Source organism: Scyliorhinus canicula, chromosome 5 (genome assembly GCF_902713615.1).
Source record: "Scyliorhinus canicula chromosome 5, sScyCan1.1, whole genome shotgun sequence".
Taxonomy (NCBI): Eukaryota; Metazoa; Chordata; class Chondrichthyes; order Carcharhiniformes; family Scyliorhinidae; genus Scyliorhinus; species Scyliorhinus canicula.
The window spans coordinates 132,183,429-132,630,805 of NC_052150.1; the positions used below are offsets into that span (position 1 = coordinate 132,183,429).

Sequence of the window (447,377 nt, forward strand, 5' to 3'; positions counted from 1 at the left end):
GACCTAGCCAGTTCTGTATCCATCTTGCCAGCTCACCTCTGATCCCGTGTGACTTCACCTTTTGTACCAGTCTGCCATGAGGGACCTTGTCAAAGGCCTTACTGAAGCCCATGTAGACAACATCCACTGCCCTACCTGCATCAATCATCTTTGTGACCTCTTCAAAATACTCTATCAAATTAGTGAGACACGACCTCCCCTTCATAAAACCGTGCTGCCTCTCGTTAATACGACCACTTGCTTCCAAATGGGAGTAGATCCTGTCTCGAAGAATTCTCTCCAGTAATTTCCCTACCACTGACCCAAGGCTCACCGGCCTATAGTTCCCTGGATTATCCTTGCTACCCTTCTTAAAAAAAGGAACAATATTGGCTATTCTCCTGTCCTCTGGGACATCACCTGAAGACAGTGAGGATCCAAAGATCTCTTGCCTCCTTAAGTATTCTGGGGTAGATCACACCAGGCCCTGGGGAACCTCAAACGATCCATTGTTTGCAGCAAACTACCCAGCCTTCAGAACAGCGACCATGACACCACATAATCCTGCCATGCCAATCTCTGCAAGACGTGCCAGCTCATCGATATGGCTTCCACCATTACATGAGAGAACACCACCCACCAGGTATGTGGTACATACTCGTGCGACTTGGCCAATGTTGTCTACCTCATATGCTGCAGGAAAGGATATCCCGAAGCGTGGTACATTGGCGAGGCCATGCAGACGTTGCAACAACGGATGAATGGACATCACGCGACAATCACCAGGCAGGAATGTTCCCTTCCAGTCGGGGAACACTTCAGCAGTCAAGGGTAAGGGCTCTCCAAGGCGGCCTTCAGAATGCACGACAACGCAGAATTGCCGAGCAGAAACTTATAGCCAAGTTCCACACACGAGCACAGCTTCAACCAGCACCTTGGATTCATGTTGCATTACATTCACCCCCCACCATCTGGGCTGGGCTTGCGAAATCCTACCAACTGTCTGGCTTGAGACAATTCACACCTCTTTAACCTGTGATTATCCCTCTCTCCAGTTGCTCCGGCTGAACCTGAAAAGATTTAATTATCTGCAAAGACACGCATGCAAAGTATCATCTTGCATCTTTGACTGTCTATATATGTTTCTGAAACCTACCTCTTCATTCACCTTAGGAAGGAGCAGTGCTCCAAAAGCTAGTGATTCGAAACAAACCTGTTGGACTTTAACCTGGTGTTGTAAGACTTCTTACTAGAAAATTATGGTCAGAGCCTCTGCTGTTTGTTCCCTTGCTTCTCTTAACACCCTGGATGACATTTTATCTAGGGTTTATTCCGAACATGCAAAATCCTCTAACTCACTATGGGCGGAATTCTCCCATTTTGCAACTAAGTGCAGTGGTGGGTGGCTCCTGCGGTGCATGTGCAACCGACTAGAACAGCCAGATTCTGTACATGGAAATACATTAATTATGCATAAGTGTGTCCGCCTTTGAATTTCCTGGCAGACCGGCAGCTGATTCGTCCAGCCACCCTTAGCTGATCGGTTTAAATGTTCCGGCGCCACATTTAAATACCAGTCCAGCACATTTTACTCTCTCCAGCCCAGTTGTCTTCACAAGACAGTGCAAGATGTCAGCAACCCGTAGGGAAAAAGCTAGCAGCAGCCTCAAGAGGAAATCTGTTCCTTTTTTAAAAAAATATTTATTGAGGTTTTACATTTTAACAAACAATGCAACAAAATCACAGGAATGGGACAGCACAGCAAGAAAAAGTAACAGTGCAACATACAAGAATGCAATATGGGCTGGTTTATTCCCAATCCTGTCTTTCACTTCCCCTGCCTTCCAAATGTAATCCAATTATTGTGTTTACATTTTAGACAACAAGCTTCTGCTTTCGTTTTTGGCTCTCCTCATGGTGTGAACGGAGAAACATATTCCCCCAATCGTTGATTGGCTGAAAACAGGCACTCCCACTTCAATGACATCTTGGCAGGAGCAGTCTTGCCTGCTGTTATATCACATGGGCAGAGGCAAGGTCTGCTTCTCCATTTCCCACCATCATTCCTGGCTCCACACTGATCGGAGACTGCAACACAATTATCAAATTCAAACTAACTTGCCCTGATTCCAGCAGCTTTCAGTCCAGGCTGGTTCATTAACGTGCACTGACCCCTTTCATTCTGAGTAGCAGGGTATGGATCTGTTCGAGATCTAGAGGCTGCCTTGCCCCCCTACATTCCTTTATCAAATAACTGCCCTGCTCCCCCCCTGGCTCCTGAGCCCTGACTGACCGGCTCCCCCCTGGCTCCTCAGCCCTGACTGACCGACTCCTCCATGGTTCCTGGGCTGGGCTGACCTGTCTTGATGGGGCTTCCCAGACATCGCCGTTTATCAGCCCTTCCCAATCCAGGCGACCCCATGCTGCGCGCGCACCACCTCCGCCCCCTCGCGCTGTACCTTGACCACACGCTCGGGCAAAGCGAAGCAACAGCAGCCGCCAGTTCAAGTGGAGCGATGGCAGCTCGGTACCTCCACATCCAGCCACAATCAGTGCCGCTCCTTCTCTCCCCTCTGTGGGCCACCGCTCCAAACTCTCACCGCAAAGCTCGCGAGCAGGTGTGGAACGTCACCACCCCACATTCTCCACTCCCGTCAACAGGCGGCCGCGCGCGCGGCCCCGCCCAACCCCCGCGGCCGCGCGCGCGGCCCCGCCCAGATACCATCCCGCGGTCGCGCGCAAAGCGCCCAACGCCGCCCAAGCCCCGCGGCTGCGCCAAGCGTCCTCCGCCCAACCGCCACCCCTGCGCGGCTCCGCCCAAACACCACCCGCTCGCGCTCGGTCCAAGCGCCGCGGCCGCGCGCGCAGTGAGCGCGGGCACGCGAGGGATCGGGAAGCTGTTGTTTTGCAGGTGCAGGAATATGAGGAAAGCTAACTGCTTCTCCCCGCCCAGTTTAATTTGAGAGAATCATTTAATGCAACTTCACTGAATAATAGTTTTCAAAACGTGAGCGGAACTTTTCTGAAATAAAAATTTCCGCATCCGCAGGATTTTGCCTTTATTTAGCTATTTTCTACTTGCGATCGATTGTCATGACATGTGATTTGCAGAAGTTCAAAAGAATCACATATTTAGACACAAATGCCAGAGCTGACATCCCATCTCTTTCTGAGATGCCAGCAGTGCTACTGAGCGAGTCCATCCCTCCCGTAGGCACACTGGCTGCCTAACACTGTAGTAACGGACTCTTTTGGGATAAACAAATGCAGCAACTTTATGATTGGCCCCCATGACCTTGCCCCCCCCCCCTTCTTTAATTTCCACCTCCCCCACTTCCCTTCAAGATGAAGGCGCCTCTGGGGAAGAGTGACCATAATATGCTGGAATTTTTACAATCAAAAAGAAACTGTAAAGGTATGAGGGGCAAAATGACTGATAGATTGGAAACTACTTTTAAAAGTATGACGGTAGCCAGGCAATTCCTATCGCATTCAATGAATTAATTCATGGTTTACAACAAACTTACATTCCTTGAGGCACAAAATTCCAGCAGGAAAGATGATACAATCTTCGCTAACAAGAGAAGTTTAATACTGTACTAGATCAACGGAAGATAATTATGAAGTTGCATAAATTGGAAGCATTTTCGAATTTAGCAATGGAGGACTGTGGAAGTTGCTGAATTGTCTTGAATGATGAACTGACAAGTAGAAGGTTCATTCAGCAATCTTAGCAGCTCTTACATGTGTGTCTGCTTGTGCTGGGAGAGAACTGCCACATTACTGATGCACCCTGTGTCTACGTCATCCTGATGTTCACGTGACCACCCAGTCTACATCTTCGACATTTAAGATGGGACGAGGCATGTGACAACATAGACAGCAGTGACAAGTTCTAAACTATTTACAATGCACAGAGCACAAACTTGGGTAATAGAACATAAACTAGTTACAATATCCAAAGCACTAACTTGGGCTGTTACATCTGTTGCATTGTCCATCATGTTTCTTCCCCTCCCCCTTTTTAAAAAACAAAGTCCAATGTAGACTAGGTCAGTACACAGTCCTTGAACTTTAAATTTGACCTGCTCACCCACCTTGAGCATGTGATTGTGCCATTTGGCTGTGCTTGGGATGCCCTTGGGTTGTTGTCCTCAGGGTGGATGGCAATAGGATTCCTTCTGGTGTGCCCAGTGGCTGCAGGGCTTGTTACATTGGCCTCGGGAGGGCCCTCCATTTCCACTGGTGCAGCCGATTCAGATTCAGTCCGTTGGACTCTGTGATGCTTGGTGGTGCTGGTTCAGCTACTGTAACAAGTGACTCTGGTTCCTGGCATAGAGATCCAAGGCAAACACATAGCTGTTAGCTGTGGGGCATGGCTGTGTACCACTACCAGTTTGTCATGGTTGCATGTGGTTTTGATCCTGACCACTTGGCCTGATTCCAGAGTGAAAGTCTGCAGGCATTACGGTCATGGTACATTTTACCCTTTTGTCACCATTTCATGAGGGTGGCACCCACAAGAATCTCCACATTTTGTTGAAGAAGGTCTTGGCGACAGGGATCATGGTTCTGGTGCAGCTGGAGACCATTCTCTCTGCTGATAAAGGAAGGCCATGTCTCGGCACATTTCACATTTGAATAGTGCAGCATAACAGTCTATGTTATCTCAGGCACATTGCTCAAGCAGATGCTTTGCTGAGCATACCACTCATTCTGCCAGACCATTCGATGGTGGGTAGAGGGGGCTACGATATGCTCAAAGTCCCATGTTTGCACAAAGTTGTTGAACTCCTTGGAGATGTACTGGCAAGCACTTTCCATCAATATCCTTTGGTGATGCCATGTGCAGTGAAGTATCTCTTCAGTTTGCCAATGATTGTGTTGCTTTTGAGATTGGGCAGCCAATTAATTTTATACCAACCAGAGTACATGGGGCAAGTGCTGTTTGCCATTCCATTCAAATAAGTCTGCTGCCGTGACCACCTACGGGAGGTCTGGAACCCTATGTAGGTGCAGTGGTTCTTTAGATTGATGAGGCTTGAGCACGTTGCACGGTGCACATCTGGACACTTACCTCTCTATGTCTGCATACATGGTGCCTGGAGGGTTGGTGCAAGGATTCATTTTGCCCTATGCCTTGTTGCTTCCAGCCCTGGGTGTTTTTGGTGGAGGTGCTGGATATAGTACCTCTACAGCGAGGTGTGGTGATGAATTGGTAAGACCGCACCTGGAGTATTGTGCACAGTTTTGGTCCCCTTATTTGAGGAAAGAATGCCTTGTATAGTTGCAACAACACTTCCTTACCTTTATACTCAATTCCTTTTGCTATAAATGCCAATATTCAATTTGCTCTCCTTATTATCTGCTGCATCTGAATTCAGCATTAATGGGACAGAGGGCAAAAAATTATTAATGGATTCAGGACAAGTTTTTTAAACCACGAAATAGTAAGAACATAATACAGCAGGGAAATAGGGTTGGGGCACCCACTAGCTACCTATCCTTTGGCCTATTGAGGCACTTAAGTGACCACTTAATGACCTCAATTCACCTCCACTGGGCAGTGGAAGTGGGCGAGAGTGGGAAGGCCTTTTTTTCCACCAACGTTGTTGAAAGGACAGGAAGGAAGGGAGGTGAACCATGGCACCCTACCCAAGATGTTACTCCCCCTTTGTGCATCCTTACCTGGCCTCCAATACCTGCCATCCTACCTCCTCACTCCTGTCCCTAGCATTCCCAATCCCTCCCTGCCTGTCTCCAGCATCCATGCTGTTTTCTTCGTGAAGGTGCCTGCAGCCCCAGCAGTGCCTACAACTGAGTTCTGGCATTGCTTAGACTACAAGAACTGTTGGCCAATCAGATTGATCAGCAGCTCTTGAGGGCAGGACATTCTTCCCATGAAGGGCAAATGATTATTCCTTTTTTCAAGTACTTTTTTGAAGGTTTTCATTTCAACAAACAAAACCACAGGAAGGGTACAGCTCAGTAAGTAAAAAGAAAGTCTCATCATACAGGGATGGATTAGCTCAGTTGGCTGGGCAGCTGGTTTGTGATGCAGAGCAAGTCAATAGCACAAATTCAACTCCCACACCGACTGAGATTATTCATGAAGGCCCACCTTCTCAACCTTGCCCCTAGCCTGAGGTGTGATGATCCGCAGGTTAAATCACTACCAATCAGCTCCCCCCCCCCCTCAAACGGAAACTCAGCCTATTGTCATCTGGGACTATTGTGATTTTATTTTTACAGAGGGGGACAGGAGAACAGCAATATAGCTGGCTCAGTACAATCATTAGACTCAACTTGGTGCCTCTAAAACACCACCAGAGAACAAGGGAGAGAGGGATAAGGCTATGAAACGACCACGAGAATTCGGATAGGTTTTACACGCCATTTTTGGGTGTGCACCAGCACATACGTCCTTCAACACCAGCAAAACCAGAGCACCAATGACACACTGTAGCCTTCGCCTCTTGCATACCAGACATGTCTATGCCCCAGCAGGAGCCAATCACAGATTTTTTTAAATCCCACATAAGATAAATGGAAAAATACAAAGAAAATACACGAGAACCACAGTTCTAAAAGGATATTGCACATATGTCACCCAACGCGACATAACCCTAATCTCAGGCACAGAACAGACTGATCATCATTTCACATATTTATACAGTGAGGACCAGTTGATGCAGATTTGTATTATGGTCAATACCATCAGCCCCTCCCAACAAACTAAACGGAACAAGGTCTGGATTCTCCGATTGGGAGACTATGATCTCCCATCGGGAGCTGAATCGCTTGCGGTTCACGCTGACGCTGGGAGCGGTGCCCAGAAGTGATTCACTTTCACCAGTCATGCAAATTCTTGTATGGCGGTGATTGCAAGGGATTCCATCATGAATCAAGTTATCGGGCCACCAGCTCAAAATGGCGGCCTGAGAGCGAGGTCTGGTGGTTGTCCCCCTCCCCCTACAATGCAAATTCTGCCGCTCCCACCACTGACAAGTAGAGGCATCCTCCCACTCCCCAGTGTAGAAATTGCTGGGTCACCCCCCCTCCCCAAAAGATGCACGCATGAGGGTGATCCATTCCCCCCCGACCAATCCCTCACCAGAGACCCCCATCAGAGACCCCCATCTGACACTCCTATCAGAGGCCCCCACCAGAGACCCCAATCAGAGACCCCCACCAGATCTCCCACCAGATTCCCCATCAAAGACCCCACCAGTGACCCCTACCAGAGACCGCCACCAGAGACCCATATCTTATCACCAAACAGCGACCACCAGAGAGACCTATCAGAGCCCCCCTCAAGAGACCCACACCAAATCAGAGAACCCTCATCAGAGACTCTCTCATAGCAGAGAACCCTCCCCATGCCAGAAACCACCCCCCCCCCCCCCCATTAATCACCCCTGCCTGGTAGCTAAAGAGTAGTCCAGGCAGAAACAATGAACAAAATCACTGCTTTATCACTCACCTGTGCCTTACACCTGTTGCCTCAGACAGATGTCCAGAAAGCACCAGCTGTAACTTAATAGAAAGCCAAAACAATCCCTTGGATCCTTGGATCTGAAAGGCTTCTATTCACTTCAAAGAGAAATAGATTTTAATAGCCTTTAATTGACAGCTTCCAGACAGCCAGATATCTGGATTGTTTATTTTCATCTCCCTTCAGACTTGAATGCATCTCAAGTAGCATCCTTTAAATGAAATCGCAATATTTATAAACATCTAGCTATGATTGACAGGTTGTCACCACATCAAAAGCAGTTAAGTGCTTTCTGCTGCGAAAAGGAGGAAGTGAAAGCACTTAACTTCTAGATGTGTATAAACCTCCTGGTGGGCAGGATTTGCATTGTGGGGGGAGGGGGGTCCTCCGAAGGATTTTGGTGGCTCCTACCTTAAAAATGTACCCCTTGGCTCATTGCAAGATCTACTGTGTCAGGGTTATGCTGAAAAATACCTGCACCAATACATACCCCCCGAGAATCGCAGCCCAGGTGTGAAGACACCAGCGCCCAGCCCATTAATAGGATGCAAAGAGGAATTTTGACCTAGTTGCATAATCCCGCTGGCGTGGGATGTGAACCTTGATGGCGCCACCAGTAGAAGACCGGAGCCTCACAAATGAATTGGTGGCAGGTGCCAATCCCGTCTCCAACCCCCCCCCCCCCCCCCCCCCCCCCCCACACACACACACAATTCTCCACTGCATTGGGAACTCCGTTACCGGTGACAGCTGGAGGAAAATTCAGTCCAGAATTTTTTTAAAGGGACAGCTACCAGGAGCAGATGGTCATAGGATAAAAGAAGACCAGGGGCACGATCTACCGGCTGGAGCGCGCCCAGATGGGAGTGCAACAGAGCCGGTAGATACCGGGAGAAGCATCCCATGGGCCTCCCGACAGCCAGTGCATCTCACGAGATCTGCTTAGATCTCGTGAGGCGTTGCGATCAAGTTCCTGCCCATAAAGGACTTTCGAAAAGGGTTCTAAAGGAACTTGCCTTACAGCAGAGAATTGTGTCATGAATATAAGTATCCTCTTTTCCTGTCTATGTAAGTGGATTGAGACCTCTATGGTTATTGGGGGCATTGTTTAATGGGAACTAATGTGTTAAGGTTAAGAAACTGCATGTAATCTGTTAGTGTTAGAACTGAAGAAAAAAGTTTAAATATTGTTTTCTTTTCTTTCAAAAAGTTTGTTCACAAAATAACCACGCTTTATTTCTGATATTATCACTCCTGGAACACACTGTTCTTTTCGCACTGCATTCAAACGTTAAAAGTTGTGGCATCTGGTCCAGCCTCTTAGCCACATTTGAGAGCAGACCAGGAGCTGGAACACCAAAACTCTCTTATTCACTAGTCCATTGAGACAATATTATTACTCTTTCAAGGCTGAGGCAAATTACACCCTCACCCCTTTCATTTGCCTCAAACCAAAGATTCTCCCTTTCTTCTAAATACATTTTCTACACTAATCCTTCTGTCTGTATTCCTCCTCTTGCTTCCATTCTCACTTTCCTTCTTTCTCACTCCCTACACTTTGACCCACTTCTCTCATGCATTCCCCTCCTCTCACCTTCTTCCTCCCAGTATGTCTTGCTGTTTTCCCTTTATCGCTTTCCCTTCCATCCTCCTCTCCACTAGCCCTCTCTTCCCATTCCCTTCCCCTATCCTCTTCTTTCCCATTTCTAACTTCTCATTTCCCCTTCACCCCATTTCCTTTTTCGTTCATGTAGTATTTGGATAATCAGGGTTGAAAGGCTTCTTTTGGGGAACTGCGGAAACAGTACCGCCCATATGATGATGTAAGAAACACATGACCAAGGGTTGAGTGGGAGAATGCTTGTGGCTTAAATAGGCTAACACCTAATTGTGGATATTTGTTTATAGTTATGTTTATCCAATAAACCAGTTATTGCTCAGACATATCAATGTCTCAGCAATTATTCCTTAGCTAGTCACGACCAATGTAGAACATGGTGGCCATGCTGATGGCAGCTGTGAAGGACCCTGAATCCCGAAATATCTATTTTAAACATGTTTACAAGTCTGACCTGAAAATTGGCGCCAAAATTGCAGAACTCATTAAGGCACTTTAATCAAAAGCTGTTCCATAGAAGCAGGAAGAGTCAAGAAATCAACTGTTTAACTTATTAGAGGCTGCACCACATTATGTGATGATCTATGAAGAAATCCTGATCCAGCAATTAAATCAGAAAACCCAGTGCTGATTGAGGAAATGGTGAGCAACCCTTAAAAAGAAAAAAACCTTCAATTTAATGGCGCATTAAGAAAGCAGCACCGGACAAATTCCATTCCCAGCAAGCACGGGTTTCAAAACATCCCACAGTCCAGTCCGAGGTTGGCACCATTACATATGGTGACTGCAAGGCAGCAAACAATAAAAAGAAACTTGGCAACTTATACATGATTCCCCTGGGGGGCATTATTACTATCCCAGACCAGACCTCAACAATGCCTAGGATACTGCACAGAAACCCCAATATTTTATTTTAATTTTGTCAGACTGTGAGGAATGGATATTTAGCCTCAGTGGTGATTGCACAAAGAAATAGAGATATGGTATATTAAAACAAACTTTATTACTAGCACAGTATTAAAATATTTAACATCACAGCAGAAAATAGCTTACAGTTACCCCTAAAACAATACTACTCAATACAGTGAATACAGTAATTGTTATCTTTATTCCCACTTAAACGAGAAGAAAATGAACCATCTTAGCTCTCAATCCACCTCAAATACCAATGGTGCAGAGGAATACTGGCTTTACAGAAATATTCTTTGACAAAGAAATCTTCTGACACTGCTTTACAGAAAAGATCTGACTCCTGAATAGCTTGTTTCAGCTCCCCCGTGTTCTCAGACAAGTCTTCACCGTTTTAAAGACGGTTAATCCCTTTTAAACTAAACTGCAGAGAGCAAACCTGAGATGTAGCCTCAGCTTCATCCAGTACAGAACTGAACTGAAAATGCTTTCTCAAAAAGTTCCACCCATCAATGACATCACCTCACCAAGCTGAAAATTAATTAACTCTCCTGAAATCAAAACAAAACGGCATTAGCCCAAGCTTTTCATGATGGTTAATAAACCTCTGGTTCCTAAAAGCTTTGTTGTCTTTCAACCTAAGAATCTTTTAAAACAAATTTACGTTGCCCGAGATATTTGGACATATGGAAGGACCAAATAAAACTCAGAATTGGTCACTTTGGGGGAAAAGATTCTGAAGGTTCTGAATTGCTTCACAGTCGGACAATGAAGCTGAATAAATAAAAACTTTACCATACTCTATTGAAAAAATGGCAGATGCCTGCAAGACAAGGCATTAATGAGACATTAGACAAATTTGAAGGAGATTTAAAAGCCTTTGATAATTATTTCAACTTAAGAAGCAACAAGATTCTAGAAAGGGCCAAATTCATCAAGAGTCGAGAAACCAGGTGAACCAGTAGATGCCTTTGTTATTGACCTTTACAGACTGGTTGAAGATTGTGAATATGGAGACCTCAAAATAGAATTATTGTGAGATTGCATTGTAGTAGGTATTACTGCTGACACCCTATAAGACCTATTGCTAAACAAGGAGGGCTTAATCTTGAGAAGTGAATACAGTTAAAGAGAGAAACCGAGGTCCATAAACATAATAAAGAAATTCTGAGAGGTGAAGAGAAACCTTGGCTCAGAAACCACTCTGTGACAGTACAGTTTATTAAGCAAGGGAATGTCAAAGAAAGTTCAGGGAAGACAACATCATGTGCTGGGAAAGTAAGAGACACCACCAAACCATGCTTTGGCAGCACGGTAGCATGGTGGTTAGCATAAATGCTTCACAGCTCCAGGGTCCCAGGTTCGATTCCGGCTTGGGTCACTGTCTGTGCGGAGTCTTCACGTCCTCCCCGTGTGTGCGTGGGTTTCCTCCGGGTGCTCCGGTTTCCTCCCACAGTCCAAAGATGTGCGGGTTAGGTGGATTGGCTATGCTGAATTGCCCTTAGTGTCCTAGGAAATAGGGTTAATGGGGGGGGGGGTTGTTGGGTTGCTGGTATAGGGTGGATGCGTTGACTTGGGTGGGGTGATCATTGCTCGGCACAACATCGAGGGCCGAAGGGCCTGTTCTGTGCTGTACTGTTCTATGTTCCATGCTAGCACTGTGGCACCAAAGAGCTCCACAGGCGCTGTCAGCACTACTCAATGTTTTCACTGCAAAATGTTTCGACACTTTGGAAAGATGTATTAAACTACAACTACAACAGTTACAGAGGATAACGCAATCATCTTCTCACAGGCCCATTAATGAAATTTAGCAATTTCAACAAGAGGAGGAACAAAAATGTTTGCTGGGTAAGATCAACGATCCCAAGTACACCTTTTGGAATGCAGATTTTGTGTCAATGGACACATCACCACCTTTAAACTGGATGCAGAACCAAGTGTAACAGTCCTATCAGATAAAGAACATGGCTACTAAGACAATGGCTGAGGGCAACTGAGACCCAGTTATATGGTCCATGAAGGATGAAACTACAAGTCAATAGAATGTTGCAGTTAGCACTCCAGTACAAGAAAGTGTCCGCATCTCTGGGCTCACGTGATTCTCGGTCGTCTGGCCCAGGAATCAGCTGGGTGGGGATCAATTCTCGTATTTACCAGCACGGCCCCGATGTGGTGGACCTCACCGTGGCCAAGTGGGTAACCCCTTAAGGGATAAAAGCAAATTACTGCGGATGCTGGAATCTGCAAACAAAGAGAAAATGCTGTAAATTCTCAGCAGGTCTGGGAGCATCTGTAGAGAGAGAAAAGAGCTAACGTTTCGAGTCGAGATGACCCTTTGTCAAAGCCCTTAAGGGAGAAGCCCCCAAAGGCTACCCAAGGACCACCATCCCCCCCATAATGCATGACCTGCCCACCCCTCCCTTACCAGACAGCCCCCATTGCCCACCCAGAGTCCCCTAAAATTTGGAGACACTCCCAGAGACCCACTAGATAGGTAGACCTCCTGAGACCCCCTAGATAGGGAGACCCCCCCCCCCCCGAGACAACCTACATAGGAGGAGCCCCAGAGAGACTCTCTAAGTGAAGGAGCCCACCCAGAAACCTTCTAACTAAGCCACTTTTAGACCCCCTAACTAAAGGACCCCCCCCCCCCCACAGATGCCCCTGGTCTGGAAGCCTGAGAGCAGTCCAGGCGGGGGCAGTGAAAAAAAACTACTGTTGTAACACTCACCTGGGCAACTACCTGCTGGCTCAGACAGAGGAAGCACCATGTGTCCATTCCTGGAAAGAGACCAGCAGTGACCTGTGTTTAAACCCATCAGATCCTTTAGCTGTAAAACATTCATTCATTTCTCTTAGTGCGCTGTGATTGACAGCTTCCACAAACACAGGCGTAAGCCTTGCTTCATTCATACTCCTTCATGGATGAGTAACTCTGAATCACTGTAATCACAATGTTTACAAACATCAACTACTTCAAAGAGAGTTTAGTGCATTTCAACCACCCCCTTCATGCTTGAATGCTTTTGAAGTGCTAAACTGGAAATTGACAGCACCCTTGCACTTGGGGGAAGGGAGAGCCCCAGAAATCCTGTGAGGTGGGAGGCTCTAATGTGCTTAGAGAGGCTTTTAAGCTTTAGTTTAGCTGAATTTGATTGCAGTTGGAGATAGTGAGAGAAGGCAGCTTTCATAGCTCTTCTGGGAACAACTGGTTTAGAAACCTGAAGAGAAAAAATCTCTCACGGCCTTGATAGAAGAAAGTCAAAAGTGGAGTAATGTTTATGAAAACAGATGCCAGAAAGTTCAAGTCCAGCTATTTAAGGAAACTAGAAAAACAAAGGGCGCAATTCTCCGCCCCCCACGCCAGGTGGGAGAATAGCGGGAGGGCCTCCCGACATTTTTCATGCCCTCCCGCTATTCTCCCCCCCCCCCCACTCCCGACCCACGCCACGAATCGCCGCTCGCCGTTTTTTACGACGAGCGGCGATTCTCCGAGGCCGATGGGCCGAGCAGCCGAGCCTTCACGCCCGTTTGGACACAGCAGCAACCACACCTGGTCGCTGCATTCGTGAAACGGGCGGCGGATGCCCGTTTGGGGCTTCCAGGGGCCCGATTGAGACGGAAGCACCGCGACTGTGCTCCGGAGGGGACAGGCCCGCGATTGGTGCCCACCGATCGTCAGGCCTGCGTCCAAATCGATGCACTCTTTCCCCTCCGCCGCCTGGCAAGATCAAGCCGCCACGTCTTTGGATTGGATTTGTTTATTGTCACGTGTACCGAGGTACAGTGAAAAGTATTTTTCTGCAAGCAGCTCAACAGATCATTCAGTAAGGAAGAAAAGGGAATTGAACAGAATTCAAGAAAATACATGAGAATACATAATAGGGCAACACAAGATATACAATGTAACTACATAAGCATTGGCATCGGATGAAGCAGACAGGGTGTAGTGTTAATGAGGACAGTCCATAAAAGGGTCATTTAGGAGTCTGGTGACAGTGGGGAAGAAGCTGTTTTTGAGTCTGTTCGTCCGTGTTCTCAGACTTCTGAATCTCCTGCCCGATGGAAGAAGTTGGAAAAGTGAGTAAGCCGGGTGGGAGGGATCCTTGATTATGCTGCCTGCTTTCCCCCGGCAGCGGGAGGTGTAGATGGAATCAATGGATGGGAGGCAGGTTCGTGTGATGGACTGGGCGGTATTCACGACTCTCTGAAGTTCCTTGCGGTCCTGGGCCGAGCAGTTGCCATACCAGGCTGTGATGCAGCCCGAGAGGATGCTCTCTATAGTGCATCTGTAAAAGTTGGTAAGGGTTAATGTGGACATGCCAAATTTCCTTAGTTTCCTGAGGAAGTAAAGGCGCTGTTGTGCTTTCTTGGTGATAGCGTCGACATGAGTGGACCAGGATAGATTTTTGGTGATGTGCACCCCTAGGAATTTGAAACTGCTCACCATCTCTACCTCGGCTCCGTTGATGCTGACAGGGGTGTGTACAGTACTATGCTTCCTGAAGTCGATGACCAGCTCTTTAGTTTTGCTGGCATTAAGGGAGAGATTGTTGTCGTTGCACCACTCCACTAAGTTCACTATCTCCCTCCTGTATTCAGACTCGTCGTTGTTCGAGATCCGGCCCACTATGGTCGTATCGTCAGCAAACTTGTAGATGGAGTTGGAACAAAGTTTTGCCATGCAGTCGTGTGTGTACAGGGAGTAGAGTAGGGGGCTAAGTACGCAGCCTTGCGGGGCACCGGTGTTGAGGACTATTGTGGAGGAGGTGTGGGTGTTCATTCTTACTGACTGTGGTCTGTTGGTCAGAAAGTCAAGAATCCAGTTGCAGAGTGGAGAGCCAAGTCCTAGGTTTTGGAGCTTTGATATGAGCTTGGCTGGGATTATGGTGTTGAAGGCGGAGCTGTAGTCAATAAATAAGAGTCTGATGTAGGAGTCCTTGTTTTCGAGATGCTCTAGGGATGAGTGTAGGGCCAGGGAAATGGCGTCTGATGTGGACCGGTTGCGACGGTATGCGAATTGAAGTGGGTCAAGGCGTTCCGGGAGTATGGAGGTGATGCGCTTCATGATCAGCCTCTCAAAGCACTTCATTACAACTGACGTCAGGGCCACTGGGCGGTAGTCATTGAGGCACGTTGCCTGGTTCTTCTTTGGTACCGGTATGATGGTGGTCTTCTTGAAGCAGGTGGGGACCTCGGAGTGGAGTAGGGATAGGTTAAAGACGTCTGTGAAAACCTCTGCCAGCTGGTCCGCGCAGGTTCTGAGTGCACGACCAGGGATCCCGTCCGGGCCCATCGCCTTCCGTGGGTTCACTTTCAGGAAGGCCGATCTGACTTCGGAAACTGTGATGGTGGGTATGGGTGAATTATGGGTTGCTGGGGCACTCGATAGCGGGTTGTTGGTTACCTGCTCAAACCGAGCATAGAATGCGTTAAGTTCATCGGGGAGGGGTGCACTGCTGCCAGAGATACTGCTCGGCTTCGCTTTGTAGCCCGTTATGTTGCTTAGTCCTTGCCACAACCGCCGAGAGTCTGTCTGTGACTCTAGCTTAGTTTGATATTCTCTCTTGGCATCTCGGATGGCTTTGCGGAGGTTGTACCTGGATTTCTTGTATAGGACAGGGTCATCTGCCTTGAACGCCTCAGATCTGTCCTTCAGTAGGGAGTCAATCTCGCGGTTGAGCCATGGTTTCCGGTTGGGGAACGTACGTACTGCTTTCTTTGGCACGCAGTCGTCCACACATTTGCTGATGAAGTCTGTGACGGTGGTGACATACTCATTTAAGTTAGTCGCTGAGTTCTTAAATATGGACCAGTCCACTGTCTCCAAGCAGTCACGTAAGAGCTCTTCTGTCTCCTCAGACCAGCACTGCACAACCTTCTTAGCTGGATTCTCCCGCTTGAGTTTCTGCTTGTAAGCCGGGAGATGGAGCACAGTCTTATGGTCTGATTTCCCAAAGTGCGGTCGGGGGATGGAACGGTAGGCGCCCTTGATTTCTGAGTAGCAGTGGTCAAGAGTGTTGTCGCCCCGGGTGGTACAGGAGATGTGCTGGTGGAATTTTGGCAGTACACTCTTGAGGTTGGCTTTGTTGAAGTCTCCGGCCACAATGAACAGGGCCTCCGGGTGTTCTGTTTCATGGTTGTTTATGACTGTGTACAGTTCATCCAGCGCCTTCCTCACTTCTGCCTGGGGTGGGATGTAGACCGCTGTGATAATGGCTGAAGTGAACTCTCGTGGAAGATAGTATGGGCGGCACTTTACGGTCAGGTATTCCAGGTCTGGGGAGCAGTAGGTCGCCAGGGTCACCACATCCAAGCACCAGGAGGAGTTGATGAGGAGGCAAACCCCTCCACCCTTCGCTTTGCCTGAAGATGCGGTGCGGTCCGTCCGGTGAATAGAGAAGCCTTCAGGTTGTATGGCACAGTCCGGTGAGGCGGGGGTGAGCCATGACTCTGTGAAACAGAGCACACAGCAGTCTCTTACTTCCCTCTGAGAGGTAAGTCTGGCGTTAAGTTCATCCAGCTTGTTTTCAATCGCTTGGACGTTTGCTAGGAGTATGCTGGGGAGAGGGGTCTTGAAACCGCGTTCCTTCAGTCTAACCTGCAGACCGCTGCGTTTCCCTCGCTTTCTCGGTCGGCGGCTGCTGCTGGATGATCCTGGGATCCGATGAGAGACGTCAGCCCTTGTGGAAGGTAGGTGGTTCTGTCTGGCAGGGTCCAGGGCGCTAGCGGGGTCCAGGGCGCTAGCGAGGTCCAGGGCGCTGTTTACATTTCCGGGGTCGCGTCTGGCAGGGCCCCGGGCGCTGGTTGAGGTAGAGGGGTTGCTGGGGGGGTGAGTCTGCGATCCGGATGGGTCCCGGCGTTCTGCGGGCGCGGGAATACCTTGCAGCGTGTTCGGGTCCTCGCGCGCAGTCTCCGTTGTTTTTGGGGTCCTGGGTCGTGGGCAGGGGCTTCCTGGGGCAGATTGGGCTAGGTCCCATGGTCTGTTCCCTTCCTGGGCGCTCCTGGGGCCGGATCTTGAAGTCAGCACGGTGGGGCCTCCATGTGGACTTTTCTTTCTTCCATCACCAGGTAGGTCGGGTTGCTGGGCGGTCCTCTCCGGGTCGGGTCGCTGGGCGGGTCTCTCGGGGTCGCGTTGAGCCGTGTCTTGCCGTTGGGGGTCGGGTCGGGAGCTCCGGGGACAAGGCCGGGCGATCCGGGGGCTTGCGTCGGTTGTTAGGCCGGGTTTGGAGCTCCGAAGCCCGGGTCGGCTCCAAATCGAGGTCGAGGCTTCACTTCCGGTTTGGGCCCGATCTTCTTCCAGGTCACGGAGGTCAGGTCGGGTCGGGTCACAAGGTCTCCAAGGGACTCGGAGGATCTTCAGGCCTGCAAGACAGGATAAAAGACAGAGGTTAGTAATAATGTTAGCTTTAGAATTAATTTTTAAAAGGTTAGAACGAGTATAAATAAAGTTTAAAGTGGATCTGTTGGGGAGAGCCTGCAGAGAGTCGCCTCGCTCCGGCGCCATCATCTGGTTCCCCACAGTCTTGCGGGGCGGCTGAGGAAAAAGACGCCAACCGCGCATGCGCGGGTGCCGTCATCGGCCGCGTCAGCCGGCGTGATGCTTGGCGTCCGGCCTTGACGACCGTCGTCAAGGCCACGCTGCCGTGACGCATGGGGCCGCGCTCCTAGCCCCGCCTGGTGGGGAGAATCGGCCCCGGAAGTGGGCGTGAAGGCTGCCGTGGGTCACGGCCTGTCCCACGGCAGCCTTTACGATTCTCCGCATTTGCGGAGAATCTCGCCCAAAGAGAAGGTTCCAAACAGTCTGGAGTTACTAGAACAGAGGAAACTGGGAACCATAACAGATTACTGTTCAGTAAAATCACAGAAAGTTGGAAAGGGGAAGGCATTATTATAAGAGGAGATTTTAAAGTTTGCTTTGAGAGTGGAGGTTGGAAACTCTTATGTGAAAATAATCTGGGGCATTCTGAAGAGAAATCCGCAGACACTAACTTGGGTTCAGAGAGGAGTGTGCATTTGACCACAGCCAATCTGTGTGCTTAGAGGGACTTTGTTTTAATGGATCATGTACTATTTAATCAATGTTAATCTTAAAATCTGTGTGCATATTTTAAACTAAGGGGGAGGAGAGTGCAAAGGAGTATTGTGTAATAATCTAACTTTTCATGTTTAATAAATATATTTTCTTGTTGAAACTAATTAGTGGTCTGGTTACTCGGTTCCCTCTCATTTTATAAAAAAAATAAAAGTTACAGTCTTTTGAGCCAGTGTTACATTCTGGGATCTTCCTGTCCAGTTCTAAAATTATCTGTGATCATAATACAGGCCTGTTGGAATTTGAGGGAAAGCAAGATTTGAGAAATTAGCTTTTACCTAACAATTATTTACAGGGCTAGCAGTCAAGGATTATCAAAGAATTCATGAACGAGACACTACAATGAATCATCACTCCAGAAGTAAAGATAGACAGACAAGATTGCCCAAGGGGACCAGAGTAAATGCAACAAACAAGGACAGTGAACATGCGAAACGCAAAGAGCAGGATAAACATATGAAATCCAATCAAGGGAGGGAAACAAGTGATTGAGAAAGTATAACAGCAAAGAGGGAAAGAAGAGGATCAAGTCTAAATCCAGATAAGAGATCAAGGCAGAGAAGGAGTAATTGTCCAAAGGGATGACAATCAGCAGAAATCATTTTCAATACATACTTCAGACGGTACCATATGAATAAATTGGATAAATCTCATCTTCATGCCTCAAAGGCAACCACCAGTCATACATTTGAAAGAACCAGGTGTTGAGTCAGAAATTGACAAAGCAACAGATATTGCTCCTCTCACTGAAACCCAACCAAGAAAAAAAAGTTCAAAGAGAGATGATCTTCCAAGTCTGACGAGAACACGATTAAGGGGAGTTATGAAGCCTCCTGACAGATTGAATCTCCATGGTATTTTCCTGCCTCAGCAGCAGTCACCTCTCCTGGTGGCGCTGTTGAGTCTTTGGATCTTACAGCACTCTATTTGGGGTAGCAGAATCTCAAGCTAGGAGGCTGAGTCTCTTTTCAAGTGTGTGTTATGGCATGGTTGATGGTAAATGCCAAATCCCAGAAGGGAAACTCAAAACAGCTGCTATAGTGTTTTTTTTTGTATAGTATGAGGAGATGTTCTAAGAAACAAAAATGATATCAATGATTATTTGTGATGATTTTATAGTAAAGTAAATTTTACTTTATAGTACAAGTGAATGTAATGCGACATGAATCCAAGATCCCGGTTGAGGCCGCACTCATGCGTGCGGAACTTAGCTATAAGTTTTTGCTCGGCAATTCTGTGTTGTCGTGTGTCCTGAAGACCGCCTTGGAGAACGCTTACCCGGAGATCAGAAGCTAAATGCCCTTGACAGTTCTCCAACTGGAAGGGAACATTCCTGCCTGGTGATTGTCGCACGATGCCCGTTCATTCGTTGTCGCAGTGCCTGCACGGTCTCGCCAATGTACCACGCTTCGGGACATCCTTTCCTGCAGCGTATGAGGTAGACTACATTGGTTGAGTCGCACAAGTATGTGCCACGTACCTGGTGGGTGGTTTTTCCACGTGTAATGGTGGTATCCATGTCGATAATCTGGCATATCTTCCAGACATTGCCCTGGCAGGGTTGTGTGGTGTCGTGGCCGCTGTTCAGAAGGCTGGGTAATTTGCCGCAAACAATGGTTTGTTTGAGGTTGCGCGGTTGTTTGAAGGCAAGTAGTAGGGGTGTGGGGATGACCTTGGCAAGATGTTCATCTTCATTGATGATGTGTTGAAGGCTGCGAAGAAGATGTCGTAGTTTCTCTGCCCCAGGAAAGTACTGGACAACGAAGGGTACTCTGTCAGTTGTGTACCCTGTTTGTCTTCTGAGGAGGTCGGTGCAGTTTGTTGCTGTGGCGCATTCGAACTGTCGACCGATGTGGCGAATGAGGCTCAGGGAATTCTTCCACAGACCCCAAGAGGCCGACAGCGAACCTAAGGAGACGACCAATGAACCAGAACAGCAGACCGCAAGATCTGCGGTGCAGCAACCGAAAAGGAAAGAGTCGAATTGGACCCCTCCGGAAGGCCGCTGCCCTAGATTCGACATGTATGCTTAAGCCGTCAGGAGTCGTGTCAATGCCAGATTCATCAGTCGCATTCACAAGGCAGCCCCGAGCGTCACCCAAGCACAGCGCAACGCCATCCACGCTCTCAAGACCAACCGCAACACTGTCATCAAACCAGTAAAGGAGGGGCTACCGTCATACTGAACAGAATGGACTACTGCAGAGAAGTATACTGACAACTCCACAACCAGGAACACTACAGACAGTTACCCGCAGATCCAACCAAGGAACACATCCGCCAACTCAACAGACTGATCAATACCTTGGATCCAGACCTTCAGAGCACCCTACGTGCACTCATCCCAAGTAATCCCCGCATTGGAGATCTCTACTGCCTCCCGAAAATACACAAGGCCAACACACCAGGCCGTCCTATCGTTTCAGGAAATGGGACCCTGTGTGAGAACCTCTCTGGCCACATCGAGGGCATCTTGAAACCCATCGTACAAGGTACACCCAGCTTCTGTCGCGACACGACGGACTTCCTACAGAAACTCAGCACCCATGGACCAGTTGAACCAGGAACATTCCTCGTCACAATGGATGTCTCGGCACTCTACACCAGCATCCCCAATGACGACGGCATTGCTGCAACAGCCTCAGTCCTCAACACTGACAACTGCCAATCTCCAGACGCAATTCTGCAACTCATCCGCTTCATTCTAGATCACAACGTCTTCACCTTCGACAACAAATTCTTCATCCAGACGCACGGAACAGCCATGGGGACCAAATTCGCACCTCAATATGCCAACATCTTCATGTACAAGTTTGACCAAGGCTTCCTCACCGCACAGGACCTTCAACCGACATTATACACCAGATACATTGATGAAATTTTTTTCCTTTGGACCCACAGCGAAGAATCACTGAAACAACTACACGATGAGATCAATAAGTTCCATCCCACCATCAGACTCACCATGGACTATTCTCCAAACTCAGTAGCATTCTTGGACACACTCATCTCCATCAAGGACGGTCACCTCAGCACTTCGTTTTTCCGCAAGCCCACAGATAGCCTCACGATGCTCCACTTCTCCAGCTTTCACCCAAAACACATTAAAGACACCATCCCCTATGGACAAGCCCTCCGTATACACAGGATCTGCTCAGACGAGGAGGAGCGTAACAGACATCTACAGACGCTGAAAGATGCCCTCGTGCAACGGGATATGGCGCTCGACTCATCGATCAACACGTGGAAACATCACCCACCATGTACGTGGCACATACTCATGCGACTCGACCAATGTAGTCTACCTCATACGCTGCAGGAAAGGTTGTCCCGAAGCGTGGTACATTGGCGAGACCATGCAGACACTGCGACAACGAATGAACGGGCATCTTGCGACAATCACCAGGCAGGAATGTTCCCTTCCAGTCGGGGAACACTTCAGCAGTCAAGGGCATTCAGCTTCTGATCTCCGAGTAAGAGTTCTCCAAGGCGGTCTTCAGGACACACGACAACGCAGGATTGCCGAGCAAAAACTTATAGCTAAGTTCCGCACGCATGAGTGCGGCCTCAACCGGGTTCTTGGATTCATGTCGCATTACATTCACCCCCAGTGGCGGACTGGCCAGGGTGTCAGCTTGCCCGATGGCAAGTGGGCCCCTGATGAAGTGGGCCCCCTATATCAAATAAAAATGCAATAAAGAAACAAACACAGACAACTGTTTTAGTAATAAAAAGGAATAAGAAAAAAAAGAGAACAGGACACAAATAAGCAGTGCATGAAAAGGAACGAAGCAGGGGGGTAGTGGAAGGATGGGGAATAGTGGGGCCCGGGTCGGGCATAATTAAGGAAATTCCATGTTTTCAGCAAGAGTGTGTGAATTTAAAGATAAAGTTACAATTCGTGATTTGAGATGGTCGGCAACTTCAAAGGATATCAAGCAGTATCTTGGTTCAGCCGGTACATCGGTCCAGGGCCCGGAGAGCCAAGAAGGGGCCCGTGAATCTCTGAAGGGCCCTTAAAAATTATAATTAATTAGATAAATAAATCTCCAACTTCTTTCCTTAGATTTGTATTCTAACTTAATAAAATATCATTGTTTTTAAAAAGAGCAATACCAAATAAAAATGCAATAAAGAAACAAACAAATAATCACTCAGTGTATGAAGGAACGAAGCAGTGTTAAACGGATGTGAAAAGGAGTGGAGAGGGGGAGGGGGGGGGGGGGGGGGGGGGTGGGGGGCTGGTTCACCCGGGTCGGACATAGTTGGAAATCCACGTTTTCAGCAAGAGTGTGTGAATTTAAAGATAAAGTTACAGTTCGTGATTTGAGATGGTCGGCAACTTGAAAGGATATCAAGCAGTACATAGGGTCATGAGGTCATCGAAAAGGAGAAGCGGTACCTTTGACCGTGAATCATGAGGTCAAAGATATTGAAGTGATAAGCCATGATCAGTAAACTCAAAGGGTTGCGACTTGTAACAGTACACTGGTATCAAACTGGACATGTTAACTTTGGCCGTGGGACCATCCTTGATGTCTTACTATAGTCGGATCAAACTTCTAAGTTTCAACAGTTGTCTCAGTTGCTTGCTGGTGTGAACATTGGACAGTGGATTGTCTCCTCTTCTGAAGCTGCATAGGCCACAGTAGTATTGACTAATGAACATAGCCTATTGAAGTGTAAGTAAGTTATTTTATATTTTTTATCAAGTAGGGGTTTATCTGGCGTTCCTTCAAGTTATTCTTGCAATTATCAATATTCATTTTTCCCAATGTGGGCTATTTTTAATTAAGTTTTTATTTCAGCAATATTACCCCTACCAGCATGGAAAAGAAAAAGCATAAATCTGGGTCACTAAAACGCAAAGAACAAAAAGAAGCAGAAAGGAAGGAATCAGCCAAGCGATGCAGGTCTATTACAGAGTTTATAATACCACAAGCAAAATCCACATCAATATCCAGTTCTGCAACAAATAATCAAGAAGCAAGAAACAATGCTCATGGTGATGATGCAATGACATGCGAGTTACAAGAACGGAGAAGAGCTACTTTGAATGTAGAGACAAATACAAGTGCATCCATTACTAATAAACCCAGGCCCAATATTTCTTCTGGCTTCCTTGTTCCGGTATCTGTACTGCCTGTAGTTGCAACATCTGAACACATAGCTTCAACTAGTGACAGGGAATCAGATATTCCTTCAAGCATAAATGACTTGGTTTCTGAAGCACATCCTGTAAATGAACCTACGCAAGAAAATGAAAGATCAATTACTGGAATCTTCCAATATCCATCACGAGCAAAGCTAAAACAGTTTTTTGCTGAACATCCACTTCAGCCACTTGATGATCTGCCATTTGATGCTCGTTTGTATGAGAGGAAAATTATGAATGACTCAGTCCCAAGAAATTGGCTAAAATATAACAAAGAAAATAGATGCTTATATTGTTCATACTGCTTAGCCTTTGAGTTTCCCAACACTTGTAATCCATCACCCTTTGTACGTGGCTTTAGTGACTACAGGCGTATTAGCCAGAGCTTGACTTTACATGAATCGACAACAACACATGTCAGAAATGCTCAGCAATATATCAGTGTGGTTAATGATGGCACCTTAGATAAATTTTTTTTTTTGCAGCATCACTAATTAAAAGGAAAAAAGAAGTATTGAAGCAGAGAAGTATTGTCATGAGGACTATAGACATCATAAAGATGTTAGGCAAGCAAGCACTTCCTTTTCGAGGTCACAGAAATGAATCGGCCTACACTTTAGATAATGAGGTTCTGAATCATGGCAATTTTTTAGCTTCAGTGCAGTTTATGGCAAAATATGACCCCATTATAGCAGCTCACATTTCTGCAGTGCAAAACAAGTCTAAACAAAGAATCAAACGATTAGAGCAACAAGGAAAGGCTCAAAGTAAAGGCTGTGGTGGACTTGTTACATACCTGAGTAAAACAACTATAAACATGTTAATCAAAATTATGAAGAATATGACTTCCGGTGGCAGTTATGCAGCAATAAGCCACACATGTGGGAGCTCCCGTTTTAAAGAGATCTTTCGGCTCTTTTGAGAGCCCAAAACGGAAATTTTTCAACGTCTCCCGGTGGGGGAAGGTGTGCTGAACGACTTTCCCTGCAGTCCATGACTCGAACTCGGAGTGGAAAGGTGGAAAAAGACAGCAGCAGCTCCTCAGAAAAAACGGGGGAAGGGATCCAAGATGGCCACCGACAAAGCTCCAGGGGAGTGGAGACTCTGGGCCCAGAAACAACAAACTGATCTCCTGCGCTGCTTTAAAGAATTCAAGGATGAAGTACTGAGCTCTCTGCAGGAAACAAACAGAAGGCTGTCAGAGATTCAGTCCACCCAGGGTGCTGCCATCAAGAAGTTGCAGACGCAGGCCATTGAACGAGAGGAGGAGGCCGTGGTCCTCGTGAGTAAGGTGGAGGGGCACGAAGCACTCCACAAGAAGTGGCAGGAACGCTTCGAGGAGCTGGATCACCGCATGAGGCGGAAAAACCTGCGGATCTTGGGCCTTGCGGAGGGGCTGGAGGGATCGGACCTGACAGCCTATGTGGCTGTAATGCTGGGTTCGCTAGTGGGGACCGGGTCTCTCCATCTGCCCCTGGAGCTGGAGGGAGCACACAGAGTACTGGCCAGGAGGCCTAAGGAGAATGAACCCCCGCGTGCGGTGCTGGTGAGGTTCCACCGGTTCAGTGATCGGGACTGCGTGCTGCGCTGGGCCAAAAAGGTGAAGAGCAGCAATTGGGAGAATGGGGTAGTGCGGATCTACCAGGACTGGAGTGCGGAGGTGGCTAAGCGGCGGTCCGGATTTAATCGGACGAAAGAGGTGCTTTATAGAAAAAAGATAAAGTTCGGAATGTTGCCGCCCGCGCGCCTGTGGGTAACTTATTCGGACCGGGACCATTATTTCGATTCCCCGGAGGAGGCGTGGGCCTTCGTGCGGACGGAGAAACTGGACTTGAACTAGGGGTTGGGGGTTGCGAGGTCGGCTGTAAGATATTAGTGCTGGATTCGGCTGTTGCTGTGTTCTCTTTTTCTTCTGTTTTTTTCTTCTTGTTTTAGTACTTTTGCAATTTTGATATGGTTATTTACGGGGGGGTTGTTCTGCTATGTTTTTGTTTTTGTGCTTGGGGCATTGTTTGGGCTGTGTATCTTGCGGGGAGGGTCGGGGGGGTATGTTGTATTCTATGTCGGAGTGGGGGTATGGAGGGGGGCTGATATTTGGGAGCTGCGTCAGAAGGGTGTGGTGGGGCAGGGCGAAAGCGCGGGCTTTCCTCTGGTTTCCCGCGCTGCGGGGCTGGGGGGGCGGAGATGGTGACGGGGGAGGTGGGGCCTTAACTGGTTCTTCCCCGCGCTGGAGCGGTGCCAGGAGGAGGGATGGATTGGGGGATGATCCCACTTCGGGAGGGGTCGGGCTATTGGCGGGAGTTTCCGGGGTCAGCAGAAGTTAGCTGACCCACGGAAGTACAATGGAGGACGGTTCGCGGCTGGGAGGGTTCCTAGCCTGGGGGGGAAGGGAGGGGGGGAAAGGGGAATACCGGGTTGCTGCTGGTAGGGTCAAGGAGGAGCTGGTGGGGGCTGGGGGGACAGAGGTGAGGGGTTGTCGCTATGGGGACGGGGTCGAGCAGCGGACGCTGGCCTGGGGCGGGCAGTCGACGGGCTATGGCTAGCCGACGGGGGAGGGGGGCGGGACGCCCTCTGATCCGGTTGGTCACCTGGAATGTGAGAGGGTTGAATGGGCCGGTGAAGCGGTCAAGGGTACTGGCTCACCTGAAGGGGCTAAAGGCGGATGTGGCAATGCTTCAGGAGACCCACCTGAGGGTGGCGGACCAGGTCCGCCTGAGGAAGGGATGGGTGGGGCAGGTTTTCCACTCGGGGTTGGATGTGAGGAACCGGGGAGTGGCGATTCTGGTGGGGAAAAATGTGTTGTTTGAGGCATCGGAGGTGGTGGCGGATAAGGGGGGTAGGTATGTGATGGTTAGGGGCAGGCTACAAGGAGAGAAGGTGGTACTGGCTAGTGTGTATGCCCCAAATTGGGACGATGCGGGCTTTATGAGGCGTATGTTGGGACGGATCCCAGATCTGGAGGCGGGAGGTCTGATCATAGGGGGGGACTTTAATACGGTGTTGGATCCTTCACTGGATCGGTCCAGCTCTAGGACGGGTAGGAGGCCGGCGGCGGCCAAGGTACTGAGAGGGTTTATGGATCAGATGGGTGGAGTGGATCCATGGAGGTTTGTGAGGCCGAGGGCACGTGAGTACTCTTTCTTCTCCCACGTACATAGGGTCTACTCTCGGATAGATTTCTTCGTGGTGAGTAGGGGACTGATTCCGAGAGTGGAGGAGGCCGAGTATTCGGCCATTGCAATCTCTGACCACGCTCCGCATTGGATAGAGTTGGAAATGGGGGAGGTGCGAGACCAACGTCCGTTGTGGCGGTTGGATGTGGGGTTGTTGGCGGAGGAGGAGGTGTGTAGGAGGGTCCGGGCAAGTATTGAGGGGTACCTTGAGGTGAATGATACGGGGGAGGTTCAGGTGGGGATGGTCTGGGAAGCCCTGAAGGCAGTAATTTGTGGGGAGCTGATATCCATCCGGGCACACAGGGAGAGGAGCGAGAGAAGTGAGAGGGATAGACTGGTGGGAAAGATGCTGGAGGTGGACAGGAGGTATGCAGAGGCACCAGAGGAGGGACTGTTGGGGGAGAGGCGCAGCCTGCAGGCTAAATTTGATTTGCTGACCACTAGAAAGGCTGAGGCACAGTGGAGGAAGGCACAAGGGGCAGTGTACGAACATGGTGAAAAGGCGAGTAGGATGCTGGCTCATCAGCTCCGTAAGCGGAATGCGGCTAAGGAGATTGCTGGAGTGAGAGACAAGAGTGGGAATGTGGTGCGGAAGGGGGTAGAGGTGAATGAGGTCTTCAAGGACTTTTACGGGGAACTGTACCAGTCGGAGCCAACGGGGGAGAGGAGGGGAATGGAGAGGTTCCTTGACAGGCTTTCTTTCCCGAAGGTGCAGGAGGAGAAGGTGGAGGGGCTCGGTGCGCCGATTGAGCTGGAGGAGGGGATCGGGTTAAGGGGATCGGGCAGATGCAGTCAGGGAAGGCACCGGGGCCGGATGGGTTCCCGGTGGAATTTTATAAAAAGTTTGTGGACCTAGTGGGCCCCTTGCTGGTGCGGACACTCAACGAAGCGTGGGAAGGGGGGACTTTGCCCCCGACGATGTCACGGGCGCTGATCTCGTTAATTTTAAAGAAGGACAAGGACCCCCAGCAGTGTGGTTCATACAGGCCCATATCTCTCCTCAACGTGGATGCTAAGGTGCTGGCAAAAATCCTGGCCACCAGGATAGAGGACTGTGTGCCAGGGGTTGTGCATGAGGATCAGGCAGGTTTTGTGAAGGGAAGGCAGCTGAACACGAATGTGCGGAGATTGCTGAATGTCATTATGATGCCGGCGATTGAGGGGGAGGCAGAGATAGTGGTGGCGCTGGATGCGGAGAAGGCCTTCGATAGAGTGGAGTGGGGGTACCTATGGGAGGTGTTGGGGAGGTTTGGATTTGGTGAAGGGTTCATTAGATGGGTAAGGCTGCTATATGACGCCCCGATGGCGTGCGTGGCCACGAATAGGAGGAGGTCGGAGTACTTCTGGCTTTACCGAGGGACCAGGCAGGGTTGCCCCTTGTCCCCCTTGTTGTTTGCACTGGCAATCGAGCCGCTGGCAATGGCATTGAGAGATTCAGAGAGGTGGAGAGGCTTGGTGCGAGGTGGAGAGGAACATAGGGTGTCGTTGTATGCCGACGACCTGTTACTGTATGTGGCGGACCCGGTGGGAGGGATGCCGGGAGTGATGGAGTTACTAGCCGAGTTTGGGACCTTCTCAGGTTATAAATTAAACTTAGGCAAGAGCGAGGTGTTTGTGGTGCACCCTGGAGACCAGGAGGAAGGAATTGGTAGGCTCCCGCTTAGGCGGGCAGGGGAGAGCTTTAGGTACCTGGGGGTGCAAGTGGCCAGGGACTGGGGGACTCTCCACAAGCATAACTTTACCAGACTGGTAGATCAGATGGAGGAGGAGTTCAGGAGGTGGGACATGCTGCCATTGTCGTTGGCGGGGAGGGTGCAGTCCGTCAAAATGACAGTGCTTCCGAGGTTCTTGTTCCTTTTTCAGTGCCTGCCCATATTTATCCCCAGGGCCTTCTTTAGGAGAGTGACCGGCAGTATTCTGAGCTATGTGTGGGCACATGGGACTCCGAGAGTGAGGAGGGTATTCCTGGAGCGAGGAAGGGATAGAGGCGGGCTGGCGCTGCCCAACCTTCTGGGGTACTATTGGGCAGCCAATGTGTCAATGGTGCGTAAATGGGTGATGGAGGGGGGAGGGGCGGCGTGGAAAAGAATGGAGATGGCGTCATGTAGAGGTACAAGCCTGGGTGCCATGGTAACGGCACCGTTGCCGCTCTCCCCCAAGAGGGTTACCACGAGCCCGGTGGTGGCGGCGACCCTAAGAATCTGGGGACAGTGGAGACGGCATCGGGGGGAAACAGGGGGCTCGATGGAGGCTCCACTGGGTGGCAACCATCGGTTCATCCCGGGGAACACGGATGGGGGATTCAGGGGATGGCAAAGGGCGGGCATCAGCAAATTGAGGGACCTGTTTATTGGCGGGAGGTTTGCGGGCCTGGGGGAACTGGAAGATAAATTTGGCCTTCCCCAGGGGAACATGTTCAGATACCTGCAGGTAAAGGCGTTTGCTAGGCGACAGGTAGAGGGATTCCCTTTGCTGCCCTCGCAGGGGACGATGGACAGAGTGCTTTCGGGGGTGTGGGTAGGAGAGGGGAAGGTGTCTGACATCTATAAGGTAATGCAGGAGGTGGAGGAGTCGTCAGTGGAGGAGCTGAAGGCTAAATGGGAGGAGGAACTCGGGGAGCAGATAGAGGATGGGACTTGGGCGGAGGCCTTGGAGAGAGTCAACTCCTCCTCCTCATGTGAGAGGCTTAGTCTCATCCAATTTAAGGTGCTGCACCGGGCCCATATGTCCGGGACTAGGATGAGTAGGTTCTTCGGGGGTGAGGACAGGTGCACCAGATGTTCGGGGAGTCCTGCAAACCACGCCCATATGTTCTGGGCATGCCCAGCACTGGAAGAATTCTGGAAGGGGGTGGCGGGGACGGTGTCGAGGGTGGTTGGATCCAGGGTCAAACCAGGGTGGGGACTCGCGATTTTTGGGGTTGGGGTGGAGCCGGGAGTGCAGGAGGCGAAAGAGGCCGGTGTCCTGGCCTTTGCGTCCCTAGTAGCCCGTCGAAGGATTCTGTTACAATGGAAGGATGCAAGGCCCCCAAGCGTAGAGACCTGGATCAGTGACATGGCGGGATTTATAAAATTGGAAAAGGTCAAATTTGCCCTGAGAGGATCAATACAAGGGTTCTATAAACGATGGCAGCCTTTTCTGGACTTCCTGGCTCAGAGATAGGTAACTGGGTCAATAGCAGCAGCAACCCGGGGGGGGGGGGGGGGGGGGGGGGGGGGGGTGCATTATTGTAGTGTTTATTCTGTAACTTTATAGTGTGTTAATTTGCGTTGTTGTTAAAATGCTGGGTTGTTCATGGGGATGGGGCGAATGTATATGATTGTTAATATTATTGTTATTTTCGGTATTTTACTAAGGTGCGTTATTGTTGTATAAAATCAAAATTTCTCAATAAAAATTATTTAAAAAAAAAAAAAAAAATTATGAAGAATATGATACAAGAAAGAATTAGTCATGAAGTTTCTCAAGCAAAATATTATTCTATTCAGGTTGATTCAACACAAGATAATTCATCCATCGATCAGTTTAGCATTATTATTTGGTATGTGCTTAAAGGTATTATCTGTGAGCGACTACTTTCAGTTGTGCCAAGTAATGATGGTACAGGACAGGGACTTTTTGATCTATTGATTGAAACATTACAGCATCTTAAAATTGACCCCCAAAAATGTTTATCTGATAGCACAGATGGTGCTGCAAGCTACCATGGCCAGTATAATGGTTTACAAAGTAAAATTGCTGATGTGGCTGATCAACATGTTCATATATGGTGCTATGCCCATGTCTTGAATTTGGTGATAACTGAAACAACAAAATGTTGTGTGCCTGCAGTTTCATTTTTCAATTTGCTCCTGAATATAGCAACTTTTGTGAAAGCATCATACAAGAGAATGGCTGTATGGATAGAAGTTGTTGGAAAACATCTAGGACAAGAAAAAATGAAATGATTAAAGCTAATTGGTGAGACCAGATGGTCAGGAAAATCCAATGCAGCAACAACTATATTTGGACGTTTTGATGATGCCGCTGCCAGTGCTTTCGTAAATCTATTGACATGCTTATCAATGATACAAGATTCAGAAAAGTTTGATGCAAAAACGAAACATGAAGCAAATGTTTTACTTCAAAGTCTTCTAAAGTTTGAAACCATATTGACAGCATTTACTTACTTGTATATATTTGAAACTACAACCCCGTTATCAATTTATCTACAGACAAGTGGTTTAGATATGTTTACTGCATGGAGTTTGGTAGATTCAGCTACAACAAAGTTGAAGGAACAGACAAGAACATTTGATAACGTTCACAGCAAGGCTTTGGAATTAGTAAATAAATGTAATGACAGGATTTCACAGATGAATATGGATGAAAATCAAACATTGGAAATTGATGCATTGGAAACAGCATTGCCAGTTAAGAGGCAGAGGAAGAAGAAAAGAATGGCAGATGAGCTTATTGATGATGAAAGAAATTCCTCAGATTCTCTAGCTGATTTTCGAGTAAATGTGTTTAACCTAATAATGGATCGCATTGTCCAGTCACTGGAATCACGCTTTGTACAACACAAACAGTTGTATAAAGATTTGTCCTGCTTGGACCCAGCAAAGTTTAAAACTATTGCAGAGAAGGCCTTGAAGATGAAGCATTGGAAGGTATTATTAAGCTGTTTCCACAAATCAGCAAAGATCAAGTAATATTGGAATTGTTTTCTTTTGCTTCAAACTTTGATGTATTAAAGCTATTGCTTAATGATGGTGAGAATATGGATTCCAGTTGCAACAATTGTAAAATTTGCTGCACTTGCCCATTATGTGTACAAAAATTTCTGGCATCCAACAGACTTCATGACAAGGCATATGATAACCTTTATGAACTTTATAAAGTCATCTGCACACTATCAGTTACTCAAGTCCAATGTGAGAGGACATTTTCAAAGCTAAAGATCATAAAGACAAGGTTAAGAAATTCGCTGTCTGAGGAGAATTTGGAATCATACATGTTGCTATCCATTGAAAAGGAATTGTTAGATGAATTGGATGCAGAAGCAATTATTGGCAGATTCGCACAATCATCTAGCGAACACAATCAATTGCTCTTAATATAGTGGACTGCATGCAATGCTCTATTGTGCTTTTGAACTATCTGTTAATGTGTAAATTGTGCAGTAAACTATTTAAAAATATCAACCAATTACTTAAAATAAAAAATAAATAAATAATTCAATTATAACACTCTGTATTTATATTTGGTATCTACTGCCAGTAATATGTGCAGTACATGTACACTGTAATTACTAAGAAATACACATTTTTTCCACAAAAATTTTAATTGTACCGTTTTTTCCATATGTATTTTAAAAAAAATTTATTTATTAGTTATGAAAACTAAATGATAGCATTGTAGTTGTGGGTGGGACCCCTTTGTCTCCTGGCAACCAATATTTTTAGACCCAGTCCGCCACTGTTCACCCCCCACCATCTGGCCTGGACTTGCAAAATCCTACCAACTGTCCTGGCTTGAGACAATTCACACCTCATAACCTGGGATCACCCCCGATCTCTGGATCTGTAATGATTTGATTACCCACAAATGCACGCATTCCAAGCATTGTCTGGCATCTCTGACTTTGTCTATATAAATGTTTCTGGAACATACCTCTCCATTCACCTGAGGAAGGAGCAGTGCTCCGAAAGCTCGTGTTTGAAACAAACCTGTTGGACTTTAACCTGGTATTGTAAGACTTCTTACTGCCTTATGTAAACATCTGCACAGTCACACTGCCTCTTACTCCAATTACCATATTCACGAACCCCCAAAAGCTTGCCTTCCTGTAAATAAGAAATATTACAATGCTGTTACCAGCAGTAAAATATTACAATTTCTTTGTTTTCTTGACAAGTGACAAATCACTTCTACTCACAAAGGGTGGTAGAAAGTTAGAACTGTTTCTGCAAATGGCAATTGCTGCTAGGTCAATTATTAACTTTAATTCCTGAGGTTTATTGATTTTTGTTAAGAAAAAGTGTGAAATAGGGGCGGCACAGTGGCGCAGTGGTTATAATAATCTTTATTGCCACAAGTAGGCTTACATTAACACTGCAATGGAGTTACTGTGAAAATCCCCTAGTTGCCACATTCCAGTGTCTGTTCAGGTACACAGAGGGAGAATTCAGAATGTCCAAATTACCTAATAGCACATTTTTCAGGACTTGTAGGAAGAAACGGGGGCACCCGTCAGAAACCTACACAGCCACAGGGAGAACGTGCAGACTCCACACAAACAGTGACTGAAGCCGGTAATCGAACCTGGGACCCTGGTGCCATGAAGCAACAGTGCTAACCACTGTGCTACCTTGCCACCCACTGTTAGCACTGGTGCCGCACGGCACCGAGGACCTGGGTTCAATCTCATTCCTGGGTCACTGTCCATGAGGAGGTTTCACATTCTCCCCATGTCTGCGAGGGTCTCACCCTTTCAACACACAAAGATGTGCACGGTATGTGGATTGGGCATGTTAAATGGCCCCTTACTTGGGAAAAAATAACTGGGTACTCTTAAAAAAAAAAGGTGTTAAATGATAAGAGGCAAGGGTAGTAAATGGGGTTAGGTCGCAGATCAGTCACAACTTTGTTGAATGGCAGAACAAGCTGAAGGCACAAAATGAACTACTCATTCACTATGCTGATGATAGTAAACTGGGAGGTGTGACAAACATTGAGGAAGAATGCAACATATTACAATAATTATTTGGAAAGCATGTCTATTATGCAACTTATTAGCAAATTAAAATTAACATTGATAAATGTGAGGTGATACTCTTTAGAAGGAAACATAGAAAGATCAGTTGCACATCGGAAAATAAAAGTTGAATTTGATGGAAAAGAAAATTGATCAAGCGATAGGGATGAAGAAATCATTTAAACAGCATCATAGGTCAGCAACACAATTTAAAATGTAAAATTTATAATAGGATTTATTTCTAGCCATGTAGAATTCCAAAAAATAGCAAAGGTACGTTTAAATTGTCTAGGACTCTGCTCAGTCTGCACTTGTTTGGTCTCGATGCTACAAAAAGAAACTAGAAGAACTGGAGAAAGTGAACAAATGGTCGATTAGCACAGCAGCAGAACTGAGAGATTGCAGCTATTGGAAAAGATTGAAAAATTGCGGTTTGTTTTCTTTGGAAAATATATTTACAGATGATATAATAGAGGTTTTTTAAAATTCTGAATGTGTTGGCAGGGTAGATGTGGAGTTGTGAAAGAACAGTCCAACAGGCCAAATGACCTCCTTCTGCAAAGTAGTGATTCTATGATTCTAACCCAAGACTAAGGGCCAAAGACAAAATATAATTCCCATATGTATAAAATGCTTGTTCAGTCTCAATTGATTTGTAAGTTCCAGTTCTGGGCACCACACTTTATGAATGATATGAAGGTATTAAAGAGGGTGCAGAAACGATGCAGGAGGATTGCTCTTGGGATGAGGAAGTTCAGTAAGGTAGATAGATTGGAGAAACTGAGGCTGTTCGTCTTGGAGAAGAGAATTAAGAGGAGATTTGCTAGAGGGGTTCCAAGTGATGAGTGGCCTGCACAGAGTTGACCGGGAGAAACTATTCCCATTGTTGCAAGTATCAAGAACCAGAAGATACAATTTTAAGGTAATTACCAAAAGAAGCAATGGCAACATGAGGGAAAACTTATTTTATGCAGCGAGTGGCAAGGGTTTGGAATGTACTGCCTGGGAGTGTCATAGCAGTAGATTCAATTGAGGCCTCTAAAAGGAAATTAGACAAATATCTAAAGAGAAAATGTTTGAAGGGCAACAGGGAAATGGCAGGTGCAGATATGACAGGTTGAAATGCTGCCTCTTGTTCTATGACCATTCTGCAATTTTACTATTAATAAAATCCTAAAACAGGAAGAAATTTCTTTACTAAAATGGAGATCTCCTAACCACAGAAAGTGATAAATCTGATAGACATTTGGCCTCTCAGGGAATCTGGGATATGAGGAGCATGCAGGAAGGTGGAGTTGAGGTCAAAGATCAGTCATAATCATATTGAATGGCAGAGCAGGTCCATTCGGTCCACTTCTCTTTCTTATGTTTCTTATTCAACAGCTTAGATGCTTCCAAAATGAAGGTAGTCAAGTACATGAGAGAAACTGGAATAGAAAGAAACATTGATAAATCGCTAACCATTCCCTTCCAATCAGCTCTGATTGTTTTTCAATCCACAAGGCAGTTCTCCTTCACACAAGTTTAGTTATACTGTGATCGAGGGTTCAGGAGCAGGGCGGTGAGAGGAAATGTGGTGGCAGGAGAGTTGAGGAAAAGACGGGCTGAAGGGTTGGGGAGGGAGGCGGTGAGCAAGAGGGTTGGGGAGGCATGTGGCGAGGTGAAGGGAAGGAGCAGAAGGGTCAGGGGAGGGAGATGACAAATGGGTGAGTGGGGGAGGGAGGCTGTGAGTGGGAGAATGGGGTAGGGAAGCAGTGAGGTGGAATATGGAGAGAGAAGTGGCGAGTGTGAGAGGCGGTGAGTGGTTTAGCCACCTAAGATGGACACTGGGCTAACAAAATGGAGAACTGCTAAGACTGTAGGGAGAAAACAGTTTAGCCAGGACAAGCAGTCTGCAAAGGCTAATTAGCATTCTGCACGTAACAAAACTAGTTTATGGCCAGGTGGAAGATCTCAACCAAAGGTGTAAATAGCAAAATAGCAAAACGCTTTGCATAGTAATGAGGCAATCCAGATCTGGGCACACACAATAGCAACATTTGGGTTTGAATGGATACTTTGAGTGGACGCCCAGACGAAACGGCACCAGAAGTATCCATCACAAAAGACCCTAGAGACCGCCCCACCCATCGAGAAGAGACCCTCAGATTGGGGGATTTGTAAGACATCGATTGGGAAATAACCCAATCGATACATGGCAGGTAAAGGCCCGCCCCGAAAAGGCACGGACATTGGGGGCCCTATAAAGATAGACCCCGCACATGGTTCTGTCTGTTTTTGTGCTCCGGCTTGGACTGCTGTTTTGACTCCGGCCCAGATCTGCTGTTGTATCCTGACTCCGACTCCAGCCGTTGATCCTGTCTCCCATCACCAGCCGTTGAGCACCAGCCATCGTTCAGTAAGTGCCAAAACGACGCTCGCTACGTGAACCCGGCATTACTTATACAGTATTCGACTATTAGTGAACAGAAGGTGCAGCCCAGAAAGGAACAAAGGCCTTGTCCCCTGACCTTGCTGGTTCCTACTTAGATAAGTATTTAGTCGTTTAATAGTAGTAATAAGTATTAGTCTTTAGCGTATGCATGCGTATTTATTATATTTGTATAATAAATATCAATCGTTTGAACTTACTAATCGGTGTATAGTTTTATTACTTTGAACCTGACCTTGAAATACTTGTGAGGTGTCTAGATACGGCACCTGGCGACTCCGAGCTGAAAATACACACACAGAGCTGTAGCAGTGTTAAGCACACGGCCTTTAAACGGAGGCGTGTTAATACACTCCAATAAACGCGTAATACACACAAGTAAAACGTGCAACAGTTGGAGGGTCGGATAGGGAGGTGGCGAGTGGGAGAGATGGGGTGGAGGAGTGTGGGAGGGTCGCGGAGAGTGGTGGTGAACAGGAGGAATGGGGAGGGAGAAGGCAGATGGGGGAGGCAGGGAGGGAGGTGGCGAGAGGCAGGGTCAGGACAGGGAGCAGTAAGCATGAGAGGCAGAGAACAGGGGTTATGGGGAGAAGGCAGGAGAATAGAAATGAGAAAAATATCAGCCATGATTGAATGGCTGAGCAGACCCAATGGGCTGAGTGGCCTAATTCTGCTCCTATGTCTTATGGTCTTATGTCAGTGAGGGAGGCAGTGAGCGAGAGAGATATCAAGAGGAAAAGTTGGAGAAGGAAGTGGCAAGTGTGAGTGGTAGTGAGAAGGATGTTCGGGAGAGAAGCAACTGGTTTAGCACAGGGCTAAATCGCTGGCTTTGAAAGCAGCCTAGGCAAGCCAGCAGCACGGTTCAATTCCCGTACAAGCCTCCCTGAACAGGCGCCGGAATGTGGCGACTAGGGGCTTTTTACGGTAACTTCATTTGAAGCTTATTTGTGACAATAAGCGATTTGCATTTTCATTTTCAACAAGTGGGAGAGGTGTCGATAGGGAGGGGTCGGGAGGAAGGCAGCAAGCAGGAAAGGTAGCGAGTCAAAAATAACTTATTCATTCAATCCAAGAAACAGATGTTGGCATTGTGATGTAATATGTTGGTACCACAGTGTGCCAACATTATGGAACAGTAGAAAGCTTTGCAACACCAGGTTAAAGTCCAACAGGTTTATTTGGTATCACAAACTTTCAAGCGTAACTCCTTCATCAGGTGAATGAAGAGGTAGGTTACACAAACATAGCACACATTGACAAAGCCAATTATGCAAGATGATACTTTGAATATGAGTCTTTGCAAGTAATTAAGTCTTTACAGGTCCAGATGGTGTGACTGGAGAGAGGGATAATCACAGGTTAAAGATTCTCATTGGAATTGATTGTGTTCCACGTGGTGCTGGTGCTAGCCCCTCAACAGTCGCTGAATCAGTCCAGGTGGGGCGCCAAGTTTGCTGTCGTGGAATGCCACGAATCCTGCGCCGGAGTCAACACTTAGTCTCACGAATGGAGAATCCCGCCCAAGTTTTCAGTGTTTTTTTTCTCTCTATTAAAGGGTTGTATTCAATTGTCTTATGACCTTGAGTTCTATTACTCCTGGTCCACGTTAGTGTTTCTGTGAACACTGAAGAGTAACTTTCTCCCACCAGGATTCAGCATCTGATAGAACCAAAACTGCTTCACCTGAGCCCAACCTCCAGGGCCGGCTCAAGGCACCGGCAACTCGGGCAGTCGCCCGGGGCGCCATGTGCTAGGGGGCGCCAGACTCGGGTCCCGCGCATGCGCAGTTGGGCCGGTGCCAACCAGCGCATGCGCGGTGGCCGCCCTCCCCCGCTGTGGCCGCCCTCCCCCAGGGGAATGGGACAGTTCAGCGCCGACGTTTCAGCGCTGCCGTTTCAGCGCCTGGACGTTTCAGCGTCAAAAATTTCAGCGCCAAAAATTTCAGCTGGCCAGCGCTCATTCATTCACAGGTCACTTTACAAGCGCAACGAGATTAACAGGGGAGCCAAAAAGCTGCAGTGCAAAGGTGGTGACACAGGTATACTTAGTTATAACACTTAGTTATTTGGCCTTTTTTTGGAGTTTTATTACTGTGTGCTAAGTGGTGTGCAGAACCCAGATACAGAAGCCTCACCCCCAAGGTCTGCTTAAATGTCATGTCTGATGCTTTTAAAATTTGCTTCTCTTTAAACATGGGGATAAAAATCCCATGCTCTTTAAACATAGGGGAGAAAAAGCTGAAACTGTCAGTGAGAGTTTTGAAAAACCCTCCATTGAACTACATGTCATCTGGTGTAGGTTAGAAAACAATTTACCATCTGCTCATGTGGTTTCAATAATCAATAATCAATTATCACTCCCCCCAAGGACTATTATTATGACTGCATCCCGCTCCTTTCATTCTTTTCGTCTCTTTTGAGGGTGTTATTTCTAATCATGGTGCACTCTGTTGGTCGGGTTAGTTTCCCGGGGTCCCCCTGGCTGGGGCTGGAGTGATTATCCTTTTCCTCTTAATATGAATAGGGACAGTACATTTTCCGTGCTGGGACGGGAGCGGTTTGGATTTGGATGGGGTGCAGGTCCAATGATATGGCCAGTATCCTGTTGTCCCTGGGTACTTGGGATGTTCCTTCTGGAGGATGCTTATGAGGGGCAGTTCCCCAAGGTCTTGTTTTTCCTGCTGTATGATTTTTTTTTCTGGTGCCCCCCCCCCCCGGGGTCCGCCCCCCCCCCCCCCGCCCCCCCCCTCCCAGGCCCCCCCCCCTCCCAGGCCCCCCCTCCCAGGCCCCGCCCCCCCCTCCCAGGCCCCCCCTCCCAGGCCCCGCCCCCCTCCCAGGCCCCGCCCCCCCTCCCCAAGGGCGCCGAAGTTCAGCTTGCCCGGAGCGCCAGCAACCCTAGGGCCGGCGCTGCCAACCTCAAGCATATCTTGTTTCCTTCTCCTAGGAAACCAGCACTCCAGTAGGTTTTGCTTGGTTCCTGGACCTCTTCAAGGAAAGTTATTTCAATATTATTGACATTTTGTACGTCATGGGCCTTGCCACTTTTCAAAGACTTTTCTTTTTACTTATTCTATACGGGCTTCTTGCTGTGCACACAGCTTGGAAGTAGCCTTTCTGTCCACAAAATTGGTATTCAGCCTCTTTATTGGGATAATTTTCACACCTGTGTTTTTTCCAGCCACACCAATGACAAATAGCTGGGGCAGTTGATGGATGCTGCTTTCCTGTTTTGTATGGCAACCTCTTTGCTTCTAAATTTAACCTACTCCAACCAGTCAGTTGTTTTGGGGATATGGTTCTTCCTGTCATCCTGAATCACCAATCAATTTTGCTTCCTGGCCTCAGCTTGTCTGCTCAGTAAAATTGTCTTTGTTAAGGTTAAATCATCTCTCGACTGGAAGTGGTCAGACAATGTTTTATCCAAGACTCCAACACTAATTCTGATTCGTTCATTTTTTAAGGTGCCATATTCACAATTTTCAGCTAGTCTATGCATATTGTTGATATATTTATCAACAGTTTCCCTTGTCATTGGGTACATTTGTTAAATTTAGTCCATCCAACAATGATTGAGGTTATTTAATCATTTATGGTTTTTTTGTTGATGTCTTGAATGACCAGGGTGTTGTCTGCACAGCGATCTAAGGAAAGATATACTGGCATTGGAGGCAGTCCAGAGAAGGTTTACTAGGTTGATGTAGGGGATGGAGGGATATTCTTATGAAAAGAGGTTGGGGATATGGCAGGTAAGTGGAGTTGAGGATTATCATATCAGTTCAGTCATGATCGCATTGAAAGGTGGCACATGCACGATGGATCGAATGGCTGACTTCTGCTCCTACATCTAATGGTCTATTGTATATAATAGCATACTGACTTGCTCGCCACTCGACTTTGTCCTGAGGCCTAATGAGGTGCAATATCTGTAGAATCTTCGCCGCTATTTCAGCCATGCTTCTGCCTGGTTGAGATCTGCAACTTGTTCAGCTTTCAGTAATAGCAGAGACTGTTCCATGCTTGTTCATTAATTCGCGGGCAGCACATTGGCACAGTGGTTAACATTGCTGCCTCATGGTGCCGAGGACCTGGGTTCGATCAAGGTCTTGGGTCACTGTCCATGTAAAGTTTGCATATTCTCCCAGTGTCTGCATAGGTCTCACCCCCACATCTCAAAAAGATGTGCAGGGTGGAGCTAAATTGCCCCTTAATTGGGAAAAAAAGAATTGGGTACTCTAAATGTTTTTTTTAAATTTCATTAATTCGTTGTGATCACATGGTATTGTTTGCTCATTGTGGTAACATCGGATATTCACAGAGTCTGCTGAAGTAAGGAAAACATTAACAGAATATCTCCCAGTGTGGCTTTACCTTGCCATGAGGTCTAAGAGAGAGCAAGATCATGAGACATTGCATCATTTCCTGTGATGATGTATAATCGTCTCAGCATATCACACTGTTTGAATTAACCCCCTGCACTGCAGTAACTATAATGCAATAGCTGAAAGAGCATAGAACATTGTAGAGCTTCCAAATTCAATTTGTGCTTTTTATATGAGGGCATTATTATGTATTCATTTTTAATATTCAATGTTATGCCATGATGAGGTTAAGGGGCATATTTTTGATCATACATCACAATCAGTTTCATCAGTAATATATTATTAATTACATAGATTACATAGAACATACAGTGGAGAAGGAGGCCATTCGGCCCATCGAGTCTTCACTGACCCACTTAAGCCCTCACTTCCACCCGATCCCCATAACCCCTCCTAAACGTTTTAGATACTAAGGGAAATTTATCATGGCCAATCCACCTAACCTGCATGTCTTTGGACTGTGGGAGGAAACCGGAGCATCCGGAGGAAACCCACGCAGACACGGGGAGAACGTGCAGACTCCGCACAGACAGTGACCCAGCAGGGAATCGAGCCTGGGATCCTGGCGCTCTGAAGCCACAATGCTATCCACTGTGCTACCGTGCTGCCCATATCTAATCTAAAGGATCACCTAGTACCAGGAACTTTAAGATACTAAATAGGTAAATCAGAGGCCTAAGACCTGTTGAAGGACTCCATAAAGCTGTTTTTCTGTGACAAGCCTACTTGGGATTTTTCAGTGACTCTGTCAGTTGTTAACAGTTTCTGTTTATTCATTCAAGGGGTGTGGGCTTCGCTGGCTAGACCAGCCATTTTTTGCCCATCCCTAATTGCCTTGGTAGGGGTGAGCTATCTTTTTGAACCGCAGCAGTCCATGTGACAGGTACACCCACAGTGCTGTGAAGGAGGGCATTGCAGGAGTTTCCACCCAGTGACAGTGAAGGAACGGTTATATATTTCCATGTTAGGATGGTGAGTGGCTTGGAAGGGAATTCCAGGTGGTGGTCATCAAAGAGTGCTACAGTATAGAAGAAGGCCATTCGGCCCATCAAGTCTGCACCCTCCCTTGCAAAGAGCAGTCTCCATGTTCATCTGATCCCCGTAATCCCATAACCTAATCTGCACATCACTGGACACTAAAAGGCAATTTATCATTGCTAATCCACCTAACCCACACATGGACTATGGGAGGAAACCAGAGCACCCAGAGGAAACCCAAATTGACAACATATAAACTCGGCACAGACAGTGACCCAAGGCTGGAATTGATCCAGTGGCTCTGGCGCTGTGAGGCAGCAGTGCTAACCACTGTGTCACCGTGCCACCCAGCTATTCCTAGGTATTTGCTGCCCTTGTCCTTCTAGATGGTAGTGGTCATGGTGTTAGAAGTTGTGTCGAAGGATTCTTGGTAAGTTCCTGCAGTGCATCTTGTAGATGGTACACACTGCTGCAACTGGTATTGGGAGTAAATCTTTGTGGATGGGTGCTATTCAAACAGGCTGCTTTGTCTTGGATTATGTCAAGCTTCTTGGGTTTTGTTGGAACTGCACTTGTCCAGGTAAGTGGAGAAGGTCCCATCACATTCACAACTTTGTGCCTTGTGGATGGTGGACAGGTTTTGGGGAGTCAGGAGGTACACTAATTGCTGCAGGATACTTAGCCATTGACCTGCACTTGTAGCCACAGTATTTATATAGCCAGTCCATTTCCGTTTTTGGTTAATGTTGATATTGGGGGATGCAGTGATGCCATTGCCATGGTGATGCTATTGAATGTCAAGGGGCAACGGTTAGATTCATTGCCTGGCACTTGCGGCATGAATGTTACTAGCCACCTATCAGCCCAAACCTTGTTATTGTATAGGCCTTGCTGCATTTGGACACAACTACCTATGTATCTGAGGAGTCACTAATAGTGTTGAACATTCTACAACTATCAGCAAACACCCCACTTATGACCTTCTAAGACCACAAGACATAGGAGGAGAATTAGGTCATTCGGCTCTGCCATTCAATCATGATTGATCTGTTTCTCAGCCCCATTGTCCTGTCTTCTAACCCCTGATCCATAACCCCTGATCCCTTATTAATCAAGAACCTATCTATCTCTGTCTTAAAGACACTCAGTGAATTGGCCTCCACAGGGGTCTGCGGCAAAGAGTTCCACAGATTCACCACCCTCTGGCTGAAGAAATTTCTCCTCATCTCTAAAAATTGTCCCTTTAGTCTGAGGCTGTGCCCTTGGGTTCTAGTCTCTCCTACTAGTGGAAACATCCTCTCCACGTTCACTCTATCCCGGCCTCTCAATATTCTGTAAGTTTCAATGAGATTTGCCCTCATCTTTCTAAGTTCCATCGAGTGAGGGAAGAAAGGTCATTGATGAAGCAGTTGAAGATAATTAGGTCTAGGACACTCCCCTAAGAAACTCCTCAGTGATGTACTGGTGCTGGGATGACTGATCTCCAACAATTGCATTATGCTAGGTATGACTATGACTTGGAGAGTTTGGCCCAAATCCTCCAAGCAACGGCAATGATCATTGGCGAACACTGATGCGCAATTCTACTATTGTTTATGAGCCCAGCTATCACAGAAATGAACAGCAGCGTCCCATAGGGAACTCCATTGGAGAAGAGTACAGTAAAGCGAGTACAGTAATGGGAGGACAGGACATGCTTCCTTTTCGTGACACTAGTTGGTAAGTTTAAAGGGCCAGTTTGTGAATGGATGAGTGAACAGGTGAGTGAATGAATGGATGAGTGAATGAATGGGTGAATGGATCAGGGGTCGATGGGTATGTAGGTAGGGCAGTAGGGGAGTGAGGTGGGTAGGTAGGGGGTAGGTTGGTAAGGTAGGTAAGTGGATGGGGAATGAGGTGGGTATCTGTATAAGGTGGTGAGTTGAGTGGGTGGGTGGGTAAGTGAGTAGAAGAGTAAGTGATTGAGTGGGTAGTTGGGTCAAAGAGGCAACCAGGCCAGGTCGGAGGGTTGGGAGGGGGGGGGGGGGGGGGGGGGGTTGTGGTGTGGTCAGAGGGGTTCGGTTCATCAAGGGAATAATATGGTTGGGTCAGTAGGTTAATCAGAGTGGGGGAGAAGGGAGTATAGAGTAGGTGGGTGGTTGTCGGGTCTGGTTGGTGGGGGGTAGTAGCCATGTCAGGTTGGGTCGGGGCTGGTTGGGTAACAGGTGGTCAGTTGGGTGGTTGGGGGTGATTGGGTGGATGCAGCGTATTGGGTATGGTGGGATTAGGTCTGGATGGTAGCCCGGGTTGGGGGGGGGGGGGGGTGGGGTTCATAGAATCATAGAATTTACAGTGCAGGAGGCCATTCGGCCCATCGAGTCTGCACAGGCTCTTGGAAAGAGTACCCAAGCCCACACCTCCACCCTATCCCTGTCACCCAGTAACCCCACCTAACCTTTTTTGGATACTAAGGGACATTTATCATGGCCAATCCACCTACCTTGCATATCTTTGGACTGTGTGAGGAAACTGAAGCACCCGGAGGAAACCCACACAGCCACAGATAGAGCGTGCAGACTCCGCACAAACAGTGTCCCAGCGCGGAACTGAACCTCGATAGTTGGGTAGGGAGGTTGACATTGGGGAACTCGGAGGTGGGGGTAGTTGGTGGGTTTGAGGAGGCTAGTCAGAAGGTCAGCAGGGGATATTTGGGAGGTCACTTGAGACCCAGATTTTCATATCCAGTGAAGCCAGGTCCTAATAATATCTTTAAACCCGGACTGTGTTCCTGTGGATGCTTCTAAAACTGTCCTTATAAAAATGGACACTCACAAGATAGCTACGGTGGTTACAAAAGGGTTAAGAAACCATATCTCAAGCTCAGGAAAGTTCCTAATGGAGTCATCCTGGGCGTGATTCTCCACACCCGGGAGAAATCGTGAGGCTGGCGTCAAAAACGGGCGGGTTTGACTCCAGCCTCCCCCCCCCCCCCCCCCCCCCCCCGTCCGGGAACCGATTCTGCTCCCCGGTCGGGGCTAGCATCGCGTGGCCGTGAACTCCGGCATCGCGGGCTTAACGAATTTCGTTAAGCCCGGTAGCCAGAGTTAGCGACGGCTGACGCGTCAGATGACGTCAGCCGCGCATGCGCGGATTGGACGACTCCAACCCGCGTATGCGCGGATGACGTCATCACGCATTTGCGTGAAACCCGCGCATGCGCGGGCCAGTATGCCCCTCAGCCGCCCCGTGAATGGATACAGCGGGGCGGCGGAAGGATAAAGAGTGTGCGGGGTAAGTACCCGCTGCCCGCGATCGGTGGGCACCGTTCACGGGCACCTTGGCACGGCCGTGGTACTGCCGTGCCAATCGGTGCCATGGTTCCCCAGATCGGGACTTTACGGCCGTTTTTACGAACGGTCAGACCAGGTGTGATTTAAGGTCTTGGAAATCGGCCCATCGGCCAGCTGAGAATCGCTGCTCGCCGTAAAAAAACGGCGGGCAGCGATTCATGTCGGGAGGCGGGCGTGGGGGGGGAGAATAGCGGGAGGGCGTCGGACCAGCGGGCCGTAAAAATTTACGCCCCCCGCTATTCTCCGCACTGTCGTGAGTGCGGAGAATTCCGCCCCCTGGGTGGGGTGGGGAGGGGGAGGTGGAATCATCTTGAATGAACATGCCCAGACAGAACCCCTTGTGGAGTTCATACTTGTCATTGTTCAAAGTTTACTCCAAACACTGTATCAATAGACCTCTGGACCTTTCATTGCCAAGATCAATTCTGCACAAGAGAGATAAAGAGAGACCTAAGGCTGGATTCTCCGCCGGCGGGATGCTCAGTTTTGCCGGAAACCCGGGGGTTTCCAGATGGCGTGGGGCTGCCCTACAATGGGAAACCCCATTGACCAGCCCGCGTAACGGAACGTCCCGCCGGCGGGGTGAAACAGAAATGTGGTAGCGGCCCCAATCCAGCCCCAATTATCTACAGAGTAAGCATGAAAGACTACGGCTGGATTCTCCAGTTTCCCAGCTACATGTTTTTAAGCTGCGCCCAGTTCGCTGGCAGTGGGATTCTACCTTCATGTTGCTTGTCAATGGGATTTCCCATTGAAACCACCCCACACCACCGGGAAACCCACGCGCAGGGGTGCACTGCTAGCGGGAAAAGTGAATCGCAATGGCCAGCGAATTCTGGCCTATCTTTATTCTCCTACCATATCGTGGTGTCTTTTGCCTTTTAAAGTTTTCTGATTAAACAATGCCGCATTTGGACTATTGGTCATATGACTAAAACCGGTTGGTGCTAACAGGTTTTGACCTGTAGGCCCAGAAAGGACCCGAACAATGTGCAGAAGAACACTGCAATTAGCAGCTTTAAAAGGCTGCATTATCTTTGCCCTTTAAGAACTGAGAGATGACAGCATCTTTAATAGCCTCTGAGCCTGATTCTAAAACCTCAAGGCCATCTGTAAAGAAGTTTGACTTCCTGATATCAAAACCAGAAGTGCCTAGCTTTCAGACCTCCTTCTGAAGTTCATCTCTTCAAGGGACAATGCAACAATCTGGATATCTCACTTCAGCTATTAACCCCATACAAACTACAATCTGAGAGTGGAAAAGGATTTCTTGTTTAACCGGGCCTGTAATGACTGATTTCCTGCAAGCAAACATGTGAACTGGTTTTGGTTTGCCACTTGTAAGAGTGCACTATCTTCTTTAACTCTATCTTTCTTGAGTGTATGGTGTGCATCTGATGTAGTGTTTAGACTCAGGGTGCTTGTGTGAATAAATAATCTACTTCAGCTTTGTTGCTGCTTTCTTAAATTGGCCACTTGATAATGGGGGCTGAGGGACACATGTGTCTACCATCCAAAAACAACCACATTGGTTGCTTTCAGTAAGGGAAGAGAATTGGGGACAAGGGAAGGGGAGGTGAGAGGTCAGTTTATTTCTCTTCCCCTGTCCATAACAAGATGTTGGACTCAGTTTTAATTGCACTAACATTTCCTGGGTAACTAGCCAGGCAAGTATCATGAAACTGCCTGAAGTCTCCGACTCGACTCAGAGAAGGTTAACCTTCGCCACAGGGATCAGCATGTCAGGACTCTCACAGGGTTGCGCGCGCACCTTCAGTCCTACATCTGGTCTCTGATGACACAGAGACCGGAGGATTTCGCCCAATAAGTTTTTTAATGTTTACAAACTCTATTTCCTCCTCCCAAAACCTGTCCTCTGTCAGTGTGCAGGAGGTTGTATATTAATCTCTTGTTCAGGCCGGCTGCCTACAGAGGCGTGACCAGTGTAAACATCTCGTGCTGAATATGCTAATGAGAACTGAGAATTCATTTGCATTGATCCTTGGGCCTCTGTTCGTGCATGTGCCAAATCACACAGCACGGAATCTGCCCCCCAAATTGGTCTAGATTCTTAACATAGAAGTAAAGAAAGGGATGAGCAGGAAAATCAGCTTCAGGAAGCCTCAGGCATTTGGCAGAAATCTTTAACAATGATGTCAGTGAGAACTTGTGAAAACTTGACTTAAACTTTCTCTAGTGGCTTTCATACGTCTACTTCACGATCCAATGAACATATTTCCAACAGCAATGTAATTAAAATCAGGTATTTATTAAAAAATGAACTCCAGACGAACACAGCATAATTTGCCAAATGCCAGAAATGAATTTCAATGTGGCTGCTGGAGAAGCAGATAATTTACCTTAACCGCACAAAAGAGTTGTCCGGGCACTAATTAAATTGTTGATCACTTTCTAAAAATGTACTGCAAAAAATACAAAGCCCAAAATAATGTGCCATTTCAGACTGTTTTACAAAATGTGTTTGTATGTGTCTGTATATGTAGGACTTATATTTCGATTTTAATATGTGTAACTTTGTTTGAAGCTGTGACGCCTCTGAATAAGTCAGCAAAAGCTCTGAAACATGGGCATGCCTAAACACATTCATTCCGTTTCAGACATTTAGATTGCGAGGTTTAGGAAACTCTCAGACTTTGCGAAACCTGGTTCAGGTTTGGTGTCAGAAACTGTGCTTGTAATTGAGCATCTATTCCTTATGGATTGAGGACCCTTTGCTTATCCAAGATTTTATTAAATGTAAGGGTCAGACTGATGAATCTTGATTTTATATTTTGGGCTGACTGGATACATCACATTCTGCATCACATTCATGGGTTCCTCAACTTGGGAAGTTAGAAGAGTAAAAACTCAACCAGATGTTAGGCTATAAATTATTAGTCATATTTATTTATAAAAACAAACAGATTAGTGAGCACTATTTCACATACACAAATCTTTGGAGGTGGCAGGTCAAATCAATGAAGCTGTTGCAAAAACATACCAAATTCTTTATAAATAAAGACATGAAGTACAAAATCAAGGAAGCTAAGGTAACATGAGGCTTGTAACACCTTGTTATATCTCAGTTGGAGGAAGCGAAGAGATTTTAACCCCCAGAAATGGTCAGGCTTGGTTGGGTGCGAGGTTAAGATGCTAAAAATCTGAATCCCAACCCCAGCCCACACACAAGGTGGTTGACCTAACTGCCCTCTGAAATAGCCTAGACAGCCATTCAATTTTAATGAACCAGTTCAAAAAAGTTGATAATAAGACTACCCTTTTGACATTGCAAAAACATCCCCTTGAAGAAGAGGACGCCACATTTGGGAGAGATGTCTCAGGCTATTCAAGTAACAGCCTGATACGGTCATACTCATAGAATCATACCTCTCAGCCACTGTTCAAGGTTTTTCAATTACCCTCCCTGTGCATCTCCTGTCCCACTGGCAGGAGAAACTCACCAGAGATGGTATACAATGAGAGACAGCTCTGCTAATTTTGGCACGATTCTTTAGCGAGGTAGAATTTGCAAGGACATCATGTTTGACAAATTTATTTGAGTTCTTTACAGAAATAACAAACATGGTGGAGAGTTGATGTAACATACTTGGATTGCCAAAGGGTTTATAAGTGCCATATAAAAAGTTACTACACAAAATAAGAGGTTATGGACTTCCGGTTGCGGCTATGCGGAGCTAAGACGCACGTTCGGCAGCTCCTGCTACTAAAGGACTTTCGGGCCTATTTGAGGGCCCCAAACAGCGCTGTTTCGACAAATCCTGGTGGGGGAAGGTGTCTGTAGGAGCATTCCCCGAAATTTATGGTGCTCACCCGGAGTGGGGCAAAGAAAAAGGCTGCAGCAGCTCCCCAAGAAAAGCGGGGGAAGAAGGACAAAATGGCGGCCGGCGGAACACCCGAGGACTGGTGGAAGTGGGCGCAGGATTAGCAAGCTGCTCTTCTGCGCTGTTTTGCAGAGCTGAAGGCTGAGTTGCTGGACTCCCTGAATGCAACTACCAACAGGCTGCTTGAGACCCAGGCGGCCCAGGAGGTGTCTATTCGGGAGTTGCAGCAGCAGGCCGCTGAGCGGGAGGATGAGGCCGTGGTCCTCGTGGGGAAAGTGGAGTTACACGAGGCACTTCACAAAAAGTGGCAAGACCGCTTGGAGGAGCTGGACGTTCGCACGAGGCGAAAGAATTTGAGGATCCTGGGCCTGGCGGAGGGGCTGGAGGGGTCGGATCTTCTGTCTTATGTGACCACGATGTTGAGCTCGTTGATGGGAGCGGGGTCCTTCCATTTGCCCCTGGAGTTTGAGGGAGCCCACAGAGTGCTGGCCAGGAGGCCCAAGACGGTGCTGGTGCGGTTCCATCGATTTAGCGACCGGGAGTGTGTGCTGCGCTGGGCCAAGAAAGAGAGGAGCAGCAAGTGGGAGAATTCGGTAGTGAGAATCTACCAGGACTGGAGTGCGGAGGTAGCTAAGCGGCGGGCCGGGTTCAACCGGACGAAGACGGTGCTGCATGCCAAGCAGGTCAGATTTGGAATGCTGCAGCCTGCGCGTCTTTGGGTGACATATAAGGACCGGCACCACTACTTTGAGTCCCCGGAGGAGGAGTGGGCCTTTGTACAGGTGGAGAAGCTGGACTCGAACTAGGGTCTGGGGGCACACTATGGCCGTTGCTGTTTTTGCTGTTGCTGTTTTGTAATTTTGACATGTTTTTTTTTAATGCTGGTTTTTTGCTCTGTTTCCGGGTGGGTCTGTTGGGTACGGTTTTTGGGTTATGTGGGGAATGTTGGGGGTTTTTGTTTTTTATTTTCTCTTCTGTACGGGTCTGGGGGATGGGGTGGAGCTGGAATTTGGGAGCTACGTCAGAAAGGTGGGGTGGGGCAGTGCAAAAGTGCGGGCTTTCCTCTGGTTTCCTGCGCTGCGGGGCAGGAGGGGTGGAGCTGGCGGTGGGGGCGTGGTCTCTACTGGTTTTTCCCGCGCTGAAGCGGTGCCAAGGAGGTGTGGCAAGAGGGGGATGACCCCATGTCGGGAGGGGACGGGTTTTGGTGGGAGTTGCCGGGGTCAGCAGAAGTCAGCTGACTCACGGATGTACCATGGAGGGTGCATCGCGGCTAGGAGGGGTCCTAGCCTGGGGTGGGGGGGGGGGGGGGGGGGGGGGGGGGGGGGGGGGGGGGGATACCGGGTTGCTGCTGGAATGGCCGGGAAGGAGCTGGTGTGGGCCGGGGGGGTAGAGGAGAGGCATTATCGTCATGGGGAACGGGTCGGGCGGGGCGCGCTGGCCTGGGGCGAGCAGTCGATGAGCTATGGCTAGCCGGCTGAGGGGGGGGGGGGGGTGGTTGCCCTCTGATCCGGCTGATCACCTGGAACGTGAGGGGGCTGAATGGGCCGGTTAAGAGAACTAGGGTATTTTCTCATCTGAAGGGGCTGAAGGCGGACGTGGCTATGCTCCAGGAGACCCACCTGAAGGTGGCGGACCAGGTTCATCTGAGGAAGGGATGGGTGGGGCAGGTTTTCCACTCAGGATTAGACGCGAAGAACCGGGGGGTGGCGATTTTGGTGGGGAAGAGGGTGGCGTTTGAGGCGTCTGAGGTGGTGTCGGACAAGAAGGGCAGATATATTATGGTGAAGGGTAGGCTGCAGGGAGAGAAGGTGGTGCTGGTTAATGTATATGCCCTGAACTGGGATGATGCTGGCTTCATGAGGCGCATGTTGGGCCGCATTCCGGACCTGGAGGCAGGGGGCCTGATCATGGGGAGAGACTTTAACACAGTGCTGGATCCCCCACTGGACCGGTCCAGTTCAAGGACGGGTAGGAGACCGGCGGCGGCCAAAGTGCTGAGGGGGTTTATGGACCAGATGGGAGGGGTGGGTCCCTGGAGGTTTGGGAGGCCGAGGGCGCGGGAGTATTCCTTTATCTCTCATGTCCATAGGGTTTATTCCCGAATAGATTTTTTCGTCCTGAGCAGGGGATTGATCCCGAAGGTGCAGGATGCCGAGTATTCGGCCATAGCAATTTCAAACCATGCTCCGCACTGGGTTGATCTGGAGATGGGGGAGGCGCGGGACCAGCGCCCGCTATGGCGCCTGGATGTGGGGATGCTGGCTGATGAGGAGGTGTGTAGGAGGATCCGGGGAAGTATTGAGGGGTATCTTGATACCAACGACACGGGGGACGTCCGGGTGGGGATGGTCTGGGAGGTTCTGAAAGCAGTGATCCGGGGGGAGCTGATTTCCATCCGGGCCCATAGGGAAAGGAGGGAGAGGAGGGAGAGGGAGAGACTGGTGGGGGAGCTCCTGGATGTGGATAGGAGGTACGCGGAGGCACCGGAGGAGGGGTTGCTGGGGGAACGGCATAGCTTGCAGGCCAAGTTCGACTTGCTGACCACCAGAAAGGCGGAGACACAGTGGAAGAGGGCGCAGGGCGCGGTATATGAGTATGGGGAGAAGGCGAGCAGGATGTTGGCGCATCAGCTCCGTAGGCGAGATGGGGCTAGGGAAATTGGTGGAGTGATGGATAAGGGTGGGAATGTGGTGCAGAAGGGGGCAGAGGTAAACGGAGTCTTTAGAGACTTCTACGAGGAACTGTACCGGTCGGAGCCACTGATGGAACGGGGAGGGGGGGGGGGGGGGGGGGTGGGGGGGGGGGGGGGGGGATGGAGAGCTTCATGAACAGGCTATGTTTCCCAAAGGTTCAAGAGGAGCTGGTGTAGGGGCTGGGGGGCGCCGATAGAGTTGGAGGAGCTAGTCAGGGGGATTGGCCAAATGCAGTCAGGTAAGGCGCCGGGGCCGGATGGGTTCCAGGTGGAATTTTATAAAAAGTATGCGGATCTGGTGGGCCCCCTGTTGGTGCGAGCCTTCAATGAGGCACGGGAGGGGGGGGTTTTGCCCCCGACGATGTCGCGGGCGCTGATCTCTCTGATCCTGAAGCGGGATAAGGACCCCTTGCAGTATGGATCATACAGGCCTATCTCGCTCCTCAATGTTGACGCTAAGTTGCTGGCGAAGATCCTGGCCACAAGGATAGAGGACTGTGTGCCAGGGGTTATACACGAGGATCAGACAGGATTTGTCAAGGGACGGCAGCTCAACACAAATGTGCGGCGATTGCTAAATGTTATTATGATGCCGGCGGTGGAGGGGGAGGCGGAGATAGTGGTGGCGCTGGATGCAGAGAAAGCGTTTGATAGAGTTGAGTGGGGGTACCTGTGGGAAGTGCTGGAGCGGTTCGGATTCGGGGAGGGGTTCATCAAATGGGTGAGGTTGCTCTACGCGGCTCCGATGGCGAGTGTAGTTACCAATGGAAGGAGATCGGAGTACTTCAGGCTCTACCGTGGGACCAGGCAGGGGTGCCCCCTGTCCCCCTTGCTCTTTGCACTGGCGATTGAACCTCTGGCTATGGCGTTGAGGGAGTCAGGGAGGTGGAGGGGTCTGGTGCGGGGTGGGGAGGAACATCGGGTATCGCTGTATGCGGACGACCTGCTGTTGTATGTGGCGGACCCAGAAGGGGGAATGGCGGGGGTGATGGAGCTGTTGGCTGAGTTTGGGAGCTTCTCGGGCTATAAATTAAATTTAGGCAAGAGTGAGGTATTTGTAGTACACCCGGGTGATCAGGAGGAGGGAATTGGGAGGCTCCTGTTTAAGAGGGCAGTGAAGAGTTTCAGATACCTGGGGGTGCAGGTGGCCAGGAGTTGGGGGACTCTCCATAAGCTTAATTTTACCAGGCTGGTGGAGCAGATGGAGGAGGAATTTAAAAGGTGGGACATGGTGCCGCTATCGCTGGCGGGTAGAGTGCAGTCCGTCAAAATGACGGTTCTCCCGAGGTTCTTGTTCCTCTTTCAGTGTTTGCCCATCTTTCCCCTTAGGGCCTTTTTAGGAGGGTGACTAGCAGCATCATGAGCTTTGTTTGGGCGCATGGGACCCCGAGGGTGAAGAGGGTCTTCTTGGAGCGGGGTAGAGATGGTGGGGGGCTGGCGTTACCCAATCTCTCGGGGTATTATTGGGCGGCCAATGTGTCTATGGTGCGCAAGTGGGTGATGGAGGGGGAGGGGGCAGCATGGAAACGGATGGAGAGGGCGTCCTGTGGAGATACAAGCCTGGGGGCCCTGGTAACGGTGCCGTGGCCGCTCCCTCCTACGAGGTATACCATGAGTCCGGTGGTGGCGGCTACCCTCAAGATTTGAGGGCAGTGGAGGCGACATAGGGGAGAAGTGGGGGGCTCGATGGAGGCTCCGTTAAGGGGGAACCATCGGTTCGTCCCGGGGAACATTGATGGGGGGTTCCAGGGTTGGCACAGAGCGCGCATCAGACAGCTGAGGGACCTGTTCATTGATGGAAGGTTTGCGAGCCTGGGGGAGTTGGAGGAGAAATTTGGGCTCCCCCAGGGAAACATGTTCAGGTATCTGCAGGTAAAGGCGTTTGCTAGGCGGCAGGTGGAGGGATTCCCTTCGCTTCCTGCGAGGGGGGTGAGCGACAGGGTGCTTTCGGGGGTTTGGGTTGGGGAGGGGAAGGTATCTGATATCTACAAGGTAACGCAGGAAGCGGAGGAGGGGTCAGTAGAGGAGCTGAAAGCTAAGTGGGAGGGGGAACTGGGGGAACGGATCGAAGATGGGACACGGGCTGATGCCCTGGAGAGGATTAACTCTTCCTCCTCATATGCGCGGCTTAGCCTCATCCAATTCAAGGTGTTGCACCGGGCCCACATGTCAGGGTCTAGGATGAGTAAGTTCTTTGGGGGTGAAGATAGGTGTGTCAGGTGTTCGGGGAGTCCAGCGAACCATGCCCATATGTTTTGGGCATGCCCGGCACTGGAGGAGTTCTGGAAGGGGGTGGCAAAGACGATGTCGAGGGTAGTAGGATCCAGGGTCAAGCCAGGCTGGGGACTCACGATTTTTGGGGTTGGGGTGGAGCCGGGAGTGCAGGAGGTGAAAGAGGCCGGTGTGCTGGCCTTTGCGTCCCTAGTAGCCCGGCGGAGGATCTTGCTACAGTGGAAGGATGCGAGACCCCCAAGCGTGGAGACCTGGATCAACGACATGGCGGGTTTTATTAAGCTAGAGAAGGTCAAATTCGCCCTGAGAGGATCGGTCAAGGGTTCTTTAGGCGGTGGCAACCTTTCCTCGACTTCCTGGCTCAACGATAGGGTACTGGGACAGCAGCAGCAGCAACCCGGGGGGGAGGGGGGAAGAAGGGGGGAAAGGGGGGGTAAAGGGGGGGGGGAGACGATGGCTATGTTTGTTTATTTAATTTTAATTTATTTTTAAGTTTTCTTGTTGTTTACTGGGTTTGGGGTGGGGGGTGGGGGGGGGGTGTGATACAAGCGTTGATACGGTCTTGGGGGTGTTACAGTTATTATGGGGTTATATTGTTGCTTTTCATTGTTTGTTGTTATATTTTCTGTAAAAAATTCCAATAAAAGTTATTTAAAAAAAAAGAGGTTATGCTGTTGGGTGGGATAAGGATAGAGGATTAGCTAACTGACAGGAAACAGAGAATCAGAATAAATAAATCATTTTCAGGAAGGCAAACTACCTTTGGTGGGGCAATGGTGGGGCCTCAATTATTAACGATCCATATTCATAACTTGGATGGAGGACCCACTGTATTGTAGCCACATTTGCTGACAGTACAAAGTTAGGTAGGAGAACTAGTTGGAAAGAGAATAATAAGAATCTGCAATGGGTTATAGATTCTTTTATTCTTTCATGGGATGTGGGCAGTGCTGGCTAGGCCAGCATTTATTACCCATCCCTAGGTGCCCTTGAGAAGGTAGTGCTGAGCCCCTTCTTGAACCACTGCAGTTCATGTGGTGTAGGTGCACCCACAGTGCTGTTAGCGGGTGATTTCTAGTGACAGTAAAGGAACTGCAATATATTTCCAAGTCAGAGTGGTGAGTGACTTGGAGGGGAACTTGCAGGCAGTGATGTTCCCATGCATCAGCTGCCCTTATCCTTCTTGATGGTAGAGGTCACAGGTTTGGAAGGTATTGTCGAAGGACCCTTGGTGAGTTTCTGCAGTGCATCTTGTAGATGGTAAAGACTGCTGCCATTTTGTGTTGGCATTGAGAGTGTTGTTGAAAATACGGAAAAATGTGTCATTTGAAACATGGAAGTCTGGCAATATCTGGTCTAAGAGAAACATGAGAGGATACAGGGAAAAATCCCACGAAAGGTTAATAGCAGCTGCAAAGTGCAGGATTATCAAATGCAAATTCTTTCTCTCAAGCAGGTTTAGCAAACACACAGGATTCTTGTATTAAGCTAAAAACAATGGCTCACACCTTAATTGAAAGTAACTATCTTAGGAAGCATCTGGAAAAGCATGGATGAGAGTTTCAATTGAATTAAGTGACAAATGTTTAGAACAGGCAGGTCTTTCAAGTCATAACCAAGTGAAATTTTAGCATACAGCTAAAAGCAAAGGTTTCACACCTTCATTGAAATTAACTCTCTTAGTAAACACCTGGAAAGGAAAGGATGAGGTTCAATTGAATTTGCTAACAATTCTAAGTGTGAAATTCTACTAACATCAAATAAATTCAAGAAAATTGGAGACAATCAGTCTAGGAGAAACATAATTTAAAGTCAAAATCAAAGGCAAAGTTATGAGCTGGGACACAATTGGAAAAATAATACCATACAAATGACAGGAATTAAAAGTAACACCTCTATTGAAACCAAAGCATTTTGAATATCACAAAGGAACTTTGAACATCACAAAGGACAATGTAATCAGATCTGAGAGGTGAGGTTATGCCCAAAATAAATAATTAGTTGTATTAGAATGTTTAGATCAAAGATACTTTTAACAATAATCAAAGTGAAATAAGTTAATTTACAATAAGGTAATAAAAACTTAATAATTGTTAGAAAGAGAATATAAACCCAGGGAGCAGAGACAGAAGGAGACTCAGAGAACTCAGAGAGAGGAGAGGAGAGAAGCATATTCAGCTCTCACAGCTCGGTCATGGGAAAGACAAGACAAGCAGCCAAGCTTAAACAGCTATACATCTAAGGAAGACTTGAATTTAAACAGGAGTCAGAGTCAGCTGAGAGATAGCTAGCAGAGCCAGCTCTTATAGCTCAGTACGTGGGATTGACAAGACACAGCAACGGAGCTAACCAGCGAATACATCTCAAGAAGACCAGACTTTAAAGAAGATTGATTGTCAAGGTGGGCCTGAAGGTCCCTTCAACCAACTAGAAGAATCCAGAAGCAAGATCTTTTTACCTTTCTGTAGAGAAAGTGTTTGCAGCTTTTAAAATAAAAAATATAATAATAAAATAACTTAATTTAACCTGAAATAGTGGTTATTCCTAAAGTCTACTTTACTTACTTAGCAAAGCAGGACCCAGGACATTGATGCTACTAAGTGGTAAGTAGATAAAATCTTCGGTGAAGGTATGGGTTATATCGGGGGATAACCTGAAAATATAGTTTGACCTGAATAGCACCCACTGAAGCCTGCATCGGAGTCAGGGAGTGAGAATCCCTGTTCACCATTTAGAATGTTGGCCCTTTTTGGTATAGGGGGAATTCTAAGAATAATGGTGAGTTTTCAAAAACAAGAGAGTGAATATTGGAAGTGGTGCCAATCAAGTGGAATGGTTTGTTCTGGTTGGTGTCAAGCGCCTTGAGTGCTGGAACTGCAGTCAACCAGGCAAGGGGTGAGTATTCCATCACATTCCTGACATGTTCTTGTAGTTAGTGGTCAGGCTTTGGGGAGTCAGCAGGTGAGTCACTTAGAATCATCGAACACCTGCAGTGCAGAAGGAGGCCATTTGTCCCAAGGAGTTTGCACCGGCCCTCTGAAAGAGCACCCCACCCAGGCCCACTCTGCACCCTATCCCCTTAACCCTGTAATCTAGCGTTTTGACACTAAGGGGCAAATTAGCATGGCAAATCCACTTAACTTGCTGCAGAATTTCCAGCCTCTGACCTGGACTTGTAGCCATGTATTCTCTATGGCTAGTCCAGATCAGTTTCTGGTCAGTGATAACCCCAGGATGTTGGTATTGCCGATTCAGCAATGGTAATGCCATTGAATGTCAAGCGGAGATGATTGGATTATCTCTTGTTGGTTATGATCATTGCCGCTTGGAACTTGTCTGGCACGAATTTTACTTACCATTTATCAGCCCAAGCCTGAAGATTCTCCAGGTCTTGCTGCATATGGATACAGACTGAGTTAGTACCTGAGGAGTCACGAGTGGCGTTGAACATTGTGCAATCTTCAGTGAACATCTCCACTTCTGACCTTATGGAACAGGGAAGATCATTGATGAAACAGCTGAAGAGGGTTGGGCCATGGACACTATCCAAGCAACTCCTGCAGTGAATTGCTGGGACTGAGATGATTGCCCTCCAATAGCCATAACACTCTTCCTTTGCGCTAGGTATGACTCCAACCAGTGGAGAGTTTTCCCATTGATTTCCATTGTCTCCAGTTTTGTTCGGGCTCCTTGATCATACATTTGGTGAAATGCTGCCTTGATGTCAAGGGCAGTCACTCTCATCTTACCTCTTGAGTTCAGCTTTTGTCTCCATGCTGGGACCAAGATTGTCATGAGGTCAGGAGCTTAAACGACCCTTGTGAGACCCAAATTGAGCATCAGTGAGCAGGTTAATAATGAGTAAGTGCCATCTGATTGCACTGTCAATGGCACCTTCCATCACCTTGTTGCAGATTGAGAGTAGACTGTGTGGCAGTAAATGATGAGTTGAATTTGTCTTGCTTTTTGTGGGGGTAGATTACAGGGTTGATGCCACCACTGTAGCTGTACTGGAGTAGCTTGACTAATGTTGCACGTTTTACTGTGGTTGTAAAACGCGTTTATTGGAGTGTATTAACACGCCTCCGAGTTCGACGTGTGCTTAACACTACTAGGCTCTGTTCTATGTAATTATTTAGCTCTGGAGTCGCCAGTTGCCGTATAGGCAACGTCACAAGTATTCCAAGGTCAAGTTCAAAGTAATAAAGACGATACACCGATTAGTAAAGTTCAAACGATCAATATTTATTATACAGTTATAATAAATACTCATGCACACACTAAGAGACTAAGCTATAACTAAACTTAAGTGAACAGAATACTTATCTAACAGGAACAGGCAAGGTCAGAGAACGAGGCCTTCGTCCTGGTCTTGTACTGCAGCCTTCAGCAAGCGTTCTGGTACTTGGGAGTCTAGTGGGCTTGGATCGCGTAGCGAGCGTTGAACTTACGGTTTCGGCGGCTGGTGCTCAACGGCTGGAGTCAGGATGCAAGATGTCAGTCAGAGCCGGAGCACGAGTTTAACAGACCGGGCTCTGTGGGGAATTTGCTTTTATACCCCTCTCTAATGTCCTTGCCCCCTTCTAGGCGGGCTCTACCTTTCGGTACCGATTGGAACGTTTCCAAACGGCTACCTTCGAAATCCTCCAATGCGGGGGCTTCCCTCGATGTTGGGGGGTGGTTTCGATATTCTTTACTCTGGTGCCATCCTGTCTGCTCCACCAATTAAGTGCTACATTGAGATGGAAATGTTGCCATTGTGTGTGCCTGGATCTGGGCTGCCTCATCAGAATGTTAAGCGCTTTGCCATTAACACCTTTGGCTTGGAGATCTGCACCTGGCCAGAAAACTGGTTTGCTGCTTGCAAAATGCTAATTAGTTGAGAGCAGGCTGTCTGTTCTCACTAAACAGGCTTTCCCTGCTGTCTTCCATTTTAGTTTGGCTCAGTGTCCATTTTGCGTGGCCAGCATGGCTACACTATGGGTGTGGCAAGTACTGGAGGACAAGTGTTCAGTACTATTGTAGAGTATTGTCGGGCCTTATGGTCTTATAGGAGAATGGGAATACAAAAAATATCAGCCATGATTGAATGGCGGAGCAGACTCGATGGGCCGAGTGGCCTAATTCTGCTCCTGCTCCTATGTCTTATGGTCTTATGAAATGAAATGAAATGAAAATCGCTTATTGTCACGAGTAGGCTTCAATGAAGTTACTATGAAAAGCCCCTAGTCCCCATATTCCGGCGCCTGTTCGGGGAGGCTGGTACGGGAATTGAACCATGCTGCTGGCCTGCCTTGGTCTGCATTAAAAGCCAGCGATTTAGCCCATTGTGCTAAACCAGCCCTTATAGCCAATATCCAGTGCCTTTAGCTGTTTTTGAATCAAATTGGTGGAAGACTGACATCTATGATGCAGGGGATCCCAGGTGGCGACTGAGATGTATCATTCACTTGGTATTTTTGGCTGAAGATGAGTGCATAAGCTTCAGTTTATCTTTTGCACTGATGTGCTGGTCTCCTTGGGCGGGGGGGCTGGGGTGGCAACTGAGAGAGGCAACTCACATGCCTCTCTCAGGCAGCACCACCATGCCAACTCCTGGATCGTGCATACCAATTCCAGGGTCAACCCTTGTCCCTGCCTATCTGCCCCACCGACCACCCATAACCCCCACCGACTGCTGAGGCCTCTGGCCATGCAGATGAAGGCTATAGCCCCTAGGGAATTGGCAATCATGGGTGGGCAGGCCATGTAGCGTGTGAGAGTCATTGCTTAGCATCGCAATCAGACTACGCTGCCTAAACAATGCACCTGAACACTGTGGGAGGCAACACCCCACACGCAGCAGCCAACATCCGAACACCCAGGGGATGGGACACAGCTCCCGGGGACATGTCCATGGCCGGATGGTGGGTGAGTGCCACAGGGAGGGAGCCAGCACCTGGTCCGGTTGATGTTGTGAGCGGGTGTCTGGGGTACAGGGTCTGGAGCAGGTGAGTGGAGCCTGCTGTGGCCGGACGTACGTGGACAGGGCATTCCAGTAGGGTGTTGGGGGGGGGGGGGGGGATCAGTAGGGGAATGGAGGGTCCTGGGGTAAGAGAAACCACTGTTTGTTAGTCTAACATCCTCTCCCGATGCCTTTCATATATTGAACGCTATGGCAGGGATGTTGGACACAGAGGTTGCCCAAGTGGTGCTAGTGCTACGCAATGTGGCCACATGCCGGAAAACGTGGCAGCTGCAGCGTCTGCAGATGTTGGAGGCAACGGCCCATGTGCCAGACCCCGCCCCATACCCTGACGACCAGGCTGCCCATCAGGCCATTGGGATGGACCCAGAAGGGGAGTTCCGCTGCTGCCCAGGGTGTACAGGAGTTGCTGGTCATTCGAACAAATGATGGGCAGCATGTGTCGCAGGAGGCTCCACCTTAACAAGGGGACAGTGTGACACCTGTCCCAAATCCTTACAGACTTAGCACCACATGGAGGAGGAGCACACCCGCTCCCGGTGGCCATCAAGATCACTGCAGACCTGAACTTTTACGCCAGGGCTCAATTGGGGACCTGTGTGGCATCTCACAGGCTACAGCTCACAGGTGCATCCGGCAGGTCATGGATGCCCTGTATGACCAGGCAGAATACTACATCATCTTTGACATGGAGCAAGCACAGCAAGGTGGCCGGGCAGGTTTCTCTGCCATCGCCGTGATGCCACAGTTCCAGAGGGTCATGGATGCCACGTATGTGGCCCTACACTCACCAGGCCATCTGGGGGTGCCCTATGTTAACAGAAAGGGGTTCCACTCCCTCAACATACAACTCTTCTGTGACCGCCAGATGAAGATCATGCACGTGTGTGCACGCTGTGGTGATATGCATACATGCATATCTGTGTATAACTGTACAAATGTATAACGCTGTTCATCGGTGCATGTAATCACAGATATGACCTCCTGCCAGTGGGTGGTGCCAGACATGCATCATGTGACTGACGGATAGCAGGACAATTGCATTTACTGTAGCTTTCTAGGAACTTGAATAACTTTCTTTGTACATAGATTTGTTAGTTACCTGCCCACGTGTTTAGTAAAAATTAATCGTTCTGGTTGAACACATATGCATTCTGTGTGTGTCTTTATGATCAGGGGAACCACGAAACACAACACACGCTTCCCGGGGAGTGTGCATGATGGCTACATCCTGGGGCAGTCGGTCATCCCTGCCCTCTTCGAGGAGCACCCCAGGATGGGCAGTTGGCTCTTGGGGGATAAGGGATATCTGCTGAGGACATGGCTCAAGATGCTAGTACGGAGGCTGGAGACCGAAGCAGAGACCCGGTACAATGAGGCCCATGCAGCTACCCAGACTGTCATTGAGCAGTGCAGCGGACTCCTCAAGATACGGTTCTGATGCCTTGACTGCTCCAGTGGCGCACTCCAGTACAACGTCGAGAGGGTCGTCTGCTTCGTGGTGGTCTGCGGTGTCCTTCACCACTTCGCACAGCAGTGGGACGGTGAGCTGGAGGTTGGTGACGAGGAACATGCGGCCACCGAGGAGGAGGAGAAGGAGGAGGAGTGGGACAAGTCGAGGAGAACGAGGATGATGAGGAGGCACTGGACCAGCAGGGACTGAAGGACGAGGCAAGGGCTGCAGGACAGGCAGCAGCGATGAGGGTCCGGCATGCCTGAAGGCCAGGGAGGCCCTCATACTTGCTCGCTTCACTTAGGACATGGCCTGGTCTGTCATCGCAACCTTACCCCCACCACCCCTATTTCCCACCCTCCCAGGGTATGTGTCACAACACTCCAGGGTTCTGGGACTGTGTTGGCACTGTCCACGGGTAATAGTCGAGGGCATGGGTGAAAATACCCCGCAGAGAGCTGGGCCCGCTCCTCGAAGGAGGTAAAGATTCTCAAGTCCGGTGCCCACCACTAGTCTGGGCCCTCTCCCGCCGGGTATGCGGGAGCTTCCCCTGAGGAGATGCAGAGAGGGTATTGTTAGCCACACGCTGGTTCACAGTTGGGGGGGTGGGTGTATGAAGGGAAGGTTGGGGTAGAGGGAGGGATCAAGTGGTGAGCAGAGGGAGGGTTGGGGGGATGACGTTGGTGTCTACTCACTCGTGTTGCCCGGTGTAAGTCGTTGACCTCCTCCCGGCACTGGAGGCCAGTCCTCCTGGTCACACTGCCCGAGCTGACTGCTGTCGCCACCTCGTCCCAGGCAGTACTGGCTGCTGTGTGGCTCACCCTCCAGGGCCCCTAGGGGAACAGGACATTCATCCTGGTCTCCAACTTGTCCAGGAGCCTACCCAGGTCAGTGTCCCTGAATCTTGGGGCTGGTCTCCTTGATGCCATTGTTGCGAGCTGGCAGCGGTTGGCTCAGCAAGTGCAGCCCGGCCTTGTTAGTGGGGGGCTGGCGAGCGCGATCCCGGAAAATCAGCTGGTGGCCGTCATTTGGGGCGAGAAGCCTGTGAGGCCTCATCAGGTGGACCAATTAACATTGAATAGCGTTGCCAGCCACGCTGCGCCGAGCTCCGGAAAACCCATGGCAATTCCCGCTTGCTACCACATTTAGAAATTTTTCCGGAGAATCGCGCCCTCGATCTTTGAAAAAAGAGATAAAACGGTTGCCATGTCTCAGCACAACCCCCGATGGTAAATTTAATATTCTGCAAATGCAAAAAGACATTAAGTTCCCAAACCAGCCAGAGGAACTAGGCAGAGCAGGAGACCTCCAGCCGAGGCAGTATCTGCATCCGGCCGATCAATGAGGCAAAGGCGATAATGTCCACCTCTATCCCAGAATGAACTGCCAGAGTCCGAAACCCCAAATACGGCCACCAGGGGGCATGGCTGTAATTCTAATCGGTAATATTAGAATAATGTTAAAAAATGTAGCCCAGAGGCTGGCGAGTCTGGGGCTGGACCAAAACATATGAAAAAAAAATGAAAATCACTTATTGTCACGAGTAGGCTTCAATGAAGTTACTGTGAAAAGTCCCCAGTCGCCACATTCCAGCGCCTGTCCGGGGAGGCTGGTACGGGAATCGAACCGTGCTGCTGGCCTGCTTGGTCTGCTTTAAAAGCCAGCGATTTAGTTCAGTGAGCTAAACCAGCCCCTATGTGGGGCAAGGGAACAGCGATCACATCTGTTCTCATAATTTGGGAAAAACCCATTAATTCTTGCCTTGGTCAAGCGTGTTCTATTTAGCACTTCGAGCTGAAGTAGGCTCAACTGGGCACAGGAGGACGTGGAGTTGTATAGGGCCATGTATAGGGCCTCTTCCAAAACCTCGCTTGTGAGTGTAGGGCCCAGTTCACTCTCCCATTTCATCCTCACCACGTTCAGATGAGAGAATGTGACCATGTAGGTCTGAGATAGACGCCCTGCAGACTGAGCCGAGGATAGAATCCACTCCAGTAAAGTGGAAGGTGATGCCAGGGGAAAGGAAGGGAAAGGTGTATGGGTGAAATAGCGAAAAAGGTTCGGGGAATGATCTATTTTTGCACTATTAATGTTTAACGCTTATTGTTCTTTTTCTGTTTTTTGTTATAAAATTTTACAAATACTCCAATAAAAATATTTGAAATAAATTAATAAATAGTGAAAAAGACCAGAGTTGGGCAGCTAAAATTTGTCTGCTAATTCTCTAAAGCTGGCAACCCCCCCCCCCCCCCCCCCCCCCCCCCCCCCCCTCTCCAGGAACAGGTTACCAAAGTGCTCGAGTCCCTCAGTTTCCACAAGTTAAAAGTTGAGCTCAGCCCTGAAGGAGATAGGGGCCGGTGAAGACAAAGGACAGGAGTTTAAAATGTTGTCTGTACTGTACTGCTTCCAGGTTCTGAGAGGGGACACCACCACCAGGCTCAAGAAGAATCCAGTGGGAGAAAAGGGCAACGGTGCAGCAACTATGGCAAGGAGAATGGGTGTAGTTGAAGAGCGAGCCTCCATTTGGCCCCAGATTGAATCGGAATCACTGATCTACAGTAATATGTTTGGATATTGGCAGCCCAGTAATAAAGTAATAAGTTTGGGAGGGTCAAGCCCCCTGTCTGCCTTTCCATCTGGAGTAGAACGGGATTGTTTCCTGCCCAAATAAAAGCGGATATCAATTTATTAACCTTGATAAAAAAGGATTTGGGCAGGAAAATGGAGAAGCATAGCAAGAAAAGAAAAATCTGGGGACTATGTTCATTTTTATTGTTTGAATCCTGCCAGCCGCTGATTTCTCAAACTTCGTTAATGAAATCAATAAACGGCTTCCATCTCCGGGTAAACCTCTCTGCCGACCCCCCCCCAAGGCGAACTTAACCTTCTCCATTCCTCAGGAATCCCTCCAAGTCGCTCACCCACACCCCTGCTTTCGGCAGCTCCGAGTCCCGCCACCCTGGCGTAATCCGTGCCTGGACTGTCAGGGAGGCAAAGGCCAAAACATCGGCCTCTCTCACCTGGTCTTCCAACATCCCAAATATCGCCACCTCTGGTCTCGAAACCACCTCCACTCCCAACACCTTGGCATAACATCCAAAAACCCCTCAATCTTAGACATGCCCAGAACATGTGGACGTGATTTGCGGGCCCCCCTGCACACCACCCATACCTATCCTCTACCCCCGCAAAGAACCTACTCCTCCTCGCCACCGTCATATGAGCTCTATGTACCACTTTGAACTGGATGAGACTTAGCCTCGCACATAACGAGGATGTGTTCACCCTCGGCAAGGCCTCTGCCCATGTCCAGGTCTCCACCCCCCCTCCCACCTCCTCCTCCCATTTCCTCTTAATATCCTCCACCAGGGCTCCTTCCCACTCTATCAACTCCTTATAAACATCCCACGCCTTCCGCTCCCCTGTTTTGTCCTTCGACAGCACCTTGTACTGCAACCGCAGGGGCTGGAGCCCGGGAAAGAACGGCACCTATCTCCTTACAAAGTCCCGAACCTGCAGGTACCTAAAGCTATTTCCCCTGGCAACTCATACACTTGCTCCAGGTCCACCAACTCTGCAAATTAGCCCCCTATAAACAGATCGCCAGAGCATTCAGTCCCTGTCTGCCGCCACCCCCGAGACCTCGCACCCAGCCCCACCAGCGCAAACCTATGGTTATTATAAATTGGCGCCCACACCAAGGTATCATTCAGCCCCAGATTCTGCCGCCACTGCCCCACACTGTTAGGACCGACACCACCACTGGTCGGCGAGAACGATAAAGACGCCAACAGCAAAGCCCTTAAACACGTATCCCTCCATGATGCCACCTCCATCCGCCCCCATACTGACCGCTCCCCAACATTGCATTTTCTAACCATAGCAATATTTGTCGTAGATCATAGAATTTACAGTGCAGAAGGAGGACATTTGGCCCATCTAGTCTGCACCCTTGAAAAGAGCACCCTAATTTTAAAAAATATATATTTTTATTCTCCTAACTTTTAACATTTTCTCCCAAATTTACACCCACCAACAATAAACAATAATCAGTAATGAATATGTCAATCCCCATGTCAATAACGACGATCCCATCCTCCCACCAAACCCCAAACATTAGCCCGCATGTTCACATAAACAAATGACAGAAAGCAATCAGGAATCACACATAGCACCCATTAACACACTCAGCCCCCCTTCCCCAATCCTCCAAACCCCCCCCCCCCAACTAATGTTCGATGTAATCCAGTTCTTGAAAGTGCATGATGAATAATGCCCATGAATTGTAGAACCCCTCCATCCTTCCCCTCAGTTCAAACTTAACCTTCTCCAGAGTCAGGAATTCCAACAGATCCCCCCCCCACGCCAGGGCACAGGGTGGAGAGGTTGCTCTCCATCCCATCAGGATTCGCCTTCGGGTGATCAACGAGAAGAAGGCTACAATATCTGCCTCCGTACCCGTTTCCAAACCTGGCTGGTCCGATACCCCGAATATGGCCTCCTGAGGGCCCGGGTCCAGTTTCATGTCCACCACTTTAGAGATTACCCTAAAAACCTCCTTCCAGTAATCCTCCAGCTTCGGACAGGACCAAAACATATGAACATGATTTGCCCCCCCCCCCCCCAACGTTCACACACATCTTCTACCCCTTCAAAGAATAGGTTCACTCTCCGGAGCATCTCACAGCAGAACCCCTCTCCATACCCTCTCCCAACTCTTCCGCCCACTTTGCTTTGATCCCTTCCAGTGGTACCTTCTCCTCTTCCAAAATAGCTCCGTAAACCGCCGACACTGCCCCTTTTCCAACCCCCAGTCGTCAGCACATCCTCCACCAATGTGGAGTCCGGCTCCACCGGGAAGCTCTGTATCTCCTTTCTGGCAAAATCTCGAACCTGCATGTATCTGAACATTTCCCCCTGCTCCAGCCCCTAGACAGCACCCTACAAAAGCCCACACCTCAACCCTATCCCCGCAACCCAGTAACACCACCTAATCTTTTGGAGACCAAGGGGCAATTTAGCATGGCCAATCCACCTAACCTGCACATGTTTGGACAGTAGGAGGAAACCGGAGCACCCAGAGGAAATCCAGACATGGGGAGAAAGTGCAAACTCAACACCGACAGTTACTCGAGGCCGGAATTGAACCTGGGACACTGGAGCTGTGAGACAGCAATGCTAACCACTGTGCCACCTGCAAAGTTGAATAGTAGAGAATTTCACCCCGTAGTAATTCATCATATTCGGCAACACCTGTAGAGTTCTATTAAAGGTTTAGGGTGGACTTGGGGCCACTGCTGGTGAGGGTGTATATTGAAGGAATGGAGAGGGGGGAACTCCCCCCAACACTGTCTCAGGCTTCCATCTCCCTGATATTAAAGAAGGATAAGGATCCGGATCAATGCGGGTTGTACTGCTGGTATCAATATTTAACGTGGGTGCTAAGTTTTTGGCGAAGGTGTTGGCATCGCAAATTGAGGACAGTGTGCTGGGGTGACAGGCAAAGATCAAATGGGTTTTGTGAAGGGGAGGCAGTTGTCGGCGAATGTGAGAAGGCTACTCAATGTACTCATGATGCTTTCAGAGGGGCAGGAAGTGCTATCACTTGCTGCTTATGTTGTTTGACACACAAGTAGTCAGTCCTATGTTGGAGCTTCACCAGGTTGACACCTCATTTTTCGGTTTTCCTGGTGCTGTTTCCTGCACTTTTCATTGAACCAGGATTGATCCCCTGGCTTGACAGTAATGGTAGATTGGGGGATATTGTCGGGCCATAAGGTTATAAATTGTAGTTGAAGGCAATTCTGCTGCTCTTAATGGGCCACAGTGCCTCATGGATGCCCATTTGAGTTGCTGGGTCTGTTTTAAATTTAGCATGTTGGTAGTATCACACAACACGGTGAAGAGTATCCTCAATATGAAGACAGGATTTGTCTCCATTAGGATGTGTGTTAGTAACTCCTACCAATATTGTTGTGGACAAATGGATATGCCACAGGTAGATTGGTGAGGATGAGGTTAAATTCTTTATCAAGATGAATTGACAGGTGTGCTAATGGAGGTGACCACCCACTCTAGTAGGATTGGATGGGCCCGGACTCTGCACAAAACCCTTTGCTAAGTTGGTGTTAGACATTGAGCACAGGCTTTCTGACAGGCTTTCCAGCACAAATTATTTCATTATCGAAATGTAATGGCACAGGAGGAGGTCATTTGGCCCATTATGATTATGCTCCTCAGGAGCATTATAAAACAAACTATGATACCAAGCCACATAAGGAGAAATTAGGTCAGATGGACTGTATCAATAATCATCTATTTTGCTATTGGGAGATTACTTCAGATTGTTTCAGGGGATTTAAGTTTAGATTTGTACACCCATCAGCCTTCTTCTGTAACCTGGACCATTGAAGTCCTGAGCCGTAATTTGCCTGCTGTGGGATCTTCAGGTACTGCCTAGGGCGACCCTTTGTCGCGAGGGTGCAAACAATGGGAAACCCCATCGCCGGCCAATGGCTGGCCACCTCCACCGCTGGAAAACATACTGTGGGGCCTGTCCCTTATCTGCATCATGCCATTGAACTAAAGTGTGACCTCACCCCTTGGCAAGCTGGCAGCTACTTTATCCTACTCCTCATCCTGGCTCTTCTGCACTTGTGCCTAATATCTCACCCTATGCTGCCCTTCTTATATCCTAGCCTTCTAAAGTTCATGCAGTGTTAATATCTAAGCGGGGTGCAAGTGTAAGATCATGTGACATTGTTCACCTTAATTGTCTTCTTCCTCTTCATCCATTGCCAGGGAGGTGGCTGTTCTTGAATATCTGAAAGGAAAAAGAGATGAGGTTGGCTTGTGGTGAGGTGAATGGAATAAGGAGGAAGTGTATGATGGTACTATCACAAGCCTCTGAGTCAAAAGAGATTGAGGGGTGAGGAAGATCATTGTTGATATCGTCAGCTCTGCCCGTGGCCACGTCGATATCCTGAAGAGCTGCACTTTTCTCCTCCAGTTCTTTCTTGCTGCCTACAGTTCTTGCCCATCTTCACCTGCAGATGGGAAGTGTGGTAGTGAGCGTCCTGCAGTATGTTTGGGTGGTAACACTTGAAGGAAACCACATTGACACTGGAAGAGTACCGGGGGTGGGGATTGGCTCCAGGGTACCGGAGCCTAATCAGGTGAGACCGTGGGGGAAGACTCAGGGGTGACCATGGAATTAACTCAGGGGGTGCTGGGGGAAGACTGTGGAGTACTGGGATGAAGACTGTCAAGTGTGATAAGTGCCATTCCTGAGGATGCCTTCTGCTGCTGGCCAATTGGCTTATTGGGAGGACAACACAGAGGGAAGGGAAACCTGAGGCAGCGTGGTGGGTGGGTGGGGAGACATGACAATCTAACGGTTCCACTCAAATCTGCAGGGAGGGGTTTTTGGAGATGGGATATTGACAAGGGCAAGTCCAATGGAAAGGCATGTCAGTGATCTGTACACCCTGTTGAAGCTCAGATCGTTCAGCTGTAACTCAATTGACATGTCCAGAGCCAAATTAGTCACACAATTATGCCCATTCAAGCACCACTTTTATGCATGAGTGTCACAGATTGCTGCTCAGTTTTTAACCCTTGGTATACTGACTTCCAAAATCGATGACTGCCATGGTGTGCCTGTACCATTGGCCAACTGGGCAAGCAACTGCATACACTTAGAGAGTTGGCAATTGCACGCTGTTCGAGGAGAGAACTCTTGGCTGTATGCTGAGGTGCATATTGACATGTGCCCTCATAGGCCAGCTTGAGCACAAGATCTTGGAGTGAAGCTTTTGACAATGTCTGTGCCTGAGATGAGAGCTCAGGATGCAATCGAGTGGCCAAAGCTGTGGCTGCTGTAGTGTAGGGCAAGGATGGTGTGGAGTTTTGCCAAAACAGACTGTGAAATAAGGGCTGGGCATCAATGCAGTGGCCAGGGCATGAACCTAGAACATAGAACATAGAACAGTACAGCACGGAACAGGCCCTTCGGCCCTCGATGTTGTGCCGAGCAATGATCACCCTACTTAAACCCACGTAACCCGTATACCCGTAACCCAACAATTCCCCCCATTAACCTTACACTACGGGCAATTTAGCATGGCCAATCCACCTAACCCGCACATCTTTGGACTGTGGGAGGAAACCGGAGCACCCGGAGGAAACCCACGCACACACAGGGAGGACGTGCAGACTCCACACAGACAGTGACCCAGCCGGGAATCGAACCTGGGACCCTGGAGCTGTGAAGCATTGATGCTAACCACCATGCTACCGTGAGGCCCATTATGCTACCGTGAGGCCCAGCAATGGGCTTTGAGAGACAGCTTCAGATGATGAATGGGCAAAGAGTGATCCTTAGGAGACAAATGCTAACCATCAAGTCTCTCTCTTTGTGGATATTGCACTGAGGAGAACAGATGAAACACAGAGCTTGGTGATTTTGCTGTCATTCTTCTCGCTCAAAGAACCACAGAATTCCTACAGTGCAGAAGTAGGCCATTCGGCCCATCGAGTCTGCATCAATTCTCTGAAAGAGCACCCTATCTGGGCCTACTCCCCCCCCCCCCCCCCCGGGTAACCCCACCTAACGTGCACATCCCTGGACATTAAGGGGCAATGGCCAATTTACCTAACCTACACATCTTTGGACTGTGGGAGGAAACCAGAGCACCCAGAGGAAACCCACGCAAAGACGGGGAGACAATGCAAACTCCACACAGACAGTCACCCAAGGTCATAATCGAACCTGGGTCCGTGGTGATGTGAGGCAGCAGTGCTAAGCAATGTGCCACCATGCTGCTTGAGTCATAAGCAGGATAGAAGAATAAGACATCAGTGGAGGTGCCTGGCTTGCCAAAGGGAGGAGCAGAACCATGGGCCTGCTCCACATGCAGAGGATAGACCCCAGAGTGCCATCGTTTGGAGGTGCTTCGCTAGAGCCAGGGTCCACAGATTACTCATATCCAGGGAACTGGTTAGTCATAACTGCCACCTTCTGCAAGATTTGGACCACGTGGACTTGGAGGACATCCACTGCCAATGTCATGTGAGAGTGCCTTTAAGAAATGGATGTTTAAGCAATGTTCCTTTAAGAAATGCAGTGATGTCAGAGTGTGGGTGGAGCTGGGCTTTAGCTCAGCCATTTTGAAGTTTTTAGTTTCAGTTTTGGCAGAGAGCAGCTAAAAGGTACCTGGCTGGTTTGCTGTGAGATGCTTGAAAGGAGAAAGCCAGTTTGAGGAGAAAGCAGGGAGTGTCTGTGCGTTTTGCTGAGAGCTGCTTGAAAGGAGAAAGCCAGGCCTGAGAAAGCATTTTGAGAAGTGCCTGTGTTGGCTGTATGCTGCATGAAAACATGCTGGGACTGCAGGCTGATATATCTTTCCCATCCAACAGAAAATATATATTAACTGTAACCTGGTGTTACTGTTTTTGTGAAGGTGAAGGTGTTTGGATGTGTATAGGAACAGTGGGCGCGATTCTCCGCCCCCCATGCCAGGTGGGAGAATCGCGGGAGTGCCGGGCGAATCACGCCACGCCGCTCTGGCACCCCCGCGATTCTCCCACCCCCCCAAAATGGCGTGTCGCGTTCTGCGACAGGCCGTTCGGAGAATCGGCGCTCGCCATTTCTAACGGCGACCGGCGATTCTCCGGCCCGGACGGGCCGAGCGGCCTGCCGAACCCGACCGGTTCACACCGGCGCCAGCCACACCAGGTTGCTGCCGGCGTGAACAGCACGTGACCGCTGTGTGTGGGGTCTGTGGGGGGGCGGAGGGAGGATCAAGCACCACGGGCGTGCTCAGGAGGTGACTGGCCCGCGATCGGTGCCCACCGATCATCGGGCCGGCGTGTCTAAAAGACACACTCTTTTCCCTCCACCGCCCCGCAAGATCAGGCCGCCATGTCTTGCGGGGCAATGGAGGGGAAGACGGCAACCGCGCATGCGAGGGTTGGAGCCGGCCAACCTGTGCATGCGCGGCTGACGTCACTTAGGCGCCGCCGGCTGCGTCATTCCCGGCGCGCCGCTTTGACACAAGCGTCAAGGCCCCGCGTCGCCACCTCTAGCCCCTTGGAGAGGGAGAATGGGGGCAAGGAGCGGCCTCCGACGCCGGAGTGAAACACTCCAGTTTTCACTCCGGCATTAGCTGTTTGTCTCCCTTTAGGAGAATTGCGCCCAGTGTGCAGGATTGGGTAGTGTTGTATTATTTTTGGGGTTATCTTTGAAGTAAGGGGTGTTAAGAGACCCAATGTTTATTTAAAAGGTTAATTTGAGTTCATGGAATAAACAGTGTTTTGTTTTAAAACCCACGTGTCCATAATTGTAATACCACTCCTGGGGAACAAGCCGTGTGCTTCAAAAGCAACAATACATTAAGGGGGAGGTTGGTTGAACTCCATGATACATTTTGGGGTTCTGAAAACACCTCTCCCATAACACCAGTGTTGCTGAAAGTTACAACGGTGCTCAACTTTTACTCCAGTGGCTCCTTCCAGCGCTTCACAGATTACCTCTGCGGGGTTTGTCAAACCTCCACACACAAGCGCATCCAGAAAGTGATAGACACAATTGTTGCAAGGGCACACGACTTAATCCATTTCAACCTGAAGCAGCAAGCCAGGACGCAAGAGCGATGGGATTTGCACGAATATCTGGCTTTCCACAGGTGCAGGGTGCCATCAACAACACTCAGGTGGCACTTAGATCTCTGGTGCATCAAGTAATGTGAATCACAAGGACTTCCACTCGCTGAATGTTCAGCTGGTCTGCTGCTAAACCAATCACATCCTGTAGTTGTGTGCTCAATTCCCAAGGAGTATGCACGTTTCTTACATTCTGAATCGCTCTCAGATTCCTGACATGTTTCAGGGTCCACAGGGGTTTCAGAGTTGGTTCCTCGGGGACAAGTGCTACCCACTGAGGAAGTAGTTGATGGCGCCGGTGAGGAGGCCACAGAGTGCGGAGTACATGAACAACCTGCACTTGGGTTGAGGAGAACATAGGGATGCTGAAGATGAGGGACGGGATTTTCCGGCTTCCCCGCCATGGGTTTTCACGCGGCATAGGCAGCCTGTCATTGGCTGGTGGCATAATCTTCCAGTCCCGCCAAAGACAATAGCATTTTCCATGGTTTCCTGGCAGTGTCGACAGGGAACCCACTGGCTGATGGCGGGCTACCTCCACCGCCGGAAAATCACGTCGACCTGTCTGGTGGAGCCGTGAGGTGAGGATGAGAAGAGGCTGGGTGGGGCAGGTTTTTCACTCGGGGCTCGATGCGAAGAATCGAGGGGTGGCGATCTTAGTTGGCAAGAGCTTGTCGTTTGTTGCGTCGAGTGTGGTGGCGGACAGTGCAGGTAGATACGTAATGGTGAGTGGTAGACTTCAAGGGGAGCGGGTGGTTCTGGTCAATGTGTACGCCCCCAACTCGGACGATGTGGGCTTCATGGGGCGAATGTTGAGCCGGATCCCGGACCTGGAGGCGGGGGATTTGATCCTGGGTGGGGACTTTAATACTGTGTTGGATCCGGCTCTGGACCGTTCGAAGTTTAGGACGGGCAAGAGGCCGGCGGCGGCCTTGGTGCTGAGGGGGTTCATGGATCAGATGGGAGGGGTAGACCCTTGGAGGTTTTTGAAGCCGGGGGGTAGGAGTTCTCCTTTTTCTCCCATGTCCACAAGGCTTATTCCCGGATTGACTTTTTTGTTCTCAGCAGGACGCTAATCCTGAGAGTGGTGGGGGCCGAGTATTCGGCGATAGTCATATCTGACCATGCTCCGCACTCGGTGGACCTGGAGCTGGGGGAGGGGAAGGATCAGGGCCCGCTGTGGAGGTTGGATGTGGGGCTTCTGGCAGAGGAGGAAGTATGTGGGCGGGTCTGTAGGGGTACAGAGGGGTATTTGGAAGCCAACGATAACGGGGAGGTGCAAGTTGGGGTGGTTTGGGAAGCGCTGAAGGCAGTGGTTAGAGGGGAGCTGATATCCATTCGGGCGCACAGGGAGAGGGGGGAGAGGGTTGAGAGGGAGAGGCTGGTGGAAGAAATGGTAAGGGTGGACAGGAGGTATGCGGATGTCCCGGAGAAGGGGCTTTTGAGGAAGCGTCGCAGTCTCCAAGTGGAGTTCGATATACTGACCACCCGGAAGGCGGAGGCGCAGTGGAGGAGGGCGCAGGGGGCAGTATATTAGTATGGGGAGAAGGCAAGTCAGATGCTGGCCCACCAGCTCCGGAAGCGGGAGGCAGCGAGAGAGATAGGGGGAGTCACAGATGCAAGAGGGAACTTGGTGTGGGGTGGCAAGGACATTAATGTGGTATTCAGATCCTTTTACGAGGGGCTCTACCAGGCGGTGCCCCCAAGGGAGGTGGGCGGGATGGACCGTTTTCTGGATAAGCTGGAGTTCCCAAGAGTAGAGGATGAGAGGGTGGAGGGTCTGGGGGCCCCAATCGAGTTGGAGGAGCTGATGGAGGCGCTGGGGAGCATGCAGACAGGGAAAGCACTGGGGCCTGACAGGTTCCCGGTGGAGTTTTATAAAAAGTTCTCAGACCTGCTCGGCCCGCTGTTAGTGCGGACCCTGAATGAGGCGAGGGAGGGGTGGGCTCTGCCCCTGACGATGTCAAGAGCAATAATCTCACTGATCCTGAAGCGGGATAAGGACCCCCTCCAGTGTGGGTCTTACAGGCCGATTTCGCTCCTCAACGTGGACGCAAAGTTGTTGGCCAAGGTACTGTCCAGAAGGGTGGAAGATGTGGTTCCGATGGTTATCCATGAGGACCAAACGGGGTTTGTGAAGGGGAGGCAGCTGAATGTCAATGTACGGCGGCTTCTTAATGTCATGATGATGGCGTCGGCGGCTGTGGAGGCGGAAATAGTAGCATCGATGGATGCGGAGAAAGCTTTTGACAGGGTGGAGTGAAGCTACCTTCGGGAAGTGCTGAGGAGGTTTGGGTTTGGTGAGGGATTCATCAGCTGGGTGAAGTTGCTTTATAGCTCCCCGGTAGCGAGTGTGGTGACGAATGGGAGGAGGTCAGAGGACTTTCCGCTTTCCCGGGGGACGAGGTAGGGGTGCCCCTTGTCTCCCCTGCTCTTCGCATTAGCGATTGAGCCCTTGGCCATGGCGCTGAGGGATTTGAAGAACTGGAGGGAGATTGTGCGGGGGGGGGGGGGGGGGGGGGGGGGGAGCACCAGTTGTCGCTGTACGCAGATGATTTACTGTTGTACATCGCGGATCCGGCGGGGGGGATGCCAGAGGTGTTGAAGATACTTGGGGAGTTTGGGGATTTTTCGGGCTATAAGCTCAACATGGGGAAGAGTGAGCACCTGGGGACCAGGAGAGGGAGATAGGAGAGCTCCCGTTGAACAGGTCGGAGAGGAGCTTCAGATATCTTGTGGTCCAGATAGCTAGGAGCTGGGGGGCCCTGCACAGGCTAAACTTTTCGAGGCTGGTGGAACAGCTGGAGGAGGAATTCAGGAGGTGGGATGCGCTACCACTCTCTTTGGCAGGTAGGGTCCAGTCAGTTAAGATGACGGTGCTCCCGAGGTTTTTGTTTCTTTTCCAGTGCCTCCCCATATTGATTCCGAAGGATTTTTTTAAGAGGGTTCGTGTGGGCGCGGACGTCCCCGGGGGAAGTGAAGGCCTCAGTGTGGGCCCCGATACGGGGCAATCACCGGTTTGCACCAGGGAGAATAGATGGTGGGTTTTTGAGTTGGCATAGGGCAGGCATTAGGCGGATGGGGGACCTTTTCTTCGATGGGAAGTTTGCGATTTTAGAGGAGTTGGAGGGGAAGTGGGGCCTCCCCCCATGGAATGCTTTTAGGTATATGCAGATTAGGGCGTTTGTTAAGCGGCAGGTGGTGGAGTTCCCGCTACTGCCGCCTAGGGGGGTGCAGGATAGGGTGCTCTCGGGGACGTGGGTTGGTGAGGGTAGGATCTCGGCAATTTATCAGTTGATGCAGGAAGAGGAGGAGGCCTCAGTGGTGTCGTATTCAATATTTTCCCCGCTTCGGGACTGTGATAGAGAAATTCAAACAGCATTCATTAGGTAAGCAAAACTGAACTTTATTTACGAATTAGAACTGCCAGCAGTAATGGCTGAGACTTGAAGTCGGAAAGCAGTCAAGTACAAACTGCTGAGTCCGTCCCAAGTCTGCGATATTACAGAAGAATAAGGCGATTTTTAGACATTATAGGATCAAGATAACATGAATACAGCTTGGTCAGGAATTTGATCGAAAGTAAAACATAAGTAATAATTGTTACAATGGCGTCACCTTGCTGACCTTTAGGGGACTGGAGTCTCATATCATTATCTTGTCTTTGTTTTAAGAAATGGACAAATTTGTTTACGTACAGGAAGAGACAGTTGATCAGCTTGGTATGTATTGAGACTGCTTCTTGTCTCATGACGAAAACGCCTTATCCTAGAATTTCAGAGTCACCCAGTTCTCAGGTCAAGTTGACCTCGGCTGTTTGTATCTGTGTATTTTGTATCTGTGCCTTAGGTTATGTGAAATCAGTTTAAATTCAATTGTACCAAGAAGACTTGACTAGTTTTCCCATCATGCCATTATTTGCTTCACACAATACCACAGTGGAAGAGCTGAAAGTGAAGGTGGAGGAGGAGCTAGGGGAAGCGATCGATGATGGGACGTGGGCGGACGCCCTGGGGAGGTTGAATTCATCCTCTTCTTGCGCACGGCTCAGCTTAATTCAGCTGAAGGTGCTGCACAGGGCGCACATGACTGGGGCCAGGATGAGCCGGTTCTTTCGGGGAGAGGACAGGTGTGGGAGGTGTTCGGGAGGCCCGGCGAACCACACCCACATGTTCTGGGCATGTCCGGCGTTGGAGGGGTTTTGGAAGGGGGTGGCGGGGACTTTGTCCAAGGTGGTCGGTTCCAGGGTGGAGCCGGGCTGGGGGCTCGCGATCTTTGGGGTAGCATCGGAGCCGGGAGTGCAGGAGGCGAGAGAGGCCGGTACCCTGGCCTTTGCGTCTCTAGTAGCCCGGTGTAGGATTCTCTTTCAGTGGAGGGATGCGAAGCCCCCGAGCCCGGAGGCCTGGATCAATGACATGGCCGGGTTCATCAGGCTGGAGAAGGTTAAGTTTGCCCTGAGGGGGTTGGTACAAGGGTTCTTCCGGCGGTGGCAGCCCTTTCTCAATTTCCTGGCAGAGGGTTAGAGGGTGGTCAATCTCAGCAGCAACCGGGGAGGGTGGGTTCGGGGTCCGTTAAGGGGGTTTGTTTTTGCTACGGTGTGTAGCTATCTTCGTCCTTTTTGTATTGTTATTAAGTTACTAATTTATTGCTTTGTATTGGGGGCGATTTCTCTTTCTGTTTATTTCTACACCTTATTTACTTTATTGTTGGGAGAAAATTTGTTGTTGAAAAATTTGAATAAAAATTATTTTAAAAAAAGGAGATGGAGGAGCGGCAATAATCCTCTGATAAGGAGGAATTAAAAGGGCTTTGAGCCTGAGGAGGTCCTGTTGGTCGTTCTGGGTGAGTGTGCTTAACACTCAATTTGGCTCTTTTTCTGTTCTAAGCTCTGGAGTCGCTAGGTGTCGTTAAGACACCGCCACAAGCTTCAAGGTGAAGTTCAAAGCAATAAAACCGTACACCAATTAGTAAGTCCAAACAACTGAGTTTATTATAATACTACCCATGCACACGCTAAAAGGATTAAACTTATTCCTACCGCTAAATAACTAATACTTATCTCGAAGGAACTGCTGGGTCAGGGAACAAGGCCTCTTGCTCTGCTCTGGTCTGCAGACTTCAGGTTGGTATCAATTAAAAAGGGGTCAGGAGTGCCTATCTCTGGTAGCGGTCGTTGGGAGGCACTTACTTGTTGGTGGCTGCTGTCTGAAGGCTGGAGCAGGAGACTGAACCATGTGTGGGACCTGTCTTTTATAGGTCCCAGGGGATCCGCGCCCCTTTGGGCGGACTCCCTTACCTGCTTGGAATCGATTGGGTCTCTTCCCAATCGATTATGTTTGAACCCCCCAATCATGGGGCAGTTCCTCGGTCACTGGGGCGGTTCTTGGGACTTATTGTTTTGGGCTTCTCTGGCGCCAAAGGGTGTGGCCTTCCATTGAATGTATCGATCTGTGTTTAACTTGTTTCCATTGTATCTGGGGATCGCCCGGTATCGCCTCATTAGTATGTTAACTAGTTTCTTTTCACAGTGCTGTCTGGTTTCTGCAACAGTCAAAACTGGTTTCTGCAGTCGTCCCAATATACAATCGCTTTGCAAGCTGCTTGCTTTACAACATGTCCATTTTCCCTGCATTCCTTGCAATCTTCCATTTTGTGTTGGGCAGTGGCCACCCCAGGTGGCTACACTCCCTCCTTGTGATCCTCATGAGAAATCATGAAGGATCACCCAAGTTCGGTGTCTTTGTGTTCCCTGACCTCAGCGAGTTCCATGGCTTCTATTCTTTCCTCAACTATGGCAACTAACATTTTCTGATTGGCGCTATCTCAAAGGGGACATGCATTACCAATTCGAATCGGGAACCTCTAACTATCGCAATAAACTATTCTCATCTCACATTTAAACCATCCTATAATATTCTAAACCCTTACTCATTCATACAACAGTATCTTTACATTTCGTTTTCTGACTCGGCAGTCGAGCGCAGAACATTATAATACATCCGCAATAATCTTTATTTACAGATCGTATTAAATTAAATATTTTTACACATCAAGGGGTTGGGGGGATTGGTGGAATCCAAAAATAGGGGATTGTACTCTGTAAATGGTTGAGGCGCAAGAGCGGGAGGCTCTCCTCCATTTTCTTTTTTTTTTTTTTTTTTAAATAATTTTTATTGAAATTTTTCGATACAAACATTTACCCCTACTACATTTTAAATTATAACACAACAAATCCCCCCTGGAAAATCCTCCCCACGCCCTCCCCCGCGCGCACCCCCCCACCCGCGCTACCAGTCTAGCAACCAAACCGTTTTTCCCTTTCTACTGATGGCCTCGGGCAGTCATTGCCCGCGACCCCCCGCTGACGTGCTCCCTTCGTTGCTATCCCCCCCCCTCCCTTCCCCCCCCCCCCTTTCTCCCCGGGTTGCTGCTATTTCGGCCTCCAGTTCCTATCTCTGATCCAGAAAGTCAAGGAAGGGCTGCCACCGCCGGAAGAACCCCTGTACCGACCCTCTCAGGGCGAATTTGATTCTTTCCAATTGGATGAAGCTTGCCATGTCGTTTAACCAGGTGTTAACACTTGGTGGCCTTGTGTCCCTCCACTGAATCAAGATCCTTCTCCGAGCTACCAAGGACGCAAAGGCCAATATTCCGGCCTCCCCTGCCTCCTGTACTCCTGGCTCCACCCCAACCCCAAAAATCGCTAGCCCCCACCCTGGTTTGACCCTGGTTCCCACCACTCTCGATACCGTCCCCGCCACCCCCTCCCAGAACTCTTCCAGTGCTGGGCACATCCAGAACATATGTACATGGTTCGCAGGGCTTCCCGAACACCTAACACACCTATCCTCACCCCCGAAGAACCGACTCATCCTAGTCCCCGTCATATGGGCTCTGTGCAGCACCTTAAATTGGATGAGGCCCAACCTTGCGCACGACGACGACGAATTGACCCTCTCTAAGGCATCCGCCCATGTCCCATCTTCTATCTGCTCTCCCAGCTCCGCTTCCCACTTGTCTTTCAGCTCCTCTATCGATACCTCCTCCACCTCCTGCATTATTTTGTAGATGTCCGAGACCTTCCCTTCTCCGACCCAGACCCCTGACAGCACCCTATCACTCACCCCTCTATCGGGAAGCAAGGGAAATCCTTCCACCTGTCGTCTGGCAAATGCCTTCACCTGCAGGTATCTAAACGTGTTCCCCGGGGGGAGCTCAAATTTCTCCTCCAGCTCTCCCAGGCTCGCAAACCTCCCCTCTATGAACATGTCCCTCAGTTGCCTGATGCCCGCCCTGTGCCAGCTCTGGAATCCCCCGCCAGTGTTCCCCGGGACAAATCTGTTCCCTCTCAGTGGCGCCGCCATCAGACCCCCCACTTCCCCCCTGTGTCGCCTCCACTGCCCCCAGATTTTAAGGGTGGCCGCCACTACCGGACTCGTGGTATACCTTGTGGGGGGGAGCGGCCATGGTGCCGTTACTAGCGCCCCCAGGCTTGTATTGCCGCAGGACGCCCTTTCCATACGTTTCCAAGCTGCCCCCTCCCCCTCCATCACCCACTTGCGCACCATCGATGCGTTCGCCGCCCAGTAGTATCCGGAAAGATTGGGTAGCGCTAATCCTCCACTGTCCCTACTCCGTTCCAAGAAAATCCTTCTCACTCTAGGGGTGCCATGTGCCCACACATAGCCCATAATGCTGCTAGTTACCTTCTTGAAGAAGGCCCTGGGGAGAAAGATGGGCAAGCACTGGAACAGAAACAAGAACCTCGGGAGGACCGTCATTTTGACTGACTGCACCCTCCCTGCTAGCGACAGCGGTACCATGTCCCACCTCTTGAACTCCTCCTCCATCTGCTCCACCAGCCTTGAAAAGTTCAGCTTGTGGAGGGTCCCCCAGTTCCTTGCCACCTGCACCCCCAAGTACCTGAAGCTCTTTACTGCTCTCTTAAAGGGGAGCCGCCCAATTCCCTCCCCTGATCTCCCGGGTGTATCACAAAGACCTCACTTTTACCCACATTTAATTTATATCCCGAAAAGTCCCCAAACTTCGCTAGTATTTCCATTACCTCCGGCATTCCCCCTTCCGGGTCTGCCACATACAACAACAAATCATCCGCATAGAGTGATACCCGATGTTCCTCCCCTCCCCTTGTCAGTCCTCTCCACCCCCCTGAACCCCTCAGTGCCATCGCCAACGGTTCGATCGCTAATGCAAATAGTAAGGGGGATAGGGGGCATCCCTGCCTGGTACCTCGATGGAGCCCAAAATACTCTGACCTCCTGCCGTTTGTAACCACACTCGCCATCGGGGCCGAATACAGCAGCTTCACCCACTTGATAAATCCCTCCCCAAACCCAAACCGTTCCAGCGTCTCCCACAGGTATTCCCACTCCACCCTATCGAATGCCTTCTCCGCATCCAGTGCTACCACTATCTCAGCCTCCCCCTCCACTGCTGGCATCATAATCATATTCAACAGTCTCCGGACATTTGTGTTAAGTTGTCGTCCCTTTACGAACCCCGTCTGGTCCTCATGGATTACCCCTGGCACACAATCCTCTATTCTGGTTGCCAGGACCTTTGCCAACAGTTTGGCATCTACATTCAAGAGGGAGATAGGCCTGTAGGACCCGCACTGTACAGGGTCTTTGTCCCGCTTCAGGATCAAGGAGATCAGGGCCTGTGACATTGTCGGGGGCAGAACCCCCCCCTCTCGCGCCTCATTGAAGGCTCGCACCAGCACTGGACCCACCAAGTCCACATACTTCTTATAAAATTCCACCGGGAACCCATCCGGCCCCGGCGCCTTCCCCGCCTGCATCTGGCCTATCCCTTTAACTAGCTCCTGCAGCTCTATCGGCGCCCCCAGCCCCTCCACCCGTTCCTCCTGGACCTTTGGGAACCTCAATCTATCGAGGAAGTTCTCCATTCCCCCCCTCCTCCTGGGCGGTTCAGACCGGTACAATTCCCTGTAGAAATCCCTGAAGACCCCGTTCACCTCTTGCCCCTTCTGCACTACGTTCCCTCCCTTCTCTCTCACTCCCCCAATCTCTCTGGCTGCATCTCGCTTGCGCAGCTGGTGTGCCAGCATCCTGCTCGCCTTTTCCCCGTACTCATAGACCGCGCCCTGTGCCCTTCTCCATTGCGTCTCCGCCTTCCTAGTGGTCAGTAGGTCAAACTGGGCCTGTAAACTGCGCCGCTCCCTCAACAGCCCCTCCTCTGGTGTCTCCGCATATCTCCTGTCCACTTCTATAAGTTCCCCCACCAGTCTCTCCCTCTCCTGCCTCTCCTTCCTTTCTCTGTGTGCCCTTATGGAGATCAGCTCTCCTCTGATCACTGCTTTCAGGGCCTCCCAGACTACCCCCACCTTCACCTCGCCCGTGTCGTTCGTGCCCAGATATCTCTCAATGCCCTTCCGGACCCTTCCGCACACCTCATCGTCCGCCAGCAGCCCCACATCCAGGCGCCACAACGGGCGCTGGTCCCGTGCTTCCCCCAGTTCTACCTCTACCCAGTGTGGTGCATGGTCCGAAATCGCAATGGCCGAGTACTCCGTGTCCTGCACTCTCGAAATCAGCCCCCTGCTCAGTACAAAAAAGTCTATTCTGGAGTACACCCTGTGGACGTGGGAGAAAAAAGAATACTCCCTCGCCCTTGGCCTGCCAAATCTCCAGGGGTCTACCCCCCCCATCTGCTCCATGAACCCCCTTAGCACCTCTGCCGCTGCCGGCCTCCTATTCGTCCTGGAACTCGATCTGTCCAGCCCAGGGTCGAGCACTGTATTGAAGTCCCCCCCCATGATCAGGCCCCCTGCCTCCAGACCCGGAATGAGGCCCAACAGGCGCCTCATAAAACCCGCGTCATCCCAATTCGGGGCATACACATTCACCAGCACCACATTCTCTCCCTGCAGCCTACCCTTCACCATCACGTACCTACCCTCCTTATCTGCTACCACCTGCGCCGCCACGAACGACACCCTCTTTCCCACCAAAATCGCCACCCCCCGGTTCTTTGCGTCCAAGCCTGAGTGGAACACCTGTCCCACCCACCCCCTTCTCAGGCGTACCTGGTCTACTACTCTCAAGTGAGTCTCCTGCAACATTGCCACATCCGCCTGCAGTCCCTTTAGGTGTGAAAAAAACCCTTGATCTCTTGACCGGCCCATTCAGCCCCCTCATGTTCCAAGTAATCAACCGGGTCGCGGAGCGACCCGTCCCTTTCCCCTGTCTATTAGCCATGTCCTGTCCCCTGTTCGCCCCGGGTCGACCCTCCCCTTCTGACCCGTTCCCCATGGCGATGGCCCCTCCCCCTCTCTCCTCCCGTTCTTCCCTTCCCGTCCTCGGCCTTTCCAGCAGCAACCCGGTATCCCCCCCTAACCCCCCCCCCACCCCCCCCCCCCCCCCCCCCCCCCCCCCCCCCTGGCTAGGACCCCTCCTAGCCGCGGTGTATCCACCATCGTACTCCCGAGAGTCAGCTGGTTTTCGCTGACCCGGCTGCCCCTGCCACACTCCGACTCCTCCCGATGTGGGGGGGGAGGGGCCCCCCCCCCCCCCTTGCCATCCCTCTCTGACCCCGCTTCAGCGCGGGAAAAGCCGCCATTGCTGGCCACACCCCACTCTTCTCTCCTCCCCCTTCCTCCGTCCCGCGCGCGGGAAACAGGGGAAAGCCCGCGCTTTCGCCCGGCCACACCCTACCCCGCCATCTTCAATTCCACCCCCGTCCCCATCCAAGCCCATAAAAAAAGCCCCCTTAAAACGAGAGGAAGAAAAAAGAGAAAAAGAAAACACGCATAACCAACTTGCACCCCCCCCGTCCCGCCTCCCCAACTTAACAATATAACAATATAAATAACAAATCTCAAATAAATACATAAATACATAACTATGCCTGCATAACTAAATAACTACCCAATAACAACGTATTTAACCATCACCCTCCATCGAACAGAACAGTAACCATAACCCTTAAAGAACAGATCAAAAAGCAGTAAAAAAAAACCCCCCCCTACAACAACAATAATTAAGGGAAGTTGGCAACGGGAAGAGACACACAAAAAGGAACAAAGAAACCCCCCATAACACAAGTTTCAAAGAAACCAAACGATCCATCAACTTTAACCAAGTTCCGACCTGGCCTAAGAAAGACATGGGCCACTTGATCAGTCAAGGGTACTCGGGCGGCCTCGACCGCCGGCGTTCCCAAGTTCTAGTTCAGGTCCAGCTTTTCCTCCCGAACAAAAGTCCATGCCTCCTCTGGGGTCTCAAAGTAATGGTGCTGGTCCTTGTAGGTGACCCACAAACGCGCTGGCTGCAGCATTCCGAACTTGATCCTCTTTGCGTGCAGCACCGCCTTCGTCCGGTTAAACCGGGCCCGCCGCTTTGCCACCTCCGCACTCCAGTCCTGATATATCCGCACCGTCGAATTCTCCCATTTGCTGCTTTTCTCCCTCTTGGCCCACCTCAGCACTTTCTCCCGATCACAGAAACGCTGGAATTGCACCAGCACCGCCCTCGGGGGCTCGTTCGCCCTAGGCCGCCTAGCCATGACCCGATATGCTTCTTCCAGCTCCAGGGGCGATGGACCGGCCCCCTCTCCCATCAGGGAGCTCAGCATCTCCGCTACATATTTCGGGAGATCAGGCCCCTCCAGGCCTTCTGCTAGGCCCAGGATCCTCAAGTTCTTCCGCCTCATTCGAGTGTCCAGCTCCTCAAAGCGGCTCTGCCATTTCAGGTGGAGTGCCTCGTGCACCTCCACCTTTCCCATGAGGACCGTGGCTTCCTCCTCCCTCACCGCCATCTCCTGCTGCAGCTCTCTTATCGACGCCTCTTGGGTCGCCTGGGCCCCCATCAGCCTTGTGGTCGTCGCGTTCATGGACTCTAAGAGTTCCACTTTCAGCTCCGTAAAACACCGGAGGAGAGCGGCCTGCTGCTCCTCCGCCCATTTTCTCCAATCTTCTAGCGCGCCACCGGCCGCCATTTTGGTCCTCTTCCCCCGCTTTTTTCGGGGAGCTGCTGCTGCTTTTTTTGTCGCCCCACTCCGAGTACCGACCATAAAGTTGGTCTCACTCTCCTCAGGGAGCCTTCCCCCACCGGGATTCGTCTTTACAGTACCGTCGGGGCCCTCCAATCGGCCCTTAAACACCTTTGTCGCAGGAGCTGCCAAATGTGCGACTTAGCTGGTCATAGCTGCAACCGGAAGTCCTCTCCTCCATTTTCTTAACCGGAGGGTCTGCACTATGATGCAGAGAACTGCAATCACCAAAAGTGATTCAATGACGTACGAAAGTGAGTACCAGGTCATGAATTTTGTGCACCAGGTCTGGTCCTTGCTGTTCATTACTGGGCTTTTAGAAGTCGGTGTGTGGGAAACATTAACGGCAGGGATCATAGGGGAAAGATGGTTTGCGTCCGCGCGCAAAAATACAAAAACAGTAACTAAAAGCATGTAGTTCTTCATCGTGGTCTTCTTCCTTCTCTTCCTTCTGTCCTTTTGTATTGCTGATCTTGCTCTGATCCTTCCTTCGAACATTCGAAAGCTATGGGATCAAGCACAGTATCTGTCAATAATTTGTTTAATACCTGTAATGTTAGTGTATCTGTCCTCTCATTCCAATTGTCCCTTAAATGAATGGCCAAGTCACACCCTGTGACTCCCCTCATTTTTTTTTTCAAAAGCAAATTTAGGACCAGACATACACCTAACAACTTTGCCACTGCGAGCCGTCTCGCAGGTTTTGCGGTTTACCATCCCAATGTTTCTGGATGTAACTAGCATATGGGATGGCTGCCGAAGGGCTACCTTAAACAAAAATGAATCCAAAGTTTAGAAATGAAAAGGTCGAATGAGTTGCGCATGGGCCGCGACGGGTAAGAGTTGTATGGGATCCCCGGGTAGGGCGTGCTGTGCTGTACCAGAGCTTAGCTGACCAAAGGGGGGTCCTCAGACAGGGGGGTCCTCAATGCCGTTTCTCCACTGCCTGAGCAACCTGAAATAAACGGGCAAGAATGTAGTCATATGGAATTGCAGCCTCTATTCCCAGAATAGAGGGGCACCTAAAAAAGGGGAGGAGCCAAGATGCTCCAACATCTGTAAACAGAAGACAAGTCGTGAACATTGTCGGTTCTGCAGAGGACATTACAATTGAGTGAAGTTCTCCGAAATATCGGCGGACAAACTAACGTGCATGTGAGGTGGTCACAAGCTTTTCAGTTGAAAAGTAAGTGGCCAATCTCCAATCAAACATTTAACATACAAACAAACAAACATCCGTGCAGGTTCCATCAGAAAGGACAGCGCTTCTCTCAAGCAGTTTCTCTTTTTACATCATCTGGACACCTCACTTCTCCTCATGCTCTGCAAACAGGGTCGCAAAGGGGTTGCCGTGTCGGGAGTCAGACATCAAGTCCTCCTCTTCTCCCAGATCCCATACCCTTGTATGGATCAGGCATGCAATCTTTGCATTGTGTGACCGGGGGTCACTCTCGTCATTGCGGACAAGTCGCCAAGAATTGTCCCTGTGCCAAATCGTGGGGTCTAAAATTGAAGGAGCATTGTCGGGGTCGTCAGTGTTGGGTAGTGGGTGTAGGTGTGGGTCCGGATTTTTAATGTAGGTGATCTCCATGGGGTCACTGGAGTCGGGGTCGTAGTCGCTGAAGTGGGGGCTGTAGGGTGGAGTGATGTGGCTGTCCTCAGTTTCACAGTCACTGTCATTGTATCTGCTGTGGCAGCTTGTGGGCGTTCCGGGGCGTGGTCTGGAGTCAGTGGGCGGAGTCGAGGTCGAGTCCGACGAGGAACTGGTCTGTGAGGGGAGGGTGGAAATGTGTCTCTTGTGGGCGGAGCGAGGTGTTCTGCTGCATCGAGCAGGACATGGTGCGAGTGGTTTGACTGTGTTCCATAAGCCTTTAGTTGGATAATATGAAACCACGCAGTCTTACCGTTGGGGTACTTTATCCTATAAACTGAGGGGCAGATTTTGTCCGAAATTGAGTACGGGCCGGAAAATTTAGGAGCCAAAAATGTGCTGGGGTTATAAACAGATAGCAGAACCTGTTGCCCAACCTGAAATTCTGTGGGGTGTATGTTCTTGTTGAAACAGGCCCTGCTCTGTTTTTGTCGTTTTCCCAACGTTACTGCGGCTGCTAACTGTGCAGACCTCACAGTTTCAACTAATTCTTTGACTGCTTTCTCGTGGGTGAGGGCCGCCACTTCTGGGCTGGTCATGTCCAGTCCTAAAAGGAATTCTGATCCTTTCATAGGGCGTCCGGTCATGAGTGTGTGTGGGGTGAAACCTGTAGATGATGAAACTGTATTTCGGATGAACATTAGTGTGAATGGGAGCACTGAATCCCAAGTCGAATTATTCTCCTGTACCATCTTCCTAAGGGTTGATTTTAGGGTCCGATTCATGCGTACCACTATCCCGCTTGACTGGGGGTGATACGCAATGTGGAAATTCTGTTTTATGCCGAATATGGTCAGGACGTTCTTCATGACCCGTCCTGTAAAGTGAGATCCCTGATCTGACTCTATACTTCTGGGGAGACCCCATCTCATAAAGATGTGGTGGGACAGGATCTTTGCAGCTGTCTTAGCTGTGTTGGTGCGTGAAGGGAAGGCCTCTACCCATTTGGTAAAGGTATCTATGACCACCAGAACATATTTATAGCCATTCCTGCAAGGGGGCAATAGTCCTATAAAATCGAATGCTGTGGGATGCTCTGTCCTTTTCTGCCTACACTTATTTAGGCCTTCGACTGGGTCTCCTCTATTGTACCCTATCACATCTAAAATAGATGTATGCATCTCCTCTAGTGTGCCTCCTCCAACGTTCTGTGGGTCGGGGAGGGCTGCAACTACTGATGAGTCTAAACTCAAAACTGTGAGCTTCACTTGCTCTCGCTCACCCAGGCCGTACATGGTAGCCTCTGTTTTACTTTCGCGAAAAATTGGTGGGGGTCTGCAGTGGGGAGGAACGGGGTGATTTTCTCACACACGTCCCTGAGTTGTGTTATAGTTAAGGGGGTGGTGTAGGTGATGTCGGGTGCGCCTTCTGTGGTTGCCTTTCTTTGGGTGGTGACTGGGTTCATAGGTGCGGGTGCTATCTGATCTGTGGGGGGTTGGGGCGCTTTCCTTTTCTGTTGCGCTGCTGGCGCACATGTTCCCTGAACATAGCGCTGCGCTGTCTCGCTCAATTCTTGCCAGTCTGGGGCATTCTCCTCATCTAGCTGTGTTCCAAAGGTGCTTTGGAACCCATTCTGTACGGAAAGCAGAGATTGCAGCTCCACATCTGCTTCCTACACTTCGCGTGATCCACTGTGCTTTACCTTTGCTCAGTGGTGGCAGCATGGAGTGCTCTTAAAGCTACCTTTAGGTCAGAGCATTGCCTTTGCAGTGCCTCTACCTGCTTTTCTGACTCTTCTCTTATCAGGACTGCACGCTGCACATCTTGATAGGCTTTTTCATATTGGGTTTGGGAACTGCTCAGATGGGTTAGACAGGACTGATGTGCCCTCTTGGCATCATCCACCTCTCTATCCTTCTCTGCCAGCTTCCTTCTTAAATCGAGGTTTTCCTTTTCGATGTCCCTGACATCCACTTTGCTCATCTTATTCCTTTCCTCTAATTCTGCTCGGAGCGTCCGAACGACCTCCTCAGTGCCTCGCAATTGTGCCAAGCAGGACACAATTGCCATCGGCTTGCGTGCTTTACTTAAATTCTTCCTGTGAATTTGAGAAAGGTTCTCCCTCCAAGTATGTCCTATACTCCCGGGACCTGTCTCCTCATTCATGCAAAACTCACTCCAAAGGGGCCATCCTTTCCCTTTGAGATATTTCCTGAGTTCCAGCTCCCATACGGGACACTGGCCTACTCTGCTACTGTTGGTCGCTGCGACCAGGAACTGCTCTGGGTTCATGAGGCGTTCTCTTTAATTTGGAACAAGGGATGATAAGGTAATGCTTTTAAAATACAGGTATGGCTTTCGCTATGTTCCGATTATAAAACTCCCGACAGTTTGACGCAACAAAAATCTCTTGGTTTAACCTTACAACCCTGTTAGTTACGCATGCAAAAACACACTTCCGAATTATGACTATTGATTTGAACTCCTTGAACACTTGTGGTTTTTCCTTTTCCCAATTGGATTTCCAATTCAAATTTCTGGGTTCTCTCGGAGTGAGGCGGGGGGGGGGGGGGGGGGGGGGGGGGGGGGCACTTCTAATCGAGTCCCGGCGGAGTCGCCACTAAATGTTGGTCATTCTGGGTGTATGTGCTTAACACTCAATTTGGCTCTGTTTCTGTTCTAAGCTCTGGAGTCGCCAGGTGTCGTTAAGACACCGCCACAAGCTTCAAGGTGAAGTTTAAAGCAATAAAACCGTACACCAATTAGTAAGTCCAAACAACTGAGTTTATTATAATACAATTATAATAACTACCCATGCACACGCTAAAAGGATTAAACTTATTCCTACCGCTAAATAACTAATACTTATCTCGAAGGAACTGCTGGGTCAGGGAACAAGGCCTCTTGCTCTGCTCTGGTCTGCAGACTTCAGGTTGGTATCAATTAAAAAGGGGGTCAGGAGTGCCTATCTCTGGTAGCGGTCGTTGGGAGGCACTTACTTGTTGGTGGCTGCTGTCCGAAGGCTGAATCAGAAGACTGAACCATGTGTGGGACCTGTCTTTTATAGGTCCCAGGGGATCCGCGCCCCTTTGGGCGGACTCCCTTACCTGCTTGGAATCGATTGGGTCTCTTCCCAATCGATTATGTTTGAACCCCCCAATCATGGGGCAGTTCCTCGGTTACTGGGGCGGTTCTTGGGACTTATTGTTTTGGGCTTCTCTGGCGCCAAAGGGTGTGGCCTTCCATTGAATGTATCGATCTGTGTTTAACTTGTTTCCATTATATCTGGGGATCGCCCGGTATCGCCTCATTAGTATGTTAACTGGTTTCTTTTCACAGTGCTGTCTGGTTTCTGCAACAGTCAAAACTGGTTTCTGCAGTCGTCCCAATATACAATCGCTTTGCAAGCTGCTTGCTTTACAGCATGTCCATTTTCCCTGCATTCCTTGCAATCTTCCATTTTGTGTTGGGCAGTGGCCACCCCAGGTAGCTACAGTCCTCAGGGAAGAGGATGTCGGCCATGAGGTAATGGCGATGTCCAGATGAGGCATACAAACTTGGGACATGTTCATTCTCACTAGATTGAGTAGGATGAGCACATCTAGTGAGGACAGTCCCATATTGTCCTGCGGCTTCTGTGTGCATTGCTCTCCTATCTGACTGATGGAAGTGCACATTCTCTGTGATAAGGCTCCTGTCATGGTGACACAGTAGTTCCCCATGGTTCCTACGTTGCAGGAGGATGATGATAATTTGCAGTAGGAATAGTGCATATATACTCACAAAACTTCTGTAAATGTCTGACTCCTGTCAGGCTGATGACAGCTTGTTTGCTCTCAATGACTAGGTTCCTATGATGGCTACACAGTGAGGACGTTTCACCTTTCCTGATCTTATGTAATCACACGTGAGCTACATCCTTGAGGTTTAATGTCAATGCAGTCTGAAGCAGATGGGATGGAGGAAGCCATGGACTTAGCACCCAAACTTTTTCTGGTCCAGGAACCCAGTTTTCATATCGGGCCTACAGGAACACAGCTCATCAGAACAAGGAGCCATAGAAAGGGTGCAATTAGTAAGAGTTTATTTACAGAAGTGAATGTTTTGTAGAAGTGCTTAACACCCGCGCCCATGCTGCGCAACTAGAGCTTCTCAACCTTTCTAACCCTGCTGCTATGTCTTTGTGCATCCCCAATATCCACAATGGAGGTGGAGGCAGCCTGCTGTCTGCTATGGCCTGATGTCTGTGATGACCTTGGTGGGCTTCCTCTGGAGGGCCGAGTCCTGGAGGGTCCCGGTCTGCTTTTAGGGTGCTGCTGTGTAGTAATGCCACCCACCTCGGCCTGTGTAGCTGGAGCTGAAGCAGTCACAGGAAGAGGGGATTAAGAGGGACAGGATTCTCCCAGAGTCTCCTCCTTTCTATGGGTGCCCAAGGGTCCCTGGCTTCCTCCTTGGGATAGAGGGACAGTTGGCATGAGCTCGAGAAGCCCCACATCCTGCAGGACAAAAATCTTGCACCAAGATCTCCCCATGGCTTCCACCCTTGTTGTGTTAACCTTGTTGTGTTGCAGTGTTGGCACAATCACCTCAGACATAAGGCTGATGAACTCTTCGATGTAGCCTTTCAATCTGGGGAGTGGACCGGACATGTCTTCTTGATTTCCCCACTTTTACCTTTGGAGCTCCAGAAACTAAAACATGACCATGTCCAGAGGCACATCATCTGACTGGGACTCAGCAGATTCCGGGCCTCAAACAATCATGTGAATGCTCTAGGACTAGGTCCCACTGAGGTGTGTGTCTATGCGCTGATATTGGATGTGGGTGAGTGCTGTGGTGGTTCTTCTATATCGGTTTCCATGAATCCCTCCTCTGTTCTGGTGTCGATTCTGGAGTAAAGGACCTGACTGAAGACTCCCTCGGCTGCTATCCAGATGTGCCTACGAAAGAAGGGAGAGGTTTTTAGTGCACAGCAGCGGCCTGAGAAACAGGAACCTCACAGCATTGTTATCTGATGGAGGATGCAATGCTGGATCCTCAGTTGGTTTATTAGCGCCAACCTCGCCATCAGCTCAGGAATGATCAATGTCGTCCCTGGCCAGCTGGATCGCCCTCTCCTTGAAATCCACGAAGTCCTTGAGTTTTGGCATCCCTTCGCCTGTCTGCAATCTCTCCCTCTTGTTGTGTGCCAGCTTCTCCTGCATAAAGACAGATGGACAGAGTGTAAGCAGGACCTGTGCCAGGGCAGGTGATAAGGGTGCCTGGCATGTGTGGATGGTGAGTGGGAGCAGTGAGGTGATGAGGACATGGCCCTCAGGGGAGATGAAGATGCGTCAGGGAAAGCAAATGGTGGTGTCCCTTGAGCTGGCAGTAAGTGAGATCCCTGTGAATGCGTAATAAGTATGTGAGTTGAGAGTGATGAGAATGACTTACCCTTACAGAACAGAGTAGATCATTCATATTCTTGCAGCAGTAGATTACTGTCTCTTCTGCAGGGTATGTAACCTTGCTGCAAGTTTTCCATCCTGGGCACAGGTAGATTATGTCATGGCGGCCTCAACAGCATCAAGGATTCCCTCCAGGGAGGCATCAGAAAATTTTGGGGCAGATTTCCAGGCAGCCATAATTTCCCAGCGACCTGTGAAGTTTGCTGGGGCAGCCTGTAAACGTGACGCCCCGATGATCGCAGCGCTGAAGTGATGGTGAGTTGGTGAATCAAAGGCCACCTCGCCAGCAATGCGGTGTGGATCATGTGACTGAAAACCTTTGGCACCTGGTGCTGCACTAAATGGCAGGAAAAGCCGCCATGGCCGACAGCTGCCTCAACGCCCCTTTTCCGGCCTGCCATCGGCCTTTGCTGATTTCTGGGAAAATCTCGCACTTTGACTTCTAGTTACCCACCCACCTGCCAGTGGAAACAGTTTCTCCATCTGGGTTGTCAGTAGTGTCCACCTTGAATTTGTTGGCGGAAGTTTGGAGTGGTGCTTTATCCATGATTGCAAGCCTCAATCACTAGAACAATAAATTGGATGAGGTGTTTGAGAAGCTGCTGATTCACTATTACCCAGTGATACAGGTAATTTCAGTCCTATTGGGTAGAGGCAGGAAATGAGGGAGAAGTGATTCAGAGGAGATACGATTCAGATTATTCATCTAAATTCTTTCTTTTTTAATCATTTAAATATGCTGATAATTTTACATATCAACATTGTAAAAACAAATCTAACACCAATGTGACAAAATCTTTGGCAATTTAAGTAGCAATTACACAATCTGTTAGCAGATATATCAAGAGAGCTTAGCCATCAGCACCTCAGTTATAATTTATCAAAATTATCTTTAATTTTACTTAATTTGAATTTAGTTTGCTCAAATGTAAATCATTGGAAAGTAAGTTCCTATGTTTTTGTTCAGCTTATTGGGGCAGATAGATTAGTTTCATGTCAGCTTTGCCGAGACTGCTATTCCTGAGGTGAAACCGCCCCGGTGTCCACATGGTTGCACGGTCAGTGCATGTCGTCAGATCATTCAACTTGAAAGTGGCTTAATTCAGTGTTGCATTTATGCATTTTCACATGTATTTTCCAGTTGAGGTCACTAGTGAGCAGCAAAAAGAAGAGTAGCTGAGTTTTGCTCTCTTACCCTGCAGCACTAAGGTCAAATGCATCATCCTCAGTGTTGCCGAGGTAAGATTAACAAAATAAATTCAGTTTGAACAAAATTAAGGCAATTTAAACAATGCTGGTCCGAAATGTCCTGATTCCACAAAAGTAGCAAGAAACATAACCAAAAGCCATTGCACATTAATAAACAGTGGTGAGGTTCAGGCAATAATCTCAATTTCTCAGTTTTACAACCATAGAAGATTTATAATAAGTTTGCAAATGCTAATTGGTCAGTTAATCACAATGGTGTCTCTTGAATGTCAGACAAATACAACCATTTAGCCAGAGTCTTGATTTTATCAGCCAGGGAGAGGAATAAAATCAAAATCTATCTGTGTTCAACCTGAATAAGGTACACTAAACAAGTCAATTGAGAAATTCAGTTCCTTCACACATTGAACTACTAATTCCTCAATGTATCAAAAATTATTATATAGTGCAGTCAATTCCAACAGCCAAGATAATTTAAAATTCAGATTCATATGGACAATTCCAACTTTGTGGTAATCTCATTCACAGCTGAAAATTATTGTATTCTCTTTTTCTAAATTAGGAAATAGTGCATTCCTAACAGGATTTCAGTTCAGTCAGCAGGAATCAACACAGGCTTTACTTTGGCGATCCATAAATGGAATATTCATTCATAACTTCATTTTGAAGTTATACTGAAGCATTCCTGTGGAGCATTCACTCCTGCAGAAACTGCAGAGGATGTCATTGTCCAGCAGAAGGAATAGTTGTTCTTTTCTCTCTTTTTCTCACATAGGCCTGAGATCCTACAGCCAGGATTGCACAATGCCCTGATGTTGCTGGTGGCTGATGAAGCAGGTATGCCCCAAAGGTCATCTGGAAAGATAATGACTTAAGTTAAAATGCCACAGTTTGTTTATACATACATACATATATATGAACATATTAATTAGGAGCAGAAGTAGGCCCCTCAGACCTGCTCCACCATTTTGTCAGATCATGGCTGATCTGATTTCTCCACATTCCCGCCTACCTATAACTATTCATCCACTTATCAAGAATCTATCTACCTCTGCCTTAAAAATGTTCCAAGGCTTTGCTTCTACTGCCTTTGGAGAAAGACCATGTTTTAAATTGATGTTACTGACCCCAAAACCATTGGGCTGGATTTTACATTTTTTTGTGGAGTGTGGGATGGAAGTAGAATGGTCGGCTCATTCCCAACCTCACCATCTCAGCTCACCCAGTCAATTGCTGGATGAACAATTAGTGACCAACCAGCAGGAAGGAGGCTAATGAGAGAAGCAAGCCGGGGGGTGGGGGCGGTCTGTGTCCAATCTGACTATAGACAGGTTCATCAATGTCGTGTTTTGTGGACTAGCCAAAATGAATGATGCCCTCCAGAACATCTAGTTTAAATAATTTATTATGAAACAACTGCGTGGTAAAAACAACTGGAATAAATAAATAAATAAAAACATAACTACTAACACTAACTATCATTGAGCTACTGCAAAATACGTCTATCCACCAACATGACTTATTCCCAACTACCTCGAGGCACAGAGCCACATGGTGGACTTACACTGCCACACTTCCACCTGCTGGTTGGAGGTCATGTATAATATTATATGCAGCATTGCTTTATGCTTTATCACCTGGACACCCTAGCAGTTCCAACCTGGCACCCTGGCAGTGCCACCTGGGTGCAGACGGACATTGCCAAGGTGCCCAGGTGGCACTGCAAGCTGGCAGGGGCACTCCCATGTGGCCAGGATGGCACCAACAAGTTAGCATTTTTGGGGCAGCAGTGATTGGGCTGACATATACCCTGGGGTGGGGTGGGCAGGCCCAGGGATATACTTATAATGAGTTGCGGCTTTGTGGGGGGTGAGGGGTGGGGGGGGTTGGGGGGTCATGTCGGGGGCTCCAGAGGTCAGGGCACCATTTAGAAATGACTTCCCAATCTCTCGCTGCACTGAGGAGTTCCGGCGAGCGTTGCTCCTTAGTGCAGAAAACATGGCTAAGTGCATCCTCATTAGGGAGTTCCACTGAGGCCCCTGATCTACCCAGATGGGCGTTAGATAGCGGGGTCTTTCTCAGTGCTCCGAGCGCCGGGCAACACCAGGTAATCCTGTGCGCTACGGGACCCTGTCCCCATTTGGGTAGATCACACTCTTTGTGTTGGTACCTGAATGTCGAGGTCAACTCCACATTGTGTTTGGAGTATTCACTTGATATCAATTTTGCCTAGATTGGCCAATTAGTGACCATAGGGCGCACTCGCCAATAAATTAAGGATAGGGTGGTGAGAATTTGAAGCTGGAGCCTCCAGCCTAACATTGAGAGTAAGAGAGTACTTTCATCTTGTGAGGCCCTGTCAGCCCCTTTGAAACTTCTGAAGTAAAAAACTTGCCAGAGCTGCCAGACCACAATTGTGGAGGGGAATTCCTTCCACAAGGACATAAGAACATAAGAACTAGGAGCAGGGGTAGACTATCTGGCCCCTCGAGCCTGCTCCACCATTCAATGAGATCATGGCTGATCTTTTGAGGACTCAGCTCCACTTTCCGGCCCAAACACCATAACCCTTAATCCCTTTAGTTTTCAAAAAACGATCTATCTTTATCTTAAAAACATTTAATGAAGGCGCCTCAGCTGCTTCACTGGGTAAGTAATTCCATAGATTCACAACCCTTTGGGTGAAGACGTTCCTGCTAAGCTCAGTCCTAAATCTACTTCCCCTTATTTTGAGGCTATGCCCCCTAGTTCTGCTTTCACCCACCAGTGGAAACATCTATCTTATCTATTCCCTTCATAATTTTATATGTTTCTATAATATCCCCGGCATCCTTCTAAATTCCAACAACTACATTCCCAGTCTACTCAACCTCCCCATGTAATCCAACCCCTTCTTCAGCCCAGGGATTAACCTAGTGAATCTCCTCTGCACACCCTCCAGTGCCAGTACGTCCTTTCTCAGGTAAGGAGACCAAAACTGAACACAATATTCCAGATGTGGCCTCACTAGCACCTTATACAATTGCAGCATAACCTCCCTAGTCTTAAACTTCAACCCTCTAGCAATGAAGGCCAAAACTCCATTTGCTTTCTTAATTACCTGTTGCACCTGTAAACCAACTTTTTGCGACTCATGCACTACCACACCCGGGTATCTCTGCACAGCAGCATGTTTTAATATTTTATCATTTAAATAATAATCCCTTTTGCTGTTATTCCTACCAAAATGGATAACATCACATTTGTTAACATTGCATTCCATCAGCCAGATCCTAGCCCATTCACTTAACCTATCCAAAATTCCTTTGCAGACCTCCAGTAACCTCTGCACTTTTTGCTTTACCACTCATCTTAGTGTCGTCTGCAAACTTGGACACATTGCACTTGGTCCCCAACTCCAAATCTTCTATGTAAATTGTGAACAATTGTGGGCACAACACTGATCCCTGAGGGACATCACTAGCTACTGATTGCCAACCAGAGAAACACTCATTAATCCCCACTCTTTGCTTTCTATTAATTAACCAATCCTCTATCCATGCTACTACTTTACCCTTAATGCCATGCATCTTTATCTTATGCAGCAACCTTTTGTGTGGCACCTTGTCAAAAGCTTTCTGGAAGTCTAGATGTACCACATCCATTGGCTCCCCATTATCTACCGCACTGGTAATGCCCTCAAAAAATTCCACTAAATTAGTTAGGCACGACCTGCCCTTTATGAACCCATGCTGCGTCTGCCCAATGGGACAATTTCTATCCAGATGCCTCGCTATTTCTTCCTTGATGATAGATTCCAGCATCTTCCCTGCTACCGAAGTTAAGCTAACTGGCCGTTAATTACCCACTTTCTGCCCACCTCCTTTTTTAAACAGTGGTGTCACGTTTGCTAATTTCCAATCTGCCGGGACCACCCCGATGTCTAGTGAATTTTCATAAATTATCACTAGTGCTTTTGCAATTTCCCTAGCCATCTCTTTTAGCACTCTAGTATGCATTCCATCAGGGCCAGGAGACTTGTCTACCTTTAGCCCCATTAGCTTGCCCATCACTCCCTCCTTAGTGATAACAATCATCTCAAGGTCCTCACCTGTCATAGCCTCATTTCCATCAGTCACTAGCATGTTATTTGTGTCTTCCACTGTGAAGACCGACCCAAAAAACCTGTTCAGTTCCTCAGCCATTTCTTCATCTCCCATTATTAATCTCCCTTCTCATCCTCTGAAGGACCATTCTTTTTGTTTTATATATTTGTAGAAACTTTTACTATCTGTTTTTATATTCTGAGCAAGTTTACTCTCATAATCTATCTTACTCTTCTTTATAGCTTTTTAGTAGCTTTCTGTTGCCCCCTAAAGATTTCCCAGTCCACTAGTCTCCCACTAATCTTTGCCACTTTGTATGCTTTTTCCTTCAATTTGATACTTTGCCTCATTTCCTTAGATATCCAGGGTTGATTTTCTCTCTTTCTACTGTCCTTCCTTTTTGTTGGTATAAACCTTTGCTGAGTACTGTGAAAAACCTCTTGGAAGGTTCTCCACTGTTCCTCAACTGTTTCATCATAAAGTCTTTGCTCCCAGTCTACCTTAGCTAGTTCTTCTCTCATCCCATTGTAATCTCCTTTGCTTAAGCACAAAAGGGGCTGGTTTAGCATAGGGCTAAATCGCTGGCTTTGAAAGCAGATGCAGGCAGGCCAGCAGCATGGTTCAATTCCCGTACCAGCCTCCTAGAACAGGCGCCGGAATGTGGCGACTTGGGGCTTTTCACAGTAACTTGATTTGAAGTCTACTTGTGACAATAAGCGATTTTCATTTCATTTTCATTTCAAAACACTAGTGTTTGATTTTTATCTTCTCACCCTCCACCTGTATTTTAAATTCCACCATATTGTGATCGCTCCTTCCAAGAGGATCCCTAATTATGAGATCATTAATCAACCCTGTCTCATTACACACGACCAGATCTAGGACCGCTTGTTCCCTCGTAGGTTGCATGACATACTGTTCTAAGAAACTATCGCGGATACATTCTATATCTCCTCAAGGCTGCCTTGACCGACCTGGTTAAACCAATCGACATGTAGATTAAAATCCCCTATGATAACTGCTGTACCATTTCTACATGCACCAGTTATTTGGATCAGGACAGCATCAGGACAGCTGTAGCCAGGTGGGCATGGGCCAAGAAGAAGAGTAACTAAAGTAACTGTTGGTGCCTGAGAAGTAGAGACAGGAGTAATTATCATGGGAAATCAGAAAATGACAGATGGGTTGAACAAAGAGTTTGTGTCTGTCTTCACAGCAGAAGATACAAATTACATAACAGAAATAAAGGGTAGCCAAGAGGCTAATGTTTCTACAAGAGAAAGTGTTTCTACTTGTAGGGGAGTGTAAAATTAGAGATAATCTCTTCTTCGGAAATCTATTGTTTACCAGAAATATTTTGAACAGATCCAAGCAACATTTTACTACAGTACTTTGGGATTGTGAAAATGGAAAATACAGTATTTGGATAAGGAAAATGTAAAGAGTAAGTTACATTTTTATTACTGCTTTATGAAGTTTTGTCATTGTTTTATGTTTGAGCAAAACAAATATACCTACAATGCATTTCCAGTTCACATACTTGTGGTCAGGCATTCTAGATGGAAGATGTTATATTCTATATCCTATAGGGAACAAACTAATGGCCTCATCGCACAAAACTCAGGACGTGCCAAAACTGTAAATCTCGTGAGACCGCTCGCGAGGTTTATGACGCTCATTGCGCCTCATGAGATCTAACGAGATCTTTCGAGACATTGTGATCTGGATTTCGCCCTCAATCTGCGGGATCCAAATTTTCATATTAAGTGTGCAGTTAAGCGCACTTAAAAATGTTTTTGCCAGAGTTGCCCAAGACGCGGGATCGAATGCCCACACCTTGGGGACCTTGACTGAGTGCCGTTTAGCACTGGTCTGCACAAACGTGGACCAGGTGTAACGACACCCTGGGGTTCTCCCAGGAGATCAGAGGCCCCCGGGTGGTCGGGTTCTAGGCAGGATGGTACTTGGCATCCTCTGATGCCACCCAGGCATCTTGGCATTGGTGGCACTTACAGGCTGGCAGTGTTAAGGTGCCCGGGCTCAAAGTGGACACTGCCATGGATCTGGCCCACGCGTACCCTGCCCTTATGAGATGGGGGGGGGGGGGGTGCTTGAGGACCCCTTAATAGGTATATTGCGGCATCTGGGGGTTTGGACATCGCAGTGAAGGTTCCAGGGATCGGGACGGCATTTTTAAATGCTGCCCCGGTCTGTTCCTGCACTGATGAGCAACACCCCGTTAAACGTGCCCAAAACGTGCTGTTTGTTTCCCATTAAATCGGACCCATAATCCAATAGAAAATACAAGAGAAACTAACCAGACACACACATACTGTAAGGTGCTGGAAAATTGCCAAATCTCTGAACTGGCAAGCACCTTTAGGAGTTTATTTTTTTAAGAAAAATAGGGAGTGAATTTGGGAGAAAACTGAATCTGCTTCCCATTGCTTCAGTGTGAAATTTAGTAGCGTTCCAACACAGGGCAGCAAGGTAGCATGGTGGTTAGCATAAATGCTTCACAGCTCCAGGGTCCCAGGTTCGATTCCCGGCTGGGTCACTGTCTGTGTGGAGTCTGCACGTCCTCCCCCTGTGTGCGTGGGTTTCCTCCGGGTGCTCCGGTTTCCTCCCACAGTCCAAAGATGTGCGGGTTAGGTGGATTGGCCATGCTAAATTGCCCGTAGTGTACTAGAAAAAGTAAGGTTAAGGGGGGTTGTTGGGTTACGGGTATAGGGTGGATACGTGGGTTTGAGTAGGGTGATCATGGCTCGGCACAACATTGAGGGCTGAAGGGCCTGTTCTGTGCTGTACTGTTCTATGTTCTATGTTCTACATGGCATATGATTAGACGTAATAAATTATGAACAGTGAAATTATGACATTCTGAATGGATTTTTGCACAGTCTTGCAAAACACTTTCCAATCTTTCCTCTTTTATACCACACATCACGACACAAATTTGAGTTTTAATACATTTTACTTTTTAAAGAGACAATAATTACCTTTCTGTCTCTGGACGAATAAAGAGTCTGCAGGGGTTCGGTACTTCTTTTTCCATTCTCTTGGTTAATGCAAATCATTTGGCATCTGCTGCACAGCCCTACAATCTGCAAAAAGTTAGATATGAAATGAAAAATTAAATGAAAATCGCTTATTGTCACGAGTAGACTTCAATGAAGTTACTGTGAAAAGCCCCTAGTCGCCACATTCCGGCGCCTGTTCGGGGAGGCTGTTACGGGAATCGAACCGTGCTGCTGGCCTGCTTGGTCTGCTTTCAAAGCCAGCAATTTAGCCCAGTGTGCTAAACAGCCTCTGACAGATATGGCATGACAGTGAACATTTTATACCATAACGACTGCTTCTTCTGTAATTTTATGATCAACCACATGCTGGTAACGAGTTCAAAATAATATGTATCGGTATTAGAAAACAGAAAATGTTTGATTTAAAAAAAAACTAATGTAGGCCTGGGTTAAACCAATTATTTTCCTTACTCTGTTTTCTAACTTGCAATAATGAGTTGCAAAGAAATCGAATAATTTGTATATGTAGATCAATCATATAATTTGAAATACGATGCAAGTAACACTTCTGTTCAAAGTATGTCCACCAGTTTTTCTGCTGTTGTCCGCTACCCTCTCATATTAGGAATATAAAATTATACCTGAGTTCTTCAGCCTGTGTTCGTAATTTTCTCTTTTAACATGCTTGAAATAATTTTCATTTTCTTGGGCTTTGATTATTTTTAAAGTAGAATAGGCATTTGAATATAAAGCACACAGTCATATGTAGTTGTCAGTATTTCTGTGGTATTTTGCCGAATGACTCCACAATTAGACAAGTATTGGCGGGGACGAGAGCATAGTGGTATTGGCCAAATCGTCCGATCATAATCACTTTGACTGGCTTGAGCAGACCGAGAACCACCCACTTACCTGGATACAATTTTTCTGGCCAAACTTCTGACTCATGACATAGAATAACTCCGTCAGCACAGGAGAGAGTAGTGAAGAGAATTAGTACAGAAGCCATCTCCCATTTTGACAGCACTAACTGCCATATTCTATGATGTGGAGATGCCGGCGTTGGACTGGGGTGAGCACAGTAAGAAGTCTTACAACACCAGGTTAAAGTCCAACAGGTTTGTTTCAAACACGAGCTTTCGGAGCACGGCTCCTTCTTCAGGTGAAGAAGGAGTGCCATATTCTAGTAAGTGTTTAAAGGTTCCAAAGCTATTCAGTGTTAGTAAATGTGCGTATGAGGGGATGGGCATGTAAGTGGTAGGGTGAGTGAGAAAATATGTGGGATGGATGGGCAAAGTGGGAGAGATAGTGTAGTAGCAAATGAGAAGGGTGGCAGGTGGATGAGATGGTCGGGTGGCAGGTTGGTGAGTGGGTATGTGTATTGGGGTTAGTCAGGTCGGACCTGTCTGAAGTCTTTGACTCTAACTCAAGGTTGCGGACTTTTTCAGAGGAACTTGGAGAGCAGGGAAATTGCCCATTGGAAGTTCAAACCTCCCAGGCAATTCCTATAGAATTGGACTTCCACAGGGTCCTGACATACACGTTGGGGGGGTACATCCAGACTTTGATGATCGGGAGAATAGAAGATATGGGCCGTAGTTTCCCAGAGACCTGGACTAATGCTCTAGAGAAATGCCGCAAGATTTTAAGCTTTGTCCCATAGCGAGCTTGGAGGTTGGGAGGGCATTTAATCAGGTCAGACGCCAATTTTGCATTACCGGCCAGCATATTGGTATGCCAACATGTTCCTGCCTCCGGCCCATTTTCAGGGAAGCAGCTCCTGCAGGGTGAAGGCTACCCACCTGTCAGCCATGGGTAGCCAATTAGACCAACTGAAGACATTCTACACATGCCGTCTGGAATTTCCAGCCCCAGACATTGAGTACCTTTGAACGAGCATCCCTCCCCTCCCCCTCTGTGTACCTTGGCTATGGTTTGCATTATACACAAGGTACACAGCAGAAACTCACTGAGGTTTCTTCCACACTTACAAATTCTACCAGCGAGAAGGACAAGGTGACAGAAAGTGGATGTGAACACTACCTTATAAGTTTCCCTCTTGTAAAGAGGTAAGTATCCTGTGAGGGAACAGCTGGAAATAGAGAGCTCGGGACCTGGAGTGCAAGCATTGCCTTTCTCTTCCTGTTGGCTTGGAATAGTTAGGAATTGACTTAAATGTTTGGCATAATTTTCTTATTTCAGCCCGCCTCCTCTACATCTCAATTTTCCTGGTTTTCACTCCTTCATTACTGATTGCTCCTTATTTAGCCACGACAACACTGCTCTCTCTATTCATAGAATCAGAGAATGTACAATGCAGAAGGAAGCATTCGGCCCATCGAGTCTCCACCAGCCCTTGGAAAGAGCACACTACTTAAGCCCAAGCCTCCGCCCTATCCCCATAACCCAGTAACACCACCTAACCTTTTGGACACAAAGGGGTAATTTAGCATGGCCAATCCACCTAACCTGCTTATCTTTGGATTGTGGGAGGAAACCGGAGCACCCAAAGGAAACCCACGCAGATACGGGGAGAAAGTGCAAATTCCACACAGTCACCCAAGGCCGGAATTGAACCTGGGACACTGGAGCTGTGAATCAGCAGTGCTAACCACTGTGTCGCCTTTATTTTCACCCTCTATGTTTCAAAACAAAACACCCTTTGACAAAACTCACTATGGCTTTCATTTCCCACCCTATATTTTATTTTTAAACTCCATCCAACTTCTTACATCCAACTGTCCTGCATTCTTCAATGTAAAGCACTTTGAGGTGTCACTGCTTAAGGAAGACTGTACAATTGCAATTTGCTGTCTAGTGGTACTAAAAGAGTAGTGGATCGATACTATTTACTAAGAATCTCCATACACCCACTTATTATTGTTAAATTTTTTCAAGATAATGAAAATAAAAATAATAAATAAATAAGCAATCTTTATTGCCACAAGTAGGCTTACATTTTTAAAAAATCAATGTTTTTTATTGGATTTTTGAACAAAGTATATTTACCGTTATGTACACAGGATAAGAAACATATATATACTGATATAGAAGAGTAGGGCACACCCAAACATACCAAAGAAAATAAAATAATAAATAATTTTAAAAATACAATAAAAAATAAAATAGAATAACTGGTAGGGTATTGTGCATCAGCTCAACAGCAGCAACTCTGTACACCTGGCAAAATTATTTCCAAGTTTGTTATTGTATCCCGTGCCTTCCTTCCGGCTCTCATTTGCCTGCCCCCCCCCCCCCCTTCCATGGTTCTCCTCTTGTCCCCTATCTCTTCCCTCTCCCCCCCCTCCTGTGGTTCACCTTTCTTTCCTATTAGGTTAAGCTGTCTCGCCCCCCCCCCCCCCCTCCCCCTCCCCATCTCCCGGTCTATCTCTCACTCTCATGCTTTGGCTACTTTCCCCTGGCTATTCTTCCGCTTGTTCGTTGGCCACAAACAGGTCCCGGAACAATTGCATGAATGGCTCCCACGTTCTGTGGAAGCCATCCTCAGACCCTCGGATGGCAAATTTAATTTTCTCCATTTGGAGAGATTCCGAGAGGTCGGACAGCCAGTCTGCAGCTCTGGGTGATGCTGCTGACCGCCAGCCGAACAGGATTCTGAAGCAGGCGATCAGGGAGGCAAATGCAAGGGTGTCCGCCCTCCTCCCCAGGAATAGATCTGGCTGGTCTGAAACCCCGAAGACCGTCACTTTCGGGCATGGCTCCACCTTCATCCCCACCACTTTGGACATTGCCTCGAAGAAGGCTGGGGAAAGACCAGAACATGTGGGCGTGGTTGGCCGGGCCTCCTTTGCACTGTTCACATCTATTCTCCACCTCCGGGAAGAACCTACTCATACGGGTTCTTGCTAAGTGGGCTCTATGTACCACTTTTAGTTGCAACAGGCTGAGCCTTGCGCATGTGGAGGTGGAGTTGACCCTATACAGTGCTTCGCTCCAGAGTCCCCACCCTATCTCAATCCCCAGGTCCTCCTCCCATTTCTTTCTTGTTGCGTCCAGTACGGTGTCAGCCCTTTCTATCAGTCAGTCATACATGTCACTACAGTTTCCTTTATCTAGTAGTTCTTCCAGTAATTTCTATCGTGGCGGTTGTGGGTACGTCCTTGTCTCCTTTCATAGGAAGTTTTTAAGCTGCAGATACCTTAGCTCGTTCCCCCTGGCTAGCTGAAATTTCTCTGTCAGTTCGTTCAGTGTTGCGATCCTGCCGTCCGTGTATAGGTCCCTGACTGTTAGTGTCCCTCCGTCCAGCTCCCACCTTTTGAAGGTGGCGTCAGTCAGTGCTGGTGTGAACCTATGGTTGTTGCAGATGGGAGCTTTGTCCGACATTTTAGTCAGGCCAAATTGCTGCTGTAGTTGGTTCCAGGATTGGAGGGTGGCTGTCACCACTGGGCTGCTGGAGTGTTTTTTGGGTGGGGATGGGAGTGCTGCCATGGCGAGGGCCCGGAGGGAGTTCCCCATGCAGGAGGCCTCTTCCGCGCACACCCACTCGGCTTCTGGCTCCTGGATCCATCCCCTTACTCGCTCGGCTGTTGCCGCCCAGTGGTAGAATTGTAGGTTTGGGAGGGCTACCCCACCCCACCCCTGAATTTTGTTTTTTGTAGGACCTTCTTTGGAATCCTAGCATTCTTCCCCCCCATATGAACGGCATGATTAGTTTGTCAAGCGCTTTGAAAAAGGCCTTGGGGATGTGAAACAACAGTGCTACCCACTGTGCTGCCCACAAAAATAAGTCAAATAAGACTGATCATTGAAACTAATAATTGAAATCTTTACCTTTTAAGAATTGGGGGTGTATTGCATGTGATTGGGGCATGTTGGCTGATCCAGAGGGTCTTTACCCGTCAGTTACTATTCATATATGGGCGGCACAGTAGCACAGTGGTTAGCTATGCTGCTTCACAGCACCAGGGTCCTGGGTTCAATTCCTGCTTGGGTCACAGTCTGTGCGGAGTCTGCACATTCTACCCGTATCTGCATGGGTTTCCTCCTGGTGCTCTGGTTTCCTCCCACAAGTCCAGAAAGACGTGCTTGTTAGGTGAATTCGACATTCTGAATTCTCCCTCTGTGTACACGAACAGGCGCCGGAATGTGGCGACTAGGGGTTCTTCACAATAACTTAATTGCAGTGTTAATGTAAGCCTACTTGTGACAATAATAAAGATCATTAGAATATTTTTCTATTAATTTAACTGCCTATATTATGTTTTGAATAACTCAAATTTGGAGGTGATCGTTGTTACTCCTGTGTAGATAAATGCATTTTAATGTATTAACCCATAGGTTAGTTTTCATCCTCTAAGAAGGTTACTGTTTCAGGTAAGAGTGACTGCGGAACACGGATGGATTATTCTTTAACACGTGAGGAGATAAAAGGTAGGACCACACAAAATAGGAGCAGGATTAGACCACACAGTCCATTGAGCCATTCAATATAACAATGGCTGATATCGGATTTTAACTCCACTCTCCTGCCTGCTCTCCATATCCCTTGATTCAAAGAGAGCCCAAAATTTTATCCATTCCAACCTTCAATTCTTTCAACAATAGAACATCTACAATCTTCTGGGGTAGAGAATTCTAAAGATTCACAACTCTTTGAGTGAAATAATGTCCACTTCTTCTCGCTCCTTATCCTGAGTCTGGGTTTCCGTGTTTTAGATTCCCGATCATTGGAAACAATCTCTTAGCATCTACCTCAGCAAACCCTTTCAGAATCTTGTATGTTTCAATGAGTTTGGCTCCCTTTCTTTTAAATTCCTGAGATTATTAGGCCTAATTTGCTCAGCCGTTCATCATCGGACAACCCCTTTATCCCAGGTCCAATTTAGTAGACTTTTGCTGTACGACCTCCACAGGATTCTTCAAAAGGTTTTTATAAAGCATTTTCAGATGCAATAATATAATTTTTATGAGGAACTCTGCCTTTTACCGTTTAGATCAGCTACTAATGAACTTTATAAACCAACTGCCAATCGATGTATGTTTATGTTTCAAAAATCATTCATGATCTTATATCATGATTTTTAGATATTATGAAACAGTAGGCTTGGTATTACTTCACGCTTCATGAAGAAACTGAGTTAGGGAATCAAGAGTTTAAGTGTTTTAGCTGAATCCCTAGCCTTTAGAGCCTACAGGCAACTCGCGCAGGATCATGGAGTCACACCCTCCCTCCCCCCTTCCTATTTGCCAATGAACTGCACCAAGCAAACCTTCAAAATTGTCTTTTTATGTAAACAAGCACATTGCTGAAATCTTTCTCAGAGCTGCTCCTGCATTACTTCCATAACTTCAATGGAGTATAACAGAAACCCTGTTACAATGAAAGTTGCCATATCCCCGAGGACCATAGGCTGCTCTCCTATTTAGAGAGAGCTGACTCATGGTGATTTAACCTGAGGGTCACCACACCTCAGGCGAGGGGCAAGGTTGAGAAGGCGGGACCTTCATTAGTCAACTGAGCTAACCAACCCCACCCCCACATTACAGTAGCGGAGTGGGAGCAACACTGTGTCGAGTTAGTGAAAAGACTGAATAATGATGTCTAATTTTTAAAAAAACACTGTTTAGTTATTAGATGTATTCACACACTGTAAGCAAACAGTTCCATATATGACACAAACAAATTTATGTAGGAATGTCTCAGTTGTTATTAGTTGGTTTTCTTTGGTATTAATCACAGGTAATCTGGAGTCTGGAGAATGGGTATGATGCTTAATTTCTAACTTGATCAGTCCCTTTACTGTGCAGTTACTCTGTGTGTGCATGTGGATTGAATAGATGAGTAGAGATTTGCAGCTTTCTTCAGTGTTTGTAAACCTCTGGTTACAGGTCAGGAAAAATAGTTTGTTTTCTCTTTTTTATTTTTGATACTTTGGAGTGAGATATCTGATTGTGACAGGCACTTTTAAACGTTTGTAATAATCTATTTAAAATGCTATGAGAAAATGTATATTTACCTGAAAAGAAACACCACCAATATCTATCACAGCCCAGTCATCTTCTTCATATGGCCTCATAGTGCTTATCACAAGGTTGGCCCGAAAACGATGGATTAGTTCCTCAGTTGTTAATGCTTCAGCAGAATTAGAATCACATGTTCCACCTCTATCACAAAAGCACAATCATATTTAACAATTATTTGGAATTATGAGGTGGTCTGGAGAAATATTTCAAATAATCAGCAGCTTCTAAAACCATAAATATTTTTTAAAATAATGATACGTGTCCCAGAACCTCATAGACAATAACCTTGATCAATCTGGCTGCAATGAATTTGTGTAAAAACATTGTAATATTTCCCAAACTCCAACGGCATATAAAAGTGACTGACATCAAGATATTTACAGTAGAGGGCAGCACGGTAGCGCAGGGGTTAGCATTGCTGCCTCACGGCGCCGAGATTCCTGGTTCAATCCCAGCTCTGGGTCACTGTCTGCGTGGAGTTTGCACATTCTCCCCGTGTTTGTGTGGGTTTCGTCCTCACAACCCAAAGATGTGCAAGGTAGGTGGATTGGCCACGTTAAATTGGCCCTTAATTGAAAAAAATGAGTTGGGTAGTCTAATATTTAAAAAAAGATACCTCCAGTAGTACCAAATTTATAAAACATATTCATGCCAGGTCAGACAAAGCATATTTCAGATTTATGCCTTCTAACTTGCACGCTGAGCAAAGGGGAAGCTTTACAGGTAGTTTTAATGTGCCACAAGCTGGCCACAATGAATGTGTGAAAACATTTTCTAAGGGTTAACAAAATGTGTTATCTTTAGGATAGTAAATTCAGTAACCCCTTACTCTAACGCGCACTTTATAAACCATGGCAGAATAAAATGGCCAAGCAAAACACTTTGTTACAAAGTTGAAAACTGTTCCTTCTTTATGAATCAAGAAACAGCAATTTAGTAAATGTCACAACCATAATATATCTGAGGATCCAGTTAAGCTTCTGGTCAATGCAGATCCCCAGGGCATTGATAGTTGGAGACATGCTGAAAATGGTGATGGTAACGTTAGAGATAATTTGATTGTTTCTTGTTGAAGGTGATTGTTAGCTGGCACTTAAACTGGCTAATGTTACTTGTCCCTTGTCGACCCAAGCCTGGCTGTTTCTCAGGTCCTGCTATGGACTAACGTGGGCTGTTTTATATTGGATGAGTTGGGAATGTAACGAAATGCAGCATTACTGGTGAGAAGTCCAAATTTTGATTTTTTTGATGGAAGGAAAGTCATTGCTAAAGCAGCTTAGAAACTCCTTGGGGAGAAGGTGTCATGGTGGCAATGTCACTGGAAGAGTAATCCAGAGGTAATAGATTCAAAATTTAAATTAAATTGATAAATCTGAAATTGAATGCTAGCCTCAGTAATGGTGAAAATGACAACTATAATTGATTGATTGTCATAAAAACAATCCAGTTCATAATGTCCGAAAGGAATCTACCATCTTTACCTAGTTTGGCCCACATGCGACTCCAGACTCACAACATGGTTGACTCTTAACTGCTCTCTGCAATAGGCTAGCAAGCCACTCCCCTCTGTAGCAATTTGGGATGGGCAGCAAATGCTGGACTTCCCAGTGACACCCGTATCTCATGAAAGAGTAAAGAAAGAAACCTCCTGCAGCAGTGTCCTAGAACAGAGATTGCCTTCAACAACCACAACTATGTTCCTTTGTGTTACTCATGTTAGGAAAACAAAGGAAGTTTTAAGGGATCTATATCTGTATTGGTAAACATTAGAAATAAGCTATAGTTTTAAGTGGGTTTAATGTAATGTTTCTGTTTCTGGAAGGGTAAAGCCTAGTTAGATCATGCTGTTTGTAAGTTGGGGCTGGTTAAGTTCCAACTGTGTCTCGATTGTGCTTTGAGAGGGCTACGGCACGAAGAATAAAAGGCATAAGCATGTGGGTCTTGCTTAGTAACTGGAGCCTTGTAAGCTATAGAGGATTTAAAGTTTTTGTTAGTTAATTTGATTGCAGTTGAAGTTAGGTAGTGTGAGAGAAGGCAGCTCTCATAGCTCTGCTGGAAGCAGTTGGTTTAGAAGGCTAGAGAGGGAGCATCTCTCAGCTTTGCTGGAAAAAAAAGTCAAACCATGGAGTATTGGTTAAGAAAACATGTGCAATGATCTGAAGAGCAGCTAGTTAAGGAAGCTAGAGACATTAAAAGAAGTTTCCAAGAAGTCTGAGGTTAAAGGTACTAGAGCAGAGCACTGTCCAGTAAAAACAGACTGAGCCGGGAAGAAGGCTGAGATGCCAGAAAGTTATCTGAAGTGATTTTCAGGTTTGTGAGGTTTTACTATGACCTATGGAACGTAAGTTGAAATAACAATGGAAATTGTTGGCTGGATCTCGGAGTTTGTGGAAAAGAAGTTAAGACAAAAGAATTCCTGAAAAGATTCGTGTAAAATCCTGGACTAGATTTGTTGTCAAAAGTAGAGCAGAAGCTTTGTTTGAAGGTGCCATTTGGAAAAGCTGGTCTGGATTTCAGAATGCAAACCACTAAGGGAAAGCATACTTATGAGAGAAGATTTTAAAGTGTGTTTTGGGGATGGAGTTTTGAAACTCTCATGTGACAACTGTGGTGGTATAACTAGGAGGTTTATGGTACCTATCTGCCATTGATGCAGAGCACTCGCTGCCCATTGGCTCAGGTCGGTCATGTGCCTCTCTGCTGATTGGTTGAGGCTAGTCATGTAACTGCTCACCCATTGGCCGAGAGGCAAGTAGTCCCGCTTACGAGGCGGGGTATAAGAACCCGTAGGACACGGCAGTCGGCCTTTCTCTGTAAGTCGGCTGCCGGGCACACAATTAGTTGATTAATGCCTGATATATGGAACTTCTTCACGACCCGAGTCCAATTGATGGTACATCAACAACCATCTGTGGGGATTCTGAGGAGAAATCCACAGACATTCACTTGGGGTTCAGAGTGGAGTCCGTGTATTTAACCACTGTCATCTTGTGTGCTTAAAAGAGACTTTCTATGTTAAAGATACCATTGTAGTTTACAATGTACTTTGTAATCCGTGTTGATCTTTAAATCTGTGTGTATAATAATCCAACTTTTAATGCTTTCTTTCTTGTTGTTAGAATTAATTGACAGTCCTGTAACTCTGCTCCTCCATGTTTTATGAAGAAAATAAAACTTCTTTTGAGCCCAGGCTCCATTCTGGGATCTTCCTATCCAGTTATAACAGCAACTGGGATCGTAACACTTATGATTGAAGCTATAAGTAGTTTCCCTTTGACATTAGTTTTACTTGGTGCCCTGTGGGGTCAAATTCTGCCGTGATGCCAAAGGTGGATACTGTCACCTATTCTCTGGCATTCAGCTCAAACGCATGTTGGAATAAAGGCTGGCGTCCAGTGCTGAGCTCAGCGTCAGTGAGCAGTGAGTACTTCTTGCTTCACTGCACTTAAGACTTCTCCTATCATTTTGCTGATGATTGGGAAAAGGCTGATAGTATGATAATTTTCTGGGTTAGGTTTGTCCTTGTATTTCTCGATAGGACATTTCTGGGCAATTTACCACATTGTTTCGTGAATGGACTAAAGTAGCTAGGTGAGGGTTGGGTTATCTATATCTAGTGTGTCAGTCTTATTCAATACAGCCAGAATGAGGTCAGAGCCGAGAACCTTTATTGTATTCAATGTCTCATCCGCTTTGTCATGTCATGTGGCCTGAAATGTCTATGCTATAAACTAATGCTATTGTCGCAATCCATTTTTCTTCTTACTTGACTGAAAGTATGCCAAATACTTAACATTATTAGCTTTTCATTGAATAACACGGCCACAATCTGCTTGGCATCATTTTATATTTTTTTCTTCATTACTCTTTCTGGATAGATCCTACCGTTGTAATATCTGTTCCTTGAGGTGTAGAATGCTCGCCTTGTTTATGAGAAGATACTGGGCTTCATTCACCAAAGAGAGGGAAGGTGATTGGATCAAAGCTTGATTTTGAACTGAAAATTTAAAGGTATAATTGAAGACATGTGGAAGATATTGTGGGCAACATTTTTAACCTCTGTAAAGTTACGATAGGGCAAAATAATTGAACGTTAGATTTCAGCTATAAAAATATATGACTATAAGAAAGCAACAGCAGCTATTTCAAAATTTACTTGTTATTAATTGCTTTAATACTTGACATTTTTAATTAGCACTTTTGTCTTCTTTGCTCTCATATTCTCCCTCTTTGGTGAAATCTGTCAACTGTTGCAGCTGCAACTGCAAACTGAGAGTAGGACAAGGACTGCATTTCCATTGCAATGCTGCATAATGGGAAACACCAAATTTCAAGAGAGATAACATCATTTTAATTCCTCTTGCCAGAAAGAAGCAGGTAGGTGTACTAAAGTTTTAAGAATTGCAGGTTCCCCCATTGTTCAGGATACCTTGATTTGTGTACATCATGTCAACTTTGCCACATCTGAACTGAAAGAATGTTCCCTGAAAGCATTTTTAGAGCAGTATGTAAATAGTCCAACTCGGGAAGGGGCCATACTGGACCTGGTATTGGGGAATGATCCCGGCCAAATGGTTGACGTTTCAGTCGGCGATTACTTTGGGAATAGCGATCACAATTCCATAAGTTTTAGAATACTCATGGACAAAGATGAGAATGGTCCTAAAGGAAGAGTGGTAAATTGGGGAAAGGCCAACTGTAACAAAATTCGGCAGGAGCTTGGGAATGTGGATTGGGAGCAGCTGTTTAAGGGTAAATCCACATTTGAAATGTGGGAGTCCTTTAAGGAAAGGTTGATTAGAGTGCAGGACAGACATGTTCCTGTGAAAATGAGAGATAGAAATGGCAAGATTAGGGAACCATGGATGACGGGTGGAATTGTGAGACTAGCTAAGATGAAAAAGGAAGCATACATAAGATTGAGGCGACTCAAAACTGATGAAGCTTTGGAGGAATATCGGGAAAGTAGGACAAATTTCAAACGCGCAATAAAGAGGGCTAAAAGGGGTCATGAAATATCTTTGGCTAACAGGGTTAAGGAAAATCCCAAAGCCTTTTATTCGTATATAAGGAGCAAGAGGGTAACTAGAGAAAGGATTGGCCCACTCAAAGACAAAGGAGGGAATTTATGCGTGGAGTCAGAGGAAATGAGTGAGCTTCTTAATGAGTACTTTGCATCGGTATTCACCAAGGAGAGGGACATGATAGATGTTGAGGCTAGGGATGGATGTTTAAATACTCTAGGTCATGTCGGCATAAGGAAGGGGGAGGTTTTGGGTATTCTAAAAGGCATTAAGGTGGACAAGTCCCCAGGACCGGATGGGATCTATCACAGGTTACTCAGGGAAGCGAGGGACGAAATAGCTGGGGCCTTAACAGATATCTTTGCAGCATCCTTGAGCACGGGTGAGGTCCCGGAGGACTGGAGAATTGCTAATGTTGTCCCCTTGTTTAAGAAGGATAGCAGGGATAATCCAGGGAATTATAGACCTGTGAGCTTGACGTTAGTGGTAGGCAAACTGTTGGAGAAGATACTGAGGGATTGGATCTATTCACATTTGGAAGTAAAAAGACTTATCAGTGATTGGCAGCATGGTTTTGTGCAGGGAAGGTCATGTCTTACAAACCTAATAGAATTCTTTGAGGAAGTGACAAAGTTAATTGATGAGGGAAGGGCTGTAGATGTCATATACATGGACTTCAGTAATGCATTTGATAAAGTTTCCCATGGCAGGTTGAATGAAAAAGTGAAGTCGTATGGGGTTCAGGGTGTACTAGCTATTGAGTACAAGAGTCGGTAGGTCATGTTACAGTTGTATCGGACTTTGGTTAGGCCACATTTGGAATACTGCGTGCAGTTCTGGTCGCCACATTACCAGAAGCATGTGGATGCTTTAGAGAGGGTGCAGAGGAGGTTCACCAGGATGATGCCTGGTATGGAGGGTGCTAGCTATGAAAAAAGGTTGAGTAGATTAGGATTGTTTTCACTGGAAAGACGGAGGTTGAGGGGAGACCTGATTGAGGTCTACAAAATTCTGAGAGGTATGGACAGGGTGCATAGCAACAAGCTTTTCCCAAGAGTGGGTGTCAATTACAAGGGGTCACGATTTCAAGGTGAGAGGGGAAAAGTTTAAGGGAGATGTGCGTGGAAAGTTTTTTACGCCGAGGGTGGTGGGTCCCTGGAATGCTTTGCCAGCGGAGGTGGTAGAGGCGGGTACGATAGCATCATTTGAGATGCATCTGGACAGATATATGAACGGGTGGGGAACAGAGAGAAGTAGACCTTGGAAAATAGGCAACAGGTTTAGATAAAGGATCTGGATCGGCGCAGGCTGGGAGGGCCAAAGGGCCCGTTCCTGTGCTGTAATTTTCTTTGTTTGTTTTCTTTGTTCTTTGAAAGTGCAACTGATGTGTGATCAGAGACTCTGCATCATATAGGTCCATGCCCTGTATCCCAGCAGCTGTCTGTTCATTCTGTGGCAGGTTGCTGTGCCAGCTTTATTTCAGCCACCATGACAAACCAAATGGTGGCTATTCGGCTATTCACTGAAAACGTGACACATAACTCTTGTACGTTGCATTTTTTTTTGTTTGGGGATTTGGGCATTGCTACATGACCAGTCTATTCCTAACTGTCCTCGGGAAAGTGGTGGTGAGCCACCTTCGTGAATTGCTGCAATCTACATGCTGTGGAAATCTAATAGAGTAGATCATTTGCATACTAAAACAGCAATTTCACTGCTTGTATCACTCTCGAGGAGCCCTGCAGTACTTGGTAGAGCGAGTCTCTATTTGTGCTGGTATGTTGTATAACTGCCATCATAAGGAAATGACTTTTGCCACTAGCTATCAAGCAAGAAGCTGAGGAACAAGGCACAGCATTCATTCCCTATCAGCTTATTTGAGTGGGATCCAATTCAAACCCCAGTTCTGAATTGCTAAATAAATTTATTCAGTCTGATATGAAAGAATGACAGATTTTTAAAATTAATTTATGGGATGTCAGTGTCACTGGCTAGGCCAGCATTTATTTCCCTCCATAATTGCCTGTGAGAAGGTGGTGGTGAGCAGTACTCTTAGACCGCTGCAGTCCCTGAGTTGTAGATGTATTCACAGTGCTGTTCAGGGTGGAGTTCTAGAATTTTGACCCAGCAACAGTGAAGGAATGTCTTTATATTTCCAAGTCAGGACAGTGGGTGGTTTGGAGGGGAACTTCCAGGTGGTGGTGCTCCCATGTGCCTGCTGCCCTTGTTCTTCTGGATGTTAGAGGTTGTGGGTTAGTAAGGTGCTGTCCAAAGAGCCTTGGAGAGTTCCTGCAGTACATCTTGTAGATGGTACACACTGCTGCCACTGTGTGTCAGTGATGGGGAGAGTGAATATTTTTGAACGGGTGCCAATCAAGCAGATTGCTTCATACTGAATGGTGCCAAGCTTCTCGAGTTTTGTTGGAACTGAACTCATCCAGACAAGAAAAGATTATTCCATCACACTCCAGACGTGTGCTCTGCAGATGGTGGACAGGCTTTGGAGAAACAGGAGGTGAGTTACGATCTGTAAGATTCCGTCACCTTAAAGAAATTATGTAGGAATTGAATTCTGGGGCTGAATTCTCCATTGCCCAATGCCGGGAGTGGGTTTCCTGATCTAGTGGAGAATGAAGTGTCGGCCAAAAAGAACAGGATCAGCACCCGTTCTGATGTTCCAGTACCCTGCTGGCGGCACAGAGAGATACACATCCTGCGCCGGCGGGAGGATGCTCCCGCACTGTTATCCCTGGTGTCCCACAAGGATCAATGCTTAGCCTCCTCCTATTTCTTATTTGCTGCTTGCAAAATCGCACAAAGGCATGGCATTAGCTTTCACAACAAAACCCAACGATACCTCACCACCTCTTGACTCCTCCACTGTTGCTAAATTATCAAGCTGCTTATCTGACATCAAGTACTGGAAGGGCAGAAATTCCCTCCAATTAAATATTGGGAAGACCAAAGCGATTGTTTTTGCTCTCTGTTCCAAAATTTGTTTCCTAACCACTGACTCTATCCCTCTTCTTGCAACAGTGTGAGATTAGCCCAGTCTGTTTGCAACCTTAGTGTCATATCTGATTCTGAGATGAGCTTCTGACCTCATATTTGTATCATCAGTAAGACCGCCTTTTCCATCTCCATAACATCACGTGATTTCAGCCCTATCTCAGCTGATCTGCTGAAACCCTCATCCATGCCTTTGTTACTTCTAGACTTGGCTATTCCAGCACACTCCTGGGTGGTGTCTCACCTTCTACGCTTCATATAGATTGTCCAAAACCCTGCTGCTTGTGCCTTAACCCGTAGCAAGTCCTGATCCCCTACGAGCCCTGTGCTTGTTGATTTCCTTCTTGCAATGTCTTGATTTTAAAATTCTCACTGTTGTTTTCAAAACCCTCCATTGGCTTTGCCCCTCTCTAAATCTATAATCGCCTCCAATCACACCCCCTCTGAGATATCTGTGCTTCTTGCTCCTATAATTCTGGCTTCTTCCGTGTTCCCAATCAGAATTACTCCACCATTGGTGGTTGTGCTTTCAGCTGCCTTGGCCCAGGCTCTGGAATTTCCTTACTACGCCTCGCCACCTAAATTTCCTCCAACGTCTTAAAACTTATCTCTTTGGCCAAGCTTTTAGTCAACTACCTAATATCTCCTTTGTGGCTCGGTGACCTATTTATTTTGTAATGCTCCTATGAAGTGCCTTGGAATGTTTCATATCTATATACCTTTAATACCACAAGATGTTGTTGTAAAACTTTGATTCCTTTCAACCTGGCACCGTGATATTAGATAATGTGAATTATTTACTGCATCAATGTTTGAAATGGTTGGCCTTGTTAATGTCAGTTTTCAATTTATTTTTAGTTTTTTTTACCTTGCATGTGCTGCTTTTTCAAGGTTCGATGAAAATTAGAACATTGTCGGATCAGAAAACTCCGCCGTCCAAGAAATGCTGAGATCCACCTTGCAACATTTTCCCCACAGTCCAATCCTTTTACTCTGCATTAAGAAAATATACATTAATTTTCTGAAGATATAGATAGACAAAAAATGCCTGGCCCATCCAGTCTGTCCCATAAAGTTGTGATCATAATTCAGACCCACCCCATCTGGAAGCTATGTAATCACCTGGGGTAGCCATGAAAGCAGGTAGATCCATAGCCTGGCCCTGATTGGGTCTTTTGGGGCATGTCTTTTATTCATACGTGGGATGTGAGCATCACTGACTAGACTAGCATTTATTGCTCATTCCCAATTGGCCTCGAGAAAGTGGTGGAGAGCTGCCTTCTTGAGCCAGGTGGTGTAGGAATACCCACTGTGCTGTTAACAAAGGAGCTTCAGGAAGAAACGGCAATGCAGTTGCAAGTCAGGATGGCGAGTGGCTTCGAGGGGAACTTGATGATAGTGGTGTTCCGGTGTATCTGTTGCTTTTGTCCTTCTAGATGGCAGAGGTGATGCTAAAGGAGTCTTTACAAACTATTTCCTACTGTTCAAAAGAAGACTACTCTCATATCACAGAAATTTCACAACTGTTTTGTACCAGAAGATGCATGAATTTGGTCTATTGTAAAGTCTTTGATACTTTATTTGCTCTTCCATTCCTAACCCGCCTCTGTGGGATTAGATTAAGGGTTTGGTAAAATTGAATATTGAATCTGCGTTGTGCCAGTCTATGGCACTGAGTAGGGAATTCAAGAATTGGGAATGACTTAGTGGCCTCGTCGTGTTCAACTTAGTATCAGGACGAGGCCGTGAAATCTCACGTGAGGCCTTTCAGGGGATTTTCGGCGCTCGAAACGCTTCGCGAGATTTAACAATGGGCGTGATCCGGATCTGCATATGTAAATGAGTCTTAGGCATATTTATATATGCATGACCTAACGGCCATGCCTGGGTGACCTCACCAGGGCATCATTTAATACTAGTTTCCACAAAGGTGCACCAGTCATAATGCCACCTGGGGGGCGGGGGGGGGGGGGAGGGGGTTTCCCAGGCTATAAGAGATCCCCAGGTGCTCGGGGATAGGGCAGGTTGGCACTTTGGCACTCCTTCTGACACCTGCCAGGGTGTCAGGCTGGTAGTGTCAAGGTGCCCGGGTGCCAAGTTGGGGAGTTGAGGAATCCAGGAGGTGTTACCAGGTTTGGGGGGGGGTGCAGGATTTTCTGGTTGTTCCCGCCGGTGAAATCTTCCAGTCCCACCGATGGTGAGCCTCCGCTGCGGTTCTCGTCAACAGAGGATACAAACAATGAGAAACACCATTGACTTTGACGGGACTGGAAGATCCTGTTGTTGGCCAATGGAGGGCTGCCTCCACCAATGCCGTATATGTGCGGGGAGGAATTCCGGCCACTGAGTGAGCAGTGGACAGGGGGGTTTAGGGTCTGGAAGAGGGTGACCTAACCAAAGTTTCCCTCCTCCCAGAACTGGTTAGGCAAAGGTGAGCACCTGCTAGCCCCTTGACTCCACAAAATGGTGGTACTGCAGCCGATGTGGTTATGGTTTTAGACTAGCAATCCAGAGCATGAGAGTTCAAATCCCACCACTTCAAATCAGGGCAATGAATTCAGTAAATCTGATGATGGATGGATTGTCACCAGGTAACATAACAGTGGAAGATTGTAAAAACCCAACAGATTCACCAATATCTTTCAGGAACAAAGTCTGCCGCACAATACATACTTAATGCAGCTTGGGCTGGACAATTAATGCAGCGTTTCCAGCATCAGACACATCCTTAGATTTACAAACAAGAAACTAACCAGTCTTATTTCTTATTCTTAGGGTTACATGGAGTTGCACTGAAATTAAAACAGAAAAAGGGGCTGAGATTTTCCGGTCGCCAGAGACAGGTTAATAAAAAGCTGGCTGCCAAGTGCCGAAGTCCAATCTGTGTTTCTGGTCATTTACAGCAGCTCTGGAAGGTCAGGAACCCCACATGTACAGCTTTGGAAGGTCAGGAACCCCACATGTACAGCTTTGGAAGGTCAGGAACCCCACATGTACAGCTTTGGAAGGTCAGGAACCCCACATGTACAGCTTTGGAAGTTAACTGCTTAATTTTAAACTGCTCAGTTTAGAGCTTATGTGACATTTGTTGATGAGACCACCTTTTAATGTCCCACTGAATCATGTCGCACAGTTGGGTCGTATGGAAGGCCAATCAGAAATCAGCGGTACACAGTGCATCTTAGTTATGGATGTCCTCTTCGTGAATGTAGGCAACTGAATCAAGGTCTGCACTGATACAGTAGGGGCTGTTTAGCACACTGGGCTAAATCGCTGGCTTTGAAAGCAGACAAGGCAGGCCAGCAGCACGGTTCAATTCCCGTACAAGCCTCCCCAAACAGGTGACGGAATGTGGTGACGAGGGGCTTTTCACAGTAACTTAATTTGAAGCCTACTTGTGACAATAAGCAATTTTCATTTCAGTTCATTTTTCAGTGTCCTGAGCTCAGAGGGCCACAGGATTCGTTATCATTGCTGGATTCCAAGTGTAGGGCATTGTTGACTGTATACATGTAGCTACCAGGCAACCAACTGATAGACTTGACAGATTCATAAACAGACAGGTATATCATTCACTCAATGTGCAGCCGGTGAGTAATCACAGGGAAAACCTTCTCCATGTCTATATTCATGCTTTCCTGGCAGCTGCCATGAATCACTCATACGAAGCCAGTTAAATCTTCCACAAATCTTTCATACAATTCCCCAGGTATGTGGTTAGATTGCTGTCACAATGAAAACCGTCAGCAAACCAGGGGCGTCACTGTGCAGGCCAACGGCTTCTAAAGATCTGCTTTTGCTGCCTAAACGGCTCTTATTGCACATGTAGCCACCTAAAATGGACGCTGAGCTGCAAAGTAAGCCAAGCGCTAAGACTGCAGGGAAAAAGGCAGTTTAGCCAAAACAGCAGTCTGCAAAGAGAGCATTTTGCATTCTGCAAGTAGCAGAAACCAGTTTGGGCTCAGGTGAGAAGACCTTAGTTAGGTGCAAATGGCAAAACGCTTTGCATACTAATAAGGCAATCAGACCTGAACACCCACACAATAGAAACATTTGACTCTGAATGGACACATTTGAACCAAGGCCCAGACATCGAGGCACCAGAAACCTCCAAACAAAAGGGCATAAGAAACGCCCCCCCCATCACGGAGACCCCCTCGCATTGGGGAATTCAAACAGTATCGATGAGGAATTGACCCAATAGATAACCAAAGGTAAAGCCCGCCCAAGAAGAGGGAAGGACATTGGGGACACCTATAAATATAGACCCCCACACATGGTCCTGTCTGTTGTTTCGTGCTCCGGCTTTGACCAAGACCTCCAACTCGTATCCTGACTCCAGCCGTTGAGCACCAGCCGCCGAACCGTAAGTGCCAGTACGACGCTCGCTACGCGACCTAAGCCCGCTAGACCCCCAGTGACCAGCACGCTTTCTGAAGGTTGCAGCCCAAGACCGGGACGAAGGCCTCGCTCCCTGACCTTGCCTGTTCCTGTGTAGTTAAGTATTCTGTTTGCTTAGTCTAGTCATAGCTTAGTCCCTTAGTGTGTGCATGCGTATTTATTATAATTGTATAATAAATATTGATCGTTTGGAACTTACTAATCGGTGTATCGTTTTATTACTTTGAACTTGACCTTGAGATATATGTGAGTTGTCTATATGGCAACTGGCGACTCCTGAGCTGAAAAATACATAAGACAGAGCCTAGTGGTGTTAAGCACACGGCCTTTAACACAGGCAAGTTAATACACCCCAATAAACGCGTTTTGCGCCCATAGCAAAACGTGCAACACACATTACAATACTCACTTGCCAGGGTGCCTTGTATGGTGGCCGTGTGCTTCCTGCTGCACAACATGGCACAGCAAAGAGGAGTAACACTCAAAAAGGCAGAGTGTCAGGAGGGCTCCATATCTGGAGCACGGAGGGGGCAGGATGAGCTAGATGATGGGCCAGGAGACTCAGAGAGGGATTCTTCAGATGAGGAGGGTGGATTGGCAAGGGAAAGTGGTAACCAAGCCCAGGGACTCAGAGCAGGCAGTCTCCAAAAAGCTATTCTATTACTGATTCAACGCATGTTTATCTGTTGGAGCCTGATAACTGAATAACAGAACATAGGCCCAGCAATGCATCAGGCTTGAGCCTTCACTAGGACAACCATGCATTGAGTCTTCAAAATGTTTTGGTTCCAAACAGATGGACTTTTCACTGGAGAGGTTGAGGAGCTTTGGGTCTGTGAGGCCTTCAAGCAGTCTTTAAATTTTGTGGAGATCCATGAAGGGGCAACCACAGTTGCAGCCTGTCTGACCGACCAAACTCTTCCAGGACAGAGTCCTGGCTTCTGTGGCTTCTATACTGAAAGTGAACTTCACCCCATTTGGCTGGGAGCAGCCTCTAGCTTCACAGCTTTCAGCTCAAGTGAGGAATTAGTCTTGTTAGTTCTGAGAGCACTTATGTCTTCTGAACTCTCAAGTACATCCTTGAGGTCACATGTGCCATACCTCAGAGGATGATTAGTGCACTACATGTCCTACAAATTTTGATGCCTGAACAGTGTACCTTGTACTCTAGGAGCGAGAGCACCATAGAGGCAGCTTCCAACAATCAAACAGTAAAGAGCATGCTTCACTACCGAAGCTCCTCTCACGGCCAAAGAGTAGGGGCGGGATTCTCCGACCCTCAGCGCCCGAATTGCGCCCGGCACGGGGCGGAGAATAACTGTTCACGCCGGAAATCCGGTGAGAAGGCGTTTCCATGATTCTCCGCTGACCCGCCAATCACGCACGCGCAGTGCCCCCCCCACGGCGATTCTCCTTGCTCGACATGCCGAGTGCCCGCCGAGTGCTGCCGGCGTGGTTCACATGTGGTCCCACCCGGCGGTACCTCGAAGTTCTGGCTGCAGGGGCCGTCCTGGTGGGGTGGCGGAGGGATCCGAATCCATGTTGGCCAGGCTAGCGATTGGGAGCTACCGATCGGCGGGTGCGCTCATTCCGGGGAATGGGGGGGTGCTATGTTCCTCTGCGCCGAGTCTCTGTAGGGCTCCGCCATGTTGCACGGGGGCCTGCGCGGAGACGGCCGTTGCGCGCATGCCGGACACACGCCGACCGTGTAGGGCCGCCTTTCGGCGCCAGAGCAGCATGCAGCTCTCCGCCGCCATGCTAGCCCCCTGAACAGTGGTGAATTGCTGGGCCAGGAGACCCGTTAACACAGGCGTACACCACTCTGGTGTTTATTCCGGCATCAACACTTGGCCGGGATTTCAGAGAATTCCAGCTGTGGTGTCTGGATGAGCTTAGAGCAGCTGAGCACAGCCTCTCTAATGTTGCCGGCAGAGGTCTGGGGTCTAGGGTCTCCTTATGTGGCTGGGAGTGAGTGTGCAAAGCGAGGTTTACCAGCACAACTGGCTTGCTGGATGGCGCTCTGAGAGAAGGCGGAACAGTCAGGGTAAGGATGGGGGAGCCTTGGGGGATTTGAGGGTCCTGGGATGAAGCCCTAACCGATTGTCAGTCTCTCTCCTTCTACAAGTCCTTCTTGATGAAACAATGTTTGCTGGTGTCGACCCCGCAGAGGCTGCCCTTGCTGTGCCTGTGGCAGCTGAGATGGGCAGACGCCATAGAAGGCACAACACCAATGAAGGGCTGGAGGTAGCACACCATGTGCACGGGGCCACCCTGAAGACCCGGCTGCCATCAGGCTGAGAAGGGACACTGAAGGGGAGGCCGGAAATGGCCCAAGGTGTATAGGAATCATTCAGCATTCCTTGAGTGGATGGACAACATATGTCCCAGAAGACATATTCTGACATATTGCAAACATTGTCTTCCAGGTTTTCCACAGCGGTCACCACACTAGCAGTGTTGGCTTCAGTGTCATGCAATGTTGGCACCATTTCCTGTGCAGTCTGGAAGACAATGTTTGCATCTTGAGTGTTGGTGTCCTAGGCATGGTTCACTCTCTGATGATCGTGGCTGAGGGCCTACGTATCATGTCCCAGTCAGCGAAGGATGTAATCTAGACACAGTCCTTGCAGTCGCTGGAATGTCACTGATAACCCCTCCTGAACTTTATGGCTCATCCCAGCGGGTCTTTCAGCTCTGGACCTTGTCCAGAGACTGGGCAATTGACTGAGACCTAGCTGAGTCCTGGGATCCAGCAGATGTCCAACTGCTGTCTCCCTTGGATGTTCCTGCTTCCTGCTGCTGTGCATCAGCAGCTGTGTGGTGCTCACCAGATTGTGCCCCCGAATCCTGTCCATCAATGTCGCCCACCAAGGTGCGTATCAATGTGCTGAAGCAATGTGCGGGTGATAGCAGTGATGCCACGCCGGTGGTCTCCTCAGAGCTCTCCTCCAAGGTGTTCTCTCAGGTGTCGGAGGGTGGGTTACGACTCTGCGTGCCCTGGCCTCACCAGATGGAGATCCTGCAAAAGAATGGGCATATGATTAGTGAGAGAGGATCATTTTGCGTGACATGAACTCACTTGAGACAGGTCACCTGGATGATAGGGCAGTGGATCCTCACCTCTCTGACGCAGATCAACCTCGCTGCCGGTTAGCGCTCTCTCCTCGGGCAACCCTGTGATCTCCAGGGTCCATTCCTCATAGTGGGTGCAGACTCTGATCTCTGCTACTCTGCCATCTGTCTTGACCCTTTCATGTCTATTCTCCTACAGGGATAAAGAGGGGGCATTGTGAGCTGCACACTTGATGGATCAGGGTGGTCTATGGCAGGTGGCATGTATGGGCACCGCGACTTGACATGAAGGGGTTGTGCTGGTGGGTGTCAGGAGGTGCTGAGGAACTAGCACAAAGAACGGATGTGGAGAGGGTGCGAGGTGTCAGCCAGTGCTCTCCCCTTGATCAACCCCTCAATCTCCAGGGCCTGTTCCAAATAGGGGGAGGGGGGGACACCAGGATTTCTGGGATTCCTTCCCGGTCTTGGCCCTTTTCCGCTTATAATGGGCCATCCTTCTGTGGACACAATGAGAGGGCATTGTGATCCGCACACATGATGGGTCAGGAGCGCCGATAGCAGGTTGCATGTGTGCAATGCCCTAGACATGAAATGGTTGTGATTGTGAGTGCCAGGGAGTTCTGAGGAATAAGTTTGAAGATCAGATGTGGGGAGGGTGTGAGGTTTCAGCCAGTGGATTGTGGGGGGCGGCGGGAGGATTTGAGGGGTGGCAGGTGGGACTGATGCCAGGAAACAGGTAGTAACTTGCAGTTTGTTGGAGGTCATTTGTCTTCTTCCTACATTGTACTGTGGTCCTCCTGGTCATGCTGCCCACACTGACAGCCGCTGCCACTGTGTCCCAGGCAGCATTGTTCACCTGCTGCTGGTCCTCCAACCCCCTCGGGGGAACAAGGTGCTCTGCCTCTGATCCACAGCGTCAATAAACCTTTCGGCCTCGCCAAATTATTTTTTAAATGTAAATTTAATTTATACCTAATTAATTTTTCTTTCAATTAAGGGGTAATTTAGCGTGGCCAATCCACCTACCCTGCATATCTTTGGGTTGTGGGGGTGAAACCCATACAAACACAGGGAGAATGTGCAAACTCCACACGGACAGTGACCCAAACCTGGAATCGAAGCTGGGACCCTGGGGCTGTGGAGCAATAGTGCTACCCACTGTGCTACCGTGCTGTCCTCGACGGTGAGGGAGCCAAAAATGCCGAGATTCTCGTGGTGGCTCATTTTTGGCACTAATTGCCGCTGAATACAGGCCATGATCTCGCCAACGCGGCCGTCGCAAAATTCCTTGCCAAACACCTCGTCAGACGTGCCCAAAACTGGACTTTAACTTTGGTCTGCTGAATTGCACCCAGTAACTTTATTTCTGTCATCATTTGAGACTAACTATTTACATCCAGCTTATTCAAAACACACAGTGACTCAGTTAGTGCTCTATGTGGTGTGGTGCCACTTGCATTCTGACACTTCAACACAGTGTTAGAAGAGGTGGAGCTAGCCAGCGTCCTTGGTTGTGCAGCTGAGGGAGAGGGACAGGCAGGAATTGGGGAGGGAGGGGGGCAGGCAGGAATTGGGGAGGGAGGGGGGCAGGCAGGAATTGGGGAGGGAGGGGGCAGGCAGGAATTGGGGAGGGAGGGGGGCAGGCAGGAATTGGGGAGGGAGGGGGGCAGGCAGGAATTGGGGAGGGAGGGGGCACGCAGGAATTGGGGACGGAGGGGGGGAGGCAGGAATTGGGGAGGGAGGGGGCAGGCAGGAATTGGGGAGGGAGGGAGGGGCAGGAATTGGGGAGGGAGGGAGGGGCAGGAATTGGGGAGGGAGGGGCAGGCAGGAATTGGGGAGGGAGGGAGGGGCAGGAATTGGGGAGGGAGGGGCAGGCAGGAATTGGGGAGGGAGGGAGGGGCAGGCAGGAATTGGGGAGGGAGGGAGGGGCAGGCAGGAATTGGGGAGGGAGGGGGACAGGCAGGAATTGGGGAGGGAGGGGGGCAGGCAGGAATTGGGGAGGGAGGGGGGCAGGCAGGAATTGGGGAGGGAGGGGGGCAGGCAGGAATTGGGGAGGGAGGGGGGCAGGCAGGAATTGGGGAGGGAGGGGGCAGGCAGGAATTGGGGAGGGAGGGGGGTAGGCAGGAATTGGGGAGGGAGGGGAGGCAGGCAGGAATTGGGGAGGGAGGGGGGCAGGCAGGAATTGGGGAGGGAGGGGGGCAGGCAGGAATTGGGGAGGGAGGGGGGCAGGCAGGAATTGGGGAGGGAGGGGGGCAGGCAGGAATTGGGGAGAGAGGGGGGCAGGCAGGAATTGGGGAGGGAGGGAGGGGGCAGGCAGGAATTGGGGAGGGAGGGAGGGGAGCAGGCAGGAATTGGGGAGGGAGGGGAGCAGGCAGGAATTGGGGAGGGAGGGAGGGAGGGGAGCAGGCAGGAATTGGGGAGGGAGGGAGGGGGCAGGCAGGAATTGGGGAGGGGAGGGAGGGGGCAGGCAGGAATTGGGGAGGGAGGGAGGGGGCAGGCAGGAATTGGGGAGGGAGGGAGGGGGCAGGCAATAATTGGGGAGGGGGGAGGGAGGGAGGGGGGCAGGCAGGAATTGGGGAGGGGGGCAGGCAAGAATTGGGGAGGGGCAGGCAGGAATTGGGGAGGGGCAGGCAGGAATTGGGGAGGGGCAGGCAGGGAATTGGGGAGGGGCAGGCAGGAATTGGGGAGGGAGGGGGGCAGGCAGGAATTGGGGAGGGAGGGGGCAGGCGGGAATTGGGGAGGGGCGGCCAGGAATTGGGGAGGGGGGCAGGCAGGAATTGGGGAGGGGGCGGCCAGGAATTGGGGAGGGGGGCAGGCAGGAATTGGGGAGGGGGTAGACAGGAATTGGGGAGGAAGGAGGGGGCAGGCAGGAATTGGGGAGGGGGCAGACAGGAATTGGGGAGGAAGGAGGGGGCAGGCAGGAATTGGGGAGGGGGGAGGGAGGGAGGGGGCAGGCAGGAATTGGACAGGGAGCAGGCAGGAATTGAGGAGGGAGGGAGGGGAGCAGGCAGGAATTAGGGAGGGAGGGGGGAGGGGAGCAGGCAGGAATTGGGGAGGGAGGGGAGCAGGCAGGGACTGAGGAGGGAGGGAGGGAGGGGAGCAGACAGGAACTGGGGAGGGAGGGAGGGGAGCAGGCAGGAATTGGGGAGGGAGGGATGGAGGGAGGGAGGGGTGCAGGCAGGAATTGGGGAGGGAGGGAGGGGGGCAGGCAGGAATTGGGGAGGGAGGGAGGGGAGCAGGCAGGAATTGGGGAGGGAGGGGAGCAGGCAGGAATTGGGGAGGGAGGGGAGCAGGCAGGAATTGGGGAGGGAGGGGAGCAGGCAGGAATTGGGGAGGGAGGGAGGGGAGCAGGCAGGAATTGGGTGGGGAGGGAGGGAGGGAGCAGGCATGAATTGGGAGGGAGGGAGGGGGGCAGGCAGGAATTGGGGAGGGAGCAGGCAGGAATTTGGGAGGAGGAGGAGGGGAGCAGGCAGGAATTGGGGAGGAGGGAGGGGAGCAGGCAGGAATTGGGGAGGGAGGGAGGGGAGCAGGCAGGAATTGGGGAGGGAGGCAGGGAGGGGAGCAGGCAGGAATGGGGAGGGGAGGGAGAGAGAGGGGCAGGCAGGAATTGAGGAGGGGGGGGAGGGGGCAGGCATGAATTGGGGAGGGAGGGAGGGAGGGAGGGAGGGGGGTAGGCAGGAATTGGGGAGGGAGCAGGCAGGAATTGGGCAGGGGGAGGGGTGCAGGAATTGGGCAGGGGGAGGGGTACAGGAATTGGGGACACTCAGGCTTGACCAAATTGCTGGTATAAGATTTAAAGGTGTTTGCAGTAAAAAGAATCATGATAGTAAGGAATTGACCTTTGGGTCAGGCAGTAATTATTTGGTGACTGATCTGTGGATCAGACTGTGATCAGCTGATGCCTGACATCTGGATTAGGTTAAGATAAGTGAATGACTGGGCAATTTAGTAAATCATCAGGAAAGATAAGGCAAAGGTTGATGTGTTAGGCAGGTTGGTTCTACGTTGACTGCAACTGGATACAGTGAAGCTAGAAAAAGATGTCTGACACAGGAGATGATCCAACACTGTTTTATTTGACTAGTGGACTGCTGTACATGTTCAGCTGTGGGCTGACACTCTACTAATCCAACTGATGACCTTTTACTGGCTTGACCAGACGTACTAGCTACCGCATGGTACTAGTGCTCACTGGCTTGCGCACTCTGACTGTCTCAGCAGCTGGGTCCTGAGAGAGAGAGTCTTAATGCCCTGTGGGCTTTATAGTGGTGGTGTCCTGTCTGGTGATTGGTTGTTCTGTGTTGTGTGTTCATTGGTCATCCTGTGTGTCAATCACTGCCGGTCTGCATGTCATTATATACATGAGTGGATATTATGACAAAGCTTTCTTGCATAAACTGCTGGCACCATTTGTTTAAAGGGCAGGTCATCGGCTGGGTCATTGAGTTTAAAAATTGGCAAGTCATTCGAGCCAAAAGGCTTGAAGACTGTGTACTAGAGATGGTTGCAGAGGACCAGACGCGCTTTGTCAAAGGTAGACAGCTTACTTCGAACATCAGGTGCCTGCTGAACGTGATAATGACCCCAACCGGGGATGAACACCAGAGGTGATTGTCTCCCGAGACGCAGAAAAAGCCTTCGACAAAGTCGAATGGAAATACCTCATAGAGGTACTGGAGCGGTTCTGGCTTGGAGCAGGATTCACCTCCTGGGTAAAACTCCGATACAATGCTCCTATGGCGAGCGTACAGGCAAACAACACCAACTCCTGATACTTCCAGCTGCACCAGACAAGGATGCCCACTGTCCCTGCTGCTGTTCGCTCCAGCGATCGAGCTCTAGCAATTGCGCTCAGAACAGCAAAAAACTGGAGGGGGATACAAAGGGGCGGTAGAGAGCAGAGTCTCACTCTATGACCTGCTCCTCTACATTTTGGACCCACAAAGCAGCATGGACGAAATCATCGTGCTCCTGAAAGAGTTTGGCGCCTTCTCGGGCTACAAACTCAACATGAGCAAAAGCGAGATCTTCCCAGTACACCCACAAGTAGGGGGGACAGCACTAAAGGGGCTGCCGTTTAAACACACCCGACACAAATTCCGCTACCGGGACTTCCGGTTGCGGCTATGACCAGCTAAGTCGCACGTTTGGCTGCTCCTGCTACAAAGGTGTTTTCGGGCCGATTGGAGGGCCCCAACGGCGCTGTAAGGACAAATCCCGGTGGGGGAAGGCTCCCTGAAGAGAACCAGACCAACTTTATGGTCGGTACCCGGAGTGGGGTGGTAAAGAAAGCAACAGCAGCTCCCAAAAAAAGCGGGGGAAGAAGACCAAAATGGCGGCCGGTGGCGCACCCGAGGAATGGAGGAAATGGGCGGAGGAGCAGCAGGCCGCTCTCCTGCGCTTCTTTACGGAGCTGAAAATGGAGCTCTTGGAGTCAATGAATGCAACGACCACCAGGCTGATGGGAGCCCAGGCGACCCAAGAGGCGTCGATTCGGGAGCTGCAACAGGAGATGACTGTGAGGGAGGAGGAGGCCACGGTCCTCGTGGGAAAGGTAGAGGTGCACGAGGCACTCCACCTGAAATGGCAGAGCCGTTTTGAGGAGCTGGATACCCGAATGAGGCGGAAGAACCTGAGGATCTTGGGCCTGGCAGAAGGCCTGGAGGGGTCAGACCTCCCGGGATATGTAGCAGAAATGCTGAGCTCCCTGATGGGGGCAGGGGCCGTCCCTTCGCCCCTGGAGCTGGAAGAGGCCTACAGGGTCATGGCTAGGAGGCCAAGAGCAAATGAGCCCCCGAGGGCGGTGCTGGTGCGGTTCCAGCGACTCAGCGACCGTGAGAGAGTGCTGGAGTGGGCCAAGAGGGAAAGGAGCAGCAAGTGGGAGAATTCGACGGTGAGGGTCTACCAGGACTGGAGTGCGGAGGTGGCAAAGCGGCGGGCCCGGTACAACCGGACGAAGGCGGTGCTACATGCAAAACGGATCAGGTTCGGAATGCTGCAGCCAGCGCGCTTGTGGGTCACCTACAGGAACCAACACCACTATTTTGAGTCCCCAGAGGAGGCGTGGGCCTTTGTACAGGAAGAGAAACTGGACTCGAATTAGACCCAGGGGATACTTGGCGGCCGTAGCCGCTCGGGTACTTTCAGCTGAATTCTTTGTTTGGATTTTGAACTCTTGCTGTGCTTTTTCTTCTGATGTTTTTTCCCCCTTTGCCAACTTCCCTTAGTTATTGTTATTGTGGTTATTCATGGTTATTTATGGTTATTTATGCTGTTTGGTAGAGGGCGACTGTTAAGTACATTGTTATTTGTTATTTATCTGTTATTTATAATGTTAAGTTGGGGAGGTGGGACGGGGGGGAGAGCAGATCGGGGATATGGGCCCCTAGGGGGGGTTCTTTTACAGGCATGGACGGGGACGGGGGTGGAACTGAAGATGGCGGGGTGGGGTGTGGCAGGGCGAAAGCGCGGGCTTTCCTCTGTTTTCCCGCGCGCGGGGCAGAGGAGGGGGGAGAGGAGGGGGGAGGGGAGGAGTGCGGGGCGTGGCTAGCAATGGCGACCTTTCCCGCGCTGGAGCGGGGCCAGGGAGGAGTGGCAAGGGGGGGGAGGCCCCCCCCCCCCGAGCCGGGGGGAGTCGGAGTGTGGCAGGAGCAGCCGGGTCAGCGTGAACCAGCTGACTTACGGGAGTACGATGGAGGGTACATCGCGGCTGGGAGGGGTCCTAGCCTGGGGGGGGGGAGGGGGGTTAGGGAGGGACACCGGGTTGCTGCTGAAAAGACCAGAAACGGGAAGTGGAGGACTGGAGAGGTGGGGGGAGGGGGACATCGCCATGGGGAGCGGGTCAGAAGGGGAGGGTCGACCCGGGGCGAGCAGGGAACAGGACATGGCTAATCGGCAGGGGAAGGGGGCGGGTCGTCCCGCGACCCGGCTGATCACTTGGAACGTGAGGGGGTTGAATGGGCCGGTCAAGAGATCAAGGGTATTCTCACACCTGAAGGGACTGAAGGCTGATGTAGCAATGTTACAGGAGACCCATTTGAAGGTAGTGGACCAGGTTCGCCTGAGAAGGGGGTGGGTGGGACAGGTGTTCCACTCTGGATTGGACGCAAAGAACCGGGGGGGTGGCGATTCTGGTGGGAAAGAGGGTGTCGTTCGTGGCGGAGGAGGTGGTGGCGGATAAGGAGGGTAGGTATGTGATGGTGAAGGGTAAGCTGCAGGGGGAGAAAGTGGTGATGGTCAACGTATATGCCCCGAACTGGGATGACGCGGGTTTTATGAGGCGCCTATTGGGCCTCATTCCGGGACTGGAGGCAGGGGGCTTGATCATGGGGGGGGACTTTAACACAGTGCTGGACCCCGGGCTAGACAGATCGAGCTCAAGGACCAATAGGAGGCCGGCAGCGGCAGAAGTGCTGAGGGGGTACATGGAGCAGATGGGAGGAGTAGACCCATGGAGGTTTGGTAGGCCGAGGGCGAGGGAGTATTCCTTTTTCTCCCACGTCCATAGAGTGTACTCCAGAATCGATTTCTTCGTGTTGAGCAGGGGGCTGATCCCGAGGGTACGGGAAGCTGAGTACTCGGCCATTGCGATCTCTGATCATGCACCGCATTGGGTGGATGTGGAAATGGGGGAGGCGCGGGACCAGCGCCCGCTGTGGCGGCTGGATGTGGGGCTGTTAGCGGACGACGAGGTGTGTAAAAGGGTCCGGAAGAGCATTGAGAGCTATCTGGACTTGAATGACACGGGTGAGGTGCAGGTGGGGATGGTCTGGGAGGCCCTGAAGGCAGTGATCAGGGGAGAGCTGATCTCCATAAGGGCGCACAGAGAAAGAAAGGAGAGGCAGGAGAGGGAGAGGCTGGTGGGGGAGCTATTGGAAGTGGATAGGAGATATGCGGAGGCACCAGAGGAGGGGCTGCTGGGAGAACGGCGCAGCCTGCAGGTCAAGTTCGACCTGCTGACCACCAGGAAGGCAGAGACGCAGTGGAGAAGGGCACAGGGCGCGGTCTATGAGTATGGGGAAAAGGCGAGCAGGATGCTGGCACACCAGCTTCGCAAACGAGATGCGGCTAGGGAGATTGGGGGAGTGAAGGAGAGGGGCGGGAAGGTAGTGCAGAAGGGGCAAGAAGTGAACGGGGTCTTCAGGGATTTTTACAAGGAGTTGTATCGGTCTGAGCCGCCGACGAGGAGAGGGGGAATGGAGGACTTCCTAAACAAATTGAGGTTCCCAAGGGTCCAGGAGGGGCTGGTAGAAGGGCTGGGGGCGCCAATAGGGCTAGAGGAGCTAGTCAAGGGAATAGGTCAGATGCAAGCGGGGAAGGCGCCGGGGCCAGATGGGTTCCCGGTGGAATTCTATAAGAAAAATGTGGACTTGGTGGGACCGGTACTGGTACGAGCCTTTAATGAGGCGCGAGAGGGGGGGGTTCTGCCCCCGACAATGTCGCAGGCTCTGATCTCCCTGATATTGAAGCGGGATAAAGACCCCGTGCAGTGCGGGTCCTACAGGCCTATCTCGCTTCTGAACGTGGATGCCAAGTTGCTGGCAAAGATCCTGGCAGCTAGAATAGAGGATTGTGTGCCAGGGGTAATCCATGAGGACCAGACGGGGTTCGTGAAGGGGCGGCAGCTCAACACGAACGTGCGGAGATTGCTGAATGTAATTATGATGCCGGCAGTGGAGGGGGAGGCTGAGATAGTGGTAGCGCTGGACGCGGAGAAGGCATTCGATAGGGTGGAGTGGGAGTACCTGTGGGAGACGCTGGAACGGTTTGGGTTTGGGGAAGGGTTTATTAAGTGGGTGAAGTTGCTCTACTCGGCCCCGACGGCGAGTGTAGTGACAAACGGGAGGAGGTCGGAGTATTTCGGGCTCCACCGAGGGACCAGGCAGGGATGTCCCCTATCCCCCCTACTTTTCGCACTGGCGATTGAACCGTTGGCGATGGCACTGAGGGGTTCAGGGGGGTGGAGAGGACTGACTAGGGGAGGGGAGGAACATCGAGTATCGCTGTATGCGGATGATCTACTGCTGTACGTGGCAGACCCAGAAGGGGGAATGCCGGAGATAATGGAACTATTAGCAGAGTTTGGGGACTTTTCGGGGTACAAACTAAATTTGGGCAAAAGCGAGGTTTTTGTGATACACCCGGGGGACCAGGGAGAGGGTATTGGGAGACTCCCCTTCAAGCGAGCAGGAAAGAGCTTTAGGTACTTAGGGGTGCAGGTGGCAAGGAACTGGGGGACCCTCCACAAGTTGAACTTTTCCAGGCTGGTGGAACAGATGGAGGAGGAATTTAAGAGGTGGGACATGGTACCGTTGTCGCTGGCGGGGAGGGTGCAGTCAATCAAAATGACGGTCCTCCCAAGGTTCTTGTTTTTATTTCAGTGCTTGCCCATCTTCCTCCCTAGGGCCTTCTTCAAAAGGTGACGAGTAGCATCATGAGCTACGTGTGGGCGCATGGCACCCCAAGGGTGAGGAGGGTCTTTTTGGAGCGGAGTAGGGACAGTGGAGGGCTGGCACTGCCCAATCTCTCGGGGTACTACTGGGCGGCAAATGTGTCAATGGTGCGCAAGTGGATGATGGAAGGGGAGGGGGCAGCTTGGAAACGAATGGAGAGGGCGTCCTGTGGCAACACAAGCCTGGGGGCCCTAGTAACGGCACCATGGCCGCTCCCCCCCACGAGGTACACCACGAGCCCGGTGGTGGCGGCCACCCTCAAGATATGGGGGCAGTGGAGGCGACATAGGGGGGAAATGGGAGGTCTGTTGGCGGCGCCAATAAGAGGGAACCATAGATTCATCCCGGGGAACATCGACGGGGGATTTCAGAGCTGGTACAGGGTGGGCATACGGCAGCTGAAGGACCTGTTTATAGAGGGGAGGTTTGCGAGCCTGGGAGGGCTGGAGGAGAAGTTTGAGCTCCCCCCGGGAAACATGTTCAGATATTTACAAGTGAAGGCATTTGCTAGGCGGCAGGTGGAGGGGTTCCCCCTGCTCCCCAGTAAGGGGGCGAGTGATAGGGTGCTCTCGGGGGTCTGGGTCGGAGGGGGGAAGATATCAGACATCTACAAGATAATGCAGGAGGCGGAAGAAGCATCAGGGGAGGAGCTGAAAGCCAAGTGGGAAGGGGAGCTGGGAGAGCAGATAGAAGACGGGACGTGGGCGGATGCACTGGAGAAGGTCAATTCTTCCTCCTCGTGTGCGAGGCTGAGCCTCATTCAATTTAAGGTGCTGCATAGAGCTCACATGACGGGGACAAGGATGAGCAGGTTCTTTGGGGGTGAGGACAGGTGTGTTAGATGTCTGGGAAGCCCAGCGAACCATGTGCATATGTTCTGGGCATGTCCGGTGCTGGAAGGGTTCTGGAAGGGGGTGGCAAGGACGGTGTCGAAGGTGGTGGGGTCCAGGGTCAAACCAGGATGGGGGCTTGCGATCTTTGGGGTCGGGGTAGAACCGGGGGTACAGGAGGCTAGGGAGGCCGGAATACTGGCCTTTGCGTCCCTAGTGGCTCGACGAAGGATATTAATTCAATGGAAGGACGCGAGGCCTCCAAGCGTTGAAACTTGGATTAACGATATGGCTAGCTATATTCAGCTAGAAAGGATCAAATTTGCCCTGAGAGGGTCGGTACAGGGATTCGCCAGGCGGGTGGCAACCTTTCCTTGACTTTTTAGATCAGAGATAGACGTTCGGGGTCGTGGCAGCAGCAACCCGGGGGGGGGGGGGGGGGGGAGGGGGAGGGGGGAGGGGGAGGGGGGGAGGGAGGGGGGGGGAGGGGAGGGGGGGGGCAGCAAGGGTCGTGGGGGGACATGCACGACTGTAACGCGGGCAAGTCTGCTCGCTGCTCATGTCTGAAACTGTAGGCTGCCTTGTTTGTTAAGGTTGCCTGGGGGGGGGGGGGGGGGGGGGGGGGGAGGACTGGTGCGCGCGAGGGGGCGGGCGAGGGAGGGACATTTGCCTAGAGGGATTGTGTTGTAAATAATTTAAAAATTAGTAGGGGTAAATGTCTGTATGGAAAAACTCTTTCAATAAAAATTATTTAAAAAAAAAAAAAAACAAATTCCGCTACCTGCGAATCCAAATAGCCCATGACTGGAAAGGAGTCCACAAATGGAACCTCACCAGTCTGACGGAGGAAGTAAAAAAGGACCTGCAAAGATGGAACACACTCCCACTCTCCCTTGTGGGGAGAGTCCAGACGATCAAAATGAATGTGCTGCCCAGGTACCTCTTCCTACTCAGATCCATCCCGATCTCCATCCCTAAGGCCTTTTTCAAAGCACTAGACAAACTAATCATGACGTTTGTATGGGGGGTGTGGGGAAGAATGCTAGGATCCCAAAGAAGGTCTGACAAAAAACAAAATCCAGGGGAGGGGGGGGGGGGGCTAGCCCTCCCAAACCTACAATTCTACCACTGGGCGGCGACGGCAGAGCGAGTAAGGGGATGGATCAAGGAGCCAGAAGCCGAGTGGGTGCGTGCGGAGGAGGCCTCCTGCATGGGGACCTCCTTCCGGGCCCTCGCCACGGCGGCACTCCCATCCCCACCCAAAAAACACTCCAGCAGCCCGGTGGTGACAGCCACCCTCCAATCCTGGAACCAACTGCGGCAGCAATTTGGCCTGAACAAAATGTCTGACAAAGCTCCCATCTGCAACAACTATAGGTTCACACCAGCACTGACTGACGACACCTTCAAAAGGTGGGGACAGGATGGAGGGACACTGAAAGTCAGGGACCTATACACAGACGGCAGGGTTGCAACACTGGACGAACTGACAGAGAAATTCCAGCTAGCCAGGAGGAATGAGCTAAGGTACCTGCAACTCAAAAACTTCCTGCGAAAGGAGGCAAGGACGTACCCACAACCGCCATGACGGGCACTACTGGAAGAGTTACTGGACGCAAGCATACTAGATAAAGGAAACTGTAGCGACATGTATGACCAACTGGTAGAAAGGGCTGACACCATACTGGACGCAACAAGAAAGAAATGGGAGGAGGACCAAGGGATTGAAATAGGGTGGGGGCTCTGGAGTGAAGCACTGCATTGGGTCAACACCACCTCCACCTGCGCAAGGCTCAGCCTGACGCAACTAAAAGTGGTACATAGAGCCCACTTAACAAGAAACCGTATGAGCAGGTTCTTCCCGGAGGTGGAGGATAGATGTGAACGGTGCCAAGAAGGCCCGGCCAACCACGCCCACATGTTCTGGTCTTTCCCCAGACTTGTGGAGTACTGGACAGCCTTCTTCAAGGCAATGTCCAAAGTGGTGGGGATGAGGGTGGAGCCATGCCCGATAGTGGTGGTCTTCGGGGTTTCAGACCAACCAGATCTATTCCTGGGGAGGAGGGCCCTTGCCTTTGCCTCCCTGATCGCACGCCGCAGAATCCTGTTCGGCTGGCGGTCAGCAGCACCACCCAGAGCTGCAGACTGGCTGTCCGACCTCTCGGAATCTCTCCAAATGGAGAAAATCAAATTCACCATCTGAGGGTCGGACGACGGCTTCCACAGAACGTGGGAGCCATTCGTGCAATTGTTCCGGGACCTGTTTGTGGCCAACGAACAAGCAGAAGAATAGCCAGGTAGCCAAGAATCAGGGGAAAGTAGCCAAAGCATGAAAGGGAGGGATAGACCAGGAGAGTGGGGGGACGGGACGGCTAAACCTAGGAGGAAGGAAAGGCGAACCACAGGAAGGGGGGGGGGGGGGGGGGGAGTGGAGGGGGCAGAAGCAGGAGGGGGGGGGATGAGGGAAGGGATGGAACAATAGAGGAGAACCAGGGAGGTGGGTGGGGGGGGGGGGGGGAGGCAGGGAAATGATAAAAAACTTGGCATCCACAGGAACAGAGAAAAAGGAGAATACAGGCGGAAGACGGGAGGAACGGCTGAAGCGGAGGTGAGTGCGAGACGACAACGGCAGCGAGATCCGTCCGGGAGAAGCAAGTCACAACACCATATCATAATATACACCAGTATATCATGGTGCAGACACACACTGATGGACACACACAGAGACCAATCAACATGTACAAACACCGCAGCCAATCACCAGTTAGAATACACACACTATAAAGGTAGAGGGCACCACGGTTCCCGCTCATTCTGGGTGCTGCCTCTCAGTGTAACAAGAACTCATCCAGCCCAGCACAGACTCACACCACGTGCTGAGAGACTCAACTGGTTCGGACAAGGCTTAGGTCTCTAGTTTAAGTTAGCATCATTTAGAACCACTGTCTTTGTGTGCTAGTTAGTTACAAATACTTAATAAAATTCAGTTTAACCGTCATCATTTTTGCAAGTGTCTGTTCATCTCTCAAGTCTACACTCGCCAACACTTCATGGTACCAGAAGTTGAGGGATGCTAGCACTTCTGACACCTACCTTTCAGTGATCTGTCTTCCACCAGTCTCGCGCCATCCCACAGAACGGACTCCGTTTGCCCGCCGCCGCCTCTCCACATTGCAGGGAATCTGGGCTCGAACTGGAAACTTTTCAAACAGCGCTTCCAACTGTACCTCGAGGCCAGGGACCTGGAAGCTGCCTCAGACGCACGGAAGATTGCTCTCTTCCTCTTCACAGCCGGGGACCACGCTCTACACATTTTCAACTCGCTAAACTTCGATGAGGGGGAGGACAAATCGAAGTTCAAGACCGTAATTCTAAAGTTCGACAGCCACTGCGCGGTCGAGGTCAACGAGAGCTTCGAGAGATACATGTTTCAGCAGCGAATTCAGGATAAGGACGAGCCTTTCCAGTCCTTTATTACCCACCTCCGTGTCCTTGCACAGTCCTGCAACTACGGGTCCAACTCTGATTCTATACTCCGTCACCACATTGTTTTTGGTGTTCAATCTGAACCCTTGCACCAGCAGCTACTAAACGCAGATCACTCTCTCCACGGCCATTGAGACCTGTGTACTTCATGAACATGCCTCCATGCGCTACTCCTGCATCCAGGCTGCTGAAACGGTGCGGCAAGCCCCTTACGAGGCAGAACGGGTCCAAATTATAAAATCTTTTCAGGCTCTGGATCTGAACGATGGCGGCCATTTGGAGCGCTTTTCGCGGAGTTCCGCGCTTACACGCAGCGAGTGTGCTGATGTCACGGACCTCTTCACGCAGGGTGCGCACCACGCTGGCGCGACGAACGTCCTGACGCTCCGGCGTGCGGCAACTGCGGCTCCGCCCACTTACAGCGGCAATGTCCCGCGAAGGCCCGACGCTGCCTGCAGTGTGGCAAATGAGGCCACTACGCTGCAATGGTCAGATCTTCCCTGCCTGTTGTTTTTAGGAGGTCCACCCAGCCCCACAGAGACGTCAGGGCTATCCAGCCTGCCATCAATGAACCTACTCCAGACCTTGCTTCTGACTGTGCCGGCGATGGCGCACAGGTCCCGTTCCAAATCGGCATCGTTACCACGAACAGGATGTCCCCCAAGTGTGGCACTGAACCTGTCCACGTCCACAGCGTCAGCCAGGATGATGAGTGGTGTGCCACCCTTACGGTCAAGCGGTTCCCCTGTCAGGTTCCGCCTGGACACTGGCGCTTCTGCCAATCTCATCGTGTCGTCTGATTTTCGCAAGCTCTGCGTACAGCCTGCTGTCCTGCCATCTGCGTGTAAATTGCTGGACTACAATGGCAATGCCATCGCCGCCAGCGGCTCCTGCCGCTTTGAGGTGACACTTCGTGCTCACACAGCCATACTCCCATTTGAGATTGTTGCTGCCTCAAAAGACTCCTTGCTTGGTGCGCAGGCATGCAAGCTGCTCCACTTAGTGCAGAGAGTACACTCTCTCTCTTCAAGCGATATACCTGCATCCTCTGACACAGACTTCAGGGCGCAACTCGACTCCATCATCCAACAATACCATGATGTCTTCGAAGGCATGGGCACGCTCCCGTACACGTACAAAATCTTACTCAAGTCCAACGCCACGCCTGTCGTTCACACACCTCGCAGAGTCCCAGCGCCCCTCAAGAACCGCATCAAGCAACAGCTCCAGGACCTCCAGGACCAAGGAGTAATCTCTAGGGTCACGGAACCTACAGACTGGGTAAGCTCCATGGTCTGCGTCAAGAAACCGTCTGGCGAGCTGCGGATCTGTATTGATCCTAAAGATTTAAATCAGAACATCATGCGGGAGCACTACCCGATTCCGAAACGTGAGGAGCTCACGTCCGAGATGGCCCATGCCAAACTATTCTCAAAACTGGATGCCTTGAAAGGTTTCTGGCAGATCCAACTAGATGAGTCAAGCAGGAAGCTGTGTACGTTCAACACGCCCTTTGGCAGGTTCTGCTACAACTGAATGCCATTCGGCATCATTTCTGTGTCCGAAATTTTCCATCGGATCATGGGGCAGATGATGGAGGGGATCGACGGCGTCCGGGTATATGTCGACGACATTATTATCTGGTCAACCACCCCGCAGGAAAACATTGCCCGCCTTAAGCGCGTTTTCAGGCGCATCCGGGAACACGGCCTCCGCTTCAATAGGGCCAAATGCTCCTTCGGACAGTCGAGTATCAAGTTTCTGGGGGATCACGGGCGAAATTCTCCGACCCCACGTAGGGTTGGAGAATCGGCCGGCTGCGGCGTTAATCCCGCTCCCGCCGGGTTTTTTATTCTCCGAGCGGCCAAAAGCCGCCGTTGTGCAAATCCCGCCGGCGCCAGCTGTTTTCAGAGGCTGCCGGCCTCTGATTTTTTACTTTCAACAAATCTCCGGCCCGGATGGGCCGAAGTCCCGCCGACGTGGCCACGGGTCACGTCGGCGAAACACGCAGTAGCTTTAAAACGTCGTCAACCATTGATGATGGTTGACGCCGTTCAGTGACCAAGGGCGAGAGCGGGGGGGGGGAGGAGGGGCGAGTGCGGGGGGGGGAGGGGCGAGTGCGCGGGGGGGAGGAGGGGCGGGGGGGAGGAGGGGCGGGGGGGAGGAGGGGCGAGTGCGGGGGGGAGGAGGGGCGAGTGCGGGGGGGGAGGAGGGGCGAGTGCGGGGGGGAGAGGAGGGGCGAGTGCGGGGGGGAGAGGAGGGGCGAGTGCGGGGGGAGAGGAGGGGCGAGTGCGGGGGGGAGAGGAGGGGCGAGGGCGGGGGGGAGAGGAGGGGCGAGTGCGGGGGGGAGAGGAGGGGCGTGTGCGGGGGGAGGAGGGGCGAGTGCGGGGGGGAGGAGGGGCGAGTGCGGGGGGGAGGAGGGGCGGGTGCGGGGGGGAGGAGGGGCGAGTGCGGGGGGGAGGAGGGGCGAGTGCGGGGGGAGGAGGGGCGAGTGCGGGGGGGAGGAGGGGCGAGTGCGGGGGGGAGGAGGGGCGAGTGCGGGGGGGAGGAGGGGCGAGTGCGGGGGGGAGGAGGGGCGAGTGCGGGGAGGGAGGAGGGGCGAGTGCGGGGGGGAGGAGGGGCGAGTGCGGGGGGGAGGAGGGGCGAGTGCGCGGGGGGAGAGGGGCCAGTGTGCGGGAGAGAGGAGGGGCTAGTGTGCGGGAGAGAGGAGGGGCCAGTGTGCGGGAGAGAGGAGGGGCCAGTGTGCGGGAGAGAGGAGGGGCCAGTGTGCGGGAGAGAGGAGGGGCGAGTGCGGGGGGAGGAGGGGCGAGTGCGGGGGGGAGGAGGAGCGAGTGCGGGGGGGAGGAGGAGCGAGTGCGGGGGGGGGGGAGGGCGAGTGCGCGGGGGGAGGAGGGGCGAGTGCGTGCGCGGGGGAGGAGGGGCGAGTGCGCGGGGGGAGGAGGGGCGAGTGCGCGGGGGGGAGGAGGGGCGAGTGCGCGGGGGGGAGGAGGGGCGAGTGCAGTCGGGGGGGGAGGAGGAGGAGAGAGTCCCGGCGTTTGTGGGGGGGGGAGAGAGAGAGAGAGAGTCCCGGCGTTTGGGGGGTGGTGGGGGTAGGGGTGGGGGGTGGGGGGTGGGGGGGGTGGGGGGAGTGGGGGTGGGTAGGGGTGGGGGGTAGGCGTGGGGGTAAGCGTGGGGGTAGGGGTAGGGGGCAGCGGCATTGAGAGGGGGGTTGCGGCTTTGAGGGGGGTTGCGGCGTTGGGGGGGCAGCGGCATTGAGAGGGGGGGTTGCGGTGTTGAGATGGGGGGTTGCGGCGTTGAGGGGGGGTTGCGGCGTTGGGGGGGCAGCGGCGTTGAGAGGGGGGGTTGCGGCGTTGAGAGGGGGGGTTGCGGCGTTGAGGGGGGGCAGCGGCGTTGAGAGGGGGGTTGCGGCGTTGAGAGGGGGGGTTGCGGCGTTGAGGGGGGGTTGCGGCGTTGAGGGGGGGTTGCGACATTGAGGGGGGGTTGTGGCGATGAGAGGGGGGGTTGGGCATTGGAGGGGGGTAGGGTGGTGGGGAGGGGGGTAGGGGTGGTGGGGAGGGGGGTAGGGGTGGTGGGGAGGGGGGTAGGGGTGGTGGGGAGGGGGGTAGGGGTGGTGGGGAGGGGGGTAGGGGTGGTGGGGAGGGGGGTAGGGGTGGTGGGGAGGGGGGGTAGGGGCGGTGGGGAGGGGGGTAGGGGCGGTGGGGAGGGGGGTAGGGGTGGTGAGGGGTTAGGGGTGGTGAGGGGGTAGGGGTGGTGAGGGGGTAGGGGTGGTGGGGGGGTAGGGGTGGTGGGGGGGTTGGGGTAGGGGGCAGCGGCGTGCAGAGAGGGGAGGCGACGGATGCCCGGGGTAAACGCACCATCGCCCCCCCCGCCTCTGCACGCTGCTGCCCCCTACCCCACCCCCCCCTCACCACCCTACCCCCCTCCCCACCACCCCTACCCCCTCCAACGCCGCCCCCCCCATCCCTCTCAACACCGCAACCCCCCCCTCTCAACGCCGCAACCCCCCCTCTCAATGCCGCAACCCCCCCCTCTCAACGCCGCAACCCCCCCTCTCAATGCCGCAACCCCCCCTCAACGACGCAACCCCCCTCTCAACGCCATAATCCCCACCTCAACGCCGCAACCCCCCCTCTCAACGCCGCAACCCCCCCCAACCCCCCTCCCTTAATGCCGCAACCCCCACCTCAACGCCGCAACCCCCCTCCCTCAACGCCGCAACCCCCCCCTCTCAACGCCGGGTCCTCCCTCCTCTCCTCTCAACGCCGGGTCCCCCCCCCCCTCTCCTCTCCTCTCAACGCCGGGTCCCCCCCCCTCCTCTCCTCTCAACGCCGGGTCCCCCCCCCCTCTCCTCTCAATGCCGGGTCTCCCCCCCCCCTCCTCTCAACGCCGGGTCCCCCCCCCCCCTCCTCTCCTCTCAACGCCGGGTCCCCCCCCCCTCCTCTCCTCTCAACGCCGGGTCCCCCCCTCTCCTCTCCTCTCCTCTCCTCTCAATGCCGGGTCGCCCCCCCCTCCTCTCCTCTCAACGCCGGTTCCCCCCCCCTCTCCTCTCAACGCCGGGTCCCCCCCTCTCCTCTCCTCTCCTCTCCTCTCAATGCCGGGTCGCCCCCCCTCCTCTCAACGCCGGTTCCCTCTCCTCTCCTCTCAACGCCGGGTCCCCCCCCCCTCTCCTCTCAATGCCGGGTCCCCCCCCCTCCTCTCCTCTCAACGCCGGGTCCCCCCCCCTCTCCTCCTCTCAACCCCCCCCCCTCTCCTCTCAACCCCCCCCTCTCCTCTCCTCTCAACACCACCCCCCCCTCTCCTCTCCTCTCAACCCCCCCTCTCCTCTCCTCTCCTCTCAATCCCCCCCTCCTCTCCTCTCAATCCTGGGTCCCCCCCCTCTCCTCTCAACGCCGGGTCCCCCACCCTCTCCTCCTCAATGCCGGGTCCCCCCCCTCCTCTCCTCTCAACGCTGGGTCCCCCCCCTCTCCTCTCAACGCCGGGTCCCCCCCCTCTCCTCTCAACGCCGGGTCCCCCCCTCTCCTCTCCTCTCAACGCCGGGTCCCCCCCCTCCTCTCAGCGCAGGGTCCCCCCCCCTCTCCTCTCAACGCCGGGTCGTCCCCCCCTCTCCTCTCAACGCCGGGTCGTCCCCCCCTCTCCTCTCAACGCCGGGTCCCCCCCCCCCTCCTCTCAACGCCGGGTCCCCCCCTCTCCTCTCAACGCCGGGTACCCCCCCTCCTCTCCTCTCAACACCGGGTCCCCTCTCTCTCTCTCAACGCCGGGTCCCCCCCCCCTCCTCTCAACGCCGGGTACCCCCCCTCCTCTCCTCTCAACACCGGGTCCCCCTCCTCTCCTCTCAACACTGGGTCCCCCCTCCTCTCCTCTCAACGCCGGGTCCCCCCCCCCCTCTCTCAACGCCGGGTCCCCCCCCCCTTCTCCTCTCCTCTCAACGCCGGTTCCCCCCCTCTCCTCTCCTCTCAACGCCGGGTCCCCTCTCTCTCTCTCAACGCGCCACTTCCGCAGCGGGTGAAACTGACGCGTATCGCGTCAGTCCGCTGCTGTCCCTTTCGGGAACGGAGATTACCGGCTTAAAAGAAGGCCCCGACGCTGGAGTCATCCGCACCGCTTTTGGCCGCCGGAAATGGGCGTCGCGCAGGTCTTCGGAGAATTTCGCCCCACATCTCCCACCAGGGGGTGGGTCCGGACGAGGACAAGATTGCAGCAATCACGTCAATGAAGACGCCCGAGGACAAGAAAGTGGTCCTCCGGTTCCTGGGTATGGTGAATTTCCTCGGGAAGTTCATCCCGAATCTCGCCTCACACACCACGGCCCTCAGAGATCTGATTGGCAAAATCACAGATTTCCGATGGCTCCCTGCTCACGAGCGTGAATGGCAGGAGCTGAGGCCAAGCTTTCCACGGCCCCAGTGTTGGCCTTTTTCGACCCCACCAAAGAGACCAAAATCTCTACTGATGCCAGTCAGTCGGGGATTGGTGCCGTGCCCCTGCAACGAGACAAGGCCTCGTTATGGGCCCCTGTTACGTATGCGGCGCGGGCGATGACCCCCACAGAGCAGCGCTATGCGCAAATTGAGAAAGAGTGTCTCGGCCTTCTCACTGGAGTCGTAAAGTTCCACGACTACGTCTATGGACTTCCACAGTTCACGGTCGAAACCAACCACCGGCCGCTTGTAAATATTATCAAAAAGGACTTGAATGACATGACGCCTCGCCTCCAGCGTATCCTACTCAAGCTGCGCAGGTACGACTTTCAACTGATCTATACCCCTGGCAAGGACCTTGCCGTTGCCGATGCCCTCTCAAGGTCAATCACAACTCCATGTGATCATGACGGCTTCATTTGCCAAATAGATGCTCAAGTTCAGCTTGCAGCCTCCCATTTGCCAGCTTCGGATGCACGACTGATGCAAATTCGCCGCGAGACAGTGGCTGATCCACGTCTGCAGCGGGTGATGCATCTAATGTCAGACGGGTGGCTCAAGGGCCAATGCCCGCAATTTTACAACGTCTGCGATGACCTGGCGGTTGTCGACGGGGTGCTCCTGAAATTGGATCGCATCGTCATTCCACAAAGCATGCGCCCGCTAGTGTTGGAGCAACTCCATGAAGGCCATTTAGGAATCGAGAAATGCCGCCACAGGGCCAGAGAAGCCGTCTACTGGCCGGGCATCAATGATGACATTGCCAATGTGGTGCTCAACTGCTCCACCTGCCAGCGTTTTCAGCCCGCCCAACCACGGGAGACCCTGATGACCCATGAGCTCGTCACATCGCCTTGGACCAAAATGGGCATCGACTTGTTCCATGCATTGGGAAGGGACTACGTCATCATCATCGACTACTTCTCCAGTTACACGGAGGTCATCAGGCTACACAATCTCACATCCTTGGCTGTGATCAGGGCGTGTAAGGAGACATTTGCCCGACATGGCATTCCACTGACGGTCAAGTCAGACAATGGTCCCTGTTTCGCGAGTCAGGAATGGGCCGGCTACACCCAACACTATAACTTCGAGCACGTTACGTCCAGTCCCCTATACCCCCAATCCCATGGGAAGGTGGAAAAGGGGGTCTACATCATCAAGCGGCTCCTCAGCAAGGCCGCCGGCGCCGGCTCAGATTTCCATCTTGCTCTGCTAGCCACATGAGCATGTCTCAACTGCAGCAGAAAACATCCTACGACTCACGGGCTGCTGACTTTCCCGATATCTATCTACGCGACAAGGTTTGCATCCACCTCCTGGATGGTGGCTGGTCTGTGCCTGCTGTCGTTCTAAGGCAGGTGGCCCCCCGCTCCTTCCTGGTCCGCTTACTGGATGGATCCATTTGGCGCCGCAACAGGAGTGCTCTTCGCCTGGTTCCAGGGTCGTCACGGGATCCTCCGACCAGCTCTTCTACTGATCCCGCCGTGGACTGTGTGGCGCTTCCGGTCACTCTGCCTGCCCTTGAGGGTACTGCAGCCCTCCAGGCTCCTGATGCACCAGCTATTGCCCCACCCTTGAGGCGGTCAACCATAGTTCGTCTCCCACTTCAGAGACAGAACCTATGAACTCTGTACATATGTGGACTTTCTGAAAAAAAAACATTTCTATATCCTTCATTGTTGCATTCGTTATCCAGTGATTTGTAAATAGATTTGTTGGTTGTTCCAGTTCATGGTAGTCATCTGCACCAGGCACCTTCCTCTGTAAATAGTCTTGTTCCCTGTATATAGCTTTGTACATATGTCTTTGCACCTCACACGTAGCTAGGTACATTCTCCACACACTCACACTATTTATTATCACATGCCTATATCAACATTTTCTTTATAAAAGGGGGGATGTCATAATATACACCAGTATATCATGGTGCAGACACACACTGATGGACACACACAGGGACCAATCAACATGTACGAATACCGCAGCCAATCACCAGTTAGAATACACACACTATAAAGGCAGAGGGCACCACGGTTCCCGCTCATTCTGGGTGCTGCCTCTCAGTGTAACAAGAACTCATCCAGCCCAGCCCAGACTCACACCACGTGCTGAGAGAATCAACTGGTTCGGACAGGCTTAGGTGTCTAGTTTAAGTTAGCATCATTTAGACCCACTGTCATCGTGTCTTAGTTAGTTAGAAGTAGTTAATAAAATGAGTTGAACCTTCATCCGTGTTGGAAGTGTCTGTTCATCTCTCAAGTCTACACTAGCCAACACTTCAACCAACACCAGACCCATTCAAGTATTGCCCTCTGTAATTGTTTCTCCGGCCACAAACAGATGCCTACTTATGTGTTGTAAATAATTTTGCCAAGTGTACAGAGTTGCTGCTGTTGAGCTGGTGCATAATACCTTACCAGTTAATTTATTTGATTTTTTATTTCTTATTATTACTTTTTTGTGATATGTTTGTGTGAGCCCTTCTCTTCTATATATGTATATATATATATATATATATCATATTCTGTGGACATAACGGGAAATATTTGTTCAAAAACCCAATAAATAAACATTTATTAAAAAAAATTGGTAAGTCATGCTGCAGCTGTATAGAACCTTAGTTAGGCCAGACTTGGAATATAGTGTTCAATTCTGGTCGCCACACTACCAGAACGATTTGGAGGCTTTGGATAGGATACAAGGAGTTTTATACCAAAATATTGTCTGGTATGGAGGTCATTAGCTATGAGGAGAGGTTGGACAAACTTGGTTTGTTCTCACTGGAATGACGGAGGTTGAGGTGCGACCTGATAGAAGTCGACAAAATTATAAGGGGCATGAACAGAGTAGATAGTCAAAGGTTTTTTCCCAGGGTGGAAGAGTCAATTACGAGGGGACGTAAGTTTAAGGTGGGAGGGTCAGGATTTAGAGGAGATGTGTGAGGGATGTATTTTACACAGAGGGTAGTGGGTGCCTGGAACCTGCTGCCGGAGGAGGTGGTGGAAGCAGGTACGATAGTGAAATTTAAGGGGTGTCATGACAAATACATGAATAGGATGGGAATAGAGGGATATGGACTCTGGAAATGTTGAAGGTTTTAGGTTAGACGGGCAGCATAGTCGGAGCAGGCTTGGAGGGTCGAATGGCTTTTCATTATTCTTATTCTTTGTTCATTGCATGACTACTTGTGAGTTTATCTGTAACCATGGATGTATAGAACTGTACGTGCAAGAAAAATACAATGTGAGTTAAAAAGGAATTATTGCAAGGATGGTATAAATACATGAAGGAAACCATGGAACTTTGAGTGAACTTTGGAGCAATCTGAGAGTGCTATCTCTGTATACATACTTGTATTGAATAAAGTGCTGTTTGATTCACTTGTATCTGAATTAATGTTGAGTGTCTTTAGTTGCTCCCCAACACCGATAGGAGGACCATGGTGGTTGGCTTCATTATTCAGGGACCAACTGGGGCGCCTCCTGTGACTGCACTGCCTGCATCTCTGCAAGTGTAATCATCACCACTGGAAGCTGTGCCACAGATGCTCCCTCTGTAAGAGGGCTGGGGAAGCCGAGGATGATGTGTGTGTGACAAACTGCATAGAACCCTCATCCTCCTCTTGAACACCGTCAGTCCTTTGCTGACCTGGGGAAGTCTGCTGCTGGTGTGAAGCTGTCATCCTCTGTATTCACCGTTGGGCTACCTGTAAGAGGGTCCTTAGCCCTTCAAGTACTCCACGGGCATCAGTGCTCAGGGTCTGACTTGACTGGCCCAGTCTACACACAGCTCCATTCACCCTGTTAAGGACACCACACTGCTCTTGTATGCACTCTATGTGCTGCTGTATGTGATTCTCCATTAGGTGGAGCCCATGCACTCAAAGACCAGACACAGACGAGCTCATCTGCTGCATGGTCTCCTCAAACCACGGGGCGCGAGCTAACACAGCGCCAGGAAACACTCTCACAACTGCTTCTGTTATGGTTCCAGATACTGAGGCCAAAGCCATTGAATGTAAGGGATGATGCTTAGATCCTCTCTTGTCAAGATGGATGGCACAGTGGTTAGCACTGCTGTCTCACGGTGCCAGGAACCCAGTTTCAATTCCGGCCTTGGGTGACTGTCTCTGTGGAGTTTGCACTTTCTCCCCGTATCTACGTAGTTTTCCTCCAGGTGCTCCAATTTCCTCCCCCACTCCAAAGATGTGCACTTTAGGTAGATTGGCCATGATCAACAGCCGCTTAGTGTCCAAAGGTTGGGTGGGATTACGGAGATTGGGTGGGTGAGTGAGCCTGGTTAGGGTGCTCTTTCAGAGGGTCAGTGTAGATTTGGATGGACCGAATGGCCTCCTTCTGCACTGTAGGGATTCTATGTTTCTTTGATTCTTTGGTCATGGCCTGGCACTTGTGTGGCACGAATGTTACTCGTCAGCCCAAGCCTGGATATTGTCCAGGTCTTGCTGCATTTACACATGGACTGCTTCAGTATCTGAGGAGTCGCGAATGGTACTGAACATTATGCAATCCTCTGATGACCATCCCTTGAGTGTTTCCCCCTGATTCCCATTGATTCCAGTTTTGCTAGGGCTTCTTGATGCCACACTCGGTCAAATGCTACCTACCTCTGGAATTGAAAGTTCGTCTCAGGAGGGGTGACCATGAAAATATCATTGATTGTTATAAAAAAACACCAGGTTCACTAATGTCCTTTAGGGAACGAAATCTGCAGTTCTTATCTGGTCTGGCCCACATGTGACTCCAGACCCACAGCAATGTGGTTGACTCTTAATTGTCCTCTGAAGTGGCCTAGCAAGCCACTCAGTTGCCAAGGGCAATTAAGTATGGGCAACAAAAGCTGGCCTTGCCAGTATCACCCACACCACATGAAAGAATAAAACAAACAACTAACTTAACTTCCACTTCTTTCCACTTTTCAGCATAAGCAAAGATTCCTTTCATTCCAACGTCATGAGCAGCTGAATCTATTGTTGTTGTAAAGAGCCGCCATGGGGTGACCACTGCCCAACACAAAATAGAAGATTGCAAGGAATGCAGGGAAAATGGACATGTTGCAAAAGCAAGCAGCTTGCAAAGCGCTTTTGTATTCTGACTACTGCAGAAACCAGTTCTGAATGCTGCAGAAACCAGACAGCACTGTGAAAGAAAACAAGTTAGCATACTAATGAGGCGATACTGGGCGATCCCCAGGTACAATGGAAACAAGTTAACACAAATCGATACATTAAATAGAAGGCCAGACTTCTCGGCACCAAAGAAAGTCCAAAACAATAAGTCCCAAGAACCGCCCAGTGATTGACGTTCTGCCCCGTTATTGGGGAATTCAAATCAATCGATTGGGAAGAGACTCAATCGATTGCGAGTGAATAGAGGGTCCGCCCGGACCCTGAGAGAGGTATAAAACAGAGACTCCCGACCCCAGCTCTCTCTCTCTGCCAGCCTCTCCTTGACCAGCTCTCTCTGCCAGCTTCTCCTCGACCAGCTCTCTCTGCCAGCCTCTCCTTGACCAGCCAGCCCTCCCAGCAGAACACTGTTGCAGCAGAAGAACCTTCAGGAGGAGAGGCCTGGACAGTAGCCGCCAACACGTAAGTGTCATACAACGCACGCTACGAGAGTAGACACTCCTGACCCCCCTTTAGTCCATAACTACTGGAAGCCTGCGGACCCAGGACAAAGCTAGAGGCCATTGTTCCCTGATCCGGCAGTCCCCTTATCCAGATAAGTATTTGCCTATTAGTGGTAGGATTAGCCTAGTCTTTTAGTTTTATATGCATGATTAGTAGATTACTGTAATATAATAAACGTGTCTTGTTTGAACTTACTAACTGGTGTATGGATTTATTGCTTTGAACTTGAAACTTGTGGCAGTATCTTAATGATACCTGGCGACTGCAGAGCTAAGGAACGAAACAGAGCCAAATAGAGCCTCACGGTAGCATGGTGGTTAGCATCAATGCTTCACAGCTCCAGGGTCCCAGGTTCGATTCCCGGCTGGGTCACTGTCTGCGTGGAGTCTGCACGTCCTCCCTGTGTGTGCGTGGGTTTCCTCCGGGTGCTCCGGTTTCCTCCCACAGTCCAAAGATATGCGGGTTAGGTGGATTGGCCATGCTAAATTGCCCGTAGTGTAAGGTTAATGGGGTGATTGTTGGGTTACGGGTATACGGGTTACGTGGGTTTAAGTAGGGTGATCATTGCTCGGCACAACATCGAGGGCCGAAGGGCCTGTTCTGTGCTGTACTGTTCTATGAGTGTTAAGCACACTCACCCAGAACGAGCAACATAACCCCCTTCTGTCAGAAGGTGGCAGTGTTGGTTACAGTTATCATCAACGCTCCTCAATGTTTCCAGGTTTTCAAAAATGGATAAATTATTATATGCTGCAATTTGGATGAGTTTCAACAAATTGGCTAAGATTAGTTCAATAATGTGAACTACTTATTTTTGAGCAACAAGCATAAATTCTATTACTTACCTCTCAAAAACAATGCCATAAAATCACACTGAAAATCATGCTGAAACACAGTAAAAACCAAGTGAAACAAATTTGTATTGTTTAAATAGAGAGAGGGCTTTTCCTCATCCCTCACGAGCAGATTCGCCAACATTCTGTGTTGGAGTTGTCAAAAAGGGTTTGGAAGAATCTAGACAAATTATAATTTAGCATTCAGCAATAAAAACAAATAAATGACTTCCTGAAACATGAGAGTACCAGTACACGCAGAAAACATTTGCATTATGTTCTAAAGCACAAAATTATCGAGAGTTCTTGGACGGGGTTCTCCGACCCTCCATGCCGGAAATCCGGCGCGAAGGTGCTTTCGCGATTCTCCGCGGATCCGACAGTCCCGTGCATGCGGTCAAGGCGGCGCCGGTCGGGGGCAGTTGGAACAGGCCTCCGCAGCAATTCTCTGCGGTTGACCAGCCGAACTCCCGCTGGCGTGGTTTACATGTGGCACTACCCAGCGGGAGCTGGGACCCGTGAGCGCGGTGGCGGTCCTGGAGGGGGGCGGGGTATGTCTGACTCTGGGTGGGGCTCAGCGATGGCCTGGCCTGCGATCAGTGGCCACCGATCGGCAGGCCATCGTGATCTGGGAAGGACCTACCTTCCTCCGCGTGGGCCCGCTGTGTGGCTCCGCCATGCCAGCGGCACTCGCGCTGAGGTGGGCCGCCGTGCACATGCGTGGCCGCATGGTCTGGCTAGCAGGGCCCCGCCGGCAGCCAGAGTTGTGGGACGCATGCCGGGGCCCTGTTAACCCCCTGGAAAACGGAGAATCACCCCGGACCTTCGAGGAAAAGGTCCGGAGTGATTCCCGCCGGTTTTCCGCCGGGTGTGGGGACTTAGTCCCCAGAAGGGAGAATCCCACCCCAGATCTTTGGATTTCAAGAGATCTTTCCTAAATGTATCCCATCTTCATCAATTTTTCTACGCTTTCTCCAGCTCCTGAAACTTATTGATTTCTATGTGAGAGTTGGTTCCATATAAATCACAATACCTCCAGCATGTTGCATGTGCTAATTACTACGCCAGTGTCATAGCTAAACCTAATTCTGCCCTCACCAATTTTCACAACACATTCAATCCCAGCAGGGTTGCTGGTTAATGATCAGGAGCAGGAAACCGGGCTCATCTGCCGCTCCCAAACTGACAAATAATAAGCGCCTCACTCATCAGCCAAAGAAAAATCAGAACAGACTGGAATTTTCCTGCTTTTGTGGATAAATTCACTGAGCCATCAGGTATCCATGAATTTTCAATTAGAATTTATGCCGTTGGATTCAAAGAATTAGCTTGACTGGGACCTACAAAGTAGTGTTCAAAGTTGAAAACTGCTTTCTGGTCATGTACATCCTGTATGATCCAGACACTCTCATGCCATGATTATGTTACAAAGCCAAGTTGATAAAGTGGCTCCAAAGATGCTCCCTGTGGGCTGCTTTCATGAACAAGAAGAATAAAGCATCACAATTATGGAAAGAATCATGACTGATGCAAACTTTAGTCCTTGCTTCATTCTTGCTCTTCTTTCAAATGATATTATGTCACTTATTTGAAATATTTAAAAAAATCTTTTTAGATAAACAGTAAGGTAAGCTATCTCTCACAAAGGACCTACAGAAACTGCTTGAACGGCAGAGAGAAGAATAGATAGATAGGGAGGAACTCTGCTGATTTGCTGTTGTAAGTTTTAATGTTGAGCCTCCTCTCCTTCCCTCTCCTCGAGAGAAATGCCAACAGGAAACATATAGATGTCTCCACGAACTAGTATCAAGTTGCGACAGGTATATGATTATGCAAAAAGAGCTGCAGAAATGGTCCTACTCTATTTTCTTTCCTCTTACACTAATAATATTAAAGGCTGATTTGAGCTGGGATTTCTCCAGACTGCGCATCCAACTCGCAGACCAAGTTCCAGGCTAATGTATTTTGTCTTCCGAATTTTTAAAAATTGTACTTTAAATTTCTGAAAACTGCAGTACAAGGTTACGTTTTGCATTGCACAGCATAATTTTACTGTTGGCAGATTGATCGATTTTCTTAAACTGATACTAAATGTACTGCTTTCACATCAGCAATTTTAAAACAAATGACCTATCCATTAAGTGCTTTAAGTGCATACTGGCAAGGAATGCCAAAGCATAAGTAGTAATGCTGATTCAGTTATGTGAATAGCTAGTGTGGAAGATAATGGAAGGCAGCATGAAAGAAGTTACATAAATATTGTCAAAAGTTAACTGGTGCAGGTAGAAACAGCAATTTAGCAGTCAAGTGCAGAAGGAACCTTGGCCTTTACCCTTATCCAACAGGCAGAAGGTTCTTGCTGTCTGTGTGGATGAGGGCATAGTCTGCAGAAAGGATGAAATGAAATGAAAATGAAATGAAAATCGCTTATTGTCACGAGTAGGCTTCAATGAAGTTACTGTGAAAAGCCCCTAGTCGCCACATTCCGGCGCCTGTCCGGGGAGGCTGGTACGGGAATTGAACCGTGCTGCTGGCCTGCTTGGTCTGCTTTATAAGCCAGCGATTTAGCCTTGTGAGCTAAACCAGCCCCAGGATAAGCACACAAATGATGGCAGTGGGTAAAGGCAGCCAGTCAAGTGGAAGGAGTGAAGGGGAATGTGGTAGTGTGGGCAGCACAGTAGCAATGTGGATAGCACAATGGCTTCACAGCTCCAGGGTCCCAGGTTCAATTCCGGCTTGGGTCACTGTCTGTGCGGAGTCTGCACATCCTCCCCGTGTGTGCATGGGTTTCCTCCGGGTGCTCCGGTTTCCTCCCACAGTCCAAAGATGTGCAGGTTAGGTGAATTGGCCATGATAAATTGCCCTTAGTGTTGGGTGGGGTTACTGGGTTATTGGGATAGGGTGGAGGCATTGAACTTGGGTAGGGTGCTCTTTCCAAGAGCCGGTGCAGACTCGATGGGCCGAATGGCCTCCTTCTGCACTGTAAATTCTATGATCTATGATAGACGATGCTATAGTCAGGGAGATAGATATCCTCTGCAGCCATCTCTCATCTGTTAGATTAATGTGACAAAAGTTGTATCTGGAATATAACCTTTTTGCAGCAATCTTAACAAAGAAGCTCAGATGAAGAGACCAATGGTAATGTATTTACGTTTGTTGATGATACAAAACGAGGTAGGAATACAATGCAAGAACACAAAGAGGCTGCAAAGAAACATAGCTAGGTTAAGTGAATGTACAACAAGGCGGCAGATACAGTACAATATGGGGAATTGTGAAGTTATTCACAGTAATTAGAAAAGAAAAGCAGAATATTTCTGAAAAGGATGAAAATTCCAAATGTTGATATTCAGAGGGACTTGGATAAATCCGTACGAGGAACACTGAAGGTTTGCATGCAGGTACAGCAAACAATTGGGAAGACAAATGCATATTAGATTTTAGTGGAAGGGGACTAGAGTACAAGGATTTTTTTATTAAAAAAATTATTATTTTTTTAAATTTAGAGTACCAATTATTTTTTTTTCCCAATTAAGGGGCAATTTAGCATGGCCAATCCACCTAACCTGCATATCTTTGGGTTGTGCGGGTGAAACCCATGCACACATGGAGAGAATGTGCAACCTCCACACGGACAGTAACCCAGGGCCAGGATTTGAACTCTGGTCCTCAGCGTCGCATTCCCAGTTGCTAACCATTGCACCACATGCCACCCTTTAGAGTACAAGGATAAGGAAGTCTTGCTACAGGGCTTTGGTGAGACCACATTTGGAGTATTGTTTTCAGTTTTAGTCTCCACACTTAAGGAAGATTCTATGGATTCGAAGAAAATGCTTGCTTTGAAGGCAATAGAGCGGTGATTCACTAAATTTGAACCTGGGAGGTGAGGGCTGTCCTATGATGAGAGGCTGAGTAAACTGGGCCTATACTTCTTGGAGTGTAGAAGAATGAAAGGTGATCTTATTAAAACCTGCAAGATTCTTATGGGGTTTGACAGGTTGTTTTCCCTGGTTAGGGAATCTAGAACATGGCAGTACAGAGTCAGGATAAGGGCTTTCATGTAGGGCTGAGATGAGGGGAAACCTCTTCACTTGAAGACTTGTGAATCTTTGTAATTCTCTAATCTATATGTTGTGGATGACAGATTGTTGATGCCCCAGAGAATCAAAGGATATGGGGAATAAGGAAAAATCATAGCAGGAGTTCAATGTAGGGCAGTATGAGATAATCCACTTTGGACCTAAGAAAGACAAGCCAGAATATTTCCTTGACGATTAAAGAGTCGCAACTTATAGATAAGCAAAGGGATTTGGGTATCTAGATATACAAATGATTAGTGCACAAATACGAAAAGTAATCACAAACGATTAATGCAATGTTTCCTTTTATTTCTGGAGGGTTGGCAAAAGGAAAGACTTGGACTTATAAAGCCTTACACAACTTCGGGACCTCCTAAAGTGCTTTGGAGTCAATTAAAACAAGTGTCGATCAAACGTCCGGTAACTGTGGGTGGGAGGCAGCCGCAAGTTGGAGGGCTCCCGCTCGGGAATAGAATTTTTGGGGTTTTAATGCCCGATCCCAGGGGCAACGGATGCTGAAAAAGTTGTAGGAAGACACAGTGAGGAGAAATGTCCAAGCCTACAAAAAAAAACGGTCGTGATAAAGGGGGCTAATGAAAGTCCACCGGTGAGTGGAAAAATCAGCGTGGGAACTGTAAGGAAAGTGGAGGCTGGGTCGCCGGGGAAGGCCGCATTGCTCACGGCAGAAGGAATGACCAAGGCGATGGCCGTGGAACTTGAAAAACAGTTCACAAAACACATGGAAGCGATGAGGAAGGAGATGGAGATGGTATTGAAAGTTCTGGTGGAGGAGGCGATTGCCCCTGTGTGGGCGGCGGTACCAAGCGCAGCAACGGAGGTGTGGGAGCAGGGTGAGACACTGAAGGAAATGGAAAAGGCATTATCGCAGCACAGTGATCAACTCAACTCGATGGGGAAGGAGCTGCGGAGAGTGATAGAGACCAACAAGGGTCTGCGAGCCAAACGGAAGACCTAGAAAACAGATCCAGGCGACAGAATCTGAGGATTGTGCGTGTGCCCGAAGGGATGGAAGGCCCAAGGCCGAAGGTGTATTTTGCTGCGATGTTGGTGGAGCTACTGGGGAAGGGGGACGACCCCTCTTGATGCAAACTGGATCAGGCTCACAGGTTGTGGAGGTCTATATCAAAGGCGAGTGAACCGCCAAGAGTAGTGACTGTTTGTTTCCGTAGGTACAGCATGAAGGAGAAGGTCCTGTGCTGGGCAAAGCAGAAGCAGGTGGTGCAGTAAACTGGAGCTGGTATACGCATACCAGGACTTTACAATGGAATTGGCGAGGAGGCGGGCGGCCTTCGGCTGGGTGAAGAGGGCACTGTACAACAGCAAGGTGCAGTGCGGCAGAGTATATCCAGCTAAGTTGAGGGTGACCTACAAATCCAAGGACTTTTATTTTGGGACGGCAGAAACGGCAGAGGGGTTTACGAAGGTAGAAGGACTGTGGCAGAATTGAGAAATGGGACTGAGAGCTGGTCTTGAACTGATGTAGCCTCATGTAACTTTATTTTTTCACTGCGTGTTGGTGTATGTACTAAATGAGTCAACGGGCGGAATTCTCCGCTCCCGAGAAAAATCGGGAGGGTCGTCGTGAACTCGGCCGAGTTTCACGACGGCCTCAGAGGCCGCTCCTCGCCCCCTATTCTCCCCTCCTGGCGGGGATAGGAACGGCGCTCCGTAATTCTCGGCCGCTGGGCGGCGCGCCGAGAGTGGCGCGATGGCGGTGCCTATGTGACGTCAGCTGCGCATGCGCAGGTTGGCAGGCTCCAAACCGCGCATGCGCGGCTGACGTCACGACGGCTGACAGCTCAAACCCGCGCGTGCGCGGTGGCCGTCGTCCCCTCAGCCGCCCCGCAAGATGTGGCAGCTTAATCTTGCGGGGCGGCGGAGGGGAAATAGTGTGTCCGATTGAGACACCGGCCCGATGATTGGTGGGCACCGATCGCGGGCCTGTCCTCTCCCGAGCACAGTCGTGGTGCTCATTCCCCACCAGGTCCCATACAAGCCCCAAAACGGGCCTCTCACGGCGATTTCACGACGGCAGTGACCAGGTGTGGTTGCCACCGTCGTAAAACGGTCGCGAATGGCAGGCCGCTTGGCCCATCCAGGTCGGAGAATCGCCGGTTGCAATGAAAAACGGCGAGCGGCGATTCTTCCGAGCGGGGGGTAGGAGAATCGCGGGGGGCCGTGAAATTAGTCGGGGGGCCCTCCCGCGATTCTCCCACCCGGCGTGGGGAGCGGCAAATCGTGCCCTGTATATTTGGACAAGGGAAGAATTGGGACTTTCATTTGCAATGATGGTTCTTTGGGTCTTGGGTGTGCTTGCTGGGGTTGTGTGTTAACGGGGATTTCTTTGTTTCCCTGGGACCGGGCAGGGGGGAAGGAAACCCGGGCTGGGGCCCCCACGCCGGCTGGTTTAAGCCAGCCAGTGAACGGGAGTGAGGTGGGGAGAGGGGTTGTGGCCATCGGAGACTGGTAGAACAGGTTTTGGTGAGTCTAGCTGGGGTGAAAAGTTGGGGAAAGGAACCGATGTTGGGGGGAGGAGTTTATAAGTGGAAGTGAAAGGGAGGAATCTGCATGTGTGTGTGTGTCTGGGGGGGGGGGGGGGGGTCTACAATTCATGGGTGTCATTCACAGTACACTTTTGGGGTTGGATGGCTTTGAATATTAGGGAGAGGAGTTGGGGGGGGGGGGGGGTGGACAATATATGTTAATGGTGACCATGGGCAATTCCTTTTTCTTGGGAGGTTCCTTTTTATTTGATGCTTATATTGTCATGTGGGCCGTTGTTTGGGGGTTGGTGGGACGATGGGATTGTTATTGTTAATAAGGGGATTGACATTGTATTCGTTACCGTTTACTGTTTGTTGGTGGGGTGTAAATTTTGAAGAAAATGTGAAAAAGGAGAATAAAAATATTTTTTAAAAAAACAAATGTAGATGCTGTTGTCATGTAGGATGTAAGTCTTCAGTTGCATAATGTGGAGATGCCAGCGTTGGACTGGGGTGAGCACAGTAATAAGTCTTACAACACCAGGTTAAAGTCCAACAGGTTTGAAACAAACCTGTTGGACCTTAACCTGGTGTTGTAAAACTTATTACTGTTCAGTTGCATAGAACAAGAGTTAAAATATAAAGACAATTTGCCTAAACTTGGCTTTTACTCCTTTGCATTTAGACAGTTGAGGGAGGGGTGATCTAATTGAGGTGTTTAACATGGTAAAAGATTTTGAAAGAGTAGACATGGAGAAAGTATTTCCACTGGTCTGGGAATCAAGAACAAGGGGACACAATCTTATAATCTTAAAATTAGGCCTGAGTTATTCACAAGTGAAATTAGGAAATCAGGCGCCGGAGTGTGGCGACTAGGGGCTTTTCACAGTAGCTTCATTGCAATATAAATGTAAGCCTACGTGTGACAATAAAGATTATTATATTAAGTGCTCTCCCAAAGAATAGAATGAACATGAATTCTCTCCCTCAAAAAGCTGTGGGTGCTGTGTAAATTGAAATTTTCAAGACTGAAATCGACAGATGTTTATTATGCATGAGGATGCATGAGATTCAAAAGTAGGTTAATAGAGTTGAGATCATCCATATCTATTTGAAGGATGAATAGGCTTCAGGGGGCTGAATAGCCTATTCCTGTCCTTTTGTTAGGAATATACATTTTGCCCTAATTTTATTATCAATATAAGTTGAGGCTAATGACACTTATTGTTATTGAAGTGTAAATGGCACGATAAATTCAGACCAGGGCTAGATGGACAGTTAAATGCTAATACCCAAGTTGCTTTGCAAGTGTGTTCTACCATTAGTTTTGGCTAAACACCTGCAGCTCCAACCACAATGAAACTCCTGCTTTAAGAGATGCAGGCCAATATAAGAAATAGGGACCTTAAAGAAATGGTGGTCTCCTTATCTGAAAAGGATGTTCTTGTGATAGAGGGAGTACAGTGGGAACAAACTATTGAGTTAGATGATCAGCCATGGATCATAATGAATGAGGGAGCAGGCTCGAAAGGCTAAAGAGTCTACTCCTGCTCCTATTTTCTATCTTTCTGTGACTCAGCAGCAGAAACTCTTGACTTATGAACTTCCTAACCACGACCACCATTTGAATTGTTTCTTTCTGGACCTCTGCTGCTTTCCTGCAGGGTTTGTTGGTCCCGAGCTGAAGCTACAAGGGGAGATATGGGGATCAAACCAGTCAGTCTTTGCATCATTTAAGTTGATTGATTATCTTTGTGAATTATCTGAACGACTAACCTACCTACTGTTATGATTTACATATGTATATGTTTTATTATATGAAAGAAGCTATATAAATATAAAAGTTGTGGTTATGAGAAATATGGGAGCAATTTTCATTTCCTGCACACCTAAAATGTTTTGGTTCCCAGACACAAAAGAAAGAGATTTGGAAATGTGTGACATCAGGGGCTGGATTCTCCGCCGTCTGGATGCTCCGTTTTGCCGGCAGCCTGGGGTTTTCCGAAGGCGCGGGGCTGCCCCACAATGGGAAACCCCATTGACCAGCCGGCGTAACGGACCATTCCGCCGTGGGGTGGAACAGAAATGTGGCGTGGTGGGGCAGAGAGTCCAGCCCCAGGTGCCTGCTGTTTACATGAACAAGATTTCCTGGAGATCCTCTGGATGAACACTGAGTTATTGCACCCAAAGCAGTCACCATCAAGAGGCAGCTGTGCAACTGACCAAGCAGAACCCTAACTGGATCTCCCACCTCATCATCCTCTTTGCTAATTGACTATCCAAATACAGAGGCACAAAAATAATGTTGGTAGTATCCCTTGAATTTGGTTGTTCCAAAACTGAAGGTAAATAGTACCTTTTCTTGAATTGGTTTAAGTTTGGGGCTGGAGACCTTCTTGCTAATGTTTTTCGACACATAACTGGCAGCCATTACTGCTGCTTCAATCCTCTAAACTCCTTTCATGGTTTTGAAGATTTGGATTAAATTCTGCCTCTATCTTTCTTTTATTCATTTAAGGGATAATGACTTTGTTGGCTTGGGCAACATTTATTGCCCATCCCTAATTGCCCTTGAGTAGGTGGTGATGATTTGGCTTCTTGAATCTTTGCAGTCCATATGGTGTTGGTACCACAGTGCTGTTAGGGAGGGAATTCTAGGACTTTGACCCAGTGACAGTGAAGGAATGGTGATTTAGTTCCAAGTCAGGATGGTAAACGGCTTGGAGGGGAACTTCCAGATGGTGGTGCTCCCATGTATTTGCTGACCTTGTTCCTTTCGATGGTAGTGGTTGTGGGTTTGGAAGGTGCTGTCTAAGGAGCCTTGGTGAGTTCCTGCAGTGCATTTTGTAGGTGGTACACACTGCTGCTACTGTGTGTTTGTAGTGGAGGGAATGAATGTTTGTGGATGTGGTGCAAATCAAGTGGGCTGCTTTGTCTTGAATGGTGTCAAGTTTCTTATATCTATATCCCAAATCCAGTTCAGTTCCTGGTCAATGGTAACGTCCAAGATGTTGATAGTGGGAAATTCAATTATGGTAATACAATTTAATGTCAAGGGACGATGGTTAGATTATCTCCAGTTGAAGATAGTGATTGCCTGGAACCTGCGTGGCACAAATGTTACTTGCCACCTGTTAGCCCACACCTGGATTTGTCCAGGTCTTGCTGCATTTGCACATAGACTGCTTGTATCTGAGGAGTCGCAAATGTGTAATCATCAACAAAAATCCCCACTTCAGACCTTATGATGAAGGGAAGATCATTGATGAAGCAGTTGAAGATGGCTGAGCCTTGGACACGATCCTGAGTAACGCCTGCAGTGATGTCCTGGAGCTGAGGTGACTAACTTCCAACAACGGCAACCACATTCCTTTGTGCTAGGTATGACTCCAGCCAGTGGAGAGTTTTCCTCCTAATTACCATTGACTCCAGTTTTACTCGGGCTCCTTGATGCCATACTCAGTCAAATGCAGCCTTGATGTCAAGGGCTGTCACTCTCACCTTGCCTCTGGAATTCAGCTTTTTAGTCCAAGGCTGTAATGAGGTCAGAAACTAAGCAATCTTGGGAGATCCCAAACTGAATGTTAGTGAGCAGGTTATCGCTAATCAAGTGCCGCTTGATAGTACTGTTGATGACTCCTTTTATAATTTTACTGATGATCCAGGGTAGACTGATATGATAGTAATTGGCTGGGTTGGATTTATCTTGCTTATTGTGTATAGGACACACCTGGACAATTTTCCACTTTGCTGGATAGATGTCAGTGTTGTAGCTGTACTGAAGCAGCTTGGTTCGGGGCGTGCCGAGCCCTGGAGCATAAGTCTTCAGTACTATTAACAAAATATTGTCAGGGTCCATATGCCTTTGCAGTATCCAGTGCCTTCAGCTGTTTCTTGATTCACTTGAATTTAATTGCTGAATACTGGCAACCGTGATGCTGGGGATCTCCGGAGGAGGTTGAGATGGAACATCCAGTCACCACCTCTAGCTGAAGATTGTAGCGAATGATTTAGTTTTATCTTTTGCACTGACATACTAGGCTCACCCACCATTTAGGACAGGGTTACTTATGGAGCCTCGTCCTCCTCCATTGAGTTATTTAATTGGCCACCATCATTCATGGCTGGACATGGCAGGATTGCAGAATTTAGATCGTATCCATTGGTTGTGAAATCGCTTGGGGGTTCTCTTGATCACTTGCTGCTTATACCTTTTGATATGCAAATAGTCCTGTGCTGTAGGTATATTTAGGTATGCCTGGTGCTGCTCCTAGCATGCCCTCCTGCATTCTTCATGGAATAGAGTTGATCCCTGAGCTTAGTGGTAATGGTAGAATGGGAGATATGGCAGCCCATAAGATTATAGACCTTATCTTTTTTATTATAAAGTGAGTATCCAATTCATTTTTTCCAATTAAGTGGCAATTCAGCGTGGCCAATCCACCTACTCTGCGCATCTATTGGGTTGTGGGGGTGAAACCCAAGCAAACACGGGGAGATTGTGCAAAATTTAGACCATGGTTGAGTACAATTCTGCTGCTGCTCATGGCCCACAGTGCCTCATGTCCCACCAGCAGAACAGGCCCAGTTTTGAGTTGCTAGATCTGTTCAAAATCTATCCTGTTCAGCATGTTGGGAATGCCACATAACACGGTGGACAGCATCCTCAATGTGACAATGAGACTTAATTTCCACAAGGACTGTGTGGTGGTAACTCCTACCAATACAGTCATCAATGTTTGCATCTGGGACAGGCAGATTAGTAAGGATGAGGTCAAGTATGTTTCTCCTTCTTGTTGGTTCCCTCACCACCTGCCACAAGCCCAGTCTAGCAACTATGTACTTTAGGACTCAACCAGCTCGGTCAGTAGCAGTGCTACTGTGCCACTCTTAGTGATGGACATTGAAGTCCCTGACACAAAGTACATTCTATACCTTTGCGACCCTTAGTGCCTACTCCAAGTGGTATTCAACACTGATTAATCAGCTGAGGGTGGACGGTATGTGATAATCAACAGGAGTTTTTTTTGTCCATGTTTGACTTGAGGCCATCAGACTTAATGGGGTCCGGATTAGATGTAGAGGACTCCCAAGGCAACTCCCTCCTGATTTTTACCACTGTGCTACAATCTCTGTTGGGCCTGTCCTGTTGGTGGGACAGGACATACCTAAGGATGTGATGGTGGTGTCTGGGACATTGTATGTAGCGTATAATTCTGCGAGTATGACTATGTCAGCTGTTGCTTCACTGGGCTGTAAGAACTCTCCCAATTTTGGAATAAGCACCCAGATGTTACTTAGGAGGACTTTGCCGGGTTGACGGGGCTGAGTTTGCTGTTGCAGTTTCCTGTGCCTAGGTTGATGCTGGGTGGTCCTTCCTCAGGTTGATACAACTGAGTGGTTTGCTAGGCCATTTCAGAGGGCATTTAAAAATCAACCATGTTGTTCTGGGTCTGGAATCGCGTGAACCAGACCTTCCCTATTCCAGTGTGAAATACCATTTTTGAGAAATTCCTCATCAGGTAATAAACAATTCCAGCATATTTTTGGCATATAGTACCCTTTTCAAAAATTTATACTGGGTTGCCTAGAACTGCACACAAATTTAAAAATGGCCTAACCAATGTCTTCTACAGAAACATTTCTACAAATCAGTTCCTTGATTTTGAATTCACTATCTCGACAATGAAAATTCAGAGTTCCATTTACCTGCCATTTTCCCTTTGCATTCTCAGTTTTAATGATCTATTTGACTGCGCTCTTAGATCTGTCTAACCTCACTTGACACCTTACGCCCCACCCCACAGAATCTAGGGCCCTGTTCCAATGTTTTTGTTTCAAAACTTATTACTCTACACCTCGCTTAATTGGAATGTAACTGTCTCCTACCTGCCCATTCCACTAACTACTCTATGTCGTCCCGCAGTGCCTTACATTTTTCACAGTGAGATATACCTCCAAATTTGGCATCATCAGCAAACTTCACCTTGGGCATATGTCGAAACCATTTGTATCTTGACCAGAAGACGGAAAGGAAAATATATATCTATGTTAACCTGCCTATATTATAAAATGATTTTATTTTAGAAATGGACAAAGGCTTTACTCTGACATACCTGACTACCCATGACTCATACCAGAAAGATTTCTAGCCTTCAGAAAGCCAGCAGGGCACCTCATTATGTTTAAAGAAGCGTGGGGCAGCACGGTGGCCTACTGGTTAGCACAGCTGCCTCACGGCGCTGAGGTCCCAGGTTCGATCCCGGCTCTGGGTCACTGTCCATGTGGAGTTTGCACATTCTCCCCGTGTCTGCGTGGGTTTCGCCCCCACAACCCAAAAATGTGCAGAGTAGGTGGATTGTCTACGCTAAATTGCCCCTTAATTGGAAAAAATAATTGGGTAATCTAAATTTATTTTTAAAAATGTTTAAAGAAGCGTTAATGCCCCTGTGACTGCAAAGAACCACATTCTAAAGAAATGCACAGCCTCCCTTTACATTTCTAAGGCAGTGATCTGGCCACAGGGACAATGTGCGGGATTCTCCGGGAATCGGCGGGGCGGGCAGAAATGGTGCAGTGGAGTGGCGGGAACCACTCCGGCATCGGGCCGCCCCAAAGGTACGGAATCCTCCGCACCTTCAGGGGCTAGGACAGCGGCGGAGTGGTTTGCGCCCCGCCGGCTGGCGTGAAAGGCCTTTGGCGCTGCGCCAGCCGGGGCCGAAGGGACTCCGCCAGCTGGCGCGGGTCCGTGCAGGAGCGTCAGCAGCTGCTGACGTCATCCCCGCGCATGCGCGGGGGGGTCACCTTTGCGCCGGCCATCGCGGAGGCTTACACGGCCGTGCGCAGGAATAGAGTGTCCCCACGGCACAGGCCCGCCCACGGATCGGTGGGCCCTGACCACGGGCCAGACCACCGTCCCACGCCCCCGCCGAGGACCCTGGAGCCCGCCTGCGCCGCTAGGTCCCGCCAGTAAGGGACCAACTCCAATTTACGCCGGCGGGACCTGCATAGAACGGGCGGGACTTTGGCCCATCGCAGGCTGGAAAATCGCCGGGGGAGCCCGCCGACCGGCGTGGCGCGATTCCCGCCCCCGCCAAATCTCCGGCGCTGGAGAATTCGGCAGCCGGCGGGGGCGGGATTCACGCCACCCTCCCCCGTCCCCCCACCGGCGATTCTCCGACCTGGCGGGGGGTCATGTCTGCAAGGACTCGTCTGTTAAACCTCTAAGATTCCAGGCCTGGGACAATACATCGTTTGCCCAAAGCCCATGAGGAGAAGTGGGAGGTATGTCACATGACCCCCCCCCCCCCCCCCCCCCCCAAGGTGCTTGAACCTGTAATAGTGTTGTGTGGAACTGAACCCAGGCAGTCTACCGTTTTACCACCTAACAGGTAGCAGCAGAAGGAGCTCTGTCCAGGTAAATTGCCTGGCCCTCATCTATACTGCGAACTACTGGAATATTGGAACTCCTGCACTGGTGCCTAAATGTTTAATTTATCTCTGTGTTTCTTCTTCCAGCATGGAGGTACTAGCTTCTGGGAAGATGGATCACCCTGTAAAGTTTCAGCCTGTTAACCTCTGAAGGAATACACCAATGGACTTTTGATTCTAGATTCAGGGCTCATCTGAAACCATAACTCTAATTTTATCGTAGTGCTTGCCCTATATCCCTTTCTTTTCCTTTTCCCTCATCTATTTTATGAATGCAAAAGGGTGGATGCTGTGAAACCCTTTCCAACATTTTCTGTGTGTGTAAAATAAGCCAACCCTCTTGTTTGTCCTTATCTCGAGTCTGCTATGGGGTTATTGATAAAGAATTGGATCATTCCAAACTGAAGAATCGTGGAAAATATGCCGCTATTTATAACAGGGGAAATCATAAACACCAATATCCTGGGGGGGAGATTTGTTAGTGCTCTTTGGGGGGGGTTTAAACTAATTCAGCAGGGGCATGGGAACCTGGATTGTAGTTTTGGGGTACGGGAGATTGAGAGTATAGAGGTCAGGAGCACAGATTTGACTTCGCAGGAGGGTGCCAGTGTTCAGGTAGGTGGTTTGAAGTGTGTCTACTTCAATGCCAGGAGTATACGAAATAAGGTAGGGGAACTGGCAGCATGGGTTGGTACCTGGGACTTCGATGTTGTGGCCATTTCAGAGACATGGATAGAGCAGGGACAGGAATGGTTGTTGCAGGTTCTGGGGTTTAGGTGTTTTAGTAAGCTCAGAGAAGGGGGCAAAAGAGGGGGGGTGTGGCGCTGCTAGTCAAGGACAATATTACGGTGGCGGAAAGGATGCTAGATGGGGACTCTTCTTCCGAGGTAGTATGGGCTGAGGTTAGAAACAGGAAAGGAGAGGTCACCCTGTTGGGAGTTTTCTATAGGCCACCTAATAGTTCTAGGGTGTAGAGGAAAGGATGGCAAAGATGATTCTGGAAAAGAGCGAAAGTAACAGGGTAGTTGTTATGGGAGACTTTAACTTTCCAAATATTGACTGGAAAAGATATAGTTCGAGTACATTAGATGGGTCGTTCTTTGTACAATGTGTGCAGGAGGGTTTCCTGACACAATATGTTGACAGGCCAACAAGAGGCGAGGCCACATTGGATTTGGTTTTGAGTAATGAACCAGGCCAGGTGTTAGATCTGGAGGTAGGTGAGCACTTTGGAAACAGTGACCACAATTCGGTGACCTTTACGTTAGTGATGGAAAGGGATAAGTATACCCCGCAGGGCAAGAGTTATAGCTGGGGGAAGGGCAATTATGATGCCATTAGACATGACTTAGGATGTGTAGGTTGGAGAAGTAGGCTGCAAGGGTTGGGCACACTGGATATGTGGAGCTTGTTCAAGGAACAGCTATTGCGTGTTCTTGATAAGTACGTGCCAGTCAAGCAGGGAGGAAGGGGTAGAGCGAGAGAACCGTGGTTTACCAAAGAAGTGGAATCTCTTGTCAAGAGGAAGAAGGAGGCCTATGTGAAGATGAGGCGTGAAGTTTCAGTTGGGGCGCTTGATAGTTACAAGGAAGGATCTAAAGAGAGAGCTAAGACAAGCAAGGAGGGGACATGAGACATGACAGGTTGTTTCCACTGGCGGGTGACAGCAGAACTAGGGGACATAGCCTCAAAATAAGGGGAAGTAGATTTAGGACTGAGTTTAGGAGGAACTTCTTCACCCAAAGGGTTGTGAATCTATGGAATTCCTTGCCCAGTGAAGCAGTTGAGGCTCCTTCATTACATGTTTTTAAGGTAAAGATAGATAGTTTTTTGAAGAATAAAGGGATTAAGGGTTATGGTGTTTGGGCCGGAAAGTGGAGCTGAGTCCACAAAAGATCAGCCATGATCTAATTGAATGGCGGAGCAGGCTCGAGGGGCCAGATGGCCTACTCCTGCTCCTAGTTCTTATGTTCTTATGAGAAGTCTTTGGCAGGTAGGATCAAGGAAAACCCAAAAGCTTTCTATAGGTATGTCAGGAATAAAAGAATGACTAGGGTAAGAGTAGGGCCAGTCAAGGACAGTGGTGGGAAGTTGTGTGTGGAGGCTGAGGAGATAAGCGAGATACTAAATGAATACTTCTCATCAGTATTCACTCAGGAAAAAGATAATGTTGTGGAGGAGAATGCTGAGACCCAGGCTATTAGAATAGATGGCATTGAGGTTCGTAGGGAAGAAATGTTGGCAATTCTGGACAAGGTGAAAATAGATAAGTCCCCGGGGCCTGATGGGATTTATCCTAGGATTCTCTGGGAAGCCAGGGAAGAGATTGCTAAGCCTTTGGCTTTGATTTTTATGTCATCATTGGCTACAGGAATAGTGCCAGAGGACTGGAGGGTAGCAAATGTGGTCCCTTTGTTCAAGAAGGGGAGTAGAGATAACCCCGGTAACTATAGGCCAGTGAGCCTCACGTCTGTTGTGGGTAAAGTCTTGGAGAGGATTATAAGAGATACGATTTATAATCATCTAGATAGGAATAATATGATTAGGGATAGTCAGCATGGTTTTGTGAAGGGTAGGTCATGCCTCACAAACCTTATCGAGTTCTTTGAGAAGGTGACTGAACAGGTAGCCGAGGATAGAGCAGTTGATGTGGTGTATGTGGATTTCAGTAAAGCGTTTGATAAGGTTCCCCACGGTCGGCTATTGCAGAAAATACGGAGGCTGGGGATTGAGGATGATTTAGAGATGTGGATCAGAAATTGGCTAGTTGAAAGAAGACAGAGGGTGGTGGTTGATGGCAAATGTTCAGAATGGAGTTCAGTTACGAGTGGCGTACCACAAGGATCTGTTCTGGGGCCATTGCTGTTTGTCATTTTTATAAATGACCTAGAGGAGGGCACAGAAGGTTGGGTGAGTAAATTTTCAGACGACACTAAAGTCGGTGGAGTTGTAGACAGTGTGTAAGGATGTTGCAGGTTACAGAGGGACATAGATAAGCTGCAGAGCTGGGCTGAGAGGTGGCAAATGGAGTTTAATGTAGAGAAGTGTGAGGTGATTCACTTTGGAAAGAAAAACAGGAATGCGGAATATTTGGCTAATGGTAAAATTCTTGGCAGTGTGGATGAGCAGAGGGATCTCGGTGTCCATGTACATAGATCCCTGAAAGTTGCCACCCAGGTTGATAGGGTTGTGAAGAAGGCCTATGGTGTGTTGGCCTTTATTGGTAGAGGGATTGAGTTCCGGAGCCATGAGGTCATGTTGCAGCTGTACAAAACTCTGGTACGGCCGCATTTGGAGTATTGCGTACAGTTCTTGTCACCTCATTATAGGAAGGACGTGGAAGCTTTGGAACGGGTGCAGAGGAGATTTACCAGGATGTTGCCTGGTATGGAGGAAAGGCTGATGGACTTGAGGTTGTTTTCGTTAGAGAGAAGAAGGTTAAGAGGTGACTTAATAGAGGCATATAAAATGATCAGAGGGTTAGATAGAGTGGACAGTGAGAGCCTTCCCCCGTGGATGGAGGTGGCTAGCACGACTGGACATAGCCTTAAATTGAGGGGTAATAGATATAGGACAGACGTCAGAGGTAGGTTTTTTACGCAAAGAGTGATGAGGTCGTGGACTGCCCTACCTGCAACAGTAGTGAACTTGCCAACATTGAGGGCATTTAAAAATTTATTGGATAAGCATATGGATGATAATGGCATAGTGTAGGTTAGATGGCCTTTAGTTTTTGACTTCCCATGTCGGTGCAACATCGTGGGCCGAAGGGCCTGTACTGCGCTGTATCGTTCTATGTAAACACCTTTCTGTTTAAATTAATCGCCCTTCTGTCTAACAATTTACATAAATAAAAAATAAACGAGATCCCAGCACAGAGCACTAAAAAGGCCTTCTCCATTTTCATTAAGGAAGCTTACATTGTGCTGTGTCAAATTTTAATTTGTTGCCTCCAGTTCAATTAATCCAATGGTAGTTCATCTTTATTTATCCTTTGTGACTATTCAGGCCTGGTTGCAAAAGTAAATGGTGTAAATGCAGAAAACAATGGCACATTTGTAAGCTTGTCTGAGATACGCACCTATCTCCACAGACTTTGGTTTGACAGAATTGAAGTGGAAGTTGCTTTCCATCCTCTTCTTCTAGAGACATAATAATGGGATCCATTCCTGAGGGATTGAAGCAAACTAACCATTAGCATTTTAGTAAGTCAGAATGCATCTTCCAGTCACTCTGAATGCAGTTTGGCACTGTCTACATATTAACTAGACTCTTCCCTCATCAAACTCATTATGCTTTTTGGCTCAAAATGAAGGTACAATGTATTTCCTGTCTTTGAGAATGCTTAATTTGAAGTCTGGCAGGATTGTTGAGAGACACTATTCTCATCTTCAGGAAACATTAAAAGGTGCATTTTTCAAATGAAGGTGCTTTGCATGTCAGGCGCACGTACATTCATGGGCGAGCTACCTTCAATGCTCCGATGTATTCTGGAGGGCTTGTGAGATACGTTGCTGCATTCAAGGTCACAGAACATTTACCTTTAAATGTCTTCTCAGTGGCCAAAGCAAAGCCTGGAGATTTCTGATCCCAGCAGAACAACAGAGCAAATTGAAAATGACAAGGTGTCTGATGTGCTATCAACCAGAAGCTAAATGTTCCAGAAACTATTTTCTGTATGCACTTCACAACATCACGCTGCATGCAATCTTCCCTTGGGTGTTTGGTGGAAGATTCACTGTACTTTGTGCGATCAGAGGTATCACAACTGTCCATAATTTGATTTTTGCCCTGTGGGTGACAACATTTTTTAAACATTGTCTGCCATGAACATAACTCATTCCTTGCCCATTTTTCCTGGCTACTATTTTTTTGTGGCACTTAAAAAAAATATACATGTTCCACTATGCACAGCTGGAATTCTGTCTGAGAATAATCTTCCTCTAATTTCAAATCTAATGCGAATATAAAAATCTATATTAGTTTTCATTCAATTAATTATTTTTCTTATCATCCTTCCTTTAGTCTGGAAGAGATGTCAGTGCTGTTCCGTAGCATGCCCTGGGGAGTAGATGTCCAGTTCTACAGAAAAACAAAGGTTCCACTTGTGATTGACATTCACTAATTACCAGTTACTAACCCTAGGAGTTCTCTTTGCCCTTTGCAGCTTTCAGTAGAAGCTCATTTTCAATTGTACAATCTTCTCAAGTGGCTGTGGAATAGTATTTTGTTTAGTTATGTGAGAATTTGGGAACGAGAGAGAGAGAGAGCAGCTTGGGAACAGGTAAGTGATAGATATTCTGCTATTCTGAGTGATCCGACTTGGGGGGAGGGGGGGACTGAAACGTGACGTCACAGGAAAGCTGTGACCTGATTGGCTGAGAGGGAATGGCACTAAATTTAAAAATTAAACATTGTTAAACTAATTTAACATAATTAATTACTTAATCATAATTTAGAGGGGTATCTGAGCCAGAGATCGGAGAGTACTGTATTTAGCTTTTACATTTATAGTAGAAATCTAGTGCTGGGAAACATAGAGATAGATAGATAGAGAAATACAGCACAGAACAGGCCCTTCGGCCCACGATGTTGCGCCGAACTTTTGTCCTAGGTTAATCATAGAATTTTGGACAATTTTTCATGGCCAATCGACCCAACCTGCACATCTTTGGACTGTGGGAGGAAACCGGAGTACCCGGAGGAAACCCACGCAGTCACGGGGAGGATGTGCAGACTCCACACAGACAGTGACCCAAGTCGAAATCGAACTTGGGACCCTGGAGCTGTGAAGCAATTGTGCTATCCACAATGCTACCGTGCTGCCCTTAAGAAGTTAACCTACACTCCATTATTCTACCCTAATCCAAGTACCTATCCAATAGCCGCTTGAAGGTCCCTAACTTTTCCGACTCAACTACTACCACAGGCAGTGCATTCCATGCCCCCACTACTCTCTGGGTAAAGAACCTACCTCTGACATCCCCTCTATATCTTCCACCATTTATCTTAAATTTATGTCCCCTTGGAATGGTGTGTTCCACCCGGGGAAAAAGTCTCTGACTGTCTACTCTATCTATTCCCCTGATCATCTTATAAACTTCTATCAAGTCGCCCCTCATCCTTCTCCGTTCTAATGAGAAAAGGCCTAGCACCCTCAACCTTTCCTCGTATGACCTACTCTCCATTCCAGGCAACATCCTGGTAAATCTCCTTTGCACCTTTTCCAAAGCTTCCACATCCTTCCTAAAATGAGGTGACCAGAACTGCACACAGTACTCCAAATGTGGCCTGACCAAGGTTTTGTACAGCTGCATCATCACCTCACGGCTCTTAAATTCAATCCCTCTGCTAATGAACGCTAGCACACCATAGGCCTTCTTCACAGCTTTATCCACTTGAGTGGCAACTTTCAAAGAACTATGAACATAGACCCCAAGATCTCTCTGCTCCTCCACATTGCCAAGAACCCTACCATTAACCCTGTATTCCGCATTCATATTTGTCCTTCCAAAATGGACAACCTCACACTTATCAGGGTTAAACTCCATCTGCCACTTCTCAGCCCAGCTCTGCATTCTATCTATGTCTCTTTGAAGCCGACAACAGCCCTCCTCACTATCCACAACTCCACCAATCTTCGTATCATCTGCAAATTTACTGACCCACCCTTCAACTCCCTCATCCAAGTCGTTAATGAAAATCACAAACAGCAGAGGACCCAGAACTGATCCCTGCGGTACGCCACTGATAACTGGGCTCCAGGCTGAATATTTGCCATCCACCACCACTCTCTGTTTTCTATCGGTTAGCCAGTTTGTTATCCAACTGGCCAAATTTCCCACTATCCCATGCCTCCTTACTTTCTGCATAAGCCTACCATGGGGAACATTATCAAATGCCTTACTAAAATCCATGGACACTACATCCACTGCTTTACCCTCATCCACATGCTTGGTCACCTCCTCAAAGAATTCAATAAGACTTGTAAGGCAAGACCTACCCCTCACAAATCCGTGCTGACTATCCCTAATCAAGCAATGCCTTTCCAGATGCTCAGAAATCCTATCCCTCAGTACCCTTTCCATTACTTTGCCTACCACCGAAGTAAGACTAACTGGTCTGTAATTCCCAGGGTTATCCCTATTCCCTTTTTTGAACAGGGGCACGACATTCGCCACTCTCCAATCCTCTGGTACCACCCCTGTTGACAGCGAGGACGAAAAGATCATTGCCAACGGCTCTGCAATTTCATTTCTTGCTTCCCATAGAATCCTTGGATATATCCCGTCAGGCCCGGGGGACTTGTCTATCCTCAAGTTTTTCAAAACACGCAACACATCTTCCTTCCTGACAAGTATCTCCTCAAGCTTATCAGTCTGCTTCACGCTGTCCTCTCCAACAATATGGCCCCTCTCGTTTGTAAATACTGAAGAAAAATACTTTTTCAAGACCTCTCCTATCTGTTCAGACTCAATACACAATCTCCCGCTACTGTAGTAGTTAACAGTAACTTTTTTTTTAATTTTAAAATTTAATTTACGAATGAATTAATGCAATGTGAGTTGGAGGGGTGCAGTGCTCTGACTGTGAGATGTGGCAGGTCCGGGAGGCTTCCAGCATGGCTCGGTTGGAGCAGCAGTTGGATGCAGTTAGGAGCATGCAGGTGGGAAAGCGTCATAGATAGCAGTTATATAAATGTGGTCACACCCAAGGTGCAGGCAGAGAAATGGGTTACCACCAGAAAGGACAGTCAGTCAGTGCAGGAACCCCCTGTGGTTGCCCCCCTCTCGAACAGGTATACCCCTTTGGATACTGTTGGGGGAAATAGCCTATCAGGGGAAAACAGCAGCAGCCAGAGCAGTGGCACCACGGCTGGCTCTGATGTTCAGCAGGGAGGGTCAAAGCGCAGAAGAGCAATTGTCATAGGGGACTCTATAGTCAGGGGCACAGATAGGCGCTTCTGTGGACGTGAAAGAGACTCCAGGATGTAATGTTGCCTCCCTGGTGTCAGGGTCCAGGATGTCTCAGAACGGATGGCGGGCATCCTGAAGGGGGAGGGCAAATAGGCAGAGGTCGTTGTACATATTGGTAGTAACGACATAGACAGGAAGGGGGATGAGGTCCTGCAGCAGGATTTCAGGGAGCTAGGCAGAAAGTTAAAAGACAGGACCTCAAGGGTTGTAATCTCGGGATTACTCCCTGTGCCATGTGCATATAGTGAGGCTATAAATAGGAAGATAGAGCAGCCAAACACGTGGCTAAACGGCTGGTGTAGGAGGGAGGGTTTCAGTTATCTGGAACACTGGGAGCTCTTCCGGGGCAGTTGTGACCTGCATAAGAAGGACGGGTTGCATCTAGACTGGAGAGGCATAAATATCCTGGCCGCGAGGTTTGCTAGTGTCACACAGGAGGGTTTAAACTAGTATGGCAGGGAGGTGGGTACCGAAGCAATAGGTCAGAAGGTGAAAAAATTGAGGGAGAACTAGGAAATAGGGCCAATATGGCTCTGAGGAAGAGCAGACAGGGAGATGTTGCTGAAAACAGCGGGACTGGTGGCCTGAAGTGCATATATTTTAATGCAAGAGGTATAACAGGTCAGGCAGATGAACTTAGAGCTTGGATTAGTACTTGGAACTATGATGTTGTTGCCATTACAGAGACCTGGTTGAGGGAAGGACAGGATTGGCAGCTAAACATTCCAGGATTTAGATGTTTCAGGCGGGATAGAGGGGGATGTAAAAGGGGTGGAGGAGTTGCGCTACTGGTTAGGGAGAATATCACAGCTGTACTACGGGAGGATACCTCAGAGGATACGCGAGGCTATATGGGTAGAGATCAGGAATAAGAAGGGTGCAGTCACAATGTTGGGGGTTTACTACAGGCCACCCAACAGCCAGCAGGAGAAAGAGGAGCAGATAGGTAGACAGATTTTGGAAAGGAGTAAAAGCAACAGGGTTGTTGTGATAGGAGACTTTAACTTCCCTAATATTGACTGGGATTCACTTCATGCTCGGGGTTTGGATGGGGCAGAGTTTGGAAGGAGCATCCAAAAGGGCTTCTTAAAACAATATGTAGACAGTCCAACTAGGAAAGGGGCTGTACTGGACCTGACATTGGGGAATGAGCCCGGCCAGGTGGTAGAAGTTTCAGTAGGTGAGCATTTCGGGAACAGTGATCAAAATTCAATAAGTTTTAAAGTGCTGGTGGACAAGGATAAGAGTGGCCCTAGGGTGAATGTGCTAAATTGGAAGAAGGCTAATTATAACAATATCAGGCGGGACCTGAAGAACATGGATTGGGGCCCTTGTGTGAGGATAAATCAATATCTGACATGTGGGAAGCTTTCAAATGTCAGTTGAAATGAAAATGAAAAATGAAAATCGCTTATTGTCACGAGTAGGCTTCAATGAAGTTACTGTGAAAAGCCCCTAGTCGCCACATTCCGGCGCCTGTTCGGGGAGGCTGGTACGGGAATTGAAAGGAATTCAGGACCGGCATGTTCCTGTGAGGAAGAAGGATAAATACAGCAATTTTCGCAATCTTTGGATAACCAGGGATATTGTAGGCCTTGTCAAAAAGAAAAAGAAGGCATTTGTCAGGGCTAGAAGGCTGGGAACAGATGAAGCCTGTGTGGAATATAAGGAAAGTAGGAAGGAACTTACGCAAGGAGTCAGGAGACCTAAAAGGGGTCACGAAAAGTCATTGGCAAATAGGTTTAAGGAAAATCCCAAGGCCTTTTACACATACATAAAAAGCAAGAAGGTAGCCAGGGAAAGGGTTGGCCCACTGAAGGACAGGGGAGGGAATCTATGTGTGGAGTCAGAGGAAATGAGCTAGGTACTAAATGAATACTTTGCATCAGTATTCACCAAAGAGAAGGAATTGGTGGATGTTGAGTCTGGCGAAGGGTGTGAAGATAGCCTGGGCCACATTGAGATCCAAAAAGACGAGGTGTTGGGCGTCTTGAAAAATATTAAGATGGATAAGTCGCCAGGGCCTGATGGGATCTACCCCAGAATACTGAAGGAGGCAAGAGAGGAAATTGCTGAGGCCTTGACAGAAATCTTTGGATCCTCACTGTCTTCAGATGATGTCCCAGAGGACTGGAGAATAGCCAATGGTGTTCCTTTGTTTAAGAAGGGTAGCAAGGATAATCCAGGGAACTACAGGCCGATGAGCCTTACGTCAGTGGTAGGGAAATTACTGGAGAGAATTCTTTGAGACAGAATCTACTTCCATTTGGAAGCAAGGGGTCGTATTAGCGAGAGACAGCACAGTTTTGTGAAGGGGAGGTCGTGTCTCGCTAACTTGATAGTTTTTCGAAGAGGTCACAAAGATGATTGATGCAGGTAGGGCAGTGGATGTTGTCTATATGGACTTCAGTGAGGCCTTTGACAAAGTCCCTCATGGCAGACTGGTACAAAAGGTGAAGTCACACGGGATCAGAGGTGATCTGGCAAGATGGATGCAGAACTGGCTAGGTCATAGATGGCAGAGGGTAGCAATGGAAGGTGCTTTTCTGATTGGAGGGCTGTGACAAGTGGTGTTCCGCAGGGATAAGTGCTGGGACCTTTGCTGTTCGTAGTATATATAAATGATTTGGAGGAAACCTCATTGTTATAATGGCCAGATAATCTGTTTATTTGTGATGGTGACTGTGGATAAATATTGCCAGGGAATCTTTTAAATGCACCTGAGAGGTACCTCATCCAAAAAAAACATAAAAAGTCGAAGCAATGGAGTGACCTGGAGCATTTAAATGATCTTTTCTAATAAAATGGTCTTATGTTTATAACCATTTTTAATATTGACACCTCTTGGACCTGATGGTTTTGCTAACCTTCAGCATTGATGGTCATGATCCCTTGATCTAGGTCAATGTGTGGATGAATCAAGCAAAGTCTGGGCTCCTGCTTTTGGCTAAGACAGACACCATTTTGGTTGACGATCATCCAGTTACGGTCATAAAGTAAGCCTTGCTTTCCAATGGGCCACTTCTTAACCTGCAAAGCAATAGAATAGGTCACAATCTTATCCTGCACACTGTGAATAGCATGCTAAGAAATCACGGTATACACATCAAAGAAGAAGTGATTCTGGCATATACATTATCCTCAGTGAAAATAAACTGCTCTGTAATTTCATTGTAGGCCACCTACATGTATTGACATGTATTCCCCTTTCCTAATTGGCTACTGAGTGACTTCCCAGACTACTTCAGAAAGCAGTTAAGAGTCAACCACATTGATGTGGGACTTTACTCATATATTGGTCAGATTGGGTGAGGATAGCAGATTTACTTTTGTTACCAGACCAGATCCCAACAGTGGCTAAGATACTGGGCCAGAATTGCAACGTTATTTTTATTTTTAAGATTGTGCGGCGGAAAGACCGATTCGCTCCAGGAGTGACACATGGGGCTTTGAACCTAACAAGAACAGCTTACATGTATCTCTTAACCCTAAGACACAATTTCCCATTAATAGCACATTAAATGAACATACAGCTCTCAACTCCATTTACACAGGTATACAGAAATAATACTTGCATTCTAGAAGATATTCACGCTGTTTGTGAAGCTCCTTCAGACTCTGGCCGAAAGCCTGTCTCTGTGGCAGTCTTTTCATGACCTCTCCCAATTGTTCCCCAAATCCTTCTTCCCCGCCACACGTTCGAACAGAATTCTTATATCTCTGAACTCCGCCAACCCCTCAAAGATGGTTCCATCCAGACGTATCCAGGCTTGAACTCATCATTGCTATCTGGACTTTATAATTACTCACTCCCGTTTCCACAAAAGAACAGGGCCTTCCTATGAATATGAAACTAACCTCCAACTTACGGACAAAAGGGGCCATCAGGCTGTAGCAGGCTAATGGCTGTTCAGACTAGAGTGTCCTAGAGGTCAATGGATCTTGAGTAAATCACCCCGGCTGAACAGGGGTACCCTGTTTACTGCCATTAACAAGTTTAAGTCTGAATGGGACAATGTAACTCAGGCCAGGTGGGGGGTACACTTCTGACTCAGTGCTAGCAGTTTTACCCTCAGGCTGTTAACCCCTAAATTGCCAACTACATCTTCGATCCAATTTCTTACCATCTCCCAGCCGTCACTCTTACATAAAGGATAATTAGTGACATCAACTGGACTTTTAGTGCAACAATCCAATAAGTTCATGATCCCTTTTACTGACAGCAGCTTTTTATTTAACTTGCTTCTCTTTTACAACAAATTAAAATGTGAACAGAAGTCATCTTACTCACTCCTCACACCATTCTTAGCCCACACAAATCTTCAAAGTACTTGTAATCAATATGCAAACTAGCTGCCAGACAAAAGATAACTTTTTAATATGCAGGATAGATGACATAGTTTGGAAAATGCGGCAGTGCAGTGATATAGGGTTGCTGTAACTATTTAGTGTGATTGTGTGGACCGTGAACTTGCAGATGATTAGTTTCTAGCCTGCACCAAGGTGTAGCCAAAAAAGCCATTGGGTGTCAGGGGCGGGGCTTGTGGGGGAAGGGAAGTAAATGATCTGAACTAACACAGAGGTTGGGCTCAGTTTGAAAATGAAACTGAGAGGAAATGCAGGGTCAGGACCTGGAAATTTTAAAAGAAGACAAGATTCCACCCAAATAATGCCAGTCCTGTGCTGTCAGTTGTTTGATGGTAGTTTATACATGTCTCTGATTAGAGAAACGGGAAACATCAAAAGAGCAACGCAGTGAGGGCCAGAGACGACACCTGTGTGAGCGCACACTCAGAGGCGGAGCTACAAACTACCATCAACACATTAACCGAGGTATATGAGAGAATGGGCCTCAGACTAAACATCCAGAAGACAAAGGTCCTCCATCAACTCACTCCTGACACACAAAACTGCCCCCGACCATCAAGATCCACGGTGAGCCCCTGGACAATGTGGATAATTTTTTATACCTCAGGAGCCTCCCCTCAGCGCGAGCAGACATTGACAATTAAATCCAGCATCGACGCCAATGTGCCAGTGCAGTCTGAGGAACAGAGTGTTCGAAGACCTTGACCTCAAATTTAGCACCAGGTTCATGGTCGACAGGCCAGTCTTGGTCCCCGCCCTCCTGTATGCAACAGAAACATGGGCAATGGACAGCAGACACCTCAAATCCTTGGAGAGATATCAGCAACGCTGCCTCCGCAAAATCCTGCAAAACTCACTGGCAGGATATGTATACCAACGTGAGAGTCCGCTCCCAGGCCAATATCCCCAGTATTGATATTGGTCACACTCAACCAGCTGTGATGGGCGGGCCACATTGCCCGCATGTCCGACACAAAACAAGTGCTCTACTCCAAGCTCACAATGGCAAGCGTTCACTAGGAGGGCAGAGGAAATGCGACGAGGCATGCTGAAAGCCCTCCTAAACAAATTTAACATCCCCACTGACACGTGGGAATCCTTTGCTTTTGAATGCAAAAACTGGCGAAGAAGCATCCGCGAAGGTGCCAATCACCTTGAGTGGCAAAGGGTTGACCACGCAGAGGCCAAGCGGAAGGAGAGCGCAGAATCCAAAGCATCCCACCCACTACCTCATCAAACACCAGCTGCCAAACCTGTGGCAGAGTCTGCGGATCCAGGATCGGACTACTCAGCCACCGCAGAATACACCTCCCCGGAGTGGAAACAAGTCATTCTCAACCCTGAGGGACTGCCTAAGACGATAAGGAGAAGAAAAAGACAGATCTGCAATTCGCTCTGTGAAAACCCAGAGCTGTGGAATAAGTTCCCACTTGCATGCCAATGCCTGCACATTAGGTTTGATGATATAATGGCAGGCAGAGGGAACCTGACTGTGGGACCTGCTGATTTTCCTTCACTTTCACCAATTCAACCGTTAAATACTGTTATTGTGGGGGCTAAAAGCCAATACCCAAAATAAATATTAATTTGATCAGCAGGACCTAGTCACCTAAATGCCTTAGCATAGTGGATATCCTGAGCCAAAATACCTAATTTTCAGATAGTTGGGATTATGACAAAGCAGGTTTTTATTAGTAAAGGAATTTCACTCTGATATGGGAAGGATATTTTTTGAAGATTTTGAAATGTGCTCACTTCATGGCACTTATTAATATAATAAATGTAATTTGCCCTGCACCTTTCTACATTTTTTTCACGACACAATAAATGTTGAAATTCATTTATTTGAGGCTTCCATTTGAGGCTATGTTCAATCACTTCAATACCGCTTTCAAATGGAATTATTTTGATTTCTGTTACATCCCAGAGACAACTTCAAAGCAGTTCTCTTTCAAAAACAGCTTTGATGATAACAACATACTAATTCAAAATGTCAGATCAAAAAATGAAGAAAAGAAAGCTTCACAGTTACCTTCTGATTCCCAAAACCAAATCTCTAGCAAATACTGTTTTATTAGCAGAAGATAAATGATAACAGAAGTGACTTCTAATTTAAATAAAATCTTATTCCACAAAGGATTTGATTATTCTACGGGGCCAGGCTCATAATTTCCTTCAGGGATTCCACTGATCTCTTGTTCACAGATCAAGCCATGGAAAATATTGAGAAACAGTGTAAATCCTATTTACGCAATTTCTTTGAGTTTCCACAAATTTATCGTCAAAGATACATCAGCTGATTGGCATAAACCTCATTATAATTCAACCCTAGTAGGTATTCACATTGATTTTGAGCTTATAATAACAGATCACAAATTCCAGCAGTAGAGCTTGGTCATCCATTGGTAGAACATTGAACCTTGCACGCTGACCTATGCTCAACTTGTGTTATGCCAATGATGCAGTCCTGTATTTATTCTTTTCCAATGGTGGATTGTTTGTACAAGGGTAAGAGTGGATCAATAGAAGGCTTGGGGGTGGGGAAGCAACAAATTCAAGAACATGCATTCCTATAGCATCAATGATGTAAAAAGGCAGTTATATTCAAAAAGAAAGGACACAGCCATAGTAGAAGATGTTAGAAGGGATGGCAAAAGCTTCACCAAAGATTTGGATTTTTGGATGGTTTTAAGGAAGAAGGGGGAGAGGTGTGTAGGAGCATAGGGCCTAACAGCTGAAGACAAGACCATCAATAGTGGGGGAAGCAGGGCATATTCGAGGAATAAAGCTTAGGGTGTTTATAGGGCTGGAGGAGTTCACAGAGATAGGGAGAGCAGAGACCAAAAAAGGATTTAAATCTGAGAATGAACATTTTAAAGCAAATTTGTTGTGGTCCGAGCACTATTACCATGCATCATCACATCCCCTTTTTAAAAAACTTTTTAAAAATTGCAAACACAATCAACAGAGAGTCGGTATTCAGATGCAGCATGTAATTAAAAAGGCAGAGGGAATGTTAGCGTTTATTGCGAAAGGACTGGAGTATAAAAGTAGAGCAGCGTTGTTGCAATTGTATAGGGTGTTGGTGAGACCACATCTGGAGTATTGTGTCCAGCTTTCGTCTCCTTATTTGAGGAAGGATGTGGTGGCATTTGAGGCAGTCAGAGGAGGTTCACCAAATTGATTCCGGCATCCTCTATATCAGAGACACCAAATGCAGACTGGGTGATCGCTTTGCTGAACATCTTCGGTTTGTGGGCATTCAGGACCCAGACCTTCCTGTTGCTTGCTATTTTAACAAAAGACCCTTCTCCCATGCCCACTTGTCTGTTCTTGGCCTGCTGCAATGTTCCAGTGAAGCGCAACGCAAACTGGAGGAACAACATCTCATCTTCCGGTTAGGCATGTTACAGCCTTCCGGCTTGAACATCGAATTCAACAACTTCAGATGATCAGCTCTACCCCACCTCGACCCATTTGTTTTCATTTCATTTTAACTGTCTTTTACCATTTCTTTCTGTCTTAATATATATTTAATTCCCCTCCCCCAATCTTATCCACCTTTCCTTCACCTTTCTCCTCTTTGCTTCGCCCTTCCCCTCCCCCCACATCCTCTGATGTTAGTTTCCCTGCTGTTTGACCTTTCACACCTTTTGTTCACTCTGGGGACTGCCATTAGCACTCTTTCCCCTTGGTTTCTGTGGCCATTAGCACCCGGTTTCCCTGGGTTTCTGTGGCTATGACTCATCTTTCATTCTCACTCCACAGTATAAATATTTCCCACTCTCTCTGTCTGTTAGCTTTGACAAAGAGTCATCGGAGTAGAAACGTTAGCTCTTTTCTCTCCCTACAGATGCTGCCAGACTTGCTGAGATTTTCCAGCATTTTCTCTTTCATAACCAGTCAAATTCCGTATTCAATGATATGATAACCTCCGGCGGTCTGCATCGTTACAGGGTCATTACCACATTCAACAGCCTCTTGATGTTGCTTGACAACTGTCGCCCTTAACAAACTCTGTCTGGTCCTCGGAGAACACATCCGGCACACACCCTTCCAACTGCCCTGCCAACACCTTAGCCAATACCTTCATATGTATTCAGCAGAGACATGGGCCTATAAGACCCACACTCTGTCCGGTCTATATCCTTGTTTGGGATCAACAAAATAGACGTTTGTATAAGTGTGGCTGGCAACTCCTCCCTCGCCAACGATTCATTGTACATATATCAGAGATGGGGCACCTAATCTGCCTAAGCTGTTCATAAACTTCTGCTGGAAAGCCATCCGGCCCCGGTTTCATCAACCCCACACACTCCGCTATCTCCAGCAATCCCAATGGGACCTCCAATCCCTACTTCTTCCCATTCTCCGCCTCCTGAAACACCAACCCATCAAAAAATACCCCATATCTACATCCACTCCCTGGGGCTCAGGTCAATACATATTGATTTTTTTTCTGCTGTCATCACCAACTCTCCTCCTGCCTCCCTCACCTGTGCAATCTCCTGTGCAGCCGCCTGCCATCTCCACTGATGGGCTAGCAGCTGACCCGCCTTCTCACCATACCGAACCCCTTTGAGTGACGAAGCTGACCCAACACTTTCCCTCTCATCACCAGGTCAAACTGCCCCTGCAGTTTCTTCCTTTCAGCCAACAGCTCCCTACTCGGGACACCGAATACCGCTAATCTACCTCTATAATTTCAACCGCCAACCTCTGCCTCACCTCTCTCTCAACTTTGTCCCTGTGGGCTTTATAAGATTAAACCTCTCCCCAGACCACAGCCTTCAATGCCACCCAGAACGTGGAGGAGAAAACCGCCCCATTCTGATGGTTCCCCATGGTCGACTCATGAAGAAAGTAAGGAGGTGTGGGATAGAGGGAAATTTGGCCAATTGGATAAGCAACTGGCTATCACATAGAAGACAGAGGGTGGTGGTGGATGGAAAATTTTCAGACTGGAGACCAGTTACCAGCGGTGTACCACAGGGATCAGTGCTGGTTCCTCTGCTATTTGTGATCTTTATTGATGACTTGGAGGAGGGGACTGACGGGTGGGTCACTAAATTTGCTGATGACACCAAGATTGGTGGAGTAGTGGATGAGATGGAGGGCTGTTGTAGGCTGCAAAGAGACATTGATAGGATGCAGAGCTGGGCCAAAAAATGGCAGATGGAGTTTAACCCTGATAAGTGCGAGGTGATTCATTTTGGGAGAAAAAATTTGAATGCGGATTTGTGGTCAACGGCAGGGTTCTGACGAATGTGGAGGAACAGAGAGATCTTAGGGTTCATGTCCACAGATCTCTGAAGGTTGCCACTCAAGTGGATAGAGCCGTGAAGAAAGCTTATAGTGTGTTAGCGTTTATTAACAGGGGGCTTGAGTTTAAGAGCCGCGGGGTTATGCTGCAACTGTACATGACCCTGGTGAGACCACATTTGGAGTATTGTGTGCAGTTTTGGTCACCTCACTATGGGAAGGATGTGGAAGCATTGGAAAGGGTGCAAAGGAAATTTACCAGAATGTTGCCTGGTTTGCAGGATAGGTCTTATGAGGAAAGGTTGAGGGAGCTAGGGCTTTTCTCTTTGGAGCGGAGGAGGATGAGAGGCGACTTAATAGAGGTTTATAAGATGATGAGGAGTATAGATAGAGTGGACGTTTAGAGACTATTTCCTCGGGTGGATGTTACAAGGGGGCATAACTATAAGATTCAGGGTGGGAGATATAGGAGGGATGTCCGTGGTAGGTTCTTTACTCAGAGTGGTTAGGGTGTGGAATGGACTGCCTGCTGTGATAGTGGAGTCGGACACTTCAGGAACTTTCAAGCGGTTATTGGATAGGCACATGGAGCACACCAGAATGACAGGGAGTGGGATAGCTTGATCTTGGTTTCGGACAATGCTCGGCACAACATCGAGGGCCGAAGGGCCTGTTCTGTGCTGTACTGTTCTATGTTCTTTAACCATATCAGGTCCTTCATCCGCAGATGTGCCTCCTAAGGAAAACCACACGGGCCCTTAAAACTTTTGGGTGGTGAACATCCGAGACAGATTAACCTGACCATTGAGACCTCGCACATCCCACGTTACTATCCTCAACCAGGGTTTCTGAGCCCCCCTCCCTCGCCACTAAGATCCGTCTTCCCCACCTAGCACAGATCCCGTCCAACCATTCGGCTCCTCTCTAGCCTGGGCCCACCCAAAATGGCCACCCCATCCATCCTTTCCTAACCCCAGCAGAACGTCATCTGCGCCACTAGCCTCCTCCCATGCCCCACGTCCTAAATACCTCCCCCACACCCCTCTATCCCCCCACCCTCTGACTACTCCCCCCAACACTGGCTACTCACCGCAGCCCCCTTCTCCACACTATTCTCCGTTCTCCATTCCCGCAGCCAGCCAATGGGGCTTCTCAACGTGGTAGCCCACACCATCAGGAAATCCCCGGGTGTGCATGCGCTGCCGGCGGATCGGAGGATCCTGCCGATGGAGAATTCCGTCAAGTTTATTTATAACAAGAGTTGAAACATACAATAATTAAACTAGAATGATGGCCTGCTAATTTATCACTTTCTCCTTTGGCCATCCCACCCTCTATCCAAACACACACAAGGCAGACGCATCCAGAGGAAGGCAAAGGGGTAAAATGACAGGGATTAAAATGGTAGACAGACAGTTATGGGGTGGGAATTACCAAGTCACCCCGCCGCATGTCTTTTGGCAGTGGAGGCTGCCCGGCAGTTGGATTTTCTAGTCCCGCTGTTGTCAACGGGATTTCATGTTGACTGCATCCCTTGCCGCCAGGAAACCAGTGTGCCATCGGTGGGACCGGAATATCCCACCAGCGTGACAGCCGATAAATTCCACCCATGTTCTTATTGCTGATATTGAAGTCTTCGTAATTGGCTATCATCTCAGGATGTGGAGTGTTGAAAATCACCAGTTGGATTGGATCTTTTGGTATGTGCATTCAGTCAGAATTCGCAAATATCAGCCTCCCTGTGGTAAGATTAGAGTTCTCCAATTATCAGACTTTAAAAGGAGGTTTTTAAATAACCCAGCACACGTTCCCTCGACACCCTCCGCCAGACCTACAATTCGCAAATTCTGCCACCAGGCCTAATTCTCCTGGTCATCCACCTTCACCCTCAGCACTTTGCAGGCCTTCCCAAGCCTCTAATGACATGATCCTGTCGCTTTGGTCCAACACTGCCCTTTCCAACTATCAGATCGTTGTACCCTGCGCCTCCAGGCACTTCTCCACCTGATTCAATGTCCCGCAAAGAAGGGCTTCTGCTCCCTCAATCTGCCTGGACCAGTCCTCCTGCATCTATTTTTGCAGTTGCCGAAACTCCCTCTTGATAAAGTCCATCAACTGCTCCACAGGCAGTGTGGCAGATGGCAACGTCACTTACCCATCTGCCATTTTCTCCGTTGGTGCTGCACCACACGTGTCCTCAAGCTCTTGAGCTGGGATTCTTACCGACTGTTGCCGGGTGTGATAATTCGCCGACTTTCCATTCTGGGGGAGAAACTAATATCCTCCACTCACTTCGCACTTTTTATACAAAAAAACTTCCATTAACTGGATAGAAAGGGCCAAAACCAACTACTCCAAGCAGGAGCCACCTTGTAATAATCTAATAATAATAATCTTTTTATTGTCACAAGTAGGATTACATTAACACTGCAATTAAGTTACTGTGAAAATCCCCAAGTCGCCACACTCTGGCCCCTGTTCGGGTACACTGAGGGAGAATTCAAAATGTCCAATTCACCTAACGGCACGTCTTTTGGACTTGTGGGAGGAAACCGGAGCACCCGGAGGAAACCCACACAGACACGGGGAGAATGTGCAGACTCAGCACAGACAGTGACCCAAGACGGGAATTGAACCTATGTTCCTTTTACCCTCCATGTCAAGCTATGCTCTTTTACCACCTCCAGTCCCCCATGACCCTCAGAGCCTCCATGCACATCACCCAAAATTAATTTTTATACAGACTGATAAATTCAAAGTTAAAATGGGATGTGTTGAAAAGCTTATTTTAAAAAGTCATTATTTCATAACTTTCTACTTTTTTAAACAACTCCTTTCACTGCAGTCCTATAAAAATGTCAATCATCGAGACTCTTTAAAGTATCAACAGCATAAACTGCAAGCATTTAACACCTCTTCATCTTCTATAAATAAACATTGTGCAATTGACAAATTAGATCACAAAGCAAGAAATGTTAATCAGCTAACAATGCATAATAGGCTGGCTGAGAGCTCAGATATTCATTAGAGTGCGGAAACAGCTTTGCCCCAGGAAGAACATTGCATGATTGACAAGGAACAATGGAAAGGAACAAAATCTAACCAAGTGGTATGTTCTCAGGAATTACAAATATCACAATTCTCCTCAAAATTTCAAAACAAATCCTCATCATAAAACTGATCCTGAAACATGGCCACTATATCTTAATGTGGCCATCAATTTGCACTGTTGCTGCTGGCTTTAAATTGAAAGGGTAGCTGAGCACAGGTTGCAGAATATAAGCTCACAATGGGATGCTTCTGCCAACAGAGATATCAAAGGGTCGAACACTGTTTGGTCCTGCCGATCTCAAGAGTCATATCACATTTTCACCTCAGACATTGCTATCAACCAAATCTATTACGTTAAAAACATCACCAAGATGTCAATCATATGGGATACTTAAACAAAAACAGAAAATACTGGGCAATCTCAACAGGTCTGACAGCATCTGTGGAGAGAGAAGAGAGCTAACGTTTTGAGTCTGGATGACTTTGTCAAAGCTTTTAGATATATGGGATACTAGAACTGGCATGATTCTTTCACAGGAAATAATTTGAACAATCTGCAATTGCAGGAAATTAATACTTATCCAGAAACGACTGACACTCTGGACTGCAAGAGGCTAAGGCTCTACTTTTAGGAGGTGTTAGCATATTAAACTACCCTTTGTTTCACAGGAACAACCCCACAGGCACATATTAATATCTCTGGTCCATCAGTCCTAAATGTGTATTTTTCGCATAGCAGCCATTTTAAATGTGCCATCACCTCAAAAAAAAGAATAAAATATTACACTATCGACAGTCAGGCAGAGGAAGAACAGGAATATGGTAAATAGACGGAGAAATTAGGGGGGTGGATGGTGTTGGTGTTGAATAAATTACGACTTATTCAAGAGATGTTGGTAAACTGACATCATTTAACAATTCAGCAAATTGGACTCACCCTTGTGTATTAGTAAAATGGGGTAGCATTATCTTTCGTAATAGTGAATATTCAGTTCACAATAATAATAATCGCTTATTGTCACAAGTAGGCTTCAATGAAGTTACTGTGAAAAGCCCCGAGTCGCCACATTCTGGCGCCTGTTTGGTGAGGCCGGTACGGGAATTGAACACGCGCTGCTGACATTGTTCTTCAGTGCAAGCCAGCTATTTAGCCCACTGTGCTCAACCAGCCCGTTGTTCTACAGATTCTGATGAAACTTGACATTAATATGGCTAATTCCCCTGTAGTTAATGTAAATTTGCTAAGATTGAAATACTTTCTTCACGGTACCTGAAGAGTGAAACATTATTGTATACGAGCCATATCTTAAGAATTTTATGGTATTTCCAGAAAAATGCTTCTGGAGATCGGGAGACGTTTTGTCACAGATTAGGTGCATTTGCAGCATACAACCTAACAGCTGCAGGATCATCAAACATCTTTTATCCTTGACTGACAGATCAAAGACATAAACCTGTTTTCCATCAGCTGTTACAGCTAAGAAAAGCACATAAGCGAAAAAGAAATTTGCAATAGTGAATATGCCAGGCAGTTATTTAGTAAATTGGTGGACCTAAAGGTACATTAGCTAATTGGACTGAAGGCTAGAATAGCAATAAAATTTAGAAGGGAACAATAAACGGATGTTCACATGATTTATAACTCTTCGAAAATATACTGAGTCACCCAGCGAGATTTTGATGCTGCATTGGAGCTAAATTCGAAAACACATGAAAATGGGAAATGGGTAATGCACCAGCATCTGTGACTGCAAATTGGGCAGCATTCCAAATTTGTCCTGCCTGCAGTTTTGAATGGTTGCAGCATTCGTCCAGCATTAACTGTGCTGTTCGCTAGCTGGAACCCTTAGCAGGGGTCAAATTTTGAGAGTGGCTAATATCAGTTAAAACTAGTCTGCACTGCTTAAACATGTATTGTGGTTGGAGCTGTGCTCCCTCAATCGGCTTGGACCAGTCCATCACCTTGTTTGGCAGTCAGGTGCACAGCTGTAAGCACTAAGAGACTACATGGCTGCTGCTCCTTTTTCAGCAATGTGGGCACCCTCCACTTTCCTCGCTGCAGCTCCAGTCCTCTCTGCAGTTCTCTGTTGTGAAGAGCACAACAGACCACAACAATACTGGAAACACTTGCTGGGGCATATATAAGGACACTTCCAGATCTGCCAAGGCAGCAGAACATCATTTAGGACAAGCTAATGCCTTGCTCTATTGTCATCCTGGGGCTGACATAGCTCCTGTGTACTTTTCCTTTGCCCCTGGGTAAGAATCCTCACTGAGACCCCAGCTGTCATAATATCCATTCAAGTATATCATGAGATGTAGACAGGCAGTGATTGACACACAGGATAACCAATGAACACACATGACACAGAACAACAAATCACCAGACAGGACCCCACCACTATAAAGCCCACAGGGCATTAAGGCTCTCTCTCTCTCACAGGACACGGCCAGAGAGATAGTCGCAGTGCACAGGTCAATGAACATCATCACCATGTGATAGACAGCTAGTCTGGTCAAGCCAGTAGGAAGTTATCAGTTAGGCTAATAGAGTGTCAACCCACAGCAGATTATGTACAGCAATCAACAGGTTCAATAAAACAGTGTTGGACCATCTCCTGTGTCGGAAGCCTGTTTCTTGTTTTACTGTATCCAGTTGCAGTCGATGTTAGACCAAAACAGGTAACACATCATGGTACCAGAGAGCTATTAACTCTAACGAACCTACCTCGAATGAATCTGCAACGACCAGCACGCAGCCATCCAGCGGCATGGAAAAGCTCCAACCTCCTCCGTAACTCCGGCAACCTCGGCGCTAACTGGAAATTCTTCAAACAAAAGTTTCTCCTGGATATCGAGGCTTCCGACCTCGAGGCAGCATCGGATGACCAAAAGATCGCGCTGTTCCTATCGACTGCGGGGGACCACGCCATCCACATCTATAACTCGCTCACGTTTGCCGATGGCGAAGACAAGACGAAGTTCAAGACGGTTCTGCTGAAATTCGACAGCCACTGCGACATTGAGGTGAATGAGAGCTTTGAACGGTAAATCTTCCAACAGAGGCTTCAGGGTAAGGATGAACCTTTTAAGTCCTTCATGACCCATCTCCGCATCCCAGCGCAGTCATGTAATTATGACTCGACGGCTGATTCCATGATCCGGGATCAGATAGTTTTCAGGGTCCAGTCCGACTCCCTGCGGGAGCAGTTCCTCAAAATCAAACAGTTGACCCTCTCTGTCGCCATCGAAACGTGTGTTGTCCATGAGCATGCCAGGAATCGTTACTCCCGCATCAGGGCGGCAGAAAATGTAAAACTAGTCTCCCGCGAGGCAGAAAGGGTGCAGGCCATCACAAAAATGCAAGGCCTGAGCATCAAGGAGAGTGGCCGTTTCGCGCCCTTTTCCCGGGTCCCTACGCATGCGCACCACAACCGGGTGGACGACGAGGCCAAAGACCCCGATGCGCATGTGCGAACGTCGGCCGACTGCACTGCGCATGCGCGATGGCCCATGGAACGCGCTGACGTTAGCGTCATGACGTGTCCAAATTGTGGCTCCGCCCATTTAAAGCGGCAATGTCCAGCCAAAGGAAGGCGATGTCTACAGTGTGGAAAGCCTGGGCATTATGCGGCCTTATGCAGGTCCGGTCCACCGACCAACAGCCAGCGATCCCAGCTGCAGCGCAGACGTGTCCGCTGCGTACAACAAGGCATGCAGGATTCGGATCCCAACAGCCCAACGGACCCCGATGCTGACTGCCTCGAGTCTCCATACCGGGTGGGCATAATCACTACACGCGAGCTGGCCTCCACCGTTCCTGCAAACTGCCTTTCAATCCTCACTGTGGATCCTGACAATGAGTGGTGTGCTGTCGTCATGGTTAACCAGTCTCGCATCCGATTTAAATTGGACACTGGTGCATCTGCAAACTTCATGTCACAGTCGGATCTCGACAGCATCCGAGACCAACCTGGCATTCTTCCACCAGCCTGCCAGCTCCTGGACTATAATGGCAATGCCATAGCTGCCAGTGGGTCGTGTCAGCTAGGTGTATCTCACAAGGCACTCAAAGTGACGTTAGGATTCAAGATCATCCGGTCTGACAAGGCATCCCTGCTCAGTGCTCGCGCATGCAAACTCCTAAATCTGGTCCAGCGCGTCCATGCCATGTCCTCGACACCGGCGACTGCCTCACCCAATGTAAATCTCCAGGCTGAGATAGACGACATTCTCACGCAATACCGCAATGTGATTGATGGAATGGGCACGCTCCCATATCGCTCAAAGATATTGCTCAAACCGAATGCCATCCCAGTCATCCATGCACCACGCCGGGTGCCAGCCCCTCTCAAGGATCGTCTGAAAAGGCAGTTACGAGAGCTCCAAGACCAGGGTATCATCTCAAAGGTCATGGAACCAACAGACTGGGTCAGCTCCATGGTCTGCCTCAAGAAGCCCTCTGGTGAACTCCGCATTTGCATTGATCCCAAAGACCTGAATCGCAACATCATGCGCGAGCACTACCTGATCCCAAAGCGCGAAGAGTTAACCTGTGAGATGGCTCATGCCAAATTCTTTACCAAGCTGGATGCCTTCCGTGGGTTCTGGCAGGTACAGCTGGTTGAGTCCTTTCGGAAGCTGTGCATGTTTAACATTCCGGTCGGCAGGTATTGCTACAACCGCATGCCTTTTGGTATCATATCAGCTTCCAAAGTATTTCATCGCATAATGGAGCAAATGATGGAGGGCATCGAGGGGGTGCGAGTCTATGTGGACGACGTGATCATCTGGTCCACGACGCCTGAGGATCACATCGCTCGCCTCAAACAGGTTTTCCAGAGGATACATGAAAATGGCCTCCAGCTCAACAGGGCCAAATGCTCATTCAGTCAGTCCGCTATCAAGTTTCTGGGTGACCACATTTCACAGCAGGGTGTGCAACCTGACGCTGACAAGGTGCTGGCAATCAATGCCATGAAGACCCCAGAGGACAAAAAGACGGTCCTCCGTTTCCTCGGGATGGTGAATTTTCTCGGGAAATTCATTCCCAACATGGCATCCTACATCACAGCCCTCCGGCATCTCGTAAAAAAGTCGACAGTGTTCCACTGGCTTCACGCACATCAAGCTTGAGCTGAAGGCGAAGCGCACCACAGCCCCAGTACTGGCATTCTTTGACCCAACCAAAGATACCAAGATATCCACAGATGCAAGCCAGGACGGCATTGGGGCGGTGCTCCTCCAGCGAGACGACTCCTTGTCGTGGGCTCCAGTGGCATACGTCTCCAGGGCCATGACTCCGACTGAACAATGGTATGCCCAGATCAAAAAGGAGTGCTTGGGTCTCCTGCCAGGAATAGTCAAGTTTCATGACTACGTATATGGTCTGCCAAAGTTCACGGTGGAAACAGACCACAGGCCTTTAGTCCACATAATCCAAAAGGATTTAAATGACATGACACCTCAGCTGCAGCGAATTCTTCTTCGTCTCCGCCGATATGACTTCGAACTCGTCTACACACCGGGTAAGGCGCTGATCGTCGCGGATGCCCTATCCAGGTCCGTCACCACGCTGTGTGAACAGGGCGACTTCATTCGCCACATTGAAGCTGTGTGCCAGCAACCTCCCAGCCACTGATGAACGAGTTGTACAAATAAGCGAAGAAACTGCCAAAGATCCCCTACTGCAGCGCGTGATGAAGCACCTCGCCCATGGCTGGCAAAATGGGCAGTGCCCCCAGTTCTTCAACGTTAAGGACGAGCTGACGGTTGTGGAGGGGATCCTTCTTAAACTAGATAGAATCGTCATTCTGGTTTAGCTCACCAGGTTAATCGCTGGCTTTTAAAGCAGACCAAGCAGGCCAACAGCACGGTTCGATTCCCGTACCAGCCTCCCCGGACAGGCGCCGGGATGTGGCGACTAGGGGCTTTTCACAGTAACTTCTTTGAAGCCTACTCGTGACAATAAGCGATTTTCATTTTCATTTCATTTTCCATTCCCCAAAGCATGCAAAACATGGTGCTCAGACAGATCCATGAGGGTCAACCGGGGGGGTCGAGAAATGTTGACGCAGAGCTCGGCAGGCAGTTTACTGGCCTGGCATCAGCCAAATGGCTGATGGCTCCATTTTACGGCGCAACAGGAGGGCGCTGTGTAAAGTTCCCTGCTCATCACCCGACCGCACTTCTCCGCATGTCATCATGCCTCCTCCGGACGTCTTGCACCACGTGGCCACCGATCTGGCAGCGATCCCACCTGTCCACAAGGCCACCGAGATGGCAGCCATCCCGCCTGTCCAGGACCCCCTCCACCTCTGCAGCGATCGACAATAATTCGTCGCCCACCACAAAGACTGAATCTATAGACTTAAATTTTGTAAATTTTGTTCAGTTTGCTCTGTATCTGCACGATAGACACCTTCCCATGTACATATGTTCATTCATTCACCACTTGTACATAGTTATGTATGCATATACAGCCACGTTCCAAAATTTATTTTAAAAGGGGGAGATGTCATAATATCCACTCATGTATATCATGAGATGAAGACAGGCAATGATTGACACACAGGATAACCAATGAACACACACGACACAGAACAGCCAATCACCAGACAGGACACCACCACTATAAAGCCCACAGGGCATTAAGGCTCTCCCTCTCTCACAGGACACGGCTAGGGAGATAGTCGCAGTGCACAGGCCAATGAACATCACCACCATGTGATAGAGAGCTAGTCTGGTCAAGCAAGTAGGAGGTTATCAGTTAGGTTAATAGGGTGTCAACCCACAGCAAATTATGTACAGCAATCAACAGGTTCAATAAAACAGTGTTGGACCATCTCCTGTGTCGGACGCCTGTTTCTCGTTTTACTGCATCCAGTTGTAGTCGATGTTAGACCAACACAGATAACATATCACCAGCCAGGTGCTCAGTGAGTAGGTGCCAACTTGAGGCTGTTTGGTGGAGAGAACACCACCAGTAGATGAGGTTGTCAAAGCATAAAAGAGCCATGGATACTTGGATACCTGGCAGAAATGTATGATGTTTTTGCAAACATCACAGACAACTAAACTTTAAAGGAGTGCGATTTTTCAGATTAATGAAGACTCATGGCTGATCTGATAACTTGATTGCCACATGAATGCAATCAATTACATCCTGGGTCTGTGGAAATTCTGCAAATAAAGCAAAGTCAACAGCCCTCTGGATTTGAGCCACCTTATCTGTGGCAAAATGAATTTAGTTTGCGGCCTTTGCAAACAAGGCATTGATGTCCTGGGAGATACATGTGGGCAGCAGATTGCAAGATCTTGCATATATCACCATCAGATCCCTGGAAGGAACCTGACAGAAGGAAAGTGAGTGCTGTGGCCACATATTCCTCTTGGGAAGAGGTCTAGTGCCAGAAGTTTGCAATTATCTGCCTTGAGAGCCTGAGCCTTCTTGTGCACTGCTGTTGGGACATTGTATGGAAGCTGACCCTTGGTCTATAGAATATGAGTTGGGTGTCACCTCTTTTGAGATGAAGCTCTATGTCCGTCCCCTCTGTCCTCTGGAGCTGCATGTGGCTGTGGAGAAAGCAGGCAGGTTGACACTATGGTTGCTGGAAAGGCTCCTCCTGTTGCTGTGACTATTGGGCTGAACGAAGCTGCTGCTGCTCCTCAAGAGCTCCAATTTCAGCAGAGGTAGAACCCATGTTGGGAAGTCTCACAGGCAAGAAGTTGAAGGCCCGCCAGGCCTTCAACCGTATCAAGGCTGACATCGCCACGGCCATGATGCACGCGGTCGACGAGTCTCTCCCCTTCCAGGACGAGAGCAATGCATCTGGCCGCCACCCTCAACCAGGCGGGCAGGCCCGTGGCCTTCTTTTCCAGCACCCTCCATGCCTCTGAAATTCGGCACTCCTCTGCCAAAAAGGAGGCCCAAGCCATTGTGGAAGCTGTGCAGCATTGGAGGCACGAGATTCACTCTCCTCACTGACCAACGGTCGGTTGCCTTCATGTTCAATAATATACAGTGGGGCAAGATCAAAAGCGATAAGATCTTGAGGTGGAGGATCGAGCTCACCACCTATAATTACGAGATTTTGTATCTCCCCGGGAAGCTCAACGAGCCCCCTGACGCCCTATCCCGCGGTACATGTGCCAGCGCACAAGTGGACCGACTCCGGGTTCTCCACGATGGCCTCTGCCATCCGGGGGTCACCCGGTTCTTCCATTTCATCAAGGCCCGCTAACCTGTCCTACTCATTTGGGTAGGTCAGGACTGTCACGACAGACTGCCAGGTCTGCGCAGAGTGCAAGCCGCATTTCTACCGGCCAGATCGAGCGCACCTGGTGAAGGCGTCCCGCCCCTTTGAGCGCCTCAGCATGGACTTCAAAGGGCCTCTCCCCTCCACCGACTGCAACACGTACTTCCTGAACATGGTCGATGAGTACTCCCGGGTCCCTTTCGCTATCCCATGCCCCGATATGACTTCTGCCACGGTCATTAAAGCCCTCCACAGTATCTTCACTCTTTTCGGTTTCCCCACCTACGTCCACAGCGATCGTGGATCCTCCTTTATGAGTGATGAGCTGCGTCAGTTCCTGCTCAGCAAGGGCATTGCCTCGAGCAGGACGACCAGCTACAACCCCGGGGCAACGGACAGGTGGAGAGGGAGAACGGGACGGTCTGGAAGGCCGTCCTGCTGGCCCTGCGATCTAAAAATCTCCCGGTCTCCCGCTGGCAGGTGGTCCTCCCCGGCACGATCCACTCCATCCGATCGCTCCTCTGCACCGCAACTAACTAAACCCCCCCCATGAACGTCTCTTTGTCTTCCCCAGGAAGTCCACCTCCGGGGTCTCGCTCCCAACATGGCTGACAGTTCCTGGAACCGTCCTCCTTCGCAAGCATGTGCGGACCCATAAGTCGGACCCTTTGGTCGAAAGGGTCCACCTCCTACACGCGAACCCGCAGTATGCCTACATGGCGCACCCCGATGGGCACCAGGACACAGTCTCCCTCCGGGACCTGGCACCCACTGGATCCCCACCCACGGCCCCAACCCGACACTCCCCCCACTCCCGGTTGCCTCATTCACCCCTGCACCACTCACCCTCCCCCCAGCGAACCTCACCGCAGCCCCCGTCTCAGGAGGATCCGTCCTCCCACTGGTTCCACTCAGGGGTGATGAAGACGAGGACAACACGCTCCCGGAGTCACAAGTGACCAAGTGCCCACATCACCACCAGGACTGAGGTGATCACAGAGGAGGATCAAGACTCCCGACAGACTGAACTTGTAAAAAATGTTTTCCACCAACCCCGCCGGACTCTTTTGTGGAGGGGAGGTTCGCGAGCTTGGGGGAGTTAGAGGGGAAGTTTGGGCTCCACCCGGGTACATGCAGGTTAGGGCGTTTGCCAGGCGGCAGATGGAGGGGTTCCCCTTGTTGCCCCCACGTGGGGTACGGGACAGGGTGCTCTCGGGGGTGTGGGTCGGAGGAGGGAGGATTTCGGACATATACCGGGTAATGCAGGAGGTAGACGAGGCCTCGGTGGAGGAACTGAAGGGTAAATGGGAAGAGGAGCTGGGTGAGGAGATTGAGGAGGAGACGTGGGCGGATGCCCTGGAGAGAGTGAATTCCTCCTCTTCCTGTGCGAGGCTTAGCCTCATACATTTCAAGGTGCTGCATAGGGCCCACATGACTGGGTCGAGGATGAGCGTGTTTTTCGGGGTAGAGGACAGGTGCGCTAGGTGCTCGGGGAGTCCAGCGAACCATGCCCATATGTTTTGGGCGTGCCCAGCGTTGGGGGAGTTTTGGAAGGGAGTAGCAAGGACGGTGTCGAGGGTGGTGGGATCCAGGGTCGAGCCAGGCTGGGGACTCGCAATTTTTGGGGTTGCAGCGGAGCCGGGGGTGCAGGAGGCGATAGAGGCCGGTGTTCTGGCCTTCGCGTCCCTAGTAGCCCGGCGGAGGATCTTGCTCCAATGGAAGGATGCGAGGCCCCCAAGCATGGAGGCCTGGATCTCTGATATGGCGGGGTTCATTAAATTGGAGAGGGTGAAATTTGCCCTGAGGGGATCAGTACAAGGGTTTTTCAAGCGGTGGCAGCCTTTTCTGGACTTCCTGGCGGAAAGGTTGAAGAAAATTACCTGGGACCTAAGATGGCGGACACACGGACCCCGGACTCAGCAATCCAGCTGGCGCTGGATAACATGCTCCAGGTAATGAAGTCCAGTTTTGAAGCGCTGAAGCGGGACAACTTGGACCCAATCCAGAAAGCGGTGGATCAGCTGAACCAGAGGCTGGACGCCCAGGATGTTAAAGTTAAGGAGCTGGGAGAGGCGGTGGAGGAGCAGGCGGATGCGCAAACGGTTGCAGCGCTAGAAGTTGACGGCCTGAGAGAGCGGCAGAGAAGACTGCTGGACAGAGTGGAGGAGCTGGAGAATAGAGTCCGCAGGAACAATCTGAGGATGGTCGGCCTCCCGGAGGGGGCTGAGGGAGCTGATGCTGCAGCGTTTGTAGCAGACCTGCTGAAGCAGCTGATGGGGGCCGGAGCCTTTCCGCGACCGCTGGAGCTGGAGGGGGCACACAGAGTGCAGGCAAGGCAGGGGTGGCCGGGCGGACCCCCCCCGCCCGATGGTGATTAGGTTCCACAGGTTCATGGACAAGGAGCGGGTGCTGCAGTGGGCAAAGAGCGCCAGGAGCAGCACGTGGAACAACAGTGTTCTCCGCATTTATCAGGACCTAAGCCAGGAGGTGGCTCGGCAGCGAGCAGCCTTTAAGAATGTCAAGGAGGTGCTGTTCAAGAAGCACGTGAAGTTTGGTCTGCTGTTCCCAGCTCGGCTATGGGTCACGCACCAGGGTCAACACCACTACTTCTCCGAGCCCGAAGAAGCGATGGATTGTGTGAGGGACCTGGGGCTGGTCCCGAAAGGAGGCCCCAAGGACGCGAGTTAGGGCCCGAGGATTTCTGTGGGAAGGAACGCCGAATGTGCCTGGACTGCTGCTCAACGGTTTGCTGGGCCAAAGGGGCCAAGCGGAACATTTGAGACTCTTTCCTTTGTTCATGGACATTTATGTGCTTTTTCTCTTTTTTCTGTGTTTTTTTTTCCTGTTTGGGCTGGTTTGTGCTTTTTGTGCAGCTCGCGGAAGACACTGGGGCCGGCTTGCCCCAGTGGGTGGGGAGGAGGACGGGGGAACAATGGGAATGAGACAGGAAGGCGCCGGAGTGTTGAGTCACCGGGCTAGCAGATTGGCTAGTCAAGGGAGTCAGATGGGGGGGAAGTTACAGCCAGTAGATGGCAGGGGTGGGGGTATCGGGGGATGGGGTTAGGGGAGGGGGGGGTTGTTCTGCTGACGGGAGAGGGACTTGAAATAGGCACTGGAAAGGAGGTCGAGGGTGGAGGCAGCCAAAGGGCGGGCCAGGAATGGCGCGACGTACGGGTCAGGGGCCGGCCCGAGAAAGGCTATGGCTGACCGGCGGGGTGGGGGGTGGGATGTGCCCCCCGACCAGGCTGATCACCTGGAACGTCAAGGGACTGAATGGGCCGGTTAAGAGGGCGCGGGTGTTCGCGCACTTGCGGGCCCTGAGGGCGGACGTAATTATGTTGCAGGAGACACATCTGAAAGTGTCAGACCAGACCAGGCTAAGGAAGGGCTGGATTAGCCAGGTCTTCCACTCGGACTTGGACTCGAAGTCCAGAGGGGTGGCAATCATGATCAACAAGCGCGTGCAATTTGAGGCAGAGGGCATATCCGCAGACAGGGGGGGCAGATACCTGATGGTACGGGGCAGACTGGAGGGGAGAAGAGTGGTGCTGGTAAATATATATGCCCCGAACTGGGATGACGTGGACTTCATTAAAAGAGTGCTGGGGAAGATCCCGGACTTGGATTCTCGCAGGCTAATAATGGGAGGGGACTTTAACATGGTCCATGACCCGACTTTGGATCGGTTGTGTCCCAGAACGGGTAGACTCTCAGCAATGGCAAGGGAGCTGAAAGGGTTTATGGAGCAAATGGGGGCAGTGGACCCCTGGAGAGATGGACAGCCAACAGGAAGGGGCTACTCGTTTTACTCGCACGTCCATAAAGTATATTCCAGGATAGATTTCTTTGTACTAAGCAGGGACTGTATGGGGGAGGTAAAGAACACGGAATACTCAGCAATTACCATTTCAGACCATGCCCCGCATTGGGTGGACCTGCAGTTCGGGGGAGCGAGCTATCAACGCCCGCAATGGAGGCTAGATGTGGGACTGCTGTCGGAGGAGGGGATCTGCGAGAGGCTTCGGAAATGTATAAAAAATTACCTGCAGGTGAATGACACTGGGGAGGTCTCAGCGGCGACCTTGTGGGAGGCGCTAAAGGCAGTAGTGCGGGGGGAGCTGATTTCAATTGGGGCCCACAGAGCCAAGGCAGACCGGGCAGAGATGGATAGATTGGTCAGGGAAATGGGTCGGATAGATGAAGAGCACGCGGAGTCCCCGGGGGAGGTTTTACTCAGGGAGAGGCAGAGACTACAGGCGGAACTGGGGGCACTATCCACGAGCAGGGCCGTGGAACAGCTTAGGAAGGCGAGGGGAGTGGTGTACGAGCATGGGGAAAAGGCTAGCAGACTGTTAGCGCAGCAACTCAGGAGGAGGGAGGCGGCCAGGCAAATAGGTAGAGTGAGGGACGAGGGGGGGCGCAAAGTGGAGGATCCGGCAGAATTGAATAGGGTATTCCGGGACTTCTATCGTAAGCTGTATACTTCGGAGCCGCCGGAAGAACCGGAGGTGATGAAAAGGTTTCTGGACGGGTTAACATTCCCAACAGTTTGGGGGGGGGGGGGGGGGGGGGGGGGCGAGTGGAAGAGCTGGGGGACCCGATTAGAGTAGAGGAGGTATTGGGGGGCCTAAAGGCCATGCAGTCGGGGAAGTCCCCGGGGCCGGATGGATACCCAGTAGAGTTTTATAGGAAGTTCTCTGAGCTGGTGGGCCCGGTCTTGGCGAGGGTTTTCAATGAGGCAAGGGACAGAGGGACCCTGCCGTCGACAATGTCACAAGCCACCATATCTCTGATATTGAAGCGGGGTAAAGACCCGGAGGTGTGCGGGTCCTACAGGCCAATCTCCCTGATTAATGTAGACGCCAAGCTCCTGGCAAAGGTACTGGCGGGTAAAATGGAGGACTGTGTACCGGAGGTGATTGGGGAGGATCAAACGGGGTTCGTGAAAGGTAGGCAGCTGGCGGCCAATCTGAGGAGATTGCTCAATGTGATAATGATGCCCCCGGCGGGTAGAGAGGTGGAGGTAGTGGTGGCAATGGACGCCGAGAAGGCCTTTGACCGGGTGGAGTGGGACTATCTATGGGAGGTGCTCGGACGGTTTGGGTTCGGGGAGGGATTGGTGGATTGGATCAAATTATTATATCAGGCCCCGAGGGCCAGCGTCAGGACCAACAGAGAAGTGTCGGAGTACTTTAGGTTGTACCGAGGGACCAGACAGGGCTGCCCGCTCTCCCCGCTGCTGTTTGCGCTGGCCGTAGAGCCGCTGGCGATTGCGCTGAGAGCCGCAGAGGGTTGGAAGGGGATGGTGAGGGGCGGGGTTGAACACAGGGTTTCTCATTACGCAGACGACCTGCTCCTGTACGTGTCGGACCCAGTGGCCGGGATGGGAACTATACTGGGAATGCTGAGGAAGTTCGGCCAGTTCTCAGGATACAAATTAAACACGGTCAAGAGTGAAATGTTTGTGGTCCAGGCAAGGGGCCAGGAGAACAGATTGAGAGGGCTACCGTTTAGGCTAGTTGAGGAAAATTCCCGGTATTAGGGAATCCAGGTGGCACGAGTCTGGGGCAGGCTGCATAAGTTAAATTTGGCCAGGGTGGTGGAGCAAATGAAGGGAGAGTTTCGGAGATGGGATGCACTCCTGCTGTCACTGGCAGCGAGGGTGCAGACTGTAAAGATGACAATCCTCCCTCGATTTTTGTTTATTTTTCAGTGCCTCCCGATCTTTATCCCACAGTCCTTCTTCAAAAGAGTTAACGGGCTGATCATGAGCTTTGTCTGGGCGGGAAAGTCTCCGCGGGTGAAGAAGGCGATGTTGGAGAGGAACCGCAGCGAGGGAGGGCTGGCTTTGCCGAGTCTGGTCAATTATTACTGGGCGGCCAACATCGCTATGATAAGGAAGTGGATGGTGGGTATGGGGTATATTTGGGAGCGGGTGGAGGCGGCTTCGTGCAGGGGCTCCAGCTTGGAAGCCCTGGTCACGGCTCCTCTACCGCTGCCGCCGGCCAAGTACACCACCAGCCCGGTAGTGGTGGCGACCCTGCGGATATGGGGCCAGTGGAGGAGGCATGTGGGGGAGATGGGGGCGTCTGTCTGGGCGCCAATCTGCGACAACCATCGGTTTGCCCCCGGCAGTATGGATGGGGGGTTCCGAGTATGGCGGCGAGCAGGGGCGGGAAGGGTGGGTGATATGTTCCTGGAAGGGAGCTTCGCGAGTTTGAGGAGCTTGGAGGAGAAATTTGGGTTGGTAAGGGGAAATGATTTTAGATACCTACAGTTGCGGGACTTTGTTCGTAGACAGGTCCCATCTTTCCCGCGCCTCCCGCCAATGGGGATCCTTGACAGAATAGTCTCTAGGAGGGAAGAAGGGGAGGGTAGAGTCTCGGGTATATATAAGGTGCTCATGAGGGAGGAAGGGTCCCAGACAGAGGAACTGAAACTTAAATGGGAGGAGGAGCTAGGCGGGGAAATGGAGGATGGGCTGTGGGCAGAGGCCCTGAGTAGGGTAAATTCGACCTCGACACGTGCTAGGCTCGGGCTGATCCAATTTAAGGTCATTCACCGGGCCCATATGACGGTGGCTCGGATGAGCAAATTTTTCGGGATAGAGGACAAATGCGCTAGGTGCGCGGGAAGGCCAGCGAACCATGTTCACATGTTTTGGGCATGCCCTAAGCTGAGGGGGTACTGGGAGGGATTTGCGGGGGTCATGTCCCAGGTGCTAAAAACAAGGGTGGTGATGAGTCCAGGGGTGGCAATTTTTGGGGTTTCGGAAGACCCGGGCGTCCAGGGGGAAAAAGAGGCCGATGTGTTGGCCTTTGCTTCCCTGATAGCCCGGCGACTAATATTATTGGCGTGGAGGGACTCAAAGCCCCCGAAGACTGAGTGGTGGCTTGCGGACATGTCGAGTTTCCTGGGGATGGAAAAAATTAAGTTCGCCTTGAGGGGATCTGTGCAGGGGTTCACCCGGAGGTGGCAACCATTTATTGACTTCTTTGCGGGAGAGTGAGCGTCAGCAGGGGGGTGGGGGGAAGGGGGGGGGGGGGGGGGTAGAGTAGAGTAGGAGGGAAAATATGGCGGGTAGTACCGGTGGGAGGGGAGCGGGCTTGTGCAATATGTTACGATGGAGGTATTGAAAGTACGTGGATGTTTGCACATTTTTGCCTTTTTTGCTTCCTTTCTGATGATGTCTGTAACTGTTTATAAAGCCAAAAACTACCTCAATAAAATTGTTTATTAAAAAAAGAAGAAGCTGGACTTGAACTAAAGGACTCAGGACTCTCAGAGCTTCTGTGTGGCGGCGGTTTGTTAAATTATCCTGTACTGTAATGTTTTATCGAAGATTGTTTGCAGCCTGGACAGAGAGTGAGGGGCTGGAGGGCGCACTGTTTAGGGTGTTTTGGGGGGATTGCAACAAGGGGGGGGGGGGAAGAGAGGGGCCCTGCAAAGGGGGCCCGGCACTTGGTACCTTTTGGCGGGAGATCGGGGCCTCTGATAGGGGGATGGGCTAGGGGCTGGTTAAGGGACTTGAAAGGGCACGGTGGGATACAATTAGGTTAATGGGTCCCTGGTGGGTGGGGGGAGGGCCCAAGCGCTCGGACGGGAGACAGGCAAACAGCAAGGGCAGGGGTCAGCGTAGCTAGCGTAGGTCAGGGGGCACCAGGGAGAGTAGGAGGAGGGGCGGGGCGGGCTAGGGCCAAGCGCAGGGCTGACCTGGCAGGTCAGGCCTCGGGGGGCAGGGGAGGTGGGGGGGGGGGGGGGGGGGGGGGGGGGGGGTTGGGGGGAGAGGGTTAGGGCCACGTTAGTTTAGTTGAACACGTGTGGGCTGGCAGGGGAAGTGCCTTATTAACATGTTTATTCTTTCCCACTGTTCGTTTTCACTATGTTAAGGCTCTTTGCATCGGGCCTTTTTTCTCTCTGTAAATGTTACAAATTTGTGTTAAATAAAATTTTTAAAAAAATAATAAAAAACTAATCTTTTTCTCTTCACGTACCTATAGAAACTGTTACAGTCCATTTTTATGTTCCCTGCAATCTTACTCTCGTACTCTATTTTCCCCTTCTTAATCAATCCATTGGTCCTTTTTTGCTGAATTCTAAACTGCTCCCAATCCTCAGACCTTTTGTTTTTCTTGGCCAATTTGTATGCTTCTTCCCTGAATCGAATACTAAAACTAATTTCCCTTGTAAGCCATGGATTGGCCACCTTTCCCGTTTTACTTTTGTGCCAGACAGGAATAAACAATTGTTGCAGTCCCCCCCATGTGCTCCTTGAATGTTTGCCATTGCCTGTCCACTGTTATCCCTTTAAGCAACGTTTCCCAATATATCTTGGCCAACTTGCGCCTCATACCATTGTAGCTTCCTTTTTTAAGATCAGGACCCTAGTCACAGAATCAACTACTTCACTCTCCACCTTGATGAAAAATGTTATCATATTATGGTTGCTCATCCCTAAGGGGTCTCGCACAACACGTTAGCCAATGATTCAGTTCTCGTTACACATCATCCAGTCTAGGATGGCCTGCTTTTTAATTGGTTCCTCCTTAGCTTGTACTAGAGCTTGTTGACATAATATTCAGTTGGTTTCTGCCTTGATGTCAAATGAGGTCACCCTCACCCCCTTGATGTCAAATGCAGTCACCCTCACTGCCTTGATGTCAAATGCAGTCACCCTCACCTCGGGCAAATTTCTCCGACCCCCCACAGGGTCGGAGAATTGCCCAGGGCTGGCGTAAATCCCGCCCCCGCTGTGGCAGAAATTCTCTGCCACCCGGGAATTGGCGGGGGCGGGAATCACGCCCCGCTGATCGGCGTGCCCTCCGCGCCAATCGGCTAGCCCCCTGCGCCGATTCTCCGGCCCGCGATGGGCCAAAGTCCCGCCGCTGAGAGGCCTCTCCCGCCGCCGTGGTTTCAACCACCTCTGGTGGCGGCGGGATTGGCGGCGGGAGCAAGCCCCCGGGGTCCTGGTGCCCGCTCGGTGGCCAGGCCTGCGATCGGGGCCCACCGATCGGCGGGCGGGCCAGTGCCGTAGGGGCATTCTTTTTCTTCCGCACCCGCCACGGCCTCCACCATGGCGGAGGCGGAAGAGAATCCCCTAGCGCGCATGCGCCGGTGGTGATGTCAGCGGCAGCTGACGCACGGGCGCATGCACGAACTGGCGAAGGCCTTTCGGCCAGCCCCGGCGCCGGGCATCAAAGCCGCTGGCGCCGGTTTTGCCGCCAGTTGGCATGGCGCCAACCACTCCGGCGTCGGGCCTCCCCAAAGGTGCGGAATTCTCCGCACCTTTGGGGGCTAGCCCCGCGCCAGAGTGGTTGGCGCCATTCCGCTACGCCGGGACCCCCCGCCCCGCCGGGTAGGGGAGAATCCCGGCCCTCATCTCTAGAATTTACAGCTGCTTCACTAAGTTGTTCTCATTGATGAGCAGGTTATTGGTAAGTAAGTGTCACTTGACAGCACTTTCAAATATTGTTTTTTCTTTTATCATGATGAAGTTTTGTTTGTAAAAATAACAAAGCCCTATTTCTGATGTAATCACTCCGAATCGGTCTTTCCGCAGTTTTAAAAATAAAACAAACGTTGCGGTTCTAGTCCGGTCTCTTAGCCCCTGCTGGGATTTGGCCTGGCCCCCATGATCTCTCCATAAGATACTAAATGTGGTTATTCCTGCCAATGTTATGATGGATAGACACACTTGTGACGGTGGAGAGAGAGAGATCAAGTACACTCTCTCCCCAGCTGTTTCAAAGCATAGGTGGGCAGCTATGTCTTTTAGAACTTGATGTCTCAGTTAGAGATGTTATAACACTCATCACTCTATAGCATTCAGGGTAAAATGGCTCACTTGATTGGTACTCCATCTACCACCTTAAATGTTCTGAGGTCATGGGTCATGCTGGGCCTTATATATTGTGAGTTGGATTGGATTTGTTTATTGTCATGTGTACCGAGGTGCAGTGAAAAGTATTGTTCCCTGCGTGCAGCTCAAACTGCATAAAAGGGCAACATAAGGTACACAATGTAAATACATCACATCGGCATCGGGTGAAGCATACAGGAATGTGGTATTAATCAGATCAGGCCATAGGAAGGTCGTTTAGGTGTCTAGTAACAGCGGGAAAGAAGCAGTTTTTGAATCTGTTCGTGCGCGTTCACAGACTTTTGTATCTCCTACTGATGGAAGAAGTTGAAAGAGTGAGTAAGCCGGGTGGTAGGGGTCTTTGATTATACTTCCCGCTTTCCAAGGAGGCGGGAGGTGTAGATGGAGTCAATGGATGGGAGGAGGGCTCGTGTGATGGACTGGGCTGTGTTCACGACTCTCAGAAGTTTCTTGCGGTCTTGGGGCGAGCAGTTGCCATACCAGCCAGATAGGATGCTTTCTATGGTGCACTCATTCTCAACCACCAATGCTATCATGTACCCCTTTTTAATTTGTTAATTGGCGTAGCATTAAACGCTTTTGATGGGAATTTATTTCACATAATGCACCATGTGGAGGGAAATAAATCTTCAAATTGTTAGTTTTGGTTGCGGCATGTTAATTTTATACTCATTTCCTCTGGTTCTGCAGCTGGAAGTTAATATTCTGTTTAACTCCCACATTATTCATGCCTTTTAGCATTTTAAAGATCCAAATTGTGTTCTCTTGCATCCATCCCATCTCTCATGAGAAATCATTCGATTCTGTCAGCCTATTTTCATAATTTTCAGTCCTAGATGTTTTTGTGCCCTCAAATCCTCTTATTAATCTATATGTGATGCCAGAGGCTGTCAATAATGCTTTTCAATCTGAAAACAATTAATTCATTTCTTTTTAATGAAGTTGAAATAAATCAATTGAAGATTATTGGATATTTAAATCCACCATTAACCCTTCAGGGCCGGTTGACAATTTTTGGAAATGATTTGCCATCCAACACCCAATTCACTGACAGTTACCCGGGGCGGAGATCGAATCCAGGTCCTCAATGACGTGAGGCAGCAGTGCTAACCAGTGCACCACTGTCCTCCTATTTTCAAGTAATTATGTAAGTACAATTTACATTTTTCCGACATGGTCTATCTACTTGACACTGAATGGCAAGAGTAGTGTGGGGTGGGCAGCACGGTGGCCTAGTGGTTAGCACAGCTGCCTCACGGCGCTGAGGTCCCAGGTTCCATCCCGGCTCTGGGTCACTGTCCGTGTGGAGTTTGCACATTTTCCCCGTGTCTGCGTGGGTTTCGCCCCCACAACCAAAAAATGTGCAGAGTAGGTGGATTGGCCACACTAAATTGCCCCTTAAATTGCCCCCTTAATTGGAAAAAATAATCGGATAATCTAAATTAAAAAAAAAAGAGTAGTGTGGGGTGTATTGCTCCTCTATGATCCTGCCTGAAATTACGGGGGGTACACCACAGAATGAGGGAAATGCAGCCATTGAGGCTTACTGCCACTTCACTGCCCAGTCAGAATTTACCTGCCCCGCACCCACAGGGCAAAGATACTCAATGTTTCTCTTCTACTTCTCATGAACACATTACAGTGGCGATAGGGGTAGAGAGTGGCAGGAGTGGCATCTGGGTCACAAAAGTAAGCAGCATGATTTTCTTGGGCTGTTCTGATATATCTTGCAACTGACTCCAGAGTGGATACGTACACACAAACATGTGAATTTGGAGCAGAAGTAGGCCACTTGATGCTGCCCCATAGTCAACAAGATCATAGATGATCTGATTGTAACATTCCCACATACTCCCAATAACCTTTCAGCCCCTTGCTAATCAAGAATCTATCTAGCTCTGCCTTAAAAATATTCAAAGGTTTTGCTTCCACCGCCTTTTGAGGAAGAGAGTTATAAAGACTTACAACTCTCTGAGAGAAAACATTTCTCTTCACCTCTGTTTCAAATGAATGGCTCCTTATTTCCAGACTCTTCCATGAGGGCACATCCTTTCCATATCCACCCTGTCTGAAGTGCATCCAACACATTTACATTCTTTCTTAAATAAGGAGGCTCATACTGTACACAATACTCTCGATTGGATCTAACCAATGCCCTGTATAACTGAAGCATAACTTTCCTACTTTTGTATTCAATTCCCCACCCAATAAATGATAACATTTTCCTAATGTTCCTAATTAATTGCTGTACTTGTATGAATTAGGGCACCCAGATCCCTCTGCATCTTTCTGCCAAAATGAACAATCACACATTTTCCCACATTATACTTCATTTGCCAGATCTTTGCCCACTCACTTAACCAATCTCTATCCATTCGCAACTTACTTTCTTACTTTTCTTTGTACCAACAGCAAATTTAATAACAATACCTTTGGTTTCTTTATCCAAATCATTTGTATAAATTACAAAACGTTGAGGCCACAGCACTGATTCTTGGGGCACACCACTTGCTACATCTTGTGAAACTGAAAACAAAACATTATGCCTATTCTCTATTTCTTATTAGTAGCCAATCTTCAATCCATACCAATATGCTACCCCCTATTCCATGAGCTTTTATTTTCTGCAATAACGTTTGATGTGGTACCTTACTAAATGTCTTCTGGAAATCTAAGTACAGCACATCCACTCGTTCCGCTTTATCCACAGCACATACTATTTCATAGAATCATAGAATTTACAGTGCAGAAGGAGGCCATTCGGCCCATCGAGTCTGCACCAGTTCTTCGAAAGAGCACCCTACCCAAGCCCACACCTCCACCCTATCCCCATAACCCCATGACCCAGTAACCCCACCCAACATTAAGGGCAATTTTGGACACTAAGGACAATTTAGCATAGCCAATCCACCTAACCTGCACATCTTTGGACTGTGGGAGGAAACCGGAGCACCCGGATGAAACCCACGCACGTATGGCGAGAACGTGCAGACTCCACACAGACAGTCGCCCAAGCCGGAATCGAACCTGGGACCCTGGTGCTGTGAAGCAATTATGCTAACCACTATGCTACCATGCTGCCCAAAGAACGTAAATAAATTTCTTAAAAGAACGTCAATAAATTGATTAAACATGACTTCCCTCTCACAAAACCATGTTGACTTTGACTGATTACCTTGAATTGTGCGCTGCTATAATGTCTTTCATAATAGCTTCGAAACATTTACCCTATGAAAGACAGTAAGCTAACTGGCCTGTAGTTCCCTGCTTTCCGCCTCCCTCCCTTTTTGAATAAAGGAGTTACATTTGCATACTTGCAAAATATTCACACAAAGAGAACATTAAATCTAATCCGAGATGAGCACACTCCGAGATCTTTAAAGAAAATGATGCTACCGATGTCACAGTAAAGGGGAAAGTAGTAGAGAAATCATACAGGATAAAAATGAAGGGCGCGATTCACTGGGCGGGATCCAGATGTGTATACAGATCTGAGTCCAGAGAGCGGTGGGCTTGTACCGCTCTCTGTCTCTTGGCGTCAGGCCGCAGCAGAATCCTGTACTCATGGGTCGGGATGTCGTCTATGCTGGGCTGAGGATCCTCAAATCCGAAGAACTCATCCATGTTTCAATGTATAAATCATCTCATTGCGGTTCGGATTTGTTATGGTGCTCACTACGCCCAATGATGAAATCATCTTCTGAGTCGTAGTCTTCAAGGACCAAATCATCTCTGTGGGCGGTCCTAACTGCTTGTTGCAGGGTTCTGAGGAGGTTATTTTTATCTACTGGTCGAAGTTCAGGCATTGTGCTGTCTTTCGTGGTGAAAGAATTGTGCTCTCTGGCTTTAAAACTCTTCTTCACTGTTTTCGGACATTTCCCCTTTAAGTGGCCCTGGTCCGGGGCCTCTGACATCATGACGCTCGTGACGTCATGCGTAGGAATGGATTGCGCATGCGCAAATCGGTTTTCCTTTACTGTGCGCTCTTTTCGCAACTACGCATGCGCCGTAAAATACCTTTTTGCCAGTTTGCGTCTTCTGGGCAACTGCGCATGTGCGGACTGGGCTGGCTGGATACGCGCAAGATGGCTGTCAATCAAAATTGCCGTTTGCTTCTGTTGCAACCCTACCTCTGCCTCGTGGTGAGTATAGGCGCCTGTTTTACCGATTTCTTTTGTGTTTACCTCGCAGTAGCTTTAAACTTGTCCAGGACTGTCTGGAAGTCTTTTTTGTCCTGTCCTTTGGAGTATTTGAAGGAGTTGCAGATCTCTGTTGCATGCTCATCCGCAATGGTGAGTAGAAGAGCCATCATGTTAGCATCGACCACGCCATTTAGGTCAGCTGCTTCCAGGTAAAGCTGAAATCTCTGCTTGAATGCATGCCAGTTTTCACTAAGATTGCTGTTGTACCCGAGTTGCTGAGGAACCTGAATCTCGATCAGCTTGCCTGGGTGCTGTTGCTGGTTGCCACGGATCTTGCTGAGTTGAACTAAATAGATTGAACAGGCATGTTACCATGTTGTGTTATGCTTCTTCGTGTAGCATAAACAGCTTCCTTGATGTATGCTTTGACAAAGGAAGGTCCAGACTTTGTAATGAGTTCAATATGTTTATTGAACTATTAACACAGTTCTTAAATGAGTTCGACTCTGGGTTGTGTAATGGGTTGTGTAATGCCCCCCTGTGATAAAGCCACCTCTGGGTGTCGTGACTGCTCATTGGTTGTGTCCTATTCTAAGTGTTCATTAGCTGCACGTTTGCATATCATGACATCTCCAGTGCTCCCTCTAGTGTTTACTTAGTTGTAATGTATTTACATTAACCCCTTGTGTATATACGGTGATGCATATCACCACAAAGATTTTTGATTTTTGTCCTCTTCTGACATTTTTACTTTGACAGAGAGGCTCTCCATTGTTGCAAAACTCAGGGCCAGTGAATTTGGATTTCCAAAAAGCATTTGATAAGGTGCCACAGAAAATATTATTCGACAAGATAACAGCATTTGGTTATTAGCTTGGATAGATGACTAGCCAAAATGAAACAGAGAGTCGTGAAGGCCTCTCCAACGTCAGGTCTCTCTACTTTCAGATTGCCAGTGACCGTCCCCATAGTTCCAGCCTCCTACTGCTGGGGTTCCCTCGTGCTGGACAGTAAACAGATCTAAAAATGTTTTTGTTTTCTCAATTTAGAGCGCCCAATTATTATTTTTTCTAATTAAGGGACAATTTAGCATGGCCAATCACCTACCCTGGACATCTTTTGGGTTGTGGGGATGAGACCTGATGTGTTGAGTAAGCTGGGTCTACATGGACTGTGTTTGATGCAGTGCAGAGAGAGAGATGCTTCCAACACTTGAAGAAATGCAACACGATTTTATTATTTAATTTACTTTTTTATAAATTTAGTGTACCCAATCATTTTTCCAATTAAGGGGCAATTTAGCATGGCCAATCCACCTAGCTTGCACATTTTTGGGTTGTGGGGGCGAAACCCATGCAGACACGGGGAGAATGTGCAAACTCCACACGGACAGTGACCCAGAGCCGGGATCGAACCTGGGACCTCAGCGCCGTGAGGCGGTTGTGCTAACCACTAGGCCACCGTGCTGCCCCGCAACACGATTTTATTGATTAACTAAATATAATACATGCTTAACTGTGGGTTGACACTAAGCTGACTTGACTGGAGACCTGAGGCTAACCTGACCAGACTATCTGACTACCACATGGTGTTTGTACTAGTTGCTGCTCACGAGCTCCGACTGTCTCAGACGTGGATCCCGAGAGAGTGGGAAAACTGGTGCCCTCTGGCTTTATAGTGGTCGTCTCCTGTCTGGTGATTGGCTGCTGTGTTCTGTGTGCTCACTGGTCATCCTGTGTGTCAATCACTGCCTGTCTGCATACCATCATATACCTGGATGTATATTATAACATCTCCCCCCCTTTTTAAAAAAACAATTGTGTTCAGGTCAATAAATAATAAATATGTGTGCAGGAACCTGACTATATACAGAATATGCTAACGTATATACATGGGAAGGTGTCCAGTGCAGATAGTGGGCAGATAACACATGAGTAAAAAAATGATATGTACAGATGTGTAAACGATGAGATAACAAGGTAATGCAACATTCAGTCTATAAATTCAGTCTCTGGGGCCGGCGACAAATTCTGGTTGACCTTCTCAAGGGTGGATCAGGGGCCATCTGCACTTGAATGGGCGGAACTGCCTCCAATGCGGTGGTCGTAGAGGTCGGTAAAATAACTGGCAGACCGGTGGCCTCATGGAAGGGTGCGTCCTGAGGAAGCAGTGTGCGAGGCGGGATATCATGGTCGGGTGGCGGCCGTGGAAGTCTACGCAGTGCCCGCCTGTTACGCCGGAGAAAGGAGCCATCAGGCATGTGAACGAGGAACGATCTCGGGGCCACTTGCTTGACCACCACAGCTGTGGCAGACCAGCCACCGTCAGGCAGCTGAACACGAACTCGGTCAGCAGGGACCAGCCCGGGGAGATCTGTGGCATGGACGTCGTACGTCGACTTGCATTGGGCCCGAGACTGTTGCATCCTCTGTATGACCGGGAAGTTGTCAAGGTCCGGAATGTGGATAGCCGGCACCGTCGTTCGCAGTGTGCGGTTCATTAGGAGCTACGCTGGGGACAGCCCAGTGGACAGAGGGGTCGCTCTGTCGGCCAACACCGTCAAGTTGAAATCAGAACCCGAGTCAGCAGCTTTGCACAACAGTCTTTTAATAATGTGGACCCCTTTTTCGGCCCTCCCAATCGACTGGGGGTAGTGGGGGCTGGATGTGATGTGCCGAAACTTGTACAGCCGGGCAAAATCTGACCACTCCTGGCTGAAGAAGCAGGGGCCATTGTCACTCATCACTGTGAGTGGGATCCCATGCCGGGCAAAACTTTCCTTGCATGCCTTGATTACCGTCGCTGACGTGAGGTCAGACAGTTTGACCATTCGGGGTAGTTGGAAAAGTAGTCCACTAGGAGGACATAGTCATGCCCCTTGGCATGGAAGAGGTCAACACTAACTTTGGACCATGGAGAGGTCGCCATTTCATGCGGCTGTACAGTCTCTTTAGGCTGAGCCGGCTGGAATCTTTGACACGTCGGGCAATTGAGGACCATGTTGCCGATATCTTGGCTGATGCCCGGCCAGTATACTGCCTCTCGGGCTCGACATTTTTCGACCCCCAGGCGACCCTTGTGGATTTGGCCGAGGACCAAATCTCGCATGCTCTATGGGATCACAATTCTGTCAAGCTTCATAAGGATGCCGTCTACCACCGTTAAATCGACCTTGACTTTATAAAACTGGAGACACTGCCCCTTTTGCAAACCATTCGTGAGGTGCTGCATGACCAGCTGGAGCAGAGGATCCCTGGCCGCCTCCTGACGAATTTGCACGATCCTCTCATCAGTGCCCGGAAAGTTGGAGGCACAGAACTGCACCTGCGCGTCTATTTGACAGACAAAGTCAGTCTGCTCACACGGTGTGGTGATAGATCTGGAGAGTGCATCGGCAACAATGAGCTCTTTGCCCGGGGTGTACACCAGGTCGAAATCGTAGCGGCGGAGCTTGAGGAAGATACGCTCTAGCCGTGGTGTCATGTCATTAAGGTCTTTTTGGATGATGTGAACCAATGGCCTGTGGTCCGTCTCGACCGTGAATTTGGGGAGGCCATACACATAATCATGGAACTTGTCGATCCCTGTGAGGAGGCCCAAGCATTCTTTTTCAGTGGGCGTCATGGCTCGAGAGGCATATGCAACTGGGGCCCAGGAGGAGGAGTCATCCCGTTGGAGGAACACTGCCCCAATGCCAGCCTGGTTCGCATCGGTGGATATTTTTGTTTCCTTGGCGGGGTCGCCCTGAGCTCACGCCACTCTTGCACTCCATCATATACCTGGATGTATATTATGACAAGACCACGCAGACACGGGGAGAATTTGCAAACTACACGCGGACAGTGACCCGGGGCCGGGATCGAACCCGGGTCCTTGGCACCATAACGCAGCAGTGCTAACCACTGCACCACCGTGCTGCCCCAGATCTAAAAATGTTAATGGAATCCTGAGGACCTTTGCCTCCACAATCTTGCCAAATTCTTCAGCCATTTTCATTCTCACTCACATCTTCCCAGCAAATATCTGGGCCCTGTTGGCAGACGTGTGAGGAAATATAGGAGTTTGCCTTGGCAAGCTAGTAAATAGGATTCATATTGCCACAAATGAGATGACAATATAACTAACAGATGACTCATTGTGCCTTCATGAGCGTAAATATGAAACATTTTCAGACTGGCCATATTATTGCACTTATTTAATTTAATTATTGCATTTATATGATTTAATTCATAACTTAATGGAAGTAATGCAAGAAAGTATGATGGAAGAGGGAGATAGAAGACCATCCTGCTACATTGAAAATTATTTAAAGTAGATTAAGGATTACATTCTTGGTCTGTCTGATTTCCCGATAGAATTTGATGTAGCACTCAGCTACTAAAGCTGTGAGTCAACACAAATGCAGAAAGTATTTGCAATCATTTTGCAAATCAATAGTTATGGGGATTCTCTTAACTCCTTAATCAATGGCCCAGAATATCCTGAGACTTGTGGTAATTGTAGAGCCCAATTTACAGCAGAAAAGTGTCAAGAAATTAAGGCTGAAATAACTTCCGTCATTAACAGGGGGCACGATTCAGAGACTCCATTGCACCCGGTGCAGAGCAGAGAACAATGGGTGAATTGTGTGAGAACCCCAAATTGAGCTTCGTGCCAGCCGCCAGGCCGATCGCGAGTGACCAAACTTGCTAAATGTTACTGCCAGGGTGCCAGTAACACTGCCAGGGTGCCCAGGTGACAGATTGGCACTGGCAGGAGCTGAGCCCAGGGGGCAGGCCTTGACATTTGAAGAGGAGGTGAGGATGTGTTCCAGGGGCCTTGATAAGGTTGGGGATAAGGGAGAGAGTTGATACAGCGATAAAGGGTGGGCGCCTGAAAGGGGTGGGGAGGGAAGATCGAAGTTGCCGATCAAAACAGTGCCCCGATCTGCAAACAGCGAGATCATCTCGCCAGTAGGGAATCAACTAGAGTGTGGTCTTGGTGGGAGAAACTCCTTGAGGCCCCAAAACTGGCAAAGTGCCTTTGAAAAGCGGGGTGTTCCTCAGTGCTGCAGCTGCCAAGAAACGACCCACTAAACGCGCTCAAAAACGGACTTTAACATTTGTCTACTGAATCGCCCCAGGAACCTTGTGCCACTCTGCTGTTTGTCTTGCTGGAATAGTGAACAGTTCATTATAATAATTCCATCCCCAATAAAATCAATGTTGACTGCAAATGTTCTGAATGAACACTAGATAGACCATTGGTACTGTTATACAAACTGACTGGTTGTAAACACACTTAGTATTCAGAGTTTCAAATGAATGCTAAAATCAACGGGGAAAGCTCTGAAACATTTTGTTCAAACTAATTCCGAAGCTAGTTGAATGACATTGTTAAAAAAGGTCACCTATTTTATATTTCTCAAGGAATGTGTGATTTGTTTTCAATGCAAATGTCTCTGTGTTTTAACACATGAATTATTAATTGTGAAATGTACTCAATAAAACCTGATACTTGGTGATGTTTCCACACGCAGGGTGGCACGGTAACATAGTGGTTAGCACTGTTGCTTCACAGCTCCAGGTCCCAGGTTTGATTCACGGCTTGAGTCACTGTCTAAGCGGAGTCTGCATGTTAACCCCGTGTCTGCATGGGTTTCCTCCGGGTGCTCCAGTTTCCTCCCAATATTCAAAGCTTTTAAAGCAGACCAAGTCAGGCCAGCAGCACGGTTCAATTCCCGTACCAGCCTCCGCGAACAGGCTCCGGAATATGGGGACTAGGGGCTTGTCGCAGTAACTTCATTTGAAGCCTACTTGTGACAATAAGCGATTTACATTTTTTTCATTTCATTTCAAAGATGTGCAGGTTGGGTGGATTGGCCATGCTAAATTGCCCTTGGTGTCCAAAAAGGTTCGGTGGGGTTCCTGGGTTACAGGGATAGGGTGGAGGTGTGGGCTCCAATAGGGTGCTCTTTCCAAGGGAGGTGCAGACCCGATGGGCTGAATGGCCTCCTTCTGCACTGTAGATTCTATGATTCTATGGAAATGTTAAACTGATTACTAATTTTATTTCTGCTAACTGAGGCATGCCAAAAAAGGCAGTAAAGATTTTATTTTAACTTCAATTAAAGCTTTTAGAAATGTAAAAATTACAACAAATCTCTTTCCATAGCATAGAAATAAGATGCATACAGTGGCAAAGAGTTGCAGAGTGAGACAAACAAGATTAGAATGAAGAAATTAAAACAGAAAATGCAGGAAATACTCTGTAGGTCTGGTAGCATCTGTGGAATGAGAAAAAGTGTTAGCAATTTAGGTCAATGCCTTTTATTAGAATTGGAAAAAGATAATAAAAGGCTTGAAGAAAGAGTTGACCAGAAAGAGAAGGGATCAGACAGAGTGAGATGGGTGGGGTTGGGAAGGGCAGAATGTGAGGCATACCAAAGTATGTTTGAAATCCATGCATGCAGAGTTCTAAATAAAGTTGGTGAGCTGTCAGCACCAGTTGCCACATGGAATTATGATATAGTGGCAATAGCAGAAAAGTGGTTCCAATAAGGGCAGGAAATGAAAAATGTAACACTCCTAGATAATGGGCCAAACCTTTGTCTGGGACTTGGAAATTTCACCGTTGAAATATTGAAGCTTGCAAACTGTATACTCGACCAATGTGCGACTTCACACATCATTTTTGTTTTTACACCCATGGGTCGGTTTCAGAGTGTAATTTGCTAGCTGTGAAGCAGTGTGCGAGGAATGGAAGTGAAAGGGTCTACTTCGGTTCTCCAACATGCCAGCCCAGCTTTCAACACTGATTTTTAAAAATAAATTTAGTGTACCAAATCCTTTACCAAACCAGGTACACCCAAACCACGGTGGCACGGTAGCATAGTGGTTAGCACTGTTGCTTCACAGCTCCAGGGTCCCAGGTTCGATTCCCGGCTTGGGTCACTGTCTATGCGGAGTCTGCACGTTCTCCGCGTGTGTGCGTGGGTTTCCTCCGGGTGCTCCGATTTCCTCCCACAGTCCAAAGATGTGCAGGTTAGATGGATTGGCCGTGATAAATTGCCCTTAGTGTTGGGTGGGGTTACTGAGTTATGGGGATAGGGTGGAGTTGGGGGGGTTGGGTAGGGTGCTCTTTCCAAGAGCCGGTGCAGACTCGATGGGCTGAATGGCCTCCTGCTGCACTGTAAATTCTATGAAATCTATGAAATCACTATTGCTCAGTTTGGTTCCGCCAGGGCCACTGATCTTGTAGAATAGCTACCATAGGACCCAACCGCTACCGCTGCCCCCCCCCCCCCCAAGGAGCAGAAAGAGGCCATTCAGCCTATCGAGTCTGCACCTATCCTGTGACAGAGCAGCTTACCGAGGCCCACTCCATCACTCTATCCCCATAATCCCATCTAACCTGCACATCTTTGGACACTAAGAGGCGACATTAGCATGGCCAACCCACCCAATCTGCACATCTTTGGACTGCGGGAGGAAACTGGAGCACCGGGAGGAAAGCCACACAGACATAGGGAGAACGTGCAAACTCCACACAGTCACCCAAGACCAGAATTGAACACAGGGTCCTGGCTCTGTGAGGCACCAGTACTAACCACTGTGCCACCTGACTACATTACAGCCATTGTTCAAACATTAACTTCAAAGGTGAGGTGAGCGTAGCTGCCCTTGACACCAAGGCAGCATCTAAACTTTTAGCCAATAATGTTGTTGACCAGTTTGTTCTTTTCCTCCTCATTCCATTAAAGTTAGCCTTGCCAAAATCTAGGATTTTTTCCAACATGTTATGTTTCTCCTCCTCAAGCAATGCAACAAGACCTGGACAATATCCAGGCTTGGGCTGACAAGTGGCAAGTGACAGTCACGCCACACAGCACCAGACAATAACCATCTCCAATAAGAGATAATCTAACCACCACCCCTTGACATTCAAGAGCTAGGCCGGCAGTGCCGGAATCTCCTGTGGCCATTCCCTTGCTAAACAGATATCCCGCTTTGGATACTGTTGAGGGGAAAGCAGCAGCAGCCAAATTCATTGCACCACGTTTGGGTCTGCTACAGAGGGAGGGGTAAAAAGGTGAGAGTTTGGTAGAGTACCAAACCAGGGGCTGGTTTAGCTCACCAGGCTAAATCGCTGGCTTTTAAAGCAGACCAAGCAGGCCAGCAGCACGGTCCGATTCCCGTACCAGCTTCCCCGGACAGGTGCCGGAATGTGGCGACTAGGGGCTTTTCACAGTAACTTCATTGAAGCCTACTCGTGACAATAAGCGATTTTCATTTCATTTCATTTTTTTATTTTTCCAATTAAGGGGCAATTTAGCGTGACCAATCCATCTATCCTGCACATTTCTTTGGGGTGTGGGGGTGAGACCCACGCAGACACGGACAGTGACCCGAGGTCAGGATTGAACCCAGATCCTCAGTGCCGTGAGGCAGCAGTGCTAACTACTGCGCCACCATGCTGCCCCGATTTCAACATTGATTAAAGACCAATCTAAACATCATCTCTCACCACCCTCACCCCATGCCAGCCCATGTCCCCTCAAATTCCCATGCCCCCCCCCCCATGTATTCTCCATAGTCACTAAAAGTTTCAATAGTTCTAAGACTGCCTGCTGAGCTGAAGCTTTTGAAACCCAGCTAAGCTTTCATAATAGTGCAGCAGTTCCATAGAACAGATTGGTATTTCCATTTCAAAGCAGAATACCTGCCAATTAATGGATGAGGGCAGGTCATTTTTCGCCATCTTCAGAAGCAGTGTTTTATTTTAAACAGCCAGATCTGGCAGTCCAATTAAATCAGAGCATAAAAATGACAGCAAAAGGTACTTTTAAAATATTTTTCACTTAATTATGGCACTTTCGCCATTTGAAAAATACTGTAATGCAAGTGAACAATTACACAATGATGGTCAATATCAGGGCCAACTTACCTTTAAAGGACAGATCCCGATGGAATCCTGCATTTTAAAAACATTACTGTACAGCACCTAATAATGGCATGTAGTGTGTAAACAGAATGTTCCCAAATCCTCAGCAGACCTTTGTTTCTTATTGAACTCTCAAATCTGGTGTGCTTTTGATAGGCTTCCAAAATCCCAGGCCAACAGACTAAAATGGTGTGCGGCAGAAAATCTGATTTTCTTCCCCACTTATAATGGAGAACCCAATCTCAGCTGAAATGGGTGGCATACTAGCCATTCCCAACCTGCAAAAAGGCCAGAAGGAAATATGGCACGCGGCCCGGAATGTCGGGTTGATCAGATTTCCTCCAAAACAAAATGCCATTCTTGTACCTCCAAACACACAGATGTAAATTCTGACCTATGAATTCAGGGGGAAACAGAAAGAAAAAAAGGAGACAAGTTACAATATCGGTCAAAAATATTTTTATATTCCTGGAAAGAGATGATGTGTCAGAGGATTTGAAGATTGAACTTATTTGGCAAGGAGTGGGAGGCATTCCTGAAATATGCACAGGAGAACTTTATCAGTATGTTTCCATCCCATGTGGTTGGAAGCAAGTGTTGTATATGGTTCTGGAGCATGTTTCAGTGGAAAAGTACCGTGGAAACAGTGCTCATATTAATATCCTGTTTAGAGTAGTTATGAAAAGGGGCATAGATGAAGATGCTCAATTGGAAAAAGCTTAATTTCAGTGAATCAATAAAGGATCTTGTCCATAAAAAAGGAACAAAATGCTGCGAATGCTGGAAATCTGAAATAAAAACTGAAAATGCTGGATAAACACACAGGTCTGGTAGCATCTGTGGAGAGAGAAACATAGTTAATGTTTTGAGTCCATATGATTCTTCGACAGAACTGTAGAAAGGTCATATGGGCTCAAAACATTAACTGTGCTTCTCTCTCCACAGATGCTGTCGGACCTGCAGAGTTTACCTCATATTTTCTGTTTTTATTAAAGATCTGCTGCGGGATTCTCCATTGGCGGGATCCTCCGTTCTGTTTCACCAGCAGCACAGTCACGCCCGTGGGTTTCTCGACGGCGTGGAGGTGGCCACAATGGGAAACCCCAATTGGACAGCTGTGGGAACGGAGAATGCCGCTGCTGGCAGGGCCGCTGGAAAAAGGGGCTGGCGGACGGATAATTCCGCCCTTGGTCCAAGTTGATTGAAATAAAGATGGAAGATAAAACAGCAAATAAGCAATGAGATCTTCAAGGAGGAATTACAAACTAAATACATTAACTACTAAGAGTAGGCATCCAAAGTTATAACTCCTTGGATGATTAAATAAATAAATGTGCCCTTTTTACAACTTCTCCAATTTGTGAGTGCAAATTCTGACAATGAGCCATGGGGACGATTAAACAGAAGAAGGTCGAGATGTCATTTCGGGTGTGATTGGCGGGGTGTTTTTCAACGGCTGCATTGGCAAGATCGCAGCCTGTATTTAACGGCACTTAGTACCGGAAATGAACCCCCATGAGCTTCTCTCCATTACTGGCAGTCTCGCCGTTTCATTCGCCAGACCCGCGCCTCAGCGTCTTGCTGCTGACAAGAGGGAGTGGTTTTTAAGCGCTCCTGCACCACTCACTCAGTCAACACACAAGCATGGCAGCGCGCAGACCTGCTCCTCGCTTTAGTGATGCTCACTTGGCCAGGCTTCTGGATGCAGCGGATGTGTGATGGGACATCCTGTTTTCTTGACGGGGTTGGATGGGCAGCAGTAGGATCACCAATACCGCCTGTGAGGCAGTGGCAGCAGCCGCCAGTGTGAGCAGAATGACCTTGAGGTTTGCCGTACAATGCTGGAAGAAGACCAACGACCTCCACCGAGCTGCACGGGTAACTTATCACCTCTCTCCTGGCATCAGTTCTGCCTGCCACCCCTCAAATTCCCAATGCCCCCTGCCACAAACATTGGCTGACACCTTGCACTCTCCCTACATCCAGTCTTCATGCTTGTTCCTCAGCACTATCTGGCACCCACCAGCACAACCCCTTCATGTCCAGTTGCAGTACCCATACATGCCAACTGCCATAGAACCCCCTGATCCATCAAGTTAGCAGCTCACAATGCCTTCTCTTTGTCCCTGCAGAATAATAGGCGTAAAAGGGCCAACACGGGCAGTGGAGTACCAGAGATCAGAGTCCTTACCCACTATGAGGAACGGGCCCTGGAGATCGCAGGGTTGACCGGGAAGAGAACAGTCATCGACAGCGAGGTTGTCCTGAGCTGCAGAGGTGAGGATCCACTGTCCCATCACCCCATATGATGACCTGTCTCAAGTGAGTTGTTCACGTCAGACAAAATGATCCTTCCCTCTCACTGACCACATATCCATTGTCTCGCAGGATCTCCATCTGATGGGGCCGGGCCATCTAATGTCTCCCTCCCCGCCACATGGAGGAGAGCTCCAAAGAGACCACCAGCTATGACCCCTATCTTCCACCAACACAGAGACAGACATCTCGGAGGGCGACGTCAGTGGACAGGCTTCTGGGGCACAATCTGGTGGAGCACCATACAGTTGCTGATGCACATCAGGTGGAGGCAGGAACATCCAAAAGAGTGAGCAGTTGGACGTATGCTAGATTCCAGGACTGAGCTGAGTTCCAGCCAGATGTCGAGCCTCTGGACAAGGATATCCCAGAGCTGACGTAGATGCTATGACATGGCTGTGAGATTCAGAAGGGGATGTCAGCGACACTCAGGCAAGTGCATAGCCAATTGGATGAGTACCAAAGGTTACGGGCTCATTAGCTAATGCCGACAATGCGTGGCACCAAGGCCAACATTGCTAGGGTGGCAGCCGCAGGGGAAGGCCTGCAGCAGGAGGGCAGCGTCTTGGGTGGTGGTGTCCAAGGCATGGCTCAGTCTGTGATGACCATGGATGAGGGCCTCGACATCATGTCCCAGTCGCTGAGGGACATGTCCCAGATGCAGATGAACATTGCTGAGGCACTCCAGAGTGTGGCTGAGTCACTGAGGAGCATCACCAAGGGCGTGGACACCATGATGCAGACAATGGGAAGGCACCAGCACCGGCAGAGCTGGATAACACAAGGCCCTTTGAGCTCATTCCAACTGCCTCTCCGTCCCATGGGGTGCCCTAGGGGCACTATCCGGGAGGAGGAAGTGCTGGAGGCCAACCTGGTGCCTGCCAGCAGGGAGACGATGATGGTCTCCCGTTCCTCCCATTCCCCCCTCCTGACACTGCAGCATCTCAAGGGAAGAACATGGTGACACAGCTACGCCAGTGACACCAGTAAGTTGGCCGGGACCCTCCAGTTCTAGGCCCTCCAGATGATATCCATCAAGGATATCAAAGGCCACAGGACGTGTGGAAGGCAGCAGGCTGCTCCAGCTCTGATGTGCATCCTGGAGACACATCTACATGAAGCAGTAGACCACGTAAAATTAAGGAGATTGAGTATCACTGAGTGGGGTGTCACTATCTGTAGCGAGAGGCAATGGAAATGTCAAATGTGCACTATTAAATCATGTTGCACCTGATACTTGTGAAGCCTCTGTCACGTTAATCTTCACAGTGAGTGTGCCTGCATCCCCAAAACCTGTTGCCACCACAAAGCGGGAGACCCTCTGGGGGATGTACCCCAGTGCACCATCAGAGTGGTCCAGGAGCCGCATTTTGTGCAGTCCAATGCACTGCTCAATGACAGCACAGGACCTCAGCGGGTACCCCTTATTGCTCCCAAGAGCCGACCTGTCATCCTGGGATGGTCCTTGAAGACACCGGGGATTTCTGAGTATCCCAGGATGTGCTGTCGTGCACGCTCCCTGGGAACCATACACACATGTGCATCACCGGGGGCAGTGAGTGCACATGAGTTGAATATTCAGGGAATGGAACCCCTTCCTGTTAATGAAGGGTAGTCCCTTATGGCCCGTGCGCACAAGGCGGCATGTGTGCCATCAATTACCCCCTGGACCTGGGGCATCTCGGCGATGGCAGAGAGTCCTGTAGTCTGGGCATCTGGTGGGCTTAGCCCAGCTCAAAGTTGATAAAGTCTGATGCCCGGGCAAACAGGGCATCTGTCACCACACAGATGCACTTGTGGGCTGTAGCTTGTGATATGTCCCCGCTCGAGCCCCGGAACAAACCGGTGGCATAAAGGTTCAGGGCTGCGGTGACCTTCACGGCCACCTGGAGTAGGTGTCCTCCTCCTCCATGGGGTGCCAATTCCGCAAGGACATGGCACAGGTACCGCACTGTCTCTTTGTTGAGATGGAGTCTCCTGCGGCACATGTTGTCCTTCATCTCCTCGAAAGACCATCGACGCTTGTAAACCTTGGGCCATCACCAACACTCCCTCTGGGTTCCTCCTCAGCCTGTGAACACCCGGGTCTTCAGGGTGTGTGGCGGCCCCCTGCACATGGGATGCCACAACAGCCTGCGTCGACACTGCTGCATTCTACGGCTTCTGGTCACCTGGGCTGCCACCAGCATCAGTAGGGCATCGTCTGAGGGATCGACACCATCTTCCATTCTGGTCTGTGTAAGGAATTGGAGAAGGAGAGGGACCGACAATCAGTTAGGGCTTCCATCATAGGACCCTCAATTTTGCCCCAAGCCTCCCCGTCCTTACGTATTCCACCTTCTCCCAGAGTGCCATCCATCGAGCCAGTTGTTCAGGAAAAGCTTGCTCTGCATACTCACCCCCGGCCACAGTGGGAGCCCCTAGACCCCAGAATCCACCTGCCGGGAACATTAGGGAGACCGCGCTCGGTGCCCTCCCCTGATCCACACGCTCACTCTATGGTCACGAGGATATCCCCAGTGCTGAAGCCCAGCTCTTGAGCGTATGATTGTTGGCTGCTATCTCTGTGGTGCTGACATCTCTAGAGCTCAGGCAAACTGTTCAGGCTTCAACGTTTGATTGAAATGTGATGCAATAATCATTGTCTGATGATCTTGCGACCCCCGACCTGCAGCGACCCCCCCCGACGAAACCCTACCCCCCTGGCCATAACCAAACCCCCCCCCCCCCCCCACCGTGCCCTAGAGCTGCATGCCTGAATATGGAAATGGCTTCTCGCCTCCTCAGATCCCCTCAGCAGCCATTGCGCCAGCTTTACATTTTTAAAAAGGAATACTAAACGACACCCACGTGATGTCTTGCTGGAGGGCTGGTTAATTCCCTGGAGGTCGTTACATTCAACTTCAATCTTGCTAATGAGATGGAAAATGGTATTAAATGGGGTCAAAGATATGCACGCAATATTTGGGTGAGGCCCAGAAATCGGCATCAGGAGCGAGCCGGTATGAAGGCAAACTGATTTGCCATCATCCAGCTCGCTCAATACAATACTTCCTACTTTTAGATATTCAAATATTTAGAATTAGGTTATTCCCTTTATCAACACATATAATTTAATGATCTTAACACTCAGGCCTCACTTCAAAATGGCACCAAACCAGACTGTTGTTAAACTGGAATTCTGGGACCAAAATATACTGAATATTACAGCATACAATGGTCAATTAGTATATAGCGCAGGATCACACATGATCAGAGGAGATATTAGGTCCAACAAAGTGATGGAATAAATATCTAAAATTGACATATAAATGAAAAGCAATCTACTACCATTGCTGGTAATCTGAAGCAAATACTACATAAGGTTGAAAGTTGCACCAAGACAGTCAGCTGTGGGGGAAAATGGTGAGCACAATAAGAAGTCTTACAACACCAGGTTAAAGTCCAACAGGTTTGTTTCAAACATGAGCTTTCGGAGCACTGCTCCTTCCTCAGGGGAAAATGGTAAGTTGACATTATGGGAGAGCCTTTCTCAGAACTTAAAATTGAAAGATAAACAAACATATTCGCACAAGAAGTATAAAAGAATGACATAACATGCATCAAATCGGTAAGGTCATAATGGGTATTTTATTCCTTCATGGGATGTGGCGTCAGTAGCTGGGCCAGCATTTTGTTACCCAACCTTAATTGCCCTTGAAGTGAGTGGCTTGCTAGGCCATTTTAGAAGGCATTTATTAGTCAACTACATTGCTGTGGATCTGGAGTCACATGTGAGACGACAGATTTCCTTCCCTACAGGAAATTAGTGAACCAGATAAGTTTTTTGCCAAAATCAATGATGGTTTTATGACACCATTACTGAGACTCATTTTCAATTTCAAATTTATTAATTGAACTTAAATAGCACCCACTTCTGAGGTATGATTCAAATCCATTTTGCCACAGCATTATCCTGGGCCTTTGCATTACTAGTCCACTGACATTACCACTACATCCCCACCTTCCTCTAATGGGTAGAAGAGTAGCAGATTATTAGATTGCACAAGAAGGATTTTCATTCCATCTAGGCTCTGTAATGTCTTCATGAGTGAGAATCTAAAAGCTCTAAGTGCTGGAAATGAGAGATATAACATGAGAAATAATAGAAATAAACAGCTGTTTAGCTAGCCTCAATAAAAATAAAACATAGATTCTTCATTGGCTGTATAGTGATTTGTGATGCCCTTTGGATATGAAAGGTGAGAAGTAAATAACGTAAATTCTTTGAAAAAGTGTCTTCTTTCTTCCTTTTCTAGATCATGGTATTTTGAATGCCGGAAACCTTACAATGTTAAGGACTCCTACGCCAGGCTCCTATTCATTGACTTCAGCTCCACCTTCAGCACCATAATCCCAGCCAAGTTGATATCAAAATTCCAAAATTTAGGACTTGGCTCCTCCCTCTGCAACTGGATCCTCAACTGTCTGACCCATAGACGACAATCAGTAAGGATAAACAACAACACCTCCTCCACGATAATCCTCAATACCAGGGCCCAGGAAGGCTGCGTACTTAGTTAGCCCCCTACTATACTCCCTATACAAAATTTGGTTCCAACTCCACCTGCAAGTTTGCTGATGACACAACCATAGGAAACGGATCTCAAACAACGATGAGTCAGAGTACAGGAGGGAGAAAGTGAATCTAGTGGCATGGTGTAACGACAATAATCTCTCCCTCAATGTTAGCAAAACTAAGGAGCTAGTCATTGATTTCAGGATGCAAAGTATCGTATACACCCCTGTCTCCATCAATAGTGCCGAGATGGAGATGGTAGACAGCTTCCAATTCCTAGGTCTGCACATCACCAACAATCTGTCCTGGTCCACCCACGTCGCTGCTATGACCAAGGAAGCACAATTGCGTCTATACTTACTCGGGAAACTAAGAAAATTCGGCATGCTCACATTGACTCGTCAATTTTTACAGATGCACCATAGAAAGCATCCTATCTGGCTGCATCACAGCCTAGTTTGGCAACTGCTCGGCCCTAGAGCGTAAGAAACTACATAAAGTTGTGAACACAGCCCAGTCCATCACGCAAAACCGCCTCCCATCCAGCTGCACCTCCCGGTGCCATGGGAAAGCTGGCAACATAATCACCTTCCACCTGGGTTATTCCCTCTTCCAACCTCTTGCATTGGGCAGGAGATACAAAGGTCTGAGGAGATGCACTAACAGGCTCACATACAGCTTCTTCCAGCTGTTACCAGACTCCTGAATGACCGTCTTATGGACTGAATTGATCTCTTCATACATCTTCTCTGTGGAGTAGTACGACACTCTGTATGCTTCACCCGATGCCTGTGTCTATGTATTTACATTGTGTATTTATGTGTGCCCTATGTTTTTTCCATGTATGGAACAATCTGTCTGGAATGTATGTAAAAACATACTTTTCACTGTACCTCGGTACATGTGACAGAAAATCAAATCCATGGAGTATTGCGTGCAGTTCTGGTCGCCGTATTATAGGAAGGATGTGGAAGCATTGGAAAGGGTTGAATTGAATTAGAACAGTACAGCACAGAACAGGCCCTTCAGCCCTCGATGTTGTGCGAGCAATGATCACCCTACTCAAACCCACGTATCCACCCTATACCCGTAACCCAACAACTCCCCCCTTAACCTTACTTTTTAAGGACACTAAGGGCAATTTAGCATGGCCAATCCACCTAACCCGCACATCTTTGGACTGTGGGAGGAAACCGGAGCACCCGGAGGAAACCCACGCACACACGGGGAGGACGTGCAGACTCCGCACAGACAGTGACCCAGCCGGGAATCGAACCTGGGACCCTGGAGCTGTGAAGCATTTATGCTAACCACCATGCTACCGTGCTGCCCTTTTGCAGAGGAGATTTACCAGGATGTTGCCTGGTATGGAGGGAAGATCTTATGAGGAAAGGCTGAGGGACTTGAGGCTGTTTTCGTTAGAGAGAAGAAGGTTAAGAGGTGACTTAATAGAGGCATACAAGATGATCAGACGATTCAATAGGGTGGACAGTGAGAGCCTTTTTCCTCGGATGGTGATGGCTCGCACGAGGGGACATAGCTTTAAATTGAGTGGAGATAGATATAGGAAAGATGTCAGAGGTAGGTTCTTTACTCAGAGAGTAGTAAGGGCGTGGAATGCCCTGCCTGCAACAGTAGTGGACTCGCCAACATTAAGGGCATTTAAAGGGTCATTGGATAAACATATGGATGATAATGAAAGAGTGTAGATGGGCTTTAGATTGGTTTCACAGGTCGGCGCAACATCAAGGGCCGAAGGGCCTGTACTGCGCTGCAACGTTCTATGTTCTATTCCAAAAATCCAATCCAATAATCTATCTCTTCTCTTTCCAGAAGTTGCATTTCTTGTGTATTTCTAACATTTTGGGTTTTAACAGGCTCTATGCAAGTATACATTATGAATAATCGCTGGCAAAAAATGTTTTCTTGTAACGCTTGCTTTATTTACATTAAATCTGCATAATTTCTAAATCTGTATCTGTTGAATCTTTTTGCCATCACCATTTTAGGTTATTGCATTAACAAACTGAGGCAGGATTTTGGGCCTTCAGGACCAAATGAGGGTTGTGACCCTGCACTGACAGTAACCCAGCAGTAATTTTCCCTGAATTGCCCGATTAATATCAGAGGGTGGACTTGCCATCCAATCCATTATCGTGGTGGGGGAGGGTAAAATAATGCCCTCCCACATGGAAGGAGCTGCAGTGTGCCATTGCAGTTAGGAAAAGAGATGGTCCTCCATTTTGAGGTTTTTGAATTTAAAATGGCTACAGCTACTGGTTACCTGCAGCTATGGCCATGCAAGAAGGGGTGGGGGCCTCAAAGATTGTCTGTAGTGCTGGTATCCCAATCTGAGGCCAGGAGACCACTTCCTGGCAGCTGGCCAGCTCGTGACACCAGGGGACCCATAGGGCGACTGGAAACCTCCAGTTAGCTCTGATAATTGGCTTTAGTTGGCCTGTTACTCACCTTAATTGATTACCTACCCCTCCAACCTCAGGCGGGGTATTTTGTCCCCCAATCCCTCTTCCAGGAAAATAACGCAGGGTAGGATGGTAATGGCAAACCAGCATGGTGACCAGAAGCATGAATTTATATTGCCCATTTGCCTCCATATTCACTCCCAATCAGGGTGAAAATGCAGTTGTTGATCTATTATCAGATACATATCAAGCTGTATAATACCTATACCTAAAAAATGAATGGTAAAGATTTCTTTATGCCAGGATTTTAAATATGTTATGAATTTCAGTGCATAAGATGCATATTAGAAGGATCATATCGGGACAGGTTAAAAGCCAAAGATGTATGTAGTTAAGGAATGAGTTCAGTTTGGGCATGTCACCACTATTCGTCTCTGACAGATCTTTATATTAAGCTTATTAGCAAGCTTGATTCTCGGACACAATTGAACTGAGTGAGTAACATCAATGTTACGTACAAAAGTAAAAATGTTGCTTAAAATCAGTTGAATGGTTTTTACAATGACATTTAAGCCTTTCTTGCCCCTCTGCTGTGGATTTAGGCTTTGGGTTGCTATAGAAGGTCAAATATCACGTCACTCTAGGCTATTAAATGGATTCAGTACCTGTATTACCTGAAGCAGTTAATCCTTTCATGACCACATCGTTAATGAGAAAAAACAATTAAAATCATCAAAGAGGAAGATCCAAATGAGCTTGTCTCAAAAATGTTAAATATCATGTCACTTTCCCCAATACATTTTTAACGATAAAATGTCTTTATAATGTAAATAGATCTGCAAATATATTAATCAAACTGTTCTCAATTACATGAGTATAATAAATGTCATGACTCCACCTTGCATCACTTTATGGGAAGACTAATTATTTGATTAAAATTATTTTATCAGCAAAGGAGCTGGGAGTTCTCCCCCAATGTTTTCGCAGACATCGATTTCCCTTATATTGAAGTGGGCCAAGGACCCAGAGAGCTGTGACTCGTATCGGACAATCTCCCTATTCAATGTAGATGCAAAATTGCTGGCAAAGATCTTGGCCACATACATAGAGGATTGTGTCCCAGGGATAATAGGGGAGGACTAGACGGGATTTATTTAGGGACGACGCCTGACATCCAACATTAGGCGGCTCCTAAATGTGAGGAGGGGCGTGAGGTCGAAGTGGTGGTGGCCATGGATGCAGAAAAAGCCTTTGATTGGGTGGAGTGGTGGTACTTGTGGGATGTTCTGAGAAGGTTTGGGTTTGGGCAGGGATTTGTGGAGTGGGTCCGGTTGCTATATCAGGCACCGGTGGCGAACGCAAGGACAAATCGGGTTCGATCAGAGTATTTTAGTCTGTGTCGGGGGACGAGACAGGGGTGTCCACTCTTCCCATTGCTATTTGCCCTGGCCATAGGGCCTTTGGCAATGGCGCTGAGAGCACCGAACATTTGACGGGGGATCATGAGGGGGGAGGGTAGAACATAGGGTCTCGCTGTCTGTAGACGATTTGCTCCTTTATATATCAGACTCATTGGGGGCAATTGCAGGAATTATGGGGATACTGGAGGAATTTGGTCGGTTCTCAGGTTACAAACTGAATATGGACAAAAGTGAGGTTTTTGCGATCCAGGCAAGGGGCAGGAGAGGAAACTGCAGGAGATACCGTTTAAAGTGGTGGGAGGGCGTTTAGGTACCTGCAGATTCAAGTAGCAAGGGACTGGGGTCAGCTACATAAATTAAATTTGGGCAGGGTGATTGATCAATAGAAAGGGGACTTCCGTAGGTAGGACGTGCTTCCGCTGTCACTGGCTGGGAGGGTAGACTGTGAAAATGACAGTCCTCCCGAGATTGCTGTTCATGTTTCAGTTTCTTTCAATCTTCATCCCCAAGGCATTTTTTAGGAAGATGAATGCGGCGATCTCGGGTTTTATATGGGCCGGGACTGCCCTGTGGGTGAAGAAAGTCCGTCTTAAACGGAGGCGCGGGGAGGGGGTCTTGGCCCTTCTGAACTTTATTAATTACTACTGGGCGGCTAACATATCGATGGTTAGGAAATGAGTAGAGGGGGAGGGGTCGGTGTGGGAGCGAGTGGAGGCATCTTGCAAGAGCACAGGTTTGAAGGCTTTGTTAATGGCACCTCTGCCGTTATCGCTGGTACGGTACACCACAAACCCAGTGGTAGTGGCAGCCCTGAGAATGTGGGGGCAATGGAGGCAGCACATGAGACTGGAGGGGATGTCGGTGTGGTCACCGATCTGTGACAATCACCGGTTCGCTCCGGGGGGGCTGGACAGGGGCTTCAGGAGGTGGAAGTGGGCAGGGATTGAAAGATTTGGGGATCTCTTCACTGAGGAGAGTTTCCAGAGGTTGGAGGAGCTAGAGGAGGGGTTTGAGTTGCCAGGTGGGAACGGGTTCGGTACCTGCAGGTAAGGAATTTTATTCGGAGGCAGATCCCGAGCTTCCCTCGCCTTCCACTAAGAGGACGACAGGATAAGGTGTTGTCTAAAACAGGAGATGGGGAGGGGAGGGTCTCGGAAATATATAAGGAACTGATGGAGTGGGAAGGCATCCCAATTAAGGAGATGAAGAGGAAGTGGGAGGAAGAGCTGGGAGGGGAGTTGGAAGTCGGGTTGTGGGAGAAGGCCCTGAGGAGAGTCAATGCATTCTCGTCGTGTGCCAGACTTAGCCTGATCCAGTTTAATGTGGTCCACAGGGCTCACATGACTGCGTCCCGGATGAGCAGGTTTTTTGAGGAGGTGGGGGAAGTCCTGCGAATCAGGTACATATGTTTTGGGCGTGTCCGAGGCTGAGGGGATTTTGGCAGGGATTTTCCGATGTCATGTCAGAGGTCCTGGAAGGGAGGGTGACTCCGAGTCCAGAGATGGCAATATTTGCCATGTCGGAAGATCTGGGAGCCCAGGGGGGGGAAGAGAGGCCGTCGAGGCATGGAAGTGACATATAAGGGTAGGGAATCTAATGTATGTGTCGTTAGGGTTTAGGGATGGGGGAGTTAGGTGTGCTATTGTGGGGTATTTGCATGTGTTGGTTCTCTCTGTTTAAAAGGTTAAAAATATTAAAACTATAAATGCCTCAATAAAATATTTTCTGAAATTTTTTTTATTTTATCCGGACTGGATTTTATTTTTCTTAAACTTTGACGTATTTATATATATTTAGTATATATAAGTAATATATAAGTATTTAAGTACATGTATAAGTATTTATATGTACGTAGTATGTAGTCATGGTTCACATATTTTTCATAAGTCACCAGGTGTGGGCATCATTGGCAAGGTCAAGATTTATTGCCAATCCCTGTTTGTCCAGAATACTTCTCAAATATAGTTGAGTGGCTTGCCTAGTTATTTCAGAGGGCAGTTAAGATAGATAGAATAGATAGAACAGTACAGCACAGAACAGGTCCTTCGGCCCTCGATGTTGTGCCGAGCAATGATCACCCTACTCAAACCCACGTATCCACCCTATACCCGTAACCCAACAACCCCCCCCCCCCCCCCTTAACCTTACTTTTTAGGACACTACGGGCAATTTAACATAGCCAATCCACCTAACCCGCACATCTTTGGACTGTGGGAGGAAACCGGAGCACCCGGAGGAAACCCACGCACACACGGGGAGGACGTGCAGACTCCACACAGACAGTGACCCAGCCGGGAATCGAACCTGGGACCCTGGAGCTGTGAAGCATTTATGCTAACCACCATGCTACCGTGCTGCCCTTAAGAGTTGACATAATTATTGTGAGCCACGTATAGGCAGACTGGGTAAAGAAGGCAGATTTCCTTCCCTGAAGGACATCAGTATCATGCTTTTTTAATGACATTCGGTAGTTTCAGCCACCATTTCTTATATAGCTTTTTATTCCAGATTTATTTCATTAATTGTATTTAAATTCTCCAGCTGCCTCATGGGTTTTGAACTCATATCCCTGGATCATTCATTCAGGATTGTAAATTAATAGTCCAGTCACATAACCACCATGCAGCAGTAATGCTTTGCATACAGATGTACGCACTTTTTAGCAACATGTATCATTTCCAAAATTTACACCTATTAACCCAGATGAAAAGATTTCAAATTTTCTTCATTCAACATTACACAATATTTTCACTCTTTCCACGCATGAGGTAGTTTGACAATTTTCTTGAAATGTTAAAGGCATTTAAGATGACATCTTTTGTTGGCTGAAAATTCATTGCTGCTTGAAAGAAATTTATGTTCGTTTGGCATTTAACCAGCCAGCAAACTCTGGGCTATTGTCATCCAGAGGGCAAACCCATTTTGCGATAATGTTGAAGCCTGATTTCACCTCCAAGAAAGCATATTAGAAATTCCAATTGGAAGTGACTTTGTTGTATCTATTGGGTAACCGTTAATGATGAGACAAATCATTCACAAGTGCTGTGAGTCCTATCAGGTGACGATCTGCCTAAACTGTGAAAATATTTCCCTTGTTTATTATTCGCATTTTGAGGGTGCCCCTTTTCTTTTTTAAGTATTTTTATTCAAGGCGTTTTCATTTTTATACAAAACACAAAATACAACCATCTTTATACAACTATCAGATAACAAAGCCACCCCTCTACCTCAAACACCCTACACATGCCCCGTTTTTATAGCTATACAATAAAACAGTAATAATTATAACACAAAACAATAAACAAAAACAGACCTCCCACCTCCCACCTGTTGACATTTACAGATTCTCGAAGAAGAAGATGAATACCTCCACCTCGAGAGGAACCCCTCCTCCGATTGGCAAACTTTATCTTCTCCCGATGCAGGAATTCCGCCAAGCCACTCACTCACCCCGCTGCTTTGGGTTGGTCCGGAGCCCGCCACTCCAGCAAGATCCGCCTCCGGCCTATCAGGGAGGCAAAGGCCAACCCATCAGCCTCTTTCCCCACCTACACTCCCGGATCCGCCGAAACCAGAATATCGCCACCCACAAGGTCGGGGCCACAATCACCCCCAAAATCTCTGACATGGTCCCCGAGAAGGATCCCCAGAATTCCACCAATTTAGGGCAGGACCAAACCATGTGAGCATGGTTGGCTGGAACCCCTAAACATCGCCCACACCAGTCCTCCATCTCCGGAAAAAAACAACTCATACATGACTTTGTGATGTGTGCTCTGTGCACCACTTTAAATTGGATTAAACTTAATCTTGCACAGGAGGATGTCGCATTTACCCTCCACAGGGCCTCACTCCAAACCCCCCCATCAAAAACCCCATCCAGCTCCTCCTCCCACTCCCTCTTTACTTCCTGCAACAAGGCCATCTCCTCCTCCATCAACTGCCCTTAGATATCAGAAACCCTATCTTCCCTTATCTTATCCTCTGACACAATCTTTTCGAGAAATGAGGTGGCGGCAATTATGGAAACATGACCAGCTTCTTCCTAACAAAATCCCTAATCTGTAAGAATTGAAAACAATTCCCCTTTGGCAACTGAACCTCCTCTTTCAACTCTGCAAACCTGCCTTCCACGAAGAAATATCTAAACCTCTTGATCCCCTTCCGCTCCCTCACCCTATTTGTTTCATCCAACCCCGCTGGGATAAATCTGTGATTGCCACAAATCGGCGTCCACAATGGCGTGACCTTAATCTTAAAATACTGCCTGAGCAGATTCCACAGCCTTAATGTGGCTACCATTAGTTGGCTCGTCTTAGCTGACAAGAACGGAAGGGGTGCCATCATCAATGTCCTCAGACTTGTCTCCCCATATGATGCCTCCTCCCACACACCAACCCCTCATCCACGAGCCATTTCTGAACTTCTCAGCGTTTGCCACTCAGTAATACTTCAATAAGTTCAGCATAGCTCGGCCCCCCATCTGCCTATCTCTCTCCAAATATACCCTCCAAATCCTGGGCGCCTTTCCTGCCATATCAAATCTGAAATCATCCTGTTTAACCAATCGAAAAATTACTTTTGCATAAAAATTGTGAGATTCTGAAATACAAACAAAACTTTTGGGAGAACCTTCATCCTCATGGTTTGGACCTGCCCCGCCAACAATAACGGGAGAACATCCCAGCTGTTGAAATCCTCCCTCACCCCGTCCACCAAATTAGCCAAATTCAATTTGTGTATCTCAGCCCAACTATGCGACAGCCATATCCCCAAATACTGAAAGCTCGACTTGACCAATCAAACTGGTCACTTCTCCAAACCCCTCCCCTTTACCTGAACATTGACTGCGAACACCGCGCTCTTTCCAACATTAAGCTTATACGCCAAAAATTTCATCAGAATCCCCTTAATCCTATCTATAATAGCAGTTGGGTCTATGACATAGAGCAGGAGGTCATCCATGTACAAGGCCACTTGATGTTCCACGCCCCCCGCTCTATTCCTATCCACTTCACTGAAGCTTTAAGTGCCATCGCCAATGTAAAGAGCAACTGGGACAGCGGACACGTCTGCCTCATCTCCCGTGCAGGCAAAAATACCCCAAACTTGTGATGTTCGTGCATACGCTTGCCATGGGAGACCCATACAACATCTTAATCCAACCAGCAAACCCTGGCCCCAAATCAAACCACCCCAATACTTCAAAAATGTTCTTCCACTCAACCCAGTCAAACGCCTTCTCACGTCCATAGATATTATCACCTCTGTTTTCTGACTCGTTGGGGGCGTCATCACCACATTCAACAGCCTCCTAATATTTGACGGCAACTGTCACCCCTTTAGGAACCCCGTTAGATCCTCGGTTATCACCCACAGCAATCTTCCAGGCATGTCGCCAACACCTTAGCCAACAACTTTGCATCCACATTAAGAAGCGATATTGGCCAATATGACCCACATACCTCTGGATCATTATCTTTCTTTAAAATAAGCAAAATCGATGATTGTGCCAACGTGGACGGAAACTCCCCTTTATCTAATGAGTCGTTAAATATTTCCACTTGGAGCAGACCCAACGCTGTGGCAAACCTCTTGTAGAATTTCGCTGGGAATCCATCCAGACCCCAGGCCTACCCAGACTGCATCAATCCAATGCAGCTCATCACCTCCTCCAGCCCAAATGGGGTACTCAATCCCTGTACTTTCCCCTCCTCCACCACTGGGGAAGCCAAGCAATCCAAAACATGCTTTATGCAAATGGGATTGCCCTTTTTGAATAATTTTCATGTATTCTACAACAGCTGAAAGGTGGCTAAATGACATACTCCCCCATAAATTGTCTGCAAATTACATTCGAACTTGGTGGAAACAAAAGAGAATGTTTTCATTTGTGGGACAACTCAAAACCAGGAGCCATGAATATAAGATATCAATAAATTCAATAGAGAAAAAGGAGAAATGTCTTTACTCAGAGAGTGAATAGGATGTGGAACACAGAAAGTAGCTGAAGCAAATGGCTTTGGGCGTTTCCAAACATAAATTAAAGCAGATATGATAGAAAGGGAATAGAACAATATGCCGAAAGGCTATGGTGACATCGAGGGAATGGACTGTGGAGCATAATAACTAACATTGACTAGTTAGACTAAATGGCCTATTTCAGTGCTGGAAATTCTACATAAATCCACGTAAAGTGTAGTTTAGGAGTCAGATGATTAACACAGCACAGGTCTCAATTTCTGGTTTATTTCTAGAGTTTTCCGAAGAAAGCTAACGTACTTGCAAAAGCAGGAAATAACTGACAAATTACTTTCACTAATTATAGCCTTCATTTAAATTGTTGCAGCTTCATCTTGGTGCATGGTGTGAAATTTAAATTTCACAGGTGAATGAGTCCTCTGTTTTTCTCCCATTACACACTTGTGGTGTTTTAAGTGGCATTCAAGCAGTGAGACTAAATGATGACTATTAATGAGTTGCAATGAGAAAGATTACCCCAGTCTTTTGAAACCATCACTGCGGGGGTGGATTAATGTATGTACCTATGGGGTCTGTGTTCAGGTGCTATGTGCAAACAGGAGGGCTCTGAAAGATTTTCCATGACACAGTAAAGCTATATATTAACTGCAGTACCAAAGTATTCCATTGTGTAAAAATACTGGATGAAATTTTCTGATTTTTCTGCCGCGCGTCCCAGCGGGCGTGAAAAACAGGGTGGAAGACGCCGGCCCCAAGGGCAGCTCTCTCGCTGAATCTTTAGGTCCATTGTTTTAAAAAAGGGGTAGCAGGCTGGGACCAGATTCAAACCATTCCCCCAGAAAATTAGGTTTCTGAAAGATGACCTTTTTAAAAAAGTAAAAATACAAATATCCACATGTAGAATCTGACAGTGACCACACAGGAACTCACAGTTGGATATATGACAAACACAGATTTATTTCTCATATAGCACTCAACTCTCTCTAATCCCCAAAGGGTCCTCTCGACCTGCACCCCTGTCGGATGCAGAGAGACCCGCCTTGTTAAGAGGGAAGCCCCATCCTGTTCACTGGGGAAGCTCGTATTTTGAGCAGGTCATGGCGAAACGGACGGAGAACACGTGACCTTCGAGGGGAACATAACACCCCTCCCTCCTTAAGTCCGGAGAAACGTTCATGTCCATCAGCTGTAGCAAGGGACCCCTGATCTTCTTAGTTTAAGGGTGGCATTCAGGCGCCAATGCAGCTGGGCCGGGCCGGGGGGGGGGGGGGGGGGGGGGGGGGGGGGGGGGGGTGAGCACCACACCAGGGACCACCGTTTCTTTGCAGAGCATGTTGGCTGGGCTGCCATGGCCGACGCGGACGGGCGGGCGGTGGTGCATCGACATCCGCTTGTTGTTGGACGTCCATTTCGGAATCAGAGACAGGATCCGAATCTGATTGGTCAGCATCAGTCACCTCGACTTCTTATACATCGATGGCCAGCGGAGCAGGTGGTCGGGGTGGCAACGGCTGTTGTGAGATAAGTGGGAGTGGGGCATCTGGTATAGGCTCCGGCGGCTCCTGGATGCATCGCCGAATTTGGTCCATGTGGCGATTAGAATCTCTATCTTGAGCCTGCACAGAATAAGAGACCTGTCTGGCACAGTACCATGCCCAGAATCCACGTGGCCCCGGTGCCGAAATTGCGAATGTAAACTGCATCCCAGGCCTGAAGCATCGGAGCAGCATGCCCCTGCCCGTGCCCAATTTGGATCTGTCGTGACTACGGCGGACCTTCTTCCTGATGTCTGGGATGACCAGACTCAAACCCATTCGAACCATGAATAGCTCGGCCGGCGCGACCCCTGTGATGGCAAGCGGCGTGGTCCGGTAACAAAATAAACACTGGGCTAACTGGGTCTCCCAAGACCCGGTATTAGTTCCTTTATGCCCCGCTTGAATGTCTGGACCGCCCACTCCGCCAACCCATGAGAGACCAGGTGGTACGGGGCGGTCCACACGTGCCGAATGCAGTTTGCAGACTTGAAAACCTGGAACCCTGCCCTGATAAAAGCTGCCCGTTGTCGGAGACCAGCACTTCGGGAATGCCATGGGAACAGAACGTGTTTAGCATACGTTCCACAGTCGCACTTGTGATGGTTGCCTGTATCTTGTGGACTTCAAACCATTTTGAATGGGCGTACACTATGATCAGGCACATCGCCCCTGAAAAGGACACGCAAAATCGATGTGGAGACAATATTACGGTCGGCCGGCCATTGCCAATGGTGCAGTTGTGCTGCTGGCGGGGCCTTCTGGTTCTCCTGGCATGGCCCGCAATACTGAGCCAGTGTCTCGATGCCCGTATCAATTCAAGCCCACCAAACATAGCTGCGGGCCAGCATCTTCATCTTGGATACCCTCGGATGCTGGTGTGGATGTCTTGCAGAATGGGGACATATCCATGCTCTGAGACGACCATCCGAGTCCCCCACAGGATAATGCCGACCTCGATGCTTAGCTCAGTGAACTTCGGCGTAAAGGCCTTGACGTCTTCAGATAAAGCCTGGTGCTGGGCCCAGTACAGAACGATGTGGCGGGCCCGGGACAGCTGCGGGTCTGTCCGAGTCCAGCCCTGTATGCGAGCTTCTGTGACCGGCGAGTTATCCATAAAATGGTGGGCAGCAACGACTTCCTCATCTGCCACAGGTACCAGTGGTCTAGTGGAGAAGGGGAGGCGGCTTTGCGCATCTGCATGGGAAATCGTCGTAGCTGGCCTGTGCTCCAAAATATATTCGTACGCCGCCAGCAGCAGGGCCAACCACTGCATCCTCGCAAATGCGATCAGGGAAATTGTCTGCTCCTCTTTAAATAAACCCACATTGGTTTGTGGTCAGTGTAAACCATAAACGCGTGTCAATAATAATAATGATAATCGTTTATTGTCACAAGTAGGCTTAAATGAAGTTACTATGAAAAGCCCCTAGTCGCCACATTCCGGCGCCTGTTTGGGGAGGCCGGTATTGGAATTGAACCCACGCTGCTGCCATTGTTCTGCATTACAAGCCAGCTGTTTAGCCCTCTGTGCCAAACCAGCCCCTACTGGTTTAAACATACTGGTGGAATTTCTTCACACCAAAGACAACAGCTAGTCCCTCTTTCTCAACATGTATGGAATTTCACTCCGCGTCGGCGAGGTTCTGGATGTAAATGCAATGGGCCATTCTGAACCATGGTCCATACGATGGACCAGGACGATCCCACCCTCCAGGGCGATGCGTCGCAAGTCAAGAGTAGGAGCTTGGAGGGGTCAAAATAGGTGAGTAGTTTGTAGGAAAACAATTGTTGTTTCGTTTCACGGTAGAAAATGCCTCCTAGTTATGTCCGGGCCCATTCCCAAGGGTGTACCTTCTTCAACAACTGGAGGAGGGGGCTGAGTGGCATGGCCAGCTTTGTGATGAACGTCCCATAATAGTTAACTAAACGCAAGAAATAACTCAACTATGTCATCCTCCAGGGACGGGGGCCTGCTTGATGGCCCCTACCCTGCCTTCTGCACCTCATACCCCAAGTATGCAACATCGGGGCACTGAAAACGCATTTATCCCAATGGAGATGGACGTTGGCCTTCCTGAAGTGCCGGAGGAGCTCAGCCAGGTTCTCCAAATCCAGTGATGAGGACATCATTAGAGGAGACGGCAACTCTGGATAAGCCCCTCAGAATCTTCTCCATCACTCTTTGGAAAATCACACATGCCGAGGAAACTCCAAGCGGCTGCCGGTACACTCATATAACCCTCTGCGGGTGTTTACGGAGACAAACCGTCGGGAGGCGGGGCCCAAGACCAACTGCAGGTACGCATGGCTCATGCCGAACTTTGTAAAGGTCCAGCCGCCGCTGAGCTTTGCGAAGATGTCCTCAATTCGGGGGACCGGATAACGGTCCAAGCGGGAGACACGCTTGACTGTCATCTTATAGTCATCACACTGGCGCATGGAAACATCAGATTTCTGTAAGGGCACCACAAGAGTGGCCTGAATGGGGCAGATGATGCACAACACTCCAAACGGTCCATCTCTGCGTTCACTTTCGGTTGTAAGGCGTACGGGACTGTTCAAGCACAGAAATAGCGGGGCGGCAGTAACGGGTCTATGCTGATCCTGACCACTGCTCCTTTGATTGTTCCCAAGTTTTCCTCAAAGGCGCCGGGTAATTTTTCCAGAACCTCTTCGGGTCCATTCAAGTAGATATGGCATACTCTCTGCTAAGTTTCAAGTATCGTAGCCAATCGCGGCCTAACAAACCTGGTCCCCCACCACAAACCACCATCAAAGGCAGACATGTCAATTGTTGGTCGTACGTCACTGGGACCAAAGAGGTGTCTGCAATGGCCAATAGCTCCCCTATTTATGTGGCTAGCCTGCTAGCGGTATTGCAGAGGGCCAGCACCTTGAGACCAGTACGGATTCTATTGAATGTGCAGCGGCTAATGACCGAGACCGCCATTCCAGTATCGAGTTCCATATTAGTCCAGTTACCCACAGCGCCATCCAGATTGAAGCCAACCGTGGCACAGTTCGACAATTCAGCTGCTGATAGAAGTCATCCTTGCGAGTACGCAACCACCGTCACAGACTTCATCAGTAAGTGTGTCGAGGACTATGTACCAAGAAGACAATATGGGTATTCCCCAATCGGAAATGCTAGCTCAACCAAAAGGTTCACTCCCTGCTGAAGTTCTGGACAGAGGCTCTCAAGTCTGACGACCCTGACCTATATAAGTAATCTAGGTACGACCTAAGGATGCAAAAAGACAATACCGCATCAAACTAGAGTGCCAGGCCAACGACACTAACCCACGATGACTATAGCAGGGCCTACACAAGATCACAGGCTACAAAGCAAGGCCAGGCGGAATATCTGGGGCTGGAGCATCCCTACCCGATGATCTGAACAAGTTCTATGCCCACTTTGAGCAGTCAGCCAAGGAATCAGTGCCACCCGCCCCAACAGCCCTGGACACACCCATACCCACTGTTACAGCCTCAAGAGGTATGAGCTGCTTTCTTGAAAGAGAACCCGTGGACAGCGACGGGCCCGAACGGAGTCCCTGGCCGAGCACTCAGAGCCTGCACAGACCAGCTGGTGAGTGTATTCGCAGATATCTTCACCACCTTGCTCCTCCGCTCTGAGGTCCCCACCTCCTACAAGAAGACCACCATAATACCAGTACCAAAGAAGAACAAGGTAGCCATCTCAACGACTACTGACCGGTGGCCCTAACGTCTGTTATCATGAAATGCTTTGAGCGGCTAGTCATGAGTTAGATCAACGCCAGCCTCCCAGGCGGTCTCGATCCACTGCAGTTTGCCTATCACCACAACCAGTCTACAGCAGACGTTATCTAACTGGCTCTGCAATCAACACTCGAACACCTCGACAACAAGGACACCTACATCAGACTGCTGTTCATAGACTACAGCTCCGCCTTCAACACCATTATACTGACAAGACTTATAACCACACTCTGCAATCTTGGACTTGACCCCTCCCTGTGCAGCTGGATCCTTGACTCCCTCACCAACAGACCGCAATCTGTCAGGATAGGCAACAGAACCTCCTCCACAATAGTCCTCAACATCGGGGCCCCACAAGGATGTGTGCTCAGTCCTCTACTGTATTCCCTATACACTCATGACTGTGTGGCAAGATATAACTGCAACTCAATCTATAAGTTTGTGGATGATACGACTGTGGTGGGCCGCATCTCAAACAACGATGAATCAGACTACAGAAGGGAGATAAATCTCTTGGTCGCATGGTGTACTCTAAATGTTGGAAAGATCAAGGAACTGATCAGCGACTTCAGGAAGCGTAGCACGACACACACTCCCGTGTCCATCAATGGCTCCAAAGTGAAGATGGTCGATAGCTTTAAGTTCCTGGGGGTCACCATCACCAACAGTCTGTCCTGGTCCACTTGCGTTGATGCAACAGTCAAGAAAGCCCAACAACATCTCTACTTCCTGCAGAAGCTAAAGAAATTTGGCATGTCAGCATCGGCTCTCACAAACTTCTACAGATGTGCGATAGAGAGCATCCTATCTGGCTGCATCACAGCCTGGTATGGCAACTGCTCGGTCCAAGATTGCAAGAAACTGCAGACTGTGGTGAACTCAGCCCAACGCATCACACAAACTTGCCACCCCCATATTGATTCTGTATACACCTCTCGCTGCCTCAGGAAGGCAGACAGCATTATCAGAGACCCCTCCCACCCAGGCATTGCCTTCTTCCAGGCACTGAATTCTTCCAGACCCTTCCATCAGGCAGAAGGTACAGACGTCTGAAGACTCGCACATCCAGCCATAGGAACAGCTTCTTACCCAAAGCTAAAAGACTCCTCAACGACTCCCCTTCGGACTGATCTGTTCCTTGGAAGAACACTATCCACAACGCCCTATGCTGCTCTTGCCCATGTATTTGCTTTGTTTGGCCCCTTGTTCCGCACTGTAACCTATCACTGTTTTGTCGATGTACCATTTGTCAATGTTCCCTGTTGATTATTCTTGTGTCTACTATGTATGTACTGTGTATGTCCCCCGGCCGCAGAAAAATACTTTTCACTGTACTTTGGTACATGTGACAATAAATCAAATCAAATCAAAAACCAATCCTCGCTATTTTGGAAGAGGAGAAGTGGGGGGAGTTGTTGCAATTCTTGACTCTTGAGTAGGTTAAGTTTGAACTGAGGGGAAGGATGGAGGGGTTCTACAATTTATGAGCATTATTCATCATGAACTTTCAAGAACTGGATAACATCGAACATTTGTTGGGGGGGGGGGATTGGTTGGGAGGGTTGGGGGAAGAGGGGCGGTGTTCTGATGGTGACTATGGGCGATTCCTGATTGCTTTTTGCCATTTGTTTGAGTGAACATGCGGGCTAATGTTTGGGGTTTGGTGGGAGGATGGGATCGTTGTTATTGATGTGGGGATTGACATATTTGTTACTAATTATTGTTTATTGTTGGTGGGTGTAAATTTGGGAGAAAATGTGAAAAAGGAGAATAAAAAAATATTTTTAAAAAAAATCCAATCCTCATCGTCCACATATTATGCCCTGTCACGAGGGGGGACGGTCGCAGCGGGGGGGGGGAGGATCCTCATGGGATCATCTGGGGCCCTCGCCTCGGCATCCGGCCTGCTGTCTGTGGCCGCTGTCTTGGTTCCCCTGTTCGGGAGAGCTGTCTCAGCGGAAAACAGAGGTGGAAACCCCCAGATCCGGCAATACAGTCTTCAGATTTCTTACAAATATCATCCTTCAGATTTCTTACAAATATCATCCTTGTAAGAATACAAAGGGGCCAAAATGACTGTTGCCCAAAGTCACAGGATTTCTAATGTTGATCTTTTCCACTGATACCAAGATCAGATAATTGTGGATCAATGTTTTTCCAAAGAAATAAACTTGCTCTTGTTTTGAGTTTGCTTTTCCTGTAACTTGTGCTCTTCCCTGTGTCAGATTTGGTGATGAGGGAGTATTTAATCAAGGCAGCAGAGTGGCAACTGTGGCCCCATCATCTTGCTGCAGCCACCCAATTAAGTCTGTGGACGTCATTCCTGCCCCCTCACTAACCAAGTCCTTAAATAGGCAATTACTGCCTATTTAAGGACCTAATCCCACCTGTGGCAGTGGCATAGTGGTATTGTCGCTGGGCTAGCAATCCAGAGACCCAAGGTCATGCTCTGGGGACCCGGGTTCAAATTCCATCCATGGCAGATGGTGAAATTTGAATTCAATGAAAATCTGGAATTAAAAGCTAATCATAGAATCATTGTCAATTGCCGTAAATCCCATCTGGTTCACTAATGTGCTTTAGGGAAGGAAATCTGTCATCCTTACCTGTTCTGGTCTACATGTCACTGCAGACCCCCAGCAATGTGGTTGATTCTTAAATGCCCTCAGAGATTTGATGGGCAATAAATGCTGGCCCAGCTAGCAACACCCACATCCCCATGAACAAATAAAATAAAACTACTGTTGTAACTTCCTATGCAGGGAGCTTGACAAGCAAATCTGTGCAGGGTTTCTTATGGGTTCCATAAGGGGTTTGTATGCACTAAGTGCCTAATCGAGGGAGATCAAAGGGCCCCTTTACATTCTTAAAAGATGATATGTGTAAGAAATCTGCAGACTGCATTGTCCCTATTTGGACAGGAGTTTCCGCTCTTGTTTTCCGCTGAGACAGCTCTCCCGAACAGGGGAGCCAAGACAGCGGCCACAGACAGCAGGCCCCAGGCGACGAGGGACCCAGATTGTCCCTTGAGGACCCCGCCCCCAGCTACCCCACCGGCGCGACTGCCCACCTCGTGACAGGGCATAATATGTGGACAATGAGGATGACTTCTAACAGCAGCTGCATTGCCTAACTGTGCCGCAAGTGGCTCCGATCCAGGTGACGCTGTGGGTAAATGGACTAACATGGAACTTGATACTCAAATGGTGGTCTTGGTCGTTAGCCGCTGCACATTCGATGGAATCCTGACATGCCTCAGGATGCTGGCCCTCCGATTGAGGAAGAATAGGCCCACCCGCTGACTGTGCTGCCAACCCCCTTCCCACAATCAACCCGATGGCATAATTCACTTCACCTCTGGCCTGGGATCAGGCGACAATCATTGACCTCCCAATGGAGATACCAGCCTTTGATCGGCCGAAAGTTCTTGGTGGCTGGTATTTCTGTTCCCAGAATCCTTGATCCTGGGGAAAGGCCTACAGGTGGCCTGTCAAGTTCATGAGTGGAACTAGATGCAGCAGCCTACTGAAAAGAAGTGATGGGGCACTTTCTCTGGCTCTCCATCCAGCGGTTGAGATTCCCATTGCCTCCATAAGATTCTACCCAGTTAAGCCAATTGCACACTAATCATTCATTACTGAGAGTCGGAATAAAATTCCTCAGGTTCAGTTCCATTAATTTGTAATGACTGAGGCAAGTATCCAACTGACAGGGTGACATAAAATAGGCTTAATGTTGAATAGAATCCAGCCCCAGGAGTACCAATTAGATGTTGGTGATTTGTCATTGATTTGACTGGAAGGACCTGCCTTCTGATTGTAACAGTTAACAACATTTTAAACTCAGGAGATTATTGGCTTGTGGAGATCTGGCTATAATTATAGTCTTAAACTAAAAAACAAGCAAAAATAAAAAGTGTGTCATTAAGTAGCAAAATGATTGTATAATTCTATTTCTGCAACATTAGAGCACCAGGATGTGTCTGGGTACGTTGTGTGCATGGCCATCAAATACAATCGATAAGATAAAAAATAGCGTTTAGCAGCACTCCGAATTAATGACCACCTGGACTTAGTTGCTGATAATAGAAAAAATATTGTGTTAAATTTGAGTTATGTCACACTTGTGCAGTGAAACAATAATGGTAGAATATAGGAAGATTACTGAGATGTAAAAAGCAGTGTTTTACTCTGCAGCAGGTATTTTTTTTGACATTGATACTAGACACCTAATAAAATCAAAATTGATTTCATCTCCTGTATGGACATCTCAAAATTACATTCTCTCCCTTCTATAAAAAGATCAAAATATGACCTGTAATTCATCCTCCACCTCTCCTTCCTGTGTGTTTCAAGTAAATCAAATAAAACCGGTGACTAAACACTTGAGTGCTATCAGTGTTGCCTAACCTAAGTACTCTGGTTCTCTGCAAAGCACTTTCTTGAAATGCTGCATTTACAACTTGCAATTCATAACCTTGATAGTTTAAATTACATCAGAATTGCAATACGAAGCAAACATGCATACATATTTTTAAAGCTGCACCATTGGATACCCCAGTTTGCAGTGGGGTTGGGCAATATCAGAGATGAGTATCGCCAAGACAGAGACTACAGTATGGGACTGAAGCTGGTAATCAGCTCTGGTGTGGTAGGCCTCGGGCAACTCTTCAGCAAAAGGAAAAAGAGACTGATTACATAACTAGAATTATTATTAGTGTGAGGAAAAGAAGCATATTTTCACGTTGAAAGCATCCCAGGCTTTTGGGGAATTTGGTAGATACGAAACTGGTAGCCAAACTGTAGTGATCTCTACATGTGCATGTACACAAGAGGTTAATGTGTAATCAGTAGCACCACATGATCACTGGAGGGCCGGACCAACAGGGGTATAAAAGGCAGCCACATTGGGTCTCTCTCTCTTGGGTGCACTGTGTCCAGAGCAATAGTAGACTAGTTCAGATGGCTAGTGGAGTTACGTATAGTTACTGTAGTTAGATCTTGTTAACCTTATCACTGGTATCAAAGTTAAAGTAAAGAACTCATGCAATTATTGTTGTAGTTATGCAATAAACGTTTTGTTACAAGTTTGAATCTTCTTCATCGAGTTTCGGAATACCTCATCACTAACCAAGGATTGAGTAGCACATGTTACCTACCACACAGGTAACAAAACATGGTACAGGTGTACGGTGGCTTTAACAGAACTAGTTAGATTAGGTTAGACAAAAAGAGAAGAAAAAGAGAAGACTGGACATTCGACTGTGGAAGACTTTGCAGCAAATGGTTCCTCGACGATTAACTATGGGACTCATTGGACCTATAGGGCAGCTGGAAACAACCGGTAATTTCAGTTATGACTGGAAAAGATTTGAACAGATATTCCAAATATTTATCGCAGATAATGATTTAAGTAGGGTCTCTGATTCAATGAAAATAGCATTACTACTCTCAATAGGAGGGCATGAAACTAGAGAAATCTATAATTGCTTAATTACTTGGTAGGTGAAGACAACACCAAAATAGAAGTAATACTCAAAAAATTTGATGAACACTGTAAGAGTCAGTCTGGTGAGATGCTGAAAAGATTTAACAATTGTCATAAATGCCAGAGAAACGGAGGGACCATCACTGATTTTATTACAAATCTCAAGTTAATACCACAAGGCTGTGATTATGCTGATTACAGAAACACTGTAATAATGAATCAATTAATTTCTGGACAACCTGATAAAAATTTGAGGTAAGAACTATCACAAGATAAGTATCTAACTCTAGAAACCGCTATACAAAAATGCCTTGCTTATGAACAAAAACAAAATCAATACTTCGAGTCTCTACAAACACAGAATAAGTATCTAGAAAACAAAATCGATAAAAATGGCGCGAATACTCACCACGAGGCAGAAGCAGGGTTGAAATTGAAGAAGACAGAAATTCTGAGCGGCAGCCATCTTGTGCATGTGCAATCTGACCAGTCCGCACATGCGCACTTCCTTAAAAGACACAAACCGGCAAAACAGCATTCTGCGCATGCGCGAGAAGCCGCGCATGCGCAGTTGCGAAAAGAGTGCACAGTACAGGAAACTCAGAGTGCACATGCGCAATCGAGTCCTGCGCATGACGTCGTGAGCGTCATGACGTCAGAGGACCAGGACCACGCCCACTTAAAAGGGAAATACACGAAAATGAACAAAAAGAAATTTAAAGCTGCAAAACCAATTTTCTTAACTCAAAAGACAGAACAATGCCCGAACTTACACCAGCAGTTGAAAATAACTTTCACAACACCCTGGAAAAGCAGTCTGCACCACCCAAAGTGAAGAGCACAATGACAAATCCGAAACCCAAGAAGATGATTTGTTCATTGAACATCAAGAGAACGATAACAACTACGAAACAAAAAGAGATGATTTGTCTATCGAACAATACATACAATACTACTCACACATAGCTGAGTTATTCGGATATGCTGATCACAGCATCAGCAACGCGGTTGAAAAACTCAACACGACTCTTTTCATGGTAGATAAGTACAATACCATGATGCCATGGCAGATCGTCGATACATTAGATGACAGCAATACCCAAGAAGACGACAACGCCACAGAGAGAGCACAGAACAACTCCGTTGAGAGAGCACAGATCAACTCTACAGCGAGAACATTGCACGACTCCACAGAGACAGCGATGACAGACTCCAGAGAGCACGATGACAGACTCCACAGAGAGAGCGATGAAGGACTTCACAGAGCAAGCGATGAAAGACTCCACAGAGCAAGCGATGAAAGACTCCACAGAGCAAGCGATGAAAGACTCCACAGAGCAAGCAATGAAAGACTCCACAGAGAGAGCGATGAAAGACTCCACAGAGAGAGAGATGAAAGACTCCACAGAGAGAGCGACGGAAGCCTCCACAGACAGCTCGGTGACAGACACAAAAATGAACAAGACTATGAAAGTCTACCAAGCTCACGTGAACAACAAAAAGACTATGACAGTCTACCCAGCTTATTTGAGCCACCAGAACCCAGCTCATTTAACCAACAAGAAGACAGTCTACTCAGCTTATTTGAGCCACCAGAAGAAGACTATGAAAGTCTACCCGGCTGATTTAACCAACAAAAAGACACGGAATGTCTACCCACTGTATGTGAGCCAAGTGACGAAGAAATCACAATTCCCATACAGGATGTGCAGGATCACAGTGAGACTGACAGATCTCAGCTCGTCTGCACAGAAGCACTCAACAATCAGAGGACGCTACCCAAGAGTTCAGAGAGACCACGTCAATAGAAATCTTGAAGATTTTGACTCCAGAAGAGGAGCACCAAGAGTCCAGAGAGACCATGTCAATAGAAATCTTGAAGATTTTGACTCCAGAAGAGGAGCACCAAGAAACCAAAAGGTGATTCAAGTGAACCAGCAATGACTCTAGAAGTGGAGTATCAAGGAATCAAAGAAGAGGAATCAAATTCACCACAAATGACTGATGTCACCAACATCAATGCAACATCAGGTCATTCTCACAATTCTCAAGAAGAAACGCTTAATGTAACAGATGCCACAAAGGACACTGACACCAATAACTGTGACAATGACTCACATCATCCACACGGAACACTCTTTGAGCGCAACAGGAACAACAAAAACCGCGAGAACCACAGCAGAAACAAGAACAACAGCAACAACGAAAACAACATGCAGCGCAACAAAAGCAACAAGAAGAAGCGCTGCAGAAACAAGAACAATGACAGCAACATCAAAAACTACAAGCACAACAACAAAAACTACAAGAACAACAACAAAAACAACAAGAAGCACAACAAAAACAGAAACAACAAGCACGGCAAAAACAAGAACAAGAACAACAACAACGACAACAAAAACGACCAAGACAGAAATTACAAAAATGAAACAATGACCTGTACAACATGGTACAACTCTGCACATGAAGGACAATTCCACAGCACACTGTAAAACAATGGCAAGAGTACAAACATGCTATGGCATGGCAACGAATCTCACGAATTCACATTTGCTCCACAACAAACAAACAAACCAGCTTTCAAGAAAGGTGACATGCAGAATCAATACCACAAACCCAGGAAAAAATCCAGGTCAGACAACAAGGATGACAAACAGAATCAATATCACAAACACAGGAAAAAGCCCAGGTCAGACAACAAAGATGTAACACAGAATCAAAAAGTGACTGATTAGAAAACTAGAATTATTATTAGTGTGAGGAAAAGAAGCATATTTTCCCTTTGAAAGCATCCCATGCTTTTGGTGAATTTGGTAGATAAGAGACTGGTAGCCAAACTACATATCTTTGAAGTTGGAAAGGCTGCATTAGCATGATGTGGATTCACAGAGTCATTAAAGCACAGAATTGGTGATTCAGTCTCTCAAGCCCATACCAGCTTTCTGTATAGAGATTCAGCCAGTCCCTATGCCCCACTGTATTACCTTGGCCCTGCAAATGTATTTCACTCAAGTGCACGTTGAGATAGCCAGAACTCATTGGCCATTGCAACTCTGCAGCAATTTTCTCAAACAATACAAAATCATTTAAATTCCTTCCTCATTGAATATTCCTTGCTAAATCAAAATGAGGATAGGTTGCGTTACTAATTAAGCCACTCAAATTGGAAAGAGAGAGCAAACCAGAATTCTGAGTTTGAGAAAGAAAATGAAATGGAAAAGCTTGAATTCGAAAGAGGGAAGAGAGAGAAAAAGTGAGGGAATTGCAAAAACTTGAATTAGTATTTCAAAGAGAAAGGGAAAAGCCCTTAATAGCAAAGAGAGGGGAAGCCGAAAAATCTGAACTAGCAGAAAAAGGCATTGATTCCGTGAACAGGAAGGCTTTAACTCCTGATTTCGATTTAGCAGGGAAGAGTCACTTGCTGCCTAAATTCAATGAGGAAAGAGTTGAAGTGTATTTTGTATGGTTGAATATTTGAGAAAATTGCTCCAAAGTTACAATGGCCAAGAGAAACTGCGACAATTTTATTGCCGTGTTTTGGTAGGGAAAATGTTAGAGATTTACTCAACCTTTTCAGATGAAAAGTCTGCAGATTATGATATGGTGAAGACTGCTGTGCTTAATATGTATGAATTAGTTTCAGAAGCTTGCAGGCAAAAGCTCAAAAATCTGAAGAGGCAGAATCAGACTTCTGTAGAATTTGCTACCCACTTCTCTCTTTGCTTTTCTCTAGCTTTTCAGGACTCTTTCAAACATAGAACATACAGTGCGGAAGGGGGCCATTCGGCCCATCGAGTCTGTACCGACCCACTTAAGCCCTCACTTCCACCCTATCCCCGTAACCCAATAACCCCTCCTCACCTTTTTGGTCACTAAGGACAATTTATCATGGCCAATCCACCTAACCTGCACGTCTTTGGACTGTGGGAGAAAACCAGAGCACCCGGAGGAAACCCATGCAGACACGGGGAGAACGTGTAGACTCTGCACAGACAGTGACCCAGCGGGGAATTGATCCTGGGACCCTGGCACTGTAAAGCCTCAGTGCTATCCACTTGTGCTACCGTGCTGTCCATGAACGTTATCTGCTCAGTCCTCACCATTTCTTTTTTTGAAAGTATTTTTATTCCAAATGTTCAACATTTGTACAATTTACAACAACAACAAAACCTACCCAACACATTAAACCCACCACCCACCCGTACCTCCCCCTCCCTCCTTCCCCCTCCCCACCCCTCCCTCAGCAGTCAACAGTAACCAACACTCCAAAATGCAAAATGAACAATCCCCAACTTTTGTAGAACCCATCACTCCCCCCCCCCCCCCCCTCCCCCTCCCCCCTTAGAGCAAATTTCACTTACTCTAGGGCTAAAAACTCCAGCAGGTCCCACGCCAGGCCGGGGCACAGGGTGGGGAAGCTGACCTCTGCCCAAATAAGACCCACCTATGAGCAATCAGTGAAGCAAAGGTAAAGCAATCTGTCCCTGCACCCGTCTGCAACTCCAGCTGGTCCAACACCCTGAATGTGGCTTCCAGGGGACCGGGCTCTACATCCACATGTAAGACTCCCGAAATAGTGCTGAAAACCACCCTCCAAAATCTTTTCAGCTTCAGGCAGGACCATGATTCGCATGGCCCCTCCCACATTGCTCAAAGGCATCTTCCACCCCTTCAAACAGCTGATTCATCCTTGACTTTGTCACGTGCTGCCTGTACAGCACCTTCAGCTGCATCAGCCCCAGCCTTGCACACAAAGTCGAGGCATTAATACTCTGCAGTACCTCGCACCACAATCTTTCCTCCAGCGCTGCCCCTAGCTCATCCGCGCATTTAGTCGTAACCCCCTCCATGGACACCTTATCCTCCTCCAAAATCCTCCCATAAATCGCCGAGAAAGCCTCTCCAACTTCTCCACTGACAGCACCCCCTCCAGCAATGATGAGCGGGCGCTATCGGGAAGGTCGGGAATACTTTCCTCACAAAGTCCCGCACCAGCATGTAGCATGAGCTCTCCCCCCCCCCCCACCATGCCAACCCAAACTTCTTATTCAGTTCCTCCAAGCTCGCAAACCGGCCTCCCAGATCCTTCATCTCCCTAATCCACTTCTCCTCAAATCCCTGGAACCTCGCATCCATGTTCCCTGGCTCAAACCTGTAATTTCCTCCAATCGACATCCCACCTGATACAGATCCCAACCTAAAATGCTTCCGAAACTGCCTCCAAATCTGAAGTGTGACCGTCACCACGAGACTCACTGAATACTTCCCTGGGGCTAACTGTTGCCAGCGCCTGCAACTCCGATCCCTTACATGAGCCTGCCTCCACCCTCACAGTCCCTGCCTCCCTAATCCATCCCGAACCTTCTCTGCATTCGCCGCCCAATAATAATACATCAGATTCAGAAGGCCCAACCTTCCCCCCACTCCCCTCACTGCTGTCCTCTTTGCAGTATCATGTTCCTTATCCTGGCCACCTTCCCCGCCCAGACAAACAAAGAGATCAGCCTATCCACCCCTTGAAAAACACCTTCGGCAAAAACAAAAATCACGGTAAAATATTCTTCACTTCTTGAACCCTGTCCATCAGCGACAGAGGTGGATTATCCCACTTCAACAAATCTGCGTTCATCCTCCCCACCAAGCTAGAGAAATTAAACTTCCAAAGACCTGCCCAATCCTGGACCACTTTCACCCCAAAAGCCGAAGGTGAGGCACTGCCAGATAAAATGGCAGCCCCCCGACTCCAACTCCTGCCCCTGGAGAGGAAACCACAAAGTACTTACTGTTCCCCAAATTCAGCTTATACCTAGAGAACATCCTAGTTCGTTGAAGCAAGGCCATTATGTCAGTCCTCACCATTATTTGTACAAGCTTTCTTTATTGCCGTTACGTTATATTCCCATACAGTTATTTGTTCTTGTCGCTTACCAACCTTATTCACGCTTTTTGGTGTTTACATAAATGTATTTGAAAAACCTATTTTGATGTTCCACACAGTCCCTTCGTCTGTTCGTACCTAATATGGTACTACTCCCATCTCTAGTACTATCCACCATACTTATTCCTTTATACATCTTACTCCTTGCTCTCTATTTCTACATGCTGGTGCTTATGCTTTCTCTAAGTTAAGTTTAAATCCACCCCACCACACCAATGGACCTCCCCATGACAACTTTGGTGCCAGTCCTGTTGAGGTGCAACATGTCCCTTATCAATAATGCCTCCCGCCTTAGAAATGGCCCCAATGCCCAAATAAACTGAAGACTACCCTGCTGTATCATGCCTCTAGCCATATATTGACCTTCCTATCTTCCTATTTCTACTCTTGCTAATATGTGACATAAGGAGTAATCCCGAGATTACTACCTCTGAGATCCTGCTTTTAAAATTCCTCCTTAACTCCTCAACGTCTGAGCAGAAGACCTCAATACCAATCCTGTCTATATCATTGATACCAACATGTACAACAACTTCTGGCTCACTCCCTATTCCCTGTTGAATATTCAGCACCCTGTCCACGATGGCCTCCCATAAGGGAGGCAACACACCATGCAGGATTCATAATGGTGATTACAGAAATGCTTTTCCTCTAACTCTGAAATCTTCTCTGACTACATTTCCACTCTTCGCTGTTCCCTCTTGTGCAGTCTCTTGCCCATTATTTTGGACTACACACCTTCAAGATGCCATCATTCTCTGCAGTTTCCAATGCTGAGTACCAGTTTGAAAGTAGCACATACCCTGAAGACTCCTGCACTTCCCACCTCTTCTTACTCTTCAGCACTTGAAATGTCATAGCATTCAGGAATGCAGACCAAGTCCTGGAAAATGAAATTAGAATAGCTAGGTGCATGATGGCCAACACAGACACGATTGACTGAGGGCTCTTTTTTGTGCTGTAAACTCTCTGACTCTTCCAAATGGTCACTGATCTGCTATTCCAAACTCTTATTGCCTGTGAGTTGACCATCTTCTGGAATGTGCAATCCAGGGAACTATCAACCTCCCCAATGCTCTGCACTAACTCGAGCTGGCCTTCAGGTTTGGAAATCCTGAGCTCAAGCTCAAATCAGCTAGAGATTATCCTGACAAACATGGTTTCCCCAAAACTCTAGGGGAGATAGTGGATTAGTGATAATGCCATTGGATTTGTAATCCAGAGATCCAAGGAAACTGCAGGGGATGGGCACAATTGAAATGTGGAGCTTGTTCAAAAAACAGCCACTGCGTGCCCTGGTAACATGGATTCAAATTCTACTCCAGCTGGTAGAATTTAAACTGTTAATTAATTCAATTGATTAATTAAAAACATTTGGAATTGAAAACTTGTCTCAGTAATGGTATCAAGAAATCATCATCGAATATCCTGAAAAAGATAATTTGTTTCATTAATGTCCTTAATGAAGGATATCTGCATCCTTATCTGGTCTGGCCTACATGTGCCCAAGAATCATAGCAATATGTCTGATCCTGAACTGTCCTTTGAAATGACTTAGGAAGCCTCTCAGGTGTACCAAACTGTTTAAGTGTCATGCGGTTCTCAAGTGCCCATCCACAAATCTAAAAAAACTCTATTTCCCCTTCTAGAATCTAGTTAGCACTTCATCAAACAATTGATTTACAATTAATGCCTCTAAACCTGCTTTAAATTCTTATTATTCATTTGCTTACTGTTCTACTCGTGCTCATGTGAACAATCTTTTCAGATTTTTAAACCTTGTTCCCTGACACTCTGCTCTGCTGCTCTGTTATCATCAATAAAGTAACAGGGTAGTTGTTATGGGGAACTTTAACTTTCCAACTATTGACAGGAAACCCTATAGTTCGAGTACTTTAGATGGGCCTGTTTTTGTCCAATGTGTGCAGGAGGGTTTCCTGACACAGTATGTAGATAGGCTAACAAGAGGCCAGGCCACATTGTATTTGGTACTGGGTAATGAACCAGGACAGGTGTTAGATTTGGAGGTAGGTGAGCAGTTTGGTGATAGTAACCACAATTCGGTTACGTTTACTTTAGTGATGGAAAGGGATATGTATATACAGCAGGGCAAGAGTTATATCTGGGGAAAGGCAATTATGATGCGGTGAGGCAAGACTCAGGATGCATAGGATGGGAAAAGAAACTGCAGGGGACGGGCACAATTGTGGAGCTTGTTCAAGGAAAAGCTACTGCGTGTCCTTGATAAGTATGTACCTGTCTGGCAGGGAGGAAGTGGTCGAGCGAGGGAACCGTGGTTTATTAAAGTAGTTGAATCACTTGTCAAGAGGAAGAAGGAGGCTTATGTAAAGATGAGACGTGAAGGTTCAGTTAGGGCGCTCAAGAGTTACAAGTTAGCTAGGAAGGACCTAAAGAGAGAGCGAAGAAGAGCCAGGAGGGGACATGAGAAGTCTTTGGCAGGTAGGATCAAGGATAACCCTGAAGCTTTCTATAGGTATGTCAGGAATAAAAGAATGACTAGGGTAAGAGTAGGGCCAGTCAAGGACAGTAGTGGGAAGTTGTGCGTGGAGTCCGAGGAGATAGGAGAGGTGCTAAATGAATATTTTCGTCAGTATTCACGCAGGAAAAAGACAATGTTGTCGAGGAGAATACTGAGATACAGGCTACTAGACTAGTAGGGCTTAAGGTTCATAAGGAGGAGGTGTTAGCAATTCTGGAAAGTGTGAAAATAGATAAGTCCCCTGGGCCGGATGGGATTTATCCTGGGATTCTCTGGGAAGCTATGGAGGACATTGTTGAGCTTTTGGTTTGATCTTTATGTCGTTATTGTCCACAGGAATAGTGCCAGAAGACTGGAGGATAGCAAATGTTGTCCCCTTGTTCAAGATGGGGAATAGAGGGCAACACGATGGCACAGTGGGTTAGCCCTGCTGCCTCACGGTGCTGAGGTCCCAGGTTCGATCCCGGCTCTGGGTCACTGCCCGTGTGGAGTTTGCACATTCTCCCCGTGCTCGCATGGGTTTTGTCCCCACAACCCAAAGATGTGCAGGCTAGGTGGATTGGCCATGCTAAATTGCCCCTTAATTGGAAAAAATGAATTGGGCACTCTAAATTTATTTTTTAAAAAAGGGGAGTAGAGACAACCCCGGTAACTTTTGACTAGTGAGCCTTCTGTTGTGGGCAAACTCTTGGAAAGGTTTATAAGAGATAGGATTTATAATCATCTAGAAAGGAATAATTTGATTAGGGATAGTCAACACGGTTTTGTGAAGGGTAGGTTGTGCCTCACAAACCTTATTGAGTTCTTTGAGAAGGTGACCAAACAGGTGGACGAGGGTAAAGCAGTTGATGTGGTGTATATGGATTTCAGTAAAGCGTTTGATAAAGTTCTCCACGGTAGGCTATTGCAGAAAATACGGAGGCATGGGATCAGAAATTCGATGGCTGTAAGAAGACATTTAAAAGTAAGTGGTGGTTGATGGGAAATGTTCAGCCTGGAGTTCAGTTACTAGTGGTGTACCACAAGGATCTGTTTTGGGGCCACTGCTGTTTGTCATTTTCATAAATGACTTGGAGGAGGGCGTAAAAGGATGGATGAGTAAATTTGCAGATGACACTAAAGTCGGTGGAGTTGCGGACAGTGCGGAAGGATGTTACAGGTTAAGCTGCAGAGCTGGGCTGAGAGGTGGCAAATGGAGTTTAATGCTGAAAAGTGTGAGGTGATTCATTTTGAAAGGAGTAACAGGAATACAGAGTACTGGGCTAATGGTAAGATTCTTGGTAGTGTGGATGAGCAGAGAGATCTCGGTGTCCATGTACATGGATCCCTGAAAGTTCCCGCCCAGGGTGATAGGGTTGTTCAGAAGGCGTACGGTGTGTTAGCTTTTATTGGTCGAGGGATTGAGTTTCGGAGCCATGAGGTCAAGTTGCAGCTGTACAAAACTCTGGTGTGGCCGCATTTGGAGTGATGCGTGCAGTTCTGGTCGCCGCATTCTTGGAAGGATGTGGAAGCATTGGAAAGGGTGCAGAGGAGATTTACCAGGATGTTGCCTGGTATGGAGGGAAGATCTCATGAGGAATGGCTGAGTGACTTAAGGCTGTTTTCTTTAGCGAGAAGAAGGTTAAGAGGTGACTTAATTGAGGCATACAAGACGATCAGAGGGTTAGATAGGGTGGACAGTGAGAGCCGTTTTCCTCAGATGGTGATGGCTAGCACGAGGGGACGTAGCTTTAAATTGAGGGGAGATAGATATAGGACAGATGTCAGAGGTAGGTTCTTTACTCAGAGAGTAGTAAGGGCGTGCCTGCAACAGTAGTGGACTCGCCAACATTAAGGGAATTTAAATGGTCATTGGATAAACATATGGATGATAAGGGAATAGTGTAGATGGACTTTAGAGTGGTTTCACAGGTCGGCACAACATCGAGGGCCGAAGGGCCTGTACTGCGCTGTAACGTTCTAAATCCACTTTCTTGCACAAATTTGAACTGTTCTGAATCTAGGAACTCAGACTCAGGTGTGATTTCTTTGCAGGCTAGGCAACAATACTCGCTCATGGGAGATACATTGGCTTTGAAGAGCATTAAGGGTTCCAAAAGTAATAAAAAAGTCAAATTTGAGGAGTCACTTTGTTTACAGATTAGATGTGATGATCATGCTCAAAGAGCTGAATGTTTGTAATGGAAGAAAGTTTGGAACTGTAAAAGGTTCGAGGTGACTTGACAAAACTGTAATAAAAATTATACCTTCCTATCTTTTAATTATGACACTGTTCTTTTAATGCAGTCATAATGTATAATAGGATAGAGTTTCCACCAGTTTGGCCTCACTTTAGCAGCTGAATCTAGGATACATTATTCTAACCAGTGCAAAAGTTTGGGAACCTTAAGTAAAGCACAAATCAAATTTCTGTGATCTGTTACGCTGGTATAAATATCAATTTACCCAAAGTCAACCCTGCCATAAAACTGGCCTTGTCACCAGAAGAGGATAATGCTTTTCTGCCAGTTGTACCTGCTTGAGGGGTCTTTTCAAAGTGTGCTCAGGTATAATAGGCACATAGGTGGTAGTCGGCACATTTTTACAGTTTCAACATATGGGCGGCATGGTGGCACAGTGGTTAGCACTGCTGCCTCAAGGCGCCAGGACCTGAGTTCACATCTTGCCTTGTCTGTGTGGAGTTTCTATGCTCTCCCCATGACTGTGTGTGTTTCCTCCAGGTGCACCAGTTTCCTCCCACAGTCCAAAGATGAGCAGGTTAGGTGGGGTCACGGGGACAGGGCAGAGGAGTGGGGGGCTGGGTGGAGTGCTCTTTTGGAGGATCGGTGCACACTCGATGGGCCAAATAGCTTCCTTCTGCACTGCAGGGGTTCTATGATTTAAAAATGTTCAATTTAATAAGAAACTATCCAGCTTGCACAAATGAAACTAGCTAGGGGCAAGTTTTTCAGATAGCCGGGTTTCCCACCCGACTACCTGAAGAGATGGCAGGGACTGCATCACCATCGATTTTAGCAGCCCTAAAGGCATTTTATGCTCCGAGGTATAATAATTAGTTATAGATGGGACATCTGCCCCTCACTGATGACTCAGATTGGAAGGCAGCTCTGTAGTTCTAGCACATCTTTCTTCCCCGCTTCCTGTTCGAGGCCTAAGCAAGGCTTCAGAATTCCCAGAAGCGTCTGAACTCCTCCCCTCAATTGCGGCTAGGTCCAGGGATAGGCAAAAGGGCAGTAGGATGGCCACTTAGGACATTCTACTGACGTTAAAAGTTGAAGTATAGATTAAGTGATTTTCAATGATTAAAATTTTACTTGCGGGTGGAGGACTGGATACAACTAAAATGTTTATTTTTGTTTTAAACTTATTTGCTATTGTATTAATACAACTACACCAGGTTACCATTCCTAGACAGGTCAATAATTATTTCTTAATGCAAAGAAAAACATACAAATGCATTCTATTAATGCTGTCCAATTGCACTGTAATATAAGTGGCAGTTTGGGTGGAAATCTGCACTATAACTTCACTTTAGGAAAACAGAGCAATTCACATCCAGTTTCCCAGTTGCATTCAATGCATAACCAACTCCAAAGAGTTCAAAATGCCACCTGCAATGACCCAGCCTGTACTGAAATGTACTGTGTAGACTGTGTTGCAAGATTATGCTTCATAAGTCTTACGTTTTGGAACATAACTTTACATTTTCGGAATCAAAGTGTTAAATGTAACAACAATAGAAATAGCTGGTTCCAAAACTGGAATGCATCTCAAGTGAAAACAATTTATAGAAGCTTGGAGTTCATTACAGTTAAAAGGTCATTTGTGTTTTTCTTACACGGTCAAAAGTTGAGATGCAAAAAGCAAAGTGGTCTTCTACCTTAGTTTAATGGAGCAAGAAAGTATACCCTGCCTTCAATACAATATCTAAATTATTTATATAAATTGCAAGATGAAGAGGTTAAATGCAGTTGGTAAACAGACGAGTTCCTTGAGATGAATCACATTCTGGAAAAAGGGTCATAAGATCCATCACGAATATAAATTATTCATAATTTCATAACTGGGTTAAAGTTTCAAAGAATTGTGCTGCATGTAGAATAATCAAGTTTAAATTTCTGTTTGAAAACATCCCAATATATGCCACTTTGTCATGAAGATGGGCTGTGGGGGTTAACACTTCCATTTTCTAAATTATCTGGGTGTTTGCTCACAAAAAGAAGACAAAAGGAGCCTTATGTAGACGGCAGCATGTCCAAGGCCTGGGACACTCTGTGCAGGCGCTGGCCGAGACCCAGAACAGGGTTGCCATCCCACAGGCAACCATGTGCCAGAGCCACCTGGACATCGCAGCGGCACTTCTGAGCTTGGCCCAGTCACAGCAGGCCGTGGCTCGGAATGTCGACGGCATTGCCCAGGCACTTGCTGTTGTGGTGCAAACTCAGAGGGAAGTGGCTCAGTCCCAGAGGGAGATGGCACAGTCACTGGCGGATGTGACACAGACCCAGAAGGTGGTGGCCCAGTCACAGCATGATGTGATGCAATCCCAGACGGAGATGGTCCACTCTCTGTGCTCCATGGCCACAAGCATGTGGACCCCAGGAGCCTCCCTTGAAACCTGGGGAGGATCCGCAGACAGACCAGCATTACACCTTCTCTTGCTAACAGGCACCAGGACAGCTACAAGCATGTTGATGGGGATTAGTTCATCGGCTCAGATAATAATGCACTGATGGGAGGCACAGAACATTAATAAGAGGAGCTGGCAGAGGTAGAGACTGTCCAGGATGTCCAAGATTGCTGGAGACCAGGATGATGCTGAGTCTGAGACAGATAATGAACCTCTGCCGTCCATCAGGTGACAGATTCTGGATGTCCAGTGGGACATGCAGGAAGATCTCGTGGGGTTCTCTGAGGGTTTGTGTACCATTGTCTCTGTTATGGAGGTGTCCATGAGAAGCTTCAGCACTGCATTTGGCCTGAACACCCATCGTACAGCCTCCTCCAATGAGGGAGTGGCGAATCTCATGGGGAGGTAGCTCAACAAATAGAATCCTGGCTTCCTGGAGTTGCACTTGGACCTGCAAGCCCTAATACTGGCAATCATTTCAGGAGGACACTGCTAGTGTGAGAGATGCATGAGGCACCCCATTTCTCTGCTAGGTTCCATTCCATCAATGGTGAGCAGGGAACATAGGAATTAGGAGCAGAAGTCAGCAATTCGGCCCTTCGAATCTGCTCTGCGATTCAATTAGATCATGGCTGATCTCTTCTTGGGTCTCCAATCCACCTCCCTGCCTTTTCCCAATATCCCTTTAACCCACTTATTAAATCAAAAATATATCTATCTCCTTCTTGACACTATTTAATGATTCATGTTCCACCGCATTATGGTGCAGCGAGTTCCACAAATTCACCACCCTCTGCGAGAGGTCGTTCCTCCCCAACTCAAATTTAAATCTACCACCTCTGAACCTATATCTGTAACATCTCATTTTAGATTGCCCCACAAGGAGAAACATTTGGTCTATCTTTACTTTATCAATCTCTCTTTGTGTTTGATGTACCTCGATTAGATGCCCTCTCATTCTTCTAAACTTCAGCGGGTGTAAGCCCAAACTGTTCAATCTCTCCTCATATGTCAACCCGGAATCAATCTGGTGACCAAAGGGAGGTCCAGACATACCTCATGCTGGTGGACAATCTGCCTGTTGTCTTTTTTTTTTTATAAATGTTTTTATTCAGTTTTCATATTTTATATTGAACAAATTACAAATTGTTAGGAGAGAGAAAAAAAAACAAACACGCAAAAATTAACATACATATTTACAGGTAAACATCTTCGTAGTAGTAACTGCGCCCCCCCCCCCCCCCCCCAACATGTTTATTTAGTTTGGTTTTGGGCCTTAGCTAGCCATCGAACCCCCGTAACGAACCTGTAGCCCCCCCCCCCCCTCCCGCTACCTTCCCCCAACTATTCTTCCTCTTGTACATTGGCCACAAATAGGTCCCGGAACAGTTGCATGAATGGCTCCCACGTTCTGTGGAAGCCGTCGTCCGACCCTCGGATGGCAAATTTGATTTTCTCCATTTGGAGAGATTCCGAGAGGTCGGACAGCCAGTCCGCAGCTCTGGGCGGTGCTGCTGACCGCCAGCCAAACAGGATTCTACGGCGGGCGATCAGGGAGGCAAAGGCAAGGGCGTCCGCCCTCCTCCCTAGGAATAGATCTGGCTGTTCTGAAACCCCGAAGACCGCCACTATCGGGCATGGCTCCACCCTCACTCCCACCACTTTGGACATAACCTCGAAGAAGGCTGTCCAGTACTCCACGAGTCTGGGGCAAGACCAGAACATGTGGGCGTGGTTGGCCGGGCCTCTTTGGCACCGTTCACATCTGTCTTCCACCTCCGGGAAGAACCTACTCATACGGGTTCTTGTTAAGTGGGCTCTATGTACCACTTTTAGTTGCGTCAGGCTGAGCCTTGCGCACGTGGAGGTGGAGTTGACCCTATGCAGTGCTTCGCTCCAGAGTCCCCACCCGATCTCCATCCCCAGGTCGTCCTCCCATTTCCTCCTTGTTGCGTCCAGTACGGTGTCGTCCCTATCTACCAGTCGGTCATACATGTCACTACAGTTCCCTTTCTCTAGGATACTAGCGTCCAGTAGGTCTTCCAGTAGTGTCTGTCGTGGCGGTTGTGGGTACGTCCTTGTCTCCTTTCGTAGGAAGTTTTTGAGCTGCAGGTACCGTAGCTCGTTCCCCCCAGCTAGCTGAAATTTCTCTGTCAGTTCGTCCAGTGTTGCGATCCTGTCGTCCGTGTATAGGTCCCTGACTGTCAGTGTCCCCCCCGTCCTGCCTCCACCTTTTGAAGGTGGCGTCGGTCAGTGCTGGTTTGAACCTATGGTTGTTGCAGATGGGAGCCCTGTTCGACATTTTGGTCAGGCCAAGTTGCTGCCGCAGTTGGTTCCAGGATTGGAGGGTGGCTGTCACCACTGGGCTGCTGGAGTGTTTTTTGGGTGGGGATGGGAGTGCTGCCGTGGCGAGGGCCCGGAGGGAGGTTCCCATGCAGGAGGCCTCCTCCGCACGCACCCACTCAGCTTCTGGCTCCTGGATCCATCCCCTTACTCGCTCGGCTGTTGCTGCCCAGTGGTAGAATTGTAGATTCGGGAGGGCTAACCCTCCCCTGGTTTTTGTTTTTTGTAAGACCTTCTTTGGGATCCTAGCATTTTTACCCCATCTGCCTGTTGTCTTCATGAGCTCCTCTCATGGCGCTCCAGATGAGGGCAGAAGCTCCTTCCCCACTCTGCCAGTGACTGTGGCATCTGATGAGGCCATGGTGACTGTGGACTGCTTAGTCATTGTCACTGGTGGCACCCTCCCAGGTGAAACCTGCTCAGGCCCTGCCGGCCAAAGGATGACTGCCAAGGTCATCAAGGTCGACACAAAAGTAGAGTCCGCATTCTGACTCTAATTGCTCTGCCAGTGAAGAGGTAAGGAAGCATCAAAGTGCTGCATTAGCAAGCATAAGTTCAAGGCACTGTCAGCACAGGAAGGGATTTTCACGGGTGGCATTCTTTCGTTTCATTTGTGTTATGTATTGTTTTTGTGTGACAGTAGCGCCAAAATTATGTTATGCCCCTTTTTTGCAACTCTGGAAATGTATAAATTTAGATTTGTTCAATGCCTTGAGTGTAAATGTTTTCTATAAGTGCAGGGCACATCACTGCCTCATGATAGATAGTAGGAGAAAAAACCTTTTAACAGAGGTCATGAAGTGGCATTGGGGTTATGGAATTGCCTCCTCAAAAATGTGCACCTTTGCCATGAGATAGATACCATATCTTGGCAGCCTGGCTGAAGATTCATTGACTCAAGGCCTCCATGGTGTCCCTAACTCGCTGAAGGTTCTTCAAGTCTACTTCAATGTTCTTACTCTGTGCCTGCCTGGACTTCACATTAGATTCATCAATAGAGTCATCCTCTGAGGCCTGTGGAGCTGCCTCATAATTGTCATTCTCCAATGGACCCCTGATCGGTCCAGGCAGCAGAATCTCATCTTCAGCAGTCCAATGATCATCTCAACCACTGCACTTGTGGAGACATAACTACTATTATACCCCTCTTCTGCTTCTGTCCTTGGGTGCTGGAGTGGCATAATGAGCCACCTTTACAAGGGATATCCTTTGTCACCCAGAAGTCAACCATCAACCGAGCCGAAGCCACAAACAGTCTTGGTACCCAGGAGTGCCCACAGGATGTAGGCATCAGCAATTACTGTGAAGCCTCTGATTCACTCAGCCTTGCTGCGTTGTCTGTCCGGTAATTAATGAATGTCATAACCCATCTGAGGTGACCAGTTTGATGCAGCTGTGGCAGCCTATTGCAGCACTGACCCCTGGAAAGATCTGGATGCAAAAGTATTGAGGGCTACTGTGACTTTCAAAGCCAGTGGCACTGGGTGCCCACCCACACAGTTGGAGGTGATCTCTAGCTCAATCATCTGGCATATCGATGTCATGGTTGTAATGTTCTTCGATTGGGCTGATATGAACAAAGAACTTTTGACTTTGTTTTATAAACAAAGCTATTTATTACTAACACTACATTAACGAATAACTAAGATGTCTAAGATGAATACAGTTGGGAATAACATCTATCACTAATTTACACTAAGATACAACAGAGCTACTTCTAACTGCGGCTGCTAACAACTCCTGACAAACACCTTCTAACCCAGCACATGGTACGCCCCCGGTCCTGGAACTTCGTACTTGCCCCATCTGCTGGTCGGATGGTAGAACTACAACAATAAAGCATGTAACTTATAATGCACATGCTGATCATAGAATTTACAGGGAAGATGAACTACTCTTATGACATACACAATGATAGTCTACCTATCATCACAATGGTGTCCTGAGAGAGGTGAAGCCTCCTGCGGCACTGGACCTCGGGGGGGCATGTTGAGATAGCTGGATCGCTACTTGTACACTCAGGCAGCAGGATACAGGCTGCAATACTGTCCTTCCTGGTCCTGCAGCCCTGTTTCTGTGCCTCCCCTCCCACAGACCTCTCTCTGGGATACTGCCTGCAGACACCTGGCCTTGTCTGACTTCAGTCCCTCTCTTCCTCTTCAGAGGAGGACTCCCAGCAGAGTACACAATGCCCATGCTGAAATGCTTTTGGCACTGTCCCATGAACTGAATGGTGCATTCAGCAGAAATCCTCGAAGAGAGTTAACAAAACAAAAGAGTTTGAGTTGACAACATAAAGAGTCCTCAAAACAAAGTTAATAAAGCAAATACTTCAGCAGAAACCACAGGAAAAGGGATGAAATTTCAGCAATAAAGCAGCAGCAAACTCTCAACACTGAACAACTCACACAGCCAATGCTCTTGTTGCGTTTTATCCTGCTCTTGGATTAGGAACTTTAAAAAAATGTATTGGCCGCCTGCTCATAAGGTGAGCACTAAATTGTGCCGGCATGTAAAATTGGATAAATTGGATTGCTATTGGGCTTAATTGACGATTAATTGTTGGTGGGCGTACTTCTGACTCCTGCACATGTCTGCCAATCGTGATGTTGTGCACAAGCAGGAAAACCTCAGAACTTGTGCCCAATATCTTATCACACTATTTTACACAATTGCAGGTCAGACGCATGCCTGCTTATACCACATCAAATTCTGGCCCAAGCAAATTGATTAAAAGATGACAAGCAATGCAAATGAAAATGAAAAAAAAGAAAATCGCTTATTGTCACAAGTAGGCTTCAATGAAGTTCAATGAAGTTACTGTGAAAAGCCCCTAGTCGCCACATTCCGGCGCCTGTTCGGGGAGGCTGGTACGGGAATTGAACCGTGCTGCTGGCCTGCCTTGGTCTGCTTTAAAAGCCAGCGATTTAGCCCAGTGTGCTAAACCAGCCCCAAATACGTAATAACATATACTGGCCAATCACCAGCAGTACTGCACATCCTGAACTACGGAATATTATCTTTCTCTCTCTTCTCTGACCCTTGTTTTACGTTTTTGTTTCTCTTCTGCTTCTGTCTTTTTCTTTTCTTTTGATTCGCTCTCACCAACGTGTTTTTCTTGTTTCTCTGTCCTCATCTACATTCTCTTTATGCCTTCATTTGGAGAGTGGGAGTGGAGGGAGTTGTGGTGATAGGTGGCATCATAGTATCTGGCAGAGAAGGGAGCCACCTCGTTTCCAGACTGCATTTAGTGTTGGGGTTATGGGCAAGATGTAGCCCAATGAACTCTGTTTCTACCCGCTTTGCAATTTTTTGCTTTGACTGTGACTTTTATCACTTTTCCATTCAATTCCAAGAAGTTATCTCATACATTTCAGCTCCTCAGCTCCTGTAATCTGTGTTCTTTAATGTTCGCAGAATTGCACTTCATTCTTTGATAACTATATAAATGCATTTGCTTTGCACCAACACTACAACTATAGGAACCGATAATTCATTTCTTGAAAAATGGCTACCACTTAGAAAGAATGATTCCTGTCTTTGCCTCAAATGAGATAATAATGCTCCCTAATGAACATAATTTACATTCTTTTGAGGCCCTTCTAGTGCACAGTGCATGACATGCTGGGAGTTCCATGGGCAGAAAGCCAGCAGGGCTGTACAGTGGCACAGTGGTTAGCACTGCTGCCTCACAGCACCAGGGACCTGGGTCCAATTCCAGCCTTGGGTTGTTGTCTGCGTGGAGTTTGCAAGTTTTCCCAGTGTCTGAGTGGGTTTCCGCCCGGTGCTCCGGTTTCCTCCCAGTCCAAAGTCCAGGGATGTGCACGTTAGGTAATTTGTCCATGGTAAAATTGCTCTTTAGTATCCAGGGATGTGCAGATTAGGTGGGTTACGGAATAGGGCAGGGGAGTGGGCCTCGGTAGGGTGCTCTTTCGGAGGGTCAGTGCAGACTCGGTGGGCTAAATGGCCTTCTTCTGCACTGGAGCGATTCTATGATTCAATGTCACATGTTAGCAGGGAGTAAAATACTTCAGGCTGCTTATAAAAATGTCAGTATTATTGTTTGTGCCAAATGAGGATATTTAGAAGAATGTCACTATGAAAAACGAAAATGGGACAAATAAAGGGTGGTCATGTAAGAAAGATAAGGAGTCATTGTAACTTCTAAGTAAAAACTACAAATGATCCTGATCAGTAAACTAACTGTTTTTGTCAACCACCTAGAATATAACTACTGACAAATCAACGGTATTGAATGATAATCAGAACTTCACAATACTATCGCTTTTGTAACAAAGAAAACTTCATACGCACCTCAACGGCAGCGCAGGACTTGATTGGGTACAAGTAGATGTTAGCGAGTGTTATTGGTTCACTGTCATAATACATTAATTTGGAAGTTGTAGAGTTTTTGTTCAACTCTGATTGATTATCGGAAGAATTCTGATAGAGAGGATCCTCAGTCCTGGCAGAATTATGTGCTATAGCAATTTCTGAAGCCATCTTCTTTGCTTTTCCATCTGGGAGATTCTCTGCCCACGATTCATCACTTTCTTTCATTGTTCCACACTGTGTTAGTTTAGATAGGATGCCGTTGTCAAAGCAAACTGGTTGCTTAACGAAACAATTTATAATAAACTTTAAAAATGTCTGTGCATCATCAAACGTGGACATGTAGCCAAAGGATATTCGTACTGACCCAGTGGGCCGGCCATCAATTAGATCCAAAGAATCTCCACAGACATGTCCTGCCTGTTGGAAAAATTATAAACTTTAGTATTCTGCACAACAATCTTCTTCAGCCACTGTTCTTTCCAGAGTTCAACTTATAATGGGGATTGGGTCACGCATTTTGTTTTTCTAATATAATGCATTCTGTGTGGCATTACATTTCAACTGAGCCTCAGTGGTAGCATGGTCCCGTTCGAGTCTAAAGGTTCTGGGTTCAAGTCCTACACAAGGATCTGGAGCACATAAGCAAGACTGACACTCCAGTGCAGCATTGAGGGAGTATTGACACATGGATCAGTGCAATTCTGAGTTAAATACCACCATTGCGCTTAACCCCGTTTTCCTGTAACAAAACAATTTCCTGTGGCAGTATAACTGGGGAATGAGGATCAAGGGCACGATTTAAGCAAACGGGAATGATGTCTAAAAGTGAGCGTCGGGGGACTCAGCGCTATCTAACCTGACTCTGGGACTTCAGCAGGGAAAGCGCGGCCGAGCCAGCACTTAGTCCCATTTTCTACACTGAGGAGCCCCGCTCGCCGAAACTCTTCAGTGTTGGCGTGATTGGGACGCCATATAAAAATGGCGTTCCGATCGCCTGAGCCCCCGTTGCGACCCCCAAACCCCTCTCAAGCCCCAACTCAATGTGAGGGGCTCCCCAGTCCCCTCTCACCCGCTCACCCATGCAGGGCACCCCTGTGCAATCACCGCCATGCAAAAAATGCCAACTGTGCTCCTTGCAAGTGCCAGCCTGGCACCTTGGCAGTGTTAGGCTGGCACCCAGGTGGAACTGTCAGGCTGCCCAGGTGGCACCAGAAGTGCCAAGGTGCCACCCTGACCAGATTGCATGCACCTGGGAGCCTCCAATCCTCTGGGAGACCCCCATGAATGCCATTCCATCTGGTCCCCGTTTGTGGAGACCAGTATTGAACGTCGCTTGCCCAAGGTCTCTAAAGCGAAGGGGATAGATCCCCACACCTTGATTACCTCATGAAACTGCATATTGAAGTGAGACTAGCTCTCCTGCTCTAATATGAAGATTTGCCAAAAAGTGATCCCTCCCACAATGGGCAGGCATCACATCGCAATGTCTCAGGAGATCACATTAGATCTTGCAAGGCGCGTCAAGCTGGGTAGATCCTGGGATAGACACGGACATTGAAACGTTGTCGAAACAATGTAGATGGTGCCAGGAGCTCCCTCCTGCAGCTCCATTTCACCCATAGGAGTGACCATGGTCCCAACTCCACGTTTCATGGACCTTTCCAAGGAGCCATGTATTTACTTATCGTGGATGCCTATTCGAAGTTGATGGATGTCCATCGCAGGGCCATGATGACATTGCGAGCCACTACTGAGGAGGTCCGTTAAACTTTCAGTATCCACAGGCTTCCCGAGGTGTTAGTGTTGGACAATGGCACAGCTTTCACGAGTGCGGAATTAGCCAATTTCCTGAAGCTAAACAGGGTCCGCTGTGCATGGACCATGCCTTACCACTTGTCATCTAACGGATTGGCCGAATGAGCGGTACAGACATTTAATATGTGAATGCGAAAACAGACCTCCGATTCCCCGGAGAAACGTCTGGTTCGTTTCCTCTTCTATTTCCAAACAATGCCACACGGCACTACTGGGGTGGCTCCCTCCGAGTTGTTAATGGGTTGTCAGCTGCGCATGCGGTTGAGCCTTGCCATGCAGGTCATTGGGGAAAAGATCAATGATCGGCAGGAACACTCCGAAGCACGGCGACCCAGACCTATCAGGGAATTTTCCACATGCGACGTGTTCTATGTCCGGAATTTTTGCCGACGGGGTGTTGTGGATTCCAGGGGCAGTTGGAAAGCAATCGGGGCTGGTCTCATATTCCTTGAGTACTGAGAAGACAATCGAATAGGCACGTGACCACCTCTGCAGTCTTCAAGGGCAAATCAAAGCCTGGTGTTACCCCTTCCTCCAAAGCAGCCACCTTTGATACCTAGTGAGGCAGATTAGCCCCTTGACCTGGAAGTGCAGGAGGTTAATTCATCCAACCCCGAATCGGACATGGAGACTTTGCCAACGACGGTCGAAACGGATCCGGTGGCGGCCGCCAGCCTGAGTACGGTGGAACCACCCAGGCGTTTGGCCCGCAAACGCTGCTCTCAGGTTTATTACACCTCGCCGGGTCAGGGAAGTGGACATCAGAGAGACAGCCTAGGGCAAAGCGGGTGAAGGATCTTCCCCCTCCTGTCGTTGGGATGGATGACATGTCAGACTTGGAGGAGGAGGGGTGTATAACCCATCCAGAGGCCACGGGGTCTGCAACATAAGAGCCCCTGTGGCCTCACCTGAATATGATTTGCCCAGATGAGGGGGCGGAGCTACACCCAGAAGCCAAGGGCACCATGGGACATAAATATCCTGGCCCAAGGGTGGACCAGATGCAGGAGACTCTTCGGGGAGTAGGAGTTGTATTATAGAGTTGTAATATAGTAGGTAAAATAAGTGTTAAGTTTTCTTACAGTCATTGCTTCCGCCTAGTCATTCGCCTGGGACTTTACACTGATGTTCAGGTAGAACATAGAACAGTACAGCACAGAACAGGCCCTTCAGCCCTCGATGTTGTGCCGAGCAATGATCACCCTACTTAAACCCACGTAACCCGTATACCCGTAACCCAACAATCCCCCCATTAACCTTACACTACGGGCAATTTAGCATGGCCAATCCACCTAACCCGCACATCTTTGGACTGTGGGAGGAAACCGGAGCACCCGGAGGAAACCCACGCACACACGGGGAGGACGTGCAGACTCCACACAGACAGTGACCCAGCCGGGAATCGAACCTGGGACCCTGGAGCTGTGAAGCATTGATGCTAACCACCATGCTACCGTGAGGCCCCCTGTGGGGGCACCCCCGGGGTCTGATCGTCCCGCACCCCCCCCAGGACCCCGGGGGCCCGCTCGCGCCGCCGATCCCGCCGGCACAGAGGTGGTTCAAACCACGGCGGCGGGAGAAGGCCTCTCAGCGGTGGGACTTCGGCCCACGTGAGGTATTATAGTTTACCAGGATAATACAACTCTCAATGTCTCTTATATGGTGGCATCATAAAGCAAGAGGTCAGAGAAGTATTAACTTAAGATGCTCAGATTTGAATGAGCTAAATTAGAATTGCTTAAAAATAATCACTATTTCCAGCCCATATTGCAAAGACATTTTAGTTTAATTTTCATGAAAGGTTTCTCTGAAGTCTCTGGTTTCTGGGGCAAAATTCTCCCCTACCCGGCGGGGTGGGGGGTCCCGGCATAGCGGAGTGGCGCTAACCACACCCCCGCACCTTTCGGGGCCAAGCCCTCACATTGAGGGGCTAGGCCCGCGCCGGAGCGGTTGGCACCACACCGACTGGCGCCAAAACCGGCAACAACGGCCTTTGACACCCTCCACCCGGCGCCGGGGCTGGCTGAAAGGCCTTCGCCGGTTCGCGCATGTGCCGGTGCACCAGCTGCCGCTGACGTCACCACCGGCGCATGCACTTTGAGGGATTCTCTTCTGCCTCCGCCATGGTGGAGGCCGTGGCGGCGGCGGAAGAAAAAGAGTGCCCCCACAGCACTGGCCCGCCCGCCGATCGGTGGGCCCCAATCGCGGGCCTGGCCACTGTGGGGGCACCCCCGGGGTCTGATCGTCCCGCACCCCCCCCAGGACCCCGGGGGCCCGCTCGCGCCGCCGATCCCGCCGGCACAGAGGTGGTTCAAACCACGGCGGCGGGAGAAGGCCTCTCAGCGGTGGGACTTCGGCCCATCCGGGCCGGAGAATAACGGCAGCACAGAAACCCATAGCCTCCCGCCGGCCCCCGCCATTCTCCGAGGCGGGCGGCGGGATTGGCGGCACGGCAACTTTTTGCGGGTGGGAGAATTCTGGACATGGCAGGGGCGGGATTTTCGGCGGTCCCGGGTGATTCTCCGAACATGATCTCAGTCTTGCCTGAAAATCAAGTAGGTCTGGTTTGGTAGAATTATACTCTTCCTGCTAGAGGATTAATTATGACTATCGTCTGTTGTAATGAGATGAAGAGCAACACAAACCTCTATCCGGTGCTACAATTAGAATTATCTTTCTGAATCAACATCAAAACATAGAGAGAAAATATAGTCAGTACTAACCTTTAGGTTCTTTTTAACATCTTCATCACTGATTCCGAGGTGTTGCTGACAGCCTCCAGTGTTACAAAAGCAGCCAGTGCGAAGATGGATGTTGTACAAATTTGCCAGTTTGTCTACCTGTAGCAGTAAAGAGTGATAGTGTTTTCATAAATCACATTATCAGCTAGGCTGCAAGTGAACTTTCAGATGGGCCTGCATTTTTCACTTTCGGCATTTTTTATTACGAGCGACATGAAGACAAATACGAATGGAAATGGGGAATCTAGTTTTTAATTAATGTAATGTTATGTGCACATCACAACAAACATGGGGGCTTCTGCAGGAAAATTCCAGGCAAATGCAATTTAGACAGATGGTGGGGCAGTGGAGTTGGGGTGTGGGTGGCAGTGGCAGAAGGGACAATCAAACCTTTGTGAGGATTGTGAGCTTTACACAGGCTTTGCCAGATTAAAGGGGGAGAGAGCTAAGGGACAGAGGGAAAAAACAAAGAGAATAAAGACACAAAAAAGGCAGACACGAGTCTTCAGGAAAGTAATCAAACAGCCCAGCATCTCACCGTATTTGATAACTGCTGAAATGGGCCTCAGTGCCACTTCACAGCACTGTACCAAAGATCAGCATAATAAAATGTCTGCACATTATTGGAGTCAACATTCTGGCCATCACTAATGATTACTGTCACTTAATGTACCGAATATATATTGCAGGGGTATCCCCATAGCATATGCCACAGCTCAGTATCTAGCTCTCTGATAGCCCAGACTCATGTTACTTGTCAGGTAATGTAGCTGGGTCTACAGCCATATTCTATGCCATCTTCGTGGGTGCAGATAAATAGGGTCCGCTGCAGCTTAATAGCCTGAAATACATTTCCATGCAGTGCCACTGAAAATAAGACATACTAATAACTTTCTAAAGGAAAGTGGCATAGTGTAAAATAAATTAAATGTAAGATCATTCAGCAAGTCAAATTTAGGCATCATTTAACACCAAAGCATAGACTGGTAGTAAAGACTATTCTTTTATGTGAGTTAAAGTGAGGCATTGATGTCCTTGATAAATATAATTGCCAGGAAATCAACCCCCCAGTATTCATACAGCATATAAGCATCTTTAAAAATTTATATGGGTTGATCACTGAGAGTCCAGTACTTCAAACGTTTTGAAAAGGTTCCAGGAAGATGAGTTAGGGTTAAAGAACTAAACAGCTTGAGCTGATAGAACATAGAAAAGTACAGCACAGAACAGGCCCTTCGTCCCTCGATGTTGTGCCGAGCAATGATCACCCTACTCAAACCCACGTATCCACCCTATACCCGTAACCCAACAACCCCCCCCCCCCCCCCTTAACCTTACTTTTTTAGGACACTACGGGCAATTTAGCATGGCCAATCCACCTAACCCGCACATCTTTGGACTGTGGGAGGAAACCGGAGCACCCGGAGGAAACCCACGCACACACGGGGAGGACGTGCAGACTCCGCACAGACAGTGACCCAGCCGGGAATCGAACCTGGGACCCTGGAGCTGTGAAGCATTTATGCTAACCACCATGCTACCGTGCTGCCCACAAGAGCTACAAAAATGTCAGGCAGTGAGCACCTCCAACAAGAGACAATCTAACATTTCCATTCACTGAATCCCCCATTATCAACATCCTACCATTGACCAGAAACTGAACTGAAGCAGCCATGTAAACACTGTGGCTCCAAAAGCAAGTCAGACGTTGGGCATTCTGGGTGAGTAATTCACCCCTAATTCCTCAACGCCTGTCCACCTATAAGGCAAAAGTCAGGAGAGTGAAGCAATACTCTCCACTTGCCTGGATGAGTGTCGCACCAATAACACTCAAGAAGCTTCAAACCATACAGGAAAATACAGCCCACTTGACTGGCATCCCATCCACCACTTTAATCATTCACTCCTTCCACCATCGACCAACAGGGCAGCAATGTATACCATCTTTAAGGTGCACTACAGCAACACAAAAAGTTCCCATCAACAACTTCTTCCAACTAAAAACACAAGGGCCGCAGATCCGTGGGAACACCATCACCCTCAAGCTGGGTGGCACGGTGGCACAATGGTTAGCTGCCTGGACTCGGGTTCAATTCCAACCTTGGCTGACTGTAGAGCTTGCACTTTCTCCTCATGTGTCTGCGAGGGTTTCCTCTGGTTTCTTCCACAATCCAAAGATGTGCATGTTAGGTGGATTAGCCATGCTAAATTGTCCCTTAGTATTCAAAAGGTTAGGTGGGGCTACTGGGTTACAGGGATAGGGTGTGTGAGTGGACCTAGGTAGAGTGCTCTTTCAGAGGGTTGGTGCAGACTCAATGGGCAGAATGGCCTCCATCTGCACTGCGATAATTCTGTTCTAGGATTCTAAGTTCCCCTCCAAGTCATCCTGACTTGAAATATTGCCATTCCTTCATTGTCACTAGGTCACAGGGCAATTTAGCATGGCCAATCCACCTAACCTGTACATCTTTGGACTGTGAGAGGAACCGAGAGCACCCGGAGGAAACTCACGCAGACGCAGGGAGGGCAGCAAGGTAGCATAGTGGTTAGCACAGCTGCTTCACAGCTCCACGGTCCCAGGTTCGATTCCTGGCTTGAGTCACTGTCTGTGCGGAGTCTGCATGTTCTCACCGTGTTTGCGTGGGTTTCCTCCGGGTGCTCCGATTCCTCCCCCAGTCCAAAAATGTGCAGGTTAGATGGATTGGCTATGCTAAATTGCCCTTAGTGTCCAAAAAAGGTTAGATGGGGTCACGGGGATTTGGTGGAAGTGTGGGGATAGGGTGGAGGTATGGGCTTACGTAGGGTGCTCTTTCAAAGGGACGAATGGCCTCCTTCTGCACTGTAAATTCTATGAAATTTATGAAGTGCAAATTCCACACAGACAGTCATCCGAGGCCAAAATTGAACCCAGGTCCATGGTGCTGTGTGGCAGCAGTGCTAACCACTGTGGTACCGTGCCACCTAGGGTGGAAAGTCTAGTATCCAGACTCATGAGTGAGCCTGCACTGCTATTTGTCACTGAGAGGTTATCCTCGATTATTCACTTAACACACAAAACAAAAAGATTTATGATGTAACAAACCAAAAGTAGTTAATAATTTAAATGAAAGCAGAAAGTGTTGTGAAAACACAGCAGGTCTGGTAGAATCTGTGGACAGAGAAGCACAGTTAGTTGGAACTTTCCAGCCGTTCATGCCGATGGGATCTTCTGGTCCTGCCAACAGTGCACCAGCCGCGGGTTCAGCGGTGGTAAGCGGTACATTCAACCATAAACCCCATTGACCAGAAGATCCCACTGCAGGCCAATAGAGAACTGCCTCCGTCAAACCTGTGGTGGGTTGCATGAATAATCCTGCCCAATGTTTCGAGTCCAATATGACTTCTTCGGAACTTTTGTTTTAATCATTAGTGTTTGTCCCGTAACAGCCTCCCCGAACAGGCGCCGGAATGTGGCGACTAGGGGCTTTTCACAGTAACTTCATTTGAAGCCTACTCGTGACAATAAGCGATTTTCATTTCATTTCATTTTCATTTTATGACACTTTTTCTTAATGGGATAGCATTGTCAATTTGGAGGAGTATATGCAAAATCTCTGCTCCGACACATTAAAGGCGTGCAGCTGTTGTTACTACATTGGTTGCCATAAACCTTTTGTATTTTAATTATACTTACAACATGGCTACTGTGAATTGCAAGGCATACTACCAGAGAGGTAATACCTCTTTAATCATGATAACCTATCACTGTGATTTTTCTGTGCAATATGATAAAATACACAAGGGAAATGGGAATGTTTTTTCTACAGGATGTATAATCACAGGTGCCTTTATTGTGTTATTTTACCTTGATTGCTGGAATATAACTATTCATCAAAATACCAGCACAACTTTCTACAGCTCTTCCTCAGTTTTCTGCTTATCCCTGTCATGATCTCAAGTCATTTCTCATATTCTTGGAAGCCATGTACAATTACAACCAATTCGACAAATGACTTACAGCAGAAACTATGAGATAGTGACAAGATTACAACATACCTTGGCATAACCAACAATGCCACCTTTCTCATCCAGCACATTCATATTAATGATAGGTCCCTGAGCATCTGGAGTTTCAAATTTATTATCGCTATAAATCCGAGAAACTGGCGTTCCATTAGCATGCCGCATTCCAGAGAGTATTATGTAGGTATAACGGGCCAAACTAAAGGTATGGAGCATAATATTTTGCATTCCACCTGAGAATAATATGAAGAAACAATGATTTTATTGTTACAGCCAACACCAGCTGGGACCACAATTAGAAGTGCCTTGAATCTATCACAAAAATTGCTAATTAGTACTTAAATTATAATTTTCAAATGGTGAAAATGATCTATTACTTGAAATAACTACAATGTCATTACATCTATTACACATATTAATTTTCAACGTTATTCAGTAAGTGCCCAGTTCTATTAAATAATTTTTTTTTCCATCTCACATATCTAATTATGGTCTTCCCTCTAAACGTTCACTTGAGAGACAGATAGGCCAGAGGAAGGCCAGAGACAGAAGGACAGGCAGACCAGAGACAGGCAAGGAAGGCAGGCAGGCCAGAGGTAGACATTGCAGGCCAGAGGAAGGCAGAGAGGGTGGCAGACCAGAGGCAGAAATGCAGGCTAAAGGCAGGCAGGTAGAAAATAAGATGAAAATCATTATGGCCACGGGTGCTAAATTGCGATGTCAGTAAAAATAAAACACGTAATCGTAATTCATAACGTAATTATAGACAATCATTGAAATAAAAATAAAGTATAAAGTGATAAGATACTTGCACACTAGTACAAATATTTATATTTTGCAAAATGCAGGTCTCCTTAATTTACAAATAAAAATGAAAGGTCTACTGCACTTTGTGTTTTGTATTAAAGTTCATAGATTATTTGTTTTTTTGAAATCTTTTTATTGGCTTTTCCAATACACAAGTTCCGAAAAGTCGTGCTTGTTAAGTGAATTAGACATTCTGAATTCTTCCTCAGTGTACTCGAACATGCGCCGGAATGTGGCGGCTAGGGGATTTTCACAGTACCTTCATTGCAATGTTAATGTAAGCCTACTTGTGACAATAATAAAATATTATTAACATTATGCAAAAACCGATCCTCATTGCTGTTTGTGGGACCTTGCTACGTGCCAATTGGCACTTGTTTTTTTAATATTACAAGATATTTACCAAATAAATTCAACATTTTCTCTTTCTATTCTACCTAAATTAAGCTTCTGAGTCCATGGCCAGGATTCTCCGAGCCTCCGCGCTGCAATCGCGGGGACTGGAGAATCGTCGCCCCTCGCGCGCAGCGCTAGTCGGGGGCCATTGAAAGAGGCCCCTGCGGCGATTCTCCGCCGACAACTGACCGAGTTCCCGTCGGTGTGGTTCTCTCATGGTTCCACCCGGCTGGAGCTCGGAGTGGCGGCTATGGACTCAGTCCATGGCCACCCTGGTGGGGGGGGGGGGGGGGGGGGGGGGGGGGGGGGAGGCCTCCAGGACGGCCAGGCTCACGATCGGGGGCCACCGATCGGCAGGCGCGCAAGATCAGGGGGAGGCTGATATTGGACCGGCCCGCTGTGCGCATGCACGGACCCGTGGCCTGAACTGCAGGGCCCCGTATCGGTAGTCAGAGCTGCGAGGACTACTCCAGGGCCCTGCCAGCCCCCTATAAAATGGAGAAGCACCCTGGACCTTCTCCAGGAAAGTCTAGAGTAATTCACACCTGTTTTCTCACAGATGTGGGGACATAGCCCCATTATCAGAGAATCCCACCTCATATCCCTCTATCACAAAGATGACCCAACATTTATCTCTGTAATATCACCCACCTGCAGTGGAACCACAGCCCACTAGCTGCAAAAAACTCTCATTCATGCTTTTGTTCCTTTCAAATTTGGCTACTCCAATGTTATCCAGGCTATTCTGCCATCGCTATCAATCCTGAAATTCAGTTAATCAAAAACCCCGCTGTCTGTATGCTATCCCATCATATCACTAAATCATCAACCCTGTACTTCCTGACCTATTTTGACTCCCACTTGTCTTCCAGTTTAAATAACCTGTACTCTGTTAGAGCCCCTAATCCTAACCCTCTCCTCCTCCATTCCATTAACTCAAGCCTCTTGTGCTCTCCCCTTCCAATGTACCCTCGAACATTGTTTTGGAATGGCTGGGTGATTTATTTAACTACGTGGTTGCATGGCTGCGCGCGGGCACCTAAGTGGCCTGGGCTGCTGCACTGCTTAGAGGAAAGATTACCCTCATCCTTTCGGCCTTCCATTGGCCTTTTTTGTCTTCAGATGCCTATGACCCGGATTAGAGAATTCTCTCTCTGCTTCTGCCCTCTCTTTCAAGAATGTGCTTGAAACTTGCTTCTGGTGAGAAACTAGAGACTGTAGTGGAGAAAAGAGGTTTTGAAATCCAAAGACATAAATTATTTAAAGGTGGACAAACATAATTAGCAATTGAAAAAGGACAATGGAGTGTTGACCTTTCTCTTAAATGGCTGGATTATAAAGGAGTTCAGTTATATACCTGTTAATCTGACCTCATCTGGAGTTGTGTGTGCTGCGTGTAGCTATAGGCCCCACACCTCAGGAAGGATTTATTGGGCTTGATGGGAGCACAGCACAGATTCACCAGGATGTTACTGGAGATTTGAAGGTTAAATTATGATTGTAAAATCTTAGCTTGTAGCACTTTGGGTATGGAAGTAAGGGTGGTCTCATTGAGATGTTTAAAATTTAAAAGGATTCAATAGGGAAACTATTTCCTCCAAAAGAGGAATCGAGAGTAAGGAGATATAAAATGAGACAGCTGAGGAACTGAGTGCATAACTGAGAGTTTGGTGAGTGAAGAAAGTTTGGGGAGTTGGTTTCCTTCTGCTTTTGGTATCTTTCTCATCCTTTAGGAATTGGTTCTTACTCAGGGAAAGAAACTAGCTGTTTAGTGAGTATGTGGTAAGTGGTTGAGGTCTGTTCCAGTCCTAACATTTAAAATAGTATATAAACTGCTGGTAGAGTTAATAAAATGTATTTAAAATCTATTTAAATGTGTGAATAATGTAATTATGCAATTAATTAAAACACATTGAAGATGGGAGGACAAAAAGGCAAGGCTGCAGCACGTGGGAGCACCTGAATAGCGGTGTGATCCAGGGCAAACACATCTGCTGTATGGGTTTACTGTTTGCATACGTGTTTGTGTCTCAAGGAGTTTCAGCTCAGAGTCATTGAGCTGGAGGCTGAGCTGCAGAGACTGCGATACATCAGAGAGAGAGGATGTTTCCTGGATGTTTTGTACCACGAGGCAGTCACACTACGTAAGATGGTATCTTCTGGGCGGATTTCCGGTGGCGGCATGTAGCTGCAGATCGAATGTTTGGTGGCTCCTGCTAGAGCCTGTATTTTTTTGGCCCTTTGTACCCATGTTTTGGGGGAGAATTTTATATAATCATTCGTGCGGAAGCTTAAGGCAACTAAAGGATGTTGAAATCATAGAAAAAGAATGTGGGAAAAAAGAAAGGTGAACAAAAGTCCACTGGTGAGTTTGGTGGGGAGTTCAGCAGGAGGAAAGATGGTGGGAGCAAGCTCGCTGAGTGGGGTTGCGCCCATTACACTGGAAACGTTGGCTGAAGTGATGGCGGGGGAGTTTGAGCGTCTGTTTTCTAAACACTTTGATAAGCATCGAATGAAGATGATGACCTCGCTCAAGGAATGGATGGGTGAGACCCTTGCCTTGATGAAGGAGGCTTTGGCAAAGACATCACAGCAGTGCGGGAGCAAGGAGAGGTGTTGAAGAGGGTGGCAGCACAGCAACCAGTTCACCTCAATGAGCGAAGAGCTGCGGAGGGTGGTGAAAAGTAACAAATGGCTCTGAGCCGAAGTGAGGCAACTGGAGAACAGGTCACAAAGGCAGAATCCCAGAATCGTGGGACTGCCTGAGGGGCTGGAGGCCTACGGAGTACTTTGTGGAGATGTCGCTAAGTTGATTGGGGAGGAGGGGGATCGCTCCCTCAATGAGTTGGACAGGACCCACCGGTCACTCCAGCCAAAACCAAAGGCGAATGAGACACCAAGGGCTGTGATCGTCTGCTTCCACAGCTATCAGGTGAAGGAGCAGGTGCTGAGATGGGCAAAGCTGAATCGAGCGGTGTGTGAAGGTGATGGTATACATATAGAACATAGAACAGTACAGCACAGAACAGGCCCTTCAGCCCTCGATGTTGTGCCGAGCCATGATCACCCTACTCAAACCCACGTATCCACCCTATACCCGTAACCCAACAACCCCCCCCCCCCCCCCCTTAACCTTACTTTTTAGGTCACTACGGGCAATTTAGCATGGCCAATCCACCTAACCCGCACATCTTGGACTGTGGGGAGGAAACCGGAGCACCCGAAGGACACCCACGCACACACGGGGGAGGACGTGCAGACTCCACACAGACAGTGACCCAGCCGGGAATTGAACCTGGGACCCTGGAGCTGTGAAGCATTTATGCTACCACCATGCTACCGTGCTGCCCATATATACCAGGTTCTCATGACAGAACTGGCAAGAAGGCAGGTGGCCTTTGGACAAACGAAGGTGGCAACGAAAGGTTTCGGATGGTCTACCCGGTGATGCTGAGGGTCACATATAACTCCAGGGACTACTACTTTGAGACGGCGGAGGAGGCGGAGGCATTCGTGAAAGCTGAGGGACTGGGACTGAATTGAGTTTGGACTTTGACAGTGTCACGTTTTTATCTTTTACTTTGAATACTAGGGTGGACTTGAATACAGTACTGAATCTGAAGGTAGATAGGTCCATGCCGCATTTGCTGACCCCCTCGGGAGGAGCGAAGGGGCCGGCTGTGTTTATGAGGGAGGTGGGAGGGGGGCAGAGGGGGTGTCCTGTGCATGTTTCTGTACCTGCGGGAGAGCGGGTATTCTTTATTTTGGATTGGATTTGTTTATTGTCACGTGTACCAAGGTACAGTGAAAAGTATTTTCTGCGAGCAGCTCAACAGATCATGAAGTACATGAAAAGAAAAGGAAATAAAAGAAAATACATGATAGGGCAAAACAAAATACACAATGTAACTAGATAACACCGGTATCGGGTGAAGCATCCAGGGGTGTAGTGTTAATGAGGTCAGTCCATAACAGTGTCGTTTAGGAGTCTGGTAACAGCGGGGAAGAAGCTGTTTTTGAGACTGTTCGTGTGTGGTTTCAGACTTCTGTGTCGCCTGTCCGATGGAAGAAGTTGGAAGAGTGAGTAAGCCGAGTGGGAGGGGTCTTTGATTATGCTGCCTGCTTTCCCCAGGCAGCGTGAGTTGTAGATGGAGTCAATGGATGGGAGGCAGGTTCATATGATGGACTGGACGGTGTCCACGACTCTCTGAAGTTTCTTGCGGTCTAGGGCCGAGCAGTTGCCATACCAGGCTGTGATTCAGCCAGATAGGATGCTTTCAATGGTGCATCTGTAAAGTTGGTAAGAGTTAATGTGGACATGCTGAATTCCTGAGAAAGTATAGGCGCTTTCTTGGTGGTAGCGTCGAAGTGGGTGGATCAGGACAGATTTTTGGAGATGTGTACACTAGGAATTTGAAACTGCTAACCATCTCCAACTCGGCCCCGTTGATGCTGACAGGGGTGTGTACAATACTTTGCTTCCTTAAGTCAATGACCAGCTCTTTAGTTTTGCTGGCATTGAGGGGGTAGATTGTTGTCGCTGTACCACCCCACTCTATCTCCCTCCTGTATTATGACTCGTCGTTATTCGAGATCCGGCCCACTATGGTCGTATCGTCAGCAAACTTGTAGATGCAGTTGAAACCAAATTTTGCCATGCAGTCGTGTGTGTACAGGGAGTACAGTAGGGGGCTAAGTACACAGCCTTGCGGGGCGCCGGTATTGAGGACTATTGTGGAGGAGGTGTTATTGTTTATTCTTATTGATTGTGGTCTTACTGGTTGTGATTTTCGCCAATACACAATGTGTATTCAAGGATTGACTTTTTGTTCTGAGAAAGGTGCTGTTGGCAAAGGTAAGGAAGGCAAAATGTTGTCATCTCATACCATGCTCCACATTGGGTGGATATGGTCTTGGAGGAGGGGCCAGCGGAAGCCTGCCTGCAGGTTGCACCAAAATGGGAAGGGCGACTGAGGACTGGGTTTAATAGGAATGGAGTGGTGTCACAGCAGTGATGTGGGAAGCGTTGAAAGCAGTAGTGGGGTGAGATAATTTTGGTTTAAGGCTCAGGTGGACAGGAGGGCAAGAGAGGAGTGGCAATGGTTGGTGCAGGCAATTGTAAAGGTGGATTGAAGGTATACGGATGATCCACTACAGATCTTAGGTGAGGAGGAAGGAGCTGCAGATGAGGTTTGACCTTCTGTCCACGGGAAAGGCGATTCTGCAATTAAGGCGGGGTGAATGGGGGTTGTATACGAGTATGGGGAGAAGGTCAGCCGCTAGTTGCAAGCCAGCTCCGCCATGCAGGTGGCAGCGAGAGATATAGCTCAGGATGGGACCAGGAACAGGGGAGTTGGTGTGTGGCACCGGAGTAGGTGCATAAGGTGTTTGAATAGCTTTATAATAATTGCATGAGCCAGAGCGGAGAATTGAGTCAGACATGAGGGAGTTTCTGAGGTGGTTGGAGTGTCCTGAGGTGGGAGGGGAGAAGAGGGCAGGGGTGACTCCCAGGCCATTAGAGACCCTTGGTCAGCCAGGGACAAGGTAGGATGGGCCTCGCTCTCCCTCTGGCACACTGGCATCTTGACAGTGCCAGGCTTCCCCATTTGACACTGCCCATGTGACTCTGCTATACTGGCAGTGGCACTGCCAGGGTGCCTGTGTGGCAGTGCCAGGGTTCCCAGGTGCCAAGGTGGCATTGCCAAGGGTCGGGGCCTGAGGGAGGACATACCCATGAAAGTGGGGATGAGGAGGAGTATGAAGAGCCAGGGGGGGTGAAGGGCAGGTATGAAGGGGCCTCCTAAACATTGGGGTGGGGAGTCCTGAAAGGGGGGCATGGGAAGTCCTGAACGGGGGGGGGGGCCATCAGCGACCCATAACGGGTGTGCTCACTAGGGGTGGGATGTGGAATAATGCCCGTGTGTGCAGGATGTGAATGGCCTTGAAGCTTACTTAGAGATTGGGGCAGGCAGTCTACCGGCAAGTTCAGCTTCCCGGTGGTGAACATATTTCGAAGTGTGGGCTGGACCGGGGCAAAACTCCTCAGTGTCCCAAAAAGTTAATTTGTGGGTAAATACATGTGTGGATGTCACCCAAAAGCCGGCGAGGATCACCCTGGCATTCTCGCCCAAAATGACACTTGGTTAAATCACGCCTAAGAAACCACTTGTGGGAATTGTGTACACATCTGCTAACAGTAATCACTTCACAGGTCAGCATATCAAAGAAGAAATAGTGGGAGTTTGTCACAAAGTATGGTGATTGTCATGGGGAATTTTAATCTACATATAGACCAGAATATTCAAATGGACAAAGGTAGTGTAAGATGACAAATTCATAGACTATTTTCAGAATAATTTCTGAGATCAGCACGATCTGGAGCCAACAAAGGAGCAGGGTAGACTAGATTTATAATAATAATAAAAATCTTTATTATTGTCACAAGTAGGATTACATTAACACTGCAATGAAGTTACTGTGAAAACTCGCTGGTTGCCACATTCCGGCGCTTGTTCGGGATACACGATGGAGAATTCAGAATGTCCAATTTACCGAACAAGCATATCTTTCGGGACTTGTGGGAGGAAACTGAAGCCTGGATGGAAACCCATGCAGACACAAGGAGAACCGTGCAGACTCCGCACAGACGGTGACGTCAAGATGGGAATCGAACCTGAGACCCTGGCACTGTGAAGCGACAGTGCTAACCACTGTTGCGTCCACTTGGTATTGTCTAATGAGATAGGATTAATTAATGACCTCATAATAAAGTCGCTCCTAGGTAGCAGTCACATGCCAGGTACAGGGATAAATTTAGATCAAAATGTGTCAGGACCGTCTCACTTGAGTAGCGCTTCTTTGGCTTGTACGAGCTGCTCTTCCCATTGCTCCCCATTTCCACTTTTTATTTTGTGCAAGGGTTTTAGAAAGTCGCCAGATTAGGGACAACTTTCTATCATAATTTAGTAAACTGAAGAAAGATCAAAGTTGCTTGACATTTTGAGGTGCGGGTGCCTCGGTAATGGCTTTGACTTCAAAGGCGACATTTGCTGTTCCAAGTCATAATGACATGATCCAGATATTCAACTGAAGATTGGAAAAATTCCATTTGTCTTTTCGGTCTCTTAATCCATAATCTTCGAATCTCTGGAGCATAGCAGCTAGGCTACAGAGATGTTCTTCCTCATTCTTCCACTAACTAAGAGGTCATCCAGGAAACATGAACTCCATCTAATCCATTTAAGATACATAGCTCGTTGGGACCAATGCTGGCCCTGAAGTGATGCCAAAAGATAATTTTTGTATGAAAATAACCTTTTGTGTGTCGCGAACGTTAATAACTTTTGTGAGTCCTGAACCACATTAATTTGAAGGTATGCTTGACTGAGGTCCTTTTATTGAAGTGTTGGCCTCCAGCCACCCAGGGAATAGGTTATCAATTGGGTTCGAAGGTACTGCTCCACACACTACAGGATTAATACTGACTTTAAAATTGTCGCAAATGCTACTGATCCGCCTTTTATCATCTCGGGTATGATTAGTATAGCCCAATCACTCACATTAACGGGTTTCAAGGACCATCCATTCTGAACAGCCATTCTAATTCTGCCTCTACCGTAGGCTAATTGCTTATGGCACTGACTTAGCCCTTTAAGCACCTCGCCTGACTTTCTTCCTTTACTGAGATATCCTACATGCTTGCCAGCTCACTGTCAAAGACAAAGTCATGTTTCTTCAAGATTTTGGTAGGATTTGGAATCCGTCATGAGATTTACCTCGGCCCAACTTAAACTGATCTTTTCCAGCCAAGTTCTTCCCATTAATAATTTCCTTTGACTCTGTGCAAGGACAATGTCCTTTTCATTGCACTGTTACATCAATATGGCCCCTCAATGGAACTACTTCTCCAGTGTAGGTTTTGCAGAGACTTGCAGAGCAATATGTAGGAGTTTTTCTTGATAAACAGTCTCTGCCTGTGAGACAGCAACCTGTGTCCACCACCATCTTCACCAGCTGCCCATCCGGTAATCCAGTGACTAAATAAAAGTTTGTTGCACCAGCAATAGCTGTTACGTTCAATGACAGTTTGTCTTTTGACTGTGAATCGAGTTCCTTCTCGCGTCCTTTTTGTAGCACGTGGAAACTTTTCCTTGGCTCAGCTTGCCATTTGTTTGATTCGGCTCTTGTTTTCTACTTTTGCCTGAAGGTTGTTTCTTTTCCAAGTGCGTTCAATGTGGTTCTTTCCTGCCACAGATTCCCGCACTAACAATCTGTTGGTGAGTGTTGCTTTTTGCATATGTATGGCAAGCGTGAATCTGTGTGTTCGAGTTTCAGTCCGACACCTGTCAATTCTTGTGCTTGGACTTAGCTGTTGAGCTCCTCTGGCAGCTAATTCTATGGATGCAGCAAATTCCAAAGCTTTCTTGAAGGTCAGGTTGCTTTTGGTTAACAACCGCTTTTGAATAGCTTCGCTCCTTAAACACAGACTATCTCTGATGGTTTGAGACTTTTACAAAGTTCTAACATTTTCTTCAATTATAAAATAATTTCAATGATACTCTCATGTGGCTTGTCTGCAATATTTCACACAGGGGCATATTAATCAATCATTAGTTATTAGCATGCTTTGTGTTGCTGAGCACCAAGTGTACATGGGTGTAAGAAAGGATATATATGGCAGAACCTTCCCATCATTTGTCAGAGTGTCAGTTTCAGGGAGCAAACCACCATGTAGCTCTCCAGCTGTACAGCCAAGTTTTCTCTCTAAATTCTCTGACACTCTGCACAGATAATCCGAGTGCATGGCTTTCACCGTCAGTCTGGGGGAGGGGGCTGATAGAGTCAGCAACGCCGGTTGCACAGAGATTGGGGTACTATCTTTAAGGGCGATCCGATCTGCGCTAAAAATAAACTCCTTCACTCATTAAGTCATGGTTGAGGGGCATGGAAATTGGGAAACAAAATCTCTCCGGTGAGAATCCCGTTTCCCGACTCCCGTGAGATTTTGTGTCTGCGTGTTATTTATGCTGATGGCTAATGCAGGCCCAAAATCGCCCCCATAATGATTAAAAGCTTGTAATTTAATCTCAAAATTCATAATGTGCTCATAACCCACTTCCATTTCACGTGATTTAAAACAACATCTGAATTGTGGGATTATTTTATTGCTTTGAGATAATTATTATTGATTCCACCATGTAGCCTGTCGACTCCACAATTGGTTTTATGGTACAGGAGACCGACTGTTCAACCCATTGTGCTGGCTTTTTGACAAAGCAATTCAAAAATAACCCAATTTCTTGTACTCTCCTCATTTATTATCCTCTGCTTCAAATATTGACTAACTTTCTTTAAAAGATGCAATAATCTCTACCTCAATTATTTGCTACAGCAAAGAATTCCATACCCTAACAACATAAAGAAATTTCTCCTCATTCGCTTAGTGACATTATCAAATTTCAGTGAATCATAACAAAACCTTCTCCCTTTTCTGTTATTGTTCCTAGACACTCCTTCATCCCGAGCACTTGATTGTTTTACCAGGAAATAATTATGCAAACTTTTGTTTTGCATGTGAATTAATTACTTTGCAAATGTCTCCTACAATTGTATTAATTTATGAACCGGCTGATAACATCAATGTTTGTAAATGCAGCTCATCTGCTATCTGGCAGCACCTCACTCATCTGTATTCTTTCAGTTTGCAACATCAACATTTACACGAGGAACTGATCCAGCCAACTGAATTACTGTGTACAGAGTAACCAATAGCTAGCAGATTAACTCTTTTCAGAATGCTGATCTTCCTGGACACTTCACAATGTCAGCTGTAGCCCATGGCTGGATACGGTTATACCTGTTTTGTCAGTAAAAATGCATTTTACACGACCATAAACTGAAACTTGCAAATCTATACATATGGATTGTATGTCACATGTCCAGTGTTAACCTGTTTATCATGTAACTGTACACCAGAAACTACATCATCTGCCCACAAAATAATCTCTGCCAGACTATTACATGTAACTTAAAACTAATAGCCAAAATTATTTACAAAATTAATTACCCAGAAGTAGGACATGCACGCACACAAACCCAAGTAACAAACACAACATTTGAACTGTTCAAGAATCTTTATTGAAGACTCTTAACTCAGTCACTGATGTAATATGAGATAACCATAATCCCCTGGCATCTTTTTACCATCTGACACCAGGGGCGAAATTCTCCGACCCTGGGGCCGCCGAAAATCCTGCTCCCGCCGTGGCACAGATTCTCCGCCACCCGGAATTGGCGGGGCGGGAATCTCGCCACTCCGATCGCGCGAGCCCCTGCGGCGGTTCTCCGGCCTGGGAGGCCTCACCCGCCTGAGGTTTGAACCACCTCTGGTGGTGGCGGGATCAGCGTCGCGACCGGGCCCCCGGGGTCCTGGGGGGGGGGCGCGGGGCGATTGGACCCCGAGGGGTGCCCCCACGGTGGCCAGGCCCGCGATCGGGGCCCCCCTATCAGGGCCCGGGCCAGTGCCCTGGGGGCACTCTTCTCCTCCGCCGCCGCCACGGCCTCCGCCATGGCGGAAGCGGAAGAGAAACCCACATGCGCATGCGCCGGTGGTGACTTCAGTGGCAGCTGGCCGCTGACATCACCGCCGCGCATGCGCGAACCGGCGAAAGCCTTCCGGCCAGCCCTGCTGCCGGGTGGCGGGCCTGAAAGGCCGCTAGCGCCGTTTTGCGCCAGTCGGCGTGGTGCCAACCGCTCCGGTGCGGGCCTAGCCTCCAAAGGTGCGGAGAATTCCGCACCTTTGGGAGGCCCGACCCCTGAGTGGTGGCGCCACTCCCCTATGCCGGGACCCCCCGTCACGCTGGGTAGGTGGAGAATCCCGCCCCTAAAGAGAAATTTTAAGTCAAGGAATTAGGGGAAAACACCAAGGCTGGATTTCATAGGGTGCCATAATGCTCACACACCCCTCGTCTCTATGTTGCAAGAGTAGGCCTGGCAGCCAACGCACCTAAAAAGCTCACCCCACAGTCATAACACGCTGCTGGCAAGAAAGACAGATTGATCTGATTGAGTGGTATTTGCTGCTTGTTTGTTGCTGTTTGCAGCTGCACCTGCCTGGAGGCTGTGTGTTTGATTGCTGTAGTAAGAAGTCCTTACAAGGCCAGGTTAAAGTCCTATATGTTTGTTTAAACACTAGCTTTCGGAGCACTGCTCCTTCCTCAGGACCTGATTGTTTTATCTGGACCATAAGGAATGCAGGAGGGCATACCAGTATCAGCAACCAGGCATACCCAAAAAATGAGGGGCGAAATTCTCCGACCCCCACGACGGGTCGGAGAATAGCAGGAGGGCCTTCCCGACATTTTTCCCCCCTCCTCCCCTATTCTCTCCCCCCCCCCCCGCCCCCAACTCCCGACACGAATCGCTGCCGCCGCTTTTTTACGGCCGGCAGCGATTCACAGCTGTTCGATGGGCCGAAGTCCCAGCCCTTTACGCTGTTTTTACAACGGCAAACAGACCTGGTCTGGCCGTTCGTAAAAACGGCGGGAACAACTCGCTTTTTATAACCATGGCACCGATTGACACGGCAGTACCACGGCCGTGCCAAGGGTGCCATGGGCCCGATCGGTGGGCACCGATCGCGGGCAGCGGGCCCGATGCCCGCGCACTATTTGTCCTTCCGCCGCCCCGCAGTATCCATTCGCGGGCGGCTGAGGGCATCCCGGCCCGTGCATGCGCGGGTTTCGCGCAAATATATATATATTTTTTTAAATAATTTTTATTGAAAGAGTTTTTCCATACACCATTTACCCCTACTAATTTTAAATTATTACAACACAATCCCCTCTAGGCAAATAGCCCTCCCTCGCCCGCCCTCCTCGCGCGCACCAGTCCTCCCCCTCCCCCCCCCCCCCCCCCCAGCAACAACTTAACAACAAGGCAGCCTACAGTTTCAGACATGAGCACGAGCAGACTTGCCCGCGTTACAGTCGTGCATGTACCCTCACGACCATTGCTGCCCCCCCTCCCTTCCCTCCCCTCTCCCCCCCCTCCCTCCCTCCCTCTCCCCCCCCTCCCTCCCTCCCCTCTCCCCCCCCTCCCTCCCTCCCCTCTCCCCCCCCCTCCCCTCTCCCCCCCCCTCCCTCCCTCCCCTCTCCCCCCCCTCCCTCTCCCCCCCCTCTCCCCCCTCCCCTCTCCCCCCCCTCCCTCCCTCCCCTCGCCCCCCCCCCTCCCTCCCTCTCCCCCCCCCTCCCCCTCCCCCCCCCTCCCCGCTCCCCCCCCCCCTCCCTCCCTCTCCCCCCCCCTCCCTCCCTCCCCTCTCCCCCCCTCCCTCCCTCCCTCCCTCTCCCCCCCCCCCTCCCTCCCTCCCCTCTCCCCCTCCCCTCCCTCCCCCCCTCCCCTCTCCCCCCCCTCCCTCCCTCCCTCTCCCCCCCCTCCCTCCCTCCCTCCTCCCCCCCCCTCCCCCCTCCCCTCCCCCCTCCCTCCCTCCCTCCCCTCTCCCCCCCCCTCCCTCCTCCCCTCTCCCCCCCCCTCCCTCCCTCCCCTCTCCCCCCCCCCCCTCCCTCCCTCCCCTCGCCCCCCCCCCTCCCTCCCTCCCTCCCCTCTCCCCCCCCCTCCCTCCCTCCCCTCTCCCCCCCCCCTCCCTCCCTCCCTCTCCCCCCCCTCTCCCCCCCCCTCCCTCCCTCCCCTCTCCCCCCCCCTCCCTCCCTCCCCTCTCCCCCCCCCCTCCCTCCCTCCCTCCCTCTCCCCCCCCTCTCCCCCCCCCCTCCCTCCCTCCCTCCCCTCTCCCCCCCCTCTCCCCCCTCCCCTCGCCCCCCCTCTCCCCCCCCCCTCCCTCCCTCCCTCCCCTACTCTCCCCCCCCTCTCCCCCTCCCCTCTCCCCCCCCTCTCCCCCTCCCCTCTCCCCTCTCCCCCCCCTCTCCCCCTCCCCTCTCCCCCCCCTCTCCCCTCCCCTCTCCCCCCCCTCTCCCCGTCTCCCCCCCCTCTCCCCTCCCCTCTCCCCCCCCTCTCCCCTCTCCCCCCCCCCCCCCGGGTTGCTGCTGCCACGACCCCGAACGTCTATCTCTGATCTAAAAAGTCAAGGAAAGGTTGCCACCGCCTGGAGAATCCCTGTACCGACCCTCTCAGGGCAAATTTGATCCTTTCTAGCTGAATATAGCTAGCCATATCGTTAATCCAAGTTTCAACTCTTGGAGGCCTCGCGTCCTTCCATTGAATTAATATCCTTCGTCGAGCCACTAGGGACGCAAAGGCCAGTATTCCGGCCTCCCTAGCCTCCTGTACCCCCGGTTCTACCTCGACCCCAAAGATCGCAAGCCCCCATCCTGGTTTGACCCTGGACCCCACCACCTTCGACACCGTCCTTGCCACCCCCTTCCAGAACCCTTCCAGCACCGGACATGCCCAGAACATATGCACATGGTTCGCTGGGCTTCCCAGACATCTGACATACCTGTCCTCGCCCCCAAAGAACCGGCTCATCCTTGTCCCCGTCATGTGAGCTCTATGCAGCACCTTAAATTGAATGAGGCTCAGCCTCGCACACGAGGAGGAAGAATTGACCTTCTCCAGTGCATCCGCCCACGTCCCGTCTTCTATCTGCTCTCCCAGCTCCCCTTCCCACTTGGCTTTCAGCTCCTCCCTGATGCTTCTTCCGCCTCCTGCATTATCTTGTAGATGTCGGATATCTTCCCCCCTCCGACCCAGACCCCGAGAGCACCCTATCACTCGCCCCCTTACTGGGGAGCAGGGGGAACCCCTCCACCTGCCGCCTAGCAAATGCTTTCACTTGGAAATATCTGAACATGTTTCCCGGGGGAAGCTCAAACTTCTCCTCCAGCCCTCCCAGGCTCGCAAACCTCCCCTCTATAAACAGGTCCTTCAGCTGCCGTATGCCCACCCTGTACCAGCTCTGAAATCCCCCGTCGATGTTCCCCGGGATGAATCTATGGTTCCCTCTTATTGGCGCCGCCAACAGACCCCCCATTTCCCCCCTGTGTCGCCTCCACTGCCCCCATATCTTGAGGGTGGCCGCCACCACCGGGCTCGTGGTGTACCTCGTGGGGGGGAGCGGCCATGGTGCCGTTACTAGGGCCCCCAGGCTTGTGTTGCCACAGGACGCCCTCTCCATTCGTTTCCACGCTGCCCCCCTCCCCTTCCATCATCCACTTGCGCACCATTGACACATTTGCCGCCCAGTAATACCCGAGAGATTGGGTAGTGCCAGCCCTCCACTGTCCCTACTCCGCTCCAAAAAGACCCTCCTCACCCTTGGGGTGCCGTGCGCCCACACGTAGCTCATGATGCTACTCGTCACCTTTTTGAAGGCGGCCCTAGGGAGGAAGATGGGCAAGCACTGAAATAAAACAGGAACCTTGGGAGGACCGTCATTTGATTGACTGCACCCTCCCCGCCAGCGACAGCGGTACCATGTCCCACCTCTTAAATTCCTCCTCCATCTGTTCCACCAGCCTGGAAAAGTTCAACTTGTGGAGGGTCCCCCAGTTCCTTGCCACCTGCACCCCTAAGTACCTAAAGCTCTTTCCTGCTCGCTTGAAGGGAGTCCCCCAATACCCTCTCCCTGGTCCCCCGGGTGTATCACAAAAACCTCGCTTTTGCCCAAATTTAGTTTGTACCCCGAAAAGTCCCCAAACTCTGCTAATAGTTCCATTATCTCCGGCATTCCCCCTTCTGGGTCTGCCACGTACAGCAGTAGGTCATCCGCATACAGCGATACTCGATGTTCCTCCCCTCCCCTAGTCAGTCCTCTCCACCCCCCTGAACCCCTCAGTGCCATCGCCAACGGTTCAATCGCCAGTGCGAAAAGTAGGGGGGATAGGGGACATCCCTGCCTGGTCCCTCGGTGGAGCCCGAAATACTCCGACCTCCTCCCGTTTGTCACTACACTCGCCGTCGGGGCCGAGTAGAGCAACTTCACCCACTTAATAAACCCTTCCCCAAACCCAAACCGTCTCCCACAGGTACTCCCACTCCACCCTATCGAATGCCTTCTCCGCGTCCAGCGCTACCACTATCTCAGCCTCCCCCTCCACTGCCGGCATCATAATTACATTCAGCAATCTCCGCACGTTCGTGTTGAGCTGCCGCCCCTTCACGAACCCCGTCTGGTCCTCATGGATTACCCCTGGCACACAATCCTCTATTCTAGCTGCCAGGATCTTTGCCAGCAACTTGGCATCCACGTTCAGAAGCGAGATAGGCCTGTAGGACCCGCACTGCACGGGGTCTTTATCCCGCTTCAATATCAGGGAGATCAGAGCCTGCGACATTGTCGGGGGCAGAACCCCCCCCTCTCGCGCCTCATTAAAGGCTCGTACCAGTACCGGTCCCACCAAGTCCACATTTTTCTTGTAGAATTCCACCGGGAACCCATCTGGCCCCGGCGCCTTCCCCGCTTGCATCTGACCTATTCCCTTGACTAGCTCCTCTAGCCCTATTGGCGCCCCCAGCCCTTCTACCAGCCCCTCCTGGACCCTTGGGAACCTCAATTTGTTTAGGAAGTCCTCCATTCCCCCTCCCCTCGTCGGCGGCTCAGACCGATACAACTCCTTGTAAAAATCCCTGAAGACCCCATTCACTTCTTGCCCCTTTTGCACTACCTTCCCGCCCCTCTCCTTCACTCCCCCAATCTCCCTAGCCGCATCTCGTTTGCGAAGCTGGTGTGCCAGCATCCTGCTCGCCTTTTCCCCATACTCATAGACCGCGCCCTGTGCCCTTCTCCACTGCGTCTCTGCCTTCCTGGTGGTCAGCAGGTCGAACTTGACCTGCAGGCTGCGCCGTTCTCCCAGCAGCCCCTCCTCTGGTGCCTCCGCATATCTCCTATCCACTTCCAATAGCTCCCCCACCAGCCTCTCCCTCTCCTGCCTCTCCTTTCTTTCTCTGTGTGCCCTTATGGAGATCAGCTCTCCCCTGATCACTGCCTTCAGGGCCTCCCAGACCATCCCTACCTGCACCTCACCCGTGTCATTCAAGTCCAGATAGCTCTCAATGCTCTTCCGGACCCTCTTACACACCTCGTCGTCCGCTAACAGCCCCACATCCAGCCGCCACAGCGGGCGCTGGTCCCGCGCCTCCCCCATTTCCACATCCACCCAATGTGGTGCATGATCAGAGATCGCAATGGCCGAGTACTCAGCTTCCCGTACCCTTGGGATCAGCCCCCTGCTCAACACGAAGAAATCGATTCTGGAGTACACTCTATGGACGTGGGAGAAAAAGGAATACTCCCTCGCCCTCGGCCTACCAAACCTCCATGGGTCTACTCCTCCCATCTGCTCCATGTACCCCCTCAGCACTTATGCCGCTGCCGGCCTCCTATTGGTCCTTGAGCTCGATCTGTCTAGCCCGGGGTCCAGCACTGTGTTAAAGTCCCCCCCCATGATCAAGCCCCCTGCCTCCAGTCCCGGAATGAGGCCCAATAGGCGCCTCATAAAACCCGCGTCATCCCAGTTCGGGGCATATACGTTGACCATCACCACTTTCTCCCCCTGCAGCTTACCCTTCACCATCACATACCTACCCTCCTTATCCGCCACCACCTCCTCCGCCACGAACGACACCCTCTTTCCCACCAGAATCGCCACCCCCCGGTTCTTTGCGTCCAATCCAGAGTGGAACACCTGTCCCACCCACCCCCTTCTCAGGCGAACCTGGTCCACTACCTTCAAATGGGTCTCCTGTAACATTGCTACATCAGCCTTCAGTCCCTTCAGGTGTGAGAATACCCTTGATCTCTTGACCGGCCCATTCAGCCCCCTCACGTTCCAAGTGATCAGCCGGGTCGCGGGACGACCCGCCCCCTTCCCCTGCCAATTAGCCATGTCCTGTTCCCTGCTCGCCCCGGGTCGACCCTCCCCTTCTGACCCGCTCCCCATGGCGATGGCCCCCTCCCCCCACCTCTCCAGTCCTCCACTTCCCGTTTCTGGTCTTTCCAGCAGCAACCCGGTGTCCCTCCCTCACCCCCCCCCCCCCCCCCCCCCCCCCCCCCCCCCCCTCCCAGGCTAGGACCCCTCCTAGCCGCGATGTACCCTCCATCGTACTCCCGTAAGTCAGCTAGTTTACGCTGACCCGGCTGCTCCTGCCACACTCCGACTCCCCCCGGCTCGGGGGGGGGGCCTCCCCCCCCTTGCCACTCCTCCCTGGCCCCGCTCCAACGCGGGAAAGGTCGCCATTGCTAGCCACGCCCCGCCCTCCTCCCCTCCCCCCTCCTCTGCCCCACGCGCGGGAAAACAGAGGAAAGCCCGCGCTTTCGCCCTGCCACACCCCACCCCGCCATCTTCAGTTCCACCCCCGTCCCCGTCCATGCCTGTAAAGAACCCCCCCTAGGAGCCCATATCCCCGATCTGCTCTCCCCCCGTCCCGCCTCCCCAACTTAACATTATAAATAACAGATAGATAACAACTAACAATGTACTTAACAGTCGCCCTCTACCAAACAGTATAAATAACCATAAATAACCATGAATAACCACAATAACAATAACTAAGGGAAGTTGGCAAAGGGGGAGAAAAAACATCAGAAGAAAAACCCAAAGCAAGTGTTCAAGATCCAAACAAGGAAAGAAGAGAGAAAAAAAAAAAAGGGAAACCGTTCCAATAAGAGTTGCCCAGTTCCGACCCAGCCGAAAAAAAAAGAACCGCTTGTTCAGCTGAAAGTACCCGAGCGGCTACGGCCGCCAAGTACCCCCTGGGTCTAATTCGAGTCCAGTTTCTCTTCCTGTACAAAGGCCCACGCCTCCTCTGGGGACTCAAAATAGTGGTGTTGGTTCCTGTAGGTGACCCACAAGCGCGCTGGCTGCAGCATTCCGAACCTGATCCGTTTTGCATGTAGCACCGCCTTCGTCCGGTTGTACCGGGCCCGCCGCTTAGCCACCTCCGCACTCCAGTCCTGGTAGACCCTCACCGTCGAATTCTCCCACTTGCTGCTCCTTTCCCTCTTGGCCCACTCCAGCACTCTCTCACGATCGCTGAGTCGCTGGAACCGCACCAGCACCGCCCTCGGGGGCTCATTTGCTCTTGGCTTCCTAGCCATGACCCTGTAGGCCTCTTCCAGCTCCAGGGGCGAAGGGACGGCCCCTGCCCCCATCAGGGAGCTCAGCATTTCTGCTACGTATCCCGGGAGGTCTGACCCCTCCAGGCCTTCTGCCAGGCCCAAGATCCTCAGGTTCTTCCGCCTCATTCGGGTATCCAGCTCCTCAAAACGGCTCTGCCATTTCAGGTGGAGTGCCTCGTGCACCTCTACCTTTCCCACGAGGACCGTGGCCTCCTCCTCCCTCACAGTCATCTCCTGCTGCAGCTCCCGAATCGACGCCTCTTGGGTCGCCTGGGCTCCCATCAGCCTGGTGGTCGTCGCATTCATTGACTCCAAGAGCTCCATTTTCAGCTCCGTAAAGAAGCGCAGGAGAGCGGCCTGCTGCTCCTCCGCCCATTTCCTCCATTCCTCGGGTGCGCCACCGGCCGCCATTTTGGTCTTCTTCCCCCGCTTTTTTTGGGGAGCTGCTGTTGCTTTCTTTACCACCCCACTCCGGGTACCGACCATAAAGTTGGTCTGGTTCTCCTCAGGGAGCCTTCCCCCACCGGGATTTGTCCTTACAGCGCCGTTGGGGCCCTCCAATCGGCCCGAAAACACCTTTGTAGCAGGAGCCGCCAAACGTGCGACTTAGCTGGTCATAGCCGCAACCGGAAGTCCTGTTTCGCGCAAATATGCGATGACGTCATCCGCGCATGCGCGGGTTGGAGTCTTCCAATCCGCGCATGCGCGGCTGACGTCATATGACGCGTCAGCCGGCGCTAACTCCGGCAAGCGGGCTTAACGAAATTCGTTAAGCCCGTGATGCCGGAGCTTGCGGCGTCGGGCTGCTAGCCCCGACCGGGGACCAGAATCGGTTCCCGGTCGGGAAGGGGCGCGCTGGCGTCAAACCCGCCCGGGTTTGACGCCAGCCTTACGATTTCTCCCGTTTTGGGAGAATCGCGCCCGAGGTGTCAACTCCTGATGTTATAACATAAAACTATTTGCATGTCAAACAGAAAAAACAGCAATTGATAGATTGAGCTCTCCCATTAGTGATTCCACAACCAACAGATTTGATCAAAACTCATCAGTCCTGCCATACCCATCATGAAAGGTGAAAAATTAAATAATTAATTGGAGGAGAAGGCTTCATAAATATCTCTGTCCTTAATGATGACGGAGTCCAGCACATCAGTGCAAAAGCCAACGCTGAAGCATTTGCAACCAACTTCAGTCAGAAGTGCCAAGTAGTTGATCCATCGCGGCCTCCTCCTGAGGTCTCCAGCATTACAGATGCCAGTCTTCAGCCAATTCAATTCACTCCATGTGATATCAAGAAACAGCTGAAGGAAATGGATGCTGCAAAAGCTATGTGCACTGAAAACATCCCGACTGCATACTAAAAACTTGAACTGCAGAACGTAGCCGTGTCCCTAGCCTAGACAACACAGCCACAACACAGGCATCCAGCTGATAATGTGGAAAATTGTCCAGGTATGTCCTTTCTACAAAAAGTAAGTCAAACCCAATCTGGCCAATTACCGCCCCATCAGTTTACTCTGAATCATCAGAAAAGTGACGGAAGGAGTCATCAATAGTATCAACAGTGCTGTCAAGCAGCACTTTCTTGGCAATATCCTATTTACTAACACTCCATTTAGTTCTGCCAGGGTCATTCAACTTCTGACCTCATTGCAGCCTTGGTTCAAACATGGACAAAAGAGCTAAACTCCAGGGGTGAGGTGAGAGTGACTGCCCTTGCCATTAAGGCAGCATTTGATCAAGTATGGCATCAAGGAGCTATTGTTAAACTGGAGTCAATAGAAATCAGGGGGAAAATTCTCCACTGGTTGGAGTCATACCTAGCACAAAGGAAGATGGTTGTGGTGGTTGGAGGTCAGCATTTCAGTCCCGGGACATCAGTGAAGGAGTACCTCAGGGTAGTGTCCTAGGCCCAACCTTCTTCAGCTGCTTCATCAATGACTTTCTTGCAACATAAGGTCAGCACCATTTGCAACTCCACAGACTCTGAAGTCCACTTGCAAATGCAGCAAGACCTGCATAACATCCAGACTTGGCTGAGAAGTGGCAAGTAACATTTGCGCCGCAGAAGTGTCAGGCAATGACCATCTTCAATAAGAGAGAATCAAACCACCGCCCCTTGTCATTCATAGGGGGGGTGAAGGAAGAATTGGGGGAAAGGGAGGGTGGATGGTGAAGGGATGGTTGGGTGTATGTGAAGGAAGGGTGGGGAGGGTGAAACGAGTGCCGGGGGGGGGGGGAAGGAAAGGTTGGGGGGGTGAAGGGAGGGTTGGAGGGGGTTGTTTGTGTGGGGTGGGAGGGTTTCGAAAGGGGGGGGGGGGCAACTCAAACGTGCATCCTGGTGTAGGTTGTTGACTTTCCTGCGGCACTGGAGGCCAGTGCTGGTAATGCTTCCTGAGTTGATGGCCGCTGCCATTTCATCCCAGGCTCAACCTCTGGGACCCTGAGGGACATCCCTTCTGGCCTCGACCACATCTAGGTGCCTCCTCAGGTCCGCATCTCCAAATCGCGGATCTGGTTGTCTCGGCACCATGGCTACCAGCCGAGTGGGGTGGGCTGTGAGTGCTGCTCAAATCTGTTAGCGGGGGACTGGAGAGCGCGGTCCCGGTGAATCGGCTGGCGATCCATTTGCAGCACGAACATATTAGATTGTGTTTTTTTGGGAGAATATGCAGGGAAGGTGTGGTATTTTTAAAGGATAGGCTTGTAAACTGTAACAGTACAAACAAGAGCTTTATTGGAAAGGTGATTTCTCACAGTCTGTAAAGATAGGCTGACTGTTAGCCCGCTAATCTTCCGATGACATCATCAGTACATCACATGATCGGACTCTAAAGTGGCCCTATTCCACCCACCTCCCTTCCCATCCACTACCTACCTCCCTCTACCCCCTCTCCCGGTGTCCTCAGTGATTCTCAACGTGCTTGGCTCTCCTAACTCTGCCATCACTTCTAGGTGTTTCCTCAGGATGCACATCTGATGTGGCAGCAGCCAGTTGCCTACCTAATCCCATGGCCTTTGATACCCCTGGCGGATGTCCTCTGGGGACTCTGAGGCCGGAGGGCCCCGGCTCATTTGTTGGCGGCACATGCACAGCCGTGCCGCCCTGTCCCACGTGCTGACCTCGAGACACAACATCATCAGAGTGGTGAAATATTGGGGAGCTGGTGGCCACCATCGCCACTCCATGCAAGGGTCTGGGTTGGCACTCAGCGTGCCCTCCTTCCGATCTGTGCCCATAGGGCATTGGGGTTCACCTTGGGAGAGAAGGGCAGCTGGATTGAGCCCTGGCTGCCCCTGCATCATCTGGCAACCAGCCTTGGAGGTTCTCTATGGTCAGCACCATAGTGTCAACGTCCTTGGCGATGCTCCTCAGTGACTGGGACATGCTCCGCAGCACCTCGGCCATTCCCACCTGAGAGCGGGACATGTCCCACAGAACCTCATCAAGGTCAGCCTGGTACTTGGTGACATCCCCCAGTGAGTCGGACATTCTGCGAGACCCTCAGCCATGGCTGTCACCGACTGCGCGACGCCTTAGGCACCTTCGCTAATGATGCCAACGTCGTGCACCAGGCTTTCCACTGCGGTCGCCACCCTACCAGTGTTGGACTTGGTGCCACGCATTGCCAGCGGCATCTCCTGCGCTCGTAGCCTCTGGGACTTCTCCAAGCGGCTATGGATGTGCTGAAGTGACATTGGCATCTCCCCTGAATGTCACGGCTGCACCCTATCTCTCAATCAGCTCCGCATACCTCTGTACCACAGGCTCAGCATCAGGCTGGAACCCAGCTGGGTCCTGGGGTCCAGCAGCCCTTTAACTCCTGGCTTGCTGGGGGTTTCTTGGCTCCACCTTATGTGCATCATCAGCAATGTGGTGCTCACCAGATTGTGGCCCAGAAGCTTGTCCACTAACATATCCCACCGAGGTTTGTGTATCTGCGCTGACGGAGGGTAGGAATGGCAGCTGTGCCGCGACTATAACAGTTGCATCCTCGGAGCTCTCCTCCGAGGTGTTCTACTTGGAGTCAGGAAAGGTTGCCATCTGGGATGGGCTGGCACCATCGCCTGGAGGACCAGCGGGAGAATGGACATGTGGTCAGTGGGAGGGATGGGTCAGTCAGTCAGTCAGTAAGGCAATAACAATTCACATTTGACAGGTCCTCCGGGTGGAGAACAGTGGTTCCTCACCTCCGCAGCACCAACCAGCCTCTGCGTTAGTGACCGCTCTGTCCTCAGCCACACCAGTCACCTCCAGGGTCCGCTCCTCAAAGGAAGTGAGGATTCCTAAGTCCGGCACCCCTGCCAGTCTCCCGCTGATTATGGAAGAGCTTTTTCTGAGGAGACATTCCCCAGGTGGAACAAGCCATTACAAGGGGACATAAATTTAAGTTGAATGGTGGAAGATATAGGGGGAATGTCAGAGGTAAGTTCTTTACCCAGAGAGTAGTGGGGGCATGGAATGCATTGCCTGTGGAAGTAGTTGAGTCGGAAACATTAGGGACCTTCAAGCAGCTTTTGGATAGGTACATGGAATACGGTAGATTAATTTGTACTTAATCTAGGAGTTCGGCACAACATCGTGGGCTGAAGGGCCTGTTCTGTGCTGTAGTTTTCTATGTTCTATGCCACAGAAGGGGCACCGTTAGCCACATGCGTGGTTCACAATGGTAGGAGAGGGTGTGTGAAGGAAGGGTTGAGGTGTTTGAAGGCATGGAGGGAGGATTGGGGGTCGCATGGGGAGTTGGGTGGGTGGATGCTCTCTTGGGGGTTGTGGGAAGCGTTGGGGTCTACTCACTCGTGCTGCCCAGTGTAGGTCGTTGACCTTCTTCATGCACTGTCACAGTCCTCCTGGTCACACTCCCCAAGCTGTCAGCTGCTGCCACCTCATCCCAGGCAGCACTGGTTGCTTTATGGCTGACTCACCAGGACCCTCGGGTGAACAGGACATCCCTTCTAGTCTTCGGTGTCTAGCAGCCTCCCCAGGTCAGCATCCCCGAATCTTGTGGCTGGTCTCCTCAGCGCCATTATTGCAAGCTGGCTGGGGTTGGCTGAGCAAGTGCAGCTTAAGTGCTGCTCGACCTTGTTAGCGGTGGGCTGGCGAGCATGGTCCCAGCAAATCAGCTGCCAAGCCTTCATTTGCGATGAGAAGTCCGTGAGGCCTTGTTAAATGGACCAAATAACATTGAATTGCGTTGCCAGTTTCACTGGGCCGAACGCCGGGAAGCTCACGTCAATTCCCACTCACTACCACACTTAGAAGTTTTTCCAGAGAATTGCACCCAAAGACACCCACATCCCTTGGCCCACACGCATTTTGAATCTGCTTTTCATTTTGATAATAATTTGCCTTTCTATTTCTTTGACCAAAATGAATAACCTCACACTTATCCACATTAAACTCCATCTGTCAAATTTTGGCCCATTCTCCTAGCCTGTATACATCCGTCTGTAAACTCTTTATCTCCTCTTCACAGCCTGCTTTCCCACTATTTTAATATCATCCGCAAATTTTGCTATGTTACACTCTGTCCCTACTTTAAATCGGTAAATCGTCTTATTGAAGCAGATGCAAATATGTCTGGATCACTAGATTTCCACTTAAGACAGTAAAGAGTGAAGCGTTCAGTTAAGCAGAAAGGGAGAGTTGATGTACATTTAAGCAGAAACAATAGACTCAAAATCTTACATAATATGATGCATTAACAACTGTCATAAAATGCAACTGTGTCCTTGTCAAGATTTACTGCTATAACTGACTCCAAATCCTTTCTCACAATGATAATAAAACTGTGGAATTTCACACCGCCATCTATTATATGATGGATTGCAGCATCCAACATTTCAAAGTACATCTTTTCCACCATCTTTCAAGAAAACTGAGTCAAAACACTCTTTGCTTGCATGAAATGCAGCTCTAATCTGCAATCTATCAAAATAATAGATGGAGGTGTGAAATTCCAGTTTTATCTTTACTGCGCTAACTGGAAATCCAGTGATCCAGACATATTTGCAACTGCTTCAATAAGATGATTTACCTATTTAAATCTAATTTAAATCATTTCAGTTTTATGTCACGTTGCAACGACAAATCTAGTCGACCCACTTTGGATATTTAATCCAAATTCCACTACCTTTAATTTACAAATTTTAAAATATTTAAATTCAGCTGAGCGTACTTAGAAATCAAAGGCTAGAGAAAGATTCTTTATTTATCCTATCTAATGCTTTTACCATTTTAAAGACCTCAATTAAGTGAGGCAAATTTTTAATTGATAACTACTGTATCACAAGGTGACAAACCGGGAACTATTTTGGAATCTAAAACATGCTGTGGAACATCATCATTTATTAATCATGGTGAATTTCAACAGTCCTGGATTGGATACCCAAACACAAACAACCTGAAGGGAGGGGTGAAAATACAAACAAATTCACTGAAGCAGCCGTGTGAAGCAGGTTACAAGATCAAAACCTGTGCCGTATTTAACGATAAGCAGTGCACCATAGCCTGGAACATGATGAATAGCTGGGACAACATGACCGTTTTATACTTCAACTTGATATTACTGTGAAAGATAAAGTAAAAAACAACATTAGGCCCCAGCTTCCAAACTCCCCAGCATTGGATTAGGGGTTCCCCCAAAGATGTGCTGGGAGCTTTACAGGTAAGAGTTTGCACGACAATTGCCCAGAAGTGCAAACTTCCTCTGGGCAATTGTGCTGTGAACCACTCTAAAAAGCAATTTTATTTGACCTCACTCTCACTATATGGCAGCACATTGTGGGGGGGTGTACCAATTTCAGAATGAATGCCACTGTCAATTAGTCAAAACAATTGTTTTACTTTTGCCTACACACTGCGGAGCCCTTGAAACCTACTAGGGGAAGGCACGATGGTGCAATGGTTAGCACTGCTGCCTCACAGTGCCAGGGAACCGGGTACGATTTCAATCTCGGGTGACTGTGTGGGGTTTGCCATGTCTGCGTGGGTTTCCTCCAGGTGTTCCTGTTTCCTCCCACATTCCAAAGATGTGCTGGTGGATTGGCCATACAAAATTGCCCCTAGTTGACAAATTGCACTGCTTGATTGAGAGCTGGCTTAACAAGATGACAAAAACTGGTGATAAATAGAAATTGGTCTATTGGAGAAATAAAATAACCAGTGCCGTTTCACAACTCTGAGCTGCTGTTATTTATAACACTTTCAAATGATATGGAACAGGGAATCAGTAGCCGTGTTATTAAATTTACTGATCACACAAAGCCCTGTGGTGGATAGCAGGAAAAAGGAGATTGACTATCATCAGAGAGTTTTGATTATATAGATCGCCTGAAAAAAATTAGCTGAATTTTATTGTAGGTATAATGTAAGTGGGAACAGGCAACTGCAAATGTAATTACTATGAGCAGGTCCCATTTAGAATGAAGTGGGACAAAGCCCAGTCCTGCTGGGATATAAATACTATTCTCAAAGGGCAATATTACAACAGACTACTAAAAACTAAGGGAGAGTTGTCAATATTAGCAGTTGTCTTCAGTAATGTTTGACTTTCAGTTGGTAGCAAAAAGCATTACATTAAAAAAAAATCTCAGTGAGTACTATGTTAAGCTGCCAACAAATTAATGGGAAAGTGAAATTGCAAAAGTAAAGAGCTTGGCTTACCAGCCTGACTATAAACTGTCTTTCATTTTGATGGCTAAGCTGGTAGGAAGGAAAGGGACAAAGGTATATTTAACAATTAACCAGTAAATTATTTCAAAAATATAAGGATAGCCTAGTGAAAAAAACCTGAAACATGGGTGGCACGGTAGCACTGCTGCCTCACAGCACCAGGGACTCAGCCTTGGGTGACGGTCTGTGGAATTTGCATGTTCTTCCCGTGTCTGCGTGGGTTTCCTCCAGGTACTCTGGTTTCCTCCCACAGTCCAAAGACGTGCAAGGAAGGTGGCCATCATCCGCATTCTTGAATGGATGGGGTCCAAATGGTTTAGCTACACCCACAGTACTGTTAAGATTTCAACGTGATTGCAATCTCTGTCTCACCGTTGGTATATTATGACATATTTTCATGGAATCCTTATAAAACACAAATAGATTTAACATTATACTTTATTACCGACCTGTAAACTTATCCAGTGCATCAAATCCATGATTTACTGCTATTATATCAAGGAAAGAAATGGTGCCGTCTTCAAATCTGGAATGAAAATAGTAATTTATCACACAGGGAATTCATTCAAATTACAATACAATGGGTAACAAAACTAGACGTTTTTTCTACATAAGATTATGATGCACACGTTATTTCTATAGCTGTGGTATAGGTAGACGCTGTGGATGTACCGACACCACATGGTCTGCAACAGTTCAAGAAGACGGTGCACCAGCGCCTTCTCATGGGTAATTAAGAAAAGCAATTGGATCACATCTTTTCGCAAGATATAGCGAAACCTGTGTGCCAGGTTTTTCATTAAAGATACTAAAGCTAACAGCTAATTCAGTGTATTTGTTCATGCTATAGCTATGATGACATTCGCTGCAATGAGGTGCAAAAGCTTACAACAAAGGAACAGGAGCACGCCGTTTAGCCTATAAAGCCTCTTCCGCCATTCAATTAGATCAACATCTGAACATTATTTACCAAACTTAGTTCCATTACTATTGATAGCCTTGCCTAATAAAGCCCCTTGTCTAATAAAGCCCTTTCAAGTTGGTAGTTTTGAAATTTTAAATTGACTGAGCTTCACTGCTTTATGAGGACAAGTTCCAGTTTCACATTGCGATTTGAGTGAGGAAATGCTTCCGAGTATTACCTTTATACTGCCTCGCTCTAATTTTAAGGTTATGTCCCTTTGTTCTGGACTTCACTACCAGTGGAAAAAATGTCTATCCACCCAATGAAATCCATTAATCATCTTAACTCCTGAAACAGATCACACCGTAATCATCTATACTTAAGAGAATACAAGAGATGCAATTTAGTGACCCTGTTGCACCCAGCGCTCATTTCAATACCCCGGGCATCAGATTCACCTGGCACCCTGCACTCAACGCTGTGCCAGGGAGATCTTGCCAGGGTGTCATTTAGTACTGATCATCACAAACGTACAATGGCACTTGGGAGGGGGCAGGTCTCCCATGCAATTTGGTTGCCCAGGGTGGTTGGGGGCAGGGATGGGTGGCACTCTGACACTTCCCCTGGCATCTGGGAATCTTGGCACTACTGGCCTGGCACACTGGCAGTGGCACCCTGGCACTTACATGGTGTCCAGGTGGCACTGCTAGGGTAACAGGGGCACTGCCAGTGTGCCAGGTTTCAGGTTGGCACTGCCAGGGATCAGGTCCTGTGGAGTCCTGCCAAGTAGAGGGGGAGGGGGGTGGGTTCCTGGGGGCCTCCCCAAGGTTGGGGCGCGAGGAGGGGGTCAAAAAAGCAGGGGGTGGCTGAAAGGAAGTGGGGGAACCTGAAAGGGAGGTTGGGGGAAATATTGGGGTTGCCGGACCAAATGGTGCCCCGATCTTTGAGGATCCCTCTAAGTGTAGTTTCAGTGGAGAGAATCTCCCCGAGGCCAAGTAAATGCTTGAAACACCCTGCGAAACAGGTCCTTTGGTGGATTTTAACTTCAGTTTGCTGAATCACCACCAAGACTAATCTAGAGAGGTAGGGTAAAATCATCGGAATTAGTTAACAATTGGGCGGCAGGGGAATGTAGGCTTTTTCATGATGGATGATGGAAGAATCAAGAATATCATCCAGAATTATTTTGTGACCGAATAATTTTCAAACTAGTCACTCTTGGATGCTCCTACAACATAATTAAAGTACTGTAAATACTAAAAAGTATAAATAGGAACAGAAAATACTCAGTGGGCTCTTCTTAGTGACTGTTATCCGTTAGATACCTCGCAGGAATAAGATTATGGGTGGAATTTACCAGCTGTTCACGCTGACGGGATATTCCGGTCCCACCGACACTGCATCCCCGCTTTGGGTTTCCTGACCACGATGGGTGCATTCAATGGGAAATCCCATTGAAAACAGCGGGACCAGAAGATCCCTGGTCATGATGTGACATTTAAACAGATATTTTAACTGTACATGCATTTACATGACCTCTGTCTAGATTATCCATTAGCTTATTGCTCATGTTGATGCATTGCGTGAAAACAGAACTGGCTGGTGGTAATAGGTGAACCAGAGTGGGAAGAAGTGCTTCATTACAGTTACATTATAGTGTTGTCTACTGTGATGATACTTAGTAAAAATTTGAGTTTGGCATTAACATCGTAAAAAAAAATATGAAGGCTTTAAAGAATGTGCAGAATAGATTTACATGAATGGTTCCAGGGATGAAGGAGTTCAGTTACATAGATTGAGTGAAATAGCCAGGATTGTTCTCCTTCAAGAAAAGGTTTAGAAGAGATTTAATAGAGGCCTTCAAAATCATGATCGGATTTGGCAGAGTGGATAGAAACAGTTCCCTTTTCCTTAAGGAGCAAGAACCAGAGGGCATCGGTTTAATCTGCTTGGCAAAAGACGCAATGGTAACTAGGGAAAACATATTTTATACAGCAAGTGTTAGGATCTGGAATGCACTGCTAGAGTGTGTGGTGGAAGCTGGTAACAATCAGGGATTTCAAAAAGCCATTGGATAAGCACTTGAAGAGAAATAATTTGTAGGTCACAAGGGAGAGGGATTAGCGGAGTTGCAGGGAACTGACATGAACGTGAATGGCCGAATGATCTCCTTTTGTGCTATAACTATGCCAACTGGGATTGGTTAAGAACAGATACAGCATATAATTGACTCTCCGGAAGTATTCTACAAGCTGCAAATCAGGAGTGTTGTGGAATATTCTCCACTTGCCTTGATGAGTGCATCTCCAAATCACTCAAAGCTCAACACAATCCAGGACAAAACAGCTAATCAACACCTTAAACATTCATTCTCCTCTGCCATCAGTGTATAGTGTATTTTCAGGATGTACTATCTACAAGATGCCAATGCTTCTTCGATAGCACCTCCTAAACCTACGACCTCTACCATCTAGAAGACGGACAAGGAAGGCAGGCATATGGGAGCATTACAACCTACAGGTTTCACTCTTAGTTACACAGCATCCTGACTTGGAAAAATGTCACTGTTTCTCCATCGTCACTGGGTCAATTCCTGAAACTTGCTCCTGAACAGTACTGTGAGAATATCTTAATCACTTTGACTGCAGTGCTATACCTTTTCTTAAAGGTGGCATACTCAAGTTGCCCAGTATTGTAGTTAGATGAATGTTTGTAGTCGGAAACAAACTTTGCAAAGTAAGTAATCTCCTTACTCTTCTGCTTGTACAGTGCAGAATATTACTAACCATGTTTTTGCAAGAATCAAACCTGAGAGAATAAGTGACAGAATAACTAAAGCCTATTAGGATCTGTTGGTACAGTAACCCAGTATAATGTCAGGTCTATGTAGAAAAGTGGCAGTAAAATATTACTTGCAAATAAAATTTGGACTAGTCAATGTATAAAATGTTAATATTTCAGTTTGTGTGGAATAATTGTATTTTTTAGTTATGAGTAAAGATTAGATAGGCTGAGGTGGTATTCTTTTGAATAGAAAGGCTCTAGATAGAGTGGATAGGAAGCATCTATTTCCCATATCAGTGAGATTAATACAAATTTAAAGTAGTTGATAGAAGGGTCAGACCAGAGTTGAGAGAATTTCAAATCAGAGGGTGATGGGCCTGAATTCACTGTGTAATGGAAGCAGAAACCATCATCCCACTTAAAATGTTTTTGAATATGCACTTAATGTGCTGTAACCTACTCAGCTACGAAACAAAAGCTGGAAAGTAGGAATGGCTGGATAAGTCTTTTTTAGCTGGAACAAACATGAGGGACTGAATGACCTAATTCTCTGTTGCACGTTTCTAATGATTAGCTATGGTCTGATTAAATGATGAGGTTAAATGTCTGTTCTTAATTACTACACACACATGGATTGAAAAATTCATACTCGGTCTGTCATTCATTCAAAATATATATTTGAGGCGAGTTGTGTTGCGAGAAAAGAAATGCCTTGATGAACATAGTGAGAAGTAGAAGAGAATCTTCAGTGCTTGCAATAATAGTCACCATAAAAATACAGGATTTTGAAGTACAAAGTTAACAAAATGAACCCCAGATATCTTGTGGCAATGTGCAATAAGGAAATCTATTTTATTTGTGAGCAAATCTTAAGGGTCCATGCTTCAGGCAGGGGCACATATTGGTCATTCCAGACACATAGGCCAAGTAAATCATGGGCTGGCTAATGCGCTCTCTGTAGTGAGGCTCTTCATTGAACCATGCACTTGTGAAATTATCCTCCTTGTGTTTCACAAGTTACCAGTGAATTATTATAAAGAAAGACTTGCATTTAGGCAGAATCCTGACATGAAATGCTTCGAGTGGCTAGTCATGAGGCTGATCAACGCCGCCTCCCAGATGGTCTCGATCCACTGCAGTTCACCTAACACGGCAACCGATCCACAGCAGATACTATCTCTCTGGCCCTACAATCAACTCTCAAACATCTCGACAACAAGGACACCTACATCAGACTGCTGTTCATAGACTACAGCTCCGCCTTCAACACCATTATCCCAACAAGACTAATAACCAAACTCTGCAATCTTGGACTTGACCCCTCCCTCTGCAGCTAGATCCTCGACTTCCTCACCAACAGACCGCAATCTGTCAGGATAGCCAACAGCACCTCCTCCCCAATAGTCCTCAACATAGGGGCCTCGCAAAAATGTGTGCTCAGTCCTATACTGTACTCCCTGTACACACATGACTTGTGTGGCGAAATTCAACTCCAATTCAATCTATAAGTTTGCAGATGATATGACTCTGGTGAGTCGTATCTCAAACGACAACGAATCAGACGAGAGAAGGGAGATAGATCATGGTGTATGGTGTACCAAAAACAACCTCTCTCTAAATGTTGGAAAGACTAAGGAACTGAGGAACTGATCATCGACTTCAGGAAGCGTAGCATGACACACACTCCCATCTACATCAATGGCTTGAAGTAGAGATGGTCGATAGCTTTAAGTTCCTGGGGATCACCATCACCAACAGTCTGTCCTGGTCCACTCACGTTGATGCAACAGTCAAGAAAGCCCAACAACGTCTCTACTTCCTATGGAAGCTAAATAAATTAGGGGCCTCACGGTAGCATGGTGGTTAGCATCAATGCTTCACAGCTCCAGGGTCCCAGGTTCGATTCCCGGCTGGGTCACTGTCTGTGTGGAGTCTGCACGTCCTCCCCGTGTGTGCGTGGGTTTCCTCCGGGTGCTCCGGTTTCCTCCCACAGTCCAAAGATGTGCGGGTTAGGTGGATTGGCCATGCTAAATTGCCCGTAGTGTAAGATTAATGGGGGGATTGTTGGGTTACGGGTATACGGGTTACGTGGGTTTAAGTAGGGTGATCATTGCTCGGCACAACATCGAGGGCCGAAGGGCCTGTTCTGTGCTGTACTGTTCTATGTTCTATGTCTGCTTCGACTCTCACAAACTTCTACAGATGTGCCATAGAGAACATCCTATCTGGCTGCATTACAGCCTGGTATGGCAACTGCTCGGCCCAAGATCGCAAGAAACTACAGAGTGGTGAACTCAGCCAAACACATCACACAAGCTTGCCATCCTCCCATTGATTCTGTATACACCTGCCCCTGTCTCAGAAAGGCCGACAGCATTGTCAGAGACCCCTCACACCTCGGCTTTGCCCTCTTCCAGACCCTTCCATCAGGCAGAAGATACAGAAGTCTGAAGACCCACACATCCAGACATAGGAACAGCTTCTTCCCCACGGTTACTAGACTCCTCAACGACTCTCCTGTGGACTGATCTGTTTCCTGTAAGAACACTATTCACGACACCCTATGCTGCTCTTATTTGGCCTTCTTACACACTGTAACCAATCACTATTTGTTGATGCACCACTTTCAATGTACTTTGTCGATTATTCTTTTGTCTACTATGTACGTACTGTGACGTTCCCTTGGCCACAGAAAAATACTTTTCATTGTACTTCGGTACATGTGACAATAAATATCAATCAATCAATCAATCAGAATCATTCGCAACTTCCAAATTTGCACACAGCAAGCTCCAACAAACAGCAATGTAACAATGGGAAGATAATCTGCTGTTGCGATGTTGACTGAGGAATAAATATTGGAAAGGACAGTGGGGATAACTTCTTCAAAATACTGCCATGGGATCTGTTACCTCCACCTGAAGGGACCTCTGTTTAATGTCTCGTCCAAAAGACAGCACTGCTGAGAATGCAGATGTCTCTGAGTACTGTACTGGAGCGTCAATCTTGAACCTACAATCTCTGACTCAGGTGAGAGTGCAGACTATGTAACTGAACGTACTTTAGAAAGCACGTTCAAAATTAAATGGTACCCAAATACAAAACAAATACCTCTAAAAACTTAAAATAACATGAAAAGTATTAAAGACAAAAATACTTCCGGCAAATAACTTGCATACAAAACAGGCAATGACATATTATGACAAGGGAGAAGGGTAAGGGGCTCAATTCTCCGGCCTCGTTGTGCTTTCGCAAGAGTGAAACGAGGCCGGTGAATAGCAGGAGAGACCAAAAATGCGAATCGCGCCAGGCGCCAAACAGTTTGCGATGCAACCGGCCTGCTCCCGTAGGCAAAATCTGGATCTTGCCATAGCGTGGCGAGAGACCAATTAGCACCACTTAAATCCTATTTCCATAGAATTAACGGGAGCCATCCCACATCCATCGGCCTCCCATCATTCATCGGCATCCCCAGCAAGTGGTCATTCTGCACCGATTAGTCCTCCTTTTGACAAACGTGAACCTGGCGGAAGGGCTTTTGTGGGAAGCCGAGGAGGTGAGTAGCCATCTTTGCTCACAGGCAAAGAGCCCGGGAGCACTGGGCTTGCCGCCCCAGTGCTCAGCGAGGGGTGGGGGACACCTCGGCTTGCGGGGGGGGGGGTCCGCAGGAATGGACCGCCTAGGGTGGGTGGGCGGCTGAGGCAACTGCACGCCGCCCCACCATGGCAACCCTTGGAACGTGTGTACCCGTTCCAGGGGCAAACCTTGTCCCTGCCCGTCTGCCTCACCGACCATCCATAACCCCCACCGACTGTTGAGGCCTCTGGCTGAAGGCTATTGCTATTAGGGAATTGGGAATCGTGGTTAAGTGAGCACTTCACAGAACCCAAGTGGATTTCCGTGGGTGGGCGGGCCATGTATCATGTGGGAATCATAACAAAGAACAAATAACAAAGAAAAATTACAGCACAAGAACAGGCCCTTCGGCCCTCCAACCCTGCGCCGATCCAGATCCTCTATCTAAAGCTCGCCTATTTTCTAAGTATATGTATCCCTCTGCTAAACCTACCATCTGAATCAGACCGCGATGACTGGACAATGTGCGAGGCAACATCACACACGCAGTAGCCAACATCCAAACATCCAGGGGATGGGACACAGGTCTGGGGACATGTCCACAGCCGGTGTGTGGGTGAATGCCACGTGGAGGGGACCAGCGCTTAGTCCAGGTGATGTTACGAGTGGGTGTCCGGGGTACAGACTTTGAGGTCCGGTGAGGGGAGCCCTCTGTGGCCGGGAGTATGTGGGCAGGGCATTTGGTGGGGGGCGGAAATCAATTGGGGTTCCGGGGTGGGAGCCACTGCTGTTTGTCAGTCTAACACCCTCTCCCAATACCTTACAGATATTGAACGGTATGGATGGTGTTTTGGACCCTGCATAACTTGCACTAGTGGCCGTGCTGCCAGGTCAAGCGCTCAGATGCCAGAGACTGCGGCAGCTACAGTGTCTGCAGATACTCGAGGCAGCTGGCCATTTGCCAGGTCCCACCACACACCCTGAGGTCCTGGCTGCCTGTCAGGCCAGGGAGGGACCCAGAGCGGGAGGCCCACGACAGCCCTGGGTGCACAGGCGTCGCTGATTGTTTGAACAGATAACGGACAGCGTGTGCCGCAGGAGGCTCCGCCTCAACAAGGAGACTGTGCGGCACCTATACTATGTCACCGCGGATGTGGCATAATGTGCAGAGCCACTGCAGCTCTGAATCTTTACGCCTAAGGATCCTTCCAGGGCACGAGAAGGGACCTATGTGAAATCTTGCAGGCCACAATCCAAAGGTGCATCCGACAGGTCGCATATGTCCTGTTTGTCCGGCTGGAAAATTATATAAACTTTGGCAAGGACCAAGCCCAACAAGATGCTTTGGCAGCTGGATTCTCCACGACAGCTAGATCGTGGACAGTCGGTCATCTCCGGCCTCTTCAAGGACCACCCCAGGATGGGCAGCTGACTCTTGAGAGATAATGCGTAACCACTGAAGACTTGGCTAATGATGTCAATGGAGGCAGGAGACCGATGCGGAGACCGAATACAATGAGACGCATACAGCCATCCCGTCTGTCATTGAGCGATGCATCGGTCTGCTCAAAATGCGGTTCCGATGCCTTGACCGCTCCGGTGGTATCCTGCAGTACACCCCCCGGAGGGTCACCTACTTTGTGGTAGTCTGCTGTGTCCTTCACAACCTCGCCCAGCAGCGGGGAGATGAACTGGACGTGGGGATGAGGAATATTTGGCCACCTCCGAGGAGGAGGACAAAGATGATGATGAGCAGCGGCTGAAGGATGATACCAGGGAGGAACCGGAGGACCAGCTGGAGGATGGAGCACAGGAAGCGGGGCGAGGGTCCGGCAAGCCCGGAGGGCATGGAGGCCCTCATACCCCTCTGCTTCAATTAGGACGTGGCCTTGTCCGTCATCGACCCCCCACGCCTATCTCCCTTCCTCCCAGAATCTATTTCACCACTGTGTTGGAGTTAGCACTGTCAAGGGCACGGAGGTGATGATAACCCACAGAGAGCTGAGCACCAATGCTCCTCAATCTATGCCATAGTCTGACCCCTGCCTGTCTGCACTGCTTGCTCACACCCATCACCTGCATGCGGTGTGCCCGGGGGTGAGGGAAGGGGCAGATGCCTGGAGAGATGGGCCAAGTGTTCAGAGGTTGGTCCACATATCGGAAGAAAGTGGCAAAGGCGCATACTGGCTGTGTTCAATGGTTTTTGATGCGTCACAGATGTCATTCAATTCTCCACTCTCCTGATGGTGCTGTCCCACACTTCCCACTACACCCTCATCCCGCTCATTCCCTACCTAACCCCCCACCCTCTCCCTCTTCCCCAGCACCCTCAGTGATACTCAATGTGCTTGGCCTTCCTAGCCCTACCGCTACATCTAGGTGTGTCGCTCGGATGCACATCTGAGGTAGAGGCAGCCAGTTGCTTACCTCGTCCCGTGGGCTTCGCTGCCCCTGGTGGGTGTCCTCTGGGGACTCTGGGGCCAGGCTAGGATCCAGTTGGGACCTGGGATCCAGCACACATGTGACTGCTGTATTGCCTGGGGGTTCCTGCCTCCGCCTGATGCGCATCAGCATCTGTGTGGTGCTTACCAGATGGTAACCCAGAAGCCTGACCGCTAGTATTTCTCACCGAAGTGTGTGTCTCTGAGCTGGCGGAAGGTGGGGTTGACTGCTGTGACGCATTGATTGTGACTTCGTCAGAGCTCTCCTCTGAGATATTCTCCTTCCCGGAGTCAGGAGAGGGAGCCACCCAGGATGGGCCAGCACCGTCAGCTGGAGGACCTGCGGAAGAATGAGCATAGAGTCAGTGGGAGGGATGGGTCAGTCAGTAAGGCAATCGTTACCCACATTTGACAGGTCTTCCATGTCAGTCCCGGTGGATCCTCACCTCTGCAGTTTCCGCCAACCTCCGTGTTGGTGACTGCTCTGTCTTTGGCCACCCGGTCACCTCCAGGGCCCATTCCTTTAAGGTGGTGAGGATCGGTATGTCTGGCACGCCTCCGTCAGTCTGGGCCCTCTTCCGGCGATTGTAGGAGAGCTTCTCCTGCGGAGACACAGAGAGGGCATCATTAGCCACACGCGTGGTTCACATTGATGGGAGGGGGGTGTGAAGAAAGGGTTGGTGGGGGGTGGGAGGGGTTAAAGGGACGGGGGTATGAAGGGAGGGTTGGGGTAACATGGAAGGTTGGAGGGGTGGGGTGGTTGTTCACGTGGGGGTGGAAAGGTCTCAGGAGAGATCGTTGGTTTCTACTCACTCGTGTTGCCCGGTGTAGGTCATGAACCTTCTTACGACACTGGAGGCCAATCCTCCTGGTCACATTCCCAGAAATTACGGCCGGCGCCACCTCGTCCCAAGGAGCACTTGCTGCCCTGTGGCTTACCAGGGTCCTCGTGGGAATAGGACATTTCTCCTGGCCTCCATCGCATCGAGGAGCCTCCCCAAGTCTGCATCCCCGAATCTTGGGGCCGGTTGTCTCTGTGCCATGGCTGCGAGCTCAGTTGAGCTGGCTGTGCAAGAGCTGTTTAAGGGCTGTTCAACCTAGTTAGCGGAGGGCTGGCGAGCGCAGTCCCAGCGAATTGGCTGGCGAGCCTTTCTTTGTGCCGAGAAGCTTGTGGGCCCTCGTTAAGTGGACCAATTAATGTTGAATAGTGTTGTCGGCCTTGCTGAGCCGAACATTGGGAAGCACACGGCAGTTCGCGCTCACTACTACATTTGGAAATCTTTCCGGAGAATCGCGCCGATGACCAAACTCAAACTGATGCAGTCACTTAAATATTCATTGCGGGCAGCACATGTTGTGAAGGATAAATTGGATGTGTGCTCCTTGACAGTTGTCAGAGTGTCTTGTCCTATATTTACTGCCATAGTTTGCATTAGGGGATTGAAGAATGAGAAACATATTTTACTAGAAATATGAACATCAGTGTGCAAATATACTTCAGCAAAATCATCCTTGCAAGTGACTCAGTCGAGATAATGTTAAAAGGTATTTCCTGGCAAAATGAATATTTTATAGTTCATGAACGTACTTTAGCCAACCATAGTCAAGCAGTAAAAAATATGTAACAGTATCTCAAAACCTACATGCTCCTTCCTGAAGAGATATAGCTTACCTGTCACTTATTGATTGCTTTGGAACATAGAAATCTTCTCCTGACAAATACGAAGCGGAAGTTCCTCCTCCAAAATATCTCTTTCTCAGCATTTGCCCACTTTCATTCTTCACCAACAGAGCTCCTAAACCTGTTGGGAACCCAAATATTTTATAAAACGAGATGGGGATGAAGTCTGCCTGATGTAAGCCGAGGTCAAGTGGTGAGGTGCTCACAAATGAGGCTGCATCCATCAGCACGTACCATTTCCCTGGGATCTTGCTGAAAGGAGAGAGTTTTTTTGATTTAATGTCCTTTATCCAACTAAATGGGTATTTTGTCCCCGAAAAGTTGCTTTGCGCAGGATAACAGAACAGATGATGAGTATGACAATTTTCCTCCGTTCCCACAGGAATGTCCTTGTTTTTGTCTTCATAAATCTCATTGTGGTTGAGCGGAATAGTTAGAGCACCAGCTAAAGTCGACAATCCTCTCATTCCCACAGCAGATGTATGGTTGTCAGTCAGATGGCAAAACTGACTCTTCGAGTCTCCCGACTCTGTACAGATCCATTGAAAACTTTCTGCAACAAGTTTAAGAGCAGCTGTACTTCCTGATGTAAAAATGATGGTATACTCTTCTGGGCTGGTGTTGAAGTGCTGTAGAATTCTGTAAGGGAAGTAACAAAAAGTTATTCGTGAATAGCTTTTTGCCAAATTTTAGGAAAAAGAAATATAAATGTAGGCAGGAACATAGAGAATGTAGGAAACACTCAGTAAGTCTGATAGCATATGTGGAGAGAGAACTTTAAATTTAAAGTTTGAGGTCAATGACCTTTTATCAGTTGTGGTTCACTAATTTTTTTAACCGAACTGCATCTGTTAAGTATTTATTCACTCCTTTCACCTTCTACCCTGCAACCTAAACTAGATTGGCAGGGGGTTGGAAACCTGAGAGGAAATTCAGAGCATGGAATGGAGAATTAGTGAGTGATTCAGAAAGAAGAAGACCAAGTTAAAAAGTGTACAACACAGGAATGTGGCAGTGTTAAAAGGTGTATACCTAAATGCAAGTATAGCAAATAAAGCTAATCAGCGGAGGGTGCAGAGACACAGCAGAATAATATCATCGCTAGAAGGGAAATGTGGCCTAAAGATTATCAAACTTGACAGCTCAGCATCCTTGGGTGCAGAGTTTTCAGGCAGGATGGAGAGGGAGATAAAAAAGATGGGTGTGGTAATATTGGTTAAATAATCTGTGCCGGCTCTTGGCAATGCCAGGTAGATGTCAGTAAAGAAGAACAAATGTGTTTATTGGCAACCAACAAGGATAACGTATCTACAGGCACAGAGTTTTATACAGGTGTTAACACTCTGGTTTCCGGGTTACTGACCAGAACCCTGTTCCCCGGGACTCATGCTGAACCCTCATTGGTCGGCGATGCGCGCTCCTGCACAATAGGCTCTGAGCCAGTCATGTGGACCACGAGGAATGCCCATTAAAGAGGCCCGCCCTCCCCAAGTCTCTCAAATAATATATGTACAAATAAGCTATAAACAACAATTATACACAATATAAGACTGGGGAACCAAAAAGGAAAAGTCCTCAAACAGTCCAGCTGAGTATTAACCTGTCCGGAGATTTCCTGGGTCTTGTGGGTCGCCTTAATCCTTCAAATGATTCCTCCCACTTGCAGGTAAAGACGTCAACCTTAGTAGAGAATGTCTCCGAGAGTCAACCACCCCGCAGGGTTATTCCCTTCTATGACTTGTTCCTGGATCAATTATAGGGCCTCCACAAGACTGCTGGCTCCACCAGCAGAGCACCAGTGCTGCCTGTTGCTCCAACTGTTTGAAGATTGTGGCTGTGGCCCCCTGGCTTCTCACGTGGTCATCGTGTTTCCTTATTGTTCTGCCATTCAAATCTACCATGTACGATGCTGGGCCTGACTTGGACATGACCTGGCCTGGTAACCATAGTGGGCCTGAGGCAAAGTTTCAGACAAGGTCCAGGTCATCCACTTAGAATGATCGGTCCTCTTTTCATGAAGTACGTTGTTTTTTCTGAGAGGCCTGCCGTGCCTCCACCCTTCCTGTCAAATTTTGGAAAACCAAATCCACTGGGTCCTTAAATGACAGCCGATAAGAAATTCTGCTGGTGTGACCCCTGTAGTAGCATGGATTATAAGACAAAAGAAAATTGGCTAAATTAAGACATAGTGGGCTGCTGGACTGGTTCAGCATAGCTGCCTTGCACTGCTCTCTCCACTAACCCATTTCAGGCAGAATGATGGGGGCTGTTTTGATATGGTGAATGCCATTTGTTCTGACAAAGTTCTGAAAGTCCTCACCAGTGAAGGAACTGCTGCTGTCAGATTCTATTACTTTGGGGAGGCCAAGCAGAGCAAACATTCACCTCAAGGCTTCAAATGTGGCCAAGGTCACCGCTCCATCTCTTGAACCTTCAACCACTTTGAATGGGTATTAACCAAACTGAGGAACATCTTGCCCAAGAAGGGACCACCAAAGTACACATCTATCCTCATTCGTGGGCGACCAGGCCACTCCTAAGGGTGGAGGTTGGCTGCAGGGTGCAGTGTCTGTTGTGTCTGGCAAGGGTTACACTGGCACACCATGTGTTCAATTACCTTGTTGATGCCAGGCCACCAAATGTAGATACGAGTGAGGAGTTCCATTTTGTCTGAACTGGATTGGCACAATGCAATTCATGCAACAGCAGGACTCGTGTTGGGGGTGGTACTACTAGTCGGGTTCCCCAGGCTATGACTCCATCCTCACAACTGAGTTTGTCGTTACAAGTAAAATAAGGCGGTAATTGGTCAGATTTACCGTGGTGCCATCTGGTTATGAACATGCATTTTACTTTGGGCAGGACTGGGATTAATTCTTTATGTGGCCAGACGAAACTGGCAGGGTGCCTAAAAAGTTCAATGGTAAGGCGATTTCTTGAGGTACAAGTGAGGTTGCCGGGTTTTTAGGACGTGGAGGCCGACTCAACACATCAGCATTAGAAATCTGTGCACCTGGCCAAGGCTGAAAGATGTAGTCATAGGCCACCCACACAAGGCCCACTGCCGTACTCTGGCAGAGGTGAATGGTAGCATCAGCTTATCTTCACGCAGGAGCCCCAGCAGGAATTTGTGATTGATTATCATTGTGAAACATCACTCATAAACATAGTGGCGAAATTTCTTGATGCCATAGATTACGGCAATGCCTTCCTTTTAAATTTGTGCGAATTCACGCTCAGCATCAGAAAGCGTTCTAGAGGGGAAGGCAATTGGCCTCTATAAGCCATCCCCAATTGTGTGGGATAGAACTACTGCTATCCCATACAGCGGTGCATCGCAGGTCAGAATGATGGGATTTTGCAGGTCAAAGTGAACCAATAGGCTCGATGACTCTAAGACTTGCTTAACGTATTGGAAGGCTTGCTCCTGTGGTTCCTTCCAATGTCAAAGCTGGTGTTTCCTTAAGATCATGTGTAGTGGCACCAATGGTATCGCTCAGTTGGGAATAAAATGAGCATAATTGTTTACCATTCCCAAAATTACTTTAAGTCAGCCACATTCTTAGATGCTGGGACATATCTTATGTCTTCAAGTTCAGGCCCTATCAGACCATTTTGAACCCAAGGTAACTGACCTAAATAGCTTGGAAAATGCACTTCCCTCATTTTAGTCGGATTCCAGCATCTCTGAATTATCTCAATTCTTCTTCTAGGTGCTCCTCCTGTAACGTTCCTGTTACTAGGATGTCATCCAGATAGACCAAAACCTTTGGGATGCCCTGGAGGTTCTCCATTGTGCACTGGAATATCGCACAAGCTGAGGAAGCTGAGCTACTTGGTGTACTCAGCTTCGCATAAAGGTCCTTAATTCATGGAATGGGGTATCCTACTAAAGAGAACTTTATTAATAATGAATGTAATTTTGAATGCACTGTACGCACCATGTTGATGGAAAAGCTACTGGAGGAAAATAAAGAAAACCCACCACAGGCGGATTATCTACTTGGGCAGTCTGGTTGATTGTAGGATTGTAGTCCCCGCATATTGTAGGGGAGCGGTCCAGCTTCAATACAGGAAGGATGGGGTTGCCCATTCTGAAAACTGTACATGTTTGATAATCCCCAGCTCTTCCAGACATTTAAGTTTAGCTTCCACTTTTTGGTGTAAGGAATTAGTCTTGCTCTGAAAATCCTTGATGTCGAATCTGGATTGATTTTTACTTCCTTTATTCGAGCAAATTCATCATTCCCAGCTAGTGTCAGGTGCAAAGTATCCCACCTCTTAAAATCCCCCCTAATTTCCTCCTGTGCATCTGAGCCTATTCCCTCATCACCTGGAACACGTTCTTGTATCTGCAGAAAACTTCCAAAAAGACGCTGTCCGAGATTTTAAACATTTCCAACCACTTCAACTTGATTTGGCACAACCAATCCTGCCCCATCAGGCTTGGTCAATGTCCCTCATCAATGATCATAGGTAACTGGGCATCTTTTTGTTTTAAAATGTACTTTATTCCAAACGTGTGTCAAACAGTAACAGTAAAATACACGCTTGTCATGAGAATGTCACTTTAAGAAATGTTTGTCTGCTCATGTTACTATAGTGATGTCAAAGTGTGGGTGGAGCTGAGCTGAGCTCTGGCTGTTTTTTAGTTTAACTTTGAGGAAAGCTTGGGTATGTCTGTGTTTTTTTTGGTTTCGTTTTCAGTGTTGGAGCTGAAGCCAGACAAAGCAGATGTACTGTTGTTCTCTCTGCTATGAAAAGACTATCTCTTGATCATATGGTGAATTCAGAATTATAAACGTTCTCAGTAGTGAATTTAAAAATGATGTGCTTCTGTTAAAAGGTGTTTCTTTTATCTTCTGGATGTTGTTTGGGAATTTATTAAGAATTACTTAGTGTTGTATTCTTTGGGGGTTGTATTCGAATCAATGGTTGCTAAGATGTTCACTGTATGTTTTAAAAAGATGAACTTGAGTTCATAAAATAAACATTGTTTTGCTTTAAAAAATACTTTTCGATTCATGCTGTACCATACCTGTAGAGTGGGCTGTGTGCTCCCCATACCACAATCGATTAAAAGTTGCGGGTCAGGTGAATTCCATGATACGCTTTGGGGTTCTCCAAACCCTGGCCCATAACAAACTCCACAAAATCACAGACCACAGTTTGTACAATTTGTCCCCCTTTTATACCCCTGCGACAAACAATTCTTCAAACAGTATTATGAACAATCCACACCACATCTGGAAGCCCTCTGCTGACCCCCTCAACTCAAACTTAATCTTCTGCACCCGGAGAAAGTCGTACAAGTTCCCCAGTCAGGCTGCGAGCCCCGGCGGCATATCCAAACTCCAATTTAACCGGATCCTTTGCGGTCAATTAGAGAGAGGAAGTCCACAACATCCTTTCTCCTCAGGGAGAAAGATCAGGAGGGTCTGGAAAACAAACAGGAACCTTGGCAGCACATTCATCATTCCCAGCTAGTGTCAGGTGCAAAGTATCCCACCTCTTAAAATCCCCCCTAATTTCCTCCTGTGCATCTGAGCCTATTCCCTCATCACCTGTATCCCCAAATACCTAAACCTTTCCCTGAGCTCCCTTGAACAGCAATATCTCTAAATTGGCCCCCCGTCCCGCGCATTCACCGGAAAAACCTCACCCTTGCCGACAATTAGCTTATACCCGGAGAAGGCCCCAAACCTCTCTAATATTCCCCTGATCTTACCCATACTTGATGTGTTACGCAGGTTGGTTCGTCGTGGACTGCACTTGATGCAGTGTGGCGAGAGACAGACCTCTAACACTGTAGAAGATCCAACATGATTTTATTCAATGTGATAACTAATATACATGCTCAGCTGTGGGTTGACACTATACTGAATTGACTGGAGACCTGACCAGACTTACTAGCTACCGCATGGTGTTTGCACTGGCTAGCTGGTGGACTCTGACTGTCTCAGTAGCTGGGTCCCGGGAGAGCGAGAAACCTAGTGCCTTCTGGCTCACTGGTCATCCTGTGTGTCAATCACTGCCTGTCTGCACTTCACTATATACGTGAGTGGATATTATGACAATACTCTCCAGTGGGTTTGACACAAACAGCAGCAGGTTGTCCGTGTACAACAAAGTCATGTGCTCCCTGCCCCCCCCTTACAATTTCCTGCTACTCGACATACCCTCGAAGGGCCATCGGCAAGGGCTCAATCGTCAGTGTGAACAGCAGCGGCGACAGTTGATACCCGTCTTGATCCCCTGTGCAGTCTAAAACACTGTGAACTCATCTTATCCATCTGTACACTCTCCTCCGGGGATACATACAAAAGACGCACCCACGCCACAAACTTCAGCCCAAACCCAAACCATCCCAAAATTTCAAATAAGTACCTCCACTCCTCCCGATTGAAGGCCTTCTCCGCATCCATAGAAACAATAATCTTCTGCACCTGCCCTACCCAATGGAGTCACAACCACATTTAACAGCCTCCTGATGTTTCTAGAGAGCTGTCAGCCCTTTACAAAACCTTTCTTATCCTCAGAGACCACCCTGGTACACATCCCTCCAACCTCCCTGCCAACTACTTAGCCAGTACTTTCACGTCCATATTCAACAACAAAATGGGCCTGTATGACCCACACTCCAGCGGATCTTTCCCCTTCTTCGGGATCAGTGTTATCAACGCCTGTGTCAACGTTTCTGGCAATTCCCCCCATCTCCAATGCCTCACTAAACATCCCCAACAAATGAGGTGCCAACTCTGCCACAAAAGTTTTAGAAAACTCTGCTGGGAAGCCGTCTAGTCCCAGGGCCTTCGCCGATGGCATTCCCCTGGTACTATCAATCACCTCCCGCAGCCCCAGCAGCTCCTCCAACGCCTAAGTCTTCTTAACCGTGGGAACTCCAACCCGTCCAAAAGCCACCCCATATCCCCTTCCTCTCCACCTGATGCGGCCCTATACAGGTTTTCATAATACCTCCTGAACATCTTGTTTATCCTCTCTGGCTCTGATACTGCCGCCTACTCTCTGTCCGCACCCTTCGAATTTCCCAAGACGCAGCCTGCCTGTGCAGCTGCTGCACCAGCATACGGAGCGTCTTCTCTCCGCACTTGTACTGCACTCCCCCTCACCCATCATAACTGCCTCACTGCCTTTCCCGTCGTCAAACTATCAAACTGCCCCTGCAGCCTCTTCCTCTCCGTCAACAGCTCTTTAGTGGGAACCCCCCCCCCTGAGTATCTCCTGTTCACCTTGGCTATCTCATCCAACAGCCGTCCATGCTTCTCCCTCCGTCTCCTATTCCTGTGAGCCCAGAATGAGATAATCTCCCCTCGAACCAATAACCCCTTTACAAACTCTGCGCCGTCCCAATTGGTCGCACATTCGTTGACTAGTACCACAGGCATCCCCTCCAACACTCCACTCACTATCACATACCTTCACCCCGGCCCCCGCACTTCCCTGGCCCCCACAAACCCTGTCCTTTTGTTCAACAAAATGCCCCCCCTCCCCCCGCCCGTGACTTTGAATTAAACTCTGAGTGAAATATTTTCCCATCCATCCCTACTTCAACCTAACCTGATCCTTCACCTGGAGGTACGTTTCCTGTAGAAAGATCACAACCACTTTCAAACTCCTCAGGTGCGCAAAAAACCGGGATATCTTAAAGGGTCCGTTTTGCCCTGGATGTTCGACATCACAACTCTCTCCGGAGGCTTACATCTCCACTCTCCTCTACTGTCCGCCATCCTATCCCAGCAATTCTACCTCACTTAATACCACCCTAAACTGCGCCCATCCCAAATGCCACCCCTCTCCACCCATGACCACACTCAGCCTCCAACTCTGCTACGTCGCAATGGAGTTGCTCAATATACAGGCTCCGGGTGACTTCCAGTGGCAGCATGTAGGTGGAGGTTGCACATTAGGTGACTTCTGCTAGAGCCTCTGGTTTTTGGACTTTTATGCCTGGTTTCAGAGGTAGTTTATGAATGAGCTGGTGTAGGAAGGTATGAGATGTGCAATACCCAGGAGAAGGGCACTGGAAAGAAGGGGGCGATCGAAAGTCCGCTGTCGAATGAGTTGGTGAGTTCTGCAGGAAGAAAGATGGTGGGGGGCTGGGTCACTGAGTGGGGCCGCTCCCTCACAATGGAAACTCTGACCGAGGTGATGTCGGGGGTATTCGAGAGGCAGTTCACCAAGCATATGGAAGTGCTGCAGAGGGAGATGATGGCTGCGAGGAATGAGTGGGTGGAGGAGGCGACTGCCCCAGTAAAGGCGGCAGTAATGAAGATGTCGGTTGAGGTGCGGGAGCAAAGAGAGAAGTTGAAGGAGGAGACACTATCGCAGCAAGTGAACAGTTCATCTTGATGGGTTTCGGACGGGTGAAGGCGGCATCGTACAGCAACAGCGTGGGATTTGGAGTGGTCTATCCTGCGAAGCTGAGAGGGACGCACAACTCGAGGGATTTCTACTTCAAGATGATGGAGATGGCGGAGGCGTTCATGAAGGCTGAAGGACTGGAACTGAAATGAGAGTTGGGACTTGGGTTGCTTGGACGGGTTGCTGGGATTGTGCTTTTTCTTATGGAGGGTTTTTACTATTTGATGGGGTTTTTGATTTTTCTGTCTTTTGTTTATATTTGTTCATATAGGTATTGGTTTTTGAGTTTATGTCTTTTTCTGTGGGCACGGTTCTGTACTGTTCTTTGATATGAGGTAGGTGGGGATTGTTCGGTTATATGGGGCCAGCTTACTGAGGGTGGGAATGGGAGGAGGGGGTGCTGTGGCAGGGGTCACCGCACTAGCAAGTGAAGGTTGGCTAGCTAACGAGTGTGGTGAGGGGAGGGGCCATGGTCGTTGGAGCTTGGTTGAACAGGTTTTGATGGGCCTGGGAGATGTGAAAGGTGGGGGGAAGAGTATAGATACTGGGAGAGATGTTTGCAAGAGGAAGTGAATGGGGGGGAATTCTGCGAAGGTGAGGGGGAAGAGGTTAGGTGGTAATGGGGTGGGCCACGCCAGAGGGGTAGGGCCCAGGGTTATAATGATGGTGGATGGGGGGGGGGGGGGGGGGGGGGGGGGGGAGGGAGGGAGGCGGAGAGAGCCCCCGGTCAGAAAAATGATGTGCAACATGAGGGAGTTAGGGGTCCGGTGAGGAGATGAGAGTTTCCACACACTTGAGTTTAAAGGCTGATGTGGTGATTCAGCAGGACACCCATTTGAGGGTGAAGGATCAGGAAGATAAAAGCAAATTACGGCGGTTGCTGGAATCTAAAACAAATCATAATTCACAGACTCAAAACGTTAGCTCCCTTTTCTCTCCACAAATGCTGTCAGACCTGCTGAGATTGCCCAGTATTTTCTGCCTCTGTGAAGGCTTAGGTGAGGCTTAGAAAGGGTTGGGGTGAGTCAGGTGTTATCACTAAGGGTGTGATTGTTGGGCTCGGTGGGGGTAGCGATATTGGTGGGCAAGAGGGTGAGGTTTCAGCCTCTGGAGAAGGTGGCTGATCAGGGGGGCACGCACGTGGTAGTGATAGGTGCAATAGAGGGGAGGAAGGGCACTCTTCAAAATCCAGATTTGGATACCCATCAGCTGATAGTAGGGGGGGGGGGGGGACACTGGAACATAGTGTTGGAACGGAAGCGGACAGGACCCAGCCGTGCTTGGTGACCCAGTCGGTGGGGGGGTGTGTGTGTGTGACAAGATTGGGAAGTTGATTGAGGAGTATGTGGGGTTTATATGCACGGGGGAGGTCTCGTGGTCGGTGGTCTCGGAGGCTCTGAGGCTACGGTGAGCAGGGAGGTAATCTTAATTAAGGCAAAGGTGAATAGGGAGAAGAGGGAGGCACACCAATGACCGATAGAAGAGGTTTTGTAAGTAGATGGGGGGTAGGCGGGGGACCCAGAAACCGGGTCTCTTGGCAAAGAGGAAGGTGTTGCAGGCGAGGTTCGACCTATTGTCCACGGGGAAAGCGGTGCATCAGTTGAGAAGGGCGAGGGGAACCATCTATGATGGTGAGAAGGCAGGCGTATGCTACCGGTCAGCTCTGGAGGGAGGCCATGGCGAGGGAGATAGTTTGGTTGCAGGGCAAGGCGAGGGAGTTGGTGGTAGCTCCGGATCACATTAATAAGATGTTGAGGAATGTTATAGGGGCCTATATAGGTCGGAGCCATCAGAGGAAGAACCGGGAATGAGGGAGTTTCTAGGTGGGCTGGAGCGTCCGCGGTTGGGAGAGGCGGAAACGGTAGGGTTGGAGGAGTCGGTGGGGGAGCAGGAGGTGATAGGGAGGATGCAGGCAGGGAAGGTGTCAGGGCCCGCTGGGTTCCCGGTCAAATTTTACAAAAAATTTAAGGACACGTTGGGACCGTTGATGGCAGGAATTTTAAGGATGCGATAGGATGCAGGGCTGTTTAGCACAGGGCTAAATCGCTGGCTTTGAAAGCAGACCAAGCAGGCCAGCAGCATGGTTCGATTCCCGTAACAGTCTCCCCGAACAGGCGCCGGTATGTGGCGACTAGGGGCTTTTCACAGTAACTTCATTTGAAGCTTACTTGTGACAAGAAGCGACTTTCATTTCATTTTCATTTCATTTCATTTCATTTCAGGCAGGGATGTCTTGTCACAAACAATGGGGCCATCGAGCTGTTGTTAAAGAAGGACAACGATCCGGTGGAGTGTGTGTCGTATAGGCCCATATCCCTGCTGAATGTGGATGTCAAGATACTGGCAAAGGTGTTGGCGTTAACGTTAGAAAGGTGTCTCCCAAAGGTGATTGGGGAGGACCAAACAGGGTTTGTAAATAGAACACAGTTGTACTCGAATGTGAGGAGGTTGTTGAATGTGGTGCTTTCTCCGGCTCAGGGGAGGGAGACGGAGGTGATGGTTGTAATGAATGCGGAGAAGACATTTGATCGGGTGGAGTGGAGTTATTTGGTGATGATCCTGGAGAAATTCGGGATTGGGACGAAGTTAGTGACACGGGCACAGCTGCTAAATAAGGAGTCGATGGCAAGCATGTGCACAAACAGTACGAGTTCAGGGTATTTTGCATTACTTTGGAGTTCTCTTTGCATTGGCTATACAGCCCTTGGCCATTGCGTTGGGGAGCTCGGAGTTGTTGAAGGGGATAATGGAAGGGGGGGGCTGCCATTTCGTCTGACGGCGTGTCATTTCAGATATTTGGGAGGGCAGCAGTGGTTAGCACTGCTGCCTCATGGCACCGAGGTCCCAAGTTCGTTCGCGGCCCCAGGTCACTGTCCGTGTGGAGTTTGCACATTCTCCCCGTGTTTGCCCCCACAACCCAAAGATGTGCATGGTAGATGGATTGGCCACACTAAATTGCCCCTTAATTGGAAAATGAATTGGGTACTCGAAATTTAAAAAAAAAATTTATTGAGGTATTTGGGGGTACAGGTGGCCCAGGATTGGGCAGCGTTTGGATGTTTAATTTTACTAGCTTGGTGGGGAGGGTGAATGCGGATTTGCTGAGGTGGGACAAACTCCCTCTGTCGTTGGTGGGCCAGGTGCAGACAGCTAAAATGAATATTTTGCTGCAATTCCTGTTTTTGTTTCAATGTCGGTATTTTTGCCTGAGTCTTTTTTTCAGGGGTGTGGACAGGTTGATCTCATTTATTTGGGGTAGAAAGGTGGGCACGGTTAGTAGAATGATACTGCAGAGGGGTGAGCGGGCAGGGGGGCAGGGTTAGTAGAATGATACTGCAGAGGGTTCAGCAGGCCGGGGTCAGGGTAAGTAGAATGATACTGCAGAGGGGTGAGCAGGCAGGGGGCAGGGTTAGTAGAATGATACTGCAGAGGGATCAGCAGGCAGGGGGCAGGGTTAGTAGAATGATACTGCAGAGGGGTGAGCAGGCAGGGAGCAGGGTTAGTAGAATGATACTGCAGAGGGATCAACAGGCAGGGGGCAGGGTTAGTAGAATGATACTGCAGAGGGGTGAGCAGGCAGGGAGCAGGGTTAGTAGAATGATACTGCAGAGGGATCAGCAGGCAGGGGGCAGGGTTAGTAGAATGATACTGCAGAGGGATCAGCAGGCACGGGGCAGGGTTAGTAGAATGATACTGCAGAGGGGTGACCAGGCAGGGGGCAGGGTTAGTAGAATGATACTGCAGAGGGGTGAGCAGGCAGGGGGCAGGGTTAGTAGAATGATACTGCAGAGGGGTGAGCAGGCAGGGGGCAGGGTTAGTAGAATGTTACTGCAGAGGGGTCAGCATGCAGAGGGCAGGGTTAGTAGAATGACACTGCAGAGGGATCAGCAGGCAGGAGGCAGGGTTAGTAGAATGATACTGCAGAGGGATCAGCAGGCAGGGGTCAGGGTAAGTAGAATGATACTGCAGAGGGGTCAGCAGGCAGGGGGCAGGGTTAGTAGAATGATACTGCAGAGGGATCAGCAGGCAGGGGTCAGGGTTAGTAGAACGATACTGCAGAGGGGTCAGTAGGCAGGGGGCAGGGTTAGTAGAATGATACTGCAGAGGGATCAGCACGCAGGGGTCAGGGTAAGTAGAATGATACTGCAGAGGGGTCAGCAGGCAGGGGGCAGGGTTAGTAGAATGATACTGCAGAGGGGTGAGCAGGCAGGGGTCAGGGTTAGTAGAATGATACTGCAGAGGGGTCAGCAGGCAGGGGGCAGGGTTAGTAGAATGATACTGCAGAGGGATCAGCAGGCAGGGGTCAGGGTAAGTAGAATGATACTGCAGAGGGGTGAGCAGGCAGGGGGCATGGTTAGTAGAATGATACTGCAGAGGGGTCAGCAGGCAGGGTTAGTAGAATGATACTGCAGAGGGGTGAGCAGGCAGGGGGCAGGGTTAGTAGAATGATACTGCAGAGGGGTGAGCAGGCAGGGGGCAGGGTTAGTAGAATGATACTGTAGAGGGGTGAGCAGGCAGGGGGCAGGGTTAGTAGAATGATACTGCAGAGGGGTGAGCAGGCAGGGGGCAGGGTTAGTAGAATGATACTGCAGAGGGGTGAGCAGGCAGGGGGCAGGGTTAGTAGAATGATACTGCAGAGGGATCAGCAGGCAGGGGTCAGGGTAAGTAGAATGATACTGCAGAGGGGTGAGCAGGCAGTGGACAGGGTTAGAAGAATGATTCTGCAGAGGGGTCAGCAGGCAGGGTTAGTAGAATGATACTGCAGAGGGGTGAGCAGGCAGGGGGCAGGGTTAGTAGAATGATACTGCAGAGGGGTCAGCAGGCAGGGAGCAGGGTTAGTAGAATGATACTGCAGAGGGGTCAGCAGGAAGGGGACAGGGTTAGTAGAATGATACTTCAGAGGGGTCAGCAGGCAGGGGGCAGGGTTAGTAGAATGATACTGCAGAGGGATCAGCAGGCAGGGGGCAGGGTTAGTAGAATGATACTGCAGAGGGGTGAGCAGGCAGGGGGCAGGGTTAGTAGAATGATACTGCAGAGGGGTCAGCAGGCAGGGGGCAGGGTTAGTAGAATGATACTGCAGAGGGGTGAGCAGGCAGGGGGCAGGGTTAGTAGAATGATACTGCAGAGGGGTCAGCAGGCAGGGGGCAGGGTTAGTAGAATGATACTGCAGAGGGGTGAGCAGGCAGGGAGCAGGGTTAGTAGAATGATACTGCAGAGGGATCAGCAGGCAGGGGGCAGGGTTAGTAGAATGATACTGCAGAGGGGTCAGCAGGAAGGGGGCAGGGTTAGTAGAATGATACTGCAGAGGGATCAGCAGGCAGGGGGCAGGGTAAGTAGAATGATACTGCAGAGGGGTCAGCAGGCAGGGGGCAGGGTTAGTAGAATGATACTGCAGAGGGGTGAGCAGGCAGGGTTAGTAGAATGATATTGTAGAGGGGTGAGCAGGCAGGGGGCAGGGTTAGTAGAATGATACTGCAGAGGGGTAAGCAGGCAGGGGGCAGGGTTAGTAGAATGATACTGCAGTGGGGTGAGCAGGCAGGGGGCAGGGTTAGTAGAATGATACTGCAGAGGGATCAGCAGGCAGGGGTCAGGGTAAGTAGAATGATACTGCAGAGGGGTGAGCAGGCAGGGGACAGGGTTAGTAGAACGATTCTGCAGAGGGGTCAGCAGGCAGGGTTAGGAGAATGATACTGCAGAGGGGTGAGCAGGCAGGGGTCAGGGTTAGTAGAATTATACTGCAGATGGGTGAGCAGGCAGGGGGCAGGGTTAGTAGAACGATACTGCAGAGGGATCAGCAGGCAGGGGGCAGGGTTAGTAGAATGATACTGCAGAGGGATGAGCAGGCAGGGGGCAGGGTTAGTAGAATGATACTGCAGAGGGGTCAGCAGGCAGGGGGCAGGGTTAGTAGAATGATACTGCAGAGGGGTGAGCAGGCAGGGGGCAGGGTTAGTAGAATGATACTGCAGAGGGGTGAGCAGGCAGGGGGCAGGGTTAGTAGAATGATACTGCAGAGGGGTCAGCAGGCAGGGAGCAGGGTTAGTAGAATGATACTGCAGAGGGGTCAGCAGGCAGGGATAGTAGAATGATACTGCAGAGGGGTCAGCAGGCAGGGGGCAGGGTTAGTAGAATGATACTGCAGAGGGGTGAGCAGGCAGGGGGCAGGGTTAGTAGAATGATACTGCAGAGGGATCAGCAGGCAGGAGGCAGGGTTAGTAGAATGATACTGCAGAGGGGTCAGCAGGCAGGGAGCAGGGTTAGTAGAATGATACTGCAGAGGGGTCAGCAGGCAGGGATAGTAGAATGATACTGCAGAGGGGTCAGCAGGCAGGGGGCAGGGTTAGTAGAATGATACTGCAGAGGGGTGAGCAGGCAGGGGGCAGGGTTAGTAGAATGATACTGCAGAGGGATCAGCAGGCAGGAGGCAGGGTTAGTAGAATGATACTGCAGAGGGATCAGCAGGCAGGGGGCAGGGTTAGTAGAATGATACTGCAGAGGGGTGAGCAGGCAGGGGGCAGGGTTAGTAGAATGATACTGCAGAGGGACCAGCAGGCAGGAGGCAGGGTTAGTAGAATGATACTGCAGAGGGATCAGCAGGCAGGAGGCAGGGTTAGTAGAATGATACTGCAGAGGGGTGAGCAGGCAGGGGGCATGGTTAGTAGAATGATACTGCAGAGGGGTCAGCAGGCAGGGGGCAGGGTTAGTAGAATGATACTGCAGAGGGATCAGCAGGCAGGGAGCAGGGTTAGTAGAATGATACTGCAGAGGGGTCAGCAGGCAGGGATAGTAGAATGATACTGCAGAGGGGTCTGCAGGCAGGGAGCAGGGTTAGTAGAATGATACTGCAGAGGGATCAGCAGGCAGGGGGCAGGGTTAATAGAATGATACTGCAGAGGGATGAGCAGGCAGGGGGCAGGGTTAGTAGAATGATACTGCAGAGGGGTGAGCAGGCAGGGGGCAGGGTTAGTAGAATGATACTGCAGAGGGGTGAGCAGGCAGGGGGCAGGGTTAGTAGAAAGATACTGCAGAGGGGTCAGCAGGCAGGGGGCAGGGTTAGTAGAATGATACTCCAGGGGGGTGAGCAGGCAGGAGGCAGGGTTAGTAGAATGATACTGCAGAGGGGTCAGCAGGCAGGGGGCAGGGTTAGTAGAATGATACTGCAGAGGGTTGAGCAGGCAGGGGGCAGGGTTAGTAGAATGATACTGCAGAGGGGTCAGCAGGCAGGGGGCAGGGTTAGTAGAATGATACTGCAGAGGGGTGAGCAGGCAGGGGGCAGGGTTAGTAGAATGATACTGCAGAGGGGTCAGCAGGCAGGGAGCAGGGTTAGTAGAATGATACTGCAGAGGGGTCAGCAGGCAGGGAGCAGGGTTAGTAGAATGATACTGCAGAGGGGTCAGCAGGCAGGGAGCAGGGTTAGTAGAATGATACTGCAGAGGGGTCAGCAGGCAGGGAGCAGGGTTAGTAGAATGATACTGCAGAGGGATCAGCAGGCAGGGGGCAGGGTTATTAGAATGATACTGCAGAGGGATCAGCAGGCAGGGTTAGTAGAATGATACTGCAGAGGTGTCAGCAGGAAGGGGGCAGGGTTAGTAGAATGATACTGCAGAGGGGTGAGCAGGCAGGGGGCAGGGTTAGTAGAATGATACTGCAGAGGGGTCAGCAGGCAGGGGGCAGGGTTAGTAGAATGATACTGCAGAGGGGTGAGCAGGCAGGGGGCAGGGTTAGTAGAATGATACTGCAGAGGGGTCAGCAGGCAGGGAGCAGGGTTAGTAGAATGATACTGCAGAGGGGTGAGCAGGCAGGGGGCAGGGTTATTAGAATGATACTGCAGAGGGATCAGCAGGCAGGGTTAGTAGAATGATACTGCAGAGGTGTCAGCAGGAAGGGGGCAGGGTTAGTAGAATGATACTGCAGAGGGGTCAGCAGGCAGGGGGCAGGGAAAGTAGAATGATACTGCAGAGGGGTCAGCAGGAAGGGGGCAGGGTTAGTAGAATTATACTGCAGAGGGGTCAGCAGGCAGGGGGCAGGGTTAGTAGAATGATACTGCAGAGGGGTGAGCAGGCAGGGGGCAGGGTTAGTAGAATGATACTGCAGAGGGGTGAGCAGGCAGGGGGCAGGGTTAGTAGAATTATACTGCAGAGGGGTCAGCAGGCAGGGGGCAGGGTTAGTAGAATGATACTGCAGAGGGGTCAGCAGGCAGGGGGCAGGGTTAGTAGAATGATACTGCAGAGGGGTCAGCAGGCAGGGGGCAGGGTTAGTAGAATGATACTGCAGAGGGGTGAGCAGGCAGGGGGCAGGGTTAGTAGAATGATACTGCAGAGGGATCAGCAGGCAGGAGGCAGGGTTAGTAGAATGATACTGCAGAGGGATCAGCAGGCAGGGGGCAGGGTTAGTAGAATGATACTGCAGAGGGGTGAGCAGGCAGGGGGCAGGGTTAGTAGAATGATACTGCAGAGGGATCAGCAGGCAGGAGGCAGGGTTAGTAGAATGATACTGCAGAGGGATCGGCAGGCAGGGGGCAGGGTTAGTAGAATGATACTGCAGAGGGGTGAGCAGGCAGGGGGCAGGGTTAGTAGAATGATACTGCAGAGGGATCAGCAGGCAGGAGGCAGGGTTAGTAGAATGATACTGCAGAGGGATCAGCAGGCAGGAGGCAGGGTTAGTAGAATGATACTGCAGAGGGGTGAGCAGGCAGGGGGCATGGTTAGTAGAATGATACTGCAGAGGGGTCAGCAGGCAGGGGGCAGGGTTAGTAGAATGATACTGCAGAGGGATCAGCAGGCAGGGAGCAGGGTTAGTAGAATGATACTGCAGAGGGGTCAGCAGGCAGGGGGCAGGGTTAGTAGAATGATACTGCAGAGGGGTCAGCAGGCAGGGGGCAGGGTTAGTAGAATGATACTGCAGAGGGATCAGCAGGCAGGGGGCAGGGTTAGTAGAATGATACAGCAGAGGGGTCAGCAGGAAGGGGGCAGGGTTAGTAGAATGATACTGCAGAGGGATCAGCAGGCAGGGTAAGTAGAATGATACTGCAGAGGGGTCAGCAGGAAGGGGGCAGGGTTAGTAGAATGATACTGCAGAGGGGTGAGCAGGCAGGGGGCAGGGTTAGTAGAATTATACTGCAGAGGGGTCAGCAGGCAGGGGGCAGGGTTAGTAGAATGATACTGCAGAGGGGTGAGCAGGCAGGGGGCAGGGTTAGTAGAATGATACTGCAGAGGGGTGAGCAGGCAGGGGGCAGGGTTAGTAGAATGATACTGCAGAGGGGTCAGCAGGCAGGGGGCAGGGTTAGTAGAATGATACTGCAGAGGGGTGAGCAGGCAGGGGGCATGGTTAGTAGAATGATACTGCAGAGGGGTCAGCAGGCAGGGGGCAGGGTTAGTAGAATGATACTTCAGAGGGGTGAGCAGGCAGGGGGCAGGGTTAGTAGAATGATACTGCAGAGGGATCAGCTGGCAGGAGGCAGGGTTAGTAGAATGATACTGCAGAGGTATCAGCAGGCAGGGGGCAGGGTTAGTAGAATGATACTGCAGAGGGGTCAGCAGGCAGGGAGCAGGGTTAGTAGAATGATACTGCAGAGGGGTCAGCAGGCAGGGAGCAGGGTTAGTAGAATGATACTGCAGAGGGATCAGCAGGCAGGGGGCAGGGTTATTAGAATGATACTGCAGAGGGATCAGCAGGCAGGGTTAGTAGAATGATACTGCAGAGGTGTCAGCAGGAAGGGGGCAGGGTTAGTAGAATGATACTGCAGAGGGGTGAGCAGGCAGGGGGCAGGGTTAGTAGAATGATACTGCAGAGGGGTCAGCAGGCAGGGGGCAGGGTTAGTAGAATGATACTGCAGAGGGGTGAGCAGGCAGGGGGCAGGGTTAGTAGAATGATACTGCAGAGGGGTCAGCAGGCAGGGAGCAGGGTTAGTAGAATGATACTGCAGAGGGGTGAGCAGGCAGGGGGCAGGGTTATTAGAATGATACTGCAGAGGGATCAGCAGGCAGGGTTAGTAGAATGATACTGCAGAGGTGTCAGCAGGAAGGGGGCAGGGTTAGTAGAATGATACTGCAGAGGGGTCAGCAGGCAGGGGGCAGGGAAAGTAGAATGATACTGCAGAGGGGTCAGCAGGAAGGGGGCAGGGTTAGTAGAATTATACTGCAGAGGGGTCAGCAGGCAGGGGGCAGGGTTAGTAGAATGATACTGCAGAGGGGTGAGCAGGCAGGGGGCAGGGTTAGTAGAATGATACTGCAGAGGGGTGAGCAGGCAGGGGGCAGGGTTAGTAGAATTATACTGCAGAGGGGTCAGCAGGCAGGGGGCAGGGTTAGTAGAATGATACTGCAGAGGGGTCAGCAGGCAGGGGGCAGGGTTAGTAGAATGATACTGCAGAGGGGTCAGCAGGCAGGGGGCAGGGTTAGTAGAATGATACTGCAGAGGGGTGAGCAGGCAGGGGGCAGGGTTAGTAGAATGATACTGCAGAGGGATCAGCAGGCAGGAGGCAGGGTTAGTAGAATGATACTGCAGAGGGACCAGCAGGCAGGGGGCAGGGTTAGTAGAATGATACTGCAGAGGGGTGAGCAGGCAGGGGGCAGGGTTAGTAGAATGATACTGCAGAGGGATCAGCAGGCAGGAGGCAGGGTTAGTAGAATGATACTGCAGAGGGATCGGCAGGCAGGGGGCAGGGTTAGTAGAATGATACTGCAGAGGGGTGAGCAGGCAGGGGGCAGGGTTAGTAGAATGATACTGCAGAGGGATCAGCAGGCAGGAGGCAGGGTTAGTAGAATGATACTGCAGAGGGATCAGCAGGCAGGAGGCAGGGTTAGTAGAATGATACTGCAGAGGGGTGAGCAGGCAGGGGGCAGGGTTAGTAGAATGATACTGCAGAGGGGTCAGCAGGCAGGGGGCAGGGTTAGTAGAATGATACTGCAGAGGGATCAGCAGGCAGGGAGCAGGGTTAGTAGAATGATACTGCAGAGGGGTCAGCAGGCAGGGGGCAGGGTTAGTAGAATGATACTGCAGAGGGGTCAGCAGGCAGGGGGCAGGGTTAGTAGAATGATACTGCAGAGGGATCAGCAGGCAGGGGGCAGGGTTAGTAGAATGATACAGCAGAGGGGTCAGCAGGAAGGGGGCAGGGTTAGTAGAATGATACTGCAGAGGGATCAGCAGGCAGGGTAAGTAGAATGATACTGCAGAGGGGTCAGCAGGAAGGGGGCAGGGTTAGTAGAATGATACTGCAGAGGGGTGAGCAGGCAGGGGGCAGGGTTAGTAGAATTATACTGCAGAGGGGTCAGCAGGCAGGGGGCAGGGTTAGTAGAATGATACTGCAGAGGGGTGAGCAGGCAGGGGGCAGGGTTAGTAGAATGATACTGCAGAGGGGTGAGCAGGCAGGGGGCAGGGTTAGTAGAATGATACTGCAGAGGGGTCAGCAGGCAGGGGGCAGGGTTAGTAGAATGATACTGCAGAGGGGTGAGCAGGCAGGGGGCATGGTTAGTAGAATGATACTGCAGAGGGGTCAGCAGGCAGGGGGCAGGGTTAGTAGAATGATACTTCAGAGGGGTGAGCAGGCAGGGGGCAGGGTTAGTAGAATGATACTGCAGAGGGATCAGCTGGCAGGAGGCAGGGTTAGTAGAATGATACTGCAGAGGTATCAGCAGGCAGGGGGCAGGGTTAGTAGAATGATACTGCAGAGGGGTGAGCAGGCAGGGGGCAGGGTTAGTAGAATGATACTGCAGAGGGATCAGCAGGCAGGAGGCAGGGTTAGTGGAATGATACTGCAGAGGGATCAGCAGGCAGGGGGCAGGGTTAGTAGAATGATACTGCAGAGGGGTGAGCAGGCAGGGGGCAGGGTTAGTAGAATGATACTGCAGAGGGATCAGCAGGCAGGAGGCAGGGTTAGTAGAATGATACTGCAGAGGGATCAGCAGGCAGGAGGCAGGGTTAGTAGAATGATACTGCAGAGGGGTGAGCAGGCAGGGGGCAGGGTTAGTAGAATGATACTGCAGAGGGATCAGCAGGCAGGAGGCAGGGTTAGTAGAATGATACTGCAGAGGGATCAGCAGGCAGGAGGCAGGGTTAGTAGAATGATACTGCAGAGGGGTGAGCAGGCAGGGGGCAGGGTTAGTAGAATGATACTGCAGAGGGGTCAGCAGGAAGGGGTCAGTGTTAGGTCTCCCGAATATTTTTTATTATTGTTGGATGGCAAATGTGGAGAAGGTGCGGAGCTGGAGCAGGTGTTGGGGGGTCAGTGGGGGAGGCGCTCTGTGGGTAAAGATGGACACAGGCTCTTGTAGGGGGTCGGGGTTTCAGGTGCCAGCAACGGCTGATGGCCCCAGGGAAGTATTTGTTGAATCCAGTGTGGTGGCCATGTCGACGATTTGGAGGCAGTTCAGACAGCACTTAAAGCTGGGGGCCGGGTCTGGGGGGATCGCGATTAGGGGAAATCACGGGTTCGAATCAGGAAGGATGGATGCGAGGTTTTGAAGATGGCAAGTGAAGGATCTGTTCCTGGGAGGGCGATTTGCAAGTTTGGAGGAGTAGGGCTAGAAGTACGGGGGTTTTAGGTACATGCAAGTGCGGGACTTTGCAAGGAAGGCCTTCCCGACTTTCCCGATAGCGCCTGCTTCCTTGCTGTTGGAGGCAGTGCTGTCAGTGGGGCGGCAGGAGGGGGGTCACCTTGGCGATTTATGGGAGGATTCTGGAGGGGCATGGGATGTTTATGGAGGGGGTTAAGGCAAAGTGGAAGGTTGATCTGGGGGTGATGCTGGAAGAGGGATTGTGGTGTGAGGTGCTGCAGACGATGAATGCCTTGACTTTAATGTGCGAGTTGGGGCTGATATAGCTGAAGGTAGCGTACAGGATGCACCTTACGAAATCAAGGATGATTCCAGTGGGTGGAGGACATCTTGAAGCAATGTGGGAGGGACCCGACGAACCATGTTCATATGTTTTGGTCCTGTCTGAAGCTGGAAATGTTTTGGAGGACGGTGTTCCATGTAGATGTGGAGCCTGGTCCCCTGGAAGCTACATTCTGGATGTCGGACCAGCTGGAGCTGCAGGCGGGTGTGGGAGTAGATGTTTCAGTCTTGGCCTAGCTGATTTCTCACAGGCAGGTCTTGTTGGGGTGGAGGTCAGCTTCTCCATCCTGTGCCTCGGTATAGCGGGCGGACCTGTCGGAGGTTTAGACTCTGGAGAAGATGAAGTTCACGTTGTGTGGAGTGAGTGATGGGTTTTACAATTGAGGTTCGTTCATCATGCACTTTCGGGAATTGGTTACCATTGACTGCTGAGGGGGAGGAGTTAGCGTTGTTATGTATTGTACAATTGTTGAAAATTGGCTGAATAAAAATACTTTAAAAATATATATATCAACTGGCTCCAGTATTGTGCTCCCTGGTCAAATGGGTCTAACTTTCCAATCATGGGCATTTTTCACTCATTGTTCTCTGGTATTGTCAGTGCCTTCTAACTCTGTGGCTCTCCCTCCCCTCTCTAATTTGGTGACTGTGGGCTTGCGATCGATCTGGTTTATAATTGTCGCCAATGTTTAGATGTCAATAAGGAAAAACAAATGTGTTTATTGGCAACTGACAAGACTAACTTACATAATGGCACAGAGTTTCTACACAGGTGTTAGTTAGCACTCTAGTCTGACCAGAGCCCCGCTCTCCGATCTTTTTTCTCATTTGTTGGGGTTCGTGGGTTCCCACATGATAGGCCCCGATCCAGTTACATTGGCTGTGGGGGCATGCCCCTTAAAAGGGCCACACTGCCATAGTATCAGTTACAGCTGTAAGGAGGGGGGATATAACAAATGAAGCATCAAATGAGGCCATATAGTTTGAGTTCAGAAATAAAAAATAACAAAAGGGGCAGCCACACTGCTCGGAGTATACTTTAGATGTCTAAGGGAGTGAGAAGAGCAAATTTCTGATAGGGCAGCAATCTTAGGAGACTTCAACGACTCTAATGTCAACTGGGATATCAACTGTATGAAGGGCACATAGGGCACACATTTCTTGAATGGTCTTCAAGAGAACCTTTTAGCGAGCTTGTAACAAGCCCAATAAGAAGGGGTACAATTCAAGACTTAGTCAAAGTAAATGAGGGGCAGAATTCTCCCATGTTCCTATCGGCGGATTCAATGAGAGTTAGGTGGAGGAGGGAGGGAAGAATTTGGCAGAAGGCGTCATAATCGTTTTCACACCAGCATGAATTCCCATGGGATCTTCCGCTGGTGAATTGACAAACCCGCCGGAGGTTGGCATGAAATTGATTTTCATTCTGCTAATGGGATGCAAATGAATGCCCGAGCACCCATGCCCTATTTTTCATGGAGCCAGTGGGTAAACACGCCGGTGCAAAACACATTTAGAGTAACAGACAGATGTCGGGACTCATCTGAACAATGCCTAGTGCTGCCTTCAGAGTTCAGTATGGAGGCTATCTGCAACCCTGGACCCCATGACACCACAGCAGTGGGTGGGGGGGGGGGGGGGGGGGGGGCAGTTAGAGCTGGATCTCCCAGATTCAGTGTCCAGGAGACGGTCCATCTTCCAGCCTCAGAATGTTCCTGGAAATCCATCCTTATTCTCAGGAGGTCCACCTTCTTTCTTCAATAGTGGACCAGTGATTTTGGCTGCCTTTTCAACGTGATGCACCGATAAAACAATGGACTGCACATCATTAGGTTTTCCCTGCCATGGAATATGGCACAGAACACCTGGTTGCATCATTCATGAAGTCAGGGCTGGATTACATGGTGTGCTTTCCCACCAGCCTCTGCAGTGAGAAACACTCTACGTTCCCGCCCCTGGATGGGAGAATTCCGCTCGAGGTTGGACAAGTGTATAAAATAATGGTGGCAGATCATTTTGGAGACGGTGACCATAATAGTTAGATTTAACAGCATTGTGGAAATGGACAAGGGTAGAACAAGAGTAAAAGTTCGAAATTGAGGGAAGACAAATTTTCCAAAGCTGAGAGACGAACTGGCAAAAATAGACTGGATACAGTTACTAGAAGGAAAAACAGTGTCAAATCAGTGGGAGACATGTTATGGACCAGGGTTTAGAAAACTCTGAAGTATATCGGAGTTCACCTGACCCACAACTGTTTATTGATTTTGGTTACGAGGAGCAGAAGGGCCTGCCTTTCAGCCGTTATTCAACAGAGGCCTTAAGCACTTTTGATCGAAAACAAAGTTTATTCTATGAATTCAGTTAACATTTCTATAAACATACACAGTAAGTATTTTTATCAACTACAAACATAAATACCCCACACAGCTACAGTTCTTTCTATATATAACCCTTAATAACATCCCTTTTAACTGTTTCAATTTGATAACAACATCCTACAAACCAGAAACCCTTTTACCAAAACAGTAGGTTTGAATTCTTTCCAGAAAAAAACAGTTATCACTTTTAAATTATCAAGTGATCTGGACACCTTTTAACACACACACAATATATATATCAGAGCCGCAGCCAGCTCCCAACTCAAATGAAAGTAAAACCACAGCCCAGCTCCACCCACACAATGACATCACTGAAGCCATTTGATAAGGCACACATTTCTTAAAGGGGCACTCCCATGACAGACATTAAAAAGTGAGATTCCACGGGCACAGTGTAGACATGGCCCCACAAAGAACAATGGTGGTACTGCCAAATCTAAAGCCCTGTGGTTATCCAGGATCATACAGGGTGAAATAAAAGAGAAAACAAAAGCATATGTCAGTCAAAAAAGCTACCTACTGTAGAAAGCGTTGATGGGGATAGAGTGCATAGTGTGTTTGGGGGGGGGGGGGGGAATAGTAAAAAAGGAAATTAGGAAATTGGTAAAATCAAATAAAATCAAAACATATTACACCAGTTCATTAAGAGGTAGCACCTATCATGACAACTTAGGGTTGATTCAGAAACTGTGGGCAGTGTTCTCAATGAATACTTTGTCTTTGTCTTCAAGATGAGGGGTGATTCAAACATTCTAGTTCAAGAGGAGGGTGTGAAATATTAGATATAATAAACATAATGAGAGATTGGAGGGACTAACAACCTGAAAGGTGGATAAATTACAAGAGCCTTCTGGATTGTATCCCAGGCTATGAAAGAGAGTAACGGAGGTATTAGCAGATGCTCTGCAGATCATTTTCCAATCCCCTTGAGATACCGATGGTGTACCAGAGATTTGAAGGTTGACGAATGTTGTACCATTATTTAAAAAGGCCTGATAATTATAGTCCGGTCAGTCTGACTTCAGTGGAGGGAAAGCTATAGGAATCAATTCTGAGAGACAAGGTAAACTGCCATTTAGTTGGGCATGAATTGATCAGGGATTATCGGTATGGATTTGTGAGGCAAGATAGTGTCTTACTCAGTCATATTTTCTGAAAAGTAACAAGGAGAATTGATAAGGACAGTGCAGCGGATGTTGTCCGCATGGACATTTGTAATGCATTTGACAAGGTCACACATGGCTGACTGGTCAGAAATGTGTACAGGATACAGGGGAAGATGGCAGGTTGGATCCAAAACTTGCTTAGTGACAGGAAACAAAGGATAATGGTCAATTGATATTTTTGCAAATGGAAAGTTTCCAGTGACCTTCCACAGGGTTCAGTGTTATGGCCTTTTCAGTTTGTTGTACATATTAATGGTTTGGACTTAAATCTGGGTGGCACAATTGGAAAATTTACAGACACAATAATGGGCCGTGTTGTTGATAGTGAAGATGATAGTTGTCGATCCCAAAATTATATCAATGGTTTGGTTGATCGGGTGTAAAAGTGGCAAATGGAATTCAATCCGGAGAGGTGTGAAGTAATGAATTAAGGGACGGCAAACAAAGCAAGGGAATACTCAATAAACAGGAGGATATTGAAAGGGGAAGAGGAAGTGAGAACCTTTCGAGTGCAGAACCACTGTTTTCCTGAAGGTGGCAGGTCAGGTGGAAAAGGTGGTAAACAAAGAATATGGAATGTTTTTCTTTAGTGGACAAAGTATTGAATACAAAAGAAGGGATTTAATGGTGGCATTGTATAAAACACAGGTTAGACCACAGCTGGAGTTTTCTGTACAATTCTAGTCACAGCATTACAGGAAGGACACAATTGCTCTGGAGAGAGTACAAGGAGATTTAAAAGAATGTTGCCAGGGGTTGAAAATTGCAGCCTTGAGGAATGATTGCCTAGTTTAAGGTTGTTTTCCTTATAAGAGAGGTGGCTGAGGAGTGACCTAATTGAGGTCTACAAAATTGGAGACAGGGTAGACAGGAAAGACCTGTTTCCCATAGATGAGACATCAATTGCGAGAGGTGATTGGTGGCGGATTAAAAGGGGGCACGAGGAAAAAAATTTCACCCAAAAGTGATGGATATCTGGAATTTACTGGCTGAATTAGTAGTTGAGGCTGAAACACTCACCTCATTTAAAAACGTACCTCGATCTGCACCTGAAGTGCTGTAATCTGCAAGACGACAGATCAGATGCTGGAAAGTGGAATTAAAATGAGTGGCTAGTTTCTTTTTCTGAATCATGTTGTTGGCCAGCACAGACACAATGGGCTGAATGGCCTGTTTCTGTGTCGTAACCCTTGCATGGTTCTATGGTCTCCTGGATGCTTCCTCTCACATTCTCAACGTCAAGGACGTTTCTTAGGGACAGGCTTGGAAATGTATTGGTTTCCCACTTCATGGAGGCATCAGGCTGTTTAAATAATTAAGGTTCCAATTAAGAATGAGTTCCTATTAAGATTGGCAGGTGGACTTTTGATGCTACCAGCCCTATCACAGGACTGACAGATCTCGAGCATCAGCAGTCCCACTGGGAGAGGTGGTTGCTGAGGCACGTAGCAGAATGCGAGGGTGCTGGCAAATGGAGGAAGGGTTAATAATAACAAAATATTTTAAGAGAGGGGGAAGGCAGCAGGTTCTGCAGAATGCAGAACGCCCCTGGGGGATCATTAGGGTCACAGTGGTGGCCTTTCCTCCCTGTTTTTTTTTTGATGGGACATGGCGTTTGGTTCTGATTACACCTCCTCGCCAGATCATCTCCACTGAGTTGGAAGCCTCCAACCCAGAGGGGAGCTGCTCACTCGCCAGCAAAACATTGGAATACCCAAAACTCCACCTTAATTGGGGCCTTAATTATTTACATTGTCTGCCGCCTCCATGAAGTGGGTAATCAATGTGTTTCCAAGCCTGTCCCTGAGGAACTTCCTTGGCTTTGAGAATGTGTCAGAAAACAACTCCCACATGCTCTCCCCCACTATTTTTCAAGAACCCCTTCTTCAACCCTGCCTCCATAGGGCCAGGTAAATTCTGCCCATAAACTGAGATTTTAATTCACTCAAAAAACAACAACTTAAAGGGTTAAAACCAAAACCATGAATCTAGCTGTGTTCAGACGACTAACAGTGGAAAACATGACAGATAAAAGTTATTATTATTCGAAAGTCTATTTTAAAAACACCAACAGTTTAAAGATTATGCTAGCACAGCAAAATTACATTGCACTTACATCAAAACAATGGAAATAGTAGAAAGCAAACAATACAGGAGAGCAGCAGAATGTATTCTCATGGTCTCTATCGCACACAAGGCCATTTCCAACCACTTCTTCATATCCATCACCTGTCCATATCAAACACATCTTACTGCTGTTTCCATCCACTGGAAACTAACTCTCTTCCAAGTCGCTTACAAATTTTCAAATATTCTCCGGCGCAGCCTTTGATCATTCATTCACCTCAATACTTCCAGATCTATTGATCTGCGGAACTGCTCCTTAATCCCCATCTCCAATGTCCTTGAAAAAACCTTTACATCCTTCTCCTGATATAGCCACCATCTTCAATCCTTCAGGTCCCAGGGACAAAGGTGGGAGCACACTGGCAAACAAATTGTTTTAAGCCATCCATCAGATTGGAACACATCCAGCACATATCGTCTATTGCACTCTAGTTGAAGTTACAATATGATTACATCTAAACTGCCAGGGACCTTCAGAGTTTAAATTTTTATGACAATTTATCAAAGGAAATTTTATTTCTATATTTTTATACCATAGCACAACATGAACAAACAAAAGCTTATCCACAGCTTGACTGTTTTATGTTACAAAAGATGTATCACCAGCTATCCACCCCTACCAAAGATTAAATTACATAGTGCTGCATGCAATGAGCTGAACATTGAACATTTATGATATACCTGTTACGTTCAGGCAAGGTGGTTAGGCTGTCGACCTTTATTAATATCAGTCTTGAGGATGACATGCACTCAAAACTCTCAATTGATGGAAATCAGTAGCAAATGGAGTCCATTCATTCATACAATACTATTTATCTAATATCTGCTTTGAAATTGACAAGCCAAAAAGTGTAAGACCCTGTAACAAACACATGACCTAGTGGGATAGAAGAATGAGATTCTCCCATTACCAGGATCCATTATTGTGAGAACCTGACACTGCTAGATAAATGAATCATTGACCTTCAAGAGCATTTTACGATCAGCAGTATAATACGTGCAGGAGTTATGAATAATCGGTCATGCAGAGGCTCTGCACCCAAAAAGTGATGAGCATTATTTTAAAGGCTTATCCAGTAGCATTGAGAAAGGAGAAGTCAATTCACACGGGTAAATAAGATTTTAATTGAAAGGCATGCTCCATATAACAATGCACAATACTACATTTCTCAAAAACACAAAATGGCAGGCACCTATCATTAGGGATCTCCAGTTAGCACAGAAACAGAAAGGTTTGCTGAAACAGATCAATAAATGCTTTAAATAATTAACTTATATTTTAAAACTGCTCAAGAAATGATCTGTTCATGCAAGTATTGATGAAGAATTCCATCTTGTGACCACTACTTTACTTAACAATTGAAGGCCTTCCAATCCATCAATGTCGCCACCCCCAGACAGATAATTCAATTCCCTTAAACTATCGGACTATTTTGAGAAATTGGCGCATTAATTCCATTTTGGACATGATGGAATAACATTTATAATAAATTGTATTCCTCAATTTCATACAGATTGTTAAATTACTAATTTAACAATCTGAGGGTAGCCAGGGAAAGGGTTGTCCCACTGAAGGATAGGCAAGGGAATCTATGTGTGGAGCCAGACAAAAGGGTGAGGTATTAAATGAAGGCCATGCTGTGGAGATGCCGGCGTTGGACTGGGGTGAGCACAGTAAGAAGTCTTACAACACCAGGTTAAAGTCCAACAGGTTTGTTTCAAACACGAGCTTTCGGAGCACGGCTCCTTCTTCAGGATTCACCTGAAGAAGGAGCCGTGCTCCGAAAGCTCGTGTTTGAAACAAACCTGTTGGACTTTAACCTGGTGTTGTAAGACTTCTTACTGTATTAAATGAATACTTTGCATCAGTATTCACCAAAGAGAAGGAATTGGTGGATGTTGAGTCTGTAGAAAGGTGTGTAGATAGCCTGGGTCACACTGAGATCCAAAAAGACGAGGTGTTGGGTGTCTTGAAAAATATTAAGGTAGCTAAGTCCCCAGGGCCTGATGGGATCTACCCCAGAGTACTGAAGGAGGCTGGAGAGGAAATTGCTGAGGCCTTGACAGAAATCTTTGGATCCTCGCTGTCTTCAGGTGATGTCCCGGAGGACTGGAGAATAGCCAATGTTGTTCCTTTGTTTAAGATGGGTAGCAAGGATAATCCAGGAAACAACAGGCCGGTGAGCGTTACGTCAGTGGTAGGGAAATTACTGGAGAGAATTCTTTGACCAGGATCTACTCCCATTTGGAAGCAAATGGACTTATTAGCGAGAGGCAGCACGGTTTTGTGAAGGGGAGGTCGTGTCTCACTAACTTGATCGAGATTTTCGGGGAGGTCCTGTCTCACTAACTTGATCGAGATTTTCGAAGAGGTCACAAAGATGATTGAAGCAGGTAGTGCAGTGGATGTTGTCTACATGGACTTCAGTAAGGCCTTTGACAAGGTCCCTCACGGCAGACTGGTACAAAAAGTGAAGTCACACGGGATCAGGCGTGAGCTGGCAAGGTGGATACAGAACTGGCTAGGTCATAGAAGGCAGAGACTAGCAATGGAAGGGTGCTTTTCTGATTGGAGGGCTGTGACTAGTGGTGTTCTGCAGGGATCAGTGCTGGGACCTTTGCTGTTCGTAGTAGATATAAATGATTTGGAGGAAAATGTAACTGGTCTGATTAGTAAGTTTGCAGACAACACAAAGGTTGGTGGAATTGTGGATAGCGATGAGGACTGTCGGAGGATACAGCAGGATTTAGATCGTTTGGAGACTTGGGCGGTGAGATGGCAGATGGAGATTAATCCTGACAAATGTGAGGTAATGCATTTGGAAGGTCGAATGCAGATCGGGAATAGACAGTGAATGATAGAACCCTCAAGAGTATTGACAGTCAGAGAGATCTAGGTATACAGGTCCACAGGTCACTGAAAAGGGGAACACAGGTGGAGAAAGTAGTCAAGAAGGCATACGGCATGCTTGCCTTCATTGGCTGGGGCATTGAGTATAAGAATTGGCAAGTCATGTTGCAGCTGTATAGAACCTTAGTTAGGCCACACTTGGAGTATCGTGTTCAATTCTGGTCGCCACACTACCAGAAGGATGTGGAGGCGTTAGAGAGGGTGCAGAAGAGATTTACCAGGATGTTGCTTGGTATGGAGGGCATTAGCTATGAGGAGCGGTTGAATAAACGTAGTTTGTTCTCACTGGAACGACGGGGGTTGAGGGGCGACCTGATAGAAGTCTACAAAATTATGAGAGGCACAGAGTGGATAGTCAGGGGCTTTTCCCCAGGGTAGAGGGGTCAATTACTAGGGCGCATAGGTTTAAGGTGCAAGGGGCAAGGTATAGAGGAGATGTACGAGGCAACTTTTTACACAGAGGGTAGTGGGTGCCTGGAACTCACTGCCGGAGGAGGTGGTGGATGCAGGGACGACGTGACATTTAAGGGGCATCTTGACAAATACATGAATAGGATGGGGATAGAGGAATACGGACCCAGGAAGTGTAGAAGATTTTAGTTTAGATGGGCAGCAAGGTCGGCACAGGCTTGGAGGGCCGAAGGGCCTGTTCCTGTGCTGTACTTTTCTTTGTTCTTTGTTCCGATTTATCACTGATCTTTATATTGTCGTACTAATTTTGCCTTTCTGGGAATACAGCAGATGATCTTATCTATCTCACCAAAGTTCTGAGCATGTATTCCCATCTTCTCGTGTAGACAGAAGGATATAATCAGCCTTATCAATGGGGGTAATGACTGACTTGATTTGTCTCTTCAACAGAAAGTAAAATCAGATGTGGTGTAAAATGGGTGGCCAATTCAGCCAATTTCCAACCTCATCAGTGAGAGTGGAGTCAGTGGTCAATCAACATGGTCACTCAGTATCCGCTTCAATTGTTGCTTTTTTGAAAACTTATTGACATAACGACAGTACAGTTTTTAAAGATTGTGAAAATAGTAAATTTTCTTCTTAAAAAAAAATTATGTTTTTTTATTGCTAGTCTTTGCTTGAATCAAATCAGTATGTCTCACACATGCATTCACAACTTCCCTTCTAGATATATATATTCTTGGACATGAAACTTTTCATTATACATATTACATTTACATTTCTATAATCTGGAGTTTTTCATTACATGTCTGGATAGAATCTGGACCACTTCAAATTGAAAGCAAAGCAAATGATTGGCAACATTAATTACACCATTTAGAAATTAAATACAGAGTTCCAATATTTTGAATTACACATGGGATCTTGGGTACTGATTTATTGGTGCCGCCGAAGTCAGTGGAATTTTGGCTGGCTTGCTAGTCTCGCCATGGCAGGCCAGAAAATCCCATAGTTTTCAAGCATTGAATTGTTGAAATTTTGATCTCTGCTTAATTAATATTGAATAGGTGAGCTGACTTATACTGTTCAGTGGCAATTCACCTACTGGCTGGGGTATGGACATTAATGCCATTTAAGCCTTGATTTCATTTAAAGGCAGACTGCACATCTTGAAGGGGAGGTGTACATTGACTGTTGTATACTGTAATCTGGCGTAAAGACTTCAAATATGCCTGAAACACGAATGAAAGAAACCCAAGATTCTCAAATGCAGCTTGGTGGGTCCCAGTGGAGACAGCACACGAGAAATGAAGTGACATTAACACTGGTAGATCGAAGAGTCTCATGGCAAGTGGCCAGATATCAGCGGGAAAACAAATCAATGAAAGGAAGGACAAGAAAAAAATAATCGAAGCCCTGGCTGGAAAGTCACAAGAAGTTTAATGGTCTCATCAGAGTTAACATTTCATCTGTTTCTCTCCACAGAGGCTGCCTGACCTTCAGAGTATTTCCAGCACTTCTTGTTTTTATGCAGCCTCCACAGGATGTATCCAAATTATTTGATGGCATGCCTATCCTCACAACATCTCACTCAGCTATTAATAACACACCCCCTTCTCTATTGCAGGACAAGCGGACACATGATAATTAGGAACAGGCATGGAAATTTTCAAAAGGCGTCAGAAAAGATGTCTCAAAAATGGTTGTTACACAAGATTTGGGATCAGGAGGCTCACAGTATCATATTATCATGGATTGAGGATTTGGTCATGGGCATTATTTGAATAACAAAGTGCAGCAGCTTTCAGTTTAATTTTCCTCTGCTAACTATCACCACTAACGTTTCTTCCAATTCAGTTTCTGAAACCATACAAGGCCTGGGCGAGAAGCAGAAGAGCAAGGCTATAAAATCCAAGGAGTAGCGTCACTTGACATCCCCTTGCAGGCATTAACTCAGATATTGACGCCCTGCATAGTTTAGAAGATAGGCTGGATGTGTCTGTACTTAATCAAGACAGATCACAAATATGCCCAAATCTTTAAAGGATTTATTATGATAAAATGTGGTTTTGACAGGTAAAACATTGTTATGAGCCAGGGTTTAGAAAACTCCAAAGTATATCATGGAGTTCACCTGACCCACGACTTTTAATAGATTTTGGTTACGGAGAGCACAAGGGTCCACTCTCCAGGTGTTATGCAACAGAGACCTTAAGTATTTTAAAAACAAAACAATTTTTATTCTATGAACCCAATTAACATTTTATAAACACACAGTAAACATTTTATCAACTGCCAATACACGTAACCCCACAGACACAATACTCTACTGGTAGCCCTTAATACCTTTCCCAGCAACATCTATAAGTTAAATCCTTTTTACGAAGACATCAGGTTTAAATTCTCTACAGAAACATGTATTACTTTGAAATCATCAAGTGAGCAGAAGACATTCTTTAGCATGTAGAGAGAAAGATCATTACACATCTGCTTGCTTTGAATACAGTTCTCCAACTCTGAAAACAAAACCAAAAACCAAGCCACAAAGCAGCTTTACAGCTCAAAACAAAAGTAAAAGACAGGCAGACAGCCCAGCTCCACCCACACATTGACATCACTGCAGCTATTTGATAAACACCCATTTCTCAAAAGGTACATCCATCTGACAACATAAATTACACAAACCGTGAAGAACATCAGACCATAGGAATTGAAATTTCCATCATTTTTCATTATCAGTGTGATAGGATTATATTTAGGAAGTTGGTAAACAGTATCTCCAGGTCATTCGTCAAATTAATGCTATTACATATCAACTGCAATTCATATACTTGGATTTGCTATTAAAAATTAAAGAAATAGTTGGATACAATGGGCTGGATTCTCCCTTCCTGAGCCCAAGTGCTGACGCCAATGGAGGATCCGTGGAGTTCAACGGCGGAAAAATCGGCGCCACCCCGGCACCGATTCCGCTACTGATGAGGGGCTAGCATGGGCGCTGCGTGGATCACCCGCAGGACAAGCGAAAAAAGTGAGGGAAATCGCAGGGTCTGTGATGGACACGCGCACGGCTGACAATCTGCAGCTACACGTACATGATACACCCTCCACGCTCACACCGAAAAGATGGCGTCGGTTGCACTGGACTGCGTACCCGTCCACCTCAGCCCCACAGCCCACCACCTGGCCACCCCCCACTATTCCCCCCAGCCCTGGCAGAAGCCCTCCGGCCTGTGGCATGACTGTCGCCGAAGTATGGCGGTGCTGGACACTGTCCGTGTACCCTCTATCTCTCCGTAGCCACCATGCCATGTTTACGACCACACCTAGACCACGTCATCAGGGCCCAATAATGGAATGCAAACACGGTCATAACTACGCGCGACACAATGACGGCAATTTGGAGGGGGCAGAGCAACGCGGCCCGCTGTCAAACTGTGATTTTGGCATCAGGAGCTATTCTCAGCCTGATCCCCGTTCCCAATTTCGGCATCGGGAAATGGAGAATTCCGCCCAATACGTTTGCTCATGCTTTACTGGTCCCCTGGGCTAGTGCATGGTCAATTGCAGCCTCACTTGACCCGGAGTCGCAACACAAGTGAAATTAGATGTTATTTCAAAATAACCGAGGACCTTGGCTGAGCCCACTAAATTGTAAATTTTAAACATAAATACACTTTGATTTATTTAACAGTAATATAATTAAACTGACAAAAATGTAACTGCCTACCTAATACCCCTTTCCCAACTCGCCCCACTCTACACACACACATACGTACAGATAACATAGAGGGAAAGGATGGTGGAGAGAGAAGACAAAAATTATAAAATAAAAGGATAAAGGATTCTGATCCACTAGGATGGCTTCCAGTTAAAATCTTTCTGGAGTTCAAGCTTTCGATTCAGTATTTTTTCCATCTAGGCTTGAGATGGTTTTCCCTGGCAAGGTTGTCTGCTTTCCCTGTAGATTCAAGATCATTTAAAATTTATAGTAAAGATGTACCAGGCACTCATTGGTTTTAGAACAATAAAGCTGTTCTTTACTTAAGCAGCGAGAGAGAGTTCCTTCTCTTTTTGAGGTCTAATCACTTCTGCCCTAGCCCTCTCAGAAGCATCACACAGGAACCAGCCACTGATTGTTGTCAGCCAGAACACTGTCCCTAGCTAACCCACAGGTTGCCAACCAGTCAATCAAACCAACTTCCTCCAAAGCTGGTTCTTAAGATTCACCCGACGCCAATGAGTCTGTTTTCTCCTCTTCAAGATACAAAACCTGGATCACACTGTCCTGGCTGGCAGGCTACTTGAGTCCACTACTTAAAGGCACATTCCGATTATGGGTCCACAGACCAAAAAAATAATAATAAAGATAAAATAAAAGAAATGAGAACAAAGGGGAATCAAAAGGAAGAACTTAGCATATGATAATGTGTATCATTCTATTTTGTTTAAAAAGAGTTTCCATCAATGTTATTTGTTTATTTTTTAAAAAGCATCAGAGTCCTCTACTTGCGATTCCAGAAAATAAGTTTTGCCCCCTCAGAATTCCTGCAGTATTACAGTTCTCAGTGCAAAAAGTGTCCTCAGATGAATGGCACTTCCACTCTTCAGCACTTGCTGTACCTGCCGGGTTTCAGCAGCTGTTTCCTAGAACATTCTCTTCACATCAGAGTTTGAAGAATGCTTCACAGAAAGTAAAACACATGCCAAAGAGTTTCTAAATCTGTGACTGACTTCCAGGAGATAAACAGTAACAGTTTATAGAACAGAGGACATCATTAGATGCTTGTGAAGGGTACGATCAGGTTCTAGTCCTGAAAGACATGCTTGTTCGCTGAATTAGACATTCTGAATTCTCCCTCTGTGTATCCGAACAGGCGACTAGGGGATTTTCACAGTAGCCTCATTGCAGGGTTAATGTAAGCCTACTTGTGACGCTAATAAAGATTAGTTTTAAGCAACATTCACCATGTTAAGGATTTTGGATCATGTCCGAAAGAGGGCCCCATTCCAGTGCAAGCAACACTGCACATGCTGAATGATGCCAGAAGCTGGATCCAGCAAATTGGTCTACCAGCCAGTGCCTGTGAGCTGTGACATGGTAGCACAATGGTTAGCATTGTTGCTTCACAACACCAGGGTCCTGGGTTCGATTCCTGCTTGGGTCACTGTCTGTGTGGAGTCTGCACGTTCTCCCAGTGTCTGCGTGGGTTTCCTCCAGCTGCTCCGGTTTCCTCACACCAGTCCTGAAAGACGAGCTTGTTAGGTGAATTGAACATTCTGAATTCTCCCTCTGTGTACCCAAACAGGCGCCGGAGTGTGGCGACTAAGGGATTTTCACAGTAACTTCATTGCAGTGTTAATGTAAGCTTACTTGGACAATAATAAAGATTATTATTATGCCGCCCCAGAGGTTGTTCACCTGTAATGGGATGGGAAAAGTAGTGCCCCTCCCAGTTCCAAATTTTGTGAAGCATTTTTACAAACATTTCTGATGACTTTCAGTGATTTTTACTTCAATCTTTCAGATTGATTCAATAGCCTAGTTTTCATGTGAATGTTTAAGAGTTTCCAATCAGACTGTTTCATTCTGACCACGTGCAATCTGCACACTTTCCCTTGCTGCAATAGTAAGTCGCCTGTGAACTTAATATTTATTAGGCAGAGGAACCAGCCTGCAAAACTGAATGGAAAGTCAGGAATCGGAAAGCTAATGAATAAAATTGACCAAGCTGTTCTGTTGTTGCTCCCGGATGTGCCGATCTCTTGCTTGGATTTGTTAACATTCAGAAGTCAGCAGCCACACTAGCAGAGATCGGAAAGCTTCAAATCAGAAACTGAATAAATGCTATGCGTTAGTTTTTAACCACAGGAAATCCCACCATAACAATGAATCCAGGTAAGTCAGAGAATTCTGTAAGTGGGGTGAGATGGGGTGGAGGTCTGTGTTCAAGAGGCTGGAGCTCAAGGAGGAGATGATCTTTGTGGGGAGTGGCACTGATGGGCTCAGAAGCCTGTAAAGAAGGTTCTACCCCCTTGTCTGACACCAGCCTGCACAAATAAAGTTACCAGGTTTTCCACATGGCATTGATCTATGCCTGACATGCGTAAAATATGGTTGCAGCTGTACCTTTTCCATTTATGAATGGGATGTGGGGAAATTAGGGGTGGGCAATAAATGCTGGTCTAGTCAGTCCACATCCCATTGTTAGAAAACAAAGCTAGTTTCAAGGGATTTAGATCTGTATTGGCAAACATTAGAAATATGGTGCAGTAATCTTGCCAAGGCCAGACTTCCGACATCATACCCTTTTATTTACATAATGGAAAATGCCACAGCCGCGGTTTACAGCGCACCAATCCAAACCTGGGGTCCGACAGAATACCAGCCCAGGTTGAAGCAGCCGGTTTTAAACTCCCACTGCTCGTTTCCCATTGGGTGAGCTCCCACCCGCTCAGTAGGGAAGTTCGATGTCCTCAAAGCCCAAGGGGAGATCTAGTAATGATCCCCACGTCCTTCGATGCCACCATAGCATCCCTCCCCCTCACGCCCATATGTCTCTCAGTAACCCTGCTGTGAGAAAGTCCCTTCTGCCACTTGACGATTGGTCTAAGGTCAGTCGAGGGTGGGAGCAGGTCTAGTGGTGTGAACTGAATTGGGGACCTTCATTTCCGGAGTGAGCGGCCAAGAGTTAGCGACGCGGGTTTCTCTTTGGGGTTCAGTTCAGTTGGGGCACCAGCTTCCTCTGTTTCCATCTCACAGTCCATGTTGCAGTTATCCAGAAGCTTTGAGCCGGCCTGATTCTGGCAGCGGCCACCTCCATTGCTGAAAATGAAATGAATTGAAAATCTCTTATTGTCACAAGTAGGCTTCAAATGAAGTTACTGTGAAAAGCCCCTAGTCGCCACATTCCGGCACCTGTTCGAGGAGGCTGGTACAGGAATTGAACCGTGCTTCTGGCCTGCCTTGATCTGCATTCAAAGCCAGTGATTTAGCCCTGTGCTAAACCAGCCCCTAGCTGGTAATCAGGCTTGCTCACAGACAGACCCCCTGTTTCGAATGTTCTTTCTGTTCTTGCAGAGTCGTAATTTATTTTCTGGTTCTCTTGTTGGGGCTCCATCCTCCCCACCAGGTTTGGGAATACTAGGTTTAGTCTTGTGCAAAGCTGCAGTCCCATTAACATTTCCGCTGGGGCGATTCCGGTTGTTTTGTGAAAAGTGATCCTATAATCGAATAAAAATCATGCCAATTTGGTCTCTATAAATGCCACAGGTTTTTTCCTCATGCCAATTTTAAAAGTCTGCACCGCCCGACTCGGCAGCCCATTTGACGACGGGTGATAAGGCGTTGTGTCTGATGTGTCTCATTCCATTGGCTAGCGTGAGGTTCTGCAATTGACTACTGTTGAAGGCAGTGCCATTATCGGAAATCAGGACTTTTGATTGTTATTCCGTGTGTGCAGAAACTCGTAATTTCTTGACTGTAGCGTGGGAGGTGGTGAAGCTCATGCGGTGTACCATTTAGAGTGTGCATCTAATAGGATCAAAAACATGAAACCCATAAAAGGCTAGCAAAGTCTGAGTGCAATGGCATCCTGCTTGGCCACTCCCTTAGATGTAGGAGGCTGAGGGGGAGAGTTTTTGATTCTCTTGGCATAGATCACACCGTCTCACCAAGTCCGTGATGTTTGAGTCGAGGCTAGGCCACCAGGCGTAGCATTTTCATTTTCGATACTCCAGGGTGGTCATTATGTAGTTCCAGAAGTATTGGACTTCGCTCTGGGCAAGGGACAACTACTCCCCCAGAGAATGGCACTATCGTCAAATTTGAGCTCACCTTTCTTAGTTAGATAGGGTTTCATTTCTTCTTTGTCCTCGAAATCCACCTTGCAGGATCATGTACTTTAGTTTAGAGTTGGTTCTTTTTGCGTCCAGGACTTCATTTGCCTTGTGGACATTGGCAAAGTTTCAAAAAAATTTTTTAAGAGTCATCATGACCTCTTCCAATGCTGGTAAAAGAGCCTGGCTTGTGGAGTGGGAGGAGGCTCAACGTATTAGCGTGCTATCTGGGTTCCAAGGTGGTGCTCTAAAAGTTATTTATAAGCTGCAAATCACAGGGTCTGTATTCAGGTGAAGGCAATAGGAGAAAAGTCCCAATAAGGGCTTGTGGTCAGTTACTATTGTGACACACCTACCATAGACGTATTGGCGGAACTTTTTTTTACACCAAGCCCTCTTTCTCAATTTGAGAATACCTCTTCCGCTGAACTTCCGAAGGATCCTGGAATAGTTTTCGATAGGCCTTATCTTTCGGTCTTTCCAGCAGTGTAGTTCAGAAAATTATTGGTGAGAAGCACTGGTGAAGTAAATCAGGCTATTGGAGGATCTGGATGATTTGCTTCAAAGGGAGAAGTTTCCTTTACTCATCCAACAAAATAAGTAAACAAATTAAAATTTTGAGAGATACAGGAACAGATCAATCATTGGTGATAGCTGATGGTGCAATTTGTATTCCAGGAAGCTTTATAAAACAGTACCAGTAAGAGGTATTAAGGGAAGGGATGAACTTGTTTCTTTGTGTAAAGTTAATTTAAGAAGTAATTTTGTAAATGGAATTGTTACAGTGGGAATTATTCCCAAATTACCTATTGGAAGAAGAGATTTCATGCCAGGTAATAACTCGGGTTGTGGAGACAGTAATATGATGACAATTGCAACATTGCATCATGGTGATCTTAACAAACATTTGAAAATGACTGTGAAGTAAAATGAGACACTTATTGCAGATAACAAGCATGAAAAAGAGAGAATTGATGATGACAACTAAGAATCAGTCAGGAAAATTGGAACATTTGACTGAGGATTCCAACTGTCTAAAGGATAAATTTGAGAAAGCAAACTTGGCAAAGACAGATTTTCAGTTAAAACTTGGTGAACTTCAAGCATCAGAAATATTTATGAAATATCGTGGGAAATGCCTTGAACAAGAAAAGGAGATCCTGGTAAATTGGAATAATTGGTTGAATGCAGAATTTAAAAGCAAAACTGACAAACCATTAGAACTTTGTCATGAGAAAAACAATGATATTTTTGACCCTGAATACAAAATGGAAGAAATTAAGAAGCAGGTGGATGGTATGGAGTATCGCGATTCAAAATAAGTTTCTATTAATAAAAACTCATTGTGGAATACTGATACAGTTGAGCAAAGAACTGATCCAAGTAATATTACTGAAGCATTGAAGTCAATAACAGACATTAAGAAAATAACTGAAGTACTTTCAAAAGTGGAAATTACGAATTGGCAACCAAAAGAACAGAAATTGCAAAGTGATCTTCCTGAGTCAATGACAAGAGACACTGAGTTAAAAAATGCTTGTTGGTGATACTACACCAGATGTAGTAAGTGGAAGAAAGGTAGGTGAACAGTTTGCCAAAGGTCATTCAAACTCGACTGAGAACTGGACGAAGATACTTCAGAAACTGGACAAAATGTTGAAGGATTAGAACAAATTTTGAAACTTCAGAGAGAAGAAGTGATTTACATGGCTCAAACAGAATTAAAATAACTTGTTTGAAATGGGACTGGGAAAAACAAAATCACAAAAGAACAAGCAAAGCAAAAGTACAAAACTGTTTGTAAAAAAGTATATTTATTAAGCATTTACATTTTAAAGAATAACTCAACAAAATAATAAATCGCCATAAGCAAGGGTCAAGGGCAGAACAGTAGCACAGTGGTGGGTCACCAGCTTGGGTCACTGTCTGTGTGGAGTCTGCACGTTCTCTCTGTGTCTGCGCAGGTTTTCTCCGGGTGCTCCAGTTTCCTCCCACAAGTCCCAAAAGATGTGCTGTTAGTTAATTTGGACATTCTGAGTTCTCCCTCCATGTACCCGAACAGGCGCTGGAATGTGCCGACTAGGGCCTTGTCACAATAACTTCATTGCAATGTTAATGTAAGCCTACTTATGACAATAAAGATTATTATTATAAAAAGAAAAAAAAAGGCTCAATATACATGAGTGCAGAGAAAGACAGGAGAACAACATCACAACTGGTTCGATAAAATCATTAGACATAACCAGGTACCTACACAGCCACATCAAATACCGATGGAGAAACAGGATAACGCCATGAAAAACATGGTAAAATGGTGCACACCCTCCCAGACTGCATCAGCCCGCAATTACTACGAGAAACCAGGATACATTTTCCTGTCCATGGTTGGGTGCCCACCAACGTACATCTCCCCCAATTCTGGCAGCACCAAAGTCATCAACGATCCAAAGCCTCTTCCCCTCAGATAGCAGTCCCATCAGCACCCATGAAGGAGCCAAGCGCAGATTCTTCATAACCACCTGTGGTGAATGTATAATACGTATAATTCACACTGTGTATCACTGTGTCCCTGTGGGCTCCATCTGTGAGCCGTTGCGCAGCTCTGCCCACAGGGGGAGATGAGGAGTATGTAGAGGGCTCTGCCCATGGCTCCGCCCATGGCTCCTCCCACTACTGGAAGTATAAAGTGCTGCGGTCTTGTGAGCCTGCCCTCAGTTCTTCTGGTCGCAGGCAGGCTCAGTAGTAAGTCGATTAAAACCTCAGTTTACTTCCTCTCGTGTCTTGAGTGAATTGATGGTCGCATCAATTTAATCGACTTAAAAAACCACCATGGAATCAGCCCTCAAATCTGATCGACTGGAACTCGACCCGTAGGCTGAAGAAGCGAAGGAACTCTTTCTACATTGGCTTTGGTGCTTCAAGGCCTTCCTGGATGCGTCGACTACCACTGCTGTTACTGAAGAGCAGAAACGCAGTCTCCTACATGCACGGGTGAGCCATCGCATTTCTACTCAACTCGATAGCACCGACTCGTATACCGAAGCCCTCGCAATACTCAACCGTCTGTACGTGCGGCCTGTAAATGAAATTTACGCACGGCATATTTTTACTACCCGCTGCCAGCGCCCCGCAGAGTCGCTAGAGGACTACCTGCCCGACCTAAAAGCTCTTGCATGGGAATGTAACTTTCAGGCTGTAACTGCCTCTCAGCATATGGAACTCGCTGTCCGTGATGTGTATGTTGCAGGGGTCCGGTCCAACTACGTGCGCCAGCGTCTCCTCGAAAAAGGCGCCCAGAACCTGGAGGACACAGTAACGCTAGCAACCTCGCTGGAGGTCGCTTTCCAAAGTTTGAACTCGTTCCCAGCCGACCACACGTCCCCATCGTGGACCCCAGACCAGAGACTGCCCCAGGCCTGCGCCGCGCGGCCATCCGCCCACCACGGAGCGCCATTGTGCCGTTTTTGGGGTCAGCACCAACACCACGGCAGCACTGCCCGGCCCGCAACGCGACCTGCAGCAGCTGCGGTCGAAAAGGACACTTTGCAAAGGTATGCCTGGCTAAAACGAAACTCTCAAATTCTACTGCTATCCAGAACAATCGCCCCTCCAACTCGCAGGCCCGCAGACCCCGCAATGTGGCAGCGTGTCTGCCGACTCCGCCTCCGCACAACATGTGCGACTCATGGGGGCTGCCATCTTGGCAATCCTCCCCCACGGGGCCGGCCATGTGCGATTCATGGGGGCCACCATCTTGGTCGCCATCTTCCTCACCGCCCGCCACGTGTGATTCACGAGGGCGGCCATCTTGGATGCCATCTTCCTTATCGCCCACCACGTGCGATCAGCGGGGGCCGCCATCTTGGCCATCACCCGATATGCATATCGACGACTACGACCTCCGCGGACAGTCATCACGGGGCCGCTCCAGCACCGCTGATCAAGCCACCGACTACCCACAACTCAACGCAGTCACTTTGGACCAGTCGCGGCCAAAGCACCTCAAAAGCTCAATGATGTCTGTTCAGGTCAACGGATACAAGACACCGTGCCTCTTCGACTCCGGGAGCACCGAGAGCTTCGTTCATCCAGACCTGGTAAGACGCTGTTCGCTCCCTATCTTCCCTGCACGGCAAACTATCTCCCTCGCCTCGGGGTCGCACTCGGTCCAAATACAAGGGCGCACCGTTGCAACATTAACGATACAGGGCGCCAACTACTTCAACTTCCAGTTGTACATATTCCAAGACCTCTGCGCCCCTCTCCTACGCGGGCTCAATTTTCAATGTAATCTTAGAAGCCTAACACTCAGCTTCGGCAGACCCTGCTCCCCCTCACTATATGCAGCTTAGCGACTCTAAAAATCGACCCCCCCTCCACTCTTCGCTAACCTCACCGCTAACTGCAAACCCGTGGCCACTCGCAGCAGGAGGTATAGCCTGCAGGACAGGTATTTATTAGAGCCGAAGTCCAGCGGCTCTTACGTGAGGGAGTCATAGAGGCCAGTAATAATCCCTGGAGAGCTCAGGTGGTGGTCATCAAGACCGGGGAAAAGTTCCAGATGGTGGTTGATTACAGACAGACCATTAACCGGTTCATGCACCTCGATGCGTACCCCCTCCCGCGGATTGCAGACATGGTCAATCAGATTGCCCAGTACCGCATTTTCTCCACGGTGGATCTGAAGTCTGCATACCACCAGCTCCCAATCCGCCCGGAGGACCACCACTACATGGCGTTCGAGGCAGATGGCCGCCTCTTCCATTTCCTCTGGGTCCCCTTTGGCGTCACGAACGGGGTCTCGGTGTTCCAACGAGCAATGGACCGAATGGTGGACCAGTACGGGCTGCGGGCCACGTTTCCGTACTTGGATAACGTCACCATCTGCGGCCATGACCAGCAGGGCCATGACGCCAACCTCCAGCGATTTCTCCAAACCGCCCAAAAACTCAACCTCATATACAATAAGGAGGAATGCGTTTTCCGCACAACCAGACTAGCCATCCTCGGCTACGTCGTGGAAAACGGGGTCCTGGGGCCTGACCCTGACCGTATGCGCCCCTCTTACAACTCCCTCTCCCTCACTGTTCCAGGGCCCTCAAGAGGTGCCTTGGATTCTTCTCCTATTACGCCCAGTGGGTCCCCCAGTATGTGGACAAAACCCGCACACTATTTAAGACCACACTCTTCCCACTGTCAGCCGAGGCCCGCAAGGCCTTCAAATGCATTAAGGAGGACATCGTCAAAGCCGCCATGCGGGCGGTGGATGAAGCCGTCCCCTTTCAGGTGGAGAGCGACGCCTCAGAGGTCGCTCTCGCCGCCACTCTGAACCAGGCAGGGAGGCCAGTAGCTTTCTTCTCCCGAACCCTCTCCGCTTCAGAACTTCGACATTCCTCAGTCGAAAAGAAGCTCAAGCCATTGTGGAATCTGTGTGGCACTGGAGGCACTACCTCGCAGGTGGGAGGTTTACCCTCATCACCGACCAGAGATCGATTGCCTTCATGTTCGACAACTCGCAACGGGGCAAAATTAAAAATGATTAAATCTTGAGGTGGAGGATCGAACTCTCCACATAATTATGATATCATATACCGTCAGGGGAAGTTCAACGAGCCCCCAGATGCCCTGTCCCGCGGCACATGCGCCAGCGGGCAAGACGACCGATTACAGGCTATCCACAATGACCTCTGCCACCCGGGGGTCACCCGGCTCGCCCACTACATCAAGGCCCGCAATCTGCCTTTCTCCACCGAGGAGGTAAAAGCCATCACCAGAGATTACCCGATCTGCGCGGAGTCTGGTGAACCTTCGCTGGACACCCTCAATAGCAAGAATATCCATTTTCCAACTAGGAGACCAAATATTCAAAGGGTGGCATCACCAAGGCCCTGTATAACTGCAGCAAAACATCCCTACTGCGATACTCAAATCCTTGCTCTATGAAGGCAAGCATTCCATTAGCTTTCCTCACCGCCTGCTGTACTAGCATGCCAACCTTCAGCGACTGTTCCTCTATGACGCCCAGGTGATGGTGAGAGATGTGCATTGATGGTGTGAGATGTGCATTGGCTGGGATAAGCTGACGACTTAAGGGGTTGATGGTGGCTAGGCAAGGCTCACAAGGGAAATCAGTGCTCAAGCCAAAGAGGACACATGTAAATTGGCTCGAAAAAGCAGCAATCCTGAGGATTGGGATAAATTTAAAATTCAGCAGAGGAAAACAAAGGAAGCAGAAAATAGAATACGAGAGTGAGCTTGCAGAAAACAGAAACTGACTGCAAATGCTTCTGTAGATATGTGAAGAGAAAAAGACTGTATTGCGGAAATTGATGGGATTAAAAGCCGATAAATCTCCAGGGCCTGATGCTCTGCATCCCAAAGTACTTAAGGAAGTGGCCCTAGAAATAGTGGATGTATTGGTGGGTAGGGGGGGGGGGGGGGGGGGGGTCCAAGAGATCGAGGCAGCATTTAAGAATGGCGCCCCAATCTCTTTCTGCACTGTCAGTGGCCTCAGGGCCCCCATAATGCCCCAATTTACCTGATAGGGGGTCCTCAAGCCGCTTCCTCACTTCACCTCATAAGGCGGGGCACTCCTGGGCCTGAACCCAAACATAGGCAACCTGGCACCTGGGCAGTGCCACCCGGTCACCCTGGCAGTGCCACCCAGTCACCCTGGCAATGCCACCCGGTTAGCCTGGCGGTGCCACAGTCACCCTGGCAGTGCCCCAGCCAGCCTGGCAGTGCCACCCGGTTACCCTGGCGGTGCCACACATTCACCCTGGCAGTGCCACCCAGTCACCCTGGCAGTGCCACCCAGTCACCCTGGCAATGCCAGGGTGGTACTGTTAGAGTGCCCAGGTGGTACTGCCAGGGTGCTAGTCTGGCAGTCCCTAAGGTGCTTGGTTGGCATGAGGATGCCATGGTACCATCTTGCCCACAGCCCAACCACCCAGGAGCCTCTCATCGCAGACCCCCCCCTGTCTTGTTATGCTCTAGACGTAGCATAAGCTGCTTCCTTGATGTGCACTCTGACAAAGGAAGGTTCAGACGTGCCGATATCTTGAACACGTTTATTTAACTATTAACAATTCTCCTACTCGGATTCGCCTCTACTGTTAATCCTTCTACAGCTACTCAGACTGACGAATCAGTTTGCTACAATCCACATGGTGGGTGTGATGTTCAATCAACCCTGTGTCTGTACTCATTCAGTGTCTCCACTGGAAAGAAGAAGATCATGTGTGCTGTGTCCTTTACATATGGGTTGGTGTAATGCCCCCCTGTGGTAGTGTCACCTCTGTGTGTATCGTGAATGCCCATTGGTCGTGTCCTATTTTACTGACCTATTGGTTGAGTGTCTGTGTGTTATGTCTCTGGTGTTCCCTCTAGTATCTAGCTAGTCTACGTGTACTTATATTAACGCCTTGTGTATCTACAGTCATGCATATCACCACACCCGCCAGTGCATTATGCCTGGTCCACGTTTGTGGAAATCAGTGCTAAACGTCGCCATGATGAGGTTCCCTGGCACGGCCGTCAGATCTCAAGAGGCACCCAGAACGTCGTACGTCTCGCGAGAGCCTTCTCATGAGAGTTAACTGCCTCGTTGCATCACCGACATGGGCACGACAAGGGCGATCGATCACGTCCATGGTCTTTTGAGCCAAAGCTTCACATCGAGTTATAACACTAACTTTACATAGAACATACAGTGCAGAAGGAGGCCAATTGGCCCATCGAGTCTGCACCAACCCACTTAAGCCCTCACTTCCACCCTATCCCCATAACACAATAACCCTTCCTAACCTTTTTGGACACTAAGGGCATGGCTAATCCACCTAACCTGCACGTCTTTGGACTATGGGAGGAAACCGGAGCACCCTGAGGAAACTCACGCAGACATGAGGAGAACGTGCAGACTCCGCACAGTGTCCCAGTGGGGAATTGAACCTGGGACCCTGGCGCTGTGAAGCCACTGTGCTAGCCACTTGTGCTACCATGCTGCCCAGAATTTAGATCATAATACCATGAATGAAATTTTAAAAACACTGCCACTGTATTCTACCAGTTTTAAAGTGGCCATTAATTTGCAATCATCTCAATAGACTCAAGAGCAGGCTGGCCACACGATGCCTCCCCCACCCCATGTAAAATTTCAGAGAGGAATATCACAGAACACCACAGTGCAGAAGAGGCCCTTCAGCCCATCGAGTCTGCACCGAAACATGAAAGGCCCTGACCTGGCCATCTAATCCAACTTGCCAGTACGTGTCCCATAGTCTTGAATGTTATGACATGCCAAGCACTCATGCAGGTACGTTTTAAAGGATGTGAGACATTCCAACTCTACACCCTCCCAAGCAGTGCATTCCACCACTCTCTGGGTTAAAAAGCTTTTCCTCAAATTCCCCCCTAAACCTCCCATCCCTTACTTTGAACTTGTGTCCCCTCGTAACTGACCCTTCAACTAAGGGGAACAGCTGCTCCCTATCCACACAGTCCATGCCCCTCATAATCTTGTACATCTCAATCAGGTCATCCCTCAGTCTTCTCTGCTCCAGAGAAAACAACCCAAGCCTATCCAACCTCTCTTTAGAACATAAATGTTCTATCCCAGGCAACATTCTGGTAAATCTTCTCTACACCCCCTCCAGTGGAATTATTTCCTCCCTATAATGTGGCGACCAGAATTGCACACAGTACTCCAGCTGTGGCTTCACCAAAGTTCTATACAGCTCCATCATGACCTGCCTGCTTTTGTAACCTAGCCCCAATTGATAAAAGCCAGTGTTCCATATGCCTTTTTCACCACCCTGTTAACTTGCCTTCAGAGATCTGTGGACAAACAATCCAAGGTCCCTTTGTTCTTCGGAACGTCCCAGTATCATGCCATTCACTGAATACTTCCTTGTTAAATTACTCCTTCCAAAGTGTATGACCCTGAAATCACCCTGAAGTCATGTGCATTTGCACTCTTCATATGTCTCCCATGTGGGACCTTGGTAAAGGCTTTGCTGAAATTCATGTTAACTCCATCAACTGCAGTACACTCATCTGTACACTTGGTTACATGCTCAAAAAAGTCAATCAAATTTGTTACGCATGACCTCCCTATGACAAAGCCATGCTGACGATCCCTGATCAAACCTTGCCTCTCCAAGTGGAGATTTCAGAATTTTCTCCAGTAGTTTTCCAACCATTGATGTGAGACTCACTGGCCTGCAGTGCCCTGGCATGTCTCTACAACCTTTCTGAAATAGTGGGATCACATTAGCTGTTCTCTAGTCCTCTGGCACCTCACCCATGGTCAGATCCCTGGCAGTAGGTAGGTAAGTGGTGAGAGGACTACCAAATGAATTCTGGATTTGTTTATTGTCACGTGTAAAAAAGAGGATTAGTGATACTGTTAATGTAATTACTAATTTGATTTTCCCATTCTTTATGGAGTTTAAAATCACCCATAATGTCATCCAGATGTTCCTTTACCATATGCATCTCTAATTTTCTGTTTAATGCCATTCAACATCACCACTACAGTTTGGGGGTCTATATGCAACCCCAACTAATGTTTTTTGCCCCTTGGTGTTTTTCAGCTCTACCCATACAGATTCCAGATAGTCATATCTAATATCCTTCCTTGCTATTGCATTACTTTTCTCTTTAACCAACAATGCAACCCTTTCCTAAATATTAAATACCTCTAGATGTCCAATTTCCATCCCTGGGCACTTTCAAGCCATGTCTCAGTAATCCCAACTCTATCAGATCCGTTTACATCTACTTGATCAATTAATTCATCAACTTTATTATGAATGCTCCGTTCATTAAGGAACAAAATCTTAAGGCTTGTCTTTTTAACATTCCTTGTTCTGTTCCATTATTTGTCACTGTCGCCCTGTTTGATTTTAGCCCTTGATTGTACTGCCTCTAACTTTTCTTATTCTCTTTTTTGTCTTTTGTTCTTGTCTGAGCTTTCCCCTCCTCTGACTCCTCGCGTAGGTTCCCACCCCCCTGCCATTTTAGTTTAAACCGACCACTCTAGCAAATACTCCCCCTGGGACATCAGTCCTGGACAAATGTGCTGCAAGTATATTGAATGTTACTGCACAAATATCCCAAAACATATTCTGAACGCTAAAAACATGCATTTGTTTCAAAAAGCTTAATATATGCTTATTAAATCATACAGTATTTTAAAGGAAAACCTTGTGGCTAGAAATCCATCTTCTGCATTTGCCAGAAGCCCTTTTAACAAATGTATTGAACTCCTCCTGAAAAAAGTTTAAAATTGATTACTTAAAAAATACTTTTGGAATGCAGCACCATGCTCATAAAGCACTTAGTGAATTAAAAATAAACAGCAAACTTGTGACCCATGGCAGGCAATATCTATATGAAATACTGCTGTAATTGCAGCAGAAAGGCTACCATCAAGGACAAAACGTCCCCTAGAAACACTTTAGAAGAGTGAGGAGTATTTTGATGCTCCATCCAAATTCCCAGCAGTGTCGTAATTACATCGATCATTGGTTGACAAGTCTGTTATGGAAATATAGCAACCCATCCTACTTATTATAATTAGCAAAATTACTGTTCAGCAACTGGCACAGTAAAAGTTAGTTGATACTGAAATTAAGTTTTTCAGGAATTCTCCACTTATCCATGCCAGCAGCGAGAACTGCGATGGGGCGGTGAATAAAGTGCAATAGAAAAATTGCGATTTGCGCCCGGCACTGACTCCATCACCATGCTCCGGTCCCTGAATAACACCAGTATTCAAGTTTGTGCCCTGCGCCAGTAGATTCATGCAAAATTGTGATTTGCATGGATTTAAAATTCATTAGCGAGTTGAACACTTCATGCTCCACCCATTTACGATGCTCCATCCCTTAGGCAGAGGTCTTGCGGGCGCAATTTCGTGCAAGTATTTACTAGCGGGGCCTGGGTGCCATGGCTATTAAGGGGGAGCAGGAGGCTAAAAAACCTATCAAAAACCCTCAAAACTTGTTGGGCTTGCTGGGTGGTGGCTGCCCGGGCTGGGGTAGGTGCGGGGGGCGACTTGGTGCCAAGTCCGTGGACTCGGGGTGTCCCCTCTGGATGGGGGTGGCTTAGCGCAGACCGTCATTGCTGCAGAATGTGGATTTAAACGCACCCCTTTGGTGCTACTTACAGCCTCCTGGCTGCTCATACTGCTGACGGCTCACTGTGTCCTGTGAATGTTCAGAGAGACTCTGGTGATGAGGGAGCCCACCCAGGCCACCCTCTGGAACCCCTCATACCCCAGAGACACCATCAAGGAGGTGAGCATGGCCATGCTCAATCAGTTGTCCACCAGGTGTTGACACTCCTCAGAACCACAGCCCCACTGCAGAGGGAGCTGGTCATCAGCACAGCTCACCTCAAACAAAAGGCATCTGCACTGTGGCCTTTGGAACCCTCTCGGTTCTCTGCCCCTCTCAGGGCAGAGGCCTCACCACTGCTCAGGATCACAAGCTGTCTCCCCCTGGTGAGGCTGGTTGCTTGACTGCTTCTGCCACTATCTCCCAGGTGCTGTTCAGGAGGACGGGCTTGAGCCTGCAGCCCACCCTGGGGAAGAGGGTGTCCCTCCTCTCCTCATTGGCATTGAGCAGTGGATAAACTTCAAACTCCCGAAATTGGAAGGAAGATCTTCTCTGAGCCACCTTCATGGCTACAATCAATGGTGAGTGGAGTGCTTGAAAACAGCTCCATCTGTCAGGCTCTTCATTGCTAACTCCGGTCCCAATGGTTACACGCCCGCTGGGCTGGGAATTGCTTTCAATTCATGCCGGTAGAATGCTGGCCTATTTGCATATCCTGAATCGCGGAACGAATAGTGCCCCAACGGAAACTCGAATCGCACGCTATTCAGTCCCAGCAGGAATACTTTGTTTCCCAAACAGAGAATCCCAGCACAGATATACTCGTTTTATGAAATTCATAGGGTCACAAATTGTTACAGCACCGAAGATGGCCATTCAGCCCATCACATCTGCAGCAGCTTTCCGAATGAGCAATTCACTTTGTATCATTCCTTCGCCTTCTCCCTGTAACCCCACATCTTCTTCCTTTTTCGATAACTATAAGTTTTCTCTGAATACTTCAATTGAACCTGTCACCACCACATTGTCAGGCACTGCATTTTAGATCCCATACCACTATCAAATCTCCTTTCAGCCTTCTTTCATCCAAGGGAAACAACCCTAACCTCCAATCTATCTTCATTAGTGTAGCTCCTCATCACTGGAACCATTCTTGTGAATCCTTTCTGCAATCTATCCGATGCCTTCACATCCATCCTAAAATGTGCTACCCAAAACTGGATGCAATACTCCAGCTGAGGCCAAACTACTGTGTTGTACAAGCTCAAAATTACCTCCTTGCTCTTGTACTCTATGCCCCTTTTAATAAAACCTAGGATACTGTATGCTTCATTAAAACGCCCTCACAACCTGTCCTACAATGATTTATGTAGGTATAAACCCAGGTCCCTCTGTTCCTGCACCCCCTTTAAAATGCTATTCTTTATTGGGGAGAATTGGGATCAAAGACTATGGGGAGAAAGCAGGGTTAGGCTATTGAGTTGGATGATCAGCCATGATCGTGATTAATGGCGGAGCAGGCTCGAAGGGCCAAAAGGCCTCCTCCTGCTCCTATCCTCTGTGTATCCACGTATCTATTTTTGTCTCTCCAGGTTCTTCCTACAGAAATAAATCACTTCACATTTCTCTATATTGAACTTCATTTGGCACCTGTCCACCCATTCCACCAACTTGTTTATGTCCTTTTAAAGTTCTACGCTATCCTCATCACAGTTCACAATGCTTCAAAGTTTGTATCAACTGCAAATTTTGAAATTGTGCCCTGTGCACTAAGGTTTCGGTCAATAATATATATCAGAAAAAGTAAGGGTCCCAAGGCTGACCCCCTAGGGAAGTCCATTACGAACTTTCCTCTAGCCTCGAAGCATACATTAACCTGTATTTACTATTTCCTGTAACTCAGCCAATTTCGGATCCATGTTTCACTAATCCCTTTTATTCCAACAACGTTACCCACGAGTATGTTTTGCAGCACGGTATCAAATGTTTTTTAGAAATCCTTGTACACCACATTAACGGCATTATCCTCATCGACTCTCTGTGTGACCTCTTCAAAGAAATTCCAGAAAGATAATTAACCATGTTTTCCATTAATAAATCCATGTTGCCTTTCCTTAATAAACCTACGTTTTTCCATGTGACTATAAATTTTGTCCTGAATTATTGTTTCTAGACGTTACCGAACCACCAAAATCAAACTATCTGGCCTGATCATGAGGTTATAAATTGTAGTTGAATACAATTCTGCTGTTGCTCATGGCTGCCCAGTTTTGGGCTGTTAGATCTGTTCTGAATGTACTCCAGCATGGTGATGGTGCCACACAACACTGAGTATCTTACATGTGAAGATGGGACTACATCGCCACAATTACACTCCAACCAATATTTTCATTGACAGATGCCTTTGCGACAGGTAGATTGGTGAGTGCGAGGTCAAGTAGGCTTTTCCACTGTGTCTCTCATCACCTGTAAGGTGTGATGCAGAGGGTATGGCTATGTCAGGCAGTTGCTTGACCAGTTTGTGGGGCAGCTCTCCCAATTATGGCACAAATCCAGATATTAGTGAGGATAATTTTTAAAGGTCAACTGGGCTGTGTGCTTTTGTTGTCTCTGGTGCCTAGGTTGATGCCAAGTGGTCTATCCAGTTTTATTCATTTCAATTTTTTAAATAGTAGTTTGATGCAACAGGGTGGCTTCCTATGCTATTTCAGAGGGGATTTAGGTCTGGAGTCATATTTAGGTAACAATGGCAGATTTCCTTCCCTAAAGGACATTGATGAACCAGTTAAGTTTTCACCACAATCCAGTAGTTTCATAGTTTCACTAAAATGACAACCAGTGGTTACCACTGCTGCCTTACAGCGCCAGGTATCGGGGTTCAAACTCGGCCTTGGGTGATGTCTGGGTGGAGTTTACACATTCTCCCAGTGCCTACATAGTTTCCCTTCAGGTGCTCCGGTTTCTTCCCACAGTTCAAAGATGTGCAGGTTAGGTGGCATTATTGGGATAGGGTGGGGAGTGGGCCGGGGTAGGGTGCTCTTTCAGAGGGTCCATGCAGACTCTGTGGGCCAAATGGCCTCCTTCTGCTGTCTAGGTACTTTATGGTTTAACAAATCTTATGCTAATATCTATTTTCCATATTAAATAAATAGGGAAAGAATGGGCCATTTGGGTCTTTGAACTTGTTGCACCATTCAATTGGATTATGGATGATCTGTACATTAACTCCATGCAGCTCCTCTGGTTCCATAATCTTTCATATCCTTGGCTATTATAGATCCACTGATCACAGATTAAAAATTATAAATTTAGCCCGCATCCAATGCCTTTTTTTGGGAGAAAGTTAGAACTTCTTACCACTTTCTGGATAATGAAATGTTTCCCAACTACTCTCCTAAACAGACAGGCTCCAACTTAAATATAAAGACCCCTGTCTGAGACTACATCACCAGCAGAATCACCAAATATCTTCCAGAGAATCCAAGTCAATGTACTCTTTCTTCATAAGATAAATCTTTAGACTGTAGTAATATCCTGGTAAGTCTGCGCTGCATTCTTTCTAAGGCTCAGTGCCCTGATCTACACACAATACTGAAAGCGTCAGAGACTGGATTATGAAATGTTTCCCAACTACTCTCCTAAACAGACAGGCTCCAACTTGTCTTGAGACTGGAGACTCCCGCCCACTATATTTAGGTTCAGGGACATGGATTCAAATTTGGACAAGAAAATTTAAGATGCAGTTGGTGCAAAATTTCTTCCTGTCGAGAGTGACAAATGTGGAATAGCCTATTCAGGCAAGCAGTGGCAGCAGAGGATTTAAATAATTATTAGAGAAATATAATTTCTCTATATTTTTCACAGTCAGAGCCTTGGAAGGGTAATAGACGTAAAATGGGATAAGAATAGACGGTGTTTACTTTCAATATTTCAATTAAAGTATCACGGGCAATCCTGGTCATTTGAAGGTGACTTGTTTCCTTGGGCAGCTGGGAAGGAAATTCCAAGTACTTTTATTCTAAAAAATTGCTGAAATCTGCATTTTGCCTTGCACAAGCGTTAATCAACATCCTGGCAGTTACTACTGATCAGAAACTCAACTGGACTAGCCATATTAATACTGTGGTTACCAGGACAGGTGAAATGCTAGGAATCGTACAGCGAGTAACTCACCTCCTGACCACCAAAAGCCTGTCCACCATCTACAAGGCACAAGTCAGGCGTGTGATGGAATACTCTCCACTTGCCTGGATGAGTGCAGCACCAACAACACTCAAGAAGCTTCAAACCATACAGAACAAAGCAGCCGGCTTGATTGCTCCCCCTTCCACAAACATTCAATCCCTCCACCACTGATGAACAGTGGTAGTTGTGTGTACCATCTATAGGATTCACTGCACAAACTCGCCAAGGTTCCTTAGGCAGCACCTTCCAAACCCACAACCACTACCATCCAGAAGGACAAGAGCAGCAGATACCTGGGAACCCCACCACCTGGAGGTTACCCTCCAAGTCACTCACCACCCTGGCTTGGAAATAGATCACTGCTCCTTCACTGTCGCTGGGTCAAAATCGTAGAACTCCCTCCAAGCACTGTGGATTTACCTACACCTCAGGGACTGCAGCGGTTCAAGAAGGCACTCACTACCACTAGGCATGGGCAATATATGCTGGCCTAACCAGTAGTGCCCAAATACCTTAAATGAATAAACAAAAACATAACTTGATATTGGAGGGAAATGATGTATGAGATTACATTGTTCAGTGGATAGGCATGAGATTTGATGGATTCATTTCACACCTTTATTTTCATATATTGCATGGTAAGCTTTAAAGAAATGTCACTTCACAAAGGCTAATTAGATTGGAATGTGTCAAAAATGACAAAATATTCTAGACATCAGAATTAAGAACAGAAGATCAAGGCCGGGATTCTCCGAAATGGCAGCTAAGTGTTGACGCCGGCGTAAACACAGGAGTGTTCACGCCGGCGTCAACGGGCCCTTTGGCCAAGTGATTCACTTACCTGAAGGGGGTCAGCAGGGCGCCGATGTGCTCCGCACAGCTCCGGCGGCCAATACGAGGCCATGTACTTCCAGCCACGAGTCAGCGCGACATGGCGGCCCACAGCGGCCGGCCCCAACAATATAGCCACCCCCCCCCCCCCCGATCGCGCGCGCTGGCAATCGGTGGCCCCTGATCGGAACACTGGCTGTCCTGGAGAAACCCCCCCCCCCCCCCCCCCCAGTGACGGATCCCCCCGCCCCCCACCAGGGCAGGCTGCCACTCCGAGTGCTTGCCAGGTGGAACCATGTTAGAACCACGGCGGCGGGAACTCAGCCAACTGCTGACGGAGAATCGTCGTGGTGGCCTCTTTCAATGGCCCCCGACCGGTGCATTGTTGACCATGTACACGCGACTGGCGGCGATTGTCCGGTCTGCGGAAAATCGCGGGAAGGCATCAGACCCGATTGCCGGTCTGACGCCCAATTCTCCGCCCCCGCGCCGAACACGATTTTGGCGCAGAGGTCGGAGAATCCCGGTCCAAACCTATGTTATGTTTCTTACATGAACAGGTTTATCATTGTGTCCACTTTTATATCAAGAGGGGTTTTGAATTTGCTAAGCAATCTACCAAACTATTCTCACAACATGAAAACACAGTTATCTTCAATGGAAGAGCTAATGATAATCAAGAACTAATTTCCTTAATGCTCGCTGAAGGATCTGCGGCTCAAGTTAAATGTACTTTCACTACTGTGTTAAAATGACTGGAAACATCTGCTCTCAATAGGACTAATGATCCAAGGATAAATTCTTCTTCAATTTTAGGCAAGATTTCCAGTTCTTCTGAACTTCATTCAAATTTCAGCATAGAGCTTAGGTTCAAAGACCTTTGCAAAGATAAAAATCAATACCCAGCACACAATAAATTTATTTTTGCATGCAAACAAGGTCAAGTACTTGTAATGGCTTACAGCTTTTGATTCTGGTTGGTTAAAAATGTGTTGCCAAAGCAAAGAAAAGGACTGTGAGATCCACAATGTGGTCAAATGGACAGCAGCCTGAATTTTAGGCCCGATATAAGATTGGATACTTAAAATTTAGAATCTGACATTTCAAATTAAATCACAGTCAGCTTCAGGCTGGCCTGACGAGAATTCAAACTTGTCCAAGTTCGAATACACAGACAGACAGCTAGGACATGCCTGGGCCTGCCCTGTCACACCACATGAGTAGAAAATCAGTGCTATCCAAATGGATCGATTGTTGTAGATTGCCCAGATAAAGCTAGACTTTCTGGCACACAGTTACCATATATGGAGTAAAGTTACGACCGAACAATACACCTAGAGATAGATCCTTGGGGGTGGGTTCCTTGTGTCCTGCAGAGTTACAATCATAAACTCAATTGGGTGTTGCCCTGCCTGGAGACCTCATTGCCTGAGGGCCAGAAAACGTACTGGAATGGCACAAAGAGGGGTATAAAGATCGACCACCTAGGATCCCCCTGCAAAAATCTAGGCGCAGAGGTAGCAGAGAAGATTGGACGCCCGACCAGAGACAGAAGGAAGCAGCATGTGAGACCCACAAAAGTCCCGAGACAACCGAGACTAAGAGAATTTGACCTGTAGCTCGATTGAGTTCATTGGCAGGGGTAGTATTAAGAATCTTGGGATTATTGTTATTTGGGATAATTTAAGGGATGACTTTTTTACTGTGTTTACTAAAAATAAACTTGGTTGGATCATAAGCTTGTATTTGTCCTTTGTTCATTTTGCAAAGAAAGGTACCTGTGTAAAATATTTGATTAATGAACAGGTTGAAGTGTCTGAAGTTTGACAGACAATAATAGGTTGAGACATACAACCTGGGTGGCGCAGTGGCACAGTGGTTGACAGTGCCTCACAGCACCAGGGACCCACATTCAATTCCGGCCTTGGGTGACTGTACGTGTGGAGTTTGTACATTCTCCCAGTGTCTGCGTGGGTCTCCTCCGGGTGCTCCAGTTTCCTCCCACAGTCCAAAGAAACGCAGTTTAGGTGGATTGGCTGTGATAAATTGTCCCTTAGTGTCCAGGAATGTACAGGTTAGGTTATGGGATCGAGTGGGGTGGATGGGGAGTGGACATGGGTAGATTGCCATTTGAAGGGCGAGTGCAGACTCGATGAGGCAAATTGTTTCCTTCTGCATTGTAGGAATTCTATGATTCTACAACTAAACTAGCATTTTCGAAAGGGCCATGGTCCAGATTGGAGGCAGGTGCGCAGATAAATTAGTGATGTTGGCCTCCATGCCAGTTACCCACCACAATTCCCACAATGAACCATTTTGAATGAGGGTGATTCAGGGATGGACCAGCTGCCCCCCTGGAAATGGAGGCCTATTGAATTTAATTATGGGGACTGTTAAGGCCCCATTCCAGTACTGACAGGAATTTCCAGCCAACAATGCAGCAGCCGAGAACAGGAGTAGGGGATACAGACGATGGATCATGTGACGGATACCCCAAGTGACCCAAAGGTTGCTGGGACACAGCTGCGGATGCTGGTCATCCCCAAGTGAGTTGCATCTCCAGGATCTCACAAAGGCAGCTATGGATATTTAAGAAGTGAAAAATAGTTTATTTGATTTGTCTCTCACAGTCTCCATCTCAAGATCGGCAGCCCCAACCTTAACCACTAGGGCTGCCGATCACTTGAGTGTTGGGCCTCCCATTGGCCCTCCACCCACCGTCCTCTATTGGATGTAGGCTGACCGTTATTGTCTGAGGATTGAAAGTCTCCATGAGCATACTTAAAGTATGCCTTGTGGATTTGAGACTCTAACCTTTTCCTGTTCCTGAGTCCTGATTGAAAATCCAGCACCTGGGCTGTGATTGAGATAGAGAATGTAAGAGACAAGCACACGGAAAAAGTGAGAGACTCACAAGACTGCCTAACTTTACAGGATGGAATCTAAGCAAGTAGCTTGGTACATGTGGTAAAATGTCATCATCATACCTGTAACGAACACGTTCAATAGTGTCATGTGTCAATCGACTGGCAATATTTGCACTGTGGGGGTTACCTGAACAATATCAGAAACAAGAACAATTAGTTCAGAAAAAACAAAAATCAGATGTGTTCTATTACAATAAAAAATAACATGGCTTCTATAAATTTACATGTGCTTGATAAAACTGGAATGCAGAAATGGGAGGAGGAACTGAGCATAGAAGTGGGGGCAGGGAGAACTCTGGATTGAAGCACTACGCAGGGTGAACTCCATCCTCCACATGGGCAGGATTGAGCCTGTTGCAGCTAACGGTGGTACGCAGAGCAAACCTAACTATGACCAGGTTCTTCCCGAAGGTGGATAATAAATGTGAACGATGCCAGGGAGGTCCACCCAACCAACCCACGGGTTCTGGGCTGGCCCCATGTCGGAAACTTTGGCATCCGAGTAAGACTTTTAGACTGAAAATGTAACGGGTAATAACACAGTTAAGTTTATTACGTTTTACTTGCACAAGGAGAATGACCACTACAATCAAAGGTTGCAGCCAGGCACACTCTGCCACACAAAGGGAAGTACAGATTTTTATACACAAAGAAACACATTCCCCACAGGTAGTCACATCGATCATTTCTGAGCCTTTCTGTTGGCTTAGACCAGGGGTGGGCAAACTACGGCCTGCGGGCTGCATGCGGCCCGCCAAAGGTCTTTATGCAGCCCACCAAGTCATTACAAAAAAAAAAAAAAAAATTTTTTTTTTTTTTAAATTTTTAATTTTTTTTAAGGTTAATGGGCTGTTGGGTTACTTACTGGTATAGAGTGGATACGTTGACTTGAGTAGGATGATCATTGTTCGGCACAACGACGAGGGCCAAAGGGCCTGTTCTGTGCTGTACTGTTCTATGTTCTATATGAGGCGCCCAGAATCATAACCGGGTGAAGTAATTATTTTACTTAATATACTATGCGGCCCTTTAAAATTGTGAATTTCTGAATGTGGCCCTTGCACGGAAAAGTTTGCCCACCCCTGGCTTAGACTAAGACAAAAATATAATTTCAATACAAAGGAGATGTGATCAGATGACGTCAATGCATTCTGCAGTAATTCCACAGAGATAGGTATATTAGCAATACATAAGCAGAGATGATCGATTGATGTCATCGCTCTCGGTGATACTGTTACAGACAAAAGGTGAGTGTGTCACAATACAAAGGGGAGAGTGATCTCGTCAGGAAACCGATTAAATTTCAGACATTGTAATCAACTTATAAGGGGCCACTTGTCTGCTGACTGAATTAATGAATTAGCTGCAGCAATTTCTATGGGACACTTGAAATCTTTATGTCAGGTATCCCACCATGCCCCAGTTGGCCATTTTAGGTTTCCACACCCAGACTGGTAGGTTCTGGACAGCCTTTGCTTTTTTTTATTCGTTCATGGGGCATGGGCGTCGCAGGCTGTGCCAGCATTTATTGCCCATCCCTAATTGCCCTGGAGGGGAAGTCAACCACATTGCTAGGGATTTCCTTCCCTAAAGGACATTAGTGAACCAGATGGGTTTTTATGACAATAGTTTCATGGTCATCACCAGATTTTATTGAATTCAAATTTCACTAGTGGCGGAATTTGAACCTCAGACCCCAGAAAAGTAAACTGGATCTCTGGATTACTAGTCCAGTGACAATACCACTACGCCACTGCCTCCCCATTGAGGCAATGTCCAAGGTGGTGGGGGTGAGAGTGGAGCCAATTCCAAAAGTGGGAGTCTTTGGGGTATCAAACGAGCCAGAACACTTTATGGGGAGAGAGGCCGATACCCTAGCCTTGCCTCCCTCACCACCCGCCAAAAAATCCTGCTCAGCGAATGATTGGCAGCACCACCCATAGCTGCAGACTGGCTGGTCGGAATTCCTCCAACTGGGGAAGATAAAATTTGCCATCCATGGGTCAGAGGAGGGCTTCCACAAGACATAGAAGCCCTTCACCAACATGTTCCAAAACCTGTTTGTAGCTAGCAACCAAACGACCAGAGGGGGAAGGAGGGGTTGGGGGGGAGGGAGGGGGGGGGGGGGGGGGGGGGTTGATACAGAGAGGCATAGTAGAGACACAGAGCATAAAGGAAGGGTGAAGGGGATAGGTAAGGGGAGGGTGTAAGGTGGAGTGGTGGGGGGGGAGCAACGGCCTGGAGAAAAGAACAGCCACAGGCATGACCGCATGGCAACGGGACCCAAGGGCAAGCAGAGAGCCAGGCGGAGAAGCAACACACGGGGAAACCCTCGCTAGGGCCAGCGTCAGGAAAGATAACCAATGCAGGACAGCCGTATGGGGACCACGGCCATGGAAGGGGGAGAAATAAGTACTTGCAAATATATATAATGGGGCATCACGGTGGTTTAGTGGTTAGCGCTGCTGCCTCAGGGCACCGAGGACCAAAGTTCGATCCCGGCCCAAAGTCCGTGTGGACTTTGCACATTCTCCCCATGTCTCTGTGGGTTTCACCCCCACAACCCAAAGATGTGCAGAGTAGATGGATTAACCATGCTAAATTGCCCCTTAATTGGGGCAGCACGGTGGCGCAGTGGGTTAGCACTGCAGTCTCACGGCGCCGAGGTCCCAGGTTCGATCCCGGCTCTGGGTCACTGTCCGTGTGGAGTTTGCACATTCTCCCCGTGTTTGTGTGGGTTTCGCCCCCACAACCCAAAGATGTGCAGGATAGGTGAATTGAACACGCTAAATTGCCCCTTAATTGGAAAAGAATGAATTGGGTACTCTAAATTTAAAAAAAAAATTGCCCCTTAATTGAAAAAAAAATTAATTGGGTACTTTAAATTGATTTTAAAAAATTAAATACATCTCGTGATCCGTGTTTGTTTGTATGTTATCTCATTGTACTTTAGTCTATATTTGTCGTGTAATGTCAGTCTTTCCTCAGTTGCCTTCCCAACACTATATATGGCTATGAAACCTGTAAACTAATCGTACAAACTGAAACATAATGTAACATAAAAATTTTGAAAACCAATAAAAACATTTTTTAAAAAAATTGGAATGAATGCTATTGGATCTCTAGGGACTAGAGTTTAGTTTTGTCAGCACCTGATTTTTAGTTACTTTTAATCTGGTAACAACAGCAACTAGTAAATCATTTTTTTAGCTGGTGTTAATGTCAACACAGAAAACAGTCATGAAGGAGGAGAAAATCTCTAAAATTACTGACTGATCTGAACTTTCTCTTCTTTTAAATTTGAGAGAACTTTAGAGATTGCAAGCTGCATGTCGATTTCCAACTGATTGCTTTTCTTGTCTTTTTACAAATTTGACACCTTGACGTGTTACAGCTAGACTGAAAGAATCAGAATGTTCAAAGAGATTGACAGATCATCATAACTACTGTCTTTTCTGTAATAAAAGTAGGTTGTATTTGTCCGAACCACCATTTAAGGAAAATAATACTAGCTATAAAATACAAAAGGGTTGGGAAAACGAGCTATAGTCCAGAAACCAGTGTTGAGAGTAGTGAGGTACTGAGGAGGGTATCAAGGTCGCAGGAGTGTACCAGCAGACAGAAAGGTGTGTGTCTACTTCAATGCAAGGAGCATCTGGAATAAGGTAGGTGAACTTGGAGCGTGGATTGGTACTTGGGACTACGATGTTGTGGCCATTACGGAGACATGGTTAGAACAGGGACAGGAATGGTTGTTGGAAGTTCCGGGTTATAGATGCTTCAGTAAGAGTAGGGAAGGTGGTAAATGAGGTGGAGGAGTAGCATTGTTAATCAAGGATAGTTTAATGGCTGCTGAAAGGCAGTTCCAAGGGGATCTGCCTACTGAGGTAATATGGGCTGAAGTTAGAAATAGGAAAGGAGCGGTCACATTGTTAGGAGTTTTCTATAGGCCCCCAAATAGTAATAGAGATGTGGAGAAAGAAATTGCAAAACAGATTATGGATAGGAGTGGAGGTCTCAGGGTAGTTGTCATGGGTGATTTTAACTTTCCAAATATTGATTGGAACCTCTATAGGTCGAACAGTTCGGATGAGGCAGTTTTTGTACAGTGTGTGCAGGAGGGTTTCCTGACACAATATGTGGATAGGCCGACAAGAGGTGGGCCACATTGGATTTGGTACTAGGTAACGAACCGGGCCAAGTGTTAGATTTGTTTGTAGGAGAGAACGTTGGAGATAGTGACCACAATTCAGTGTCTTTCACTATTGCAATGGAGAGGGATAGGGCCATACGGCAGGGCAAGGTTTATAATTGAGGGAGGGGTAATTATGATGTGATTAGGCAAGAATTAGGGAGCATAAGATGGGAACAGAAACTGTCAGGGAAAGGCACAAATGAAACGTCGAGCTTGTTCAAGGGACAAGTACTGCGTGTCCTTGATAGGTATGTCCCTGTCAGGCAGGGAGGAAATGGCCGTGTGAGGGAATCATGGTTCACAAAAGAGGTTGAATGTCTTGTCAACAGGAAAAAGGAAGCATATGTAAGGATATGAAAACAAGGTTCAGTTGGGTCGCTTGAGGGTTACAAGGTAACAAGGAATGAGCTAAAAAAAAAGGGCTTAGGAGAGCTAGGAGGGGGTTGAGAAGTCCTTGGTGGGTCGGATCAAGGAAAACCCCAAGTCATTTTACTCTTATGTGAGAAATAAAAGAATGGCCAGGGTGAGGTTAGGGTCGGTCAAGGACAGTAGTGGGAACTTGTGCATGGAGTCAGAAGAGATAGGAGAGGCGTTGAATGAATACTTTTCTTCAGTGTTCATCAAGGAGAGGGGCCATGTTTTTGAGGATGAGCGTGTGATACAGGCGGGTAGGCTGGAGGAGGTAAATGTTCTGAGGAAAGATGTATTAGCAATTTTGAAAAACCTTAGGGTCGACAAGTTCTCTGGGCCAGATGGGATATATCCAAGGATTCTTTGGGAGGCAAGGGATGAGATTGCAGAGCCTTTGGCTTTGATCTTTGGGTCCTCACTTTCCACAGGGATAGTGCCAGAGGACTGGAGAGTGGCGAATGTTGTTCCTCTGATCAAGAAAGGGAATAGGAATGACCCTGGTAATTATAGGCCGGTTAGTCTTACTTCGTAAGTTAATGGAAAAGGTCCTGAAAGATAGGATTTATGACCATTTGGAAAGAGGCAGCTACATCCACGATAGTCAACACGGATTTGTGAAGGGTAAGGCTTGCCTCACAAATTTGATTTAATTCTTTGAGGAGGTAACTAAGTGTGCAGATGAAGGTAGAGCAGTTGATGTCGTATACATGGATTTTAGTAACGCATTTGATAAGGTTCCCTATGGTCGGCTTAAGAAAGTAAGGAGGTGTGGGATAGAGGGAAATTTGGCCAATTGGATAAGTAACTGGCTATCACATAGAAGACAGAGGGTGGTGGTGGATGGAAAATTTTCAGACTGGAGCCCAGTTACCAGCGGTGTACCACAGAGATCAGTGCTGGGTCCTCTGCTGTTTGTGATTTTTATCAAAGACTGAAGGGTGGGTCAGTAAATTTTCTGATGACACTAAGATTGATGGAGTAGTGGATGAGGTGGAGGGCTGTTGTAGGTTGCAAAGAGACATTGATAGGATACAGAGCTGTGCTGAAAAATGGCAGATGGAGTTTAACTTTCTAAGTGCGAGGTGATTCAAAAAATTTGAATGCGGATTACAGGATCAACGGCAGGGTTCTGAGGAATGTGGAGGAACAGAGAGATCTTAGGGTTCATGTCCACAGATCTCTGAAGGTTGCCACTCAAGTGGATAGAGCCATGAAGAAGACCTATAGTGTGTTAGCGTTTATTAACAGGGGGCTTGAATTTAAGAGCCGCGGGGTTATGCTGCAACTATACATGACCCTGGTGAGACCACATTTGGAGTATTGTGTGCAGTTCTGGTCACCTCACTATAGAAAGGATGTGGAAGCATTGGAAAGGGTGCAAAGGAGATTTATCAGGATGCTGCCTGGTTTGTAGGATAGGTCTTATGAGGAAAGGTTGAGAGAGCTAGGGCTTTTCTCTTTGGAGTGGAGGAGGATGAGAGGCGACTTAATAGAGGTTTATAAGATGATGAGGGGCTAGATAGAGTGGGCGTTCAGAGACTATTTCCTCGGGTGGATGTAGTTGTTACAAGGGGGCATAACTACAAGGTTCAGGGTGGGAGATATAGGCAGGATGTCCAAGGTAGGTTCTTTACTCAGAGGGTGGTTAGGGTGTGGAATGGACTGCCTGCTGTGATAGTGGAGTCGGACACTTTAGGAACTCTCAAGCGGTTATTGGATAGGCACATGGAGCACACCAGAATGACAGGGAGTGGGATAGCTTGATCTTGGTTTCGGACAATGCTCGGCACAACATCGAGGGCCAAAGGGCCTGTTCTGTGCTGTTCTATGTTTAACTAATAGGCTGAATATTGAACTGGAAGTAGTGCTTGTGTTACGAGCCCAGTTGATATTATAACTGGTCAGGAAGGTCCCACAATGGAAACCCGGCTCAAAAGGCTGTAATTTTTACATGTTTTTAGAAAATGTGGATGAACAAACTACCAGGTCTGCCAATTGACTTTTAGCAACGAAAGAAAATATTTATTAAATATGAACAGTTTGACTATAATACAACTGAAGTGATACTTTAGTCTTGTTTTTCAATCCCCTTGCAATAAAGACAAACATGCCATTTCCATTCCTAATTGCATGCTGCACTTGCATGTTAATTTTCTGCATTCCTTTTACCAACATGCCCAAGTGTCTTTGAATATCAACACTTGCAAGTTTGACGCCTTTTCACAAAAACATCTGGGGCGGCATTCTCCGCTTCTGAGACTAAGTGTCAAAGCTGGCGTGGGAACAGTGGTGTTTTACGACAAAACAATTTGCACAACAGCTGCACTGATTCAGCTACTTTAAATAGGCTAGCACCATCGGCAGGTGGAACATAATCAATTCCATGCAAACCGGTGCCGGATTCGCTGGGTCCATGATTGACTCACATGAGGCTCGCACGCCACAGCCGCACTTAAACGATCCATCCCCCGACACACACCGTCCCAGTCAACAAGATGGCTGCAAGGAGAACATCGCCACGGTTCAGGGACGCTGAGCTGGAGATCCTCCTGGACACCGAGGAGGAGAAGCGGTTAACCCTGTAACCAGGCCCGGGAGGAAGGCCGCTAAGCGTCACCGTTTGGGCGTGGGTGGTACGCGGTCAGCGCCATGGGCAATATCATCCTGACTGGCACACAGTGCCAAACGAAACTGCACAACCTCCTCAGGGCGGCCAGGGCGAGTTGGCTACTCCGTGCCCCTGGTACTAAACCCTCCCACCCCCACACACCCGTAACCCCCCTCCCCCGGGGAACGGCCTCATCCTACCCTATATGCTAGCACCCATGCCAGCCACCATGGCCTGTGCCCTGGCCATTGAGGCCCACCATCTACCCAACCCCTGGGCTGCACGCGTCGGACCGTCTAACGGTTTCGCTGTTTGTGCCCCCTCGTCCCCAGGAGAAGGCCGCGCACAACCGCCATACCGGAGGGGACCACCAGAACTGCGGCCCGTCACCATGCCCGAGCACAGGTCACTGGATGTGGTCGGTGGCCCGGAGGAAAGGGAGGTGGAGGCATGGGGGGGCAACTGTTTTGACTATGGATCAGCGTATCCAAGGCCTGGGGCATTATGTGCAGGCGGTGGCCAAGGCCCAGGTCAGGGTTGCCCTCTCACAGGCACAATGTGCCAGAGCCACCTGAACATTGCAGCTGCGCTCCTCAGCGTGATCTCAAATAAAAGTCCATCCGCGGCTTCCGGGGTGGAGGGCTCGCTCTTGCTGACCTCTTGCTCAAAGCGGGCATAGAATACGTTGAGCTCATCAGGGAGGGGTTGCGTTGGAGTTGGTGATTTTACATGCCTTCATCTTGTGGCCTGTTATGTCTTGCAGACCTTGACATCGACGGCGGGGATCCGTGTGGCTAGCCTGGGACTCAAGCTTGGTCTGGTACTGTCTTTTGGCATCTTTGATGGATTTCTTTAGATCATATCTGGCTTTCATGTTGAGGTCAGGGTTGCCTGACGTGTACGCCTCAGACCTAGACTTCAGCAAGCAGTCCCTGTTCATCCAGGGTTTCCGGTTGGGAAACATGCGGATTTGCTTCTTTGGCACACAGTCTTCTACACACTTACGAATGAAGTCAGTTACTGTAGTGGCGTACTCGTTCAGGCTGCTTGCAGAGTTATTTAAATACTGACCAACCCACTGACTCCAAGCAGTCCCGTAGGGGATCATCCGATTCCTCAGACCAACAATGCACGACTTTCCTTGACGGATTCTCCCGCTTCAATTTTTGCTTATAAGCAGGAAGCAGGAGCACAGTCTTGTGGTCAGATTTGCAAAAGTGTGGGCGGGCAATAGAGCGGTAGCCATGTTTGATATTTGTGTAGCTGTGGTCCAGGATGTTTGGGCCTCTGGTGGACCAGGTGACGTGTTGGTGGTAATTTGGTAGCACACTCTTGAGCTTGGCCCGATTGAAGTCCCCAGCTACAATGAACAAGGCATCGGGATATTTTGTTTCAAGGCTATTTGTGGTGATGAATATTTCGTCCAGTGCGATTTTCACATTCGCATGGGGTGGGATGTAAACTGCTGTCAGGATAATGGAGCTGAACTCCCACAAAAGGTAAAAGGGGGCGGCATTTTAGCGTCAGGTATTCCAGGTCCGTGGAGCAGAAACTCGCCAGTGTTGCACAGGGGGCTAGCACGGGGTCCACGCTTGGGCAGTGGCCTTCTTCCCTGCGCCGGCCCCGATGCCAAATGAGGCAGGACTACAGGAGCCGGCGCAGAGGAAAGGAGGCTGGGGAACAGAGAGGCCGGCCCGCCAATCGGTGGGCCCCGATAGCGGGTCAGGCCACTACGAAGGCCCCCCCCCATGGGGTCGGACCCTCCTCTCTCCCTCCCCCCCCCCCCCCCCCCACGGGGTCGGACCCTCCTCTCCCCCCCCCCCCCCCAACCCACAGGCCGCCCCCGAACCCTTCAAGGTCCCGCCGGCTCAGAGGATGTTAGAACGGCGCCGGCGGGACTCAGCGTTTTGATGACGGCCACTCAGCCCATCCAGGCCGGAGAATCGGCATGGCGGACCACATCGGCTCAGGCCGGAGAGTCGTCGCATACCCGACCGGCGCCATGCCGACCACGATGGCCCTAGTGGCGGCGATTCCCGCAGAGCATCCTGGCATCGGGGCGGCGTGGAGCGACTCGTGCAGCCCGCCGGCGATTCTCCGACCCGGCGGGGGGGGGGTCAGAGAATTCCGCCTGTGGTGTCCGAGCTCTTGACCAGCATCCCCCTCCCCAATGTCTCCCCTCTATTCGGTGAACCTCGAGGCGATCATGGCATCCCGTGCGCGTTGGCCCTGGTGATGATGTTGTGTGGCCTCCCATGCCTGCCCGGAACCTATGTCCTGCTCACTGTTCCCCTCCCCACATCCTCCTCGTTGGACGAAGCCTTACCTTCCTCCTCATCATCCTCCTCCAGCATATCGTCCCTCTGCTGCACGATGTTGTGGAGGATGCAGCGGGCCACCACGATGTGGGCGACCCTCTCAGCATCATATTGGAGGGCCCCTCCAGAGCGGTCCAGGCACCTGAAGCACATCTTCAGGATGCCGAAGCACTGCTCGATCACATTACTGGTCGCTGTATGGGCGTCGTTACAATTGGGTCTCCGCATCAGTCTGTGACCTCCGGATAGGTGTCATCAGCCACGGCCACATTTCTAAATGCGAAAAGGCTTAGGAAATCGGAAGCACAACGGGACTTGGGAGTCCGAGTTCAAGATTCGCTTCAGGTTAATGTGCAGGTTCAATTGGCAGTTAGGAAGGCAAATGCAATGTTTGCATTCACATCGAGAGGGCTAGAGTACAAGAGCAGGGATGTACTTCTGAGGCTGTATAAGGCACTGGTCAGACCCCATTTGGAGTATTGTCAGCAGTTTTGGACCCCGTATCTAAGGGAGGATGTGCTCGCCTGGGAAAAAGGTCTAGGAGAGGTTCACAGGAATGATCTTTGGAATGAAGAGCAGTCATATGAGGAGCGGTTCAGGACCCTGAGTCTGGACTCGGAGTTGAGAAGGATGAGGGGGAATCTTATTGAAACTTACAGGATACTGCGAGGCCTGGATAAAGTGGACGAGGAGAGGATGTTTCCACTCAAAAAAAAAAATCCGAGAGCACGGCCTCAGGCTGAATGGTGATCCTTTCAAACTAAGATGAGGGAGGGATTTCTTCAGCCAGAGGGTTTGTGAATCTGTGGAACTCTTTGCTGCAGAAGGCTGCGGAGGCCAAGTCACAGTGTCTTTCGACAGATAGATAGGTCTAGATTATTAAGGGATCAGGGGTTATGGGGAGAAGGCAGGAGAATGGGGATGAGAAATATATCAGCCATGTTTATAGGCAGATCAGACTCAATGGGGCGAATGGCCTCATTCTGCTCCTATGTCGTACAATCTTATGATAATACAATATTTTTTCACTCCCACTTACCTTCACAAATGTACACAAATTTCGATTTAAAGGATAAGACAGGTTACAAAATCTATTTAATGCTATATGGATTTAGTGAAATACACAGTCCTTGCAAACCAACATACTAGCTGTGACCAGACACATTTCAATCTGGAACTAAGTGGTGAACGTCACCCAATCGAATTTCTGTGGATTTCCCCTCAAATTCCCACCAGGTGATTATCATGAGATTTTCAAAACACAAACTCATCAAGACATTCTTTACAATATTCTTTCAAACAATGCTTTCCCTCAGCTATTTTAGCAAGGTTCCACCTCCAGGTCTTCTAACTCTCCTTTTAGTAATCCTTGAATTGCCACACACATCCAAACTTTTACACAAAAGTCAAATGCTCAGTCCCAAATAGAATAATATTGTTCCCAAAGGCTGAAAATAAGGACATCAAACTTACTATTGCTTCAGATCTCTGAGCTTTCTCGAGCCAATTTCACCCAGTCTGACCTTTCCAGGTTTGCCTTTAACATCAGTGAATAGTTCCAATCCCAGTTCCTCTTGGTTCCTTTAACTTCAAACTTCTGGGAAACCTCTCTTCATTCTCTGGATTTCAGGACTAACTTTTGTTCCCTGGAGCTTACGTTCGTGCCCATTACTCTGCTTTATTCTACTTCTGGCAGAACTGAGACCTATGTTCTCTCTCTAGCTGCTAAGCTCCATCTGCCTGGATCCAGGTAAATACTAAAACTCAAAAAGTCTTTTCCCAGGGAGGCAGGATGGCACAGTGGTTAGCACTGCTGCCTCATCGCTCCGAGGACCAGGTTCGATCCCGACCTCGGGTCACCATCTGTGTGGAGTTTACACATTCTCCCTATGTCTGCATGGGTCTCACCCACACAACCCAAAGACGTCCAGAGTGGGTGGAATTCTAATTGCTCCATAATTAGAAAAAATTAAAAACATTTTTCTCCTTACAAGTGGTCAGATTACTCAGCAACATCCCATTCTTTCTCCAAGCTCATATTTACTTTTCCATCGTAAACTCTCTCTCAGCACAATAGAAACACAATTGAATTGAAACCAAAATCCCCATTTATGCAAACACTTTGGTTTAACATGAACCTAACTGGAGTTTTACCCTTTCCCACTCAAAAACACAAAATTGAACTCATTTAAATTTGGAGCCTATTTCCAATATTTAATAATACAAATATAGATCACTTAAACTACCTCTGTTTCCTGACACTTTGATTTTTCAAAAGCAGTTCATGGAAGTTGAAATTTAGGATTTAAGGAAAATGTATATCACAGAGCAATTCTTATTATTTTGCAACAAAACGTTTTAAATTTGAAGATAAACTTAGAAATGATTGCCAAAGCCTACCATAGATATTTTCTGCAAGGTCTTGGTAAAAGTGATTAATCTGACTATGTGAGTAAAGTGTTGCACCTCCATGGTCCAGATAAGTGATTCCTAGAAAAATCAAATCAGAAGTTAACTTTTGTGGTATTGAGATATTATAAAAACTAAAATATAAAATAAAAACCTCAGTAATATCCAACAAAGAAAATGTTATGGGTTTAGAGAACCCCAAAGTGTATCATGGAGTTTACCTGACCCAAAACTTTTAATAGATTGTGGTATGAGGAGCAAATGGCCCACTCTACAGGTGTGGTACAGCATGAATCGAAAAGTATTTTTCAAAGCAAAACAATGTTTATTCTATGACCTCAAGTTCACCTTTTTAAAACATACAGTGAACATCTTAGCGACCATTAATTCGAATACAACCCCCAAAGAATACAGCACTAAGTAATTCTTAATAAATTCCCAAACAACATCCAGAAGACAACAGAAGCACATTAGGTTTACATTCACTACTGAGAATTTATAATTCTGAATTCACCAAATGATCAAGAGATAGTCTTTTCATGGCAGAGAGATCAACAGTACACCTGCTTTGCCTGGCTTCAGCTCCAACACTGAAAACGAAACAAAACTAAAACACACCCTGCAGCAAACAGCCTAAAACGAAAGTAAAAATCTGACAGCCCAGCTCCACCCACACTCTGACATCACTGATAAACACCCATTTCATAAAGGTATATTTCTTAAACACCCATTTCGTAAAGGTACTCTCACATGACAAAAGATAGATTAATACACTGCAGCTCCTTCCCTTTCTTCCTCATAAACTAGTATCCCTACAAAACCCTACAAAGCATCTGCAGAATTTTTGACACCGAGAGACAACACATTGTCAATCAATCTGGTCAAACCCAACTTCTTCAAGCTGTTCCATCTGGGTGTCAATGAACAGTGAACAGCAGCAGGATCGCAGTCTTTACTTTCCCTTCCAGGAGCAGAGAAGTGAGATCAATTGTGCTTCGCCTGCTCAGATCAGTTATTTCAGCATCGACTAGAGAGCATATCTGGGATCGAAACCATTCAGGGAGCCAAAAATCCATTTTTATTTCAGCACTTCCTCTATAATACCCAGACTCAAGAGACATTTAACATTCCTAAAAAACAATAAGTGATTTCTGGATTCGTAAAAAATGGAAAACAATAATTCCTGCAAAAGGTAATTCCAGATCAGCTTTAATTTCAAAGAAGAAAATGCCACATTTTATTCATTTGAATAACTGTCAAAACAGCATTGTTATTGTTAAAATATATGAGCAATATGAATAGCTTGTGTGCTCAAGCTAGACCTTCTGATATTTTTAAAGCTCAGACAAAAAATCTATACACATTCTGAAATATTTAAAAGGAATGTTCAAATACAACGGTGCACTTAACCTTTTATTACAGTCTGCAGTGTCTACTGACACATAAATCTAAATTGGAGCAAATTTAGCATTTGGAAACTACTTTTAAAATAAGAGGACTGCATTTATTATCAATCTCTAATTACCCTGACTGAATTAAGAGTCAATCATATAGTGTGGAATTGGAGTCTCAAAAAGGGTGTGGTGGTGGAAGTGAAATTCATGACCCCCAGATCACTGTTTTAGTTCCTCAACTACTGGGTTATCAAACACAATTAATATACAATCCACCTGTACAATCAGGTGGAAGGCTTTAATGTTCATCACCATGGGTGGCTCAGTCGTATTACAACAGACCAAAGTGATCCAAATCCCAAAGAAGTAAATGCCAGAGTGGGCCTGTATCACATGGGAGCAATGAAGTGTTTCATCTTTTGTTTAGGCATGCTGCAGGCTTCTGTTCTCAATACTTCAATTTAACAATTTCAGATCCTAATCTCTACCCCTATTTTTTTTTTGATGGCAGGTGTTGCGGATGATTCTGTTTTCCCAATTTACACCTTCTCTTTGCCTATGTTTTGTTTCTTTACTTGTGCAATTACCATTCCCTTTTGCCTTGCAGACTCATTCCTTTGGGCATTTAATCTGTCCTGCCTTTCTCCCAATCCCAGATCACCCCATTTACCTTTTGTTCTTCACCTTCACATGCTCCCAGCTTCCTTCCAACTACATTTCCTGCTCCTCTATCTGCTCGTTAAAAGCCGGCAGTCCTAGGAAATTCATCGACATCTTCCGACTCCTCCACGATAAGATGTTGGTGACAGTTCTCACGGACGGAAATAAGATAGAAACCTTTGATGTTAAGACTGGAGTCAAGTAGGGACGTGTCATCGTTCCATCCTTTTCTCCATCTTCATCGCCATCATCGTTCACCTTGGCAAGAGCAAGCTTCCCGGTGGAGTGGACATTGCCAATGGGATGGATGGAAAACATCGCCATCTCCCCTTTCTCAGAAGAGAATCTCCAAGCTACGCTTGACAACTTCATGGAAGCATACCAAAGAATCGGTCTCAGCCTCAACCTCAAGAAGATTCAAGTCGTTTACCAATCCATCCCAGGGCAAGATCTGATCTCTCCCTCCAACAAGGTCAACGGAGAAACCCTCCCAAATGTGGAACATTTCCCACACCTGGGGAGCCACTTCACATCCAAGGCTGACATCGGCGCAGAGATCCATCGTTGGATCCACAAGCACTTCCTTTAGATGAATAAGGACGAGTCTTTGACATCTGCGCTATATGTGCTGACACCACGACCCTCATGGACAAGGTGGCCATCATCCAAACTTTTCTTTATGGCTCAGAAACTTGGACTATGTAAAGACACTGCCTCAAGGCCCTGGAGAGGTATCATCAACACTGAGATGATATGGGTACATGGTCTGAAATGGATTCTCCACATCAACTGGAAGTACAGGTGTACTAAAATCGGTGTCCTTGGAGGAGCCAAGAGCTCCAGCATCGAGGCCTTGATCATCCAAAACCAACTTCACTGGGCCGGTCATGTGCTTAGGATGTCAGAGTTGCGTCTTCCAAAGCCCAGCTCAAAGATGGCTTCTGGATAAGAGGAGGAAGGCTCACTTCAAGAAATGCAACATCGATGTCAATACCTGGAAGACCCATGCTCAGAAGAGACCTACTTGGAGGAACTTCCTGATTGAAGGGACATAATTCTTTGAGGACACCCGAGGAGGCCCCAACCCATGATGCCAACCAGCTGACCTTTGGGACCCACACCAGCCAACCTTTGCAGCCCACTCCACGTTCGCTTACCTTTGACGTGAAAAGGGAGCATACTTGGTTCTCACAATCGCACTGCAATCACATTCACAGGATGAGAAGGGAATGCGTATTTCAGATGCAGACTTCATCCAGCTCCTTTGTTCCATCATGAAGGGCAATAGCAACAAAATGGTTGTTTTACTCAGCACTCCAGAGAGATGCTACTCCAGAATACGGACAGTCTCATGGGCTTTTAATATGCTGTCACAGGTCAGGTACAGCAGCTTAAGTCTTTTCATTTGGAGTCAGCTTTAAGTTAATAACTGATTCTGGGGTTCCGAACCTGAAAGGAATTTTTCATCCATCTGAAATTTATCCTCTCATTTGCCATTACATTCCTGCGTATAACACATATGGGCTTTGCATCCTTATTTGCATTTGCACAATTGACAAAACGCTTCCTCAAGAAATCATCTTAATACTGCTTTGTTCCAGAGTTACACGTGTTCTTTGTAGGCTGTTAAACAGAGTCCCTGGAGCTCTGTTCTGTGCTGTACTGTTCTATGTTCTATAAAGAACTAACACTAGCACTTCTCTGTCCTGCCCTGGACTCTTTGAGCAGCTCTCTCCAGCAGATTCCAATGTGACATAGTGCCCAGTAGGTACACTGCCTATTTGTGTCTCTGGCCATCTCTTTCTTGTAACAAAATGACTCATCTTTACAGTGTTCTTGCCTTGCTTGCTAGCAGCTACAAAATGGAAGAAGCTCTCCTCTATGATTTGGCCCCAAAAGCATGTATATACAGGGTGCTTGACATAAAGTGGATATGCAGGAGCATGACCTGTTCACTGCTGCCGCTTAAGGCCAGACATCTGCATACAGCCTCATTTTGTTCTCATTTAAAATGCATCAGCACCCGCCATTCACAAAAGAAATGCCGGGAGCAGCCATTGGATGCTTTTCCCGCCATCGAGACAACTACGGGAACGCCGCAACTGATTGCTTCACGACCCACCCGCAGGTCAGGACCTGGACTTTGAAAACTCCTGGACTAATCCATTAATAGCTTCCTACAGTCTACAGCTTTATTCCTCATAATAAAGCAAACATCTAATGAGCTGGCTCAGTAGCATTGTGGATAGCACAATCGCTTCACAGCTCCAGGGTCCCAGGTTCGATTCCGGCTTGGGTCACTGTCTGTGCGAAGTCTGCACATCCTCCCCCTGTATGCGTGGGTTTCCTCCGGGTGCTCCGGTTTCCTCCCACAGTCCAAAGATGTGCAGGTTAGGTGGATTGGCCATGATAAATTGCCCTTAGTGTCCAAAATTGCCCTTAGTGTTGGGTGGGGTTACTGGGTTATGGGAATAGGGTGGAGGTGTTGATCTTGGGTAGGGTGCTCTTTCCAAGAGCCAGTGCAGATCCGATGGGCCGAATGGCCTCCTTCTGCACTGTAAATTCTATGAAAAAAAAGCCTGGTATTTGCCAATACCCAGTGGTGATTGGCTCTGAATTCTCTGGAATGTTCTTCAGAGCCACGAGGTTCCAATTTTACATTCAGTTTGAATTCTGGCAGCGGAGGTGAAAGACTCGGCTAAACTCTGCAGAAAAATGACTGCTAAGCCTCTGCATGAAAAGATCCAGCCAACCCTTTCTCTCTGATAAGCCTGTGAGTGTTTGATTCCTGAAAACAGGGCTGGGAGGAGAACCCACAAGCTGAGAGCGAAGTCTGAGGAAACAAAGTCTCTGTCACTCCAGGAAAAGTGTGAGTTCAGTGTTTTAAAAAAGGTTTAACATTTCAATGGTGCACTGAAATAAATGTCAAAACAGGTCTGTCTTAGCCAATTAAGATTGATTTCATGCTGTTACAACTTAGACCCGAAAATATTGGGTGCGATTTTTCTGGCTTGTTCAACACGCAAGCAAATTCCGCTATGCCTACCAAGTCTCGTGAGAGGGTCATAACAGGATTTGTGCAAGCGAGATCTCGGTTTGATATCTTCCCCGCCCCTCCCGCCAGTGACATAATCAGGTTAATGTACATAAAAGGTGTCAAATTGATTTTCATTCATTTAAATGAATTTCAATATAATTGAACGGATTTACATCCCACATGATCTGCCCACCTCCCCCACCCCACCAACCCCCCACTCCAGCAGTGTGATGACACGCCGGTGCAATTCACTACTGGTTTTCAAAATCGAAAATCAGTTGTGATCACCATGCAGAGGGCGCTTGGAGGACCTGGGGTTGGGGGTCAAGGCTGCCAATGCACCCTGGCACTGACCCGAGGCCCTGCCCTCCCAGAACACGGACAAGGGGCTTAGAGAGAGGACACACGCTTCTCCATTGCGGAGGGGGGCCTGAACCATTGAAGTATCGGGGGCTGGGGGGAATAAAAGCCTGCCCCGAATACCTCTGTGCTGAGAGAGGGGGGTCACCCCAAAGCTTGTGGGAGGGGATCCTTCATTATCATGGGTGGTGAGGGGTGGGAGAGAGGTCAGTTATCTCAGTGATCGTGGTGCCCTTTAAAGATGGCACCCCGATTTCTGTGTAGCCGGGCTTGCCAGCTCTATCAGGTGCTGCTCCGTCAGAGTGATGGCGTAAAACGTGACCATTGATTTTCTTCTGACAAAATGTCAGAAGATCTGGACAGACAACTGGCTATGTTTCTGGGGAGAAACACATCGGTTTTCAATCAGAACCTAACACTTTGCCACTATTTCAAAAAATGTCACCTACTGTTCTAGCATTGGCAAGAACCAATTTACTGCTCCAAAATTCATTTTATATTCAAAGTTGTTAAGAACATTTATATTTTCAGAGAATAAGGCCAGAATTCTCCGACCAGTCACTGGTGGCAGGATTATCTGGTCCTGCCGGTAGTGCACACCCACCAGTGGGTTTTCCACTGGTGACCGTCAACAATCTTGCAGCTGAGGGAAAATTGGAGCTTTAATTTCTTAAAAGTACAAGTGCTGGGAGATAAAACCATAATAAAGGCCAACAGCATTTTGGATTACAAAAGGAAAGATTTAATGGTAAATGTACACAGGCCAATGGTTACAGGACTGTGAGCAAAATTGGGCACTGCTTTTAGAGAGGACGTAAAGAGAGAATACAACTTAGATTCTCCTGAATGAAAGCAAAGATGGGAAACTACATTTATGAGGGAAACATTGGGATGCACAGCCTACATGTCGCCCACCCCCTCCCCCAACAATGCATTGCCTTCCCACACCTCCTCTAGAAGACCACCCACTCCCCAACCGCGCCCCCCTAACAGGGACCCCTATAATAGGGGGATCCCCCCCCCCCCCCCAATAAACTCTAGTAATAGGGAGGCCATCACAGGGACCCCTGTAATAGCGGGATGTCTCTACCAGGAACCCCTGTAATACGGAGGACCCTCTCAGAAACCCCTGAAATAGGGGGACCCCGCACAGGGGCCCCTCCACTGACCCTCCACCCCCACCCACTCTCGCACAAATGATGCCCCCTGTCTGGAAGCTAGAGAGCAGCCCAGACAGAGGCAGTGGGAACCAATGTAGCTGTTATTCTCACTTTGCAGCTCCACCTGTCCATTCCTCCAAGGGGAGCAGCTGTACCTTCCTTTATCTGCAAGCCATACATAGCTTTCAACTAGCGGTCTGTGATTGACAGCTTGTAAAAACCATCTGGAGCGTTAACCTTTCATATCCTTTTCGCTTCAGTGTCCAAAGTGGTGAAACCTTAATGTTTGTTAACACTGACCACATCAAAGAGAGGTAAGTGCAGTGAAATCACACGCTTGAGTGATTTAATATACTTAGTGCTTGGATGAATGGCTTGCAGATAATGGTTCTGTGGGAACCAGATGCAGGCACAGCTGTTCTTGAAGGAATGGACACTGGAGCTGCAAAGAAAGTATTACAGCTATAACGTTTCCTACTGCCCTGTCTGGACTGCTCTCTAACATCCAGACAGGGGTCTAATTTCTGGCGGGGGGGGAGGAGGGGTGTCTGTGTGGGGGGTCCTGGGGGGAACCCCCATTACAAGGGGTCTCTGGGTGGTCCCCCAGTACAAGGGTCCCTGGGGGGCCCCCTATTATAGTGGTCCCTGGTGTGGTCCCCTATTACAGGGACCTGAGGGGGGGTGGGTTGGATCACACCCGTACTTGGGAGTGGGGGGGCACCCAGGCAATCTGGGTGTGGGGGGCTGCGTGATGGTGGGGGAGGGCCCATTTGCGGTGGGGGGGTCAAGGCTAATGTGCGGTGGGGGGGCTCGTAGCCAAACACAGAACCTCACTATCGGGCCACCCGATCAAAATGGCAGCCCGGTAATGGGATTCCCTAGGAATCCCTCGTATTCCACACCATGCATAAATATGCATTGCGTTGTATTCTGATGCTTTATGACTCCAAGAGTACCTTAAACTAGTACAATTCAGCTCAAGCGGGAGAACATAGGGCTGGATCTCCGATTTTGCGTCTATGTCTGAAGGAAGCGTCTGGTCTTATGACCAGAAAGTCGATGCCACCCCCGCACCCATGCTCCGCCCGGTGAGGGGCTAGCAGCCGGGCCACGTAAAGCCCCTTACCTGCAGATACAGATGGAGAATGGCCAAGTCCGTGGCCGCGCATGCGCATGGTGGCGACCTGCTGCGGCCGCAGAACATGGCGCTGGCCTGGTCTGCCAGATAGTGCCCCCTTGTAACCTCCCTCGCCACCCCCGGACCACCCCCATCAGTCCCCCCAGCCCCCTCCAAAGACCCCCCTGCTAGCGGAATGGCCCCCCCCCCCCCCCCCCGACTGTGGCACCGCTGGACACAATCCACAGTTGCAATGAAAGGTCACCGAAAATTGAGAGGACATGCAACCAACACTGTCGTCAACTCAGCCCATCGGGGGCGGAGCATCAGGGGAGGGCCTCGGGTGACATCCTGAGGCCGTCCCAACAGCGTGCAGCGCACTCACCGATTTCCCTGCTTTTGAGGGGCTGGATCATCCAAAATACACCGCCGCCCCCGATTTCGGCATAAAAACGCATTCACTAGCCAATCAGACTCAACAGACTCAAAAACAGCTTCTTCCCCACTGCTACCAGACTCCTGAACAACCCTCTTATGGAATGACCTCATTAACACTACACCCCTGCATGCTTCACCCGATGCCGGTGCTTATGTAGTTACCTTGTGTTGTCCTATTATGTATTTTCTTTTATTTCCTTTTCTTCCCATGTACTTAATGATTTGTTGAGCTGCTCGCAGACAAATACTTTTCACTGTACCTCAGTACACGTCACAATAAACAAATCCAATCCTATCACTGAACGCGATTTCAGTGTTGGCATCGGAGAATCCTGCCCATAGACTCCCAAACGGAGAATCCCGCCCCCTAACCTTTTGGTCCAAAGCTGAGCTTGTCTGATATACAGCAAAGAATGGTCTCATAAGAGTCGCCATTCTCCCACAGGCTTTGATATGCCTTACTTCAGCGTCAAGCTTGCATGATGAGCAAATGCGTCAGGCCCTTGTGACGAGGTTACCAATAAGACCAATCCTACAACATGCAGAGCTTTTGGAATCCCAACATGTATATTAATTACAAATAAAATACTGATCAGGGAGTCAATGATCAACATGAACAGAGTGAAGGAAGTAAGGAGAAATTTCTTCATGTTGAGGTTTTTGAATGCTTTGCCAGAAGTGGATGGGGCAAAGCTAAAAACACCTGCTGAGGGCCAAGTACATAAATATCTGAAGCAGAAAAAGATAAATAAACATGGACAAAACATGGTGCAGTGGAATTAGTTTTGGCCTAGACAAGCATTGAGCCAACAATACGCCAAACTTAGCGACCTACCTCTGCACTTTAAACTCACTTGGTTTTATAAAAATACAGAACTGTCCAGTCTCAGAGCCATTTGAAATGTCTAAATATTGCAGCTGGGTAGCGGAAATCAACAATGAGACTTAGCTACTCCCCTGCATTTCAATTAGTCAAGAATTAATACATCAGGTTAGACACAAACATTGTCACCTCTGCAGAAAAACACTATACACCATAACATACTTAGCACATGTCTACTGATGCCCAGGTTTTGATATACTTTCACGCTAGACTGCTTTGGCATTTCACACCACAAACTAGTGGGTTTATAATTATAAATTGAAGACGGTTATGGGTCTAGAGTTTCTCCACAGTACAAATTCAGAATTCTTAAGCAAACTTCAATCCACATTGCAGAAGAGGTAGCTTCCTCCAGTTCTGTTCTTATATATTTAAATCCGTTTACATTACAGAGAGACTTTGTCTTATTACAGATTAGCTTGAATACCTCAGCCTGCAGGAAGAGAAACAATGGGTGCAATCTTTCGGGCCCAACAGATAGACATGCAAATCCCATTGTGGCAGCTAAATCTCGCGAGAAGGATTTGTGCTGGCGAGATCTCGGTTTAAGATCTTTCTCACCTCCTGCAAGATCAGGTTAAACTGATTTCCATTAATTTAAATGAATTTACTTTATTTAAATGAATATACTTGAATGGCTTGCGCTGTACCTCCGGCCCCATGTGATGTTCATCCCTGGTGGCATGATGCCATGCCAGTGTGATTCACTGCTGGTTTTTGAAATCGGAAGCCAGTTGTGATGGCCATGCCGTGGGGTGGAGGTACCTGGCAGCCCCGAGGTTGAGGGCCTAGGCTCTATGGTGCACTGAGAGGAGGCACGGAAAGGGAACAAAGCCTTCTCCATTGAGGGAGGGGACTTCCCCTTATGTGTGGTGGGCCGGGAAACAGGAGTGCACACTGGAGAACATGTGGGGTCGGGGGGGGGGGGGGGGGGGGAATAAGGAATCCCCCAATACTTCCATGGTTGTGGGGGTCGCCCTGAAGATTGTGTGGGGGGGGGGGGGGGGTGGGGGTGGGGTGGAGGGGTGGAGTTCAGTGTTCTCGCTGATTGGGATGCCCCTATCTCTGTGAAGCGGGCTTCCTGGATCTATCAGACCCCAACCCACCAGAGTGATTGCACAAAACACGGCCACTGATTTTATTTCTCAGTGTCAGAAGATCTGGACAGAAAATCTGGCTGCCTTTCTAAGGGAAAAACACTCCGGTTTTCAGTTAAAACCTGGCACTGCCATTTATTGGAAAATTTAGCCCAATGTCTTTGCAATAACTTGCTTTATCAGAAAAAGAATCATTTACTTTTTGTTATCCCTGTGCTGTCAAATCATTCTCGGATTACTTTACCTGTGAGTAGATGGCATACTTATTCTGCAAACAGAACGGCTGTGTTTTGGATTCGGTTTAACTCGGCGTACTATTATAGTGTATCGGACTGGTGATGTGAAAGTATTTTAAGTGTGAAATTACTCTCACGTAGAACTGGTACCTAAAACAAGTAAATCATTTTTACTTATATAAAATTTTCCAGTGTACATGCTAAAGTACTGGAACTCATATAATAATAATCATCATTAGTGTCACAAGTAGGCCTACATCAACACTGCAATGAAGTTCCTGTGAAAATCCCCTAGTCGCCAAACTCCAGCGCCTGTTCGAGTACACTGAGAGAGAATTCAGAATGTTCAATTCACCGAACAAGCATGTCTTTTGGGCATTGTGGGAGGAAACCGGAGCACCCAGAGGAATCCCACGCAGACACGGGGAGAACGTGCAGACCCCGGACAGACAGTGACCCAAGCTGCAAATTGAACCTGGGTCCCTGGTGCTGTGAAGCAACAGTGCTAACCATTGTGCTACCGTGCTGCCCTATCAACATGCGTGGGAAGAAGATAACTAATTAAAGCCAAAATGATACAACAAATGACTATTAGTGGTATCTGTAGGACTTAAAACTACTGGATTAAAAATGTAAATCACTGCAATAACCTTTAGCTGAAACAAGTTCTATTTCATTACAAGGAACAGCTTGCATCTAACAAATCTGGTGCTTCAGAACTCAAGTGAAAACCTAGCCATTGGCTCAAATTTGCTTTTAGCCATTCAAAAGAAAGTCGTGAAGAAAAACTGGTATTTCTTTGCACCTTTCTTAACAAGTTGCCAAAGTCACATTGCAACCAATAAAGTACTTCTGAGGTAAAATTAAATTTGTTGTTCAATGTAAGAAATGCATTAACCAATTTGCACACAGCAAGCTTCCAGAAACAGCAATGTGATATTGACCAGGTAACCTATGTTGTTTGAGGGATAAGTACTGGCCAGGACACTGGTGTCTGCTGCTCATTTTCAAAATAGTGCTTTGGGATCTTTTAGATCAATCTGAGAGAGCAGGCCGGTCCCCAGCTTAATGTCTCATCTGAAAGTTGGCACTTCTATGCAGAACAGAAGGAGTGTTGCACTGTCAGAGTGTAATCCTTGATTTCTGTGCTGAAGTTTCTCAAATGGATGTTTTATGTTGTTTATTTAGATTAGCAGGTTGAAATTCAACATTAGTGGCGGCTTCGGTGAACAGAAAAATGCAGTAGGCATGTAAGAAGTGGACATTCTGCTACAGCCCATTCTGTGCTCTCGCCAAATTCAAATTTCACTCCCTGTATTCAAACTTTAAGAACTAGCCTTTTTATTTTGTCTAATAGTAAATTAATGATCCAAAATCACACGCAAGATATGACCATAAATGATCTAAGTGTTCAATGAATCAGTTAATTATATCTTTTAATTTGTTTTTAATTTACTGTAAAGATATTAAAGTCAACTGACACCCAGAAAGTTTCAACTGGTATTTACGATGAGGTATATACATTGCTCATGTGCATTAGATATTGGTTGATCCGTCAAGAGGCTGCGGTGTCTGACCACAACATGGCTGTGTGCCAAGTATCCAATTAAAGTATCAAATGATGGTTGTCAGCAGATGGCTCAGAATGAAATTCAGCCATTGTCTAATAGTGCAAATCCTTTTGATGCTCTTTTCAACATGCCTCACATCTAAATACAATATGTACATGAACAGAAAATCTCAATCAACTGCAGCGGTATTTAATTTAATATGCTTAATGATGCAATATGTTCCACACAGTATTGAGAATTAACAGATCCATGAAGACTAGTTATGCTGGTATTCACATGTTTGTGATTCAAATATACTGCTTGTATGCTGATTTGCACAATTAATTTTGATTGTTTCAAAATCCAACGTGAAGTGGCAATAAAAAGGATTGTCTTCTGATAAAGTGTGTTTCACACAAACCTTTCCAATAATTTGCATTTATATAGCATCATCAAAGTAGAAAAAGATTCCAAGACTCTTAAATAAAAAAAACTGGATTTGTCACTCGAAACAACAGCACAGATATGTAGCCGAATCTAATACACATTTGAAGTAAAACTATAAGAATAGCATACTTGATTAAAAATTGATTGGAAAGCTAAAATAGATTAGGAGGTAAGGACACATTTTCAGAGTGCTTGTGTTGCGATCCCAGTAGAGACCAAGAGATGAATTTTCCAGTGATCAATGCAAAGGGTCACATGATTGCAGCAAACAAACTAAAATCAACATAGTTAACTGCAAATATTTAGTCCAATTCTTTAAACTACAGAAAAGGTGTTCCTAACAATTTTTTAACACAACTGAAAACCCACGCTATGTTTAGATGTTACACCACACTCTCAGCAGCAATGTAATTGTGCTTAAAATGTCAAGTTCAGGCGGCACGGTGGCACAGTGGTTAGCATTGCTGCCTAGGGCGCTGAGGACCCGGGTTTGAATCCCGGCCCTGGGTCACTGTCTGTGAGGAGTTTGCACATTCTCCCCGTGTCTGCGTGGGTTTCACCCCCACAACCCAAAGATGTGCAGGATTGGCCACGTTAAATTGCCCCTTAATTGGAAAAAATGAATTGGATATTCTAAATTTAAAAAAAAATGTCAAGTTCAATGCTGCCTCAAGGCGCCGAGGTCCCAGGTTCGATCCCGGCTCTGGGTCATTGTCCGTGTGGAGTTTGCACATTCTCCTTGTGTTTGTGTGGGCTTTGCCCCCCACAATCCAAAGATGTGCAGGGTAGATGGATTGACCTCGCTAAATTGCCCCTTAATTGGAAAAATGAATTGGGTCCTCTAAATTTATATTTAAAAATGTCAAGCTCCTTGGGTGGCACGGTGGCTCACAGCGCTGAGGGCCCGGGTTTGATCCGGACCCGGGTTTGATCCTGGACCCGGGTCACTGTGTGGATTTTGCACATTCTTCCCGTGTCTGCTTGGGTCTCACCCCCACAACCAAAATGATGTGATCAGGTTGATTGGCCACACTAAATTGCCCCTTAATTAGAAAGAAAAAAATAATAATTGGGTACTCTAAATTTATTTTAAGAAAAATCTCAAGCTCCTCCTGGCTTTAACAGAATCTCTTTTCCCTGGCTCATTAGATGAATCTTCCCATACCCTTTTAAGGAAAGTCACTTCACTCAACATTCTGAGCATAAGCAAATGGACTTTCAGTAGCAAGGCACCCTCTGCCGATTCATGGGTCTTTAACTCTCCACAATCCTTTTTTTTTCAAATTGGGAATCCTTCCCTATAAGCACTTCGCTTGGTGGTGAACCCAAAACCAGTACTTATTTCCTGCTTGGTATAGCAGCATCTGTTGTCTGTGTTCGTCCCCAACTTGCTTGGACTGACCCCAAGAATCCATATGCAGCAAGATCAGTTGTTTCCTCCTTTGTGTTTAGATGTTAAAACTTGCAACCAACTTACAACAAATTTTGACCTAGGTCCCTGACCCCATGGCGACCAGGTCACATGGGCCTATCTCCAGACAGATTTATTAAGTCACATGGGCTTGTCTCCGGGAAGACTTTGTTAGAGGTCACATCCCCTTCTCTAAACTATTCTATTTTAACTTGACTTAAAGGAGACAGTTGAACCATAACCGTCTTAGAAAGTCCAGTGCTCATAACAGATGAAAGCAAATAGTGTTCTTCCCTCTGTTCAGTGTATCAATGACTTTGGGCGAAGCCTAAAATGAGTGGTGTTGATTTTCAGATGATACCAAAATACAAATGCCGGAATTATCCAGCTGTTGGGAGTCATTTTTCCTGCCAGCAGTGCACCCCGGACCACGGGTTTCCCGGCTACGTGGCGTGGCTTCAATGGTAAATCCCATTGACGAGCGGAGGGAATAGGGAATCTTATTGCAGAATTCAGTTTCAGAGTTAATGGTTCATGTTGAATCCGTGCCCCAAATTTATGGGGATGGATAAGTTGTAGCAGGCCTAGAGGTCCCGCCAGATTTAATGCAGAGGGTGGTTGATTGTTGGATGGCTATACCTGCAGCATCAAATTTACAGCCAGGGAGCGGAAAGCAGTGAGGGTAAGATTGTGGGTGGGAGGAGACTATAGTGGTGTAGAGGGCATCTTGGTGATGGGACAGGGCAGGCAGGGAGACCATGGGCACTAGAGAACACTGGGGGAAGAGAGGAAATGGAAGACCATTGTGAGACTGGGAAAAGCATTAAAGCAGGTTTGCCCAACCAGTGGACTACGGGGTGGATTGTGGGCCTGAAGCCATTCTATGTGGCTGTTGGAGTCATTGTTTAAAATGCCAGTATGACAGGTAAGTGATGCTGAAGATTCTGCAAGGGACTGCTCCTCCAATTACAGGCCTTACTCGTCGGCATTTGCTGCTGATAGGTTCACTAATGACAAGCAGTGATCACTGGTTGTGGTAATGTGGTGGGGGAGAGAGCGAGAGAGAAGATTTCATGAGAGGGGTGGGGTTAGAGGCAAAGTGTTGCGGTGTCCAGGGAGCGTGAGAGAGCGGCTGTGGGGCCGGAGTAGTGAAAAAGTGGCTGCAGAACCTGGGGAAAGATGGTGTTGCGGGGCCCATGATAGGACAGAGAGAGGGGATGCAGAACACAGGAAGAGGAGGTGCTGCAAGGCCTGGGAAGGAAAGATGCTGCAGGGCACAGAGAGGGAGAGAGGCTGCGGGGTCCAGGAAGAGGTTCTGCAGGACCTGGGAGAGAGAGAGAGGGGCTGTCAGGCTGAGCAGGTGAAGGGGGAGTTAAAAGAGAGATGCCATGGGCTGCGGATAACAGATTCGTTACTTGGAGTGTATGTGAGAGGACAGAATGAAAGTGTGTATGAGTGAGAGAGGGATAGAGAGTTAATGTGCAAGTGAGAAGGACAGCATATATGTGAGTGCACATCAGGATTCTCAGTTAGCCTCAACCCCACACACCAAGACATACTCGCACCCATTCTCATATTGGGTGAGTGACCACCTCGAAACTGGGAGTGAGCCGGGCACATACACACACATCCACTAACACTCTAATGGTTAATTGCATTAATTACTCTTTTTTTAAATGATCAATTTATTGCTTTGGCATTGCTTTATTTTTACTCAATGAGTTGTTTCATTTCTTCATACTCAACATTTGTTTGAAATTCAGATATATTTCTGAAATCTGCTCATCTGCCTCTTGAGTGAGGAAAAAGTGGCCCCCAAGCAAAAAGGTAGGATAAGCCTGCATTATAGGATCATCAGATCGCACAGAAGGGAGGGAGTGAGCTCCAGTGACGATAGTCCTATGGCAGGAGAAGAATGTTGGTCAGCAGATTGCAGGTAAGAGGGTTAGCTTACTGGGCCAATGGTTCAGGGGGAAAGGGGCAATACAAAGCAGAGAAAGCACTCTTGCTCCTCCTGGCCCACAAGCAAAGGTGTAAAGGCTTGCAACTGATGGACCCAGCCCACAAATGATGGACCTCCTTTTGGATACAGGTTTAGCTTGGTCCTCTGATGAGGAGGTTTACCAGGATGTTACAATAGAGGGCAGTACTGCGGCACAGTGAGTAGCACTGCAGCCTCACAGCGCCGAGGTCCCAGGTTCGATCCCGGCTCTGGGTCACTGTCCGTGTGGAGTTTGCACATTCGCCCTGTGTTTGTGTGGGTTTCACCCCCACAACCCAAAGATGTGAAGGCTAGGTGGATTGGCCATGCTAAATTGCCTCTTAATTTGAAAAATGAATTGGGCACTCTATTTTTTTAAAAAAGGATGTTACAATAGAGAGGCTTCAATTGTGAGGATTGTTGGAAAAATAAGGTCACTTTAAACAAATAGTTGTTTGGTAGTACTGAACTTGAGAGTGTTGTTGAAAAAATACATTTTTTGTTGAAGCTTTTTGTCTTGCACTCATCAGAACAATTCGTAAGAATTTCAAGAAAGGTAAAACAATAAACCTAAACTGTATGATGTTATGATCTGGATGGGAGGCGTGCACAGTTTATCGAGAGGTCATTAATTTAAAAGTTTAATTCATTCACCAAAATGGCCAATTATTTATCTTTGCTAGAGTTTGACCCAGAATAAAAGAGACCTTAACCAGGCTTCTTTCCTTAAACACAGAATGCTTGATTATAAATGAATGCTTGATTATAAAAAAAACTTTTTAAAAAAGTTACAATAATTGGTTAACACACAATTGTACTCTGGAAATATAACTATCTATTCCTTTTACAAAATATCCCAGTCCCACAAACACAAACAAACAAACAAAGCACGATTCACCGGAAAGATTTCTAAGTGTGGTAGCGAGCGGGAACTGCCACAAGTTTCCCGCTGCTCGGCCCGGCGGGGCCAGCACCGCAATGCAACGTTAATTGGTTCACTGAAGGAGGCCCACAGGCTTCACGCAGCGAACAATGGCTTGCCAGCCGATTCGCCAGGAGCATTTAAACAGCTCTTGCACTGCAAATCGCACTCAGCTCGCAGCCATGGTGCCGAGACGACCAAAGATTTGAGACGCAGACCTGGGGAGGCTCTTAGATGCAGTCGAGGCCAGGAGTGATGTCCTGTGCCTCAGAAGGTTCCGTAGGGTGAGCCACAGGGCAGCCAATGCCACCTGTGAAGACGTGGAAGCGGCTGTCAGTTGTGACAAGGAGGACAGGCCTCCAGTGCTGAAAGAACGGCAACAGCCTACACTGGGCCGCATGTGTGAGTCGGCACCGGACCCACCCCTGGGCAGCACATGAGTGTTGGCACCGGACCCACCCCCCCCGGACGCACATGAGAGTTGATACCGGACCCCAGATGCCTGGACACTGCTTGAACACTGCGAGAGTCAGCACCACGATGAGCCCCAGCCCCTGGCACATGTCCGTGGCCATGGTTTGGTGACGCTCTGTTCGGGTGTCTGCGGTGCCATTGGGAGATCGGGGCAGTGGTGCACACTTGTCCGCGACAAATGAAAAAACCCTCACAACCAGTATGATGCTCTGGTTCTTTGTCCCACGATGTGGGCCGACAACCAATCCGATTCCCCATCCCACCAGACCTGGGGTCCTGGACCCCACCACGTCCCCACCCCCACCCCCTCCCTCGCAACCTGGCATGTCCTTCCCACGCATACCGGCAACAGCAGGGTGCCCTGCTTACTGGACCCCACACCCTGCACCGCAGACAACTGAACAGAGCATCGAAAAACCATGGCCACGGACATGTGCCAGGGGCTGGGACCCATCCTGGGTGTTTGCATCTATGGTGCTGCATCTATGGTGCTGACTCTCGCAGTGTTCAAGCAGTGTCCAGGCATCACAGCCTGATTGGGATGCTAAGCAGTAAGCCCCACATGCTACATGGGGCGTCCACCTACGGGGATCCAGTTGGGATGTGTGAAGTGCTCACGTAACTATGATTGGTAATACCCTATTTGCAATAGCCTTTAGCCGCACAGCCAGAGGCCTCCACGGTCAGTAGGTGTTATGGGTGGGTAGTGGGGCAGACAAGCAGAAACTAGGGTTGCCCCCGGAATGGATACACATAATCCAGGGGTTGGTATGGAGGATCCGCGCATGATGACCCCCGCAGCAGAGCCCCCACCCTGCCTCCAGCTCCAATACCCCAAACCCCCCATGGCAGCCCTTCCCAACCGGGGTTGCACCCACCCCAAAGTTGCCCCCTCACCCCCTCCGACCACAGGGGCAGTAAACCCAGTACCCCCGGGCACATTGCCTGTGACCGTAGATGGCTACTCACTTCCTAAAGTCCCCGCAGCTGCCCTTCCGCCAGGTTCACGTTTTTCAAAAGCATTACTCATTGGCGCCAGCATGATCACTTGCTGGAGAGGTGGCTGGATCATAGGAAGCCATTGGATATCGGGTGGCTCCCTTTAATTGTTTGGAAATAGAATCCAAGTGGTGATTATTGGTTTCTCACCACGCTATGGTGGGATCCCAATTTCACCTACGGGAATGGACCGGTTGCAACCCAGTGTGGTTCTCATTTTTGGCCTCTCCTGCTATTCAGTGGCCTCGTCGCAACAAGGCCACTGAATCATGCCCGAGATCTCTACAGAGATTGGCTTTGGAGGAAAGGCTTTGTAAATATAAGATGAAGTTTGCAGGATTTTGACGCTGTAGATCTGGAGCTCTCTCCTGTTGAGACAGGTTGCTGGTTCAAGTAGATGTCTGGAGGTCCTCACCAATGAAGATTCAGTGTGGAGGAGAATATAGAGCTGGTTCAATTCTTTTCATCTCAGCTTTGATGGATTCCAAATGCAGATACGTTATACTCATTTGAGTCTTCTCTGGCAGCAGGTTGATGGCCTTAGGACTTCTTATGGGTTTACACTAAATACAGTGCAAAATGATCTCATCAGCATAGCCATAATCTCACAAGATGCCTTTGATGTGCCCTATTTCAACATCAAAACTTGAATGGTGAGCAAATGGCTCATGCCCTATTTCAATGTTACCAATAAGGCCAATCTTATAGCATGTAGACCTGTAAAAATCCCAAAGTGTATATTGACCAATGAAGGTAGACTTGCGGTAGACAATTGTAAAGAAGCGCCTGGCAGATTTATCAACTGGTACATCAAGGAAAGGGAGTTTTGACTAATCCATTTCGAAGGTGAATTTGGAACAGAGGATGGAGCCCTTTGAGACTGCAAGGAAATTATTCCATGCAGCTTCTGAATTAAATACAGCAAATGTATCATCCACATATCGGAAACATGCAAGAGTTAGGGGGTGTTGTTCCATCAAAAACCATGTCTTTCATGGAATCCAACAATAATATTTGCGAGAATTGGGCCTCGAGGGAATCTGTTACGACACCCTGGGCGAGTGCGCGGTCAATTCCAGCCCCAAGTGCCCCAGAGTCACAACACAAGTGAATAATAATTCTTGTAAAAATACCCAAAGTCTTTGGCCCTTGGCTGTCCAATAATCACATTCACCAGGTTTGTAAATGTAAACACGATTACGGTTTATTTATGACAATAACCATCATGAAATATGCAGTAGATACAACTGGTTAATGACAAGCTAATACCAAATGCCCATTTTAACTTGCCCCACCCACTATATACACACACACACAAGGCAAACTCAGAGGGGAGGAAATGGTAAAAATCGTAAGTGGAGGGAAAAAAAGTCTTTGTTCTAGTTGATTGTTTCAGCACACTTTTCTTCACAGCAAGCTTGCAGATTAAAGTCTTTGCTGCCACCTGTAATGATCTTCTTTGTAGATTCATTCATTCAGGTACTCTGTAGTTTAAAAATGCATTACTCACATTTTTCCTGGAGAGGCACCTTATTTCTCATCAATCTGTGCTTTCAGTTCATGGTTTGTATTCAGGTGTCTATGGTTCCAGGAAAATGTATCTATAGGCTTCCTCTAGAGAGGGTCAGCCCTCACAGTGGTCTTCTGGAGAGACTTAGCTGGATCTTTCAGGAGGGAGTTACCTGGACCGTTTTTTTTTTAGGAAGTATTTTTATTAAGGTTTTGCAGAACTTTTCACAATAAAACAGTAGGAACAATAATAACAAAACAAACTGGAGTGAACATTAACATACTGTAAAAAGAGAATATACAATAACAATTAAATAGACATTACACCACGCGACCTAGTCTTCCCAAACCATCCCAATGAAGCACTCCCCCCGCCCCCCACGGATTGCTGCTGCTGCTGACATTTTAATTTTCCCCGAGAAAGTCGACGAACGGCTGCCACCTACGAGAGGACCCTAGCGTAGACCCTCTTAAGGCAAACTTTATTTTCTCGAGGCTGAGAAACCCAGCCATGTCGATAACCCAAGTCTCTACACTCGGAGGCTTCAAGACCCTACACACTAATAAAATCCATCTCCGCGCTGCGTGGCAGGCAAAGGCCAAGACGTCGGCCTCTTTCGCCCCCTGAACTCCCGGGTCTCATGACACTCCAAAGATCGTTATCTCGGGATTCGTCACCACCCGTGTGTTAAGCACCTTGGACACTGCCCTCGCGAACCCTTGCCAGAACATTCTAAGCTCCGGGCATGCCCAAAACACGTGGACATGGTTTGCAGGGCTGCCCTTGCACCTCATACAACTGTCTTCTACCCCAAAAAACTTGCTCATTTTCGCTGCCGTCACGAAAATGAAAATGAAATGAAAATCGCTTATTGTCACGAGTAGGCTTTAATGATGTTACTGTGAAAAGTCCATAGTCGCCACATTCTGGCGCCTGTCCGGGGAGGCTGGTACGGGATATGCCATGCGTGCCCGGTGGACCACCTTAAATTGAATTAGACTGAGCCTGGCACATGATGAGGAGGAATTAACCCTGCCCAGGACCTCTGCCCACAGACCCGCTTCCAACTCCTCACCGAGCTCCTCCTCCCACCTGCCCTTGAGCTCCTCCACTGGGGTTTCCTCCGCCTCCTGTAGTTCCTGGTAGATATCCGACACCCTCCCCTCCCCCACCCAGGTGCCCGAGACCACCCTGTCCTGTATTCTCAGTGGTGGCAGCGTCGGAAAGGCCACTACCTGTTTTTTCAGGAAGTCTCATACTTGCAGATATTTAAAGGCATTTCCTGGCGGCAGATTAAATTTGTCCTCTAGCACCTTCAAACTGGGAAAGCTTCCATCTATGAACAGATCTCCCAGTCCTTCTGATGCCTGCCCTCTGCCAGCTCTGGAACCCACCATCCATCCTACCCGGGACAAACCTGTGGCTGTTACATATCGGGGTCCAGACCGACGCTCCCTCCACCTTCTTGTACCTCCTCCACTGTCCCAGATCCGCAGTGTCGCCACCACCACTGGACTTGTGGAGTAACGGTCGGTGAGAACGGCGAGGGAGCCGTTATCAAAGCTCCCAGACTAGTACCTTTACATTACGCCGCCTCCAGCTGCTCCCACGCCGCAACCCACGTCGCAACCCCCCCCCCCCAATTCATCGCCCACTTCCTAATCACAGCTATATTGGCCACCCAGTAGTAGTGTGAAAGGTCACCAGCACCAACCCCCCCCCCCACCGCCCCAACGACTGCGCTCCAACAGCAATCTCCTTACTCGTGGGGTCTTATTCGCCCACACAAAGCCCGTAATCATCCTGCTCACCCGCTTAAAAAAGGCCTCAGGGATGAAGATGGGGAGGCACTGAAATACAAACAAACATCTGGGGAGGACAGTCATTTTCACGGTCTGCACCCTCCCTGCCGGTGACAGCGGGAGCATGTCCCACCTTTTAAAGTCACCTTCCATTTGCTCCACCAACCGGGTCATGTTGAGCCTGTGCAGGGCATCCCATTTCCTGGCCACCTGTATACCCAGGTAACGAAAACTTTTCTCTACCATCCTGAGCGGCAGCTCTTTCAGTCCCTCCTCCTGCCCCTTGTCCTGGATCACAAACAACTCGCTCTTTCCCATGTTCAGTTTGTACCCTGAAAAACTACCAAAATCCCTCAGGATCCGCAGAACCTCCCCCATCCCCTCCACAGGGTCTGAAATGTACAGGAGCAAATCATCCGTGTATAGCGGCACCCGATGTTCCCCCCCCCCCCCCCCGAACCAGTCCCCGCCAGTTCCTCGAGGCTCTCAGCCCCATAGCTAGTGGTTTGACATTGTTGGGTGGAGTGTTCCTTTCTCTCTAGCCTCATTGAAGGTCCTCATCAGGAGTGGGCTCAATATTTCCAAAACTTTCTTATAGAATTCTACCTGATAACTGTCTGGCCCCGGGGCTTTACCCGGTTGCATGCCCTCTATACCCTGGACAACCTCCTCCAATTCAATCGGGGCCCCCAGCCACTCCACCAGGTCCTCTTCCACCTTTGGATACCTCAACTGGTCCAAACATTGCCTGAGCCCTTCCGCTCCCGTTGGGGGCTCCGACTCGTATAGTTTACTATTGAACTCCTGAAAGATTCCATTCACCCTCCTGGATTCAAGACCGTGCAACCCTCCTTATTCTTTATTCCCCTGATTTCCCTGGCCGCCTCCCTCTTTCGCAGTTGGTGTGCCAGCATTCTACTCGCTTTCTCCCCGTACTCATAGACTGCCCCCCTTGCCTTCCTCAGCTGTGCTACCGCTTTCCCTGTGGTCAGCAGTTCAAACTCCACCTGCAGACTCCGCCGCTCCCTCAGCAGCCCCGCCTTGGGGGCCTCCACGTTTCTCCTGTCCACTCGAGTATCTCCTCCACCAGTCTCTCCCTCTCCGCTCTTTCTCTCTTTTCCTTATGGGATCGAATTGAGATGAGTTCCCCTCTGATAACTGCCTTCAGAGCCTCCCAGACTGTTGCTGCTGCTACCTCACCCATATCGTTTGTTCCTGCTAATCCGCCCGCAAAGCTCTTCGTCTGCCAGAAGCCCCACATCCAGTCTCCAGAGTGGGCGCTGCCCTCTCTCCTCACTAAGCCGCAGGTCCACCCAGTGCGGGGCATGGTCCGAGACTGTGATTGCTGAGTATTCTGTCCCCGCCACCTTTGGGATTAACGCCCTGCTCATGACAAAGAAGTCTATGCGGCAATAAACCTTATGAACGTGGGGGAAAAAAAAGAGAACTCCTTCGCTCTTGACCGCGCAAACCTCCAGGGATCCACCCCCCCTCATCTGCTCCATAAACCCCTTCAATTCCTTAGCCACTGCTGGTCGCTTCCCTGTCCTGGACTTCGACCGGTCCAGCACGGGGTCAATGACTGTGTTTTAAAGTCTCCCCATGGTCAGGTTGTGTGACTCTAAGTCCGGGACTTTTCCCATCATGCGCCTCATAAATTCCACATCATCCCAATTCGGAGCGTAGACGTTCACAAACACCACCCGGACCCCCTCCCACCTTCCACTCACCATTATATACCTGCCCCCTTATCTGCCACAATTCTCCCAGCCTCGAATGCCACACCCTTACGGATCAGAATTGCTACCCCACTGGTCTTTGAATCCAGCCCTGAATGGAACACCTGGCCTACCCATCCCTTTCTCAATCTCATGTGATCTGCAAGCTTTAAATGTGTCTCCTGAAGCACTGCCACGTCTGCCTTTCACCTCATTAGATGCGTGAACATGTGCACACTTTCGACCGGCCCATTCAAACCCCTCACATTCCACGTGATCAGCCTGGACGGGGGGCAAACCGTCCCCCGCCCCCGCCTACTAGCCATCGCCCTTTTTTGGCCAACCTTGAGCCCGCGCCCTTCGCTTCCTCGAGCGCCCCCACAGGGCGCCACCGCCCCCAACTCTCAATTGGTACCTCAAAATTGATACCTCCTCTGTCAGCATAGCAGCATCCCCCTTCCCCTCCCCCCCAACAGCCCCACGACCCAAAAACCCCCACCAAGCACCGGCTGAGCACTTCCTCACCCCCCACTATGCTCCCAAGAGTCAGCTGACCCCGGCAGCTCCCGCCCCGGTGCCGATCAGACTGTCGCCTCATTGTCCGGACCCCTCTCCCCACGTGAATAAACCAATTAAATACCTCTCCAGCCCCAGTGAGTAAATAGTAATACGAAATGTAAAATAAACAGAAGACACTAACATTGCCCCGTGAGGAGACGCTTGTTGAACCAAGGCTCCAACTTCCCAAAAAATCGCACTAAGTGCAGGGCGCCGTCCCCCCTCCGTATCTCAACTTTGCTGAAAACACTGCACCCTCCAGCCACCACCACATCCCTTACACGCACCCAACATTGTATACAATCTTATATTAGAAACTGTACCGTGTTACCCAGCCCCACCGCCGCATTCCACCAAAGCTTAACTGTCCTTTAATTCGAGCCCAGCTTTTCTTGTTTGACGAATGACCACGCCTCATCCGGCATCTCAAAATAGTGATGCCGTTCCTTGTACGTGACCCATAGCCTCGCTGGGTGCAGCATCCCAAATTTCACCCCCTTGATGAAGAGGGTCGCCTTCACCCACTTGAATCCAGCACTCCTCTTGGCCAGATCCGCACCCAGGGCCTGGTAGATGCGTATCACGCTGTTCTCCCACCTGCTGCTCCGTTCTTTTTATGCCCACCGCAAGACCGAGAAGCGATGAAATCTCACCACCATGGCCCTCGGCGGTTCATTCACCTTGGACTTCCTTGCGAGGGCTCTGTGTGCCCCGTCCAGCTCCAAGGGTCGAGGGAATACCCCCGTCCCTATCAGCCTCTCCAGCATCTCGGGCACAAATGCTCCCGCATCCGACCCCTCCACACCTTCGGGGAGGCCCACAATTCTGAAGTTCTGTCTCCTGGATCTGTTCTCTAGGTCCTCCAGCCTCTCCTGCCACTTCTTGTGGAGGTCATCCTGCGCCTCCACCTTAAGGGCCAGAACAACCAACTCGTCCTCATGGTCGGATAGCTTTTTCTTCATCGCCTTAATCGCTTTCCCTTGTGTCGCCTGAGTTGTGATCATTTGATCTATTGATGCCTTCATCAGGGCCAGCACTTCCTTTTTAAGATCAGGAAAGCAGCCCCTAAGGAACTCCTGTTGCTCCTGTGCCCACTGCACCCATGCACCCTGGTCTATACCGGCCGCCATGCCGCGCCTCGGTGCCCGCTCCGCACGCTTCTGTCTGTTGGGACTTAAATGCTTCACCTGGCCACTCCTGGTCCAGCTATCCATACAACAGAGAGGGAATCCTTTTGGCAGTGTTCACTTCACCAATCTGCCCCAAAAAGTCCATGAAGACTCCTGAAGAAAGGTCTGAGAGTCCGTTCCAGTCGGGAGCTGCCGAATGTGCGACCTACTCCTCCATGGCCGCCACCGGAAGTCTCGTCACCGCTTCTTCAATGGCCTTGGCGAGATCTTTCCGCAGTTGTTCCCTCTGCTGCTGGAATTCAGCTTTAATAAAGGCCTTCAAGTCAGTTTGAAGCCTTTAAGCTCACCCTTCCCCTGCTTGCATGCTGGAAGAGGCCTTTGTCTTTACTGCAGCTCCAGGCAAACCTTTCACTGTTTCTGCCGGGTCTGGTAACCAAGAGACATACCATTCCTGGGGGAAAGTACTCCTCCAACATTAACCTACATCTTTTCATCAAAATTCCACCCCTTACTGATTAAAAAGAGCTCTTTTCTGTAACCTGGGGCAGGCGCTGCCTTGTGTGTGACCACTTACTCCATCGTCCACACCGGAAGTCTACCTGGATCTTTTTGGAGAGAGTTAGCTGGATCTCTTCATCATGCTGCCAGAATTGAAACTGAAACCAGACACTGATAAGCATTCCAGTGAGATCAGATCCAATCATCACCTGTTACCGGGCAGAACACAGCCTTTTGAGCCAATTCATTGGCTACCAGGCAAATCAATCAAACCTAGTCACAACCCATCTCTGTGTCACTGATGCCAGCCAATCTGCAGTTTTTGTTTAAACCAGCACAGCCTTCAGGATTCTTCCTGCTTGAATTAAAGATACATGTTGCTGTCTTCAAGTGATATGTTGTTATGGGCCAGGGTTTAGAAAACTCCAAAGTATATCATGGAGTTTTCCTGACCTACAACTTTTAATAGATTTTGGTTATGAGGAGCACAAGGGCCTACTTTCCAGGTGTTACGCAACAAAGACTTTAAGTATTTTTAAACAAAACAATGTTTATTCTATAAATTCAGATAACATGTTATAAACAAACAGTAAACATTTTATCAACTACCAACACAAATACCCCCCACAGATACAGTACTCTATATGTAACCCTTAATAACTTTCCTAACAACATCCATAGGCCAAACACCCTTTTTAACAAAGCAGTAGGTATACATTATTTACACAAGACAGTTACCATTAAGTGACCTGGACACCTTTTAACATGCAGAGAGAGAGAAAATGAATCATCCTTGTCTGAATTCAGCTTTCAAATGCCTAAAACGAAAGTAAAACACAAAGCCACAAACAGCTTCCAGCTCAAAACGAAAGTAAAAGGCAGAGACACAATCGAGCTCCACCCACACAATGACATCACTGCAGCTATTTGATAAACACCCATTTCATAAAGATACACTCCCATGACACCTCCCCCAAGAAAAAAAACCCATCAAGTTCAAGGTGGTTTCATTTTTCACCTTTTCACTTTCCTTTAAGAAATACTGACAGTAAATATACTTTCTTTTGAACAAAAACAAAACACGCGAATATTTATAATAACACAGTCCATTTTAGTTCTTTTTCCTGCAACTTAATCCCTCTCGATTGACAGTCTCTTTGGACAAGAAGGTCTCTGCACGACCCATCCATTTCTCTACTCTTCGGCATTTCTCTTTAAGGTCAGATACATAATCCAATCAGAGAGTCTCATGTAATTCTCCAACACAGGAGCATTGGTTATCACAGCCTTTAGGCCTTCAAATGCCTGTTGACACTCCGCTGTCCACTGAAATTTGCGATGGATCTTCAGCAAGTCCGTCAGTGGAGCAACCACGCTTCAAACATTTGGCACAAACGTTCGGTAAAATCCACACAGGCCTTGAATGTACATTATTTCCCTTGGTGTCGAGGGTATTGGAAACTCCCCAATAACTTTTGTTTTCACATCCCGTGGAACCATTCGACCCTGTCCGATTGTATGGCCAAGGAACGTAACTTGTGCTTTTCTAAATTCACTTTTGGCTACATTTACCACCGAACCCGCCCCCTGAGCTCAATCGAATAACTCCATCAGATGCTTCAAAAGTTCTTTCCACGTCTGACTAAAAATTACCAGATCGTCGATGTATACGGCACAATTGGGTAATCCTGAAACGACTATGTTAAACATTGAAATGTGGCAGGGGCGTTTTGCATGCCAATTGAATAACTTTGAATTGGTATATACCATCTTGAGTCACAAAAGCTGAAGTCTCCTTCGCCCTTTCAGATAAAGGTACCTGCCAGTAACCTTTAAGTAAATCCAGTTTGGAAATAAAAGCTTATTATCCCACCTTCTCAATGCAATCCTACAAGCAGGGGATAGGATAAGAGTCCGTTCTTGTAACTGCATTAACCTTTCTATAGTCCATAACCGTTGGGTAGCAACCAGTTTCGGTACCATCACTATGGGTGAGCTCCCTTGGCTGCAACCCACTTCAATTATGCCATTTTTAAGCATACTTTCAATTTCTTTGTTCACCCTTTCGGGTTAAATGTCTATGGATGTTGTTTAATTGGAACAGCATTTTCCACATCTACATCATGTATAGCCATTTTAGTACTTCCCAACTTATCTCCACAAACTTGCCCATGTGATATCAATAACTCAGGTCAGTTTGTTTTTCCTCTGGCAGGTAACTCAACAATTTATCCCAATTTTTAAGAACATCCCCATTTTCCAATTTAATTTGAAGGATGTCAAATTTAGTCATCTGGATTTGGTTCTTCACTTTGAGATAGAATCATTAAAACCTCTACTTCCCTTTCAAAGTACCTTTTAAGCGTATTCACATGACACACTCGGTGAGTTTTACTTCTATCTGGCGTTTTTACCACAATATTCACCTCACTTCATTTCTTTTCAATCTGATAAGGTCCAAAAAACCTTGCTTTTAAAGGTTCACCTACCGCTAGTAACAATACTAAAACTTTATCTCCACTGGCAAAACTACGAACTTTGGATTTCTTGTCCGCTACCCATTTCATCACATTTTGTGCAATTTTTAAATGCTGTCTAGCCAATTCACCTGCTCTATTAATCATTCCCTAAAATTTGACACGTAATCCAATAATGTAAGTTCCAATTTCTCACTCACCAATTTTTCCTTAATCAATTTAAGTGGTCCTCTTACCTCATGACCAAAAATTAGTTCAAAAGTACAGAATTTGGTTGACTCATTAGGTGCATCCCTAATTGCAAACAGTACAAATGGAATTCCTTTATCCTAATCCTTTGGATAATCTTGACAATAAGCCCTCAACATTGTCTTTAATGTTTGATGCCACCTTTCTAACGCTCCCTGTGATTCAGGATGATACGCAGTTGATTTAAATTGTTTTATTCCGAAGCTATCCATAACTTCTTTGAATAACCTGCAGGTAAAATTTGATCCTTGATCCGACTGTATTTCTGTGGGTAGTCTATATGTAGTAAAGAATTTAAGTAACTCCTCCACAATCTTTTTAGCTGTAATATTGCGTACTGGAATGGCCTCTGGAAACCTAGTAGACACATCCATTATAGTCAAAAGATATTGATTCCCATTTTTCATTTTAGGAAGTGGTTCTCCGCAATGAAATGAAAAATGAAATGAATTATTCCCACAAGTGTGCTTAAATGAAGTTAGTGAAAAGCCCCTAGTTGCCACACTCCGGCGCCTGTTCGGGGAGGCTGGTACGGGAATTGAACCGTGCTGCTGGACTGCCTTGGTCTGCTTTCAAAGCCAGCGATTTAGCCCTGTGCTAAACCAGACCCTTGTAAAAGGTTCCTCAAATGCTGGAATGAGTATAAAGGTTGCTGGTTTTATCACTGCTTGAGGTTTCCCTATCACTTGACATGTGTGACATGATCGACAAAATTTAACTACATCTTTATGTAGTCCAGGCCAATAAAAATGTTTTTGTATTTTAGCTTGAGTTTTCCTTACTGCAAAATGACCTCCTACTGGTACCCCCTGTGCTACTCACAACATCTCCTTTCTGTACTTTATCGGCAATACCACTTGATGAACTTCTGCCCACTTTTTATCCGCCAGCATATGTAAAGGTCTCCACTTTCTCATCAATCATCACTTTTATGGTAATAACATTCTGGTATACACTCAGATTCCTCTTCCATGTATGCTTTTTGATACATCCGTTTTATTTCTATATCTTTCTGTTGTAACTCCGCCAATTTTCCTTTAACTAAAAATATCCGCCTCCTCCTCCACCTGTTCTTGTTCTTTTCCAACCATCTGATCAAAAATCTTTTCTGGCAATATTGCTCCCAAACTACATAACTCCTCATCTCTTCCCATCAAAGATTGACTAGCTCCCATATCTCTTAAAATTGTGACTTCTTTACCTATTCCTCCTGGTACACATGAGTAAACTTTACCCACACAAGTAAATTCTTTAAAGAGATCGGGCACCTTCTTACCAATCACCTCTTGATCAGGCTGTACAATCTTTTGCACCTCCTTTGCTTCACTTGGGCTTTCCTTTACCATTTTAACAAATCCCACTGACTTGTCCTGTTTTATCACATCAGCCTTCCCAGTGCTTTTCCTCAACTACCAACACTGTGACTTTGCATGACCTAGTTTATTAGTGAAAACATTTGAAACTTTTGATTTCTCTTCCACCCTCCTGGATTTCTTTTTTAATCTGAGGTACACTCTCCTTATTATCTCCCATCAGATCCCCTTTACCATTACCATTTGAGTATTTCTCAGGTCTCCAGATTCTATCCCTCACAGGCTGAAACTGATGTTGGAAACCAAACTTTGATTTATGAACTAATTCATAATCACCTGCCATTTCTGCTGCTAACCTCACAGTTTTAACACTCTGCTCTTCCACATGAGTTCTCACTACATCAGGAATTGAATTTTTAAACTCCTCGAAAAGTATAATTTCTCTTAGAGCTTCATACGTTTGGTCTATTTTCAAAGCCCTTATCTACCTATCAAAATTACTCTGTTTGATCCTTTCAAACTCCATGTATGTTTGACCAGGTTCTTTCCTTAAATTTCTAAACCTTTGTCTGTCGGCTTCAGGCACCAGTTCATATGCACTAAGATGGATTTTTCACCTCCTCATACGTCGCAGATACCTGTGTCAATGTGATGCTCGGTATGTTGGTCTTATATCCCGAAGACTGACAGATCATGTCAAACAGCATGTGCCTTCCAGTGATCGTTATGGGCAAGGTACAGACCGTATCCAACCAGGCGTGCATGGTAACCTCTAAGAATGTCGAATTTTAGATATGATTCTGCGATTGGACAACATTTGCTAAATGATCCTCATGTCCTGAGAATTACAAGGTTGTTAGTCAGTCTCGCAGTCTGGTGTATTTGTGTGTACTTGAAGCGAGATCTATTAATACACAAGGACCTGTTCTTTACAGACAGAAAGAACATGTGCACACATTGTATCTGTTTCAGCTGAACAAAATAAGTAACAGCCATTCACTAGTCCATCCTCAGGACAATGGCTTGGCCAATCAAAGTCAAGTTACTTGGTTTCAATTTCAATCAATATTTGGCAGTTAACTGTCAGTCACCATCAACTGGTGCATTCTCCACAGCAACACCTCTATCAATCACAGTTCACTTGTTTTTTTCCCACTCAGGTGATTTCCAGAATCCAGGACGCATTGCCAGAAAAGGTGTTGGAAGCTTATTTCATGAGTAATTCTAAAAAGGAATTGGCTAGGAGGATGAGGAACTCATTTTGCTCTGGACAATAAACCAGGCATGTGGGACTAAGCACAACTGATTTTCCAAAGGGTCAGCACAGGCATGACAAGGCAAATGGCTTCTTTCTCTGCTAAAAGCTTCTAGGTATCCATATTTTCATGTTTGCACATTATGAATTTGGATACAAAAATGCATAATAAATATATAAAACTAAGGATAAAGGCATGATGAAATTATGCAATATGCATTCCCGGATCAAATTATTTCCTGCCCCTTAATATCACTACATCTGAAAACTACACTTAACCTTGATTTGCCATGTGGAACACTATGACAAATTGGCTGGATTAATGTATTAGGTCATGAATATTGTGTACTCCCTGTACAAATTAATCTTAATTTCTGTGCCGTACTTCACATGAAAAATTGTTATGGTAAAACATTATATCCACATTACCCCATCACACTTTATTGATTTGCAATCATCTTACTTTGAGCCAAACAAAATTCGGGAGGTAGGGAATAGAATATGCTAATGATAAATTATGACAAATTTACGAAACCAACCAATGAGGCGGATTTGCCAGTGAAGCAAAACAAAGTATGCCAATTGAATCAAGCATATTACTTTCGAATATATCTTCACCTACCTGTTTCCCTCAATAACTGAAATTTCTAATGTCACTAAGATTATGAACCAAACAGAAACATACTTTACAAATTATTTCATAACGTTACCCATTGGACTGTTATTGTGCTTTTTAAAAAAAATTAAATTTTACTCCAAACATACTTCAACATAACAACAAAGCTTCAACATCACACAATAGACAAGTTAGTACATTATTTCCCTGTTATCCCCACCTCTCCTTCCGCGACAAATAGTTCATCAAACATAGACAGAAATGGTCTCCACCATACCATGAACCCCTCCGTCGACTCCCTCAGGGCAAACTTCGCCAACCTAGGAAACCGTACAGATCCCCCAACCAGGACGCTAGTCCCGGTGGCGCAGCCGACCTCCAATTCAGAAGTATCGGCAGGCAGAGAGATGAAGGGCACAACACCGGCCCCCTTTCCCATCTGCAGCCCCGGTGCCTCCAACACCCCAAAGATCACCACCATAGTGTCCGGTGTCATCTCAACCCCCACAATCCTTGACAGACCCCCGAACACCACCTCCATAAAGCTCTCCATTTCTGCACACCCCAGAACATATGGACATGTTTGCTGGCCCCGTCTCCCACCTCTCGTATTCACCGGCTACTCACTGGAAGAACCCACTCATCTGGCCCCGAGTCATGTGGACCGTGTGCACCACCTTAAATTGCATAAGGCTCATCCGTGCTTATGAGGAGGTTGACTTAACTCGATGCATCACTTCATTCCAAAGTCCTCAACCTAAATCTCTCCCCAACTCCTCCTCCCACTTCTGCTTAATCCTTTTGACTAAAGCCGTGCCCTTCTCTCCCAACCACTCACAGATATCTCCAGTGCTTCCTTCTCCCTGCAACAGCTTCTCCAACAGCGTGTATTCCGGTACCTGGGGAAACTAGCGCAGTTCCTTGCATGCACAGTCCTGCACCTGCCAATACCTAAACTCACTCCCTCTCAGTAATTCAAATATCTCCCACAGTTCCTCCAGACCTGCAAATTTGCACTCAACAAACATGTCCTAACTCTTCCTCCTGCCATCGTCTGCATATCCCATCCATCCCCTTGGCGTAAACCTATGATTCCCGACGGAGTCCCTGGCCGAGCACTCAGAGCCTGCGCTGACCAGCTGGCGAGTGTATTCGACCTTCAACATCTCACTTCTCCCCTCCGAGGTCCCTACCTGCTTCAAGAAGACCCACCATAATACCAGTACCAAAGAAGAACAAGGTAGCCTGCCTCAACGGCTACCAACCGGTGGCCCTGACGTCTGTTGTCATGAAATGCTTCAAGTGGCTAGTCATGAGACGGATCACTGCCAGCCTCCCAGACGGTCTCGATCCACTGCAGTTTGCCTTTCGCCGCAACCGGTCCACAGCAGATGCTATCTCTCTGGCCCTACAATCAATACTCGAACATCTCGACAACAAGGACACCTACGTCTGACTGCTGTTCATAGACTACAGCTCCGCCTTCAACACCATTATCCCAATTAAGAACCAAGATTAAGAACCAAACTCTGCAAGCTTGGACTTGAACCCTCAGGGGCTGGCTTAGCACAAGGATAAATCGCTGGCTTTGAAAGCAGACCAAGGCAGGCCAGCAGCACGGTTCAATTCCCGTACCAGCCTCCCCGAACAGGCGCTGGAATATGGCGACTAGGGGCTTTTCACAGTAACTTCATTTGAGGCCTACTTGTGACAATAAACGATTTTCATTTCATTTCATTTTCCCTGTGCAGCTGGATCCTTGACTTCCTCACCAACAGACCGCAATCTGCCAGGATAGGCAACAGAACCTCCTCCACAATAGGCCTCAACATAGGGGCCTCGCAAGGATGTGTCCTTAGTCCTCTGCTCTACTCCCGATACACACACGAATGTGTGGCAAGATTCAACTCCAATTCAATCTATAAGTTTACGGATGATACGACTGTGGTGAGTCGCATCTCAAACGACGACGAATCAGACTACAGAAGGGCGATAGATCACTTGATTGCATGGTGTACCGAAACAACCTCTCTCTAAATGTTGGAAAGACCAAGGAACTGATCATCGACTTCAGGAAGCGTAGCACGACACACACCCCCGTCTACATCAACGGCTCCAAAGTAGAGATAACTTTAAGTTCCTGGGGGTCACCATCACCAACAGTCTGTCCTGGTCCACTCACGTTGATGGAACAGTCAAGAAAGCCCATCAACATCTCAACTTCCTACGGAAGCTAAAGAAATTCGGCATGTCGGCATCGACTCTCACAAGCTTCTACAGATGTGCGATAGAGAATATCCTATCCGTCTGCATCATAGTTTGGTATGGCAACTGCTCAGTGGTGGACTCAGCCTAACGCATCACACAAGCTTGCCATCCTCCCATTGATTCTGTATATAACTCCTGCTGCCTCAGAAAGGCAGACACCATTGTCAGAGACCCCTCACACCCAGGCTTTGCCCTGTTCCAGATCCTTCCATCAGGCAGAAGATACAGAAGTCTGAAGACCCGCACATCCAGACCAGACATAGGAACAGCTTCTTACCCACAGCTACCAGACTCCTCAACGACTTTCCCTTGGACTGATCTGTTCCCTGTAAGAACACTATTCACGACGCCCTATGCTGCTCTTGGCCCTTGTTCCGCAATGTAACCAATCACTATTTGTTGACGTACCAGGACCTTCAAACTCATCTCCCAACACAAATCCTCCGCTAACATGACACAGTCCAACCCTCCCTCCCCCCACCATCGTCTCCTCTTCTAAACATTTGTTGCCCAGTAATAGTGCAACAAATCCGGGAGCCCCAACCCTCCTCTGCCTTTGAAACAGGGTTCTGCTGACCCTCAGCTCCTTACCTGCCCTACAAACACCAAAATTAGCTTGTTCACCCTCTGGAAAAAAGCCTTGGGGAGGAAAATTTGGAGGGACTGAAAAATAAACAGAAATCTTGGCAGTACATTCATTTTTGCCACCTTTTAACATCCCTCTTGACCTCTTAACAGCCCCGTCAGGTCGCCCAGTCCTGCGCCATATGGATGCCTAAATACCGATATCTGGCCCTTGCCACCTGAAACAGCATGGCCCTCTGATTCTCACACCGTCCCAGAACATCCATCAGAAAAATCTCACTTTTCCCGGCATTCAATTTGTACCTGAAGAAGGCCCCAAATTTCCCCAACAAATCAATAATTCTCCCCATGCTTTCCAGTGAGTCCATCACGAATGGCAATAGGTCATCAGCAGACAATGATACCCAATGCTCCCTACCGCCCCTCACAATCCCCGGCACTCAGCATAGGCCCGAAATACTATCGCCAAGGGCTTAAGCGCCAGTCCGAACAACAACGGTGACAGCGGACATCCCTGCTTCGTACCCCTATGTAGCCCAAAATACCCCCAAGTTCATCTCATTTGTCCACACACTTGCCATGGGGGATGCATACAGCAGCTGTACCCATGACATAAACTTTGCTCCAAACCCAAACATCCCACGGATCTCAAGCAGGTACTGCCACTCTACTCGGTCGAAGGCCTTTTCTGCATCCAACGACACAATCACCTCCGGTGCTCACCCCTCCGAAGGAGTCATAGTTACATTTGGCAGCCTCATAATATTACTGGAGAGCTGCCTCCCTCTCACAAACCCTGTTTGGTCCTCCGAAACCACCTCTGGCACACACCCCTCCAACCTTTTCGCCAATAGCTTAGCCAGAACTTTCACATCCATGTTCAGCAGCAAAATAGGCCTGTAAGAACCATACTTACATAACTATCGATGTACTCCATCGGATTATTCCCCTTCTTTGGGATCAGCGAGACAGACACCTGTGCCAACATAGTTCCCCCTTCTCACTTATTGAACATACCCAAAAGGCCAACTCCGTTGCAAGCTGCTTAGAAAACTCGGCCAGGAAGCCATCAGGCACTGACGACTTACCCAACTGCATCATACCAATGCACTCCCTTAGCTCCTTTAACCCTTTCGGCTCCTCCAGTGCCTGCCTCTTCCCCACCTCCAGCTCCAGGAACTCCGGCCCATCCAGGAACTGGTCCATACCTACCTCTTCACCGACCCCCCCAGGCTCTGCCCTGTTCAGCCCCTGATAAAAGGTCTTGTTTATTTTCTCTGGTTCCAACAGCACTTCTCCCCACTCCTTCCCCCCCCCCCCGGCCAGCCGCCCTCACCTGCACAATTTCCTTCAACGCTGCCTGCCACAAACTGGTGGGCAAGCAAATGACTCGCCTTCTCCCCATACTGGGCATAGCCGGCCCATTGCCTTCCCTGTCATCAATTGGTCAAACTGCCCTCAGCTTCTTTATTTCCGCCAGCAACTCCTTAGTTGAGGCCATGGAGTACCTCCCATCCACCTCTACTATCTTCGGGCAATTGTCACCTTTCTTCACTCCCAATCATATTCCCCTGAGCCTTGAAAAAAATGATTTCTCCCTGAACCACTGCCTTCAGGGCCTCCCAAAACGTGGCTGCAGATATCTCCCTATTCTGGTTGAGCTCAACATTATTCTTAATCAACAGGGCCACCTTATCATAGAACTCCTTATCCACCAATAGTGCCAAATCTGACCTCCACCTCGGGCTCTGCACTCGCCCCAACCCAAGTCTCACAATCAAATAGTGCGGCGCGTGGTCTGAGATCACTGTTCCTGCACATTCTGCCCTCCCACCCGCGCCAACACTGACTTGCCCACAACAAAAAAGTCAATTTGGGAATATACGCAGCGAATGTGCGAGAAGGAGGAGTACTACTTCACTCCCAGATGCCTGTACCTCCACGTGTCCACCATCTCCCAAATCCCTCGCCATTCTCGACCTCAATCTATCTATCCTTGGCTCCATTACACAATTAAAATCCCTGCCCATGATCAGTTGGTGAGGGTCTCGGTCCGGAATCATACATAACAACTTCCTCATGACCTCAACATCGCTCCAATTGGGCACGTATACATTCACCAATACCACCCGGGCCCCAACTAACACCCCACTCACTATCACAAACCTACCTCCCGGATCCCGCACCTCCCTGGCCCCTATAAACACTGTTTTCTTACTCAGCAGGATAGTGAAACTCCTTGACTTCGAGCAAATCTCTTGCCCCCACCCACCCTCTCCTCAGCCTTACCTGGTCCGTCACCTGTAAATGTGAGAATGTGAAGCAAGGGTTAATAGCTAGAACCATCCAGAATTAATGGGACACATTAGTGGAAAGTTACTAAGGAGGGAGTTATTATTGAATTCGTGAGCCGATTCATGACTGTAAGCCAAATAGCCTTGAGAAACAAGGAAGATGGCTGGATGACGGAATATGAAATGTAAGAGCCATTGATAAATCATGGCTGGACACCTGGTGTTTTGCTAAAATTGCTATACGCTCATGTGCCAATAGATAACCTCAATGTCTGTAAAATTATGTATTGAAAATATGACAATAACAAATTAATCATGTACTAAACATTTGGTAAAAACAAGCTGTAATCTGTACTGGAGGCAAGCTCAAGTGAATGTAAGGGACAGCCCCTTAAAAAAATATATAAAGATAGGATGCTTTGGGCAAAACTTTGGCACACTCAGAGGTGTTTCTTTGGAATACCTAGAGGGCGGCCCAATAAAGAATATTCTAAAGTACGAACGTGTTTGAGACCATTTCTTCCGGACTGAGAGACAAGTGAATTAGAGACATATTCATAAATGCATCTCCTGCAAGAAAATCACCTCTGCTTTTAAACGTTTTAGATGCGAGAACACCTAGGATCGCTTGACCGGCTCATTCAGCCCACGGACATTCCATATCACAATTCTCACCGAAGGCCTCAGTCCCCCCTCTCCCCTAGGATCCGCCATCGTCACCTAACTGGGACTTCACCCATTCCCCCTTCACCTTTCTAAATCGGGTCCAACCAAGATGGACACGCCCTCCATCCATGCTCATGCTCGTCCTCCATATCAACCATATTGCATCCCACCCCCCCCCCCCCCCCCCCCCTCCCCATCTCCCCTCCCCATCTCCCCTCAGCCCAGCTGGCTTAGCACCACACCCCATCTCTGCGCCCATTCACTAGACCTGACTGCGTGGCAACTCCCACAAAGGGGGCCCAACACAGAACTCCACCTTATCTTTCCCCATCCCCACTCTCTCACTTGCACCACCACCCCCCCCCCCCCTTGACCAACCTCCCCAGCTCCTCCCCAGTGCCCCGTACCCATAGCAATGAAAAAACATCACCCCAAAATAGCCCCATATTGTACAGTCCCCAAACTCCCCTCAGCCCCAAATATGCACACCCACGACCCATCATGAACTGTACAAAGAATGCAAAAGAGGTATAATAGAATGACAATTCTAAAACCACATAATAAATACAGCACTTTGTATTTGGGAGACACATAAAACTTCTAATTCTTCACCAGTCGTTTGTACCTTTACACCTAATAATATATTCTTTGCATGATTTTGTGTGGAATCCCACAGCAACAAGAGAGGGAAAAAAATACCAGTCTAGTGAATAAAATATTTTCTAAAAGTCTGCAATGGTTACAAATGAATTGCTTTTCTGTAGTCCACCATGCAGAATCTGAAGCTCATTTGTATTCTGTACGATTGCGGTATTCTTCAAAGGCAAGTTGGCCAAGCTCTTGGACAGTACTATTTCTAGAACATAGAACATACAGTGCAGAAGGAGACCATTTGGCCCATCGAGTCTGCACCGACCCACTTAAGCCCTCACTTCCACCCTATTCCCGTAACCCAATAACCCCTCCTAACCTTTTTGGTCACGAAGGGCAATTTATCATGGCCAATCCACCTAACCTGCACGTCTTTGGACTGTGGGAGGAAACCGGAGCACCCGGAGGAAACCCACGGAGACACAGGGAGAACATGCAGACTCCGCACAGACAGTGACCCAGCGGGGAATCAAACCTGGGACCCTGGCGCTGTGAAGCCACAGTGCTATCCATTTGTGCTACCGTGCTACCCTACCAGAGGTTTTAGTACATTTAGTTACTTTCTGGTGTCAACTTTTGCAGAGTGATAGCGAAGTGATTTATCTTTGATTGAATGGTTATGCAGAACTTCTGTTTCTGAGTTAACAACTATTGGAGTGCCTTGGATTATTCAAATTTAATTTATCACCACCTCTCCAGTGGATGAGTTCCAGTGAAAATCACCATATTTTAGCTCCTGCAGTCCAGCCTTCCAGTGTACCACATTTGGATTGGCCCACTGTTTCCTTCATTTCTACAATGTATCCAGACTAGACCCCAATTTATATTCGGAAACCAGACGAGGCCCCAACAATTTTTCAATTTGTAAACTGTGAGGAAAAGATACTTTGCTCCAGGAGTGATTCTTCTGACAACTAGGGCTCTTTTATATTAAAACAAACTTTATTATTAAAATAGGATTAACCCCATTAGCATCCAAGGAAAAAACAGCTTTACAACTAACAGTAAAACAGTTCTAAAATAAAAAGATCTTTGAGCTTACTTTTCCATCTACTTATAAAATTTCAATTAAGCAAAATCACACACACAGGTCAAATGTCACTCATGAATAAAGTAACATTCAGTGGCTTACAGAGTTATTGTCAAAGTACTTGGGAGAGAACCTTTCAAAAGTCAGTCTGAGAAACACACCTCCTTTCCTCAGAAGCCACAGCAGAAGGAAGCATACACAAGGTCTAGGCAACAAAGAGCAGACAAAGCTTTTGAAGAATATCGGGAAAGTAGGAACAAACTCAAATGGGGAGTTAGGAGGGCTAAAGAGGCCCTGAAATGTCATTGGCAAGCAGGGTCAAGGAAAATCCCAAGCCTTTTATACATGTGTAAGGAGCAAAAGGGTAGCTCGGGAAAGAGTAGGCCCACTCAAGGACAAAGGAAGGAAGTTAGGCGTGGAATCAGAGGAAGTGGGTGAGATCCTTAATGAGTACTTTGTATCGGTATTCACCAAGGAGAGGGACATGGCACGTGTTGAGGTTAGGGATGGGTGTGTAAATACTCCAGGGCATGACAACATAATGACGCATCACCCACTCACACGATGCATGATGTTCAGCTCACAATGCCGCCCCCCCCCCCCCCCCCAATGTCCCCACAGAGAAGTTGTCCCATGACAGATGAGAAAGGGCCCTCACCCCCTCAGAGGTACGGGCCCTGGAGGTAGCGGGGCTGACAGAGGACAGATCGGTCACTGGTGTAGAGATTGGCCACCGCTGCAGAGGGGAGTCTCCATCGGCTTCCACCCAGAGGACTTGTCACATGTAAATTGTCCTTGCCAGGATGATGATCTACCCTCCTACTGACCACATGTCCATTCTCCCGCAGGATCTCCATCTGAGGGCACAGGGAAATCCAAGCACACCCCCCTCCCCACCCCACTCCCCAACAACACCTCAGAGGAGAGCTCTGAGGATGCCGCCATCGATGTGTCACGGCTGTTATCTCCACCATCCACCAGCACAGAGACATACACCTCGGTGGATGAAAGTAGTGGATAGGCGTCTAGGGCACAATCTGGTGAGCACCAGACAGTTGCAGATGTAGGTGGGACCGCAGTCAGAGGTCTGCTGGATCCCAGAACCCAATTGAGTCCCAGTCAAATACTGAGCCTCTGGATCAAGTTTACCTGAAGCTGATGCAGATGCTAGGGTGCGGCCGTGAGATTCAGAGGGGGATGGAAGCGGCACTCCAGTGGGTCCATAGCTGATTGGAGGAGTCCCAAGGACTAAGGGTTCAGGGGATGGCGGCGGCAATCCATGACACCGAAGCCAACACTGCTAGGGTGGTAACCGCAGAGGCGAGTCTGCAGCACGATGTGAGCACCATGAGTGGTGGTGTCCAAGGCATTGCTCAGTCAGTAACGGCCATGGCTGAGCGCCTCGACAGTATGTCCCAATCGCTGGGCAACATGTCCCCGACGTAGGTGAACCATTCCGAGACGCTATGGACCATGTCCCAGTCACTGTGGAGCATGTCCCAGTCACAGGTGGATCTTGCCGGGGCGCTGCAGAGCATGCCCCAGTCTCTGGCCGGCCTTGCTAAGGTGGTCCAGAGCATGTCCCAGACGCAGGTGGACATTGGCGAGGCATTACAGAGCATGGCCTGCTTACACAGGGGCATCACTGAGGATATGGACACCATGGTGCAGACATTGGCGAGTCACCAGGGCTGGAAGAGCCAGGTGAAGCAGGGGCATCTGGAGCTAAATCCAGCTACCCCTCCGTCCCGAGGTGACCCAGAGGGGACTACGTGCACCAATTGGGAGGAGGGAACGCTTGAAGTCAACTAGGAGCCTCCCTTGGGGGTGACGATGCTGGTCACCAGCTCTCCCAAATCCACCCCCCTCCCCCCCCCGACAGCGGCACGTCTCGGGGTCAGCTTGTGGAACTGGGCAACACAGCAAGGCATGTGCCACCGCCAGGTTGGATGGGGCTCTTCGCCCCAGGCCCTCGAGTTGATGCCCATCAGGGGCATCAATGTCCACAAGACAGGTTAAGCAGCAGGCTGCACCCAAATCCGATGCGCACCCTTGGAAAACACATAGGCCAGGATTTTTCCAAATCCCCGCGATGGCCCGACGCCGGCGTAAAAACGGCGTGAACCACTCCGGCTGGAAGTTGCAGCATCCTCCGCATGTCCGGGGGCTTGGTCGGCGCCGGAGGAGTTGGCGCTGTGCCAGCCAGCGGCAAAGGGCCAGCACGGTTCCGCGCATGCGCAGACCAGTCAGCGTATTCTAACACACGCGCAGGGGGTGTCTTCTCCGCGCCGGCCATGGCGGAGCCCTACAGTCACCAGTACGGAAGGAAGAAGTGCCCCCACGGCACAGGTCCGCCCACAGATCGGTAGGCCCCGATTGCGGGCCAGGCCACCATGGGGACCCCCCCCCCCGGGGCCAGATCCCCCTGCGTCCCCTCCCTCCCCCCTGAGGACCGCACCAGCCGGCCTACCAGCCAGGTCCCGCTGTGTGGGACCACGTCCAGTTCACGCTGGCGGGACTGGCCAGAAACCAATGGCCGCTCGGCCCATCGGGGACTAAAGAATTGTCGGGGGGACCACTGCCAATGGCCCCCGACCAGCGTGGCATGATCCCGCCCCCGCCCGAAAACAGGCGCCGGAGAATACGGCAGCCGGCGTCGGAGCGGCAGGGCAGGATTCACGCCGCCCCCCCCGCCGGGGATTCTCCGACCCGGCAGGGGGTGGGAGAATCCCGCCCCTAGACGTAGTGGCAGAGCACAGAAGGCGAAGCAGTTAGAGTTTCGCTGAGAGGGCATTGGGGGCGGGGGGGTGGCAAAATCGGTAGCTCAGGACAGTTGGGGTCTCAATTGTACACTACGAAAACCCGTTACACCCGAGACATGTGAGGCCGGGTGCAGTGGAATGGTGGGTGGGAGGGGGAGAGATGATGGACGAAACCACGACCTATGAGAAGTAGGCGAGGATGAGGGCCTCTCTGGTCCTCCGTGTATGCCAGATCCTTGCCGCTGCCACCTGCCCTCCATCCTCCGGCTGATCCTGTGGTCCTCCCCGGGCTCGCCCTCCAGCCTTCCCTGGCCATGCTCCTCATCGGAGATGACTACGTGTTCCTCCTCCTTCACCCCCAGCACGTTACCCTGCTGCTGTGCCAGGTTGTGAAAGGCACAACAGACCACCACCAAACAGGCAACCCTCCAGATCTACTGCAGTGCACCACCAGATAGGTCGAGGCATCGGTGGCACAGTGGGTAGCACTGCTGCCTCACAGCGTCACCCGGATTCAATTCTGACCTCGGGTGACTGTGTGGAGTTTGCACATTCTTCCCATTTCTGCATGCATTTCCTCTGGATGCTTCAGTTTCCTCCCACAGCCCAAAGATATGGCGGTTTGATGGATTGACTTGGCTAAATTGCTCATAGCTGTGGTTATGGGGATAGGGTGGGAATTGAGCCTAGGGTGGGTGCCTTTTCAGAAGGTCGGTGCAGACCCAATGGGCAAAATGGCCTCCTTCTGCACTGTAGAGATTCAATGATCATTTTAAGCAGTCCGATGCGCCGCTCAATGACAGCCCGGGTGACCACATGGGTCTCGTTGTATCACGTCTCCACATTAGTCACCGGCCTCCGTACCGGCATCATTAGCCAGGCCCCCCTTATCTCCAAGAGCCATTCGCTCACCCTGTGGTGTACCTCGGGGATTTCTGACTGCCCCAGGATGTAGCTGTCATGCACACTCCCTGGGAAGCGTGCACACACGTGCATGATCTTGTGGTGATGGTCTCACATAGGTTGGACATTTAGGGAGTGGAACCCCTTCCTGTTGATGAAGGGCATTCCCGGAACGCCAGGTGTACGCAATCTATTATCTCCGGGCCTGGGCATCCAGGCGATGGCGGGGAATCCTGCTGCCCGGATATCTTGATGAGCTTGATCCAAGTCAAAGTTTATGTAGTCAGCTGCCTGGCCAAATAGGGCATCTGTGAATTCACCGGTGAACTTGTGGGCTGTTGGTTGAGATATGCCATGGGTGTAGATGCTCAGGGCTGCGGTGACTTTGACGGCCGCCAGGAACGGGTTTCCTCTCCTCCACGTGGTGCCAAGTCCACAAGGACATGGCACAGGTGCCTCACCATCCCCTTGTTGAGGTGGAGCCTCCTGTGGCACGTGCTGTCCATCATCTTTTCGAAGAACCTGTACACCTCGGGCTGTTGCCGGCCTCCCCCTCTGGGTCCCTCCCTGGCCTGATTTGGTGTTGATGCTCCTAGAGTTTGGGACCAAGTGTCAAGGCCGCATAGCCTGATTGGGTTGCTAGGCAGTAACAACTGCCTGCGTCATGGCATGCCTACTCATGGGAATCAACCTGGGAGCTGTGAAATGCTCACATTACTAGGATCAAAGAACAATACAGCACAGGAACAGGCCTTTCAGCACTCCAAGCCTGTACTGGTCATGATACCAACCTTGGCCAAAACCCTCAGCACTTCCTTGTGCCATATCCCTCCAAACCCATCCTATCCATGTATTTGTCAAGGTGCCTTTTGAACACCGTTAATATATCTGCTTCCACAACCTCCCCTGGCAATGCATTCCAGGCACTCACCACCCTCTGTGTAAAAAAAACAGCCTCACACATCTCTTAAACTTTGCCCAACAGACCTTAACCCTATGCCCCCTGGTGACTGAGCCCTCCGCCCTTGAAAGAGTGCCTGTCCATCCACTCTATCCATGCCCCTCATAATCTTGTGGACCTCAGGACCTCTATCAGTCACCCTTCAACCTCCGTCATTCTAATGAAAACAGTCCGAATTTATTAGCCTCTCCGCATAGCTAACACCCACCCGACCAGGCAACATCCTGGTAAACCTCCTCTGCACACTCTCCATGGCCTCCACATCCTTCTGGTAATATGGCAACCAGAATTGTGTGCAGTATTCCAAGTACTGGCCTTGCCAGTTTTTATACTCAATGCCACATCCAACGAAAGCAAGCATTCCGTATGCTTTCTTGGCTATCTTGTCCACTTGTGTTGCCACTTTCAAAGATCTGTGGACCTGCACACCCAGATCTTTCTGATTTTTTATATTCCTGAGGGTTTTTCCATTTATGGTATATTTCCCCTCGATGTTAGGCCTACCAAAATGCATTACCTCACAGTTGTCTGGATTAAACTCCATTTGCCATTTCTAAGCCCAAGTCTCCAACCTATCTATGCCATGCTAACAATCCTCAACACTATCTGCCACTCCACCTTGGTGTCATCCGCAAAGTTACTAATCAGACCAGCTACATTTTCCTCCAAATCGTTTATGTATACTACAAACAACAGAGACCCCAGCACAGATCCTTGTCACAACCTTCCAATCAGAAAAACACCCTTCTACTGCTATCCGTTGCCTTCTGTGACCGAACCAGTCCTGTATCCATTTTACCACCTCACCTCTGATCCCGTGTGACTTCACCTTTTGTACCATTCTGTTATGAAATGAAAATGAAAATCGCTTATTGTCACGAGTAGGCTTCAAATGAAGTTCCTGTGAAAAGCCCCTAGTCGCCACATTCCAGCGCCTGTTCGGGGAGGCTGTTACGGGAATCGAACCGTGCTGCTGGCTAGCTTGGTCTGCTTTCAAAGCCAGCGATTTAGCTGTGTGCTAAACAGCCCCTTGAGGCACCTTGTCAAAGGCTTCATTGAAGCCAATGTAAACCAGTGATTTTCAAAATGGGGGTCGTGACACGCAGATGAGTCGCTGGATGGTGTAGCAGGGGTCGCCAAAAGATCATCAAAAAATCCCCAAATATTGTCTTATCATGTTTACCGTTTTCTCAATTGGTAAATTCTCACTGCATTACAGTGTACGACCGCACGAGGCTGATGTAGAAGCCGGTGTCGTAGACTTCCTTGCCTCTCAGGGCCAGAGTATAGTTGGACAGTTTGCAGTCAGAGATCTGTAAAATTTTCTTTGGGTGGCATATCCCCCTACTGTGTTCAGTGTCAGGACCTGTATTGTTTCTTGAGTTGAGTGTGGTATTATTTCTTCACTTTAGTGTGGTGCTAATATTAGGCCATAACACATAGCAGCAGAATTAGGCCGCTCGGCCCATCGGGTCTGCTCTGCCATTCAATTATGGCTCATATTTTTCTCATCCCCCATTCTCCTGCCTTCTCCTCATAACCCCTGATCCCCTTATTAATCAAGAACCTATCTATTTCTATCTTAGACACTCAGTGATTTGGCTTCCACAGCCTACTGCGGCAAAGAGTTCCACAGATACACCACCCGCTGGTTTTAAAAATTCCTCCTCATCTCTGTTTTAAAGGGTCGTCCCTTTAGTCTGAGATTGTGTCCTCAGCGTCTAGTTTTTCTGACAAGTGGAAAAATCCTCTCCACGTCCACTTTATCCTGGCCTCGCATGTACCCTGTAAGTTTAAATAAGATTCCCCCTCATCCTTCTAAACTCCAACGAGTACAGACCCAGAGTCCTCAACCGTTCCTCATACGACAAGCTCTTCATTCCAGGGGTCATTCTTGTGAACCTCCTCTGGATCCTTTCCAAGGCTAACACATCCTTCCTTAGATACGGGGCCCAAAACTACTCACAATACTCCAAATGGGGTCTGACCAGAGCCTTATACAGCCTTAGAAGTACATCCCTTGTCTTGTATTCTAGCCAATGCTAACATTGCATTTGCCTTCCTAACTGCCGACTGAACCTGCACTTTAACCTGAAGAAAATCGTGAACAACGACTCCCAAGGCCCTTTGTGCTTCTGATTTCCGAAGCATTTCCCCATTTAGAAAATAATCTGTGCCTCCATTCCGCCTTCCAAAGTGCATAACCTCACATTTTTCTACATGACATTAAATCTGCCACTTCATTGCCCACTCCCCTCGCCTGTCCAAATCCTTCTGCAGCCCCCCCCCCCCCCCCCCCCCCGCTTCCTACCTGTCCCTCTACAGATCTTTGTGTCATCTGCAAACTTAGCAACAGCACCTTCAGTACCTTCTTCCAGATCATTAATGTATATTGTGAAAAGTTGTGGTCTCAACACAGATCCCTGAGGCGCACCACTAGTCACCGGCTGCCATGCTGAAAAAGACCCCTTTATCCCCACTCTCTGCCTTCTGTCAGTCAGCCATTCCTCTATCCATGCCAGGATCTTACCCTTAATGCATTTAGCAGTCTCCTGTGTGGCACCTTGTCAAAGGCCTTCTGGAAATCTAAATAAATCATGTTCACTGGTTCTTCTTTGTCTAACTTCCTTGTTACCTCCTCAAAGAACTCTTAACACATTTGCCAGACATGACCTCCCTTTGACAAAGCCATGCTGACTCAGTCCTACTTGATCATGCACTTCCAAGTACTCCGCGATCTCGTCTTTAATAATGGACTCTAAAATCTTAGCAACGATCGAAGTCAGGCTAACCGGCCTATAATTTCCTATCTTCTGTCTCCCTCTCTTCTTAAACAGCGGTGTTACATTAGCCACTTTCCAGTCCTCTGGAACCCTTCCTGCCTCCAGTGATTCTTGAAAGATCACCACCAATGCCTCCGCAATCTCCTCAGCTATCTGTTTTAGAACCGTGGGGTGTAGTCCATCTTGTTCAGATGATTTATCCACCTTCAGACCTTTCAGTTTCCCCAGAACCTTCTCCTTAGTGATGCCCTCTGCACTCACCTCTGCCCCTTGATTTTCCTGGAGCTCTGGCATCCCACTGGTGTCTTCCACCGTGAAGACTGATGCAAAGTACCGATTCAGTTCCTCTGCCATTTCTTTGTTTCCTATTATTACTTCTCCTGCCACATTTTCCAGTGGTCCAATGTCTATTTTTGCCTCCTTCTTACCTTTCATATATTCAAAAATACTCTTCCTAGCTTCTTTTATACTACTGGCTAGCTTGCACTCATATTTCATCTTTTCTCCCCTTAATGCTTTTTTAGTTGTCCTCTGCTTGCTTTTAAAGGTTTCCCAATCCTGTGGCTTTCCACTAATCCTCGCCATTTTTTATGCTTTTTCTTTTGTTTTTATGCTGTCCTTGACTTCCCTCGTCAACCATGGATGCCTTGTCCTCCCCTTAGCATGTTTCCTCCTCCTTGGGATGAATTTCTGATGTGCCTCCTGAATAACCCCCAAAAACTACTGCCATTCTGTTCCACTGTCTTCCCTACTATGCTCCTTTCCAATCAACTCTGGCCAGTTCCTCCCTCATGTCTTTCTAGTAGCCCTTATTTAATTGTAATGCCATTACATCTGATTCCAGCTTCGCCCTCTCAAACTGCATGGTAAATTCTATCATATTGTGGTCACTGCTCCCTCAGGGTTCCTTCACCCCTTTCGGGGCAGCACGCTAGCACAAGTGGATAGCACTGTGGCTTCACAGCGCCAGGGTCCCAGGTTCGATTCCCCGCTGGGTCACTGTCAGTGCAGAGTCTGCACGTTCTCCCCGTGTCTGCTTGGGTTTCCTCCGGGTGCCCCGGTTTCCTCCCACAGTCCAAAGATGTGCAGGTTAGGTGGATTGGCCATGATAAATTTCCCTTAGTGACCAAAAAAGGTTAGGAGGGGTTATTGAGTTACGGGGATAGGGTGGAAGTGAGGGCTTAAGTGGGTCGGTGCAGACTCGATGGGCTGAATGGTCTCCTTCTGCATTGTATGTTCTATGTATTAAGTTCCCTAATCAAGTCTGCCTCATTACGCATCACCAGATCCAGAATTGCCTGTTCCCTAGCAGCCTCTGTCACAAACTGCTCCAAAAAACATCTTAGACATCCCACAAATTCCTTTTCTTGGGATCCACTACCAACCTGATTTTCCCAGTCCACTTGCATATTGAAGTCCCCCATGACTATTGTGATATTGCTTTTGTTACATGCTTTCTCTATCTCCTGATTTATTTTCTGTCCCACATCCTGACTACTGCTAGGGAGCCTGTACATAATTCCCATCAGCGTCTTTTTACCTTTGTGATTCCTCAACGTGCAGTGCGGTCAGCCTAAGTTGAAGGTGAATCTGCGAAGGGGACCCGAGGAGTTTGAGTGAAGGCAATCATCCAGCAGAGGGCAGCAGAGCAGAGCTACTGATCAGCTGTTCTGGGGAAATTTGCATATGTGCAGTGCGGTCAGCCTAAGTTGAAGGTGGTTTGTGGAGAGGCTGTTGGCAAGTGACAGTTAAACCCGAAACACTTTGTGAGTGTTTCCCACCCTACCTCCTCCTCTAACCAACCCCCCCACCCCACGGTGGTTGGGAAGCGGGAGCAGGGGCCTGTCGTGAAGGTGAGTGAGTGCCTTTAAATTTGCTTACCTTTGAGCGGGAGCAGGGTTTGAGGTAATATCAGGTAAGCTCTTCCTTTCTTTTTCTTTTTCTTGTTTTTTTTTTAAAATCTAGAGGTGATGTCAGGGAAGGCAGTACAATGCTCCTCTTGCAGAATGTTTGAGGTGAGGGACGCCGTCAGTGTCCCTGCTGATTTCATCTGTGGGAAGTGCACCCAACTCCAGCTCCTCAAAAACCGTGTTAGGGACCTGGAGCTTGAGCTGGATGAACTTCGGATCATTCGGGAGGCAGAGGGGGTCATAGACAGGAGCTTCAGGGAAATAGTTACACCAAAGACTGGAGATAGATGGGTAACTGTAAGAGGGACTGGGAAGAAGCAGTCAGTGCAGGGACCCCCTGCGGTCGTTCCCCTGAGTAACAAGTATACCGTTTTGGATACTTGTGGGGGGGACGACTTACCAGGGGTAAGCCATGGGGTACGGGCCTCTGGCACGGAGTCTGTCCCTGTTGCTCAGAAGGGAAGGGGGGAAAGGAGTAGAACATTAGTAATTGGGGACTCAATAGTCAGGGGCACAGATAGGAGATTTTGTGGGAGCGAGAGAGACTCACGTTTGGTATGTTGCCTCCCAGGTGCAAGGGTACGTGATGTCTCGGATCGTGTTTTCCGGGTCCTTAAGGGGGAGGGGGAGCAGCCCCAAGTCGTAGTCCACATTGGCACTAACGACATAGGTAGGAAAGGGGACAAGGATGTCAGGCAGGCCTTTAGGGAGCTAGGATGGAAGCTCAGAGCGAGAACAAACAGAGTTGTTATCTCTGGGTTGTTGCCCGTGCCACGTGATAGTGAGATGAGGAATAGGGAGAGAGAGCAATTAAACATGTGGCTACAGGGATGGTGCAGGCGGGAGGGATTCAGATTTCTGGATAACTGGGGCTCTTTCTGGGGAAGGTGGGACCTCTATAGACAGGATGGTCTACATCTGAACCTGAGGGGCACCAATATCCTGGGGGGGAGATTTGTTAGTGCTCTTTGGGGGGGTTTAAACTAATTCAGCAGGGGCATGGGAACCTGGATTGTAGTTTTAGGGTACGGGAGATTGAGAGTATAGAGGTCAGGAGCACAGATTTGACTTCGCAGGAGGGTGCCAGTGTTCAGGTAGGTGGTTTGAAGTGTGTCTACTTCAATGCCAGGAGTATACGAAATAAGGTAGGGGAACTGGCAGCATGGGTTGGTACCTGGGACTTCGATGTTGTGGCCATTTCAGAGACATGGATAGAGCAGGGACAGGAATGGTTGTTGCAGGTTCCGGGGTTTAGGTGTTTTAGTAAGCTCAGAGAAGGGGGCAAAAGAGGGGGAGGTGTGGCGCTGCTAGTCAAGGACAGTATTACGGTGGCGGAAAGGATGCTAGATGGGGACTCTTCTTCTGAGGTAGTATGGGTTGAGGTTAGAAACAGGAAAGGAGAGGTCACCCTGTTGGGAGTTTTCTATAGGCCACCTAATAGTTCTAGGGATGTAGAGGAAAGGATGGCGAAGATGATTCTGGAAAAGAGCGAAAGTAACAGGGTACTTGTTATGGGAGACTTTAACTTTCCAAATATTGACTGGAAAAGATATAGTTCGAGTACATTAGATGGGTCATTCTTTGTACAATGTGTGCAGGAGGGTTTCCTGACACAATATGTTGACAGGCCAACAAGAGGCGAGGCCACATTGGATTTGGTTTTGGGTAATGAACCAGGCCAGGTGTTAGATCTGGAGGTAGGTGAGCACTTTGGAAACAGTGACCACAATTCGGTGACCTTTACGTTAGTGATGGAAAGGGATAAGTATACCCCGCAGGGCAAGAGTTATAGCTGGGGGAAGGGCAATTATGATGCCATTAGACATGACTTAGGATGTGTTGGTTGGAGAAGTAGGCTGCAAGGGTTGGGCACACTGGATATGTGGAGCTTGTTCAAGGAACAGCTATTGCATGTTCTTGATAAGTACGTACCAGTCAGGCAGGGAGGAAGGGGTCGAGCGAGGGAACCGTGGTTTACCAAAGAAGTGGAATCTCTTGTTAAGAGGAAGAAGGAGGCCTATGTGAAGATGAGGCGTGAAGTTTCAGTTGGGGCGCTTGATATTTACAAGGAAGCGAGGAAGGATCTAAAGAGAGAGCTGAGACGAGCAAGGAGGGGACATGAGAAGTCTTTGGCAGGTAGGATCAAGGAAAACCCAAAAGCTTTCTATAGGTATGTCAGGAATAAAAGAATGACTAGGGTAAGAGTAGGGCCAGTCAAGGACAGTGGTGAGAAGTTGTGTGTGGAGGCTGAGGAGATAAGCGAGATACTAAATGAATACTTTTCGTCAGTATTCACTCAAGAAAAAGATAATATTGTGGAGGAGAATGCTGAGACCCAGGCTATTAGAATAGATGGCATTGAGGTGCGTAGGGAAGAAGTGTTGGCAATTCTGGACAAGGTGAAAATAGATAAGTCCCCGGGGCCGGATGGGATTTATCCTAGGATTCTCTGGGAAGCCAGGGAAGAGATTGCTGAGCCTTTGGCTTTGATTTTTAGGTCATCATTGGCTACAGGAATAGTGCCAGAGGACTGGAGGATAGCAAATGTGGTCCCTTTGTTCAAGAAGGGGAGTAGAGATAACCCCGGTAACTATAGGCCGGTGAGCCTAACGTCTGTGGTGGGTAAAGTCTTGGAGAGGATTATAAAAGATACGATTTATAATCATCTAGATAGGAATAATATGATTAGGGACAGTCAGCATGGTTTTGTGAAGGGTAGGTCATGCCTCACAAACCTTATCGAGTTCTTTGAGAAGGTGACTGAACAGGTAGACGAGGGTAGAGCAGTTGATGTGGTGTATATGGATTTCAGTAAAGCGTTTGATAAGGTTCCCCACGGTCGTCTATTGCAGAAAATACGGAGGCTGGGGATTGAGGGTGATTTAGAGATGTGGATCAGAAATTGGCTAGTTGAAAGAAGACAGAGAGTGGTAGTTGATGGGAAATGTTCAGAATGGAGTTCAGTTACGAGTGGCGTACCACAAGGATCTGTTCTGGGGCCGTTGCTGTTTGTCATTTTTATAAATGACCTAGAGGAGGGCGCAGAAGGATGGGTGAGTAAATTTGCAGACGACACTAAAGTCGGTGGAGTTGTAGACAGTGCGGAAGGATATTGCAGGTTACAGAGGGACATAGATAAGCTGCAGAGCTGGGCTGAGAGGTGGCAAATGGAGTTTAATGTGGAGAAGTGTGAGGTGATTCACTTTGGAAAGAATAACAGAAATGCGGAATATTTGGCTAAAGGTAAAATTCTTGGTAGTGTGGATGAGCAGAGGGATCTCGGTGTCCATGTACATAGATCCCTGAAAGTTGCCACCCAGGTTGATAGGGTTGTGAAGAAGGCCTATGGTGTGTTGGCCTTTATTGGTAGAGGGATTGAGTTCCGGAGCCATGAGGTCATGTTGCAGTTGTACAAAACTCTAGTACGGCCGCATTTGGAGTATTGCGTACAGTTCTGGTCGCCTCATTATAGGAAGGACGTGGAAGCTTTGGAACGGGTGCAGAGGAGATTTACCAGGATGTTGCCTGGTATGGAGGGAAAATCTTATGAGGAAAGGCTGATGGACTTGAGGTTGTTTTCGTTAGAGAGAAGAAGGTTAAGAGGTGACTTAATAGAGGCATACAAAATGATCAGAGGGTTAGATAGGGTGGACAGCGAGAGCCTTCTCCCGCGGATGGAGGTGGCTAGCACGAGGGGACATAGCCTTAAATTGAGGGGTAATAGATATAGGACAGAGGTCAGAGGTGGGTTTTTTACGCAAAGAGTGGTGAGGCCGTGGAATGCCCTACCTGCAACAGTAGTGAACATGCCAACATTGAGGGCATTTAAAAATTTATTGGATAAGCATATGGATGATAATGGCATAGTGTAGGTTAGATGGCCTTTAGATTTTTTTCCATGTCGGTGCAACATCGAGGGCCGAAGGGCCTGTACTGCGCTGTATCGTTCTATGTTCTATGTTCTACCAACAGTGATTCTATGCCCTCTGATCCTATATCGCTCCTTACTATCAATTTAACCAGCACGGTAGCATTGTGGATAGCACAATCGCTTCACAGCTCCAGGGTCCCCGGTTTGATTCCGGCTTGGGTCACTGTCTGTGCGGAGTCTGCACATCCTCCCCGTGTGTGCGTGGGTTTCCTCCGGGTGCTCCGGTTTCCTCCCACAGTCCAAAAATGTGCAGGTTAGGTGGATTGGCCATGAAAAATTGCCCTTAGTGTCCAAAATTGCCCTTAGTGTTGTGCGGGGTTACTGGGTTATGGGGACAGGGTGGAGGTGTTAACCTTGGGCAGGGTGCTCTTTCCAGGAGCCGGTGCAGACTTGATGGGCTGAATGGCCTCCTTCTGTACTTTAAATTCTATGAAACTTCATTCTTTACTAACAATGCAACCCCGGCCCTTATGCCCATCTGCCTGTCCTTTCAATAGGACACATATCCTTGTATATTTATATCCCAGCTCTGATCCCCTTGCAGCCACAGCTCTGCGATGCCCACAATATCGTTCTGGCCAATTTCAATGTGCACAACAAGCTCATTTACCTTGTTCCGTATGCTGTGCGCTTTCAGGTACAGGTTCCACCTGCCCCAGAAGAGATCCCAATGGTCCAGAAATCTGAAACTCTCCCTCCCTCCTACACACCAGTTTAGCCACATGTTTAGCTGCACTGTCCTCCTATTTCTAGCCTCACTGGCACGTGGTTGTAGCCACCTGGGTTGGCCACTTCCTCACACAAAATGGAAGACGCAAAGGTTACAGGGAAAAATGGACAGTTGCAAAGAGACGAGCAGTTTTCAGAATCCCCTGTGTATTCTGGCTGCTAAAGAAACCAGACAGCATTGTAACTAAAAAGTTTGCATATTAATGAAGCGATTCCCGGTGATTCCCGGGCACAATGGACACAACAGTTAACTGCAATCGCTACATTCTATAGAAAGTCAGATTTCTCGGCGCCAAAGGGAGTCTGAAATAATAAGCCACAAGGACCGCCCAGTGATCAAGGAACAGCCCCGTTATTGGGGAAATTCAAATCAATCGATTGGGAAGAGACCCAATCGATTGCAGGTTTAGAGAGGGTCTGTCCAGAAGGGCGCGAAGCCCCTGGGACCTATAAAAGTCAGGTCCCAGGACTGATTCTTTCTTCTTGACCAGCCGGCCCTCCCAGCACAACACCTTTGCAGCAGAAGACCTTGACCAAGAGAATGAGAGGCCTGGTCAGCAGCCGCCATCAAGTAAGTGTCATACAACGCACGCTACGAGAGTAGACACACCTGACCCCTTTAGTCCACACCAACTGGAAACCTGCGGACCCAGTGGAGAGCAAGAGGCTATTGTTCCCTGATCCGGCAGTTCCCTTATTCCAGATAAGTATTGGCCTAGTGGTAGGAATAGTTTAGTCTTAGTATTATATGCATGAGCAGTAAATAACTGTGCTATAATAAACGTGTCCTGTTTTGAACTTACTAACTGGTGTATTGAGTCATTGATCTGAACTTGAACCTGAGCCTTGTGGCGGTATCATAATGATACCTGCCGACTCCAGAGCTAAGTAATAAACAGAGCCAATTGAATGTAAAGCACACTCACCCAGAACGAGCAACACGGCACAGGGAGTAATCCTGTGATTACAACCCTAGAAGTCCTGCTTTTTAGCTTTCCGCCCAACTCCCTGAACTCCTTCTGCCGGACCTCATCACTCTACCTGCCTATGTCATTAGTACCTATGTGTACTACGATTTCTAGCTGTTCACACTCCCCCTTCAGGATGTCCTGTGTTCGTTGCCGTGTGTATTTTATCATTCTCTCAGTTAAGCAGGACATACAGCCTCCTCCACCCCTGCAAGTACCTATGTCCACTCCTTCCATTTCAAAATTGTCTTTCCGCACAAGTGTTGTCCATCAAGTACGCCTCTTTTTTTCTTCACGTCCCCTGCCACTATCCACCCCTTCTTCCCAGGTGCTCGTCCCCAAGCATCCATCTCTGCTGTGTGGCTACATGACTTCTTCAGCTGAATCAGTTCCTCTACAGCAAGGACCTTTCCATCTATCTTTATTGGGGCTTGAATTGTTCACTAAAGATAACATTAGCTGCCAACTAAACTACACTCATGTTTACAGGTCCCAGTAAAATGTTGCAGATGTATGGAATAGAATGTGTCTGCACGTTTTGCATATTGGTCAGTTGAGCTGTGCCCAGCATTGTTTTTTTTAAGCATGCTTTCAGTCTGTTACATAATTACCTGGGAAGCGGTACTGACAGGCGTCCAGTGACATTCTGTCTGACCGTGTTTTTAGTTCAACAGTTAGGGCTCCTGTTTCTGAAGCTGAAGTTTTGAGCTTAATTTCCTACCCGAGGTTGTGTTAGGTTTTGACCACATGAACATGACATTGTTAAAACTGTGCAATATTGAGCCTGATAATACTTTTCTCTCCACTGTGGGACTAGGCAGGGATGTCCTTCCTGCTGTTTGGTTTGCACTCGCAATTGAGCCGTTGGCCATCGCATTAAGACGTTCGGGGGTATGGAAAGGAATAGTGCGGGGGGGGGGGGGGGCGGGTGTGATAGAGCATAGGGTGTCCTTATATGCAGATGACTTGCTGTTATATGTGTCGGAACCGAGTGTGTCGATAGGGGGAATATTGGAGCTGCTTCGAGTGTTTGGGTCTTTCTCGGGGTACAAGCTGAATCTAGACAAGAGTCAGTATTTTGTGGTATCTCGGCCGGGTGTGGGGGCAGGGGTGGGTGAGGGGGCTGCCATTCCGTAGGGCAGGGACTCACTTTAGGTACTTGGGGGTGCAGGTTGCCCGGGAGTTTGGGGGGGGGGGGGGGGGGGGGGGGGGGACTCTGCAGGTACAACATTTCTAGTTTGGTGGGGAGAGTGAAAGCGGATCTGCCAAGGTGGGATGGTCTCCCTCTGTCACTGGCGGGTTGGGTACAGGCGGTTAAAATGAACGTGTTGCCACAATTTCTGTTTATTTTTCAATGCCTGCCGATTTTCCTGCCAAAGGCTTTTTTCAGAGAGATTGAGTGAAGGATTACGTCATTCATATGGGGAGGGAAGGTGGCCAGAGTGAGAAAGGTGCTGCAACAGAGGGGAAGACAGGCAGGGAGTTTGGGTCTTCCGAACCTGATGTATTACTACTGGGCAGCGAATGTGTAGAAGGTGTAGAGCTGGGTAAGAAGGGTTGATTCCCAGTGGGTCAGAACGGAGGAGAGTTTGTGTCGGGGGTCGGGTCTGAAAGCACTAGCAACCGCGCTGCTCCCGATAGCCCCGGGGAAGTACTCAGAGAGTCCGATAATAATAGCTTCATTGAGAATTTGGAGGCAGTTCCGCCAACACTTCGGGTTGGGGGCAGGGTCAAGGGAAATGCCGATTCGGGGGAACCACAGATTTGAGCCAGGGAGGTGGGATGGAAATTTTCGGAAATGGGAGGAGAAGGGGATTAAGACACTAAAAGATTTGTTTCTTCGGGGTCAGTTTGCAGGATTGAAGGAGCTGGAAGCGAAGTATTGGCTGGAGCAGGGGGAAATGTTTAGATACATGCAGGTTCAAGATTTTGCTAGAAGAGGATATACAGAACTTCCCGGAGGAGCCGACCTCCACATTGCTGGAGGAGGTGCTGACGACAGGGGAACTGGAGAAGGGGGTTGTGTCAGCGGTCTATGGAGCTATTTTGGAGGAGGGGTAGGCACCGTGGGAAGAGATCAAAGCAAAGTGGGAGGAAGAGTTGGGAGAGGATATGGAGGAGGGGTTCAGGTGTGAGGTGCTTATGGTGAATGTATAAGCGCTATTAATTCACGAGTATACTGTGTTGCATTATGCCATGCCATTAACCCTGTGGGCTCCATCTATGGGCCACTGTGTGGCTTCACCCACAGGGGGAGATGTGGAGCATGTGTGGGCTCCGCCCATGGCTCCGCCTCTTATAGGAAGTATAAGAACAGCTGACCTGCGGGACCGCCTTCAGTAATGTACCAGTCGCAGGCAGGCAAAGTTGTAAGCTGATTAAAACCACTGTTTACTTCGACTCGAGTCTCTGAGTGAATTGATGGTCGCATCAGTGCTCCGGAGAGTGAATGCCTCCACCTCGTTCGCGGGGTTGGGGCTGATACAGCTGAAGGTGGTATACAGAGCACACCTCACGAGGGCGAGGATGAGCCGATTCTTCTAAGGAGTAGAAGATGTGTGTGAACGTTGCGGGCGGGGGTAGCCACTAACCACGTTCATATGTTTTGGTCCTGTCCCAAGCTTGAGGATTACTGGAAAGAGGTTTTTAGTATAATTTCTAAAGTGGTGCACGTGAGACTGGACCCGGGCCCCCGGGAGGCCATATTCGGGGTGTCGGACCAGCCAGGTTTGGAAACGGGTGCGGAGACAGATGTTGATTGCTTGAAGGGGGATCCTTATGGCTTGGAGAGCAGCCTCTCCACCCACCCTGTGCCCTGGCGTGGCTGATCTGTTGGAATTCTTGACTCTTGAGAAGGTTAAGTTTGAACTGAGGGGAAGGACAGAGGGGTTCTACAATTCATGGGCATTATTCATTCTGCACTTTCAAGAACTGGATAACATCGAACATTAGTTGGGGGGGGTGGGTGGGAGGGTTGGGGGAGGGGGGCAATGGGTGTTAATGGGGCTATGGGGGATTCCTGATTCCTTTTTGTCAGTTGTTTATGTGAACATGTGGGTGAATATTTTGGGTTCGGTGGGAGGATGGGATCGTTATTATTGATATGGGGATTGACATATTTGTTACTGATTATTGTTTATTGTTGGTGGGTGTAAATTGGGGAGAAAATGCGAAAAAGGAGGAGAATAAAGAAATATTTAAAAAAAAATATTGAGCCTGATAATCTTTCCAGCACTTGCACACAATTTTCCAAATGCTAACAATGAGTTTGAAGATATAGCACCCTTTAGCAATGTGTCAGGGTGGAGCTGTCGTTTATGGTGAAACAGCAGCTCAACTTACAAATTTATATTCAATAATACAGAAGTGGCAACAATGAGTGTGCCCTTTTAAAAGTAATTACGGAGAATATTGCGCGAATGTGGCATTGGTCGCGATAATCGGCCATTCTGTAAACGTGGGTCACTCAAAAAAAAGATTGAAAAACACTGATGTAAACAACTTTCATCACTGTCCCCTGATCAATCATCTTTGTCTCCTCCTCAAAAAACTCCATCAAGTTAGTGAGGCACGACTTCCCCTTCACAAAACCATGCTGTCTATTCCTAATGAGTCCATTTGTTTCCAAATGGGTTCAAATCCTGTCCCTGAGAACTCTCTCCAATAATTTACCTACTACCGATGTGAGGCTCACTGGCCTATAGTTTCCAGGATTATCCCTGCTAGCTTTCTTAAACAGCGGTACCACATTAGCTCTTCTCCAGTCTTCTGGGATCTCATCTGTAGCCAATGAAGATACAAAGATGTTCGCCAAGGCCGCAGCAATTTCCTTCCTTGCTTCCCTCAGTATTCAGGGGTAAATCCTGCCGAGTTCAGGAAACGTATCTCCAATTCCCCATTAGCAATAATCTTCAACTAGCCGCCACAATCAGGTTGGGGTTAAAGTGACCTTCACCACATTACTACGGATGGGGCTCTGTCCTGGGGGTGTTTGGGGGGGACAGACGGGCAACAGCTGGAGTTGTTCCCATTATGGGTGTACATGATCTGGGGGTGGCATGGCAGTCCCACATTTGCTGTGCCCATTCAGCCCTCCTAGCCCAAGGGCGACCCTTCCTCCAATGATGGCAGCCCACCTCCGAGGCAGCATTGTGCTGGGCATTATTTTCACGGGAGCAGAAACCTGGAATTTGACAGCACACCATTGACATGCCAGGGTTTTGAATCATGGTGTTGTTCCTGTGGTCTGCCTTTATTTGAGGGGAAACCAGAGATTTGGTAAAACTGTTGAGGGTGAGCCTGTTTGGCAGAATGAGGTTGACTGATGGAATGTGAGGTTTGACTCATTTGTGGATTTCAGAGTCAAATACTGAATTTAGTGCTTTGTGGTGCATTTTAAGTGTCATTGTCATTTCCTTTCCATTCTTACTTACCCTGAACTTTTGGTTTTTCAGCTGTTTGTTATTAATTTAGTTTACCATTATCCTTTATTTTTTTAAACTTGTGGCCGCTCCTGACTGGTCATTCAAGGTTGGTTGTTTACTGATTGGCCTCTTACCTTGCTTTTGAAATGTATGTTTGCTGATTCTTAAACTCTGATTTGTTTCTGTTTACTTTCAACCAATAATCAAAGTATGTTGCATAAAAGTACAATGTGCAATAAATGCGAGAAACAGGAAGTACATTATGGATACAGAATTTTTAATATATTATAGATGAATTAGGGCAGCACAGTGGTTAGCACTGTTGCTTCACAGCGCCAGGGTCCCGGGTTCGATTCTCACTTGGGTCACTATCTGTGCGGAGTCTGCATGTTCTCCCTGTGTCTTCGTGGGTTTCCTCTGGGTGCTCCAATTTCCTCCCACAAGTCCCGAAAGACGTGCTTTTTAGGTGAATTGGACATTCTGAAATCTCCCTCTGTGTACCCGAACAGGCGGAGTGTGGCGACTAGGGGATTTTCACAGTAACTTAATTGCTAATGTAAGCCTACTTGTGGCACTAATAAAGATTATTATTTATTGTCCACACTGGAAAGAAATAAAGAATAATGCCGACTGTGAAGAATATTAAATAGTAATCAAAAACAAATGCATACATACTCACTCGGAGAATGAAATAAACAAGTGTCGATCATGGTGGAAAAGAATCAAAATAAATATCAGGAGCTGGCCTGGAAAGAATTAAACTGAATTAAATTGTGCAGCACAAAAATGTATATTTGTGCTCAGCTCAATTTGAGAAGTAAAAATAACACTTGCGTTTTGAAAGAATACCAGGAAAATGGACAGCTGAGCCTCAGAGATATAATGGCATAATACAATCCTAACCTTGGGTGGGTTGGTGAGTATTGTGATTGGTAAGTAAAATCTTTATTCCTTTCACTTATTAATTATTTGATACTATATTTGTAATCAGTTAAGGTAAAGGGTAAAAATGGCAGGAGATCCCAGACCCGTGTTATGCTCCTCGTGCGCAATGTGGGAGTTCAGGGACGCGGCCGATGCCCCTGACTTTTTCATGTGCGGGAAGTGTGTCCAGCTGCAGCTCCTGTTAGACCGCATGACGGCTCTGGAGCTGCGGATGGACTCACTTTGGAGCATCCGCGATGCTGAGGAGGTCGTGGATAGCACGTTCAGTGAGTTGGTCACACTGCAGATTAGGATTGGTGAGGGAGACAGGGAATGGGTGACCAAAAAGCAGAGAAAGAGCAGGAAGGCAGTGCAGGTGTCCCCTGCGGTCATCTCCCTCCAAAACAGGTATACCGTTTTGGATACTGTTGGGGGAGATGACTCACCAGGGGAAGGCAGTAGTAGCCAGGCTCATGGCACTGTGGCTAGCTCTGCTGCACAGAAGGGCGGGAAAAAGACTGGCAAACCGGATGGTCTACACCTGGGCAGGACTGGAACCAATGTTCTAGGGGGTGCTTTTGCTTACATTGTTGGGGAGGTTTTAAACTAATGTGGCAGGGGGATGGGAACCAGATTAGGAAGTTAGAGGTCAGTAAAGAAGCAGCAACTAAAGCCAGTAAGTTACGAGACAATAAACTCAATGTGACTAAGGGGAAGAGTAGACAGGGAAGAGATGATGAACGCAAAGGTGGTCTGAGGTGCATTTGTTTTAATGCGAGAAGTGTAGCAGGTAAGGCAGATGAACTTAGGGCTTGGATCAGTACCTGGAATATGATGCTATTGGTATTACTGAGACTTGGTTGAGGGGAGGGCAGGACTGGCAACTGAATATCCCAGGGTATAGATGCTTCAGGAGGGATAGAGAGGGAGGTAGAAGGGGTGGAGGAGTTGCATTGTTCATCAGAGATGATATCACAGCTGTGATTAAGGAGGGCACGATGGAGGATTCGAGCACTGAGGCAATATGGGTTGAGCTGAGAAATAGGAAGGGTGCAGTAACATTGTTGGGACTTTACTACAGGCCTCCCAAAAGCGAGCATGAAGTAGAGGTACAAATATGCCGACAGATTATAGAAAAATGTAGGAGCAATAGGGTGGTTGTGATGGGAGATTTTAACTTCCCCAACATTGAATGGGATTCGTGCAGTGTTGGAGGCGTAGATGGAGCAGAGTTTGTAAGGAGCATCCAGGAGAGTTTTTTAGAGCAGTATGTAAATAGTCCAACTCGGGAAGGGGCCATACTGGACCTGGTATTGGGGAATGATCCCGGCCAGGTGGTTGATGTTTCAGTTGGTGATTACTTTGGGAATAGCGATCACAATTCCGTAAGTTTTAGAATACTCATGGACAAGGACAAGAGGGGTCCGAAAGGAAGAGTACTAAATTGGGGAAAGGCAGAGTATAACAAAATTCGGCAGGAGCTAGGGAATGTGGATTGGGAGCAGCTGTTTAAGGGTAAATCCACATTTGAAATGTGGAAGTCTTTTAAGGAAAGGTTGATTAGAGTGCAGGACAGACATGTTCCTGTGAAAATGAAAGATAGAAATGGCAAGATTAGGGAACCATGGATGACGGGTGAAATTGTGAGACTAGCTAAGATGAAAAAGGAAGCATACATAGGATCGAGGCAACTCAAAACTGATGAAGCTTTGGAGGAATATCGGGAAAGTAGGACGAATCTCAAACGCACAATAAAGAGGGCTAAAAGGGGTCATGAAATATCTTTGGCTAACAGGGTTAAGGAAAATCCCAAAGCATTTTATTCGTATGTAAGGAGCAAGAGGGTAACTAGAGAAAGGATTGGCCCACTTAAAGACAAAAGAGGGAATTTATGCTTGGACTCAGAGGAAATGGGTGAGATTCTTAATGAGTACTTTGCATCGGTATTCACAAAGGAGAGGGACAAGACGGATGTTGAGGCTAGGGATGGATGTTTAAATACTCTCGGTCAAGTTGTCATACGGAAGGGGGAAGTTTTGGGTATTCTAAAAGACATTAAGGTGGACAAGTCCCCAGGACCGGATGGGATCTATCCCAGGTTACTGAGGGACGCGAGGGTCGAAATAGCTGGGGCCTTAACAGATATCTTTGCAGCATCCTTGAGCACGGGTGAGGTCCCGGAGGACTGGAGAATTGCTAATGTTGTCCCTTTGTTTAAGAAGGGTAGCAGGGATAATCCAGGGAATTATAGACCTGTGAGCTTGACGTCAGTGGTAGGCAAACTGTTGGAGAAGATACTGAGGGATAGGATCTATTCACATCTGGAAGAAAATAGACTTATCAGTGATAGGCAGCATGGTTTTGTGCAGGGAAGGTCATGTCTTACAAACCTAATAGAATTCTTTGAGGAAGTGACAAAGTTAATTGATGAGGAAAGGGCTGTAGATGTTGTATACATGGACTTTAGTAAGGCGTTTGATAAGGTTTCCCATGGCAGGTTGATGGAAAAAGTGAAGTCGTATGGGGTTCAGCGTGTACTAGCTAGATGGTTAAAGAACTGGCTGGGCAACAGGAGACAGAGAGTAGTGGTGGAAGGGAGTGTCTCAAAATGGAGAAGGGTGACTAGTGGTGTTCCACAGGGATCCGTGCTCGGACCACTGTTGTTTGTGATCTACATAAATGACCTGGAGGAAGGTATAGGTGGTCTGATTAGCAAGTTTTCAGATGATACTAAGATTGGTGGAGTTGCAGATAACGAGGAGGACTGTCAGAGAATACAACAAAATATAGATAGATTGGAGAGTTAGGCAGAGAAATGGCAGATGGAGTTCAATCCAGGAAAATGCGAGGTGATGCATTTTGGAAGATCAAATTCAAGAGCGGACTATATGGTCAATGGAAAGGTCGTGGGGAAAATTGATGTGCAGAGAGATCTGGGAGTTCAGGTCCATTGTCCCCTGAAGGTGGCAACGCAGGTTGATAGAGTGGTCAAGAAGGCATACAGCATGCTTGCCTTCATCGGACGGGGTATTGAGTACAAGAGTTGGCAGGTCATGTTACAGTTGTATAGGACTTTGGTTCGGCCACATTTGGAATACTGCGTGCAGTTCTGGTCGCCACATTACCAGAAGGATGTGGATGCCTTGGAGAGGGTGCAGAGGAGGTTCACCAGGATGTTGCCTGGTATGGAGGGTGCTAGCTATGAAGAAAGGTTGAGTAGATTAGGATTGTTTTCGTTGGAAAGACGGAGGTTGAGGGGGGACCTGATTGAGGTCTACAAAATTATGAGAGGTATGGACAGGGTGGATAGCAACAAGCTTTTCCCAAGAGTGGGGGTGTCAGTTACAAGGGGTCACGATTTCAAGGTGAGAGGGGGAAAGTTTAAGGGAGATGTGCGTGGAAAGTTTTTTACGCAGACGGTGGTGGGTGCCTGGAACGCTTTACTAGCGGAGGTGGTAGAGGCGGGCACGATAGCATCATTTAAGAAGCATCTAGACAGGTATATGAATGGGCGGGAACAGAGGGAAGTAGACCTTGGAAAATAGGAGACAGGTTTAGATAAAGGATCTGGATCGGCGCAGGCTGGGAGGGCCGAAGGGCCTGTTCCTGTGCTGTAATTTTCTTTGTTGTGGCAGGATCACTGTCCTTTGGTCACGATGAGCTGACTTGTGCAACAGCACAAAGTTCATGAGGTTTAACACATCCCAGCACCCTTTCCCAATTTCATTACAAATCCAAAACACCATTCTGAGTACGCCATGTACTCCACTATTTCCATGTCACATAACTTCTCCCACCGAATAATCACTTCATCCCACACTTTTTCCCAAAAGCTCTGAAATATTCCCATTGCCATGAGATTCTGAGATGGCTCCCACATAACTCGTATACTCCCGAAATCCATCTGGAACATCCGCACCTGCATTAAAAAACATAAACATACAATATATTCTTCTCAAGCTCCACTTCGTCACTTTACTTCCACCAAATCCAAGAGTACAGCACTCTCCTGTCACTCCGGTGTCCACTAACCCCAAGCATCAAATACTGAGCTGCCTTAAGTCCCACAGCAGTTCCGTTCATGTCGCCTGCCACCGTCATGTATATTCGCTGCTTCTTGATATTGGAGACAGACAGGAGGGGGGATTCGCTGGCTGCCCGTTAGGTGTCAGTCTCGCCCCCGCCCGCGCGCCTGGTTACCTGTCAGTCTGCTGAACTCGCGAGCCCGCATCGCTTCCACTCCTTTCCCGCACCCCTGGTATTTGAAAGCTCCTTTAAACCGCTCCAAGTCTTGGAGCTCCGCGAGCGGCCCTGTCCCCTCCATGGCGTGTCGGCTCGCAGCGCCGGCAGGGGGCCAGGGTTCGGGAGGCCGCGGCCTGTGGCACTCGTACCGGCTGCTCGCGCCACAAATCACTCCCAAGGACGGGGGAGTAACGCGGCTCCTCCCTCTCTCCCCTCGGGTTGGGCCGACAGACCTGGTGGAGGCGAAGAGATAACGAAGTTGTCAGGCCCTGATCTGGAGGGCGGAACTCCATGTTTCATTGAAAAAAATCAACAAAGCGCGAAACATTTTTCACCGTGAAAATTATGAGGGTCAGGGTTGAGAGTGGAAGTGACTGCGGTCAAAGAGGTGCCTGGGGCGGAGGTCAGGTCTGGTCTCAAGATTAGTCATTAAGGCACAAAAGGAGACCATTCGGCCCATCATGTCCATGTTAGCGGTGTGTTGCAGTTCATTCAGGGAGCTGGAGTTGCTATTGTAATAAGCTTATTGTCCCAAGTAAGCTTCAATGAAGTTACTGTGAAAAGCCCCTAGTCACCACATTCAAGCACCTGTTCAGGGAGGCTGGAACAGGAATTGAACCTGCGCTGCTGGTCTTGTTCTGCATTACAAGCCAGCTGTCTTAGCCCACTGGGCTAAACCAGCCCCTTTATGTGCCTGTTGTACCCTGGAACTATATGGGTTATGCTGGTAGAGGTTCTATAGAGCCATTGGCAATGGTGCTGAGCGTCAAGGGATTGGCATGGGATAGTACGGGGGTAGGGGGGTGGAGCATAGTGTTTCGCTGTCTGTGGACAGCTTGTTGATTTATATTTCTAACCCGTTGGAAGGTATTGGGAATTATAAGTATGTTGGAGGAAGTTGGCTGGTTTTCGGGGTAGAAATACAATATGGGGAAGAGTGAAGTTTTTCCAATTCAAGCGAGAGTGCAGAAGAGGCTGGGGGAGTTGCCGTTTCGAGTGATGGGGGAACTTTCGATATCTGGGTATTCAGGGGTGGGATCAGCTGCAGAAACTGAATTTGGCTCGATTGGTGGAACAGATGAAGGGGGATTTTAGGAGGTGGGATGTGCTCCCGCTGGCAGGACGGGTGCAGCCAGTGAAGGTGACGGTTCTCCCGAGGTTATTGTTTGTGTTTCCAAATCTCCCGATCTTCATTCCTAAGGCTTTTTACAGGAGGGTGAATGAGCTGATTTTGGGGTTTGTTTGGGGGGGGTAAAGCCCTGCGGGTGAAGAAGGAGCTGCTCCAGCAGGGGGTGGGTTAGATCTTCTGAATTTAATGAACTACTGGGCAGCGAATACAGCCAAGGTGAGGAAGTGGTTAGTGGGGATGGGGTCGGTATGGAAGCGGATAAAGGCAGTGTGTTTGAGGCATTATTGATGGTGTCTTTGCCGTTATTGCCGACCAGGTACTCCACAAGCCCAGTAGTAGTGGCGGCCCTGAGGTCGTGGGGACAGTGGCGGCAGCACCTGAGGCTGGAGGGGGCCTCGATTTGGGCACCAATCTGTTGGAATCACTGATTTGTTCTTGGGGAGCTGAATGGAGGGTTTCCGGCGTGGCAATGGGCGGAGTTTGAGCGGTTTGGGGATCTGTTCGTTGAGGGCAGCATTCCGAGCTTGGAGAGATTGGTGGAGGAGCTTGAGCTTGAGTTGCCACCGGGAATGGGTTCCGGTATTTGCAGGTGAGGGATTTTGTCCAGAAGCAGGTACCATCCTTTCCTCACCTGTCACCCTCGGGGCTGCATGACAAGGTGGTGTCAAGAACAGGGGTAGGGGAAGGTAAAGTGTCAGAAATTTACAAGGAGCTGATGGATTGGGAGGGAGCCCCGATAGGGGTAGTGAAGCGCAAGTGGGAGGAATAGTTGGAGGCTGGGCTGTGGGAGGAGGCTCTGAGGAGGGTGAATGCATCCTCGTTGTGCGCTAGACTTAGCCTTATTCAATTTAAGGTGGTTCACAGGGCGCACATGATGATGGCCATGATGAGCAAGTTTTTTGAAGGGGTGGATGATAGGTGTGGGCTTTGTGCAGGTGCGCCCGCGAATCATGTTCATATGTTTTGGACTCTCCTGAACAACCCTCTCTAGCAGATTCAGTTGTGAGATCCTGGCCTGTTTGTCTTTCTGGCCATCTCTTCCTTATTACAAAATGATCCATCTTCAGTTCTTTAGAGTCCTGATGCTTGCTTGCTGGCAACTACAAAATGGAGGAATCTCTCCTCCGTGATTTTGCGGACGTAGAAGTATGGATGAAGCATGGATGTAGAAGTCGCGTGACGTCAGTTCAGGCAAATGACCTGCTCTCTGCCGCCGCTTCTAGAAGACTCCCATCATTCGTATTTAAAGGCCAGTCGCAGCCGGCTTTCTCAACTTAAAGCTGGTCACGGCATTCTTAAAACCTGCGACCCTTCCAACATCCGCCTGCGGCCTGCAGTTTGAAAAGCCCTGATCTGCAGCTTTTGGAGTCAGTGGTCTTATATTGGTAATCAATCTAACCCCGTAAATTGAGATAAAGAAGCCAAGGAAAAATAAAGAAAAGTTGGAGGTGGAGAGTATGAAGAATTTGAAACATATATAATAATACCTTCCAGTTTGGGCTAATAGCAGGAACCCAAACCTTTCCAGTCAGTATTGTGTCAGAGGAATCACAGATATAGGTCAGAAGAGACTAGGTGAGAGTAGAAAAAGAGTTGTGGTCGAGTCATGAATAATAATAATCACTTATTGTCACAAGTCGGCTTCAATGAAGTTACTGTGAAAATCCCCTAGTTGCCACATTCTGGCGCCTGTTCGGAGGCCGGTATGGGAATTGAACGTGCGCTGCTGGCATTGTTCTACCTTACAAGGCAGCTGTTTAGCCCACTGTGCTAAACCAGCCCCATGTAGCTGTGATATATTTTGTAAAACAAAAATCTAATCCTTTTTAATTGGACAAAGAATTCTTAAATATGGCTGGCATAAATCACGTAACGTTTTTGCCTGCAATGCTGTCAACATTCTGGAAGGCTTCATCGTGGCCTCAAGTGGATTTAAGTCTTACCCAGATATGAAAAGGCTTTTGAGTTCTCAAACAGACAATTGGTTTCCTGAAGTCGTGAAAACCTTGGCCCCTTTAGAATACTGCAGGGGATTTTGGATTGCTGAATGGGATTACCACTAACCCTATTTAGAAGATAATTTGGCATTTTGTCCAAACAACATGATAGTTGCCATTTTACGTCTTTGAACTGTATAAAGACAGGCTGCAAACAGCCATTTGGTGTGCAGAATCTGAATGCCATGAGAGACACACCTTGAACTAGAAACAGCTTCTCAACAGCGAGAGACTGAGGAATGTTTCCTGAAGCGGCTAATGGGCTGCTTTACTAAATCAGGCTACCAAAAGCCAGCATATGGAATACCATAAAAATGGAAACAAGAGCCTTCATTCACACCCAGGAAATTCTCTGCTTGTTGAGTCTTCCTGCAAGGTAAATTCCAACTCTTCAACTACAGGAGCCCACACAACTGCGAAACAAACATTATGTATCAACCCTTTCACCTCAGAACAAAGGGGTTCAAGCAATGGCCCTGCAACAATATCTGATGCAGACTGATTTGATATCACATCTTTTTTTTTAAATCTTTTTATTGGCATTTTTCATATTTACAAACAATTGTATATGTACATCACACTTTTCTTAACTGCATTAATTTACTTTATTGTACAGAAAGGTTTATCCTGTCCTTCCTTCATTCCTTTAGTTGACCCTATATTCATGTCGCCGCCCTCTGGTTTGGTCTATGGTCCCTTCTGTCTTCCCACCCCCCCGGGTTGCACAGTCCTTTGGTTTCTCATCTATCTTGGTTTCTTTTCCCCGTCTTCCCTCTTTTTCTTCCTCCCTTTCCCATATTCTGAACTTACTCGTTGTCGCTGGCCTCGAACAGGTTTTGGAACTGGCCGACGAACTGCCCCCATGTATCTAGGAAGCCTCGGATGGCATACTTGATCTCCTCCAGGTGAAGAAATTCCAAAAGGTCTGCAGACCAGTCTGCAGCTGTGGATGGTGCTGCTGATCGCTAGCCGAGCAGAATTCTCCGCCGTGCAATGAGGGAAGACTAAAGCAAGGGTATTGGCCCTCTTCCCCATGTGTCGCGCAGCTGCTCCGAAACCCCTAAGATTGCCACAATTGGGCAAGGCTTCACCCTCACAAACTTGGACATTGCCTCAGAGAAGGCTGTCCAGAACCCAGCAAGTTTGGGGCATGCCCAGAACGTGGGCGTGGTTGGCCGGGCCCCTGTGGCACAGTTCACATTTGGCCTCCACCTCCGGGAAGCACCTGCTCATTCGGGTTCTGGTCAGGTGTGCTCTGTGCACCACTTTGAGCTGCATTAGACTGAGCGTTGCGCAGGAGTAGGTGGTATTAGCCCTGTTCAGTGCTTCGCTCCAGAGTTGCTACCCTACCTCTGTCCCCAGCTCATCCTCCCATTTTTGTCTGGCCTCGTCCAGTGGTGTCCGAGCTCTGTCCAATAACTGTCTGTATATTTTCCCACACAGTCCCCCTCCTTGCTGCTTGTGCCTATCAGGTCCTCTAATAGTGTGGTTTCTGGGGCCTCAGGGTACCCCGCTGTCTCTTTGCGTAGGAAGTGTTTTATTTTGAGGTGTCTCATTTCCTGTCCTTTTGTTAATTTCCACTTCCTCGTCAGTTCGTCCAGTGTAGCCAGTCTGTGCCCTACGTAAAAGTCCCTGACAGTCAGTGTGCCATCGTCCTGCCTCCATCTTTTGAAGGTGGTGTCTAGCATGGCTGGGGGGAATTTGTGATTGCCGCAGATGGGGGACATCTTAGTTAGCCCAAAGTGTTGTCTCAATTGGGCCAATGTTCTCAGTGTGGCCGCTACCACTGGACTCAGTGTGTATCTTGTTGACAGAGATGGGATTGTTGCTCTAGCCAGGGCCCAGAGGGTCGTTCCTTCACAGGAGGTCTCCTCCAACTGTACCCACTCTGTGCCAGGTTTGTGTACCCATCCCCTCACTCTTTCTGCCATTGCTGCCCAGTGGTAGTATTGTAAATTCAGTAAAGCCAAACCCCCTTTGATTTTCCTTCTTTGCAGTGTTGGTTTGGGAATTCTTCTTCCCCCCCCCCCCCCCCCCCCCCCACCCCCACACACACACACACACACACACAAACGCCATGATTAGACTGTCTACATTTTGGAAAAAGGCCTTGGGGATGAAGATCAGTATGGATCTAAACAGGAAGAGGAACGTTCATCTTGATCGTCTGCACTCTCCCCGCCAAGGAGAGTGGGATTGAGCCCCACCTCTAGGTCCTTTTTTACTTCCTCAACCAGGTTGGCCAGGTACCACTCGTGGATCTGTGTACAGTCTCTGGCTATCTGAATCCCCAGGTAACAGAATATATTCTGGGCCGTTTGAAATGGGAGCCCCTCTAGCTCTGCCCCTCTCCCATTTGGGTTCACTGGGAATGCCTCACTTTTGCCCAGGTTACGTTTGTAGCCCGAAAAAGTTCCAAACTCTTTCAGGATCTGCAGTATTGCCTTCAGTCCCTTCTGTGACTTTGAGGCTCTCTTTTTGGCCAGGTCTTCCCCAAAGTCCTGGTACACCCTTATCTTAACAGGCCAGAGGGAGAGATTTGCATTTATTACTTACTAGTTTTGAAAGACTATCTCACACTCCTAGTTTTGCCATCTTTCTTATCTTTTCTGACAATTATATCATGATAGGGATTCCCTTGTCTTCCTTCCCTTTAACCTTCTCCCCACTGTCCAGGTCCCCAAGCATTCTTTCCAGGCCAAGCAGCATTTAATTATACTTTTAATTGAACATAATGCTCATGGTGCAGCCTCTTTTAGTTTAGAGAGACAAAACACAGATGGATTTGATCCCTGTGCTGTACACCTGCATTCAGTAATGTTCAGGGGAAAACAGTTCATTGGCTGGAGTCACGCTAGCACAAAGGAAGATGTTTGTACACCAATCACTTTAGCCTCGATACATTGCATTACAAGTTCCGCAGAGCAGGATCCTGGTCCCAACCATCTTCAGTTGCTTCATCAATAACCATCCCACAATTATAAGGTCAGAAATGGGGATGTTTGCGGTTGATTGTATAGTGTTCAGTTCAATTTGCAACTCTTCAGATAGTGAAGCCACCTGTGCCCGCATTCAACAAGACCCTGACAATATTCAGGCTGAGAAATGGAAAGTAACATTCATGCCACTCAACTGCCAAGCAATGACAACCTCCAAGAAGACAGAATCTAATCACCGTCCCGACATTCAATGGCATGAATCATCACTGAATCCCCCAACATACACATCCTGGAGATCACCATTGACCAGAAACTTAGTATCTTTAAGAAATGGGTGTGTATATAAATATCTGTAGTGAGAGTACCTTTAAGAAATGGGTGTTTACTATTGCAGTAATGTCAGAGTGTGGGTGGAGCTGGGCTGTCTGTCAGCTTTTTATTTTCGTTTTAGGCTGTTTGCTGCAGGGTATGTTTTAGTTTTGTTTTCAGTGTTGGAGCTGAAGCCAAACACAGCAGCTGTACTGCTGTTCTCTCTGCCATGAAAAGATTATCTCTTGATCATTTGGTGAATTCAGAATTATAAATGTTTTTAGTAGTGACTTTAACCTGATGTGCTTCTGTTAAAGGTTTTGTTTTTAAGTTGTTTGGATGTTAAAAGGAAAGCTTAAAGGATTACTAAGTGTTGTAATCTTTGGGGGTTGTATTTGAATTAATGGCTGCTAAGATGTTCACTGTACGTTTTAAAAAGGTTAACTTGAATTTGTAGAATAAACATTGTTTTGCTTTAAAAAATACTTTACCATTTCTGCTGTACCACACCTGTAGAGTGGGCCGTGTGCTCCCCATACCACAATCTATTCAAAGTTGCGGGTCAGGTGAACTCCATGATACACTTTGGGGTTCTCTAAACCCTGGCCCATAACAAATTGGGGCTCGAGGGGGATAAAAGTCTATCTATTGGATTGGCTTAGTGAACTTAAAGACAGTGAGGGGTGAGAATATTGTGGGTGCTTTTCAGGTGTGGTATTTTAGTTTAAGTAGGGAGTGTGGTGTGGACGATGGCTCTTTCAGAGGCTCTGAAGTTTTGGGGGTGGAGACGGTCATGCAGTACCTTACAGACATAGACTAAAAACAGGTTTTTAGATTTGACAAAAACATTGCAGTTAACATTACCTGACAAAATGCGAAAAGATTAGGTAATTATGGCGGTGGCTAAGCATTTAAAGTTGCCTGAGATAGTTGACTCATTGGAAATGGCAAAAATTCAGTTACAAATTAAACATGAGAAAGAATTAAAGCAGCTTGAATACGAAAGAGATAGAGAGGAAAAATAAAGAGAGAGAGAGGAAAAAGAAAGAGAGGGAGAGGAAAACAAAAGAGAGAGAAAGAGAGAGAGAGAAAAGAAAGAGAGAGGAAAAAGAGTTAGAATTTTGGAAAATGGCAATGAAACATGAGTCAGTTAAAATTGGCAGACGTAAAGGGAAACGTACAGTTTGAGGACAGTGATGAGGATAGTGAGAAAAAGCGTCAAAGTCGAAGGCTTGGTGGGGTTGTATTTAAATATGTCCAAGCATTGCCCAGGTTTGACGAGAAGGAGGTAGAAGCCTTATTCATTTCATTTGAGAAGGTGGCTAAACAAATGAAATAGCCACAGGACATGTGGGTATTACTGATTCAAACAAAGCTGATAGGTAGGGCAAGTGAAATGTTTGCATCACTACTGGAGGAGGTATCTGGGACGTATGAGGAGGTGAAAAAAATCTATCTTAGGTGCATATGAACTAGTGCC

General features: G+C 48.3%; 2 protein-coding genes across 7 annotated transcripts in view; both read right to left on the minus strand.

Moving 5' to 3' along the window:
• Positions 1–2,647, minus strand: part of LOC119966276 (tyrosine-protein phosphatase non-receptor type 3-like) — a 132,434-nt gene extending 129,787 nt beyond the window's left edge. Inside the window, exon 1 of one of the 2 annotated variants that reach the window (XM_038797682.1) lies at positions 2,439–2,647. The gene's annotated coding sequence lies outside the window, so the exon portion shown is untranslated. Of the gene's footprint in view, positions 1–1,851; positions 2,409–2,438 lie in introns of those variants that run through there. The other variant, XM_038797683.1, reaches the window with a different exon arrangement.
• Positions 2,648–90,888: 88,241 nt separating this feature from the next.
• mocos (molybdenum cofactor sulfurase) lies at positions 90,889–439,834 on the minus strand. 5 transcript variants are annotated; one of them, XM_038797687.1, is made up of 16 exons: positions 439,482–439,603; positions 435,037–435,103; positions 376,192–376,281; positions 364,320–364,386; positions 307,141–307,788; positions 296,213–296,289; positions 268,849–269,048; positions 264,796–264,912; positions 260,237–260,674; positions 172,030–172,192; positions 165,268–165,355; positions 114,396–114,520; positions 109,380–109,491; positions 105,488–105,635; positions 98,490–98,594; positions 90,889–92,260 (listed from the first exon to the last, which is right to left on the minus strand). In XM_038797687.1, exons 2-16 carry the CDS (start codon positions 435,065–435,067, stop codon positions 92,129–92,131), a joined length of 2,541 nt encoding a protein of 846 aa, XP_038653615.1. In that variant the 5' UTR covers positions 435,068–435,103; positions 439,482–439,603; the 3' UTR covers positions 90,889–92,128. The 5 variants fall into 5 exon arrangements, 4 of the variants coding, with proteins under 4 accessions (XP_038653615.1, XP_038653614.1, XP_038653613.1 ...); XM_038797686.1 differs by lacking the exon at positions 439,482–439,603 and adding an exon at positions 439,314–439,408; XM_038797685.1 differs by lacking the exon at positions 435,037–435,103 and having other exon boundaries at positions 439,482–439,826.
• Positions 439,835–447,377: the final 7,543 nt, after the last annotated feature.

Bases quoted from the DNA above. Each gene is read 5' to 3' on its own strand.
- mocos (XM_038797685.1), bottom strand. From the start codon at position 439,605: ATGGAGGGGACAGGGCCGCTCGCGGAGCTCCAAGACTTGGAGCGGTTT. The intron at 307,789-364,319 runs GTATGATGATGA...CTTCCCTTACAG, and splicing joins ATTGAACGTGTTCGTTACAG to AATTCTACAGCACTTCAACA. The intron at 109,492-114,395 runs GTAAAAAAAACT...TTAAATTTTCAG, and splicing joins GAAAAAGCAGCACATGCAAG to TTCAAAATCAAGCTTTGATC.